The sequence below is a fragment of the Camarhynchus parvulus genome, chromosome 3, assembly GCF_901933205.1.
Source record: "Camarhynchus parvulus chromosome 3, STF_HiC, whole genome shotgun sequence".
NCBI classification, from domain to species: domain Eukaryota; kingdom Metazoa; phylum Chordata; class Aves; order Passeriformes; family Thraupidae; genus Camarhynchus; species Camarhynchus parvulus.
The window spans coordinates 58952818-59529533 of NC_044573.1; the positions used below are offsets into that span (position 1 = coordinate 58952818).

At 37.8% G+C, this 576716-nt stretch overlaps 3 protein-coding genes across 7 annotated transcripts; 2 read left to right on the top strand and 1 right to left on the bottom strand.

Moving 5' to 3' along the window:
* The first annotated feature begins 1318 nt into the window (after positions 1 to 1318).
* ARHGAP18 (Rho GTPase activating protein 18) lies at positions 1319 to 97782 on the top strand. Of its 2 annotated transcripts, none has more exons than XM_030946301.1 (15): positions 1319 to 1421; positions 58232 to 58431; positions 60678 to 60913; positions 63628 to 63700; positions 69654 to 69823; positions 72036 to 72201; positions 74893 to 74984; positions 77256 to 77333; positions 80791 to 80950; positions 83570 to 83652; positions 84911 to 85117; positions 85905 to 86051; positions 91470 to 91594; positions 92808 to 92869; positions 95451 to 97782. In XM_030946301.1, exons 1-15 carry the CDS (start codon positions 1378 to 1380, stop codon positions 95540 to 95542), a joined length of 1935 nt encoding a protein of 644 aa, XP_030802161.1. In that variant the 5' UTR covers positions 1319 to 1377; the 3' UTR covers positions 95543 to 97782. The 2 variants fall into 2 exon arrangements, with proteins under 2 accessions (XP_030802161.1, XP_030802160.1); XM_030946300.1 differs by lacking the exon at positions 1319 to 1421 and adding an exon at positions 28043 to 28355.
* Positions 97783 to 126437: 28655 nt separating this feature from the next.
* On the bottom strand, positions 126438 to 461858 carry LAMA2 (laminin subunit alpha 2). 4 transcript variants are annotated; one of them, XM_030945039.1, is made up of 65 exons: positions 461676 to 461858; positions 380145 to 380315; positions 375890 to 376002; positions 361989 to 362231; positions 340344 to 340523; positions 338092 to 338181; positions 335787 to 335904; positions 333928 to 334106; positions 332180 to 332279; positions 323693 to 323853; positions 320104 to 320244; positions 318590 to 318763; positions 281596 to 281706; positions 280780 to 280991; positions 274629 to 274740; positions 271011 to 271124; positions 262916 to 263043; positions 258103 to 258189; positions 251796 to 252007; positions 247222 to 247328; positions 245905 to 246168; positions 242335 to 242515; positions 238856 to 238992; positions 236232 to 236465; positions 232491 to 232634; positions 229940 to 230119; positions 229044 to 229232; positions 228711 to 228949; positions 224377 to 224494; positions 221164 to 221298; positions 220399 to 220523; positions 216630 to 216716; positions 215753 to 215808; positions 207140 to 207282; positions 206524 to 206622; positions 201751 to 201862; positions 198281 to 198443; positions 193691 to 193901; positions 192118 to 192234; positions 190829 to 190992; positions 187270 to 187408; positions 181610 to 181712; positions 174876 to 174992; positions 171791 to 171973; positions 168867 to 169021; positions 167065 to 167208; positions 166041 to 166174; positions 161179 to 161338; positions 158563 to 158687; positions 157844 to 158006; positions 156170 to 156314; positions 154196 to 154334; positions 149812 to 149932; positions 147370 to 147588; positions 145992 to 146140; positions 143052 to 143228; positions 142029 to 142245; positions 139907 to 139966; positions 137392 to 137504; positions 135741 to 135930; positions 133225 to 133380; positions 129811 to 129964; positions 129306 to 129436; positions 128496 to 128718; positions 126438 to 126654 (listed from the first exon to the last, which is right to left on the bottom strand). In XM_030945039.1, exons 1-65 carry the CDS (start codon positions 461764 to 461766, stop codon positions 126497 to 126499), a joined length of 9717 nt encoding a protein of 3238 aa, XP_030800899.1. In that variant the 5' UTR covers positions 461767 to 461858; the 3' UTR covers positions 126438 to 126496. The 4 variants fall into 4 exon arrangements, with proteins under 4 accessions (XP_030800899.1, XP_030800897.1, XP_030800900.1 ...); XM_030945037.1 differs by having other exon boundaries at positions 215615 to 215808; XM_030945040.1 differs by lacking the exon at positions 245905 to 246168 and having other exon boundaries at positions 215615 to 215808.
* A 28482-nt stretch (positions 461859 to 490340) lies between these two features.
* Positions 490341 to 515996, top strand: LOC115901784 (vesicular inhibitory amino acid transporter-like). The gene is made up of 2 exons (XM_030944748.1): positions 490341 to 490649; positions 514845 to 515996. The coding sequence occupies exons 1-2, from the start codon at positions 490341 to 490343 to the stop codon at positions 515994 to 515996; spliced, it is 1461 nt and encodes a 486-aa protein (XP_030800608.1).
* Positions 515997 to 576716: the final 60720 nt, after the last annotated feature.

The following is a 576716-nucleotide window of genomic DNA, read 5'->3' on the forward strand; positions in this document are numbered from 1 at the left end:
GGCTTATCTTTGTTTATACATTTCATTACTTTGAATGTTATTTAGACAGTGAAATCCTTCATTAGAGTAAGTAATTTAATCAAGCATTTTGAGTCAGAAAATATGAAATACTGTTTCGTGTGCAAGCTTTCTTCATAGAAGGTAATGTGTGCATTATGAATGTCTTTGAATTACACTTCACACGTACAGCTTTTTTCAAGAGTCTTGTCCTGTTCAGTGCCCACAGTGGATGCACAAGAAGGGGAGAATAAGGCTGAAGGGATACTCTTAATTTGGAGTGCACCAGAAACTAAGTAATTAATATTCATATATTTGAAAACAGTGGATCTACTGTTCTAATCACTTGTTCTGCGCTCATTTAGGTTGATCCTCATAGCAATAAAGCTCCCAGCGTTTTCTCCACAACTCAGATCAAACAGATGTAGAAATTACTTATATGTGGTTTTTATGAGGAAGTCATCCACTGCAGAAATGAAATTTCAAGAGATCCAAGATCCACTAGTGCTTTATATAGGTAATAACAGTTTGTTCAGTACCCTTACAGCAACACCAATGATGTTTTATTGCTCCCAGCCTTAATTTGGCTGCCTTCTGCTTCAGTCCTTTCGGTTCTTACTGGTAGATTAAAGAACTATGACAAATCCTCCTGAGTAAACGCTAACACGCCATAATCAATCCACCTCTCCTTCCCCATCCTCTGCCGAGCTGAATGGAGCACAGATATCGGTTTCGTATGGCGAGCCAGGTGGCCCAGGCCAGCAATCACCTCCCTTGCCCCTGGTTTAACTCTTCCCCACTGAGCAGCGCTGGGGAGAGGCACCGTGCTGGTCTCAGCCGTGCCTCACGCTGGGACGCGACCGGCTGCATCCACGCCGCACCTCTCCGCCCGTGTTCCCGCACGCTCCCCTTCCATCTGCTCCTGGTCACGGTGTCCCCGCCGCCGGCCGGCGCTGAGCGGAGCAGAGGGCAGCGGCCGGGGGCCGCCCCGACGGCGGGGACTCCCCTCACTCCACTCGGAAAGATGCGCGGGGGTCGCGGCCCAGCCGCCCCCAGCGCCCGCCCCGCTCCGACCTCCGGGAGGCCGGAGAGGGGCGAGGTCGGTCGGGCTGTCCCGCGGGGGGGCCCGGCCCCGCCTCTGCCGGGCGGGGCGGCCCGGGCCGAGTGTCCGCAGCGGCCCCGGCCGAGTGTCCGCAGCGGCGGCGGCGGCGCGGGCAGGGCCGGGCACGGCCGAGGGGCCAAGGCGCTGCCGCCCGAGGGGCCGACAGCGGTGGAGCAGCAGCGAGGAGCCTCTGACGGAGGAGTCCCCGGGGAGCGGCTCCCTTCTCATCGCGTGTCCTTCCCGGCCCCAGGCAGCGGCGGGAAAGGTGACCCGAGAAGATGGTGACCGTGGTGACGAAGCTGGTGCACTACCTGCACCTGAGGTAAGGGCGGGCGAACGCGGCCGCCGCGCTGCTCCTCCCGCCGGGCGCACACCCGGAGCGGGCGAGCGGCAGTGGCGGGGCTGTCACCGCGGCTGTCACCCCGGCTGTCACCGCGGCTGTCACCGCGGCTGTCACCCCGGCTGTCACCGCTGCTGGGAGCGGGTCCTGCCCCGGCCGGGCGCTCCCCGCCGCTCTCCGCTCCGCTCCGTGTCCGCTCTTCCCAGCCGCTCCCGAAGCGCGTCTTGCGGCACCGCAGGACAGCGAGGCGCGTTGGTGGAAAACGCCCTTATCAGTGTAAAGTCTGGAAAGTCGGTGTCCCTACCTCTTGTGTAGTGTAATTATGCTAGCAAGGATTAGACAAATTGGGTATTTAGTTTTGTTGGTTTTTTTTATACAAGTTCTGTCAGGGTGTATTACTTAGCCTAGTATCATCTATTTCCCTAGTATCAGCTATTCTAATTTAGCCGGCAAATATTTTTGCATTGAGTGGAGGGAAAGCAAAAAAGTGTGCACTCCTGGTGGTGTTCCACTTGTGTTTTGTTGAATCACAGTTTCTCCCCTGTGTGTGAACCCTTGAATGTACATCAAGAGAGTTGATTGAAAACTTAAATAACATGTATCAAGAATAGCAAGCATAAATTTGATTTCTGAACGTAATGATGTTTTAGTGAAGCATTTTCACATAAGGCTGCTCTGAGACTTGATTTCATTACTTAATTTTTTTCAAGTTAGCCATAGGAATGAATGGAAAAAAGGGCAATCAATTGTACTGTAACTTTTTATTGGTATGATTTAAGACTTGATTTCTAGAATACCTGCAGTCTGTAGATACATTTTAAACAATTACTGGAATATCAATACTTTAACATGAATTGCATGACAGAAGAATGTAATATCACCAGTTTTACCTGGTTTTTTTTTCCCACCGATTTAACTGCTACAATTGTTGAACTTATTCTGTAAGTGACCAAAATCACAGCTCTAATTTTATAAATTTGTGTGGTTTTTTACTGTGTTACTTTGCTGGGCAAATAGAGAAGGAAGTCCAGAAGGAAAAACCCCATCCAATTCCTTACTCCTGCCTTTCTTCTGTTGTTCTTCTCTAACAATGATTATTTGTTTAAAGGAATATTCCTGCTGATTTTGAACCAGAGCTTCTATTTGCTTTATAAACATCAGACTAAAAAAATCTCAGCCTCAAAGACTTCATAATATAAAGGGAATTAGGAAACAGCAATTAGTGCAGACAGCTGAATGAATGCAGCAAAGCAAAAAAGTTATATGTTCTGTATCCAGTGGCATGGCAGCCTGATCACTGTCAAGTATTTTGTAGATATCACGAGAAAAGATGCAAAAAGGCTGACAAGTTCAATGAACCTTAAGGATGCTCTTCTCCCACCAGATGAGCATCAAGGCATTGAGAAGGAGTGAAAAGTTTATCTGAAAGTTTATCAAATGCCAGGTTGGTGCCCTGGCTGAAGGCAGAATTTAAGTAGTTTAGTGCTGGGTGAAAGAAGTCAATAAAAAAGGGAACATGTTAAGAAGTCAATCAATTTCCTTTCATATGAGAAGTAGAGCTGTTGGAGATATGGCTGAAAAGGGACGCAGTAAGTGCAACACTTGAAAGACTGAAGGTTATTAGTCCTAAATGAACATGAGTAAGGATAAATTTCCATTTGTCAGTGCTAAACAAGAGGATAGATACTTCACTGAGTATTGCTGGAGTGGTAAATAGTGGCAGGACCTGTCAGGATATAAATGAGCAAAAGGTGTTCCCTAAACCCAGTACCCATTAGCAGGACAGGGAAGATTTGCACGTTTGGTCATCTTTAGTGAGTCTGTAGGCTTAAAGTGTGGATTGATTTTAGCAAGATCCCATAATACTTTTTTTCCCATTCATGTCACAAAATCATGATAGATAGGGGATGGATGTTTTAGTCAATATCAGTCAGACATATACAGCTATTTTTATTAGGTATTACCAGGTACTTATTGTTTGCTTCCTTTAGTAAGTGCCCAGCAATATAAAAATGAATGCAGAAAAGTAATGTAGAAACGAATGCATACATATGAAATTGTCTGACATATTCTTGAAATACTATGATTTCTGATTAAATAATTATATAGGCTTCTGGATAGCCACACCATAATATTTATTTTACTACTCATGAGAATGGAAGTAGCAGAAAAAAAATTAACAGCAAGGAACCCAAAAAAATTCACTGTCAGACTGAGTTAAGAATAGTTAGGTAGCCGGTGTCATGGGAAAAATGCTTCTCATCAGCATTATGCTTTTTTCTCACCCTAGGCAGAACTGCTAAGGATAAGTTGTAACTCCTGTATTCTGTATAAATTCTTAACCATTGAGTCCCAGTCCATGAATTTAATTTTAAGGTTCTGCCTCAGTTAAGTGAATAAATACTATGCTAATATATATTAAGAGAAATATATTTATATATTAAAAATTGTACTTCAAAAATTTCTAAGAATAGAGTTTATGACAAGATTAGACTATTGTAATAAAATAGTAGACTGGGCAGCCCAACAATTACTATAATCAGATCCTTAGAGAATAGTAACTATGCCCTTAATTCAGGTCTTACTGAGAAGTAGATAATTAATTCAAATCACTTTAAGACTTACACAGTTTGCAGAAATGTGGACATCATGGGAATCTGTCTTTGAATTTGACTCCTTGCAAAACTCAGGATCCTGAAGTTACAGGAGTAATATTAAAACCTTGGGCACTATACAACTGTTCCAAAAAGTCCCCTTTCTGAAAATCAGGTGTAAACACACTGAAATGCAATGCTCATGATGGTAGAAGAAATCATGTAGCAGTACTTGCTCTTTATGCTTACCTCAGCTAATTAGCCCTCATGGTTCTGTACCATGTAAACCCCATTCTGCTGAGTCATAAACTTCTGATTAGTTTCAGTCAGACAAAAAGCAGGCTCACTGAATGGGAATGGATCAGCCTAGAAACTAGTTGTGAAAATACTAAATTAGGTTCTCAGCCAGGCAAGATGCTTTCATATAAATATACTTAATGTAATTAGCTCTATATAAGTAAAGATTGTGCACCAAGTGAGAGCAAAGCAGTGCACAAAAAAAAGAGAAATGAGCAGTGATTCTTGAGAACAACAAACAAAGGAGATGGCAGCAGATAGAGCAGTTTGCAATGACAACACCAGGCAACTCAAGCAAACTGAAGACAAAGATGTAGACTTATGAATGTAAGACATTCATGAGGAGAGTGAACATTCAATGCTACCAAGGAGATTTCCACAGTAAATTGTATTGCAGAAATTCAAACTGAAGCATGGCTGGTATTACTCATTTTAGGAAGTGCAATTTCTTAAGCTACACATGTGGAAAAGCACTGTCCCAGGCTTGAAATGCTATTTTGGAAGTTCAGTTTTTTTGTCAATGAATTATTAGTTTTCATGACCTGTCTCTGAAAGTGGCCAAATGAAATAAGTAAGATTTTTAGTTGAAGCAGCATCTAATAATACTATTTTGGAGCTGTCGTGAGATCCCTGCTTTTTTGTAAGAAATATTTATATCTTTAAAACATTGTCAGCAAATAAAAATCTTCTGCTGACACTGTCAGTTGCATCTTACTTCATCCCTCTGATTCCAACAACTTAACACTCACTAAAAGATCTCGCTTAGGTTATGCAGCTTTGAAATATATGCAGACTTAACAATCTGCTTCTTAAAAATGCGTGATTTGAGTGTGCATGGTTTGAGATGTGGCTGATGGACTGAATCCTGCCTGAGCAATGTTCATAACTGGCCTGGCACATTTTTCTTAATGGAGACTTCAGTTCAAGAAGTTTGGACAAGACACTGTCCTGATGCCCCTCCAAGACCTCAGCATGTGGTGGTGCATGGTTATCTTGAGGAAGGAGCATCTTCCTTCATCCTCTCTCCTGAGAGGATGAAGAAGCAGAGGAAGGAACACAGCTACCTCATGCTTAGAGGTCCAGCACAGGTTGAAGCTGCTGGTACAAAAACACACAGTCTGGATCTCGTGGTTCGGCATCCCTGGCCACCATACTAGGGGCTTCCCTGTGGAATTTTTTAAGAAGTTTCATGTTTCTCTTAGAAATCTCTTAGATTTCTGGGCTTGGTACTAGTGTGGCCATCTCTGGTGGTCAAGTAAAGGGCACAAAGGGTTCTACTGAGTGCTGCAGGTGAGGTTATAGAGCACAGGTATTATTTTATGGCTCCTTATGCTCTTGCAGTAGCATACAAATGGTCTGCATGGACCATTGGTTGGTCTTTTACCAGCCCCTGCTCTCCCCTCAAGCCAAAGGGATACTTGTGAATGATTTTTTTTTAATTAATAAAATTATACATTAAAAAATATATTTTGGGACACACAGGTCTGATGTTGTTGACTTCTGAAGTTCTTGAATTCATTTGCTTTTCGAAGCTTAATGTGTCCTTAACATAAGGTTTTTTGGGTTTTTTTTAATATCTAATGTAGCCACTCTCTATTGTTCTTATACCCTGGTGTAGGAGCACAAGACATAAGGATTGAAAAGAACTTTCTATCTCTCAGAGTGCTGCCTTGCAGCTTATAAGAAAGCCACTGTCTTTAATCCACTTCAGGAACATACCAAGCTTTTTTAAAGATTAGGCTGTTTGTCCTTCTTGATGGGTGTGCTGGAACTATGCTCCTCTTGAAATTTAGAAATGAATTTCTAATTTTATACCTACAGTTACCAGTGGAAATTTTCTACATATTTCTTTTATATTGACATTGTCCATGAAAGGAAATTGATTTTCCCATCCAAGCTATATATGTTCATGAGTACTCACAAACAGGAATTTTATTGTTGCTTTTTAGCTTCTTGTGCTGAGCACACTCTTCTCTTTTCCATTGTCCACATTTGACCACATCTTTCTTGATTATGAGTGATTAGAAGTGACACTATAATTTTACTTTATGTGATCAATGTCTGTGATATTAAAAGTCTGCTCTCTAGCCTGATGTAGCTAGATGTACGCAAAACTGCCTATACCTTTTTTTTCTGTACAACACTGTGTTTGATGGCTGCCTTATGACCGATTAGTATCTGTCATTTCAAACTGATGAGCCCCCTGGCTTATAGTATAAAATGTAGTTATTAAGTCTATTAAATTAATGCACTTTTCCATGATTTTTTATTTTTTCAGTCCTTTCATTAAGCCATTTTCCTGTATAATATCCTGGACTTTTTCTAAATTGATATCCTTGATATTATAGTACCAGTAAATTTCACATTCTTCTTTCTGTGCCAAAGTTATGAATGAAAATACCAAATAATAAGATCATTAGTTGGAGGGAACCCAGAGAAATCTTAATAGGAAGACTCCCTCAGTTCATTGGTTTGTTTTTCAATTTAATGTATTGCTGTCTCTTTTAAGATAAGCCTTTCCCTCGTTTACAAACTTGCACTGTTCCCACTGTCCTGTTTGTTTAGCTCTGTATGTAGTTATAGTCCTTATGTGTTCCAGTATCAAGTGCAACACTGAAGGCCATATAGGATTTGTCTCCTGCAGCCCCTACTCCTTAACACATGTTATTTTAATATTAAAATCTGTTTTTGTCTTGGTAAAGGTTAATAATGCCTTGTGTTTTATCCCAGTTTTCCATTTACCATTGTGTCTCAAAATATGCTTTCCTTTGGAGCACTTAAAAAAGACTTGCACACTGTCAAGCTCAGAGTAACAGGTGTAAAGTTGCCAGTTTTTCAGTTTTTCTCTTTCTGAATTATATTTTTATGTTATATTGACATTCCCTGGTAATATGGCATCACTTGAGCTGATAGATTATTGTAAGCACTTACTATTGAATTCTTAGGGAAATTATTTCAATATCTAGGACAGATAATTATCTGTTCTGCCTGCCTTAATTTTACCAAACCTTAAAAATTTTGCTTCTTGCTTGAATACAATGTGGCATTATCCACAGATTTTCAGGACTAGTCTGGCTTTTGCTGTCATTATCCTGACAGATTATTGAGTTGGGAAGTTTTGGATGGCCATGTCAACATTATCTTTGATCTCAACTTCATTCTTACTGTGCAGCAACTTCATTGCCATTTAATTTCTCTTTTTCTCTGTACTGTCAAAGAATACTACATAATTTAATTTATATTGTTAGGTGTCAAGACCTGTCAGCTATCAAGAGCCTGCTTGACTTTTGGCAATTTTTACTTTATCCCTACATTTTTGACTTTTAAGACAGTGCTTTCTTGCCATCCCCTGCTGCTCCTCCTTTCCCCTCCTTTCTTGTAGACCTTTTGCTCATACCTTATGCAGTGTTTAGATAAATCAATTTATTTTCTCAACTGAAGATGCTGCACACTTGTCAGTGATCTTTATGGAGCTCCCAACCCTTTTGCTTCAGAAGATACTGAACATCTGAGAAACCTGTGGTGAGGCTGTGGAACAGAGAACTCAAGGTCTTTAGGCTTGGGAATCATCTGTTTGTAAGCCTGAACTCTTATTTTTATTTAAAACTTACATGCAAAGGAAAAAGCATGCACTCAGCAAAAAGCTGTTAGTAACTACATGCTGTTTAAAGTTGTCAATTCAGCTCATTTTGACTAGAAAGGATTACTAAATGATTGTATTTCCAGCTCTGCAAAGAAGTCACCGTCTTCCATCAGCACTTTTGGCTCAAGAAAAGGATATTTGTTCATCTCAGCTTTGAAACGGCTTAAACCACTTTCTGACCAATCTATGATAACTGACAAAAGAATTCTCAGAGTGAATGAAGAGTTTCAACCGAGCAGTTTTCCCTCAATTGAACTTAATTCCATCTTTGACTAAAGGCCATCACCGATGGTTTTTTATCATTTAATTTCTCACCATTCTGCTCCATAGGATACCTCCTGGAAACCATACAAAGGCAGGAGGATTATCAGAGCCCAAGGAGCATGCCCTGGGACACAACATTTCAACTTCTCCCTGATGAGAAAGTTTGCCAGGTGCAATAGAAAGGGAGACACCTGTACTGTTTGGAGGTGGAAGGGGACCTTTGCCACCAAGGGGAAGGATGGTTGGCAGATATTTTCCAGACAGCATCTCCTCTCTCTGATAATACCTGGCTAACCAGGCATGGCCTTGGGTAGGCAGCCCACATGGTGGCTTTTCCAGTGCTGGAAAGGAGATGGTTGCAGTAACTGTGAGCTTGTTTTCCTCATTCTCTTAGGGAGTACAACAGTGTGTGTGGCATACACATAGACGTTCATTCCCTCACTATTCCTGCTCAGATGCTTATTCCTTCAATCCTTCCTCGCATACTATCTCAGCAAAACTGACTGCAGTAAGAATTGAAAAGCCTAATATTACTTTTTTCCCCCTGCAAGATTGAGTAATAGAATCAATGGATATTTGATTTCTATAATGTAATAAGTTTTTATCAGCCACATTCCTCCATTGTACTGTCAAAACTTCCTTCATAATCTCTGGATTAAAAAAAAGCAGCCAGCGTGGCCATCAGAGTCCATCAGCTTGGAGGCAAGGGTTCCATCACTTCAATAATTTTTCTTTCTGTACCATAAAGATCAAAATAAGAAAGAGTGCTGTATGAAGTAAGATTTGAGATGTCAGAGATTTAAAACAGGAACAGTGAAAATTAATAGAAAGTCAGCTCAAGAAAATAACATAGACAAGCACATTTTACTTACTAGAAGCCAGCAACCCAGAAAGAGCTCTTGGGCACTGTGTCCCACCGAGCTGCAGAAATTTGAATAGTTATCTGATGGAGGAATTAGGAATCCAGACATTTTGTGGACTTACTGATACGTGAGTCAAGCAATGTCATGGCAGGAACTTGGTGACTTTGAGAAAAAACATTATATAGTTTCATTTGTAAAAAACATTCTTCCTAGGGAGCATAGTGACAAATAGTGACAGCAAAGAAGTGCATGCCAATGCCATTAAAAATGTCCACCTAGATCGAAAAGCAGAATACAAGAAACAACAAAAAAAGGGTCAAGAATGCCATTTGGAGGCAAACTCAACACAAAAATGTCCAGCAGAAGGCAAGCAGTCATAGGTATTCAATAAATTTAATGTTTTTAAGAACAGAAATGCTAATGCTTCATGTCTGCTGAAAAATAAGCTTAAAGTCAAGACAAATATCATTTATTGAGCTAAAAACTCTGTTTATTTCTTCCTTGCATCCTTGGACAAAGATATTTTTTCTTACTGTAGTTGATTCTGCTCTCAAAGATGAAATGTCTGTAGGTAGTGAAGTGGCCAGTCTCCTCATACTCATGGCAAAGGCATGCGTTGACATAATGAATTTTATCACAATTTCTGACACAAAATCAAATGGCCTAGGGATTTACACAAAGTAATGAGAGCCAGACCCACATTTCCTTGTTTACAGGTATCTTTACCTTCATGTCCTTTCCACAGAATTGACATTTCCTCTAGCAAAAATGAGAGAATCCCTGCCCCTCTCTACAGGTGCAAGCCAACCACTATAGTCCAATCTATAATGCTATCCAATTTTTAAAGTTTTCTCTAAACCCCAGGTTTGGGGACACTACAGCAAAGAGTGGGTGCAAGAGGAGAACTGATCTATCATGTATGTTTCCTGTAGGAAATGTTAATTCTGTGAAAAGAATTTTGGTCCTCTCTGTTCATCCAAGCAGAGAAACATACGGCCCTGCATTTCGTGGCCAGCACTAGCAACAGATTAACATCTCCCATAAATGCTACATTTTGCTATTATGACAGTAAATGCTATTATACCTGGGCATAATGAGACAAGAGATTTCATAGCTTTTCACAGAAAAGCACATATTCTCTACAAATTACGGACATAATACTGATTTTTAATTACATATATAATATAGGATGGTTTATAACTCCAATAATCTTTAAAGGCTGCCATCTGCCTCTAGATAAACTTAAGAAGGAAACCTAATTTGGATAAAAACCTGCTTGGATAGTTAATTCAGTTAAGGGATCAATTTCTAATAAAATTGAAGGATTGGGCTGTGTGATAATCCTTTGAACTACCCGCAGCAGCAAAGTTGTCCTTAGCATTTCTTTCCCACAGTGCCACACTGGCTCTCAGGAAGGATTTCTGGTAAGTGAGGTAAAGGTGATTTACCCTGTAAGGTATATAAAAACTGCCTGAAACAAAATTGAAAGAATTTTAAAATTACCGCTGTTGTAATATTAATAAGAGCAGTAAAACTCATCAAAATTTAGATGATAATAATAAAAGAACATTAAAATATTTGGTAGTGATATGAGGTAAGTAGATGTTTTTAAGATTTATTTAAAAGTAGGAATTAGGAATGCATGCTCATGTACATGTACTCACTGGAAGTGGGATCAACAAAGGCCTTCAGTGCTATGGGACAGACAGACATGAAATGAGGACAGAACAGAGGTGTTTAAGTAAATATCACTTTGAAATGTCTTAGCTATTCAGAACTGTGTTTCTGCTCCTAAACAAAAGCAGTTTCCATGCAATGAACTCCCTGGTATTTACTGACTCCCCCTGCACTCTGTGCCCTTAGCAATTTCCCTTGAACTCTTTTACATATCAGAGTATAAGGTCCAAATCAATTTGATAAGTAGGAAATCATAATGAGCTGTTTATAATAGATTTAAGTGCAGTAAAGGATGTTATGTTTTCTTTCAAGGTGTCTTTAGAACTAACATAGAGACACCATTTTAATGTTCTGTGCTTCATGGTGATGTCAATTTAATAGCTTACATCAGATTTGTAAATCCTTCATGACATTTTTATTAATGGAAATATTACTTCATCTACTATGCTCCTAACAGCAGCATTTAGTTTCCCTAGGTAAGTGAGAAGTTCAGAGCAGTGTCAGAGCTTAGCTACATTAGCCATTTGTGGTGAAGGAAAAGCCTCTATTAATGCTTATGCACTAGAATTAAGATGACTTGAATGCTGTAATCCTTCCTGTTCAGCTATTGGCATCATGCTGCCATCTGACAACAGCTGTTTCCTTCTTAATCCGATAGAAAAAAATGGTGGTAGATTGATACTTGCACCATTACAAGCTCAGTCGTTCCATTTTATGTTTTAGTAAATATGAACAGTGTTTCATAATAAAACCTTGTTTAACCCTCTTTAATGTATCCATGTGTTACATATAGTATAGTCTTGTTTATTTTTGCTTCAGTAAGTACCCAAAGAGCTGACAGACATTGTTCTGCGCCAGCGTTTTACTTTCGGTTCTGTAGTTAGGAACAGCAGGATCCAAAACTTGTCATGAGGAAAAAAACCAGGCATTTGGGGCACTTAAAAAATGAGTAAGCACTGCATGTCATTACACTTTGTAATCACCACTCTTGGCAGAAGGCCAAGCATGGAGTTCATAGAGGCTTTTGAAGCTACTGGAGCTGGAGGGTCCTGCCTTGGAGCTGGATATCAGGCTGCCATCTCTGCATTTCCTTACAGCTGGTACTTTCAAGACACAAAAATGCGTTTGCCTCACCTATTCACTGAGCTTCAAATTGTGGGGGTACTTAGGTGAATCTTGGAGTTCCAACACTTGCCTGTGAGAATCAGATTTGAACACTGCTGGATCACAGTCCTGTCATAGGTGCTGCTTTGACTGACAGCTACTGGTATGCCCACATATATTGAATACCTTTGGTATTGGAGATAAAACCTTGCTAAATGACAAAGTATTCCTTGAAAGCAGAAAACTGAGCTTTTTTTTTTTAACACAAAAAACTCGTTTTGAGCTGGTGATACACAGAGTAGTGATCACTGTTGGTTGTGAAGCTGGAGAATTTAACTGAAGAGCCTGTCCCTTATGTCTGTTTTCTGAGTTTAGCTTGGGAACACAATGGAATTCAGACACGGATAAAGGGGAGGAAAAAAGGGCCACACTAAATATCAGATAAAACTAGGCAAATAATTCTCTACCTTTCAAAATTATGAACTTTATTTTAATTTCAGGTGAAATCTTTTGAATAGAAAACACAGATGTCACTATTTACAAGAACAATGGAAGCTACAGAAGGCAGCTGGTTTGCACCCACCATTACCCAGCACTGTGTTTACGTGTGCTGTAGATCACCCCAAGGGTACAAATCTCTCTGATACACAGGAAAGGGGGAAAGGATTATGTGAGTGTCAGATTAGGAACTATTTTTCTCTGATCCAGACAGTTATTGTGAACAATTCTAATTATCGGTGGCAGAAATACTCAGAGTCATCCCAGAACTTCCAGCAGCAGAAATCCCAGCTTCTGGAGAAAATGGACTTCTGTCCAAATCTTCTGAAATGCCCCTTCTCTAGCCCAGTAGCTGTTAAAAGCAAAGCTGGTGTCTGTTTTGCAAAACACAAAATATTATGACTAGCAGGATAGAAAGGAAACATGGTTCTGTTCTTCTGTCTACTCTACCTATCAGATATGCACTCTGAAAAACAAAGTTCCTTAATGTCTGCGGTTGATGGTTCCTCAGGCTGGAACACCCACCCCGTGAGCTGGCTGCACAGAGACTGAACTTCTCACTCCTTTCTCTGGAATTGGTGCAGCTATTAATTTGTAATTCAGAGGATCTTTGAACCTGCTCTTGTGTTAGCTAAGAGCCATGCTGAGATTGTTAACTTAGCAAATCGCTTGATTCTGCAGTTCTCCTTTCTGTTAGCTGCTTCCAGTAATGAGACTTTGCATGTTAATACAAATAGTTGGAGCAAAATGAAAAACTCTAAGCCCTAATAGATAAAATTAAATATTGCAAGTATTTTCATGACACTGCAGAATGTATGAATAATGATCAAGTGTTCAGGAAAGAAATGGAAGGAAACAAAATATGGAATTCTTCACTAATATTAAAGATCTGCTATGTAAACTGTATTTAATACCATCTTCAAAGAGATGAGTTCTTGGGAGTGTTCTCAAGGGGATTTGTTTTGTTTGCTCCATCTACCATGGCTTAATCTGAAGTAAATAAAGTTTATTTTAAATATGTTCTTAGGTTTCTGTCCTACTGATTCAAACATAACACCAAAACCAAACAATCAGCAGGACAGTCTTTGGGCATCAGTATGAGCTGGATTGTGAGCTCTAGAGATGCCTGCAAATGTAATTTTTCAAAGGACGTGGATCTGATAACGTATACTGACATTTTGCAGTGAGAACAGGTCTTTTTTTAAGGAAGTGTTCTAATACAGAGGTGTTCTAAATATTTTTACTTTTTGCCGTAGCAAAATGCATTTGACAGTTTTTATTCATTAACTTAAAATATCACTTAGAAATTCAGAGTGATGCAGATGTCTTTCACTTTGTCCACTGACATTTTTGATATTTACATTTCCAATCAGGGCATAAACATAGCAGTTTTGCTGGCTAAAGTGCACTGTTAAAATTTAAATGCATGTTTATTTTGTGAATACATAATTCACTGAATTAAGATAACACTGAACATCCACTATGAGCAGGGAACATGGCTTGCAATTTAGAAAGGGCCTGTGTTCTGCAGATAAGTACACTGTCAGTGTTAGTCTGTGTTTAAAATGTTTCAGCTACAGGGGTTAGAGCTGAAGAATTGCTTCATTTCTGCAAAGCTGGAGCAGGATTCACAAGATCCATGATTGGGAATGAGTTCTTGAGAATTGCTTGTGAAAACTGCATGTTAAATGTGATCCAGATTTCCTTGAAAGGTGATGGTTTTAAACCTAATCAGGAAGTTGTATCCTCAGAAAGTTCAATAAATTCAATCATAAATTAAATAGGATGTGTTACTTTAAAAAAAAAGTTAAATAATGCAGTATAATAAAGATATTTTTTCTAGTGTCCTATAGTGAATAATATTTTCTATTTTTTGTCATTCACATGCATTTACATTACTCTCATTTTTGCAAGGAACAAGAATTATTTTAAATTATGGCCTATTTGAACATAAAAGTAGCTCTACTGGTTTGGACAGAAAGTCCATCTCCCTGGTATCCTACTTGTTTAAAAGAAACAAGAAACCCATAAAAGAGGTTTAAGGAAGGGGCAATATTCCCAGTGCTGTCATCAGCTTGCAGCCATATGCTGCCAGGCAATTCCTGAGCCAGATATTCTTTCTGTGTGTTTAGCAATAGTCCATGGATGAATTTTCCACAAACACGTCCGGTCTTGCCGAGAACTCGTGTAAGCTTTCAGCTTCACCAGCATCCTGCAGCCAGCGTACCACTTTGTACTGACACATGATGTGGAATGCCACCCCCTCCAGTTTGTTTTGAGTCAGTTTCTTCATTGTAATTACTGTCAATTCCCCTTAGTGCTGCTGCTGGAGGAGACAGTGAATGATCCATTGATACAACTCCTTTTTTCTCCCTTGAGGTTTGTGTCTCAGTAATTTAGTTCCCTGTCTTTACCTGTAGACCACCTTCTCTGCTCTCTAAAAGTGTTTGGTGGCTTTTAAAAATTGATCCTATAATTACAGCAGCCTGCAGTCCAATCACTAAGATTCCTTGTATGAGCCAGGTATATTCCACTAAGTCCTGAATTAGAAATGGTATTTAATATAGTTTAAATCTGAATACTGTTTAAACATAAACACAGCTTCCATTGTATTGTGTTTGGATCTTTGGGAAAAGCACCCTCTTAACAGAAAACCTGATCTGACTGTACAATTTAGGCCAGACAAATGAAATACTTATTTTATTATTAATGCACATTGTTTGCCTGTGTAAGAATATGTTATGCCAGAAGAGTTTGCCATGTACTTTTATGACTTAAAAGTCTTTCTGACATACACCAAGCATAGTATAGTAAATGCTACTGGGAGATTTGTAAATATATTCCCAGTATTCTTCTGTACTTTGCAATATGTCTATAATTTAAGAATGGTGTTTAATCATCTATCCCAACACTTCTGCATTTTCAGACCCTAAATGTGAATAATATAAAATCCAGTACATGCAGTGGGTCCTTGTAAAGCAACTGTGATGAAGCTTTATTTTAAAATTTTGTTCATGCTTTTCATTAAAGTACTTATCTGCAGCCAAGAGAATAGGAAATTAGGTTGACTAAAATAGCTACAATAGTTTGAACTGAATAGTTAAAAGTAGGGAATTCTACTGATTAAAACAGGGTACTTGAAACATGGCAACATCCTAAAGTTATAACTATTTCACAGCTTGTTGACAGCTAAAAAATTATGTACCTGCTTCAGGGAGAAAAAACAACATTTCAGTTTTGCCCATATGAATAGTATATTAGGCAGCACTTAAGACATTTTAAACTATTATTGTTATATAGTATAATATATATTTCTCCATTATGTTGCAGCACACATTATACATTGGGCTGACTCCTTGTAAAAATATCTTCCTGTGATTTCTGTAATGAAATGCACTTTGGATAGATAATAACCTGATGTTTCCACAAATAGATAACTCTGAAACTGGGGCTAGGAAAAAGCAAAATATTCAGTTTGAAAACTGCTCCTATGAGCATCTGCTCTTAGAGTAGCAATAATCTTTTATAGCAATTCTGTCTTAATTTTTAGTGATGATCCAAAGCAATTACAGGGGAAAAAGACCGGCTAAAGAAAAAAATAAAAAAAGAATTATTTTGGTGGGCATGCAGCTTTTTTCCCCTTAACTGTTCATTCATGGCCAGGATCCCCAAAACCATCAGAGAGATGTAGTGTTTGTGCTGTTGCTTTGATAAAACTAAACTAAGATGTCTATAGACTAGTTTTTCTAATTTTTGGAAGTGCTTTTTGGGCTTTTGTGCTCTTGAAAACCAGCCTATTTCAGTGAGAAATGTGGATTTTTAGAAATAATAGTTATACTAGGAAAAGCCCTACTGTGGTTGCAATAGAAAAGCACTTTACACTACTACAGCCATGTAAATACCTGAACAGGTATTAAAGGTTACAAGTACTCTTATATTGATAAAATTTATCTACGCTAGTATGTTTTCTCTGTACCCATTCTGGAAGAGTCTAGCTGGCAAAATTAAAGTGTAGAAGACCATAGTGATAAAGCTTCCATTCCAAAATTCTTCTAATTCCTTTGGGATGCGCACAAAACTTGGGTGCTGTTGACAAGTGCCCAGCCTGAACTGTAAATATCTTTCTGAACATGAAAGGGAGAGGGAGCTGACACCTGGTAATCCCATCATTTTGGTGGGGGCTGTGCAGGGAATAATTGTACACAAATTCTTGTGGAATTTCACACTGCTGTTTCATTCTCCTGTCTGTTCTGGGATTTTTTACCTGAAAGAAATAGTGCTTTAATTTTTTGCCATAGTGCTATTTCCTAAAAGACCTCTCTGGTACTAAGAATGATGTTGAAAAAAATCAGAAAGTGATCTAAGCAAAAAATGCAAAAAGAAAGCAGAATGAGGGAATAGGAATAGGTTGTCCTATAATTATCCCCCAATGAAAAACAACCCCAACAAGCAAATAAACCACGAAGAAAAAGCAATTTAAATATTTAAAACTGAGAATCTTTTATGAATCCAAAACGCAGACAGCAAACAATTCACTCATGGATCTATTTATTTGTTCCTCAGAAAAGAATTTGCAAGCCCAAAGCCAGGCTGGTTAATCATCTAGTTCCAGCAGCACTGGGCCAGGGGCCTGAAGTCTTGGTAGGAGCTACCTTGGTGCCCATCTCTCCTGCATCACCTCAGAGATGAGTGTAAAGGAGCCCAAGTGTTGCAGCAGGTGCTGAGCTCACAGGACAGGAACTAGGGGCTGAAATAGTAGTCCAGGAAAATCAGAAGAGGCTTAGTCTCTGACTTCGGTGGGGTCATCATTTTGCTTCATGTGCTCTGGCAGCAGAAAAACTTCAGTATTCTACTGCCCTGTCATTTATAACCCCATTTCCTGAGTCTTTTTCAGCCTCTGATGAAGTAAGGCTACCTTCTTCACAAACACTGGTGATCTCAGCTATGGAATGATAACTTCTTGTTCTACAATGTAGGCATTTACCTTATAATTTATCCATTTGACTTTTGTCTGTTCATCAATCCTTATCATCCATTGCTTTAAGAAGAGAACCTCAACCAATCTATGGCAATCCTATTAGACAATTAGAAAATTTGGAGCGCTGATCATTATATATCTGCATGTATGGGGAATGAGGGAGAAAAAAACATATTTGTATAATAGTTGAAGTTTTCTTGTTTGTGGCCTGTGTGCTGGTTTTGCCATGCTTCTGGTTTGTCCTTCACCTTGCAGCTTGAGAAAAGCAAAATGCAAACAACAGGATTTTCATATGAGTACTACTTGATCGTTGTAACCTGTTCCTGTTAGCTAAGCTAACAGAAATGTGATTTTATTATATTTATCAATAACACTTATAATTCTGAGAAAATTGTAAAGACTTCTGGAGTGGAGGTACTTGTGTATAGCTGAAGCCTTTGTACATCTGCCAGCAGGTGATGAAAAATCCTACAGATGATTACCCCTCGTACTTCTGTAAGATGTTCCAAAACACAGGTTCTAAATCCCCTCAAGAACAGAAGAACTCATGGTATTAGAGGTATCTTATTTGTAATATTTTCCACCAAATTTTGTTGTTACTCACGCTTACATACAAGGTGAGTCTTCTTCTCAATGAGAATTTGTGAAATACTCAAATTACTGCAAGTGCTCACTTCTTGTATTTCAGTTTTAAAGATGGTAGAAAATGTGCTTGGAAAAAGTGGTGAAACCAGAAGTTAATGCAGCTGATTTACTTTACTGGGATTGTTAAACTGCATAATTACTGATAAAGAGATGTTAGTCTGGCTGGAAATTATGTGGCCCTTTAAAAATGTTACTTTTCATTAACACAAAATGCAATCCTCATCTCTTTGCTTCTGCCTGTCTCTCATTCACAGGTAGCACAGCACTGTCTTTAATGATCAAGAAAGAACAGAAAAGAGATAATGATGATTCTTTGATATTTTAAATAATTTGTCCCATGATAAGAGATGGAGTCATCTAAATTCTGAGATGGAAATATTACTGACCAGATTATAGTGCCTTCTGCCAATTTGCTTTTATATTTAGTAAAAAAATACTCTGCTTAAAGGAGGTGATTGTCCCATTCTGCTCTGCGCTGGTGAGGCCTCACCTTGAACACTGTCTACAGTTTTGGGCACCACAAAAAAAAAAAAAAAAGCTCTTAGAGAGCAAGCTGTATGAGGAAGGCTGGGGTCACTTGGTCTGTTCAGCCTGGAGGAGACTGAGGGAAGACCTCACTGTTGTCTGCAACATCTTCATGAGGGGAAGTGGATGGGCAGGCACTGTGGTGGTCAGTGACAGGACCTGAGAGAATGGCCTGAAGCTGAATCAGGAAAGGTTTAGATTAGGTATCAGGAAACGTTTTGCACCCAGAGGATATTTGAGCACTAAACAGGCTCCCCAGGGAAAGGGGGAGATAGTGTGTAAGGGACAGTGTTCCCTGATTCTGGGAACTGCTTTCTGTCCCTGAGAGAAATGCATTCTTCCACTGATGCAAGTTAGTAGCACTGCTCCCATTGATTTTCCAAGTGCCAAGATGAAATCAAGGGCAGCCAAGAGCTGCAGATGGTCTTTCTCATCAAAGACCCAGCACCAATGCAGCTGTATGTTGTTAGTGCTCACTCTGACCCCAGTTCCCTATGGCAGCCATATGGCTTGGAAGCATTCCCTGGTACTCTTCCCTCTTGCAGGATACATGTGTGCATCCTACTCTGCACACCAGCCCCACTTCCCTGGACAGTTTTGTGTCATTCACTACTGTTCTCATTTTGCTTGTGACTCTATTAATTTCTCCCAGTGAATCTATAATTATCTTTGTTAGATTAAAATTTCAGGAGACTTGGTCATAGATGTCCCCATAATATTTATGTTTACAGATATGTAAATTTGCATTACTTTCCACATATGCATCATTATTGAAAAGTTACTTCAGTTTCCCTCTTTTTTTTTCCTTTTTGGACATATGGTGAACAGTACTGTATATAGTGTGAGTTATTAAATAGTAAGATACTGCAGTAAATCAAAGTAAATCTAACCACTATATCATAAATACAGTTTTTTGGGGGTGAATATCTTCCAAGTGAACTGCAAATGTTATGTTTTTCCCACAGAAACTACACTATAATATCTTGATGTAGGCAAATGTTCAAGTTTAGCCTTCTGTAATTCCAGCAATTGCTTCCAAAATACACAGCAGTGGTAGTATATTCCTGCCTTGTAATCCTGCAGCTCTGTCTGAACCTTGCTCTACAAACCTATCACAATTTCTTTGCAGTCAAAGATGAGGAAATTAGTGCAAATTTATTAAATCTAGTCACTTGTGACTGTAACAAATGTACCCTTAGAGGACTGAAGCCCTGAAGGCTACAGATTTCACACCGTGTTTAAAATTATTTGTGACTTGTGTATGTGGCTATGCATCAGTCTAGAGATACTCATGAACTTTATTGCTTGGTACATGGTACTACAGGATAGCTGTAATAGTGCTGTGAGTTTTTATTGGTGTATGACTGGTATTTTTTCAGCTTTCCAATTGGCTTTCAGCCAAAAAGAAAAAAACCCTCAAGTATTAATTTCTTGTACAAATTTTTGCACAGGTATTCATGCTAATTTTCCTTTTAGCTGTTATTCATCAGAGTTACTTTTGAATACATATGAAGAGTAAAAAAAAAGCATCAGAAGTACTATCATAAAGAGTCCGTTTTTTCTTTCAGCTTATATTTGTAAATCTTTTGGTTCAAAATTTGTCCAATACTTGTTACAATAATGTTCCCAATCCCAAATATCACATACTTACATTCATTTAAAAAAAATGCAAGTGCTAAATGTCATTGTCAGAGCTATTTTACACAAAAGATGTCAAAAAAATTGTTTTTATGAAATGCATGAAAGCTCATTAAATAGACAAGCAAGATTGTGGGAACTTCCATTCCTTCTTTGTGATTTGTCTATGATATGTGCAGACAGGTTTTAAAAGATATTGTCTCATTAAGATTATATATTTTAAACTGTAGTTGGGAACCTGACATGGTTAAAGCATGGTGGCCTTCTTTTGGATTTAATATTTCTGGAAAATGCTGTTCTGAGTTGATATAAACCATTTTTAAAATCCATATTGAATTCAGAAGATTGTTTCCATTCAAAATAGCAAAAATAAGACTGACATCTTGAAATATTCTGTATTAAGAATGGCTGAATTTGATTGCAGTGTTAAATGTGAGAGAAAGAAACACTTTTCTAATATTTGTTTGGGATGAAAGAAGATGATGCAAAATGAATATTTTTGTCAGTAAGAAAGAACTAAGAATATTTTGCATTGTGTTAACTTGAAGTTTTACTGGGTATTCTTCAACCCTTAAAGACAAGTGGTTTTCTTTCTCAGAGCCCATGACTCATACAATTGTTCCTTTCTTTGTTCTGAAGCATTTCTCCTCAGTGCATAATGACATTTCTGGATAGCTCTGGCTTGCTCAGCTTAGGATTGTGTCACAATTTTCATGAGCTTTTCTGACTGACTAAACTCTCCTTCTTTGTGGCTGCTCTGTTTTATTTCACCAGATGTTTTTGTGCTACAACTTCAGCTGTGATCAAATCTGCAGGCAACAGCAAAATTAGAAGGGTAAGGAAGAGAAGAGCTCCCAGTCAATGTGCTGACTGACTTAGTTAACACGTGTGGGAGAGAGCATGGTTTCAACTTCCTAGCCAGATTCAGACTGAAAAAAACTATCCCAGACCCTGCTGAAGCCTGATCTAAGATGGGGGGTGGGGATGGTAACACAGAACCTGAACCCAAGCAATGGATACAGCCTGTCTGTAAAGCAACAAATAATATATTTATTTCCAAGTATGTTCTCTGCATTTGCTAGTGCCCCCAATCTTTCTTGATGAAACTGTAGCTGATGAGTTAATCAGTTGTTACATCCCAAACACTGGATAGAGGGGTCTATTTCCTGACCTAAAGAAGAAAAGAGGAGGGAGTTGTTAGCTACCAGAATCTTCTTCTTCACTCCTGCCTCTTCATTGGGTTTGGTGTTGGATGCAATGTCCAAGAGAGGAGACAAACCCAGGATTTCTGGCCTTCATGACAGCAGCCTCTCAACAAGAGAGTAAATGCCCCCTTCCATTCAGAGCATAGTACATATCCCTGAGAAGACCTTTCAGAAGGAGCTTCCTCTGTGTGCTTTGATGTGCAAGCCAGTCTGCTCCAAGTGTATCAGACAGTACATGATGTTCAGATCAGTCTCACCAATGTGAGAAGCAGCCATGTGAAAAGCTGATGTTTTCCACAATACTGTGCCTTGTGCCTGTGATATAGTCACAGAAAGTATCTGTGATGTACAAGGTCCCAGTTGCTCTACAGAGTTCAGGGTGCTCATGCTTAAGAAAGATCAGTTCAAATTGAAACGGATGCAGAGGCAACAAGGAGTCAGGAGGATGGACAATCTCCCTCTGAAAGAAAACCAAAAGTGTGTTTAACCAAGAAAAAAATCTTTTTTAAGGGTTATACGGCTGCCTTGTATAAATATAAAACATGATTGAACAGAAAAATGAGGTACCAGTCTCAAAACTTTTTTTAACCTATCTTTATTTCATTTTCATATGCTAGTAGAGTGCATCTACCTCTGCAGTGAATCCATTCAATGTGCACCACATTGAGGTAATACTTCAGGAGAATTAAGAAGGGGCAAGGTGATTGTATTTAGCAAATACAACCTCTTTTTCATAATTAGTGACATATGTGAAGTCATTATTTATAAAATCAAAGTTGTATCAGAAGTAATTAAAGAAAAAGGGGTCATTTAGAGTTACCAATGAAAATCCCTTAGTCTCCAACACTCATGCTGACTTCTCCTTTCCCAAAGTGGCATGAAAGATCAGTTATGGCATTTTGTTTTCTCCAAAAGTCCTATACCTCATGTGGAGATTCCATAAAGTGCACTAGATTTATCATCTGTTCTCTATGCCTGTGGATGCAGAAGTCCATCCCATTTTATCCCTATTAAGTCCTGCACCAAATGAAAGCAAATCTAGTGATGTAACAGGAAATAATTTTCTGCATTTTTTGGTACCTTTCAATGTAATTGAACATATGGTCAATACTCCTCATAAATAGCTAGATATTATTAGCCCTCATATATGGATTCCCTGTTACAGGGAAAGGGAAGCAAGAATTGATATGAGGGCTTGTGCAAGGTCACGCTACAAATAGATGTGGATAAATTACTTCTACAGAAACAGATATACCTCTCTGGGTAAAATTCAGCAGCTGTCTGACCATGAGTAAAAACATAAGGCAGATGAGAACCTCAGCTGCTCAATCCCTGCGCTGTGATATACATACGGTAAGCAGATGGGCAACAATGGGCAAGATCTAAATTTCTCCAGAGAAAGCATTCAAGAAAAACCAAACAGGATAAAATAGAATAAATGCAAGTGCTCATTAGTCTTCATATGGATAATCTCAAAAGGAGCACTGGTAGTTACTGTTTCACCTTTTGCAGTCATGGAATCAAAAATTACCGAGGCAGCCACCAGAGTGCACCAGATACATTTTAGAGCAACTCGCAAGAAAAGTGAACAACCTAAGAACTGTTACTCCCTTTTCTTGCCGTCTTTTTTTTAATTTTTTGTTATGGAAAATGAATCATCAGCTCTTTAAATATGTGTGCGGAGGGCAGTGAGGAAGAAGGTGAAGACTCGGAAAGCTAGGAAAGTGTCACTGCTTTCTGTGTACATGTGTGACTTCTTCCCCACCTTTGCCATTTGGGGATGTGTAAGATGATCTGAAACACCTCCTACATATCAGAACTGTACATTTTGAACTGCTGACTACTCCACGCTGTGTATGCCATATGGTGCACATTGTAACTGAACATTGCATCTTCCATATTTTGAAGGGCAACATAAAAGCATTAAAGGTGAAGTTTACCAGACAGATGTGCACATCTGCATGTGACCTACTCATGTAGTCAGCCTTTCTAGTCAGTGGAAATAAATGGGCAATTCTGGCTCAGGATTTGTCTTTATGTGCTAAAGTGGAGGTCCAACATAGGACACAGGATTTTACCCTCTAAAAGATCATTTCTTTCATGGACTTCCAGTGGAATGTAAAATCAGTTGCATAGCTCTAGGCATAAAGAGTTAAGTACCTCTAATCTACATTTTTGTATTATTCCTAGCATTGATTATTAACAGCTGCAGAACATTCTTCATGCATGTTGTTCTTTAGGTAGTGGAGCACAGCAATACATGAAATGTGGAGCGTAATAGGGGTTAGATTTCATCTTACAGTACACAAACAACGTTCCATTAAATGTATTTTCTGGCTTCTGGCTGGAATCCTGGAAATATGATTTGGACAATGGAAGCGCTGCCATTTTATTTCAATGTGAATTAGGTGAGTGAGCTGGTGAGACATTTTCTGCTGTTTAAAACCCATCTGAGCAAATATTGGAATAGATAATAGAAGGGAAAGGGTGAAACTCCCCTGCGTTAAAAATATGCTTAAAAATCCAGTTGTACTTTTACTTTAGCACTGCAGTAGTTGTCAAAATGCTCTTGGACATGGGGATGTCTATATCTCAGCAGGAACAAATCCATCTACTGCCAAGTCAGCCTGTGAATTTAAATTTGTCAGCTGACCTGTTACTATTTCCTCTAGCCAATTCTTCTCAGTGGGTTGCATTTTTATCTGCTGATAATTAACTTATCATTAGGAACCAGAATGTGAAAAATCGCTTAGCACATATTTAAAAAGAATAATCATATATTTATATGAAATATGAAAAACAGTGTGATTTGGTTTTTTATTTTAATTTTTAAAATGAAAATAAATTTTAAAATGAAAATTTTAAAAATGAAAATAAATAGCTTTGCAGTGAAGCGTCAAAAGCACATGTTGAACACATGCCTATTCAAACCCTGTAAAGCAGTGATGAAGGATGGCACTGCTGAGAAGTTCTCTTTTTAGCAGTTGTTTTGTAAAAAGAGCAGTAAGCATGAGAACCTTGCATGGCTTTGGTGACTGAGTATTTTGAGTGTAAAGGCACTGCACGACATCTTAATCTAAATATTTAAACTCCTTCAAAGAGTCTTGGATTCTGTAGCAAGATAGACTGATTTGTAATCTCCTTTCTCAATGATATCCTCCTTTTAGCACATAAACCTATAAGCCTCAAACAGTGCATTCTTACCTAGTTGATTATAGAGTTGTAGAACAGTTTGAGTTGGAAATGACCTTAAAGATGATGTAATTCCAAACTTCCTGCCACCAACAGGGATGCCACTCACTTGACCAAGTCCCTTAGGGCCCCATCCAATCTGGCCTTGAACACTTCCAGAGATGGGGCATCTACAAGCTCTCTGGGAAACCTGTTCACCACCCTCTGAGCAATGATTTTCTTCTTAACATCTAATCTAAACCTGCCTGCTTTCTCTCATTGTCCCTTGTCCTGTCTCTATCTGCCTATATAAAAAGTCCCTCTCCCTATTTTTAAAAAGCCTCTTTAAGGTACTGGAAGTCCTCAATGAGGTCCCCCCAAAGCTTTCTCTTCTCTATGAACAACCTTACTTTCCAAATAAGTATGCCTGGACCTTATTAAGAACAAAAATATTAATGACTACTAATATATTAAAGGAATTAATGACTATTTAGTCAGAGTTAGGCAGAAGATATACCAGTGAGAGAGAGTAGTGATATTTCTGTCAATTTACAGCAATAATACATCTGTAGGTCAAAATTATCTGTCTGTGTCTAGTGTAAACTGGGAATCATTTAATCAAAGAAAACCTTGCTGGTGTTATGCTGTCATAACAGTACTGGGTTTGATCCTATCAAGTAGAAGAAAAAGTGTGTCTAAAGTTAGCTCTTCAATTCACTTCTATGTTTGAAGTGCATCATAATAAATACAGATATAAGAAGGGGATCAATATCTCTTGTGGTTTTATCACTAATTTAATCCCTAGTCTCATTTTTAATAGGACTTTTTTTCTAACTCCTTTTCTCACTTTCTTTGTTACATGCTTATAAAAGCTTTCTTAACCTTTCTTACTTTTTACTCTCCAGTTCACTGACACAAACTCATTCTGGGTTTTGCCTCTCTTAAACTGTCCCCCACTCCAAACAAGGCAGGTTTTAGTTTTCCCATTCTCCATTTGCAGCAAAATTGTCTTTTGAGCAGCCCCTGGTTGATGCCACATTGACTACATCTTGTTTCTGCACTCTTCTTTTTCACAGCGAGGCTGCAGCATGTTGTGGTGTGCCTTAACAATGATGTGTTTTAAGATGCTTATCAAAGAAAAAGCAGTTTACATTTTTGTTCTTATAGCACCTAACAGATACATATAGTTTGGGCAAAGGGCTTTGGAAAGCACTCACTAGACATGGAATTCTCTAAATCTTTTATTTCTGTTTTATTTTAGTTGTATTTTAGAGGAAGTTTTATAACTAAGTGGGGTATTTGGCATGCGCCCAGTTAGCTGGAGCTTTAGACAAGGCCAGGACCTAAGGACCCTGGTATTTATGTTTCATTTTTCTGGTTTAGGTTAAAAGAAAAAACCCGGGTCCTTCAGAAAATAATTTTGCATTCTGCCTATGCTGTTTACAATTAACCACATGTGCATTTAAAGAAAGAGACAAATGCACCAGCAGATAGGAGTGCTAACATACCTTAATAGGATGTTTTCTCACCTCATGCTTATGTATTTCCAACTTGAGCTGTGAAAACAAAAGTCTTGTTTGCTTGCTTGTGTGAGAAGTTAGGCTAATTTTTGCCTTTGGGATGCAGCATGAGATGTAGGGAGTGCAATACCTTTGCAGTGGGAGTACAGCAAAATCTTTTCACAGTCCTAAGTTTTGCAGGGGTTTCATATCCTTGTTTTTGTGAGTGTGTAGGTACATGCAGACAATTTGTCTCAGTGCTTTTGCTCAGTTTAACTGCTAGTTAAACTGTTGTAACCATAGTTCTAAGCTATTGCTGAAGCTGCACTGAAGCTGTGACTTCTCTTTTACCCATTCCCTTTGCAAAAGGAGAACATCTGTGGAGGAGAGGCAGCCTCTTTCCTATGCATTGTAAATATTAAAAAATTAAAGAATCACATAGTTAAAAATTGACCTGTTTCTTTTCCTAATTTATATGCATAGTGTATTTATTGGTACTAATGTCTTTTTAATAAATTGTTTTTTTTTCATTTCATGTGAAAATTTTGATTAAAAAATAACAATACAAAAGATATTTTAAGATATTTAAAACATCTTGGCTAGCTGTCTACAGCTAAAACATCCAAGAAACCATGGAAGAGGCAGGCTTTATCAACCACCCCCCCGCCTTTCCAATAGTTCATGTGATTTTAAAACTAAGGCAGCACGTGACCCTCAGGTGTGTAAGAAATGAAAAGGGAACTCTGTAATGGTTGGCCTATTTAATGACATCCAAGTTCTCCTGTGCTTGTAATGTTGGGACTCTTCTCAAAATTTAATGGCGACTTTACCCTTTTTGAAGGAATCGGGGCTTCCTGTTTGGCACTCTGTAGAAGTCCATCATCAATGGCAAAATTCTGTTTCTCTGACTATGGTCTCTCCAAAGTCACCAACTGTAAATATCAAGGACTCTAGAGGACAAACTGATCTTGCTCAAACATGACCAGAAGTTCTGCCTGTTTGCTTCTCTGCTGGGACCAACTTCATAGTGGCCGTAGGACAAGATTTCTGTGCTGCTCTTGCATGGCAGCTCTGCACTGCAGAACAGCTTCACAGAAAACTGTGTGGTCCGTCCACAACCTTGCATGCAGCGTTCCAATTTAGGTACAAGGTTAGAAGAGTGAAGGTTCAGAACTTGATACCCATGCACTTCAGAATACCTCACAGAGCCCAGCACCAAGCTTTGCAGATTTTACCTGCAAACAAAGCAGTTGCATGATTTGTTTGTTTTAATAGGAAAAAAAGTAAACACAATGCAAATTACACTCAAGTGAAGTTGACCCATTCACTTATAGAACAAACTGATGATAATTCAGACAAATAATATGCATATGTGAACGAGGGCACAAATTACAAACATAAATAGCGTATGTGCATTTACATGTTGCCATGGAAAAAAAGAAACAGGTTTGGGTGTTGTGTTAGAGGTCTTGGCTACCAATTCAAAACTAATACCAAGACAGTGAGTCCCATCCCATCAGAGCTTGTGCCGAGGCACAGAGGAGAATTTGCCCACCAAAAAGGCTGACCCAATGTGATCGTGGAGCTAATGTTGTCTTATTTAAGGCCCAGAAGGTCTGAGGCAACTCAGTCAGCAGTGGCCTTGCTTGACATTATCCCTTATTGTGCTTTTTATTATGAGAGGCTATTATTAAAAAAAAAAAAACCAAAAAACTTTTTTTTAATGTGTGTATGACAAGTTAAAGAAATCACCAAATACTCTTGCGATTCAGCGAAATAGACAATGTACAAAGCAAACGCTGAACACTTTCTTTATTTTTGGCATTGCCGCGCCGCACACGGCAGCCTCGGGACGCGGCAGTTCGCCCGTGGCAGCTGACCCGGGGCCGAAAGGGCAGCGACTTTTCTTTAATTGACGGATGTCTCAGCGACACCTTCACACCAACTCCAGCCTGCCCAGAGGACGCTGGTTTCCCACACCCCGCGGCGTGAGGGAGCGCACAGAGCCGTGAAGCGGGCCCGGCTCCCGGCGGCCGCTCGCTCCCTCACGCCGCCCTCTCCCGCGGGGTTCTCGGGCCGGGAGGAGGCGCACGGCCCCGCCGGGCCGCAGGAAGCGCTGCCGTCACCCGGCCCTGCCCCGCTGCACTGCCGGCAGGAGGCTGGGCCGCACCGGGCCGCAGCCGGGCCACCCCGCTCCGCCTCGGTGTCTCCAGAAGGGATGCGGCGGCGAGCGCCATGAGCTGGCGGTCCGACTCCCGCGGCGTGGTCCTCACCGCCTACCACCCCAGCGGCGCGGCCGGCGACGCCCCCGGCGGGTGAGTGGAGGCGCGGGCGGGCAGCGGGGAGGGCAGGAGGGCAGGAGGGCGCTGCCCGCGGCAGGTGCGCTCGGCGGGGGCGGCTCCGGCTGCCGCGCCGCGGAGGAGGAGCGCAGCCGGCTCAGCGCGAACCTGTTGCGCGAGAGAAGGTGTTTTCTCCGGCCCTGGGGCTAAAGGGTTTGCTCGTTTTTGCGCTGTCCCGCAGCTCCCAAAGGGTTTTTCCTTCGTTGGTTAGTTGGTTTGGGTTTTTCTCACCCCCTTCTGTAATACGGTCCGCGCGTCGAGGAAACCCCAGGAGTTCTGCTGGTTTGCCGAGAGCCGAGTGCAAACAGCGGCCGCCGGCTGTTGTTAAGGCGTTTGTATCCAAGAAAATCCCGTGGCCGCCCGGGTGCGTTGTCGGTGTTAAACCCGAGCTGTTCTGGCCAGTGCGGTTTTAGGCTCGGAGAGGGGAGGGTTTGGGGCTCGCAGCGGTGAGGGCTGTCCCGTGGCCTCGGGGCGCTGGACGTCAGTGGTTTTGGGATCAGGTTGTCGGTGAGATGCTACGACGTAATTAGAGATTTTCCTATAGTCTCTTTGTATCTTTGTAGCTTGCTTTTTTTTTTTTTTTTTGAGTTTTTTTGGGGTTTTTTGTTTGTTTGTTTGTTTTTTAATATGATAAACGGGACGAAAGTGTAGGTTATAATGAGACAAACTTTTTAAAGCATTTGCCATTGAAACTGATAACGGGCAAGAAGCCGGTTTCGCATACACGAGGGCTGAGGACCTACTAGGAGGTGACTCACAGCACCTTTGATGTAGGCAGAAGTCAGTGCTGGCTTTTCCATCGCAATGACCAGAAGGACTGCTGTGTAAAGGACTGACTTTTGTCTTTATGACCCATTCAGTCTTGCCTCTTCCTTGCTGAAATTGTCAACAAAGGTCCCATTGATAAAGATGGGACTTTTAATAGTGCTGAGAAGCCAGCTGAAACTGGGAAGGTATTGAAACTGGCATACTGTTTCCATGTGTGCATAGGAAGAGCGTGTGTAATCAAAGAGATTATAGTCTGATTAAAAGAAGATAGCAGGCAGTACAGTGGGTCACCCTGGAGAAAAGATAACATGCGCTGTGACGTATCGCATGAAGAGTCCACAACAGAAGCAAGAAGTGAACTGAAAAATACCTCCTATCCCATGTTAGAACCACAAAGTTCTCTTTTAGTTGAGGTACTTCCTTCTCCATGACTAATGTTATTTGTCAGCCTCACTTGAAGTCCTCATGTCATCTTAGCTACACCTATAAGGGCCCTGCAGACCTGGCCATTTCCAATGGAATACAAAATAATGTATATTTTTTCAAGAAGTCACAGAATCCAAAAACTTCTCTGTTATTGTTTGTGGTGTTTCTTTGCTTCAGACAACTCCCATCAAACTCCCCATGGACGTGGAGAGATAAGTTTAAAAAATGGTTTCCCTGCTCCTTGGGATAACTTCTGAGTAAAGATCTGTGTATCTGTTAGAAGTGGTTCCCCTTTTTTTACATGTAGCTGTCTGGATACATGGCTCTAGGCAGCAGACTCTTAGTCCCTAGAGGCCTGAGATACATGAGCACAGTCCCTCTCTGTGTGTTAGGAAACTTGTCTCCTGTGCTAATGCCACACCATTAGGAGCAGCAATCTCATGAGATTCCAGCTCCTCTGCAGCTGCTTCTGCGGACAGCCTCCTGGGTAAGCTGGGACATTGTCAAGCGAGTAATAGCAATCCTTCACAAATTCTTCTGGTTTGGGATTAAGAAAAGAGGAAATAAATGGGAAAAGTGGTCTCATTTCCGTAATTATAGCAAACAAATGTGCATGTTTCAGCTGTGCAGAGCGGAGGATTCCCACAGTTAGCTTGCCTGAGTTCCACCACAGCAGTGGTACAGCTTTCCAGCCCATGTGCATTTGCCACTTAGCTCATTAAACTAAAATCCTGAATACCTCTCTGCCTTTCTGCTGTGCCAGTCTAAATTTGAATCTTAGGTCTGTTTCTCCTGGTTTTTTTTAACCAGGATCTCAACTCCGTGGTCCTGGTTGACCCACTCCCCCCTGCTGTGCTTCCCCAGTGTCTTCCCACCTCTGAAGTGAGGGAGATTGGGAGTATTTTCATGGAACAGAGAGGGAGGGGCGTGGCTGCTTTTGGTTCTCTTTTGGTCTTTTTAGAAATAAACAAACACAACTTTCCTGAAATGTTGTAACATTTCTGTGGGATTGCTCTCCCATCCGCTCCCCCCCAGTTATTCTAACTACATTCCTTCTTTGTCAACATTCCCAAGATGTGCAGAGTTGTGTGATACTAATAATGCCCAAACCCATATAATTCTGAAATATTTAATGGAAATAAGCTCTTCCATTAGGCTTTTCATAGTGTGCAAGCGGACCAGTTCTGCAGTCCAGATTTTGTATTTTGCTGCTGATGTGAAATTGAGCTTATTTTGCCTTTAAAAAAAATAAAATTAGAACACCTTTCAATATCTAGGTTAGCATCTTGCTACTAATTTGAAAACTCTGTAAATTTTAACAGGGATCAGAATATTAGGAAGCCAATGTAATATGGTACCAGCTGTAATGAAGCAGCCCTTTTGGAAAGAATAATAGAGAAACCATGTTGAATTATTTTTTTCATAAGCATTTAAAACAGTGCATGTTAGAAATTGCTTTATCTTTGGAGGGAAATGTGACACTGGTACCTCCTGGAAAACACAATATGTTGGCTATGCTCCAAACAAAGTGACACTGTAGGAAAGAAAGAGCTGTTCTTCCTACCTGTTTTTTTTCCTTTGGGCATATGAGAACTCTTGCTTCATAAGACTTAAAATTTTACTGATCTAATAGATTATGGAGCTACTTGTCTATTCTGGTGGTTTTTTGGCCCTTTAAAGGCACAATGAGTCTGTGAAATACTTTCTTGGAAAGGCTTACCCTACCATTGGTTCAGTAGGCTAAAATCTAGAACAGCCTCAGTGTGATTACTTCCAAGTTTGTCAAGTTTAGGAATATTGTCTTAACAGTAATGATGCATAAAATAGAATCAGAAGTGCTGTCTTTGCCGTAGAGAAGTTTATTTTGCTGTAACGTAGCAGTTAAAGGATTATCTTTATATGGTGTAGATTTTGGTTGTGGGTGATTTCTGTGGTCTACCTAAATATTTATTAATATTTATTAAGTTTAAAAACTTTCTTGGAGAAATCAAAAGGCAGGATACACAGTATCAAATTCAAGTTTAATAACAGCTCTCTTTTCCATATTTCCTTAATTCACTTACTTTGAAGTTTTAAGCTGTTAGATTCAGTAATGCCCTATTGGCCGTCATGCTACTTGGATTTTGGTGTCATCTCCTTTTCTTCATGGTATCCATGCACAAAATTTTAAATAATTTCTGTCTTTCTATGGGTTTCTATTATATGGGCTGGGGAAACCAAGAGCAAATCAGATAGGTTTCAGTCCAAAACTGTTTCAGTGACTGAGTGTGAGCATGTCACCCTTGTACATGAAAAATCCAAATGTGTAAGCATAGGTTTGCAGTGCCATTTAGGTTCCTTGGGAATTTTACCCCATCTATTATGGCAGAAGGCACCACAGGTCCTGTGTCATATTTGCCAGCCACATGTAGGTGTTTTAGATAACATTCTCCTCATATGGCTGTGTGGGCTTACCCTCAGGAATCAAATGCCATCCAGAGAGTCTTCTACAGGACTATTTCTGTCCTGAAGAGTGAGTGAATGTGTGTGTGTATGCGAACATATGTATGTAGAAATGTTTTCTGAATGTGATTATAAGGCTGAGATCAAGCCTGGATTCAGTGCATGAGGAGTAGATTTATAGAAGTGAATGCATGCAGTGTGCATGCAGAAGTAACTGAACTGCACCGGCACACCAGTGCATGAGGCAAATAAACTTCCGCTGCATGGCATTTTCAAGAGCCGAGCCTAAATTGCAAACCGAGTAATAGATAAATGATTCTGAAGGTGTTGGCCACTGGAGGTAGAGTTGCTTTCTTTTCCATACCTCTCTCCTATTTGGAATGCTGCTGTTCCGTGTTGTCTCCTGTGCTACACCAGCTTGTCATGTGGCAGCCTCCCTGTATCTGTTTCCAGTGAGTCACCCTGCTTGCTCACCAGCATGTGCACTTCTGCTGCCGCTTCAGTGCACTGCATTCACTTACATTGGAAGACCAGTTTCAGTTTGGAAGCTTTGCAAGCCAGTGCCTGTTTAACTTTGTATATTTCCCAAAGAGCTTGTAAATCTTCGTATTGCTGATAATTTAAGAAAGACTTCAGTGTTTCACAGAGCCTAGGACATGGCTGCTCCTCCTCAGAGGCTCTGCAGTTCTATGCCCTCTCGCTTCTTTGCCTTTTTAAATCTTGCCTTTGGTTTGCCGGTACTCACTTGCAAAATGAGAACAATGAGTTGAGTTTCCCTGAGATGGACCTAAATCCCGGGCCAGTTCTGGAAAAGTGTTGTAAGAGAGAGGATTGCTGTGCCACCTCAGGTCTCCTCTCTCGAGTGGCACCTGCTATTCAGGGCCTGCAACCCTTGAGCTTTGCCATCCTACTTTTTGTTATTGATTCTACCTGATTCTGGGAGACACTAGCTGAAGCTTGGGTTTGTATAGCAGTGAAACCAGGCAGGCTTAGTTGGGTTTTGTTGTATAGAAGTGCCCCTTTTTGTGGGTTAGTGTATAAGTCTGCATAAACAAAAGTATTTAATTTTATATATCTTTGTAAATATGGGCTTTATGGAAATATTTTATGTTTTCTACAGACAGCTGTGGTCTAAATCACTCACTTGCTGTTTGATCTCTTAGTAAGAAACTTGAATTACAGATGTCCTTTGAGCATGGAGAAATAACAGACTTCTGCTGTGAATTGCCCACAAGATATGCTTTTTTTGAACATTGACCATAATAGACATTACAGATCAACCATGCAAGTGGAGGTTATTCTTTCCTTACTGGAATAATCTGCCTGATTCTTTGTTCAAATGTTTGCTCAGTGTAATCTGAAGTCTTAATAGTTGGTATCTTAAGCCAACAAGAAATCTAGTAGTAAGCACAAAATCATGCTTTTTTCCAAGGTCATTTTCCATCTCCTTTATTTCAGAGAAAAGTTTTCATTCCTTTCCCCTTTTTTTCTACCAGTGACTCACTCTTGGAATTGAAAACCAGTGAAATCCAGTATAAAGGAGTAAAGTACTGTGAGGGATACATGCAATGCTCAGCGTACCAGCAGCAAACTCACAAGCTGATTACTCACAACTGCCTTAAGTTGGTGGAGCATTTTGCAATTTCATTTGCAATCTGCTTGTACAGAAGGGATTCCAGGTCCCTGACCCTCTCATTACAGCAATTGTTGTTCCTAACCCCTGTAACCTTTTGTGATGCTAGTATATGGATGGCCCAGACAGTACCTTCCATGTGGTGTTGTGCTTCTATAAAAGCAGAAGGAACTATCTGCAGAGCAAAGATCTGTCCCACTACAGCTGACTTTACAAAACCATCGCAGTCTGTTTATCTGCTACAGGTTTTGCATAAGCACAGTATTCATCTGAATGCATTAGAAAAATCTTTCCTGCCTTGGGTTTGCCTTCTAATTTGAACAAAGTTCATTGTCCAGTGCTTACCAACATCTTCAAGTAGAGCTGACAGGCAACAAGGCACGAAGCTGCTTTATTTAGAATTGCTTTTGTGTCTTTTTGTACTTCATGCATGTATAATTATGGACTATATGGCAGACCCTTAATGTATTGATGGTTACTGATGTATTAATCCCAGTAACTTGATCTACTGACCCCAAGATGTGGTATCCCAACATTTCCTGCTTCCTTGATTCTGGATTCCTGCTTCATGAAGTTGCCCATCTTCCAGTTTGTACCTTATTTCTGCTTTGAATTTATCTTGCTCCTGCCTTTGGTTCTTCTTATCTCTTGCCAACCCATTAAAAAAAGCCATCCTAGTGCCTGTTACCTATGGTCAGCTTTCCACTCAATTTTATCGTGGTGGGTAGAGCAAATGATTCTCTTTGAGCTTTTGTTTCTTCTGTCTGAAAATCTTTTTTGTGATACTTTTCTTCATCATTTTAGCACCCATCTTTACATTTGCCCTCTACTTTCCTTCTCTTTCAACCCCCAGCAGGAATTACATGCAGTGCTTCAGTGTCAGATTCGTGAGTGTCACCAATACAGGTAAAATCACTTCCTTGCTGCAGATTACCACTTTAGCCAATTGTGTATACTGCAGTCATGTCATCTTGTTTTTCTGAGAATATTGTTTTTCTTGGTGAATTCAATTTGCATGTCATTTTTGAGCCCTAGATTTGCTGAAGCTCTTTCAGTGCAGTCCTCATTGTGCAGACATGGTCACTGTTTCTTGCACTGAGACATCCATTCAGCAGCTGTCAGGATGATAAAACGTTATTTCAACAAGCCCAGTTCTGTAGGTGACTTAGATTATTTTATGTTGTGGGTGTAGATTTGATTTAATGTCCTTCACTATCAGGGCAAACAATCTATTGAGTTCTATTTTGTGTTAGACAGACCCTTAAATAGATAAAAACAAGAGTAACTCTGCTCAATCAATAGAGCGACATACCATAAAAGAGGGAATCAGGGCCTGTATACAGCCTTTCTTTTTTATTTATATTGTCTCATACAGAGTATGAGATGTCATGGTTGTCTAACTATTAGGAATGGGAAACTTAAAGGCCTTTTGTATATTTTAATTATGTGCTTTCCCTTTTTTTGCTTGAGTGTGTGCAAATCTGGATGATACTGAGCATAATGCAATATATTACTAGATGTGCTGTTATAAACATGTAGACTTTATGTAAAACTGGAATGGAACTGGTCAGCAAAGTGCCAGAGGAGCTGTGTAAATCTGAACTCCAGCGTTCTAAGTCTGACATAGTGGAATAGTTAATTGTTCTCTAAGTTCTTTCTCTTTGATAAGCAGAATTGTTAAATTTGGTTTTGAGTAAGACTGATGGTATTTTGAGTCTGCTGATAGCTATTATTATTGCCAATATTTTACTCTTGTTTTGTAGCTGGTACTAGTGAAGCAGGAGCTGAAGCTATAAGGCTTTAAAAGGTTACTTCTACATGTTTGGGTAACATTTGCAATGCCAGCACACTTCTCTATTGTGGGTGCTTTTTTCATTGGTATTACTAAAAGTGCACCTTAGTTTTTTTTGCCTCTGAAACGCTCCAGCTGAAGGGAGGCTGTAATTACAGTAAGTGATACAGCGAGGTTCCCGCTGTGAGTGGTATTGCAGATTTGGCTATGCATGACTCACTGACTGTCAGTCCAGACTCCTCAGTAAATCTGCTTTGCCAGGGGAAGAAAAATACCCTGCTCATAAGCTTTGAGTACTTGCAGTGTGCCAACAGGCTATTTTGTGAGGGCTGCTGGTTTTGCAATGAACCTGCCTCAGCCTTGGAGTCGTGGTTTCAAAATAATAATGTTCAGGCAGGAAATTTAAATACTTAGAGCCAAATAAATAGGCAAAAAAAAAAAAAGAGGGGGAGATTTGTTTCTTACTATTTCGATATGTAAAAAATAGACAGACTTGAGTAATTACTCAAGTACAATTTTAGCCACCATTTTCTCAGGTGTATTTCTGATGATATCGTGACCAGTGTATAGGATGAGCACCTCTGCACTCCCAGAAAAGTTGAAGCTGTGAACTTACTCTTTGATTATTGTTTTGGGCTAGCTGTCTTGTATTACAGCAGAATAAAAACATGCACAGATATAGTATGTACCTGGTCATATTTTCACAAGAGGGTAAGCTGCTCAATATTCTCTCTTGTTCTGTGACTGTTCCCTGCCATCCCTGATACAGCATCCCAATCCTGTTAGACTAGAAATGATTTCTTGATAATTTCAGGTATTTTATCTGTCATCTTTCTACAATAGCCGTCTTTCCTAGGGAGGCTTCTTAGGCCAAAAGTTGACAATAAAAATGTGTTAAAAATGTTTCCTCCATAGGGCCCCCAGTATGCTTGGGGAACTTTAAACCATTTGAGGTGAAGTATTTGCATTGAAGTATTTGAGGAAGAGCTAATCTGAATATTTTTAGCATACTTAGAATAATGGTTGAAGGTACAGCATACACAAGAAAGCAACAAAGTAAGAATAGCATTGTCTTCAACAAATAAATAAATAAAGACCTTGCCATGCATACTCACTGCCCAGCTGTAGCAGAACAGTCAGCACTTTTGCTTGATTTAGCATCAGTATGAATATCAGTTCATCACTCCTCCAACTCCTTTTTCTTCCAGTCCAGCAGTCCCTAAACCACCCCGACAGGTGTTACTCTGGCTTTGGGAAGTCAGATATTTTGAATTCGTATCCCTAATTGAAAAAAAGGAAAATAATTAGGATGAAGTGTGAGAATTGTTTGGTCAATGTTTAGCAATATGTGCTTAGTAAGGTACATTGCTCAATTTTTTTGTGTTTTTAATCAGTTGATGGTTTTTAGCAGATTTTTACGTATTTGTTAGAACACTGTTGGGACTCAAGGGTACTGATGAAGTATCATCTCTGTCAGAAATTCTTTGCCTTTAATATAATACAACAGCAAGGTCCAGGAGTATACTGTATCCAGAGATAATAGGGAGCTTTGCTCCAGACTAAGAAAGTGCAAGGTTAAATTTTTAGCTGCACAAATAAAGCAAAAAGTTCTTGTAGGCTTGAGGTAGCCCAAGAATCCATGTAATAATTGTGGTTATAGCTGTAGTTGAGAGTCTGTGATTCCAGATACAAAGCAAGAGGCTTGGAACAAGAAGCTTTGGCTACTAAACAGAGAGGAAGCTCTGTCGCTGCTGTCACACACAGCTGTGTCTCAGTGGCCGGTCACAGCAGGACACCAGAGCTATGGTTACCACAGGCCAGTGGAAGATGGTTTTTATCTGAGCAGTTGCTAAGAGGATGAGAGATCCTACAGATCTGTAGCATAGCTTCTGAAACCTCTCAGCCTGCTTGTCCTTGCCACAGCCAGATAAGGGAATGCTGATAATGGTGTTATCATCGTGGGAGTGGTCACCAGCATCATTGTAACTCCATCCAGAGGGTGGGTTTTAATGTCCTGCTAAACTCATTTGGGTGGCTTGCCTGTGTTGTCTTCTCCTGAGAGGCCTGCATTTCAGGTAAACTTGAGGAATGTCTTCATGTTCTGTTGAAAAGAGATAATATTTGATGAAACTGGTTTTTTTTCCTTTCAGAGTGTTTCCTAAGGTTTGTTCTGAACCAGCAGATGTTTTGATGTGCAGTGATGGTGGGTGCAGGTCATGGTCATAGTAGGTTGAGATAAATGGGTGCTGAAAAGAGTGGGGAACACCACTGAGAGTAGAGTTTCTTTCCATCTCTCACTTACAGCTTCCTAATATTTTTATTACCCTGACTGGCATTTCTGAGTTGGCTGAAGTAGGTTGAGCTGGATTAACAAAAAATTCAACTAAAAGCAATATTTTTTGCAAGTGTTGTTTTTTGACAGATTAGTTCCTTAATCTAACTCAGCAAGTTACTGCATCAGTGATGATGCTGGCACAAGGAGAGTGAAGGAAACTCCCAGGAAAGGAGGGTTTGACAGAATCCTCTGGCAGTAACCTACATCTGTGCCAGCTCCATGTGCTTGCTGTGGGGCTGTGATTTGACAAGTTAACTGATTTTTATGAGTCCTAGTAGTGGCTATAGCCATATCCTGTGAGAGGCTTGTCTGAAATAATTTAGCTCCATTGGTTCAGTTTTGTTGAAAAGATCCTTGATGTCTTAACCTTGTACTGGCAGGTTTTTAGTCAGTTCAGGTACAACTTGTCCTTAAACAACCACTCTAAAGCTGGTGCCAGCTTCATCTCCAGCTCATTTAGTCCTGACTCATGCTGTTCAGTGTTCAGTCGTGTGCACAGCCTTTGCCTGCAAAAGGCAGGCTATGATGTGAGAACAGATCCTTGGAATCCAGGTGCATTGCACTGGAGGGAGCACCTGCACTCCTCCTGCAGAGCAGCTGATAACCTGCCTTTCCCTTGTTGTCTGCACGTGTCGCGTGCAGCCTGCCTCCCCAAAAGAAACAAAAGCCCAGCTTGGATTCGCACAGACTCTAATGAGGTAATTAAAAACGCAGTTTCTAAATTAGGGTTGGTCATCCACTGATAAGCTCTTAAAAGCTTGCTGATCTGTGCTTTGTTTAAACACACCTTTCTTTGCTCTGAACTTTGCACCAGAGAGATTGCTTTGGTTTCTTAGTGCCCGAGGTAGTGCATGAAAACAGTATTTGGAATGTCTCATTCCCAGTTAATCAGAATAGCTTGCATGATTACCTATAGGAAACACAACCTAACTTTCAACTTCAGTAATATTTTCTGGTTTAAGAGTAAAAAAGACTAAGCTATTAAATATGCAAGGCATTTTACAAATACAAATAATTGATAATACTGTGTACTAATGAAAATGTCCAAGCATCTGTCCAGTGCCTGTCTTCCCTTTTCTGAAAAGGGTATTTACACTGTGATTGTTCTCCTTTGAGGTGAAAGCTAAGAAGGGGACTGTATTTGTTTGAAATCCTTACTCTGGATGGATTTACATCTTCCTTACAAGAACAAACTAACACAGAGTCTTTTTTTTTTCTCCTAGTAAGTAGGAGCTGCTTATGAAAGTTTATGGGAAATGATGAGCTTCATGCTGTGAAAGCTGGTATTTGGCACTTTGGACTTGAAATTAGAAAACAGCTTATGAAGATGTATGGTATTAAAATTCATGTGATTTGTCACAGTGTTTAGGTTTTTTTGGTCTTTCTTTAGAAATCATTTCAGAAAGATTTGTCATCCTCTATTAGGGAATATAAGGAAAATATTAACTTAAATATTTTTGCTCATGTCCGTTTGCAGGACTATTTGATACGGATCTCAGTAAACACAGACCTCAATATGCTTGTTAAAAATTCTTTTTATTTCAAATACATGTGTAAACTTAATCTCTGGCATTTAGATCAGGCATAAATTGAGTTTTGATTGTGTGATTTTGCAGAAGTTGCTAACTGAGATCAAGTTAGTTAGCAGGTGAGAGTTAGCTAGGGTGAAAAAATGCATCTGGAGCCAGACTGTTGGTCAGCACAGGGCTGTGCCAACAGGAAGTGGGGCATGGGACAGGATGGAACAAGATGAAGTGGGATGACAAAGCACCCAGCATAAGCAACCTTAAATGACAGTTTTTTCAAACCTTTCAAACTGAGTACTGTAGTCTCAGCATGTGTGTAAAAGTTCGTAGGAGCCTGGAACCAGATTCTTGGCTATCTTTTAGCAACAGGAGTGCTCCTTCCTTATGAATAGTGGGTTTCCTCCTGGAAAACAGATTACTGAGCTGTACTGCGTGGTGGCACACCTCCACTGCACTGTGCTCAGGCTGTAGCCCAGCACCATCATCACCCCATCAGACAGCTGTGTAGCTGTATTCATATGAATTTAAGCCTAGGCTGAGAAACCTTCCCTTCATCCTACCTTGGTGTTTAGCTTTCTGATTTCATTTTTCCCCCCTGTGTGTGGGAGGGTGTGGACACAGGTGCTGATTCTGGACAAGGTTGGTGCCTTTTATATTGTGCTCAGTTGCTCAGTTATGTTAGTATTCTGAGGTTTTTTGAGCCCCTGTTTCTTTCTCACCCTCCAAGTTGTCACATAAATATAAAAATATATAAAGTATAAAAAATATAAAAAGCAAAAAATGTAATTCAGTTTTGATCCAGAGGAGCTTCAATGTTTAAGAAGTATTTCTTCAGGTAGATTATCTTGCGCGAATCTCTAGGAAGGGATACTGTTCTTATTAAGTGGAAGAATCAAGGTTACATCTGTTGTCCTGGTTTCAGCAGGGAGAGAGTTAATTTTCCTTTTAGTGGCTGGCACAGTGCTGTGTTTTAGAATCAGTACAAGAATAATGTCAATAACACACTGATGTTTTAGTTGTTGCTCAGTAGTGCTTACTGTAAGTCAAGGGCTTTTCAGTTTCCTGTGCTCTGCTAGCGAGCAGGTGAGTGAGAAGCTGGGAGAGGGCAGGGCCAGGACAGCTGGCATGAACTGGACAAAGGGATATTCCATACCACAGAGTGTCACGTTCAGTAAATAAACTGGGAGGAGTTGGCCAGGAGGGGCTGATCACTGCTCAGACATGGGCTGGGCATTGGTCAGTGAGTGGTGATCATCACTGTGTATTGTGTGTATTGTGCATCACTCTCAGGGCCTCTCACTGGTCAGAGTGACCCCGAGAAAGGTTAGAAAGTCTCTTTTCCCAGCCTGGCACTTGAAGAAGAAGTCAGAGCTCTTCAGTTCTCTGTCTCAAGGTTGTTTATTGTTCCTTATCTATAAAATATTTTCTCCTGTCCAGCTGAGGTCCATTCAGCAAGACAGCCCAGGGCACTCTCCCTGCCCCCGGGGCATTGTTATGTCTTTATACTAAAAACTACATATACAATATTTACAGTTACTTTCCAATACCTATCACCTATGTTAGACAGTGAGCTTCTACTCTAAACCAATCTGTAAGTGCCAACATGACAGCAGATGGAGGCCAAGAAGAAGAAGAAGAAGAAAGGCTGGACACGCCCAGATCCCTCCATCTTGCCCCCTGAACCCCCATTCTAAAAACCCCAAAATCTACTTTTTCACCCCATGATAAATTCACTATCATTCTTCTTAAACTGTCGTGGCTTGCAGATCTTCATCTAAGGTTGGTAACTTGCTCCACGGATGATAAAACCACAGGTATCTTGGGCTCTGTGCCAGGGTCTCTGAGCCCCCTGGCAAGGATCTTGTCTGCTCAGGACAGCCAGAGGGATGTCCTGGGTTCTGACACATCACTTGTGTTTTCCATTGTGTTTTTACTCCATTATACTACCACACTGTTGACATGAGAAAGTATTCTCTGTTTCTATTTCACTTGACATTACCTTACTTTTGAAGGACACTGAAATTGCTAAACATGTTTCATACTTATCCTTAATTTTTTTATGCATTACTTATTTTTAACTTGAAAGATACATTTATGCTAGTATAGTCTTTGCATCCTTATGGAATGATTTTTTGTCTGGTGTTAAGAACTTTTAGTCACTTGCTGGTAGTTTAAGTTATAGCAAGATTCCTCTGAGGACTGATGAAATTGATCTGAGTCAAAATATTAGTATGAAGTTAGATTTTTTTTTACTTATGGTGGAAAATAGAAACTTGTCAGGTAAATGTATCCTAAAAGCATAAGACACTTTTGCAGGTAGATGAATACTTTGCACAGTGACTAGTAAGGGAATTGTAGTATTTTAAAGCTTTGATTTTTTATTGCTAACTATTTACTTTGGTTATGTGCCTTGTTGTTAGCTAGCCAGAGATGAACCTTTGTCTCATTTCAAGCTGCTGCTCTCACAAGAAACCGTTGCTAGTACTTTAAACAAGGAAATGACTTAAAATAAGTCCCAACATGCCTTGTCATCTTCAAGAAAAAGACTTTAATTTAGTGATATGTGAGCTGCCCTGTGGCTGACTTCACTAGCTCTGGAGGTGTACAGCATGAGTTTCCCAGGTCTTTTTCCTGATCCTTTAGTACTATCTATCCATCACTGATAGCAGTCTGCCTGGGTCAAACAATAGCTTGCCAGTTTTACCTCGGGAAGTCCACCATCACCAAAAGATTTTCAAGCTTTTGTGAGTCCATGTGTCATCCAGTTTGCTTCCAGCTGGCTGCCATCAGAGAAGAATGTGAGAATTGGGACTACAGTAAGTTGTCATGGGATGTTCAGCTGTTCCAGGCTGCTAACAGGCGATTCATATCTATTTAGTTTCTTAAGGAGGGAGCTTGTGACCCTAAGAGCAGAGGAGGATATTGCTTTGTGTTTTTCCATTACAGAGGATCCCTCGTGCCACAGGTTTTGTTTTCTCAGAGCATCTGCTTTGCATGTTTGTCACCAAGCCGCTGCTGCTGTGCAGGTGGGAGTTTGCCTGCTTATCTGCGTGAGTGAGTTCTTCATAACACTGAGGAAATTGTTCAAGCTAAGGAGATACAAGGACCACATCTTGCATGTTCCTTCAGCCAGGTACACCAGGGTCTGCTGGCCTCTGATTTTCTGGCTTCATAGTTTGGAAGGAGGGCAAGGTGCCTGTCATATCCAGTTATGGCAGGCTAGTGGACAGATGTGACCCTGTATACTGTGATTCCCTTAAAGGATGCCTTGCAATAGGATGCATTAGGATACTAATTACCTCTGGGATTAAACGAGATTAAGGAAAAACTAATTACAAGGTCCATCCCAAGTCCTTTGTACAATTCTGGGAAGTCAAGTCTTCTGCTATGTCAAGATTATTGGGCAATGTTTTTTGGGAAGTAGCTTAATTACTCTAAAGATGACTGTGTTACTTTGCATGTCTGCTGGGGGAAGAAAACCTAGCCATTGGCTGGAGGCACAGTGCTGAGGTGATGCTGATGCTGTTTCCATGGATATAGACCCATCACTGTCTCTGAATAAAGAATTGTTCTCTGCTGTGGCCTCAGAGAGTTAACTTTTGTGCTGGGCTGGTGGCATGATTCAGTTGTATGTCTAGTTGGCTCTGCTCAGTGTTACCACGTGATCCTCTGCGAGTCCTGGTAGCAATTTCCAATTTAATCTCCTAGTAGAGAGACACCTTTGCCCTTCCCTTGGATTGGACTGGTTGTACAACAGGCTGGCTGCCTTACTGCTTGTGCTGACTTGGTGGAGCCTGAGCCTGCAGGTAAGGGTGGGGAGATCCCAGGGTCTGGCATATGGTTGGTTGGGGTGTGGATTTAGGCTGCTCAGAGAGGTGTTGGCCTTATGCGAGGTGAGATGGCCTGGAGGTGTTGTGCTTGGGGGCACCCCCTGGGGCACTCTGAGATTGCACAGGAGTGAAGTTTGTGTGACAAAGGAGGAGCTGGAACTAAAGCACTGCTTTGGCACTCTTGATGAAGAGGCAGTTTCATTACATCATTGTTTAAAACAGTAGCGTACGTACTGGTAGTAAAGGTCATATTTATTCTGAGAGGGCATTGTACAAATAATTCTGATTTACTTTCCAGTGAGGTGCCATGAGACAATAGAAAAGGGAAAATTTAGTCAGTTGCCTAGAGGGCACAGTCATTGAAAATATCCCAAAATTCTTCACTGGACCTTCCTGACCTTCAAAGATGAAGGAGATTCGAGCATGTCTGGTGCAAGCACTCAACAAGGGTGGCAGAAGCTGTAAAGTACACACACAAGTTTTGCATTTAGGGAACTGAGAATTGAGAAAATAGTATAATTTAGGTATATGGGCATTTGTCCTTCTTTGAAAGTCTCCTTTTCACCTTTATGTTACAATGTGTTGTAAATTTCCTGTTACAGAGTTTCTACATCAATTGCCATTGCTCTGTTGACTTTCCTTGTAGGTTTTAAACTATTTGCATGCTGACAAGTGTGTGATTCCATTTCTGTGTCAGTCTGTCAGCACTTCTATAGTTCTTTACAAATGACTTTGTCCAGGTGCTTTGTTTTGGCAGAGGAATTATTCTTTATCCTCTGAGATAGAATTGGCTACTTATATGATCAAATATTTCTTGTATCCACATAAAATTTTAACGCTGCAAGTGTGCATTTTCAGTGCAGATGGTATTAAAAAGGCGTTTACTTTAATACCTCTGGTAGGAAGGGACTTAATTTTGTCACCCTGTCTGAGCTCAGAGGATGTATTTGTCACTGAGCTCTGTCCCAGAGATGTTCAGTCCCCTCATCACCTCCCTTCGCTGTTGCTGTGGACTGATTCCCTAATTTTTAGGGTGTATGAGTGCTCACTTCAGTGCTGGAAAGCCAGCAGAATGCTGCCCAGGGCTGAGGACAGGACAGAGTGGTCAGGCAGTGCAGCTGGGAAGCAGGGAGTGAAGGACTCAGGGTCACCCTGCAGCTCCTGCTCTGGTTGGCCTCACACCTGATTCCCTTTGCAGCCTGGAAATGTCTCTGCTCTGTGCACCAAGGTCAGGCCCATTCAGGATGCCTTCCCTTCCTCCACCCATCCACTCCCTGCCCTTTCCCCCAAATTGCAGGCTTAGGTCACTGTCATAATACACTATTTTCAATTTAACTGAAATGGAGTTTTCATATATGACTTACTATTGCAGGCAGCAAATGTTTTTTTATTTCCCTGTATACGTATTGTATCATATAAGAACATATGGTATTCATTTGTAGATGTGTCTCATAATGGGAAGTACAGCTGTCTAGCATGAGGAGCTTGGTCCTGTAACTAAAAATCATGGATAGCAATACTCATGAGTGCTTTTACATTGCTCTTGTTTTTCTATACAAAGTGGCAAAAGAAAATATGAATTCGTATTTATAGAAGCATCTGCATATGGATTGTGCCTTACTTCAGGTTTAATATGCTATATGTGAAGTATTGTATTTCATTTTCCTTGATTATTACTGGGATCTATAATTGTAGCTACTTAGTATTACAAATAGGTGCTATTTTTGCCCTCTTTATGCAAAGGAATATGTCTGAAGTTAAAGGTGGGGATAGAACCTCTAGATTCATGGGGAAAGTTAAGAGCACGATGTCATTTTTCCTTGCATTTTTTGCTGGCAGTTAGCCCTCCATTGAAGTATTTTGTTTGCGAATGCAGAATAAGAGTTATGGCTAATATTAACGATGCAATGATGTTGAAATCCAGATTCATGATGTTTCACGCAACGGATCAATTTCTTTCAACATAGACTAATATCTTTTTAGAACAATCATAATGGAAAATGTTATCAGCTTAGAAACCAGTATCTTTCATGTTTTTAAGATGTTGGTAGATAATGGGATGTTGGTTAGGGAGGAAAACAAAGAATTTTCCTAAATAATTTGTATTAAGAGACATCAACTAGATAATTTGCAACTCTAAACACAGACTTTTTTTTTTTAACTTGTGTTTAATATAGAAATGCCAGAATTCTTGCAGACTCCATCTGCATCCTCTTTGATGAGTAATTTCAGTAATTTAAAGTTGGTGAGAGCTCTTTTGGTTTTGGTTTTTTTTTCTTTTTTTGTTATTTTACTAGCAGCACTTTTTCTTTTCAGCTGCAGTGCAAGTAGTGACTGTCATATTTCTCTTTCTGACCAGACTTGTACAATCCCTCTTGCTGCCTTAAAATATGACAGCACTCTTCCCTAACTGTATTAAGTTTGGATGTACTCTCTACCTAGGTACCCACCTGGAATGGAGACTGCTTACACTAAAAAAAAATCACATTTAAGAGTAAAGAGCAAAAGAATGGAATGCTGGTAGTGGAAATGAGAACCAAGGACTACATGTGTGAAACTGTGATCAAATAATAATAGAATACGCATGAGATGGGTTTTTTAGGGTTTGTTTTTTCATTTTGAATGTTTTTTTCTGTTAAATGATCGATATGTAATTGCATGTTTTGTTTATTTTTTTCTTGATTTCCAGTGTTCGTTTCATGTCTGTTTTCCCTCTGTTACTTGGTTTCTATTATGTTCTCTTTCCCCCCCTGCCCCTCTCCTGGAACAAAACCAAAGCTCTTTCAAATCCTTATTGTTGAAGTTTTGGTTTTGTATTCAAGCCCTGGAACTCACAGCTTGTGGACAGGTAGCACAGCAGTGAGCCCTGTGGTAGGCTATCTTCCACATTTGCACACAAACACATCTGTATATCCAGACTGGTAGCTCTACATCTGTATTTGTAATCTGTAGGTGAAGGGACATACCTATGCATACAAGTACCAGCAAAGATTTGCAGGGGTCTTGGTTGAAAAAAATACAGATCTTTATGTCTTTTCTACTGATGTTCAGAAAACAGATGTAGCAACAGAGGGTGAGAGAGAGAAAAAGAAAATCTTTGATCCTGAGCTGCTTCCTGCTTGCTTGGTTGCCTGCTGACGTTTAAGAACTACCCAAGAAAAGTGAGGAGGGAAGGAGTATATTAATGTAATTTTGGTTTGTTTAATGAGTTCCTTGCTTGTTCATAGGATGAGAAGCCTTTAGAAGTGCTCATTAGCACAGGTAACAGAGCACAGGTTGGCATGGTTCTGCAGTACTCTTCTGCAGACAGTTCAGCTGTTGCAACTCTGGAACAGGTATTTCCCAGGAATATTTGCTTAGAAGAAGGAATTTGATAGGGAAGGAGATGTTGCAGAGACTCACAATTTTGCTCGTTGCCCTGAAAGATAAAAAGTCAAAATTGTCACTGAGTGCACTTTTCAGCCTCTTTTCTTTTGCTGAGGTGGGAATGGGCTTCTCCAGTGCCCTCTTTGTGCAGTGGGTCTGTGGGGAGAAGTGTAGAGGAAACAGCTGGATCAGGGCACATCTGCGTTGCCCTTTGCTCCTGCTGTGGCACACCCTGTCTGCCTCCTATTAAAGGAATTTCTCAGAGCAGGTTTGCCTCATGTGCAGAGGCGTGTGCAGCATTATGTGTTAGCTCCTCTGGCAGTAGGTGAAATCCCAGCCACCACTTTTGAAGCTGTTTGCAAATGCCACTTTCTGTATGCTGAGCCTGAACTAAACCCAGATGGTCCATTCCTTGCAGCATCCTTGAGGCCTCCCTCTCTCCTATCCCCTTGCTGTTAAGCATCTCTCTTATTTTTTGCTTCTGAACAGACCTGTATCCCTCAGAATCCTTAAGTACTGGCCCACCTTGCTCGTGCTGCTCTCCTCAGCCCTTCCTGCATCCTCCTCTCCCTCCCTTGTCCAGCTTCTCTGAGACCAGTTTTATCTGCTTTGTCTTACTGGGTCTTTGTTGGCGGTTTGTTTGGAAAATGAAAGAGGTTTCCGTACAAAACCTCTTTAGATTCCTGCATGAATTTCCTTCTTTGGGATTGCTCATAAAAATTCATTTACAATTTATTCTGAATGTAAGGATTATATTGTAATAAATTGCCTGTGAATGTGTGCCAATTCCCTTCAAGCATAAACAAAATTACTGAGTGGTGCTGTAAGCCATATATTGGCAAGTAACAGGGTTATAGGCCTAACTAAGAGGTCCTTTAAAATGGTAAGAGCTAATGATTTTAGAGAACTAATTGCTTTTAAGAGCACAAAAGTAACTCCAGTATAATTTCATGGCTACAACTGTACTTTACTAAATGGTCTTCGTATTTGCCGGGGTATCTTAAATTGGGCTTTGTTGCCATGCTTATTTTTTCCAGCGTGAAAAGAAAAATAAATTATTTAAATCTTTCCTCTCTGCCTCTCAATAATGGAACTACAAATACTGTATCTGTTTCACTTCCTGGTTTATTCTCTTTGATATTTGTGTAGCCTGAAGTGGTCTCACACAGGCTTTATTCTCTTCTTTGGGGTAAGATTAGTTCCAGTGGTTCTCTTGGAAGATTACAGAAAAAAAGTATAGTTTTGAAATGTGTATTATATGCTTGAGTGTTTTCCCAATAAGCAGCATGAGGGTGGTTACAAGGAACATATTTTGCCCACATTTTTGTCATTGATATGAATTGTAGAGAATTTAAAGAATCAAAATTACAAATGAAAACAGGTGTGCCCATATGAAGCCAGGTGATACAGAAGGCATTTGGAAGGAATGAGAAAGGTAGGTCAGTTGACCATGGGACAGAGCCAAAAATGTGACAAAGGAGACTCATATGAGGCCCTTCTTGTTCTTATTTTCCTAGCTGTAGGCCGTTTTTCTTTTTTTTAAACTATAGGTTTAAACACAATAAGGGTTGACTATAAGGGAAATATAATGAGTGTTTGTTGAGTTTGGAAATTGATTTCTGTTTTCATTTCTTTTTTTTTAAACTATAGGTTTAAACACAATAAGGGTTGACTATAAGGGAAATACAATGAGTGTTTGTTGAGTTTGGAAATTGATTTCAGTTTTCATTCAGTGGGACTTGGGATGGGGTGAGCAGTCCCAGCTTTTCCAAAGGTGTGTGTGACTTGCAAACCAGCTCCTAATGTGATGCTACTTTTGTGATTTTACCTATACAAGTCGCCCACATTCCAATGTCCCCTTGTTTTCCCTTCTGGATTTTGCTCTCCTGGGAATAGCTGATTTTCTGAAATGTGTGATTTGGAACAGAAATGGATAAGTATGTGCAAAAACTAGGAATGTGAATCCTAAGCCTCTTAGGAGTCTTCATTCAAATGAGGATTAAGAGGGTCAGAATGTCAGGACCTGAGACAATTCTGTTGACTTCATGTTGTACAGAAGTAAAACCAAAACCAATTTCTCCTCATACTTCTCTGTTTAGCTAGATAATTTCATTGCAGGTCTGATAATACATTATGTCATAATGTTTTGGGGTTTTAAATAATCTCCAAATCTGAGTCCTTGAGAATCACCTTTTTCTAAAAGAAACAAGCAGGCTTCTGCATATTATGGTTGTAGAATAATGATAAAAGCATGCATTGAGTTGAACAGCTTGGATGCTGGGAATGCAGCAGTACCCCCAAAACCGAGGAAAGACAGCTGATGCAGTCATCTTGTGGGGAGAGGCTTTATGGCTGTACTTGTCAGTCCTGAATTCTTTCTCGCTTTGTGTAGAGTGGAACAAGGTCATGTTTTTCCTGAAACAACCTGAGATGGCTTAGCAAATAACTCCTTTGGCAACTGTCCAAATGTGTGGCTGTTATAGTTCTAGCACCTCTTTTCATTCACATCATACGTGGGGTGCCAGTGATCTGTAACAGAACCACAAAATCACAGGATATGCTGAGCTGGAAGGGTCCCACAAGGATCATTGAGTCCAACTCCTGGCCCTGCACAGAACATCCCCAAGAGTCACACCCTGTGCCTGAGAGCATTGTCCAAATGCTTCTTGAACTCTGTCAGGCTTGGTGCTGTGACCACTTCCCAGGGGAGCCTGTTCCAGTGCCCAACCACCCTCTCCACGCTGGGTGAAAAACCTTTTCCTGATACCCAACCTAAATCCCCCCTGAGACAACTTCAGGCCATTTCCTGTCACTGGTCACCCCAAAAAAGAGATCAGTGTCTGCTCTTTCTCTTCCCCTCACAAGGAAATTGCAGACTGCTATGAGGTCTCCCTTCAGTCTCCTCCAGGCTGAACAGACCAAGTGACCTCAGCTGCTCCTCATGCGGCTTCCCCTCAAGCACCCTCACCATCTTTGTTGCCCTCCTTTGGATGCTCTCTAATAACTTAATATCATCCTTATATTCTGACTGTGAATATTGATTGTGACTAAAACTGCACACAATATTCAAGGTGAGTTTATTATTCATTTTAGATAGAGTATGTAAATTTATTAGCTTACCATAATTATTATTTATGTCATTGGAAGTGGAAAACAGTGTCCAAATGTAGGAACATGAGGTCCTGTCAAAGGAAATGTCATGAAATATTTTAATCTTCTTGGAAGTGCTGCATATAGTTCAGGCAGATTAAGTTTTGGCATTGTACCTGGAATCTGCCATTTCTGGTGCAGTGGATTAGAATGTTGAGTGTAATAGTCTGTGCCATTGCCGCAATTTCTTTCCTGTTTTCTTCAGCAACAGGCTGGGGTTGGGAAAGTACTAAGGTTATGTGCATGAGGGTAAAAAAAATCTTATATAAATAGTAATGAGGGTGTGGGGATGTGGCTGAAAGCAATATGGTGTATATATATATGTACATATAAAAAGTTACATATACATATATATATATATATGTATATATAACTTCTTAAAATTAGAGTCTGGCAAGCCTAACTTTGGCCTGTTTTGTATTTATTATTCATGGAAGGGTTTAAAATGCCAGTTGGTGGGGTTTTCTGTATTTTTGGTTTTGTTTGGTTTTGGTTTTCTTTGTTGGTTTTGTTGTTGTTGTTAATCTCCAGAGCAGTTTTGAGCAGGTATTAAAAGCAGCTGATGGTATTACAAAAAATCCTGAGAGACCTGATTCTCTTTGCTCAGCCTTTTTTATGTTAATTTAGAAACTGAGTACTGTTTTATACCTTCTCTGCAATCACTTTGTACTCTTTGGAAAAACAGAGCTTTGCCTCAGTTCCTACTTCTCTGGCTTTTCTTTGGAGCTTAAGGGGGATTTTGGGGAACTTTGTTTGCATTTGACATTCAAAATGTTCCATAAAGTTACAGAGTAGCCAAAATGAAATTATTTAATGTGGGAGAGAAGGAATGCTATGTGTCACTTCATGAAAAATACTGTTAAATTATGTTGCTTCCTTACTGTAATTTTTCCATGTTCTGTATGATTCTCTTGAAAAGACTGAATTGCAGGAGAGTTTGCAGTCAGTCATGGAAAGAGCATATGTCACAAAAGGTAGAAAAGAAAGGATGCAGCTGTTCCAATATGTGACAAGATTTAGGAGGTAGAATGAAAAGCAGCCATACAAGCCCAGACTGAGGTTTCTCTAATGCTTATAAAAGCTATGAAGCACTTTAAGGGTGGTAAGAAGTATTTTTGCATTGTTCTGGACACCAAGTGTCCGGACTTGGTCTTGCTCAAGGTTTACGTGTTATTTATGAAAGGTTATGATACCGGCTTTTGTTTGCAACTGGAGGTTTTAGCTATCAATTAAATTTAAAAGCTCCTCTTTTAACGTGTTAATTCTTGTAAAAAGATAACATTTTCATTTTCAAAAAACAATTTATTTTAATTTAGGTAGTGTCACTACTCTGTGGCTTTATGTAAAATTCAGTTATTTTAGGAAAGCCTGCTTTGATAGCCACATCAATTTCAATTTGATTTTTTTTTAACAGAAGACTTCAAAAAGTGCTCAAAACTCCACTGCAAAATGGTGGATAGTGTGTGAAGGGGTGGTGTGTCAAAAGTGTCTCAAACATTGGGTTGAAACTACTAGGATAAGTGATTTGGTAACAAAAACACTCTGCAGCTTTTCCTAGAAATCATGAAAAATCAGGATGCCCTTTTGGTAGGCACCATGGCTGTAGGAAAGTCTGGCAATCACTTTCCAGGTCAGTGATCCAGCCAAGAATGGGGGAGCTGCAGCCACATGCAGCCATTGGATTAGAGCTTTCTTGATTAATTCAGTTAAGAAGTTTTTGCATCTTGTGGTGCTGCTTGGGCTCTTGAAAGGAGGGGAGGGATGGGGAGAGCTTTGGGTTTAGGAGTTTGACTTATTCCCGCACTTCTTGTAGCTCAGCATTCAGAATGAGAAGTGGGACAGGAGAGCACACTGTTTTCCTCTCCTTGTCTGCTTAGTTGTTTAGATTAGACAGAATTTAAGAAGTCCGGTATTTATGTTTAAGGACACAGCGTCTCATGGATGTGATTGCTCAGTAAATAGTTTTCAGAATGAACCAGTACTAGTACTCAAAGGCATTTTTTTGGTTGTTTCAATTTAGCTAGCCTTTGTACTATCCAAACTTAAAATTACTTACACAGATTACTGTACTTTGTAACTCCTATGTCAACAAGATAATTGTTCTTTGAGAGCGCTGTTTTATTTATAGCCACAGTGCTGGAGTCGATCACAAACCCACAAAAGCAAAGCTTCCTTTTATCTGTCTTGCAGTATGCCATGGGGTCAGATCTCAATCTTTAACACTCAGTGGTCCAGTGGTGAAAGGCTCCAGAGATCTGAGAATTATTCTTGTTTCTGTCACTGATTTACACCATGAATTTGAGCAGCAGGCTTCACCTCTCTGAGCCAAGTACCCACCCCTTTTTTCTCCCCCTCTCTTTGTGTCTTGTTTATCAGGTTAACACATCTAAGCGTTGTGTTGGTGTCATGTCCAGAAACAGTGAGCCTCATTATCAGCTCAATTTATGGCTGCAGTAATACTGCTAAACAGCTTTTTTGACTCTCTTTGCATGGACATTTCAGAAGTTCCTGCGGTAGTGTAGCTGTAGTCAGATATGTTTTTGTTGTTTTGTGTAACTCCTAAGTAAAGTGCTTGTTTATTGCAGTGCCAGAAAATGTGTGTGAAGGGCAGCAGTGCTCAAGACATTGCCTGTACAAGAATTCCAACAGCAGTGGTTAATGGCTAGGATTTAAAGACACTTTTAAGGCCAAACATTGTATTTTCAGTGTACAGTTTAAGGATATGTAATAGTTCAGTTTGACAAATAATTACATCACTTGATGTTGTGGTTTAAGCCCAGCCAGCAATCAAGCACCACTCAGTCACTCCCTCACCAACAGGACTGGGGAGAGAATTGGAAGCATAAAAGCTAGAAAACTCATGGATTTGAGAGAGACACAGTTTAATGGGAAAGCAAAAGCCATGCACACAAGCAGAGAAAAACAAGGCATTAATTCCCTGCTTCCTATGGCAGGCAGGTGTTCAGCCATCTCCAGGAGAGCAGGGCCCCATCACCTGCAATGGTTACTTGGGAAGACAAACTCCAAACCATCTTGAAAGGTTATATTCAGATGCAAAATTAGTGGTTAGCACTACAAAAATGGCAAAGATTATATTTTTTTCTCATCACTCACTCTTTTAGAACACAACATAGTCCTTCACCTTCAAGTGAGAAAAATGGGATTAAGGACAAAATTAGCTTTCTGCAAAGTGAATTTATCTGAAATGCCAGTGGAAGTGCACCTTAAAAACTGATTCATCTCTAGCTGTTGTAGTTTACACATGACAAATGTCAATTATGAACTGCTAAAAAGGCAGTGGAGCAGACGGGAAATATAGTTTTCACAGGGGAGAAGGTAAGGAATAAAGACAGCTGCACTGTTATAAAATGATTCTTGAGGAAATCAAAATCAGGGTGACAGAACTGGAAAAAAAGCCAAATTTTATTATGGCATAAATCAATGATTAATGTAAAGAGTCATATTTTCTTAAAGGCTGAGAAAGGACACAGTTGGTCACAAAAGGAAAGGCTGTAAAGAAAACATTTTGATGCCTGAAAGATAGGCTGGAAATAAATCCCCATAGACCGATGTCTATAGAGCAGGTATTTGTTTATTGCAGCCCTGATGGTGAGGGGGATATCTCCTCTTAACTCACCCACCCTTGTCAAGTGCTGTGGTGTATTTATATAGTAAGTATTGCTTAGTATCGCTGTGTCACTGCAGTATCATCTCATATGTGTCAGAAGTAATTTACATAGTATGATCTCATGGTTATTAGAGTGTTCTTTTGCACTGCTTGTATCTCCCCAATTTGGGGTTGTCAGGGGTTTTTGAATGCTTCTGAGGTCTTCTTCACATCTGAACTTTTCAGCTTTGTCTTTGGAGCATGCCCAGTTATGGTGTTCCTTGGTCTGTCTAGTCTTAACCAGCCTAAATTCTTTGTTTTGTGGCTAAGTGGCTTTGCACTTGCCAATTTTTCATTCGTACTATACTTACCTATCTCTAAAGCTATCTACCTGGTGAGTTTTTTCTTCTTTTTCTGTCTATTCAGCATTAAGAAACTAGTTAACCTAGCCATTACATTTTATAAAAAAGCTATTTATATCAGGTTATATAGGTATCAGATTATATATATATATGTAAAGAGTCATGATTTAGGTTACATTGATATCAGGTTATAAAGATATATTAGGTTATACTGATATCTTAGACTATATAAGCACCTTGTAACTTTGTTCTGTTATATAGGCATCAATTTGTACGCAGTTCTTCTCCTTTAAGTACTTGCCACAACATGAAGCACATCAGTACTTAGTAAAGTAACCCAAATCTGTTTTTTCCCTTGTAAATGTAATGAATGGTGTTCTTTACAAGAATTGTTTTTAATGGCTTCCTTCTGGAAGACCTGGAGTGCTTTGTCTCGCATCCTTGATGTTTCCAATAAAAAAAGTATCTCTGGTGGGTGGGACAAGAATATGAAATTGGTAAAACACTGCAATAACTATACTGAAGAATGAGTTTTATGCCTGAGGGCTGTGTTTTGTACTGAAATAAACAGGCAAAAATCTCATCGGCTGCAAAGGTCAATGTCTGAGTATCAGAGGTCAGAACTGACTGTGCCATCTGGAAATGAGAATATTGCACTGCTCCCTGTAAAGCTATTTGAAGAGTAAACTATTTTACAAGTAAGTGGAAATAGATGTTAACATTTTAATGGAGTTTGAGTGTGCTGTTAGTTACGACATTAATAAAAATATGAGTTTTCTGGGGGTGATGAAACTGCTGGTGAGTAAGCTTGCTATTTAGTAATCTGAAATGCTTGAAAATTGCTTCAAGTGACTGTATGCATTAACAGTACCTTACATTTTCTAGGGGGAAAAAAAGAGATCTCCTTTAAGATCCTTGTGAAAAGCAGCTGCTTTTTTCAAATTTTAAATACATAAACTGGACACTTGAAAACAACAATGTACTGGGGAAGTAGCCTGTTTTCTCCCACTGCAGTAATGGCTTTTTTTTTTTTCATGAGCCATACTTATTTCCTACTGATAGTTTTTTGGAAATCAGTTTTCTACAAAATTTCAAAGTTTGTGCCATGGGGCATTTGAAATACTTCTAAAATAATTTTTTATGAGCCTATACATGTGGCATTAATTATATTTAAAAAGATCTCTCCAATTCTTATATTATTACTAAGACTGATTACTTTTTCCCTTCTCTGTGTTCTTCTTGCCCTTAACATTTCCACCTCTGCATTGCTATTGTGCAATATACAACAAATGCTTACTGAGGATAAGTTTGGAGAAGAATTGAATTTTGTGGAAGGTCACAGCAGAAGACCCATATTCTTGCTCTTGTCAACAGATATCTAAAAATAAAAATATTAATTGGCAGCCTATTTTTACATATGCTGTGAAATTTTAAAATTGTTTTTCTCTTCTCATCTACATCAAGGTAGATCAGGTAGATCATTATCTTCAGAAGGTTCTGTTTGTGCCTTTTTGTACTCAGGGGAAGGTTCATAGGAGAGACAGAGATGAAGATGCCTGGAGCCATGGCTGTGCAGATTTATACACCAAATACTGCTTCACCAATATCTTTCTCTGGGGCAGTATGCAAGGCAAGAAACCTTGAACCAAGTGAAGTGAAAAAAGGATCTGAACCAGTTCTGTCAGCTGGAACTTTAGCAGTTGTTCACTCCGAACCTGAGCCTCTATCTGTCCTAGCCCACAGAAATGCAATTGTGCCTATGAACAAGTGCAGGTGGCTTTGAAGAGGTTTGCAGACTGTACAGTACTGGGGATAGGGAGTTGGTTGAGTCTCATGAGGGAAGACAAGGAATCAGTGAGTGGAGTGGGAGTGGTGTGGCTCTTGGCTCGTGAGGAACTCAAGCGTTGCTGGAGCTGGGGTTGAGGCTGGCAGCTGAGAATGAGCCTAGAGCAACACAGATATTGAAGGAGAGATTCCAAGTTCACCGCAGAGTGGTTAGGTTTTTGTATGAATATTTCTCATCAGGATTCCCTGGTCATTCATGTCAAACTGTCTCAGAGGGCTTTCACAAGAAGTCAGTACTTCCTGCTCAAAATTAGGAGTTGCTGTATTGGTTTGTTGATGTGGGGTGGTAGGTCAGGCCAGGAGGAGCCTTGCTAGAAAAGCTGCTTACATTTGGTCGAGCAGAGCAGCCCTGTGACCAGAGCCTGAAGGGCAGGACACTGTCTCTGAGAGTTAATGGAGTGTTTGTGATGTACAGCAAATGTTCATAGGACCCTGAAAATGGCCTTGAGTGCTCTGTGCTGAGTGTCAGCTCTGCATTTCAGGACACAGGCTTCTCTTCTTACAGACAGAGCTTAGTCTGGAGAAGGTGACAAGCCTGGCTTTTATAGAAGGACTGGAGTAGCTCTGCCCGGTGAGTGTGGCACAGAGCCACAGCATATTGGAGTCTATCCCACCTCAGCCTGCCAGAGCTCCTCAAAATGCATGCTTGTAATGTATTAGTCTGTTAGTTTTTTTTTTCATGGTGTGTAGTGGTGGTTAAATTTCAGCTGAGGTGGATCAGTGAGAGCAGGTTGTTCCAAAGGTAAAAGGCCACCCAAGAGCTGCTGAGCAGCTCCACAGGGTTAAACTGAGTGACAGTAAGCTGAAATTTGATGTCCTTCAGGCAGCAGTTTGAGTGTCCAGAGTATATTTTTGAGAGAGACCCAGTCTGCTTTGAGCACCTCCAGCTGAAGGAGAAGGGAAGGCTGGTCAAGGGCTGGGACATCTGTCCTGCTTTGACCTCGCTCAGCACCCCAGCTGCCTGCTGGGGACACTTCTGTGACTCCATGAACATCTTTCTGCAATGATGAGGGCTGAGTTCACAAGCGGCACAGGTCACACATGGGACACACCTGTCAGGAGAAGTTTAAGAACTGAGGTAGCTGCACGGAGAAGTTGTATTTATTGGGTAATGTGCACTACGAGCATGATGGTGTTATTGCCATTGATGTAAAAGCTGAACAGTTCTTAATGTTTTTGTTTGTTTTCCCCTGAGCTTTCAAGTATGGGCAGGTTAAGCAGTGGTGTTGAGGTGCACATTAGCTTGGTGATTAATTGTCATTTATTAACTTGCACTTGGATCAGAGACACAGGGTGTGTAGAGTCCTTCCATAAGGCTCTTTACTTTTAAAGGCAAAGTCCATATGGTTAGTATTTCTTATCAGAGAATCAAGCTTGTCTGGTGTGAAAGGATTTGTGGCTTGGACACACAAGGAGCTTATCTTCAGAGGGAAAGGCATGGCTGTTTTACCTAGGGGCAGCTGACAAGCCTCAGTTGTCCTGAGATAAAATTTAAGGACAAGAGACTTTCATTTTAATACTACATAAACTTGCCAAGTCAGCTAGATAGGAAGGTAGGATTTAGTTTACTGTGTTTACATTGTGATAAATCCACAATGCTTGGTATTTGATACGTTTTTTCTCTAAGAATGAGTGGTATTTATTACCTAACCCCAAACCATGTCTTCTTCTTTAGAATGTGGAGACAAATTCAGACATATAAGACTCTGAAGCTCTTCCTGAAATACAAAGAAATTATTTTTTAATAAAAGAAAGAATTTTGATACAGTGTTACAGCAGTAGTTTAGAAAATGGTTGCTGAAAATCATCAATGTCCAGACTTACCTCTACAAAAAGTAGGGATAACTCTGAAGTAAAATCAGATACTACTCATGTAATCAACTGTTAACCTGAATCAGTTTGTGGCTTTTGATTTGGTATATTTAACTGTAAGGGTGACCTGTAACTTCATTGCAACCTGTGTCCTTTTTTAGCTGAATACTTTACTAGGTCAGTGGTCATTTTTACCAGTGACTTAATGAGGTCAAAATGACACCTAGAGGTTTCAGCTTGTTGGTTTCTTTTTTGTAGCTGCAGCTGTACTTAAGGTGAAAGATCCTTTTGGAAGCCTTTGCATTATATGTTTGGCAGGGTGAACCAAAAACCACTAACTTCAAACTGTAAAAATGGTAAGCTTTCAGTCAAAGAGGCAGCAAGATAGAAACAAATAGTTTCTATGGTCTTTATTAAACATTTGGGCTCACCAGTTTACTTCACAAACTGTAACTGCAGTAATTCTACATTGTCCTTTCCCAGCTGTAATTAAGGTCACAGATACCAGAGTAAATATTAATAAAAAATAAAATCAGAATAGCAAAGCGAGACAAGGTATAAGAATTTACTGAAAGGTGTTAAGGTGTAAGAATTTACTCAGGCAGAAAGGCGTTTTTGAAAAATTCTTTAAGTGGTGATTCTGGGAAGATGTGCCATGAATTTTGTGGACTTGACTGTTGAAGAGTTGAAGGTATATATAATAAGGATTACTAGAACTTGGATTAATTTTTTCCTTTTTAAGACTGACTCCCATACTGTTCTGGATAGGGAGATAGAGCAGAAATATTAAATTGAAAATATATTCCAGATACTAAAACTAATTTTTAATGTCTTGGTTTGCTTGTTGACAGTGGTTTGTTTTGATACTTTGACACAATTCATGGTGCCTTCACACATATTAATACATCTTGTATCTTAAGATGTTAACCAAAAATTTCTTTTTGATTTACATTTATAGCCGTCGGTCTGGACAGTATACAATGAACCATGACCATTCCAAGAAAATCCCCGATGGAGCATCGTTTGACCGCTCAGGATCCCAGGACTCCTTGGATGAACTGTCCATGGACGACTACTGGAAAGAACTTGAAAACATCCATGAAACCAGAGGAAATAATCACGAGGAACGAGTAGCACTTGTAGTGAAAGAGCCAGATGGTAATGAAATCTGTTCTGTCAATGTTCATCAGTTTGCTGATTTAGGGGTTTTTCTTCAAGTCTTATTTCAAGAGATGGCACCTACCTAATGCAGATCAAAAAAGGAGGTCACTTTCCTGAACATCTGCTTTGAAAATTCTGTTGCTGCTGATGTCACCAGAAACAGGCAGTGCCCTGAAAGACAGTTTTATTAGAGACAAGTAAAAGGCTGATTTTTCTTTGAATAGTACTTTCAGAATATCAGAAAGGTGTCTGTGCTTGCAAATCACAACAGCTGAACTATTTGCAGTTTACTGTTGAACTAACTTACCCTTTCACTCTTTGTGTATGTTGTTCGTTATTGTAGCTATTGGGATAGAAACCTCACGCTTTAGAAGACAAGCCAATGATTAACCGATTTAAGTTTAGTGAGTAACTTTCTATGCTTGTAACTATTGTGATTGTTCAGTTGTACTATTTGTGTTTCTCAGAAGCATGAATTATGGGCCTCTCCTTGGGGCATGGTCTTAGAGGCTGGGCAGTTTTTTTTTCTTATTTTGTTTTTGTGTCCTCTCAGATAAAAGAGGAGTAATGTCCTTAATTTCAGTTTTCTCTCAAAAATTATTTTTTAACAATGCAGTAGCTGCCTCTCTCCCATTCTTACAAGACCCACAGTCTCAGTAAATTAAAATGGTGAATTTTGTGTTTTGGTACGGCCTCCACATGAGTGAGAAGAATGCACTTTCAGAGGGGTTTGCTCTTCTGCCTCCCTAAGTGACTTTGAAAAGTCACTGCTCTGAAGAGCATAACAACATGGCCCCGGGGGAAAGCAGCAAGGCTCCCAAACCTTGTGACTGGGGAGCTGTGGGGTTTTCTTACAGAGCCATGGGGCTTTGTCCAGAGCAGCAGAGCCCATTGTTCTGTAGTATACGAACCTCTTCTCTTGCTGCAGCTCACTGGTGCGGCTGTGCCTTTAGGCTCTGCACCCCCAGCCCCACCACTTCCACTGGGTTTACATGGAGCCTTCTTCCCCCTGGTTACTGCAGCTGACTCTGGTGTGAAGCCTGAGTGAGTCAGCCCAGCTGAGTTACCAGCTCAAGCATGTGTTGCCATAGCCCACACCTTGCCTAATGTGCAGCTCCTCTCTTGGGCACAAGTACTGCTGAGCACTCCTGCAGCTGGCTGATGGACCTGCCTCAAACTGGCCAGGCAAAGGCAAGGATGGGAGAGAGCTTGCTCACAGCTGTTCTGGAGCATGGGTGTAGGCCTTCTTTCCAGCCCTGATAACAAAACCGGAGAGTTTTGTCAGAGGCTCAGGATGTGTCTGCACAGCCATAACAAAATTCATACTTAAATTTTGGTGTCTGTTTTCTGGATGCTGTTTATATTAAGGTGCCCGCTAGAACGTGCTCTGGGCACAGTGGTAAAATGCAATCAATAGTGAAGCTGACATGCCAACTTTGGAGTATTTTTAGATATCTGATAAATGGAGAAATATTGCTTGAACATTTGAGAGAATTGTTGGTATTCAGCACAACCTCAACTGCTACAGACAGAACTTAGTGTTTTATAGAAAATATCATTAGCGTGATACAGAACTCAGAAGCAGAAGTTTTGCCATTGGTGACAATATTTAATAGCTTTCTCTTCTTTCATGTGCAGTGATCTGTCAATAAAGGATACCTAATCAGCTCTAAGACTAAAGCAAAAATTGTTCAGTGGGCTGTCAGCAGGCTGGAGACCATGTCATAAGAACTGATGAAAAAATAGCATTAAGGTGACTTGTGTAGGCTGGTTTGTCCTTCATTAAATTGAGCTGGTGGAAGGCTGTAGGATTAATGTATCAAGAAAAGTGGGCAGAACCATGTCAGTAAAAGAGCTAAAAAATTGAGTATTGAACTAAAAATCAGTGGAGCAGCAATGATCTGGCTTTCAGGGTTCCCCACACATGTTTTTATTTAGGTACATTTATAAAATGGTATATGATTTTAATGGAAGCGCTGTAGATTATTATAAAGATTGCCACATAGCAATATGTATTGGATTAGCTACTTTAAAAGCTTTGATATGATATATTATAAGCCTTTTGAGGCTCTTTAGAAACAATAGCTTTTTTCTGAGTCATGACAGTGTAAGTAATTCTTAACTGTGTATCCCCTTGGTACTTTTCTGTGAATTATATTAATTGTGTCATGTTATTAAAATCCAATGTGCTTGGCAGTAATAGAAAGCCAATGTTTATGCCTTTTTCTCTTCAAATTGCTCAGAGGGAGAACTGGAAGAAGAATGGCTGAAGGAGGCAGGTTTGTCAAATCTGTTTGGAGAGAGTTCTGGGGACTCCCTGGAAAGCATGGTGTTTTTATCCACACTGACCCGAACCCAGAAAGCTGCGGTGGAAAAGCGAGTGGAGACCGTCACACAAACCATGAGGAAAAGAAACAAACAGCACCAGATTCCTGATGTCAGAGATATCTTCAGGCTACAGAATGACTCAAAGGGAAAAGTGAGTTCCTGTCAGTTGTTTTGTTTGATTCTGGCAGAGAAAGAGAGGGACCTGTATGGATGGGGGGAGAGCAGAGTGGCACATGAAAGGGATATTTCCAGGACATTTGTGTCTAACTTCACTGATTCCCAAGGGAATTTTTCACTAAATTTTCAGGGATGGTGTTTGTCCAGATTGAACATTGCATTAAGCAATTTTAGTATTTATAAAGAAGCGTGTAATTGGCCTCACCTTAAAGGTGATGAATAAAGGAACCGCTCATTTTAATTGGAATTATTTTTCACATGAATGCGAAACTCATCACAACAATCACCCAAAGAGCTACCACAAGCCTACTTTTACCTTTGAGTGATTACCTCTTACTTACAGGTGCTTTTGTTTGTTTGTTTATTTATTTATAAAAAAGGGGGGGAAATGGAGCATTAGCCTAACCTTCTTGTTTTTGGCTAGGTCTTTATGCCTATCAGCTGGGAGTGTAAAGCTCATACTAACTGCCAGGCCCTATGTGTGTGTTAAACTGTGCATGGGAAGCTACTCTGACAGGCCCCAAAGGGTCCCTGTTTCCCATCATGGGATATTGCAGAGAATTCCTTTCCCATATGCAGGAAAAGGGAAGGAGGGAAATGGAGACTATGATTAGAATTCCTTTTCCATGGCGAGGGGTGTGTGTCCTCTCTGCTGCCTCAGAACTCTGACATCTTCAGCCATAAGAATGAGACTTTATGGCATGACTGGGTTACCTGACCTCAGCTGTGTCCCTTGTTCTCTCTGCTGACATGCCTTTCAGTGCAGTGGTTGTGGTGATGGAAAGCATGGTGAATTTTTAGGGTATTTAATTTCCTCCTTCCCTCAACAGCTTCCTCTCCTTCAGCAGCTCTTTCTAAACTCAATTGAAGTGTAGCTGGGGAAGTGGTGTGTTCTGGAGGCACAACTTCCCTTTCACTGTTCTGCTTTGTCTGTGGTTGCAAAAGAGATATTAACTCCATAAAAGCTCTCTGGGATCTGATTTGTAATTGACTCTACCTAAAAATTACAAGCTCTAATAGCAGAGCAATTTAGGTAAAATATCATGTAGCTTAAAGCAGTATAATTTCTGGTTTTTTTCCTTTTATTTCAGTAAAGCACAAGAAATATTCATGTCCCTGTATGTAAACTACATACTGTTTGAAAATCCTATGTCACAGTGTTCAATAGATTTTTCTTCTCCTAAACTACATGTTTTGATATTGAAGACACCACTGAGAAGACAAATTATTTTAGGCATTTAAGATGTATAAAACAAATGGTTGTTTATTAAATATAGAAATATTGGGGGGAAAAGATCATTCTAAACTTGTCTCCTTGACAAATACAAAGTAATACAAGTATAGGTCCTCAAACTTGTACTTCATTCCTTTCTCCAAAGCAAGATAATTGTTCAGAAATCATTGCTTGTGGTTATTCACCGAATCTATCACCGAAAGGCTGTGGGAAGTAGCTTACACTACCTCCCTAGGTAACTTGTCTCACTGCTTTGTTATTCACCCATCATTAGAAAGCTTTTTATGTAACAAAAGAGGACTGAAGCCACCTGCAGCTGTATGAAGTCATTCCAGTTTAATAATAGCCTTCGAAAATCCTGTAGCCTCCCTTCATCTGGAGGAAAGCAGGAGGAAAAGTAAAACAATAGTGTTGATGTTTTGCATTGACACAATTGTGTTAATGTTTCTCCTGAATTTCCTGCCATATTCCCAAAGAGAAGCTAGACTTGTGGTACCTTGACACCTTCCCATTCTGCTTCTGCTGCTTTGTGAAACAGAGATATTTTTAGGCAATCGTGCTAACTTCTTCCTCCTCTCAAGATACCTGATTTAAAAAAAAAAAAAAAAAAAAAGAGAAGTGAAAATACAGATTGTGCCAATAGGATAAGTCTTTAAACCTTGCATATGTCTTCTCAGTAAGTATAGAGTTATAAATTGCTTGAGTAAAATACAATTAGAAATACAGTGTGCTAAACACTAATTGTTAATTTGAGTTGCCAAAAAGGAAAAATGATATGTGGGTAAAAATGTATATGAATCTATGTGTGTACCCATATATATGGGCATAGATTTTCTACATGTTCTGAAGTATTTTGTCTATAGTTGGTGTCATCCGGTTCACAAAATGTCACATCTTGAGACTGGGAAGGGCAGCGTTACAGAAGGGAGAGGATGGTTCAGATCCCTTCCCGTTCTTCATCTCTTCAAAGTGTCCTGGTTTTGTTGCTGGAAATCTAAGCTGTAAGCGCAGATAATGTCAGGCTGCCCTGCAAAAGGGATGGAATTGCTCTCTAGGGGAGACAACCTTGTAAGCTTTTTCAAGAGAAAGGAATTTGGTCTGAGTCAGTCAAAATATCTCCTCCAGATTCCCTTTCCATACCCTTTCCAGTGCAAACTACAGTTTCAGGTCAGACTGCATTTTCTTATTCTTTGCCACTCTGGAAAATAAAGTCATTCACCCATGCAGCCTTCTAGGAAGAAGAGGAATTGATTTCATTACTTCTATTTTTAATTACCTAGGTTTCAGATCCCCTTAGACTTTGGCAAGGGGTTTTCTCTTGAAGCACAGAGATGTGCTTTTGCACGCTCCTGAATTGCAGGAGTGTGTGTTTTAGTCCTGCACAGAGTCAAGGGAGTTTCTATAACCATGCGCTAGGTTTTTATAGGCATGCATATTTATTGTTCCTTTCTTAGGTCTGTGATGGAAGTGAACCTTCAGCTGTGAGAACAAGTGAAAACAAAAATGAAACACACGATGGAACAAAAGGTAATGTCAAATTACTCCCTATTTTATTTGTTTTTCTTTTGGTTTGTAGGGGTTCAACTACACAGGATAGTAAATGGGGCCATATTATAAGTAACTTTTCAGGAAAATAAAATGAAATTATAATGAGAAACCTTTTCTGGACTGAATTGATGATGTGTAAAATTTTAAGTGTGCCTGTATGTCGTGTCCTTTGAACCACCTGAGAAACCCAGTTTATTATCAGGGATCAGCTTATGATCAAGCTGCCTGGGAGAAGTCTTCTCTTGTAGCTTATGCTCAGGTTGTTTCTGATACTTAATTTATCACTTCTGGTCTGTCTCTGCTCTACAGTACAGGAAATGAAGGCCTATGCATAAACTCATCAGTGCATACAAAAGAATAAAACCAAATGAACTCTAAGCAAAAAAAAAAAAAAAAAAAAAGAGAACTGTCTGGACTCAAGCATCCAAAAAACTGTGAGAACTAGCTATATAGCTGTAGCTCAAATTAAAGGAAAAATAGGAATTAAAGAAAAAAGGTTGTTTACCTTTTCAAGGAATATGGAAATGAAATAGTGTTCTGTGTCCCTAGGTTGTGTTCAGTGGTGTGTGCTCACAAATGAGAGGTGCAGTACCCATGGAAGAGCCTTTCCTCTCACTATCAGGATAGTACATTACAGAAGTCCTTAGCTGACTCCATAGTTTGTATTTTGAGAGTATGATTTCTGATGAAAGACTTTGACAGAGCTTTCTGCTGTTCTTCAGGTCCAATAGTAAAAGGATGGCTGTCCTGCGTCATGTTTAGTTTCTTCAAAGTAAGGGTTGCACTGTGTCTATTGTACCACCCTACCCACCCCTATATCAGGATATTTAAGTTTTAAGATGCAGCTATTTAAGTTTTAATCTGGCATCTATTTAAGTTTTAAGATGCTGCACTGTTATTCTGTTTTGTTTGTATGTTGGGGTTTTGGTTCTTCTGGAGGACTGGATAGAGCACATAGATGTTACACTGAACCCTATACCCACACTAAGCAGGCAGATCAAGTTACTTATTTCAAGTTAGTTAGCTGTAATTAAGCCACCAAATAAAGTTCTGCTTCAGTTCTAGAATACTGACCAGTAGGATTTTGGAAAAATTGCTACTTTACAATTAAACTTGGAAGACAGCAATGGACAATACAGAATGTACATAGCAGTTGAATTGGGAGACATGATTATAAACCAGCCCTGAATAATACTGAATCTCTGTGTTTCCAGAGTGTGTATTTCCCTCCTGCCCTCTCAGCAAACCTCACTCCAATAAGAACAGTAAAAAAAATGGGAGGACTGCCAGACTGCTGGTTCAGCACAAGGGAAGGAAGAGATGCCTGGTGCTTGTGTCAATAAACTTCACTGTAGAATTCAGAGCTGGAAAATTACCAAGCAATTATTACAGAGTTTTTATCACATCTGGTTCTTTCTTTCCCTGTGGCCCTGATGAACCCTTCAGAAATGGGAAGTTCTGAAAGGCAAATCCCATATGGTAGCTCTCCTCAGCACAGATGGTGATGTGGATGGCAAATGCAGCCTGCTTACATCCTGATACACTCCTGCTCTAGTCAACGTGCTGCGGTGGACGCTGCTCCCAAGATTGGAGCAGGAAGGAAAGCTCAGTTCAATCTGCAGTCAAGCCATGCAAGTTTGGTGGTGTTAAAAGCATGCATCTGGTTCAATGCTGTGCTATGATCTGTCCTTCAGAATAAGCCAGTTAGTGTTATACAAACAGTGAATGAATTTAAGGCAAAATGTAAACAGTGCCTGATATTTCAGAGGTACTAAATCTTTATGAAATCCAAATCCAAGGGCATTATTTTAAAATGGAAACCCTCTTTGACACAGAAGTAGTCCCAGTTTTGCCTGAAAAAATATGAACATTGTCTCAGACATTAAAGACAAAAAGCCTAAATTGAGACATCTTAAAATTGCTATGGTAAAAAACTCTTTTTGGCCATACTCCAAAGGTGATACCTGTTCCTAATGGGATATTTGAATGCTGCATTCCCAAGTGCTTCTGCCAGACTGAAGTTGTTAATGATTTGCCTTCAGAGCATGCCTGGGCTATGTGAACCCGTTCTCATTTCTCCTTTCTTCTCCTTTCTTCTTCTTTCTGTGTCCAACACACCTTGTTTCTTGACTAAATAATGTATGCAAACTCACAGAATAATAAGTGCCTTTGTTTCATGTAAGTATGGAGTGTGTCTACAGGAAACAAAAAGAAAATTCAGAATAATGTACTAAGCTCTCAAAAGGCATTATCATTTTAACAATCCATGACACTCACTAAAGGCCTGCAAAGCTAGGAAGATGTTCAATAGATACAAAAGAAAAGGAGTAGTTTTCTTTGGAATCCTGTGAAAAGGAGTAAATAATTGTGTTGGTTGAGACCTCTCAAGAAATAAAAAGGAAATAATAAAACATATGAAAAGCTAAATACTTATTAGCTGAAGTAGGGGAGTAACAAAAGTCAGTTTACTATGACTGCAGTTGTTTTTCTGAACTTAGGATTTGCTACAGGGGAAGAATAATAGATAAAATCTCTGTATAAGGGCAGATTCAAAGCATAACAATCTAGAGAATGGATGAACAAATTGTTCCATTTGTAATATGAGGGTAAAGACCAGTAATGTTTGCTTCTTGATAGGGAAAAAGTCTGTAATCTGGTGGTTTTTAATTAAAGAGTTTGGTTTTGCTTTTCATTTTACATGATAAATGAGGATCCTGTAGCCAAAGTAAGGCTGTAAGTGAAATGATTACAAGGCTTTTTATTATCAATTTATAACCATCTATGAACTAGCATTTTAGAGAAATGCTTTGTCAGTCAAAGAAAAAATCATTCTACCTTTCCAGTTGTGAATTAAGGTCTGTCAGCTTAGCTCCATTGGTGTATACTCGAGATTCCCTTGCAAAACTGGGATATAGCGCAGTTGATACTTGCAATGTTTCCTTGTTTAATTCCTGAAGAATTCCCATCATTTTATGTAATCTTTACATAGCTCTGTGAACTAAGGAAGGAGTACAGAGCTCATGTAAAATATGGTTTCCACATCCTCATAGACAATATTTGCATTTTTCTGTATCACACTTGCATTTCTCTCATTAAATATGGCATGTGGTTGGTAGGTTGGCAGAAGACCAAGGCTGCTTCCTCTTACAGCTGCTGCCTAGTTCAGGGATGTACAACAATGGGAGCAAGGCTGTACAACCAAGAAAAGACTCCCCACAACAGCAGCACTTCCAGATCTTTAAAATGTGCAGAGCACTACTGAGACATCTGCTTTACATGACACCTTGGTATGACCAGAGGACTGAAATAGGAGCTACTGCTTTTTGTTTGTTAACATCAGATCCCTCCTAGGCTGGTGGGAAGTATGTAGGTCAGGTGTAGGCCACATTAGCATGACAAAAGTTTTGGGGGACAGGAAACTCTTTTCATTCAGTGTGGATGCATTGAACAGTTTACATGATATATAGGGATATACATGCAGAGATGCCAAGGAGCAGAGTCAGGGATGAATTTGACCTTAGGTATGTTTGCTTACTGAGGACTCAGATATCTCTTTACCAAAAGGAGCAGCTCTAGTTTCAGGATCAGCTTAATCTTTAGTGTATGCCCTAGGCATTTTGGGGTCTGTGGAAAGTGAGCAGAAGCCACTCTGGAAAAAAACAAGTGATGAGTAACACACACAACTGGCAGAATATGAAAATGTTCTGTTCTACTTCTCACAACATTGCTTGGTTGTGAGTAGAGTCAAAGTATTAACTCAAATCCACATTCTCTCCCTGAAAATGTCTCAGCTTAGGTAAGTACTTTGACATGGGAATGGTTGTGTAAAGCACTGTGCCTTACCAGAAAACGGCTGTGGTGGCTTCAACCATTTGCCTGTCAGGTCCCCTGAGTCTCACCCTGGCTGACTGAGGTTATTTTCAGGACTTGACCTAAATAATGTCAGACAATAGTTTGGTGTTTTTAAATAAGATGCAAATATAATTTAGAAAAATTAGCGAGTTGCTGTAATTTTTTTTTTAACTTCCTGCTTCATATGCTGTTTGGATTGTGTGCTTGCAGCTCAGTTCTTTTACAGACCACTGATACCATCAGTGTAGGTCAGCACTTCCCTGACTCCTCTTAATCAGCCTCTCTGCAGGCTTTCCCCTGCTTCAGAATCAGCTTTTGCTGTACCTGTAACTGTTTTCTGGGAACTTTTTTCTGTCTTGGCTTAGGGTAGTTACTCTAGGCCATACAAAAATTTCCCATAGCAGTGTAAAAAAATTAGTTTATTATGTTGCACAACATTCTTACACCAAAACATATGCATTGCTCGTGGTTCTGCTTCACAACTCATGCCCATTTCCATCCACTTTTCCTATGCTTGTGGTATATTAGCTTTGAACAGGCTGCAGTCTCGTGTGAGTAGGAGCCAGTGGCTGAATCATGGTCCCAGGACTAGGGAAGTGATTCTTCCTCTGTACTCAGCACTAGAGAGGCCACACATCCAGTTCTGTGTCCACTTCTGAACCCCTTGATTCAGGAAGAACACTGAGGGGCTGAAGCATGGCCAGAGGAGGGTAACAGAGCTGGTGGAGGGTCTGGAGCACAAGTCTATGAGGAGAGGCTGAGGGAGCTGGGGGTGTTTAGCCTGGAGAAAAGGAGGCTTAGGGGAATCTTATCTCTCTACAACTGCCTGACAGGAGGCTGTAGCCTGATGGGGGTTCGCAGCAACAGGATGAGAGGACACAGCCTTAAGCTGTGCCAGGAGAGGTTTAGGTTGGACATTAGGGAGAAGTTCTTCACAAAAGGCTGATTAGATATTGGAGTGGACTGCCCAGGGAGGTTATGGAGTCCCTGGAGGTGTTTAAGGAAAGACTGGGCATGCCACTTAGTCCCATGATACAGTTGACATGGGGATGTTTGGTCATAGGTTGGACTCCATGATCTCAAATGTCTTCTTAAACCTTATTTATTCTGTGACTTTACTCTTCTGTAGTACCTGGAAACCTTCTGTGATTCTGTAATGTCTTGCAAAAGGAACTTATTAATTGATGTATTGTTTTGGATAGATACCATGAGAAGGATGGTGGAGAGACTGAAAGCTTTCTTAGACTTCTATGCTTTGTATTAAATACTGGTTTTTACTGTATAATTTTCTTCTTGCTTCTTTCACAATATATTTTAACTCCAGACCAAAAGTAGTGGTTGATTTACTGTGAAATTGGGAAACTTCTTTTTCTAAAAGCAGAACTGTCTCTCCCTTTTTTGATTCTTTATTATTTTAACAAAAAGTGTTCTAAATTTGTCTAGTGTTTGATTCCTTTAAGGAACAAAGAAAGAGAAGTAAGGCCATTGTTGTGTACTTAGTCCTTCCCTGTATCATGGAAACTTGTCCAAACTGTTTTGAGGAATCTAGACTCTTCAGACTGACGTGAGAACAGGAATAATGCAACAAAAATATGATCTGTGTACTCCCTGTTATTCCCAGATGTTAATGCTTTGGGTCGTAGAGGACACATTCTCTATTGCTTTTGAAATTTAACAGCAGAAACATTTGCTGATTTGTTTGCAGGACGTTACAGTCTTTGAGGCTAGAAAGTGTTTGATGGCAAGAAACTTCTGATGCCAAAGCTCTCTGGCTTTGCAAGATTCTGGGAATCTGCTGTTTGAGGTGGATTGCTCTATCTTTTCATAATAGATGAATAGTCCAGAAGACCCCATGCCTTGGCAAAGTTACTGAAGAAAACCTACAAAAGTTGAACCCTTGTCAATAGCTGTATTTTCGACTGGCATAAAAAATACAGGAACAGTGACTTTGCAATCAGAAAGTCCATTGCTCGCACAGCATTAATTTCTACTTGGTTTAAAACTTACTCTCATGCACTGAGTGGTGCTCAATAGTGCTGCTGTTGATTTTTAGCTTTTTTTTTTTTCATGGTGTTTTCAGGTCCAAAGTTCAGTCTTGGAACAGATGAGCCGAAGAGCCTGCTTGAAGACATGCCATCTTCAGACACTGACATCAATTTGGAGATATCATTTGCAGAACAGGCAGCTAATCTCAAGGACAGCTCAGTAGGCAAAATGTACAAAGGTGGAGGGGGTGACACTCTTCTCCCGGTAGGTTTTTTATTTATTCGTCTTTATTTTTAGCTAGAGGTGCTGTTTAGGCGATATTTATCTGAGACTGAGTGAATTAGATTTAGAAGAATGTTGTCAGATTTAGCTTTGTAGAGATAGAGGTTCTTAAGGTAACTAATTTTGGGAGTAGTATGCTCAATAACATGAAAATAACTACATTTATGCCTGTTTATGTACTTGTGAATCTGGAAAAATGTGCTCTATATGTAAGCAAAAATGAACTTCTAATATTAAGCTGGAACAGAGCTTAGTGGTGGTTGTACCACTCTATCCTTGCTTCATTTGTTTACATCCCCTTTTTCTGTTACCTGAGGTGAGATGCTTTACCTCTAATAAAAAGCTCTGCTGTAATATGAAAAGGGTTGGTGGATGCCTGTAGAAACCTTACGCAGTTGTCTGATGCAGGTAGGTGAGGGATGAGAATGAAGAACAGAATTGTCTGTAAAAGTTAGAGGTCTGAAGTCAAATGGCAGGAAATTAAAGACTAATTTGAACTCAGTTTTTCTTTCCAACTCTTAATTTAAAAAAGGCTCTTTCAGAATGAATCCATATGAAATCAAAAGAAAATCCTCCAAGGGATTTTGTTGTCAATCCTCAGAAATCTCTTTTAGGATCTCTCTCTACCTACCAGTTCATGAACATGTAACATGTACATATAACCTGTAAACTAATGACTGGTGTGAAAACTGTCTTGGTGTTTTTTTCTTTTTTTCCGTAACACTCTATGCAAACATGTCTGAGTAAACACAATTTCTGAAATAATGTTTCCCAGTTCTTCAAACACTTAATTTAGATAAGGACTTATGCAGTTCTTCAAGTAGTAATTACCCCATGTATCCTAGTTTAAACATTATAAACCAGACACTAATGGATATTTAGAGGTGAATTCTAAAGCGTTTGAGTCATGTTTCTCTAATGCAGCCTATAACAAGGAGACAAAAGTTATGTTCTAACTTCTGTATATATGCATAATACATATATTAGCTCTGCTTCTGGCCTGGCTTGTGAAGGATTGCTTGAAGACATGGCTAAGGGATTTCTTCTTCAGTTACAGAAGGAGCTGTAAAATGGTAGGAGAAGGAAGGGAGTTACCTATTGAAATCTACAATATATTGGTTGCACCTCCATCATTGGCAGCTATTTTTAAGCAGACATGTTTGTGTAAGTCAATGAAAGCTCAAGGTGGGGAGCTGGCTACTCATCTACCTTTTGTAAATTATGTTTATGTTTTGGTATGTGCCCTTGTAGTCATGTACCATAACTAGCAATTCAGCTCTGCTATTGCTGGGTTTGCACAGGGTAAGAAAATAATTCATGAGTATAATATGTCTTTCCAAGTGGAAGAAAGTCTTGTCAAGCTTCCTGCTCTGAGTCATGCATATTTAGAAGCCTGCTGGTGAGAGATGGAGCTAGAAAGTTCAGTGAGTTGGGAAGTTCCTCACCCTTTCAACTAAATTCCTTATATTGCTCTCTAACTGCAGTATCTAGTATCTCTGAGTATCTAGTGAAGTAGAAAGGAGCCATGATTAAGTATTCCCTTTCTCTAAGAAGATAACTCCTTTATTATTATTTATATGGCAGCCATTTTTTTGTGTGCACAAAGGCAGAAGGATTTCTATCCTATTGCATAGGATTTCTGTGCAATTGTATGTGAATAGGATTGTTCATGGACAGCCATTTCCACCACTATAAACTGGAAAAAAGATGCAGGAGGTGGAGAGGGAGTATGTGGTTGCAAGCAGGAAAAATGACAAATCCAGATTCTTCTTGGAGGTGCCAAGTAAAAGGATAACAGTTAATGGACGCAAGTGACTAATGGTAACATTTTTTTTGCATAGTAGAGAAAGTCCCCATGAGAGCATTCCACACTGAAACAGGTTCTCACAGGGGTTACTGGGAATTTTCAAAATTCATTTGAACAACAACAACAAGCAATCAAATCAGACTGTGAATTTAGCCTTGCTTTGAGCAGCAATTGAATTAGATGACCTCCAGAAGTCACTGGGAACCTAAATCTTCCTATCATTTTAAGATCATCTGCTTTTTAACCTATTTGTGGGATTCTCCTTTGATTTAGTCAGTAACAGCAGGCTTCATGATGAAAGGTTGTACCTGAAGGAAGTACAGCCTTTGAGCTAAGTAATTTGTCATGACTTGGATTATTTACCCTGCTGCAATTCTCTGCTTTTAGAATTTCAGACTGCCGAAGGACAAAACAGGTACCACAAAGATTGGTGACCTAGCCCCTCAGGACATGAAGAAAGTCTATTCTTTAGCACTGATTGAATTAACTGCTCTCTATGACATACTTGGGACAGAATTCAAACAGCAAAAAGCTGTAAAAATCAAAACCAAAGGTAAGTTGGAGTTTTGTATTCTGAACCAATTGCATCTGTTTAATCCAATGAAAAAAATGCGCCAATTTCTTTATGATCTTCCAGCAGAAAATATATACATAATATATAGGCAGTAACATAGGCCCTGAGCAACATTTAATTTTACACTTTAAGGCAAGCTTTAAACAAGTTCACTGACATAATGTCTCCAGCTCTTTGTCTAAAATTAAAACTCAAGACAGTCACTGAGCAGGTAATCTAAGGAGTGAAGGGTAACTATCTTAGTCGTGTGCCGTGCAGCAAGAATTGCTTCACAGAAGTTTGTATGTGCTGATTTATTCCCAAAGAGCATGAGCATGTGGTCTTTGTGGGTATTCTTTTCCTGATTTCCTGAAGGTAGGTACTGGTCTTCTTTCAGAATTGGACTCCATGCTCTCAAGGGTCTTTTTTAGCCTTTGCAATTCTGTAATTCGGATGAGTCTACCTGAGTTGTGCTTTTGTTGCTGTAGGTGGGAGGTGCTGGGAGCCTTTGTCACCCATTTCTTATTCTGTCTGGCAAAAATGTTCCTGTGTCATCTAGGCCTTGCCCATAGAGTATTTACTTAGGCTCTAATGCAGTTGTTATGATGAATGGCACCATATGAAGTGGAAGATTTAAACTGTTGCAGAGGAGGCAGAGACAGTTCCACCATGCCACTTCCCTCTTCAAGCCATTAGAGCATATGTGTAATCACAGTGCTTTCCTTGGGAGCATAGAAAGCATGGAAACCAATTTCTTGATGCTAGAGATTTTCAGTGCTTTGTTTGGTTTTTGTATTTTTGGCTTCCTCTAAATGCTTTACAAGAGCTTGAGATGTGTTACCCGTTAATCACAAGCCTGCTTTGGCCAAAACTCTGTTGTCAAGGTTCAGTGAATGTGACAGTGCAATAGCTCACTTTAAATAATTGAAAGCAACAGAGAGCATAGAGAGATACACAGCAAGGTACAATAGATTCTTCAGAATATGTTCTTCACTTTACAGTAGTAGTAAACAGCTTTTTTAATGCAAAAGGCATACACAGAAACATGAACAAGACCTTGATCGCTTGAATGCATTTTCTTCTTGCAGAAGTACTTGTGCTGTTGCTAATAAACAGAGACAAAGCATTTCCTTCTCTTGTATTTTGGGTCTTACTTATAACTGCTTCTTCTCACAAAATGAATTGTTAATTGAATTTCACTCTCAACATTATTATCTGAATGGCAGGCATTCTTAAAATGTTGAATTGATTAAAAACTTTAAAAGGTAAAAAAGATAGGCCAGGTTCATGGCAATGTGTAGGAAATGGACAATGACATCAGCTTTTCTGCCAAGCTAATGTGCTTTTGCAATGTACTGCCTTCAGTGCCTTTTTGCTCTGTCTGACCCTTACCTCTTCACCCCTTAAGTGTTTGGCCAATTGATTCATACAGTGGTGGGTCTATTCATTTTCTCCTTTGTGCTTGAGTATGTAAAGATGATGAAAACATCATTCTTGTGGGGAATGCTGTGCTGTGCCCAGCACTGCTTTTTTATTGACCTCCTGGAGTTTGTTTTTTCAACTACATTTCAATGGAAACTTTATTATTGACAAGAACTTCAAGATAATAAAGCTATGGGGTATGGATATTGCCTGTATGTATGAGTCCCTTGTATTTTATAGGTAGACTTTTTATGCTGACAGAGATACAAGAACTTCTGGTTTGGCACTGAAATCGATCTTTCTTTGATATATATCATATTTTCTCAAGGGCTGACAGTTTTTTTAGTAATTGCATCTGTTCTGTGTTCAATATTGGCATGGCATCATACCAAGCAGCAGATTTTGACTACTTGTATTGTTATATGCTGCTCCAGAAAACTTGCACATACAGCAATTATCAGTACTTCTCACAGAGAAGTTCTGTCTCAGCAACTTTGGTTTAGTCATTACTAGCATAGTTCTCTTTAAATGGTTATTCACTTCTATTCAACTGGGCCATAACACATGTAAGTCCCATTTACATGAAGACTAAGGTTAGTTTGTCATCAGGGCTAAATTAACTGCAACTGAATTCCAAAAAAAAAATTTTAATTGCTTTGGCTCTATTGTAAAAGTTATTTTTAACCAAGAATTACTGTACTTTCAATGTTTTAAAAAATGAACCTTTAGTGAGTTGGTTGTCTTCCTGTTCTGCTGGTGCTGTATAATTCAAAAGCACAGGAGTTGAAAAGCTGTTGTTTCCAAACCCTCGTAGAGAGGAGTGTTCAGAGCAACTCTGGGTGATAATTTTATTTGTCTCATTTAGTGACCAAGTTCTGGATATTTTACTCCTGCCATTTCCATCTCAGCTATAATAACTTGCATTGAGTGGTGAAGATCTGCATTGCAGGGTCATTATCACATCCATTCTGCAAACCAACTACACAGATGGTTCATTTATGCAGTTTGCTTTACTGTACTCAGAATATGTGGATGGCAATTTGAAGTCAAAACAGAAGACTCCTGAGGAAGAGATGATGAATCCTTTTAGTGAGAATGTTTTGTGTAATAACTTGATTGGCAAAGACATTAAAACACTTTAAACAAAAGGTCAATAGCTCTGAATGCATTGAAAGACTTACTGCTTCAGAAATATGGGTTTATGCCAGTATCACATGTACTGGAAAAACATGTGGATAATATCTCAGTTTCTTTTCCTTTATTCTTCAGACTCTGGCTTATTTGGTGTCCCACTGTCACTTTTACTGGAACAGGATCAGAAGAAGATTCCAGGAACCAAGATCCCACTGATTTTTCAGAAGGTAAATAGGCATGAAGAAGTTAACTTTTTACATACATGCAAAATGACAAAAACCATAATATTTTGTCCTGGATTTATTTGCTTCCTGTAGCAGTTTTCAGTATAATACTCTAATCCATCCAAGTTATTGTAACTTTTAATTGCAACTTTACTTACTAATTCAGTAAATGTGATATTTTGCATTGTATCAGACCTATTTTGAATTCAAGAAAAAAACTCACAAGGCAGATGCTTTTCGAGAAGACTTGTTACTTTAGTTCAGAGGGATATGCCTTTGCCCATATCGTGTCATGGTAATGGGGGAGATAATTGGAAAGAGGATGGAGACCCTTGATTTGTTGCCCATGCATAACACATCGCATTTCATGAGAAGAAAATAAACCACTGTGTATGGACCTGTCCTAACACTGACAGAAACTCAGTGCTCTATCATCACCATTTCGGTCTGTTTGTAGAGGTACTTGTTACTTATTGAGACACAGAAATCACAAAGTAGTTTTGCATCACCATTTGAAAACTACCACTGTGTCATTCATGCCAGAAATTACTTCCTCAGGATCATAAAAACACATTTCTGGAAAAGATACTATCTATAAACTGAGAAATCAAACAGTGATTGATCACTCTGCTATCCTAGCAACATCAAAAATTCTATATAAATATTAATATCTTATAGATGTGATTTGTTTTGCAAGGTGCAGACGTCATTTGGAATACAGTTTTACTTCAAATGAGAATATGAAAATAAACAGTTTCCCATTTCTTCTGCTTGTTCTCAGCAGCGTGTACTTTCCAAGAACTGGGCATTTATATCATAAGAGAACAATTTTGTTCATTCTTTTAAAGGTATCTTGTTTATCACTGAAATGAAACAAAGCAAGCTAACAGGAAGGCTGCTTAATTAAAAATAAAAATACACCTAGTTTTTATTTCACTGAGAAATTTAAATTAAAAATAAAGACATAATTTTGTCAGGGTTTTGCAACTGGAAAATCTGGCAGTAATAGTGATTCATGTGTTGTCATCAGAAGTTTCTGCTGAGAGTAAGTCCAGTCTCTGGCCTGTTAATAAGGCCATGCAAGGCAGCCCTGATAGAGATGAAGAGGGGATTTCTCACAGGCAGGAGGTTGGTGGTGGCCAAGGGGAGTGAGTGTTCCTGAAGGAGTTGTGGCCACCAGTTGTGCCACTAGACCTTGCCTTCCCCAGAAGTGGTGCTGATGGCAGGTCACACACTGCCCACAGCGTCTTTGTGCCCAGCAGATGTGAGTGGCAGGCACTGATCTGGTGTAAGGCAGGTACAGGGTGAGCTGGATGGGGCCAGTTCGCACTGTTTTGTTTTTTTTTAACCATGGAAAATGCACAAGAGTGACACTTTTAGTGCTGCTCTCTAAATTTGTGGGGTTTTCTGTCTTTTCTGTCCAGTCTTTTTTGTGGTATCTATCTCTTTCATAAATGCAGTGGTAGGTAAACTCCCTTTAATTTCTGTAACTGGAAAAAACTCTGTTGCATAGTTTTTCTTACTCAAGCACTGGTGCAGGAAGGCATGTAACAAAGGCACTGCCCTAGTTAAACATGGTGGGAACTATTTGTGCTAAAATTATGTCATCAGCTTTGACGTTTACAGATTTGTTTTAAATACTCTTAATTCCATCCTTTAGTGAATATTTCTAGACATATTATTTAGAGAAAAAATTATTATATGGGTTTTAAGTACTTTTATGGAATTTCTGCAAAGTTATCCATGTGAAGGGTTGCAGACTTTTGAGTCTATTAGGAGAATGTCAGAATTTGCAAATCAGAGGCTTCTTTAAAGCCTAGAAGTTCTTAGTTCTCCTCTTGTAAAGTCCTAGAGTATTCATGAGAGTGTTACCTTAATTATTTTGATTTCTTTTGATTTGGAGATATTTTAACCAGGATAGTTATTGGGATATAATTTTGAAGCCACAGTAAATTTTGAAAATAATTCTTCAGTCTTCAGAGGAGGCTTGAAGGAGGTAAAAACCATACAGGTTTCTTTTTTAATAAAATAAACAAACTCCTCTTTAACAGGACTCATAAAAAAGGATAAGAACCACACTGAAGTTTTCTTCAACAAGAACTGTAATCCATTTGCAAACTGTGTTTGAACTTCTGCTTGTTACAAATCTGTGTGCATAAATGCATATACACAGAGAGAGAAACAGAAGCATAAAGGCTTCAATATATCAGAACTGTCTGCAAGTAATTTTTAATTGGCATCTTTGCTCATGCCAATTTGGTTTCTGTTTGACAGCTGATTGCCCAGATAGAAGAGACAACTCTGGAAACAGAGGGACTTCTTAGAATACCAGGAGTTGCGACAAGAGTAAAGGTAAAACATTGCACAGGTTCTTAATATCCCCCAGAATGTATGTGTGGTTGCTGAATTTATTTTGTCATACAAGTTGTATTTTAACATCCCATTGTTATTAAAGTCTTCAAAAACAGAAAGCAAAATCTCTTTACAAAGAAAACTGAATTATATTAGCCAGAGAAATTATGCTTTCACTCACTGTAGTTTTGGGGAAAAACTGGTGTTTAAGTTCGAAGGAGAGTCAAAGCTACATTTCAAATTCAGTTGTGCCAAAATCTCATTAATTCTTGGCATGAGCTTTCCAGCCTTTTGCTTTTTCCCTGAACCAGTTCAATCATCTGAACATTTCATACACGGTCTTTCTACCCCAGGAGGAAGCTTTTCCCTGGCATTGTGAGCCTTTCTTAATAGCTAGACTTAACCTGTGTTACAGGGCAAGGCAGGCAGCGTGCACTGAAGAACCTCTCACATTTATTTTTATGAACAGCAATATAAGTGCTCAGCTCGCCGAGTGCAATCTTGTTGGGCACGTCTGTGCACAGCGACACTTCCCAGGGCGAGTGCCAGTTACATCCAGCAGGCTCTTCCCAGTATTTGCCTTAATGCAGGGAGCTAAATACACACTGTGATCCATGCCAAGGCTCAATGTGTTAAAAAGACGGTCTGAACTGGCCTTAAACTCTAAACAGAAAGGACCATTTAAGTGGATTCAGCTGTCCAAAGACATTTGCCAGCCTCTGTTGTGTAGAACTTGGTCCAGCTGCTGGTTCATTAGAAACAACTAAAAGAAGGGAATATTGTGGAAGCTGGGTTTGTTTATTTACCAGTAACTAAGATACTAATTTTTTTTTCAATTTTCCTCCATTCTTTATTTTCCACTTAACATTGGTTCTACAAACTGGAGTGATTTCTTAGTGATTTATTTTATTTGTTTGTTCTTTGATTTTATCACCATAATACAATTTCCCAGACAGTGGATCATTCACTATTCGGCTTCCATTTATTTTTAACCTCTCTATTTGCATGAACTACTTCTTTAAATTAAGCAATAGTTTTGTTAGCAAATATTTTAAGTTCTTTTACTTGTTCTAATAGGAAACTTTTTAAAAAGCAAGGAATTTATCATACCAAAGGACTGAAGGTTTCCCTTAATTTTCTTAAACAAAAAAAAAAGTATTTTCCTCATTGTATAGTTTTATGGAAAGAGGCAGAAAAATACTTTGCTATCATACTAAATAGATTTTAGGGTTATTATTAAAGTGCATTGGATATACCCCATAGTCAAATACATTTACTTTAAAATGTAGGCATTGGAGCACTAGGACACATAGTTGAAATTTCTGTCTTTACCTCTCATACTAGAATTGTATCTATACATTTAATACTGCATTTACTGCAGTGATTTGGTCAGAATGTGGATGGAGAAGGTGATGAGTCTCTGAGGGAGAATTTTCATCTCTCTTTCTAAAGCTTGCTCTTTTTGATGATCAGGAAATCATACCCACTTGACTTTAGACATCTGAATTATGACTATTGCACATTTGAACCTCCAATACAGTCAGTGGAGACAGAAGATCTCTCTGGAGGACAGCTGAGAATATCCAACTTTTATACCAAACTAAGTGTCCACATTTTCTTTGTAAATAGGTCCATTTTCCATTTGGACAAAGTTAAATTTATTGAGAAGGGTATCTTAAAAATGTATCTAATATCCTCTGTTCAATGTGCCCTTCTTGTCCAGATAAATAATTATGGCCATATTTTTCCGCAGCACATATTTTACAAAACAAGCCAGTGTCTCTGTCCTCCTTTTCTGTCCAGAATAACTGAGCTAGAAGAAGGGAGGGGTCTGTGAGAGGTGCCTCAGGGCCTCTGGCCCTGTACTGAGGTTACTTTTCATTCTGCCAGACTAGAAATAAATGAAGTGAAATCAATGAAGTGGGTGTGAGATCAAGACTGATACTTAGCAATAGACTAAGAAGGACTTGGTCTTTACAGCATGTTCCCATTTGTGCATCTGTGAAAGGCCAGTAGTAGCACTGCCATGGCAGCAGGGCAGGGGTATGGTAATGTCTGCTGCCAACAGTATCCCATCCTTTCCCAGCCCCAGAGTTATGACCTTCCACTGAGACTTTCAGAGCTCTTTACTCTTCTGCACAGCCTCATGATTTGTGGGTGTCTGGGTTTGGAAAGACAGGAGTCTGCTAAGGAAGGCAGGAGCCTCCCCTGAAATTGAGAATGTAAACTCTCTCCACCCCTCCGAATTGGTACAATTTTAAATTAAGGGGCTCTCAGGCAAAGATATGGGAGCAGGCAATAACAGTTCTTTAATAGGGAAGAAATAAAAAGGATAAAATAAACAATACAGTCCACTGGAACAACACTGACAGAGTCAGAACCCAACCTGACACCCTGTGGGTCCGGGTGTTGGTGGCAGTCCGATTGAAAATGTGGCTGCAGTCCTCTGAAGTATCAGGCGTGATTCTGTTGGAGCAAGGGGAATCTGTAGAGAAGGATGTAGTCTTCCTCTGAAGATCCAGGAGGAAAAGGCAGCTGCTGTTCCTCTGGGGAATCTCGTGGAGAACAAAACTGAACTGCAATTTCAGAATCTCAGAGTATATGGGGTAGCAGTGCTTGGCTCCTCCCTCTGGGCGGAGCATCTCACAATGGGATGTTACAGTTCTCATCAGTCATGCACCGATATTCAATAGTCTGTTATCAGCGGAGGTCCCCTCCCGAGGAAGGTGTGAATGTGGTCATTCAAAGAGAGAGATAAGGCAAACTGCTCACTTGACAAGGTAATCAGCCATACAGATGGTAATGGAAAACATCTTGCATGCAATCTTCAACAGTGGGACAGGCCGCTTCCACACAGGGCATGTTTGATACCCTATGCTAGGCAAAGTTGTGTGTGCCCAGCAACATGGAATTCCCTGTAAATGGCAAGACATTCAGCTATTCAGTTACACAAATCATACCCTGTGTTTTAAAAAGAGAACCAGCCTCACCTTAGTGTATATTTTGATAAGAAGCTGTGTGTCAACACTCATAATTGCCTTATTTGTTTATGAAAATGGCCATGTATGCACTATAGCAACACTGTTGGGTAGCAGTTTCAGAATTGCTCTGTGTATCAGACAGTCTTAATACTTGGTAGAGGGGAAGCCATGACCCTTATGTGCTTGAGTATGATATCTGTTTCTTATTATATATTTATTCCATATGGCCCTGGCTCAGGCCCATGGGATTTTTTCCCATATGATTTGACTGCTGCCTATTAATGTGTGTTTACTTGCAGTACTTCTGGTCCCACATTTATCTGTTTTGTAGCAAAAGACAAGCAGCAAGTGGAGTTAAGTGATATTTCAGATGTCCTTCCCCCCCTTTCAAAATGTGGAAAGTATTGCTGTGTGTATAACGTGTGACTTCCAGCAGCCAAATATTACTGGTGCTCTCTGTATCCATTGCATTTCAGGGTCTTTGCCAAGAACTGGAAGCAAAATTTTATGAAGGGACTTTCAACTGGGAAAATGTGAAGCAACATGATGCAGCAAGTCTTTTAAAACTCTTCATCCGTGAACTGCCTCAGCCACTCCTCACTGTAGAATATCTCAAAGCTTTCCAAGATGTGCAGAGTGAGTAGTGTCCTTTTTGTCTCTGCTGAAAGAATTGATACCCGTGCAGAGAAGTGCCTCTTTGCTGAGAAACAAATTGAATAACAACAATATGAGTTCTCCTGAGAAAAGATGGGCATAATTTTGCTACTGTGCAAATAACATCTTTCATGTAACAGCTATTTTAATAACATACACATGCAATGAAAGCACATTTTCAGTTCCTAATGTTTCTGACAGTAGTTAGGAGGTATACAAGGGTTACACAGAAAATGTATATGACAGTAGCAGTTTATAAATAGCGTTTGCTTCAAAAGAAAACCACAACAAAGATAAGCAGTTCTTCAGGAAATACAACAAATGATAATTTATACTGGTTAGGGTATTTTATCCATTTATAAGAGGAGAAGTTAGAGCAGAATAGTCAGAACTGCTGATAGTCTGTGGTCCCTTGAGATCAGCAAGTTCTTGTGAAAATGTCCTCTTTGCCAACTGGTTACAATACAGCAAACACACCAGATGTAACTGGAAGAGAGTGGGCTGGTGATAATGAATCCAGAGTGAGAACCCACATACATTAACTCCCCAATCAACAAGGGACTGCAAGTTCTATTTCCCTTGCCTGCAGGCAGAGCAATGGCTCATTTCTAAGAGGGGCTTTCATAGAATCACACAATATTTTGGATTGGAAGGAATCCACAAAGATTATCAAGTTCAACTTTTTGAATGGTCCACATGGGGATCAAACCATCAACCTTGGCATTATTGGCGCCATGCTCCAACCAGCTGAGCTAAACTCAGCACCAGAGAATTCACATGGACAGGCAAACTGACAAATATTCTTAAAAATTCTTGACTTCTATGTCAAGTCTCCCAGGTCTGAGCTGCCTTTCAATGCTGTCAGTTTGGTTGGAGCAGGGTGTTGATGCTTTGGCCTGCTACACAGTGTTGTTGATTTTGCAGTACTGACTGTCAAGTTAAAACTGGCCAGAACACTTTCAGATGGTGCTGGCAGCAAAGAGCTCCACAAGGTTGTTCCATTTACTGGATAGTGATTGGAGCCAGGAGGGTTTCTGCTTGTTCTCCTGAGCTGTCTGAAGGCTTATGTGGTTTTACTTACCCAGAAGTGCTCAGGTGCCAGGATCCAAACCACTTTCTATATTGAACCAAAGGATTTGCTTCAAAACAGATGCAGCACTTCATGGACTCCCATTGTTTAAATAGTTTTCTTGTTGGTTACATGCAATAAGATTAGGTGGCAGAGAAAAAGGGCCATCTTTGTGACAGTAGTCAGTGTTTTTCATGTGACTAAGTAGTGTGGTTAGAATTAAACATTTAAAGAACAATTTGAACAATTTAATTTGCTAATTTAAATAATGTAAGCAACTAAATTCAGTTGTTACAGACAGAAACTCTTCATTTAAGTAATGAATTTTAATTGTTTTGCAATTTGTTTTTTTGCTTACTTTCCTAGGAAAATATTGATTCTCATTTTTTTTAACATTGTGACATATGGTGTTTTCAAGCTAAATTTAAGCCTCACTTTTGATGTGTGTCTTTCTAAAGCAGGTAGATAACATTGCTTTCACTACTTGATGTTTTAAATGATTATACAATTTGCCACTCATTTATTCAGAGCCTTAATTTTTGGTATGGTAGAAGGTAATCAGCAAGGTGGGGTTTTTTATTTCATCAATGAACTTTTATTTTTGTTTGGTGGTGTCTCCTGAGTTGATTTGGATGAAATGTATTTGAAATAGCAATTCAGTTGGAATCCCAGCAGGATGCATGAGAACAGCCCTGTTGAATTTTGAAATCATGTGATAAAACTATGTTGTGCTGGTATCCCCTTCTTCACTTGTTTTATATATGGCCTGATTCACTAGGAGTCTACTGAGAAGACTTGCCAGAGCATGTCCTCTAAAGCATGACAGGAGGAAGTTTATCACAAGTGACAAATGTGGGACTTTCTGCATTGCCAGAATGTAGGAGCTCTTCTAGGAGCTGTAGGAGTGTAGGCGTGCATTCATTGTGCAGCTTGGGTGAATGATGCACCACTGACCAACTGGTAAAAGGCAGAAGCAACGTTGCTTTTCTTTAATTGCCTCTTTTGGTGCAGCACTGTCTGCTGTAGATACGTCTTAAGCTTGTCTGCTCTTGGTTTCATCCCTGGTGGTTTGCACTTGCAGCTGCTGTTGGTTATGTGGCTGGAGACCTGCCTTCCTCAGTGACACGTGGTGTTCATTCTGCGTGGGTGACTTGGGAGATCGTGCCACTGAGAAGAACCAGAGAAGCTGTGAAAGCAGAGTTGGATATACCCTTTGCTGTGTTGGGGCACAGGCTCAGGAAGGGAAGAACCGTTAGCTATCCCTTCTTGTAGCATTGCAAAATAAAGAAGGAATCACAAGGCATCTAGAAAACAGTGCCAAAAGACTGCTGAGTCACACCAACTGAATCTTAAAAGAACATTTGGAAATGAGTATCGGAAAACCAGGATCTGCCAGTCCTTTGTCATACTATGATAATTAGCCATGTGTATGCATTCAGCATTTTGCAAGAAGTTTCAACTTAGAAATCATGCTTTTTGAAGAGTATAAATAACCATTTAAAAATACTGAGCTCTGTGTTCTTTATTGGCAGATCTCCCAACGAAGAAACAGCAGCTGCAAGCTTTGAATCTTTTGGTTATCCTTCTACCTGAAGCAAACAGAGACACCCTGAAGGTTAGAATTATTAATAGTATTTTCCTGCATAAATGTTTTGACTATTTCTGTGAATCCACTGTAATGAATGCCGTTGTCTTTTGAACATTCTTTTTTTTTGAGTTCAAAGTTAATGCTGAAATTACTGACTCTTTTTATTCCCCCATATTTCACGTGACTTTGGGAAAAAAAAAACCAAACAACTTAGGGCCCTAACTCCTCCCAAATGACTTTAAAGAATGTGACTTGACATTTTTCCAGGATTGCAATAGTAATCTCCCAGTGAGCAACCTTTTCTCTTAGAAGTTTTGCTCCCTTTTTTTTTTGCATCAGTTATTATTTTCAGTGCTAAAAATAAATAGTGTTAGAGTACAATGAATGTGAGTTTCCTTTTATGAAGTGGGTTTAGCTCTTCATTTTTATTTCTCACTTTTCTCTGTGCGGTTTTTTCTACTCTCAATAAACAAGAAATTTACACTTCCTGTTGCTATTTGTAGCATGTTACATGGATTCTTCCAATTTGTGCTTGTCCTTTTGTAGCAAAGCTATTAATGCATTTTTCAGAGTATGCTTACCATTAAAGCTGTTACAATCAAGAATGAATGCAGGATTTGTGTAGGATGCAGAACATCATCTATTACAGGCAAAAAATCATCCTACCAGGTCTTACTGTTCAAACAAGACTTTCTTTGTGAGTTTATTTACTGTGTGGAGGCAGTCAAGAAGGCTCCTAAGTTGAGCTACAAATATCTGGAACCGAATTAATTGAAAATTGCCAGTTTCTAACTGGCTACCTGTCATTCACAATGCAGTGCTTTACTTGTGAATTGCTTACCTTACAGAATTAGCCACTCCATGTTTCCATAACCATGACAGCTGGCACTATTGTGTTCACTTTCAATTTAACAAATGCCAACAGTAATGTCTTCACAAGCATCTGTGGGATGCTGCTTATACACCTACATGACAAAGGTTTTGAAAAAAATCTTACTCTGCAGGGCCTTAAAGTCACATGAATGCTTTTGAAAATGATAGCCGCAAAAACAACAAGAATGTTTTACTTAATTACTTGAAGGAAACAAAACTTGCATGACTGTTCTGTGAATAAATATATTCACACTTCTATTATTGATTGCTTTTAATGTGGGTTTCTTAGGAATTAAGAGCTTTTTCAGAAAAATATGCAACATCATGTTTCACTCATATGTTCATTTTAAGCTCTGCACATGTTTCACTTTTCACATGCAGAGTTGAGCTGAAAGTTCTGCTCTTATTTCAGGTACTGCTTGAATTCCTCCAAAGGGTAATTGATCACCGAGACAAAAATAAGATGACGTTGAAGAATGTTGCGATGGTGATGGCCCCAAACCTTTTCACGTTTCATGGGTTTGCCTCAAAGACTATTGAACAAAGCGAGTTTGTCATGGCAGCTGGAACAGCAAATGTCATGCGCTTTATGATTCAGTACCAAAAACTTCTCTGGACAGTAAGTGTGGTTTTTAGGGGTGGGGGAGGAGAATGATAAATTTCACAACAGGGTATCTGAATAGAGAAGTCATGTGAAGTTACATCCACGATTTAGAAAAGGATCAGACTGATCCATCTGGGTTCTTGCTCATGGGCAACTCTTATGTGAGCAAAACAAAAATATTACATCTAATGTTAAGCTCTCGTGGTCAGTTTTAATATTGTATGTACTACAGGTGAACTCAAAAATAAGTCCTTGGGGAGTATGTATATTTGGTTTATCAGTATATATTGCTGTGGGCAGTTCTTTTTGGCTAAGAGATATTAGCAGGAAACACAGTGTTTGAACGCATTGTCCTTTTGGGCCAAACTTAATATTTTATAAAACATGAAAACATGTTTTGATAAAGCATGAAGTTGTGTCATGGTCTTAAGCAAAGCTCTAGCTTGGACAAACTGGACAAGTTGGAGGTGTATTGTCCATCAGCAACTCGAAACAATTTTGACATTTGCTGCATATGAGGAAAAGTAAATAGTACCATTTTACACATCAAATGAATGTTTTTGGCTGACAAAAGTAAAAATGCTCTATGATTCCACCTCTCTTCCCCTGAGAAGTTACTGAATGAAATATTTTATCACAAATGGAGTGGTTTTAAAACTGTTTCATAGTTTTGTATTATTTGAATCTATAGTTATTACTGGAAAGAAACACTGGTTTTGAATTCTACCTGATAATCTGGCCACTTACAAAATTTTGGTAAGAAAATTATGTAGTTATTCACGCTTACTCTGTATTTATCTAGATTCCGAAGTTTATTGTTAACCAAGTGAGAAAACAAAACACTGAAAGCCAGAAGAAAGAGAAAAAGGACAAAGCTATGAAGAAACTTCTGAAAAAGATGGCATATGACCGGGAAAAGCATGAGAAACAGGAGAAGACTCCTAATGACGTAAGGAAACCTACATCTGAAATGCTTTATTAAAAGGATCGTAATTTTTAGTGAAAAAGTGGATAAAGCAGAGGAGATATATACATTTTTTAATTGAGAATAATTCCAATAGCTAGCAAGTCAGTGTAGATCTCACAGTTTGTGAGTTACTGGCACAACACGTTTAGAGGATTGTACTGGTTCTTTGTTTTCACAGATTTTTCAGAATATTTCTGTTCTGAAAAAGGATAGGCACTGAACTCTTTGTCCCAGTCTTTAGCTAGAACATGCACAACCTGCCCAACCCAAGAAAACCCCAAAGGATGAAACAAACGTGAAAAACTGATGAACTGCTTCTTATGCAGCTATTGTCCAAGTGGCTACTGTCAGCCTACCCCAGTGTATATAACCCACAGTTCAGTATCTCTCCTTTAGATAATTGGCTTCTGCCATACCCATCAGTGATGTCAAGGCATAAATTTCAGCATAACACTCTTCACACGCTCTTTAAAATACAAAAATCTTGTGGCAATTGTAGTGTTAATTTTTCCTGTAGTTCAGAAAGATTTTAGTTGAGCTGTTCCCACTGACATCAAAACTTTAAAAATACATCTCGTGCATGTTGAAATTGTTGATAATTTTTATAATTAAAATTTTTTGAAACTTTTTAGCCTATACAATATACTACCTTAATTACAAAGCATTTGAAGTACGTTATCCCAAAGTTAGTTTAAATACATGAACAGGTAATACCAAATACGTGTATTCTGATACCATAATGAAAACGTATCAGATTTGAGTTGTGTGAGAATCTCTCATTTGAGTGGTATGAAAGTACCCCCTTGTGGGTTGAAGTCACAGTGAAGATTCTGGTGAGGTAGAGTCATCTTGTGGTCGCTGGTAGAAATGCAGTCTACTCTGAGCAGTCAGGTTTTCTTACCAAGTGTGTGTGTGTATGTCAGGCTGTTACCAAAAAAAGGGTTGTCATATTCTTAAAAAGGCATTTTTAAGCTTTTAAGCCAAAGCAAATAGAATGTGGCAAATGAATATGCTATATGTCCAGAATCGGCTGGAGACTTATATTTCAGTGTTCCTACGTCATTTTTTATGCAGTACTTGGCACATATCTTAATATCCAAAATTAATTAATTCCCTAGGCATCACTTTGCATTACTTTCATATCTGTCTATATGCAGGAATCTTTACACAGAGTGACTTATATATGATTTTAAAATAAAGCTAATTAAACACTGGAATTTGTTTTTCTTGGTCTAATAAGAAAAGAATTCTTTGAATTGAATTCAGTTGAGTTGATATGATTCGCTTAATGCTGCCATCCTGTGTTCAACATGAAAATAACAGCAAATACAGTGAAAAAAGTAAATGCTGTTTCAAGTTCAGATATTAGATTTTTTTTATAATTTAGTGCAAAGATATGTCTTTTTAATCCACTGGGGAGTTAGGGCTGAGGTCTTTTAGAGTAAATTATGCCTTTCGAATCCACTGGGAGATAGAACTGAAGCCTCGTGTAATATTCTTATTCAAATGTAAATGTAAAGTTACTATTCAATGATTTTCTTTAAGCCCTAGAATTCTGTGGAGATTTTTGTCAAAATTAAATGATACAATTTTTTACAAATCCTTCATGCTTATTGCAAGCATTCAGTAATTTTGGGTGCTTGAGAACATGTTAGTTTTAAAATAATATTAAAAAATTGATAAGGCTTCATTGTGAATGACAATTTATACATCTTTCAAGTAAAAAAATGTCTCATTCTTTCAGGAAAATTTATTGGTTTGGGTTTTCCTTCTCCCTAGTTTTCAATTCATACTGCTTTAATTTACAAATGAGGTAAATTTCCTGTGCAGTTCTTGAACTATATTTAACTATCAAGTGGCAAGTGAGGCACCCAGACATGTGATGAATTTCCCACTCCAGTGAAACCAGTTTGGAACTTTCACAGAATTACTAGGTTGGAAGAGACCTTAAAGATCATCGAGTCCAGCCCTAACACCTCAACTAAACCATGGCACTGAGTGCCACATCTAATCTTTTTTTAAACATAATACCTAATTACCTTGTGTGCTGCTGAATAAAAGCTGAGGAAAAATTTCTATTTTCTAACACTTGCTGTGGCACCCTACACGATTAAACATAGATGGACAGAACCTGAGTCATCTCCATATTCTCCAGAAATAACTCTGTATCTGCGTTCTTATTAGCAGCTCATTTGGATAAAATTTCATCTTAGCTCTGATGAGGCCTCTCTGTCAATCACATTTCCCCTTTTGAGAGAGAGGTTAAAAAGCATTTACTGCAAACTCCAGGTGAGATCTCTGTACCGTGTTGAGAGGGTTAATATTAGAGGGCTTGTGAGGGTTGATTGCTTTTTGGAATACCTATGCATACCTATGGCCCCAAGTCAGTGTTGGGGATTAAGTCTTTGTGTTGGTGTTGGGCTGAATAATGCTCCAGACAGACAAAGAAAGATGCCCTCAGGACTGGGAATTTACCTACTGCCTTTAGCCGCATTTCTACCATCTGCCATTGTATTCCTCTGTAAGGTGCAGTTGTTCCAAAAAGGGGAGCTATCATGTGAGCAGCCCAGCACAGTGCACTGGGCTGAGCTACTGCAGGTTGTAAAACCCATTGTGTCCCATGGCCCTTCTCTTCGCATGATCTGTTTGAGTTTACACAGAGTAACCTTTCTGACTCCTGCTGAATATGTCACTCATTGCAGTGCTAGATTATTTACTAAAAAAAATTGCTACCTGCTAAATAATTTCTCTGTGTATGGTTTTCTAGTTTTTTGTCCCAAACTAGGTGCAATATTTTGCAGCCCAAAGAGAACAACTGCTTTGCATTTCTTTCAGCCTTTGTCTTCCATGTAGCAAGATCCTTTTGAAAATCAATTTTGTTCTTCATAGTGTTCATGCCCCATACCTGCTTGGCATACTTTGCACCTTGAATAAGTATGCATCATATTCCTTCATTTGTGAAAATATTGCATAGTCACATTTCTCTCTGCAACTAGAGTGAAAAATATTTTAGTGGGTCAGGAAACATGGATTTGAAGAAACAGGAAGAAACCTACCCCAGATCCTACAGCCAGGCAGCTGCTCTTCTCTGTGTTATATAGATTCTAAGCCCCTCTGAAAAGGAAGGGTTTGAAGAAGATTAGTACCTCACAGGTGACTGCTCTGCCTGCTGCAGACTAAATGTTATAGGCCAATGTATTTTCCATCAAGTAAGGAAGGTTGTGCTGTCTTCAATTTCTTTAATAATTCAAGTACCTAATTCAGCCAGGGATTGCAGTGTTTTAAATCTGACCTGAGAGGACCTGTGAGGCAGGGGAGGGAACTTGCAAACTGAGTCACCCACTTGCAAATTGGTCACCCACTCTTCTGTATGTTGTCAATCCTCTCATAGGTTCACAGCTTAATATGTTGTGATATGGAGCCAGCCCCTCACTTGGGTATTTTGGACTGTGCTGTGCAGAGAATAGGTCCTGTCAAACAGCTCTTAGACGTTTTAGACCACATATTCTTTCCCACCACCCTGCACAGTGTATGGGCTAGGGCATGCTCACGTTCTGTTCTCTCTGTAATTTGGCAGCATGAATATATTGTGCAGCTGAGCATGATTTCTCCTGGAAATGCAGGTGGTGAAAGTGACAAAATGCATTAATTAGCTGAGCTAATAATGATTCTCTGTGAATAAACAAAGTAATTATTCTGTTTGATCTGTGACCATAATGTTAGAGCTCTGTGGACATTTCTTGTTCTTTTTCTCATATACTCAAAGTAGACTGCTTTTTAAATAATTTATCATGTGCCTGCTGTGTAGGAAAAAAAAGTTATCCAGCTGAAAGTTGGAGACACTCCACTAAAATCAACTGAGACAAAATGATCAAGATCAAGAACTGTATACAAAAATTAAACCTAGTTTAAATTTACCAATTTGAATTTGATGGGAGACCAGATAGGTCTATAAACAATCATTTCATCCTTAAAATTTTTTTTTTGCCAGAATCCCAAAAGTTTGGAAAGAGGCAAAAAAAATTTTAGCAGGATTTACTACCTAGCAGATGGCTATAGACACTGTTTCGTAGGTGGAGGCCTTAAAGAACAGATGTGACAAATTTAGAGTTAATCTAGGGGAAATCTCATAGAGATCTCTTGCAATCTTACGAGCCTTTGATTCCACATTTACTACGTAGCAAATTCTCAATATGATGATTCTTACTGCTTTAGACAGAAATAGTTATGATGTCTAGAATTTTTAAATCAATAAATACAAGACTGGACGCAAAATGATTGTTTGGTTAAAATTGCTTACCATAACTCAATGGTAAGCCTTCAACTTTCTCAGGAAGCTGTTCTTCTGATTCTGCTCACATTTGTACTTGTTCTGTACTCATTTAACTCTGATGGTTTCAGAGAAGCTATTCTAGATTCACAGGTGCCCAGATTTATTCATTGATTATGGAAGAAAAAATGTTCAGCCTTGCAATTGGGTAAATGGAGGGGTGTGGGGTGGTAAAGGAGACAATGAACTGTCATAATCAACCTTGAGTACAGGGACTCTTAGTTTATTTTCCTATCAAAATTAGTAGGTTTGGGTAAATGATAATGTAATAGGAATGGAAATATTTGCAGGAACAGAAATTAGGACCTTATTCACAGATACATTGTCTTTTGTAACTTCAAATGTCATGTACCTCCAAGTGGAACAGAAAAGCTGTCCTTTGTCCTCCTTCTCTGTAGCTAATATGATGAATATTCATCATCAAGGACTTGTGGGTTGAAATTAAATACAAATCCATTATATAGTCAGACTGTTATATAGGGCAGGTTGCCTACCTGAACATATTCTGGGCAATAAGAAATAGGGAGAAAAACCTGCGGTAGTGAATATCTGTTTTTCAGAAATGAAATTTACAAAAAGGGAAGAAGAATACTTTAAAGTAGACTGATCCATGAGTACTTTGTGGTTTTGGTTTTTTTTGGGCAGGAAGTTCAGATTGAATGGAACTGGAGAGGTTTCTTCCAGAAGTTTTGGCAGAGGATTGGTGTGAGGGCACTGCCTGGTTTTTATGCCTGCAGCAAGGATTTTCTATATCAGTGTCACATGCTTCTTATCATACCAAAGTGTGTTCTTAATACAGCATAATTGTTATTGGTATTCTTAACATCTTTGAAAAATAATTAAACACTAATGTTCCTTTGTTCTGAAGTTCTCCCTGTTGTTAAAAAGAGCTTTGAAGGTTGGATGTAATTTACTGAACTGCAGTGTAGTTATTGTATGTTTGTAGAGAAGTGTAGTAGATAGTGAAGTGCAGAGCACTGTACTTACTTACTTATTCCATACTGTATTTTGAGAAGCTCATCAAAGCCAGCTGCTAGCAGCTTTGTTCCACCACTCTTATTGCTTTGCAGACTGATGTTCCTCAGGGAGTGATACGGGTGCAAGCGCCTCATCTTTCCAAAGTTTCCATGGCAATACAGCTGACAGAAGAACTGAAAGCCGGTGATATAGTAGCCAGGTTTCTCAACCAGAAAAGGTATAAACATGTCTTTGTTTTGTTAGCATGTCGGGAGAAGTGTCTCTTCATTTATTATATCAAGAAAAAAGTTTTAAAATACTCAAAGACGGGGTCAGTTCATGAACTGTTTGGCTGAATTTAGCCATCAAAATACACGCTTGAGGAATTAATGCTTTTAAATGCTATTAAAGCTCGGGAAGCCTTTAGGAATACACGAGTGCTGTTAGTAAAAAATTAATTGCTATTTAATCTGATGGGTCAGGAATAGTTTTGTAATTTTGTGGGGACAAGTCAGAAGGGAACTCCAAGAAAACAGAGGAATGAGGAAAAAAGAAAGAAATTTTTAAAAATAATGCATTTATTATGTAAATATATAATACATTTATATATAAAAATCTATTTAAAATACAAGCATCATAAAGGCACCCCAAGACATGCATTTCTATATAACAGTATAATAGGTACTGGAGTATAATGATGTGGAAACGTCATGTACATTAAATTATTTAAACCAAAAGCTACATTTTAGTCATTCAAATCCATTTAAAAAGGGAGAAATTTTAATGAATCTTTTGAAAAAAAATAAAATTAATGCATATTTTCATCATATCTAGCTATTCATCTAAAGCAAAAATATAGCACACTAGTTGAGATTAAGAAACTGCTTTTTCCTAAATGCTGTTTTTAGAGTTTTACACCATTGTCAGAAAGTTATTTTCTGGGTGGTCTTTAGCATATATTATTACAATTAAGCAGTGAGAATAATAGAATCCCTTTGTAATACAGGGATTTTATTTTTCCACTGTCTGTTTTTTACTTCTTTTAGTTGCAGTACAATTAAATCCAGCAAGAATGTGGTTTTTCCCACCCAACCATAAGGCTTTTTCTGAAATATGGCATATTTGAGGGAAATACTTATTTTTGCAGCAGCAGTAAAAGAAAAATCAGAGGGTAAATATCAAGCTACTTGCTAATAACAATGAAATTCTTTCCTAACACCTGCAGTTTCTTCATATTTGTCTTATTTTACCTTTTCTAGTGTATTGCTCACTTGCAGGACTGTTCATTTGCACTAGCATGCAAATATTCTTGTTCACTGATTGTGTCAGTGAGGATTTGTGATGGATGCAGTGCTGATTTTAATTAGCATAACCTCTCCCAGAAATGTCTAGGTGGCTGATCCACAAGCACCTTTGTAATATCATCATTCATTGTGTTCTGTTCCCCACAGTGGAAATGTCCAAACACTCAAGAAAGAAGAGGTCTTTCTTTATGAAATAGGAGGAAATATTGGTAAGAATGGCTTCTGAACAACTTATTTTGCTAGAATAGGATTCCTTGGCACATTGTCCATGGGCTTCACTGTGGTTGCATTTTTATTCATGTCCCTTTTTCTCCCTGACACTAAGGCAGACAGTTAACCTTGTGGAGAAGGCAGCAGAGATGTTGGTGTGATCATTATATTAGTAGTATCTTACCATCTGTCCCTGAAGAAGTTGGCAGCTGTAACAGATGTTCCTGATATGTAGGTACAGTGAATAAGCACAGAAAGGCTGGATACAAAGGTGCTTGAAGTTCATCTTATTCATCTCTTTGTGTTGAGGCATAATAAGTGAACTTACATTCCTTCATGTTCTGCATTTGAGTGTCACTTTGGGAGGAGTGTTCTTTGTGGGGGAAGAAAATGCTCAGCCAGAAAGATGACCATGTGATAAAATTTTCCAACAGCTAGTCTTTCCTGCTCTGCTTATTCCAGATCCTTTTGATTAAAGTAAATAGCAGATAAGCAAAGTTAATGCCAAGGACAATTCTGAGCACAGTCCTAAAGTTTTCTTCCACAAATGCAAGAGTATTTTTGCATTGGAAATCAGTTTCTAATTAGAGTATTTTTCATATGTTCTGGAAAACAAAAGGAGAACTAGAAAGCAGTAGTAGATTGGACTTACATTTACTTTTTTCCTTAACTGTGACCTGTTAAACTTATTTGGCATTATAAAATTACATACAGTACTTCTTTCCTTTGCAAGTTTCAATTCTGTATGTAAATTGCTGCTTGTGGTATTTTTCTTTTATTCTAATCACCATTATAAATAATGTTTTTTGCATGTTTGTCTAAACCAAAAGACTTAATTTAAAATATCACTTACTTATGTTTCCTGCAACAGGTATGTTTTAGTGTTTTTACAAAGTCTGATAAATAAGTTGCCAAGATAGTTGGATGGAAGATGAATGTATTATATGTTCTCTTGCAAATCCAGTATCTTCATACATTTCCTATGCCCTTTAAAGCAGGTTGAAATCCCAGATGTAAGACTTTTTTAAAGGAGAGGAGTATCTTTTTTATTCTACAGAGATGTAATCATTGCAGGAAAAAAGGTTTTGTAGCAGAATTCCAATGAAACTGGAACAACTGTTACTGTTACTTTAAATTTGGGACAGAAATTGTATTTCTCTTAGAGAAAGTGAAGATTTGTTTTGTTTTATTGTGACATAGGTTAGAAAGCTTAGATGTTTTTTCTATCTGAATGGTTTACTTCCAGAGGATTTCAGCTTTAATCAGTCCTTGCTAGTCCTTATTAATACTCACAGTTGAACTAAGAGAAACTCCGTGCCTTTAACCTGCCATACAGGTTTAAGTAAACCTGCTGTCCTGACCTTTGCCATCTGTCTTTCTTCCCAGTGTGCCTGACTCATGTAGAGGGAGCCCAAAACAAGACTTGAGGGGCTAGTGACACTCTCATGCCCTTACACTTGTGCTTAAAATTGTAACAAGCACAACACTGTGATCTTGTCCTCTAGCAGATGCAGCTGCTGAAGTCTGCACACATTTCTTTAGTAGTCAGTACAGTGTAGGATTTCAGGGCACTGAATGGGACTTCTGCCACTGATTTGTGCCTGGAACTGGCTGGATAGGGACATAGCAAAGTGCTGTCCCCATGCTCTCACTGCCTGAACATGCTGCACTGTGCAGAGGAGAAGACCTAATTCAGCAACATGGGCAGTACTGGTCACAGAGGTTCGGATTAAAATCCTAGAGAGAGCAGATGGAGCCTGTGCCTTGGTTAAGCAGGGAGGCCAAAGAGCTGGCAGACAAACTCAGCTGTACGATTCTACCTATGTTTGCCTCCTGTCTCAGGAGTGCAAGTACTGGAAATGTCTGTCTGGCACGAGCCATCCACCCCAAATAATTGCATAGCAGAGTGGAAGAGGAGCTGTGATGTAGAGCTGCAAATGCATGAGATAATGCTTTGCCTGTAGGGGAATGGGAAGAATGAGCAGATCTTGATGGATCAGCATATGCTATTTTCATCATTGCTACTAGACATAAATTAATTGCCTGTAGTGCACCAAGAACAGTGTACTACTTTCCTCTCCTAGGACAGCAACTATTACAAGTGCTATACAGAACAGCTGATTTAAGAGGAGGAGGATAGGGAGTAACACTTTCTTAGCAAGCAAAAACCTTGCACAAACTTAGCATTTAAAAAGGGGAAAATAACCTGAAATTTTAATGTGCTTCCATGCAAATGTGAATGTAGTTTTTGGATATAATCATGAGAGGGTCAGGACATTGCTCCATTTTTACTTGCAGAGGGGAGTTCCCATCTGCATGGTCTGTGTGAGGAATCTGACCTAGAACATGTCACAGAGGTAGAGCAGCCCTTTCTCTCCTTCGTTCTTCCTCTTGTCCCCTTCCTCCTCAAGGCAGATAGGAAGGGTGGGAGCACATCCAACTTTTATGTGCATTGTTCTTTGTTAAACACCACAGAGAGACTTTGAAAATGTCATGGAGTAAAACAGTAACAGGAACTTTGGAAGTTTGTTTCATTTCTCTGTTGGTACTGATGTCACCACACGGCTTTTCTGTTTCTAGGAGAACGCTGCCTTGATGATGATACCTACATGAAGGACCTATACCAGCTCAACCCAAATGCTGAGTGGGTTATAAAACCTAAGCAGTGCTAAGATCACAGCTAATGGCGAAACCTCCAACCTGTGGACTTACCTTGTATGGCTGAATGTTTCAAAGGGAGAGTGTATCCTCTCAACATTCAACCATTGTGCATGTTAATAGAACTGTATCCAGTTTAAAAAAAAAGGCAATAGTGACCCAACAGTTATAACAAGTAAACTTTCAGTTTTACTTGCAGCAAAGTTTTGGAGATAGCACAATTTTCCCACTCATGTTTGAAACGAGCATAAGTACCTTATATATTTTATATATAAGTACCTTAAATATTTTAATGGCACTAAGCTACCTCCCATCTGGTAGGTCTTGTTTAAGAATTTATTTTTCAAGCAGGTGTTTAAACTCTTTGTATTAGAGACCTACAAACTGTTTGTGTAGCATTTTGTGTTCATATAGGTCTTTTCAGTGCTAATACAATAGAGAACCAAATCCTGATCAGCACTTCTGAATGGTACAGTATTAAAAATACCTGACCGAGTCATATGAATTTCCCAAATAAGTGTGAATTTCACTGGAAAAAACTGCAATGCAATGTATTTTGTCTTTGGAAGTCCTAATTTAAAGTTTGATGAAAACTATTTAAAAACAACTGTGAAGATGCTTTCTATGCAGCTTTTTTGCTAGATCTTTTAAGTAATTTTATTTTTACTCCAGTTGATTGTACTCTTGGGATTATTACAAAACAAAAGAAAGGAAAAAAACAAAGAAAGGACCACGTGACAAGGTGAGTCTTTTTAAAGCTCACTACATTGTCCTTTCTGGCATATTGTCATGCACTATAAAAACCTTTTAGGTATTTCAGCAGTGATTGCAGCCATGTTACATACACTGATTTCAGGTTTTTTGGACCTCTGATAGATTGAGTTTTGTGAACTGCCAAAACTTTTAAGTTACTAGCATAATAAAAATTTTCAGGAAAAAATAAAATAACTGTGGAAGGAAACTGTAGTCCTAATTTCATAGGTAGCAAACCACTAAACCTTTCACTCAAAACTAGTGTAAGGGTCTGCTGTGGGTATTACTTACCATTGGCTTTATATCTGGTTTATCCTGGACGAGGTTAGAAATCAAGGTCTGATTGCCCTGATGCTGATAGGTGCTGTCTAAACCACTTCAAAAATTAGTGCTCCAACAGAGAGCTATTGCAAATCCATCCCTTTTCAGGAAGGGACTGAAAGCTCCCCATGGAATTCACTGATAATGAATTGTAGATTGAAGAGGCTCGTTGCAACACAAAGAGCTGTGGCCTGGAGCCCCAGAGCCCCAGTTCCACAGCGACACTTTGGGCTCACTAGCTTGTGTACCACGTCACAATTTATTTGTAAACTAGCTCAGCTGTGCTCAAGTGCTTACACCTGCGTGCTGAATACCTGAAGTAACTACTGTGAAATTGTATCCTTGGAATGAAATACTTTCTCTCACACAGAGATTTATATTGACCTCATAGGGAGTATTCTACTTGCAATCAAGGACTGAATTACATTTTTTTACGTGATCAAAGCTGATTAAAGGAATAAAGGACCTTTCTACTGAGCTTTGGACGTGGGCCCTGTGTTGACAGAGTAACCACTGGAACTCTCCCTTTTATGTACAAGCAGTGAAATAGAGCTCTGAAAGGTCATAGAAAAATTAGACATCTGCTGATTAGTTATGCACAGCATATGAACAATTGTGGGGCCATGTATATTTATTGTTTCATAAAGTCTGTCTTCATATGAAGAGGAAGCACTGCACTGGTTGGTTCTGAAAAGCAGGATGAGTAAAAGAGGAAATTGTTCTAATGTACTACTCGATGCTCCATCTAGCTGGGTATTCTCATGTGGTATAGCACTGTGCCACTATGGGCAAATCCTCTTAAGACAAATTACTTTTGTCTGTAGAGCAAAATCCCTGTTCTTCAAATGGAAGGAATAGAGTAGCAAAGCAGTACAATGCTTAGGTAAACATTTATGAACCTAGTGTAATAAATATAAAGGTGTTTTTTGACATTTAATAAGAAAGTGATGTGTGTTTTCATAATACATTATAGTTCTGTAGAAGATTACTTATTACTGGAACTCTAGGCGTTTTTTTAATCAGGAGCAAAGTGCAGATGATAGGAACAGCTGTTCTACGAGTTTCAGTATAAAATTGCAACCAACCTGTGGTTATGATCTCTTAAATAACTTTGCTTTTGGTTTAGTGCCATTATTTTTTTTAATTTAAAAAAGTTCTTTTGTAATTAAATGGTTTTTTTCTGACATTTTCTGACTTTCAAGTTCTTATATTTGTGCATAAAACATACCCCAATGACACTAAGCAATAATTATTTTGTGATTTCACACTTTACATCTTTGTAGAGAGCTAGTGGTATTGTGAATGACAAGAGACATTGATAAGTTAAAGTCCTGCAAAACTAACGCCTGCTGGAAAAAGAAATAACAGGCTAGAAGTGTAGAGCTTTGCTGCAATTGCAATACACCTTTGCTAAATCTGTAATATAACAATTACTGGATACATGCAAAGGAATGGGAGACTTCTCAGCCCTCATTGAAAGTACCGGCTCTTAATTCTTCATAATTAAGTAATTAAATTAGGGCACATGTGGGAAGTCCAAAACGCATTCAGGTAAGCTGATAAGAATCTCTTATAATTAAAAACACAATGCTGCATTAGTTGCTTATTTGGGGTGATTCAGTAGGCCACCATTGTTTGACTGGTGACTTGGGAAACACATCTGCAGGAGTTTTTTCACCTGTTGACAGATTAATGCTGTGTGCAACCCTGTACAGGCACAGCTGCTAGGACTGGGGAGAGGAGGGAGTGGGGAAGCAGGTGATGGTCCTCTTACCACTGCCTGGATATTGTGGAGTATGTAAGGATGTTTTTGTGCTCAAAAACCCTCTGGTGAAGGAAGGGGAAGGAGGGGAAAGGTCCCCAGTGCTTGTATGAGGTGTAGACACCTTTCTCACACTGCCTGTTCTTCAAAGACCTCAGAGTTTGCACTCATTTTCCAAAGCCTTGTGTTCTTCCCCACCTTGTGCACAGTGCATGGACTGTCCCTGGATATCTGTGGGTGCCAGGAGGAAAGGTGTCATTCCAAACAAGTGTCCCCTGTGTGAGCAGCAGCGAGACAGGTTTATCTCACGTTGCAAGTCAACAAGCAGCATCTCTGAGCATTCCACTGAGGTTTCAAGAAAACAGTAGGAAGGAGGAAGATGAATGGATCTGGATGTCTTGGAAATATTGGCTGAATTTCTGTCCGTGGCATGACTGAGATGACTTCAAGGATAAGGAGATGCACTTTTTGGCTGTGAGCACCAACAAAGAAGGGAATGTTTGAGAAAGGCCTGCTTGAAACTTTTCCCAGTCCATTATTTGTCAGACATTCTTAAAAGCAATGCAACTCTCCAATATAACACACTATCTTCCTAAGTATTGAGTTAAATTGCAGCAACAAGCTAACTTGGTGAAAGAATCACATTTAAATGCATCTTCTCTGCTGTGCTTCTATCTATAAGAGGTTGCAGCCACTCAAAAAGTATAAAATGTGTATGTGCTAATCTTACAGCAATATTTATAATAATTTTTTTTATGTAGAACAATGCTTTAAAAATATTTATACCACTGTTTGCGTACCACTGTGGTCTGTTGCACACAGACCACATCTGAAGTAGGTAAGTACCTATTATCCCCATTTAACAGATAGGAAAAGTGTTCATAAATGGCTGGCTTCTGGCTAGAAGGGATGAAATTAATCTGATTTGTAGAAGCCAAATAATGATCCTCCAACAATTGCCTTAAAATCTGCTCTATTGCCAGTAACAGCGGTATAGCAATCACAAGTATGGCTTCAGGGGATTCTTTTAATAAATACAATGCTGTAATTTTTAGCCTGGGTTCCAAAGGAAATTTATCTGGGGTAATCTTGCTACCTTGTGTGTGTCTTCCCCTAATTACTTTTCAGTCTGTTGGCAGACTTTAGTAATTTTTGGCAAATGCAGTGGGAGGAAAGGCATGTGTCAAGAAAATAATTAAGCTTCTATGAGCTTCATAAAACTAGGTAGTAGGAGTCCTTTGTTCAATGGGGAGATGACAGCATAAGTTTCAGTTTTATTTAGGCACCAGAACAGAAGTGTGAGAGAAATCATACACATGCTCTGGCCATGGAGGAAGGCTGAGCTTGGAGCTCTCGGCCAGCCACCAGGATTTGGCATCAGGCCTTTGGAGGCCTGAGAAAGCACTTGCTTTTGTTGCTGCATGCTTTCTGAATCTTCTTTGTTGACTTGATGTGGGTGATTCTTGCTGAAGCTGCAGTTGTTCTCCTGGGCTGGCTTTTGGGGTCCAGCCTCTCTGGTTAGTACAACTCATGCCCATACCCTCCCTATGGACTGAGCACCTTTCCAGCCTGAGCTGTACCCACAGCTGAAGGCATTGATGCAGGTGAGGAGGTGGGTAGAAATATTTCCCTCTCTGCTTGTAGGGCTGTTGGGAATTACCTTCACCCTGGGGAATAATCGGATCTAAAACTAGGCAGTATCAAAGGACAGCCTTCACTGGCAGGTTTTTAAACCATCATGGGAATACAACTTGTCATTCATGACTCACAGGAAGTGGTGGTGGTACAAAAGATACTATTACTCCTTGGTAGTCCATTCTGGGATGACTGAAAGGATCCTTCCTTCCCCCTTTGGCACTGTAAAACCAGTAACTAATGTTCATTTGCATTGAGAGCTGCAGTCACTGTATTTCACCTATGGAATGAGCTTTGCCCTCTGTGTTACCCTTGTGCCTCTGTAATGCGGTTACTCCTGAGAACAAATTGTCTTGTTTCCCGTGAGCAGTCTGCTCACATGCTGTGTCGCTAGATCAGGTCCTGCAGGGCAGCCACTTCTGTGCTCCTTTCCCATGGGATTCCCTGTGCTTTCCGAGCGGTGACACCGCCACCTGGTTATCCACACGCGAGGATGTGCCTTTGCCGTCCACTGTCATTCCCCGCCTGCCGGGGACAAGCGGAGGGTCATTCCTACGGCACTCGCTTCTCTATTCCCTGTGCTGGGGCCGCTGTCGGGGACAGAAATCCCGGAGGGCTGTCCCGGGCGGCTCCCGCCGGGCTTTGTCCGTGTTTCACTGCCGGGCGGGGCGGCGGCAGGTGGCGGTGCGGGGCCGCGCTCCGCTCCGCTCTGCGGCGGGGCCACAGCGGGAGCGCCGCTTTCATGTCTGCTCCAGAGCAGAAACGGGAGAAAGAGACCGTATCCATGCTCTGGCCGGCCGGGGACGAAGGCTGTGCTTGGAGCTCGCAGCCAGCCGGCGGGATTTTGGTGTCAGGGTGTTTGGAGAAGTGGTCACCTTGTGTGCCTGTCTGCTTTCATGCCATCCATCCTGGCAGCTGCACCATGCCATGTATTTAGTTTAATGCATTTTTCTTGTGCATTAAAAATGAGAAAGTGCATGAGAAAATGCTGGTGATGCAGCACATAACTCATGTGTCTGAGATGGTGCATCAGGCACGGACAGCTTCGATGTCCAGTTCTCTGGACACAGTGAAACTGAGAGTAGACAAAGCTTTGCCCAGCAGAAAATCACAGGCTTGAGTGTTTTACTGGATATCCCTTGCCGATTGTCAAGATGCAGATGTACAACACACTGCAAGTTATCCAGAATAAATGCAGGAACACATAATTTCTTGGAAATATCTGAGATGCCAAACCCTGAGCAGTGTTGGATTAGCAACTAGAAACTGGTTTTTTGCTTATTCACTTTTCCCCCTAGTCTCAGATGTATATTTTTGTTAAAATCTTGCCACCTTCTGATTTTTGGCTTAGTTAAAATTTATACTGTGTATTACCTGATTTAGTTGTCTTGATTACATTCTAATATGTTCCCACATTTTGCTCTGTTAGTTGTAAGGCAAATGAGCTTCTGGGCCCTTGTTCTGGATGCTCCTCCTCTGCTACAGTCTGCCAAAAGCTGTCTTTGTTCATAACTCTCCTTCAGCCCGCACAAAGAGAATTTCTTTCAGCAGGAACCTGGGTAGGTGAAGTAGTGCTGAGGCTGTTGTGGGGCTTTGCGTGGCTGTGAAAGACAGAGCAGAGAGGTGTCCATTGCAGTATTCCTGTCTGCTTGCTGTGCATCTGCCTCATTCAGTGCAGTGTTTTGCTTCCATGGCAGCAAAATCTTACAATGCAGCCAGGTGATATCTATTTGGATTAGCATTGATCTTGAAATAAGCAGCATTTCTTGGGTTATGATAAGGCTGAAACCTTATTGTGCAACCTTGCAGTACTGGCAAAAATGTCTGCCGATGCTTTTAATGTGCCATTGTGAACTGAAAAAAATATTTTTCTTCTCATGGTGTTTAGCAATGAAAGAACAGACAATTCTGACATAGGTAGGAATTCAGTTATGTTTTTGAAAAAAAGTAGCTCCAAAAACATATTATACAGTTACCTTTTAAATGGTTCAATTTTTTCCACCACGATGATGTGTTCTCATTTTTTATTGGTCTTTGCTGAGATGTTATCCTGATTTTCCTTACATTTTTGCCTTGGCTAGGTGGTAGAAGGAAATATGAGAGAATTACTCTGTTGATATTTGGGGTTTTTACTTAATGAAGGTCTTCCTGTTAAAGTATTGTTAAGATAATGATAGGCCAGTGTGTGAACATGAAATGGAATCCTTCAGAAGAGGATTTTTATTTATTCTGGTTCCCTACAAGTGGAGAAAATGTGGCAGTCTGTAGACCGAATATGTCTGTTATTCCATGCAGACAAATGTGTCTGTCATTCCATTCCATTCCATTCCATTCCATTCCATTCCATTCCATTCCATTCCATTCCATTCCATTCCATTCCTGTTTCACCACAGGTCTTCTAGGAAGGATCAGAAGAAAATACCCACATTCCCCACCCTGGAATGAGGAGATGATCTGTAGGTGGTGTTAGCAGTACTTAAAGGCAGGGAGAACAGCTTGAAGCTGAGCAGGTTTTTTTCTCTTTCTTTTTTTTCTTTTTAAATTGGCTAATTTTTTCTCTTTGAATGCTGCTGTTGTTGGGAATAATGAAAATTATTGTGAAAGCTCAGCATAAATAGTTTTTTGCTGTACAACTACATTGTGGGTGTTCGGGGCTTATGAATAGAATACACAGGATTGCAATACTCTGCTGTAAATTTTTTCCAAAGAATTTCTAAGTTGCTTATAACAAATCCTCTCAGATCATTATAAAGAGGAATGTAGCAAGTACAGAAATACTTGCTCAACCAGTGATAAACCATTGGTAATGCTAAGAACAAATTATTTTTTTCTGCCAATGCACCTGTGGCTGTGGCGCAGTAAATTCTAAAAACACTTAGTTCTAGGAAAAAATAATTAGTGCATAAACTGTACTACTAAACTGCATAATTAGGTATGCTGATGATGACAGCACTGGGATCCCAGGTCCATCTACTAGGCACTGTCTTACAAATAAATCTGTGTGCTGGTGAGATGTCCTTAAGCTTACAAAATAACTTCGTGAAGGTTCCTTGCAGAATGTGAGCAATCCTGTTTAGAGCAGCTGTTCTTAGCTTGTCTATACTCTTACTTTTAGGTTATTTGAGCTCTCCTACTCTTTAATAAGGCCCTTTAGCATTATTTGAGCAGTCAGTAAAAAAAGTCCACCCTTTTGGTGTTTCCATCTGTGCCAGCATGCTTCACCTACATTATGTATAGAGGAAAAGGCCATAAATAATATTCATCCATGTAACCTCAGAAGGCATAGCTGTTCCAAATAAGTATGCTTTAAGAGGACCTGATGTTCTCAAGGGATGCTCCAAAAGGCATTCCTGAGCACAGGAAGTCTCAATCTGTGTGTAGGAGTGTTTGCTGCTGGAAGTGTGTCTGTATGCTGTGTTGAAGGGTGACCCACTGCTTCTCCAGCATTGTTGAGTGTGAAGTGACTGCCTGTTTTTTGGAGAGAAATGACCTCATCCATGCCATTAGCAGAATTGGCAGAGTGATCAGGGCTGGCTTCTTCAGCATGATGTCATTGGACTTGGAAAGCTTTGTTCAAGTTTCAACTCGTGTTTAAGCATGCGCTTTTGCTTGCCATCCCATTCAGAGATTCTAATCTCTGAATCAAAGTTGGATTTTTTCAGCAAAAAGTGTGGGCTGTGAGACAGGCTGCCTTTGGCCAGTTTGAAGTTCTAATTAGTTTTGTTTCCTGTGTCCCTATGACGGTAGTCAACAGTGAATGCTTGAGGAAGGACTGAAGCATGGAACAAGAACCTGATTGTAATTCCCCAGTACGCTTTCTCAGTTAGCTTGCCACTTCCCTGTGTTCCATAGTCATCATAGAATCACAGAAAATCCTGACTGGGAAGGGATCCACTAGGATCATCAAAGTCCAGCCCCTGGCACTGCACAGGACAGCCCCAGGAATCACACCATGTGACTGAGATTTACTGAGGTAGTGAGGTTTAATGAGATTTACTTCCACTAATTTTCTTAATTGCTTTTGTATTCCTATAAATTCATGGCATTCACTCCATCCCATGGGAGTAGTTTTCACAGTGTAACTGAATTGTCCCCTTGGCAGGGATTTCTTTGCTCAAGGAACAACGCTACATGTTTACCTTTGCCATGCTACTTATGGTTTCACAGATCATCTTGATTGTCCTCGCCTCTGGTCAAAGAGTAACACTGTTTGAAAGCCATTGCTGAACTTTGGTCATTTTTTGTTGCCCTTCTTAAACCTTTTCTTACTCTGTTCTATCTTCTCAGGTAAGAGGAAATCAGAAACATACCTTGCACTCACATCCTACCAGGAGGTGGGACAGTAATTTTTTTCTCTGTACCTTGATGACTTCTGATACTTGTTTGGTTTGGGGGATTTTTTTCTGGTGTTTTTGTGTTTGTTTGTTTGTTTGTTTGTTTGGGTTTTTTTGTTTTGGTTTGTTTGGTTGGTTTTGTTTTTCTTCACTTTTAATCACCAAGTCAACATTTTCATAGTTATTACTGCAGTGATCTTGCATGTCCAGTGGTAGTTCAGATTCAGTGTCTGTGAATGCAGTATGAAACTTTTCCTGATTTTCTCGGTTGCTGTGTACTTAGCACTGAATTTAATATGCCATTTTTTCACCAGTCATGAGGTCACCAGTATCATGAGGTCCTTCTGAAGCTCTCTGCAGTTTGCTTCTTTAAAGTCTTCAATAATTCAGTGTCAGTAACCTCTCTTATCAGTTCTTTGAGATCACTTGAGATCAGGTGTATGTTGAACAGCATGGGCTCAAAGTGCTTCACTGGGACCTGCCTGCAATGCGACTACATTCTTTCCTTTTCTTTCTTGTCTTTTAAACTTGTTTATCCGTATGAACACATTTTTAATTTCTTTTTTTTCTCTCTCTCACAGCAATTTAATTAAGAAATTCGATGTTTATTGTTTGTGTCTACTTATGCACATGCTTATAAAATTCCTCAGAAACTCTCCAATAGGTTCATGAGTCATGACTTTAGAAAATAATTGTGTTATCTTCTGTAACGGGTTACTACAGTTAACATTTCAGCTGTGTCATACTTGAACTCTGTTTTATTTGTGGGTAAAGACCATCTGGTGCTGGTAATTAGCCAGTGTTATTTTCCTAAATTTGTGTTACAATGTTTTACTGAAATTCAGCGTGAGATAACTCCTCTAGAGTCACTCCTGTAAATCCTAAAGAGGTAATATATATTCAGAAGGAACCTCAAAGATCATCTAGTTCCAACCCTCCTGTCAAGGGCAGGGATGTCACTCATTAGACCATGTTGCTCTGAGTCCCCATCCAACCTGGTCTTGAACGTTTCCAGGGATGGGGTATCTCTAACTTCTCTGGTCAATCTGTTCCAGTCTGTAACCACACTCACAGTAAAAAATTTGTTCCTAACATCTAATCTAAACCTGCCCTCTTTCCATTTAAAGCCATTACCCTTTGTCCTATCACTATCTGTGCATATAAAAAGTTCCTCTACCTCCTTTTTGTAAGCCCCCTCAGGTATTGGAAGGTCTCAATAAGGTCTCCCTGGAGCCCCCTCTTCTTCAAGTGAAGCAGGCCCAGCTTTCTCAGCCTATTTTCATCAGAGAGGTGCTCCAGCCCTCTGATCATTTGTGTCACTCCTCTGGATTCACTCCAACAGGTCCATGTGCTTCTGCTGAGGACCCCGGAGCTGGATGCAGTGTGGAGTGTCACCAGAGCAGATCAGAGGAGCAGAATCCTCTCCTTGCCCTGCTGCCCACACTGCTTTTGATGCAGCCCTGGACACAACTGGCTTTCTGGGCTGCAAGTACACACTGTTGTAGATGATGCAACACTGTGAAAGATAGATGCACTTTTCACTTTTTTGTTGTGGTCTCTTCTTCAGTCACTGCATTTACACGCTAATTATTGATCCTATGAATTTGGCAGACCTCCTACTACTGAGAAAAGAGTAACTTGGTTTTATGCCAGTTTAACAAGTTGTTCCTCAAAAGCCTTTCCTGGGCTACTGTGTGCTCACTGTAATCTTACATCAAATATGACTCGGTGGGCCTGGTTTGATTTTTTTAATGTATTTCCTAGATAGACATGTCTTTAAATTGTCAAGGAATTCATTATTTTGTTAGAATGATTGAATAAAAAAAGGGTTTAATACATTAATTAGTTTAGCCTTTATTACAGTGTTTTTGCCTCTTGCAAACACTTTAACTGTTGACTTATATCTTTGAAGCTTATTTTTTTAAATAGCTGGTTTCCTTTCCCTTTACATTTAGTCTCACTTAAAGAAAATGCAGTTGTATGATATGTGGGAAGGTACTGTTCCTGCTCCTGTGGTTTGGTGTATCTGGGGAATAGCAGAATTATCTTTGCAGCATTTGGAACCAGATCCTGCACATTCCTCATAACCAAGTCAGCTTTGCCTCTTGTGCATTTTCTGAGTAATTGCTCTGCAAGGCAATAATTTATGTGTTTCATGTGTAGCTTTGTATCTTACACAATGCATAAGCATAGGAATAGTTGGCATCCTGATTGTTCAGTTTGCAGGCTCTGACCTCCAAGCCTCTTTCAGGACGTGACTCTCGCTCTTCTGCTCATGGCTGGTCCCATGTACCACAATTTGCTCCTCTCTCTGCCTAGAACTTGAGTCCAATGGAATCTGTGGATTTTATATGGAATCTGTTGTTTCTCAGTGCATGCATGTCTCACTCCCTTGTGCATGCAATTTTCATCCATTCCTGTTCTGCAGCCTGTTGGTCCCTACGTCCAGGTGTTCAATATACCTGTCATAGTAATATCCTTCATCAAATCCGTGTGTGTGCATGTGTGTATATGTTAAGACTTCTAGTCATCTTTACAGAGTGCACCTCTATCCTATGTTCCTCTCAGCCTGGTCAACGAGATTGTCTTTTTTGTCTCTGTGCATGTCTCACTTGGCCACAGGGCAGAAAATTATATGAGTGACAGTCATGCAGATGTCTGCATGGGAAGCCTTTTACCTCTGGACCAACTTCCATCTTAATTTTGTTTTGTGTGATATCCAGCAGATGTATTCAGTTTCTTCCTCTCTTTCACTATATTGTTACTGTGGCTTATTCATGATGGGAGGGGGCTGCAATCATGGTGACTTCATGTATTGCTGTTAGCATCCAGCTGAAGAACTCTCTGAGCACATCGAGCGTATTCTCAGTTTCTATCACATGGATAAAGCTGCTGAGACACACAGGCTGCTGCTGCTTATCTAAATTTTTTTGGTCTTGGGCAAGTTGAGCCAGGGAAATCGCTGGTGCTAACATTGTCAGATTGCCCTGGAGCAAAGCTTCGTGCCTAACCCAGCCTCAGCAGAGTCCTGGTGCCCTTGAGGAATCACTGTTACTTCAGGCCTCTGAGCTGTGCCTCAGCTGATTTTCTCTCTTTTTGCAGTATACAGGGTATTTGTTTTGAGGCTGATGCCATGATTGGCATTTTGGATATTGTTTGTAGGATAAGCAGACTTGGCCTTTTCCTTTACGCTGTTATAGCACATAGGGAAGGGAGTTAAAGAATGTCCAGATCTCTGTCGACTTTGCCTTTGAATGCAAATGCCACTATTGCTACTAAAATTTACATATATATATGTAAATTTTGCTTCAGCAGCATCAGTGCAGCTTTAAGACCCTTCTATTCTCTTCTGATACCTTCCCTGTACTGTGGAACTCAAAGGATCTGATTGCCGCATGTGGGCATCTCTGCTTTTCTTTGCCTTTTAACTATTTTGCTTTTTAGCTTTGCTGCCAGTCTCTGTTGGGTTCCTTGATGGAGTAACTCCCACTTCACAAAAGCACATCAATTCTCTCTTGGAATTCAGGTGAAGAGAAAGTGTCTGGGGCTCTGACACCGTTGCATCCTGACAGTTTAATGTCATGGTGTGCTTTGGTAAACCAAGGCAGGAGCATCTATGCTCTCTAGATAGCATTTTATAACCATTTATCATGGTTAGCAAAGGACAATTTTGGTTTTATTTCCCTTCCCCCCGTTGTGCAGTTACGGTGACTCTGAAAGTGGAGGATTTTCTGGCTTAAAGGCTGTATTGGAAGAGCCAGTGTGAGTTTTGAAGCACTGACTCCTCTCACTCCAGTTCACATTCAGGGCCCCAGGTCACATTTGAAACTGCAGAAAAGCTTCCCACCATCCCTTCCCCCACCAAGAGGTTGCCCCAAGGGCTGTTGCATAAGATCCTAATGTGCATGAGTGAAGCAAATGCTTGTTTTCTGGCTGATTTTTTTAGGAAGAGCGAGTATCTCTGGAGGGTCAGTGGTGTGCCCAGGAGGGTCAGTACTGTCTGCCTCCAGGGTGTGTGTTTTGATGGGGTACCACAGTGCAGCATTTCAGAAGCTGAGTCTCATTAGACTGTTGACTTTCTTGTCAAGGTTTTGCACTGACACTGGTCCTCTGCTTCTTCACAATTTAATTATTAATTACTATTTTAAAAAGCCCTATCTAGATGCAGCACTCTCTCTTGAACTCTTTGAAACCTCACGTAGTATTTCTTTGTTTCCCTCCCATTTAGAAAGAGTGTGTTTTCTGGTTTGTTCTTTCTTATATTTCCACCCCTTTTGTTGTGTTCCAGTCCATCATGCTGTTTCAGCATCCCAGTGACCCTGAAGGCAGCCAGATGATGTGAAAGGAGGAAGGGCAGCTGTTGTAATTCCTCAGTTAAGCTGCTACAGACATTCAGTATAGCAGACACTGCAAACCATCAGCAGTCCTTTGTCTCTTCATTCTCCTAAAGAGCTGCTTAGAAATGTTAAACAACTACTGTAATTACCCAGCCTTTCTTAAATACTTTTTCCTCTGTGTCCAACTTCCCACAGATGCCATTCGTTTCTGAATGAAACAGCATAGGCACAAATGATCTGTCCTTGAGCTATTAATTTATTTCTCCTCTGACCTTCTGTACCACTTTTAAGTATTTACGGTGTCAGGAATGCCTTGGCTCACTGGTTTCAGCGTGGCTTTTATCTGCTTTTGGCTTCGCTTAGTTTAATAGGTCCCTTATCAATGCACCTCCTGTCTACCCTCTGGCAAGGGCGTGTGAGAACAAGGAAAAAGTAGTTTTTAGTGCTGGATACAGACACTAATCTCAGAAGTTATGGTAATGGACAGGTCTTCAATACAAAGCCCTAGTTTTACCCATTTGTTTAGTGTAGAAATCTAGTTTCACTGGGAGATGTGCAGCAATTCCAGCATACCGAGGGCAAATATTTCGAAGAGAACTATTAAATCTATTTTAAATGCTCTTTCTAAAGTAGAGACCTCTGCGAATTTGCCCCAACAGAGCAAATCCTTGGGTCCCTTATCCCAGGAAGAGATTGTTCTTACTCCCCTTTTAGAATGTCCTCAAAGTGCAGCCACCTGCCTTTGAAAAAAAAATCAACCAAAAAAAAACCCCAAAACAAAACCAAAACTAAAAAATAATTGCCAGAAAAAGTTGACTAATCTTATATCAAAAGAACAGAAAACATGAAGTAAGCAGAATTATTCAACCCAGCTGTCTCTGGGACTTCACTGGACTTTATGAAGGAAGAGAAGGGCCAATTCTAACTTTTATGGGTCAGATTTTCTAAAATATGTAGTATATTTCTAACTGTCTTCTTAATACTGGATGTGTCACATTGGAAACTTGATTCTGACTGTGTGGTTTGTCCCTGTTTTTCCTAAAACTGTGACCCTTCACAGTCATTACAGTGACATCTAAACAGTGAGAGACTGGTTGGCAACCAGTCAATCAATGATTCTTTGTCACCATCAACATATAGTAAATAGCACCTTTTCTTTTTCTCTCTTTGTATTTAGCAAATAATTTGGCATAATTTTCTATACCATTTTCATGGAAAAAGTTCAAACTTTTTATTAATTTGCTTTCATAGTATTCATGTGAAAAATACTTCCTTTTTGTATTGCATTGAAGAGCCTTTGGGACCTGGAGGCAACTAACTGGTCAAGCAATTTCTAAACATAGACACTTGAGCACATTTTTAAATGGTTACTTTTTCAAAATTTCTGTGCCCTTGTTTGGACTTCACATTCTAGCAGAATCTATTAAAAGCAAATCAAAACAAAGCCACCTACCTGTATTGAACAAGTATCAACCCTGCAGTCCCAAAATGTGCACTTTGAATAGCATGCATGGCAGAGTGAGCTTCTCATTTTCTTTCCTTGACATTGTAGAAAATGAGATTGTCTCAGTTCTCTAAATCCAAAAAGGTTTAAACAAAGATTTATGCTGTGAAATGTAATCCACAATGAAGTAACCCCATTCCTTGTTTTATTACATGGGCAGAAGGAAACATTCAGTGAAAATGAACACTGTGAAATCAATATCAATCAAAATGAGGATTTGAACGTTTCTAGAAATAAAAAGGCTGTTATGATGTAGCAAAGGATGGAAAATTTGAACTTTCTTATTACATGGCTTGGACTGAATGTTGCTTTGTTCAGCTGGAAGTGACAGCAGGCTGACATTGGACCTTGTTTGCTTTGAGGTGAACAAGATCAGCTTCTCTACACATCTCTGAAGAGGTGTAGGTTTGGTGTAGTGCTGTTCAGAAGGGGCTCTTGCTGCTCTCTCTGGGCCCCACAGACATATAAGGTGCACTGGTCTGGCAGAAACAACTAAGAAGGAAGTGGTTGTGGACAAAAGCTTTGGGCATAATGAAAACAGCTGGGAGAGGTGCATATAGGTTTTCCTCTGTTTTTATAAAATCTCCTGTGTTATACGTGTGTCCCAATGGGAAGAATCCTTTCCCTGAAAGACAGAGATTTTTTTTACACAATTTCCATATCTTAGGAAAAAGTGGGAACAAGGCCAGTCTGTGAGAAATTCTGTTGTGTTGAAAGCGTGCTGTGTTGAAGCTTCAGAAGAGAGCTCCTTCTCCTGGTTCAGTTGATATGGGCCATCCTGCAGTAGCCAGAGGCAGAACTGAGTCAGGTCATCCAAGGGGACCCATGAGTTCTTGTCAACTTTGTGCAGTGTGTCCTTAAACCTAACATGGATATGTCAGCAGTTGCCTTCTGCATCCGCCTGTAGATGGAGCCTGACTGAAAGTGACAATTCCTGTGATCTGATGAGCTGCTGATGTCTCACAGGCCAAGGAGCTGATAGAAATTATAAACTGCATTGGCAGTAGTGACAGGAGACGGATTAGACCTTTTGGAGTAACATGACCTAGGTACAGCCTTTGTGGGGCTCTTGAGCTGTTGGTCTTGGAGGAGTTGCAGAGGGCTGGTGGAGGCATGAACTGCCAAATTCTCACAATTATGGTAGAGATGGAGTCAGCATCTACCACTCAGCACATTGTAGGACATGCAGCTTAGGGGGAAACATTCTGCTCCTCATCTCCTGCTCTGCCAATGGTGGGGCAGTGCCATTTATCCAAATATCTCAGAAGGGAAAGTCATTCAAGCCCTCCAATAATGAAAGTATCTTGTACCAACCTAATCAGTCACTGCTTACTTCTGCAGATGGGAGCAGCAATATGCATGAAAGAAGGGAGATTTATGAAATGCACACTGTATGTGTGCATTTGTAGAATGTTGAATTCAACTATGTTGAAAATTAGTAACCCTTCCAGATCTTCTTCATTAGGCTGGATCAAGCAGCAGTAATATAGATGATGCCATCAATAACATCCTTTCTACCAGTGACACATGGTCTTGCTGCAATTGTAGTTCAGGGTGGGTTGAATTACACATTTCTCATCATGAAAGGGTTGAGATGCAGATTGAGACTCAAAATCTCTTTCTGCCAAGATTCAGAGACATCAGCTTGCTTAAAAATGAATACAAAAGAGTTAAAGAGTTACATTTATCCAGACTTTTAACATTTTTCTCGTGAATAGAATATTTGCCGGTGTCTGCCAACTCTGTACCCTTCATGGCCCTTTCAGATCCTTAGGAAAAAAAGGTTTTCTTAGGAAAGTAAGAAAAAAAAGTCTGTTCAAGTATTTGGAACTCATTCACACAAGGGTTTGCCATTGCTTTAAAGAGATGAAAGCTGTGCTAGCCTTTAATTCTGCATCTGAGATGCCCTGACTTTCAGCAGGGAACAGAGAGACTGTATAGATCCAGGTTTTTTTGTTAATATGGAGATTCTCACCTGATAACCACTGAACACCAGACTGAAAAGCAACCATGGAACGTCTTAAAGAAGGAGCGTCAGTAAAAGGTGTTTCTGATGTGGTATTAAGTGGAATTACTTAAATTTAAAAGTATACTGTAAGTCAGAGATGTTGAAGAGGCTGTACAGCATTCAAATTGTTTTCCGTTTCTTCTTGATGTATTCAATACTATCCTGTCAGTCTCTGGGGGTGTGGATCTGTAGAGATCTTTGTCATAATTCTTACTTCCAGCTGACAATCTGGTATGTTTATGGTACAACACTGAAGAGAGACAGATAACCCTATTTGCTGCTCTATATGTTAATTCTATTTTAGCAATGAAATATGCAGTGTACAAGTATGAAAAGATTTCTAGTAGCATCTGGCAGTTTCCAAAAATTGGGTAGGGAGACAGTTGGAAAAGAGTATAATCAAAATGTTTGTACATCTGGAGCACTTAATCTTTTTTTACTCCACAAAAGTGTTCCTGTCCTTCTTATCCTGTCACATAGTTATTTCTGTAGTTAGAAATATAGAGTAGAAATATAAAGTATAATGAAGTGAGTTTTATTTCAGTAGTGTCTGACCGCTCTGATTTTTCATACATTTGTAATGCAACTCTTTCCATAGTATCTTTATGTGCTTTCATGGTAAAATGGCAAGAAGATTTTGTCTTCTTTCCACCATTCAAATTAAGTTTGCAATGTATTAAAAAAAATATTGGCACTTGTTCTTAGTCACTTCTAGACAAAAAGTACTAGAATATATAAAAGAAACATTGAGAAGATACTGCTTGCAGACTTGCTAGTTTGTTTTCTGCTAGTGAAAGAGATGGATCTTACTTGGTTTTTTAAAATGCATTTATATTGCTTGCAGCAGCAGCAGCAGTAAAAAAAGCTGCAACTCATTACTACATTGTCAAACAGAACAACTTTCTTTCTCTTAGAAAATAATTTAATTCTCTTTTACTTAAAATAACTGTGTGTGAGGACTAATGAATTTTTCCAAACTTCCACTCATGCACATTTGTAATCCAGAAAATAGTTTCTTATTTTTCACTATTATTTTCTTGGTTCTAAGTACCCCTTCCACTGGGCTTGTGAGTCTGTTTGCAGAAATATTGGAGAAATATAGCTAATATGATAATCTTAATGCAAACTGACATGCACAGAAATTTACGTCAGAAAAATGAAGCAGGGGACCTTGCTGTAGGATTATATGGCCAGCAAATCCATCTTTCAAACTATGGCTGAATTTGCAAAGTGTGAGTGGTAATTAAAGTTGGCTGACTTGGTCCCCAAAGCAGGGCACCTCAGAAGGACGTGGATTTTTCAGCAGAGCAGGGCTCAGGTGAGTGTGTTTTTTCACTGTTTTTTAATTGACACCTCTTGCTGAGGATCTAGAGGCAGTCACAGTCATTAGTTGCTTATGAAAAGCCTTACACAGTCTTGGATCCATGGATGAAACCACTGTAGATGTGCTGAACTGTGTTTCTTTGGTGACAGAGTAGGTGGAAACAGAAATGTCAATAATTTTGATGCTGAAAGATGGATCTTCTCCATAACATGCTGGAATAAAGAAGTTTAATATACCCAGAACACTGAACCATTCCCACATGACTTTTATCTCCTTCTTCTAACCAACCAGGCTAGATTCCCAGGTGATCAGCCCAGGCTTTGGGAAAGGACAGAAGTGTGAACCAGTGGTGGCACCAGTAAAGGCTTTCCAGGGGGAAAGTCAATAGAAGGACCTGTTCCTCTTCTTCCCCTCACACTGCTACCACCCAGTTACAAATGAGAAGAAAAAGCCTGGTCTTGAGCATCTGTGGGATGGAGAAAATGAAGTTTAAATTCCATCTTTTTTGTTGTGGCTTCAGCTTTGTTGCAGTGCACTTGGAGAAGTGCCAGCATTTCACCTACCCCCTTTGCCTACCCTTGCTCCAAGCCTGAGCAAGTTCAGACAGGCAGACAGACAAGGCTTGCATTCCGTGTATCAGACACAAGAAAAATGACTTTCTCCTTCTGAAGGGGCTAAACAGTGTTTGATTTTTTATTAATAACTAAGAAGGAGAGATTGATCTAGCAATCTCCCTTGGCAGGGGAGGGGCAAACCTTGCAGGTGGGTAAGACCCAAGCTGTGCAGTGCCTGTCTGCACATTTCCATCCTAATCCAGCCTCTGATGCTTCCAGAGAAAGAAGCACTGTGACAAGCTTAACATGTGCTGTACATACAGTAATTGTGCTTTAGTCAGCTGGCATTACTTTAAACAAACTCTTAGAGCAAAATAGGGGAATTGAATAGAGTGTCTGAGAGTGCACTGCAAGAGGACAATTTAGAAAGGCAGTAATACAATGGTTGCTACTGACTGGAGTCTTGCTCACAGTGAATTAATTCTAATATATTTGCTTCTTTATTTGATTCCACAGTGTTTCCTCTAATTGCATCATTGCCTTGGAGGGACAGTAGTTCTTCATCAGCTCCTTCAAATTGGGTCTGGAGACAATGTGAAAAAATGCTGTCTCCTTTACAGCGAAAGAAGCCAGCTAGAAAAAACCACCAGTCCCTTAATGCCGTTGCTCATTAGCTGTGAAGAGAATGATTGTAGCTGTATTGCTGCAGTGGCTGACTCCTCCATGCCCTTGCCTCTCCAGTCACACTAAATGGGCTTCCAGGCAAGGGAGTGAGTGATGAATATTTATTCTGTTTATTACTTGGAAACAGCACTAACCATAAGCAGATCAGCAAGAGACAGACTGACAGTGTGTGTATGTGTAACTGCTGTGAAAAATGAAGAACATGCACCATGGCTAAATAACTTTGTTCTTGTTTGTTGCTGTAGACACGGATGTCTGATTTTGAGGGAAGTCACATGGGGAAAGAGAGGGGCTGAATTTGACTTAATTAATTTTGTTTTTTAAGCCGACATCACTACGTACTGTGTAAGAGGATTTGCAGGGTATGTAAGCCTCCTCTAGAGTCACAGCTCTCTTCCCACAACTGGAGAAGGGAACGTGAGGTTACATTTAATTTTTGTGTCATATGAGGTTACATTTTTATGTGATGTCTGTGTGCTTGAAGAGCCTGTGCATCTGATGACAGCATGGTAATCGTGGTGTTGGCAGCAGTCCAGAAGGAAGAAACAGCATACACACACAAACACACACACACACACACACACACACACCCCTCACTCACTCACTCTCCCCCTCACTCCCACACACCCTCCCTGGTTTCAACCTCCTGAAATCTGCAGCTATGTCATCTCTTTGATGAGGTGGTGATTTTTGAAGATGTACTCGAGTGTTTTGTCTGATAGATGCATCACAGCTACAGAATATGGTCCTTTAGAAATTTCCAGCCTCATGATGTACTCGTAGATCACACAGCACTTTAGCCTCTAATTGGCAAGGTAATGCTGGTGGCACAGACTCTTGAGGAGAAAAGGAAGTGATTAGAACACTACAGCTCATTTTTGTTTTCTAGATCTGTAGCACTCTTTGTGCTTTAGGTGAGCTGGTTTTGGACAGGGGACTTCTGAGTGGTAACTGATTTTCCATAAAGGACAGAACAACAACTGATGGATTTTGACAAACTTCTGCCTGCACTGGAATTAAGGCAGTAACACTGTTCTGGGTTTCTTTTTGGCTCTGCTGGTTCTCTACATCACTTATGTCCTTAGGATACAGCAACTTAACGCATGAAATTCTCCCAATGCTCAAGGTGTCCTAATTGCAAATGACATCTATCCAGAATTCAGTCTTTGAGATGTAGGTCCATGAAAGATGCAATTAATCCTGGATCTATTCCAGTGGATATATTCTGGTATACTATTTACTGGACTATGATTTCCATATAAAGACAATGAAAAATAAGAGGAAAGCTCAGTATAGAAAAGTAGTACAATTTCCTAAGAAATCTTAAGTGACTGAAGATACCAGGACCTAGACCCAGGAACTTCTATTCACATTATTTAGAAATCCTGTCCTGCCTCATTTACTAGGAAGAATCTTGCTGAGTAGCCTGATTGGGATTTTTGTGATTTTTATGCAGGGCAGACATAGCCGTTATTAACTGCAAACATAATAAACAAAATAAACGAGGAGATATGCTCAAACTTCCTCATTTTAGTGTTTAGATATCTACAGTTTCAGTCCAGCAGACAGAATTCCCTCAGTGGCTGCTGTTTGAAGTGATATTTTCATGAAGCTTTCTCTGCTGTCACTCAAAGTTGCCTCCCCCGTTACCTCCTGCTCCCTCACCTGCCTGCCTTTGCATGTCCCTTTCCTCCCTTTTTTTATCTCAGCTGTTGGGCAAGGACCTGTCATACAAAAGGTTGGCCACATACACAAATCTTTACAAGACGTTTTGCCTTTTGGCAATTTTTTTCTACTACCAAGGAAACATTAATCCTTAACAGAAATATTTTAAAAGGTAATAGAAGTTATAAAGCACTGGTAATGCCCAGAGCCTTCATGTTCTGGTCAGCTGCACTAGGGAGAGTGGAGAACCCAAGCAGTATTGAATAATTTCTGTTACAGGACACTCTTTATTATTGCTCTTTATTATTGCTGTTAAGGTCCAATCTATATGCAGCAGCAGCAGAGCTACTCAGGCATGTTTGAGGAAAAATCTGTCTTTGGTAGATCTGTACATAATTCTTTGACATGTTATATTGGAAACCACAAAAGAGTCTTGCTTTTTGCTTTTTTGATGGAAATTAGCAGACAGGGAACTGAAGGCAGAAGTTTCAAAGGGCAAACAAATAAAATGGAATGGTGTTGTTATTGCATTGGGTAATTTAATTTCCTGGTTTTATGGGTTTACCATAGGTATGGTCTTTGTAGTAAGCCCAAATTATGACATTTGGTTATTAATAGAAAAACAGATGAGTTAATATTCCTAAAGCATCTTAAAGACAAGTACTTAATAAATACTGTGACTTGTTACTATTTTATGTTAAACACTTAGTTTTTAAAGTTGTTACCAAAGTTAGTCTGCATGTTTAAGACTTTCAATTCTGGCTATATATTTATTTTACACGTATCAGCAAACAAATGTTTCATTGTCGTACTAATTTCGGTCGGACTTTTATTCTTCATGACAACTAGATACACAAAGTTTGAATTTTAGCTCAGAATGAACTTGTATGTTTAACTTCCCTTGCATCATAGGTTGAAGGTGTGATTGTGGCAGTAACTTCTGGTGAGATTACTCAGTCTAGCTACTACTGGCCTGAAGTAATAACTCTCCATATCAGAACAGCCATTGGCATGTGAGGTGTACTATCTACCACTCCGTTCTCATTCCCAATACTCACAAAACTTAAAATACTTTTAATCCAACAGAGATTTTCTCAATATGATGTAAAGTACTAAATGCTGGCTTCCACATGTTCACCACCATCATATTTAAATTGCAAAGCCACTGAATAAATTTAATATAGTGAAATACTGGAGGTAGGCTCTGGTGCAGTAGATCAGAGCCTTCAATCCCTTTTGGGTGGGTCCTGGTTTGGGCACCCTTCATAAAGAGGCTGAATGCCTTCCTGCCTGACACCAGTGTGTTAATTTTTTAAATTTTGCAATTGCAAATCAGTATTCCTTTCTCAGTACCAAGTCAGGGGCAAGTCAGTTTGACTCAACTGTATTTGCACTGCTGTATAAAACGTGTGGTGACACAATGATTTTATGACCTTTTCTGCGAATGGATCCTGTGCGCTAGGTGGTTGAGATCTTTGTGGTTGAGACCTTTGAGGCTGAGATTTTTAGCCTAGCCAACGTACGCATTAACAGGGATATTCAAATGTATCTTTCTTCACTGGTGCCTTTTCATTACACTGGAAAATGAGCTTTAGTTGCTTTGGCTGCAGTGCTTGATAAAGGTATGAATGCCTCTTGCCCTTCCATTTAGAGGGGAAAAAATATTAGAGCCCTCAGACTGGCTAATGAAATAGAGGGAGAAACATGGTCATTAGCTGAAGTGGTGGTTGGCTCCTGAGCCAACTCTTCCACTGTAAGGAAGCAGTTGATGCTCTTAGGAGATTTGCTTATTTCAGTGGATAATGGTTCTGCTTATTGAGTTTGCGCAAATGCATTTGATTTAGTCAATTTAGGCTCTGCATTTAAGCAAATTACAACTTAGGACTCGATCAGCAAGAGGTAAATTAGTTTGAACGCATATAAAAGGATCTTGCTGAGGGTAAATTTACAGTCAAACCATTACACGGAAATCAAAATGTGCAGTACACATCAGGTTTGATAAATGAAGCAGGACTATAAAATTGCCCTTATCTTGAAGTGTGCTTGCATTTAGACAGCTACAGAGTTCAAGTGCTTGTTATGTCTGCTGTCTTGAACTGGCTCAGGAGAGAGAAATCTCTCCAAAGTTGGAATTACAAAATTAAAAAAGAGGAGAAGAATCCTTGCGTTACTCAGCTCTTCTTCCTCTGTTCCTTGGTCTCCTGTCCACTGGAACACTTGCCAAGTATGGGCATGGGGTGCTGATGCCTATTAGGGAAAGACATTATCATGGGAGAAACCTTGTGCACAAATAAAAATGGGGAATTCCTGCCTAGGCCATTGCTCTGCAAATATGAGAGAGTGAACTAGGCACCCTCTTCAAACTCTTTCTACTGTGAGGTGGAGAATTTTGATGGTTTGCGATTTTCTTTGCTGTGAGATTGTTTACCCTAGAACTAGGGCCATCCACACATCTTTCAAGAGTATCTCCCATGGTACAGGAAAATAATTATTTTGTTCCTTAATTGCCTCAAATCAGCCACAGAATAAATGGTAGAAAAATCAGGTAGACAAACAATTTTTGATTTGTAATTAAGAATTTTTTAAATTTTGAAAATATACTATATCTGTCAAGAAAGAAACCTGCCGATATTCTTAAGGTCACTGATTATCTGATTATAGGTGTAAAATACTACCAGACAAAACTTAATTTTTATAGACCAAAAAGTAGGATATTACAAAGAGAAATGGTTTATTAAAAACACCATGGAAAAGAGAAAGGCCAACTAAACAATAAAAATTTTTAGTTTTATAAACAGGGAACAGAAGACCATCCATGAACTAGGCAGCTAAATGGTAAACTTAATTCTCCATCTGTTCTAGTACTTTTAACAGTATCTAAGCAGCAGCAACATCCAATGTCTTTTATGGAATCACATTTTAGAGACTTCACAACCCAACATGCCAGTGCCAGCTGGTGTTTGAAAGCACACTCCTGCTGCATTTCAGTTTATAAAACTGCTCTGAGGCTTAAAATAACAGATACCTTATGGACAATGTGCACAACGGTGTGCTTGTGCACTGTGGCCAGGCTTGTCTCAGTCTTGCACTGAATGTATTGGCTCCTCACAAACTTGGCCTTAGAGCTAGGGTATGGATGAACGTCGAGGTTACAGTATCACTTTGAACATTACTTGTCAGGTTTAATGTAGGTATGTTGGATTTTCATCAGCGATGACTGCTTAATTTGTATTTTCAAGTGTAATGTCTGGATATAGGGCTTTTTTTCCCTCTCTTTTTTCCCTTTGTAGAATGACCAATAAGCAACTCAAGAGCATAGGAAGCAACCTTGAATTTTCTGGCCCAGAGTAATTCAGAAACACTGTTGAAAACCTACCTAGATCTATAACCATTAACTGGTTGTTGAATAGTTGTAATCTTCAGGAGAGTAAACTGTCAAAAGTATACAGACACAATGAGTAGAACTTTTTTGAGTTTTTTTACATTCTTTCATTTTCATGAGAAAAGCCAAAGGAAAACCACAGTGAGCTATTTTGTATCTGGCCCTGGTGCAGATTTGCAGATGAATTACTCCTATCTGTAGCAACCTTTTTCTCTGCCCTGCTGTCGTGACATTCCTGACCTGCTTATTTCACAGCTGTCCCTTTGGCTGCATGAATACTACTCTTGTATGGACATGTGATTTCAGCATTTTGCACCATTGTAACCTTTTCCTTCAATGTGCACCAGCTGGATGCAGCATCAGGTGAAAGCTGGGTTTTACAATTTAGGGCAACCCACTGTTGCAAGTAGATTTTGTCTGGGGATGTCACTCTTTTGCCCAGCTATCCATGGCCTGGAGGAGATACAGTAGAGTATTAACAACACCCTGGCCCTTTTGATCTTGAGACTTTGAACAAGGCGGTGTTTTTTTGAGAGCAGTCAAGAAGTTATTAGATTTTTCTACTTGCCTCAGTGTCAGTGAATTCTCAACCAATCTAATCAGTTATTCAAGCCAAATTCGCCTCCTTTGTTAAATTTCTATTACTTTATGGGGAGAATTGTTCAGATTGTCAAAATTGACTGAATAGTAGCAATAATGCAGCCAATAACAGAAAGAAATGGGCTTAAGGGAATACACGTGCAAGGTTTATTTTTCACTCTCTGAATGCTGTAGCTCTGTGAGAAAGATGTAAGAGGTTGTACTTGCAGCTTGGGTTTAGTGAGTCTGGATGTTGGGGTTTTTTTCCTTGGTCTTTGTGGGAGTTTTTTGGGGTTTTTTTTGTTGTTTTTTGTTGTGTTTTTTGTTTGTTTGTTTGTTTGTTTTGTTTTTTTTTTTTTTTTAAAAGGAAAGTAGCTAGTAATGTTTGATATTACCTATTCTGGAATTTTTTCCCTAAGCTGGGGTTCTGCTGTATTCAATCAAGAGTAACCCTAATGCTGGGTGCTGTAGTGGATTGTAGCAGAGCCACTAAGTCTAATTGGGAAGAAAGGTTTCAGCAGTCACATTAAGTGAAACAAAACACCCAGGGTGGCAGCAGGCCTCTCTGCAGCTTCTGCAGTGAGCAAATTTTGCTGCTTGTTTGTAGCTGCTGCAGTCAGCCCATGCTGCCGTGCTCTTCAGTTGATGGATCAGGCTTATAATTTGGATTTTGGGGCAGTGTGGGCTAGAAGAGCTCTGGAGGTGGCATTTGCAGACACAGTGAAGGACAGCCTGTAGCTTCCTCTGTTCATTTGAAGTAGAAACTCTACTGAGATGGGTGTCTCAGCAACAGTTTGACACAACATCATTTGTTTCTAAGCAGCAAAATTTTTTTATAGCTGAAGGTTTACTCCCTTCTCAACATAATTGTCCACAACACAGACAAAGAACAAGCCAAGAAAAAATATAAGAGGAGCAATGGTTTTCCCTTAAGCAAATGTAGCATAAACCCAGAATCTTTAAATAAGGAATAAAATAGAGCTGTTGCTTGAGCAGGGGCTAAATAAGAAATACTAAAATAACCAGTAATATTTGCATATTTCCTGGATGTTCAAGTGGTCTGAACTGATGCAAACTGTAGAGGTACCACTCTCTGCTGTCTTAGGCCAGTCTGTGCCTCCAGACACTTCAGTGCTCAAGATGACTCTAACTTCATATAATTCAAAGTTGTGGAGGAAACTGCTCTGGCTTTTTCCACCTAACCCTCTGCCTCTAGGGTCATAGGAGTCCACGTCACCCTAAGTGCTTCATTCCCTCAATTCAGAGAGATGGGCAGTTTTTCATCTCCCAGAGAGCCATTCTGTTGACATGGAACTCAGTGAAGGAGTGAGGCCTTTGGCTGTTTAAATCAAATTCATGTTGTATTGCAGAGCAGAATCATAATGAAGAAAACCACAGGAAATGTAGCTACTCTAGGGCCTCAACTGCCAGTCATCCTTCCTTGCTCATGCCAACTAGAAGAACCAAAGTTGTCAAAATAAATTATGTTTGAAAGGGTAGATGTCACAGCAGATTATTCAGCCTTGCAGATTTTTTTGTAATACTGTATATCATAAAAAATAGTCTTTGAAATTCTAGGCACCTACTTTCATTATTATCCTCATTACAGAGTGATAGATAAATGCTGGGCAGGCAGGAAGCCTCCGTTTAATTTTGTACTCAAATGTACTTTTAAGAAAAGATGGGGTAAAAGGAGGGGACTCTAGCATTAGGAGAGTTTTGTGCAGTTCTCTTCAAAATAAGTAAGAGCCAAGTCCATAGTCAAGTGAAAACTGGGAGATGGGTGTGATTTGGGCTAAAGAATGATGTTGGTCCTGTGGGATCATTAAACATGTATGAGAGCACTGACTGCTGGAGATTTTTCCCTAGGGTTTTCTTTCTTTGCTTAAATTAGACATTTTAGTTTCTGAAGTGCTGTCATTTTATGCTATGTTGCCCACTAAATTTGAACAGGAAAGGATTTTTTTTGAGTTAAAACAGATGGATCACATTTGGAATTATCTGGGACTTTTTGAAGAAATTATTTGTACTCTTGAGTATGAAGAATAACACCATAGAAATATATAACCTGAATAATTTGGGGTTTTGTTTCAATTTCATGACATGATACATTAATAGTGTATTTAAGAAATTATCTTCAAGAAAGGTCTGTATGGTTTTGTGTCCAGGTATGAAGCATGAAGTGGTGAAAGTGACAATCCTTTCTACATACTTGCAGCAGAACTTCAGGCCATGTGTACGCCCTCAGACTTGATGGTTGACTGAAGAACTGGTAGACTTTTGTTATTAGGAAATGCAGAAAATGAAAAAAAAAAGGTTAAAAAACCATTGAGGATATTTTCAGAAGAATTTTATTTGTTTTCATAAAATCTTAGCTGAAAACTGAAAGGTCTTCTTAAAAGTTTAAAAACTGGTGTGTATGTGGGGATTGGGAACTTTTGGTGGTCCTTCATTGAATGTGTTCTTATGAAGGGTATGGAGTACACTTTTCTTGTTGGTCAGAAACAAGCCAATGAAAAATTTTACTTGCATGTACTGAGATTCAGTAGGTTATCTCAGACTGCCTAGAAGCTGAACAAGGGAAGGCCTAGAACAGACATTCCTGGTCGTTTCTGTGATAAAAGAGAGATGGGAGAAATGGTTTGGGTTTTTCGGCATTTTAAGTTTTTCTTGTGAATTCTAAAGAAAAATGCTAAGCCAGAAACATACTCTCTTTGCAAGCTTCTATAAAGAGCTGAAAGTGTGATTTAATAGAATGAAAAAGGAAATTATTCTTTGCAGAGAGTTTGAGAACTACTTGCATTTAAAATTGAAAACACAACCTATTTGAACGTAGCAGTTGGCCTAAATGATGAGGGATTTGTCTTGTTCAGAGTAACTGTCTGTCATAAATGTCTAAAAGTGACAACACTCAACAAGATCAATTTTAAAACAATTTAAAAACACCTGGATGTGAGTTTTTTTGTTTTGAGGTTTAGCAGTAGAGTATTTAAAGTGTGAGGGGGGAAAAATGGCAGTAAAAACATCTGTATGCAAAATATCCACCAAAATAAGGTTTTAAATACTTGTGGTAAATATGTATTAAAAGTTTGCAGTTTTGAATTGGAAAGGTATTGCATTGTTCCCAGCACAGTCAGCAGTGGCATAATCTCCAGCAGCTGCATATGGCTCTGAAGCTCACAACCTGCTGGTTTCAGGCAATTTTAATCTTTATCTGAAATCTGACAATCTATTAATCTCTTGTATGGCAAAAGGGAGTAATAGGGAGCTGGGATCATTCCCAGATGCTCTGCTGAATCTTCAAAGGCAGAAACTTTACTGATGGTACTTGGTGCATCCACTCACTGATCTATGAAAACAAATTAGTCAGATTTTTCTGTTTCCTTTTAGCTTATTTGCTGAAGTAGCTGTTGTTTCAGCCTACTGAGTGTATTTTCTTTAGCAGAGGACAGCAGATGGTTGATTTTTTTCCACTTGAAAGTTCAAGAAATGTAATAACGTGCATTGTTTCATTGTTTTTGCTGTGTCCCACACATTCCTGGAAGGTCACGCAAGAGAGAAATAATTCAACAGAGCTAAGAACATAAAGGCCTCTCTTTTTCTTTTTTCCCATTCCACTTATTTTATATAGAAACTCCAGTAATTGTTTTGAAGGCAAAGACATATTTATGTGAAAGACCATTGCTGATGCAGCACTGAGCAGGGCAGTGGCAATTTCCTGCCTCTGAGGCTGGGCATGGTTTAACTCACAGAGCTCTAGGCTCAGTTGCTCAAATTTCCCTTGTGTCTTTAAGCCTGCCCTCAAAAAAAACCCCAAACCAACTCCAAAACCTTTGCAAGCATGTTTGGGTTAAAAAAGAATTGAACATGTTGAATTGGCTCTAGAGGCTAGGAAATACGCCTGGGTAGTGTAGTGGGCCAACAATTGGCTGTTGTGTGTTGTGAGACATCCATAACAATAACATTGTCTTGGGGCTTCCTTTGTTTATATTTTTTAAGACTTTTTGAAATACTAAACTGTGTTTGAAGTATTATGGTCTGCTTTTCTTGAGCTGCTCAAACTACCCTGAAATATTATTGGCATGAGAATAGGTAAATACACGAGGCATAAAGAATAATACAGAAACGCATGAATATTTTACAGTGTGCTTGTTAAAAGCACAACCATGTAGAAGTTGAAGACAGTACATGTCCAATAATTAGGCTTTTTCAGAGACAAATGCATGCTTTACTAATTCTTAGGACTTTGAACACTGAGCAGCCATTAACTGTTCCTTAACATTAAAGGCCAGTTGCAACTAAAACTAGAATACTTGCTGAAGGCAATTACTTCAAGACTTCACAGGAGTTAGATGTTTTTTTCTTCAGGTGTATCTGATTGATGTAGACTCCCCGTTAGAGTGCCAATATACATATTTATTACCATCCTTTTAATGCATTTTCCCAGTGTAAAGGTTTTTTTTTTCCCTCCCATGGCAGTTTAAAGAAACATTGTATGCCAAAAAGGCCTTTTGTAAAATACAAAGCACTCCTGCAGGAGTGCTCGCTGGCAAGCACAAATTCTGCAGCTAGCCTATGCACAAATTTTGCAGCTGCCTTTCTTTTAGTAATGTCAGAATTTCTGAAAATGTGTATTCAAGGCTCTTTGTGGGCAGAGCAAAATAATTTTAAAAACCTTTTTCCCTTTTTCATTTAATTGCATGGTTGTGCTACCTTACTGCCAGGGGGTTTTATGTTGTTTTTTATTTTGCATAGGTAGGTTTTTTACGTTCCTGCAGCAGCTGTTCTGAAGGTCCAATCACAACCTTTGCAAAACTACAGTTTAACAACTTGAAACAATCCACAGAAAACACAACCCACACTTCAGTGAAGATTTCACAGCCCTCTAAAATATACAAAGCATGAGGAAAATCACTAGGATTTGGCATTTTAGTGAGAATCTAGGAAGCAACTTTCCTCTCTCCATCTATAGTTAAACTGCTATCCACATAGCATTATAAATTTTATTTAAGGAAGATTTGGGGTGGCTTCTGCATCCAGTGTTTCTGACAAACTGACAATATCAGGCAGAAGCAGCAGAGTTGAACTTTGGAAGCTGCTTTTATGGTAAGAATTTCATAATAGATAAGAGCAGAGATCAGTAGTAGGTGTTGCACTAATAATCTCTGGAATGTTCTTGCTTCACCCCTATTCTGCTCCAAGTGTCAAGATTTCGTCTTCCTTTAGAAAACTGGTTTGTGATTTTTTGCTACGTGTAACTTCAGTATCATGTGGGAGAGAGCAGCAATGTCAAACTTTATTTAAGGATCATTGAAAACTGTATTTCAAGGTAAGTAATAGAACTCAGTTCTACTCCCTCGATTAGAGACTCAATGTCCCAAAACCAAACCATATAACCCCTGTTAAAATTCAATGCTGTTCAAGTGATATAGCAGGGACTTTAGTGCAACATATTTTCATCAATAATCCCAAATAAATTAAGTACCAACATTTTCCTTCCTGCACTTGGTTCTACAGCTATAGCATGACAGCAGCCATATAGACCACATTTAATTTCTCAGTGAAACTTCATGGGAAATATTATGATCAGAAAGGTTTTGTAAAAGCTCTTGGGTGTGAACAAAGCATAATGTTTTGAAGCAAGTTAATATGCTAATGAAGTGCATGCCCACAAGTGCATTGTATTTAGACTTGTAAAGGAATACAAGTTTAGAGATCTACCTCACCAGAAGTATTTAGTGAGCATTTCAGAGAGCTGGACTCGATGATCCTTATGCTTCCCTTCCAACCTGAGATATTTTGTGATCCTGTGTTCCATAGAAAAGGAACAACCTGCATACTATATGGTCTCACTCATCTCAAGAAAGATGGAACATTTCCATTTCAAGCTATAAGGAAAGAGATAGATAAAAATTACTGTGTTACTCTCTTAATGAAGGAGATGGGGGGAAGGGAATAGTTCATACATTCCTGGGAGATACATTGGAAGAGCCACTGGAATATATCACAAACACTACTCAAATACTTGCACAAAGACATTTTATTATTAATGCAAAGTAGATACAGATTTTTTTTTTTGCAATCTGAGGTGCTTATATAAACAGACCCATACTGGCTGAGTGACCATCAGTCTGCAGGGCATGACAGTGGCTGGACACCCTTCAGCTCCAAAGCTTTGTTAAAGTTAATCTCTTGAGGTTTTGCAGTACCCTTGGTGAGCTTTAGAAATCGAATACATCCTTTAAAACGGATATTAGTCGTCAGCCCAAACTGGGTCACACCATCTGAAGGAAGGAAAAAAATTAGAAAGCAATTATGTTGGCTTGAGTTGATACCTAATTTTGTTCTTTGAGTGTCCTGCATGAGAAGAGATGCCCCCAGCAATATATGAATGTTTTATTTCCTGTATATATTCATTATTAAACAATTACAAACATTATGAGCAAATGTTAGATAGCAATCCAGACTTCTCTTCTTTTTCTATCCTACTATGAAAGTGGCAGAATCTGAACACATATAAACTGCCATTGTAATCCATGTATGCAGCTTGCTACCTACAAAGGGTGTACAATACACATGTGAAGCTCTACAGATATTCAACTTCTCAAGCTGCTTATCTGCAGAATAATAGAGGGGAAAAATATGCCAAAATGGATGCAATTCTCAGTCCTAACATCACAAAGAAGCCAGTTCCTCAGGATGAATTTCAGATGTCATTTACAGACTGGTTTTGATAGCTTTCAAGTATTCTTTTTTTCCCTTGCTGATAGTAAAACCAGGAGCTGGACTGTATCTCTTTCACTAATGAAGGAGGGATGGAAGTGAGGGTGGTTTGATTGGGAAGCTGGAAATATTTCTCTCAACTGCTTGAAATTCGTGGCTCAACTTGTTTCTCAGTGTTCTTCCAAGTGAGTTGCAGAAGTAACTTTACACTTGTAGAGACTGTCTGGCCACAGCATTATTCTGTTTCACAGAGGATAAGATGGCTGAATCCATCTGTCTGTCCTTGCACGGGGAAGAGTGATACCAGCAGATGAATGCTAGCTTTTATGGGTACCCAGGAATCTCTATTCTTGTCTATGGTGGTGAAAATTTTCACTACACAGAAAATTCTTCATCAGTTAATTTTAACTGATTTACAACTGTTTTGCTCTATTTATGCAGCTTCAAGGGGACTGGATAATACAAATACTAATTTTACAAAATCCCATGGTACTGTGCTTTAACTCAGAGGTGTCTTGCCATTGACCTCAGTATGCACTAGAGCAGACACATACTGCAAACATACTTTGCTTTTTTGTTTTGGTTTGCAAGCTAGAGGGAATATTTATTACAAATGCAACAAAATTGGTACTTTGCAAACATATTAACTGTAATTTCAGAAAGTAAACTGCTGTTAGAGAATTTATTGACTGTCTATGAAGAGATGAATACTAGCATTCATTATCAGCTTAGTGGAAGATGAAGCCAGCTACAGACTTCAGCCCAGTTCTCGATACTGTTCAATTACCTCTGCATAAAACAAGTTCTCTTGAGGGCTTCCAGAATACTGATTAGCAAACGTAGATTATGGGTTTTTTTCCTTTAAAACCCAGCAGACCACAAGCAAAGGCATTAATTAGAAAGAGATGGTCTTCTTACCTCTCTGTGCATGCTGTTGTTCTTACTCAGTTCCTCAGGTCTTGCAGGCTGATTTACACATACACTATCCTGTCCCCTCAAGGGCACATACACATTCTTTGGTTAAAATTTGCTGTTTCTAAGTTAAATTTAAATATGCCAAATGCTGTTACTACTGCAACATAACTATAATGCTATTGCTAAACAGAAAGTTTTTAGAGGGAGGCTGTGTGTCTGTGAGCAGCAGAAGGCAGAAAATCTGCCTGATCCTCTGTGACAGTGCCTACATTTAAAATGGGGCAGGGGTATCTGCGATAGTTTCTTGTTGCAGAACTTCTTGTTCTGAAACGCAGCTGAATGCAGAAATGAGCATCCATGCCAACTGATACAAACTCAACCTGTCTTATCAATCATCTTTGGCATACTAGTCCTACTTACATTTAAGCCATTACCAAAGCAGCATTATTGGAGCCTAAGTAAAGCACAATGTGTGTTGCATGCTCACCAGGATAGCCCCCGACAAAGAGAGGGTCGTTTGTGTCTGCCGAGGTCGAGGCCCTGTTTGGGCTGTCAGTCTCCACCTGTCTGCCATCCACAGTCAGCTCCAAGCGGTGTTTGATCTTGTTTGCAAGGACCTTGTGCCACTGCCCATCACACAAACTGCCTGGTGCATCAGGCTCATAGACAGCAGAGAATCGGCCTGCCCCATTGTCAACATGAAACATCACCTGAAAAGCATAGCATGGGCATCAGCAAGTTTTCAAAGCAGTTCAGTTGTTTCTGTTAGTTTGGTTTTTTTGAAGTCAACATGGTTTGACTGTACACAATAAAGACTATGTGGATTGCTGTCCCTCTGGGGTCTGAGTTCTATCACTGAGTAAACACAAGTGGAAATATGCAAAATTGCTGTCTAAGTTGTCATTTTCTCTTTTTTTTGGGTCTTAGTTTTAGGGTGTTTTACAACCCTCTAAAATCTTTATAGCGACAGAATAAGGACTGCTTTTCCAGATTGTGAATCAAAAGATACCCAAGAGAAACCAGTATTATTAATGACAAAGCCTTTCCTCAAAACTTCTTATGCAGTCACTAATTTAAGACCTGATTGTAGTTTTAGGAGACTCAAGTATTACATAATCTTTTAAACTATCTTTTAACGTGTAAAATACTCTAGATGTATGGAAAGGTACAAGTGTGGCTCTCCTTTGAGAGCCCTGTTATTGTTTGAGACATCTTGAGATTGGGATAGTGACCTTGCATTTAAATGACACTGCTACCTAAGCATTGTTTGAAGAAACAAAATGGCTTTGCTACTCACTTTTCCACCTACTAATTCGATGCCAAGCCCATCCATTTTCTGGCTGCTGACTCCTAGGAGAACACCGTTCATTCGTGTTGTACGGAACTCAAATTCCACGAGCAGATCTGTTCCCACTCTGTATGCACCAACTTGGAGAGAAAAGGGGAAGCACAATAAAAGGGGAAGCACAATAAACATAAGCATCTAATACATTATTCCTAATAATCATCACACAAATTGTGCTGAGTGTAAGGCAAAGTAACTAACTTGGCATTGTTAATGCACTCCATTTCACGTGAAACCATGTAAATAACTTTTATGGAATTGTGCTTAGTGCAAGACCTTGCTAGGAAGTCACATCGTCTTTCCTCGGGCAGGATAACTAAAAATGATCAGCAAGAGTTTCAAGTACTGGTCTCACTTTGCCTCCAGCCAACAGGAGTTAGACAGCACTGGGAGTTATTGAAAGCAGAACTTCCTCTTTCTCTGTTCTTTGACTATCACCAGAATTGTTGTTCATTACCTGTTTTGGCAAAGCCTGTTCCATCGAAGTACGTTCCCTTCTGTGCAGTGACAAAGCATTTTCCAACGTTGAAGCTAGAAGTTGGATTATTCAGGTCAACAGGTGATTCTGTCATTTTAAAATTCCTGATGCAGCCATCAATGCTATGGAGGACCTGCAGTCAATATTTCAAACAAAATGTAAAACTATGAGAAGCAAGCCTAAAGCATGCAATCAATGAGCGCATTTTCTCTGCTTCTCTGCTGGATTTATGGAGCTGAATAAAACTTGAATTTTACATGGCTAATCCTTAATATCTGATTGTAATTGGAATCTATTCTTAATCATACTGAAGATGAATTACATTACTTTTCAGGGATGTGATCTGAGTCACATCTATTTGGCTTACTGAAAAGGACATAAAATAATACACCACATAATGAAACATAGCAAATTACATCAGCAATGCAGGAATTTAATGGACTATACTTTGCCTTTTTAATTGACTAGGTAACATCACTACTAAAATGAACAAAGCCCCTATGTGAAGGTTGTTGACTGCACATAGTCTGATGACTGCAGTGATGAGGGCCACTCAGCTGGCCAGAGAGGCTGGAGGAGGCAGGGAATGTGCTTGTGTCCATGGAGGCTCCTGTACAGGGCAGCAAACTGCAGCTCCAGTTTGGCTCCTGTGCTGGGCACACTTAGAACAGTGGTTTGATTACCCATGAATCTGCCTGGGGCAGGGATTTTTCTGGGTGTGAGCAGGGCATCCCAGTGGGACCTCTGAAAGCCACTGGCATCTCCTCCAGAACTTGCCCTCCCTTCTTCTCTCCAAGGTCAGCATAAGCTGCATTTTGGTTCTCAGATTCAGACAGAGGCTTTGATCTTTGACTTAGAGTTAGGAAAATCTATCCTTGATGCCAGAGAGACAGAGGAAAATGATACATCATGTACTTGGAGGAAGAAAAGGAAGATATATTCATAAACAGGGCAGTAGAAAGAAGGAAAATATCAGCATGTAAAATTTAGCCTAGAAATACATACAAATACAAAAAGGACAAAGGCACACCTGCAGAGAGAAGTCTTGACTCTGCCCACTACCCCCTCTAACAACATTCTGACTTGTAATTGGAAATAATTTCCAATAATTAATTTTCTTGTAAATCAAAGCTGTATGTACTATGAAATTATACAGCTTATTACAGCTAAATACACCTGTACAATATTTTCATGAGAACTTCAGCAATACCAGTGAATAAGTTCAGTTCTGAGCTGAACAATGCTTTCTGTCAGATTTTTCATAAGTAGTCCTTTTTGTAATTTCTAAGTAAGTCATCTTCAGATCAAAAAATCTTGTTATCAAAAAAGAGAAATGCCAGAAAACAAAACCAACATTCACTGCAAGAATAAGTCACAGAAATGCAAGATTTGTAGGTAATTCAATAACATTCTCTAACTTTACAATTTTCTATTCCCTATGGAAAAGCAAATCTGCTTATACTTTAGCATGGGAACAGTAATGGGACTTCTTTTGCTGAAAGCAGAGTTTTGAGTGGTCAAAATGTGACATCTGCTGAAGCTCAACAGGTGGGTATCAGTCTTCTACCCTGAAAAGGAAGCCAACCCACCACGGTTACATAATAGATTACTGTCTAAAAGGACTAATGTGTGTACAGAAGAAACCCCTGACTAAGGTAACACATCCTTTCAACTTGGTTTGCTTCAGAGCCTCTACAACCCAACAGTCTTATACACTGCAGTGTATTTTACTGAGCATGACTGGAAGGCAAGCATAGTTTTTTAAACATTTGAAGTCACAGCTTCATTTAAATCCCAAAGCACTGGGATTTAAATGAAGCTGTGACTTCAAATAAAATAAGACTGTCAGGACCTAACATGACTGTTTTTGCCAGACTGAACCATTTATCTGCATGGGTTCCCTCCATTACCTCTGGCAAATAGCATCAGGTAAGGACACAGTGTGATCTTTCTCCTTAGATTAGTATGTGTAAATTGCAGATATATTTCAAAGAGCATAAATTGATACTACTAGGAATTATACGCTGCGGGTAAAGAATTGCTTTTGGTTTTCAGTGCCTCAGATCTGGATTGGTAAATCCTAATGATTTAGATTTGCCTCAATTTGGGCTCTCTGCACAATCAATTATTTACTAAAAAACATGATCTTACAGGTCAGTTTTCTTTATGGAATACAACTCTAATATGTAGAGTAGTTACTCATCCCCTTCATTCCCTATGCATGAGTCAATACGTGGACTTAAGAAGGATCTATGAATTCCTTTTCTGTATTTATTTTGTCCACTGAAAGAAGGGAACTCTTGCCTGTCCATAATGGCATTGGACATTGGAAAATGGTATTTTCCATTCCCTAAACATCTTGGTATAATGGTATTTACTCATGTGCAGCTTCTTTGGGAGACTGTTTTGTTTCCTTTCCAGTTTTGTGCTTTGCCTGCTCTTCATGGATTCTCTGTACCTACCCAGGATGAACCCAGACATAGTTCCTACTGACATTCCATTTTTCATGTGTCTGAATTGTGCCATGCTAGATGCCGAATTTGTTCTTTACAGTAATTAAATTCATTCAGATTCTGGCTTCTGCTTTGAAAGAACCATCTTCACAGAGATGGAAGATGGTTCTGATACTGGTGTATCTTGGGAGGTTGGAAGGGCATCAGTGAGATGACTGGCATGGAGTCATGCAGACAGATGCAGTAAATGGTCTGGGTGACAGAATACAGCGTTCCTAGTTCACTCTAAAAAATTTAGGACAAAATTATATTTATTTTTCTGGGCTGTCTGTCATCTTCCATGTTAGCATGGAAGCTGGGCATTTGAACCAAAACAGTGATAAATTCATATAGGCATATTTAATTTGTAAACAGAAAGAGGACAACAGAATTTGCATGGCCTTCCTTCAAAACACACTCTCTCCTCTTTTATTAATAGCAACACAAAACTGATTATTAGAGTAAGCAGCAGTATACTGGGTACTTTGTCCAGGGTAATTTTGGCTTCTGCTGTTCCTTGTAGGAGATCCTTTCACTCAGCAGTTTATCAGCATTTGCTGCTAGATTAATTACAGACAAGAGAAAGGGTACGTGGTACTCAGGAACCTACACTCTAGCTGGTATATGTGCAGTGATCCAAATGGATACAAGAGTATGGAACTTTCTGCTTTTCCAAAACAGTAAATAACTCTGCTATTTCAATTTTTTTTTTTTTTGCATTAATTGGATTCTGAGTCAGATCATTCCACTGACAGAATGTTGTTCACCTCCACTAAGGTCCATTTTATCCATATCCTTGAGCAGTCTGAAGGAAAAGCAAGACAAAACAAATGTGGGAAGACATTTGCACCAATCAGGACATACTTAAAGCATGTGAGATAACTTAGACAAATTTGCTTACCGGACCAATTCTCCTGGTTGTGTAGTTAATGGGCAATCCTCCCACATACAGCATTCCTACAACATCCAGGATATCAGCCTTCTTGGGGCTCACAGTCCCGTTAGAAACACCATCTACTATGAGATTTCCTTCTTGCTTCACTCGACTTACTTTTATCTAGAAAGACACAAAAATGCGATACAATTACAGATCATTTCCCGACAACCAAGCCCTTTCAGATTGTAACTAGTGTTACAGTCCAAGACATATAACAATACACAAGAAAGCAGTAGGAGTGGTTAAGAAGTATCACAGCAGCAGCTATGGATAATATTTATAGAACAAAGCTCCTGAGCAAGGTTTTGTACCAACAACTGACTGAGTTTTATTTTCATCTAGGTCACGAGGCATCATGAAAATTATTTACTAGAATTACTGAAAAGACTTGAGATGCCTTTAAAATGCTTCATTGTTATGTTATAATAGGCATGGCACAGTATTTTTTTTTCCTGGAATCAGACTGCAATTTTAAGTACTGAGAAGAGATAAGTACTTCAGAATGAATGTTGAATGTCATGGCACCGGTTGCAAATCTTAATAGCAGTACATGTTTGCAGGAAATATTGAGTTTATGATTCCAGTAGCTTGGACATGCTTCAGATCATAGTTCATGCTAGAGTAAATACAACAACAACTATGTTCTGTTGGTATTAGGGCTTCTATTCAGACAAATAGACTCTGAATTGCATGTAGAGACTGCAGTTGCTGAAGAGCTGAGGAAATTCTAGGCCAGTGTCTTTCTAAAAGTTTATATTGAAATCCCTACAACTCAGCATAGTAATGGTTCTGCATAAAAATGAATACATGCAAAATGCATCATGCATGTTAGCAGATTCCTAAACAGTTTAGTAGCTGGCTCACCAGAATAGCAAAGAGCGACAAACAGCACTTTTTGGCTTTTCTTTAACATGGCTGCTTCTGCTCCAGTGTGGCAGTGTATCTGTCATGCAGTGGGAATGACTGAACACTGACGAGGACGGCCTGAAGGTGAAGACCTGAACTTGGTGTTTACAGGCAACTGTAAATTTGAGATGGATAACTACACCTTGGGCAGAAGGAGGATTAGGTGGGTGAGACAGGAATTACTGGGAACAGACATTCCCTCAGAGGACCTCAGCAGAGAGTAGGGTAGCAGCAGCACCAAGTGGCTTCTGTAGGACTGATGGAAATGTTTTTAACCCAAATCATTCCAAATGGAGAAAAGATTGTCACTAAAGGATTATTTCAAGGAGAAGCCCCTGCTTTATCAGAAGCAAAGACTGTGGCCTTTTCCTAAAAGCATTGCCTTCCCTCCTTCTCAAAAATTTTTTTTTTTTGCTTTTTGGGAACTGTGACTTTGATTCCATTCTCTGCTACAGAAACAGGATCTACAAAAAGGGGCCCTCTCTTGTGCAGTGTGAGGCTGTATGTCCAAAGAGCACAATCTTCCATTAAAAATATATGCTCCACTTAGTTCTCTTAGAATAAAGAGAAAATGGCTAAAGAAGCAAAAGCATCTCTTCTGTATCTACAGAGGGAGTAGCAGAATGGGGCCTTGGTTTGCTGCCAGTGCTTCCAGGCATTATATGAAAGAGATGAATGATTACTACAACTTAATTTTTTCCCTTTATGAAATATCTTGGTTTAGGAGGAGTTGCTATTATCAAAAAGTTCATGACTAAAACCATCGTGAAAATAAAATTCCTGGAGAACAGAGTGGAAATGAGGTAATTAAAGTGTAAGAGTAAAGGCAATTAGATTTTTTTCTCATTTGGGGATGAGATGTGGATGCTGAATTTCTAAGTATCTGTACAAAATTCAATGTAACCTATAGCATATAAATTCAACCCACAGTTACACATATACTTTGCTTCTCTGTCTTGAATGGTGCCTTCCAGCATGTCACCTAATGAATATACTGTGTGTCTGTTGTCCTTGGCCCAGTAAATATTACATTTCATAGCTGTGATATCATTCCCTCTCTTAGCATCCAAGTGCCACAGGCATTGCATATAATGCTCCCTCATAAAGTCACAGAAGATGCTGCCAAATAAATTCATGAATATCATATTTATTCCCTACTGAATTAATAATCCAGGGAAGGTTTACTTACATGTTACTTTTTTTTTCTTTGTTCTCAGCAATCTGCCTTAACAATGACATTATTAATGTAGAAAAAAATGGTTTTAATGATGTATTCCATCATCATGAGCTGATACTCACATGAGCCCTATTACGCAAGAAGGAACATTTTCTGTAGTTCCTTACTACATGGCACATATTTTAAATATGTTCAGAAATATGTGTTTCCTGAAGGATAAATTTCTCTGTACCACTGCATCTGACAAAATTTTTTGCTAGATTATTTTCTTTTTTCCCCAGAAAATACTAGTTGTAAAGTTTGGCTTGTGTGGACTACATTTTGCAAATATCTCAAGGCAAAACAAAGTTCACTCTTACCATTACAAAGAATAATTTAGAAATAGACACTATTATACCTGGTGCCATTGGCCATCATTTATTTTGTTGGAAATCATTGTGCTGGTGTTTCCACTCCCCAGATCATAACTGAAGTAAGGCAGACCATTCTTTATCTGAACTGTAGCAAAATCAGCGTGGTTGATGCGGGCCATATAAAACAGCAAGCCAGAATCGGCTGTTGTTCGGACTTCAAATTCAATCGTAAGCCTAGAAATCAAACAAACAGGAAACAGTAAAAATGGAAAAGATACTTGGAGTCAGGCTCCAAGCAAATTCATCTGCTTCACCTTTTTGTGTTTTTTCTAAAAAAATTTTATACTGCTAGTGGCCAATTCTACTTGTCCATTAGAATTAAAGGAAAATAATCTGGTTTTATGCAAATTACATTTCACACCTATCTGATCCCTGACATGTGAGCATTCATTAGCTTCTTTGCTATGGAGATACAAAACTACAATCTTGGCATAGAATTTCAAGATGCAATTCTCAGCTGCAGCTGTAGCAGCTAAAAAATCCCAGCACTTGTAAAATTCCAGCAGCGTTATCCATCATCCACACACATAATGCTTACAAAGAGGAGAGAGCTGTAGTGACAGCTGGCAAATGTTGAGTTTCTAATGAGTTGTATTGCCTGAAGACAGGTTGCAAAACTTTTAAAGCTGCAGACAGAAGAGTTTACAATGAGGATATAAAACACTTATTCTGATCTTTCCCAAGAGAAAATGAGGCTGTGTCTGAGCAAACCTAATGACCCCTTGGACAGAATGGTAATGTTGAGAACCTACTCAACAGCAAAGAACCTGTGAAGAAATTATTTAGATTTTCTAATGCTAAAGTTGCACTGGCAACACATCACTAACGTTGCTCAAGCTGAGCTGCAAAGTCAGTACCTGAAAGCAGCTGATAATATAAATGAAAAATCATTGCATGAAAATGATCAGTCCAGGACCATTCCTAGTTTTCTAAAATTAGCATATGTGGTACAACATCTTTTTAGGGATAAATAAGCGTGGGGCTAATGGATTTGGAAACTATAAGCAGCAAAATTGCTTAGTGATGTGTCATGGCACATTTGTTAATGACCATGTGCCTGCAGAACAAAACAAAAAAAAAAAAAACAAAAAAACAAAAAAAACCACCCACCAAAAAACTAACAAATTCTATCTTCACAAATTCTCTTTGAAAAAAATGTCAACAGCTATTTGTATATAGTGCTATACTTCAGGGTAGCAATATCATTTTTCCTTTTTACTGTGCAAGATTGATCTTAACTATTGGAGGAAAGGGAAAACAAATTCCTTATTAAAAGAAATTATACAGTTACTGAACAAAAAACTTCCCTCTGAAAAAGCCATCTTTCAAGTCAGTTACACAACCTGATTCCATTACTCTGGTTTTTAGGAAATCAGTCTGGGACCTGTGTGTGCCCAAACCTTTACAAACAAAGAGGTAAATTGTTTCCATGAGAGCTACTTAGGTGGGCATTTCATTGCCTAGATTTTATACCTTAATGCTTTTTTAGGTTTGCTTAATGAAATTAATTAGTCTTGGCATGTGATCTTTTCAGATTATGTCCACAGTTTTGGGAGATACCTTTGAGAGAATTAGGAGGGACATTTTATTTTGACACTATTCCATCAAGACTCATTGCTGAAACAAACAATATACCTGTTTTTCACTTTGGTGTCATCAAATGCAACTGCAATGTGGCTGTTCCTTGAAAGACCAAACTGTTTGCCACCTTCTAAAATATCTGGTTCTGTGTCAGCAGCACAGGAATCCTGCAAAATACATAACAATCATGCAAACTCCATATTTTGTGTCTGTCTCAGCTGTGCATGTGCTGGGAGTCTCCCAGCTGCTCAGGACTGAGACTATTGTACCTAGTCTAAAGACTGGCCCTGCAAAATTCCAGTGGGCTGATGTCTCATCACACCGGCTAAAGTTATAAACCAGTCTGACAGGAACTTGGTATAAAAGCAGAGCTCATTAAGATAGCTGTAAAAGCAAATAAAAGTAATATATGAATATTGCTGCTTTCATGCTTTCACCCGTGGACATTTACAAGAATCTTAAGTGATTTCCAGGCAGTTCAGTGTACTCTTAGCTCATGTAACTGAGTTTTACACAGTAGGATGCCCTTTTACAGAAATGAAACAAGATTTAAGTTTTAAAGGGATGCTTTGTTGTCAACTTGAAATCCAGTCACCTTAAAAATAATGAGTTAAAAGTAGTTTCAGATCCTGCAGCTGTCAATGAGTCCTTCATTTTATGTCTTTATATTGTTTTACAACTGTATTCTTTTCTTAATGTGCTGTTGTTTTCCCCTGTGCAGTTGGAAGGCCCCCACAAACAATCAGGGAATCCGAATAACTGATGGATAGATATAACAGCTGTTGAAATCCCCCAGCTGTCTAATGTAGAGACATTACTCAGCTTGTAAAGAAACAAACCCCTCCCTGTCGTTCCACTTCTATTAATCTTCAAGTGGTGCAACAATGCAAAGTAAAATATCTTCTGCCCACTATAATTTTCTCGTTTTAATTTCACCAGGTCTTTCAATCTCTGATCCTAAAGCTCTTGTATAGGAGTGCCTGGGGCAATGTGAGACCATGGTAATTACCAGCTTCTACTCATGTCTGGCTTTTGCCTCCCACTGAGAGTATTGTGAGGAAACTACTCATAGGATCTAACTCAACAAAATACAACAAAATATTGGACAATACCGCTGGGAAAGAAACAAACTTTGATAGCTGCAAGCTCTGTTTTTAAGCTCTGTGGCTGCTATCATTTTGGATTGGTGACAGTCTCTTATTTGAGCCCTGACTCAGCAGGGGCCTGCAAAGCACAAGGTGCAGTGGTTTGCTGACAGAGTTCTTTCTCTGAAATATTTCAAAAATGTCATGAGTGACTTAAGCCCTGAGATTTCAACTGCAAAGAGGAAATTTATTTCCCCTCTCTCACTCAGTTTTTCAGTAATATTTTTTTTCTTTCACAAATCACAAAGATGTTCACAACAGTATAGAACACCTCTAAAATACAGTTTTGCATAATAAATGTTCTGGTTTGGATATGACAGAGTAGAACACCATGCATTATGACAAGAACAATTGATACATCAATATGCAATGGAGGAAAAAACCAAGGAAAATTCACCAGGACCAAGCCGGGTTATGAATGTATAATACCAGTCTTCCAGTGATCATCAACAATTAAAAAATAAATCATATTCCCATAGTGCAGGGTAAAATTTTGAATTATTTTAAGCTTTCCAGGCTTATCTAGAAGTCTAACAACTAAGCTAATGACAATACCATGCATATAATACCTTCAATTACATTTGAGCTTGCTAAAATTTAAAGATAGGGAATAACAACTGGTACTGGAAAGAATTGGAAAATACATACACACACCTTTCTCTGGCACACTTTTACATGGCAAAAGAAAATATTCTGACAGTAAATTTAATCCTAGGCTGGTATATGTTAGTAAAGGGTCTGATCCTAACACAAGCTGCTCCCCAGCACCAGTAAACACTGCAGTTTTTCTTCATTCCAGCAGGGTGACTGTTAGAAAGGGCAAGGAGTGTGGGAGAGTATCCAACACACCATGGTGGCTGGAATCATAGCATACAGTGATTGTTTGCTAATAACTACTTATAATAGTAAACATTCATCATGAAAAGTCAGCAAAAGGAAAAACAAAACCAGTAGGGCATGTATAAAAAAATCCATATTTTATTCACAAGCCTGCGTCTGCTTTTGTTTTATCTAAGGACAGCCAGCTTTACAGCTTTCACCAGACTGTGCCCTAAGCACGGGTCACCAGTCTGTATTAAAATATCTCAGCTTTGCTTTTTGAGTAATGGCCTTAATGTGTCCTGGCTGCTTAATAATCTCCCACATTACATGAGAGACTGAACTTGTGAGCTGCACTTTACTTCAGTCTTGTAAGATGTCAGGGACTTGACTGGTAGGTCAAGAAGCTCAGTGTGTATGGCAGTGGAAATGAAGAGCAGAAAAGGCCACTGGTGGACTGTCACACATTCTCCACATTCTCATTTGCTGTATTAGTAATTACAAAGAAAGCAATTAGTAGAAAAAGCACTGAAGCAGTCCCCACAGTTCACTGGATGCTGTTAATAACAAAGGGCAGAAATGCATGGATCAGAAGTGGGCAGTACCGTCACGGAGCCAAAGGCAGAAGAAAGGCTGGCGCTCTTCGTGTCAGCAGCAAGCGAGCCCTGAGGAGCAGGGAACAACGTGAGGCAGAAGCAGCAGTTACCCAGTGTTGAGGAACACTGGCATTCACAGCAAGCAGCAGCAGACTGGTGGCTGGTGTATTTCCCAACTGTCCTGCTCATGGATCTTGTCTTGCGTTTAGTACAGGGTAGGTTTTTCCCCCATTTGGGATTCAACTGCCCTCCCCTTTTACATGCAGATGGATGCATGTAGATCAAAAAGGTCCTAAAAGTACTCAAATAGAGCATATAAGTTATTTAAGCCTCCTATGTGAAAATATTTTTTTCTGCTGTACATTTTCCATATGCAGTCCTCGTACACTGAGATTCTGTATAATTTACTGTCCTACAAGTACCACCCCATGAGTGTAACCTCATTACCAGGCTGTAGCTACTTTTTTGCAACAGTCCCCTTAAAAATACTTTGAAGAACTCACTAATATGAATGTAACAGCTATCCAAAAGCTTGCCTTATTTAAAATAGCTTCAAGCCTTCAGCATACTAAAACAGTTTCATTATTTCCAAGAGAGAAGGGGAGTAATGGTGTTTTATTTAGAATTCCTGTTTTAAATTATCACTGCTCTAGATACGTGATATACAAAACTCACCTAGTTGGAATGGGACTAGCTTCTGATATTAATGAGTAGATCTATTCCTCTCCATTTTGCTGTTTTAAAAGCTAGTGTTTATAGTCTTAGGAAGTGTGCACTTACTCTTTCATGCTCTTCTGTGGTTTGTTTCTTTATTTGTTTTTAAGGACAACAGATTTGTTTTTAAGAAGAACTGCATTCCTTCACAACAGTGAGCATTAAACTGGATAATCCCTTTTACCTTGTTGCCTGGTTCCTTATCTTTCTATAGTAGCCTTACTGTACTGCAATTTTTCTTTGAATTCCAAACACAAAAGCTGCATGGGAGCCCTGGTGCTACAACTACTCCACCTTGTGGGAACGAGTCACAGCCGCTGCCCAGAGCATTGAGAGGTTGGAGTCTGTAACTGTGGGGCTCGGGGCACGGTAATAACTGAGATGGAGCTTGCCTGCCTTGAGCCCAAGGCTCCCATTTCCATGCATGTGATGTGGAGATTTCAGTAATACCTGATAAGTCTTTCTAGATAAAGCTGTGCCATATATACTGGCCAACAAAGGTGGTCATGTATCTCAAACAGAATTCAGGTTCTTCTCGAAACCATCTCATTACTACTGAAGTGTAAATTCCAATAATGCAAACAGGTTCCTAACTGGGGAATGTGCAGTCTTTTCACACCATTTTGAAACTCACTCATACTAAACTATACATAGCCTGCATAAACCTGTTGGTTGTATTCAGGTCTAACAAAATACAAATATTTTTCAAAAATATCCTCTGGTGTATGTATAATTCATTTTAATATTCAGATGTGTAAACATATGTTTGTGAACAGTAAAATGTTCCATCAGTTTATAAAACTACTACACTTGTGAGAGGAGTTTCTTCCTTAAATTTTGTTGTGTAAGACTGCTTGCCACTATCTCACTATTTATTTCTGGTAACAACAGTTGAGCTCAATTTAGCAGTGACTGGGGTTTCATTTTGTAATTCTCCTGACTGAAGTTATAAAATAGCAGTGGAGGAATTGCCATATTGAATAGGCCTCCTGGTTTATCTTTTTCTTCACCACGTCATTGACATGACTGCTATCATGTGCATCAGAGACCAGCACAAGAAATATCATAATGAAATGGATTTCCCATGGGAAAATCTCCCTTCCAACCCCAAGCAAATATTGCTTGGCTTACACCCTGAAGTGTAAGGGTTTACGGCTGAGCATGCAAGCCAAAGATATTTTAAAGCTATATTGTTCTTGAAATTACTGTTGTGATAATCCAAGCAAATGATATCAGCCAGTTTTCCATTATCCACAGGTTTTACTGACCTGCAACATAGTGTTCCATTTACAGTATTATGCTGAATTGTCACTATTTTTGTGGCAAAGTGCTTCATTATTCTTGATGAATAGCTTTTCAATTTTGTCTGGGAAAAAAACTTTTCAAACTCTACCTGACTGTAGTGATTTAAACTTACAAGTGCTGACGATAGAGACGGTGTTGGAGGAGGAGGAGAAGCAGGAGGGGTTCTTGGCCCTTCTTTCTCCCCATTAGTGTCTGGTTCAGGTTGGACCAGAACTGTTGCACGAGTAGGTTTATCTTCATCCTCAGTTGGCCTAACTTCTGGTTCTAGTGTGGGACATCGGCCAATATCCGCATTTTCAAAGGACACAGGCTGAGCAAAGTCCATGGGGCTGAGAACACACAAGAAGAGCGATGTCTGTAATTATATTTTCTGCCTTTTTACTACCTATTTATAAAAGACAACTATATGCTGCAGTGTAATTTCACTTCACAGGACACAAAAGCCAGGACTCATCCTGCCCTGTACAGGTAGGTACAGGTACAGAAGCAAGACACTTAAACTAGAGGTGATAGTGACCATTGGCTTTTCTTCCTACAGTCAGTGCAGAGAGACAGGCATCCTCTTTGGCAAAATTCACAGGCCTATGTAGTTTCAATGGTATTACAGAGAAGCCATTTACTCTGATGTGGAGTGATAAAATCCTAATTTAGGTACATCAGATATGTGAAAGAAAGATTTAGATGGAAACTTTTTATAGAGGTTTTATTTTATTCACCATTGCCTTTCCTTTTACTCAAATGCTCCTTCCAGATTACTGCACTTTCCACAAAGTAAATTTATTCCCATGGTGGTTCTCAGAATTTTGACTTCTCTTGGAAATCACCCTTACCTAAAATAAAGTGTTATAGTACACCATAAATACCTATCGCTGACGTACATCTTACTGCAGCGTTACTGCTGAATTTCTGTGATTTCATGGATAAACAGACAGTGTTGGCTTGTCTGTAAAACAGCTCATTAATGGCATAGCCTATGGAGCATATACTGTAGACAAAAAAATAAGGAATGGCATATAAAGAAAACAGGTCATATTCTAGGATTTGCTGCTAGTATGATTAGTTGCAAAAATAAACTTTCCAAGGCAGTTCAACCAGATCTCATTAACTGGACATTTTTGGCATCATTGAGACTTACGTGGCATTAATGACAAGATTCCATATACAGCCCTCAAATGGTGGTATGCTTCTGAGAGGTGCAGTGTGAAACTGAGAAGATGTACCCCCTACAAAGAGTTTCTTAACAGAGATGGGCAGGTCTGATGGCAGTCTCTGAGTCTGGACTTTGTCTTCATCGACTTGAACACTGAACATCCTGTGGAAAAGATTTGAAAGCAAAGAAATATATATTTTACGATGGTTATTGCTTATATTGAAATCACCCCCTTGTAAGACCTGTTTACTCCTACACCAGCTGTAACAATGAGCAACTCAAAGTATGTAATTGGCAGCTCACATTAAATGTATATTAACCACTAGAAGGGTTTCAGCTGCTGCTGTGCCTCCTTGGTAGTTGTTTGACAAAGCCTGGCAAAACTGTGCTGTGTAGGGGTGATAATGTCAGACTGTGGCTGCATAAGAAGAAATGGTTTGTGGTGTGGCAATACAGACACAGTAAGGGCTGAGCTGGCTGTACTGTGATGGTAGATATAATCATCTAGACCTCAGCAGGATGGGAACAGCATGGGGTCACATTTTCTTTGGACTCCCTATTTCCTTATTATCCTCTTGCTGGGGCACAACCAGACTGCTCTGACTGCAGGATCAATGGCAGACATACAGCACACTTTTAAAAGATCTCATAGCTTCTTCTGGGGGAGGTGGCAGAGGAGGAAGAAAACTGCTGATTGTTCACAATGTACCAATACAGGTGCTATAATTCATTCCAATGGGTATTTCACATGGCACAAGCAAAAGACAAAGCAGTCCCATGGTTACTGTTAAGGCTGAAGAGAGGAAGGTAGGAGTCTCTGCAGCACCACTGGCTGACTAATCAGTCTCTGGCAAATAAATTCCCTTTTGTCAACTGCAAAATTATACTGAACTCTGATATTCTTTCTTAACTATAATTACAAATGCAAGCAACTTAATATTGAAAATGCTTATTGAAAAGAGACCTGTTTTCAAATACAAAATGCTTGGCTTTGTTATTTACACACATCCTAGACAGAAATGGACAGTGACTTAAGCACCTGAATTATTTAAGTGCTGTACTGTGTCTAAATTGTCCAGTTTCCTCATAGTTTTGGATGAATTAATTTGGTTTGGAAAGCTGCAGAGCAAGAAATGTGATTAATTTTTCAAAGAGTTAGAGAAAGCAGTTATTAAAAGACTTATCTTTCAGGACAATCCCTATGATATCTACCAGTTCCTTTGGCAGTGGAAATAGAAGGAGGGAGATTTCTCTGGAGGCATTTCAGAGAAAAAGACTAATTTAAGTTCCATGAAGTGTCCCAGAGAGGACATTTTCCTTCTCTGCCTTCAGAGGAATTGTAGGGAAGTCTGATTGTCAAGACTCAAGTTATCCTTTTTGCTGCTGCATTTTAGCCATGGTTAATCATCATAAACATTTTGGGTCCAAGCAGATTTGACCCAAAATCAGCCTGCAGTGATGTACATTAGTCTTCAACAATATAATTTTTCATAATTATATGGACAATTATCTCTCTGCAGAGTTTTCACAGAAAACATTAAAAAAATTAAAGCTTGAGATCATGATGAGCAGAGGAAGGGTTAATAATAATTTATGTCTTTTCATATACATTTCAGGCTACAAAAACTTCAGAGTTCAGGCATTTGTTTTGTAACAAAGCTACTGTTGAAAACACAGAGGTCTCATGTGAACAAACACCATCACTGGATAGCATTGTACAGCAATTTTGCCTTGATGTACTCTCACATGCACCCTCGTAAGGTCAAGCTAACTGTACTGGCTACAGCACTGCATAAAATAATTTACTTTGTTGCTTAGAGCTTTTTATTATAATCCGCATATTAGTGTTCTGTCACAGTGACACAAAATGTATCACAAAATGCAGTCATCCATTTCCTAAAAAACTATGTTTTCCCAAAGCATTTACAGTTTGACTTTGACCTAGTCACTGAAGTAGAGGAGTCTTATTGACTGGAGGCATTATTTGTGAGAGGTTTTTTAGCAATACAATAGAAATTCAGTCAGAAAATTATACAGAAAGGAAAGCAAACTACAGAGAGGACAGAAGGGCACCTGGGGACTAGACAGGAATGGTTGGTCAAGAAAGCTGCATTGTTGTGGGGGTAAGAGGGTGAAGTGGATAAGTGCCTTTTGTAACATGCTGGATGTCACATCTTCTTCCTGATTTCTTTCAACAACACAGAACATTGTGCAGAGTGCACTAATCCAACAAATGCCTGTACAGAAAATACACATTTGTGTGTTCAAATGTCCATAATAAACCCTGCTTGGAACAAGGGCTATTCCAGGCCATAAATATTATTGGCTGCCTGAGTCCTACACACTAGAGTAGTGCTGTTTCTAATAATTTTCTGAATGGTGAAGTGTAATGAGAAAGTTTTAAAATGTCTGAAAAAGGGCAAAGGAATTTAAGCAAAATTCAACGTAAAACAACATGGTCTGAAAAGGTCTGTGATGGCCTTTCCAATGAGAAAAGTGGGACTGTGTTTTCATTGTTTTGCCATATTTAGCTGGGCACCACTGTGTCCAGCACATGGCATCTCAAAAAGCCTACAGGCTGCTCTGCTGTTGCAGTTTGAACCCTTTGAAAATTATATTTTTTTATATGTCCTGAAAAGGAGATTTATTGCACCATGGCAGAATCAGAAGATTAAAGATGCCATTTCAGGCAAACACAAGTCTGGAGAAACAGGCTGGTAGCCTACAAAAGCATGTAAACCCAGCTCTTCAGAACAATAACGATTGTCAAACTTATTTCTAAGAATTTCTGGATAATGACGGAATGAAATAAATTATTTTTTGTCTCAGAAGAAGCATTTACATGGATTGCCAAAGCCATGAACACATTTGCTTTGTTGGATTAGCTGTGCTGTGTGGCCTGTAGCACTTGTAGGTATTTGTTACCCTCCAGCTCGCTCTAGCCGGATGGAATGTGCTCTGCCGTCGTGGAACTCGCCAGCTTCGGGTCTGACAGTGATCCTGTGCGGATCCCGGATCCCGGTGGAGACGTGCACTTCCAGCCGACCTCGGTTCAGGAACACGGCATAGTAGGCCTGCAAGGTACATGTTGGATTGAAGAGATAAGTTACATTTGGAAATAAATGATTTCACTTAGTTTTACATTAATGTGTATGTTTTATTGTCTTACACTGGCTGTTAATGTGCTCACTGTGGACAAGACACTGCTCTTTCAGTTCTGCTGCTTCTGCTTCAGACTCCAGCATTTTTATAATGAGGAAGGGGTAAAATGTGGTTATAATGGAAAATGTCAACTGAAGATTTAACTCTCTATCTATTTTCAGGGAAGGACGGGGACTTGTAACCTACAATTCTTCTCATTTACGACATTAAAGGACCTGCTCTTAAACTCATCAAGCCCCTTGATCTCAGCTTGAGTTCTGTGTTTGGAGGGCTGGCAAATCATGCCAGTGGTTACTCCAGCACCAGTATCATACTGTAGCAGATTTCAGGATCTAAACTTCAGTTAATATAGCAATAAGAAGTCATATTCACCTCTGTGACCTGAAGAGCTGGGAAATGATGAAGGAGCCCCTAACCTGAAGACAATGTCATCCAGGTGAGCCATTACAATGTGCTGTCCCTGGAGTGTGTTACTCTAGGTCACCAAGAGCTCTCTTCCAAAACAGCCAAAAAGGAGAATAATGAAATATCACTTCCCAGAAGTCCTGAACAAAGAATGCATCAACACAATCTCTTTATTGCTGTTGTAGTGTGCCTGTCTGTCAGGATTTTAATCCAGATTTAATCAAGGCTTGAATAATTTCTAACCATTTCTCTGTGTTCACCACCTTTTTTTTTCTTTTCGTCTTAGGGAAATTAGAATGATACTCATTTATGTCTCTATGAGCAGGACTGAGAGAGTTTCCAAGTATTAATAGTGCATAAGCAGTCCTCAAAATGAGTGAAGAACAGGATTTTCTAATATTTGGGTAGTATTTTCTAATATTTGGGTTTGGTTAAAAAAACCCAACACGGAATATAATAGAAATCTGCTGCTTAGCAACAAGCAATGGATACATGACTGTAAATCTGTAAGAGAAACAATTTCTCCAAGACAAAAAAACAATTCTGAGCTTCTATTAGATTCTTCATCAGATGAAGGATGACACTAGAAATAATTTATTCCAAGTACCTGAATTTTAACTTAAGCATAAACATCTGTCAGTGTCTTGAAACAAACTCTGGCAGTTCAGTAGAACTGTGGGGTTTTTTTTTAATATTTTAAAATATTTAATCTTTATTTTTTTTTTAAATCTCTTACATGTCCTGTCTGCCTGCGCTTTCTCTTCAGGGGAGCAGCTTTCCTTGCAGAGTGCCTGCGCTTTCTCCTGGGGGGAATAATAGTGCCACTTGTGCCAAACAAGATGATCCCAGACTCATTCCTGGTGCTGAAGGAGAGATTGATTTCTGTGCCCACATCAAAGGAGACTGGCTGCAGTTCCACAAAACCTGGCTTGGAGAAGCTGACTGTGTGAATGTTCTGTAGGAAGGAAAGGACAGAAAAGTGCATTAGTAGAATTAAAAGCAACATTATGAATGCACAGGAAGATTTCTGAACTAAAATAATAAACTATGTAAATACAACTAGTGTGAAAAGATGGAAAGTAATAAGAAACACTTAGCAATTTATTCCTCAAAGTGTTCTGCAAACACTTTTAGATTATCTGTTTACATCTGGCATCATTATGGTATTTGTGGAATCCTGTCTTACAGGAAGGCAAAGCTCCAGTTTTATGTCAATATACCCTCTTGGATTAAAAATAACTGCTCAACGTTGTTTTTATTTTATGTATGTACTTTCCATTGAGTTAATACAGTTGGAGCTTGCTTTTAAATCTATACAATAGGTAATAAAACCCGATATGAACGTAAACTATTATTTGTCAGATGTGCTGAGAGAATACTTTTCATTAATCTTCATTACTTCATTAAGCACCACTGCTTTCTTGGTTACTCAGAGTCGTAAATGAAGCACTTGTTGCATATGGCCCAACTCGTCAGACACTGGTAGCCATTAACACAATTTAAAGAGTAGAATATGTCATCAAATAATAATTCAGTGCATACTCCCAAAGATTTTCTGTCATCGCTGCCAACTCATATATTCTTCCAGATGTGGAAGACCAATCTATAGAAACAGCGACTTTTTCGAAAGTAGTTTGCCATTTTTGCAGTACAGCAGAACTGTTTCCAGGTCAAGAAATAAAAAATTATGCCAGATAAAATCATTGCTGGTGGTGCCCACCTTTCTCTGAAATCTAAGGACATCTAAATGATTGAACACATACCCAGTCTTTATCCTTTAGTTTTTTTCACTCCTTTTTAATTTTCCTACATCTTCTTTTGTAAAATTAGAATATTTTATTTCCCCAAGAAAAGGGTTAATCCAATTAGATTTCATACTCTGAAAGTGAAACCTCAAGTGTTAAAAAATAATGGGAAAGGCAAAGTATTTCCTAAGATTCATAGCAACAAAAGAAAATGAACACAACTACCCTTTCCTGTTTCAGAAAGAATATACTATAAATCAAAACAAATATATACCTCTCTATCTAATTTTTCCTGAAGCCAAATTTGTAAGATTTAAAAGCATTTGAAAAATCTGCTTGTTTACAATTTAGCTTTACCACAAACTTGAAAATATGGATCTCATAAAAAATCTGGTCTAATATCCCATTTGAGAGTCCTACTGTTGTGTACTTTTTGCTCTGATCAAGGCCAAAGGTGCAATGGATAAACTCAGCAAAATAGGGCCCTTGTCTTTATTTTGGCCCAGCCAAGTTCCAGTTGCTGTTCAAAGTAAAGTTTTAATGTTTTGTAGGAAAAAAATATTTGGAGCGCATCGGATTAACAACAACTCATTTGGATTTATTGTAATGGCATCTGATATGAAATATCAGATATATGGTATATATGGTATCTGTGAGATATATGGTATATATGGTATCTAATGGATATCTTCCACCTCCTAGCAAAACTATCTTAAATAGTAGAGATTTCTAGGGAAGAAATAAAAACTATTTATTGGGACACAAATGTCAGTGGAAGTATTTTTTTGTATAAAATTCTTTTCCATGGAAAATTACTAAATTCTCTCCCAAATTTCACATCAGATTCCTTGAAATCTATATACACTGAAAGGCTGTTAATTGCAAGCATCAACAACTGAAAACAGATGCATTTAAAGCTAAAATAACACCAATTTTGCACATTCTTAGTGATCAGTAAGAAATGTTCCTTCCAGCTCATGACAGTAAGTATTCATACCTGAGGTTTTATATAGTGAATGGCTTTATAATAACAATTAAAAAAAATTAAATCAACGTGTTTTATGTGCATCAGATTTTTTTTTAATTTTTGCAGTGTTGTCAATGCCTACCTCCATTAATGTCAGTAATTACCATTTTAGTCAGCTGAAACAAAGCTAAACCACTGCTAAGCAGTTCAGAAAATCCTATCCTTTAGAGGTAGGGATATCACAATTGGCCAGGGACACTCTCCAAGAAGGCAGGACCTGAAAAATTGGTCTACTTGCTGATCAGACTTACTCATCTTTCTTTCTCTTAAATGCTACTCTTGATTTTAAGGTTAGATTCCCATCCCAAGGAATATACTACATACAATTAATCTACTATGCCATAAAATTAGAAACCAGAAAACACTTATAAACATTAAGGCCAAAATACATGGAAATCAGACTAACCTCTAGTGTGCATCCTTTGGTTAGACCAACAAAGTCAGGACTGCTCAATATGTTATAGGGTGTCCTTGAAATTTCAATGTCTTTGAGGCAACCTGTGTATTTCTCTAAGTTCACTTCAGGCCTAAAAAACATTTAGAAGTACAATGTGTTTTCAAAAATAGAGTTTAGGGAGAACAGTCAGCCAGACACACATATGTACACTTTCAGTGGCACAGATGCTTTATTTTTATTTTTACTGCACACATACACTTGAATTTGTGTTGCCTTCTACAATCTATCAGCGCACATTGCACTCTTCCTTGCATCACTCAAAGTTGTAACAAGAGGTTCATCTCATCTCCAACTGACAACAGTCCCCTTCTCAATTCTTTCTTTCTTTTCTTAAGGGTTTTTGGTTGGTGGTTTTGTTTTCTGTGTTTTTCCTTTGATAAAGGAGAATTATCACCTTTGGTGTTAAAACACAGTGAGCTACGAAATAAGGAAGTTGTTGTTCCTTAGGCAAAGCGGAAAGATGTAAGCTAGGAAATCATAACAGTAAGGAGAGATTTTAACTGGAAGACATTTTTCATTTCTCTTTTTGCATGCTAGATCCAATGAAAGGAGAACTTTAGCAGAGTACAAATATTTGAATAAAGTTTTGGCCCACACACTTCAGGAATAAAATCAGGTGGACTGACATTTATATTTCCAGTATCTTTCTTATGAAAATTGCTGCATATTTTCTTAGGACATAGCAATACATCTGACTTTTTCAGGCAGTTAAACAAAACAAAGCACTTGGGTTTGTTACAAAATGTGACTATCCATCCAAAACAGGAAAATACTGTAATGGAATTCAAGTTCCATGTTTGACTCATCAGCCGGCTGATGAGAGGAAATAAGAAACCCTTTGAAAGTAACACCAAAACTATCACGTTTGATTGCAAATGTTCGATTTCCCAGGCCCCGGTACACCAGAGTGAGACCATAACTGCTGGTAACATCTGAACCAGGCTTGCCAGAAGAAAAGCCTTATAAAGTCACTTCAGAAAAAAACCCTGCCATTGATACCATGGAGAGTAAATCCAAAAAGAAAAAAGAAAGCACAATTTAATTCACTAAAAAGTATTACCCATGAGTGTTTACTAGAGTATCTGAATAGTATCAACAGCTCAAAGAGAGAAAAATTAATTTGGGAAATAAATAAGGACTTAAAACTGGGGTGCGGTGGGGAAGGGGGGAAGCAACAACCATTTCAGTTCCCTGGAAGGAAAAAAAACATTTTAAAGAATATTAATTACAAAATAAAAGCAATTTGCACAGATACTAATCAGCTGCGTGTTTTGGCACTGAAAGCCATTCTTTGCACTACAGCCAACCGAGCAAGCGTGATGTATTCTCTGGCAAATTAGTACTCTCTGCATAAGTTAAAGCAAGCATCTGGTTTACTAAAATGATCCATATGCTGCTTTAGTTACAGTCAAGTAGCTATGTTGACCTTTCAGTTTTTTTTTTTTTTCCTATCTCTTCTCCAGTTCCTTTATGGATTTATCTCCCAGCAGAAGAACAGTTTTGCTGTTATCATCGTCACTGGAGCCCATAATATTTGCCATCCAGAAATCATTCTTGATACTACCTTTCCTGCCTTTTTCCTGCCTTGTCCAGGGACAGACTGTCCTCATCCTGTCTTGTTAAAAAGAGCTGCTGTTATAATTCCCAACCCATACCACAGAATCACAGAGTGGGTAAGGTTGGAAGGGAGCACTGTGGGTTGTCTGGCTCAACCTCTTTGCAAACACTGAACACTTGCTTGATGTTTTCTTAAGACTTCTTTTTTTTTTTTTTTATTTCTTTTTTCCTTTCCAAAATACACCACATAAGGTCCAAGTTCACTAAGATCTTCCGTAATTCTTTGTTTTTTCGGATTTTTTTCTAAGTTCCTTTTTGTGAAAACAGGCCAGTTTTACAGGAAAACAAACAGCAATTTCTGGAGCTTGAGAGAAAATAGTCTTTCTAAAGTTCAGGGCAGGAGTATGGGGGTGAAGTTGTATTTTTCCAATTCAAGCCAGGAATTAGGCTGCAAAACACAGCGAAGATCACTTCATATCTGAGCATACTAAAGCAAAAGCGATGGATACAAATAGCTGTAAACTGAAACCACAGTCAGAAATAAGTGACCTCCCCTCTCTGCCCCCCATACTCCTGTTCTGAACACGAGAAGCGGCAAATTTCACAAAAAATCTCCACCGTGCTCTCATGCTCTCCTCAGTGACTACTTCAGTGCGTCTGAGCAGGGCGCTGCCCACCTCCCGTGGGATTATACATCCCCTACATCCCGGCGGTCGGCGCCCGGGTCAGCCAGCAGCTGGCTGAGATCCGCGTCCCGGGCACCGCAGCGCCACGGGCAGCACACGGCTGAAGGAGGCAGCAGCTGCGAGAGGAAAACAAAAGCTGCTTGTGTAGGTGTGTGCACAGCCGGAACGTGACGGCGGTGAGCACTCGGGAGCAGCTCAGAATGCTCAGCTCTTACAATGAACTAAGAGCCCTAGCGGAGCAGCTGCTCTGAACACTGCCCAAGCTGCTGCTGCTGCGGTGCCACCCGCGCTAAAAGCTGCGCTTTAACTAGACACATGCAAGTCATGCAGATAATCCGATTGTTTTTACCTTGCCTTCATACTGGGGAGAGAAATAAAGACAAGAAAAGGAAAAAACAACATGGCGTTAATTGTAGCAAGTGGTACTTCTTGTATTGTTGTTCCGTGATAGAACGGTACTTATACTTAGTATTAAGTATACTTAATACTTAGTAGCAAGGTTCAGCCATTTCACAGGGAAGGAGGTGTACACCATTTACAAACAACATACAGTAAAAGGTGGGATTCTAGGTATGCTATCAGGCTATAACAATTAACTGGTTTACTCCGCAAAGAGCTGCCATAAAACCTAACGCATCAGAGGGTTTTTGTAACTTGATACTATATTTGGTCATGAGCAGAAGCAAACCATGTAAAAGAATTTGGCAGAACCGACACGACCTGATAATTACAAAGTCATGGATACCTCAGTGTCTATTGTTCGCATTAGCTCAGCTTTGCCCTAATCCCCCTTTCACTACTTTTGATTCTAATTTACCACAGCGTTAATCTTGCCTCAGGCACTGACAAATCATAGCTGTAGGCAGAACGGTTACCACAGGTCAAAGTAGCTGTGGTACACTGATTTTCTGGGCAGCCACAAAGGAAGTGGAAGATAATTGCTCTAGACGTTTTGTTATGCACTGGTGTGATTTCACAATTACATAATATAGTGTTTTATTTCGTGAGTAAAACAGATCTTAGATCTTTTTATTGCTGGGTGATTTGACATCAGAGGTCAACGATTATCCTAATAAATTAACAAATATGTCCATTCTTTTAGCAGCAGACAAGTCTGTGGATTAAACACAACAGTTCCTTGTGCACAAGACCACTTCAAGGCTCTCATTATGCCATTTAGTTAAAGCTGACATAGATTAATGGGCCTGTTTCTGTGTTGCTCATCTGTTCATTGTAGCACAGAATTTTCTTGTTCTTGTCATTGCAAAACTGCTGAATATTCATTTAAACTTTAAATAAGTTTTTTGGTCTATTTAAAGACATGAAACAAAGTCACTAAATTCAAGTAGCTGTTATCCCATTTCTTTAGGTTATTTATGTTGAAGTTAACATTTGTGAATATCACTACACAATATTAAAAAAATAATTACTGGGAATTTTATTTGTGTAGGAAATTCAGGATCAGACTTCTGAAGGGAAAATATTTCATTCTGCTTACATTAAATATATGAAAAGTATCGTATCATATTCTTTAAGTCCTGAACACAGGAGGAATTTTATCTAAGCAGACCAGGAACTAAAATCTACAAATAATTTAAAATAATATTTAAGCAAAATATTTTAATACATATTTAAAGTATACTGACACTGATAATGCAAAAACATGGACACTCATCAAGCAGTAATCCCACGTGGAGTTGTCTGTAGGTCAATTTTTTTACTCATGCACAAAGTAAACATTTGTCCTTCCTTAATTTTATGAAGGTATTGAGCCAATTCTCTGAATCTGCAGTCACAAATTCTGTGCATCAAACAAATACTTAAAGATACAGCTACATCATGGTTCTTGGACAGAATCAGAAAGAAGCACTGCTCTGCAAGTCTCATTTCCATTGCATGTGTGTAAGGTGAGCTGTGTGAAATACAAAACATATGCAAATAAAGCACTATTCTGCTGTGGCAGTACAGGGTACATTGGGAATTCACCATTCACTTACTGCAAGTGAACTTGAGAAGCAAATGCAGAGAATAAATACATTGTATTTACATTCCCTTACCAAGACTAAAGAAATTGGTTTGAGCCACATTACCTTAGATTTCTCAGAGTTGGCAATCCCCCAAAATATATTTTCTCGTGCCCTTTTAAGTTGAGTCCAAAGTGGCTGCCTGTAGATGTTGTTGCTACAGTCTCTTCTTCATTAGTGTCTATGTCTACAATTGATATGTTGGCTAAAAGACATTTGAGATTAGTTACAAAATATCCATCATTAACAATGATGTTTTAATGTAAGAAACCAACAGAAAAACATTTGGAGAGTTAACAGCTGAGGGAAGAGACAAGGAGGGCTGTATTTTGCAATTAAGACCCTGGATTTCCACATTATCAATTATGGGCAGGGGATGAAAGCTGCACTTTTTTGTTTCCATAACAACCTGAAAAGCCATAGCAATTCTGTACACTTTATATATTCTCTAAACCTGTTTCCATTTGGTGCCTTCTTTGTGTAATTCCACTGTAATTTGGAGCTAAAACTTCAGGACATAGTCATGACAAGAGATCATTTTACATTTAATTTGTGATCTCAGTCCAAAGATTGCCTCTTGAACAGGATTTTTAGCGTAAAAGTTTATTAAGCACTGACATTATGTGCCTTAGAGATTGGTGATCACTCACTCTAAACCACTTACAAACCCAAAGCAGTCAGTTGCTGTCATGTCCAATCTCAGTCTGCAGTCAGTGATGTGCTACATACAACCATCCTATTTAGGTGTCTGTCCATGTATATTTTTTAATGTATGGATTAATACAGAATATAAAGTTCAATAAAAGAAATAAGACTTGGTGACAAATGCTGAGCAGGCCTCAAGATATATAGGGGCAAAAAAAAGGATTTCTTTCCTTTCTTCCTTGATAATCGAATAGACAGACTTTCTGCTACACCTTACCAAAACTAGATTAATTTTCCTTTCATTTCTATACCTGTATCTTTTTTATAAACACATGATGTTTGAATGCTATTGATAAATTACAATTATGTGACATTGTATTTTATATTAATACCTCCCGGGTTAAATATGAACTATGATAACTGGCTAGCAATAAGACATTCCTCCTCTAAAGGTGCAGCAAATCTGCAAGTGAGACCACTAAATTACTTTGGTCACTGTCCCAACTTCCAGGTCTACTTCAGCTAAATGACAAGGAAGAGGGACTATGTGTGAGGTGTGAAGGCCAGGTAGAGAGCTGGCACTGCAGGGGGCAGAGGCAGAGGAATGTGTTTAAGGGCTTGTGGTGACCCTGAAGATTCAGAATGCAGTAAAAGTTCAAACTGCAAAAGCTTGTATGTCACAATAAAATGAATTCAGCTCAGGTAAGATTCTGCCAGCCCTATAACCAGACTACAAAATAAAAAAAAAAAAAAGGGTTTGCCAGCATGATAACCAGTAGTCTTTGTGATCTTATCAAATTCTACCACTTCACATTTTGTGCCAGTAACATGTTGAAGAATTAGTAGAACTTCTGGAGATGTTCCCAGTTGTTTCCATGCAGATTCAGTTCATGATACAATGCAGATCATTAGGGAAGATAAAGTAGGGGTGTTTGTCTAGTTAGATAGGATCAATACTAATGTCACTGCTTTTTTTAAGCACTTTGGTATATGCTGAGCATGAGAGGACTGTAAAAGCTATTGCTGTCCTAACAAAAATCACACATGTGTTTCATAATTTGGAACATGAATCTGATGAAAACAACTTCTTTTTGATGAAAAGAAGCCTTTTTTGAAAGTGATGAGAAGACTTCTTTTCTCCCCAGTCAGAGGAATTTTAGAATGCAAGTTATGATTGTATAAAATAATCATGCCTGAAAAATAGACTACCTTCATAAAGCACTATTTGACAGTGCAATCACTCAACCACAACTTAACACACCTATAACCTAAACAAAATAAGTTGCTAAATCACCAGAATTTATAATTCTCACAGCACCATCCCTGTGATTAGAAGGTTAGGTGTACTGCACAGATAACTGGAAAAGTCATGCTGCTGACACCACAGGAACTTACCTTGCTTTTGAATTCTTGACAGGGTGAAAGATTTCCATTTGCCATCATTATGATTTTGGTTGCTGATAACTGAAGCTGTACCTGAACCCAGGTCATAGCTGACCTTTATACGCCCACCGCTGAGTTCTACACTCATGAAATCCTTCTGTTAATGACAAGGGTTAGATACACCATTATGATTCTTGTCCGTTTTGGTAAGAGGCATAAGACATTAAATAAACACTTTTTAACCCTGGGGGACTACAGACAACATTTTTCAAGCTTTAAAAAATGCCACAACTCATACATTTACTACCCAGGACTCTCACATACAAAAGTCTGATGCCAAGCCCTTTTTTCCCCTTACATTCTCTTTTGGATTACTAATTTAGCTGGAATTTTGCTGGCATCTTAGTTGCAGTTTTGATGAGATGGCTGCACTTTTATTTTAGACTGAAGATAAAAATGGACATTATAATTACCTGAAACTAATATTCAGCTTTGAGTGTATGTTTCTACTATAATCAGCATATTTATTGCATATCTCAGCTAGATTTAAACTTGCAAGGTAGAAAGCAAAAATAGCGAAGATGGTGAAGTGGGCATGTTTTGCCAGATTTCCAGAGAGTAATCTATGGAAGTCACAGAGCAACAGAGAGATGGAGACAAAGAGAGCTATGAACACTCTTGATTTCATCAACCACTGGCACCAGTACACAAGCAGTAACTGGAGATGGCTGGCTGGAGCAATAATATATGCTGCACTATCTCCAGAAAAAGAGCTGGCAGGATACAAAGACCAAAACAAATAGCCAGAGAACTGGACAGCACGAAAGCCACTAGGTAAGTAATGGAACTATGATCCAGGATGTAAATGTACCAGAGAAATTTTTATTATCATTTTGCTCATGGCCAGTTCCACCTCTTCTCAGAGTAAAACTGAACAAACTCAGTATTCTAGATGCTTAGGCATGTCTATCCATGCATCATTAGAAAGAGTATCTTCCAAGTTTTTACGTGGTGGGACAGTATCACAAGAAACAAAATATACCAGGGACCAGTTGCTTGTGTTTTTGAGATTTCAATTAAATATTTTTTCATAGAAAAATACATAAGTCACAAATAATGATCTAAAATAATCGAAAATAATGACTTTAATTATGCTTTCAATATTAAAAGTTCATTAGAAAAGCTACATACATATTTCATTATCATAATAAGATTCTAGCTTTTCCGACAGTCAGTCAGGAGGAGGACTCCTCTCCTTGATAATTCCAGCTATTTTGATAATTATTTCCAAAATACAGGAATCTGTAATAAGACTGATTTACACAAACACAGTTTTTTTAAAGTAGCAAGTGCTCAGTAACTCTTTAAGACATCAGTGAAAACTACTGTACATAATTTCTGCCCCATATGAAAAGGATAAGGGAAAGACCCTGTCAGTCATGCAAATCAATCTGGATCAGAAATGCCAAAGATGAGTTATTCAGATCTGGACAGGTGTCTTTATAAATAATTTCTCCTTGTTATGGACACACATTTGACACTGTCTTCACTTGGCCAGCAATGAGGCATCATACCAGGACAGTGGTACCTTAAATTACTCATTGCTTTCATGATCTGGTGAATTCAGTGACTGCAAAGATGGCCTGAAACGTGCAAGGAGCACAGAGGTTCGCTGGCTGTTCTTACCAAGTCATCAGTAGCAAGATACATCAGCAGAGCATTTGATGAGAAGGTCCTGAACTTGAACATGACTGTGGAAATATTGGGGTTCCAGCGGATGGGGCGGCTCACCATGGCATAGCTGTCACCATCAAACTGCACTGTTCCTTCACCGTCTGCCACCTGTGGGCTGAAAAGAACAATTCCAACCTTTTTTTTTTGCCACGTGAAGGTAAAATAAAAAGTGCAGGGCTAGGGAAATGTGGACACAGCTCCTGGGAGTCTTCCTGAACTTGGTTCAATGTCTTATCAAACCTCCCGCTGACAGGCACAGGATTTCCCATTGTATTTTGAGAATGCAAACTCCTTTCTTTTGTGGGGTCTCTGCTCACTACTGTGGCGGCTGTGAAAGCCACCTTGAGGCAGTGGACTCTGCTCCATGCCACACAGGAGTGCAGGCACCCTCATCACAGCTGTCTGTGAGCCACACTCAGTTCACTGTGGTTCTAGGAGCCCTTCTATCATAGCCCTCTCACACCAGCCCAGTTCTGGTAACTCAATGACCACACTTACAACCCAGACTGGCAGCTTCTCCTCTCGGTGGAATTGCAACCTAACTCCTGTTGCATGCACATTGGAATGTGCTGGCTGCTGCGGAATTTCCTGCTACTTACCACCAAATGTAATGTCACTGCAGGCAGGTTTCCTAAAGAAGCACCGTGAGAAACAGTGGGTGCTGTACCTACCTGACGGCACACCCTTTGCAGTCACCTTCGATATCCCTGAAATTCCAGAGTCCTATTGGTTTGCTGTCTAGAAAGGTTTCCCCCATACAGCCAGTGAAGGTGGTGACTCTTACAGCATCTGACTTCTGCAACAGAGAACACAAACCTCCTCAGAATTGAATTTGAAGTAAACTACTGCATCTGAAAACATAACTGGTACAAAAATTATAAGAATAAATACCATATAAAATTCCAAATAAAATAATTTTAAAAACCCCATAAGATGTTTAGTAATATTTTAAATATCAAGAGCATTATTTAATCTGAGAAGCCCTCCTACAGAACAACTGATCAGTGAAAATGTGAATTGAACTTTGTATCAGTCTGAATGGGAAAGACCTTTTAGATCCGAGACTCTTGGGAAGGCCTAGGGAGAACCAGTCCTGAAAAACAAGGGGCTGCTTTGGCTTCCACCATCAGTTTTCCTGGCTCTTCAGAGAGCTGGCTGCTCTCACCTGTTCAAGGCCTAGCTGGGTTTTCATCTCAGACTTTCGAGAAACGACTATGAGCAATCTTGCCATAGTCCACAATACAATAAGCAAAGTGTTTCTCTTGTAATGCTTGAAACACTGGAAATTGAGCAGACTGTCCAAGCTAAAAGACAGGCTGAGAACTCAGCTGTTACACATGTAACAGTTCATGCTGAATTTTGGATGCAGAAAAATGTGCAGAGGGCAAAGCAATTAAAACACATGTCCCATCAGAACTCATTAAACTAGGATTGTGCACATAGACTAATGCTCATTAGAACATAACATGTTCCCATGATGAAGGTAGTAATAGTTGGCAGTACACAGAGTACTCCACTAAAAATTATGCTTCTAAAAATACCCTGATTCATTTAAATTTCAGTTCATCAATATGAGCTGATTAAAAATCTATACACTTAGCTATTTGAGATAGACAAGCACCTGCTGTTTTTACAGCAATTACAAATATTAAGATCTTGCAAGAGAACATGGAGAAGTGCAATTTGAAAATACTCAAGGAAAAGTATGACTCAAAAGACTTAATGTGCTACTGATATTTCCCAAGGTAATTGTATAGGTTTTAATTAGCAACAAGTATGAACTTAATGTCACTTCTAAGAAATTCATGACATCTAAGTATCATAGTCTTCTACAAGTCAGATGAAAAATGTTTTTAAAAACTGAAAATGAACTTTCTTTTTGGATACACTGCAGAAATGCATGCAAAAAGGGATGTGGACAAAACTGTAGGACAAATCTAAAGCATTCTAAACCCCAATAATATGAAAAAGCAGATTTCTGAGTCAGCAGCCTAAGATATATCAGCAACCTTGATAAACTGTCCAAAGAGCTGCACAGTTTCAGAAAAGTCTTAGTAAAGGTCTTCATTTTGTGAGCCTTACAACTGTGCCACATGATGACAGAAATTCCCAAAAAAACCAGAAGTTGTATTTTAATTCAGAGACTGTACTTGAACAAAACAAATCTGACAGTGTTTAAAACTCTATATTGCAAATATACCAACCATATCAAACTTAAAATAGACTGCTTTCTTACTGCTGCCCTTGTCTTTATTTACCTGGAGAGAAAAAAAGAATTCAGGAAGATTTTCCTGACTAAAACGAAAAACTAGAGAGTTCTTCAGAAAATATTTGGACAATATTTTTCTCAACCTTACTGAAGTTGAAAACAGCTGTTCTGACATTGAGTTTTGCACTTCAATTTTTCTGCACATTGTGTTATTTTAACATTTGAGGACATATATAACCTTGAGAGTAAAAAAAGTTCAGTGAGTTCACTATTTGGGAAAGTCTAAATTTGAGCTTCTTTTCAAATGCTAAAATATTGATCAGGAACAGAATAGGTGATTTAAATTGTTTTGTAAAGAATGTCATTAGAAAATAAGTGCTAATTAGCTTTTATTGAAGAATAATTTTTTTCAGAGATTTCTGTCTATTCTATTTGGCATACATCTTCTATTCATTCCATGAAGTTTAGTGACGTATAAGATGTCACCAGAAAAATGAACAGACCAAAAAAAGAGAAAATAGATCAGGGGTATGATGTAGATATCTGTAAGGGAACAAGGAGGGAAACTGGAACAAAAATAAAGAAAATAAAGCAGAAACACCAAAAGCAGACTGCAAAGGAGGAGGTGATACTGTGGATACATGACAAAGATAAAATCCCAAATGCAAGGGAAAATATACTCTTGTATACATTGTTAGGAGACCAGAAATGTACAGGAACAGAAATGAGTTCCTGAAACTCAGGAACCAAAAGCCTGTCAGGGCAGCAGTGTGTCCAAGGTAAAGCATCCATCTAATCCAGCAGGAATTAGCTGTTCGGGCTAAATGCTGCATCAGTACAGCCAGCTACAGGGCTTCTGATCAGAAGGTGACATCGTGTGCAGTGAAATCTCGTATCTGTGCACCTTGGTCCAGGCAAATCCCAATAACCTTTCAAAAGCGCAAGTGTACTACTTGCAATTAAAGCATCTACTACAATGACATCAGCATATTAAAATTTACTATTTCTATTTTATGCAGTAACAAAATTTGTCCACACAAACAGCCAGCTAACACAGTACAACCAGAAAAGGCATTACCTTTATTTTTTCTGTTAAACCACCAACAAACAGCACAGCGTTAACATCCACATCCAGAATGGTATATCCAGGTGGGGATACTGCACTGAATGTGGCTGGCACGATGCTGGCTTTAGGACCATCCAGAGCTCGCACTGATATTGTGCCATTTTTTCCAGTCCTAGAGATATAAAAAAAATAATTTAAGCATACAATGTCAGTAGTTACACCAAACATAGGAAAACTCTATTTTAAATGGTGCCTTTTAACAGAAGCACACATCACTGACGTGATTTTGCCTTATTTTGATACAAATGATCACTTATGCCTGCATAAGCTAAAGACATCAACACAGAATCAGATCTTTTCCTCACCTGAACATCCTTTTTGAACAAAATTCACTATACACATGATGTGGACCTTGCATTGACAAAAAAAAGAATGTTTATTAGATTACATTTGAACTGAAATGAAGTGATAAAGCACTTCAGTTTCCTTCACTGTGAGAAACAGAATTCACATTTCCTGCAATGGAGCTGTCAGGCTGCTTTTCAAACAGTTACAAACCCCATTAGGTTCAAGAATATTACTTCATTGTTCTTTAGGAAACACATCTATTATTGATGGCAACACAATAGCATTTATTAACTGTTTCTGCATCAGTTTGTTTTCTACTCATTTGATATTAATGTACTAACTGGCACGGAAGGAGTTAGCTGACATATTTTTACAGCAGAAGGAACACACTGTGGAGAGATATGATTGCTGAATCCTCTTTCTGAAACTTCTAATAGATGGGTCTCACATTTACCAGTTTGCAGCCACCTGGGATGTCAGCAGCTGAAGAGGACTGCTGGTATATGACTGAAAGTGGCTCTCTCAGTAGTCTTGGGTGGATTCCATCCCCATGGACTTGTGTGGGTCTAAGGTGCAACTGGTTTATAGCAGAAGGTTTACTGACGGGAAGCCCTTTAAGGGATAAAAGTAATAATTCTTGAAAAACCAAGAGTCACTGAGCAGACTAACACTTTTTAGGATGTCTAATAATTCACAAATAGTATGGATGTCTTTCATCTTCAAACAGACTGAAATGCTCACAATGGAGTCTCTTCTATAAATAATTCTCTCTTATTTAGGGAGGACAATGGAGCTTGAAGAAAGATCTTGGCTAACTTGACAGCAAAAAGACATTGCTACCCTGTGCATGACAAGTTATCAGGTTGGAAGATATTGTTCTAGTGATAGTCAGTTCTGTAAAACTGGTGGATTACAGAGGATGTATCAGCACTGTGGGGCTGATATGCAGAAGGACACTGAAAGAACACTAAACTGGGAGAAGCTGGCAACTTCCTTGAAGGCAGACAGGCCCTGCAGAAAGACCTGGACAAACCAGAGAGTTGGGCAATCACCAACCGTATGAAATTTAACAAGGGCAAGTGCCGTATTCTGCACCTGGGATGGGGTTGTGTGCACAGACTGGGGAACGAGAGGCTGGAGAGCAGCCCCATGAAAAGGGACCTGGTCAACGGCAAGTTGAACATGAGTTGGGGCAGCCAGAAGGGCCACATGTGTCCTGGAGGGCATCAGGCACAACATCACCAGCTGGGCAAGGGAGGGGATTGTCCCACTCTGCACTGCACTGTGGTGGCCTCACCTCAAGTGCTGGGGGCAGTTTTGGGTGCCCCAATATAAAAAAAAGACATTAAAGTATTAGAGAAAGTTCAAAGCATGGCCACGTTCAAAGCAAGAATAGTGAAGAGTCTGGAGGGGAAGCCTTATCAGGTGTGGCTGAAGTCACTTGGTCTATTCAGCCTGGAGAAGAGGAGACTGAGGGGAGACCTCATTGCAGACTTCAACATCCTCACAAGCGGAAATGGAGGGACAGGTACTGATCTCTTTAGTCCTGTGATCAGCGATAGGACCTGAGAGAACAGCATGAAGCTGAGCTGGGGGAGGTTTAGGCTGGATATCAGAAAAAAGTTTTCCATCCTGAGGGTGGCTGAGTTCTGGAACAAGCTCCCCATGGAAGTGGTCACAACACCAAGACTGCCTGAATTCAAGTAGTATTTGGACAACGCTGTCAGGTACATAGTGTGTCTCTTGTGGGTGTCCTGGAGCTGGCCGGGAGTTGGGCTTGATGATCCTGATGGGTGCCTCCAACTCAGCATATTCGATATTCTACAAAAAATTTGTGTAATGACATGCTATGTTTGCTCCTAAGGAGAGACATGATATAAATGAGATGACTTTAGAAAGCACCTCATCAGCATTAAATGATAAACTACCACATAGTAAACTCTACTCCTTGACCCCTTGAAAACACAGGAAAGCTTCACTGAAAAGCATGGCTTATATTTGCTACAGTACTTTAAGACTCAATTCTTGATGAACTAAACAGGATGTGTCTATAGTGAACTTGTGATTCAGGCATCCTTTGTCCTCAAAAGAAGGGCACTGCTTAAACTCTGTCACTAACAATCAAAACAATGGTAATACTTGAATCACAGTTGATTAAAATCACAACTAATCAGGTTCTGCTCCTAATTGAGGCCTACTGAAGTCAAGTAACACTGATCTAGTGAGGCTCAAAAATATTCTCTCATCCATCTGACTGTCTCACAAAATTGACATTATTTGCATGTTGTAAATCTGCTTTAAATAATTTTGTCACATACAGTTATGCTAGATTTTCCTTTGTTAATTGATACTTGGATTGATTGCATCTTGATGCCAATTGGATTTGCTTCTGTAAGCAGGTAAGTAACTTGTGAGTGACATTTGCTCAACTCCTGTACCATCAAAGCACAGGGAATTCCTTTAGAAAGTTCTACAGGAATAAACAAATTTTACTTCAATTCCATTAACAAAAATACAAGGAACTTCCATTATAACATCTGAATAAACAATAAAATGCAAAGGATCAGTATGCTAAATAAAAAAGGTGATGAAAATTAAAAGTGTCCCTGGAAAAGTGATGCAGTAATTATCAATTTAGTCTAACTAACTGGAAATTTTGGTGCATGCATAAACTGACCATCTTCGATCATTACTCAACAGTCAGATTTTTCATATTTAGATTTTATTTAGAATGCTCAGCAAACTTGAGAATTTTCAAACCTCTGTGCCACATCTTTTTTTTCTAAGGCCCTTTGGGATTCTTAAGAATGGCCATCAACCTATGGTGGGTTCAACACCATATCATTATTATTGTAAATTCTTGTCATCACTGAAAACAATGGCAAAATTCAGTAAGGCCAGAATTTCATCTTATGTCCTCATGCTAAGCAGATGCCCTACTCCAGCTGCTCAGGCCATTCTGTTGGGCTGAAAAAGCCTGTGGCTGGAACTCAGCAGAAATTTGGAGAAAATGTGTGAGGGAATAAAATTAGTAAAACTCTCCAACAGGTTAGGAAGGGAGTTAGAGTTATCAAATTGACTAAAATGTTCAGAGTTGAAGATTCTTCCATAGGGTATGTGATTTGTGAAGTCTGCCTTAAGAATGCAAAATCAGTCCCAAGCTCTTCATCTTAATCCCACAAATCCGCCTAATGCCTCTGTAATGTAATTTTCCTAAACGCTGCTCTGTACTTCTGATTTGTGCAGCTGTAATCATTCTAAATTGCTGATCCAGCACTTTGTTTGAAACTAATGGCATGCACATCCTATATATCCAGAACAACCAGCTAATAGGTAATGGGCTTTTATAGGATGTGTGAATTTTATACCATGTTCTGGCTACATATTCTGCTGAAGCAGCTTTCTTGTAAATGAAAGCCTGGCATTACTTGTGTCATGAAGCTGCTTCGGTATGCATAATGTGAACTGGTGAGAATTTCAACAATTTGTATTGCACCCCAGTTTGTATTTTCCTGGCAGTAAGGTTTCATTAAGCCAGCTTCTGGAGACTGTGCCATAATTTTATTTAATTCTCTGCTCTGAATGGCTGATTTCTGTGATTTCATTAAATTATTTAAACTGAATGCCATTTCCTCTTCTGGGAGCTGTGCATGTTACCAGAATTAGAGTGCTTTGTTTTTTTCCTCCTTCGTTCTCTCATTTTCTAACTATATTATCCATTCTCTGTTTAATACTATGTGAAATTAACTGTAATGATGCAGGAGAAATTACTCAGCTTTCTATCAAATGGCGATACAGCTGATGTTATCTAAATGACTAAGATTTATTCAAGATAAAGGCCACAGACTTATGCAATCCTTATGCTGTGATTACTACACCATATGCCATGTGTTTGCTATTTGAATGAAAAATACAAGCTTCAGCTAACAAATTTGGGATTTGAATATTTATGTATCTATATTTCTAAAGCTTAAAGGCATTAAATAGCTGATCTCAAATTACAACATATATTTTAACTTTTCGGAATAACTCCTCCTTCAATTTTTATGAACTGTATCTTTCATAAATATTTCCAGTCTGATGAGACATTTTGCCTATAGGAATGGCATTCTGAATTAGAATCAAGATACTGCTGTGTGAGAGACCATTCACTTGCAGTACTGTATCAAGACCAGAAATTCAGAAAAGCTGCTGCTCTTTAAAATTCAAGGAGAAAAGAATAGTAGTTATTCAAGTGCCAAAACCTGTAACTGATTTTAAATGTAAGTTAGTTGAAGAAGACAATCAATAGAGTCATAGATAAACAAAAAGGAATAAATATAAGGAGTCATAGACTGTTGATGCTAGAGGGGAAATGTGTCATTAAAGTAAATCCTTGACAGAGAACAATTGACATTTCAATAGTAACTGTAGTGTATACACTTTTGGTACTAACTGATGCAGGTTCAAAACCTTTTGTCAAACCAGACTAGAATTTCTCATAGCAGCCATTTTTCTAAAATCTTGGAAATGAAATATTTACTTACCTAGAGGCTTCAATCCGGTACCAAAACCCATCATCAATGGTCAGATCTGGATATTCTACCCGTCCAACTCCAGATCCCACATCCCACAGGAAGCTCACCTTGCCTTTGCGCATCTCTATGGCCAAGAAGTCGGTCTACATGCAAAACATGAAAATAGAAGTGATCTCATACTTTGATTAAGGAAGTTTTTCTTTTCACATTTCAGAAGGTCTAATGAGGCATCAGAAACCCACACACAGAAAGTAAAGAATTAACATTAATTCTTACATTGCTCTAAAATGAGACTCTCTTTTTCCTGTTTTTATTAGTTCAAATAAGGAATCTTAAGCTAAAGACAGCAAATTATTTCTCTCAGTGATACGCAGCAAATGACTGCCAGACTTACAGAATATTAATATTGCAGTCATGAACAGAAGGATTTAACTTAGAGGAACACTGAAACATCCATTGGATGGCAGAAAGATGTCAAGATACATGATGCCATCCAGCCTCTTCATTTTGCATTAGGAAAATAAAATACAAGTTGGAAATGTTGAAAAATAGAATACTTTTCCATTTACTGAATTCATATTGGTTGTTCTAGAAGTCTGTCTGCTATAGGCCTCATGGGAAACTGAATCATTCACCATTATTATGCTTGAAATTGTAGTCTTGACTTAAAATTACAATAAATAGGAGCTTTGACAGATGCAATATGATTAGCTACTTCATTCCCTAAGGAAAACCCACAACCAACTCCAAAATTACTTTGGTTGCACTGTGAATTTTAATGCTCTAATGTAGTTCATGTACAAGCCTGCTACTTCGTATCTAGTTAAAATAAAGATATATGTAAAAAATTTGCTGGTCATATTTTAGATATCACTATATTAATACCAAAGACAGTAAATGTCTAGATTATTTTAGACTCTCTACTACTGCTTTGAAGCCTCTGGGTGAAAAAAAGTCTTTCTCATCTTCTTTATTTGTCAGTAGTATGATTTGATTGAGCAACTCTGACATGAAAGGCAGGAGACAGACTCACAAACTTGGCACTTCCAAGGTAAAAAAGCAGATTGTCAGCAACTACAGTCTTCACATTGACAATGATGGTGTTGTATGTTCCCTTCTTTATTTCTGGTCTGTACGTGCGAATACAATTGCCTCCAGAGGACACGGACACTTTGATCTTCAAAAAAAGCATAACAGAAAGAATTCAGTTCACTGCTTATTATTCCAGAATTAACTGTAGATGCTTCCAAATAATTATAAGACTATTACACATTTTTTCCCTTCACATTTTTCTGTTTCATGTACCAGGGAGTTACTTGGATATGCGAAGAAGGTAGAAATTGAATTTTCTTTCTGGGATTGTTTAGTAAAAGGAAATAAAATCTCTTTTTAGAACTCCCATTCAAAGGACGAACTGTGTAGATCAAAAATAGCTAGAAGATATACTGGTCTAATGCTGGTAACAGTGGAATTCTAGAAGTACAGATGGTCTATAAGTAGAAGATGCAGCTAGGAAAATAAGCAGCACTCCTGAAGGAATTACAGCATATTGCTGTTGGGTAGTCATAATTATCTATTTTTCCCTTGTAATGGCTTTGATTGTGCCAATTTAAGACACCTTTTCACAATTTTTTAAACCAACAGTTATGTCTATCACTGCTTTTACGTAGTCCCTAATGGAGTTGGCGTTCATAACTAAGTTTTATTTCCACAGCTGAGTGACACATGCATTTGGATCCATGCATTGGTTTCCTCAGGCTCTGAGCACAGATAAAAACACTTGACTGTTTGCTTTCATAATGCCAGCACAAACATAATGACAGTACAATGGTGTTTCAATCCCAGCTAGACATGTTTAAGCATTAGAGGAAATGTACATAATGGTATCACCTTATGCTTACAGCAAACTCTGCTAAAAAGGAGAACAATTAGAGGACCAAACTCCTAATTTCCTTACCTCAGAAATGCTGAGCAGTTAAGTACTTCAAAGCCCTCAGACAGAAGATGAATGTAACAAAACATATCATTACTGCAGCCTGTCTTTCTGTTCTGTACAGATTTCATCGCATATGTGCTGAAAACTTCTTTCACCAGCATCCCACTATTTATCCTATCACTTCTTTCCCAGTATCCGATTATTGTATTGATTATTTTTTTAAACTATTTTTCAACCATTTTTCAGGAAGATTTCTCAAGTACCATCTATATGATTCTTTTTCCTTTGCTATTTAAATCACAAGCTGAATAATTGCAGTATTAACTGGATGATCCTAGAGTTGACAATATTACTGAATCAGGGAGATGGTCTCCAAACTCACTGGCTGACTAGAAACACATTCTTAAGTTCAAGTCAGCGCTGCTACTGGACAGAGAAAAAGAAAAAATATGGGAGAAGCAGATATACTCAGCAATTTCAGTGAGTCTGCGATGGTGTCATTCTTGAGTAATGTAAATTCTATGAAATGAAATCAGGGGCTTAATATCATTGCTGAAGCAGAAAAATGCATTTTTGTTTTCACAAAAATTTAATGATACTGTGACTCTTCTGCTGTACTATCACCTACAATAGTTCTTAAAAACAACCTTTTGAGATCCATTCCTACAGGTGTTAATCATTTAACAAGTGCATGTTTTAAATGAAGAAACAAGACACAGAGTGAGAATCATCAGAATATTATATTCTTTTCTGAGAAATTATACTCCATTATTTGCTCTCTTTATGCATGTTTAGAATTAGGAAAGATTCACACTGTAGAAAAGAAATAAAAAGTAGAAAATAAAATCCCGTCAGTACTCAAAAGGTTGGTGGTTTTTTTTCTGAGAAATGGGACTTACCGAATTGGCTTGCTTCCGAGCTTGGTTTATCAGCTCTTTTATCTGAGAAATGTTTTTCCCTAAGTTATCCTGGAGCTCTTTGATTGGCTTGATTTTATCTAGCAGGCGATCTGCTTCCTTTTCTAGGTTTTTAATACTGGAATCTGCATCAGCAACTTCATAAGAAAGAACATGGCAGAGCTTTAGAGAATAGTGTCAGAGACTATTTAAACACTGCAATAATAAAATCCAAGAAAATTCTGCATACACAATGGTCAGGAGATTGCATATGCGACTATGAGGTACACACAGGCCAGGAAGATACCTGAACAGAATAAGGCAATTTCAGAATGTCTAGAATCAAGTTAAAGTAGCAATAGCAGCAAACATTGGTGTTAAAGCAGGATTTTTTAAGATGTAACTATGCTTCAGGTCAGGATGATAGTTATGGAAAACATTTCCTGTAGCAAAATACATTTATGAACTAAATATTTGATTTCTGCTTTAAAAAAACCCTCCCAATTTTGAAGAAAAATGCTGAATTAAGGAAACCTGGTTGGTTTCCATAAGCAATTTCTGAAATTACTGGGTTAAAATTTACTTGAAATTAATTTTTGAACTAACTGTAATGGGCACAAATACAAAAGAGTTTTATTCTAGTCACAAGCTTAAAATTCTGTATATGTTCTGAAAGCATATTTAAAAACACTGACAGTAAACTACAAATTATTTTCTTCTTGTTTTTCAGGTGAAGTAAATAATTTTACCATGATATTTTTGCCTCTCTTTTTCTTTAAGCCTCAAATTCCTTTTTTGCCCCTCAACATACAACTTGTGAATATTACCCTCTCTTTGACAGCTCATGAGCAGATCTAAGGATTGCAACCCTTGGCTTGCATGAGGGTGTGGGCTTTTTTGGATGACACTGAAAGGGACAAACATGCATTTACCAGAAAGATGCATATCACATGAAAATAATAGCAATACTAAGAGCCATAAAAATAATGCTTAGACAAAGCATTAAAAACTGCATTTCTAATTTTTTGACCCAAACACTTATACCAAAACTTTCCAGATGCTTCTTAAGGTTTCATGTGAGTTAAACTAGCTACCAAGTCACTTTATCTAAAAGTTCTCAAAAAGTAACTATTTAGCTATTTCAATGAATGAGAAACATAGAGGACCATGCAGAGGCTGGTGGTAAGCAGTGAGTAATTGTTTACTGGAAAATGCACACTATAAGCTGCAAGTAAGAAAAACATACGTACAGATTTCTGCAGGCAAGAAATGGAGACAAAGAAAAGAGAAAAACAGAGAATAGCATAAGAGAGAGAAGACAACATAAGAGAATGTTTTGAAGATCTAAACAGAAATGTAAAGTAACGTAAGGGATAGGATGAGTCTATAAATAACTTTTTCTCTTTTAAATATTTCATATCTATCAAAATGAGAATTCAGCATCTGAATTTTGACATAGAGAGGCTACGTCTAGTTTTGCATTTAGTCATGATACTACTCACTTCATACATCTGGAATGGTTCACCCCACATTACTTTAATCTCATTCTGTAATCTAAGTATCCATTAACATTTGGAGAATGACAGAAGTGTACCTCTGGAGAACATCTCACAGTTCAGCTTTATGAAACAGTTTGCAAGTGTTAAGACCACTCTTCACTGCAAACGAAATAATGGTGACTGGGGAAAATCAAGAGATTAAATTTTAAATTCTCACTCCTAATCTCAACTAAAGTGCTAATGTACACACAGGCTCAGAATACCTGAGCTAGGACAGATGGCCTAGTCTAGATTCAGCAGTGCCAAGAAACGACTGCTTTAAGACTGCTTCTCAGTTGTTTCCCACTCCCCTGCAAGAGACCTTACAGATCTGTTGGATCTACAACCTGCTGTAATCTAACCAACGTATTTCAATTAACTCCTTTTCATACTGTCTAAACTTGCACGCACCCAATGGGAATTGTACTGAGGCTCAAACATTTATCTCAGCCTATGAGCAACAGGGAACTTGCAGTAGGCAGGCAGTGAATAACAGCCATTGGGATTAACTTCTTTCACTTCTACAGCAACATTGTACAGCAACAACTGGCAGAGGATATTTGTCTACAGAATGAGAATGACAGCCTCCTAAACTGTATGTTTTCAGGTGCCCAGCTTCATCAAGCTGGCAAGAATCTGGGGAGCCCAGAATAGCTGAGAAATTAGCCCTTCAGTCATTTTCTAAAGACTCTCCGGTTTTATGGCTGTATAGTCCTATATGAGAGATGGTCTAGCAATCTACCATAAAATGTATCGTAATATAGAATTAATTTTTATCCATCCTAACCAAAGCGAAAATGCTAAAGTAATTCTCACATTTGATAACAGAATTTATGGCAAAAAAAAAAAGAAGAAAAAATAGCAGATAAAATCCCATTCCCAGAATCTTCTTTCTTTTTTTCAGTGTCTTCAATATTCTACCAAATATAGTAATGTATATGAAAGGAGCCATGCACTTCTCCCAGGACTGATTATCTGATTGACTGAAGACAGATTTAGTATGGGGTATTTTTCTTGAATCAGGCAGTGAATTGCCAGTCAGAATCTTTGATTAGTCATCTCCTAAATACTTTAAAAAGTAATCTGAGGAACAAATCTATCCATTACACATGCATCCTGCTGACATTAGCTTTTCTTGCAACTACTGGCACTAGTCTTTTAAGATTTAAAATTCTTTCCACAGAATCGTTAGCATTCAAAGGGACCTCTGTTCCCTTTTCATATATAAGAAGCCCAGAAAATAGAAGTGATAGAGTCCTTTTATCCCAGCATACTGTAGTAATGCTATGTAAGTGAAATTCTGGAGTGTCTCTGTTTCATTTTGAGATACGAAATGAAAAGCACAAACTGAAAAAAACTACCGCCAAACAACCCGAAAAAAGATCTTACTGTTCTTGACTGGATCCTTCACAACTGCATTTGTTTTGGCCACATCATCCGTAAGTTTACTGTAGTTTTTTCTCAAGCCCAGGAGATTCCGATTGAGGTCTTTAATCTGGGCCAGGACATCATTCGCAGTATCATTGGCTTGTCTTGCTTTATCTTTGGCTGCCTGTACCTTTACAGCTGTATCTGTAGGTAGAAAATGATAATGAAAATGATTGCCCAGAGTGCAGAAGTAACTTTTTTGAATAAAGATATATATCTGTGCTCCAAAAAACTCCCCCTTTATTTCTGCAGTTTTGGCTCTGAAAAAACCCTCAAATACAACAGCACCTCAGAAATACAACAGAATCTTTAATAAACAATAATCATTGTCAGTCTTGAGAAGAAAAAGGAAAGAGAACCTAGACTGCCTTTTTTCATCATATCTAAGTAGTTCCTTTTGCACCATTATTAGAGGTCATGCATCTTTCTGGCTAAGTGAAAGCTGGAGTAACTGTGTGACTTCCCTCTATTAGTCCCACAAATTATTTTCAGCCACACCTTAAATAATTCCATCCCTGCACATGTTCGTTCTTGTCCCACATGAGCTCTGTCTATCTCATTCTGAATCTTTCTGCTTTTATCTGACTATTAGTATAGCAGAGACAGAAGAATTATTAGTTTAAGCTGCTCTCTGCTCTCTCAAATCCTTGAACAAGATATATGACAGGGTCATTTTCTCTCCCTTCCTCATTTGATTATTTTCCTGTTGGACAACTAATTTACTCCATTTTCTTATCCATGCCATTTATTTGCTCTGAATCTCATTCTTAATACTCATCTGCTTGTTTTTATGAGTGTCCTTGTGCCAAGAGTAAGCATCCTGTAATTCTAATCTGCCAAGAGTTTATTACATTGCTAATGATTGCATAATTCATATTACTTTTACTTGTTCCATATTTAGTATTCTGTGTCCTAAGGTTAACAGGCCTTAGAGGTCCATTTTGGTTGACTGAGACATCTATCTGTGCTCAAGACAAATAATGATGTCAGTATCTTGACCAAAACCCAAGAAATGGTACACGATGAGTACAAAATATTAAACCATTTATTTTGTGAGTGCTGATTTCAAGGATTATTAAACCTAAACCAAAACTCTTCAGTTAGCTGTAATCTTAAAGCCACAAAAATGTACAAGATGAATAGTAAATTGTTGTTTATGCTAAGGGATTACTACCAGTCTGAACCTTCTAGACCATCAGAAATCAGACAGAATACAGATTTTCTTCAGAGACTTTTCTTAAGGTGAAACTTTAGTTTATAAAGTGCTCATTGAAAAAAAATTCATAGCAAAATAGATTGATTCTAAACATTTAATTTTTTAAAACATTCATTTTATCTCTCACTATTCATTATAATGAAAGTGAGATATAGCTCCCTGTCCCTTGCTATCACAATGCAATGTAGCTAACATCCCAGGACTTTGGGATTTTAATGAGTATTACATTTAAAAATAAAAGTCACCGGGGAATCACAAATGTGCATATGTGAAACACTGAAATGTTGAAGGCTAATGACTCAAGCAGTGGTCCATTGGCAAAAGCAGCAGGTTACTATGCTGAGGTCAGATAACTCCTAAACTAAGCGGAGGAGCAGAGTTTTTGGGTGTGTGGTGATGAAACCTTTGATTTGCATAAGAACAGCCCAAGTATCTCACCCATCACCAGAGGATACCCAAAACAAAGTGACCTTTGTCCAGCAAGGAGATTTTTTTTTTTTGAGCCAGATTAGGAAAAAGGTGGATAAGAAGCAAATCCTGTGGAGCTGGGACAATGCTTTTTATCATGCCAATATCCTCCCTTACACCAGTGACTGTGGTGTAAAACTCGCCTGCCTGGGGGCGTGTGTTGGGACATTCACGCACAGGCCTGGAGGTGTTCATCCCTTCTGAGACAACCTGCCCCAACTACTCCAGTCAGAGTAAGAGCAGCCATGTCTTACAAGGGATCATAAACCACCAAAAATCCCAGACTCATTTCTGGGGCCTTCTGCCAGAGGACAGCATATGAGCCACAGTGCTGCATCAAACAGTGTAAAACTACCCTCCAGGGGAGATACTTGGGAGCTCCCACCTGAACCTGAAGGTACCTTAACCCACTGAACTTTATGTTGTGTGGGGTTTCCCCGACCCTGGATGGATCAAGACTGTGACCATCACTTTGAACAAGGGACAGATAAATTGCAACAACCAAGTCTTGTTGATGGATCCATATGTGTAGTATCTCTCCTCTCCTTTTTTGTACCTTTTATATTGTCAGATTTCTATAGTCAAAAACCAAAATGACTACATACCTCCTTTCTACTGCAACCAAACAGTTCTAAAATTAACCTGCCATATTTATATGTATGTATACATGTACATATACATCTACCTAGCTATCTATCTACACTGGTCATTCACTGACATTTCACTCTAATCCACCCCAAGGGATCCATTAACAAGAACCTAAGGACCTCAGCCACCCTTGCCTTCAGGGTGGGTCACAAGAGTGCAGCACTTCAGAGTCCATTGAGGAAAACCTGTTCCAGTTCCAAGAAATTTACAGGCTAAAAAAGATGTACAACACCAAACAGTGGCTGGAAATGCTGAGAGCGGGTTAGAAAGGGAAGACAAAACCCAGCAAATTCTACCCTGCTTTTTCTGTAAAGTCAGTAAGACTTATTCTTCTTGGGTTAAACTACACTGGTGAAATTATAGTGTTTCCTTAAAGATTACCTTCAAAAAGACTTTTCACATATAAACAAAAGACTATTGGTCTTGGAGTGCATCATAATTTCTGATATCATAACTATTTTCTTTCAGAAACCTTCTGCAAACTGCAGAAGCATGGTACCTTTTACCATCCCAATGTTCTGACTGATACCATGTAAATATTTTCAGTTCAGTTTTCTCTCTCATATTGCTCATCTTTGTCTTATAACAGCCAGTGGTCAAAGTAGACCCAGTGTGACACAGGCAAAAATTGATGAGACAAATCACTTCACAGCGATGGAAAAAGAAACAAAAGAGCATGACTGAGTCAAATGTTGCAATACTTTTCCAACTTACCGTTAGGAATGGCTGACAGCTTTCCTAAGGTTTCATTCAAAGCTCTCAAGAGAATGGAATTCTTCTCATCAGCATCTTTCAGCCTGTTCTGTGTGCTGTTCAGATCATCACCCCTTTCTAGAAAAAATGCATATGATACAGATGCTTTAACTCTTTATTTTCACTATCCTTTCTTTGTTACTATGAATATTTAAAATGCATAGTAACAAGCAAGCCACTTTTCATTAAGGAAAATAAGGAAATCCAGCAGAACTTGTGGGGTTCACTGATCATCTTCTCCAGTTTCTTTAAGTTCCCTACTTCCATAGTATCTAGATGTTTGAGTTCCTTGTACTGTTGTATATACTTAATATGGGTTTTTCAAAGGTGTGCTGAGGAAAGAATTTGCTATGATGTTATGTTTTAGGCAAATTCACACTGATAGATTCAACAACTGTGATGTTAGTCATAGTTTTGATTCCTAGATTAAGCTACTGCCTTTCTTCTTAAGGTGGTTGCCGAAGCTGAATGAGTTGAATGTGGTGTGAAAGAACCAAGACCCATTAGGCCAGCTTGCTGCTGCAATTAGAGTGGCCAGAGCCTAGTTCTCTTGTATTTTCTCAAAGATGTTGACAGAACATCCAAGGAAAATACAAGATCACTAATTGTCAATAAGAGATTAATACAGTAAGATCAGGTTATTATGAAATAAACAATCTAAATTCTTTGGGAAAACACCCACCTAGTAAAAACATTCATAGTTAAGAATTGGTTCAAATCAAAGGACCAGTACAAATCAAAGGCACAGGTGTGTCATATTTAGTACATCACAGTTGAAACTGATGTCCTCATTTACAAGCAGGTTCCTATTTTTCAGCATTTATTTTGAAGACAAATTATGCAGGGCCTTTTGAACTGTATCCAGCAGAGCAATGCAATAAAATCAAAACTGAGATCCCAGCTAAGCTTTATGGCTACGGAAACAGACACGATCTGTCGTGTTGGGTCTGTATAAGTTGGACTGTTCTGTTCCCCCTATCATGTAATGGTTCTGCCCTGGTTCTCTCCTCCCTCCCTTGTGCTGCCAGTTATCCCAACTCCTCCCCAGTTGCCTTGGAGACTAATCCTTTCTCAAATCCCTCCCCGGTGCCCTGTCTGTCACTCGGCACTCCCGCCCTTCTCTCTGGAAACTTCCAGCTAGAGCGTCGAGTGATTGGCTCAGGGGCCGGGGCTCCACCCTCAAGTTATCCCCATTGGTGTTTTCCCTAAGTCAATCTTTTGTATCCCCCTCCCCTCTAAAACTCTATTCACCAGAGGACCAACTCCTCCCCTGTCTCCCTCCCTCCTTATAAGCTGTTGCAACCCTCCCAGAAACTCTCTTCGGCTGTCGGTTCCCCTGGAACTGAATAGACCCCAGTTCACCACAGCTGGAGAGCGCTCTCTTCTTTTTCTGCTGACTGCAGCCATAAGCCAAGCCACGTCCTACCACAAGGTAGCGCTGCTGTCATAGCACGGGGCGTTTGCCTTAGGTGCTGTCCCGAGTCATGGAGATCGGGATAGTGCTCCCCTACTGCTAGCGGTGCTGGATAGCTGGCCGGGACGTCCGAGAAGGACAATCCTTCCCCAGCCTGACCGCTTCAATGATCCCAAAATTCAGAAGTAAAGTTTGACACAAAGAAATGCATTTACTGCTTAAACAACTATTGTAGTGGGCATTTCTCATTATTTCTCTGTATCAATATGAAGCTTTTTGGAACAGACAGCTGGTAATTTCTTACCTTAAAGGCATATCCTACTAGGAAACTAATTTAACATCACTGAGCTTGATAGCCAGAAGAGAAGAATAATTTGTGGAAAAGGAGTTCAGGACGACAAGCTATGACTGTGACTTTCAGGTATGTGACCGGTTATTGAAAATAAACACCTATGTGGTTCACATTCCACAAATTCTAAAAAAGTATGGTTTCTTAAAGTTAGATGTGCAAAAAGCAATTTGTAAGGAGAAAAATCAAACAAAATTCATATTGCCTACAAGAAATTATTAATTAAATTTTCCAAGGCTAGAGCAAGGCTGAAACAGCACATGGAATTTAAATGAGAAGTATACTTTTGTTGTTAGACTTTTTGAAATGTCATTGATGAAGAAATCTGTTTGCTTTATTTAAATTAGAGCAACACACAGGACTGTAGGAGTGCCTGGAGATAAGCCCTCACTCCTGCAAAATGCTCTGCAGAAGAACAGGACATTTGTGTGAACTGTGAGAGGCACAGTTAACACTAGAATAAAGTTTGGAAGAATTGCGTATATGATATGGTCACTCTTCTCCTTAAAAACAGCTTTATTTTTAAATGACAGGTTACGTCCCCACTGCTGAAGGAGGCTACTGGTAACATGATATTGTTAAACCAGGATAAATTAATGAGGTTCTGGTCTTTTGTGCCTTGAGATTTTATCTGAGTTCTTTTCCTATTAAATAATAATACCAAAAAAACTGCTTCTATTTCCACCATTTAATTCTGAAATTATAGTCTGCCTGATAATTTCTTGGTATTTCTAGTGGAATGTTGGTGTTTATAAAATGTGTCAATATTTCTGAGAAGTTTGACTCATTTATGGTGGTGGTGTTCTAACTTTGTAACATACTTTTAAATAATCTTTTTTTTTCCTTTCTACTCTGCCTGTCCAGCATGCTAACTATCCCCCAGTTATACTTCTGAAGAATCATGTTTCCAGACTTCTCTTTACAGCTTTGTAACCATAGCAGCAAACTGGTTTTTATGGAATTTAACAAGGGAAGTTTCCCTAGAAATTCTGAAATTGAATATTGAGCCTCTACCTGTTTAGCATTTTTTCTTTTTATTCCTCAAATACAGTTTTACTGTGGGTAGGTTTTTTTTTTTTTTAGTTACAATAATAAAGCCATAAATAAGTGTTCCTAGGGAGGCTTTTACACAAGGGGAAGTGAGGAGATTTTATGTTCCATGTCATCTTTTCAAGGAAATTGTTCATTTTTCACAGAGATATTAAGTTTTGTTTTGAAGTAACTTCTTATCTTGTAATCCAGATGGCATCTTCACTAAGCACTGGACTAATCTCTTGCATGAATCACAAACTGAACTGACTTCATGTCAGCTTCTCCACATCCTTTAATTATTAGCATTTATAAAAAAACTGTGGCAATGATTTGAAGGCCCAAAATCCTCCAGATCCTCCAGCTGAGTGCTGAAGTTTGTCAAAATACAGGCAGCTACAATCTAAGTTTTTCCAAACTACAGAGCCTGTCTGACTTGGAAGAGGTTAGTAGGTCTGCACTGAAAGATGCCAGGCACTGTCAACTCTCATTAAAGTGTAGGTTGAGCAGTATCATGAGAAATTTATCTCAATCTTGTTTTTTTCACTTGATCAGCTCTGCACAGAGATGGCACAAGATGCCAGTAAAGGCACTGCTGTTCAAATCAGCAAAACTAGTCATGCACTGCTGAAACTAAACCCTAAATAGTAAGCAGGAACCTGAAGGACTTTGCATGTATCGGCCTTTGCATTTGCTGGCGTGGTTGACATGAACAAAGATTTTCAATTTCTGTTCATATTAAACAAAGCATTACAGGATAAAACATCATCCCTTATTCCTCTGCATGAATGGAGTCAAATGAAAACAAACAGTGCTGTGCACATATATTTCATCTTAAGATGAACTCAGGAATTTAGTTACTTACTGTTTATACAGAGTCATTTATGAGAGACACAGGGTTTTACAAGTCTCTGCAGATCATATAAATAGGTGACACTGGTTAATTGCTGATGATATGCCACCATCATGGTGGAACAAACATATAGAGGAACATAGAGGAAACAGGTATCTTTTGGCAGTATGAATAAATGCAGTTTTTCCACATGAAACTGCACAAGAAACAGCAATAAGGCTTACTAAATTCATGTATCCCAAAACCAGACTGAAGTTGGAAATCTACCAAGGAGCAAGAAACGCATCTGTTCTTATTGACTGGAGACTGCAGAAATGAACTGACTGTTACACACATCCCTTTCTGTTATCTTTGTGTTACTTCTTCCAAATAGCATTCCTGCTCCCCACAGTCTCATCCTATAAAGAGGAACATGGGTCACAAGCTGATTGTTTTTTTCCTAAACCAAGCAAGAATCTGGCGTTAGAAACAAACAGGAGAAGAAATGTAACTAGAGAAATGCAGCTAATTAAGTTTAACTTTTTTAAAAAAGTACCTTCAGCACTGACTGCCATAATCTGGTGAATACAATATGCCAGGTCAGCAAAGATCACTCAGAGGAGAATACACAAACAAGGGATCTATCAGCTGGATATGTTGCCTATCAGCTGGAAAATGTTCTAGCTAAAAATATTCACATGTTGTCTGACAAGACACATCCCCCTCAAGTTGTCAATTCTTAAGCAAAACAAATTACATCAGCAGAATTTCAGTAGCCACCTGACAGCAGTCTCTAGCTGAAGAGGAGTTTATGTATCTTATTTTCACTTTTTATTGATCAGCAGCATTTATACACTGGTAGGCCAAATTTCAGAATTCCTTCCTAGCCACAGTACTACATACAGATTTTGCTTCTCCCACCAGGGTTATTCTTTCTAACTTCTAACCCCACAGAGAGAGAAATGACTAAATCTTCATTTTAATAGCTTCTGTCACAAGCTTTGCTTTGTAAGGACTGTTTCAGCAGTCTTTGGTGGTAATATAAAACATTTTTATGATTAACAGCCATTTTATAACTCAGGTAATTGGCCACAAATCAGGGGAATGTCATAATGTAAGAAGAAAACACTCCCATCTCTATCACGGCTCAGGCTGGATTTTTGGAGTGTATATTAGTTGAGTGGCTTATGGGTCTTCATTACTTAAACTAATGTACTTCCTATAGTGCAGACAGAGAAATTTTAAGCTAGTGATTAGTTCTGTCTACCAGATCTTTATAGAGTGCCCATTAGCCATCCTGCACTTCCAGCTGAGACTCTGAAAGGGTGGCTTTATAAGGATTCTAAGAAAATACCTTTCTATTAGTTTGACATTGAACTCTCAATTTCTCTCGTGGGAAAATCAAGACATCTAGAAAGAATTAGTTCATAATACTAACAACACATGTTCTATGTTATTCACAGTACTAATAATATTACCACTGGTGCAAAAGCAGAGTGGGGAATAGAAGTCTGTCATTGCATTTTCTTCTTACACATCAGCATTCTGGGCACAATGTTAACTGATCTCCACGGGTCTAGCTGTGGAGCATGGACATGTTTTATTAGATGTAAAAAGGCATACTGTTCAAGTTCAGAATGTTTGTCTTTATGAAGCACTTTAAGATGTATTGGAAAGCATTAAAGAAAGCTCCATCTCATTACCCTTCAGTTTGGGGCAAAAACATAGACAAAGATCTAATATGTGCATTTTAAGCATTGCTGCCTGCTTGCATTAAGTTTGCTTTATGAATCTTTAGACTGTCTGGACATTTTCTTCTGAATTACGAAACTGTTATCAACTTAAATTTTCATTGGTACAATGGGAAAATAACTTTTTTCAAAATTCTCTGCAGTAATATATCTTGTCTCAGGGTTAAATTGGACAGTTGTGTGGACACAGGGAATTCACACCCACCCTTGTAGAGACAACATTTTAATTTGTCCTTGTGCTTCACTCCACTATACCTGCCTGGGGGGCACAGAGAGCTGTGGACTCCACTCTGAGCTGCAGAGTGTGCTCACTGGAGTGCTGTGGCAGGGGAGAGGCTGCCTCACACAGCCATTTTAGTGTCTCTGATACACCAGCCATGGCAAACTGCAGCAGTTCGCATTCCAGAAAGCATCACAATTTTTTTCTGCTTCAGCCATGCTACTGGCCTCGTCCAACAGTCTTGTGATTTTCTATAACATATTTCCTGCAATGTGTTCCTCCAGCCCTAAATCTGTACTGAATCTGGAAGTAGAGAGTTGCAATAAAGAAGACCCTAAATATACACCTAAGATTTACTAGTAACTCAGACACATTTCTTTCTCTCAGTTCGGCTACAAGAAAATAATAATGTTTTTCACTTTCAAACACTGTATGACAATGAAATGCAATTAATGACCTTATGAAACATTATGCTTTATGACCTTAGTAAACATTGTGTTTACTTGTTAATGAGTTCTGCAGTTGGAAATCATAGAGCTGCCAAAACTAAATTGAAGTGCAGTAATAGCCAAAAGATGACTAAGGTGTATGGATCACCTCCTTTATGCTGTATGTTCTTCTTAAGGTATCTCCCAGGAGGCAAAAGAGAATTTTGTACACAAAAAACATGGAAGACAGGGCACTATTATGAAAATCTGTATTGATTCTAATAAGAAACAAGTGTCTTATTGGTTTCTTAGTTTAACTAAGCTAGCAGGATGGACAAGATTAATGCATCATCTCTGTGACAAATTTAAAACTCAGCTTTGAATATTTACCGCGTGCAATTTTTCTTGCCCTTATTGTAGTTAGCAAGAGAAGACCTAAATTCCCTCCTCCTCAGCCTTCTTGTCCAGGAAAAGGAGAGAGGAAACAGGAATTCTTGTATAATGCTTGGACACTAAGCAGGAGAATCTTCTTCATTGATACACTGTCCAATTTCAAATCAGGTAAAGAATTCTAGTTTTTTCCTATATGGATTCTTCATACCAGAGGCACAGCAGTCTCATAACATTGTTTTCCTCTGTTTAGTGGGTCTGAATGCCATATACTGCACATACCTTTAACATCACTTTCTAACATCTTGGCTTCATTAAGGACCCTGAAGCTTTTCTTAAGAGAGTTCTTGGCGCCATCCTTCAGTGATCCTTCAGGACCAGACGTCTGTGGACAGAGAAAAACAGTGTCAAAAAGCAAAGTCTGAGGTCATAAAAGACATGTGATCGTGATCTAAGTGAACCGTCATCTACATTTAATGTGCACACCAGGGGGCTCTGAATTACATCCCATAGCCATAGCATTAGTCTAACAGAACCAAAATAAAAAAAAAAATCTAAAATTTTCTAAAAGATATTTTTAATGGAATGTCGCATCCCCTTTGGAATATGAGAGATTACTTCAATAAAGAGAGACAGTGCTTACATTATTAAAGAAACAGAATTAAAATTTGATTCTAAGAGCAGAACTGTCCAAAACCAACAAACAAAACATATTTCAACTTAAACATGTATTTATCCTTCCAGCTATGGACAGAACACAATGAAATACAGTATTTCTCTCTTAACTACAGCTACAGAAACTTTTAGAGGCCAGACTGGATCTGACGACTCAAATAATGACAACTGAGATTCATTTGTGGTTAAATTAAAGAATTATAATTGCTAGGTGAGTAAAGAAATAAGAAATAGAGTTTTAAAAGAAGGGCAAACTGCAGTTAATTTGAAAGAATTTTATTACTAAGTTACCATCCTTCATCCTATCATGCTACTTAAAGATCTTTCTCCTGAAAAACATCCATCTCTACCTTCAGTGCAGAGACTGATCAATAGATGGAATGATTTTTTCTAAATTAGATTAGTGTTTTCAGTCAGTAGAAAATGCTCCAGGTTCTGAACCACTTACTGCTCAGTTTGTAAGACTGAACTCAGGTCACACATCATACTGAATACATTTCTTTGAGAATACTCCTGACAGCCAGATAACATTCTACATTAGTCGTGGGTCATAGCCTTGTAACTGGTATGTAATTAAGAAGCAGCTACTTTTCATCTTCCAGGGCAGATACATATACTCAAAAATTAACTGTGTGTCAATTAAATGACACAATTATTATTGCTATTCATTATTTTTATAATGAGCAAGCCCAGAAGTGACATTTCACATATTGCTGAAGCTCTGATGTTTTTCAACGACACTGTAAAAAACATGTAGAGAACTTGCTGTTTCTCTTTCTTTTAAAAATCTTAGAGAATGCTTTGGATACTTTCAAAATTCAGAACCAAGCTTTTTGTTAGGGGATATCTCACAGTATATATGTTGCCATGTCACGGGGATATTGCTATTAAAGAATTCCTTGTATTTAGATGGGATGTAAATACAAGCTTTTATGTGACTTTAAGAACTAAGGCACACATCGCTGCCATTTCCCAAGCTCACCTGAAATATTAAGCTGTGTACACGTTCCTTTCAACAACAAAAACATATACATTCAAAAGATTAAAAAAACTAGTTTCTTACAGATTTTCTCTACCACATAGTAACAAGCAGCACTGGTAACAGAAAAATATAAAAAAAAAAACAGGAAAAAATCAAAAAAACTGCCCAGTGAAGCAAAGACTGCTCCTGAAGGAAGAATGTTTGGCCAGATTTTGTGACAGATGCACTTGTCAAATCAGATAATACTTTTAAATTTCTTTTCCTACTAGAAACAGAACCCAGGGTATGATCACTCTGTGACCACAGACTTCAAAAATAATCATTATTGTTGTTGTTATTATTATTGTCTTATAACTAGGCATGGCTGACTGGCTGTTGAAGCAGCTTATAGTCAATAAAATGAAGCTGGAAGGCCAGATTTACAATGCAATACCAGGAAGTTCATCAAATCAGGGACAGTAATTGGGCAAGTGCTGACAATTAGTCAGAAACAGGTTTCAGCATAAAGTTAATACTAGAAGAGCCCCTTCAGAGAGAAATAAACTTGTACTAATTAAAAGCTTTATTTTATATTTTAAAAAACAATCTTGAAAATGAGGATTAATTAAGACATCTGATAGAAAATGAACTTTTTTATTAGTTTTTCCTGTGGTCCGTGAGATGTCAAGTCATTAAGCAGTCAGTAATTAAAACCCAAAGATTTTATGACTTTGTGTAAGGTGAGTCTGTACACTTGTGGCAAGCCTGGGTCACAGTGAACCACTTTATCATTTTTATAATTTATTAGGATTTACAGCCAACAGACTTTGACATTGTTTTCTAAACTGGGACAAATTCTGTTTAAAAAAAAAGAAAAAAAAAAAGGAAAAAAAGATTGTGATTCAAAATAAATTTGAAAATTGCAGGGTCTCTAGAATTTAATTTGTTCTAATTCTGTCTCTTCCAAAATGTCAATAATCTGCAGATAGTACCTTCCTCTCCCTGTACCTTTCCTCATGGTCCCTACTCTCCCCATGCAAACACTATGCAGTTTGAATCTCTGGTTCATCTTCTGGCAGAAGTGGGACCATGTTATGTACCCAAACAGTGCTGTCTCAGTCATGGTTTAGAGGCATAAACACACTAGGGCAGTGTTGAGGATCACATGAACTTACACAGGTGCAAGGTTTTTTAGTCTTAGTGCTAATTCAAATCAGTTAAAAATAGTTCTGCCTTGTTCTTTAATTATTTTCTTTTCCCATACACTTACATTGTGAAGTTTCCTCCTATGCAAGAAATAGGGTTACTCTCATTTCTACTAGTCCTGAAGATGGATACCAAAAATGATTTACAACTCAGGGCATCCTACCAAGGATGTCTAGGCAGCTTTATGTTAGGAAATCTAGACACCCAACAGGTGCTGGGGCACCGCCTACAAAAAAAGTCAAAATCAAAGAAGAAAGCAGGACCCTAAACACTCAATGTATCCCCTGTGCTTCCTACGGTCCCCAGCCTTTAAGTCCTTTCTAAAAAGCCTAAGAATAATTCACTTTTTAATATATAGTGTACAACTACGATTCTGATCTATGAGATAAGACCAGAATATGTTAACCTGACTCCTATCAGTTACTACCTAAGTAATGGAATGCTGAAACTGCCAGAATACTAAAGATTTCTCATTTCTGATGAATTTATTTTGCTTTCAAAGGGGAGAGCAAATCCATCCTAAAAACCTCAGGAGGAATTTTTCTGTCATATTTTTAATACATTTTTTTCAGTCATTTATCAGGCTTCCTGTAATCACGATGGATTTTGAGCATCTTTTCATTCATGCTTTAGCAACATTAGATTAATTTGAAAATTAAGTCATTTTCCCATTACAAACCAAAACCAAAACAAAAAAAAAAAAACCCTTGAGATATCACTAAGGTTCTTGTAAATAATTTGATCCAGTGATGTAGAGGATAGAACCTAAAACCAAAACCTGTCCATACAGTCTCTGGTTCATACACCAGCTTGTTGCTGTTGGAAAACCTTCATCCCCCTGTCCCAACATTATTCCTGCTGCATAGGAAAGGTGAGGATCAGGGAAGCAAAGTGAGCTACAGCACTTCTCTCCATTATCTATTCACAGCTGAAACGCAGAGTCTTTTACAGAAGACAGGCATCCATAGCAGCTCTCATACAGAAGAGAACATGCTCCATCTTTCAAAAGGAGGGGAAAGACATGATCTCCATCATGTCACAGGGTCCCCCAAGTGTGATGCAACTTCTCAGCAAGCTGGCATCACACTTTCTAGGGGTTTATGCTGCCTTCTAGGAGCAAATTCACCAATGCTGCCATCTAGGAGACTTTTTGAGCCATTGTGCTCTAGACAGCCCTGACTGAGAGTACATTCCTGGTCTTGTGCTGAAGCTCAGCTAAAAGCTCCTTGGGACCTCCAGAAAGTGGGACCCTGATTTACCTGGTTACCAGTTAAACTCTTCTCCTAGGCTGAGCAACCATTCAACAGTCTTTAAATACAAACAAGGAAACAGAATAAAGAAGTGATGACTGTAGTTCACAGCTGACATATTTTTAAAATCTGGCTCAAAACCCTCAAATGAACATATAAAAACAGCTAAGTCAATTGCTCTGCAGCAATTTGATGGCAAACCACCAATGACCTCTACATCAAGTCAATCACATTTAAAAGGCATCAGCTGCCTCAATTTTCTTCCTCATCAACTAGATCCCCATTTCACATACACTGCTCATAAAAAAACCCAAGCTCCTTCTAATGAATACATGCAAAGGAGATGCTGAAAACATCACCCTAATATTTTAATCTCTTTCCTTGCTACTCACTTGCTTCTATTTACATCACATCATCCATCTTGACCTCCATCACTTAAATTATCAATCCCCTTTCTCTCTATGCTATAATCACCCAGTGATATATATACTTTTGTCATCATCCTGTAATTGCTAGCTTTGTTTCTTTATTGCTCTATGTCTTTTTTCTTTCTCCTTTTCAATCCCTGAAACAGCTGCCTGTCTCACTCATTCCAAGTTGCCAAAGGAGAAAAAGACATCACATTAAATCTTAATGAGAAAGAAAAAACAAAAAGGGCCAGGCCCCTATTTACTTCTTTGGTGTAATTAGGCATTCTGGTGAAACAAAGAGCTGTTTACAGAGAACTAGCACAAACTACTGTGTGAGGTGATTTTTTTCATTAAGAGAGAAATACAGTAGTTAGTGTAATTTGAAAAAACACTGAAAATGTAAACAGCCTACAAATATTAAAATTTTTGGGCAGTGGCTCCTTCACTATATCCCTCTGACAAATACAGAGCTTCACAGCATGCGATTGATTTTGCTATTCTTATCATGCATTTGACTGAAGTAGTTCTCTGTAAGCTACCTTTATTTATGCGCAAGTGCTGTAACTACAAGTTGTTTCTGCTCATCTGCATGTTCCTATATCAAATATAAGTTCTGGCAGTCTCATACTGTCACTGCCTCACATTTCTGTACGCATGTGAAAGGCATGCCTGTTGGTCTCTGACCGACTCCCACAAATTAGCCACTAACTCCTTTGATATCTGACCTAAAAGGTAATCTTGGCTATGCTCAGAATATTTTCTGCTCACAGTATATGCATCAAAGAGCATAAGCTCCTCATTGTGACCCAGGGTGGAGAGCTGACTTTACCTTACAATCCTATTTTTAAAAGTTCTCTTCATTTTCTCTGGAAATTTACAGGTGCTACCTCATAGTGAGAATAAGATTTTTCTGCAAAAACTAGTAGAGGTCACAAAGTGAATAAAATTTCCACACCCCTCCTACAATTCTCCATTTCTAGAATTCTGGCCAGGTGCATGCAGTTCATCTAATGTGCAGAGAAGTGCCTCCAAGCATTTTCAGGGAACTAAGCTGAAGAGTTAATTAAGGTACGGGGCTCTTCATATTTAATGAATGTATTACCCACATCTAAACTTGCACTATTGAATATCAAATGGCTCCTGACTCAAAGTTGTTGGCTTGAGCTATACACAGGGACCAAAAAGTGGAAGACAGAAGGAGGAAAGAGTAGATAAAATGGGGAACAAAAGTAAGGATCACGAGTTAGGAACAAATAGGAACTGTCTGAAGGTACGCAGAGCTCTGATAGAGGCATAGCTTTCTGATCACAAAAACAAGAATGTTTGATGGCAAATGTCTTCACATAAAGTTTTAAGATGGCAAAACATGGATCTGAGATCAGATGTAGCACATTCCACAAAAAATCTAAACCTTCTTTTTAATGTACTCATTTTCCTTACCTCTTGCATAGCTTCATTTGCAAGAGCTTTGGCTTCCTTGGCAACTCTTTCAGCTTCGTCTGTAGAATCCTTGATGTTAGTATAAGCATTGAAAGCCCGTGTGGCATTGAAAGAGAGGTTTTTTGCTTCAGTAAGGATTCTGTTGGGATGAGGAAAGTAAACACACCATTAAACCTGCTGCCAGAGCTCAACGGAACAGAGCATCCTACATTTTGAAACCCAGCAGCCTGTATTTCTAAGGCTATTTCTAAGGTGTTAGAGAGCAACGCTACATTTGAGATTTTAGGAGATCTGGCATCATGTGTTTAATGGAATTCATATTTCATCTGGGCAGAAAGACATAAAGAACAATGTTTGCTAAAAGAGGAAGTTCTGTGAGATAAAAATAGACACTGAGAAAAGATAACACTGTGCTTAATGCTCTAATACAAGTAACATATTCATCATGTGGGTTTTTAGGCTATGTGCTGAGCCAGGCAACTTGAGGAAACTTGCACTGTATGAAGGATCATCACAGACATGTTTTAAAGTAGAATCTTTGAAAAATTAATTTTTTGGTCTGGCTGCCAAACACAGAATTGCTAGTTTTGAAGGTGATCTCACAGTCTAAACCAAATCCTAAATGTTAATTTTGCTGACCAAAATGGAAAACATTAGGCAGTAATGCTTCATATTGAATGTGATGTTAATTAAAAGAAATACTCCATTCTGATAGCTATAAATAGATTAAATACAGTTAGTATTTGCTGGTGCAGCGACAGCGTTCAGCTAGACTGCTTCCTAAGGAAATTTCTAGTCAGCAGGCTGGGGAAATAACTTTCCTTGCATTCTCTCTGTATGATATATTAAAACATTTTCTACAAAGAATTTCTGCACCTACAGAATGAACTTGAAGACAACTATCTCAGTAGCCATTATGACCAATGCCTATGTTGATTTTAAGAATAAAGTGTTAATGGACTGAAATCCCCATATGAACTGGATAAGAATGGATCTGAACTTGGATTTTTGTCTCTCTGGGAAATTTTCTAGCCATGCAGGTGTATGGCAATATGAGAGAGACAGAGATTACTCCTGTTAGACCTGTTCCAGCTTGTATAAACTAGTCAGTGAGAGGGTGTGTGTGTAAGAAAGGAAAATTCATCCCAGTAATTTATCTGTTCTCTGGAGAACTGTGACAGCTGGGCTCTGATCCTCGCATCAATTACTCACTGATTTCTACAAAATGCCACAGAAAAGACAAAGTGGACAGAAGATATAGTCCCTGGATTCAACACGTAGCTAATAGAGGGAGAGAGATTCCCTTTAGGTTACTGCAGAAACTGCATGACTGAGCTGCCTCTGCATCATCTGTGGAAAAGTGAATTTCTTTCCTCAACAATGGCTGGAGCTCACCAGGCTACTCTAAGTTTCTGTGATGCTCTGTTAAACAAATGTGGAGCCCAGAATAGCTACCTAGCAAGTACCTCAAGAACTGCTTAGAAACATGGTTCAAATCCTTTCTGGTTAGGAAAAACCTAAACTGAATTTGCCAAATACCAATGGTGCTTACTCATGAGCAGGCAATTAGCCACAAGCTAGAAGCCTATACTAATGCTTACTTGTACACAGCAGAAATAACAGTTTTTTTCCTAGGTTCAGTTCATGAATGGTTCCATGTTCTAACACTCAAGAGAATCCTCATTGTCAATCAATATATTATTAGAATCCTTAGAGGGTGACTGGAGAGACAGGGCTCTCCCTCTCTATCTCCCATAAGAAGAAACAGTAATCTACACCAAATTTAGAATTGTCTGAAAGACACTCCAGTGCCAGTTGTGAAGATAGATACACTTTTTAATTCCTCTAACTGATAGAGACTGCGTATGCCTGTAAAGTGTAACTATTTATTGTCAGTGCATGAAGTAAACAGCTTTATGCTGATTATACAGCACCACGGTATTTCTTTGTCTTTTGAAGATGTGTATCTATCTGATCACATTAGAAATTTTAACTTTGAACAATCTGCCTTTAGACATAATTTTTAATGTCCTTGATTTTGCGGAGTTTATTGGGTTTTTTTCGAGAAACTGAGGTTGATATCTGGATCAGATATAGGTATGCATAGTGCTGTTATCTTAAACACTACCCTAAGCCCCTTAAGGCCAAGCTGTCACCTACATTAAGACAGAAGCATATATAAACACCCATAAAAAGCTCTCTTTTGAATAGTTACAAAGCTATATCTCAAAGCATGTCTTGCCAATATTTGACTGGGAAGCAAAATCTTTTTTGTCTACATTTTCTCTCTTTCTTAGTTCCTTCACGACAACCTTCCACATATTCAGATATTTATGTGTGGTTTGGTGTGACACTAAAGTCACTCATTTTCAAATTCATTTTTACCCAGGAAACCACAGCTATCATTATTTTGCGCACACCTTAAAACATGTATTACACTGGGTATCTACAGTAGTGTAACTACACTGTAAATGAAGCCAGTAATTTAGCAAATATCAGAGCTAATTTCCAGTCTTTTCCTCAAAATTACAGATTCTAGCAAGAAAAAACTGTCTTAAGCATCTGCTCACAAGTCTTTGGGATATTCAAGTCTTCAGGTAGCATCTAAAAGATAGAAGCAGCAAAAGAAGTAGCATATTCTTGATATTTAAAAAAATAATACTTTTTTTCTTGCAGTGCTTTTATAAAATAATGAAACTTTGAAGTTGATGCTGGGAAAAGGTCCAACAGGCAGAATATCCCTGGTCTATTTCTGGGTATTACTATTGCAAATTACATTCACTATTTATGTCTTGCTTTCTTAAGTGCATAGAATGCAATAAAACAAAAGACACCCCTCTGATTTTCCCCAAAAATTCCCAAAACACCAACAAAACCTTGCTTTATATTCTTTCCATGAAACTATTTTTATGGTGAGTTATATAGTATCATTCTTCTGAAAGAGCAGTCATATATGTTCATATAAATGAAGGGCATTGCAGTTCTTATATTTAGGAATGTGATAGTTAGTGGTAAACAGAAACTGAAGTTTCTGTTCTTGGGTTTAAGCATTTTGGTCCAGGACGCCTACTTTTTTGGGAGAGAGTTTTGAAACTGGTGGAGAAATTACTGTCCATCACTAAGGTGGACTTCTGACAGTAAACAATTTAGCAATTTAAAAATCACAATAATAGTCTCCTACCAAAATGGTCATCTTAAAAAGGAAAGTACTACTTGTTTTTAACAAATGCACGTGAAAATGTGTAGGGAGCTCTTTAAGAAGAATTTATATTTTTTTCACAACATAGCAGCAAGCATATGATAAGTTAAACTGTGTTCTCAGTGCATCTGAGAGCACTTTTTCTGTCCATGCAGCCTGTAAGAATCACAAGATGTAGGAAACTGCTTACAAGAGATACATAAATTGACTAAGTCAATAGCTTATACTTGTATGCACCACTGGTTATTTGTATACCCCCAGTGACAGATGTCAAAGAAGAGGAATGCCCTTCAAGTTCTGTGAAGCAGTTTTGCAAACCTGCTTCATGGTTTTAGCATTACCAGTGAATGTCTGCCTTACCCATCCAGCACTGCAGATGATTCATTCAGCTGGCCTGCATGGTTCTCAGCTTGCAACACCTTTTCTGGAAGCATCCTGTCACGAATTTCTTGTGATAAGTCATCTATTTTGTCTTTCAGCTGATCAGACATTGGCTGTATCTTATTTGCAACACCTTCCACATACTGAAAATGGCAAAAGGAAAGCCTTTAAATTTCTGGTTGCTAGCATTCTGTATCTATATATAAGGGTGTTTCTTCTTTCCTTGTGGGCTATTATCTCAACTTACCCATGCATTAAAATTTCAGGGAACTAATACAGAATGAGTAATAAGAATGGCTAGACTGGAAAGCAGAGAGGAGATAAACAATATTCCAAGAGCTACTCATCTCTCTTGAGCTTAGTAGAAGCTTTTCTTTTACAATTAAAGAATTGTATGGTTTAAAAGCTTATAAACTAATTTGGATGTTTCCTAAATGTAGATGCATGTATAGCTATATTAAATTATTGCTGCTTTCCACAGTAATAACTATTAAGTGGCAGAAGTTTCATGTTTCAGGATCCTTTGAGTGGCTACAATGTCTTTTTGCTTACTAAAGCTTCTCAGTAAGAACCATGCTTTTTGAAGACATGCCATTCCTGTTCCAAAAGCCTGTTTCACTGTGTCTCCTTTTCCATTTCTCCAAAGAGCATTTTTCCATTTATTATGGCAAGCTGTAATGCATACTGGAAATATCTTCAGAACCAATGATACTTCAAGATACCTTTTTTTTTTGTAGCTACAATACTGATCTCAAACTCTGTTGGCAAAACTTTTAAGGCAGAATTTTCAAAAATATTATGTAAAATGAGATTTCAATCCTCTCCCTGATCTGTCTAGACTTAAAATTGTGGCCACAGGCAACAAATTATTTCTGAAGCTTCCTTCTGATATACAGGTTTTGTGCAGATAAATCTATACCTAGATTACAGAGTTGCAATGAGACTGTGAATGGGTCTGTTGCATCTGTAATTCTCAAGATAAAGTTAGTACCACAATCAGAATACCACATTTATAAATGGCAGAATCCCTAAAACATTATGAGCTAGCTCACATGTAATCCAATGAATCACTTAAAACTCCAAATTATTAATTTTTATACACCAGACTAGCTTTTCTGCTATCCAGCAATGGAAAAAAATATCCCAAGTAAAATATTTCAATATTGATAAATACAATGAAAAATTAAGTGTTACTTTATTTATCTATTTTGCTTCCAGAATGACGTTTTGTTGTACTAATTCTCTGGTAAGGATGATAAAATACTCACCTCTACAGCTATGCTGATGTCATTTGCAAGTTTATTGGCTTCATCAAGGACATCATTCCCTTCCTGAAGGGTCTTCTCAACATCTTGTCTGCCATCTTCTACAGCTTGCTTCCTTTTCTATAGGATGAGTTCACACAAAGAAAAAGACGAGTTGTTTACTAGAACAGTTCAAATGCCAGCACCTCAGTACAAGACTGCATTTTGTCATCATGCCACAATGCCCCTTCTGCAACTCTGAACTCTCAGAGCTGAGATGGTGACAAGAATAAAGCACGTGTAAGGTATCTTTCCTTTGTCCTCCCATTCCCAGCTGTGTTTGTCCTCCCATGTGGAAAGATTTTTGTTGCTAACAGAGGTAATTGGCTGAAGTACTACTGCAAAATGAACCAGAAAGTTACAAATCCTAATGGTTACCCAGATGTGTAAGTTCCTAATTTTGTAAATCACCTCTGACAATGAAGGAAAAATTTATAAAAATATTCTGCTGCTTTCCTACTTCCATCCACTGGTACTTCATCAACTGCTGAATGCAAAATAAAAGGTTTGGAGTAACCTAAAGATTTCTGGTTTTCCAATTAGTAAAACTACGGCATATTGTGTGGTAAGGATGGACTTCTGAATAAAGAATTGGCAAGATCCTGTGCAAGATCCACTGAGTATCACAGATTAGTTTGACAGGAGGCCATGGCAGCCTTGTGGGCAGGACTGCTGGAAAGGCACTCTGCTACAGTGATGCAGAGAATATTTTTAAAACTGAAATAGCAGGTAATTTCTCCAACCTTTATCCATCCACCTTTGGGAAGAAAATGCACAGAACAGAGATCACCTAAATTTGTCAGATCGCTGCATTTCCTTAATTCAAACAAGCACTGAAATCTCTGCTGAGAACGGAGGTCTCAGAACTCTAACCTCATACTGTACTTGAGGTGAAAGCTCACTGAGATACAGAGCTGAAATATTCATCTTCATTAGGGTGACTCTGCTCTTTATGTCTTGGTTAAATGCTTGTTAATGTACAGTATAATATGCTCTTTAAGTCTCTGCAATTTAAATTAAATCGCAAGCAGACCCCTCTTCTATGGGAGAGATCATTTATAACAGCTACTAACTACCAAGGATAGAGTTTGATTTATTACTCTGTAATATCCACACACCCCCTTCAGTCTTCTTCCCAGGGGTTGGAGAGGGAGATGAAAGGGTAAGTTTTCTAGAAGCAAATATATGACAGCAACGATTTTAACAGAACTCCTATTTAAATATTGAGCACATGCTTTGAATTTTACATGACTATTTATACTGGGATGAATTTAATTTCCCACAGAATAATAAATCCAGTGTACCTTCCACAAAGCAGATGGTATTATTTCAATAAAGCAGGGGAGTAATTCTACTTTTAAAAGCCAGTGCAGTTCCTCATTCTGAGGAACACGCTCCCTTTAAATTATATTAGAGACAGTTAGATTTTTATAATACTTTTTTTTGGCTTATATTTTTGTTTCAATATTTAATCATGCAAAGGTTCCATCTTTAATCAGAATCAAAGTAATCAAGGATAAAACCTGTCAGCACTCACCTCCAGCATGGTCATATTTTTTTGGTTGACTGCAGATAAACGATCAGCCTCCCAGATTTTTCTTGCAGCTTCTTTTAGCAGATCTTGAGCATCAGCAACTTTGCTTTGGTAGTCTGCTAGCTTGTCCCGGACCTCATTTTTGAGATCTTCATTTTTCTCACTGGGCTCACCAAATGATTTCTTCACCTTGTCCAAAAGATCTTCTGCATTCCTGAAATACATTGCCACCTATGAAGACACTGAGTTCATATTCCCTATACCAAATAATCTGAATAGTCTCAATAATATGCAAATTAAATCAAAGAAAAGGAAATTAAATTAGGTCTCAAAGTAATTTTCAAGATGACACATGCTTAATAAAGTGAAAGGACAGATGTTTCTAAGCCCTTTCTTAAAAGAGTTTTTAAAATTCCACTAAGGTCCTATTTATGAAGCAGAATATATTCAAATATTCTCCTTTGAAGACTATTTTTTTTTAATTTTTTTGGTTAATTTCCATTCTTGAGATCTAACTGGCAAACTGAAGTTTTCTGAAACGTTTCAACTTGTCTAAAAGATTTCCTTCACTCATATTGATGTGACATGTGACACAAAGTGGTTTCCTACCTCGAACTGAGGAAGATTTGTAGATATGCCCAATTTCAAGCTGTCTTGAAGCAGACAACTGCTTTAGACTAGACAGTCAAAAATCATAAATTCTTTCTGGTGAAATTAAAAAACAAACGTAGATCCTTGGATTTATGACTTCCAGTAGTCAAAAATTTTTGCTTACCTAAAATACACTCTGGACTATTTTTAATGGATTTTGCTGACCCCAGTTTTAAAGGACTGGAGTACTCTCATCTGCCTGCCTCAAATCAGTTTCACCAAAGGCAGCACCACTGTGTTACTCCAATGATATGTCAAGGGCAGGAAAAAAAAAAGTAGCACCTCAGGCACTTCCAAAATGATGCTTTAGAGATAAGAAAAATCCTATGTAAACAGGAATATGTAGGATAGATAATAACTATGGAAGAAATTTATCACTTTTCCACCTAGGACAGATTAAGTTTTTCTTCCTGTTTCATTATGCCAAAGTGTGGAAAGCAAGAACTGCATTTTCTGAAAAAACCCTGCAATTTGGCCTGCCTGTAGTCAGTTCCATTAGGGATCTTCTAAAAATAAACATATAAATAAATGCACACAAAAAAGATATAGGCAAGGAGGAAAAGATATACTGACACTGGACATAATTTAGATGAAGGGTCTGAAGTGAAGCCAAGGGAAGTCAAATTGTTATCTTAGTTTTGGGATTTTCTGAGATGGATTGGAGTTTTTTTCCCCATCAATTCTGCCTTTGGTTTTGATGAAAAAAAATTATTCACATATTGAATTCACAACTTCTGAGGACAAAATATTTAATCAAAAACTAAATCCCAATATTGACACCCTGTCACAGAAGTGTAGAAAGGAATTCAGGATTTCTCTCATACCTCCTCCATTATTCTTCTATAAGAAGCTCCTGTCTTACGCTTCTGGCAAATTTTGACACCCTTATGACACTGCAGTACTGGAAGAAGAGTATGAAACAGATGGATTTTCCTTTTATTCCCTTGCCTCATAGCATATTTCAAACTACTTATCCATCCAGTAGTCTACCTCAAAACTCTTCCTTGGTGCTCCTAAGATAGCACTTTCATATTGATCTGTTGAGCATTTTTCCTCTGCTCTTTCTAATGAAGTATGAGGCAATCTGTTCCATATAATCCCTTGCTTTAGAATCTTTGTGCGACTGGACTGTGCCACATTTCTTGAAATACTGTCTTGTACACATAAGCTGTGCTACTTTCACTAGAAACCATCCTAGAAAAAGAATAAAACTATACAAAATGCTTGAGGTTTTTGAAGAAACAATCACAGATCTCACCTAACACATGGAATGCTGAATGGTCTGGATGCTCAAAATGAGTGCAAGAGAACAAACAAGATTAGAAACTCAAAACAAAATGATTAAAACCCATTAACTGTATATGAGAGTCTAAATATGTTAGAATTGCCCTACCAGGAGAAGAAATAAGGATTTTAACATCATGAATAGCATGTATAAGGTGATCAACTGTCCTATGTCTCTTCAAAGCAAAAATAGAAATATCAGGAAGCAATGTCAAAACATAGGAGACATATCTTCCAACACTGTATAGCTGAGTTATGCAATTCATTCTCCCAGGAAAGTGGATGATAGAAATTCATAGAGGTTCAGAAGCCATCAGAGAAATTATGGGAAGAAAAAGTCACACAAAAATAAAGCTACTCAGCCTACTAAACAGAAAGAAAGAATTCTGGCTCACAGCATCCCTTGATAGCAACTTAGTGGCATCTCAGAAAACATGAAGGAATGTTACAAAATAGTGAAATATATACTTCATAAATATTAAAATCATGGCACTTCAGAACAGCAACTGGTGTATTTCTCTATATGCTCTTTTTAGAGAGAAATTATTGACTAATATGCCATTTCAGTACATTAAGGCAATAAGAGCCTGGATTTGAAAAATTTGAAGGAAAATAAGGGAAAAAATGGCATATGTAAGAGAATTTTTGCCATCTATGAAAACAAGAAAACTTTACTTCATTTGTCGTCTTCATTTAAGTTTTGAGAATTCATTGAAAATATAGGAGAGAATCCACTGAATTGTGCCATTCTGTCATTAGGCAGAATTCTGAAAACAGAATACAATCACTGACAAAAGACAACTCACTAAAGAGTAAGCATGATTAACTACTTCAAGGTGATCATGAGGCTTGCAAGAGCCTTACTTTATGCAAAAGTAAATATTTCAAATGGGTCTGTAGAGAATACATACATGTGTGGAGCACAGAGATCCACACCCATGCACCTGTACCTCCAGAGTTCTAAGAATGATTAATTTTTCTTCACTCTTCTTCCTTGCAGAGTGTATCCTATCCACTATCTTACTTCACTATTTAAAGAGTTTTATAACATTTTCTTTCAAGAGGCATTTTCAGAAAACATCTCTAGGGTCCTTTCCTCCCTACCCTGTAATGCACAGTGACTAATTTTCCTTCTGTTGAGTTGGCTGCCAAAATTTCTTGGATCTCAGTGACTGCTTATAAAGAAGTAACCCTATCCTTAAGATAAACCATAAAACTTTATTTGAAATCAATGAATATATTCATGTATCTCTTAGTATAAAATGTATTCCTATATCGAGAAATTAAAAAATCTCTTTGTATATCTCAGGAAGAATGGAAGAAGGAGAGAAGTTCTGTCCCTCAAAAAAAAACCTACTATATTTTCTACTCTAGCTATTGGGCTAGAGTAGGAAATTATTTCATTGTTGTCTGACAGTTTCATGTTGGCTATAGCATTTGAGGACTAATAACACCTTGTTTGAAAGGCCTTTCTCCAGTCTGTCCTAAATTTGCAGGCAGCACTTTCAAAGGTTTGGCTAAATTTTTCTCATCTCTACTGTTTACTGGTTTATTTCTTTGTGTGAGTAGAGAAGGCATAGAAGAGACTCAGTGGAATCAGATGAAAAAGCAATAAAACATTGCTCACAAATAAGTTCGCAATATATTCTTTCTCAAGAGAACAGAAAGCAGAGCTATCAGTTATAGGAAGAAATACTGCACTAGCAGTATTTCATAGAAAATGATGTGGTTTATGAAGTCAAAGATAGGCAGTGCAAATCTGATTCTAAACTGCTTGGAATTCTCAGCTAATTTTGTATTCCATTTATGTCTCCTTACAGTATGCACACACCTGATAACTGACATTTTCAGGCCTGCATAACTCTATCCCAGACAGTTTTTAGATCCATCACAACTTCAATAGACCGTGTCCCTGCCCAGCTGGATTCCCTCCTAGTTGTTTGCGTTGGTGAAGAGCTAAGCAAAGTCTAACTCTGGAAATATGCCCGGTCTTACTCATATAAATGTAACAAACTACCAGAATTTTTAACTTCAAGCCAAGTATTTTTCTCAGTCAGGTAAGTTTTCAGTATTTGGCATATTGCTTTATAAACAGCTGCCAATATAATTATATGTATACATTTATTTACAGATAATTAAATAACCAAACAGCAGACTTCTGAACTATGCCACAGAAATGGTTTATTTTGACCTACACCATTCTAAACATGGCAAAATATGTTTAGATATAATGTCTATTTATGTCTTTATAATGTCTATTATATTGAACAAACTTTTCAGACAGTTACTATTTTTATTAGACCATTTGGTTTTCCAGGAAAAAAACTCCAAGCTTCCAGATGAAATTTCTAGTTCAAAAGCCATTCATCAGGTCTGACGCAGAAACTAAAAACAAACTGAGAAAAATTAGAATTCAATTAAAAATGTAGCTGCTACCTGTGGAGCAGGGAAATAATTTCCTAGGGATTGCTTTCCACATAAGTAAGCATTTTCAAAAATGCAAATGCTATATCAACAGATATAAAGTATTAGACTTTGGTTTTTTTTCACATTTCTGTAAGCCTCAGCTAGAAAACTTGACTGGCAAACATGACAATCACATTTACGAGAATCAGACATTGTCACTAGGAGGTTGAAGACTGGGGTCTCTCTACTCACTTTAACTCATCTTGAGCTATTTTTTCTTGCACACTGAGGTCTCTATTTCTCATCTCTATGACCATTCCTTCAGCCTCACTCTGCAGTTCTGGAAGACTCTTCTCCAAAGTCTTGTCTTGAGTTCTGAGTGTCTCATTCAGTTTTACAGCATCTTCTTTTGCAGCTGCAGGAGACCAAAATACATTTATGTAAGGAGCTAGTAATTAAAAACAACAGAGAAGCTGTCAACTCTATCAGCAAATGGAACACAACTTCCACTGGTTATTTCTGCTGTGATCCAATGGTCAGTAACAAATAAGAAAATAATATATGTTTCATCAAACCTTTTATTATAGTTCACTTTTCAACAACAATTAAAGAAGTCTTTATATCCAGGATAATAAATACATTGCTCCCCTTCTCCTGCCCCTGAAAGAAAGACTTTACACTGAACCTTCAAAGCAAGCAGAAGACAGTTTTCTATACTGCTTGTAGAATTAAGGAGCAGGGAAGACAAGCAATGAAAATTAGGCTTAAATTACTTTCGGAGAACCTCAAAATATGTCATTTTTAGCATTCAGACTTAACAGTGCTGGGAAGAATAAACAACTGTGAAACTTTAGAAAATGAAGCAGAAGAGGAGTGAGACACCCACAGATGTCTAAGCCCACTTATATGTTTAGAAGAAGATATGCAGAAATGTCAAAAAAAATTGAAGGTTGGAGTATATGAAGGTTTACTGTAAATGTGTTTGTAACAGCCAAATTATTCCAAACAGATAAAGCTGTACACATGGCATCATACTCAAGGATGGACTAAAATCTTTCTGCCATAGCACAACACAAGATATTAAAATACCCACTTTCAGAAGAAACTAGGTTATTTATGCCAATCAGTTTCATCTTCAATTTTAAAAAGTACTGCTGCCCTTCCACAGTACAGAGTTCCCAAGTAACTGATTTCTCTGAAATGGCACTGTTCCTGGTCACAGGGGTACTTATGAGTATTTAAAGTTAAATCTTTAATTAAAGACATTAAAACCAGTCTTTCAAACCTCAGTAAATTACTATTTCATCTACACATAGTATAGGTTTAGAGCAAATGATGAAGAAAATTCTAATCTAATGATGTCTTTGATTAGCTGGTGAGAACTGAGATTTGTATCTTTAATAATGAGTGGTTTTGTGAGGTCTGGCAAAAGACTACACTTTCCTCAAATGGATCATAGATATCTCCTATATGTACTATATTATGTATCATTGCTAAGGTACCTCAGGCCAGGAAGAGGTCTATATTAGTTTTTTAAAAAGTCTATTAAAAAAATAGTGAGTAACCTCCCTGAATATTTACCCTAAAAGCGAAAATGAATATGTTAGCTAAGCTTTTCTTAGGTTCAGAAAAACTTATACCCAGTTTTATCCTTCTCTTCTCCTAACCGTGTTTTGTTGTGTCTTGGTAGGATGCAAACATCAGAGTCCAGTGGTGGTAAAAGGTCTGGGTGCACTGACATGGACAAAGGCTAGGAACTGCAAAGAAGGGAAATTCCATAGCTAAGAAGGAAAATTAGTTACAGCTACTCAGAAGTTCAGAAAGTCGACAATCAGCTCAGTAGAAGTGGATAAGCAGTCAGAGTATGGTCATTAGAACCAATCACTACAAACTTCTCACTTTTAATGAGGAGTTTTGTCAGTGAGGTAAAAGGTACGAATGAGAAGAACACAGCTGTGTTACGAATCACCGCTGTAAAAAAAAGTTATTGGGACATTATTAGGAGAGCTGACATTGACAAGTTTTACTCCTCCTGAAGAGCAAGACACTGAAGAAACCTCATTTCATGCTTTTTGGCTGTGGTTCGGAAACACAGATATAATTTTCAGCAGAGGAAGGGAAATTACACGAAGGTGAGTAGGAGATTTGGGAGAATACTCTTTTGTGTGATTCAGTCTAGAAAAAAAAGGGGCCAAAGTGGAATATGATTCCTCTCTGCAAATATATCTGGTGTTGGGGGAAGGAGGAGAGGTACTAGGGAATGGAAAAAAACATCTATTCAAGGTAAAGAACAGGGTTTGCTAGGGAACACGATGATAAAATAAACATGAATATTTTTTGCTAGAAATGTGAACTATGAAAATTATGAAGAGTACTGAAATTGCCTCCTCTCCAGATCGTGTGTATTTGTAGAAATTACTTTGAAGATGAGCTTAAAAAGGTTTTTGATAGTAGGGGAGTGGATGCCATAACCCACAAGGTATCTCTCAATCCCGTGTATTTCATGTATTCTTAAAATGTTAGCTTGGCCACTAGGCAAACACATTGATTTAAAAGTTTTTGTTCACTCCTAAGATAGTGCATAAATTTATTTCACCCCCTCAATGTTTTCTAACACTGTATTTGCTACTGCTAAACCTGCTTGAGGAAATTTTTATTTGGGCTCCAAACACTGGGCCTAAACTTAGTAGAGGCAAAGACTTTGTTTTGCTCATCATCCCAAATTCATCCTGAAATATGAGGAACATGGTCTGTTGTTAAAAAAAAATTCTCAAAAATTTGCTCACTTTTTCTTGTTGCTATTCCTACAATTTTTTCTTGTCAAAGTTATAAGTCCTAAGGATATCCTAAAGTGCTGTTCAGTTCACTTCCAAAGCACATACACGGAAGTGTTACACATAAGACAATATAAAATGTATTTTATAGCACTTGGACAAAAGTGAAAGCTTTTCCTTTCAATGACATAGACCTTTAGAAGCACAGCTACTAAAACCAGTACTGCAGTGAATATTTGGAGGAGGAAAGAGCTGAAAAATCTTTTTCAAGTAAAAAAAAAATCTGTATTTGCCAATTATTTTAATATTTTCAGCCATTATCTTATTTAATAGCTTTATGAAATATATAGGTCTTTCTTCTTAAAGGCCATCTATAATCTACTTTTCTTATAAGTATTTACTGCACTGTAAGTGCAGTGAATCAGTCTGTGGAAGACAGAGCATTGACTTTGGCTCCATTCTAAGGTAGGGTTAGGAGTCACTTGCAAATTCCAAGCAGCAGATGTTCATTAACCGCAAGAAGTAAGTGCATTTTTGAAGTAAAGCTGGTGAATTAAGATGAAATGTTAATGTACCAAGTGCTAAAATTACATCAAACTTTTTTACCAATACATATTTTTATCTGCTATGAAAATAAACAAAAGCTAAGGCCTATTTCTTACTTCATCATAACAGCTCTTCAGATAACTGCAAAAATCCTGAAGGAACATGCTCAGTTTTCTTCTAGTCTTTGTTCATAATTACCAATACACTAAGTGTTGATATAAACTCTATACACAGATTTGAAGAAGAATTTGAGGAGTTTACTGCCTTTTCTTCACCCAATATTTTAAGCACATGACTTTTCTTAGCAAGTAAAGTCTTCCTCACTGTCTCTCAGACCTTCTTCCCCTACTGTCCTCCAGTTTTCTTGAGAAACAACTCAAGTATTTTAATTTTTTCCAATACCTTCAGCAGCTTGGAGAATGCCTTTGACGAACTGTCGAAGAGATTTCGCTCTGTCATTAGTCCTCTCGGCATCCTGCCTGGTCTGCTCACCATCTGCTGTCACCTTGGTAGCCTGGTGATACCAATTCAGGGAAAATATAATTAATGAACAGGCCAAGGCTGCACTATGTTATATTCCTACAGGCTGAATACATGTACAAAACTTTCCTCAGGCCAGAGGCAATCAATGAATTATTGATCAGATGCATAGGGAATGAAATGCTCTGTTCAAGTACACAATTAAATTTTATTACCTTTTCCTTTAAATGGAAATTGGAAGGCTTTATTTTAGGTTCTAAGAAACCCTACTTGTGTGCAGCAGCACATCAATGGAGACAGGATGAAATTATCCACTGACTAACAATATCTTTGCTTAAAGAAATGCTGTTTAGAACCTTTTAATAGATTCTTCAGGGAATACTTTCCATAGCTTCACAATTGCGTACTTTTCGATTGACAAAGTGCAGCAGGTACTGTGACCTCTTTGCTTCTTCCCTGGAGGTGTTCTCAAAGAGACAGTTCATTCCAACAAGCAAGAAGAACTTTAAATCAATACATTAATTTTACCAAGAAAGAGAAAGAAAAATAAAGAGTAGTTTTATTCAGCTCTAATGCTTGAAGTTGTTCATTTATGATATATTGGGGTGCTCAGTAAAATTTAAGCTTTCTGTTAATAAATGCTTTATAATTGTACTGAATCACAGCAGCAGCAGAAAGGGAGACATCTGCAGCAGACCTGAAAAACATGCCAAGGAAAGGAATCATCTTAGGACACTCAGCTCTTGCGTTCCCTATTTAAAAATGGACCCTTTTTTATTGAAAAGAAGCTAAACATTTCAAGACACAAAGCTTGTTGAGCTGTACTGCAAAGCAAAAAAAAAAAAAAAACCAACCAAAAAACCAAAAAAACCCAAATCACCAAAACCCAAAAAACCACCCAACAAATAAACCAATAAAACCCTAGTTTTTTTCTTTAGGCTTTACATTCCCAAAAATCTTGAAACAAGGCATTATGAGTTTCCCAGTCTCTGTGAAATGGCTAGAAGGTCAATAATTCAAAATGAGCTTAGGTTTTCCCTGACTTGAACTGCACAAATTGTTTCTCCCTTACAAAAAACCCCACACTTTTCAGTAATAGTCAGAGAAATAGGAGCACTTAAACACATTTATTTCTGCCTGATTGGCTTCTAGATGGCAGCCCTCAAGGTACTTTACATCTGAGTTTCTGAAATAAAATTCCTGGCATTATCATTCCACTTACAAATTTGGGCTACTTCAGAGTAGTTACACTGAAAGTAATTTACACTGAAAGTAATTTATATGAAAATGGTTCAGGTAAATAGAAATATACAGGAAGAACTAAGAACCCATACAGACTGAGGGGAGTTTGTTCTATTCCATCCCTCTATCAGTAGAACATGTCTTTTCACACTTACACAGCTTTAATCATACTGTTGGTTACTTCCTCTAAGATTTACAAACCCTTTTTACCTGCCTGGATACAGAACTACAATATTGTTACAGTGAGCTGTAAGAGGCAATTGGGTTAGAAAAAAGGCAAAAAATTCCAAATGGTCTTGATGGATCACTGCTCTAACTCTCCTTGGCATTTCTGATGTCATTTAATTCTTCATGTAATTGAAAAAAACTTATTATTATCAAACCCTCCAGAAGAAGCCTTTTATTCTTTGAGTTTTATTTGTTTGGAATATTCACATTCAGTTTTATTATACTCTATAATATTTCTAGTCCTTTGCTAGAAATGGTGTTTTATAACTTACATATTCCTTTCTTAGTTTTGATTACTTTTTCCACATTCATGCTAATTCAAATTGGCCACTTTAACCTCTCTATTTATGGCTGAATAGCACGTACCACATTTTTCTGAAAATTAATCTGTCACTGAACAATTTTCATTTCCTTTCAGTGACAGCTCTCTTTAGTACTTAAATTCTATTCAGGTCCACTGAAGGCCTTCTGTATTTTGATAGAATTTCCTTTACTGAAAAATAGGCTTTTGCTTCACCATCTAGTGTAGCTTTAATTCTGTAAACCATATTAAATGGCGAACATCCTTCATACTGTAGCTGGCCATTCCATGGCTAATTAAATGTTTTCATTTGTTAACAAGGTCCTACTAATTTTCTACATATCTACTTTACTACAGCTCACCATATCTGTAATGTCAGTTTTCAGCATCTTCTAACAGCTTGAATAGGCCCAAAAAACTCTTGCTGTGGGAGCCATAAGGGTGAGGCAGACTGGACCCAGAGCAAGGGTTTGGAATGAGTCTTGAAGAAGTTATTTGGACACAAATAAAACTTTTTGGCATAAAGGAGATCCCTACCACAGAAATCACTAAAGAAAGTATTTGAGATCAGTGAATGCTTTGGTGATGTCCACAGCTTATACTTAGTGAAGGAGGTTCCATGAAAGGCTTTGCTCCAATCTGGAGTAGCCACTTAGCAATTTAAACTATAAGCAAGTATTAACAACTATACACACTTTTTTTTTGTTTTGGTTTTGTTTCCATGTTTATTTAGTCTGTTTATTTAATCTTAATCAAGACTTAAAGAACTCCTCTTTAAGGAGGAGTCTAGTGGGCTGCAGACCAGAGAAGGAGGTGTAAACACAGACGTGTACAGATGGAAGTTCTTGGCTTTCTCTCCAAATGTTCCCAGTTATTGCAAATTAAGTTGCTTCTGCTACTACTTCCAGAAATTTTCAAGTTAGAGAAATTCAGTACTTTGGGAGAAAGGCAAAAGTTTACAAAGACAAAAGAAGCATTTAAAATCAAGATGAGTGATTCTGATTCCTGTCTTTCTTGAACACTCTGAAGGTACCTAATTAGAAGGGAAGTGGAGGTTTTGATGAAATACAGTGAACTGAAAGGAACTGAAGATTTCAGGTCTTCCTCTGGTGGTAGGTGTGGGAATGTGCATGCAAACATGTGAACATAATTAGTTCAAGAAAGACATGAGGATCTTCTATGGCAAAGTAAATGAAGCACAGAAGAATGTAAAAAAAGGGAAAGGAGTGCTGCACTGAAGTAAGAGATCATTGGTTGAAAAGAGACCACAGGGAAGCAAAATCCCTGAAAGTCTTGTAGTGACTAAATACTATTGTCTTCTATATTTTATCTTAAAATGCTTAGAATTTTTTTTCATGGAAATAGATTCCTCACCAATCCTCACCAACTTTTTTCTTCATCAGTATTGTTTCACTTTGAAAATATAGTGAGCCTGCAAATCAGATACAGGGAGAAACTCTGGCATCTATGGTGGTACTCTGTACTCCAAGTGCCAGCCATTATGTAGTTATTAGCTGTATCTTCATTTGGAAATGAGCCTTGAACACACAACATCAGGACTCATTCTTTTTTTTGGAACACTATTCTTATTTACAAATACAGAAGGAGAAAGGTAGGACCTGCCACCAATTTCCAGTCCCTAAATTAAAAAAAAGACCAAACAAACAAAAACTTCCCCAAACTGCTCCAAGTAACTCTGTAAGGATAACTGGAAATCATAAGGCTACTTAGTCATCATAATGATGAAAAATTGCAAAAACGTGGTGGTGATAATGTGGCCACCACAATAACTCCCCCAAGATCACACTTTTGATATGTTTTTCCTTCCAAGAGTTGTCTACAGAAGGTCAGAATCTGCATTATTTTAGGTCATCTCTATTGGGGAAATTGGAAAAGGATATTAAAAAGAGCAACTTTACAAGAGGAAAAAAAAAACCTGTCTTAGCCTAAGATTGAGAAATATTAATAGAAGAAATATAATCTTCCCTGCTTGTAGAGCTGACATGGGTTAAAATTCCAGCTAGACTTAAAACTGCAGTTGCTTCTTGCAGAAAAATAAAAGATCAAACAGATGTGGAAAAGCAAGTACATACAGTACATACACAATGTCAGTACATACAGATAGATACTGGTGTATGCACACACATGTGGGTGCCTACATATGCAAACACACTTCAAATGCTTTCTTACCCACTCCCCATTTCAAAATTGCATAAAAACCACACAAAGAAAACAGTTTCTCTGAGAATTTTTGTTCCTTAAGCCATGTACAATTTAGAGACATGACGCTACAACTGCCTGGATTTTATGTGATTCTCTGCAGTATATATTGATCAATACAGTACTCCACATCTTATTTGGTTCTTTCAATTCACAATCGTGACTTTCGGTAGTTCTTCACATCAATGTACTTTGGACAGCTTTATTTATACTGAGGCTGGTTCATTACCCTATTTTTTCTCCACTAGGTGGCACAATTTATATTATTTTCTTAGACGCTGTCTTTACTGACCAAAATGAGGTCTATTTTGAAATAAAACTTTTGTAACAGAAAGAGTACATAGCACATCTGTTGAAATCCAGAAGCTGCTAACTATGCTCATAAAGGAAATCTAGAAGACACATATTTAACTAAACTTGCACACCTCTTTAGTGTAATCTTTTCCTGGTAAGATCATTCTTGGGTCATCTGTATGGAAGTGAAAAAGCTTTCTTACCTTATTAGGAAGTTTTGCCGAAAATATGTGTCAATATAGTGGCCCACAAAAAGAGATTTTTAGAGGACTTCCTGTCATTTTAGACACTGAGACTGAAAAGCATCTTATAATTCATCTATTCATTCATGTTTAATGCATATTCAGAAGATTTCTGTCATTATGCAGCCTCAACCAAACCCATAGACCTCAATGTGATCACAGACATACTCTTGTCAGTAGTTCATCCATTTCTGTCACCAAGGTATCCAGATTTTCTTGTGCTAGCTGAAGAAATCTCTCTGGAGCTCTCTGAGGTGAAAGCAAATGCTGTTGGGAAAGAGATGGGAGAGTGAAAAATCTGTATGTGATAGATGTCAGTGCTTCCAAATATTGAAGACAAGAAGCATCAAACATTTCATTACAATATGCAATCCCTTTTGTCACTGACTGGCGTCACATTCATCCAACAGGCTTTTTTTCAGGAATCTTGACAACTTTACATAACTTGTAAGTATGGTAGGGAACATACAATATGTAAAATACATAACCATTTTATAGACCTTTAGCATGAAAACTACTTTATTTGTATGCAGCATTGCTTTTCTATGCCTGAAGTATAACTCCTTGCACATATGTTCAGAAATTACCGTTGAAAGATTTATTTATTAAAGTAAGTAAAAATAAATAACTGAAATACTTATTTATCAACCAAAGCAGGCCTGAAATAATTAAATCTTGACTTTTTCTTCTTCCCTGAACCTACTCACAGCTGTGAGGTTGAACAGAATCTGGTATATTTGTACTGAAGCTCTGATATTTATGGATGTGAATACTGCCAACATACCTTTAATTCCTGTGTCATGTTCTCAAAACCATGTAGCATTTTATATGGAGCAGGCAGTGGACCACTAAGGTTAACACTCAGGATCATCTGGTTTAGCCGATCCAGGTCGTTGAGAAGGAGTCCTGTGCATTCATCATCACAAGCTGGGGGAAGAACAACAAAGCTCCTAAACATTTCTTCCTGCTAAACATTTAAGACATTAGATTTAGATATTGTGTGGCACACATGCAGTTCTGGGGGATGTAACACCGATTTCATACATTTTACCCCAAATATGTAGTGCGAGAAAAAATGGAAACAACAGCTAGGGAGTAGGAAAGACATTATTGTTTAGGATTTAGTAATGGACAGTTTCATATAAAACACAAAGATCAAAACTGATAGACTTAGCTCATTAAAAGAGGAAATAATTAATGTTGTCCACTGCAGACTAGCCAATATAAAATATTAAATTATACAGGTAATTTGGATGAAGTTTGAGAAAAGCAGATAGGCAATTTGAAGATCAGATAGGCAATTCAGAGAATCTAAAGAGCTCTATAAGAAACACAGTATGCTTATGGATTTGAATGCAAGAAAAAAATCCTTTAAAATCTCCATATAACAGCATGGCCAAGCATACTAAACCTGTAATGCAGACAGCTGAAAGCATACAGGTAAAAATACTGAAAGCTCTCTTTTAAAAAAATGGTTTTCCCTACTTTTTTTCATTAACCAGTTTATAAGCCTTTCATGTATGCTTCTTTTCTTGCAAATATCCTTCAGGATGAAAAATATTGTTGCGTGCTGCATATATCAAAAGAAGTTTGCATTTCCTCCCTCCCTTACTTTCGATTAACTATCACAAGAAATTCTCATCTTGTATCATTTATGCAGCAGACAGGAGAATTCTTCATCCTTTACAAAAGAGTTGTGGGAATACCTTTCTGCTTCTCTGCATAAAGAGCTAGCAAACCCAAACATCTCAGGAGATGAAGCAAACTGTGGAACAATGAATTCACTGGTGATGTTAAGAGACATGGAGAGTTGTACCTAAAATTTTACAAGCATGTAATTATTTATTTCAGCAAAGCTAGGCAGTTTAATAGCTAAAAAACCTCGCTAAGCAAAGTGTATGTTTTTGTAAAAAAGAGAAGTAATTTTCAAAAGAGAATTACTTCTTTTTCCCTGAAATCTCTTCTTCATGTAGATTACATCTTTTCTGTTCATTGAAGTTTTCATAGTTACCTAAATATGGTTATTACTCTTTTGACTGTTTAATATACCAAAGACACAGAGTAGAGTCAAATACTGAGGGGAAAAAAAGGTAAACTATTTCAATACACCATGAAACTCAAGTGGGGATTGAAAAGGAGACCAGGTAGATGCTGGATTATCGTAGTAAGAAGTGGGTGCAGAAGGGTAGATACTACTGTTATTTTAAGACTTCCTTTTGCATTTTCATTGCTTCCATTTGCAGACTCCTTCCTCCTATTTCACAGTATTTTGTTACATAAACTGAACTGCATTGGAACTGCAGTCAATAACTGTGGGCATGATACATTATGATTTATGCTCCTACATGAAATTTTACCTCCCCCCAACTTATTATCATCCCTGTTCTTGCCATCTGTGTGCTTGCCTTTAGAAGCCTGAGAGAATTCAAGGAAAACCAGGTTTTACAGCAAATAATGTTTTATATAACAAACACCTGTTCTGTAGCTGATCAAGAAGGTAAGGAGACCAGATAATAATTTTGCAGGATGAAAATAAGTGATCTTGAACCTGAAAAGAGTTGGCCTTTATAGTTTAGTTTAGTTTTTGCTGTGGCTTTTTTTCCCCCACATATTATTTCACTTGTGAAACAAGGGAAATCTATTCATCTTCAAAATTTTCTTAGTGGTTGGTAATAAATTGCTAAAAATTTGTTATGCGTTAAAGACAAACTCAATTCACACCAATGAGAAAAAAATGAACAGCCCATAAGACATGAAGTATTCTCAATGAGTGGGCAATCAATAAGTGAGCGTTCAGTATAAATTAACACCTCTTGCAAAATAATCAGGTTGAAAAGAGGAACTGCATCGAGTGAGACCACAGCTGGGTAGATGAGACAGGACTGAGCTACTCCAGTATTCAGTCTGTAATGTACTGTAGCTATGGGAAATATTTCAAAAGCGTGATTATATTTTGCAAGACTAAATACTTCTGTGTCTATCTGTAAAGCTGTCAGGATAAATTTGTGTCTAATATTAACAAATACAGCACTAAATTCAGATCATTACAGCAGTGCAAGCATGTCAGAGGCAAACCGTGCAATCAATATTACAATAGTTCAACAAGCAATTAATGCAAATTACTGTGTTTTCCATTTTCACCACACTTTTCCATGCACACTAAGTCTCTAAGGATTTCGACTTACCTCTTGTGAGAAACATGCCCAAAGTATGCATGCTAAAAGAAATTCTTTTAAGTTTATTCCATCTTACAAAGAAACATAATGTGTAATAAAAGAAACACATCCAAGTCACAATGTGTTCCTCCAACTGAGTGATTATCTGACACAATTTTGCTTTAATGCATTAATTTCTGTGAAGATTCAGAAAACAGTGTTATGACTAGCAAATTTTTGGTCTAAGGGCAATCACGCAATCTCTGATGGGAGGTGGTATCCTAAGATACTCAGCGACTCTTCAGTATCAGCTTCCTGTTGTTTCAAACAAAGTGTTGAACTACTGTTAGCTCAATTAGCTGCTGGCTATTACCTCATTTTTCCCATTTTGGCACTAGTCTCACACCAAATAATAAAACAGCCTTCCTGTGCCTTCTAAAACAGAACCCCAGTAGAGAGCTGAAAGCATTATCTTCCTTGCCATTGCTGCTGGATTCACATAGCTTACATGATCAATATGTCTCCAAAATATGGGAAAATTCATACCCAGATCAGGGTCTAAAACACCTACGAAGGTTTATTTCTGATTTTTATTATCTAGAAATCCTCATCTGCTGGTTCTGATACATACCAGTAGTAGCTGAGCTTAAAGATTGCTTGATTTGGGTGAAAGACAGGAGTGTGGATCTAAACTCAACAGGAGCTCATTTTCTCACAAAAATGGAGAACAAGTGGTAGCTTATCAGTTCTAGGCCAAGCAGGGATGGCCTAATTGAGCCCATGCAGCCTGAGAAGCAGTTGCCCAACACAGATGTAAATTAATTCCTACAGCTGAGACACATGGACGCACAGCAAAACCCAGAACACTGAAGAAGCTAGTCCAAGGCTTCATAAACGTAGTGTGACACACATTCTTTTCAGCTCACTCTGTAAAGGCTCCCAGCTCCTGCTGAATTAAGCACTGTGTAAGAGCTGGGAGAGGCTTCATTTCACAGATTCTGCAAGATCTACCTCTGACAGAGACAGCATCTCTGCCTAGCTCTGAATTCCATGATATCTGCCTAGGCAGGTAACATGGAGCTCCTCACTGTTTTGAATGGAAAACTTTGATTCTACCAGAACTGGTGGCTGGGAGCTCCCTTGTTCTTCTTGGTGTAGGGCTGTGATGAAGCAGAGATTGACAGCTGGGAAAAAAAAAATCCCTCTCATTGCAAGCATCAGTCTTGAGTGCAAATACTTAAATGCCCAGTACCTGGTATTAAAGGAATCTCATTATATAATTTTCTTCTTCTACCACTCTTAAATATTTAAATACATAAAGATGAAAATTTGTTGACTGCAGCAAGGCTGAGGATCTTTTTTGTTTTTTCACCCCACAAGACTGAGTTAAGGAAAAATTCCTAACAATGAAATATCTGCTCGATCCCCCTGTATCATGATTGCTTCCTGTTCAGTCACATCAACTGCTTTACATTTAGGCTTTTGCTTGACCCCAGGGAACAATTATGACAGGAGCACACATCCAAGGAAAGGTTTTGTAGTTTGTGTTGCAACACAGCTCAAAAGATAGAAGACCTTTCTTTCTGAAGTCTCCATTTTAGTTATGACAGATACCCTGAAAGCATTCAGAACTTGAGTTTCGACTTGCCATATAATATATAGACCCAAACAACAATAAGGCCTTGAAGTTTTCACCAGGATTGTTTTGTTCCATAAATATGGCACAGCAGCGAGCAGAGTCACTGTTCCCATAACACTGCCATCTAGGCTTCTTCATTTTATGTACTACAAACTCTACAACTGAAGTGAAGTGTAATCTCACAAGGTATAACAAAAATACACAAGAGGACTACTATTTCTAAGAAAATGCATGATTGCTACAGGCTTGATTCAAAATCTGAGAGAAGATTTGGGACAACTTTTGTCATACTTGACAGAATACAAGGATGCTGGCAGCATTATTAAAATTAGCTCCCAACCATCACTATTTATTTTTTGGGTACTGGCTTTTTCAAAAGAGAAGGGAAAGTGAACCTACAAGTTAATTGCTTGAGTCCTAAAATTCTAAGAAAGTATTCATCAGCAGAGTGCTGTGAATATCTGTATAGGACAACCTAGGTGGTTAATTCAGCAGGGGAAATAATGCAGCCACTAGCCATTAGAAATTTTTCTGATTTGCGATAAACCATACTCTTCTATTACTTATTTTTTAAAAAATCTACTTTTTGGATATAACTTTTGATTCCCTGATGGAATTCTATGAAAACCAAAATTGTTCTATTCAAAGAATATAATGGGAATGGAATGTGCCATGCACCTATAATTATATAACCATTGCTATTTATCGGTAAGTGGAATCTTCCCTCTTTAAGCAGTGGATTTCAAAATAAACATATATTCTATTTTACCTATAGCTCTCTAAAATATAACTGGTATAACACATCACTGAAAAGTGACATGCACTAAGCAACTGAAAAATGACATATTATTAAAAAAAACAGTAAAAATCCAGTAAAACAGATTTTCACCTATATCAGAAATAGATCACTTTAGTGGAAATGCATACTCCTTTGCTTTCCCCCCCACCTTTTCACTGAAAATCTTCACTTAAAAAAATCTTCAGAATCCTTATGATCAGGGGTATGTTAAATTCTAAATATTATATTTAAAGAAGAATGCATTACAATATTTTGGCTAAAATACCTCTCTGATCTGATTTAAATACACATTAATTGGTTTTTCAGATTTGTCAGGTTTTTATACTGTGTGGTAACCTTTTATGGAATTTGCCAAAAATTCATTATTTAAATGGTTATTCTTTTTTAATTATTAAAAAAAATCACTGTCGTTAATATTAACTATACCATACTAACAGAACAGCTTAATCACTATGTCTTATACTACTTATAAATACTTTTTTAATATGGCTGACTGTATTTGAATGTATTTGCTTTAGGTTAGACAACTTTACCACCTAACCAGGGGTTCTCCACACTTCTGACTAGTACAATGCAATTGCAGTAGTTGAAATGGAACTGCAAATGAGCAAGAGTAGGTACAGGCATTCAGCTCATTTTAACTACTGAATGCAAACAGGATTCTGCTCTTGACACTAATTAATTTTCTGTGCTTTAAGAGTACCACTTATTTGCTTTTAAGGTTTTGTTACAACTGAAGCTGGTCCGAAGGGAATTTACTATTTCGCAACTGATTGATACATGAAAGTAAAAAAATAAATTGTATACAGAACCAAATTCTCAGTTGCATTAAACTCAGATTGGAACAGCTCAGTATTCTGAGAACAAGGAAGGAAAACTTCAGGTTGCCCCAAAGGTGTTTCTAATGGCTCTTTGACAGGACAAGGACTATTAAAGCACATTAGAGGCTGCAGCAATGAATCCCTACCAACAGCTGCACTCTGAAGCCCGAGACATACCAGACACTCTTTACCACTGGCCAATTCCCACAAAATCCAGGCTTGCCACACTCTCTTTGCCACAGACCTGTGTCCACCACAGGCTACAAAGGCTACAATGATCAGGCTTATTTTCTACCATGTCAGGGGTACTGTACTGCATTAGCAAAGGCAGGTGTGGAGTATATGGGTGCTGAAGAACCTTTAAACAAGAGGAAGATCATACAATAAGACCTAATAGGCGCATAAAATGTGCCTGAAATATACTGAAATATTAAACTGCAGTTTTTGCAATTTATGATATGGTTATTATTGATGTGGTATCAACAGTAAAAAACTACTTCCTGTGATAGGGAGATTTAAAGTACATCTCATCTGCTCCTATAGGTGGTTCTTATCTTTATGACTAAAGAAAAGAAATCTTTGCATTTGATTCCTCACTTCTAGTCGTCAAATAAAATGTCCATATACATATGTGAAGAACTGTTTTTATGGTGAAAACTGACTACTTAAAGTAAAAATGTAGGTAAGGTAAGAGTGTAGGTATATTTCAATACTCAAATTTAAATATGTTGCAGTTAAATCAGAGATTATAGCAAATAACATCTTTCAAAGCAAAAAGGTGGAAAATTTCATTTGCCTGCAAACAGCTTTTTCCATTCACAAATAGGATTTTTAACCTTATTATCCACACAATGAAATAGCCTGATTAACAAATTGGAAAACCATTATTAATGATAACTAGCACTTAGGCTGTTTTGTACAATGAAACCCTGTCATCCTGGATACCAAAAAGACTTTTCGGAATACTGATAAGGTAAAAGACTAATAAAAAAACATACTAAGTCATGCCTGTGATTGGAAAAATAGGATAATACTGGCAATAATGTAAGAGCTATTCAGGATATTGAAAAATGAAGTAATTTTCATGCAGATGGCACTCTGTAGAACACAGTCCTTATTTTAAAATTTTGTAGCTGTAACACTTATGAACTTAACTTGCAATTACAATTCTCCTTGACACATAGACTACAAAATGGAACTCAAATGGTAGTTATTTCAACAAAGGGACTACTTACTCCAGTTGCAATCATTTTGATGCTCAAAATAGAGCTTAAGATAGTAAGTTCAGAATTAAGTCCTAAACTATATCACACTGCAGGACATTAGAAATTTATTACTCTTAAGTACACTACTCTTTTAATCAATGAATCAGTGCCATGTTGTTAATAGTAAAGAAATCGAAGCAATTATATCTATATTCCCAGTAATCTATAATTTCTACCTGGGAATCAGGGCTGATGCAAAAGTGTTTATTTCAATGAACTTACTTAGAAGCTTAGTTCTGCTAAGTCCTGGTGACTGTCTGAGAACTTGATCCCAACCATCAGGTTGAGTGAAAAAATGTTCTGCATTGTGTAGTTCCTGACTCTATGTGCCTAATATCTCTTCTTTAAGCACTCCAAGAAGCCATGCCTTCCATTCTTGAATTATATAATGCCTTCAGACATTATAAACACTTCTTTTGTTTATTTTTTAAAGTTTGCTTTTGAAATGTTTGCATTTTGTTTTAACCATTTCATTTTAACACTAGAGAGGTGTGCACCTCTGTATATTGAGGTACAAGAGAAATGAACTCTTTGGAGAAGCAAAAAAACCCAAAAAACTAGATGGTACCTACTTTTCTTGATGTTACATGTCCCTCACACAGACACTCCACTCTCCATCAAAAAGCTCCAATTAAAGATAAACATTTAAAACCAGCTCACTGTGCCTTGCCAATACTTCAATACTTTCAAATATGCACACATCAATAAATATTATATACTGTGGATTTACTGGAACTCTACCATTATTCTACTTCAAATTTAACAATCATGGCATTGAAGGGAAAAAAAAACATCACAATAAAGTTAGTCCCTCTATATCCTGGGGTAGATGAGGAAGAGGAAAATGCCTTATTTCAGTCAGGGCTGATGAAGAGTTCTAGAAAGATTTTGCTACATTTTTTTTTTTTAATAAGACATAAGCGTGCAGCATTATGTGATATGAGACTGTGGGCTCAAAACAAGCACTATCCAATATAATGAAAAAAATCCAAGAAAAAATACAAGGTAATCACTTGGCATGTATCAAAACTGAGGAGAAAGACACCAGTACTGGAAAATATAAATTGGTGTTTTATGCTATTAGTCCTCTATTTTTAACAAAAAAAGTTCTTTGCTGGGTATAGTGTACTGTCATTGCTTACATCTTTCAAATTCCAATGGATGGTTGTTGAATCAACATGATCAAGTAAACCTTAGTAAAAATTCTGTGTGTGCCTCATGGCATAGAGCATTGCAATTGCTGGTTAAACATTTAGGATAACACTAAAAAATTCACCAAGAGAAAATGTTGTCACAACAGTAGCTACAACCTTTGGCAAAATTAAAGACTCTAAAAAGCCAAAAATAATTCCTTCAAAGTTTTTTTCTCAGTTTTCAGTGATAATATTAGGAATTATTGAGATTTTTCTTGACATCTCACGGCTTGTGAAAAAAAATCAGACCAGATGCCAACGTAGTAAGAAACCTGGTAATTATTTTCAAAGAAAGCCATAAAACTCACCGTTACACATGCAGGTTTGAATTTCTGAAATATGACAAACACAATCAGAAGTTATCCAAAATCCCATTAGTATACGTACAAATGCATCTCGTGCCGTGACGCGCATGCCGATGCTCACAGCCAGCACACTTCCACCCCGTGAAGCCAGGCCTGCAAGTGCACTGCCCAGTGACAGGGTCACAGGGGACAGGCACAGATCCATATGGATCACACTCACATGCCTGGCAGGACCCTCCTGGAATCTGTGGGTTTCCTGTGTAGCCAGAGGAACACCTAGACATTGCAAACACAAAATAAGAATTGTCCAACTGAGATGTGGGGCACAAAGAATACTTGGCCGTATTTTAAACATAATTTACACAAACATCCATGAACCATTAAAAAAATCTTTGTTGCTTCATGCTCAAGAGAGAAATTTTGCAAACTGTTCAACAAAGAGACTTCTAATCAGGACACAGAACAGTCTGGATGAAGGAAGTATGCAAAATTGATTCCACATCCTTAACAATTTTCAGTTAAATTTCTATTAAATTACAACAAAAAACCCTTCCAGTATCATTGTGTGGCCCGGTGTTTTGTGTCAGGCATGAAATATCCTGGTAGACATTTTGATCATCTTAATCCCTCAGTGTTTTGATGGATGGGACAACAGAGGCTGTTTAGGTTGTTAATTCACAAATCGGCATTAAAATGTTTATATGTAACTGTCTTCCACAGCCAATGCCCATGAGGGCACAAGAGTCACTAAAACAAAGGGTATGAGTGACATCAAGATACACTATTAGCATGGCATCTAATTTTAGATAATTTTTTTTAACTTGTGAGCCCCGGAGGAAAAAAACCCTCACACATCAAAAAGTAAGACTAGGACAATATCTGCGATATAAATAACATTGATTATCAATTTATAGTGGTGTATATAAAAATTGTCTATGTTGGCTGAGTTTTAACAGCATGTAAAGGAGAAATAAATTATCCAAAAGCATGTATCTAACAGTAGTAAATATACGCTTGTAATATTGAAAAACACTTCTCTCCTTCATGCCTTTTCCTCATTTTGTTGTCCCTCTTTCTGCTTTTTCCATTAATCCTACCTTTGGCAGTACTGGCCTTCATATCCAGGTGGGCAGGCAGTACACCGGTAGTCACTAGGTCCTTCAGCAATGCAAGTAGGGCTAAAACTAAAACAAAAGTAAATAAAGAATTTTTTTTCTACTCTCTTGCATCATTTCACTTTGGTCAGCAGTAAAGAAGGGCCCAAGAAGTTCCACTCTTAATGTAAATGGCAGCATTTTCTTATCTGTTTATAAAAACCTATGAGAGGTCTCTCCTTTCTATTATAATTTTTGTGAATGCTTTCCTGTGACACTTGCACAGTTTGGCCAAGGGCTCTAAGGGCTGCATCCAAGGGGATGGAGTGAGCAATGCCCACGCTGTAGGCTTGTGTGATTGAATGGTGCTCTCACTCACAGAACGCACTGGGAAGGATGTGAAACAAAAGATTTAGAAACTGAGCTAATGAATTTTCAGCTTCTCCAGTCTGATTTCATCTTATTTTGAATGAAATGAGATAAGCTGGGAAGAGTTTACTTGACAGTAAGATATAAAGAGGGAAAAGGAACCAAAGTCATAGTTGTATGGAATCTTCCAAAAAGGCAGCATCAAATGATCTTCTTAAAGAGGTATGAGAAAAGCCCAGTCTACAGAGAAAAAAAACCCTAAAAACTACCTCCTTCATGATCAGGGAGAGGTCTTATTTTAATCATTGAAAACACTAGATTATCTTTTCTAAGTCACTTTACTATTGACTGTAGTGTGTACCTGTGGGCACTGTGCAAAGTAGCACTTAGTTGAAATGTTAGTGTATAAATCGCCTGCACAGGCAGATAAAACAAACAAAAAGGGCAGGTAGGGCAAAAGAACAGAACTAAATATTAAGATGGTGTAAAACCATGAAACTCTTTCAGCTCTTTGTGGAAGAAGAGCTAGAAAAGCACCGAGGTGGCTAGTGGTACGCCCAGGGCTCCTTCTTGGTACAGTGCAGTCAGCATCCTCATCTAACTTGCTTATAATGCATTAAATCAATAGTGCTTGAACAAGTATATAAAATTATGCCTTTGCAAAAAACATAAACAAATTGATCTATTACTCACAAACTCATTATCCAACACATTTTCAACTCCATAAAAATAGATCCATACTAAGAAAAATTCATTCTCTCTGTTCTTTTTTTTCCCCCCAGCTCATCATGTTTGAAACTGACTGCTGATTGTACAGCAGTATAAACACAGTATTTACAACTTTAGTGGAGTTTTATACAATTTCATAAATAAAAATAATTGCACTGTACAATTCACAAATACTATCGTATCAGTCATGACATAGCAAGCTAATGAGATAGCTCATTAGCTATCTGTATTTCATCTAGATTATGATTACTTGACTCCATAAAATAGCTGCAGGTAGACTTTTTCCTTAATAGCATCCTGAAGAGCTTTAGCTGATCTGAAAAAGATATAAATCTAAGGTCTGATACTCTAATTTTCTACCTAATACTGTAGCTTTATGGAATGAATCTATGCCACTCTATCCATCTAAAAGCCAGGCATCTAGTCTAAACCAATTATTCAGGCATCTTCTATCAGCACTGCAAAATGGACATGTACAGACAGACTTCTACAGACATTTGAAACACCTCCTTCCCTGCCCTCTCTCCAGTGGCGTTTTCCTTTAGGTTTAACATGAGTGAGATGTACAGTTGTCAGTCTCTATATTTACAATACAGCTACCAAAGTTGTTGATGGCTGTGGATAACAGAAATAGAAATCCCTTCCATGATGTCTAGAGACAGCTGAGTGAAGCTCTATAAAACACAAGCAGTTCTGTTCCTGGACATGCTCAGATCTGACTCTTTTCTCAACAGCACGAAGAAATTGGATGACTATCTCATGATTGTTTTTATTAAATTCAGATTAGGTGTTATTCTCTTATTTCCTGTGAAGGTGTATGAAACCAGAGTCTCATGATCGCTTTCATGTGAGCGAGACACAAAAGGTTGTGACAACACCCACAGCCATGCAGGCTATGTGACTAAATGAGGTACAGGCACTTTGCTTGCTCTCCCTCAGGCAGCTCAGCAATTTGAGCGTGCACCTAGGACACATAAAAAAAGGACACTTTTAAAAAAAGACGGAGATAAGACAACAGGGAGTGGTTTTAAACTAATGGAGGGGAAACATAGATTAGATGTTAGGAGGAAATTCTTTATTCAGAGGGTGGTGAGACACTGGAACAGCCTGCCCAATGAAGTGGCAGATGCCCCAGTCCCTTGAAGCCTTCACAGCCAGGTTGGATGGGGCTTTGAGAAAACTGGTCTAGTGGAAGGTGCCTCTGCCCATGGCAGGAGAGCTGGAGTTAGATGATTTTTAAGGTCTCTTCCAACCCAAACCATTCTATGATTCTGTGTTACACATACTACCCACAGTCCACATATTTCCTACCTGTAGAGCACTTCAGCAACACCCTCTTCCTGAGTTTATGTTAGGTTTTAGAAAAGATACTGAAACGATCTCGGGAGCACAATGTGGAGGCTATGTATTCTTGTAGCATGGTGCCATAAACACTAAGTGAAGAGCCCTGCTCATTTTCTGATCTGATACATGATACAGAAAATGTATCCCATATTTCTAGGCAACCAAAGGTTCCTAAGCACCACAAAAAAGACAGGCTGGAGTGTTTGCAGCCCTTCATACTGCCAGTTAGTAACATAAGAAGTTTTTTCCAATATTTGCTGATTTGCAAAACTGAGAACCTTGGTTGAGCTTGTTGTTTGCAACTTGAATGTCCTTTTCTGATACTAATAGACAGAACACATAATCAAGTTGTAACAGAAAACACTCATGAAATGGGCAAACCTCAGAAAAACTTGTAGTTAAGAATGCATTATAACTTCTGAGATAAAGAATATTTCTTTAAATACTTGAGATTTGGAAGTATTTTTAAAAACTCACACTGTGGATGAAAGATTATGATGTCTTTATCTAATAATGTTTGAAAAAACTTTCCTCCCTCAAAATAAACCCAAGACCAAACCAAAATGATAAAATGAAGTAGAAAGAAAAAGAAACCCCTAAATTCTCAGCTATCCTGACTGAAATCCTCACTAAAACATACTAAAGGCCAGACAAAGCACAGAAAAATGGTTTTACGGAACACTTCCAGCTTTTCAAAAGCACAATCATGAAACACAAACCTGTTCATTGCACTACTACAGTATGATGCCAAATATCATTAAGAGCTTCTCAGCAAGACAACAAACAAATCTCAAGTGCTAAAATATCATCTGTTGGGAACACATGCAGAAGCATCGTGGAAAGGCTCATTACCATAAAGCAACCAGTAAAATTTATGCTGCAATAACTATAATGCTTTTAAATTATTCTATATTTCACAAATTGCCTGAAACTCATGTAACATTAAATAAGGAATCAATAAATTCCATAGTGAAGCAAGAAAGGCACTGTAACACATTTATACCAACATAATATATAAGAATTTTTGCAGCTCCCTCGTGGCTACATTGTACTTGGGTTCTGCTCTAGCTCCATTTATGAGAATACCTTTATAACACACACTCATTATCTTGAGTACTGAATTTTCAAGCACTTATTAATTTATTCATCACAAATTAGCAAGGGAGCAATTTCTGACTTTTAAAGGAAGATCAATTAGCAAAAGTACATAAGAAGTTTTTATTATAGCTTCCATGAGGCAATTCTCCTGTAGCCAGCCATCTGAAAAAGGACACGGGGAGCCCAGAAGCTGGCTTGCTGGAAAGTCTGCACTATGAGTGTGCTGACTTACTTGTTACTAGGAATGGACAGGGGACAAGCACAAGGCTGACAGTCATCTGGAGAGCCTTGGACAGTGCCGTAAAATCCTGGAGCACACCTCTCACAGTGGGGACCAGCAGTATTGTGCTGACAGTCCTGCCAAGGAAGGAGACAGAATGAAAACTGCATTTGATAATTACATGAAAGCAGACAACATTCTGCTCGCAGCCTTAGGGATTCAAACCCACTTCAATACATAATTTCCCTGATATGATTCTCAGTGGGAATGCTTGCTTTAAGCTTCTATCAAATACCTGCTGAGCAATACACGGGCTTAAAAGGAGAAAGAATACAGGTCTGTAGCTACCCAGATGTATCCTACAGAATTTCTTATCCCATTCATCCTTTCTTTCCTCCTTTGTTCCAGCCATTGGAGAAGCAGCAATAATTAAAATTCAGTCTTATTGTACCAGGTCATGTGTATTACTGATTGTAAGAGCAGAATTGTGTTTACTGTATGACATATGATACATAGTTTCTTTGTTTTGCAGGTGTCTAGTTTCTCTTTTTATACAAATAGTAATTCAGGAGTGAAAAAGCACTGCATAATCTGAACTCTAGAGAATCAGAACAGAAAACCTCAAAAGTTTGCTTTTATGACTCTCCATGAACTTTGATACTTAAACTATTTAGGCAAAATCGTATTAAAATTGTCTTCTGTTTTTTTAGATTAGTACCACAACTTAAGAATTTTACATTAGGATTAACTTGGTGCAAAGGTTTAGAAGTGTAATACCTGACAAACTGATGTTTCAGAGTCACACATAGTGCTGTGTCCATGACACTGACATACAGCACAGGTGCCTAAGGTCTGAGCAGGTGTCCTTCCCGCAGGTGGAGATGGAAGCCTGTAAAACCCTGGAGAGCATGACTGCAATAAAAAAGATGCAGAAGAAAACAGATCATTACAGAGTGGATTGTGTGTGGGGAGCATTGCAAGATCATCTTTCCAATCACCAGTTTTTACAAGTTGTGAAAAGAATCTGACAGGCTTCCAGCTGTGTTACAAACAATACACAGTACTTTACAGATAACAAGAGCCAGCCCTAATTGGAAACATGGCTGAAAAATCCCTGGAGCACTCTACTGGCATCAGGCTTTTACACTACAGCTTGAGAGATCCTTCATTCAGATGCAGAACACCTTTCTGTTCTCACTGTGCAACAAGCATCATTCCTTTCATTACTTAAGAAAAGAGTTTGTTTTCAAAATAATTTTTTTTTGCGTGGACTGTGGAGAGCAAGCATGATGATTAGTTTCCTTCATCCCTGCTATGTTTTTCAGGTTCGACAAGCAGTATCTGCCTACACACTACCTGATGGATAACAAGCAAAAGCCGAATAATAAACAAGAAAATGGCAGCATGGTTGCATTATTTATAGCTATATAATTTAAACACCATAAAAGTACAGAACTTGAAATGTTAAAGGTTTTCCATGTCTTGAGCCTATCAGCCCCAAACCAAGTTTATCCATCACTAAGTCTCCTCTACTGCAGCTTGGCCATAAAATTCCGAGAGTAACTCAAGAATTGCTAGCAAAGCTGACACATGCAAAATCAAACACTTAGTCTTTATTTCAGGCTTATTACACAGTTCTGTGGAAGCCCTAACACAGCTCTCAGGAAGCACACAGCTATGGCAGCATGAAAACACAAACAGGAGCATTTTGACAGCTGAGACCATTAGGGGTAAGAGCCTCCTTGTCCCGTGTATAAATCCCACTACCTAGTGGTGCCAGGAGCCTGTGAAAGATGGCTGATGAGGGCATTTCCTACTGCTGACCACAATTTCTGCTTTTCAGAAAGGAGTGGCACACTTTTCACACAGCAATAAAATGGATGCAAAATAAAACAGAAGAGAATCTGGAGTAAGTAATTTTTGTGACCAAAAGTAGGATTCTTTAATGAAGCACTAGCTGATATGCTAGATTTATTAATATACCACCACTCTGACAGTTTTATAATCACTGCTAAAACCTCCAGGAGTCTAAGTTATGGAAAAAGTATAAACACAATTATTTTCTTTAGAATCACAAAGAAATTAATCTTAACTCATTTCTGCTTTTTCCCTTCTATTTTGACTTAGACCACATTAAGTTCCCTGAAGCATAGAAAGAGTCTATCTTCTTTTTCATGGTTTGCGAAGAATTCTAACATAGATAAATAATCTCAAATGAAAGTAGTTCTGTTTCTTATTCTTTTTCCCCTCCCTCTCTATCCCCACAAGTGTACTTGTCCAAACAAGGTACAAAACATAGATTTACAAGTTCTGAATGACTTCAGAATCAAATTATAAATACATGGTACATCCTCAAACACAACTAATATCTGGGGATTTTTTTTGTGATATGCCATTGACAGTCTTACCACCTATTTTGACTGAAGCATTTCAGAGATGAAATAAAACACAGACAAATGATAAAACAGACTATATTTTTAATTGCTAGTTTGGAAGCTTTTCAGAAGCAGCCATTAGGAAAATTCTTACCACTGTTTCTGCAGCCTACAACTAGATGTGGAATAAAAAGAAAAAAAGCAAAAAAAACCGGGGTGGGGGGGAAATATAAATGTGACTTCTAATAAAAACTGCTGTGCATATAGTTTTCACAATGTTATTAAACGGATAAAGCATGCCACAGACACATACACCCTATTAACATCTGCTTAAAAAATGCTAGGGTGTCAGATATTTTTTTCCTGCTAAAATTAAATAAAGCTTTACAGAATACACCCTAACCTTCACTGAAGACACTAAAAATAAACTAAGTTATGAGTATGTGAAGATAACACAATTAAGAATGAAGTATGAAGGTTGCAATTGAGATATTTATTGAGCCCCGGTGGGTGTAAATTAAAAACAAGCTCTAATTACATTATCATATAGTTTTCTCCAAAAATCCAATTTGCTACAGTAATTAAAAAAAAATCTGTACTTCTAAGCAAATGTTGGAGTCCATTAATTTCCCATGTATTTATGCAAGTTCAGGTGTATTCCCTTATTGAAATAGTGTGCAAAGAAAATTATTTCATTCACTTTCTTGCACACCTTTCCTATGAAGTTATTGTTTCTGTTAACTTATTTGCTGTATAACACAATCATGTATAACATCCAAAGGGATTAGAGCTGTCACAGATAACAAGGTATCTTTCTCTTCCTTTACTTCAATTTTCCTCCTACTGCTAGTTTGGGACAAACCCTTACAAGATCCCACTTAGGATGTTTGAGATTTTTGCAAAATACTCAAGGTGTTGTTCCCTGCTACCTCCACCTAACAATTGCAAGCAGTAAATTTAGAATTGCTTGTGCTGAATAAAAATGAAAACATGGTATTCTGCACACAGAAAGATGGGCAGTCTCATCATCAAGAGCACAGACAGTCAGAAGTATTAATTTACATTCTGCAGCCAATGTATTATATCTTAATTTCTCTGGTACCTATCATGAAATCCATTTTACAAAAGCATATACAAGTCAGCTGATTCGCTAGAACACTTGGGTACTTTTGAAATATGCAAATTCAGCATGAAATTGTAAGTAAAAAATAAATACAGTGCATGTATAAGGAGCACCCAGGTCACTCAGTTGACCAACACTTTTCTCCTGGTGAATATTTTACTATTACAACCTTATCTGTTCAAAAAGGCTTGATCTGTTAGCATCAGTCACACAGTTCAGCATCAGTGATGCTGCCCCAGTAAAGCTCACTTTTCTGTATTTTAAGTATTTGAGTCATTGCCATGGTTTCAGTGGCATATTTGCCTACAGCAATAAAAAAAAAGGGCTGAAATTCCCTGTGAGAGAAATACCTGTGAGAGGAAATAAGTTATTAAATTAAGGGAGAGTTGCTGCCAGTTAAATGAATTCACACCCAATTACTATTCACATCTTGCCAATGAGTGGACCAGAAAAGCACAAAGAGTTTTCCTGGGAGTTAGGTTAGTACTGTACCTCACAGGACAGACCAGAATAACCCAATGGGCAGTCACACTTCTCTATCAAGTGAGCCTGAGGAGCCATCCCGGACACAGGGCCACCTTCAGCAACTTCCAAGGAGATCTCAGAAATCCTGGAAAAAAAGAGCAAACACCTCCAATGAGATTAGTCAAGCACTCACTCAAACCCAGTTACTTCACAGTCAGGCACAGGAGGAAACAGTCTCATTTGGCTGTTTGTAGGATTCTTGATCAAACTAGTTAAAGTTAACATACTAAAATTCATCTCTGGTTCTTCATTTGGAGGGACTCATTAAGAAATTGATGACTCTCAGGGGTATGGCAGTAAAACTGTCCTCTTAATGAGCTTTTAATGAGGCAACTATTTAAAAAAGAAAATAACATATATACTAATAATATCCTTGCCTCCCAACCACTCCTAGTCATTCCAGCATGAATGCTGACCGCTAAATAGGGTTGAGTACCTCATGGACAAAGACAACAAATATAAAATCTAATGAAATACACTTAATCCCAGTGTGTCGGAATGCTGTATTTTAAGTATACTTCTTTATTTTGGGGATTTGTTAGTTTGCTTAAATGAAAGCTATGATCTGGAACACCTATTGCCTCAGAGAAACAAAATGTGCAGAGTAGTGTAAATTTTAAAGCTTCAAATATAATGCTAACCTAAGGCAAAATGTCAAAGATTGTCTGACTGGCCAAATAAATGTCAATAATGTAGGTAGAGTCTATTCAGTAAGTGTCTGAGCACAGTGCTAATGGAGAGGAGCTCACAGAACTGCTCACCTCTCCTCATGCTCACAACCTGTTCAACTTTTCCCAGACCATGACTCCTGAGGGACTGAGTGGTGCTGTTCTGCTCATTGGCATAGAGGTACCAATGTCAGGATGAATGGAGGAAAAGCAAATGCCCAGCACTGAATGAGATGACAGTTTTGTGACTGAGGTTACATGACCAGACCCACAGGTCTTGATAACCTTGTGTCAACCCAAAAATCCCCAAAGCAATCTAACCCTATGTGACTTAAACCCTATGCTCTCTTCTTACTACCTGAAGAAAGGGGTTCAGTCCAACAGGGAAACTGAACAAAAAAACCCCAAAAACCAAAAAACCAAACCAAGCAAACAAAGCCAGGTCAAAACAGAAGACTGAAAATAAAGAGGGCAAAACCATTAGGATCTGACATGTCAATGAAAAGTTACATTAAAATCTCTGCACATTTAATGGGAGAAGAAAATGCAATCTGCCTCTCCATCATTCTCAAAAGTGAGGGCACAGTTGAAAAACTCTTTACTGTCATAAAGCTGTATTTAGATAACAATACGCTCTAGGGCCACAAAGCTGCCTATTGTTTGTGTGAAAATGTTACTTAAGGAAGGTCAGGCTTGGCTGACTTTTGGAAACTGTCTATTAGGCAGCAGCCAAACAACTGCTACCTGATCACTGTTGGGAATATTGAAATAATTTGCAGTGAAATTGAAAGCATACTTCAATTCAAGAAATTTATTATCACAGCCCTGTTGCAAAACAAAATCTAATAAAAGCAATGTTTCCATTTAGAGTGTTGAGTGTGAAAATGAGGGCAACAAAATGAACAATACAGGAGAAAAATGTTTGGGTAGGGATTCTGAGCAGAAACCTCTAAATCACTAATAATGCTACAGCTTGGAAGCAGAAACAACATTAGCATTGCTACTAAACTGTTTAGCTAATAGAGTGCTAACACTAGAATGAAGCTATTTTTATGTTCTCAATTGCTGCTGCTACTTTGACTTTATTTTAAAGTGTTTTTCCTGTAGTTTATCACTTACCTGCAGCTTTTAAACTTTGCAATTGAAATTAAAGCACTATTAAAACCTTAAAAAACCCGTAAAAATACTTCACATATATCTTTTCCCCCTCCTATCCACAGATTCTTAGCTTTATATATCTTTTTCTACTAGGCTCAGTCAAGTGGAAAGAGAAGCTTTACTAATTTAGAAAAGGGCCCTTATTTGGAAAGCACAACATACTCTATCTAAACAAATGTTTTATTGTCACCTAATTCAAACATATGTTTAAATTTGAGTACAAATATTGCTCTTTAGAGGGTCTCTGCTTGTTTTTAATACAAGCCTTCAAGTCTTATGCAAGGTAATATTCCACTAACCTTTAAAAACATTTTTGGGGATTTATATTTTAGTCTTATGCGAAATTTCCACTGAAATCATTCAAGGTGCTAACTTGAAAAAAATAATAATGTATTCCCGCTATATTCTACCTAAAGTCTCAGATGCCACGTGATAAATGTTTACTTTCTAACTAGACAGATCATAAAAATCCATTGTAACATAACCTCCTCCAAAATCAAATACAGAATAATATGCAAGGTTATGACTTCAGATGGAGAGTTACCAGAAAGACCAGATGAACTGTTTGCTAAGCTCTGCTGTCATAAAATGTCACATTCTGAAATGCCATGCTGTAAAAATATATTCTGATTCTTTAAGTGACACCTTGCAAACCTGCCTTGGAACTGAAAAGTCCTCCCCTGTTCTGACTGCCTCGTGACTGGGCAGCCTTGATAAAATGCTGGTGCAGGGCAGGCCCAGTGCAGTCAGAGGAGTCACACACACCTCAGAACAAAATCAGCTTTGCTGATGTTTCAAAATAACTTTCCTTTTGATGCTCCAGCTGAGATAGTACTCAGTTTTTGCTTCCACAGCTGAACTAAGAACTGTACTGCTCAGGGGGAAGGGAGAAACATACATGAAACATGAATATGCTTCTCAAATTTTCCACATTGCATTGGGGTTACCTTCATAACTCTTTTCCTGGGAATCCCCTTGCTTGTAATACAATATCCTAAATGGACTATGCCAAAATAAATTAGACCAATGTTAAACACTTATGGCATCTGTTACTAATATTTAGCATCTAGCCAGTGCAAACCACATGAATACTTTTCTGTAAATTATATACTTTAAAGAGAAACAATAGCAGCAACAATGACAATGTTTTCTGTCACACAGTGCTGTGAAGTTGCACAGTATCTGCCCCTACTATTCACCTTCAAACTCCAAAGACCTTCAAACTCTTAAAAACCTATTCACACCTTAGAAACCTAGAAATAATTTTAGCTTATAATTTCTATGACAGAATCATAAGAAGGACTTCTGGAGACCTTTGGAGTTTATCTCTGATTATTCCCATCCCCTTGCCAATAAATTTTGATTGCAAGGGATATTGTGTATTAATTATTAAAAACGTTGTGCAGTAGTCTATGTAAGCTATTCTAGAACATCTCTATCCCCAGCAGTTTATAATGTGGATCTTTCCTGCTGATGTTTAAATTCATGTTTGTTTCTGATTTACCCACCATGGCAACAAAGAGCTCATTCTTTCCTTTTTCTCTGTGACAACATTTTAAGCACCTTAAAGCAATTTCTAGTTTCTAAACGTATCTAGTTCTTTATATCTTCTTTCACATGTCATATTTTCTAGCCTGCAATGATGGTCACCGATATCCTCTGAGCACTTTAATAACTATTTTCTTGAATTCCATTAACCAGAACTTCACACTTAGGCTTTACTAGTGTTGCGTGGAAATAAAAGACGTTGTTTTTTCCACTTTGCAGGCCTTATCTGTTTATACATCTAGATAGAGAATTAGCATATCTCAACAACAATATTTTTACTGAATCATGTTCACCTTGTGATATGCTGTAAACAACAGACTCCTCTTTGAAGAATAGATAACTAAGCAGTTGTTCCTTGTTTGTTCAATTGACTGCTACTTTCACTGTAAATCTTACAGCTGACCTTTAGATTGCAGAGATTTTTGTACTGTTTCTATCCTGTTGCTGCCTGACGTCCACTTCAAATTTAGTGATATCTTAATTTCCCTGCATAACTGATTCATTAATAGACTAAACAGAAGATGTGGAATCTGACCCTAATATATTTAATTTCCCACTTTCAGGAGAAAATTCCTTCATATGATAACATCTATATTTAATTACAGCACCATGCTTTCATAAAGTGGATTTTTATTCAAAAAATACATTAGGTTTGTTTCATAATGTGTGATGTGCCTACATGTGTTTTCTGTTCTAGGATCCTGAAGATAGAGATTCTGCTTGCCTAGTGTGATATAAATCTTCTAGTGCATAAAAATTCCCTCTTCTGTGTCTTCCGCTATGCCAAACACAAATTCTGTCTGCTCTTTCTTCTCAGCAATGGCTCACAGCTGGTGCCATAAATACAAATTCTGTTGGGAGTAGCTGGGAGGTCTATGAGATTATCTGACTACTGCACCATTTCAGATCACTGCATGAAAGAGTTACCTGCTCTGCCTCATGATATTGCCATGAGTCGCCTTGATGAGAATGTAATGAACATCATACAACACGTTCATGAAGTCTTCCCGGGATACAGTTCTACTTGGTCTTGACTCATCTCCATAATGTTTCCAGGTGAAATCTCCCTGAGATGTTGTCCTATTAAGACCTGGGTTACCATGATAATATTGCCAGGGTCCAGGGTTTCTGCCTCTTTGGTCATCACCATAATATTCCCATTCATGCTGAAAGACAGAAACACAAAAGACAGATTATTAACAATATTCAAAAGACCCATGGGCTTAAGTTTTGGGCTAAAAAAGCAGATGGAAATGTTACCTCTGTCATCTCTATCTCATGCCTTGTCAGCTGGCCAATAAGAGGGGCAGCCATATGCCTGACAATAATTCTTGTATTTGTGGGAGGCCCACCTCTTATGATGACTTGTGGGGAGTAAGTAGTAAAACCTGTTTCTTCTCGTGCTTCAAAGTAGATGGCATATTTCAGTTTCCCTCCATAAGCGGTCAGCTAGCAAAGCACAAAAAGAAATCTCATTTTCAGTTAGCTAAAAATAAATTCCTGGGAAGGAGCTAGACATGCTCTGCACCTATGTGCAGCCTGATGAATGCATGCATGGTAGAAAATAGCAATATGTACTTGTGGAACTATCTGGGGACAAGGGCTGTGTTCAAAAACATTCATCCACAATTTGTTATTATATTACACTAAAACCAGTATGCTATCTATTTCCTCATATGTGCTTTGGTGCTCCACCAAACCGAGAATATCAAAAGTGCAAAATAAATTGTCACAGAGTGCATAACAATATCCAAAAGGATGGTTTTTTCAATCATTTTCTCCCATGTAATCTACAAATATCATGTATTTTTTGCTTAAAAATAAGAGAAACAAAAAATGGCAAGAGTGTTATATTAAATTTGTGTAGCTTAATTTTTCAAATAACATTTTTATGAGAAAATTTATCCAGTGGAAAAATAGAACATAGATATTTACAGATATTAACACGTAAAATATTGTTTGTGTTATTTTATGAATTTCCATAGTAACAGAGCAAATAATTTTTAATAATGGAATAGCATTTACTTTCTTTTGAAGTACCTTCTACTGTGTGAAGACATGCTTATTGGGAAGGAAAAAAGGCACTGTAAAATAATAAAATAAGATTAAAAGGGAAAAAAAAGCCACATCAGTATTCAGTGGAGTTTTAGGTTTACCTTTCGTCCCTCAAACTGCTCTGGAAGTCTCCAGTAAACAGGTTCTGACCGAAGATCCTGCATCACCTGTTCTATATTTGCTACTATTTCAGGAGGCTGGAATGCAATCCCTGAAAGAGTGCTACGCTGAAGCTTTTCATCCACTAGTGGCAGAATCATTTGCTCTGGCTTCAAGGTCACCTATGCATATTTGAAAAAATTGAGAAGAAAATTAACTCTGTTTTTCCCCATGAAGTGTTAATCTTTAAATTCTAGCTCTTTAAAAAATTACTTCTAGGTAATTTCATTGCACATCATGAGCAATTTGTCACAAAGCAGTCTTGCTACTCCTTTAGGTATGAACAGTGCTAATAATGACTTTCCCCTTGAGCCTTTTGCACCTTGTCGTCATGTTAACAAAGAATGTAGCAGCACTGGTTAAAATACTTTAATCAGCAAGTGATTCCATGAATTTTATCGAAGTGATTTTCATAGTGCTATTTTAGTCCCAGGCCTCTTTTGTTCAGATTGTGAGAAATGTTACCTTACAAAGAAGCACTTTCTCGCTACTTATAGATCACTGGAGCTGTAAAACACAGTGTCCAATGCCTTGGTACTTCTATGCAATATTCAAGCTAAATGTTCTCCAGGCAATTTGCAGACAGTAAAGCTTCAGTGAAGGTTTCTGTAACTCTAAACTCAGCTTTATTAAAAAAATACAAGGATGCCACTTATGTGCTTGTAATTTTCTTAGACTGGTTGACAAAGTCTCATTAGCATTATACTGAAATCGTTATTTTGATCAAAAACTGTAGTAAGAGTCTTAGTAATTCTGTGCCAATGGAAGGATCTCAGGGAATGTGAGATCCTTGAACAGATGCAAAGGGCTGGTATCAATACTGCTTTCTCCCAAAAAGTGAGGAAGACAAAACAAATACAGGTAACAGTCATACCATCAACAAACTGGTCATGAGACAGGATTCAAGTAATGAGGAATCAACCAAACCCTGGACTGTACTTTCAGTATCCTGGTATTTCCATTCATAGCAGCATCTATGGACTGATCAGACATGGAAGCACTCCTAACACTGCCAGTCCTAAGTGAGATTTAGTGATTTTGTATCACAACTGTACTTTACTGTTTAATACTTTAGATACCAAGAAAAGGGTCAACACATTTGAATTTCAGGTCATTCATCAGCTATGCCTTATTGTCATACAAACCAGAATTTGCTTGTTTAAACAAGTTTAATGCCATTTGAAGCACCTGAGAGTACCCAAAATAGCCAGTAGCAGCTGGCAGAACAGTCTCACCTATTTTTCTGTTCCGTATCAATTCTGAAATAGATCAGAGTACCAAATACTACATATGACATGGACATACACTTTTTTAGATATGAGCATAAATACAAAAGGAAATTAATAAAGAGAAACAAAATAATCAGGAGGTTTAAATTTTTTCTGCTTTGTGCTGCCACAAAGGTCAAAGCACAATTATCCAGAACTGTTGCTGTTATGGAACTTGATTAAATTTTATAAATTGTCAGCCTTCTACAGCCTTTCATCTCCAGTCTAGCAGCATATGATGGGCAAAACTGAAATAATGAGAAAAACTGGGTCAGATCATAATAAATCACTTCATCCACAGGGAAGGGAAAGAGGTGCTATGGGATTGAACAGTGAAGGGGAGAATAAGTACTATCCATATAATATTAAGCAAGAGAGATTAACTTGATTTCAGCCTAAGGAATCCTTAGCGAACTGATCCTTGTACATGACTAGTCTGGGGCTTTGGCTGATTCGCATTAGGCAGACATTCCTTCTATAGTTGGCATTCTTTCAAGTAGGGATATGCCTGACCATACATGGGGACAGAATGAATATTTTTCCACTAGAAATCTCTCCTCCAGAATGCAACAGAGGAGTTGGCATGGCAGCAATCTCAACGTGTATTTTGTGCTTGTTGTAGAGAAAAATGGAGACATCTGGTCTGCCTTATTTATCAGTCCAGCATAGGTCTCAAGGCCCTCTTCCACAAACAGGTGTAGAACTCTTTGTTTGCTCTGATGGATTATACCCCTCCATGCTTGAATTTAAATATAGCTTCAATAAGCTCTTTTTAAAAAATGAAAGAAAACCCCACCAAAACAACAAAACCAACAAGGAAAATCAACAGATTAACTGAACTATGGGAAATTTATGCTGGACAACAAGCATCTGTGACCCTTGAATACACCTGGGTAAACTGTGTATCACGTACCAGGGATTATGTTGCAATGCATTAGACTGCATAATTTCCCCACATGACCAGCTTGCCCTTTTTTGGGGTTTAATAGCTTTGGCTGGATGTCAGCTATCCTATCACTCATTTTCTTATCTACTTATTTCCTTTTAATGTCTTGACCCTGACTGGCTAATGGAACATACCGCTCTCACCACTCCTCAAAGCATGAAGAGGAAAGTGATTGTTTAAATGTTTGGCCATTTTCTAGCTACCTCTCAGTGCCTGACTAAAAGATGCCAGCAGGAAACAACATTATCGCATTACATGGCTCAGCAGTTTCCTACTCACCCACACGCGGCTCAGCCCCCTTGCCTCGCTGCACTGTGCAGTCAGGCCAAAGCAATAGCAACTGCTGCAGCCAAGTGGGTTTCTGGCAGAGAGACCAAATGTACCAGACTTGCACCTGTCACAGTGGACACCTTCCACGTTAACCTGCAAGAGAGAGAGAGAGAGTTTTTTTAAATGGGAAAAAATAATCAAGTTTTATTTCAAGGTAGCGATAGAAACAGAAAATCCTACTGTAATGATAATAAGAGGGTGCAGCAAGAAATAATAATAAGCTTTAGGAAATATTCAAGGAACTCTCCAGGTTCTTATCACGTGTGTATGCAAACATATGTAATTAATGTAATTAAGGCATTTGCATTTGTATCCACTGAGTAGCTCTGAGCAATAGATGCTGGCCTCACACTGAAAGTTGTAAGCACAGAAAAATTAAATGGCACTTTGGGCATGACATGCTCAATAACTGATTGATAAGATAAGAAAAACAAGTTGTTCTGAAATTGCCCATGTTAATCAAGCCTTCTGTTTAATACGAATTAGCATTGACGTGTTCAGATATTTAAGGTACTGCACTAAATGTTCTTGCTGAGAAATGTATTTTAATGGAAATTCTGAAGAGAAAAGCTTTCCCCTCTTCATGATTGTTTTCCACATCATTGAACAGTATTAACAAGGCTGAAATGTTTCACTGTTGTAATGTCAAGGCTTTTATTTTCATTTTTCAATTAGTCCAAATAAAAAGCTATTCCAGATAGGGTAGATACACAATAATTTATGCAGAGCCTTTTAAAACCATTTTCATACTGAGACCAAGGTATTAAAAAGAAAAATAGTCACCAATATGAAAACACTTGGTTGGCTTTTTCTCCCCACACACCCTTTTTGTTCTCTTGAGACTAGTGTGAAAAAGTCAGTTTAAAAGAAAAATAAACTTTCCAGAGCTTATACAAGAAACCAACATTATCCCTCAGGATTTCCCAGTTTTAACCCTCATTTCCACATGTTCTATCAACAAATGTGTGTACACTGTATTTAGCTTAGATTTTGCTGCTTTTTGTCAGAGTTGACAATGAGGCTCCTGAGCCTTTGAGAGCTCATTTCTGCAGCTGTAACAGCAGGTTTAAATGGGACCTATTATCATTTGATAAAAATCTAGTTTCTTCAATATACAACTATTTCAAAAAAAGTTACACAAAAGATTAACCAACACTAGATTTAAATTTAACCTTAGATTAAAATTCTGGGGGGAAAAATGCTTACTTAGTTCAGTATTATTTGTCCATTTTCTCTCATATATGGCGATTTTTGCTTGCTTTGAATTTTTTTCATGTCAATTGCACTTCCTTATCATTAATCATCAGCTAAATATACACTGTTTATTTGCACTCAAGAGAAACACAGAAGCAACTATGTTATTAGCCTTAAAAGAATCAACAAAGAAACACTTCTATTTTAAAATGCCACGAACTCCCACTCTTTCTACTTAGTGCTTACAAGAACCACAAGAAAAATGACAACCCAGAGAAGTTGTGGAGTCTCCTTTTCTGGAGACAGCAGTCTGGACACAGCCCTGAGTCACGTGCTCGAGGGGATCCTGCTTGAGCAGGGGAGTTGGACTAGATGACCTCCAGTGATCCCTTCCAACCTGACCAGTTCTGTGACATGCTGGACCTAATCCAGAAATGGGGCACTGAGTTGGTTAGAGGGGCTGCTGCTTATCATGGATCAGGAGAGGCTGAAAGAACTGAGACACTTCCATTTCTGCATTTCAGAGGCTGGCACAGGGCAAATAGCACCGAGTTTTATTCAGACAGTCCATGTGGTCAACTCACTTCCATTTTCTTATGGTGTCATCATCAAATGAATCAGTACTTGTGAAATAGAACATAATGTTTCCTGTTCAAATATACCAGAAAAATGGGAGGGTGGTCAAGCCGTTTGCACAAAGAGGCCGTGAAATCTCTCCCCATGCTTGGAAGTACTGCCTCAGCAGTGTCTTTCAGATAAGGTGCTGGACTAGATGACCTCCATAGGTCACTTCCAACCTAATTTGTTCTACAGTTCTGTGTCTTGAAACTCAGAATTAAGTGACTGTTGCCCATTTAACAAAATAATTACCTGGCTATTCAATTATTTGAATTCATCCTTCCATTTTACTATCTCATTGTGTCAATACAGACCTAAAGAAGAAAAATAAATCTAAATCACAGAAAGATTCTCCGGGGGTCACTTTAAAAAACCACCCCCTAGAAGTACAGCTATCACCAATACTAGGTCACATTACCCATGCCTCTTTCTAGACAGTTCTTGAAAGTCTCCTAGAATGGACATTTCACATCTTTCTGGATAATGTGTACCACTACTGCATAACTCTGATTTTTTTTTTTTAATGTCCAACCCAAAATTCCCAAGCTCCCTTTGGCAGCTGTTGTCCCTTGTTACATCTTCTGCCATCATCAGAAAGGACTTTATTTCATCAACTACTCTTCGAAGTGGCTAATAGGTTGTAATTGCATTTCCTCTTATTAGCCTCTTTTTTTCAGCCTAAGACAGGGTCCTGCTCTCTCAGTACATCCCCACAGATCATCTGCTGTGAGACTCTTGTCTGGATCCTCTTCAATTTCTCAACAACACTTTCAAATCAAGCTCTAAAACTGGACAGCATTTCCAAGTGCAGTCTTACCAGCACCAGCTACGGTAAGAGTAGAGCACTGAGTAGATAAAGCTTCTCCCCTGCTCACCATGCTCTTTGTGATGTCCTACCTTGCAGCTGCATTGGCCACAGTGCTCACTGCACCCAGACCAGTGGGCAGCTTGCCTTATTTACCATGAGATTATACAGTTGGTTTATATTGTGTTTTCCAGCAGGATTGCCACTCAGGCTTCTTCCTCCTAAACTGTACTGTTTCTTGAGGTCATTCCACTCCAGTTAATGACCTTTCTATTTTCCCAGTCATCAGGCTTTTCAAGAACTCTCTAGACAGTAATTCTACCGTTCAGCATGTCAACCTCAACCTCCTCCAAATCAGCAGTATTTTCAAATGTGCTAATCATGAATTCTGTCATCTGTGTCACTGAGGAAGGTACTGGCTCTGGGATAATCTGCTTGCTGGCTACCAATTGCATATCAAACCACTAATTAGTGCCCTGTAAGCTCAGCAATCCAGCCAACTCTCAAACAACCTAAGTGTGCTGTTCTACCAAGCACAATTCCAAATAAGAATGTTGCCAAGATGATGATGCCAAAAGTCTTTGCTTTAATGATCCTGAATTGGATGAAGTCTACTCCGAACAGATACTATTGCAGTGAATTCTCCTCATGAAATGATGAATATTGACTCCATTTAAGTCAATGTACTTTGAATTAGCACTGTGGCATACTGTGGTTACTGATGTGTTTGCTTTTATTGTGCCCAGAATCTGAACAAGAATTGTATTATGGGGATGAACTGGCAACAGTTCTGTAAGAATAGACAGAAGTAGAAATTGGGGGGAAAAGAGGATGCTAAGGATCCTCCTAAGAGGATGTTATACTGGCAAGTGTCAGTATGTGGAAAAGCAACTGATAAACCCTGAAGTCTTTCTTTACGTTGGACTCCTCCCACATCAGTTTGCAAATGCACTATGAAAACCAAGGAGATTGTTCTGTATGTACTGTTTGAACAAGTAAGGGCAAGTGCCAATGAAATCTGAAATAAACTTCTCAGCAGTTATTAGATCAGTTTACAACCTTCATTGTCCTACCTTGCAGCTGCATTGGCCAGAATGATCAACGCATGAGCACTTTCCCTCTGCATCACAGCTCTGTGGATCTGTCCCAGCCAGGAAGCACTGACAAGCCACACAATGGGGATAATTCCAGTAGCCCAACCTGCACTCGGTGCATTTCTCCCCAGAGAATTCAGGGCGGCAGAAGCAACAGCCTGTATTTAAGTCACACTGAGAACTTAGGGCTCCAATGAGGCTGCACTCACAGGGCTGAAAATGAGAGAAAAAAGGCAATTGTAATTGTGCTTCTGAAAAAACCAAAACCAAAACCCAACCAAAAAGCAATTCACCTCTTTTAAGTATCTATAAATAAAATACAGCAGTTATTTTCCACTGTCTAAAAATAACATGTTTAAATTATAAGGCCAGTAATGTATTTTTATTCAACATGGGTCAAGAATTTACACTAAATACATTCACAACACTGGTGGGATTGTCTTCTATAAATATTACCATATATAAGTTAGGCATTGAAAAGAAATAAACCCAAAAGGGTCAAGGATATTGGAATACTTTGTGGACAAAATTAACTCAGAAACTACAAGCACTCTGTAAGAAGTATTTTGTATGTAAATTCTCTGCAGGCATGTTCAGAACACTTTCCTAAAACTGGAATTCCTCAGGAGCAATGGGTTCAGTGGTTCCAGAGGAACCTAGTTCAATGTCTATTACCTGTCTATTATCTATCACACAGGTAACTATCCTCTTTCTACAAACAAGACTCCTAGATGACAGTAATTTGCACAGGAAGGGCTAGAGATTTAGTCATGTGAAATATCTGGAAGTAAACTCCCTCACAGAATAAGACTTGCACAGGCAAGTGAGGATAGAAATAGGTGATTTTCCAGGGTATCTAGAAATTGAATACAAAAGTTGCAGGGAAAATTGAAGATTTCCAAAGAACAGAAGAATCCCTCAGTGCTATTACTGTGGTAGCACTGCACAGTTAATACAAGACATTGGCTGTAATCACTGATGTGACCAGAATATCATATGGAGAAGTTCAGCTTACAGCAAAAAACTCAGTACCAGCAGTACAGGTTACCACAGTAACTGACATGGATAGACTTGCTAAAATTACAGACACAAAGCTGAAAAACAGAGGAAGAAAATGTGGATTCAGTTTCCAAGCAAAACTGTTTATTACATAACTACTTAGACCACCTTTCCTCTGATCTGAAAACACCACTTCTAAAGAAGGTGAATACATACAGGAAATATACAGTCTGCAAGATGACTACCCAACCTAAAAAAATAAAACATTCTGACAGAAAGAACTTTATTCTACAAGATGCATTTGAACACAAAGCTGAGAGAGCACATTGCTCACCATTCTCTGAAGTATCTTGGTGTGCAATATCAAAACCTAAATTACAATCAGATACTATGTGTGGTTTATGCAGTTTTCTACAATGCTTTCTATCCCAGACTTACAACAGCCTTGGAAATCTTCTGCAAAGACTGCAAAGCAAGAGATTCACATCTCACTTTGCAGAAATTAGCAGCAACACACTGAAAGAGATGTAGGCTGATAGATCATCATTAATTTAGATGGTGCCATGGAACTGTCATACTAATGTGCTCACTTAAGAGACAATCAGAGAATATACTCCAGAGCTCAAACAGAGGTCTTCAACCTCATTAGGCTGGTTTCAGAAGCCAAGAATCTATATCACAGCAGCACTGCAGAGGTTTCACAGGAGTTTTACATACATACAAAAAAAAATCATTCTTGTCAATTGCTTCGCAGTCTGAGCTACATGACTAACAGCCTTTTAAGAACAAGTATTAATGGTGTATGACTATGTTCCATATCGTTTTCTGGAGTAATTGTAGCAGTACTATTAAATCCCGTATCATCAATGAGCACACCAGGGAGCAAGAAGGCATTTGAACTTTCCATGATGTCCACTGTCACCAGTTTTCAACCTTAACTGAACACTGTGCCACTAAACTCAAGGCCATTAACAACAGCTTTCATGGCCTCCTCGATATTCTATCCTTGTTTTCCTATTTCTTCTCCCTTCTCTTCAGATATTTTAATTCTGTGTCAAATATTGGAATAAGAAGGATTTAAAGGCTAATTATAAGGTTTATTTCCCCTTTAAGAACAGGGGAATAAAGTGCAATTTATAACTAAGGTGGATGTTTCTTTTCTCCTTGCTGTCTTTTATGCACAAATTGAAGCCTTTCTCAAGCAAACTGAGTACAAATTCCCAGTGGTGTCATCATTAAGGCCAAAGTAAATTTGTTCCCCAAAGGCACTGCTGATTACTGATAAATACACATCTACACACCTCATTCAATACTGTGGTAATCTCCTCAGCCATGTAAAACACAGCTATAATAAAATAAAATCGGGCTCAAGCGGGACCCTGACTCAGTGTGACAGCAGAACCAACAGGGTGTTTTGTGTTACAGGCTGCATACCTGAGACAGAGGATCTGTAGTCCACTACAGCAGCAGTAACAAATTGCCAACATTTACACCAAAACTTACAATATGGAGACAAACCACAATTTACAAGCCAAAAACTGTGTTCCAGTTATAAATTACTGTGAAAGAGACAACACACATAGAGAAAATAGAAATCCACTCACCTTGCAGCCACTGACAATGTTATGGCCCCAGTGATTTGGTGCACATTTGTCACACATCTCTCCAACAGTATTGGGAGGGCAGATACAGCGTCCACTGACGGGATCACAGTTATTGCCAAACCGTGAACACTCGCAGGCTTCACGGGAGACAGAAAAAAATAAAGCAGAGGAAAAGTTATCCTTTTATGTGACAGCTGGAGAGCAGACCTTAACAGGGTTAGGATCATTCTTTTACTGTACAGTGGACTCAGTTATCTGTGGACACGATGGGGCAGAAAATGTAGGGGAAAACCCCGAGAAACCAAGACCAGGAGCAGTGAAACACAGGTTAACTGGTTGAAGTAGTTACAATGAGAAGAGAATGGGAAAAATAAAGGCACCAACTGCAGAAGTGCAGAGACTTCTGAGATGGTGCACTCTTGTGACATAACTGCAGGAGTGCTGCTATACAATTTCTGGGCCCATGCTGTCTCCTCTAAGAGGCCACCTGAGGGCCTCTGAGCTATCTATGCAGGGAAATTGCAGCCTATTTAACCTCTCATACCAAATATTTAACCTCTTATACCTTCTGAAATTTCTGCTGCTCTAAAGAGACTTTCCATAAAGGGCAAAAAAAGTGTTTAGGTTTCTTTTTCCCTTTCTATTCCTTCTTTTTCAGCTTACATATCCTCTGCCTTGGGAGGACATCAACAAACTGATGTTTCTTCTCCATGGGAAACTGGAATTCTTTGCAGATTATACCAAATTAAAAATACTTCAGGTTTGGAAGTGCTTCCAGAAGTGGCCTTTGTTCTTAAAAGATTATTAAGTGAACAACTCATTGGTGGCAAATACAGATTCAAGGTATGTAAGTGATAAGTAGTTAAGGGGCACAAGACATACAAGTTATTGAAAGAGCAGAACTGGTGTGTGGTTGTTTTCACACCCATCATCCACATAACCCATGAGGTCAGTGAAAAGCACCATAAGCAAACTGACTCTCTGTATGATAACCTGTTTCTCCGGGTGTTTAAAGGGCAGCGTAACTTTGCTGCTGAGGGCTTCATTTATGTTCATTGCCTTTACTGTGAAATACTTCAGATTGAAACTAGAAAACAAGGGATGTGCAAAGATAGAACTCCTATCTATAGTTCAAATAAGAACTGACCTTTTTTTTTTCCCCACCAATGCCTTCAAGATAAGAAAATTGATGCAAAGAAGATAGCAAGTTTTGCCTCATGGCAGGAACACAATGTGTTGCATGCTATTTAAAATATTTTCACACACTGCAGCTTGAAGTTTCAGAATACATCTCATTGGGAAACTGAGGCTTTCATCTGTGACAGCTCATTTATGGGCTTACAGGTCTTGCACAAAATTGGCTAAAAAGGCATGGAGGGGAAGGAGATACTCAAATGTTTTTCCTATTTTTACTTTTGTAATTATTTTTCAAAATAAGAGGGAAAAAAATACAACACAACTGTTGCAAGCAATAGTGAAATAGAAGCCTCTTTTGTATCTTTGCTGCTAGAATGTCAACACTGACTATGCTTTCAGTGGGTTTTTAGGCTTTATGGATTTTTATATTGCACAAGAAAAAATCAAATTATTTTCCTTTTGGATAAATGCTAGATAAAAGAGGTCCAATATTTTATTTGATACTTAACTGTCACAATGAAATTAATTTTTCTGCACTTTTCCTTCCAGCATGATTTGATATACTTCTATTAAATTTCTGATTTTCTTTGTGATTCATAATTTAATTTTTTTTTCATTTGAAGGAATACATAAGAAGCCTACTGAAAATAAATGTGGAAAAATGAGCACACTGAAAACAGAATTCCTTTCCACCCGTTCTATTAATTTTGGAACTTTCAAAATTCTGAGTTTTCTCAACATCTATAGCTGCTGCTGTTGCTTTAAACATTTGATGACCACAGGCCAATATATTTATATTTAAAATGCTACTTGGATCTACAGCATTTTACCATTTCATTGCTGTTTCTTAAACCCTGTCATTTTAAACTTTGACAAGAGAGCAATTAAAATTTTAATGTGCAATTTCATTAATAGCCCTCTCATTTTCCTTCCCCAGCTGTAGTTATCAACATTTTGTTGTGTTTCACAATAGTGATGTGCTTTTAACCGGTGGAATGTTAGAATAAGATGCTAATCATAAACGATAGAATTTTCTGCCCTTCATTTAATTGCTAAAGGCTTTAGGACTGCAGTTATCATTTGCATTTTATTTCAAGCTCTCTCATCAGTGAGCCTGGGAACAATCTCTCCCTTTTCCAAGGTGCCTATGTCTGTGAACTCTTCAAACCTCTAAGTGTTTTTGAAACCTTCATTCCCATGGGAGATAACACCATAGAGCCAACATTTTCAAACATAATCTATAATCCAGCCTGTTTCAAGGTTTATCCACACTACAAGTAAAATTGAATTTTGCTGAACAAATATGGGTCTCAAGGCCTCGATGCTCCTTCCATTAAAAAAAAGAGTAAGAAAAGGCAGAGAGCTAAACTTGTTCCTTGTGCTGCCATTCTGGGTAGGAAAGGAGCAAGAACAGATTATGAGACATTGTGATTTCTGCTTCTGGAAATAATATACTTTATACCTAAAGAATAATAAAAGCATTCTGGCATCCCAGCAGTCAGTCACACTAGACAACTATCTATGTGTCCTGTGATCACACATAAATGAGTCTCTCAGACTTGAAAAACACAGTTCTATCAGGAAAGATGGATATTTCCCTGTGAAGAAACCTATTGATTGGGTTCTTTTTAATATAGCAGTCTGCACTACTTCAAGAATAGGAAGCATTCATTTCAGTCTTTGACCTGATTTCCAAAAGGAAAAAAAATAAAGGTAAAGAGGTGGCTGGATATATTTATGTCTAATGCTGGAGTTTCAGCATCTAGAAAAGGAGATTTTTCATGTGTTTACACAAGGGATATAGCAGATAGTTTTATTTAAAGATCTTCTTGTACACACAAAGTTCAAGTAAGCAACTAAATATTACTGTGCAGGAAAGGACTGTGGTAATGAAAGAGGATCAACCATATAAGAACAATGAAAAGGTTTGGGATAAAACTAGAAGGAAAGGGAGTTGGTGTTTTTGTTGTTTTCCTTTTACACCCCCACAAGTTGATGTGATTTGGCAAAAATTTTAATCAAAGTTCTATGATATTCTTAACTAAATTATAGGAACTTCATGGAGTTTTTTTGGCAGACACTACATGGAGTAAATGACATTCCTGTTCCTCTTAAATAAAATAAAATTCATAAAATCTTCATAAAATAGCAGAAATGGCTTGGGTCTTTCATTCTTGCCAATCACCACCCTTGTCAAATGCATGATGCTCAAGGCTGTCTATGAACCCCCGGTCAGGAAAATTCACTATGCAATCCAAAATTAGCCAAACTAGAATGTTAGGAACAAATAAATAAATAAACAAACAAATCAATCTGTGCTTATATGGAAAACATTTACATACGGGTACAGCCTCCTTCTTCAAAGTTGTAAAACCCATGTGCACAGCGGTCACACTTTTTTCCTGCCACTCCAGGCTGGCAATAGCACTGCCCGTCTCCATCGCAATCAAAGGACTTGGAACCAAAGGAGTTGCAGTTGCAGGGAACACATCCTCTGGAAGACTGTAAGCCAAATGTTCCAGGCTGCCACAGAGTGAAGAGCAGTTAGTACATGGAATGATTACCAGGAGAAAAGAGGAAAAGCTGAGAGTGTAAGGAGATCAGGGTTGCTCTTTCCTCTTCATCACTGAAGTACTGCTTTTAACAGGTTAAATTGTAGTGGTAAAACTCTGGAGCAAGGACACTAAATGCTCTACACTTCTGAGAAAGAATAAAGATTTCAGAACATTACCTGATGCTATAATGAATGTTCTGCAATGTAACACCTTTCTTATGAGGCTGTTTGCCTAAGTACATTTTTCACTTGGAATGGAAGGTATGTCAGTGCAAAATACATATCCCATCTCTGGTTGTAAGGCTATGTCAGGCAAGAGTTTGTTGCTAAGAGTGTGAATTCAAATTCTTAGCTATGAATGGAGATCGATTCAACTGGAAAGCCTCTGAATTCCATTTTATCTCCTCTGAATAAAGGCAATATCTGTATACAGTAACTTAAAGGCAATTCTTTAGAATGATGTATAGGAATAACTTTAGAAGAACATAGAGATAGTGTATTTCTGTACAATACAAAAAAGTAAGGGGGATTTTTTTTAAGATATAAAAAACTCTGTCTTTGGATTAGGCCTTTGGTTCTCTTCTATTTTCTTCCTTTTCTTTCTTTTTTGCAGCAATCAATATAAAGTTCTACAGAACCAGAGTAGATGTTATCAACTGTAGTAAGAAATTTTCTCCTTAACTTCACTAGTGGAGTGCAAAAAGTAAAGAAGGGAAGACACACGCTCATTTGTATACTGTGATACAGAGTTCTGCACAAAGCTTTCAAGCAAAAGACCTCGTGAGGTTCACTGCATCAACCAACAGAGGCTCCTTGGAACAAACCAGACTTGATATTCAAATGACAAACTCAGTCTTGAGATAGAGTGCTTTAAAATGGGAGTACTTCTCTACCTGTTTTTCAGGCATGATGATTTTCAGTGTATACTGAAATCCAAATCGTATTAATAACTTCACTTGAAATTGATGTTACAACATTAATAATAAAATCTATCAGTGAGTTTGACAGAAAAGCAGAATGTTAAAAATAAGATACCAATTAGATCACTGCTAATGAATATAATTGGAACAAAGTGAAAGATATTTAATTTATAATGTGCTACTTTGTGATTCAGGCATGAGGTGTTAATTTTTAACCAACAATAAACCAGTAGATCTTCAAATCAATGGAGCTGTGCTGGCTTTGACCATGGCAGTGATTGTGCCTCTGTGCTAAGCACTAGCGCTGTGTCCAGTTCTGGGCCGCTTCCAAGAAGAAAAGACATTGAAGTGCTGGAGCCTGTCCGGAGAAGGGCAATGGAGCTGGTGAAGGGTCTGGAGCACAAGTTCTATGAGGAATGACTGAGGGAGCTGGGAGTGTTTAGCCTGGAGAGGAGGAGGCTCAGGGGGAAACTTTTCTCTTTACAAATCCTTGAAAGGAGCTGTAGCCAGAGAATCAGCCTCTCCTCCCAGGGAACCAGCAACAAGACAAGAGAACACGGCCTCAGGCAATGCCAGGGGATGCTCAGGTTGGAAAACAGGAACAATTTCTTCACTGAAAGGGTGGTCAGCTATTGGAGCAGGCTGCCCAGGGCAGTGGGGAAGTCATTCAAGAAATGACTGGATATGGCACATGGTCTAGTTGACAAAGTGGTGATCAGTCAAAGGTTGGACTCAATAAACTTGGAAGTCCTTCTCAACCTTACTGATTCTATGACTACTATTTCATATGGATTTGTTCTACAGTAGAATCCCTAACTAACTTTTTGTATTGGTGAATTCTCTGAAACTTCAGAAGCTTTCCATGGAAAAGTCCTGAAATCTGATCTTTGAGGTTAATACAGAAGTTCCCCACTCACACAGAGAATCTGCTGATAGGTTTCAGAATACAGGACCATATCTATGGTCAGAATTTGGCCTGGAAATCATACAAACCTAAGCAAATGGTTGATTATACATGTAATAAAGAATTACACTGATCTTCATTTCCAAACTCTAATTGAAATGTTCTGCAAATTTCATACTTCTACCTGACAAAACATGGCATATCAGAGAGAAAGAGGTAGTCAAACTCATTTAATTAAACTCAAGGTTCAATAAAATACTTGACTATCTCTAAAGATTTCTTTTACACAGAAAGAAACATAGAAATGTGAATACACACAATCTCAAGACAGACATTCAGATTCATGCAGTGAAGTAACCAATGCACAGCGTGCACCTCAGTTCCCAAGATAAAGTTTGCTAGGATCAAATAAATTCTGTTTATATGGGTAACAGTCAGAAAAAGTCTGGTATCAGCACTCCACACTGTGTTAAACTGGAAAAGACCACCACCATGCTGGGTTGCGTTCTGTGAGGAGTGCTGCACACAATGCCATTTTGATCAGTCATGCAAACTTCAACCCCAAGTTAAAGTTCTCAGCAAAGTTTGCTTACACACAGAAATTCTAAGAATCACATTTACTGAACAAGAGGTAAGATCATAGACTACAATTAGGAAATGCACTGAATTTTCTGAATATGTCATTATATTGTGTCTCCATCAGTGTACTGCATGGGTAACACAGTAATCTAATACATTTTTAATTGGAAAAAACTAATTTCTCCAAGGAAGTCTATATGAACAAATATAGCATGGGTCCCAGAGTTAAGCTGAGGATGAAAAACACTGCTACATATTTTTCAAACAGGGTGTGGTAAATGTGGGGATTTTGAGTTGCAGGGAAAACAAACAAGATTCCTAAAATACTGCTCTGTTAGAAACAGTTGTATCATAATTACTTAATTTAAGGAAATAAGTTGCTTTGTTGGTCTGTGCTAAGGAACAAACACTCCTATCATTCTGGGCGTTACGTTCACATAAGTGGCCCAGCACCGAGTTAAAAATGGCCAAGGTAACTGAGAATCTTTCACTAATATTTGCTAATGAGAACTTTTAACACCAGTTATGTTCAATATTTTAAAATTAGATTTTAACTCTTTGCCTCTGGGGCTGATTCTTCTTGTAACCTCCTTAAGCTATTGATCCGTGAATTGTCAGAAAAGCAAGTCTTATCCTGCAAAGTCCAAGAAAATCACACTGATTCCATTGATTTATGTACATCTCCCATGCCTTTTGTGCATACTGCTGTGGATGGTGGTGTTTTAGGACTTAGTCTGGCATTTGATTTCTCACTGATATCACCACTTGCAAGATGAAGCACTTAGGATTGGGACAGTGTCCTAAAACGCTGCTTGTCTTCCGAGCCTTTCAGTTTCTTGTGAATTTCTTATATTGTAACACAGGTGTTAAAATGAGAAACCCAAGCAATTTGTGTGAGCTCCAAACACAAGCGAACAGGATACTCCAGCCCATGCAAAGCAGAGGTTCCCATTACCAGAGCTGCAGGCCGGTAGGCACCTCGTGGGCACCCACTGGCACTGCTGGTGCCCCACCTCCGTGGGGGCACTCGGATCTGCTGACTGCTTCCCGCATTCTCTTCCAATTTAGGCACCTGTCTGCTGATTTCACAGTGTCTGCCCGTGAATCCTGATTTGCAGATACATCTTCCCAACATATCACACTGCAGTGACACAGATCCTAAAGCACTGCAGCCACAGGGTATACAAAATACCTTTTCTGGGGCCCAGAAGTAGTTGGGCTTGAACAATGAAAAGTAAACACTGTTAGAAAGTGAAGATAAGAAAACTACACCACATAAAAGGGCACAGAAATAAAGACAGGAGTAAGCACTGAAGTAAACAAAGATTAATTCCAATTAATCACCAGTATTGTATTAATGAGCTTGAGATGTTTGCTGGGTACCTTGTGCAATCTGCAAATTCCACTGATACCAGCAATTTTGCTTTGAACAGACTCTTTAAATACCATTGAAAATGGAGTGTGAGCAAACCACTTCAGAAATTACATCATTTTAAAGGTGAAAATGATCCTTTTGATTTCTGCAGAATTATTTATGTTCTTTAAATTACACACAGGTGAAGGTGTTCTGAGGACATAGGCCTAACTCATGAGTCCTTATGTTGAACTAGAGAAATGTGTAGCCAACTATAGCATATTCCTTAGTTGCCTGAAGACAACTCTGTGAAAGTTTACGAAACAATATTTCTCTGCAGTGATTTATGAGACAGGAAAACAATGTCAAGGCAAAAAACACTTTCACCAAAAAATAATACATTGTTTAGACAATAAAAGAAGAAACCCTAAGAAAAAAACATGAAGGCAGAACATTCCAGCAGAACTAAACCAGCACCCTGCTTTTTAAAAAAAATAAACATCAGATGCTATCAGACATTTTGCAGTTTTCTTTATAAAAGAATTATCTCCCAAAGCTGCAATATTTTAAACTAATTTTCTATATCAAGCATTCAAAATATGAAGTGTATATAGTATGTATACAAATGTACTTATATACAGTACATAATTTGTACGTATTTGTACTCATGTACAAATGTACAGCGAGGCTTAAAATACATTAATTGCATGTAAATGCTATGTCTTGGTTTCTGTTCTAGAAAACGATTAGAAAATATTTTAAAAGCCATCATTTTACCTTTCTCTACATAAGAACAATCCATATATGTTCTTAAAGTGAAAATTAAACAACAGAAAAAGCCTATCCAGAACCAAATGATATTTAGTTGAGACAAACAGTGAAGAAAGCTGAAAGGAAGCCCAATTTCTGGTCACTCACTTTGCAGATGTCACAGCGGCGCCCGATGACGTTGGCTTTACACTCGCACTGGCCCGTCCGAGAGTCGCAGACCTCTGAGAAGGAGCCATTCATGTGACAGTGACAGGCTGCAGAGGAAGAAGAAGGAGATGTCAGTGCGCTCCCTGAAGCTAAATCTAATAGCAAAATGTTTACAGTGCACCTTTTGCCACCCTGAGAAATGCCCAGCCTGGGTTAAGCAGGAAGGTGTTCCTCCCATACACTGACATATTAACCTGCCCATATTAATGCAGAATTTTTCTCCGGATTATTGCAGTCAGAAATTTTGCCTCAAGTCCATTAACAGCTTGTTTTAGATGCTCCTCTCAGATCAAAGCAGGATGTGGAGGGCAGGTTACTAAGTATGTGCCCAGAGACTCGGAGTCTTGGGGAAGGGAAGAGCAGTGCTGAGAGAAGAACACAAAAAGGGTACAGACCCTTACACAGGGTATGTACAGGATGTAGCTCCAACCAGTGGGAGGGTTACTGCTCCATGTGCTGGTTCTGCTGTCCTGGAGTTCACTCCCTGTTCATGTAGTTGTCAGGAAATGTTGGCAGGCTGCAAACTCAGTACAAGGTTGACACTATACAGGGACAGTAATGCTCTTGTGCCCCAAGCTGCACTGAAAAATATACCAAGGATTATCTGCTACCATGACTCTCCAGGATTTCTGTCTCAGCAAGAGCATCACAGTTCCAAGAGGAAATGTAACCCAACTGACCAACCTAACTCATCGCAGTGCTCTCCTGAAGATTTAAAAAGGCAGTGAAAAAGCTGTTTCTTGAGGAAAACAGCAATGCTTCTGCTCTTAAATTCTTACATTTCAGGAGAAGACAAATTTTGGGGAAGATGTCTATCACCTTTTAGGTTCTTCAACCACAAGAACCTTTGTGGTCTTCAATCCTTTTGGCATGCAGAGATTTGGAAAAAACCCCTTAGCACTCGCTGTAGGGAACAGGGATGTGATTGTTGCCACAGGGACTATAACCACGCAGTAACTGATCAGCATGAGCTGGTTCCTGCACATACTTTTTTCCCCCCTCTTAGGGGAATGAATCCACATCTTTATACCAATTATCAATCTACTCTCGAAACTTGGGCTCCAGCCCACATTTTGTCTTCCTGCAGTGTCCTATCTATATGTGTTGCTTTTTTTTCCCCTCAACCTGACACCTTCATTTTAAGAAACACTTAAGAGTCCCAGCAGTGAACACATGGCAGTCGCATACTTGCATGTCAGAAGGTGCTATGTGAGAAAAGGCAGTTTTATTTTTCCTATATATAGATTATTACAACAGGACCTTCCTCATTACTTTATTGGACTTGCTAATTTACAATTTCCAATTGTAAATTCAAAGGATTGGCGTGGGGGTTTTCTCCCTGCTCTTCAGGTATTCTGCAGAAGTTGCTTCTTTTAGTGAAAGCAACTTAATGACTTGCCATTCTGTTCATGGCATTGTTTCTCAAATGTTTGCAAAAATTCTGGAAGAAGTAACAGAAATGTGCTGGTTCTGCTGTTCATACCAGTTATGTAACACCTTCAGAGATTTCTATCTCCTTGTGTTTTGCAATATATTTTTAAAAAGTAAAAATTAAAAGACACTTCTGGTGTAATTAACATTGCTTATCTTTTCCTTTCAGCTTTCAATACCAAACAAATCTATAATTTACCTCTTTCATCCTGTATACTTTAATCCTGCCCTCTTTAATCTGACATTCATGTTTTAAAACTGACACTCCAAATTGTACATGGTGATAAGTATCACACACATATATATACATATATATGTTTCGAGTACATATTTAATTAAATTGGTCAGTGAGGAAAGAAGATGCTAAAGCTCAGATTCAACAAACTACAATCCTCAATGCAAATTAAAAGTGTTTCACCAACCTTTTTAGACAGACCTCAAAACCCAAGCTCAGACTGATTTGAATTGTTTTGCTTATCAGGCATCTGACAACACAAGAATCACAAAGAAAACTTACACTGATTTTATAAACAGATGAGTTTTTCCTATTTATATTACAACAAGCAGCACTCCATGGTGTCTTAACTCAGTCACAGATGACTGAGTGCAATGCAGTGGTAAGGGAGAATTTGGAATATCAGGACTTTGATTGTTTTTCTTGGCTCTGGCAGTATGTACATAGAGAAGAAACATACAGTCAGGGCTATTCAGCTAATAAACTGTTACTCAATCTGATAAATTGCACTTATTGCACCTAGAGCCTTCCCATTCATTCACCTCTACTGGGAAAATTAGCTCTTGTCCAAACCTCCAAATAGCTGTTATAATACAATGTAGCCTGTTGGAGAAATTTGTCATACTTTCTTCCCAAAAGACACTGGTCAAGACCCTTCATTCTCTCTAGATTTCTATAAATATTTATGAGTTTGTATTTATGATCAAGCTACACACTTATTCTCCTACAACAGTAATACCTATACACTGAAACAAGCAGACTTGATTATTTGCTTTAATTCATCTTGTGACACTGAGCTTTATTGCCATCAGCTCAACCTCCAGGTATTTGCTTCAGCATACTGTGCTGTCTCACTCCAAAAAACAACCCACTAGAATCAAATCAAATAAACTTAGGACATTTGCTCGTTGTTCTTAGATTTATGGTTTTGTAGAGACACGCAAAAAAATTCAGAGATGTTATGATGATATAAAGCTGTACTGTCATTTGAAATGGTTAATGCACACAACAGCACTGTACTGAGAAAGAGCAAGAGACATTTCAAACAATAATTTGAAAGAAAATTCATGCTTTGCAATACTCTTGGATTTGGCTTTTTAATAAGGAATAAAATTGAAAACAACAAAGCAAAGGCACAGTTCCTCTGATATTGTTGCTGCAGGGCAGACTTCATGGAAGTCTGCAAAGGAAATAAAAAATCATATGCAAAGAAGAAAACCCACATGAAAGGCAGAGAGTAGATGAATACAAGGTAACTGCAAGCACAAGGATATGAATACATTAGGGGGCTCTCCTTGTCAATGATATGAACAACAAAAGCAAATCTCATAATTCAACATTAAACATGCATTTCTTTTCAATATTTTTTGTTGTATGTTTTCCAAATTCCCCTCTTATAAAATCTCTTTCTCATGGACCTGTCACTACTGTGGAAATGGTCAAAGCACCAGTCATATTGATGACTCAAGAATAGTGACAAGGTACTGGAAGCTGTGATTTCTGATATATACTTCTTCTTAAATCACTTTCTACACTTAACATTGTAACTTATATGACATCATTCATCATGACCTGTTAACTTATGGAGAGAATATATAGGATTATTCAATTTTTTTCTGGCATTGTGTAAAGTAGTTACAGAAATCACTTACATAGGTATGTCTTCAGGGTTATCTATGACTTCGTGTACATCAGTGTTTATTGCCCTTATCTGAGAAACATGGTGATGTTCTGCATCTTGTTAGTTCCCATAGACTCTCTGGAGGTCCAACATAACCTCGGATTTTCACTTTTAGATGGCAAGTTCTGGAAATGGATGTCAGTGCCTCAGACATCAGACTTCTCTGCTCACAACACATACTGCAGACATGGTCCCCATGTTCCCTCACACAGAGCAGTAAGCAATGGCCCAGCTCTTTTACTTGCATAATTTTATCCTGCTATAACACCTTTGTACTCAGTGACGTTACTCTTGTCTTTATTGCAATGGACCAAACAGGAATAAATCCTTGTGACAGTGAAATAAAATGCTCGGTTCTTTCAGGACAGTTCGTAACTTGTTTTATTCCACTTCTCAGAATGTGAAGGAAGAGTATGTGACAAATGTTTTTAAGTTAAAAGCACTTGTTCTGCATTCTGAATTATGCCAGCAACAGCTCAGAGAGAGAGCCACTGCCTCCTATAGAAAGAAAAGCTACCAAATCTTTCATCTCCACTGAATAATTTTTTGCAATCACTATGGGGAAAGATATGCTGGGGCTGGTAGTTGAATAACATGTCACCACTCAGCTGAGAATTGGTAGCTTGCTGCAGTGCCAGGTATCTTCCTCCAGAGCATTTTAGAAAAATTGTCTGGAGATTTTAGGGTCTGATTGGCAGGTGGGAGAATCTTGACCTGCAAGCAGTAGCACCTCCCAACTTTTACTGAGGTTATATAAGTGGGAAGCAGATTACAAATGCTGCCAGATCTGGACCCTGAAACTGAAACATCACTCCCTCCTTTCAGTCTTACAAGAGAACAGGATTTTTCTGGGTAGCTTACAGCATTTTTAGTGAATAGTTTTCATTTATTTGTATTTATTTTTGTAGATCTGACATTAAGTATAACCTTTGCACCCATACAATGCTCCATTGTTTACTTTCCATGTCTGCTTCAACCAGAGCTTTTTTTAAAAAGATCTTCTTTCTATTTAGTTTAAAGCCTCCCTTTCTAGATGCAGATGCACAGTCTCATTATTAGAGCTGTATCATTCTCTTGCTCACACATTCAGAGGCACAATCTTCCTCTCAGGATCAAAGTTATAAGATAGATCAATACTGTCAGGAGCTGTAAAAGTTCGTGACTTACGTTGACAGTTCCTTGCATGAAGAGCATCACCAAAATATCCATCAGCACACCTCTCACAATATTGGCCTGTTGTACCTGGCTTACATATCAGACAAGCACCAGACAAGCTGTCACAGCTGCCAGGAACGGAGAAGTCAAGGTTGTCATTACACTGGCATGGTTGGCATGATCCTCCTGGTATTAAAGGTTGTCCAAAATAGCCTTCTGCACACCTATGGTAAAAGACATCATCAGTTAGGACCCTTAAATAATCCTCTCATTAGAAATCTTTAATTATGTTGCCTCCCTAACCACCAAAAATGATTTGATCTTCTCTCAGGTCTGGCTTAAGCATCTTTTTTCTTTCTCTCTCCTCTTTTTTAACAACACTGTAGACACAGTACCAGCTGAAATCCTGCCAGTTCTGCTAGCAATTAGACTTCAGTGGGAGAAAAATCTTGTCACTGGCACTGAAGGTGACACAAAGCATAGCAAGAAATCTTAGTGGCACTCTGGAGGAAGGGGGGTTGGACTACATGACCTTGAAAGGTCCCTTCCAATCCAAAATATTCTATGACTCTATGTTAGATATAGTTTGTATTTTAGCACATTCTCTATCGATGTTCTGTACTCAATCACCAGCAAGCCTGATGATCTTTTTTCCCTCCACCTTAAAAACTTCTTTAGTTTAGAAAAACACTTTAAGAATGTAATAAAGACATATATTTGTTTACTTAACAAGATCCATCCCCTGACTTAGACTTCCCCTGATCTACTGCATGGTGAGATTTGCTTAATTAATGGATTTCTAATATCTGTGTATGGGCAATCTAACAAAAAGATTGTTCATTAGCACAGGAACTATGCTGTTGCGTACTACAGCTTTCATATTTTAAGAGAATTGTTTGAGAATATCACATCCTTTTCTGCCTTGCCAACTGCAATTTTCTGTGAGTACCATGTAAAGCAGGTTAGTGAATCTGACCTAACATGAGTCTGTATTTAAAGTAAATTTCTACTAATCTCACAGCGTAATTCCTATTTATATTCTGCTCTGCTTTCCCTTTCTGTTACATTTGCTCATACTTCAAAGTAAAAGCAACTTGTAGATAGCAAAGAAAAAGGAAAGAAAAATTGCACAGTTCTGGCTAATGAATTTATTCATCTGCATCTCAGATGAGCTCCAATTAGTATAAAAACAGAAAGTACATAAAGCACATTGCAGAAAATAATTTTTCCTACTATTTTAAAGTCAGTTTGAATGCAGTTTTAAGGTACACAGATATCCTTTCTACTCTGTAGTAGTACTGGAGAGCACGGTTGAGGAAAGATTTTTTGTATCATTGTAATGCAGGAACACAGAGCTCCACTGCTGTCACTCTTGTGTGCATCAAGTTCATCCTTTTCCTTGCTTCCAGAGTATCTCATAATGCTTTTAATTGGGTGTTAAGCAAAGCTGTCTAAACATGCACTAAATATTATTCAATATCATCAACAAAGATCATAAAGATTATAAAAACTGGATAACTGAGAGCAGAGAGGAAAAAATAGTGGGAACTAATTGAGCAGTTTTTTTGTAATTTTACACAAAATAGGATTTTTTTCCATTCTCTCAAGATATCCATGATACAGCCCACAAACCAATAATATGTATAAACCGTCCAGTGGTTTGGTTGCATGTAAGCACTCAGGAGTAAAATTTCCACGATCTAGCCCACTCCTGTAGTACAGTCATCTCTCAAAATTACCTCTTCATAGCAACAAGACATCAAAATCTTGTCATTAGAATAATTCAGATATTTTATTTTCAGAACCTGTCATAAAGGTAGCAATTTATTGTATTTCCTGCAAAGGAAGAGATATTTTTTTCTTTGATGGAGGATATCTCAGCTATGACAAAAGACTAATTTTTATCTTAACTTTGCCAAAATAAATCGGCTTTTTTTCAGTGACATTATCTCAGTTACAAAGCCTAAGAATGTATCTTAATATGTAACAATTAATAGCCACATTTTATCAAAACCAGAGTATCTGGATAATTTATGCAGTTACCTTAATTTACCTAAAGTAGATTACATCTGAAGTTAACTCATGCTTTTCTAACATACTCCTGGTGTGTTTGTCATAGATTTGTATCTCCTGGTCCCACCAATCTATTTGACTTCACTTAATGTGTGTTTGTTTTCTTCTTTCACTCTCATTTAGGTGTTAGTTCTGTATTTGACAGCATTCACAGAAACCAAGCAGTTCACAGAACGAATACTCCAAAGATTTATGTGAAACGCACTGCTAATAATTTCCTCCTATTAACAGCAGGAGACCTCAATAACTCTTTGTATTCTCATCAATTTACACTACAATAATTAAAATTAGAAAAACCCACTACCATCACCACACCACATTTTACTTATGCACATACATAATCTCAAATCCATCTGAAGATGATCCTGAAAGTAGGGGTAAACCAGTTAAAGCTGAAAAGAGAAATGTGTACCTGTATCTCTGTAAATTCTTCCTCTTTTTCTACCACTTCTCCTGAACTTGCAGGGGAAGATTAAAAAAAATCCACTTTGCTTAGCTCCATCTTAATTCCCTTAAGGATATTCCTACTTCAGCTTCTTTTCTCAGGTTCAAAGCATTATATATTTGGGAAGGTTTAGATTAAAAAACACCAATAAGTATGTGGCATGGAAAATTACTTTTATGCATTACACAAAATACATGTAAAAAAATGACTTCTAACTACAACATAACACCTCTGAGATTAAAAAAAAATAAACAAAAATAGGAGTAAAAGCAGCAAAAAAGATTGTGTTAATACATTCCTTTTCTATTCTCAAATGCAGGTGTGTATGTGAGTGACACTGCTTTTATTTAGCATAAATGATGCCAAAGACAGGGCTACTACTAATAAATATGTGTATGCATGTGTACTGAGCCTGGTCAGTATGGAGTTAATATTCCTCATATGAGTCTGTATGATGCTCTGTATATACACATAGATGCACAGAAATGCAGGCCTATTTTATACATTTCTTTATATTTACTGGGAAAAAAAAGCCCCCTTGAGACAGAGTTAATTAAGCCTGCAAATCCAAACACTTTAAAGTCTGGAAGTACTATTTTTACAGAGCCTTTGAAATTTATGTGCATTCAACCTGTGAACAAAATCAGGCAAAAGCTCTGTGGAGAAATGGCTTGTGAGCACGCAGTGAGATATCTTAACTCAGGTGCACAGCACAGATGTTATTGTTGTGTGACCAACTATAAATCTTGCATTTTCTAATGTCAGAATGCCTACCTTTGCAAGCTGCAAACAATCCTGTGTAACACATTTGTTGTACCAAATCTCCTGAAATGTTTGACCCTTTTCCCATCAGTACTGCAACACAGGCTTGCTGCTCTGGCACGAGTGGAAGAATTATATTTGCTACAGTGAGCAGCAGTTTGAAGCCACAGTTCTCACGGGAGGCTGCGGCTGGTGGCACTCTGTGCTAGACTTCAAGAATGGAGGAGGTGGGGGCAAAGAAGGACATGGGTCAGCTCACCCTTCTGCTCACACATGAGGGACACTGACCCTCCTTCTAGGAGGGAAAGGTCACTCGATCCATGCACATAAATTATGGAGTCCTACAGGAAAAGCCAGCTTCTCGCCTATTTTGCTTCTTTTCCCTATCAAGACTGTATTTGGAAAATGGATATCACCATCCTGTAAATGTGCTGGGCTAAAAAGACAACCTTTTGTCATTCTCATACATCCTTTTGATGAAGTTAAGAGAATGTCCAGACTATTTCATACACCTTTGGAAAAGTGACCAGTGAGCAAAGGAAAGAAAACTCATGTCTAATTTTTTAGGGAAAAACATTACATGGGAAAGCTGAGCTCTCTCTACAATTAGAGACATATGACAACTCCCAACACAGTTTATATCTGCAATTATTTTGATGGTGTTATGATCTGGACCCCTCAGAATATTAAGCAATTATGGCACCATTTTCCTGAGAGTTCCAGTGAGAGAAGTAGCAATTTTTTCTTGACATTTTACAAATCAGATAGATATATATATATCTCCCTAGGGGACAGAGGATATATTTTTAGGCCAAATAAGTACAGTGCTGCGCACTCACTTCATAACACTTATTATGTCATGGTAATTTAGGATTGTTCAGCTAATGAATCACGTGGCTCAGATCACTTGTCACTTTGTAGTTGCTAAAATGAAAGAGAATTTCATGCAAACTCTCTCAGCAATTATACAACCACTGCTAATAGCAAAATGCAACATGCTTTCTCCTGATCATTATTATTGACAGCTGCAGACATTTTAAAACAACTTGTTACAATTAAAAGCAAATAGTTCTGTGAGCTTTGGAATTAATGGCCTAATTTCCAGTGGATTTATATCTCACGGTTACAAGGCTAAGGGCTGATTATTTGCTGCAGGATGTTGCTACTCAGCAGGGAGTAATCCCTCAGGCTACAGCAGCACTTTTTCCTTGCCCTGTGAAAGTTTTCTTATGGGCAGAACATTTAGCAATCTCTCTTGTTCTCTCTCTATCTGTTTAATCAGGTGTGAGTTCACACAGTATTCTCCCCCTTAGCTATGATATGTCCTGATTTATTAACCTCTATTCAGCCACTTCTTTTCATAAAACCTTCGGGAACAATTATAATCTTTCAGCCCTCCTACCTTCTGCCAAATTTAGTTGAAATTGACCTACAAGCGCAGATGACTTCGCAGGCAGCCAGGGAGACATGCACAAAAGGATCACAGTAGCCTCATTTCCTTAGGAGATCAGGCTAAAATCCAATTTAGCCATTTATTCAGACTCTGTCCTACTGCATCTACAGCCTGTGCTCCTCTCAGAAACAGCACTTGTTGCTAATGGAAGCTGTCAATGACCCTGCATTGACAAACTGCCACCAAAGTGCTCTTGATGTGATTTATTCCTGCCGTCATTAACTTCACAGCCCACTAGCTGAAAGAAGGTGATGACTTCCCAGACAGACAGGAAAAGACAGGCAGAAATAGCAGCAGCAGGAGCAGACTCAGTGATGATGGGTGGAAACAGGTGACAGCCTGCACTCTCACTTCAGGACAGATATAGCACAACAGGAGATTTAAAAGGAAGTAGTTGTAAATTGGAAAGAGGGGCCTATAGGGAGATTCACAGCGTATGGTCAGGTTTCTGCTTTTCTGGTTTTCTCTTACTCTTGGTTTATTCCCACTTTTTCTCATCCCAGCCTGAGTATTTTAAGGCTTCATTCAGAAGCCTTACCTTTTTTTAGGGTTTGCCTTGAAAAATCCTTCAAGCAGCTCAGGCAAGTGCCAAATGGCAAGAGCCTACTAAGAAACACAAGGGCCATGTTTCCATGCCCCTTAACTGTCTAGCTAGGTGTTACACAGTTCTCTGGCTCCCCAAGCTCCTCCTAAAAAGGTGTCATTGGCAGGGTCACAGCGGACTGAGATCATGCAGACAAAGCCAACACTGATTCATCATGACCTCCAAACAGCTAGCAGAGGTCCCTGGCACACTAACTGCTCTTGAAATCTGTTCCATCCATGTGAAATCCCAAGGGACCAAAGGCATGCAGATACCGTGGTGATATCCCTTGCCTATGTGGTCTCACCTCCTGTGGAAGGGGGTTCCTGGGAGCTTAGCACCAGAACTCACACCAGCTCTTTGTTTCATTTAAATTCTCCACATGATCCTTTCAGCATAATGCCTTTGTAAAGCTAGCAATAAGTGTAGGAAATACATATTGAATTTCTCTATGTATTTGAGCAAGAAGAATTATTGTTTTTTGTCATTAAAACCTACTTTGTTCTACTTGCTAAATAAAGACCACAACAGAAAATGAGAAGCAACAAAAATGTAAAATATTCTTTTAAAAAACAATTAAAATCTACAAGTAACTTATTAGAAGAGCTGTATTTTCACTGCATATTAACTTCTGTAAGTGAAGCATCAGTAATTAACTGCATATTTGAATGACCATGTTCTAAACATTCAAATGACAAAAGAGACAAAAGGTTTACAAAAATCTCAGAAGAGTGACAGAAAAGCTAGAAGCAACTTTTTTAACAAAGACTCTTAGTTATCAGCAAATGCTTCTTGAAAACCTTACATTTTACCATAAAACAGTGAAACAAGCATAAGAAAAACACAAATTCATGGATCCAGTATCAGAGGAAAATGCACAGGAATTTTTTCAGTGAGTTTCAGAACAGGAATAGGGATGAGAAGGGGAGGTAATAAAGGGTAGAACAGTTCCGTGTGAACAGTGCTTTTGTTTCATATGACTAAAAGCATGGTGCCTGCTTACCTTTCACAGCGTGGTCCCACGTAGCCAGCTGGGCATTCATCACACATTAATCCACGATGTCGGTCAAAATGACACGTTGGGCTAAAGCTGTGTTGTTGGTATTGAGAAAGAAGAGGGACAAGGAAGAAACATAAAGAAAACATGGTTAGCAGCATAGCTCTCTTCCCACTTCAGAGATTGTTAATTTGCAAAACAGTGCCCAGTAGAAGTGATTCTGCTCTAGGACATGGGGCTTAAGTTTGACTCCAGCAAATTGAATTTGGAATGACTCTGCTATTTCTGCAACACTGAATATAGAGCAGCGGATGGCAGCATCCCAATAGCCTGTTATTACGGGACTTGAGCCTGCCAGTGAGTGGTCTGGATACCATTAAAAAGGCAGGAATGTACAGCTGCTTGTTTGTGCCCCCGAGGGGCTGGCAAAACAATCTGTGCCATAACGTGGCCCCTATATAAATCTTTCTGAAGGACAACCGATTAAAAGCTCAGTTAACTTTGTGTATAGTCAGCTGTGAAAGGAACCCAGTGAACAAGAAAGGGGAGGGGCAACATGGGAAATATCTGGTACGGCTTCCCAGAGAGTGTATTTGAGTTAATCAAGTGCCAATGACCTCAAGCAACAGGCCACACAGGCATGTTGAAGTTTAAGAATAGCTTGCAGACTAGAAAGTTTTACCTCTTTGTTATGCTCTAATTATTTTTGGCTGGTTTGGCTTTTTTTTTTCTCATTTTTTTTTAAATAAATAAGGATACCGTAGCCATTTGCAAGCTCTGCATCTCAATGCCTGTGTTTAACTCTGAACTGTGTTCCTTCACTGTCAGCATCTTGCTTTCCATAATCCTTCTCCCTTAACCCACTTTTCTGAAGAAACCTCCTGACACACTGAAAGATACTACACAGAAAAAGAGGTAATCTGTTCTTCTGTAATTCTGTAATGATTATTAGAGACAGAGACATATGAGCATCTTTATAAAGCCTCGTCTAAATAATGGCAATCAATTCTGGTCAACTAAATAGAAAAAAAGAAAAAGGAAAAAAAAGAAATAAAAGACCGGCTGTAGGTGCATAGCAGAATGACTATTCAAAGGCGGAAAACAAAGCACCTATGTGAAAAAAAGATGCTAAATTACCTTTTATAACATAGGAAAAGAGAATTTGAGAAGCAATAGAATTGCTCCAACAAAGACAGCAGAAGGAAGGTATATTCAAGGTAACAGTACGTGCTACAATAATAACAAATAGACATAATCTGACCTTGGATATATTAAAGAACGATATACCATGACAGTTTCTGGAAAGTAATAGGCCCAGGGAGGACAGAAAATCTTAATTAGCATCATTTAATGTGATTAGCTGCTGGTGACTGGACCCCACTTCTCAGGAGTCATCCATCCTGTGATCTGTCCTCAGTTATTCTTTATTCTGTGTTATCTCACAAATATAAGAGACCAGTAAGAAAAACATGGGATGGTCAGGTCCAATAAATAAAGACAGGTGCTGTGATTTTTCTCTTTCCAATAAGGATTATGTTTGTGTTATTTTGCAACGTCATTTACTTAATAATAGATTCACAAATGGAGGAAGAGTCAGTTGAAGAAACAATAATTGTTCATTCTTTTTTTAATAGCAATGAAAGGACACATTATCATTGAATATAATCAGCAGCACCTGACTTACTTGAAGTTCCTGCTTGTCTGTCCCAACCTCACTCTTTCCAAGAGCTTCATGGAAAACTTTGTAGAGATGCTATCACAGCTCATTATATCATTGTACAGAATTGACTGTACCAAAGTTCCTCAAAGAGCTCTGAATTTAACTGCATAAATTTTAAATATAATAAAGATAATAATTGTAAGGATGATTACGATAGTAATAATAATGATAATGTACTTATTATTACTAAGCAATAATGGTGAACAGTAGAATTTCTATGTTTTAAGGGTTATGCTCAGACCTTGCTCAGACCTTGATTCTTTCTGTGACTTAATAGTTGGACCACATTTCAACAATAAACATTAATATATTGAGAAATTCCCATCTGCGTGCTGTTAGGGAAATGTATGATAGCAGGCTGAGAAGAGTTTATCTTCCTGATTATTGAGAATCTCATTACTCACTAGTGCTAAACACTAATGAACTGTGAGTATTGATTTGTCAAAACAAGTTTCAAAAAATTATAGTTCCCCCTCTTGATTTATCATTGCTCTTTATGGTTTTCCCATATGGCAACAATACCAGTACGAGTCAGGACACAGGACAAGTATGAATATACAGTATAGGTATGCATGTGATAAGTCTGTGTGGGGAGACAGGGCAACCTACAAGCTTCCTAGTGTGTTACAGAAAACACCCCCTGACAATATGTTTGTGATTTTATCTAATTTTCCAAGAAAAAATTAAAATACTTAGACCAACCCAAATTCCCAGTTCATGTGCTATGAATTTACTCCTCACTTTCCCAGGCTGAGTGAGAGATCTTCTATCTCCCATTTCCAGTGATAAAGCATTCCTGTCAAAGTCTTTGCTACATATATTAAATTTATGCCTACATCAAAAGAAGAGCAGTAATTATCCCAAACATCTATAGTTTTTAGAAATTATGGGGGAAAAAAAATTCATTTGAAACTGCTTGAGGACTAAGTTTCTAAGAGTGGTATGTTTACAAGAAGACATAGGATGAAGGAGTTGTGTTTATTGAATAACCATTTATAATATGGGTATTGATTTCATCTGCATCCCATAAGCACATATATGAAGATATTTGCAAAAAGAAGAAAATACAACCCAGAATGTAGAAAACATTAGACAACTTAATTTTAGTTTCCTGATTTTGGCCAAGTGCTCTTTTCTGACATATGGCAAGCCATTTATGACTGCTGTGCTTCAGAAGGCACATGATTGGCTTCAGTGACTGCATATGGAAAATCATGCCATTAGGAAACAGGAAAGGGAATTAGCAGCAGCTAAATCCACAGAAGTCAATGACAGAACAACACAATCACCACACCATTTCTACAACTGTTAGAACAGTTCTCCACTTTATGTGGCATTGCAAAGGTGCTGTGAGAACAGTGAAGGGAACCACTATAAACATCATAAATAAATGAGACTCTGCTACAAAATATAAAACTTATTGCTTAATAGAAATACATCTCACAGGCTCATTACATGGACAATATTCTCTATGCAGTGGGAACTTAGTATTAAGCATAGAAACCTACTGATGTCTTGTCATATCATGTTAGGAAGTAAATACTTCAGGAATTAAAATCTATACACAGCTATGTATAATAATTTGAACATACAATTAGTCACTTGTTCACTTACTCAGAAAGAACATATATCCTACATCTCTACAGTGACACAAACTTGGTAAAAGTTTGTTTTTCACATGAAGGTATCTGAATTGTTTGAAAATATTATCCCTAGCATAAGAAACTCATTGGCAACTAAGTAAGAAAGTAAAGAAGTATTTTAATAGCGTTGAGATAGCACATTAAATATTTAAAACCTCTTTTTTCCTCAAAAACAAATTTAATAATTGGTCTAGACTGTAACATCATGACAGTTTGAACCTTTCAACAAGTTCTACAAAGCTAAACTTTGTAGACTTCAAGACTCACACAGTTTCACAGTTGAAAGAACATTTATACTTTGTGCTTGTTCTGTACCTATTTTATTTTTCAAGAAAACTAAATATTAGAAAGGGGACTGTTAACTTCACAAAAGGAAAGTAAAGCACCCAGAACTATGATGACTGTGTAATGGAGGTCTCCAGGCATTTTGCCAATCATAACCTAAATTCAATCTATTTGACTTGGTTTGTTGCACATCTGTGCAAGACAGAAATGTGATAGTGTTTTTCCTTCTTTGTCAGCACAGTGTTCTCAAACAAGAGAAAGATAATTGACTACTGAGGCAAGGAAATACCAAGTAATGAGAATGTCAGAGGAGCCGTGCCTGAGCAGCAGATATAAAAAACCCATATATATGTATCTAATAAAACCAACTCTGGAGCTGTGTTAACAGGAAGGCAGGCTCCCATTCTACAATCCCCTGGAATTTCCGCTCATAAGTGCTTAGACTATTCCTGCTCTGATCAGTGCAATTTTAATAGGATGCAATGCCACAGACAAGATTCAGAACAGTTTTATTCAGGTACATCATGTAAAATGCATTTGGCACTATTATTTTCCAGGTACTGTCTGTGATAAAACCAATAAAAAGTGTTCAAGCCACTTTGTTTATCTATTAAGTTAAGCGATGGAGCACCATAGACAAGCTTTTGTAACGAAGGAAACTTTGGTTCTTAGATTAGAATGTTGAATAACTTTCCACTTGTATTTTTATTTAATAATACAAATTTACAGTATTTTTTCTGAGATATGCTGACAAAATAATTTCACTTACAAGATCTAAGGATGAATTCAAATTCCAAACAAATCACATAATGTAGACTAAGAGAAAAGGAAAAGTAAAAGCAGAAAAAGCTCACGTCAAATCTGCCAATTTAGCTTTAAAACTAGAAACAACTACCCTTAAGGAGGACAGAAAAGCAAATGCTAGTTATTAATTTGAAAAGCAATCATCCAAGTTCTGTGTTGTTCTTTCTGCCTTAGTCTCATCCAGATTTTGTCTTCATCTGCAGAGTTAAGCACTTTGTACAATTGTAAAAATAAAAGTTCATATTGCAGAATACATTATTTGATTGAAATAAAAAAATAACTCAAGCATACCTGTACAAATATAAATTAAGAAATAATGCAGTTTACTAAGGGGAAAAGTGCAATATGCAATAAATGCACAACTTACTTGTTAGAAGGTATATTTAGGGGGCAAGCACACAACTGACAATCTTCAGCTGTCCCTTTAGTTGCATCACCATAGAAGCCAGGCAGGCATCTATCACAATATGAACCACCTGTGTTGTGTTTGCAGTCCTAAAGAGAAGATGTAAGTACAAATTGACAATTAGACAACTTGCATATGGAAAAAGGTCTGCAATATTTATCCTTATTTTTTTCTGCCACAATCAGTGCTTCATATGTTCTTGTGGATAACTTTTTTCCATGTAAAACAAAAAGAATATTTGACATAAAACCTTTAAATTTACATCACACAACAGCTGTATTATTATTTTAGCTTGCTTAAAGAAAACCAACTTTCAAAGACTGTATTAGTATTGCAATCTTGCAACAGGCCATATTTTGTGACAAACTGTTTTCAGATGTTGATTCCAAAAATACAGCCCAGATGATATAATTTATAAAAATGAATTATTACTTTTGACATGTATGTGCATTAGTTCATTTTACAAGGTATATGGTTAGCAGTATTTGTAAACTGTAGCAAAGCCTGAATTACTTAATTCTTATTTGCTAGAATAGAATCCAGCCTCTACTTCATGAGTAGAGGGAAGGACAAGTATATCATGCATAGGGTGCTATCCAGCACTTGGTGTTCATCTATGTGACTGCATAATAGGGCAGAAATTAAGCTCAGCATATGAAACATGCAGTATAAAAATGGCAGTACTACATTTGCATTTTTGTATATAGCTTTTGGGTGATCTCAAATTAAGCAATCTTTTAGTAGAATGGAAATCAGTTCTGTGAGAAAAAGCTTCTCATGATGACTTGTAAGAACCAAGTTTTAAAGAGTAATTACCCTTTCTATTCTTTTTCTCTTTCACCATATAGGATTTAGAAACTCTATGGAATTTCACAGAATCCATAATTCAGAAAAATTACTTTTCTGGCTTAATCTGTTTCCTTTCTTCACTCCACATTACTAGCACACCACAATACTCCTTTCACTGCTATTTCACACAAGATACCCAAGCGTAGCCCTTTCACAATGCAGAAACAGAGAAAGCAGATGGAATGGTTTGGGATGCTAAATGGCATATTGATGTGCTTGGTATGGACTGAAAAAAGGATTAAAAGAGCATATGCCAACTTCAAAAGGCCAAAATGAAAGCCATGAGAGAGATTTTTGTTAATAGGGTGTGTTCTGCTGTGTTTTAGACTATGGGCCAGATCAAATCTAGAATGTTTCATCCAAGCTGCAGCTTAAAAATTCTGAAGGTTTGTTTTCATTTGGGTTTTTGTTTATTTGTGGGGTTTTTTTTGGTTTTGTTTTGTTTTGTTTTGTTTTTCTTTAAGTGTGGGCACTTTCAAATTTAAGATTTAATTTAAAATTGTTTTTTAGGAACACTTTAAAATGATTTTATCATTTTAGTAAGTCACGCATATGGTGCTGATTGCTACTTAACAGCCTTACTGTCTGGAATACATAATTTAGCCTCAATAAGGAAACAGACAATATTCTAAGGAACACTGATTCCTTCCTCACAGCTTTCCAGGATTGCAATGATTTGTACAAAGCATTTTGCACTATGCTCTGCACCTGGGCAGCTGAAAAAGCACATTATCCTTTCAGTCATGCAAGCATCGGCGTCAAAAGCATTTGCCTTCAGAAATAGTTTGTTGTTTTAAAGGGTGCTTTCTTATTGCTAGTGCATACAATCAGCATATATTTGAAATCAAAGCCTCAATCACAATACTGTATTTTAACATTATTTGGAGATTGTGAGCTAATACCAAATTATTGAAACATTTAATCAATTAAAATTATAGCTTTAGAACAGCCAGCTGGGTTAAAATCAACTTCCATAAGTTAACTAATGCATTTGATTGGTATTTCAAGCATTGACATTTAAAAAGAATCTACCAGCCATACCAAAAAAGTAGCCAGGAACAATATGTTTTTTAAAGAAGATGTGACAAAAATAATTTAAGTGTTTCAAAAGAAAAATCCTCTGCAATTCAACTTTTTAAAGACATCATGTCAAATTATTTGTACTTTTTCTGAAAAATAATGGATTCTTCTTTTGTGATAAGTTTAGCTTTAAATATCCTCAGACATATCTTAACGTTTTTGAAGAATATGAACAGTTTATATGTCAAGGATGTTATTAAAGTGAGAGAAGCTAATACACTACTTTAAAGCTTCACATCTCTTGCCGAGTGGTACTTGCAGCTTCTGCTTTTTTAAAGTAAAACACCTGAAACCTTCCATTTTGTAGGAAACCATTTCTTGTTACAAAGACATGACCACCTTCACTTTGATGAAGTATTTTCTGGCCCTTCAACATCAGTCATTTCCATGTACTGTGTCTAATCCTACTCAATTCAGACCCCTGTGTCTAATTCCTCACAATCACAGAATGATAGAATATCTACAGCTGGTAGGACCATCAAGTCTAACTCCTGTTCCTGTTCAGAACTCCCCAGGAGTCACACTTACCTGACAGCATTGTCCAAACACCTCTTGAGCTCTATCAGGCTTGGTGCTGTGACCACTGCCCTGGGGAACCTGTTCTACTGCCCAACCACCCTCTGGGTGAAGAACCTTTTTCCTAATATCCAACCTAAACCTCTCCTGACACAAGTCCAAGCCATTCATTCAAGTCCTGTCGCTGGTCACCACAGAGAAGAGACCAGTGCCTGCCCCTCCTCTTCCCCTGATAAGGAAGTTGTACCTGCAATGAGGTCTCCCCTCAGTCTCCTCCAGGCTGAACAGATGAACTGACTTCAGCCACTCATCTTATGGCTTCACCTCCAGGCCCTTCACCATCCTCATAGCCCTCCTTTGGACATTCCCTAACAGCTTAATGTCTTTTTTATGTCACGGCACCCCAAACTGCCCACAATATTCAAGGTGCAGCTGCCTCAGAGCAGAGCAGAATTGGACAATTCCCTCCCTTGCCTGGCTGATATCACACCATTCACTACAACCCTCTGTGCCAAACCCATGAACCAGCTGCTCACCCATTGCATGATGTGTTTATCCAGTCATGTGCCGGACATTTTTATCCAGAAGGATCCTGTGAGAGATGGTATGAAAAGCTTTACCGAAATCCAGAAAGATTACATCAACTGGCTGCCCTTGATCACCTAAGTGGGTTACCTTGTCATAAAAGAAAATTAAATTTGATAAGCCAGATTCTCCCCTCATGAAGCCATTCTGGCTGTGATCGATGACTGCACCATCCTCAATACGTGGGAGGTATTGAGAAACCTCAATCCTCCAGGTATTGAGGTTTCTCGATACCTCCTAGAAAAATCTTCTCCATAATTTTACTGTACACTGAAATGAGATTGACAGGCCTACAGTTTCCACGCCATCCTTCTCAACTTTTTTGAAAATTGAAATGTTAGCCAGCTTCCTCTCAACTAGGGTCTTTCCATATTTCCAAGGCTGTTCAAAAATGATTGAGAGAGGCCTCAGGATGACACCAGCCAGCTCTCAGAGTATTCTTGGATGATTCCCATCAGAGTCCATAGACTTATATGGATCCAGTAGATCCTGCACTAATTCAGGGTACACTGAGAATTTATCATGCTCACAGCTGTGGTCCTTCAGCTCAAGGCACTGGGACCCCTTTAGCCCATCATCAGTGTTGGAGACAAAGGCAAAGAAAGAATTAAACATCTCTGCCTTGCCTATATCCCTGTTTGTGAGGGGACCATCTTCACCCTGTAGTGGGCCAATGTTATTTCTGCACTGCCTCTTGCTATTAACTTATTTAAAATACTCTTATTATTGCCCCCCATATTTCCATCCAGCTTCAACTTCAGTTGAGCTTTGACCCCACCATATCTTCCCCTTAAGAGGCAAGCAGCATTTCCGTATTCCTCCCACATCACCTAACCTTGCTTCCACCACGTGCACCTTCCTTTTTTGCCTTATCTCCGAAAGAAGATCCCTGCTCAGCCAAGCTGGCCTTCTCCCTGTTGGACTTCAGACATTTTGGAATTGCCTGCTCCTGTGCCCTCAAGAGGCAGTGCTTAAAAAGTGACTTGTACTGATGGTCCCCAGCATGTTCAAAAGCAATGAATTGATTTTTAAATCTAAAAACAAACGAAAAAAGAGAACCCCACATATATAGGACCAAAATCTGAGCACACCATACTGTATATGTTAGTTTATCTGAGAAATAATGATCTTGTGTATCCTATACTTATCTCCCTGAGCCAGTTTGGACCTCACAGAACAAAGAATAAGGATTATGTAGTATGTAGATGTGACCCGATCTGTCTGTTCTCTTCACTGATGCATTAAACTTCTTGCTAATTTGCCACATTTACAGATCAGTACTGTAAGTACTGAAGTAGACAAGTCCTTCTAAAAATATTATCAACGCTCATGAAAGACTTGTGTTTCTTGATATCAGTTGGCTGAATCTCAGTTTGAAACTTGCCAAATGTACAGCCATGGTTTTGAACATCATCTGGTATGAGCAATGTCTAATTATACTGAGATTATTTCTTTAAAGTGTGCTTAAGCCTCTCATATATTAATTTCATGTTCAAAGGAAAACTGCACAGGTTTTTTTCATGTCATGAGGCTGGGTATAAAATAGATCTTGACCAACTTCTCTAACCTGCTCAGTACCTTATATCTGCTTTCTTTTTATTCCCATGGAAATAGAGGCTGTTCCAACACATTGATCTAGTGGTTTGTTAAAATCCATGGGTTTTTTCACAGATCCACAGACTTTGTGGCCAGGAACAATTTTATGTCTAAATACTTATGCTTTCAATTCCAACATCATTTCAATACAATGATTTCAATTGTCTCACACTATTTTGAATGCATTCATGTTCTGTGCCTCTTTTACCTCTGAACATCTTTAAACTTCAGTTAGACAACCTCTGTGCAATTAAAACTGTGGGATTTATTTTTGTCCAAAAGTTTATGCATGACTCAGACCTTGTTCCCTACAAATTTCTTTGCTGATGTCCTGGAGAGTGTTTTCCACCATTTCCTACTGAGCCAGCTCTCTCTTTTTTGAAGAAACCAAATGAACTTTATGCCCAGTATCAGGGAACACTAAATTCACACTGAAAACCACTCCAGCATATGCAGCTGAGTGTGTATGAACATGGAAAGAAACATTTAGAATAGCATGCTAGTGATGAAAATAAAACTTCATACAGGGATTATGACAGAGTCCAAGATAGCACATTTGGCATGCTGCTGCCCTTCCTCAGGCTACCTGTCACAGAGACAACCAGGGAGGCTGTTAAAGCCAGCTAAAGAAAGTAAGTCGGGGTGCCTATTTTAGTATATTCCCAAGCTGTCTAGACCAGACAATGGTATTCTGCCTTTAGAAGCGTGAATAAGCTCTTCTAGCATTTTCAAACTACTGTAATGTCAAGATTAACAGACAATTCTCTTTCCTGGTGTAACAATACAAATGTAATCAGGATGTTGCAGAGGCTTTACCCATCTTCACTTGAGTGAGCGCCTGTACTGCATTTAGCTAGGACATATCATTTTGTTACAGTGGATATGAACATGGGTAAAGACATTTTGTTGCTCAGTGACAAACACTGTCTAAAGCACACGTCCACCAGCACTGACACCGGCCACATTCTACATGGTATATGCTGTTTATACACAGAGGAATACAATATGAAAAGGATGCCACTGGGGACTGCCCACTTAAGGCAATTTGACCATATCTTTGGGGAGAAAGATTTACTTTCTCTGGGCTTACTAACAGGAACATAGTATCCTGCAATGAATGAAATGCCTTGAAATGTGCTTGCTTTTCACAAGGTTTAGGTTTAATCAACCTACTAAAGCTACTGTAAATGTGTGTGTGTAATAGTACAAAAGAATATTTCTGAATGTTCCAAATTGGCCTATGTACCAAAGCAGTTATGTATATCACAATGGTAATGAGAACAAGGTATTGTGCAGCTCTCTGTGGCTGCTCTGGGATCAAAGGGCTTTGCAGGTTACTGCAAGATATACGTTAAAATGAGCTTTTTATACAGGCCTGTGTCGAAGCAGATGATTTGAGCTTTTATCATGAGTCAAAAACACATTTCAGCTTCTTTTCAACTACATTTCAAAGCTAAGGAAGAGCTAAAAGAAGTATCATATCAGTAAATTAGATGCCTAAATTGTCTGTTGTATTACTGAGAAAACACCATGAATAATAATAAGGAGGCCAAAAGGCTGTGTAAACCTCAATAGAAAGAATGCCTTTGATGTGAAACATTTCTCTTTTTCAGCACTCAGACTTCTCTCTCTTTCACTTCAAAAGGCTTATGATCCAAATTGAATAGCGGCGTTTAACAGCCTGCATGGATACTAACCGATCTGACTTACAGTGCTTTCAAAGTTGTAAGAAAATCCAGAACTGATTTTAAGCTCCCTGTGCACCTCTTCTCTATAGTCTGATCTAGTATAAGCTACAGAACAAAAAATACAGAGTGCTTGATAACATGTGAGGATGAAAGTGCGTCTTCAGCTGGTTATTTTCCACTTCCTTGTCAGAGCTGTGTTCTCTTACACCAGCACCCTTGGAACATCAGAAGGGGGAGCTCCACTGCCTGAGTCAACAGCTTACACCAACCAAAAAGCACAAAAAGCAATATGCAGCCTACGTGGCCTTCTCTTTTATCCAGGCTGGTGCTACAGACAAAAATAAACAGGGAAGCTGTGCAGGGGCTAAAACGTGAAGACACAGAAGCCAACAACCTCAGAACTTACATCTGGCTATGGACCCCTAAGCAAAATAGTCAACAGTTATGGCATACCTTAAACAAGATGCCTCCTTCCTTTTCTCTCCTGTTAATTGATTTTATCCCACAAAAATATTTTAAACATTGTAGCTGGAGAATCCGGTCATTAACGCAAAAAAAATTTTGTCAGGAAACACAAATCTACATTACCCTAGTGATAAACATTTTCACTGAGTATTAAGTGAAAGATTCAAAACATGACTGTCATGTCAAACATGTTTTTCATTCTAGGTACTTCTCTGAGGCTTACAGTATAATTAAATTGAGAATAATTTTAAGCTTCTATTCATGAAAAAGCAATTTGAAAAATCCACTGATCCACACATTAAGGATATCTTGTTTTGCACTGCAAGGCAATTAAACATCTATGAGCAAAACAGGAAGAACAGTAATAATTCTAAGTGCCAAATTATATTGGAAAAAGCTTGAATTTTCATTTTGGCATTTTCCCAGCAGGTTTTTCTTAAGGAAATAAAAGGGAACATTTAGAAACATGCACATTACCGAGTCTGCTTGAAATTCTGCAGGGAAATGAGAGTATATCCCACTAAACTGGCACTGGCTTAAATTGTGCTTCTGCAAGACTAATGAAATTAGACATGTTGTTTCAAGCTTTATGCCATGTCAGACAATATAAAACTAAAAATGCCCTTAAGTCAATCAGAAAAGTATATTCAGCATAATTCACCCATTCCAAAAGGCTACTGAACAGGCGGGAAACAGTGGTGTGCTGGTAGGCTTACTATGGATAATATCACACATTTAATTGCTGAATTAGTAGGTAAAATCTCTCTAATCTACAAGAAAAAAAAATCTGATTTAACTGAGATCATGATTTTATTATTTTTCTGAAGTACAATTCATTAAGCATTCCTTCAAGGTTTACTATAAATTTAGAAGAAGGAAGGCATTAACAATATCATCTCATCAAACTAGAACAGAATGTACGAAGTTACCTGCTACATACTATAAACTGAATATTCTGCAGGAGACAAATGGCAGGGGAAGATAAATCTTGCACGAAGAAGCATTCATACATTTGCTGCTTTCTGTAAGCTGTACCTTAAAACTACTACTTCAAAACATAGATCCTATGTGATAAATAAAATATTTTCTTTTCTTAACTGTCCAAGACACTGTATCGTGGTGTGAAGGGATTCTTAACCTCAACATAAAGATCTCTTCTGTTACTCACTGTTTTTTTTCTTCTGGATTATTCCAGGTCTCAGAGGTCACTAATTCAGTTGCACAGGTATATTGGGTTGATGTTGGCCACGTCCATTGTTTCCTGAAGGGACACTTACCACACATGCTCCTGTGATGTCATCACACACATCTGCATGACCAAAGCACGTGCATGGTGCACAGACTCCACCAAAGATTGTGCCATTCACACGCCTGTGTCGAGGCCAGCATGACTGCAAGGAAAGTTAGATAAAAAGTTAAACATTTGTTTGAACAGAGGAAGGAACGGGATTTTTAAAATTTTGTTGGATTTGATGCTTGCACACACAACAAACATACTTGCCAAATGAATAAAAATACCAACACTTCTCTATAAAATTCTTCTTTCTGGTGCTGTGGCTTTGCACTGACCTTAGCCTTAGCGGCAGGTGTGAGATTAGAGGAAGCTTTAACTTGATTATTCTTCTGAAATGGTAAAATAAAGCAGAGAAATGAAGAACTGAAATATGACAGCATGAAAGCAAGAGGCACAGACTGAAAAACATCCAGAAGGTGAAATACTGAAGGAGAGAGAAGGAGGAAAAAACCTCAAAAAAACCAAAAATGTTCTCTGAGAAGTTCAGGCACAAAGAGCAATTAAAATACCATTTAGTCTTGTTAGGACTCTAGCAAAATGCTACACTGAAATAAAGCACAGGCTGAAAACTAGGCTATCCTTTTATTTACAGATTGTGCTCCTTAAAGGATAGGGATTTCCCTTTAAGACACTGCTCTGATATTTTTGTTTTCTTTTTTAAATGTAAAATTCAAATCAATATTAAATGTATGGCCAGTAATTTTGTAGGAAAGGTGACACCATGCAACTGTGATTCATCAGTGATAACACAGCTGATGAAATTCCATTTGCTCATAATAAGATGTTAAGCAGCAGTCTTCCTTACTATATATCTCACAAATGACTTTATAGGGTTTTTTTATAATGGCTTTAGAGCAAACTATCCTTCTACAGTAGGACTGCTCATGTGATCCAGCAATTCTGCATAATATAAAAAAAGTGCATGACAGATTTATGACCTTCAAAAGCATCTGTATAGTACAAAGAGAAAGTTTAGCACTGACAGAATACCAGAAGTATCATTTAATAAATAAAATCCTTTCCCCTTCACATACACTCTCCAAAAAGATAACAAACAGACTCTTTTTTATAAAAATAAAGATGTCCATTTTTGTCTTACTCTTGAAAAATTGAAAGTAATCTAAAGATTAATTGAAATTATTCTTTAAAAAAATCCAAAACCTGAGATATTACCCTTATTTTTCATTCTTTACATTCTTGGTTACACATTCCTAAAAAACCCCTGTAAATACAAAAAAAAATAAAAATCTAAAGTTATAAAATCCAAAATCTAAAAACAGGTTAAAAGAAATTTCTGTATTTTACTTTCTGTGGCATGAGATGCAAGTGGTTTTTACATAAATCTACAGATATTTTCCCTCTTTTGGTGACTGAAAATAATCTGTTGTGCACAGACACAAATGCTATTGCTCAAGACAAAGCTCCAAAACTCACTAATTTTAAGAGCTTAGACATGAAACTTCAATAGCAGGGCTCAGAACAGAGTACTAAAATATTACAGATTGAGGTCTTAAGAAAAGAAATTATGTAAATTTCAACAGTTGGGAAAGTTCTTGACCATCATAGTGAAGCAGGTTAAGCACAACTCCTTCTGCATTAGAAATGAAAGAGTACAGAGAATGGGAATAAATCTGAGGGAGAAGAGAAATTAGATGTGAAGATGTTGACAAAGGCAAGAAAATTCATCAGTGGAGCAACGCAACTATCACAAAGGAGTCCAATTGGTATTAGAAATTTAAAATCTTATCTGCTTTACCTGTCCTTATGGTGTTTCTACACACACAAAAATGTAGGGAATTTTATTTGGCCAGAGTCTCGTAAAAATTAAATTCTGAATTTATATAATGGAAAATCTTAAAAGAGACAGCATAATTTAAATGGGGTTGGTTGTCTTTGGAAGACTGATTATGTCAAAACATTCATAGCATGAAAATAAGAAAATAATAGTTGTTTTTAGTGCAGCAGCATTTGTGCCAGGTACCATATAATCATTATGCAGGAGACAAATACATACATTAAATCAAATAATGAAGAGAAAATGGAACTGAAAAACTGCACAGAATCAATAAAATATGACACTCTGCTTGGCTGAAACTGGCAGAAGTAAAATGAACAAGGCTGAAAGTACACAGAAGAAGAAACAAAAATGGTAACCGGAAAAAAAAAAAAAAGGATTTTTAACTTCTCTTTTCATACTTTCTTAACTACTGTCTGCCTGGAAATCTTAAAATTCACTTTTTTTTTTTTTTTTCATTCCATGCCCACTAGGATGTATCAAAACTTTAAATTTGCAGCTATATTTATGTGCTTTCTCTTGTGGAGTATGATCTTAAGTATGTATCAAATTTCAGGGACTATTTATGATTGAAAAGAAAGTTTAGCACTGGAGGACACAATGTTGGACAGACAATTTCAGCAACACCAAGACAGGAATTCTACCCAAGCCCTTCAGCTTCTACAACAAAAGTAGATACTGAAATATCTGCAATCAGGGCTTTTCCAATCACTCTCTTGGAAATCAGGCTTAAATCTGCACTGGAAGAATAAATGGAAAAGAAAAGTGAAAAAAGTGTGAAACACAGTGATACTACATCTAGAATTTTTCTTAAAATAATTGAGCAGACAGACAATGGGCAGGCTTTAAAATTATTTCTCAGCTCAGGTAAAAAAATTTTTCTCCACTTATTTTTCCATCTGTACCATTTTGGGAATGATAGGAATATCCATTAATTCCTTCAGGCCTTCTTTCTATGTTAGTTCATCTAGCCCCAGCAACAAACAACCACACTTGGCATGAGACTAGACTCTAAACCCTAAATATCACATATAAGCATGAAAATTTTTAAAGAAAAAGAGAGTTGACAAGCAAATGCCTAGAGTGCCTGTGTAAATGGCATGCTGTTTGTAGTTTTGTGAAGCAGAGCATCTTGGTGTTTGAAACTATTTCCTTAGAGGCAATGCTTTTGAAGAATGTTTTTTGGCTTCTATTCACCCCAAGCGATGCCCACGTGAGGTAGCTAATCATACATATACTTGTATGAACACATTCTGTGCGAACTAATGGCTTGGTTAGCAAAGTGGGCATTTTTCTGAGCATTATTATTTGTTACATTATTATCTGTTACAGGAGCAAAACAATGTGACACAATCCTCAGAAGAACACATGCAATTCTCAACAACTCCAAGGCAAATGGCAAAGCCCTGGGAAAACAAAAGAAGAAATTCAACCCCATCAACTCAAACAAATTGATCAGTCTTTGCTGCACACAGGTCAGATAACTGTCTTTTTCCTTCTAATTATTTTCATCCATTTGTATTATCAAATGGCTGAAGAGTACAAATATTGTTTCCACTTCCTTTTTATGAACCAAAATGTCTTTTCATAAGTTAGAAATCATCACAGGTGTAAAACTTCAGATTTTAAATATTATCAGATATAATGAACCATCATCTGGAAATAAAGGTAACTAGTCAAGCCATGGCAAATTCCTAACAAGAAGGGACAGATGTCCTATTATTTTCTACCAACACAGGTCCACTGTCTGCTTCCACCTATTCACAGTGTTAGCAACATTGAACTAGACTGCATCATGATACTCACCTCACAGGAGGTACCATCATAGCCTGGAGGACACTCACACAACTCCACTCCAGATGCTACCCTTCTCCCCCTTGAAGTGTGGTCAGCAGATTCCATAATAACACTTCTTAGTCTGGATGGTAACAAAAATTAAACGGGCAAAACAGCAAATTAGATGGATATGTGCAGCTGAATGCAATGAACACTTTATAGGGACATGCAGTGGCTTGTTTCTGTTTTCCTGCCTAAGAATAAGGAGGTTTTCATATTAATCTATTTCTTCCTAAACTATATGTCTGTAGGCTTGTTACTATATTTGTTTATCATGTGAGGGAGATTATGGTCAGATACCCACCGATAAAAATAGATCAAAAACGTCTTACAGCACTGTACCAGGCTATTCCTGGCCTGCAAGCCACATGTGCCAACTTGCATTGCAGCTGCATATAGATCAAATCTGACACTAAGCAGGGTCTTCAAAATTTATGAACCACTAGCCCAGCTTTCTAAAATATTACATTACCAAGTTTTGGATATAGGGTATTTTTACTCTGGAGATTTGACCTCTGGAAAAGATGTCAGCCCTGTCCAGAAGGATTGAGGATCTAAGTATTAAGCGTATGAAAGAAAAATGTATGTACATGAAACAAAAAAGAAATCTTCTGCCATATACCCTGGTCTCCCCAATGCCAGAGAAAAAAGTACTAAACACCTGTTGTTTAGGTGAACACTGACCATGATTTTTGTTTAAGAGCATGGAAATATGATAAGAGAAACAACAGAAGCCTTTTGATAGTCTTACAACTATTATCAGAAACAGATGTAATTTACCTCAAGAGTATCTTTCTGTGGAGAAAAACTGAGATTTGGGAGTTTAATTCTTATGAGAATTTGAAGGAACATTAACATATTACAGAGACTAAATTACTTCTATTTTCACCCAGTAATCTTAACAGAATGTTTGATAACTAAAGCTACTTCAAGAGCTTGTTTTGAAGTTGTCTTCAGCAGAAAATATCATTCATTCATGACATACATTTTATTAAAAAGGTTTTTTCCCCCTTCATAATAGGGAATTTATCTTTTGGCTGCAAAAAAATCCTGAAAATTATTTGGATGACCTTGGACAAGAAAACATCCAAGAAAAATATTTTGTTGTTGCTACAGCAGTTGGAGGAAAGCTTAAGACAGAACATTTTCCCACTCGATTATATGACTACTCCAAACAAGTTAAACATGAAAGGTAATGGGGGGAAAAAAGGGAAGATTTCTTAAACTAAGATAGAAGCTTCAGAAAACCAGAAATTTTACCACCACAATGAATATGACTGGACCTGGGAGGGACAATCATTGTGCATAATGCATTTAGAAACTTCAATCTGATTTGGTGATACTAGAACCTCTGTAAAAGGTTCTAGATACTGTTTTAAGAGAAGAATACTTCTTCCTATTCAGATCTTCAATAAATTCTCTCTGACTTTTCAGTATATCCGCTTTGCTCCATTGCTGTATATTTATTGCTGTACATTTATTTTACAACCATTCATTTGAATTTTCTTTATGATAAGATAACCAATCTCTAGGATATCAGATATCAAATAGTGACTATTTTACCTATAAAAAAATTAAAAATTTTAAAGAAGAAAACCTGTAAATGAAGAAAAGTTTTTTTAATAAAAGGTCAAATTTAATTTCTCCTTTGAACTACAGCTAGCTCCCTCTAAGCATTGATCTTGGAACAAAGAGAAGCACCAACACACAGAAACAATCCACCCAGTATTATCCCACATTTGTATTCACTGAATCATTCCAATTTTCATTACATTCTGCTATTTTCTAAATGGGATTTTAATGTGTTTAACAGTTTTTAGCATTAACAGTTATTCAGTGAAGAAAGCTACAGTGATTTTCTTTTCTCCCATTTTGATGTTGCAATTTTGATTCCTTGATGCCATTCTGCATTCATTAAAATACATAATGCTGGCAGAAATGGGGAACTGGATCCTGGAGATGCATGAACAATTTGAGGTTAGAAACCAAGACCAAATATTTAAGCTGACTGTTACTGTCAGCAGGCAACTGTTGACTTCTAAAACAAACAAGATTAAAAGGGAACGGGACGTTTCAGGCAGTATCAGCACAGTTTACTGTCTGCTGTGCCAGGCATCTGAATCACACTGGCTACATAAGGCACATGAAGTAGTGACCCAATCATTGCTCATTTGTCTTGAAGCCAATTCTGCATATGGAAAAAAACCCCTGGCCTCTTCTTCCCTCTTTCTCCTTGTGTCTAGTACTAACTCCTCTCTCTGTGACTGCAAACAAGCTATTCTCTTTAGCACTCCAATTTCCAGTGCCTATCTACATGTTTGCAACACTTACAGTCAGTGACCACTCTGAATATTGAAACTGAATAAACTAAACTTTCTTTGAAGCACAAGCTAACAGTATTAGATAAAAAAACAAAAACAGTAAGAGAGAGTTATCTTTTCTTGGCCTGTTGCTTCTACCACAGATGGACTTAACTGCAACCATTTGGAAGACCTTTCAAGTTAGAGGAGGATTAGGTTTTAAACCTAGAAGCTGGGTTCACTTTCATATTGGTTGCTACATTTCTGTATTCTCAATTTTAACTGACTTGATCATCTAATTGCCCATTCATATAAGAAAGCCTCCCAATTATGCCATGGAGCAATAACAACACTGCAAGCTTAAAATTACCTAAAAAATGTACACAAAACCATGAGTCAATTCATATTGAGTCAACCATGACTGCATTCATATTGTTTAGTGGATACTTGAAAGCATAACAGATTAGCTAATGTTTCTAGCAGGTTAAGCTAAACAAGGGTAAAAATAGAATCTTTAAATTAAAGCTCTTGTCAAGTGGAGACAGCTCTACTAAATTTTTAAGTTTTTTTCTACATGATTGCAAGAAAGTTACTTTATGCCTCCATTCTGGTCTCTTTTTAAACTCAGATTATAACAGCACCTTTGGAATCCTTACACATGTGGTGACATCCATTTTGAAAACTTTCAGTACTTAAATGAACAGGTTGCTTAATATAGCAATCTCTAATTAGTATGTTGCATAATTCTGCTGGTGCTTTGAGGCAGAAATTGTCATTCATGACAGATCTAGTAACCTTGTAATATTTCTGTCTCTCTGCCAGACCCTCTTAAACCTCTCAGAGGAATATCCATCTGTCCACTGCACATACCTGTTTAAAGACAATAAAAGCCTTCTAGTTCATATCTACTTATCTATTAAGGCTTAGGTCTACAGTATTTCTTTTCAAAAAAAGTCTTCCTTTGGAGACCATCCTTTGGAGTCCTTAATCAGCCCTAGATATGACAAAGAATATCTTCTTCATTGGATCTACATTTTCCCTGAAGAACTAAATGGACAGAATACGGAGAAAAGGGTTATTTTGCGTGATCTTAAGAGTGATGAGCACAGCTTTGCACTTAGTATGTTTCAGCATGAGTGAAAGTCAAAGAGAATATAAAACAATTGGTAATGAGGCACATCCTGAAAATTAGCAATATCCCTACACAGCAGATCATAAACTGGGCTGGATGGCAGTAGATGCTGTTGCTGGTGCCTGGAAGCATGAACTGCTCTGAAGAGACTTCACTTCGCAAATCCCACCCTAACAGGCAGAACTATCATTGCTACACCTAAAGATGAAAAACTTAATTTGTTTAATTGTGGTTGAAATTCCACATCCTCTCTTCTGTCATGCTAAACCACAATGAGCACCCTGAGAGCACTCAATGAAATTGTTTACTTTATTACACAGTAATGCAGCAACCACTGCTGTATTCTTCTCTGGTAAGAGACATCAGAGGGACAGCTAGAAATGTACCAGCAATATAAGACCATTTATAGCAAAAAAAGGATACTCTTCAAAATCACTTCTGTTCCTTCCCCTAATCCCGTTTTAACTCATTGTCTTTAAGGGACCAATCTTCACAACTCTAATGTCACTACACCTAGAAGCTGATGGCTACCAGCATGAAAAGCTTAAATTATATGTGTGTTGCAGAGCTCTTCTCACAGAGCATTTTAAAAAAATGCTTTCAGAAAATTAACACACCACTAAACTGTTCCCAAAGGCAGAATATGACAAGACTGTGAAACGGTGAGGCACCACACATGACCAAATGTCTAAAGGAGTAATCTGGGATGCAGGCAGTGATATATAGTCTTCCAAATTTGCCAGACAGCTCTGCCTTACTTACAAGGCACATTCTATAGATCATGCCAGTTCTACGTGTGTGTGCTTACCTGAGCTCTGCACTGCTGCCCAGAGGGGAGGGAATTTCATCCATCCCACCCACACTGTTCCACAGCATAGGCAGGATGGAGCCCTTACACATCCAGCACTGCACTTTCATCACAACTGCCCAGCCAAAGTGCTTTTTATAGGAGAGCCCCCCATCTCCCACCAGTACAAATGTCAGTACTCAAATATATGTAAACCTCTGATAACTGAAGTTTGTATTTCCCATAATACTTAGTAACACCTTTGGCCCAAGGAAAGTCAATCATACATATCTCCTTTAAAAGTATGCATTTCCCCTACTGCTCAGTAAGACCTCTGGCCAAAAGGAAGTCAACCTTACATATCTGCTTTAAAAATGGCATAAAAGCCCCTATTGTTCACCCCAGAATTGCTCCTGCACTCCTTTAGTTTGGAAAATTCTGAGCAATGGTTTGGGTTTTTTTTAATTTGAATGAGAAGGTAGCAGAAGATCATCACTCCCTGAGCTCCCACTAGTCTCAGCTCTAAGTTATGAATTAACAACTCATGGTCTGCTCATAGTGCATAAGAGGTGAGCTCTGACCTGGTCTTTTGGCTCTCCTCAAAAATCAGGGTGGGAAGCTGAGGGACCGTGAAAAGCTTTCAAACTGGATGCAGGGAGATGCAAAAGAATGCAAGGTTGATGACTGAATGAGCAAATTAGGAAGCAGTTTGGCCCAAACTCAAGCTAGTTATGATTCACAAACTTACTTACAGAGATGTAATACATAATAATTAACCACAGGAAAAGACAGAGACTGAAGAGATATGAATTCTTTTGCAGGGAAAAAATTTACACTGCTGAAGTTCAAATCAGAAAAATGCATGCTGTTGACACAACCTGCCTTTCAATTTAGGATATATTTTAATTACTTAAGTATTCAAATGATGGTTAGATTGCTGAAGAAATTTCACAGCAGCAAAAACTCTGTCTGTGCTCTCAGCAAATAATCACTAAATGTGCTATCAGCTCCTCCATTCCAAATTGGTTTATGCCACTGAATCAACTGATGTGCAGATTAGAGAGCATTTCAGGTTTCCTGCCTTGTGAGTAAAAAGCTACTATGCAATCAATTGCATTACACATTTTAAAAATATTACTTATGCCACCTAACTATTAATGTTAATCACACAGTATCAGGAGAGATGTTTTCTTCACCCCATCTGGAGTATTTGTTCATGCACTTAGAAAAATTTGAAATGCAAGATGAGCTTTACAGTTTCAAACACACTGCAGCAACTGAAATAGAACTGGATCATCTCATATGTCTTTAATTTTATCAGAGGACTCAGAAGAGTTCACATCAAATCAGTGAATCTGAGCAGTCCACACAGCATCTTGACATAAATCAAGGGAAAAGCTTTGGGATTAGCCAGTTCTGTGTGTGGTACTGATTAAAAACATAGAAAATTCCCCTTGAGGCACTTTTCCAGCTTGGAGACTCAGGATATTATTCTCTGGTTCACTGTTAATGTGGCCCTGTATGGTCATTAAATGGGAAAAACGATATACAAGCAATATATCATTTCCTACTTCAACATGTTATTACCGCTCTCCATGATTTACCATGTACATGGGAATTACTGTGTTCACAAAATAAACATATTTATAGAACTGTCATTCATGCCCTCATAGTCCATGTAATTTCATTTTCTTAAAAGGCTGCTTCTTTCTGTTGCCTTCCTCCTCCCGTCTACCCAAAATGAAAAACATACTAACAAAAGTTGAAAGTGTAAATGAATGCTATGGATTTCATGATAATAAATTAGAGTGTTTTAAATTACATCAGCCTTGTTCTCTGAAGAGAGAAAACAACCCTTTTGAGAAGCTGCCTGTAGCAAAGGGACCCGTTCCTCACATTCACCTGTAGATGGCATTCATCCCATTGCTGTATGTGGCTCTTATGAGGATCCTCTTCACGTTTGCAAGGATAGTCATGAACTCCCTCCTGCTGACTGGAACATCAGTGCCATGCACTGAGAAAGATTCTGGTTTCAGCACAATTTCTTCAGTGTGCTCTTCGGAAGGCTGCAGGTGAATTATCCCTTTTGGAGTGCTGATTTTCAAGTCACCTCCCTAGAGAGAGCCATGAAAGAGAGAGATTTAAACATGAAAAAAGTCTTGAAAAAAAGCCCACTGGGGTACATGATTTATTGAATAATATATTTTACAAGAATAACAAATATCAGGAATAATAGTCACTTTTCATAAACCTGAAATGGGCTTGCCTGATAGAACTGAAAAGCAGTGGAAAAGAAAGTTGCGGTGTTTCAGATAAGACCTACTGTCATGGTGCAGGTTCTACATAGGCAAAAGCAAATTCATATAATGCTGAGGTGCAAAAAAAGAGATCTACTGAAAGAATGTCAAAGTGTAACCTCAAGTGACCAACTATTTTATTTCCTCATGGATGAACAGGAAGCATTACAGTTTCCTAAGTTACTTACAATAGCTGCAATAATACCAGAGACTCCTTGAGATATTGAAGCTTTTAGTTTTCTAAAGTATATCTTTTCTCACACTAGAAAATAACTGAAAGTATGTGCACCCTTCTGTTTTGTGTCCTCAGCCATCAGACTTTACACTGAACATTTGAAAAACCAGGCCATTTTCTCTTTCTCTCTTTGTCCCTTTTTATTTCTTTTCTCTTTTTTTATTTCTTTGGCTGAAAATACTTTACCTCTATGATGACATCAGACTGAACCATCAATTTAGCTGTTTCTTCTTCTTCTTCTTCTTCTGTGATGTCATAGGAGACTGTAAATTTCAGATGTCCTCCAGCAGCTGCTACCTGGGGAATAAAAACACAGAAAAAAAGATCTAATTAAATAAAAGAAAATGGGCCTTAACCACTTGGGGGCAGTTTTCTTGAGCATTTGTAGATTTCTAGTGTTGCAAAACCACATGCAGATCCCTGAGGATTACAGCTGTTGAAGGCTGCAAATTCCTTAAACCCACAGACTAACAGAGAAATCAGAAACAGATATGAAATCTGTGCAAATTTCCACTAGATACTTGCATTAGACTTTCAGTGTATTTGTTCAGTTATATGGTTCTCATTTAGGCTGGCCTCTGTATCAGCAGCCTTAGCAACCTACAGAAAATTCAGTAACTTCAGTTTCATTGATGGAGCAAACTACCAAAATAGAAAAAAAGGGCTGTGATTTTTTTTTTTTTTTTTAGAATTAACTGTAACCTAAAGTAAGAATTTTCCCTGATGGAGTCAAATAAATTTACTTTAAAAGAATGCTTCAGCCCTTTCACTCAGTTTGACCCAATCTACAATGTGAGACGTCAATGACCAGGCTCTTGTGTCATGGCAATATATTTTTTCCATGCTCTTTTAGCCCCCAGGATCATGGCATGGACACAAGTTATTCCATTATAAATGGAATGTAGTATTATGCAAATCCAAAGTTGCAGACTTGAATGACAGAGTTCACCACAGAAATAATGCTTTCTGTTAATTGATTGGAAGCAGTATAAGTAAATAAAATCCTGCTAGAGCTACATTTTGAGTTTTAAATGTGTCTGCTTCATACTTCATTGTAATGTGAGCCTCCTCTCTGAGAATATTAAAATCACAGGGATTCTTCTGCCCTTCCAATGCCTACTGCTGAGCACAGACCAAATTTGTGAATCTTTTACAAAGAGAATAATCTGGTTATCCTCAAAGCCATATTTGTTCATCACACTAAATGCTTTTGCACACAGTAACAAAAAGCAGTGAAACTCAACATCTTCATTATTTAAGGATTAATCTAATTCAAGGGATGAAAAAACGGTTCCAGCATTTAAGGCCTGGAAATCAACTGATTTTGAATTAGTGATAAAGGTATATAAAAACCCCATATCTGAGGCTGTAGACCTAATTTTTAAGTTAAAGCCAGAAAATTCCCTCCAATTCATAACCTGCATCTTGGACCATAGAATGTAGGATCATAGAATATCTCAAGCTGGAAGGCACTCATACTAACTTGGTCACTTTCCTCTTGACATACTTTAATAGTCTGATGTCCTTGAGGTGCCCAAAAGTACACACACTGCTTGAGGTGAGGCTGCCCCAGCTCAGAGCAGAGCAGGACAATCCCCTCCCTTGCTCAGCTGCAATGCCGTCCCTGATGCCCCCCAGGACACGCTTGGCTCTCCTGGCTGCCAGGGCACTGCTGACTCATGTTCAACTTGTCATCAACCCAAACCCCCTGATCTCTTTCCACAGTGCTGCTCTCCAGCCTCTTACCTCACAATTTGTGTGTATAAGCAGGAGTACCCAATCCCAGGGACAGAATCCAGCACTTGCTTCTGTTAGCTTTTGCTGGCGATGGCCCAGCTCTCTAGCCTGTCCAGGTCTCTCTGTAAGGCCTCTCTCTCTACCCTTGATGGAATCTGCAGCTCCTCCTAGCTCAGTCACTAGCAAACAATGGCATCACTTGTTTATCTACACAGTGTCCAAACCTGCTGGGACCAATGCAACCACTTAAAAGCCTTGACCATAACAACATGAAAAGACTTTTTTCTTCCTTGTCTACAGCTGTTAGAGCATTTTTGTTTTGCCCGTGGTCAAGTCTAAGCACTGGTTTGTAACTGCTAGAGGAATGTAGAAAATTTAGATATCTGAAATGCTGCAAGAAGTACCCAGAATTTCTTTCAGCTGTAGACAAACATTTTAGAAGAGTAAGTTTTGCAGAATTTTATCATTTCTATTTCAAGTTCAGACTAATGACAAAGATCTAAGAAAGTGGAAATAATAGGGAAAAAAAGATTAGGCATTTTCAGGTAGCCCATAAAAATTATGAACCAATACAGGTTTTACTTTTTCCCAGCTACATAACCTTTACCTTAGTATATAAAAATGCAACACAAGAACTCACAAGTCACAAAGCAGGGAAAAAAAAAAAAGGAAAATAAAAAGAAAAAACCCTAAAGGAAAGGCAGCTAGAATGGATTATGGACTCCTAATATATAACCAACAGGAAGCACAAGAGGAAAGGGGTGGGTGGCCTAGTCCAAAAAAGAGAACAGTCAGAGGAAATAGGAAAATAATTTTAAAAATATAGGAGTCTGGAAAAATGCAGTGGCCATTTTTATTTTCCTGTGGCAACTGCAGGGAAGGCATGAAGAAGATTCAGCTTGACTATACAAAAAGCTGATTGTCAGGATGGTCAAAACAGTACCAAATTACTCGAAAATGCTATTGAAGTAGTTTATTAATTAGCAGCAGTTCAACATGTCAGAGATACTCTGTATATGATGCCTAGGAGTTGGAATATGATTAAGAAGTCTCTTGAGGTCTCTGCTAGCCATAGCAGTCTGAGTTTCAGTCCTGCAACTGGCAAGATTTCCATATCACGAACAGGATCACACACTGAAGACAAGGTCCCCAAAAGGCACTTGCTGTAGAGAATACCTCACAGTTCAGAGCATGTATTTACCTTGTATACAGATTAGAAAAAACCCTAAACTTACATAAACCAAAAAGTATAACTTCCTTTTGTCATTGTTTGCAACAGTCATTTCCTTCCTCTGCATATTTGAAGTACAAGTTCATTGACAGGTAAAGGAATTCAGAGGTCAATCCATGTGCTGCATGTCACCTTGCGCAAAAAGTACTTTTCACTGAATTTTAAATATAACTGCAATACATAAATTGCGCACCTATGAGATCCCTCTACTTTCATGTTTTTCTCTGTATCACCCAAAGATTCAGAGTTCTGCTTCAAGGACTGTCATTTGAGACCATCAACACCAAAGAGACCAAGGCATAAAAGTTTGCCTGGCTGGTGACAAAGGCATGTATTGTTGAGTCAAGAATAACTGTATAAAAATGTCAGGGAAGTTCCACAGAATTTCTGTTGTCTCTCCCACCTGTTTTTAGATTAATGCATCAAATACTTATTTCCAGTTTTGGAGGCAGAATCTTTGTGTTCAAGAAAAGTCACAGACTCCCCACAGAAATAACAAGCACAGGAGAGAGAAAACACAGCTATCTTAGTTCTAGTCCAAGAAGTTTCTGGCAGATAAGTTTTTGGGGCTTTTTGCAATTTTTCACTGCTAGCTGAACTTTACTATTATGTTACATGCTCTTAAGAGAGCAGACAAGACTTTTTTACACCATAATAGAGGGTCAACCAAAACTGAAGCAGAAAAGATATTTCCTTTCCTGTGAACAACTGCCCATGCTCAACAGCAAAAGAGCTGGGGGGTAGGAGGAAGAACCCAGTATTACCCTGTGTAAAGCATGTTTTGATGTTATATGCTTGTCCCACTAAAATTACTTCTAAGCCAAGATAAGTGATAGTAGACCACAAATACTTACAATACTGAAAACAAACAACATTTCTACAAATATTGGCAAGGCTAGAGATGAGGAAAGCTTGCAACTCTTCATATGGAAATCAAACTTTACAAGTATTTCTCTTCCTGCACTTAGTGAATGTGCTGCCAATACTTTCCAAGGCAAGCTGTCAGGATCTCTCCTGCTAATGTCCTTGGAGAATATCTCCTTCTTATACAGATTTATATTCCATCTTGTTGTTGAGTTCTACATGAAGATTCACACTCTGCCTCTCCAATGCCTCTTGTAACTCTGCCTATAAAGGTTTAGCACTTTGTCCACTGCACTGCGGGCTGCCTCATTGCTTCTGAACATCTGCCAAATGTAACTTGGGAAGATTAGGAGCTATCTCCATTAAAAAGGGTGCTGATTACAATCCCTTATCTCATTAAGCTGTAAAATGCTCTTCTGTCAGTTAAGAAAGACTCAGTTTGTGATTAAAGCACCTAAATATGAACTGGAGCATCTGATATGGCACTATGTGATTATGTGTAGGCAACTGGAAGAAGTCCTCCATAGAGTCCAAGGAAAGTGGCTGGTTGGTAACCCCACCAAAGGACAACCTTCAAATCATTCCTCTTTGTATTTAGAGTTAAAAAGTAACTTGGAAAACATAACATTTTGCAAATGAATAAAAAAATTATGCACTAAGTGTATTATTGAAATAGAATGAATACATGTTGCTCAGATATTTGGTAGTAAATTCTGCACAACAATGGATTTAACTAATAAGGGCTTGGATTTCAGGCCTAATCCAAGAGAACATAACACCTTCAAAAGCAAAATTATATTACTGCATTAAACTAGGTTTAGACCAATACTCATGCAACACCAGATTTCAAAACCAGTGAAATAAAAGGCATCATAGAATCATAAGACTCATTTATGTTGGAAAAGAACTCTTAGACCCTCAATTCCAACCATTAATCCAACACTGCCAAGTCCACCAGTAAACCCCATCCTTAAGCATGAACAAATATCAACAAGTTCAACTATCTTTTCCTTCTTCAGTGTTAGTGGTTGTGGCAGAAATACAGTCGCTGACATATTGTATTAGAGAGACACACATTATAGTGTGTTAATTTTTTATTAGACGAATATAGTTGCAATACAACTATAGTAAGGTAAAAGGATTTGGAAAAACATGAATTCTTCTTGCTATTATATAATTATACACATGGTCATACAATTAGAACTATACCAAATGAACAAACACTACCAGAAAAATTTTAAAATGGGAAGAAAAGGTGCAAAGGCCACAAACATGAATGGGTAGAACATTTCAGTGGAGAATATTAACACACATATAGTTGAATAAAAAGACCAATGAATCTCACAGCAAGTTGCTAATAGTAACTTTAAGTTCTTAGAGATAATAATGTTTTCTTATTCTGGAAGACATACAGAAAAACAAATCCACTTGTTTCCCAGTGCACCTGTGACTATTATTTGCTTGCTGCCATGATTATGAAAATTACACAGATATTCACCCAGTCTTCCAGCGGCTCTGTCATATACCTATGGCACTATCTACCACTAAAAACTATGCTTGAAGGTACTGGAATGATAACATACACAGCTTAACATTCCCTGCTAGTCTTCTTGAATTTCCATGAAATAGAGCTGCAATGAAAGGTTGACATAGATTTGGACTCTTTCACCTTCACAACTCTCTAGGTACATATTTATTTTATGACATGGATTTCAGCAAATGTAGAGATATCTGCCACCAGAATATCAGCACTACCCATGCGAAGGAAATCCTTTAAATAAAATAAGATTTTTCCCAGTTTATTTGTGGTGACAAAGTTGGTCCATAATTCATCAGCACCTAAGCAGTTGTGATATGGTTTGACAAGACACTGAACAATGTACCACCTTAACTGATGGCTAAGTGCACATGTGTTTTTCTAGCAGCCCACTCAGTGCAGAAGGGAATGGACCAAGGGCTGCTTTTTCTCCCTTAATTTACTTGTGTTGAAGGAAATATTTCACTGGTAATTCAGCTCTCATCTGGGTTATTATCTTCTTTATGAAAAAGTACCAGCTGTAAATTTAAGATATTTAATTGGATTTTGCTGATCCAGTCTTTGAGCTAGTTGTAGTGTGAGGGAAGGCAGGGACTAGAACAGAATTCTGATAGAACCATCACCAAGAAGACGTCAAACCTTTCTTCATTTAGTAATAGCTCTCAGTAAAGACTGCATGTGTTAGTTCTACTCCAGATCCAATTAGAGATTAAATAGACTCTCCTCTCTTAGACAGATTGAATTTAGATAGGATATAAAAGCTCTTCTGAGGCATTAGAGCAATATTTCAGATAAAGCAGGGAGCAGAATAATCATGTTTTATTTGAATGACAGTATAGTTCTGGCTAGCTTTAAAAAAAAAGTCAGTTTTCATTATATGGAAGTTAAACTTTTCCCCTGAAAGAATGGACTATTTCCCCAAACTCTCTGCCATCTAGAATTCCCCCAGCTCTATGCTAGCTAGTTCACAATCCTAGTTTCCCTGCTCAAGTACACTCAAAATTCTTCTGTATAATTTGATGCTACATTATAATTATTTTCACTTTTTCAGAACACTGCTTCCAGAGAAGTAGAGCAACTGAGGGAGTAAGTTTAAATAAAGTAGCCTGACTACTTATCAGTGGTTGGTTCAACTGCTTTTCATGAGAATTTGTCTACAATATTGAACCATTCAAAGGGAAAACTTAGAATTTCAAACCATTCACTGTCATCTTCAGTTTCTTCAAACAGACCACTCCAACAGCCAAGATTTTGAAGTCATTCTTTCCTGGAATCTTATCCAGAATGTTATGATACAGGCTCTTTAATTTTTACTATTTCCTCTGCTGATCCTTATTACGGCAGAGTTGAGTAAAAGAAAAAGGAGTAAATTTCTATTCAAAGGAGTTTTATTCCCAAATATTGTGAATATGTTGTTCCAATGGACAATGGAACAGCATATTCACAATAAATCTTAGTATTTAAGCAATGGAAAGAACCATCAAATCTGTGGGTTTACTTTTTTTTCCCCTAAGTGAATATTTTTTGCTTAGAAGACAAATAAAGCTTGTCCAAAGAGTAAGCACAATTCATAAGGAGCAATGAAAACTCTGCTACATTGTATTTCTTATGTACCTTGACCATGCCTCTTCCCTATTTTATGCTCAATACCTGAGATATTGGGACCCTCCCAGAACACTTATTAGTCTGAACTAAGCAGTCTCGCACAGGATCTGGTCATTTGGCCATAGAAAGAATACCCTGCACTTATCAGAGATATATCACATATTCAGATTCAAACATGAGGGAAAAAAGAACACCAAGAGGGGAAGACATTAAAATCTAGTATCTCCTTAATCATCCCCTGAAAGTATCCCTTGCTTTTGCTAGAATATCAGTAGATCAAGCGTAACCAGACAACTTAAACTTTTTTGATTTTTGGTGCTGGTACCTTTTCTTTCTTGATCCAGAAGTTCAAGGCATAATTTTGGTATAGTAGTTGATAATGTCTGCCATCCTAAACATTACAATCTCATGAGTATTTCCAGGCCCTCCATATTTAAAATAGTTTGTCACAAACAATTTAGACCAATTAAAATATTGCACAATTCCTTTGATTCAATATATCGGCTAAGAAGCATTTAAGTGGAAAATATTTTTTAAAAATCAATAAGAAACTTGTTATATTTTTCAAAATTATATCCATAAACTCAGCCCAGTCTCACTGTTACTGAGATACTGTATTAAAGTTATCATTTCATAACCCTAGTCCTCCTCCTCCCTGAATGAACTAGACTGTATTATTTGGATGTCTAAATAAAATACAACTGTTCATTGTGTTTAATATATAATGTTGAAACATCCATTTATGTCATGGAACTCTAAAATGAAAAATGGAATAAATCTCAGTTCCTAAGGAAGATGAGAATTGAATAACATCAGCTCTCCTGTGAGCCCTCTGCTGCCACTCCTACTTACATTGAGTAGTTGCTCCTTCTGAACTCAGCACTGAAGAAATTAATGTAATCAGTGACTGATTGAAAAATTTACACAGTAAGATTATATGCTGTCTCCTGAAATGTATCTATGAATGTTGACATTTACTCTACAAATTCTAAAATCTCTACCATAATTCCCAGTTCCCTCTCACTCGAGAAGAGAAACAGAACTCTCTGGTCAACCACTCCTGAAGTCTAAAATTGACTTTTCCAATGATAAACTGTTACAAAATTTAAAATATGTGATTACTTTGTTACAGTTACTTAACCATAGTAACCAAAGCACATACCCTTAAAATGGTTACTCACTTTCTCTTTTCTTTGCTTTCCATATGATCTTGACTGTGCCTTCCCAACCACGGTTCCCCGAGCTGCTGTAACTAGATCAATCATTCAAAAACACAAAGCAGGGGCATATGCTTCCAGTGGTGATGTGATAACTTAATTAATGTACAATTGTTGTCCATGTGCATTACTGTGGTGGCAGGTAAACCTCAATCTTTGGAAGTCTACCAATCTGGAAAAAAATACACCAGAAGCTGTGACCCTGTAGCATAGTATGTCAAGCATGCATCATAGAAGGATATTTAAAGAAATTAACTGTGTATGTAATTACAGCTCCAGACATTTTTCCCTGACTGAATACAGTTAAACTGAAGGAAAAGAAAAAAACCAAAACCAAACAAACCAGTTAATACAAAATCAACAGCTGTTGCAGCTGCTGCTCTGATCACTACAAGCTCCAGAGCGGCTAAATGGTGTAAATCTGGGTAAAAATACCACTTTTTATTCAACTGTGAAGATGTTTCAAACTACTAGTGATATTGTACTCAAATTCAGTATTTGAGCATCAACTCTGAGACATGTTTCTAAGTAACATATCCTCATCAAAAGTTTCTAAATAAAAACTGTTTACTGCTGGTCTTGTAGCTGTCAACAATCTCATAATTGAAAGTAACTCTTAATTTTACTGATTAAATGTTAGTCTCCCAGTTCCATGGTCTGTGGTTCCAAAAGGGAGAACTGTAATTGCAGTAGTCATATCAATAAATGCCTTCCTGTAATATTAGAATGAATGACTAATTAGAACCTTTATGTCAAAGTCCAGTTCCATTAATATACAAGAACCGACCCTTCCCCTCCCTTCTCTGGCTGTACTCCTTCATGAATATTTTAACAAGGAAAAAAATTTGCATAATTTTGCAAAACTAAAAGCTGATATTTCTATGGCAACAAAACCCCAGCATGCAAGGACTATTAAACACAAAAATGCAGGAGTATAAAACAAGAGCAACTGTTCAGGTCCAAATTAAAAGCTGTTCTTAAAAATATCTTCCTCAGCTTTGCAAAGGCATTTAGGGCTATTCAGTATTTTGCTTGTGATATTGCTAAGGACATCTCACTGCATCATGATCTGTAAATGAAAATCCATGGATGCCTCCTAAAGTGTTTACTTTCTACTGAAAAGCCTTAAACAGTGTATCAAAAGCAAGAAATAGTTAAATTCTGTGTCTTTAATAGAATCACAGAATCATTAAGGTTGAAAAAGAACTTGAAGATAATTGAGTCAAACCATTAACGCAACCCACCTTGTTCAACACTAAAATATATCTCCAAGTGCCATCAAGTGGTACAACCAACTGTTGTTAGTACAGTTCACCGAGTTAGACTGTGAGTATTCTTGATTTCAGGCTTTCTTTTGTTTCCATGCTTGTAAAGCACCAAGCAAAACAGCCCACAGATGTAATTTCTCAAGTTTGTCACAAAAGAAAATGGAAAAAAAACCCTTTCACTTCTAGCCAGCCAAAGGTTATTTTCCTATCTCCTTCTACTTAACTGGTTTGCAACATTACTATTGACAATACTGTACCACAGCGATGGCTGCACTAGTAATTCAAAGCAAAGTATGACATAAGAAGCACTTTGAGATCCTTTAGGAAACTGAAATATATCATAATGTTTCAAGCTTGAAGGAGTTTTGTAACTGGAGTATCTGTTGGGCAAAATTATTCTGACAGGAAGGATATACTGCTTTTAATAACTGCCAGTGTTTCTAAGTGGGAGATGTTGAATGAAATAAAATGTAAAGAAATCAGTATTTTGAAAAAAAAATCTTTATTTTCTAAGAAAAATGCAAGGCTTTGCAAAGCCAAATATCTGCTCTTCAGAGGTGGCTTGTCATTTGATATAATAAATGCAACAATAATATATTCTTATTTGGTATTTTGCTGCGTATCACGGAGACCTCTAAGGATCACATATCAAAACAAAAGCAGTAAGAATAAACATCTGAGTATTAAAAAAAGATATAGATGTGTATGAACTTGTCTCTGTGTACTACAATTCACCAACACTAATGATAGAAAAAAACCCCAACAACTCCCTGCATTTTTCTTTCATTTTTCAGGTAAAGGGAAAAACAAAACAGTGAATCAGAACCCTGTGATTTTTGTCTATTTTCAGTCAGTAAAAACCATATTTTGAATTACTTTGCCTCTGGAGCCAATGCTTTCTCATGATTAAATTCCCGGCTACCTTCCTGACTTGCTAGTTTTGCAGCCTTTCCTCTGCTAGCCCTACTCATGAGAAACTAACATAGCTTTGAAAAATACCCATGTTTTCTTTTAGAGAAAGAAATTTGTGTTTGATGTTAATTTAAATGAATGCTAGTTAGCAGTAACTGAATGTATGTATGTATCACACAAACCCTGAATTTTAATACTGTTTTACTCAAGGAACAAAGATATTTCAGAACAGTACAGACAGCACTTAATTAACAAATATGCTTTAAGACAGAATTTTTTTTAAAAAACAGCGTAGATAAAAATCTATCATGCCATTCTTTATTGTACCCATGAAAGCAATTCTGCACTTGTTATCACCATCATGGTAATCCACAGCTGATTATTACTTGAGGCAATGTGCTCGTATATAGGAACACTACTCGTGCGCAGGCACACGCACACAAAATGTATCATATGCACACTGTGAAAATAAAACTTGATATGAACTCATCTCTGAAAACTGCAAAATTGTGCTGCCGTTTTAAAGGGTAAGAAAAAAACCCAAGCTTGTTTCAAATAATCCTTAAAAAAAAAGTCCTTTCTGAAAATCTTTTCAGGTGTTTTTTTTTCTTTAAGTTCAAAGTCTTTATCATTCTTAGATATGATTTTCTATGAAAAAAAACCCCTACATTTCTTCTTAGAAGGCTGAAGGAAGGATGAGGAATCAAGCTAATGAGATTGGAGAGCAAAGGAAAGACAGACGGCGCGAACTGATGTCCAAGACTGAGAAAGCAGAAAGGGCATAGCTTTATAAATCCTCCATAAGAGAATTTATTCCTTCAACTTCAATTTGCCTTAATGGGAGGTGACAAAAAAATCCTTTAGCCATACTGAGGATAATGCAGGTGTATGAACTTTGTGATTGCTGCATTCATGCGTACTATTTTTATCATGACTTCATCATTTTTTCCCCTTAAATGGAAAATATTAAAAAAATGTTCTCCATATATAATCCTGATTAGAAAAATACATAATTCTACAGCAGACTATATAGGTTTCCACTTCTTATTTGTTCCTACAAGTACAGTGCCTTCCAGACTTAAAGCAGTATCTTTTCTACCAATTACTAATTTATATACTGTACCTTTTATGGGAAGAAAAAAAAAGGGACCCTTTTATTCATGAGTTACCTCTGCTTTAAAAGCAGAATGATGGAGGAAATTTGCTTTGGATGAATTAATAACTGTCAAAAAAAGAGGGCAAGTCTACTGCCCAAGGGTTACATGTGCTGAAAGAATCAACATCAATCTTACACTGGCATAAGCTCTATGACTGTCATACAGAGAGTCCCATTTGAAGGATTCATCATCAAAAAACATTGCAGTTCCATGAGGTATGTTAACATAGAGAGTGTGATTAATATAACATGAATTTGAATTCACACAGGTAGGGAAAGTTCTACTGAGATTAAATGTTCTCAGGCCTGTCGACTTCAGACACTTAATCATGTATATATTTTGCAATTCTTTTTTTTTACAGAAAGTGCTATGTGGATATAGGTGAAAGTCACATATTTCAAAGAAAGCCTCCTATTCACTTCACAAATTCACTTTTTGAAATGTCAGAAATTCCTTTATCTTTGGCTATAAAATACAATGCACAGAAAATTGAGCATGAAAACCATGTGATAGTATTGCCCTATACACAGTTCATTTTAATGTTCTGAAAAATAAGAGGCACCTAAAAAGTAATACAACACTCACAAGCTTGGGGAACAATACATTAAGTCAAGCTGTAAAATTATATTCAATGTGATCATAATGAATGCACATGATGAACACAGAGTAAGTATCCACAGATAGTAATAAAAGAATGTGGAAAAACCCCAAAACTATTTCTACTGAAAAATTATCTTCTTCATGTCCATGTTAGTCACCTAACTCATCTAGCTGTATGTTTTGTACCTTTCCAGAAGACATCCTTGACCTTACTAGCTAAAAGAGATCCCCTATTTTTTAGTTGCTTTTCCTACAAACACTGCCACTTTTCAATTCAATGCAGACTTTCTAAAAAAGAAATTCCTTACCTTACAGTACATGGGCACTGTGTATGTTAATCTAGTTGCTATTACAGGAGTGGATACTACTCACCTTTGATGACTGGCAGTGCCCTTTCTTAAAAAGATTTATTTCAAACTTCACTCTTTCTGAGTATGAAAGATGGAAGGATAGACCCATTCTTCCAGACGGCTCCCTGAATAAAATTCAGCTCTTTTTTTCAGGACTGAAAAGTCATTAGGATGCAGAAAAAGGCCACTGGCATAGTTACAAGGAAAAAAAAATCTACATAGAGATCATCAAAGAGCAACCAAGTTAAAGGAAAGGGACACTGATGTTTCAACAGATCACTAATTGAAAACCAAAAGTTTAGTGATGGACTGCAGCCTTCTTCTTGACTCAACCTAAAAGATTGATTCCAACAATCAACCCAGCACCATACCTATCCTTCACAGAGCTACTGCCTTTTAGATATCTTAAAACATCTGTTTCAGTCCCTATAATTTTATTTATATCAATTTGTCATTAAATAAACTCAGTTCTCCATGTTTTTGTCTTCTCACTCTCAAAAGAGGTAAGTCTTACTCTCTTTTGGGCTATCTCCAGTTGGCAATAGAGCCCTGGACACATCAATATCCTTTTATGAGGGCCAAAGAGCCTTTATAAAAAGTTTATGAAATAAACAGCATCTTTTGTAGAGGGAAAAGTTTAGATATAGAACACTGAACAAGATTTGACAGACCAACAGTTTCACCTTAAGAGAAGAAGAAGTCTGAGTTTATGTGAGTGCCAGCAAACGTATGTGTTTTTATGTATACAGCAAGCATACTGTATTTGAAATAGCCTAAATGAAGAAAATACACAAACCCTCATTCCAGGTGCTTCAGAATCTCTCGGGAAACAACCCACTTAATTGCAGTAAAAAATCTCATATGTCAATTTTCTAAATAAGAAAGTACTCCTTATGAAATGTCGGGATAAACATATAAAGTGAAACAGCTAAAATACTCAAATAATGAAATATTATTTACAAAAACCACTAAAAATCAGTTTAAGCTGGTAATCTATTTCTCTCAACATAAGTTCAGTTTCTAGCGACTGACTTATTCATGTTTCCTCATTTTTATCCTTGGAGAATGCAGAATGGCATTATCTACGTGCATCAAAGCCCAGAAGAATGAGAAAATTATGTTGAGTTTTGGTGTTGCAAGTAATTGTTTGAAAAATAATTGTAATTTTACAACCTTAAACAATAAAATCTCAGAATTTCATCACGTGCTCTAGGATCTTTAAACATTATTAGCAGCATATGAATCTTGAATCTCATAGAATCTAGTATTTTCTTTATTATTCATTATTACTCACTTGGTTTCAACAGCTTTTCAAAAGTTATTCTGAATTTCAACAGAGGCTGGAAAACCTCAACCTAATTTTATATTTTATCCAGGATACCAACTTTTAACTTCCCTGAAATGTCTTTTGAATTCTTGGTGTAACAAAAAGCTATAAAGCTCAGAAAGAATCAACCCCTGCAAGTAGTTCATATATAATAGACAAATGCAAGGTCTTCTGAGTGTGATTAATGTGATTTATATACCTACATAAATTTCCTTTAATTGAATGCGTTCCTTCCTACCCTGTTTCTGTTGGCAATGTATATTTTCTCCCCATTTCCAACATAAGCCAGACTACTAGGTCCTAATAAACCAAGTTTTGACTTACAGTTTAAATTTTCTGCTTCCATCTCAAACTCTTTAATATTTAGCAGGTTTCATGCTGCCTTAGATTTAATGCAAATGGTGTAGTATGAAGCAACGATTAACTTTATAGCTCTAAGATAAAATATGAATAAAAAAGCTATCACTTCACAACAGCATTAGGAGAAAAAAAAATATTAAAAATGTTGACCTTAGTGCTGTTTAAAATGTGTCTTAAATGAAGACTTTGACCTACACGAAGTTATGCAAGTTTCCAGACACAGCAAGAACACATCATAAACTCCTTTAAAAATGCTAATCTATATGTAAATAATGCTCATGTATCAAGTTAATCACACACAATCAAGGAGTGGGGTTTTTTGCCATAGCATCTCTCTACAGGTTGCAAGTCACTGTTTTGACTCAGCAGTGTGTTTAAGACCCTATTGCGTTTGGTCATATGAAAAAGGAGCCTCTCCACTGTTGCAAAATTTCTTAGATCTACAATTGTTTGAAATTTGGAATGGACAGTGATTAGATCCAACACTATCTTTCAGTCCTCCACTGCCATCATGTCTCTAATTCATACTGATGTATGAATTCTGTTTTTTCACCTGTCTCTTCCTACCCTCACCCTAGCTGTATTAGCCCATTTGTTATTGTTTCACAATCTCTTGCATTAACTACCAATTATGGTTTAATTATATAAGCAAATCACCTTTTATTTAAAACTGTTTATTTTCTAATCCATTCAACATTTCATTCTCTTGCCTCGACCATAACAGAGACGTTCTCTAGCGCAGGAAATGAGTGCAAATTGCAGTATAATGGGTTGGTGGGTAGGACAGCATAGATGTGTGCTCTCATTCTTACACTAATCCATATCCATGTGGTATTGGTCACAGCTGGAGACAGCACAGACCTTTCCTCAGACTAACAGCAGCTGCTCTCACTTTCTCATGGCTGTTTCAGAACTGATCTCCTGCTGATAGAAGCTGCTGTAACTCCATGAACTTAATTGATTTCTGAAAATTTCTGCTAACAGGGCTTCTGTCTTCTCCTGCTGCACCAAGTGCCAACTAAGGTGTTGACATCTCACTTCTGAAGAGCTAAAGATAGTCCTAACGATCTCTGGGGAGTGAATGAATGTCCAAGGTCACTGAGCAAGAATTACCATTACTTAACACTTGAAACAAGTCTCTTTTCAGTACTTTTCACAGCAAATCCACTGCTGTATCCACTTAAGTCTACTAAGAATTTCATAGTCAATATCTTTTATTAATCAATTTCTGAATGTCAAGCAGAAAGCTAAGGTCCACACCAAAACATTAAAACTTCTTATATTAGGTAAAAGGAAGAATAGAGTGTCAGTGTCTCTCTCAGCAGAGAACATATTGCTACATATTAAGCAAATCCATACAGGCCATCAGGTTTCATTTTTAAAATGTAAGTGTGCCCTGCTTGGGAAATAAAAAAAGCATGCAGCCCCTATATGGCATATGTAACACACAACCTGTGTACTCACACATCAGCCTGTCTCATGTCTGTGTCACTTTCCTGCCCTAGCATTAAAATCTGTGCATAAAACTCTGTGCCCTTCTTGTACACCATTAAACAAGTCAGTAATAGGAAAAAATATATTTTTACACGTATTTAGGAAGACTGTAAAATTTCGCAGTCCTGTGCAACGTGCATTGAATTCCAGTGCATTCTCAACATGATTCTAAAATATTTTAGCTTAAGCTAGGAACTGGGTTGTTTTCAAATGCTTTTTCATAGTGAAGTGAAATTTCAGGTGCACAAGCCTTCTGTACAAATAATAGTGATCAGAAAGACACATCAGGTCCTGCCATTTGCAGTATGTAGAAGCTGTATTTTGAAAGATTCAAATGAGAGCAAGGTTGGTGTTAGTACATCTTTCAAGAACTACTAAAATTGTAAATGGTAAAAAGTTCTTATAAATCTTGCATTTAGTTTGTAATAAAAATTTAAGATCCACAGATTCCTTTAGCATTCAAGACACTAGTAAGTGATCCTCATAAAACTTTTAGTTTATATGGACTGCAGCCTGAATAAGCCTCAGTTAGTCACACTTTTCAGATCCTTCTGCAGAGAATCTGAAATCTCAAATTATTTCCTGTTTATAGTTTCCTTTAAATATACTTCAGGATAAATGGCATCAAAGGTAATATCAGCTACTTTGGTATTATTGTGCCAAAACCTAAAAGGTTTTCCACCTAACTATTGACTTTATGTTTTATTCTTCAATGTTTTCTGTAATACAGTGCATTTTAGGTTATTTGGTGTAAGTGGTGAGATTTTGGTAGCAGGTGGATTGTAGGAATGACCCCTTGGAGAGTGGTCAGGGGCTCCCATGAGCAAGGCACAGCATGGTCCAGCTGGCTCTGCAGTGGAACCACCACAGCCCATCAACCAAGCTGGTGATGCTTCTGTGGAAACATATGTAAGAAAGGGGGAAAAATATGGAATGAACAGAGAAGGAGGGAACAAAACCAATGAGAAACATCAGAGAGAACACCTAGGCCGGAAAAGGAGGAAGTGCTTCGTGGCACAGCAAATATCCCTGCAGCCCATGAAAAACCCATGCTGAACAGGTTTTCTTGACAGGAACTGCAGCCCGTGGAGAACCCAAACTAGAAAGAATGTTTCCTGAAGGACATGCCAGAGCAGAGGACAAGTGTGAGAGAAGAGTGGCAGAGTGGAATTGTTACGTACTGACCACACCCTCTGACTTTCTCTCATGCACTCAGGGAGTGATAGAGGTAGTGAAAGCCTAAAGTTGAGTCTAGGAAAGGATGAAGGAAAAGTATTAATTTTTTTTCTTTATTTCTCACCATATTAATAGGCAATAAATAAATTAATTTTCTCCAAGATGAGTCTGTTTTGCCAATGACAGTGATTAGTAAGCAATCTATCTGTCTTAACCTCTATGCATGAGCTTCCTTATCCTATTTTCTCCCCCTGCCCTGCTGAGAAGAGGGAGAGATTGAGCACCTTGTTGGGAGTTTGGCCCTTAACCACAGTTAACCCATCACATCACCTCATTTTCATGCTGGAGCAGTTGATTTGAGATTACTATGTGAAGTGTGCAAACATCAAGATATGCCTACTAAAAACAGAAGAAAATGTTTCAGTGATATTTTTAGTTACAGTTTGTGGAAAACATCCAGTCTTTTATAAATACCTGTAGGCAAGGAATACAATCCATTTAAACTCGAAATCTAAAGTCTCACTGAAGTCAATGCAGGGAGCTGGATTTCAATAATCTGAATTGATGCTATGGTGTCTAAAGTTGCCTAGCACTTCACAGATGTACCACAAAAAATATAATTAGAAAAGGTCAAAATATAATACCTCACAAAAAGCTTTTCAAAGACTTTAACTTGCAGGTAATTCAAATTCTTAAAATAGTTTTCCCATATTAACACCCTGTTTTTCCTCTGACAAGTTACATTAAGCTCAGTTTATTTACATACTGGTTGAATTGATTAAAATGAACAGTAAATGAACAGCTCTGCAACTTAAAGAACTCCTAACTTGTAGTGTGTCAGCCACACAGCCACAAGTCTTTAAAGAAAAACTAGACTTCCACTAAGTCCATATGCCAGATATAGCACATAATGTTTCTCACTGTATTTTAGACCCTGTGAGTCTATCTAGTCTCATTTAACTATTGTGAACACAGGCATTCATTACTGGCATTTAAGATTTCTAGAATGATCCTTAATGTCTGGGAACGGTCACAGCACTGTATTTCACCAGAGAGTAACAGGCATGTCTGAGATTAAAAAACAAAAGTGTAACACAATAGTTTACAATACAGTGATTTCCAAATAGTCAACTGTATCTCTGTGATATAAAGTAAGTTGCAAAGAAATTTAATTTCTTTAATTTTAAAGTAATCACTAGTACTTGATTGCTTGTGGGTTTGTAACTAATACAGAATCATAAAATGGTTGAGTTTGGGAAGAACCTCTGGAGGTAATCTTGTTCAATCCCTAAATCCAACCAAAACTTGAGATGAATTTTTTAAAATTTAATTGATACCTATATATTTAATTTAACTTGGCCTTATACGGAAAGAAGGAGTCCAACTGTGAGTATGTAAGACTAGAAAAAGGGTTCTATTTTACCATTCGGACCTTGAAGAGTTTAGCATCCTCTGCAATAGTAAAGAACTTCTAACTTCAGTTTGTGAGAATGCAAAAGAAAAGAGGAAAAGATGCCAATATAACTAGATGAAAAGAAGACGCTTTCAAACAATATTCCCTATGGCCTCCATTATTCCTCAAAAGAAGGAAGAAAAAATGAACACATAAAGAAAGACTGGCACATTGATACCACAAAACTACTTGGAACAGGAGTTGAGCTGAGGAGTCTTCTTATCTCTAACAATGAAATAATTTCACTTTTAAAATACTTTTTTGTTTGTTCTGGAACTATTCAGAAAATTTGAAGAAGTTTGCCTGACAGTTTAATCCAAAAAGTATTTCAGAGTCTAAACTGACAAGACAGAATTTACTAGTTGTCCACAGATGCGCTGTGAATTCTCTTCATTTTAATAAATACCTGCCCGGCAAAAATATCTGCTCCAGGTCAAATGAAACCTCTGACATGTAATGAAATCCTTTGGTTTTCCATTTTAGCAAGACCAAAAAAAAAAAATTTATCATGAGTTGATTCCAATAAATTCCCACTACTCTTCTCCCAGACTTTTTAATGGGAGACTTTTTATGAAAGATGGATTATCCATCCAGACACACTTGAGAACGATTTCCATACTGCCAGAATCCCTGCTCTCCATTCATGGTTATATCTTCTCACCCTTAAAATGAATGCACATGAATTATTTGCAGTGTTAATTACGACTACCCTTTTTCAGATTAAAAATCTAGCTGCATAGGGAAGAAGCAACTGTGAGAATATCAAGGTGCAGAATAAATATTTGAGCTAGATCGTTTAAGGGGGTCTACAACTGACTGTTAGTTGGCTACTTACTCTAAATCACAGGTGTCTCCACAGCGCCTTTTCATTTGCTGTTTTATAAAAAAGCAGGAGTTTCTGCTTGGTAAAGGCACGCCCCCAGGACTATACAGCGTTTATGCTAAAGTTCAAAGGAGGGTATGAAAACATTGACTATGCATCAGGACATGAACTGCTATCAAAATCACACTCTCCTGGGTGGTACAAATATTTATGCAGCTTTCAGCACATTTAATTTAAATTAAATGCCACAGAAGTTAAGTAACTGTTTTCCTGGAAATCTATCTAGGCATAGGATGACCTTGTTTTTACTCAGGGTTCTTCTCATGTGTTGCCATTCAATTAAAACTACTTCTCAACTCACTTAGTTATCTCCTTATCTGGATATGCTGACTCTCTATATTGCTTTTGTCTCTTACACAAATGCTTTCATCTGATTTTTTGACCGATGTACCAGCATCACGTTTGTGCAAAATTGTACAAAAGTTAGTGAATTATTGCACTGCATTTTTTTTATATTCAGGGTGCAAGGACTGGAAGCAGTCTGAACTAGAGAGGCTGGGAATTCAGTAATTAATACCTGACCTAGATTATTAAAAGTTACCTCAGAACATTTACAACACCCTGCTGGTAGCAGTAGAGCTAAGGCAATTATTTAATAAACACTGCTTTGGTCTGCTGAGGATCTACAAATAACTGACTGGTCATGTGCTGCTGAGAGGTTTCCAATTACTTCATCTTATGCAGAAAGCTAAAATATATAAACATTTCTTAATAGTAATTATATTGTCCACTGGAACAATGTGCAGCCATGACTGCATGGAGCAGTGACCTTTGCAATCATGAGCTGAGTCTAACAATGTATATAAATTATGTGTTTTGACTTAAAGATTATAGTTTGGAAAGCTGATGTTTTATAACCTGCCACATCAAGCATTTAAATTACTTACATATAAACATTTCTGTCATGTGTAAACCCTTATTTACAAATTATATTGACTGTAGTTTCCTTACAGTTATGTTACACACAGGACATTGTATCTTAGTTTCATTTGTAATTGAGAAAAATGACAAGCTATTATTTTAGTGAGCTGTCTCCCTGCTTAGAGATCTGGGAGTTATTGCACAGGATATCCAACTTGTCTGTACAGGCCTGTATCATAAATTTAATACCAGAGGGACAATGAGATTTCCTGTGTTTAAGCTTCCTTTATATTGTAAAATTTAAAAAAGTGTAACTGCACAGTAAACTGTCCAGTACAGACTGTTAAAGAGATTTCCAACATAAATTACAGCCTAAAGTACTTTTCATGAATGGGGCAGGATTTGGTCCCTTTTATCAAGTTTTTGTCAGCATTTTAAAGCATTTTTCTAAGCTGAGTATTTTCAGGTTAAACTGGGAACTGCAGGAACCCTAGCCCTATCTAATGTTATATACCTTATTTCACTTTAGGGATGATATTCCCAGTGCTCCTCCACTGTCAGTGAAGAAGCAGAGGGTATCCCTAAATTCATGTAGAGCATAAGTTAATGCTATGAATTGTCCTCTGTGGGAACTTGCCTCTCTCCTGGTTACACAGGGAGTCATCAAAATTGCCTTGTGAACTTAACACACCAGAACAGACCTAATTATTTGGCAAGATTTCTGCATCTCCCATTTAGGAAGTTGATTTGATAAAGTGTGTGGTGAGCCAGAAAATCACAACTGTTTAAATTGTTTACAACAGTTTTCTCTATGACTCTCATCCTGCTAAACAATTAATGTGGTCTGAAGTTTTTGCACACTCACCTTTGCAGTATGTACACTGCAATGAGGTCTTTGCTCAGTCTTCTCTTCTCCAGACTGACCAAACTGAGTGACCTCAGCTGCTCTTCATATCTCTTCCCCTCAAAGCCCTTCACCACCTTCACTGCTCTCCTCTGGACACTTTCTAGTAGATTTATATCCTCCTTATATTGTAGCATCCAAACCTGCACACTACTACAGTACTCTTTAATAGTTTCTCTTGATTCAACAGCATGGCGTTTCAATCATATGGCAATACCAGTGGTCTCAAAACTAGAGAACAGAGCAATTCCTAGATTAATAAAACAGACAGGTCCCTAAAGTACCTATGTGAACAATAACTGACAGTGTAGCTCAAAAATTACTTTGCAAACTTTTGATTTAATTCTTAGTCATCTGTGAATCTAAAATTCATTCAATCCAAGTGCCATCATATGGCTGAATAAAGAATTTTGTATGTTGAGTTTTGGCCCAAGCACCATTTTATTACCTCGGTTTCAGCCTACTGGAATGAGGAGTTCATGAAAATTATTAAGTGCTTAGGCCCTCATTCCAGTATAGTTATAGCTCTTGACTCAATAGAGTATCATTTTACAGTAAAATAAGGAAGTATATTATACTTTAGGAGCATTTAAAATTGTCTAAAGTAATAGTTGTAAGTTCTAATACACTGTGCAAGACTTTTACCAAACTAAGAAACAGACATAAATTAGTACCATATTGTACACATGTTGATGAAGATAATATCCTGCCAAGTATGAAAATGTCATCCTAAAATAGAAAGCCACATTTCCTCAGGATATTGATCTAGCTTAGCTAGACCCCATAAAAGACGGAAAAGTGGATAATGTAACTTCAGACATGAGAAGTTATTAAGTGAATTGACTGCTGGAGCAGGACCTAATCCTGAGTCCCTACAGAATGAGAATTTCTCAGGTCAGATTGTTTTTATAGCTCTAAGCTAATGCAGTGCTCATTTGGAAGGAGGAGGAAGTCTGAAGTGAGTTACTTGCTGTGGTACCTGTGTCATGTATTTTTGCACAATTATTTGCTTACTTGCCTCACAAAGTCATACTTTTTTTTTTCTGGAACTTCACAATAGCCTTTGAGCATTTTTGTAGACTTTATTTCTAGTCAAAGTGCTCTAACAGTAATTTCTTCTATGAAAGGGTTTGTTTTCAAGTCCATGGTGTTTTAATACCTAAAAGGCTTAATCAGCAATTTAACAGACATGTGAACCAATATATGACTAACAACATTTAAAAATTACATTAATTGTTAAGACTTTTATATACTGGATCATGTGTTACAAGAAATAGCAACAGTCACTCAGTGGAACTGTGTTCAGCAACCAAAAATTGGCCATCTGCAACTTGTGGTGTCTACAGGCATACACAAGATAGCACCAATGCAGAGTTGCTACTGAACCAGTATGCAGTTTAGAACAAAAATCACAATTCCACTTTGAGGACACACACTGTTATTCCTATGGCCCAGAGAAAGATGTTTAAACTTCAGAACAAAACATTAGAAAATTAAGTACATCTTCTCTGCTTCATAACTTATGTTGATAGTATGCAAAATATCATTAATTGGTGCATCTTTAAAGGAGTATGGTCAGTATTAGTCACCAGTTCCATCACAGCTGAGTAGCTGGTGACTAAAAAGGAGAAGGGCATGATCACATATAATTTTCTACCATACAGAATGAAGTATTGACTTTATTCCTGCAATAAAACTGAGACACCATAAGCTGGGAAAGGCATGTTTTGTAGCACTATTTTTCTTGCATGGGCCCACTAAAGAGAAACCAGAATATGCCTTGAAAAGTAGTTACAGTAATTCTTTTTTCTGTATCCTCCTATGATTCTACTTGATCTGATTTATTGCTTCCCCTTCTTCAACCCTATTTAGCTATTTTAGTACTGGCTCAGATCACTTTCGAGGGCTCACTGCTTTTGATATACTTCAGTACAAAAATGGAGTGTGTGATGCAATCACATAAATTAGAAGATTGTTAACAATATGTTCTTCATTTATTTTCATACCAACCTGAATCAAAAATATGTTTTAAAATTCTTAAACCGTTAATACAAGGACATACAGATTCTAATCACTGCTAACATAATTGTTTTAAACTATTAGCAGATTATAATGTGAAGACAGAAATAACTCATCCCTGAAAAACAGACATATGAAAGGATTTTCCTACGATATAATCACAAAATATCTTCCTTCTTTCTGATGAGTGTCAAATGCAATAGACAGGAATTTACAACATAGCCTGACTGACGAGAAGCAAACAACAGTTTGTGCCTGCAGTTCTTTTATGAAGTACAGATAACTTTGCCCCCAGGCCACTTATCTGAATTGCCAGTGTAAATTTTGATTTTCCTAGATTTTCCCATACAAACCATTTCTAGGGACCTCTCAAAATCAAATAAAAATGGTAGAGGGCAGGACACAGAGTGGGCTGCCACAGAACCAGACTTGGTGTCTCAAACAAAACTTTATTTATTTATCATGTGATACAAATTTTAATGTGCATTTAGGATGAATAAAGACCATTAAAACCAAAGACACCTCCATGAGTTCAGAGGTACCCAGGCTACAGGCTTGAGGTTAGGAGAGTATGTGATGAAGTATCACTATATCCTTACCAGCTTACACTCTTCCCTTGGCACTTACTGGCCATTGTGATTATAAAGAGGCTGCTGGGCTGGTTGGACTTTCCTGTGGTGCAGTTTACATATTCTTATATCATCAAACTTGTCTTTTCCTAAGAAATATAGTAATGGTTTATGATTCTATGTAAAGAACTCAGAAGTATAAACCTTTGTTTTGGTGCCTTTGAATGTAACAGCTACATACTCTGAAGGTAATGTATTAACATGTATCTCTCTGTTTTCTCTGAGGAAAAGAAACAAAACCTACTTGGCAGACTTTGCTCTAAACCTGAATCTGTGATCTTCCCTCTCTCAGGACAAACTCTTCTTCAGATCTGCAGGGTGAATCCTGTTTGCAGTTTAATGGTTTATTACAGATTGTGCTTCTACTTCTTCAGTATTGCAGGTGAAAGTTCTTCAGAGCCACTGCAGAATACTTTGTACTGATTCACAGAATACCTAATATAGATGCAGATCAAAGATCTGTAATAAAATAACAACTGTGTGTAAGTATACCCAATACTGATTGAGATCCAATGGGAGAATTTTTACCTTAGCAATCTTAAGGTACAAAAAATTGCCCACAAAAATTACACGTGCTTAAAACTACTCTTCCTTTTCTTGCTAGTTGGCCACATGAGAATTAGATCACATGTAAGTATGGATTTACACTCTTCCTAGTTAGAATCCCCTTCTGAATTCCACCTTTTTCTTTCTTCCCTCATGAAAACAAAGAACTCAGTGGGCTCATGTGATATTTTTAGACCACTTTTTAACAACATAATTGTCTCTAAAGCTTGCAGCAATTTGAATTTCCCTGTGGTGAGCTGACACAAAAACTAACAAGGAAAAAAATAAGTAAGTTAACTTATTAATTAATAAAGAGAAGCTACTAAAAGTTCTCATAGAGCTTACAATTCCAAAGCAGCCCTATGGACAACTGTAAGAACTTTGAAGAAGTTTGAGATCAGTGAACATGCCATGTACTCCTAGCAGGAGCTACCTGCCTGATGGGGTGGTTTTATGCTGGCTCCTGATGGGATGCTGAATGGTGTCCCAAGCAGATGTCCTCATCAGGGTAGCTCAAGTCACTGAGTATTCCCATTTCTGTTCACACAGTCAAGATAATAAAGAACATCAATTAAAAAATGCTTTCTTAATTGCCATTGCCATTCTGTTGGGATTTCTATTTCAGATTCTTTGTACACAGAAGAAAAGAAATTTATGGCCTTTTGGGCAGTATTCAAGCTTTTTTTTTTTTTTCTACTCTCAGTATTTTACATAAACCATATATATGTATTTCTACTGAAGTGGTTAAGAATGCTTTTGCCACTCTGGTCAAATTTTCCTGAGGGTCCTAGATTGCCCAAAGCACGTGCACAGTTAACTAGGACAGGTACATAAATCTGTGGTACTGATTACACATTTTTACCGACTGAGTTAATGAATAAAATTTAGTTTTAGTGTCCCTCCTATTACTCACTCATTTGGTATTCATTGTTTTAACACTGACCATAATGATACCCATTAGGTTTTAAAATGGACGTCATTTATCCTTCCATAAGAATTCCATCATAATTCAGCAAGACGGCAATCTACTCATTATGATGGATCTTTCCATTAATAAGGTGAATTGGTGTCCACATTATCCAATGTAATATCTGCTGCATTCAAGCATTAATTAACATCCACTTATTTTAAAGTGGTAGTCACTACCTGCCTAGAGCAAAATAAATCCTGAATTGTAAATTTAAATTCCCCACATTCTTCAAGCAAAGTGAAGACATTTCATTAATACCCAGTGTTTTCAGCGCTTTATGAAATGCTGCAGCCATAGCATACGTGCCCTAGTATTTATGAAAACTGGGATTTCCCATGTTAGAAAGCAGCATGCTGTTATCAGGCAGGAAGCCCTGGGACATCATTTTCAAAGACACGGCTGACTGTAGCCACTTTGCAGTTATTTCTGCTGCTGTTCTGAGCATTGCAGAACAATCTCAGGCTCCTAAGAAGTGAATGAGAGAGTGGGTTTTCAGCTCTCTGAAGATTTTCATATTTGAATATGAAACTAAACTTATGTTGTGGAAATGTCAGAAGGACTTCAACAGGTCAGATCAAAATCTCTTTAGACTAAGTCTTTCTCTCCAAACATAAAAAAAATCCATAATGTTACTAAGGAAATAATCTGTCATCTTCAATTCAAATGATTCAAACTGGCCCAAATTTCTGTATTTGAAAAATACAATCTTCTGCTGTGTGGCAGTGTGGAATATCACTACATATTCTAAATATCTTTAATGCATAAATGGATGTAAATTAGCAAATTTTAAATGGAAATCAAAAATAAAACATGCAAAATACATACAGGAAACCTACATAAGAATTTAGATTAGATTTTCCGGGTTAAAAACACCAGGAATCTTTTGAAGAAAACAAAGGAATACTTCTTTATGGATCTACTATAAGGTTTTACTTTAGCTGCTTGTCATGAAACATTTCATAGATCTATAGAACAACCATTTTCTAAATGCAGCATTTAGCCACACAAAATACCAAAAGACAGCCTGACAGAACTATCATGTAAAAAATCTCAAGTGGAAGTCAAAGGTGGATTACATTTGGGAACATAAAATGTGATCAGAGTAGTTACTTCTCTGTACAATACATCAACAGATAATTGCCCAGAATTATCTTACTTCTCAAAAACAAGAATATAAAAAAAAACTTCACAGTACTGGGAAGCAAAGTAGACAAAGAATCTAAATAATAATTTACAGGAAAAGTATCTTATCTAAGTTATTCATGTTTGCCTAGAATAATGCTCTCATAGACAGCCAAGTATATAAATGGCAGACTGAAAGCACACTATAATCAGTAATAATATTTATAAACACATATAAATTAGGTGAAAAGCTGCTGCTCTCATTATTTTAAATAAAGAACCTCATAATTTTCTTTTCCACCACAAAAGCTTGCATTGAAAGTTGAGAAGCTTTTTTCTTATGCCATTTCAATTTTGCCTGTAACTTTCAGCAAAAAACATTAGATTTGTAATTAAGTAAATTGAATTAAGAACTGCATTGTGTCATACATTTTCAAACAGGTTTCACAGATTGATGAGGTCACCCCTGAATGGTGAATGCACTTCTATTTGATCCAAAATAGAGACAGTGCAGGAGCAGTCAAGAGAGACTGACATTTGGAGAGCTCTTTCGCCTACCCCAAATCTTTTTGGCTATCATTTCTTTTCCTTGAATATTGCAAGCAAAATCATGTTTTGTTTCATGCAGCTCTGGGAAGGCCTGGTAATGAGTCTGGTGATTTACTGATAGAATCATCTATTTGATCACTTATACCTACACTTATGGTAGGAGTATGAGATTCTGAGTTATCCTGAAACCATTAAGGTTCGAAAAGCACTCTGTGATGAATATCATTCATCATTGTAATGCTGCCAGATCCACCACTAAACCATGTCTCTAATCACCCCATCTACACATTTTTGAACATTTCCAAGGATGGTGATTCCACCGCTTCCCTGGGTAGTTTGTTCCAATACTAGACCATTCTTTCAGTGAAGAAATGTTTCCAAATCTTGAATCTACACCTCTTCTGGCACAACTTGATGCTCTTTCCTCTTGTCCTGTCATGTGTTACCTGAGAGAAAAGACCCATGGCCATCTGTTTATACCCTCCTTTAAGGTTGTTATAGAGTGTAGTAAGGTCTCCTTGAGCTTTTTCTCCAGGATAAACAACTCCAATTTGTTACCAAATGTCAGGATTTTTCCACTACTGCAAGTGTCTTTTCAGAAACAAAGGAAGAAAATTGCAGTGACATTTCCTCAAAGGCACACTGCAGTTACTCAACCAACTCCAATAAAACCAAAGAGGATTGCACTTCCCAAATTCAGAAACAAAGTATCTCTCTGTGATGTTTTGAATAGAAAATTTGAGAATGTTTACTGAAAAAAGCCAAAGAAGCGAACCATTGCCAGCTAGCTCTAACATAAAAGCTTGACAGCTTTTTGAAAAAAGTTGCCCTGATCATTCCTCAATTTAATTTTCTGTAATTTTTAATCTCATGCAGCAGTTTTTATTCTCTTTCATCCTTTGTGTTACATATTCATATTTCTGTTCAACCCGTGAGATGTATGTATAAAGTGATTTTTATTCAAATGTATAGGAATACTCATCACCTATTTGATATAAAACAAAAGACACAGAACAGTGACAAAACCGGATTTTGTGCATCTACTTAACTGAGCTAAGACATCATCTATGAAAGAGAGGAAAAATTCACTGGGCCTCATAGCACTGAAACTCGGCAAAAAAACTGTAGAAAGTTCTTTCTGAAAAAGAACTTTTCATCACAGCAGACTAAACATAATTAGCTCACACATCAAAGTAATAAGACACAGCTGACCAAACAATGTATCTATTTATTTGATTATCTTTAAAGGCATCTGTAGTTACAAACCTACTTTCTAAGTTAAAAAATGCAGCTTCGGTCCACTGGTTTTATTACTTTAGACTGCTTAGTTTATTAAGCTAGGAAATCTTTCCATACCTAATAAGAACAGAATACTGATCTATTATTTCCTTTTTCATTTCACTTTTTTAACTTTTCCATCTGTTTTTTTTTTAACTTGGCAAACAGTTACAATTACTAGATATGTGTACAGCTCTGCATTGTTGCATTTAATTTAAAATATGTAAGAAGAAAAAGTTCTTCTCTAATATGACAGACTTTGATCATCTAAGCTTCAAATAACTTCAAAGTAAATGAAATACTGTGTTGTGGTTTTTCTGGAGCACAGAAAATACAATATTGATGGAAAACTACGGATTACTATTCCCTGTATTTATATCCATTAATATTTCTGCAAACAAGCTACCTAGCTCACGGCAAAGCAAGCTTAGAATTGTGTGAAGTTTTGCCTTACTAACTGCATGGTCAAGTATGTGCTGCAGTGAGGGAGAGCTCACCAAGACACATGCCAGGAAACATTCTGGTAGGAAGAGATGCATGGCCATGGAGAGGATTGCTGTACTGACTGGCTAATTTGGCTAATTTGCTATTTTGCACAGCCTAAAGTCTTTTGTTTAAAGGACTGCTCACTCCAGGTCACAACTTCAGAGCACACTGGAGCTATCCTACAGATAACTGAGATGTGGTTCAGGAATATATAGAGCCCTTTCTCTTCTTCAGTTTCATTTTAAAAACTGAGTCATAACCAAAATAATCTTTTAAGAAGTCAAACTGAAGGGATGTATCTCTGGCACTGTTATTTTTAATTAATAAAGCACACTTGAAATCCTCAACATAACAAAAAAAAAAGCCTAGAAGAAAACTGACACAGAAAGTTGTTAAAATGACTGCCTTCACTGTGAAAAATTTTCCTGCCTCTAAAATGAATTAAACTAGCCAAGCAATTGATCCAGAAGGGTCAGGTGTTTAATGACATTTAATACTTACAGCTTCAAGAACTTGTAATAAAATAATGAAAAATATTGATAATGTTACAGTTCTTCTATCTTGCCCATTTTTCTGAGGAGGTTAGCTCTGGAAAATAAAGTGATAGAGCTAAGAGGGCCAAACATACATCACTCTCTACAATCAGAAAAAAAGAAAAAAAGGATTAACCTGTATCACAACAGAGAGTGCCTGTGAAACTGAAAAGGTATGTAGATACCAATCACAAATTCATCCAGCCATCTCAGGAGACGGGGGTGGTACTGCAGGTTATTGTCAGAAACATTCTAGCAAAATATGGAATGTTAAGGCAGGCTCATGAAAAAAACCCCACAAAAACACAAAACAACCTCACCAAAAATAAGTCCAAATCCATTCATTTGGGTAAAACAATCATCTGTCTCTACTCATGCATGCCATCTGCTCTTGCTGCTGCCACTCCTGTCAATCTGAAGTTGATAGGTAATGGCCCTATGATTCAGGGAAACTGCTGAAGTGTGTACTCAGGCTTCAGTTTGAGAGATGGGTTCATTTATCATCACAATAAGCTATTACCATCAATAGGTCACAACACATTGAAGAGACAGTCAGCCTAATTGGCTCAACTGAACTAGCTCTGGATGTGCCTCTAGGAGAGAAGCGCTGCTTTGCAGGTAATATTCCATCATTCAACAAACCACTTGTTTAATAATTCATTGCAGTTCCACTTAGGGTTCTAGCACATGATTATCCCTTCCATATGCCAAATATTGAGGTCTTAGCCCTTTTGCATCTTGGGTGCAAGAAGACAAATACAAATTCATTCTACAGTTATGGTAATCCACATTTCTAAAAACTTAGGGAGTATTTAAAATTCTCACTTTCTAAAGAAATATATTGTATAAAGCTAGGGCTTCTCTCTGGAAAATAAAATCGCTTCTTCCATTATTCTCTTCTATTAAAGATCATCTTACAGTATGCAAACTAACTAGGAATGTTAAGTAATGGATCTCATTTTGCTTTCTGGAGATTTCACAAATCAGCATGAGTCCATTCAGAGTAGTCAGGGTAGATGAGACATGGGGTAGTGTACATGAGACACAGGATCTACAGGATTTAAAGGATGCTTCATACTCTGTTCAGGTATTAGATCAAGGCATGATAATCAGTATTAATGTGCTCAGAATGATGACGCTATGAAAACACAAGTTAAAACTAAGTAAATAATTCAAGCTTCTAATCACTACTGTGCTACTTACTTGTCAGTTCTGGTTACCATTTCCTTATTCAATTCTTTGGCTGCTTATCACAGCCATAATGAGTACTGCTTCCCATAAACTAACACAAAATATATTAAAAAAGCATTACTTTGTCTAGATTTTGAATATCAGTTTGGGTTTTCTTTCACTAATGATGTCTTAATTGAATTTGTATGATTTTCAACCATTTATACCATCTTTGCATCTTGTGTACTCTTGTTAGTAATGCTGCTTTGTGTTTGAAAAATCAGTGACTCCTGTCAATATTTTGTTTTACAAACACACAACCTTTTTGTTAATGACAATAGATGTAAAATGCTGTTTACCAAGTTAGCTGGATTAGGTCTCCCAGATCTGTGAATTGATTAAAAATTCCCATAACACCCATACAATAAAATATGCGTCTTATAAATCCACACACACAGACTTCCTAAATCCATGAGCATGCGGGTGATTAGCACTTGGATTTGGGCACTGGTGCTATACCTGTTTGGTTTAAAGCTTCATATTGACACAAGGTAGTGTGTCAGTCCAGGTCAGGCACCAAAACTTAGTTTCTAAGGGCAGACGTACAATAGCAAGGCTATTCTATTCTATCCTATATGTAAAATGGAAACAACAGAATTTATATATCTCGTAGAGAAGCTGCATGTAAGGACAATCTTGAGATTGTCAGATGCTACCGAGCACATCAAACTTCAAAAACAATATAGCACAGATTGAAAATACAACAAATGGCTAGTGCTAAAGGCTGTTTCCCTTATGTACCATCAGAAATTCTCAGTACTTCTGCCCTGCTGCATACTGCCTTTTTGATATGGAAAGCAAAATGGAACATCACAAAATTACAAAACTAAAGCTCAGTGGCATCATGCAGTGTTACTAATGCGTTATATAAACTCAACAATTTCAATTACATTCTATTTCAAGATTTTGTACATAATTTAAATTTGAAGTAAATTATGGGGGACAGGTAAATCAAACAGAAATTGCAGTTTATTCATTCATAAAGGGGAATCTGGAAACTAAACATAAAACTAACTCTTTACAGCTCTCAATATTTTGAGAATGACTTTTCAGTAGTTCTCAAGTAAACCCTTCTGGTGATGGGCATAAATTCCTTCATCACGTCCTGTGTAACCCAATATGAACTAGGTGTTTGGACTATAAATTCTCTCTGATTAATCTAAGTGAGTAAAACTTGATTAAACACTTTACTTACAGGTACCCTGTGATGAGCAAGGAACTCTAAATATAGTTTTCAAAGCAAACACGTATTTACTGATGAAGTATTTAGCATGCAGAGGAATGTATATAAGAGGAACGAAATATAAGAAGAGCAAAATCCCAATGTATCCTCCCTTTCATAAATTTCAGTTTTCCTTTGCAGTGGTTAAGTAACCACTATTTAATTTTTCTATCTCTAGCTTGGGAATCATCACCATATATCTTTGCATGGTGATAAGCCCTCAGTACAAACCTCCAGATATATAAATTCTTCCCAAGTCAAAGCCTTTTTTGTTTTTCTTCTGCTTCTTCAGATCCTTCATTATTTTACTATGTTGGATGAAAGAAATCAGAGAGTAAAACTTTGCAAGTTGGAAAGCATATTCCCCCAATTTACTTCCTTTTAATTATTTCCTATCACCCCTCAGTGTTCTCTCTCTAGCATTCACTTCCCTTCTTTTGTGAAACTGCTTTATTTTCTGCTTGTTTCTCCATTTTTCAACTGCCTCTATTGATTGAAACCCTTGCCTTCAAGGCAGACTTGGGCAAGCAGGTAACACAAAGGACACTTGAGATTTATGAAATAATTTCACCAACAGTAAATTTCCTCTTTTATCTAGGGTAGTGTAAGATGATTTTAGCACCACGAAATTAAATGTAACATGGGATACATGAAATACTGCAGTCAGTGTTCTCAGCTAGGCAGAGTCTGAGCCCTGTTTCAACCCATTTCCAAGGCTCAAAGAGGCTGTAACAGTCTACTGGGCATCCTTAGTTTCCTTGTAATCACATTAACGGCTGCACTTGAACCGTCCCAACAGGCTACCCAAGCATCATTAAAAGCATTAACAAGGAACAAAGTGTGCAAAATTTACTTATCTCTTGGTGGTTCTTTACAGTCATGGGTAGCTGAGCCCCAAGTAGGACAGTACTAATACTGTTGCACTTTTTACTGGGGATCAAGCCAAATTTGGCAAGCCACAGCTGTGAAAGAATGCAGAGACCTACCCCTGGCCCTTTCATGCTGCCAAACTGAAAGAATATTTCAATAAAAATAAAGACTCTAAATCAAATAATGAAATACAAATTAAGTAAACTTAAAGAAAGCATCAGGTGTGGTTGAAATCCTTAAAATGTTTTGTTCTTTCCTTGGATGTCTGCTCTGTTTGTCTCATCTTTTCCATATCTGACTCTGCCTATTATCTCAATTTTTAGACGCTATATTGAAATAAGTGCTAATAAAATAAATGGCACATTTGTATGAATTGAAGACAACTTCATACTGTTGAGTGAGTCTGATTAGCATGGTGACTTGGTTTCGGTCAGATCAGTTTAGATTGTGATTTAAAATAAAACAATTATTTAGATCAGTTTAATGTTACTTGATATAAAAAGAAAAACATCAATAAACTAGACCATCTTTTTCTTAGAAGAATGGTAAAAATAGTAGCTTCCAACTACATTTTAACTTGTATTTCATCCATTTATACCAGAAAGTATTATGTCGGATTGCTTTCCTTTTTGAGGCAGGCACTAAAAGTAAGGGAGTTGTGGGTCTTTCTGACTGCATCATGTCTTATGAACATGAAAATCTTGAGATCTGAAACCATGACAATACTAGATGAAGCTTTCTGGGCTTAGTTGCATTCATAATTCAGGACAATTGATCCCAGCATTTCAGTTCCAGCTGATTATCGTATTATTTATGCGTCTTTATGTTTTGGGTCTCAACTCCATCCCTTCCCCCTGGGAGCCATAGACTGCAATTTGCTTGCATTATTCCGCCTTTTGTATCAGAATTGCCTAAGAAATGAAAACAAATGGAAGGAAATAAACATAAAAGCTATGAAGACCTAGTTTATGATTATTTTATAATTCAATTTTTAATCCTATGAGGTATTCTAGGCAGTCTGTAATAGATAATATGTCACAAAACAAACTGCTCATTCTATCCCAATCTAGTTTTCCACCAGTGAAGTACTTTAAAAAGGCTGACAGATTTTTTAAATTTGCAGGAATTGACTACAGGCTCATTACAGTGTCTTCATTTCTGGACTCAACGAAACAATGACTTAGTGAAGTCAGCAAATAGGTTATCAGCAAATAGATAATTATAAAATAAGAAGAAAATAAATGAAGGGACAGGGTCAAAAAGTCCCCTTCCTGTTCTCTATGCACAGACTCTACACAAAACTTTCAGCTGCTGTCTTGGTTTTAACTGGAAATCAGAGAAAGAACAATATCTATCATGTGGCTGCTTTAGGTCTATGGAGTTGACAAACATGATCTGCAAGAACTTTTCCAAGAGAAAACAAAGCTAAACATTCAAATATTTTTGTTTTAATTTTCAACATGCTCTGACTTCATGAAGGATCAGCTTATATTAACCTAACTTACAGTGAATGAGATCACGCTGTACAACTCATTTAAATGATTCCTGAAAAACAGGGGTGGATTCAAGAAACATCTCAATCCAAGTCTGTCAGTATGCATATAGTGGTTTGGAGAAAAAGTGGTTCAGGGTTTCCATCATGTTGTTTGCAGTTTGAGTAATGGCAGCATTAGTATCTGCTCAAAACCCAGATGGAAGAGTGGGAGGGGATGTATTACGTGCTGTGCGTTGAGACCTAACAATGTCCAGAGATTTGAATTCTAAGACGAACTCCACCTAAGGACTGAACTAACCTGCAACTGCTGACCAAAGGCAATGCCCTAATCATTTGAAAAACGCAAGGTAAATCTCAACCCTCACATTAAAGCTCGCCCTTGGCAGAGAAAGGAAGATAAAACTTGCAGATACAGAAAACAAAAAAAAAAGCATGTACCCAAAGATGGAAGTTTCCTCATGGAATTTCAAGTGGCCTCAGCCACCTCTCATGTTTGTGTCATGGAGGGGTGGGAACAGGTGTCATATGTTTAGATAAGTGGAATATCATGTTTACTTTTGTCTAATTATAAGGAGCTTCTACTCATCATACAAATCATCAAATTGCTTTTTGATGAGGCATCAAAGAGGCAGAGTCTATACATAATGTTAGACTTCCAAAATACTGCACACACCTAACCCTTCTGCACTGATTTTAAAGAAACAAGTGTTTCACATTATCCTGCTGAGTGGGGTATCTAATTTTTAATTTATTTTATACTTTCTTTTCAGTGCTCCGACCAAACATTATCATACTATAACTCATAACACTTACAGACAAATTAATAAAATATTTTAGCATGCACACATGTTTAAAAGAGACTTATAGATCCATTGTCAAAACAATTTAAGAAACTGTTAACTAAAAGAAAATGAGGTTTTCAAATACCTAAAATGTAATTAGAGTTTCTAAAATAATTCAATTTTTCAGATTCTAGAAGGTCTAACACAGCACAAGTCCTCATGATTGCTGCAATCCTTAGCTTAGTAGGCTATGGGAAGGTAGGCAGGCAAAAATATAAACTGCTTTATGATACCTACTAAAGCCTTAATACTAACCATTTTAAATCTGTTCTCTCAAATTATCCACTAGGTATTTTATTTCTAGAAATTAAATTTCTCCAGATTACTCCCAAACGTATTCTGCATCAAAAACATTGTTCAATTTCTCAGTTCAAATGCATATTATAAGGGTTTTTAAAAAGTTACTTGAATTTATACAAAGAAGTTTAAGTTCTGGTAGCAGCATATATATTTAGAAGTCAAAAAGGGCATGGTAATGTTAAATTAATTTGCTCATGTTTTTCTCCCACTCTGACATAAACAAGAATCCTGTACCATCTACAGCCTCTTGTTATTTAGAATGTCTCTGTCGAGACACAGTCAAAGACCAGTATCACATAGCCTAGTGTCACCCAGATTCAGATGAAAAAGAAAAAGCTGAAGGCTGCACAGGGGTATTCTATTTCTAATGCTTTTTTCCTTCCAAAGAGGCATATGAAGATGGACGTAAAACAATCAGATAGGATACATATGTCAATCAACACTGTGGAGGCACACACTGGACGTGCCAACTTCATAATAAAAGAATTATTTGATATAAGTTTTTTGAGCTATATTTGAAAACTAGGAAATGCAGGATCGTTACTACCTCTCTTTATTCAATTTTATTTTGGGAAATATTATTTAAGAGCAATAATTTTAGCAATATAGAGGAGGGACAGCTTTCTGTGACATAAGATTTATAAATGACAAGAGAAGTGTACATCTTGATAAAAGATTTCATAAATTTTTTTTCTATGTTTCTTTAGACAAAAATTTTTAAAGATTTTGTATGCTTTTACATACCAATTATTCTACAGCTAGCAGTTATTCTCAAGAAAGGATGTTTTTATCTAGATTCAGCTATTTGGTTTTATTCAGTTTCAGCTATTTAGAGAAATGTTTTATTGAGTTTACAAATAAGGACTCTCAATATTCTATTTCCATTTCCCTTTCCACAGAATAAATCATCTGGCCTAGGCATGTCATTACAACTACAGTTTACGTGATGCAACATGACAGTTAAGATGTACTGTGGCAATTTGAGTGCTTTCACTGTTATTGTAGTATCAAAAATTTATATGGTTCAGTTATTAAGGCAAATTGCTTCATTCATACAGTGATATCTGACAGTAACCACAAAGGACCTCCAAATTACACTGAAAAAATATCTTCCACATTCAAATAATGTGTGCATATTCCTACCATTATTTCGCTCACTGGCTAGAAGCAAGATGGAATTCTGTAAGGAAAAGTATCAGTTCACATTTCAGGGTAAGTTCACCAGACATACAATATTATAGAAGAAACTCCCTCTTGCCCAGCTAAGTGAGCCTGACTCTCTTTAACAATTTATAGGCCATGAAAAGGATGCCCAATTCTTCGGAATGATGTTATTTAGTTTCAATGCACTCACTTACCTTCTGTCATGTTGATTTTCAGCCAACAGGAAGAAATAAATAAATAAATAAGAGGTTGACTAGCCTGAAGAGACTACAGAGGAAAATGTGTTCAAATACATCACTGTTAGCATTTCTGATAAGTTTTAACATAATCAGGGTTACAGGAAATGGAAAGCTGTTAAGTTTTCCTCACATTTAAGACTCATTCAGTCTTCAACTCTACTCTCTGGGAAAAAAATGAGATTTTCATGAAAGTATTTTGGATTTGGTATTAACCTGTGGGGTGTGAATATGTGTGCACATGCACGCTTAGATACACGCAGATTTAAATACACACATCAGAATTGTCACAAAGCTCACAACAGCATTTTCTGAGTTCCAGGGCAGAGAGCTCCCCACACACAAGTTTCCTGAAAAGCACTATACACCCCCACAACATCTGATACACAACCTGCATCTCTGAAAAGCAGATGAGGGAACTGGTATTCAAAGCAGAGGACAAGGTGGGAAGAGGCCAAGCTGAACCACACACCAGCTAGTTCATTCAAAAACAAATGCTGTGAACTAGCTGTATTTCTTTAACACCTGACAGCAGGAGACCAAAGAGGGCTCAAGGTTAAAGACACTTAATTAATTTTGTCTACCTTCTTACCTCAAAAGGATACTCCACACAGGTGATTCTTTTCTGCTTGCAATTCTGCCAGTCAGATAGCTAACCAATTTTATCCTCCCTCAGTTCCTCCCCTCTTCAAAGCCTTACCTTTTTTCTCAATACATCAAATTAGTGTTTAGGCAAGTACCACCTGCACTTACTTTGTTGCCCAAATAAGAACTGGGTGCGCTCCAGTAGTAAATCTGTGGCAGTACTTTTTGCGCAGCCACGTTGCTGATGCTGAGCTGCTGATGCCCATCAAATCTCTTTTGCGTGGGGATAACTCTGAGGAGACCTGGTAAGTCAGTCAGATACCAACCATTCATGTCTTCTATCTAAAATGATAGAAAAAAAAGAATAAATAAAATACACATTACAGTAAGAATCAGGACATTGATCATTTCAATAGCCACAGCCTTGCATTCTTCAATTTTTTAAAAAACTGATTAAGTATAATAGCAGTGTAGAAACCAAGGCAAACACAAAGTAAAAACAGCAAACATTTCCTATGTTATATGACTAGGAATTATAACTTCTCAGTTTGAAAGAACAGCAAGTATTTGCATTCTGTGCTTCATGGTCCAGAGCAAGAAGGAAATTCCATCATACAAACCTATATGCAAGAATATCTACAAATATTTTGAAAGTTTTCAGTAAATAATATCAGTCAACGATTGTACAGAAAATGAACTGACAAATGGATATACATTTTCTGATTGCTGTAGGCAGCATAATTTATAATATGTTTCCATTCTAAAAACTTAGAAGGCCAAATATACTTTTAATATCTTTTTGGTGCTGGAAAGCACCAGAACTTGAATTTCTGAAATCCCATAACTAGAAATGAATCATCAGAGAAGAGCACACTGTTTGTACAAAGATGGCTTCTGGAGCCCAGATACAAGCAGAACAACAAATGAGCTCAGCCATGGAATGGAAAATTTCCCAGTTGCTGGCATGTAAATGAAAACATTAGACATATATGATGTTACTTGAAGATTTCTAGAGTAACAATATGGCCAAAATCAAGATCTAGTAGACCTAGAACACATTTCCCAAACTCAATCTACAGTCATGAATATGTAGCAAACATCCATTTCAGTGGCATCAGTGTCTGAGCTTTGAGAACTAATTTACAGTTTAGAGTATATTTGCAGGCTAAAGACATTTTTCTACAGTATAAATAAGAACAGCAGGTTCATATCCCTCTCACATCATTTCCTAGGAATGCAGCATACAAAAGAAATGCATTCAAAATGCCCCCTGCGAGGCATTCCTTTTTCTTACTTAAGCTGTGTGTTGTACATTTACTGTTTCCAATTCTTAATTACTTCAGGTCTAGAAATTTAGTAATGACCTGGAAAAGAGGTTGCCCTATGGATATGGAGCATTTAATTCAGGAGTATTTATGTATGCACATTCCAGGACTGTGTTTATGCATACGGCTTCAATTTATATTGTTATAGCTTCTTTTGTGCTTTTCACTGTTCTAATTGCTCTATTTCAGAACTTTCTCACAAAGACTGACAAAGCTTGCAAGCATTTTCTTCCAGATAAATGAAAATTAAGAGACAGGCATGATTTTCTAATAAGAAAAAACCTAGTGACAATGGTTAGTGACAACACAAAAAACACAAAGCAAAGACATGTACTGGTATGATATGATTTTTCTTACATTTCTGTAGGTAAAGGGAGAGTGTCTGCAGACGTTTGTTTTCCCAGAGCAGAAACATTCCTCACAGCCTTCGGGATTATTTTGCTGAAGATTGAAGAAACCTGGTTTACAACGGTCACAGTTTTCTCCTTCAACATGCTCCTGGAAAGGTACATTAGAGTATTACTTCAGATGCCATAGATAAGAATCAGAGATCACTGGGTTTTTATTCTTCAGGAGGACTCTAAAGACATTTATAGGAAAGACTTTCTTATTTGTGAATGTTAGTAGCAAATCCTTTACACAGTAAAAGGTGCTATGTGGCTGCATGTAAATAATAGGACATGGAATTTGAACAATAAAAGAGTTGTCATTTCTCATCTCTATGAATGGACATACTTAATTTCAGGTAATATACATAAAATTTATATCCTTTACACTTGAGAGTCTCAGAGGAGAAGGAAGGATGGCACAATGTTACAACCTCAACAACTATAGTATGTAGGTAGGGCTGACAAAATCCATGCACATCCAGCTGATGGAAACTACAGGTATGTGGCAGTAGTTGTACTAATCACTCTGAGTATCAGTTTTTCAGAGATCTGTCACTAATAGATGAATTCTGGATAAATACAAGTGGTAAATGGGCTGCAGCTCTCCATAACTACATGTGTTTGCCAGCCATGTAGCCAGGTTTGGAAACTCCTCCCCTGCAGGACAACAGGCACTAAATATATATCAGCTATTTTAAACTTAGCATTTTGTAATTATATTTTTCATAGAAAACTTGTGTTGTGCATTAAATCCTACTATCTTACACTATAAATCAATTTGTCCTATAGGCAAAGTTAAAGCCAGATTTTCTACACAGTGTGTGTGGCAGGATGCTTATGATATGGTGCTGGCTTAGTAATTCAGTATTTTCCCCAACAGAGCTCAGAAAATTCTTCCGCTTTCAGAGGTATTATGCACAGTCTCCCTAACCCTGGAGACAGCACTCTGTGGAATGCACATGGGACTGAACTGTTGGCTCTACATCAGCAGAAATGAGCACATTCTAAAAACCCTGCCTACACTGTGCAGTCTAGGATAGCCCAAAATGCACAGCTCCCAAGTAAATTCACTGAAAGCCATTTGATAGCCTCCTGGTTAAGATGTAGCAAACCTGGCAAAAATGGGGTAAAGCAGGTGGATGTATGGGGAGAAAGGACAGCACACATGAATTAAGAGAAAACAGAGACACTGTGCAGAAAGTGGCAATGACCTGCAAAAAGGGAGATACAGTGAAAATTTCATGTCTTCACCACTGATTATACAGTAAAAATATGTCTAACAAAGTATCTTTGCTCTGTCTCTACTGCTGTGCTCTATACTCCTCTTCAATAATATAATTCAGACTATTAAACAAACCACAAACATCTTTAATAAAACTCAAGGTTATAAGATAATTACATTTAATTTCAATATCTCATTAATCTCAAGACTGGCATTTTCACATTTTCACCAGAAATCTTGGGATTAATCAATGCCTATTACTACCATGGGTATGTCAAAATCAACTGGTTACTCATGCTTCATGTGAATAATAACGTGGGCAATATCTGGACACAGATACTCTCACCCTTGATTTAAGAAACTACAATTATGAACACTGGTCCCAAAATTTCATACTGTGTTGATGTGTTTAGTGTGTGCAGAGCGGGAAGAGGAAAATAAAAAGAGAGCTGCAAAACAAACGTGTTTAAATACAAAGTTGCCCACTTTGCAGTCACAAATGTCATCTGTGAGTAAAACCTGTAGAACTCCATTGAGTAGGCAGCAAATTCAGTGAATAATAGATATAATAATATTCAGAGTTGGAAAGGAGATCTAACCTATCCCTCAGCAAATAAAGCAATGTTTCTGCAACCCCATGTATTTCTCAACACTTTTCAGCACAGTATTAAGCTATCCAAAGATGAAACTTTGAACACATACCTTCATAAAGTTCCAAAGCCTATCCAGTTAGGACTGTTTTTCAGCAACTTCCTTTACAAGAAAACTATCTTTAGCAAATTTAAAGCTCATCATAGGTAACTGAAAGATGTGATTAAAAGAAGGGAAGCATTTCCTAAGACCTGCTATTAACCAGACATCCCACTTTATTCTTCACATGGAGCATAACTAATCTGATGATTTCAGTGTCCCTTTGACCATATTCTGCTTTGATTTGAATTTGAAGATTGCTAGTGAAATTAAATGTATATGTATCTGTATCTCAGCTATGTACAAAAGGTATCATTTTTCTCCCACAAGCACTTAAAACGGAGGAGCACAAAGAAGACAAAAGATGAACACTGAGAGAAAAGTGCATATGATGAGAACTCTCTGGGATAGGAACACTTATTTCTATTCTTTATTTCTTCATTTTGGTCTGTGTGTACTAACAGGTCAGACTGGCTTTATATTAATAACATAATAAGAATCATTAAGCAGTATTTATCTGGTATTTAGCATAATTCATCTTCATCAAAGCTCTATTCCAAGCCAGAACATAGCAAAATCACCGTCTTATGATCTTCTAGACTTGATGGCTAAGTAATTAGAAATATGATGTGGATGATTTTATTTCTGATAGAGAGCATGTGGCTGTTACATAAAGTGAGGATAAAGTTAATTCTCTGAGTAGATTTCAGTGCTATTCAGCTGTCAAACCAGAGCTTTGTGCATGTCTGCAGCATGAGATGGAAGCATTTTTTGTACATTCCTGTATTTAAGAATGTCATGTAAGCATTTTTAAATTCTCATTTGTGACTAATTCTGTTAACTAAATTTTAAAAGGGAATTCCTATAAATACAGTACAGAAAAACTGATCCACAGTACAGTGAGCAGTCCTTTGGGCATATTCATGGTCACTTACTAGACTGTGACTTAGAAAGTACAACCATTTCTAAAGCCTTTCTGATAGCTAGGTATTTTATAAGTGGATGCATCTGCTTTAAATGTTTTTAATTTCAACATACTATCAAGATATAGTTTGAGGGAGATACCCAATGGCACACAGAGAAAAACCCTCTTAAATTTTCTTCACAGAAATTAAGACATCCTACAGAAAGGATATATTTTGTTTTTTAAAACAGGTTAGAGATTTCTGAACAATGAACCATCCCGAGGCAGGAAAGAATGACTATTCCTAAGAGGCAACTTTCTTGATTCAATAGATCATCACTTCATTTCCTCTTTTTGAAATCACATTTAGAGGTTAGTTTTAGAAGTTACAACACTGTAAACATATAGTTTCTGAGTAGATGAGGATGGGGTTTGAGACAAATGATTCACAGGCTTTGTGAATGAAGTGTCCCTTCATTAAAGATTTCTAAGGACTTGTATGACAGGCAGCATACAAGGCTCCCAGGCAAATATGTTGATTGAAGTGAGTTCTGAGATGACACAAGACCGTGTAGGATTTTGTAGGACCAGGACCAAGTGTTTTGTGAGGAGTGGCTAACATAGATACTAACACAGCCAGGTAGAACAGTGGAATACTCTGGCATAATTACAAGGGCATTAATGCAATCTTCCAGTACCCTTAGTATCTTTCCATGGCTCAGAAGAATTGGACATCCATACCTTGCAGATGCAGGGACCTATGCAGGGGTCATCATTTTCACTGCCCTCAAGGGAGCAGTTGCAGGGCAGGCACTCAGGATATCCTGTGTAACCCAAGGCACATTGATTGCAGCTTTCTCCTGCATAGCCAGTCTTGCAGTGACAGAAACCAGGCAATAAATCTATGGGAAGAGGGAGAAAACAGACGTATTTCACTTGTCATTATTATTGTCAGATATGTGTGTTAGAGCGCTCAAAGCAACACTTTTAGTAGGTTTAACATAAGGGGGTGTTTACTGCTGTTCACACCACCATCTATAACTCAGAGTCATCTGAGAGAAGCCAGAAAGAACAATGTAAGAATAGGGCAAGTATGCAGTGATTTGAATTCTGAGTTTCCAGAAATCTGCATATTATAAATCTTGAAAATCAAAACATATCCCTACTTTGCATCTAACCGTCCCTGTAAACCTTCTCTTCCATTAATTCATCTGAAGACCTTCAACATCCTTTTACATTCAGAATCTGTAAGGGTGCCCCAGCAGGGAATTTCACATTTAGCCTTGTATAGTGTGAAAGAAAACACTGATGTGTGATAAATCTCTGTTTATTACCATCTAATTGTTATATCATAGAAAAGAGAAAGTAACCATTCACTTTATCTATGCCATCTGTGATTCAATATACATCTATCATATCCTCCCTGACATTTTTAATTCATATGTGATAAACTCCTAGGCCTACTCAATATCTCTACACAGAAACTGCTTGGTATGGCTGAAAACCTTGTCCTTCTCTGCACTGTTTCCAGTTCTAATACATTATTTAAAGAGGGTGTGCATACTGTAAATTGGTTTGATTGGTTTTTCTGATTATTTTTTTCTGTTGTTTTTTTAAAAAAACGTAGTATTTCCTAAGGACCCGTTGATGTTTTTGACTACTGCCATGACAGAACAGAGACAACAGATCTGAGGCATAGTCTGACATAATTCCAAGAGCTGTTTCACAACTGATAGTGCTTAATTCAGAAATCACAGTAATCACTGTACAAGTAGAACTACTTTTCTCAGTGTTCTATGTTTCCTGTAATTGCTACAAAAAATTCATCATTTATTTTACTACCCAGACACTATCTTGAGATCCTTCTGAACATTTTGCAGTTCTTTCATTTTTCTATGCTGAAAGATTTTGTACTTGCTAACTTTGTCACCTTCCTACTCATCCCTTCTCCAGGTTAAATATGAATATTTTCAACAGTTCATATTGATCATCACTGTGAAAATGGTCCATTTATTCTTTTAACCAAGTACTAAGCCATGAAAGAACCTTTTCTCCTTATCCCATTACACTTTTCTTTGTGGATTTTGGTAAAAGATCTTGTCAAAACCTTTGAAAATCAAAATACAATATTAATCAAATGAGCCTTTGTTCACATATTGATTTAATCCTTCAAACAGATTCATAAGGGAGGATGTCCTTTACATAAAACCCCTAGTCTTGATTTTTGCCCATTTTTGCCACATTTCAGAAATTGTATAAATCCTTTATTGTAGATCTAGTGATTTCCATGGAACAGAAACCAGACCTTCTGATTCTAGTTTCTTGGAACACCCTGTCTTTCTTTTGGATAAACAGTGCCTATTCAAAATTAATATCTGTTTTGAAAAATATTGTAAGCTATTTTTAATGCCTCAAGCAACTAAATTTTCAAGTACTCAATTCATCCTGAAGCCATGGATAAATATGCTATATACCTAACAAATTTTGATTCTGCATTTATCAATTCACTTTAAACCTGACACTTCTGTTTGAGGCAGCTCTTCTGACTTGTCCCCATGAATGAAGACTCCCAAGTGGGAAATTCCCTGAGCTATTCTACTCACTGTTAAAAAGAATTAATATAATTAATATAGTTTTTCTGCTGTGGCCATTTCTTTCTTGAGATGTCCATTTATATCTTGATTACATCTAAACCATATTTAACTCCTACTGCATTTGAATCTCTAGCACCCTGATTCTGAATTATCTGAAAAAGAACCTCTTAGCAACATCTAACTGTTTAGAAAATTATTCCTTACAATATGTGTATTTATTATTAAGAGCATGACTTTCTGGAATCTATCACAATTTATATTCTTTTTTATTATCCTCAGTTAGGAATAACTTTTGATTTTCAGTGGGTTTCCTTCTGTTGTTTAAATAGATGTATCTCTTTTTTTGTTAGCTTAATTGCATTGCTTGAATAATTCTGAACCAGAGAAATGCATCTTCTCTGAATGTCTAATACACAGTCTATAAACCCTAAGCTTGCCATTAGCAGTCTTGGATTGTTCATTTTTATTTTCCTTTTATAGATTTCCTTGTTTTGATTAAGTTGTTTTTCAGGGAGGCTTTCTCATTCCTACAAGAATGTTGAATTTCACTGTCCTTCAGGAGGAGAGTTTTAAAACAGTCCCTCATGCATAAATCCAGAGGTGCTTTTCCTTTTTATGGCTTTAACTAGCTATCTGAAGAAGCAGCCACCTACAGAAGTTTTAAATTATATTATCTGTTAATCTATACAGAGGTGAAATTCAATCTGTCTGCTCTAACCTTGAAGCCTCTTTGATCTCCTGTAGCACATCATACTGACTGTCACCTTCTTGATCTGTCCTAATTATACACAGAATTTCAGTGCATGAAATTTCTGTTACTTACTATCTCAAAGTGATGTGCTCCGTGGGTTTTGATGCCTTTGACTCAGCTGATTCTCAGATTTCTGAGTTATTCCCCTCTCAAACCACTACCATCAAGGCCCCACAGCACAGCAGGACACAAGCCCTTGTAATCTGGGTCAATGCATCCTAACAGGACAATCTGGAACAGAGAAACTTTTGTTCCTTCCAGATGAAAATAGCTGGCTATACTCCAGTGTTCAGCAGTAAAAGACATAGGTAAGCCTACGTTTTAGAAGTGAGCCCACCTCATTTGAAAGCTTCAGGAACTCATATCTCACAAATCAAGTCTCAGCAAGCTCAAATTCAACTATATGTCTCAGTATGGAGCTCCCAAATACTCATTTACATCTACAGCCTCTCCTCCATTGCCCACTCCATCCATTTTTTTTTAGTTCCCCAACAAGAACCATCCCTTCTCCTGCTCTTCCTTTCTATGCAGTTATTGAAAATTTTCCTGTCAGCAGCCCAGCTTGCCCCATTCTTATACAGCACACACGGGTAACCTCAGCACACCTCTTATCAAGAGACCTCACATTCCACGTGAGAGAGAGGAAGGCAGGAGGTTGCTACCTGTCACACATCCTTCCAGCTCTCACACTTGTTGATACAGTTGGGTCTGTTTACTTGATTTGGCTCCATGCCTTCCTCCATTTACAGCCCTTGTGAGATCTCAGCTCTCCCTGCGTTACACAGCGTGTGAATTCCGCTCAGTGCCCCACTGGTTGTTTGTGATGAGGCTGCTATAGTGCATATATAATGTACAATATGTCAACAGCCTAACTACATTTCAATTTAGGGCAGATGTTTCAGGTCTGTCTCTAGTTTTTGTTGTAATGAACTGATATTTCAGAAGAAGGACATCTTTTGCTTTTGGTCTATGCCTTCATAGGTCTTGTTTGAATGGGGCTTTATTTGATGAAGCTGTTATTCCCTGTTTTCTGCCTGCATATTATCAGTTTCTGTCCTGTCTTTCAGCATGCAGAGACTTTGAAAATGCACCCTAGAGGATGAGTCATCTTGAAATACGAGTTTTACCAGTTAGTTTTTCGTAGCCTAGCAGTCTTTCAAAGCTGCACAAAAATAAATGCATGCAAAAGCATGAACCAGATCCTCAAAAAACCTGCAACCCTAGGAATGGTCTCTTGTCATTTTCAACTCCTGTTCAACAGCCTATAAATTAAAAAAATAATTTCATGGAAGTCAGTGGGACTGCTTGCTGAGCAAAGTAGTACAAAGCCTGAATAAAGATCAAGATGTCTGGATCTTACTTATTCTAAAATGTCAGAGGACTTTTTCAGCAAAAATAAACATCTGTCATTGGGATTATATTGTACTTAAAGAGGCAATAGGGGATAAAAAGATGGCATGCCCTGAAGACTGACTCATAAAACTCTGCCAGGTTCCAAACCTGTCAGTTCTTGCAGGTTCTTAAGGGCTATTTGTAAAATGGCTATTTGTTAAAGTCTAGCCATTAGAGCCTGAAACAAGAGTACCAATCCATGGAGAAAGCCTTAATTGCTGGAGTACGGAATACTTCTAGATGGTTGGACCTTCGCTTCTGTATGGAACACTTGCAATATCTGCAATAGTTAAGTGTAGTTATTATTAGGATGAATTGAATGCAGATGGAAAAGTTCCAGTTTTAGAATTTTTGCCATCCAGTTACAAAACCTAGAGGAATCTTCATCAGTTTATTTTATGATTGAGCCTAAATTTATCTTTTTTGTATTTCTCACATAAGATATAGGACTGCCGTGAAAGAATATTTAAAAAGCATTCTTGAAGATTCAAAACCAAAAACACACTTTACAAGCAATTGATTTTAGACTACTGACTGAGACACATGAGGACAAAGAGATCAAAATGGAAATTATACATAAAATACAAAGATACTTCTTTCTTTCCTGAAACAATGAATGCTATATTATAAAGCAGCTTCTCTATGCCCTTCTCTTATCTAGCAAAACCTAATTATGACTACAGGATGCAGTAATTTAAATCCTCTTGATGCATTTCATCAATGCACCAGTTATTATAGTATTTGCTACAATTTTCCATTTTAATTGCTGTTTACCTACTGTATTCAAGAACAGAGAATGTACAGCCTCCAGCTATATTTTACTTGAGAGCTCTTCACAGTGACTCTATATCCCCAGTGATGTTCCTTACTATCTTATTTCCATTTTAGTTTAATGTCTTTTACTCACTCAAAGCATTTACTTAGCACACATTTAAGAAGCATATTCCCATCCAACACCAAGCAAACAATTTACCCTCATACAACCAGCCATTGACTCTTTAAGATGTATTTCAACCCACCCAGAGTGTTCATTCTGGTTCACTGGTGAATAGATAGATTCCTTCAGACAGACCATGCTTTCCAGCTTTTCCTTCATGAACACTTACCAGTGCTTCAAACCAAATTGCTGCCCAGGGTGAGCAGTATGCAGTAAAAAGAATTTTATCAGTGTACTGAATACAAATGTCAGAGGGAAAAAAGGGAAGAAGTGATCTTCTTTCAGGATAGTTTTATGCTACAAATTATATCCAGGCTCGCTCTTGATTCTAAAACAACCTCTTCTGCTACAACAGGAATCTTTTCTTAAAAGAAATATTAGAAAGGGTTTTCCTCTCAACCCACATTATTGTGTCTTTTTTATTGAATAAGACATTATATTTACAAATATGTGACTGGTTCAAGAACTATAAACATAATGAGCGAGAAGTAAACACTTTTCCTAATGTGTTGGAAACTTATTTAGCACAAGTGAAAAAAAAAAAGGCTAATAAACAGTAAGAACAAAGACCAAAGAGCAAGTCCATTACAGGCAGAATAGCTTTGATGCCCAGATATATGTAGAGCTAGCTTATTTTTGTTGTTGTAGTCTTAAAATAGAAAAATAATAAGATAGATATCAAAATTATCCTCTGGCCACTGTTCAGACAGAGTGAAGTGTCTACTTCTCATTAGACTTCTAAGACTGGGCAGGACACAGACAACTGGTCCCAAGAACAAATGTATGGACTACTGTGGGGAGGGAATTTCTTACATGATGGCAGTTATCTAAACAACAATTGTGCTTGTCACATATGAGAATAAATAGTTTAAGCACACAGAATAACCTCCACAGTAAATAAATTGGAAGCAGAAGGCGTCAATTAGTTTAGAAAGGAATAAATGAAAAAAATTCATTTATGTGCTGCAAATAACACATTCAACAGAAATTAAGAATACTCTAACATTCTCAAAAGCAGCAGGCCTCCAACCAACCACAGAAGCATGAGGTAAATTTCAGGTAGATAAGAAAAAGCTGGTTACAGTCAAGACAGAAAAAGATGAGAGTTTTCATTTTGTGAAGAGAACAAAAGAACTCTGGTTCTTGGGACTGGAGAAACTAGAGCATTCAACAGCTTCTTTGAATGCCTGAGGCCAGATGAGCAGGACTGGCTACCTGCAATAAAAGTACAAGGTGGAAAAGCAGAAAAAAATAATCCAAGATATTATCTTCAACATGTTAGTATGACATGCTTATTGATTTTCTAGAAAAACACCATTAATGATCCAAACAGGAGCTTAATTCTCTTCCTATAGATATTCACAAATGAGGCAAGAGAAGAATTTGCCAGAAAGAAGATCAGAGCACTAAAAAGGCAGAAGGAGACATAGCAAGGTGTCAAAGTGCAGTACCACCTTGTCAGATTCAGAAAGTATAAGCAGATGTAGAAAGCAACTATAAGATGGTTTAGATCTGCTGAATGCTCAGAGGCATAAGACATTTTGAGAGCTCCTAAGGACACCATTACTGACAAACAAGACAGAAAAATGTCTCTATCCTTTTGCTTTCCTCTTCTCGTGAGAGAGGAGCTGTCAGCGTGTTAAGTGCTGATCAGCTGCCAGGCCCCAGGAAGATGACCCACACCAGGGGCCAGAAAAGAGAAACTGCAGCAGCGACAGTTTCAGAGACCAAGCAGCTGCGTAACATGCAAGTGGGACATCACATTTTTTGAATTAATTATTCCCCATCTCAAAATCACAGGCTGAGAGGTTCCTTTGTTGTATTGTCTGTCATCTGTAACCTGTTTTAGTCTCATCCACAGGTTTGGTACAGGCACTGGAGAGCCTTGCTGTGTTTTTGACAGCTTTGGGATTCATCCTCCCTTCTGCTCATATCTGTCTCTCATATCACTCCACATGATACACTGCACTGGGTATCCCTGCCCAGGTGCTGGCAGCAGGGAGGGGGCTGCAAAGGCAGCCCAGCCTCTGTGAGGAAAAGGCTGTGCCAGACACAACCAGATCCCAACAGGGCACACAGCCCCTCAGGCAGCCAGGTCAGAGAATGGAGAAGGGGAAGTAGTGGAAGGAGAAGCTCCTGGTCCAGAGCAGATACACCCTTGGAGCCCCTGGAGGAAACCAGGCGGGAGCAGATATCCACATTGCATTTTCATGAAGAAAATGTTGGATATTTCTTGAAGGAACTACATCCCATGGAGAACTGCTGGTAGAGAATTTTTTTTTTTCGTGAAGGATGTAGGTCCATGGGAAGCACCCACACTGGAGCTGGGGAAAAGTGTGAGGAGGAAGGAGTGTCAAAAAGGAACTGTTATGACCACTGCTACAACTCCTGCTTGCTATAATCCTGCACTACTTGTGGTAGTGGGGGAGGATGAAGAGGAGCAGTCTGGAATGAAGAAGTGAGGGTGAGTCTGGGGAAAAAAAAGGAAGATGGAGGAAGAGGTGTATTCTTAATTTTTTTTTCTCTACCTGAAACTATTTAAATCTGCAATAACTTAAGTCAACTTTCCCCAAATAAAGTCTGTTTTGCCCAGGAAGATAACTGTAAAATGATTTCCTGGTTGTTACTTCGGCCCATGAGCTGCTTCCTCTTTTGTTCTGCCCCTGCCCTGCTGAGAAGGGCAGTGAGAGAGTGCTGGGTGGGCAGCTTCAGCTGGCCAAGACCAACCCACCGGAGACACCACTGGGACAGTAAATCAGTATCATTTTATTGAACTGGTGCAATCAGTACATGGTTATTACAGTAGATTATGGGCCCTGTCTTTACATCTCTGCCATGTCGCTTTTATGTTCTATTGATCTCTGTTTTAAAGGATTGCTACATCTCATCAATAGATTGTAATTAGCCCAATTTATGAATCTGTTAAGAACCGACCTTGAGTTTCGTTGTCTTCCTACAGTATTTTCAGATGTTTTACAATGAAAGAACCAAAAAAAAAGGCAATTCATTGTTTCCAAAGCCCAATGAACAGTTCACTGTCTATGTGAAGACAGCTTTTACAGGGCTATGGTAAGCATCTTGTAATCCTACATGAATAACACAGAAAGCAAGTAAATACCTTTAGAGAATAATTTTTAGATTTCAAATGGAAATATGCTTAGACAGGAGAAGATATAACAAACATCACTGTTGCATGAGTTTTAATTTCCATGGTAAAAGAAGAAAGCTCTTTAGTGCCAAAATTCTTCACTATTTTCCACTGGGAATATTCTTCCAAACATACACAAGTTTCCCAGCCATGAATCTAAAAGAAGCCTCAACAAATTGGGCATATGAGTTTCAAAAAATAAAAAAAAAAAAAGAAAAAGAAAAAGAAATTAAAACATTGCAGCTGGATTACTGTTTGCATGAGTAAAATTAAAAAAAGAACCACAACAAAGCAAAACCAAACCTTTTGGTTTTTTTCTTGTTAAAGATACCAAAAATGTAATTCAGCATATTTTTGACCATTGCTGATATTCGTCTTTAACATCCCTATATTTGAGGGATCTTACCTCCTTCTGTATGTTTCTCATCCTTGACACAGGTATCATTTAAAGACCCATTTGGATCGCAGGAACATGGCTGACATGGATCTGGGTTTTCTGGCAATACCTATAAAAATAAAGATGTTAGAAGAAAAAAACCTTCCCTTCAATAATTGGCAACTTTTATTTACATCTTAAAAAGTAGGAGAGAATGACTTCTGTATAGGTGGCTTATACTTGAAGAAAAATGACACAGCTGATAAACAGTCCATGCAGACTATGACAAGAAGAAAATGCCTCCAATTGCACCAGAGATTGGATATTATGAAAAATTTCTTCACAAAAAGGTTTGTCTAACATTGGAATGGACTGCCCTAAAACGCGGTGGAGTCACCATCCCTGGAGGTATTTAAAAGATGTTTAGATGTGGCACTCAAGGACATTGTTTAGTGTTAAGTTAAAGGTGGGACTCAATCTTAGAGGTCCTTTCAACATAAGTGATTCTAGGTTCTGTGATTCCATTAAAGTTATATTTGGGATTTTTATTTAGAAATATGTAGTGACTTAGAAGCAAATATGTATTCAGCTAAAAAATACCAGGTGTACAGATAACAGAACCTTGTATAATTAAGATCATTAAATGTTACAAAGTAGATTTTAAGCATTTACTACCTAAAGTAATATTGACAAGATCAGTTGTTCTGGTCAACATGATTCAAAAAACTAACTAATGCTAGCTAGTCAGTAAGAGAGAAAAAAGGTAAGTAAGTGAAGAAAAGTGAACATTAAACAATGGAACAATTTCCTTTTGTTGTTGAGAGGTTACCTCACCAAACTCAGACCTTGGTCTAGTATCATACTAGGAATACAAATTAGAAGTTCTGCATTAACTAGATACATACACATAGTATGGATATACTTACACATAAACACATATATATATCAAATCCCTTTTAGCTGGATGATAACTTAAAACAGAGGAAAAAATCAAGTGCCCTGCTGTTGAAGAAATTGTTTCTCAGTACTCCTTTTCTCAAGTTGTAAGGCTAAATCTAGTCTATCAGGGAAAACGTAATTACTGCTATTTGCTGATGTTCTCTCTTTGAGGATTGAACACCAATCAGACTAAAGGCCATTATTTACCCATCTGAAAATATACAGATGAAATATAAGCAATTCAAGCACACACTAATAGTGTAGCTGTCTAAAGCACAGGAATGGCTCATATTGACAATACAACCTAATATAAGATTCATCTTTTGACAGCTTCCACTTAGATGAAAATACAGTCTTATACGATGAAATACAAAAAGCAATTTCCACTGCACTGAAATTTAAAGACATTCATGAAACACTGTGGAATTTCAGTGGTTATTAATTCTACATTGCATTTAAAAAACAGAAATTCCAGTCTCTTTCATCAATACCAAATATAGCAATATTTCTTTGAACTTTGATAACAAAAGTTGAAATTCATTACTGAGGCAGAAGTTCTGTTTACAGGACCACATCCTCTTTTAAATTAAATTGAAATACTAGCTGGAGGCCCTGACCTCAAGTGCATTCCCTCATATCAACACAATTCACTTTCCTATTTCTCCGAGCATTAACTTTATGCATTCCCAGCTGTGAAAAGCAACTGCTGCACTGTAGTTAGATTTGGAAGTTAACCTTCACAAAATGGCAGCCCAAGCTCTGTTTAGTAAGGTAAGCTGATGAAGGGATAGTTTGAGCAGCAAGCTTTGCAGCGGAGGGCAGTGGGAGCGGGCGCTTACCCCTTTTGGCCTGAAGTATCCGTCCAGGCAGGTCTCGCAGTTGACGCCGCTGGTGTAGCCGGAGCAGTTCACACACACTCCTCCCCCGAGGTACTGCCCGTGGATGTTCAAACTCTGGTTTCTGTCTGCCACTTCCTGATCGTAGTAACACTCCTCAGTCTTCCCGTGACAGTTGCACGCTGAAAGGGAAGGAGAGCGTTAGCAAATACTTTCCCACTGAGGATGCCCCACTGTTACCAAGGTATTAAAAAAAGCCATTAAATATTTTATCATTTTTTCTGTGTATATTGTAAAAGCACATCCAAACATTCATTTACTACTTCATTTGTCAAAGGCAACGTGGTCCCATTACAAGCACAGCCTGAAATTCAATTGAATTAAGTTGTATTTTTTCTCCTCAATATTTTGTCTTGGGGAATGCAGAGGCTGACAGACACAGTCTAATTATAATGTTCCTGGTTTGTTTCAGTTTGTTTGATTTTTTTTTCTTGTTTAAATTGATAGCTGAGAAACCTTTTGGTGGTTGCATACACATACAGTTCATGAAGGGGTCATCTAAATTAAAATACAAGAGGAGTTGTAAGGAAAGCAGCACAATGGTATGAGTAAATTAAAGTGATTCAGATAAAATCTGAAAGACATCCTAAAAACATCTCACTTGCACCTATGCATATAAGAACTGGGGCAGAATAAAGGGATTCCCAATCTTAAATCTTCTTTTGACATTTATATCTGAACTCTAGACTTCAGGTCCAAATACAGGAAAGATAATCTAATAATCTGTTGCAGCGAAAACAAGGCAGTTCACTGTCCCTTTCCCTGCAGTATTAAAACATTCATTTCATCACAAAGAGAAATTCAAAGCTTGTCAACATTGTGGAGAGGCAGGAAACAGGAAACTGTTTCCACCAAGACAGTACAACAATTCACTGAGGGTTGAACAGGGTGTAAGTGTCTCTTAAAAAATAAACATGAAATTAAATGTACCCTGCCTTCCTTCCATAATGCATTCCCAGTGCAGACACAGTCCCAACTAAAATAAAGACCTCTGTGACCAAAGTTTACAGGACACAAATAAGCAATTCTACTCTACTCTACTCTAAATATAGGTATATCTGTTCTTTTATTTTTAATCACTCATGATAAAATTATAGCTGAAATCCTAGAAATGAATAAATACTTATTTTAATGGAGCATTAGATTTTACCATGTTCAGAAATATAAGCGGTATGTAACCTTTGGAAGTAAGATGTTAAAGTTCAATTATAACTACCCTTACTACAATAAATCTGAAAATTAAATTTCCACCCTGTTGGAAGTTGATATCTCAAGGTATGTTTTCATTCCATGTTGAAAAACTAGATACATTGTCTTTTCTGGTAAAAAAAATCAGACATCAACTTGCATTTAGATCATACAAAAATATTTTGTTTCAGCAAAGATGAACATTATAATATATAAAAGTGCCATTTGTACAGAAATTACACCAGTAAAGTTTCATATAATGAAAAACCTGTAAGAGATTTTTTTTAACTTACCAGGATATAGCCCTGTTATTTTATCAAAACAAAACCATCATGATTATAGAAACTACACAAGACATTTCTTTTATATGGCATTCCCCAAATATCACCATGTTACAATAAAATATTCTGAGTTCAATAAAACCGCAACTCTACTTGTAATTTTTCTGCAAAGTCTTTTGAGTCAGTCTAATTAAGTGAATAACATCAAATCTAATGTTATTCATAAACCAATGTGGTTAGAAACCAAATTAACGGCAAAATCACGTCGGACCCAATTTCAGTTTTCAGTAGCAATTGCAAGAAATTTTCTCCTCTGTGCTGCTTTCAACTTACGTTCACATTCATGCTTATGCAGGAGAGTGCCAGCATGCCAAGGCTTTTGATGGAAACCAGGACAACACTGATCACATGTCTCTCCGCATGTGTTGTGCTCACACTGACAGACGGATTTCTAATTTAAAAGAAAAACAAATATTTACACAATGTGATGATTTGAAAAATCTGTCCATGTACATAATATGCATTCCAGTTCAAATTATGAAAACATTAAGGATGGCTCTACTCTGTAATTCCTTTGTTTATTCTTTTGTATTCGTTTATGCATCCTGCATTCATCAAGTGTGTTTAACTTCTATAGCTCTATTTCAAGAAAACAGCCACAAAGCAAAGGAAGACAGCTGGCCAGATAACCTAAGGAGAATCTAAGAATGCAGGAAAATTTAATTCCAAGTGGATAAAGAAAGGACGATGGGAAGGCTCCCTAATAAAACAAGCTGAAGTACAGGCAGCCCTTGGATACAGGAAAACTGATCTGACCCCTGAAGGAACAAACCATTCTCTGCCCTTCTCTTTGATGCAGCAATTCTGCTGCTGCAGAATGAAATAAATTCTGTTAGCTGATCCAATACAAATTGCCTTTTTTTTATACTTGATGGTATTTTTTGACTGGAAAAGTCAACTTATCATGTAACCTTCCAATCGTGTAACTAATTCTATGGAAGGCATAGCAGGAGAGTTTAAAGTAATAATAGATGAGCAGAAGTCCAGCCTTTCAGTAACTTTACAGTTCTCCACAAGACCACCTTAGTTCCAGCATGAAAATATTACTGTAAAGAACACCCAAACTCCCTGAGCCACAGAGACAGCTTGAAAGAGGTAAAAAACCATGCAATTTGGAGAAATGAGAAGTAAAAATTGCCTTCCCAACAGTTATTTAGTGAAGGGGATTCTCTGTGGTCCTTGTGAGGCCATACAAGGTCAAACCAGCGAGCCAGAGAAACTCCAAGGCTCACAGGACAAAGCACAAATTTTGCAAAACAAGACTAACTCAGGACTGCTTCAGAAAAGCATAGCAGTAAATTCCAGCAAGTTTATTCCTTGTAATGCTAAGGGAAAGATTCTTTCTGCTAACAAGTACAGTCATAATGTTTATAAGCCTATTTTGGCATGGCTCAGTCTAAAGAATATCCCTGGACAGCTAAACCTCCAAATCTCTTCTGGCTTGAGCTGTTTCACTTATGCTATTTTTTATACTGGCCAGAAAACAAATACGCATTTGACATCCTGCAAAACAGGACATTACACTTGTCAAAATGGCTTTATTTTATCTAGTAGCTAAATTATCTGAAGTATGTATTAATCTCAGTAGCAGCACTTATTTTCCAAGGCAGGCTTGATTTTAACAGACGGCATAGAGACAATGCTGCAGCTTCATCACTAAGGGCATCTGAAACAATAATTTAACACTTGCTGTACATATCATTACAGAAAATTCTCAGAAGGGTTAAACCAAGGAGTTTGCCCAATTTTTACTTTACTTACTCAATTTGCTCAATTTTTTTCAAGGATCCATAGAAATTGCTTAGAACTCTAAATGCATTCTCTATAAGCTTCTGTAATTTCTTTAAATGATTTCCAACATAATAGCTTAATGCCACATACAAACAAGATTTTCCGTTAAATCCTATAAAGCTCCTACTTAATCAAATAGTTCATTAAGAGATCCCACACTGAGGCATGTAATAGTAAACAGGAAATTCACTATTAGTGATAATGGGTGCATAGAGTTGGACAATCAGTAAAAAATTTTATTTCTATATTAATTACAATGGTTATGTTTTGATTACATTGGTTTTGTGCAAAAAAAAAAAAGAGTTACAAGTTGAAAGATAATATAAACAGCCCATGATTTTCTAGATTGGCTTAACTGATCATTCGATTAATACTCCCTACATAGCCAATGCACCATTCTAGAGCCATCATTTGTTTGCAAGTATCAACTAAATATTTGACAACCATTTAGGAAATACCTTGATTAATATCAAGCAGGAAAAGAAAGACTGACAGTGCTCATTTCTACAGCTACATAGTGTAACCCAGATTTCTGTTTTTCCTAGGAAACTTCCTATATGAATTATCTGAAACCTATTCTTTCATTTCAGGAAAGTCTCTGCTGACACTGTATGAATGTTTATTATTCTGGCTGCTAGCGCTGTTTCATTCTGGCACTGCTTCTGACTGCTCTTCTAGGTGAAAAACAGACATAAATTCACAGAACGCTGAAGAATATCAATATCAGGATTTTTTTTTCTCATATTCCACCCCATAAATAAGTCACAATAAAAAAAAACAAACATACATTGGTTACTGGATCCAGTGGACAAGCCTTAGCATGGCCTGAACATATACACATGCCTCCAACGGAGATGTCTTTTATAGAATAGTAATACTGTAAGACAAAACAGAAATTGAATTGCTAAGTGGATTCTAAAATGCAGGTGCCAAATTGCAGAATTCATTTCTTGTGACAAAACTGTCAGGTCCTGTTCTATTTCTTTTTTGATCTATTACAAATATAGCAGACAGTGTAATCCAAGCCGTGTCTTGATCAACAGATTCAGGCTGAATGAAAGAAAGGGTGTAAATTGGCACAGCTCCATTTGTTTGAAGTCACAAAAGCCACGTCAATTTATACATAGCATACAAAAACATGAGAATAGGAAAAAGCTATATGCACACCGGATAATGAAAAATCAAACCCTGTAGAATTTATTCTCTTCAGAAAGTATCAAAAGAAAAAGGCATGATGATGGGAAGAGGAGAAAATCTAGAAAAAAATCCTATGAAACACCTTTGTTCACCTTAGCTGGGTCTAATTTGGGCATTCACTGAACTGTGGAAAGAAAAACTGTTTTTCACTATTGGCCTTTGAATGATCATGAAATTTAGGTACTTTTGACCTGGTTTTCTGCCATTTGGCCATTTCTCTTTTTTCTTTGGTGAGGATTAAGAGCCCTAAGCGGAAAGAAGGATACCAAGATACTCATAATCTTACATTACAAAACCTGTGAAGAGTGAATCTCATTCATTGTCTTCTGTTTTGGCAAGGGTCCTGCAACATATTCACAGCTGGCTAATCAAACAAAACATGTGCTATTTGCAAATTTTGCTATTACAGTGTTCAACCTCTTTATCAGATCATAAATAAATATATCAAACAAAATGAGAACTCTTATCACTCCTAGTTAAACTTCCAACACGAAGAAAATGTATAATTTGTGGCTACCCTTTGTTTCCTGACAAGAGTGGCAATTTTCAGTTGCTCCTTGATCCTTTGAGGATGGCCTCATGGAGAGATCCCACACAGAAGTTACAGTTTTTTGTTGGTTTGAGTAACCAGTGTATTGTCCTGCACTCAGTTTTCATGAGTTTAGAATAATTTTTCAAGTGCTAATTCAATTTTGTATTTTCACTGGCTTAGAATCAGATTATTAAATGTCCACTTTTACATAGACACACAGTATTCATGATTAGTGAGGTTGCAGTAACTGCACTCAGCTGGGAGGGATTCTAGGTTTGTAATTCAAAACAAAATGGCTTGTTCCAAACTTTCAGAAATAGCCAGCACTCTGTATTTAGACAAGGAAATGGAAACTGGAAATGGAAACTGGAAATGGAAACCAGAAATGGGAACAGAGGATGCAAATTTTCTTAGCACTTAGCCACCACTGAAAAATGATATTAACCAAAGAATAATGATACACTCCCCATTCATAACAGGACTTATTTTTGTTTTGGAAAGTTAGGTTACCAGATTATATGATAGGTTACCATATTATATGATGACAGGAAGAGGAAGTGATAAAAAAAAGAGGAATATTATATATCCCCCAAACCAGTTTTTGAGAATGCTTAGTAGAAAAAACTCTGAAAAATCAGAGGTTTTGAGAATGTTTAGTAGAAAAATCAGAGGAAAACAAAAAAACAAGAATAATACACAACATTTGATCAGCAGGACAATAGGGAGATATGGCTTAGAAAGGAAGTAAAAACTGCAGAAAGAAGACATAGGGGTGTGCATACACAAAGGACAGTGGAGAAGATCAGACTATGGGTATGGTATGAGTTTAAATGCTGTATCCATTCTTTTAAGCTAAAGCAAAGCACAAAATGTTTACTGCTACCCTCAATCATATGAAAATGCTAAAGGTGTTGCATTCAGGCCCTATTACTACTTATAGTACAATTACAAATTCTACTCAAAGGGAGCGTTCAAGGCATGTTAAAGGTAGCAAAGGATTGAGTAGCAGAAGAGGCAAGAGATACTAACAGCAAACACTTGCCAAACACCTACATCCAAATGTCTGCAGCCACAGGAGCTGGGTGTTTATGTTAATAACACCATTAAAAAGAAAATGTAAAATTGCTAATTCTACTCTAGAAAAGATAACAAAATAGAGTGCACAGGGAATTCTCTAACACCAAGATTTTGAAAGACAACAGCAGGTAATCATCAACTCCCAAAATTTCCTATAGCAAACAAAGGCAGGTACAGCACTTACAAATGTAAGATAACTTCTACATGCGTCTTTCTGCCTTGCCAGAACTTACCCTCCTTGTAACAATGGGATCAATTTCAGCTGGATCTTTGTGTGCAAACATCATTAAATCAGCATTTAGCGTCCGTATCCTCTGGAATCTCAGGCGAATAAAGCGAGCAGAGGTGAACTCCAGTAGTTCACGTGATGGATCATCAGCACTAGGTCGTCCATTAATTAGAGAAGTGTGAATCTGAAAAATTATTAAAGCAGTAAGGAATTACATTACATCAATTTTGTCATGATTAGGCCAACAAATATCATTACAGGCATTGTGTGAATGCATTTGTACATGCAAAATAACTTCTTTCCTTAGAAAGTAGATTTCCCCCAAAATATTCCATATGACCTCAGCTATGAAGAGTCTTTATAATAAAAACATTTAGAGCAAAGGAAAGTCATCAGCTACAGAAAGACTGCATCACAAACTTCATACGTGTACCCAGTCCCTAAACCAAGTGTCCATGCTGCAGGCAATTCACTTGTCCTCCCCCAGTCTGAAATAAGGTAATCATATAACCAAATGGGCTCAGAAATTTTGACTTAAGGGAATGTATACTTGCAATGGGATTCAGAATTCAACAGGGTTTGCACCTCTTAGAGCGATCACCATCAAAAGGCTTTTGAACTTTTGAATTACTGAAAACTACAACAGCTAGATGAGACAAAATCAGCATTCATAAGCACCCCTCCTTTCCCACTGTCTCTTTTCACATCTTCTCCTTTGAATCTTGTTCTCAGCCAGGTGAAGAAATTTCCTGGGTTGCAACTGTTTTCACCTGGTCCCAGAAGAAAGTCTTTATCACTTCTGAGAACTTCGTTCAGCATTTGTTTTTCCAAAGACACCACCACTCTCTGCCTACCCTATAGTTTCTGTAAAGATTACCTCCCCCTTTCTCTGCCTGCCCCATCCTAAAGTCTAGAAATCTAGGTAAGCTCTGTGGCTCCTTTATAGAGACTCTCTGACCCCAGCTCAAGCATCAAGGGCAAGGCAACAAAAAATAGGACACCTTCTTCCCCTCCTGTCTTTCTAGCTGATCATGGCACACATTAGCTCTGAATCAACCAAATAAAGCAGATGGGCTGCTACAGAACTGTTATTGGAAAAGGCCTACAAGAAGAAGCATACCAAGTATAGCAAAATACTGTTAATGAGCACCTAGAGGGAGAGAGGAAAGAAACCATTAATTTTCCTGTATTCTCAAGTGTTAAATTTTAATTGGGGCATTTTTATTACAGGCTGGTACACTGAAAGAATGTTCAGATGCTAAGCCAAATGTGCAAAACATTGGAATGAATAAGAGAATTATTTATTCTTTGCAATGAACATGTGTTGCCTCATACCTCAGTGCTCTGAGCGAGAGGTCAGGCCATACAGCCATTTTCTGTCATTGAACATGGTCATATCACTGCTGGTTTAGGCAAACAGCTGCACTCCACACACCAGCTGGCACTCACTCAGCAATGGCCGCCTCACACTGAGGAAAGAGACTGTAAATCTACTGCTCCCAGGAAAGCAGCAGCTCTTGTTTCCTGGAGTTTTTGGAAGTGCTGGATAGACTTACTGAACAACTACTGTCTTGCATTACCTATGTGATACTATCAATTCACTTAATTATGTCTAAGGCAGGTGTCAAGAGGTGCCAGACTCTCCAGTGGTGTTAGGACAAGGAGCAAGGCCTCTAAACACAAGAAGTTTCACCTCAGTATTGAGGAAGAACTTGCTTACATTGGCAGTGGTAGAGCACTGGAACAGGCTGCTCAAGGAGGTCACGGAATCTCCGTCTCCAGAGACATTTAAAACTCACCTGGGTGCATTCCTGTGTAACCTGCTGTAGGTGACTGTGCTTTAGCAGGGGGCTTGGACTAGATGCTCTTCAGAGGTCCCTTCCAACCCTAACAATTCTGTGATACTGAGATTTTTACTGCCAAGAGTACCTCATCACGACCAGCATTCTGCTCCACTGTATCTACAGGTACACCAAATCACTGGGAACCACTCTGCCAGGAGCAGCCACCAATTATACCTCACCTGTGTATCAACCAGCACCTCTGGGTTTCTGCCATGTTACCTCCAGGAACAGGTGACGCCACTTCCTCCTACTCAGATCATAACAACACACTCACTGAGCTCTGACTCAGTTCTGCTCCTGACTACAAGTAACTAAAGGATATGGCTGGAAACAAACAGAATAAAATGCTGTGAGAAAGACATGGTGCAAACAAAAGGTTATAAAAAAACCTCAGAGGAAGTAAGGAGGAGGTCCTGAATGAGAAATGTCTGGCTACAAATAGGACAAATGCACATGACCAGAGAACTGATCAAATCCCTGGTGAAGAGAGAGAGAACATGTGTGGAGAGAAAACTTCAAAGGAAGCCTGAAGAGGCGGCAACAAGTCAAGTGGAAATTGACAGATCTTTCCAAATGAAGGAGAATTTTAGCAAAAACACATGCCTGAAGACTTTTTTGCATAATATTTACTTGTGAGCAAGGAAACATATTTCTTCAGAGTATTTTTTCATACTATCACTGCCTTCCTTTAAAACAGGATCCAAGAGATTTCTTTTACACTGCCAGGAAACATACATAGGTTATGGTTTAAAGCAATAGAATACTAAACACTGAACTGTGATATTCCAGAGATAAAGAAGAAATAAATCTAAAGTAGTGCCTTGCTCAATCTGATAGAACAACAGCACCATGGCAGTAATAAGCAGCATGGCAATCTGACTATCTCTTCAAAAAGACAAAAATAAAGACTTTGGGAGTGGGGAGAGAAAGATGCAGGTGAAATTCCACGTATCAAAAGAAATACCCACAGAGTACTTAAAAGTATTAATCCCAGACACAGCTTGACCACAAGTGACACAGTTGACAATCAGCAGTCATACCTTTTGATTATTTTAAAAACAACAAATTTAGCGTTCGGACACGGATGGGAGGAAAAAAACCCACCTCCTTGAAATGATAGTTTTACAGAACTAAAATGTAAGTTAACAAAATAAAACCAGAGGTATTAATTTTAAAATAGACCCTATTTTTGAAAGGATTATCTGCCAGCAGTTCATCTATTTGGCAAGGCTAATCTAGTAAAATGATGACTTCCATTTATATTATTTTTAAGCTTTGTCTTTAAATGTTTCACAATTTAATTTTAAAACAACAAACAATTAGGTACACATAATTATTGAGATGCAGCTATGTCCTGCGTGAAATATGGCACCTGCTCAAGTATGTACAGCAAAATGACACTGAGACTACAAAATTCAAAACTAGATAGTTTTATCAAAATGAATCTGAAGTGAAAATTTTACATTGGCAAAATTAATTACACTAACTTATTTCTCCTCCTATAAACATCTGTGATGAAATCATTCATTTCTTCCTAGAAACATGTAGAATCAATTTGAAAACTGTCCAACCAAGTTGTTCCTACTCCTTGAAAAGAGAATAAAGAAGAAATTAAGAATACTTTAGGAACATCTGTCATTAATCAGAAAAATAACCCCAGTAACAGTCTCAATTTGAAGAAGTTTAAATAGGTTGAGATTTACAATATTTTCAATATGACTCTCCCAATGAGACATCACTGAGTTTTTCCAGAGCACACCTACTCTTTTCATCTCCCTCCACTATCTTGCACCTGTTTGAAAGACACTGTTCCCAGGACAGTGCATTTTCAGTCAAGACTCTAATGTGGCCCCTGCCTTCCAAGTAGTTTTGAAGTGGACTTGAAAACTGTCCCAGTGAACACAATCCTCACTAAGCATCTACCCTCTGCCGTCACAGTACTCCACATACAGAAGATTAGCCCCCCTGGAACACATCAGCTACAGCCTGAGCTAGCTGTGCCCACACTGCATTGTGAGCCACTCCACAGTTCTACAGCAGGGCACAGATCCAAAGCTCAGCCTTCCAGGAAAATATTAATACTTTACACTGGGCTGCTACAACTTGGATAATCTAAGTCCCCATGGGGGAACAATGTCAAGTTTTGTTCAGTTTTTATGGACAACTTTTATTTACCATTTCCAAGACTGAAGTAATAATCCTAATTCTGGGTTCTAAATGAAAGATACTTTGATTTCAACTAAAGAATACTTTTCCTTAAAAAGGCATTTGTCCATGACTATATTCCAACACCTTTAGGAATCTTTAGGAATCTCCAACAGAGGCCAGAAGAAAACAGTTATGAAAGACTATAAGAAACAGAGCATTTCAAGACTGATCCCTCTAACACAATATGATCATGGCGTCTGACTAATCAGTGTAAAGGCTTCCTGAGCTACAACGTGAATCTGAGTCATAGTGTTTAATATCTACCAACTGCCCTTTTCTGTAATAGAGCTCTATTCTCTTTTTCAACTATTACATTTTTCATCACTACAAACCCTCGTCCCAATGTGTGGAAATTCGCTTCTTAAAAAAAAAAACAACAAACATAACTGTCACTGGTGGGGTTGCTCTTTGTTTGTTTGTTTTCTTTTTCCTTTTAAACCTGGAACTCATAATTATTTAATTGAAACTATTCTAATTTTTCATTTGACAAAATTGTGAGCAGTCAACATATTTTAATTTTTAAAATTCAGTATGATGATAAATCAACTTTTTGTTATCCGAGAACTGTGGAGGATTTTACAAGTTCTCTAATCTGAAGAGAATTTAGTCTAAGACTAGCCCATCAGCATTAATACATAATTCTTTTTTTCTTCTTACATTTATTATTCTGCTTTTAGCAACACTCATTTTCATATAGTATTTTTCATGTAGTATCATAAGCTGCTAATAGAACAAATTATCTTAAATTTCGCATTACCAACAAATGCTGCTATTACAGAGTTTTCTGATTTCTTAGATTGCCTGCAAGAATGCTGAACAACAGGGACACTACCAAATATATTCAAAGGGCATCTCAAGTACATTAGAATCTCTGGACCATGTCAGAACCAGAAGACCTATCCAGCTTGGCAGTCTGCCCCATACAGCATCCAAGCCAGCATGCTAATAGTAAGATGGAAGTAAGCATACACAGTAATTCCTCAGGGGTTTGCTGAGCTATAGGTAGTTTCTATACATCTGGTAAGCCTCAAAGTATTTCCATGAACTCCGTCTCACCTTAATCCAAGTCACTTTTTCATATCTACACCATGACTTAATTAGGATTTTCTCATCTCATTAACATGTTGTAGGGAAAGAGATCCTTCTTTTGCTAGTTTTAGATCTGCCTCATGCTAAACTCACGTAATACTTCCAGTTCTGAAACTGGAACAAAAAAATGTATCTTTCTACCAGCTCTATTCTTCAATTCATTTCTTTACTACTAATTAGCTTTGCACAGGTATCAGCCCTCCAGATCTGTAGTTTCCCTGGATGACTAAAGAATGCTACTAAAAAACTAGTCTTTCATTTGACCGTCCATGCTCCTCAGTTACTGAGACTATCTGACAGTGAGGAGTTAAATAACAACTGTTACAATTCACCTATTTTAGCCTTGAGTTCCTTTTCACTATTCAATTTGTCCATTTTTTCTGCACCTCTTCAGTTAACAATCTAGTTTGCAACTGTTTCTCCAACTCCTCTCCTGTAAATAATGTTTCCAGCACAGAAACCCTCCTGACAGTCTCTATAGAAAAAACTGATTCAAATCATTAATTTAGTTTTTCAGCGATGACCTTATCTTTCTTGAACACTCTTTGATCATCTCTCAGCCCACCAATTCTCTGGCAGATTTCTTGAATCTGATGTGTCTGAAAAAAGGTTTACTTCAACTCAGTCACTCAGAATCTTTTTCACATCTTTATTGCAGTTTAACATTTCATTTGCTGGAACTTGTTTTCTTACTTCTTTGCCTCATTTGCAGGAAAAGATACAAACAACACCAGTTAATTTTAATATCTATTATCTTTCCTTGTTTTATGCTTTAAATATGATGTATGATTTCTGGGACCATTCTAAAATGTAGCATGCATGTGTGGGTAATTACATAGTTATCTGACAGTTAATTATTTGGACCAGGATCTGTCCTCTGTTTTCAACTAAACCATCTCAGCTGCACTGAGAACATTCAGGTTTTTAAGAAATACTCTTTTGCACTACATTTTATTGTGCCACCTAGAGAGTCTGCCGAAGGGTTATAGAAGGTTGATATTATATTCTTAGCCTTTCTTCAACAAGAACAGCTCAGTTCCACACCTCTGGGCAATTGCTGATACAACATTAAAGAGATGCTGTCCCAGTTTAGGTGCTGAATTTTAGTTCACAGCAATCCAATATACCATTTTATTTCTGCTGACTTTCTTATGTTATTAAATCTATAGTGCCTCTCCTCCATAAGCCACTCAGTCATTCCTACACAGCTCCTTGTTTCTGTCATGCCTATAGTGTCATGTTTTCCAACACCCTTTAAAAGCTGGTATTAATTATCAAGGTAACCTTTCTCAGCTGCTGGGTTTGGATACTGGGATATACTTGGATCCATCCAATCTTATTCTGTAACAAGGACACCTGAAAGGGCTTGCAGTGTGCTCCAGCCAGGTGATGATGAGACCTACAACTATAATTTCACAACACATTTCATTGGGTATCTGCCAAGGAAGAATTACAGACAGCCTAAGAAACTTTTTGCTATTTCTGGTAGTAGATAAGTCCCATATACTGATGAACAATGACTTATTTAGACTTTACTTGCAATAAGTCTTCAGGACAGAGAAAAGTATTAACCTGCACCCCATCAAATACTTTTCAAATGTTAACAAAATCTGCCTGGGACTTCTCAAGTCTAAACAAACCCTGTCCTCTCAGCCTCCACTTACAGACAAGGACTCCAAGTCCTTGTCTTCCCAAACATTTCCTGGACTTGTTCCAACATGTCCATGTCTATCTATTACTGAGGAGCCCAGAACAGGACTCATCTCTTCACGTGTGCTCTCACCACCTCCCTCAACCTGCTGGTGACTCTGACTAATGTAGCTCAGGATACTTTCGGCTTTCATTGCTTGCAAGGGCACCTTGCCAGCTTATGTAACACTTAGTGTATACCCCTACTCTCACTCAGCTTCCTCCCAATGCTCCTGGGTTACGTAGGCACAGCTGGCTCACATCTCATAGAACAGAGCTCTCAGCCCACTGCTGTTAGCCTGCATGCTACCAGGCACTGAATTGTCATGTAGCTGCCCATCTGCAGGCAAAGAAGGGGCCCCTCTCCTGGTGTCAGAAGTCACCAGTTTGCAGTCTTCACCATCAAGGAACCTCCATTTCTGAAACAACAGGCACAGACTCTGCCTGCCTCTCTCTTGCACAGTTGTGGCTTCAGGCTGCAGAGTGCCAGATAAAACTTAGTTACTTTTGTCACCTCTGATACTGTGCAGTCTAATGGATGTCTACAGACATCCTTCTGCAGTCCTTTACTTGGTGACACAAATACCCAAACACATCACCCATTCTGCAGGCAAGGACCCTCTCTTTCTCCCTCAAGCAAGGTCCAGACAGTTCTTGCAGTCTCAGAGGTTAAAATCTGCATCCTGGCTCTGGAACTCGGCCTGAGCTGAGGGCTCTGCTGTACTGGGACAGTCGTGGCAGCCAGTGCTGAGGACTGTGCCCAGACTGTGCCTCACCACCATGGCTGAGCACATAAAACCATTCTTTCCACCCCTCCTTCTGTGTGTGTTTCTGGCACGAACTGATATCCAAACCTGCATCATGTTAGCTGCCTCTGTTAATGCAACAGTGAAAATGCTGCCATTTGGCATTAATGTGTATCATCAACTGCTGAGTTACTTAAAATTAACATACTTTAACAAAGTTTTAAAGAATTTAAAGTATGTACCATGCTTTCATACAAATTTAAAATACCCATGTATGAATCCAAGTGGTGTATTTTTCTACTTAGAGCTTTGGTATTTGAAGCCCATTACTTTGCCAAGCAATTTGAGTGCAATCAATCTCAAGCTGTTTGTAGGATATAAAAAACCCCAGCTGTGTGGCTGTGTGACATGGAGTTTTTTGCTCACTTTCTTTTCAAGAAAACAGCACCACTAACCAGTATGCTTTTCACTGATGATAAACTGGAAGACTTAATTCTTTCACAAAAAGAGAAAGCTACTTAGTGTAATTTGTTACAAGGATGGACTGGGAACATCTTCCTACAATAATTTTGGCTAGTAGTGGTAAAGAACTCCCTTTGTTCAAGTACTCAGTAGATTATTTTGTACATTATATCAAGGCTGTGGGCTTCAATCTTGGCACTCTGTGTAAGGCAGTGGTCTGACCCTAAACTATTGTCAAGAAAGGTCAGTGTCTCACTGAAGTCTAATCTCCGAGAGCAGCATACAGGAAAGAAAACTTTCTGTCCTGCACAAAAGGTCTTGCAACTTGATAATCAGGAGTGGAGAAGACAGAAATGTCAGCATTAAAATGATCTAATGGGAAAAGTACCCCATGATTTACATTCTCAAGTTATGCAAGCACATCAATATGAAGATGAACAATGCTGAAAATAAATTTTTCAACAGGTGATTCAGTAGCTCTCATAATTCTCCTAAGCAATAGCACCTTTAATTATCTGTTGCAAATAGCTCATTTGCAGTAGATGGAAAATTACTGCTGATTAATTAATCTCTTGGTATCTCATATTTAATCCCTAAAGACAAAATTTCTGTGAGTTTTCTTACTGCAAGACCTGATCTATCATTAGAGTTGATTTCACAACTGGAATAGTAGAAGGAAGCATATGCCAGAACTCAGCATCCAATTTTTCTTCATAAATACATATTTATAATAATAGTGTATAAGAAATGGTATATTTGGCAAATTTTGCTATATTTCTAATAAACATCTCACTATCTTAATAAATTAGTGGTTTAGTAAGTGAAAGCACAACTCCCTTCTGTGCCTCACTAATGATTACAAGAGCTGCTTGAAATGCAATGCTTAAACTTGCATTAAAATGTCAAGGGCTATGCATGTCAGATTGTATCTCAACTAATTCATTCCCCCTAAGAATACAGGCAAATGTCAGTTTAACAAACTGTTTAGCAAATACTATTGTGTCATTGACATCCATACCCTACAGCTTAAACTAAATAGGGCTTCATTGCTTTAGTTTTGATTAACTTGCTTTTGTCATTTTTCTCTTTCCAATTTCACTTGCCTATTCAAGCCACTGCTTTGTTATGGCTCCTGAAAATCTCATGCTTGTCATTTTTGGACAAAAAACAATTTGTCAAAGACATCATCTTGCATACTTGTAAACAGACTGCTCATTGTCAGAGCAATAGTTAATAATAAATCACAGAATAATAAGAAACTTGATTACCTTGAAAGTGTATTTATATAATGTCAAGTTTTTATTTTCTTGTTGTAACTGTTTTACTTAAGTAGAGCCATTGCATCGAGCTGCAGTTTCAGCAACAGTTATGCCTACCACAGTCCACGGGGACTCAGACAAGATGCAAGGCCTGGAATACTGTACACAACTATGATGGTTTGTGCTCTCCTGGCTCTTCTCAGTGCACTTAGAAGTGAGAACTCAGCTCTTAAGACAGCAAAAAGGTATTTTGTGCAGATGCCAATGGCAACTCAAGCTGCAAAGCGTGAAAATTATGTTAGTCTGAGTTCTGATCAAGCAGAGGTGAAATACCTAGGCATTACTGAGTTAAATATGATCATCTCTTTGCTTAAAGGATGAAATGTAGTGGTCCGTTAAACACATTCTCCACAATTACTCAAAAAACACATTAAAATCCAAATTATGCTATTTTTTAAGAAAGCACTGAAGTGACATGACATTACAAAAAAAGTATATTTTTTTCTTCACTACTCCTCAAAGTAGTACACCTCTTCTTGGACAATGACCATAAATGAGACAAGCCATTTCAAATAAATAACAAAAAAGGAAAGTTATGTTTTCTTGGACATTATAATAAAAATTATTCTCATCCTCAGATTTAACTAAAAGGTTTCTAAGTATGCCAAACCAAACAATATTAAAAAAAAACTCACCCAAACAACACCCATCCTCACTTTCCTATCAAGATTTGATGATTTCCCTTATTCATTGTATGATTATCCTAAAAACTCATGGCACTTCACACTATATTTTCCCTCCTGAATGAGATACACTGTGGAGTCCACTGTGGAATTACAGACAAATTGCTGCCAGTACAGTATCATGACCAGTAGAAAGAAAATCCACAGGAACTTTTAACAGCTGTAAGCAGTTGCAAACTGCTGCCAAAAACAGCTGCTGATGTAAAAGAGGGAGAATGTGAGGATTTAAGCTGTTCAAACAGTAAACAAGTACATCTGCTCCTGAATGTTATCATTAAATAAACTATGGTAATATGCTTTACATTGATGCAACATTTTTGTCCTGAACCACAACTCTGAAGAATTTTAGACTAAAGCAATTTTACAAAACTTTTTTGGGTTTTTTTTTTGTGATGGAAAAGTTCATTACAATTACTGTATAGTGTTGGACTCAAAGTTCTAGCAAAACCCGTGTCGTGTCATTTGGAACATAAACTGGTGTATGCTTTTGAAAACCAGATGGGATCCCTGTGAATGGTAAGCATTCATTTCCTTTAAAACCATTTATAATGATTTAAAAAGAAAGATTAAATAGGAGATTCAGTTGTAGAATACAACAAACTTTGATATCTCTCCAACTGTGAACCTGACCTGTTCAGACTTCAGAGATATTTTACAGCGGCTACTAAAAGAAAAGTCAGGGGAGGGAAAAAGTCCACTTCTGAGTAGCACAGGATGAAAAGTCCAGGCCAGGAATGTAATCAGAAATCTTATGTCAAACACAGGAGATTAAAGAATTATGTGCATGAAATGTGCATCTTGTTCTTTGCTCCCATCATGATTAATTGTTGGAAAGTTACAAAAATAGTAGTGCTTACTTTAATTACAAAAAACTGCACTTGGCAGGGTTTTGTCAAATTCTCAAATGCCTGGATTTTTCAGATTTGTTATGATACATGATATAAATGACTCATATAGTCAACTATTGTTGGTTTTTGCTGGGACAGAGTTAATTTTCTTCACAGCATCTTGTGTGGAGCTGTGCTATAGATCTGTGACAAAAACAGCATTGATAACACTGAGATATTCCAGCTACTTCTCACCCTGCCTCCCTTGGTGAGGAGCATGAGGCTGCTTAAGGGGTCAGTCGGGGACACAGCTGGGACAGCGGACCCCAGCTGACCACAGGGATATCCCCCACAATGTGATCAGCAATAAAAGCTGGGGAACAAATCTGCCACGGCCTTTAAACTGTTCTTTTGGATCTGGTTCTTCCTTCAGAAGATCCTCCAACTTCGAAAACAAAGAAAAGCTCTACTGTGGCTACTTTGTTATGTCCCTCTGTAGGAAGCTCAAGCCACAGAATCCACCTGCTATGGATTTGCTGTCCTTGGCAGGCCTCTTGTATCTCACTTGGCTCTCAGCTTTATTATTCTGATGTGCTTGAAAACACTTCTCTTTGGATTTTTTAGGCCTCCTGCACAGACATTTTTTGGTAGGAAAAGGCAGTAGTTTGGTTCTTGACTCTTCTTTTGCCTTACCACAATTTTACATTTATTTGCAAAAAACCTATTTTCCTTGTTTTTAAATGATGTCTTTAATGCCTATTAACAGTTTCTAATGCCTATTAACACTCAGGTATTTTATGCTGCTACCTTTTTGGATACTCTAAAATTTATTCTTTTTTTGCAAATAGCATGCATAAACTACATATTTAATAAGAGGATATATAGTAATATATTTCTACCCTCAGAGATTACTTCATAGTTTTTCTCTTTCAAATTTTTCTTAACATTAAACAGCGTGAATATAATTGCCATTTTACAGAACATTCTTTAAATAACAGTATTTTGAGCCATCCTGCCTTGCACCTCTTCTCAGAACATTTTGAGTTGCATCCCATAATCCTAGTTGTACCATTACATTACTTCTTGAAAGAACATTCAAAGGGATTTTAAAAATGAGTCTTTGTGACAGTTACCCAGCCTATGGGAAGCTAAGAATAATTTCCTTTTTAACTGTAGTGGGTTTTTTCCTTTCTTTTTGCTTCAGAGCCTCCTTACATAGTCTCACCACCTTGATTAAGTAGTACTGCAGCCTTTACTTTTCCTACTCTTCCTCAGGCATGATATACCAATTTTCTTTGACAGAGAGTTGTTTGCTGAGACAATCTGTCTACTTAGTCTACTTACTCAAGACTGTCTCTCTGCTTTCTTCATTTAAATGTTCTTAACTCCAGACCTCAATCAAATAATTTGATTTTTGAGTAGTTTGACTTTTGAGTCATTTTTCCATTGGTCCACAGTGTTTAACTGACTAACTTTCCTTCTATTGAATTTCTGTAACATTTACCATTTAAACTGAAAATTCCAGGTAAACTATACTGCTTGGTTTTTCTGTCCTTTTCCTTTTCCTTCTCCTTTTTTTCTTTTCCACTGACATGAAAGTATATCTACATTTGACCTCAGGCTGATATATTCATATCTCCCTGCTTCAATTAGATTTTAGTGATAAAAGTTACTCCTTCACGTAGTCCACCTGGCTTTTAACTACTTCATCCTTTAAAAAAAATCATTTTTTAACAATTAAGCTATTCTTTTTCCCAGTAATTTTCCATGGTAACATCTAATTTTAAAAAATAAAATCCAAAAACCAACCAACCAAAAAAAAAAAAAAACCAAAACAAAAACCAACCAACTGAAAAAAAAAACAAAAAAAAAAACAAAAAAAACAAAAAAAAAAAAAAAAAAAAAAAAAAATTCCCACCTACAATGGATCTTCAGTTCCTCTAATCAAACAGAAGACAAAAACCCCGCACCAAATAACCACTACTCTTGCTCTGCTGTCAGAATGAAATCTATTACTGTCCGAAATTCTGCTACCAATCCCAACAAGAGCAATTTGGGTTATTCAAGTAAATACCAACACTTAAGCATACCAGTTCCCTTTGGAATGCTGAAAGAGTATGTTGAGTTATAAACTACATTTACAGGCATGAATCCTCCTTTTAAAATTTGGAAAATCTGTTACAGATCTACATAAAGACATGTAACACTTCTCTTTTCAGTAAGCATTGCAGTCAATTAATGATGGATGCTAAAGGAAAAAGGTAAATATTTTAATCAATTTGACTTCACACTGAAAGACTGCTCTGTATCGTATATTTTTTGCATATGGCAACTTCATTACTTTTTAAGTATTATGATTCATATGATTAATAAGTTTTTCTTTTCTTTCAAGAAACAGTAGATATTACAAAATCAGTTTCTGCTCAGGGAGAGAAGATGTGCCAAGACAGAAGAGTGGGCTGTCTAACTACACAAAAGAAACTTCCATTCCAACTTGGCCCACACAGATGTACCAGTAAATATCCTGTCTCTTGTTTTAACAATAATGGGAGACTGCAATACTACTTATACTCAGCTTTGCACATTTTTTTCCTCTTTGCAGCATAATTTAGAAGTACATTTCATATTTTTGTATCCACTCTTTTTTCTGTAGTATTAAATATCAGAAACTCAAGGGCAGTATGAACTTTCAAGCTGAAAATACTACTTAATTTCCCTTTTTCTTAGGCAAAAAATAGCAGTGAAAATTGCTATAATGTAAGTATGAAATTATCAACTTGCAAAATTAGTTGTAGAAGTTTTGAATAAATTATTGCAAAGACAATTCTCACTGTGCATAACAAAATCATTTAAAATTCTGTTTTCAATACTTTCCTATGATACTGAGCACATATGTCAAGTGTTTGTCTTTTCCTTTAACATATCTTTCAATGTCTGTTGGAAAAACAGGAAACGTTAATTTTACATTAGTGAGGCAATATACCATTGTGTAAACAGAATATTTAAGATGCATCCATTTATTTGGCAGTCATTGTTAAAGGTCTTTTTTTCTCAGATCAGATACTCAATTTAGTTGTACTAGGCCAAATAACCAAATTTAAAAAAAAAAAGACAAAACCCCAAAAGCAACAAAATTAAGTAGACCCGAATCTTTGTCCAAACCTCTAATCTGTTTTATTTCTTTTTGTAAACCATTTCTTTCGAAGTTATTCTAACTGTAAAGTTTGGAGCAGCTGAAAGCTTATGTGGCAAAATTCTGTAAGAAAATCAGTATTCTATCACATCTTGGTGGACACAAGTAACTTTCTAGGCTGCTACATCCTTTCAAAGCACTTGAAAAAGAAGACTCACAAGCAGAAGTTATTACAGTCATTTCACTGAGACAAATCATGTGCAAATGGTATCCAAAAAAATGTTATCCAAAAAAATGCCTTAATCAGAAGTCTTCCTGAAGCTGCTGTAGCCAGAAGGTGGGGGTGGGAGGGGATGCAGAGAAAATGTAAACCAAAATCAACAGGGAGTATGAGTAATCCAAGAGTGTTAAGCAGGTATGTTCAACCTCTGAAGTGATGCAACACTGAATAAAATGAGATTAACAGCCTTCATGGCAGACCTGATCTGAAGGTCACTGTTGACTTCAGTGGAAAGATCTTTAATAACAAGCACCATTTACGTACAGATCCTGTTGGCTGTCCCTACTACTAATCACTACAAAAACTTAACTGTGCGTTTTAAGATGGAAAAGCAGGATGAGAAAGATCCTAAACTGATGGGACACTTGGATTTCAGTCCAAAGAAAATCAAACTCATTATTTCTTAGAAAATGAAGCTGTGCCACCTAGCTAGACAGCCTGAATCAAAGTATGCTAAAAACCTGGGAAGCAGAACATCTTGGATGCAAGGATTGCAGCTGGTAAGATCTCTGTTTGCTGAAGTTTTCCTTTGCATTCTAAGCAAAAGACTGTCACATGTCCTCCATTCACAGTTTTGTGAAATTTGTTTTTGTTGTCTTTGCATTGAAAAAAAAAATTAAATGACGAAATAAAATGTTTTCATTTAACATCACATGGAACAATTCATGTCAATCAAAATAAAAATTTGCCTTTCATTGTTTGGGAAAAAAAATCTGAATTACTTAAAATTATTGTTATTCCCCCTCTTCAGATGTCAAGCTGAAAAAAGCTGTTCAAAATCCAAGCTATTTTGGATTCTGAGTCAGACTGCATTCATTAGTCTCTGTCTAATGTCTTTTTCTAAACTGTGATGCTGGAAGTAGAATCCACTTAAATTTCTGAACAGTTTCATCCATTAATAATAGACTGTTACCTATTTTTTTTATATGGCTCTTTTTCTTTTCCAGTGAAAATATAGCAACACAATACAGGTACAAGACAGCATATGCCATAACCACAAGTACTGTACTGAAGTGTACAGAAATGCAAGTCAAATAATAGAAATTTAGCATACTCATGAGAAATGTCTAGGGTGATTGCAGTTAAGAGCATGGGCAAGATATTACTGGCATTACTTTTTACTGTTGATGCCTTTTCTACATCTTATGCATTTGAAACCTATCACTGTTACTCAAGGGGAAATAATAGTTCAGACTTTAGAAAATTATTTTGCAATAAAGACAAGATACTTAATACATGTTAGGACCTGAGAGGATCAATCTAAAAATAGGAACTATAAAGGAAGCATCAACCCTGTAATTCACAAAGTCTCAGGCAATTTTTTTTTAGAACCTGTATAGCATCTGTATCATTAATAAATAAGAAAAAAAAGAAATAAACTCAAAATTTTTAGTCTGCAACTGAATACATTTTGAGTACTTCCAAAATTTGTACCCTCTGTCCAATTAGCATTGACATTCTCAGTCTAAATTTAGCTACGAGAAGAACACACTTTAAAGTTCATTTCTAAGTCTCTTTTTCTTCCCTTCCTTCTCTGTGAACCACTGAGAGTGCACCAAACAGGACAAGCACTATTGTATGAAGAGGAGAAAACTAGCATGCGAACACTGGGAAATTCTAGAGTTCAATGATCATGGTATCACTGGCCTGAGGCAAGCTCAGCAAAGTACTGGGACACTGGGGGAGGTTCCAAGGGACCTGAGGCATGCATTTAAAAATGGACACAACACAAGCATTCAAGTGCTATGGCAACAAGTGAACAAAATTTAACAAAATACTGTCAAGGCACTAGTTTCTGTTTATTTTTCTTCTTAACTTGGTAAGTATGCACTATGAACTTCCACTTGACCGAAGAATATAAAGACTAATGAGCATGTTTATACAAGGCTTGTCTTTACTACCACAGAGTATTCCTATTTTTTTTTACATTACAGTTACATTGCTACAATCACAAGAAAGGTACGACATAAAGCATTTAAAGGAGCAGAACTGAAGCATCACCTTCACTGCAGTATCATTCTCACCACTGTAATAGCAGTGATAGAAAGATTTATTGCAGAATATGAAGGAGATAGGTTACTTAATTCCACCATAACTCTCCTCCCTGTCAGTCCTCTGCTTCAGCCTTAGACATAGAGAAGACAGAAAGAATTTTCCTGTTGAAAGACACCAGAACTGAGAGAACCTTTGACTCTATTGTTCAAATGGACATCTCTTGACAAAGTCTTTCAGTCTCCAATTTTCACCTTTGAACATGGAAGTACCATGTAGTTTGCAATGGAATAGCAGATGTGCAACTATATTACCTCCTTAATATTAAACCAATAGTCATTACCAATACTGTTTTATCAACCATTTGCTTCAGAAATGCTTCTTGCTGAAAAGAATCAAGCAACACCAAGGGCTGTGTTAGATATGAGGAATCCAGCTAAATGTTTTGGAAATTTGGTCCACTTGGTATACTGCTATTAGGTGTCATTCTCATTTTTACAATCAGATTACTTCCCTTCAAATGCAGGGCTTCCTATATCCTTCAACTTTTCTATATTTAAATGTGAATAGAGCATTCTCAGCAACTACAAATAACATATGAAAAGCATCTCACACAGGACAGAGACTGTTTCTCTTACTCACTACAAGGAAATATTTACTGAATCCTGAGATTTTATCTCTCCATTGTCACTGTATAACCCAAACTCTAATCAACCACTGAAATATCCTTTGAGGCAGCATCTTCTGATGACAGATTCTGTCCACAAAGAGGGAATGATTTCTTTTCCTTGAAAGTTTACATACCTTCCACACCACCAGAAATAATAATTTTTTTTAAACAAACTTTGACAGAATAACTCTATTTGATGACAGACAAGGGAGACAATTGGGTATTCCAATTAAGATTTTAAAGCGTCAGAATTAAATTCACCACCTTACTCTCAATTTTTAAACTTTCAGAAAGCCTTATTTTAGAGAAACTCAGTATTTCCCAGAACACTGGTGGGAGGGTGAGGCAGGAGGGGGGAGGGTGTTTTTGCCTTCTTAGTAAAATGAAGTGCTAATTAATCCAATTAATTAAGCTTTTCTTCCACTGTCTTCATTGCATATGATTTTCGATATCTGTATGCACAAAGAACTGAAGAAAAAACAGAACAATTTTTTAGAATTTAAATATTTATTTTCTCCTAGTCTAAACAAAACACTCTAAATCCATGTATGTTTGAAGAACACTGTTTCCAAGTGTAACTTCCAATTTTACTTCCTACAAAACTACGTGTCCTTGCTCTTCAAAAAGATATACATTTTCCGAACATGTTAGAGTGATCATCTGTTGCACCTGAAGTTTTCAGATCGTCCAGCTTTGAAACAACTGCAAGCAAGAGGGAAGATTCCAGTGTATCAGCATACAAATAACCTACATGTGCTAATTCAAACAAGCATTCGCTAAGAGAAATCTTTCAGCATCTCACAGAAAAGAAAATTACAACATTGAAGGCTAATGTTCAGAGCCTTATATTCACCTAGTCATCAAGGTAAAGAGGGTGTGAAATAAATTTCAGTCTGTCAGAAGAAGAAATATTCCAATAAAATGGTGCAAACTGGATGTAGACATCAGAGGCTCCTGTGTTAGTGAAATGAAGTAAAAATCACTATGGTAACCCACTAACTTTTAGTTCTCAAACTAATGATTGTCTGAGGAAATAAAGAAACAAAGAAATTACATTCTTATACAGTATTTAAGTAAAGATGAAAACAAAATAAGCATTCTTATTTAGTTGAAAATACCAGACTCACATCACCAGCTATTATTCCTTAAATAAACAGGTCTTTCTTACTCAGTGTAAAAAAATATTTTAAAATACTATTAAAGCAAGAAACATCAGTTCACTAAAAGATAATGAATAACTCATTAAGTGAACTAATCTCTTCCTCTTATTTTTCTGGCATAGGGAGACAGAGGAACATTAATTTTTGTTTTGAAATACTGTTTTGGAAAGCTTTAGCTCTTATATTTATTGGGGAACTGAAGCATTTCTCTTATGAGGATAAGCTGATGGAGCTGGGCCTTTTCAGCCTCAAGAAGAGATGACACAGAGGGGTCCTCATTGATGTGTGAAACTATCTGAAAGAGGGCTGGTAGGAGGATGAACCAGGCTCTTCTCAGTGGTGCTGAGCATCAGGACTAGAGGCAACAAGCAGAAACTGACGCACAGGAGATTCTACCCAAACACGAGGAAGAATTTCTTTATTGTGCAGTGACTGTGCACTGGAACAAATTGCCCAGAGAGGTTGCAAAGTTTACCTTACTGGAGATATTCAAAAACTCTCTGGACACAATCCTGTGCCATGTCCTCTAGGATGACCCTGGTTATACAAAGAGTTTAGACCAGATGACGCACTGTGGTCCCCTCCATTCTTATCCATTCCATGACGCTGTGAAACAGTTTTGCTAAAAGTCTACCTTAGCAAGTATGATATAGAGACACAGTTTTTCTAGCTATCACTGATAGCTTATTGTGGAAAACAGAATGCTAGGAATATTTCTGCATTCAAGTCTTCACTTTTAAACAAATTTCTTTCAGAGTTTCTTACTTTTTTTCATTTGGAAGTCGTCATTATGCAATTTTCCATCAACTCATTCAATAAAATTACTTTTTGCAAATAATCCCTGGTCTATAGATTGCTCGTTCCCATTTGATTTAAACTTGTGCTAGTTACACAGATCTGAAGATAAATCACAAAAAGTTTTTGTTTATTTGTTGTTGTTTTGTTGGCTCTGTTGTTCTAGCTGTTGTTGGTTCTAATTCTGTGACTGGCCAAGACAATATTACTGGTGCAAATAGGAATAGTATTAAAAGACAAAAAAATATTTGGCTTAGAATGAACATTTTTGGAGATATCCTATTGGATCAAGTAATTGACTAAAATGTTCATTGAAAGCATACATAAGGAGAATATTTTCTGATTTTTCTAAGATGACAACTAAGACAACTTTTAACTTCAGATAGTATAGTAGATGTCCATTTGACATTGGCACTGGCTTGTCAAGCATGTTCCTTGTGCACTTCATCAGGTTTTCTGGGTGTACACCAGAATGGTGTGCCTAAGCAACTCACGGGGTTTGAAGCAAAGGTACTTTATTTACATTTCATAACCCTATCATTCTTACAAGATGACTGCAATATCTGATTCACAGAACAAAATTACTCTCCTGGAAAGAAGATAAATTATATGCAGATATAGTTCCACTGAAAGATCAGGAGCCAAATACCACCAGCAACACAACACAATTGCACGATATTGGTAGAAATGTTATTTTTCATGTTACGTGTTTGACAAAATATAAAAATGAATTAATCTGGGTTAATTCTCTGTAAATGCTACTTCATAATGCTGCCTTTAGCTACTCAGACAGCTGAAACCAGTGCTTTACTTATGAAAAGAGTATTGTTAAAATTGTAGGATAATTAGTTCATGTGGAATGATACTTCACTCTTCCCATCACTATAAAGGTTAATACTTAGGCTTTCCATTTCAAGCTGTTCCCTATCACAGCCACATCTCAGATTAATAACTACCTACAGGAGGTAAGATTAACTTAGGGTTTATCCCATGCCTTTCATGAGTATGCCAGTATCTAACAACTCCCCTTTACCAAGTGGAATAGAACAGATACATTCCTCCCTTCAAAGTCATCTCTGCCTTTAAAGAAACCACATACCAGATGTAGGTAACTTACTAAGGAAAGGATAGAGCACATCAGACCTGGTTAAAAATTGTTAATTGCACACTTAAGATCAGAATTAAGTTCAACTCAACTCAATAGGCTTTAAGCCAGTGTTTCGGTCATGGACATATACCAGTGTGCTGAATAAAGTTCTTTGCTGTTTAGCTCAGCCAGTGAAGAACACAGAGACTCACTGGTTTAACCAAGAAGACAGCAAACTACTGGAATCAGTATCTGCCTGCGAGAGAACTGGATAACCAAATAAATGGAACAATGTGAATTAAATTAATTACTGGAATAATTACTTTTGCATTATATTTTCTGTGTGGACATGGTCTCCCAAAGAAACAGTATAAAATTCCTTTGCAAGTGATAAATTGCTAACTCATGTTCTGTTCACCCCCCAAAAAGCGCCCAGTTAGAATCAGTTTAAAAATACAGCACATGTATATGCACTATTTCTTTTAATATCACTTTATCTGCTCCTGCTAGATTTTACAAGAACAAATACCCATGCAAATGATACAGCACTAATGATATAAGCACAACTACAAATACAAAATACTTGCAATTTTTCCTAGAACTGAAAATGATTTCCCATCTGATAACTCTTGATAATCTGAGACTCTCTTAGATTCAAGGTTATATCTTTCTGAAGTGTATCTACAGGATATTTTTACTGAAAGCTGATTTTTAAAATTTTTGCAATTGGCATTGGAAATTTTCTGAGAACAGAAACAAACAATATATATCTATATCCAGGACTCAAAACCAACTCTACTAACAATTTTGCATGTGAACATTGCTTTGTGTTTAGCAGAACAGAAGAAAATAATTTTGTACTTATTTATATGAAAATAAATAATTAAAAAGTGGAACAGAAAAAAAAACAGAGGGATAAATATTGAGGCTAAAATTTCATTTGCAGAGCAAGTGTTAGAAAAAATTGAGAAAAAAAATGCAGTTGGAATGTGTTACACATGGCTTTCCCTCTCATCATTTTAAGTGACTGAAAAGGCTGCATTTTCAGCTACAGGTGTTACATTTGCCTTGCTCTTTCAACTACAGAGTCTCATTCTCAAGTCCACCAAATCTTTTCCACACCCTCAATCAGAACAAATGACTGGTCCATGATTCATGTGCCTGGACTTAGTAAAAGAGTAGAGATCTCTGAAAGAAGAAGAAATAGGCATGAACAGGGGCAGAGGGTCAGCTCTTAAGGCATTGAATTAAATTCTGGTTAAAATCATTATCATTTGACATCCTGGTTTGTACACAGGGACTGAAAATGCATCTAAAAGAAAAGTGTTTTATGACTTCACTGAGTCTGTGATTTTTCCAAATATTCTCCCCTTTGTTCACAAGTGACATGGGAACATATTTCAAGCACGTAAAGTTGTCTGAAAGTACTAAATGCCTAGCTGATAAACTCTTTTACTTCTTGGTTTACTTGGTAGAATGTTCTTATTAGAGTGAACCTTGTGTGCATTTATATAGGACCACGTAGGATGAGTTTTTAAAACTTGCAAATAGATTCTCTCCACATTTTTCAATTGTACCAAAACACTCTGTCTGCTGAAGGCAGATTAGCCAATCAACCAAAGGGGTTTTTTTCCTTGTTACATATGGAACACCATCCGATCTTACCTCTCCATTTTCCAGAGGGTGGATTTTGGAATAATAAGAAGTGCATATGACTTCATCATCTTTTATGTAGGATGGGGTTCCAGGCCGGGGATGGATGTTGTAGCGTGTCAGGCACTCACTGTCTGTGATGGCGTAGTACTGCCAGGGCTGGTAGTCCACACCATCCAGGGAGCGCTCCAGTATCCAGTTCCCAGGACGAGGGGAGTTAGCTGCTTTCACAATAACATACGCAATCTGGAAAACCTGAAAAATACAAGTATTGTTAAAATACAACTAAATACACAATGAAAAATTCATTTTAATTTCTTCATAGTTGCCAAAATAAGTACAGTAAACATGCTAATGCTTGACTGGTTTTCTTTGCATTCCTAGAAATGCAATATGGCCTTGAATTACAGGGAAACTCTTAAAACTACAGAAACAAATTCTCCACTGAGATTTCTGAAAACAAAAAAATTAGTTGCATTAGGCCAATAGAGACTTTGAAAATAGAGTTACAAAGCACACTAAGTTTCACATAGCTTAGTAGGTAATTGCTAAACTGCCATTTCAGCCACATGTTTGCAAAGTTTGTTTTCAAGTATTTTCAATTTGTAAGAGTGGCATTGTTTCTTTATCCATTTATGTGTGTTTATAGACATAGACTTTCCACAATGTTTTAGAGTTGCCAAACTATTACAACTCTATCTCTGTTAAAGAATAACATAGTTTTAAGGTATTGAAAGATAATCACATCATGCTGAAACCATTCTATAAAATAATCTTGTTTCAATCATTCTACAAAACATTCATCCAACTCAGCACTGTGACCATGAATAAGCTTTACAGGACAGAGACACATCAAATATCACTACAGAAACAGAATGCAAGCAGATAATCAATGCTCATTATAGTCCATTTTACCTGCCTATTCAATTGATTTATCAAGGTTTATTTCTGTGTACACGCTTGCTGGAATGCAAATGACAAATACATTTGCAATTGCAGAATGACAAATAAAAATATTGGAATAAAATCCCAATATTACTGGGTGGAACGTGCCTGGGCTTGTCTGGCCCTCGCTGCTTGACCAAAGGCAGCAGCTGTGGTGTTTCACCCCAGAGACACCTTTGGTTAGTTGTATGTTGCAGCTAGGCCCTTGGAACAAGTCCAGGCAACAGAACTCAGGCTCGACCTCTGATGGAGAAGCTTTAGGCGAGGCAAAGAGGAAAAGAAGACGGATCCGGCTAGGGGGTCATAATCCAGAGTTTATTCCTGGGCACGCAGGCCTCTGAATGTTACGACAACTCCAACCAAATCCTGACCGCGTGGTCCTGTGTCTTTTTAAGCTCAGGGAAAGGGGGAGGGGAAGGGGTAGGTGAGCTACCAACCAGGTGCGGGGGTGGGGGGCGAGGGGGCTCAGGAGACAAATGACACCTGGATGACCCAATTGTCCCCAGGGCTGAGAGGCATCTTTTGAACTTCACCTATCAGACGATGGCCTTGCTGACCTTCTGAGATTGATGGACAGCTCTCAGCAGGAGGCAGGGAGAGGGGAAGGGGGAAGGTATTACTGCACCTGGGAGGAAGTGGGAAAGCTAACACAGGACATTGCTTCACACTGTAACATCCAAACATTAGTGACGCAGGTCTGGTTTGGTTTTTAACCTACCAAAAGCCATATGCTACAGAGATATAACTGAGGCCAAGGAAAGAAGCAGCTATTTCTATTAGAAAAGCAGAACACGTATCAAGTTAATATTTTTAAGATGCAGTGCTATAAGTCTGCACATGATGATGCCAGAGGTTATCATGGCATTTATGCATGATTTAATACTTAAAGCTTTTTGTATTGGATAGTCATTGTAAAGAAGCTGCAAGATTTAGACTTAGTCCACACAAAATCTCTTGTGAATGCTTAGATGATCAGTAAACAATGAAAGAAACAGTACGGAGATTTGAATTCATGTTTATTACCCACCAGTATTACTGTAAAATAGGAAACGTGTTAAGTGGCAGAGTACAGCAAGTATTCCCAAACACTTTATGATGGAGACAAAGAAAATTTTTATCTCTAACCATCATTCCTGCCTTCTGTGAAGATGATGAAATTGTGGTAAGACTCACAGTCACTTCAGTCAGGAAAATAAATCACTAGCAGCCAAAGGTTTTCAGTGGAATAAGAAGTGAGTGAGGCCATATTTATTTCAATCTGAAGAACGTGTCTGTAACTGTACCTTCTTGGAGGATTATCTCAATATTTTTCTTCAATGGCATTAAATAAACACTCCAGAGAATGAAAACACTTGTGTTTCATTCCATTATCCCAACAGGAATCATACAGTCACTTGTCCCCTTTCAGAAATCCCCTTTCCTCTCTCAAACTCATTTACATATACATGAATTATATTCACCTGTGGCCACAAACAACTATAGTTTTAACTATCCTGGATCGGTGTCACTAATACTCTTCACAATAAACAGAGACAAGCAAAATATTAATAAATCTCTCCAAACTGCTCACGCCCCAGTTAAGCTCTTAGAAATGTAAGAAATACAGAATAGAGGTTTCATTCCAGAGTATTTTAAATACTCTTTTTTTTTTATTTTACATAAGCAATTTACCTCAAGTTCTCAGAATAAGACTGTTCCTTATAGGTTGAATGGGTAACAACTGAGGTTAAACACATTGCTAGGGCTTCTGTCATGGAAGATCTGTGGTTTAGGACATATGTCACAATAAATTCAAAGCCACAGGTGTGTGTATATATAGTTTCCTTTTTGGAAGTCCTAAAATTTTCAAATTTTCATGAAAGATTCATTATTAAATACAGCCAGAAAAACATTTAGCTCTGCAAACATCTTGGATGCACTGGCTCTGTGGGGCGAAGAGGTGTGATCAACAGGAAGTCTTTTTTCTGTTTGCCTGCTTTGAAATACTAGGCTGTGTGGGAGAGGGAAATTTTCTACAGTGATTTTTCAAATTGAAGCCCTCTTCCAATAACATTTCCTGCATATTTTCCTGAGAATGTGTTTGAAGTCTTGTTTCTAGCCTTCAGATAGAGCACTGCTTGACTGGAATTTATTATACACCTTTGGCTTTCATTATTTTTAGCATGCTCTGTAAATGAAACTGCAAAAAACCCACAAAAAAAACCACAGTGGAGAGTAAACAGCATATTGCACATCATAGTGGAATGGATGTAATTTCTCTTAATCTAAATCTGACAAGAACAAAACTTCTTAATGTAAATAAAAGAATACACATAAAGAGCTGGTGATTTGAGCTACTGTTCAGCTACAATTTTCAACCTGATTCAGACTACTACTGTCCCAGCCTCTAAGAGTGCCTTTTGTCACAGCACTGAGCTATCTGCAACCCACTAACTTCCTGGACAGAGAGATGGAGCTGGAACTACCAGTATTTTTAAAAATTGGTAGGCTGATAATGATAACTGTAGACAAAGGAAGATGCACCAAAAGCATCATGCATCACAAACATGGTCTGGTTGATATTATTCCTGATCTTTCTAAGGCTAGGCTGAAGACAGTAAAGGATGTTAATCCATGCTTCTTAAAAAGACCTTTCCTTTGGGGGACAGCTGGAGCTTTAGCATGACATGAGAAGATGGTTGCCCCAGCTCAGTCAACTACACCAGGCACTAACAGCTCACCACAGTGCTGTGAGGCAGAGAGCAGTCATGGTGCAGGCCATGTTTTACTGTACTTTCTCAGCAAGCTGGCAATGACAACAAACAGATTCAAATTAATAGCAGCTCTATGATTATTCTCAAAGCAAATAAATGTAATGGAAGCAATGCTGACTTTCCAATCAGCTGGAAAACTGTCCTTCTCCAGATAAAAGAGTAACTCTTTTTTTTATTGTGGAGTTTTTTAACAAATACAAAACCAGTAAGTACTTACTGGCATGAGAAAACTAATAAAGCCTAATGGATCATTGAGTTTTGTTGCATTTGTTTCCACAATCAAAAAAAGTGACATGGTTCAGTGTTCTGAAGCCAACCTTCCTAGTACATCATAATACCAAGCTTCTCCCCCAGGGTAATCGATGGAGCAGCTTGGTTCACTTTTTCAGATAGCATCAATAAACCAACACATGTCAATTGACAGAGCAACTGCACCATCTTAGAGCATATCTGGATTTGTACAAATCCAACAGCATGCAACCTAGAGGCCAAGCTTGCTTATACAAACTGAAAAATGGAGCAATACCAAGCTTCCTGGTAGCATGTAAAAGATCATTAACACAGCTGCCAAAGCACAGCTGGTGCTTTTTTCTACTTGTTCCTGCTCATGTGACCATAGCAGGATAATTATGGGAGTGGGAGGGAAATAGTCTAAATACTCCTTTAAACCTTTCCCAAATTATAGGCAACATAATCCTCAAGATGAGAAACAAAATGAGTCTTGGGTCTCATTTACACTGGTAATTGTCTCAGCAGTGAGAACTATGAAGCACATATTGTAGGAACACTTCCATAAGTTATAGCACTGTACCTTCTCGTGAATGCCTCATAAGACACAGAAAAGTGCATCCTACTATAAAGGATAATTTGCTATACTAATATTATTCAGCTAGAGCTGAAGTGAATCATTAATCTACATAGGGTTAACTACTGAAGCAGGAAATCTCATTGTGTCCGACTCCCACTTGCGCTTCTATTTAAAAAATAAATCCTTCAGTTAGAAAACGTTCATGTAAATCAGAATATGAGCAGAGAAAAAAGATGGTACCACACAGTTCTACAGAAGTATTTCCATTTCATTTTCTCAACAGAAAAATTTATTTTCCCTAATGGAGGCTTCCATCAACAATCTGGTGTAAGCTCTGTATCCACTTGTTTACTATTGTTATATTATGTTGCTGATTATTATTGCAGTTCAGTGTCAGGACTTAGGCAAGGACTAGTTTCCTTACAGGCTGGTATAAATACTGTCACACCATATGACCTTTACCATGACACAGATTTATTTAAGCCATTATTTAAAAGTGCTGATAGGGGTAGAAAAAGCACTACAGACACTCCCTTGTCCCACTGTGAAAACCATCCAGAGGAGTCGAGGCTACCTCAGAACACCCTGAGGTTTAAGGGGGTTATTAGCTACAGGGGGGGTGTCCCTCATTTAGAGAAGCAGGGGAAAGTCTATGCAGAATTCATTATGGGATGTGTTAAGGGGATTGTACAAATGGATGAGACTTACAATGGAACCGTTTAGGGGAAGGAATAAAAGTAGATCAACACGGATCAAGAAGGAACAAGTATAAGATAGAGGGAAAAGGAGATGAAAGGAACCAGTTGACTACAACTAGCTGGCTGATCAGCATGTTAATCCTGACCTCAATCACTGAAGTCTATCCTATTTTCTCACTAAATCCTGTTTCTAAATATCTTCTTTAGGTGTGCTCTCTCTCTTTAGTGGGTATGTGTGAATAAGAGCTAACTTCAAGCTGCATCCACAGATGTATACACCCCTAGCAGACATTAATCCTGATCAGCTGGAGAGGAAGAAGAGGGTGAAGCAGGCTGCACTATGTTTGTGTTCATGTGGGTGCTGACAGGGCACCGTGGTCTATTTATGTTGCTCTGTGCAGCCATGTGTGTGTTTCACTCTCTCAGGAGTATGAGCTCTGCCTTGCTACAGTCTGAATGCAAAAACAGACATAGGCCATTCTATTACCACAGGTGACCAAGAATCGGAAATCACAGACATAAACAGACTCTCGATGCAGAAGTGTTCCTCAATCATTAACTTATATCTTGATACTCACATATAAAAACAATTGTTCTATACGCAGCACATCATGCATCTTAAATATCACATTTTCACTGTTTCTCATTTTGGATTGGCCTCTCCTAAAGGTTTAAGACATGAACCAGACCAAATTCAACTACGCATGAATTGAAGCAGAGATTGTGTGAGTTTTGAGAAACAGTTCCTTGTGTTCTCAGAGGCCAATTTATGAGATCAGAAATATTTCAATTCATGGATACTGTTATGGATTATTGTTTGGGTTTATTATGGATGAAAGAGAGTAGACAGTTTTGATGCAAGAATTTTTATACAATTGGCTATTTTAGAACAACTCATCTTCTCATTTTAGTCTCACATCCAACTCAGACAGAGAAAAAGCCTTCTCTAGAAATTGAATGGCTTTCCAGATTCCTCAAATGGCCAATTAGCACATATTTTTTCTATTACTGTCCTTAGAGACAGTGGCCATGATTTCAAATATTCTGCTCACAGTTAGAACTTCTGCAATTGAAAATGTTGGCCTGGGTGGAAAAAAAAATATACTTAGCAGGATTCCACTACTCTCAGCTTAGAGAGCTGAGCATCTCCCACCATGCCGCAGTTTGCCTTTAATGACAATGTTGCTCCTGTACCTCTCAGCTGCTTCCAACTGAAATTCTGCTACCAGATGGGGAATTTGGGCTGAAAGAAAAACACACTTGATTCCTATATAGATTTTTTTTTTTTTCCAGCGTTGAAAGCAATTTTAGCAGGGCGTCATCAGTCCAGAAAAATTGTAACTACAAAAAGTTGCAGCTACAAATGTCATGCAAATTAAGATATCCATAGCACTTCATGGGAAAAACTGAGAAAGATTTTATCATAGCCAATCTTGAAAAGCTCTAGGGTGGGTGCCTCAAAACTAGTTGCAAACTAATCCTTTCTAGTTAGGCAAAAATTCACTTTTGTACAATGCTCAGTCCCATTCAGTTAATGCCCGCAGAACATTTATTTTGAAAAAACTATAAAAATACCTGAACTTAGAATAAGCTCAGCTTTCTCCCTTCCATGTAAGCAACTACTGGAGAGGCACAAGTTCTTTTAAGAACACTTTCTTCTCTGTGACAAAAAACACATTGTACTAAGACTTCTCAACTTTTGTTCATGTTATGTCATTAAAAAAAATTAAAAAAACCAAAAAACACAAAGTCTATTGAAAGAATGCACTTTATACAATGTCAAACTGTAAAGCACTCAAGTTGTCCAGCTGTTGAATATCTGAGACACATTAAGCCAAATGGAAGGACTCAGAACCTATAAAGTTTCTGTCAATGTCAACTTTTTTCTTTGTAATTTTCTCACTTAGTTTTCTCCATTACCAACTGTCCAGCTGTTTGTGAAGGCCTCTAAAAGAATAGCTGCTTTCTCTAGACTATTTTTGCTGCTCATCATTGGCCTGGTGTATACCAGAATAGAGGGTTGAAGTTAATAATCTCTTTTCACAATACTTTCAAAAATAGCAGAAAGAAATTTCTCTTTATTTTCTAAAGTTTATCACTTCTTTCCATGGAGGGAGACTATTTTGAGAAAAGGAAAATTGATGAAAACGCCAATATCCAAACTCTTCTTAAAAGAGTCCTCTATTTTGGTACTTAAAACACCAGAAAAAAAAAGTCCTTTAAAAAAAAATTTCTAGATCCAAGGACTGATGCTTAGCCTGGGTCTATTAGCATTGAGATTACTCAGAGTGAAGCATTCTTATTTCCTTCAGTGATGTTTCCATGCAGTGTCCTCTCACGAGCTCTCACTTACTCATACCAAATCTGTACATTTTAATGTGCCTATCACAACAGAAGCACTATTTCACAACCATCATCAGCTGCAAAACTGATTTTTTCAAGTAAGCTTCTTGTTCATCATAAACTATTTAAAGATAACATATTTCTTCAATATCAATAACAAAATCTGCTCAAGACTGAGAATCCTATGAACCCCTTACTTATCAGCATTCTCCCAGGCTCCACAATTTCCTTTAGAACCAAGACAGCTAACAGCACAAAATCAGAATACAACCTCATATTCATGTCAGAATGTATGTGCCGCTGGATTCAAAGGAGAATAGCTCTCTTCCTTAAAGCCAAAATTAGCAAAGTGGAATGGATATGTATTACAGACATCCAGGGAAAATATAAGGCATGTAACCTCAAAAAGAAAATGTATAAATTCTCAACACTGTTCAAAATCTTTGTTACTGTGTACTATAAACTGAAGCTGAAAGGATTTTCTCACTTAGAAATCTTTCTGCCTAAGTAAAAAGCAATAAATTTATGGTATGATTTAGTGGTGAGCATAAAAAAATGGGCAAAAGAATCCTGTGGATATTTACTGTTAATACAACTCCTCAACCAAGCTTACAGCACTTTATTTGTGGGTATTACAATTCATCTTTCAATACAATGATGGGTTCTTAGCATTTCAGAGTGCATTTGAGACAACTCCCACCATGTACTATTGAATGACTCACAAAAAACTTTCTCTTTTTTAATGCTGTGGGCAAGTCAGCTGGAGCATCTTCACTAACATTTGTTTGTTACAACACCTAGAAAGCTTCATGCAGCAGCCTCTTCAGGAATTATGGTTGGCATAAAGGTGCAGTCTCAGTCCTTAACTGGGGAAAAAGATAATTTTATTTTCCTTAGGCTTTCGTCTGAGTGACATCAGTGAGGAAAACTTTATTCTGAGACAAGAAGGGAGCCCTAGGTAAAATCTGTTTCTTATTAGTGTGCACATATTCTCTCCTTACTGCAAATGGAAATCAAGGTGGAAAGATACATAATCTAAAGTAAATTTGCTAATAGCATATAAAACGGGTAGTTCTTAAAAATGTTTACTGTAATGTCAAAATATTTACTAATGTTCTGTTTGTTTTCGTGATAACAAATAATTTTTTCTAGGTATGTTTGCTATAAATCCTTACTGGTATATTTATATGAAATTTTTTTCTTGTTTTTCTTTTTGAGTTTTTCAAATGCTTTCATGATAAGCTGACTTCAAGTCCAATAGTCTTACTTTTAAAAGATTGAAAAATTACATACTAATTAATAATGTAAAATAATTAAAAAGTAACAATAATTTAAAATACTATCAGAAAGGTAAATTACTCCTTTTTTCACCCTATAGATATCTATTTAGTTCATTACCAGAAAATTGTAAAACTAAAGAACTTAAGCGAATCACTAAAATGTCAAGATTCAAGCCTATGAAGGTAATGAGAAAAAGAAATAAGAAAATAATGAGTATTGCAACTAAAATACCTGTCTAAAGGTTGGCTGTGGACTTCTTTAAAACAGAACACCTAATTCCTTTTTCTTTTTTTAACTGATTCAACAGTCATTTGTATGGTTTTAGTTGCATCTCTTTTGGGCTGTCACTTCAACATTTCATTTATCGCTTAGGTGTAACTGAGCCAGAAAACTGGCTTAGTTTTGAGAGAATTTGTTTTCTGAATTCTCAAATGTCTACATAGCTTCAAAATGGAATGATTCATGAGCAAGAAGTAGTAAAAACAAATATTGAGCATGACAGCTCTATGTTGCAGGCTTGGACTGTAGCTCACAGATCGGTACCGTACACTTTGAGGTTTTACAATGTTGTAGCCAACACGGAGTGTTGGCTGCCCCCTTCCCCAAGCTGGCAGTAAAACCTCACACAAGGAAGCCAAATCAGAAAATTGATCTGGCAGAAACCACATCTCAAGAAAACAAAACAGGACATAGTTTTCAGTACCAAGGTACATGTGGTATCCTGCATGGCAACACAAATGCTAGTGCCAGAACAAGAAGTACAGAAACATCTCCCTTTCAGCAGGGAGGGGAAGAGCAGCAACCAGGGAATTGCAGCGTGATAGTCTCAACAGACTCAGTTTTTCCACTTTTTTTTCTCTTTAGACAAACATTCTTGAAGATGAACAAAACTGTCTGTCATCTGTTGGAGAAAAGTCCAAGTTTGGACTAAACTTCATTTCTGTTAAACTACTTTCTGGTTTGGGAATGAAGAGAAGCTTTAAGCCTTACCTTTACAAAAGCAGTTCTGAAAGCATTTTAAGCCCACAGTTATTAGAAGGTAAAAGAGAGAAGGAAAATATTAATTGAATACTTCATTTTGCTAAAATGGTTCTTACATCCCAAGACTAAACAGTATAGTTAACTTGCTCTTCATTCCTTTAGCTGTTCTGATATTTGATATCAGAAGGTATTCAACAGAAAGCTAGCTGTAATTTTTTTCCCCCAATGGAAAATATATTTGATATTCCAGAGAAAAGAAAATATAACATTAAACTAAATGTTGCCCAGTGATATGCATATTCCTATATGACTATGCAGCTTATATGTAAAGGCTATTTTAATATGGCTTTGTTTCTCAACACGTTTTGATTCCTTAGCCACTGTCCGGTCAACTGTTGTAAGTTAAAATAAAAACATACAGTTTTGTTTAAAATAATCAATGTTGTCAAATATCATCCGATTTACCTCCTATTTCACTATGGCTGTAAGACTGCCTTTAGTCAATTACTAAAGGATTAGTTGAACTGGACCTTATTGTGGGGTTCAACTGTATAAACACCCAAACAATGGATTCCACTAGTAATTTCAAACCAGATAACAGGGAGATTGTTCCAGAATCCAAAAATCATGCAACAACTTTGAAATGCCGAGGATTCAAAGGCCTGGTTGTTTCTTCTTTAAGAAAAAGAAATTAATTAGGCAGGGATGCAGATGTAGTTAATTCATGGGTCTCTGCCACCAGTTTGCCGTATGACACCATTCCTGTAACAAGTGTTCTGAGACTGCCTTTGGAAGGGATGGTGACTGCAGTGATTTCTACATAGAGCCAGAACACGACTTTTTAGACTTCTTCCTCCCTTCCTACAGAAGAAGGGTAGGGGACAGGATGAAAGATAAGGTGAAAGAGCTGGATGCTGTCGGAGTTTAGGAAACTTACAACTGATGAAGTACAAGTGTTTTAGAGAGAAACAGCTACATAGCTGAATCAGTTATTCTTGCTCTTGCAGCTTACAAGACTCTGTAGAGTGTACTTTCTTTTTCTTCAGATATGTATTCCTGGAAAGCATCACCTGGACACTGAATTGATCCTCCACAGTCCCAAGCAATTAAGACATTGTTATTAAATCCAGAAATTTCTGCCAGAATATTAACTCTAGGTCCACCTGCGTTCCACACATCTACAATTCACATAAAACATTCCAGCATAATTTAAAAAATATGAAGTGCACAGCAAAAAAGTCTAATTCCCTATAAATATGCTCCTGGCACAAGCATCTGAGCAGTATCAAGGATATTGCCAATGTCCTTGTTCCCTAGAGTAGTTGGGAATTTGTTAATAAAAGTGCCCTGATGTGTGTAGAAATCAGAAACAGATGGGCTGACCACTTCACCTCAAAATGCCAACTGGTTTTCCTGTGAATTTGCCAATTTTCTTTAAAGATACTCTACTAATCTTCCACATCACTGTGAAATTATGACCAATTGAGGATTTAGAAATACCACGACTACAGGGAATATGTTCTCCCTGGATGTCTAAGCATTTCTGTTTTGCCAGCTCCCTGCTCTGAAATCCTTGAAGAGAAGGCCTATTTTCAGTCCTACTAAACACTGCACTTATGGGATCTGAAGTACTTCTGTTGTACTAGAACCACCCAACACTCTCAAGGCAGAGCAGACAGACTCTCCCCAATCACCAGGACTAAGAGCTGCAGAATAGCAGACAGCTTCTCTTGGCACCTAGTCCATCTGTGAACCACCCCCTTCCAAACCTGGATCTACCAAGGTAGCTCAACATGTCACTCTAACCTCCATTTAAATTCATGTGAGAAACTCCCAAATAAATCTGTATTTTTGATCTCCTATGCACTTGCTGGATGAAAAGCACTGTAAAAAATAATCTTGCATTTACAGGCATGAATGGAGTTCCATAATTTTCTTGTGATATAGATGAGACTTGTTACAATGGCTAAAAAGTGGGAAAAGTGAAGGGTTAAGAGCAAATTATCAAAGATGCTCAGTACCAGATAGTTCCAGCTTTCAACTCATATTTTAATAATATCTGGAGTAAAAATTTCAAGCATACTTCAATGAATGAGAAACCTAGCCTCCATTATAGATAAAAGCTCTTTGTAAGTATTAAGGCAAAATTCAACTGTTGAGAAAAAACAAAAAAAATACTACATTTTTCCCAACTGGACTGATAATATTTGGGCTTGTTCTAACATTAAATAAACGTTACTTCCTCTAGTTTATTAGCTATTGCTAAACAGTATACATTATTTTTATATGGTTTCCCTGCACAACAAAGTAAAAAAAAAAACAACAAAAGGCACTGCCCTAAAAGGCCAAGCAGTATATAAATGAAGAAATTGTAATTATTTTTCTGATTTTTTTCATGAAATTGGGATTGCTAAAAGCATTCCATGTACTATCATAATTACCAGTAATAACATAAGAACTAATGCATTCCTGCAATTTTCAGTCCATTACTTGTGGATTTGTCATTTGTTATTTCTATCGCACAAAAGGAAGTTGAGCATTTTTATACTTAAAGCAAGAATTCATCAACACAAACATAGCAATTACTGAATCTCCTAAAAGCCAAAGGTAAAGAATGGAATTTCTTTTAAGTGAGATCCCAGAGATATCTGGTGACCTTCACCATTCATAGTGACCCCTACACAAAAGAAAAGCTGAAAGAAAAATTTCATATTCCACCGGTTAATTTAATAGTCTATAATGATCTGACTATGAAATTCCTGGATAAGCAAACAAAAACTCCTAATACTTCTCAAGACACAAACAACACGTATTCCTTACTGAGCAGTCCAAAAGCCGTGCAAATCGCAGCAGACCTTTCAGTACATTTTGGGGAACAATACTTGCTCTGTTCCTGTATGGTGGTGAGTAAAAAATCCCATGCATTCCTAACTAGATGGGTTACTCAGCTCATAAAGGGTGTGCCAGATAACATTAGTGACACAGGGTCTTATCCCACCTCTCTGACATCCACAGAAAACTCAACACTGCTTCTATTCCAGCCAACAACAAATGAATGGGCTTAAGAGAAGGTATCAGCTTTAGAGCTGCAGGAGGACTGCCAAGTTTCCTTTGAACAGTTAGTAACAGGACATGGGAAAGAAACAGGGTCAGACTTGATGCTTGTCTCATTTTTAAAAAATAGTAACAAAAAACCCCAAACCCACGCCACACACAGTGCAGCATCCTCAGACCACTGTCAGCTGGCACATGGAGAAGCCTTTTAAATACATTAAAACAACCCAAACTTTTTCTCCAGTATCCTCACAGACCCTTTAGTTGCTAGCTTTTAATACATAAGAAAACTTAAAATTGTCAGAAATTCATAAATTTGCTAATATCTGATAATAATCTAGATAATGAAATAGCAGGGGAAAAACCAGGAGTTGTAAAGCCTAGTTTAGAAGACCTGACCTAAACAACCATACAACTAAAGTTTCTAGGGTGATGGAAAACGAGGATGGGAATTTACTTTTAATGCCCCAGAGCTACTTGCATATTAACAGTTCATAAGCAACAAGAGGCACAATTCCTTGCTGTAAAAGCAAACCAGCAAATAACTCTGAAAACTTAAAAGACATGTTAAAAAACCCCACAAGCCTCTTTAATGCACAGGATTCTATTCTCGAACTTCTGTAAAAGTTTTAGCTTTCCTGTTTGAAAGAGAAATGCACATTGAATACTTTTGCATATAAAAGGCCAAAAAAGCAGATGTAAGATTGTTTCTGCCATTAGCAATGAGGGCTCCAAAGCCAGAATGCTAATAACACTTCCAGGATTCAAAGGCTCTTCCAGGTATAAAAAATCTCTACCCTACAAGTACTTCAGTTTCACAGATAAAAGGTACTTAAAACTGCATGACTTCCTAAGAATATATATGATTTTTTTTTTTGGCACATCATGTTACAATGAATGGCTCAGTCACATCCATATGAACAACAGAAAATTATAGGAGAAATCGGTCATGTCTTTATATAGGAAAGCAACATAGAGCAAAAATTAAGATAATCCAGGTGATCTATCATGCAAGAAAGCAAGCCCAGAAACAAACAAATAGAAGTCTACCTGTTGGAGGTCCAATGTAATGGTCACATAATGATATTCAATTCCATTCTGGATACTAGGGCTTTGCCACCAAGTGTTCTTGCCATCAATTGCATTTGCTATCGGGTGTCGTTCTGTTAGAACAGCAGAAACATATAAATTTCAAAACTATTAGAAGATTTAGCTATTTTTAGATCTGAAATCTAGATTTTAAAGCAATTACAGAACTAATAAGGCAGGATTCAAAAAGAAAAAATAATAAATTAATTTTTCTTGAACTCTTGGGTCACCAGTCATGCTTATTATGACTGGAATACAGATCGAATATTAATTGTTTATTTTTGGTTATGATCACAAGGTCATTCAGAACATCTAATTGCAGAAGGCTCTCCTGATGCTACAGAAAATGCAGGCATTTAAATCAAATAAGCACTTCCTACACTCTTCCAAAGTTTCAAGTACTGCCAAGTCATTGAATGTTGCAACAGAAACAACAAATCAGAAACCTGAGATATGGTATGCAAGAAATGCAGAGACTAAAGTAATACTGATAGATACTGGCATTTCTAAGACATTTCTAAGCACACCTGGAAATAATTCAGGAAGTAATTCACAAATCATTACAAAGGAAATGATTCAGAAATCATTACAGAATATATTCCTCAACTGGAAAATTTTCTGACTCACATACATGCATATAAAGGTTTGTTTGGTTATAATCCATATCAGAGTCCAAGATGTATTATTTTTCATGTCTATATTTACTCTGCTGCAGTGTCCCAAATGAATCCTAAATAAGAGGGATACAAATTTATTTACAGAATTGAATTCTTCCTGAATTTCAAGATCTTCTACATTATCCAAGTTTGGATTATTAATATTATTAATATTAATTTTATTAATATTATTAAACTGAGAAAAATCACACTCAATGTTCCCAGGTTATTTTTTGTGTTTCTTTCCTGTACAAAATGGAGGATAACAAAATCAAAATTTTAAAAGGTAAAAGGATCTACATTTTGAAGTCCCTAATTTTCCAGAGTGAGCCTGTACATTATGAGGAAAATAAACCAAAGGAAATTCATATACAGTAAGTTTCTTCTATGCCAGTTCTGCTTGCAAGAACATGAATTAGAAGAAAACTCTACCCCTCTTATTAAGGATGACTTTCTAAACTCTCAGGTTTCCTTGGTATAAAACTGGAATATGATTCATTACCAGCTGGGCCTAGAATTGCAAATAATTACTTTATGAACTGATCAATTTACTTGTTATTTTAATTATTACTTAAATCAACCAGCCAGATTGATAGTCTTTGCATCTCTGGTTTTTTGCTATATCAACAACCTGTGGAGGAGAGGAGTCCTAGATCATTAAGAGAAGCCAGAATGCCTGAACATATTTAAAGATACAATTGAAGGGCTTGGTGGGAGTGAGTGAAGGCATAAACACTCAATATTGAAAATACCAAAAATTTCACTTAAATATTATCCAATGGTATTAGTGGGCAGCAACATTTGCAAGTTAGAATTCTGGTACTACAACTGATAAAGCTATAGGTAGCTTTATGTCTATATTGAAAAGAAAAGCAAAGCAGACCCCATGCTTTACATGCTGTCAGTTCCCACAGCTCTGATAATTTTCTCAAATTTTGGCTTTAAATGAGTGGCAACAAAAATCAACTGTAAATCAAATTCAGTGATTTTTGGTGATTGTGACAGACGTTGTCTAATTGGAAATTTTGATCTAAGTCTCTCCAGATGAAATCGATGTAAAGGTAAATCATCTGAAGGAGGATTGGGAGATGAATCAACAATTAACTGTAATCACCATTATGAAAGTGTAATCATAATTAATTTGAAAATTGATTAATTGTTGGCATGTTTAGTTTATTTAAAAGATAGGAGGGAAAATACAATATTTGTAAAAAGGACTGGATTGCAAATGCAGTTCAAGGACCAAGCTCCCTGATGGATGGCAAGAGGGAGAACTTAGAGAGTGAGCGCATCAAACTGTGCACTTTAATTTGGACTCACATGTGATTAACCAGGGAATTTGTGTTCATTTCCTACTACAGTAATTAAGGGGAGGCACTCCAGACTCACACATTCCAGGGGGATAATTTAAAGTCTGGTTATATTACATGGTTCTCCTATTAACAAGCCATCTCTGTTTAAACAAGGCACTTCCCTTTGCCAAATGAACATTTGAGGACCTTAAAATGAGATATGATTGTAACAAAAGACCAGATATGATGAAGCTGGACTGACTCAAGTTTAGAAGAGAGTAGGAACAAGAGGAAACATAGATATAAAGCATTCAGATGGGGTTTTTTTATATACACACATATATGTCTGTGTGTATACACATATTTTAGTGTACACTGTCTGACATCATAGACAAGACATAGCAATATCTCTGGTTTAGGTTTGATTCTTGAAATAAGCATGCTTCATATAGGAAAAAAACGTGGGTAATGTGCATATGTCTCTAAATTCCCATCTGCAAAATAGGAAAGTATTTTGCACAGTCTCTCTGCCAGCCGGAATGCTTCCAAAAACAAAATTCTGCTCTGAGTGAAACACACTTCTATAATGTAATTGGATGTCTCTACTGCTAAAGAATCATACGACCTTCCTCAGAAGATGGCATTTTCTGTGGTTAAAGAAGACACTGAAACTTGGAAAACAATCTGGAAAAAAAATAGGTTGTAACTGTCTTCTGATAAATTAAGTAATCTACACTCCGACAATTACAAATAGCTTTGCAAATATAAGATGAGGAGTAATGGAGCAGAAAAAGAAAGCATCTGAAGTTTGCAATGGACAACTAACTGTCCTCTCAGTGGTGTTTCACCATTAGCAATGAGAAATACCAAAATAAAACATGCCAAGAGGAGTCTATGATTATTCTGAAGCAAACCTGGATCTCTGTGTAGCACTAGTAAGAGCCCAGGTGAACTTCAGCAGATATTAAAGCCTCTAAAGAGAATTCACAGAATTGCAATTCACGCATTTAGAGTTGTAGAAGACAAAACCTATGAGGAGAACGAAAGAAAGATAGCTTAATGTAGAAACTAGACAGAGCAATACCATCACACCTCAATTAATTAAAATACTTTTTTTAAGAAAAAGGGAATAATAATCCATTCCTTGTATTGACTGAACTTAGGAAATAGGTAACATGAATTTCTGCAAGGAGATGCAGATTAGCTATTAGAAAAACACTTTTTTTTTGAGCGATGTAATGAGCGAGCCACCCTAAAAAGTGTGGCCATGGGAGGAAGTTTCTAAGGAGAATCCAAACAAGCCTCTGTCTGGAAAGCTACAGCCACAGATAGCTTATTCTGTCTAGAACCAGCAGACAGATTAAATGCAATCTTTTTTCTTTTTATCCTGTGGTTTTAAGCACATGTTTAAATGTCATGAGTTATAAATGTATCTGAGGTATAAATGTATCATGTCTTATTGAAACACAATTGGAAAAAATAATTGTCTTAATGCTTCTGTGTCTGTGCTTCTTCCAGTGTTTTATCTATTCCATCAAAAGCTGTCTTAAGCATCCCTACATCCTCTACCATCTACAGCACCTATATACCCATGAAAATCTAATAATGCTAAAGCTGGTCATGTCTTTCACTGCAAGGTTACATGAAATTAAACTTCTATGACTTGACTAGGAAATTTTCTTAGTTCTAATGTCCCCATCTACCAGAAATAGGCATATCTGAAGTAAATGATGACAAATTCTTACTTGAAAAGTGATTTTCCTTCCAGGTAATCTTTAAGAAAATAGTGTTAGCAAAAATCAATTTTAATATTAAAAACTAAGCATTAAACCAAGCAGTGCTCCATTACTTTATCTTATTTTTTCTGGCTCAGTGAAACTGAATTTACCGGAATTTCAGACATTGCTTAGATTGGCCAAAATGCTCAAGTTCCACAAATAGATATGCAGGTAAAAGTCAGTTATCTGTTTTTTATTCGTGGTTAGTGTCTATCAAAAGAAACAGCAACAGCTGTAGATGCTTAGTTTTTTTAAATCTGAATTTAGGTGCTCTGCTTTTCAGTACCTGAATCAGAAGGTTCTGTGGGAGGAGTACCCATTTCAGATACAAATTTTTAAATACCTTTGGAAGAGATGGTTAACCTGATTTAAAAAGAGACACACATTTCACAGTAATCAGGCTGATGAACTACTGTTTTGTTCCCTGAGTATTTATACCCTTTGGAAAAAAAGTCTTTTTAAAGGAACAAAATGAAAATGGCACACATACGATGTGGCACTCGGCTCCTTTGATCACAAATGCGGCACTGAGGGTTCCTTGCAGGCTGTCCGGGTACATGTTCAACAAGTTTGCAGTACATTTCCCGCCCCTTTTCGCCACAGGTAGCATTGGTTGTGATGAGAGCATTACTAGCCAGGTTCAGCACTGCAGGAAACAGTCCTGAAAAGAAAAGAAAAGAAAATCATAAGCAAAAGCAACAGAGGCAAAACCAAGGTCAATTTAGCAGAACAATCACAAATGAATGTAACACCTGTTACAACATTAAAGCAAAAGCCTTCATTTTCAACAGTTATGGAAGTAAAAAAAAAAACAACCAACTTTGATGTGTATCCAGAATTTAAACATCAGAACAAAGCCATTATATTGATGGGTTTCTCCCCATTCTTCTAAAATTCAAATTGTTACCTTCTGGTTATATCATGAAAAACAGCAGGATGCCAAAGGAGAAAGTACAGAAACATACAAAGCATCATAAAATTTTATGTTTCACAATCAAACCTTGTGTTCCTATGCAATTGGCCACTGCAACATTGTACACAATGTACCTATGAAAACTCTTCATCATTCTTATTTTCTGCTGACATCTCCATGGAAAAGCTTTTTCTCCACAGACGGCAGCACTTGCATTACACTGTATTACTGTTCTGCTTAGGACTTCATAGACATCTTTGTCATCAGAGCAACTGGGTAATTCATCCAGCAACATGAATAGCATATGTCATGCTTCCCTTTCCTCAAGAAGAAAATACGACATCATATCTTTTATGGTAGTGATGTTGTTATTTTTCCAGGTGCCCATGCTGAGTGATGTACTATAATTCTCATTCAGCACAGCATTTAAGCACGTCTGAGTGCTCTGCTGAGCAAAGCTATATGTAGCAGTAAGCTATAAAGATTATAAACCATATGAAGAACACTCATTAAGGTGGGTTACTCTCCTTCCCACTAAGTAGTGATGAAAACCTTTGAGCCATAATAAAATTGATCCACAGAGACAAACTGATAGTATGTGTTAAACATATATATTAGTACCCCTCTCATTAAATCAACCAGTTTTGTATCTTCAAAAGTAAATTTGCCATGGCTAGAGGTTAAATCAAAAAAGCCCAACCCAAACCAACCAACCAAAAAAAAAATAGGCTGAGGTATGGACTCTTGGGATCACTTTTAGATTCATTTTATGACAAATTCAAGTGGCCCAAAAGTCACTCTTTTGCAATTAATTCAGCTTCCAACCCTATTACACTATTGTAACTTAAAAGAAGGTTTTAATAAAAACTGAATTGGTCTTTATTGAACTCTGATAAAGCTCCCTTTATAATGGCATTTCTTTTTGTCCTACTCAAACGGACAACACTCTTCAACTGACCCCTTTCAGTCCTTTAAACCCAGTCTCCTGCTTGTCTCTGCAATTAACCTGTGTGCCATTTAATTACCAAGTTGGCTGGACATGGTACAGCTGTCCTATGACATTGTCAGTCAGGGACTCTCACGGTCATTTTAAAACCATGTGTAAATATACTGCTTGAGCAAGAGAGCCAATTAGTCACTAGCCGTGCAATTTGTGCAGTCAATCAATACTTGAGATTTTATTGATCATATAGCTCGCTCCTTCTGTATAGATTAAAGCTTATTTTCATCACATTTTAAAATCTATACAGCTGTTCTTGTATTTTTATTCACTGCATTCAATGGTGTTTTCTGCCTTCTGTGATGGGGCCACATGGTAAAAATCTGTATAAGCATTAACACAGCAGATGAATTAATAGCTGAGGAACTTCCTATGTTGACTGACAGCCTCATTATTCTCTTTTTAGGCTGTACAAAGTTAATAGTCCAGAAGCCAGTAATCATTTAGTGTTAACAAAGAGTCTGGCACTTGGTTCAGAGTTAAGTATTTTAAGCCCTCAAAAGTGAACCTTGTACAAAGGACAGATTGATCCTACATGCAAAGAATTGCAGTACATGGCATCAGGAGAATAAATCCTTCAAGAAAGAGCTGAAAGAGAGCAACCAAAAAGCCTCTAGATTCACACAGCTATAAAAATATTACCTGTTCTATGTCTATCACAAATCATACCATTATTCTAACTTTTTAAACAAACTTCACATGTAAGATACGTAAATAAATGAAGAGTACTTAAGAAAACTTAAGTTATTAGAACATAACTTCACCCTTAGATCACCTTTTTAATGTGCAGAGCACCTCACAGTAAAGCTATCAAAAGAGCTTTATCCATAATCAGTACAAACACAGGCAACAAAACAAGTATTGGGTGTGTTTCCCTGAAGAGCCCACATCAAGATGCCAGCACCTCCCTGAGGTGCTCCACACTGAATTCCCCACAGGCTCGGAGCGACAGGCAGAGAGCAAAACATGCACATTACAGGCAGCACTTCACCTTTGCTATTAATTCCTCAACCCTGGGGTTTTAACGAGTAATAATTAACAACTACATATTTGAACTTTTTTTTTTTTTAATCTTTATTTCCAAGGACCAAGGGGCTGGGCTCAATAGGCCATATGAGTCCCTTCCAATTCAAGATATTCTATGATTCTATAATATTTCTTTCTACAGCCCAAAAGAAGGCTTTTCTTTAAAAGAATATTTGATGTGCAACCCTGATAGTATGGAAGAAGCAATATTATTCATATTGATTTCTAGCAGTTACATATAGATATATACATGTTCACAACAGAGGCATGACATTCTAGCAATACAGAAGATGAAACCATTTTCTTGAAAATTTTAGCTAGGCCTTTTGAATATGAAATAAAAATGTGTATGTTTATGATGCTAATATATCTGGTCACATTTTCCGAGATTCACATGTTGAAAATTCATCTTCCAATCATAAATTCACCAGAAAAAAAAGTCAAGAGAGCTCTAGATAGCACAATTAATTTCTTTTTGTCTTGTTTTTCATTACAATAGTCATACACAAAAATATTTTAAAACTGGTGTACTAGTTTAGCACATCTTCAGTTCAATTTCCCAATAAATTTTATCAATCATAAATGTCATCAATCCCATCTTGAATTCTATGGGCATCCTCCCATCAAACACTTGCAAAAATATGATCTGCTAAAATTGTTACAAAGACTTTTTCTTTCATAATTGCCAAATGACTTTTGTAAATCTTTGCTCCAGTGAAAAGACTGAATAAAATGCCTCTGAGCCACAAACACATCATCTCTATTTTGTGTAGCTCAAGCGCAAGCAGAAAAATTCTCCCTTCAACTGTCAGCTACATCAGTCTTTTCTCTCCTTTTTGTCACTGGCATAAATCATATTACCAATAATTTCTATCTGTTAAAAAATAACAAAATTTTTTTTGCAATTGCATGAAGGAGACAGGGAGAAAAGATTGGCTTTTAATTAGGTAGTGGTTTTAGCAAATTGGGCTCAATCCCTGGTTTTCAAGGGACCGCTGCTGTGTGAAGAGGAAGAGTATCAGATTCTGCCCTGTGAAATGGGCAGTCATCTTTCTACTCAACACTTTGGTTTTTAAGCATGGAACATATTCCATTAAGATTTTAGTGCATGGAAACCCAATAGAAAGTTTGTTTAGTGTTGGCAGGTGATTAAACTATGAAAGGCAAATAATACAGAAATTCATCAAATTATTTAAAGTGGTGTACAATGCACAGGTAATCAAGCATGCTGCTCAAGTCAGTAGAGAATTAATGATAATAGGTTTAATATACATTTTCAACAGAAACAGTTCTAGAAAAAAAAAACTTAAAAGGAAAAGCAGCAAATCAGCAGGATTTTCTTGCCTGCAAACCCCTACGTACTCAAGTTTTACACTGCCACTGTTCTAGTTAAGTAGGTGTAGTATCAGGGCACTAACTACATTATCTTTTTTTATAATGGCCCCTGGATTGAAGCACATCTAGATACCTATCTTAAAAATAAAAATAGGGACTGCTTGGGATCTGTGGTTTTTTTACAGATGCCTAAAAAGCCAACCTTTATTAATTCTAAAATTTTCTGGACACACTGGCAAGCATGTCAGTGATTTAGTGAGTTCAACACCTTTAGACAAGTAAACAGACTTTTACAAGATTCCAAAAAGGCCATTAAAGGAAGTAAGCCATCACAACACAAGAAAGAATTATCTCTCATGAGGTTAGAATTTAAAAATGGAGAATAGCTGTGGAAAACTATAGCTATCTTTGCTGAATCCTATTCTGTTCCAACAGCACCATAAGAAACTTAGAAAAGAGGATAAAAATTAAGATGACTGCTTGTTGATTACAGAAATTATTCACAAAAATTAAAATAAGCATAGACCACACAATGGTAGAAAAGTTCCACAGAATGGTTTGTCTAAGCAATAAAAGGGCATATGAAAGCAAGGAATGGAAATTGATAAACAGGGGGAAAATATGATTGCTTCTGCACTAGCTATTATTATTGATATTTCAGTGAAAATATTAGCTCGAGGAATAGAAACAACATGTCATTACATTATTGCATCTAAATCCATCCATAGTGACAACTCAAACACTGTAGGGTACCCCTTACCTCTCATCTCCAAAAGGATATGTTAAAGCTAAAAAAATGAAGAAAAGTGTGACAAGCTGTGCCACACTGTGGAACAACTTCTGAATGTGGATATGAATAGGCTATGAGATTTTTACTGCAAAACAAACAGATTGGGAGGTGTATAAAATGACATAACTGCATACAAAATCATAAATGGCTTTAGTAAGTAATTCTTTGCAGTGAACGTGGTCAGTTTAGTTATCCTTCTACCACAAATTGATGGTGGTGAGTCAAATTATCAGACAGGGGTTTTCTTCACTGATTGGGACATTTTTCCTGTTTATAAATGAAACTGCTTTTCAGCATGATAGCAATTATATTCTATAACAGATAAATAAGCTATATAATAAAATATTCTTATTCCAAAGGCAAGAATGGATAAAAACCCAATTTGATTAATACACAGAACAAGGGTTCATGCAGAGCTGTTAAATATGACTGCCTCATATTGAGTTGCCAGTCCAGAACATCCCTAAATCACTAGCTGATGCAGGGTTTTACCCAGGGAGACATCCCTGTACTCCCTCACATTTTTCCTCAATATTGCTGCTGATAGGTACCTGCAGTTTTTTATTTAGTAAGGCTGGTAGCATATACATCCCAACATCAAGGTTCATCCAAAATGAAAGAGAAATTATAATCTTAATTTTGTGTGATATTGATAATGAAACTGTAATATTTTTGCCAATACTCAATTCTTTCACCAGCCATGGTTCCCTATACTACTTCCCATTTTTACTTTGCACCCAGAGAGGATTTCTCAATGGCTACTTATTCTATAGAATAGATCTTGTTCTGTAGATCCTCCATAGAACATTCTTTTCAGCCTGGAAATTTCCTTGCCGTTTTCTGCAAAGCCGTATTACCTAATTAATTTTCTTATGCTTTCCTTATTTTCACTGCATACAGGGAAATAACAGTGCAGCTTCATGTGTTTTCTTTTATCTACTTTTCATGAGTTCCCACCAACCTTCAGCTCATATAAGCTCGACAAGTATCGGTGGAATAAAACCTACCAATCTGATGCCTGGCACCCTGCCTTGTTTTGTCATGCCCTATTACCTACTCCCCTGCCAAGCTAACAGATTTTCCACATGCTTTATTGCAATAGTGGAGATCAGCAGAAGCAGATGAGCTGCACAAGTAGCAGGTACAAGACATTTTCATAAAGCCTGTCAGCTGCTGAATTCAGTCACATTCCCTTCTGGAACAGCACTGTTTGATTGACCTTCAGAGCCCACTGAGTTGATTTCCCTAGCTGACAGAGGATGGAGGGATTCTAGAGGGAAATCAAAGATATTAACTGCATCTCCAGCTGCTGAATGGTGATTACAGGTTCATTATGAAGTGGGGATAGTCACTGGGGTAACCTACTTTTAAAATGTGTCAAGAAGCAGCTACAGCAAAGGAGGGGTACAGGAAACAGGTATGAATGTAAACAAAATAATTACCTTGCACATTAGTGTCCTACTGCTCACCAGTTCTGACACATTTTTCTTTCCTTCCCTTCATATAACTCACGGGAAATTGTAAATCCTGTTTCAATCACATCACCATCCCACACCTACAGAGCAACTGGTGGGGTTAAGTCTCACTAGAATTATACTCCAGAACTCCAATGGAAGCACAAGCAAGGAACCAAGACCAAGATTATCATCTCTGTTAGACTTCTGCTACTGCACAGAGGAAAGAGCAGACATCTTAAATGAGAAAGAAGGAATCACCATAGGTGGTTGATAGGAGATGGAAGACAGCAGCAGAGATGAAGGAAGGAACTCTCTGAGTGGGGGAGACTGGAAGAGAGAAGGAAATTGAAAGAAAGACCACTGCAAAGATACTCATAGAGCCTGTAATCCTTCTTTTTTACAGAAGATTATTGGCACACTGAAATTTGCATTCACTATTATTTAATGTCTGTATTGTGGTTTGATTAAACAGCAGAAAGAATTTCATTTTACCAAGGGTAAAATTAATATAAATAACTGCCATGCTTGCACATACAAGCAAAATCGGTATTGATTTTTAATAGCTTTTTTACGTACTTCCAAGATAGAAGACAAACTTTGGTTTACCAGCTCTGGGATTTCTTTGTGTCTTATTAAAGCACTAGAACAGAGAAAATGTTTTTTTTTCCTTCAAAGAAAGCTCTGTTCAGACCTGCATATTCCTCTTCTCTCTTCTAAACAGACCAGTATTTGGCACTGCATACTTCCTTCAATCTTCTCAAAATATCTAGTCTCTTCAAAGAAGCAAATAAAACAGCCTGCCTAAATATGTCTAACTTTTCAAGCCAATCTTCCTAGTCTATAGAGCACTTTGAAATGTTCATGGAGTCAAGCAGAGCTGTTTGCCACTGAATTTGTACTAAAAAGACAAAAGAGAATATGTCAATTTCCGATGTTCTAAGAAGTGTCACTGGAAAAAGAGAGAGTTGTCTGCTGCAGCGCAGAGCTATGCTAGGCTGTGGGAACACAGTGGGGAGAAAAAACTGGGACAAAACAAAACAAAATGTTGCAGCACTGAATTGCTTCCAGCTGTGCACGACAGGGAGTAACTTAATGCACTCTATCCACAATGTAGATGAATACTTTTATACAACTGGAAAATAAACCCAATTTGAAGAAATAGCTGGCCAGACACAACAGAGAACGCAGACTGCAAAAAACAAAAAATGACACCAGGATCATCTGGCCAGAGGAAAACAAAATGGAAAACAAATGTTTCAGTACCCATTTATGTCAGTTGCCCCAAATCACTGTGCATTACAGTACTGTTCAGCAGTCAGCCTTTCTCCTTCCAAAGGAAGTGGAAAAGTAGTTTTTGATGTTTGGTGGTAGAGATGGCTTGCTTTTACTTAGAGGTGATTTTCTCTATTCCTTCTAAGCAACATTACATACAGCCTCCTGCATATTTTTCTTCTACACAAAAAACAGAGCATGAAACACTAACCTGAAGAAGCCTGATAGCAAAACTATATTCCTTACATAGTGAAAGAGGGTTTATCGATTATCTAGTAATATTACTTTGCCTCCCCATACCTCACAGCATTGAAAATCTGTAGGGACTTTGCTTGTTTTAACAGCAAACTCCATCAGTTTTAGAGATTGGAGACTGAGTGAAAAAATCGTGACTGGCTTACCCCAATATTCTATTGTATTAAATATATAAGCATCCTCCTTGCTTTGTAATGAATTTCCTTTTTTCCCCAGACCTGTCACAAAAAGTTGTTTTGCAAAGGAACACAGGAAAAACACAGGTGAAGATGAAATCCCATCTCCTTGACATCTGTGGCAGAACTCCCACTGAATCAAAAATCCAAAGCACAAAGACTTAATGGACATCTCATTTTCAAAGCTATTTACATGCCCAGCCCGAGTCAGACACCCACTGATTTTCAAATGTATTCCGTCTGTATTCTGACAAAAATTTTAAAGGGCAAATCCCAGTTGTACAAATACCTTATCTGTAGAAAGGGTACGCTATGCATGAAGAAGCAAGCAGCAGTGCACTCTTTATAGTTATTTCCTTTTATTTTTTAATGACCACATGATCTTCATTAAAACCTTTGCAATGCTGTAGTACCGTTCTGGGCAGCCAAGCAGGCCTAACAAGAAAAAGTAAAACAACCTCTGAGAGACAACAGTTTTCTGTAAACAGGAATTTTCCCCAATCACATGTCTTCCGCTCTCAGATAGCACACACCAATTTACAACTTCCACAAACTGCAGGACATGGCTAAAAATGTCCATTTTTATTCCATCCCCATGACTGAATACCAGGGTCTCCATACTAAGACATACTCATGCACTTCTCTCATTTGCAAACAGAGAGCAAGACACAGACCTGTGTGATTTGTCTATCCCATCACTGAAGGAGAAAAGAAAAAAAAATAAGCATGAAAAATTGAGAAAATTAAATCAGAATTTCTCAAAGGTAAGATAGAGCCTGGGAAAACCAGAGCCTCCAGATGCAATTTACTGATGACTTTTGTCTTGACAGATTTCTTGCTTTATGAAAAAAGGTTCTGCTATGCATTGTCTCAGACACTAAAGAATATGAAGAATACGACTATTTTTGCAATAACTTCAAAATCAATGTCCATTGAAACCACACAGAAAAGTCAGAATTAGTTACTGCACCCTTGAGTCTCCAAGACTGTCAACTTTAACAGAAAGACTGAGATGCATACTGTGTTCTTGCACCAGAGGTAACAAAAGGCATGTTATGGGGGCTAATAAAAGTCATCCATCTATTCACTATCATCTAGCTGACAAAAAAGATCCAAACTGAGTCTAACTTTATGAAACCAAAGAGCAAAGGGAAAAACTGATCTTACCATATGTAAGAGATTCTGTTCACTTACATTTACCCTGAGGATTCAGATTAAAATAGTTTGAAGTGTTTCAACTGATGAGTTTGAATAAACATGAAGTTCAATTTTCATTCTTTGAACTGATTTACTTCTCACTATTCTGCTGTAATGCTTTACAAATACATACTGATAAGGATTATAAATTTTCAACATATTCTGGTAAAAATGTGAAACCACCAATTAGCAATTTCTATGCAGAGTTCTTAAGAACTGTCTTCAGAGGATTAGAGAATCACTGAGGCCGAAAGGGACCTCATATCTAGCCCAAACCCTGCTCAAGTAGGGTCATGGGAATAGATGGCCCAGGACTGTGGAGCAGAGTTTTTAGTATCCCTAAGGATGCAGACTGCACAGCCCCTCTGGGCAATATATTCCATTGTTTGGCTACAAGTTACAGTAAAAAAATTGTTCTCTTCTGTTTAAATGGAATTTCCTGTATACTGATTTGTGTCCATTACCTTTTGTCCTGCCACTGAGTACCACTGAAAAAAGTCTGGATATGTCTTCTCTATCACCTCCCACACATACTGATACACATGCTGATAAAATCTTCTTGACACGTCTCAAAACTAAGCAACCTCAGTCCTCTCAGCCCCTACTTATATACAGACACTCCAATTCCTTAATCATCTTCCCAGCCATTTCCTGGACTTGTTCCAACATGTCCATGGCTCTCTTGTATTGAGAAGACCAGAACAGGACACAGTTCTTCAGGTGTGCACTCATTACCGCTGAGCTGACAGGGAATGATCACCTCCCTCAAACTGCTGAGGACACCCCATTTGTTAGGGGTTTTTTTGCCACATTTCTGGTTCATGCTCAGCTTGCTCACCAGGACACCCAGGTCCTCCTCTGCAAAGCTGTTTTCCAGCCATTTGGCCACAGATTGTACTGGTCCATGGAGCTGTCCCTCCCCACATGCTGGACTTCACACTTCCTTTTGCTAAGGTCTGTTTTTCCAGCCTGCCAATGCCCTTCTGGCACAGCCTTCTGGCATATCAACCAGTCTGTTCAAATCTGCATTGTCTGCAAACCTCCCAAAGGTACACTCTGCCCCATCATCCATAGCAAGATGTGACACAGTATTGGCCCCAGTACTGACTGCTAGTGCCTGCCTAGTGATCACTAATGACCTGCCTCCGGGTGAACTTTGTGCCACTGATACAACCATTCAAACCTACCCATTCTATTTTTAATCTACCTTGCTGTCCACTTATCTGACCTGTATTTAATCAGCTTTTCTTTGAGGATGTTACTGAGACAGCATAAAAAGCCTTAATAAAGCTAAGATAAATAACATCCACTCTTCTCCTTCCATCTACCAAGTCTGTTATCTCATCACAGAAGTCTATCAGGTTGGCTAATCACAAACTATCCTCCAAAAATCCATGTGGTCCTCAAATCATAATTTTAGTTACATGTACCATTCACATTTACCATTTTACGTGTATGTGTTACTTAAACTCATGCTACACAATGTCCTATTAAAATGAGAACTAATTTGCCCTTCTCAGATTATACTGTAAGGCCACATACCTTTGATCTGTTCAATTTCAATGCATGCAAAGCAAAATTAGCAAGATCAAGGCCTTCAGTATCAAGGCAGAATGCAAAATATATTCTTCACGTCTTAGACACCCAGCTTTTCATAGAACAGGTTGTCTGTTTCGTTTCCACACAGATATTCTGAGGCATGAATTAGCTGAATAACTGAGAAATACTGCAAATAACAAAAACAGCACAATAAATTGAAAAATTAAACTGTATATTTGTGTAGTTATACTACTACTATGCATTGAATCAAGAAATTTCCAGTTACATATGAGAATATGAAAGCATATTGTGAACACTCTTTGTCAGTTTTATAGTATTCCTTTGCTCTAGTACACTGAAATAGTTCTTGTGTGTTACCTAAATTTGTTCACCAGGGACTTTGCTACAAAAGGGCTCCTAAATACATGGAAGAGCTATAGTATTGTATTAATATATTTGTAAATTATATATATATAATAGATACAGATATGAAAATACAATATACAGGGCATCTGTAGCCACAGTAGTAAATTTTGAATTCCTCCTGTTTCATAAACAGAACAGAATATGTGTATGCTTTCAATATTAAATACATATTTTGTGAGAAAAAATATTTAATACGATTATGTCCATGGGATAATTTCCCTGCCTTCCACATATTTTGTCCCCTTACTTGAACTATGACTGAAAGGAAAAATCAAATAAGGTCTGAGCAGATGGCTGTCAGCAAACCAGTAACAACATACCATGGTTTAGAATTAGACAGAAAATGTGCAACCTGGTATATAATTTCTGCTTGTAACTGCCAAGGACATCTGGCTTAGAATATAAACCAGCTTGAACATCCCTACACATACTTACTTTACCATTAATGAAAATTGAATTATATCAATATCTCTTAATACTTCTCTGTTAAAGCTGTGCCTATCTGTATTAGTGAAAACCCTCCTTTTCTTCCTTATAAAAGTAGACTCGGAGCCATTACAGGTGTCACATCCATACATTCCATTAAAATCAGAACTGCATGCAGATGAATCCCTGCACACTGCTTTAAAAATGCATGGGATGACACATCAAGGAAAGGAATTCTTCATGTCTTCCAATAGGATTTTAACAAGTTTCAGTGCTACTACTGTCACTAATATGACATTTATTTGCATAACTAAAGGTTTTAGCAATGGAGACTCAGCTGGGAACAAATGGTTTCTTTTCCAGAAGTATGAATCAAATGCACATCTCTTGGGTTTTCCTTTGGCTGTTCTCACTGTTCAGAAAGCTAGCAAAATACCCCCCTCCCCTCACAGTTTTCGTGTTCCCTGCATTTATGCATAGCAGCAGCTTTTTATGCAGCTTTTTCTAATTAACAGAAGTTGCTTTCAGTCATTCAGGCAAGAGACTGCTCCATTCAGGCAGACCTTCGACGCTTTTTGATTCTGCAAGAAGTGTCCCCTGAAAGTTCCACATTACACATTGAGACTTCTAGCAATAGTATTGACAAGACACAGCTGATTGGTTTCCATACAAAAAATACATTTGAAATGTTAAGGTCTTTGCAGACTTAGCAAGTCAATAACACTCACAAGCATATCTGGGACCATTGTCTGTAATATTTAAAACTAATTCTAAAACATAAGTGTCCTCTGAATCAGCTGGCCTGGAAAAGAGGAAGGGAAGGAGAGGCCCAAAAACTCAAAGCTACACAGGTTTAACTGCTTGTAATTGTATAAATTCACAACCACCAGAGTTGGGTGATAAAGGCTCCTACTAATGCTTTCCAAGTAACAGTGATAAACTTGATTATATTTTCCATGGAGTCTAGTTACTAAGACATAAAACTGAAGAGAATTATTTCTTGATCAGTGAAAATCCAGAAAAAGGGAAGAATTTAGAATAGGTACTGAGAATTGAAATAGGCAGGAAACCTAATCCTGCAGATAGGTAGCAATGAAATGCAGCACTCCTTTTATGCAAAACTGGGGGGATTTTGATGTATGAGCTGGAGCAGATGGTAGAGCAGGAGAAGATCCTTTCACAGACAAAGAGAACAAAGAGATAAACACAGACATTGTCAAGAGAGCAAGGGTTAAAATCAGGAAGTTCCTGAAAGGAAGAAGTGAGATAAACTTTTATATGGCAAAAGGATAAAAGAATACTCAGCAGATGTATCTAAGCCCTAAATGCAAAGGAAAGGGTGACCAAGAGTCCATCAGTTTTGGCACCAGAAACCATTGGTTTCTGCTTTTGAAACCCACAATACCTGAAGAGGAAAAGCAGGAAGACAATGAGAAGACTACACAACCCAAGAGTGTGGGCAGCAACACACAGAGATGCACTGTATTTCTCACATCAGGGCACAGAGTAAGAAAAGCAATAGGTGAAGTGGGAGCAGTAGAGCACAGAGGGATTTCGGGCTGAAAACTGAACATCAATAAGCACATTTAGCAGTGAGAGACAAGGAGTTGTGTAACAGAGAAAACTCGTAAGAAACAAGTCAAAGGCTGCTCCCAAAGAGAGGAAAGATGATTGGAAACTTTTACACAATAAATTTGGGTGGGAACACATAACTCTGGTTACTAAGAATACAAAGTCTGTAATCTTCTCCTTACATCCCGGGGGGGGGGAAGCGTCTTTTTATGAAGGACAACAGAAGCCATCACCCCAATGTCAAAAAAAAATTGCAAGATAGATGTGGTATCATTTCTACAGGCACAGTGGGAGAGACTGAGAATTTTCTTCCGAGTAATTTTCTGTAGAATGGGCTTCCAACTGTGCAATGTCCACTGTAGAATCAGCAAAGAACAAAATGCCTGAAGCCCCATCTCTTCATTTGAAAGTTTTAATTCTAAAGTTTTGTTTGCATTTTCTAATAAAGAAAGAATATTGATTCTTATGTATTTTTTCCTCTAACTAGTGCAGTTGTATCCACTAACACATCTCAGCTTTTGTGATCCACTAATAGTGTATCCTCTCTTTAAAATCCCATGACTAATTTTGAGTCTAAGAGAACTTTTTACATTTCTACCATAAATCCTCATACTGAAATTCCTAAAAAAAGTTAGCAATCAGTACCAAGTCTCTTCATTCTTCTAAGATAAAATAATAATACAAGTACTGTCTTTGAACCTTCACAAAATCTAACAGTACACATAATTATTAATTAGACTCTACACTTTTTGAGTGTCACATAAAGGAGTTGAAAAAAAGATTCTGAAAAGAATATACAAATTAATTCCCTCTTAAAGATTCATGTTTGAAATATTTTCAGTATGGGACCTTTATCACAAAGACAGGACTATTAGAAGGTAGTTAAAGGGGAGAAATAATAAGTATATTCTTATTTTAATCTACATTTTACATGTTTCCCATGTTTTTATTACACAGGGAATCTTAAAAGTTGGGTTGGATGTGAAGTAGCCATTTTTATGCAGTCTATGCCCTAACAGTAAAATTCAAGTACTGATCCTTATATCTACTTAGTGTCTTTCCATATAACTATTCCTTTAAGGCAGCAGGCAATTCCACTCAGCATTACCTAGCATAAATTATATCTTTTTCTACTCCAAATATATTAACCATAATCTTGTCATCTTTGCAGTGCATTCAGGTGTTCCTAGACTAGGACCAAGGCAAAGCCACTTGAAATTTACTGGAGTTCTCAGGCAGCACACCAGCAGGAACCAGGGAAGCTTTGAATAACACTAGGGAGAAGCACCATATTTTCTACCATTTAAATCATACATGCATGCCTAAATCTGTCCTTATTGATAAGTTTTTATCCATTTGTTGAAAAAATTAAATTTGTAAGACAGTAGAGATCAGTTTAATATCCTGTGACAGGAAATTTTCTTTCATTAGAAACAGAGAAGCTATCCAGTTATTGGAAAGATAACAGAAATACACATTTCAATTAATTCTTCATATTACAAAAGAACCCCTAGGGTCATCTTTAGTCAACTACTCAACTCAAATTAGAACTATTCACAAATATTCCTCACAGATTTCTACTCAACAGCATGCCTACCTCTCATATAATCAATATCTGAGAGACATAGCATACATGGGTTGGTAGATGGGTTTTCTGTGGTAGTGGTTTTCTCTCTGTAAAATGATATTGCTGGTCTTTATCCTTTCTTAAATAATGGTTCAATTGTATTGTCAATGCAGTTGAGACCAAATAAAAGTACTCCTGCTGTCACGTAGCACAATTCCATTTTCTGCTGATTCTCCTGGGATGCTCATATTTGATTCATCTTGCTCCAAGCCTTGACAAAAACATGTCATATGTTACTATTTTATCACCTTAGAGTTTTCCATTCTTTTAATCAATATGCATTCTAATCCTTCTTCCCTATTTTAATTGGATTCTACTGACTTTTTGTCACACAGTCGATCTCCAGCAAGCAATTGTACTGTACCATATGGGATTATAATCTCTATACACAGGCTAGACTTGAGTTCTTGAGCTCTCATCTGAAAGAAACCTAATGGAGTAATCTGAAGGAAAAATCACGTAGGTCCTGCAGAGTGACAAGTCTCCTGCAAGAACCTTAATTTCTCATTTAAGGGAGATGTGGTATTAAAAAGCCAAGGCAGTTTTTTTTTTTTTAAGTATGGCTCCCTCTCCTCAAGCACCTCTATGAGATTTTATTTATAACATTCTCCTTGAAATACACAAGGAAGGGCATTGGAATTCCCACTTTATATGCACATTCATGACACTGATTGTGTACAGTACAATTTATCTTTAATAGTCTGATTTTAGATGATTGTTAAGCTGATGAGGCTACACATAAAGTGACTTCCAAAACAGTATTACTAAAGATGTTGACAACCATATAAATTCCTAGCAGTATATTTTGAAAATCTTTCCCACAGGGATTCCAATGGCCGAGGGCATCTTCTCGCGATAGAATCACTCTGCAATTGGATGGGAAGTAAAACTGGAATAGTCTGTTTTAAAACAAATTACTCTGGCATTTAGTCTCAAGCACCACTTCCCTAAGCTTTTGTTGAGTTCTTACCGGACTATGTACCAAAATGGGAATTTTTTCCCCATTATAATTGCACCTTCTCTCTTTTTTAATGCTACAAAATACTATACTCTCAGTCTTTTGGTTCTAAAAAATTACATATCTGAATGACCAGATGGCTTTCCCATGGACAAGACACTAAAATAACACAGGCATAAAAATATTAAAAAACCCAACCATTTATGAGAAGGAAATTTTGGCAAGCAGAATTATTTATGAAAATGTGAATATGTAATTATGAAGAGATATAAATAATACACATGAATCAAAAATCTCTAAGATAAAGGTCTGATCTGCCAATACCTAGAGAAAGAGGCTCTGAAGTTAGGGAAGCTGAGGGGTGTTCCTTCAGGTCAAAAAGATCCATTGGTTTTAATTGGAAGAACCCATAAGCACCTGACGTAGATAACGCAAGGTACTGGCAATGTAACAGCAAAAACTTCATATATGGTTTTCTCACATAATTTCCATGTTATTGTTTTATTCATTTCCATTTTTACTATAAGCCTGCTTTTAAGAGCATAACATTTTTTTCCCCATTAGAGCATTGTGCTTGTAAACAAAGACAAAAACAAAACCCATGAATTTCTTTCATGTGGCACTCCATAAAGGATGGGATTTGCTTGTCTCCGTTTCTGTCACTTTTGTGAGGTTTAACTTAAAAGAAATGGAAATAGCTTTTAAAAATTCCTCTGCCATGAAGTATACACATATGAATCAATCACAGTAATGTCTGGAAGGCAAAATATCAAAGTTCTGCTTCAAACTCTACCACTGATTTATTCTGAGACCCACATTAAACCTTTCTCCACATCTGCAAAATGGAGATAATATCTGCCCTGTTTTATAAAAGATATGGAAATTATGTCAGAATAAAAACTCTAGAGGTAAAAAAAAAAAAAAAATTAAATATATTTACATATGTACTTTTTTATCCTGAGGTTGCAATATCTAAATGCATATTTCATTATTTCTAATAAAGAGGACAAAAATGTACATTTTTTGGACACACGAGATTAAGGGAGGTCAAAGGGCACCTTTCATTCTAGAAACACACAACTTACTTGGTTAGGGAAGAACAAACACACATATATACACACATAAGTAAATTAGGGTAGGCCACCCCAAGATACTTCTCATTAACCATTTATTTAAGCATAATGGTCAAACATTAAAATCTGACAATGTCTTTCCTCTTCTTTTAAACATAGGGAATCCTCTCTGTGTGCCTCAAGCATTAATATCGAAAAAAAGATAGTACTGATTCTGACTCCCTTTGTAAAGGAACTTTAAGATCTACAGAATAATTTATTAGATACTTTAGAATTCTCTTGAATTCCCTTTGTGGGGAAATTCCCACTCCAGCCGTTACACAGTTCAATAGACACTTAGACACCATGGCGATGAGTGCCCAAAAAAAATAGACTAGAAAATGTCAGTAAAAACTGTTAAATTAAGACATCAATGAAAATTTCATTATAATTAACCATTAATTTAATAAAATTAAATTAAGACAGCAATGAAAACCAATGCAAGGCTTTTGCATAGTTCTGGAATCTTTCACACTTCTTTTCTGTTAAGCATCAGGGACTATGGTCTCTTTTCACTCCTCATCACAGGAGTTTAACCAACTTAAATCTACATATATAGTTCCACAATCTATTTTAATATAACAATACTCTGTGTGTGCTGGGGAAAGTATCAGCTACTTAACAGAGTCAATCTAACAAACTTAGTAACTCCAAGTATCAGATGACAGAAGCTGACAGACTAACTGAATACAATGCTGATAACTCCAAGTTTACTCTACACAGTTAAGTAGCAATATGGTGTATCAGATATTTATTTAATTCTACATAAATAAATCTAACATAAATCTACTAAGAATATGTAAGTTCTGCTGTCCATTTTTAAACATCGCTCACATGACAGAGAAGCTACTCTGTGAGTAGGTATCTTAAAATATGAAAAAATATGAAAAATATGACTTCGTGTTTGAAGTTGAAAAAAATTAAACAAGAAATTCAGATGGTGTATATATGGACATCCAGAAACCTGAAGGATATGCAACTGAAACCAAATTCAGCTGAAACAGAAACCTGAAGAAAATAATGCATTTTGATGATTTTTCATTTTTGTACAATCTAATGAAGTTAGACATTTTAAGTTGGAAGAATGGGTCAGAAGTTAGGTGTTATGGGTCAGAATTCAGGTGCTGTGTCTTAACTGGGCCATGTTTAAAATTGGTAGAATTCTTAGGCAGAGTCTGAATTATTTGTCTTTGGTGATAAAAATCTTCTGATGCCAGCTACCAGAAGTCAGATGAAGTCAGACAAAGAGAAACATATATTAATTTCTTCATTTGATCAGAACTGCCTAGTCCAACTACTATTGGACCATTCACACTATGGTTTACTTTGCAAGTTTATCATGCTTCTGCAAGGCACACACTGAGGGCATTATTAGTGAATCTTCTTGTAATGGCCTCAGCTAGTCCTCACTGCTCTGCTGACTACTTAATTGACACTCATATTACGTGGTTCTGTGTATTTTGCTGACATAAGCATTTGTGTCGCAGAGGTAAAGAATAACTGGGATTTTTTCTGACTATAGAAGTAATTTTTTCTTCCTAATTAAGTCAATTCTTTTCAGCAAAGTGGTAAATCCCACAACCTTCTCCTTAAAGACACTACCTGCTGCCACTTTATTTCATGTATGTGGGTGTGTCAAGAATGGAAATAAAAATCAAATCACTGCCAAAGCATAGATGATATATTAAGATAACGAGCTACAGAAAGGCACTGAAAAGCTACTGTGATGTAATTTATTTCAGAAGCTACTGAGAATCCTCTCAAAATGAACTTCAGACAAGCTATGCAAAAATTTCAAGAGCTTAATCAATATGTAATTAGAATACTATGTTATGTCTATTTATGGGAAAAAACCAGAGCATTTGTATCAGAAATTAGTTATATAAAATATAGCTAATACATACTAACAGAGAGTAGTTAATGTAGATACATTCATATTCAAACATACATAATTATAAATAACACTGCTAATTTGAAAACAGTGTTGTTAATAACAGTATAGACCAGCGTATCTGGTAAACACTCCAGATCCAAAGCCAGCCTAGGATGACAATTTATTAGAGTCTGTGGTACTTATGTGAAGTAAATGTGAACTCCTTCTGACTTGAAAGATGTCAAAGAAAAATATTTGCATTAAAGTTCCCATGATTTAAAAAAAAAATTTAGCAGAAGACATCAGGAAAACAAGAGTCTGAGGTACACAAGGAGTAATGAATATGCTAAGCCACAAGAACACAAGAAGGGGCAAAGGCCACAGATTTTGAGATGTTCAAACTGGACACCAGGACAAACTGCTCTTGATGAGTAGCATAGCCCTGGAATAGGTTTCTAGAAAGGCTGTGAAATATCTGTCATAGCTGATTTTTAACACTTGGCTAGACAAAGTCACAGTTAAAACTGTGTTACTCGAACAACATTCTATTCTAATAAACTAATTATGTGCAGATCATTCTATGGTTTTTGCATCACAGAAGGTTAGATTCCAGTGGTCCTTTCCCACCAATATTTGTATGGTTAACATGTGATAGAGAAAACAGAAAAATAAAGGGGAAGTATTCAAAAAAGGCTTAGGTTGAAAAAAACCAACCAACAACGATCCAAAACCAAGAGAAAAATCCTTCCAGATCCACCTACTATTTTTAGCATATTTTTAATGCCTATCTTTAGTAAACATGACATAAAACAAATGCATGATGATCCATCAATTCATACCTCATTTATACAGATCATACATTTGGATCATTTGGACTTCAATTCTCCTGCTCTTTTGGGAAGTTGTCTTTTTTTGTCTATGAAATGACCAGTGTATCTCCTAAGCAGATGACCTTCTGTGATCATCAGAAAGGATACAAAATAATAGGGAAACCTCTTCTTTCTGTTTCTTCTTAGAAAGAGATGCTAGAGTATTTACTATCTGACTGAAGTTGAAGTGATTTTTCAAAACAACTTGTTTCAAATAATGTATTTCCTCACTTCAAAAGACTTTATTTGGGTATTACTGTTTTATTCCATGGTTTCCAAGACTCTCCCTCATTATGTAGCCTATACCCATCACAAACAAAATGGCCAGCTTTATGTCAACATCAGTAATGTTTCATTTAACTGAGAAAAAGGAAAGGAAAGCAAAGTGGCAGGTTTGTCTCAGTGATCTTTTATCTTGCACATTTCACATTTCTACTCAGGTTAGCAGAGTTTCACAGCTGCCTTAACTCAATCTTGAGCATGTCCTGCCACTGAAAATTGCAGATTCCCCTCCCGCCTGTATCCACATATTTTTACCATACTTTTGTCAACTGTGGAAATCATTTGGCTGCACGTTAAGCTGGAATTGCATATGCACCTGAAGAAAAAATTAGTATCTGATAAGAACAGTGACCTAACTCACAATACGACCACAAAATCTGTAACATCCACATGAAAGAAATGAGAAGAGGAGAAACTCTTGTGGGAAATCTGTAGGAAGGAGTAGGGTCATTCCTTTCTGTAATTACACCCTGCTACAGGCACATCAGAACAACTATGGAGCCACAGGTGTTTTCCACCTCCATTTTTTTATTTATATAGTCGGAAACATGTATAGTCACAGACCCACTGGGGACACTTACTGCTACAAAATGCAACCACCAGATCTTCAGAGGGTAAAAGTCCAAAACTTGAAAAACTACTGAATGAAATTTGGCTTTCCTTGGGCACAATTCCACCAGGACAACAATTCAACTGCCTGGCACACTCCCATCTATGCTTAAGCACACTCCAGAAATTCACCCATGCCAGAAGCCTCGCAGTTTACAAACACATTTGCTGTCAGGAGTGGCATGTCATTTACCTCAGATGGGTGGCTGGCACTACCACCCAAGTGGTGCAGCGTTGCACTCTTCCCTGTTCCTTGCTGTGACCACAGACTTCAATTTATGGAGTTTTTTTGTAAAAATTGAGCAAGAGAGGACCACCCTTAAAACTGAGATGCAATTCTAGTTTGATACAAAGTTACTGGTTCCAAATAACTCTCTGTAGTCTGTCTGTAACCCCTCTACCCAAAAATCTCCAGCTTCCTTCCATTCTGTGGAATATATCTTCACAATAGCCAGCCACATCAATAGGAATTCAGTTAAAACTGAAGGTCTAAAAGCTGCAGAACATTATTTTGTTTCCTAATGAGACTTTTTTCTTGCTCAAAGGCAGTTGTGCAAAATGTTTTAAGAGACTTGAATGGTGAACTGGACATGGCACAAAAGAACTTTTCTTCATTTACACACAGAATAGCTACCAGATAAAGACTAATCATATAAAAGCTGGCTAAGTCAAGGGAGTAAAAAGATGAAATTACTTTGGAGGAATACAAAAGGGGTGTGGGAATGGAAGGCAACTAAACCATAAAAAAAATTCAAAGATTATTTTTCCCACTTGAAGTTTTTTCAAACATTCCCATGGGCAAGTGACAAGGGTGAAGACCTTTAAATAAGTAACACAGATTTAGAGAGTAGATTGTCATTAAAATGATGAATGAAGTTAGTTATTCTTAAGGAAGAGATATTTTATGTCTTATGATTTCTAGACTTGGCTAGTAAAAGAACAATTAAGTGGCAGAAGAATAAGCTATTCAAGAAGGATGTAAAATGAGCAAGAACAGATGTGGTCTTGCAGAAAACTAAATAGGCGTTTCTCAACTTCTAGCAGTACAAAAATACCACCTTCCTACCAAAAAACCAAAAAAAACCCCAAACCAACAAACAAAAAAAACCACCACCAGTTAATAAAAAAGAAAATTTGGTACAATTTTATTAAGTCATGAGATGTGGGGCTTTTTCTACATTTTATGAACATATCACTATTAGCCACTCCAAAATGCTTAGCATGAGATCTGGCTTTGGAGTATCCTCCAGGCAAAGAGTTTTGATTTCCTTTCTTTAAACAATGTAGCAGAACCAGCGCTTACTCAGCAACATTTCTCTTTCAGTTCCTGCAAACATACAAAGACTCCATCAGAACCATAACAGTTCTGACTTTGTCTGTGACCTTCTAGGAGTAACACTCATATTCAAAACAGGAAAGAGAGATACAGTGCCTAGCTACTCTCCAAGCTTCTGAAAACATCTCTGAAATTGCACCATGAAGACTAACTCTAATATACAAATTATTGACCAAATAAAATTCTTATGTGTTCAAAGCATAGATATGGTAAGGAATAACACAAAGCAATTGCTTTTTACTTCCATCTAGGCTGAAAACTTATATGTCAGAAAAATATTTCTTCTGTTTGTTTGCCTTAGTGAATTCTGATTTTTCCTCACCCAAATGTGATACAGCCTAAAAGAGATTTTGGTACGTGCATGAAGACTGCATGAATTTACCTAGATACCTGGGTCCATGGCTGTATGCTGTTTCAAATTTAACATTAAAAATCATCCAGATATAACAAAACTTACATCTTTTAGACAAAATTCCTGAGTCACTACTTGAAAACTTATTTGCTGTAATTGTTATCTTACTCATGACTAATAAACCTGGAATAATTCCGACCAGCTGTCAGCCAACAGGTGCTGCTGAGTTACATTGGAACACCATGCCATGAACTGGAATCAGTTTTGTCTCCTTCATCCTTACAATCAGGCAGGCAGAACAACTGCAACATTTTTAATATTATTTTTAATATCCTGCAGAAATTTAGTTGGGAGATGAAACCTTACTGTAAAATTAATAAAGCACATCCTACCATAATTACAATTATTACAGCTACACATTATATGAGATTTGGAGGGAAACTACAGCAAAGGTCTTCCTCTGTTGCTGAATGCATCTGATAGGCATTGAGATGAACACAGAATACACAAAACATTCTTGGAAATGGTGTGTTGAGTTTCATTAAGTCCTAGATCATACAATCCAAAGCCAGCTAAAAATGACTCATAACTTGCCATCAAAATTATTTTTAAGTTAACTCTTTTTGTGCTTCAATGCTTTCCCTGAACTGCACTGACAGACACTGAGAAATCAAAGCCCATGTAAATATTGATTCTGCATCTAACAAAGAGATTTCTCATAATACTAAATTTCTAATAATGCAAGACTGATGTAAATTCTCTGAACTTCACTCTAAAATTGTTCTAATTATTCCAATTCAATAAGAAATGTTGTAAACAAAAATTGGAACTCTAGCAACTGTTAATAAAAAGTACTTTCATAAAGGAATCTATCTTTGACCTCATGTGGAAGCTTAAAGTAGAACCCTATTATAGCAGCTGACACACATAATTTCCATAATTGAAGAGAGAAAAAAATTGATTTTGGAAAGTTAGGTATTCTCCTGAAACCAAAATAAGATGTAAACAACTCTTCATTTATTTAACTGGTGCCTTGATCTTGCAAATTAAAAACATTAAAATAGCAATTGTTATATACCTGACAATAAAATACTATGATTAATAGAAAGTTCTGAATATTTTCATAGAATGACCTGATTTGTAATGCTAATATGCAATGCATTATGTGGTCAGAGTTGTTAAGGGGTGTTACACAGCTTGTTATATCTTCACTCTTCCCAGTTAGGCAGTCTCTCAAAGGTCTTCAACCTTGTTAGCAATCAGACTTTATTGTTCAGCTTGTCAGGCATGCACTCTGTGGGGACCCAGAAACCAGTCAGTCAAGACAGCACTATAAATATGCAAATCCAAACAAACCAACAACCCACACAATTTTCACCCTTTTTTTTTCCCTGAAGCTGTAGCACTATTTTGATGAAAGACATAGTTCAAGGAGACTAGAAATCAACTCTTCAACTGACACAATCTCCCTTCTCTCACTGGAACTAAGAACCACATAATCAAATATTTATTTATCTTATAATTGTTTCAATATTCCAATGGGCGCAACAGTACTTGACAATTAGCGAAATTTTTGCAAGTTCTGTGTGACACTGTCACTGTCATATTTTCTGAAAAATCCTTTTGCCAGAATTTCTTCTCCTAGGAAGATGAGAAGCCTCAGAAAAAAAACAGTATTCCAATATTATCTCATTTGCTTCTCTCTGTTTTGCTATTTTGGAATGTGGCTGGAGATCGTTTACCAACAGGTGCATGTTTGATTGGTAACATGTGAATTGTTTTTACTTAATGACCAATCACCATCAGCTGTGTCATACTCTGAGGAGAGTCACAAGTTTTTACTATCATTCTTGTTAAACCTCCTGTCTGTATCCTTCTCTTTCGTCAGTATAGTTTTAGTATAGCATTCTTTAATATAATATAATATCATAAAATAATAAATTGGCCTTCTGAGAGCAGGGAGCCAGATTCTCATCTCTTACCTCATCCTGGGGACCCCTCACAAACTCAACAACTTTCCATCATACACAGTTGTGCAGCTGAAAAAGTAACATCAAAGTGACTTTCCCAAACAGCCAAAAAGCAAATTATATATATCTATATATATAAATATATATATATAATATATATTGAAATTTCTCAGTTCTAGCATAATTTTAATAGATGAATATCCATTTTTCAAGTGCTCTGTGTCTTAATCTAATTTAAATATCCTATCTCTAGATGCAGAGTGATCCAAGAAGACATCACTTTCAAATTTTCATTCTTTGTTTCCTGAATAAATCAACTTTTCAAAACTAAATTTCCACAGGAGACAGATAGGTAGAGTTATCTGCACAAATATTATGTCTTTTTCAGTTAAGCTCTGTCAATAGGTAGAATTCAATTATGCCCCTCAAGAGATACCTCCTAAGTAGCTGATACAAGCAGGCTGAATCATACTATGGAGATGTCTAATTCTTGCCTAAGTTAGATGAGAAAAATACTACCATAATACTTATAGTAAAATTTCCTTCTGGGATTTAACAGTGAGTGCACTAACAAGTCTCACACTCTTTATGTACAAGTGTATGGCTAATCCTAATAAAACCAGAGTGGGTAAAAGTGAAACATACACAAGCAGCCTACATTCAATGCTGCTTGAATATTTATTTTAAATACCAAATTACTTCAAGAAGTCTAAGAATTTCAAGAAAACAAGTGAGATTCACTTTGAAAAAAAATCTGAGATTCCACATCCTGGCTCTTCTGACTGGTGGCTGAAATATTTTCACGTACATTGCAGGTCTCCTGGGGATAGGGATCGGATGATTATTTCTGTCCCTGCCTCTTCCTCCTATTCTAAGAACCCCACTTCCTCTGCATCCCTCACTACGTGAACTAATTTTGCCCCAGATTTTTTCTTCTGTGTAGGGGAACTGCCACCAGCACGTGTTATTCCCATGGTGTGGAGGGATAGAATGTAAGAAAATAAAGGTAGTGCAGAAGGTAATCTCACCCCTGAGGAGTTGCAGCTGCACTAATTATCAAAGATTAGGAACAGGCCTGCCTTTAACAGGCCACAGCTGTCTCCAATAAGAAATCGAGTGCTACAAAAGAGTTGGTTATGCTGTAAAGGGAGCTGGAGTTTGTTGGCTGTGCTGTGAGGAGCTGCCCATGAGAAACCACTGAGAAGGTATGGGAACTTTTGCAATAAAATGACAACACCCTGGTTCAGCTGCAGTTTGAATGGCCACAGCGCCTGCTGATGTTTTCCTCCTCTTCACCTGAAGGTGCTCTCCAGTGGTGAGAGGTGTCAGACAAACAGTAGCCAGGACCCAGCACACTGCATAACTTTGCACCTCTCTGAAACTGCCATAGCAATTTTCTTTCAAATAATCTGCCACTTTATCAGGGTCCTGTAGATGTTCAGGGGTGAACCTCCAAACTACGGGAGCAGAATAATCCCTCAGTAGTAGGCCCACTTTCCATAACACTCGTGACTGGCCCCTCTAGGGGAAAATGTCTGAAAGACCCTCTTAAAAATCTCTTTTGCAACTCTAAACATGGTGTAGATCACACTGGAGACCTGGTAGACCTAGCAACAAGAACATACTTTCCTTAACATCCAAGGGAAATTCAAAATCCTCAGAAGTTGTTGTAATGGGCGTGAAAGAGGATAATGGTGTTAAGGAAGAGGAAAGCCTGAGGAAAGTGATTCTCTCCTGTTCCCCCGCAGACTAGGTATGGTTATTAATGGTGTCCCAAACACAGCACCTGAGATAAGGGTAGGACAGCAACACTGAATACACATCTTAAATGATCCTCACTGCCCTTGATGTTACCATATCATAAACTGATATCCCACAGTACAGTAAAATTCCTGACCCCTCTCCATGCTCTGAAAAGAGCACTGTGATGGGCACATAGTGCATATACAGCAATACATACAGGGTTATGTGCCACACCCACATGAACAGACCAACCAACACAGCGACCAGTGGCTTCCCACCTATTTCAACAAATGGTTAATTCAAATTTGTTTCCAACATGTTCTGGGCACATCTGTTGTTATCTCAACCCTTTGAGCCCTACACTGGGCACCAAATTAAGGCTGTCATAGTTTAGGAATGGTATTCACCAACTTAGTGCTCTCACACTGCCACTCACTGCCCCTTCCCTCTCCCTCAGGCAGGTGGCTGGAGAGAATTGGAGGCACAAAATGTAAAGATTAGAGGTTAAGAAATTTACTGGCAACAGCAATGAGACAAGAAAGCAAATTACAGCAGTGGCAATACTAATGACAGAGGGTACAAGAAAGGAAATGAGTCACATGGGGAACAAAAACACCAAAAAAATATAAATAATAAACAATACCAGATGGCTTCCCCCACCCTGTTTTCTCAACCAGCAGGAAACTCTTCTCCCTGGAAGAGTCCCTTTCTCCTACCCCAGCAATGACTTGAGGTGTTACAGAATAACCTCTGGGTTCTCGCCATATCCCCTCCTATTACCACAAAAAAATTAATCCCCCTGTCCCAGCCAGAACCAAGGGACGCTTGGCTGGCACAATTGCAACTTGTCCTCTAGGCTTCCCTGAACTTCACAAGGTTCTTGTCAGTCCATTTCCCCAGCTTGTCGAGGTCAGCCTGTCCCTCTGAATGGCTGCACAAGCATCTGTATCATCCACTCTGTCCAATCTTGTAACTTGCTGAGGCTGATCTCTATTCCATCATCCAGGTCATTAGCAAACAGTTCACAGTACTGGCTCCAACACTGATCTTTCACTAACAACCTGCCTACAGCTGTCCTGTGAGCCCAACAGTTCAATCTGTTGCCAGTCTACCTCACTGCCACTTAGCCTGCATTTCATCTGCTTATAAAAGAACATGTTGGGGAAGACATTGAAGAAAGTCTTGTTTAAATTAAGACAATATCAACTGCTGTCCCCTCACCCACTGAAGCAGATATCCTCTTGTAGGTGGCTATCAGATTGCTTAAGAATTTCTCCTTCACAAATCCATGCTGACCACTCCCAACTACTTGCTTGTCCTTTATATGTTTGGAAATGGCTTTCAGCCTGGGAAATGGTTTTAGCCTCAACTTCTCAGGGATTCATACAAGACTCAACAGCCTATAGTTTCCTAGATCCTCCTTCTCATGCCTCCCGAAGACAGAAATGGCAACCAGATCTGTGGAGTATCTAATTTTTATGGGGAGGGGAAGTATAGTACTTGATCAAAGTACATGGCCCACACTAGATAAGCAGTCTAAAATGACAGCTCAAATCTAGCACAGTAATACAGGAGTAATAAACTGACAATACATGAGATTGCTTCTGTAGAAGCTTTCAGGAAAATTGACCAGCTTGTCTTCTATCTTCAAAACCATTCATCATAAGTAACCAAAGTGACACTGACCATGTAAGTTGACCAGGGCCTGAGCATCTCCACTTACTCATGGTCACTGAAGCAGCAGACTGTAACTAGCCCTCCACAGCAGATGATGTGCCAGTAACACAGTAAAATATTTCAGGTGACACAGATGCTCCTCACACAACCCAAGAAATAAGAGAAGTATGCAATCACATCCATATTACTTTTAATCTTCAGCCATCTTGTATATTCTTGCCTGACATGTACCTTCCCTGACATGTAGCTTTTATACAGAGGTTTGGATTCCTGACAAAAGTTTCTAGAAAATTTGTTTTAAGCAGCTACAGACTTTTCCATGAGGCCTGACAACTTCATCACTGTCTGCTAAGAGGTGAATAAAACCCATATACTGAAATACATTACATTTAAATTCCATCATCCTATCCTCTTGATGACAAAAAAAATCAACTAATTATCACAGCCAATTTCTCTGCCAATCTCACTTGCTCTTGTAGGAAAAGAAGGAACTGATTGGATAGTGCTGAAGTATTAGCTTTGTAGATAAGTGATATTCAAAGGCAAAACTACAGAGATTTGTATTGTAAACTGATCACATTACACTGAGCTCTGTAACAGACATTGTTATATGTTAGATATTCAAAGCAGGCCCCAGACTCTAGGAATTGTCCTACTTCTTAATTTACAGGAAAAGCAAAAATATCATGTCATGCCCTTTACTTTGTGCTTTCATTGCAGGAGATGAGAAGTAAACAATAGATATCAATCGTGATTCCACAGATTCTACAATTATTTCCACAGTTAGCTGTAACAAGGTACCTGTGAGTTTGTGCCTGTCAGATTCTCAGCAAAGAGCCTAGAGAGCATACTGCTTTCTCCAAATGCCAATTTCTTCCACTGCAGACACAGATATGCCCTAGAAAGACTAATATCTATCCTTTCAGTCATCCACTTGTGATAGCTGTCAAGGGCTGCCACTCTTAACATACTACATGCTATTTATGAATCCCACAATGCAAATGCCATAAGAAAAAATTCTAATTTGTGATGCCAAGGTAATACCTCACCCTCAGGAATTACAAAAAAGGTTTTCATATACATATATATACATATGTATTTCAGAAATCTGCCTTGTTAGTAATAAGCTGCTAATCTCATAACTTCTCATGTGTAAAACAATAAAAGAAGAAACAAAAATTTTTTAACCAAGGAGAGATTATTAGAGGTGTTTTAGCTCTCCTCTTATCACCCTAAATTCATCTTCATGAGAAATAGTCAATGCCAGGGCTTCGTTACCCTAACCTAACCATCTTGATATTAGAGTGTTAGATATTTCACACAGTACCTCCTACATTACAAACACATTTGGTAACTTCAATTAGACAGTCAAGAAACAGAGTTTATTCCCAGAAAAGGGCATCAGTACTTGTAATTATTCTTGTTTGGTTCTGATAGCCACTGTCACTGATTTCAATTTGAAATACAATAAAAGGTACATATATTATGCATAAATTCAATCTTAACTACTATTAGATTACTGGGCAATGATACTTTTCAAACATATGGTAAGCATACAACTTTTAAGATGAGGAAGAAAGCATAAATAAAACTTTAAGATCTCTAAAGAATTATGAATTGTTAGGTTGTTGAGAGGAGCAGAGCAATAATTTGCTTTGTTTTGTTTTCAGTCAAGATATGTCCTCTGCCATCAAGACAGCCAGGAAGTTCTTTTACACCAAGAGACAAGAAGTCAGGATAAGCCTAACGACATGTTAACCCACTTAATATTTGAACTAAATGTCTAAACCAATATAGCACTTTTAGCCATGACTTCCCTAGATTTTTCCTGAAGGAAAAATGCCAGTACTTCTACAATGAAAGATATTTACATCAAATCCACAGATAGAGTTGATATATGATGAAGATTCTGTTTAGAGGCTTGCAACATTTGGCAGATATGGTTAAAAATTTTATTTCTTAAGGAGGCCAAGATTCTCAGTTTTAGAGAGAGGCTTAAATTCATTGCATGTGTTTGTAGAACATTTTTAAAAACCTAAAGTGAATAGTATTCACCCTAGAATTTATTTTTAAAAAATAAAAATCTTCTATGTTATACCAAAAGAAGTCAATAATGAGATAGTTGTGACTCAATTTCCAAACCGATCTGGCAGCACCATGGGAATCTGAGCCACTATAAATGCATGGAAGAAAGAAAGGGGAAAAAATATTTCAAAAGCAATAGGGAGCAAACAGCAGCAATTGCACTTGTACTTATTCATGCTAACAGAAAACACAGTTCTGGATGATAGGCAGCATTTTTTAAAACAACTATGACTTTTGAATTATTAAATTCAGATAAAACCATTATTTATTATTTATTTATTAATAATTAAAGGTATATAAAATATGTCTTATATGTAAATAAATGAATATATTTTATTTCTTAAATATTTATTATTTTATTATTGAAAAACTGAGGAACTCACCTTGTTTACCCTAGGATTGCAACTGTGCTGAACTTTGACTCCTTTGAGATCAATTTCCCACTAACTTCAGAGATGCCAGGACTTTTTTCCATTCGTTTGCCTTTCATAATATACATGCTATGTTAAATAATATCATCTCCTGAAATAATTCTGAGGGTAAATCAGGGGCCTGGTGTTGCCCTGCTGAGAAGAAGAGAAATCTGTGTATTTTAGGAAATGTTGGAATATTTTAAATACAAGTGCCCTTGTTCACATGGCCTCAGAGTTCAGCTAACCAGCAGGAAATGATGAACCCTTCTCAATTCAATTAAGTCATTCCTGAAAGGTCTATCATCACTCTGTAGCATTTCCACCAGGCCTCTTCCTCAGACTGGTACCAAAAGGGAGCTCCTCTTCCAAATTTAAAAGAAGCAGCAGGACACACTGACAATTCCCAGACTCACCAGCTTCTTCACATCAGTGTATCCCAAAACATACAAAAATATCATCTCTATCAAAATATTCCCACAGGATGTTAAAATGAAAGGCATCCAAAAGGGTCCACAGCAGGTCATTATAAAGTCCAGAAGGGCGGTATTGCCACGTGTGCCTTAGGCATTCAGCCACTTTTTTCTGAACAAACAGGTTTTGATGTAGCTTGTGACTATGGGGAAGATATATTCCACAGCTCACAGCACCACAGGAAAAAAGCAGGTCCTGCAGTTAGACCAGGATTGCATTTTAAGCTCACAGCTGGTAGCTGAATGCCCTAATTCATCAGCACTGTTCCTAGTTAAAAGACGTATTCAGAGAAGCAGTATGCTTACCTAGCTGGAATCAAGGAATGCTGGTGCAAAGGTGACACCTACCAGGAAGTAGAGCAGGCCAAAAATATATCTTACAATATACCCTCACAGTGGCATCCTGTGAGAGCTAAAGATACAGACAGATACCACAGAGCAGCACCACAGAGCTCCAGGAATCTTCATATTCTCACACAATATCCAATATCTGTTACTTCAAATAAGCAACAAATTTATGGCTGTGTTTCAATCCAAAGATCCCTTAAAACTCTCCCTACTTGGTCTGTGTCTGCTGTCTGACACACCTCCTTGTAGTTATCTTCTTCACCTTGAATTTTATACAGCATTCTTTGCTAGTCTTTTTCCAGTGGCACTTAAAAGTTTAGAAATATTCTAATGTTCTAATTATTCTCCAACTAGAGAATTGCACAGATTTATCAACAGTTACTTCCTTGAGACCATGGTTTGCATTTCACCTGATTTTTTTAACAGATTGAAATCAAAGTAATCAAAACCAGAAAATAAATAATAGGGTTAAAGTTCAACATGACAACAGAAGGTATGGTAGGATTTCCAAAAAGGAAAGTATTTTCCAACTAGAAGGGTGGAAGAATGAAGAATAAGCAAGCTGCTGGTCTGAAAAGTATGAATGGCACTGAGGCACAGAAATCTACTTCACTGTATTGCAGAAGAATTTAAGAGCCCTCTGCTAGCACAGGCACCTGAGATGTATGTGCTAGAAAATCTTGTTAATTGAGTTGTCCACTCATTGATTTAGGTCTTAATGGGACTGGAATAGATTTAGGGAAGAGCTTAAGGTTTAGAAAGACTGCTTTGAGAATAAAACACAGTAAATAGAGACAGCACTTTGAAACAGCACAGTTTCTCCCAATAAAATGCTGTAGAAATACCACAGCAGAAGCTCAGTCACCCAGCTCCTGGAAAGGTAATTTATCAGTTGTCTCCTGAGGTAAGCAGGGGTTCCTTGAAGGCTCAGTGGTTACAGCAGGTTTACACAGCACATTTACAGACACTAACACATCTCATCCCAGGTGTCAATTCACAGTGTGAATCCCACCGTCTGTATTAGTACAATACTACGATAAAAAAGCAACTAACAAGCAAAAAACCAAAATCCCAAAATAGAATATCTATTTACCAAACATATAGTTTCCATTCATCTATATAAACCACTCTTAGACCTCTAATGTGGTCTAATGCGTCTCCTGGAAATCGCCTCCTAAAGTCAGAAACCTAGAAACATTCAAATATCACTGAACAGATATCTAACATTGAACAGATTTCTGAGCTAAAGATGAATTTGAATTCCCTAACTTCAGCTGCCTCTTTAGAGGAAGCCTTCTTCAAAAACACAGTCTCAAAATGCTATTTATTATTATCCAGAATCATGATCATTTGTTATCTGTGACAGACCAAAGCAACACAATTCTGAGCCCCATTGCTCAAGAACTGCAAACTGCCCATGCAAATAACACAGCACTTGAGTCCTTGAACACAGAGAAGAGTGAACACAGAAAGGTGTGCTTGAGCACCAAAAGGATCCTCCCACTGCATACAACCAATGTATGTTCCGGAATGTGTGAGACTATATAATGATGTTTCTTAGCTGACCTCCTACAGTATGAATTTCTAACTTTATTTTTCATATCATTTTTAGGTTTTAGTGTTGCTTGATAATAGAGTTACACCCAGAAGATTACTTTGCAAGTGACATATCTACAACTACACATACATTTACTAATAGCATACAAAGAAATTCTAGGGAAGCTGTTTTAGTTTCAGTAATAAAAAGGGAAATATGAAATGACAAGGGAAGTAAGAGTTACACAGGCTCAGAACACATCTGAATAAGAACATTGACTACATATAAATGTACTTAAATTAAAAAAAAAAAGGCATTATCTGCTCACCACTCCCAAAATCTTTAAAACATAACTCTCATGAGAAAGGACTTAGTCCTGACCATGAAACTGGAGAACCTATAGAGCCTTCAAGGCCTTTCACCTGATAGAAATACTGTCACTTTTGGTGGGTCTATATTTTACATCTGATTTCTACAGACAAGAATCTAAAAAGGTAAAATTATTTTTTTAACCAAATCTGCACAAGCAATTGACCTATTTACATTCATAGGGATACATTTTGTATTCATGACCATACACATGTTACAGACATAAATCAAAAAGGATGAAATAGGTTATGAATAAATGGGGTTGGTGAGGGAGGAATGAGCAGTGAGATACTTACAGGTAGTGCTCTGTGATATACTTCAAAAGAATAAAATGCGATATTCTGTCTTTGAATGCCTAATAAAAACAGGTATTTCAGACCCACCAAGTAATTAATTTGTAGAATATGCTACACAGATGAGGCAGCGAGACAGTTTCTCAACAACAGTGAAATATTAATACTTTTACATTTAAAATTCTGTAGTGCTTCAAATTCTAGTAAAGCAAGTCCCAAAGTTCAAGAAAGCAATTTATGCTCTGTAACAGTAACATGGGCACCCCCAGCTAGCCCTGCAGAAAACTGGAATGTAACAGCAAACTCATCTAAAACATGACTAGCTGCAGCGAGTGACTGGTTCTTGTGATTAAACTACAGTGTAATTTGGAAAAGGAATCCAATAGCTCGAGGTTAAAACATCATGCCCCCATCTCAAGTCTGCTTCATTTTAATTGACATGAAATATAAAAACCTGTTCAGGCCTTTCCTCACAGAGCTGCTTTAATGCTTACATCCCAAGGGCTGGAGGAAGGCTATCATGTCAGAATAGGTTCTCTTTGGACAAACACTATAAAATAAAAAGTTACAAGAAATAAACCCATGTTCAGTTTATGAAGCAGCCCCTTCTGCTGAACGAATAAGAAAGGACGGAGCACTGCTGAAAATGATTCTTCACTGATCTAACAGGTAAGCTCAAAAGCAAATTGTAAGACCTAAGCCCCACCATTCCAGAGAACAAGAGGAAAATCCGTTATGTCAGATTACAGAGAAGATGGAATTAGAAATTCATGTGTATGTTTACAGATGTCTAGTAGACAGAAGAGCATCTAGCATCTTTCCCCTTTGCAGCTGATTCATGCAAGAGGCTTTCTCTTTCCTTTCTGTGAGAATTGTAGAAACTTTGGAGTCAAAATCAATTCAGACTCACCTGAAATTCCATTTTGTATATTTTCACATACTATGAACATAAATCAAGAAACTGAAGAATGAATGGGCCTATCCCCCCTCAAACCACAGTTGTTGTCTCCCAGTAGAGTTAAAAGAGATCTTGTTAATTTTGCTTTATTTCAACATTTGAATCCCGAATTTGGAGACCTAGCTCTTCATTTTATTTCTAGAGGAGAACTTCATGACCTTGTAAGAATCAGACTTATGTTGTCAATCAAATGTGTGTTTGACCACTTATTCTGTAATGAGTATCCAAATGTGATTCTTAGCCCCAGTAATTATGAATCTAGAATTTGGTCACAGCATTATTTACTGAATTCAAAATGACTTTTGGTATTCAGAAGTTCTTTGCACTGCGCTAGCACTGATCTGTTGAATAGGAAGACAAGTTTTAGTATATAAGAACAGACTTGTTCTTATATACTAAATCTAACATTAACTAATCTAATATTAACTGAACAAATACGCTTAAAGAAAATTCTCTATATTTTTCAGCAGCAAAAAAAAGTAATTTTCATTATATCTTGCTAGTGGACAATTATTTTCTTGAGAGAGAGTTCTTGAAAATAAGAGCATCAAAAGAACTCAAATTAAGAACAAGGTGAAGCTTTTCTAAAGGCAAAATATTTCACAGTGAGGGACAACTCTAGAGAGAAACCTCTAGAAACATGGGATTTCCTGCTCCCCTGCAATACTTTATTGTGCTCCTAATCAAACTGAAAATTCACAACATGGCCCAGTACCAAATGCTCTGAATTAGAATGTGAACAGCACAGAAAACTAACAAAATTATTTTCTTTTCAGAAAGCACATGAACCCAAACTTAGGATTTCATGCTCAGATTGGATGACATTACGTACCCAGGGGAAAGAAAAAAAACCAACAACAACAAAAAAAACCAAACAAAACAAAAAACAAACAAACACCAACCCAAAACAAAAACACCCAGGATGTTCTTCTTTGATTACATATAGTCACCAGGAAGCCAAAATGGACACAGAAATTGAACAAAGGACAGATATAGGCAGAGTTTTTCAGGTTCAGAGGCACAAATCCTAATCACTTTTGCTTCTACCTCAGGCTAACCTATTTTATTGATACAAGGATTTGTTCACATTGCTTATTTCCTTACTTAATTAATAACTGATAATTGAAATACACTATGTATTTTGAATTCAAAGAAGAAATGTGTGATTCCATCCACATCTTTCAGGTTTCCAGTCTCTTTAGAGCCAGTGGACAAAACCAGTCTCTGATCCAGTATCTGTTCAAAAAGCCTACAGTATGCAGTCTGGAGAGGAGCCTGGTGGATATTCAGTCACAGCAATTACCAATCCCTTAAGAATTTATTCCTGTTGACAAAGGAACTTGATTATCTCTCCCATTCTCCAATACTTTCCATTTTTTTGCCTTCTAACAACAGAATTTCCATTCTCATCCAGAGAATTTTAACTCTCGAAGTATTGCCAAATCTACATGGAAAACATGAGTAAAATGTACAAAAAAACCCCAAGCAAACAAACAATAAAAACTCAACCAACCAAAAAAAAAAAAAACAACACCCACAAGTGTTTTTTTAAATAATCACTGTAACCAAAATGCTCTGAGATCAGATCAGTGTAGTGGATGATTGCAATGGGTGTCATAAAATCTAATTCCAAAGCTCCTTTAAATTTGTGACAGCCTTTGGAACAGACCTAGTTAGCAGCAATTAATTACCAGAGCCATCAGTTTTAAATCTTCCACTAATATTACATTCATGTTAATTAAAAAAAAATAAAATCCTCCCAAATAATAGTTTAAAGAGTGAATTTCTCTTTCACATTTGCATCCTTGGAGCCCTAGAAACATCCCCTACAGCCCTGAAAACAGAGAAGTTGTGGTCTTGCAGGTGTAGGAAAACTCAGTGTAACATGCTTAGAGATAACTGGGGATGCAAGGAAAATGTGGGGTTTTTTTAAACAGGAAGACTGAAGTGACTGTCAAAAGCAAAGCACGTGTGCAATAACCAGAGAGGGATACTGCAGATGGCCGTGACACTGTTTACATGAAATCTGATTACTTCCCTGATTTTTGGCACAGCGTATAAAGAAGCTTATTTTTCCCCAGTATGTGTAATGCCTTTACCAGATACATTGAAGAGCTCAACAAACATATGCTTCCTATGCTTCACCTAATACAACCCACTGTCCCTTGGGAAACGGTCCTGCCGGGAAATGAAAAGTCAAGAAAAATTCAAACAGAGGAAATACAGGTGGCTAATGGTGTAACAATGCTCCTTTAGTCTACAGACTTTAGAAAGAAACCACAGAAGCATTCAGCACAGCATGAGGGTTATTAAGACAACATCAGCTGGAACAGCATTTCTAGGCAAACATTTGCTATGACTAAAATTAAATTATTTTCCTTATTTTTTCCAAATTAATTTATTATGATACAGAGTAATAAAATTAACTACTCTGTTACTGTTCTTTGTTACATTTTCCTGGAAAATGGTGCATGCCAGTACGTAGTTATTTTAATTGAAACAAAAAAAAAAAAACAAATGAGAAAATAAACAGTACAGTCATATTAGTTGCTTTAAATAACTATTTTCTGAATTATAATATGTTCAAGTAGACTGGTAATAACTACTAGAGCTCATAATTACTTGTAAGGCTTACCCTTTGTTCAAGAAAATTATGAAGTATTATCTGGAAGGTTGCTTTTCATTTTTGTTATTTTTGTTTCTAAGGTTTGTACTGGAAAATGGAAAAATTGTCTTGGTCTAAAGAATCAACACACAGAGAGTCAAAACACAGAAGCACAGAAAATAATTAACAAGCTGAAGAACAAGACTTTTTACTAAAGTCTACAGCTCAGAGAAAAGTTGAGCTCTGGGAAGAAACACCACCACATAAGCTTCAGGATAGAAAGTGTAAATACTCAAACCAGCATTTCCCGTTTTGAACCACATGGAGCAGGAATAATTTGCTTATTCCAATGACAGAGAGTACTGCTCCTAAACACATATACTAGCTTAAAACCCAGGGTTGAAGTTTTATTAGAGTGCTTTTCCTTTGACCAGATTTGCTGCAGGCAGGCTCTGAATCCTGAGATACGACATTCATTATGCAGCATAAGGGCCGTTTCTCACATTTTGCACACCCTGGACATCATTAAAAGACACCAACAATAAAAAGGGAAGTAAAATAAAAAAGTTTTCTCTTGTGTCACTACTTCTCCCATGGCTGCATCAGAACAGGCTGCACCAGAACAGAACACATGGCTATTCATGGCTACTAACAGAGTAAAACAAAATACTTATGTCTTTTGCCACCCACCAGAGAGCCCAGATGTTTTCTGTCAAGCTGGCTGGACAACAGCTTTCTAATGTAACTTTCTCTTACAAGAAGAAAGTTAATGTCTCCTTTGAAAAATTTCACCTCTCCTGGGACCTCTGATTTCAGAGGCATCTTCTTAGTAATTGTTTTGGTACTCATACCCCCTGGTAATCTGCAGATTTATCACTTCCTTTCACCTTTGAGGGATGATCCTTCAGAACACCATGCAGATTTCTTTTCAGGCTGTGCAAGAAGCAAAAGAACCTCACTTGCTTCCACACCAACTTCATCCGCTTCTAATTATATGGAAAGGTGCTCATGAGCATACGCTCGTGGTCAAAATTTTAAGAACACTCAAATTCAGGGAAAGTCAGAAGATTTCACAGCTTCAAATTTAATGTAAATCTGGCATGAATATGGAAAGGCTTTCTTCATCTTACAGCATTATAAAACTCATCTCAGACTTTCATGGTAGTAGACATTTCATGTCTACTGTGTCATGTTATGTCTCTACGTATTAGAGACAGGAGATTCAAGACAATAAAATGTCAATATGTCAATAAAATGTCAATATTGATCAATATTAGATGAATCTCTAACTTGTTTCCTCACCTTGCTGCTTGGATAGACCATCCAAACCAAGATGTTAGAATTACTTACATTGTTTTCACTAATTTTCCTGAAGTTTTTTGAGAGCCTGAATGCTCTGAAGTTGTGTGTTGTACATTTTCAGCAACTCCTGGAATCTTTCTAAATGCATAATCAGTGCAGATAAACAATAGGGAACTCCACTAGTACAAAAACAACTCACCAAATCAAAGTCCAACCATCTACCTAGCACCACCACCATATTCACCACCAAGATATGCACTTGAAATACAATTCTGATCAGATCTCAAATGCATACACAGTTGAACCATGAATTTGGGACAGAAAAATCTTCATCAGGTCCTCAGGCAGATGAAAATATTAATCTATAACTCATAAAATGACAACAGAAGGTTTCACAGAATTACATCTTAAGCTATGAATCGCTGGCTATGATTTAAAAATCCTTGCAATGGATATAGAATAGAAACAGAGGACTAAATACTTGCCATGACTAGATTACTTAGTGATACGCTGCATATTGAAGAAAAATGATGAACCAAAGAAATTACACAGCTCAGCTCTATACTCGATGACTCCACAGAACAATTCAAAGACCACAGGTCAGACGTGGTGCTCACACTGTTGCAGCATCATCATTCAAAGACCCAGGGGGAGATTCTGACCTACAGAAGCAGTGTGGACTCAGTCCAGTCAGGGACTGTTACGATTTGACATAATAAATCTGCTTTTTTATTCTGACCTATTATTTACTCTGTGCACAAAATCTTGCCCCTGCCACAGAATTTCAAATTTCAGTCTTCCACATTTCATATCTATGGCTCTGTTCTTCACATATTGAGGTGCTTTATATGTTCTGTACTGCAGGGATTGCAAACAGCTGAGTATCCAGTAGAGAATTGACTCTGAACACCTATTTTGAGACAATAATTTTGTCAGACATTAAAATAACAAGCTCTATGACATTTAGGCCCTTTTGAAGCCAACCTTGAGGATTAACAAAAAAATACGCCAAAATAGGAGATGTCACTGTGAAAGAAATAAACACACAGATTGTTCCAGATGAAGAAAGGACACAGGAATAGTATTGCTTCTAGGACTGCTCATGACTATTAATGAGTTTTCAGTGTGCATACGTAGTCCTCAGAGAACCTTTCATAAGCTGTTCCCCAGCTGGGGGATGCTTGACAGTGCAGCTCCACAGGGAGCCTCTATAAATACTCCAAGGCCAAAAGAAACTGTGAGGATGAATAGCTTGCCCTTCATATAATTTACATGCTCAAAGTCACGAAACACTTTGCATATATCAGTAAGGCTCATGGCCTTAACTTATGATTTCCTATGCAATAAGGAACAGCATCTCTTTTCCTGAATTTGAATCAAGGAAAATAAAAACAAAGTGTAAGGTAATTTACGGTATGCCTGCATGCACAAGGCCACTGAGGACTACCAGAGCTAGCCCTGCTTAAACTACCTCAGTTATCAGTAGTGCTGCAGTTGTACTGAGTTGTCCCATAATCTGGAAACACTGTTGCCAACACCTGAGCTGTTTTTTTTCCTCTGTACTAAACAGCTGTTTAGTTGTTTCACAGAACTATACCAAGCCTGTAACAGCTAATGAAAACATCCCTGTGTTCCTCAGAGGTTTTGGCTGAAATCCACTGCTGAAAAGTAAATAAAACACTAACTTACTGTCCCAAGAATTTGCCAACAAATAAATACAGACAATAGATTTAGATTATAAATAACCACTAGAAGCATCAGAATCGATCAAAGTATAAGAAAACAGAAAATGTAGGAACTGGGAAAGACAAAAGGTTAATCCTACAAAGGCTGAGAGAAGCACCATCAGGGATTTCTGAAATTCTTTTTTGTAAGGTTCCTGTCACAAATGAAAGGAAAATTTATCTGAGTAACAGTACTGCCTTACATTTTTCATAAGTGTAAACCAGGAAACATTAATACATAATTAATGGCACATTTTTATTTATTTATGCAACCATGAACCTAAGAGAAACGTAGAATCTATGATTGAGTCTTAGGGATAGCTTTTGGAAGGCACCTAAATTTCCCAAGAGACTGAAGTCTTACAGCAGAAATTTGATAGCTATTGCTTTTGGTCCTGGCATAATGGGTCTATATCTCATTCACATGCTTAGTACTACTGTGACCTTAAATGAATGTTTAGAAAACTTCTGGAAATCAGCTAGACCAAAATAAACTACTGAAAGCTACATAGCATGTATGTAGACCATACAATAATGCTTAAACATAGCATAGCTTATCTGTGTCTAAAGATGGACCTTTAATTACATGAAATGTTTCCTGTACAGACAAGATCTTGTTTCAAATAAGATGGTGCATTATAAGAATCACAAAATGCTAAAAAAATAATAATAAAACAATTGATACTGGAATTGAATTTTAAAAGATAGGGAACTGTCAGCTTTAGGCTACATTTAAGATTTGAGACTAGTTTAAAACCCGAATAGATGAGTATAAGCCTGTTTTATTGCTTATAGAAACATAGCTCTGTGCAATTGGACACTGTGTAGAACTCGATCTTGAGAAAAAGCAATTGCAGATATGACAAGTGGAAAAAATAAATTTCATGCAACTGTTTTATGGGACTTAGAGAGAACAAATTCCACTACAGAGAGTCAGTTTTATCCTTTAATGTCTTTTTTTAATGAGTAATTAAAAATTACTAACTCAAAAGAACACTGCATGACAGGATCCTAAATCAAACTTGCTAGACAAAAGGAGGTATCAGTGGACAGTAAAAGTACTCACAGGACAAACATCTGTCAGCATTCATCAGTACACCTGGAACCAGAAATGATAATTTCTTTCTTAGGGATATTTTTGTTTCTGGGGCTCAGTAAGAGGAAGAAGCCTATACACAGGAAGGAGCATGGTCAGGTACAGCTTGGAGTTATTTCAGTGCTGTCTTCAGACACATCTAACTATCATCTACTAACAGTATTAATAAGAAAAAACTGTGGTTTACAGTGAGACTGCAAACCAAATGAATTCCTGATGTAGCATGACTGATATCAGCCTAATTCTATCAGGATTACTGCACAGCCACAGCTAGTTTTTCACTTCTGTAGTTTATCAGCAGTGTACAGGAATTGGCTTTAAACCCAAAGAACACTTAATGCTTGCTTCAGTTCCACTGAAGGCAATGAAATTAAGCCTATGTCTAAAGTAAAGTGTATACTTGGATACAGTGATGAAAAGTGACCTAAATCACTTAACTGCTGTAATTGGATCAGTATCTGAAAAGACTTCAACTAATGTCAAGCTATGATCATAGCTTTTTCTTTCCTCAAATCCTAGCTAGTCATTTCTTTATATACTAAACAAGAGCAGCTGGAGGCTTTCACCCCAGGAAAGCCTTTTGTGTAAGGTGGTCTGCATAAAATAAAACAGCAGTCACCACTGCATTCTGGCATGAGACAGCTCCTGAAAGCGCATACTGAGGCGACTTTGGAGTACCTGTGAAGGAAAGCAAGAATACCCAACTTCTGCGTCTTTGCTGTAGGCGTAGCCTGTTTGCAAGGTCAGGATCAATGGAGCTTAGAGCAAAAAGAAAAGCAAAGATTTAAGGGTTAAAAAGTGACATGTGTATGAGGTATAAGCAGGCTAAGAGAACATCTAAGTAATTCTATAAAATCTGATTTGCTATGTGTACGAAAAGGGAAAAAAAAGTGTAGTTCATCCAATTGCATGGTAACATCGTATGCATTAGCCACAAAAAAAAAAAAAAAAAAAAAAAAAAAGAAAAAAAAAAAAAGAAGAAGCAGTTCCAGAGTAGCTCCCTTACCATTTCACACTAGGTCTCAAACTGCACCTATGAATAAAAGCATCAGTTTTGTGGGTCCTTTGTACAAACAAAAGTACAGACAAAATAAGTAATGTGGTAACAGGATTGGACTGTCACCACTGGTCTTCCACATCTGCTTAAAAACATGTATGTTTACTGGTTTGTTCACCTGGATAAACTCAAACCTACTAAGAATACTATTTAAAAAATCAAAACCAACCAACTCAACTATTCTGGTCCAATAAAACAACTGTTAATATTTAGGGCTAATCAAAAAAATGCTAAATCTTACTTTTATATTGAATTTAATTCTTTGGCGTATTTGTCTAACATGAGGATCATTTGAACCCTAATATAGCTATATTAATTGGAATGTAAGTTTCTTGCCCCAGCTTGTTTGTTTGGTTTTTTTTAATGCCACTAGGATAACAGACCTCCAAATTCATAAAAATAACACCAATCAAGTAAGTATGCTGACATCATCTGGTGTCAGAATCACAAATTAGGGATCACAATATTTCATTTGGAAACAGCATTTGCTTTTGTGCTTGATAGGCAAGAACATCTTAAATGATCAATAGCATGGAATAGTTTTTGAAATGTTTAGTTTTTCAAACAATATCCATGTTAACTAGACAAATCCCTGCTGACCTTAATGCAGAGTATCAAAATATTAGGAGGCTGGAACAGAATTCTTTTTTTAGTCATGCTTAATCTTCACAACCCTTACACTTTTCTCAGGAAAAGAATCTTCTTGCCTTTCATCAAGCTCTAAGGTTCTCAGTTTCTCATACCCAAGATTATATATAATCTCTCTAATATCTCAACAGTCAAATACCCCTACAGCTTTTTGGGAAGCGTTCTTCCATGTCAGCATACAGTCTTGCCCTTTTCTTATGATGGACAGACTTAAATGATTTCACACTTCCTCCCCTCGGACCAGTAACTGACTGTCTTCTAACTAAAGGTCACCACAATGCCATGAGGGAAAGGGAAGGTGGATGAAATTTAGAAGCTGTTTCTTTGCATGTATTTCTTGCTAAATGAAGAAAATTAACTTAAGAGTATGCTTATTACCATAGCACTGTCTGGAAAACAGGTTCAGAAGCTCTCCAGCAGCTAGAGAAGTCTGAAAAGCCGAGCTTGAAATCCAGAAAATTCAAAACCTACATGAGAGGAATAAGCAGCTCCACATACACTGGAATGGGCACAATTACTGAGCAGCAGTTCTGTAGAAATTAGATAGGAGCTGCAATGGACATCAGATCATGAGATCCCATGTAATGTAGTTACAGAAAGGGTGATCCTCATTCCATGGCACCTAATCAGAGGTATACAAGGTCCAGCTTTGAGGTCTCGATAATTTGTATCAGAAGTTTTATTAATAGCGAAAAGTTAGAAACAGCACTAAAACCAGTAAAATATTTTCCAAGATGAGATCTGAGGAATAGTTCCATTTTAACACTACACTTTAAAAAAAGGTCTGGTTTTCAGAAGACAAGCAAAATTGTTAGAAGTCCAGGTAACGTTGAGTAGAAAAATTCAAGATGTTCTGCTCAGACAGAAAGTACTCCAGATGCCTACAAAGGGCCAACAAAAAGAGTGGAATTTTGCAGTAGTTTTTTTACTTTTTTCATTCCATTAGGACAATGACTTGAAAAAATCTATAACAACAAAAAATATGCCTAAAAGAACAAAAGAAAATGCACGCTATTAAGAAGCTAAGTAATACTATTTCACAGACTTCTTATTGTATCTAAGAAGCTACCTAAGAAAATGTTTAAGTAATTAAAACAAATGTGAAACAAATGGAGATTTTTATGCTTTGGATTAAAATTTTAGTAGAAATTTCTGCATGTCAGAACACTTCTCTGGATACCCAAGACAAGTTTGGCAAAGATAAATGGTTTTGTCAGTGTTAATGATCACTTTCCCAAAGTATAACTCTGTCTTAACACACACCTATAAAGGACATGCCTTTATGCTGTATTGAAAACATAACCAGCTATCACCTTGCTCCTGTGTATTCCCTCCTTATCTGTGCATATCTTAATAAGCATAAAAGAGAGCATTTAAAGTTTGGCAGCAAAAATTCTGAAGGTTCCAGTTGTGGTTTTCCCATATTTGGAGAAAAGATTGTACTTGGGGGCCCAAATGTCACATGGGCACGGAACGTTAATGGAAAATTTTTGCTTAAAACATCTTTGTAGCTCCATTTACTGGCTGGAAGTAATACCTTTCACAGCCTGACTTGGTAGGGGATTCTCAGTTCCTTTGATTATATAATGCTTTAGTACTAAATACTATTATAGAGGTCATTATCAAGAGAACACAAAATCATGAAGAAGGAAAATAACCACTTTTTTGTGTTCAAGAGAGGGTACAAATGAAAAAGAGTAAGACAAAAGACCACATCTGAGGATTAAAAGAAGGCTGGAAAAAGCTTACACTTTCGTAATACCCAGTAATAAAAAACAAACAGGATGTGACCAAGAAACAGAAGACTGTATTGCAAACAGATGAATGTGGTTAACTCATAACCCTTTTCTGAAGAGCTAAACTCTAGTTTCTAGCTTTTAAATGGTCATTTCCAGTGTTACACATTCTATATGCTGGGGAAAAGAGCTGGTTTTGATGGGAGAAAGCCATAGTGGAAAAATAGCTACAGGGACTACAGAGAGATTTTACAACTGATGTGTCACACTGTACATGAAAACTCAACTTGAAAACTTCTAAAATATCTAACAGTAACTAACTGGCAAGTGTTTACCAGTTTTGGCTGATGCAAGTATTCTGAAGATTCATATTTATACTTCCTTTTGCTTATTTACTATAATAACATATACATGTAATTTAGTGACTCCAGTGAAAACTTGGATTTGGCATTCCCTTATAAGGGAAGAGATTTTCAAGTGGCATTTACTTATATTAGAGGGAAATACCCTAAAAGACAATAATTTGTCTTTTAACTGTCATTTATCAAAAATCTGAACAAAAGAAATATATTAAAAACAACTGTGAACTGAACCACCCTAAAGTCCGCTATTTGTGATCTGAAATCCTTACATGCCCCCCCCCCACCAAAAAAAAACCTGAAGAACATGCTACTTCTCTATTCCTTCCTATTTCTGACACCCACCTAAAAGCTAAAAATACCTCAGGTTTACCTAAATTAAGCAAATATGATGCTGAACTTAAACCACCCCAGTGGATTGTGGTCTGTCAGCTCTGTACCTTGATATATTCAATATTCTAATAATGAACTTTCCAAAGCCTCATATGGATAGCATTCCAATGAATGTTTCATAAATCAAAATATAATAATTTAACTATTATTTTCATTCTTGCCTTTAAGACAATGGCTGCTAAAAATTTGCAGACTTCTCAGCAACAATGAAAGCATAACTGGATTAAACAGGCAAGCATTATGACCCTACTGAACTGTGGAAGTGACATATAAGTTGCTGCTTTACTGATGCTCTGAAGAGATATTACTTTGCTGTCATTATCAAAATTTATTTGATATGTTCTACGAACAGATTAAAATATTTCTATCAGTGTCTCCTTGAAAATCCTATCCAGTTGACAGAGTGAGCAAGAAACACTCAAGATTAAGCAGTTTTAGCCTTTAATCTTCAGTGATTCATTGCACGGCCTTGAACAACTGACAAAGTGTAATCTTCAAAACTGACCAAGTAATTTAACTTCTCTTGCAGAATTTAGCTATCTAAAGAAAGTAATTTCATAATTTGTATGGATTCCGCAAAATCCAAAATGTGTAACATTTTGAGACTTTGCATAGAGAACATAGAGGTACTTACATATTCTGGATATCTCACTGTCTAGACTGTCTGTAAAATACATTTGAAAGAAGATATTTTGATGTAACAATTCAAACATGATTACTTTTCAAGACTTCAGATATTAAGCCAAAAACTTTTTCCTTATTCAATATAGGATTTCTCCAGACTCCTAAAGTATAATGGGAAGACCTCACACTTAACAGCACAATTTTAAGTGGTGCAAGTTTGGCTTTGCTCTAGCAGGAGCCATACTGACATGAATGGGAAAACTTCATTTTTTAAGGGTGTCAAGTCATTTTGTGCAACTTATCTCCCTACAACATTTGTACTGTATGATCAGGCTTAAACCACAGGCTCCTCCTCCTCTCTCTTCTCTTATCTTCTTTGGAAGATCCTTATTTTTTCATTCCAGACCTAGTTTGACAGAATCAATAGATTTTCTGAATGTGGTGTTCTGCACTTCTGAAATGTTATCCAAATTTGATATTGAATTTAACCATGGCATTTCATGCACATATAAATTCATAATTTTGTTTCTTTATGGTATTTATGCTTTGTTTGCATTTCAGCAGTCACTGGGATGAGATGACTTCTGTAGCATTGTAACATTAGCAGATGTATACATAATTATTTTTCCTTTATTTCCTTCATATGAAATACATTAACAGTCTGGCTAACAAAGGGAAACAACTGAAGAAGTATGAGCCAGACAGGGGTGTAACTTTAAAAATTTATTATGTGAGTGACACTTCTCTTCCACCTTTTAAATAAGAAACAACCAACAGTCAAATTATGCTATCAATCAAAAACTAGCTAAACAACACACTACTTCATCAATTAAGCACAAAAATTAGAATAAAGGAGGGAGAGAGGTTGTGTAGAGTTTCAGTGTGATACCTCCAAAATCACAGGAAACAACTGAAAGGAAAATAGGTTAAGAAGAGTCCAAGTTAAAATGTTAAAATTACTTTGATTATAACCAAACCACAGAATCACAGAATATCCTAATTTGGAAGAAACCCACAAGAACCATCAGGTCCAACTCCTGATTACACACAGGGCAACCTGGAAGTTAAACCACATACCTAAGAGCACTTTCCAAACACTTCCTGAACACTCAGGCTTCAGACAATGACCACTTCCCAGGGAGCTTGTTCCAGTGCTTGATCAACCTCTCCGTGAAGAACTTACCTAATACCCAATCAGAACGTCCCCTGACACAGCTTTAAGCCATCTTCTTATGGCCTAAGCCATTCCCTTGCATCTTAACCAAAAGAATGGGCAGTTTTCCAGAGATTTGAGCGAGAAGGTAGTGACACTCATCCTCACACCAAATGAGTAGTCCCACCTCAAAGGCTTTGCAAGTATTTTAAGTAAGCAGCACACGCTTCACTTGAAAGGTTTGTATAACTGGTTCAAAAAATGAATTGGGATAAATTAAGAAGCCAGATTAAAAATACAGAATTTTCTCTAGAATTAGAAAAAATATTTAAGAACATACAAAGATCACAGATATCTCCCTATGTCTAGTTTACTGTACCATGTGTTTCATAGACGACAACAGTTATCCTTCCTGTAACCATCTGTCTGCCTTACTGAACATAAACAAGGGAATTCAGGGGAAAAAATCCATTCAGTTCTGACTTAGGGAAAATAAAAAAACCCACACAACATGCTATTGTTATAGAATACATATCCCACTGAGTTAATCTAACTCAAGTCTCTATTTGCATAAATACACTTGCATTTCACCAGCAATTTTCCTGCATATCAGAAAAAGAACAGAGATATCAGAATAATAAATAATTCATAGTAAATTGCTAAACAACAGATGAATGACAGATTCACCATCTTTCAGCTGCAATACAAATAACTAGTATTTGTATAAAAGCTCTAAGTTTGATTCAATTCAGCTTAGGCTCCTGCTTACAAGAATTTCTGGCACAGTAGGATTGTTTTGCAGGAGGACAAGCAGCAGATAAAATTCCACAAAGACACTCTCATAACCCATCTCTACTACAGACAGCCCAGATTAATTCAGCTCCCTTTGGCCCTTATGATTTACCAATCATCACAGAATCACAGAGTATGTTGAATTGTAAGGGACCCATCAGGATCATTGAATCAAACTCCTGGCCCTGCACAGGACACCCCCAAGAGTCACACCATGTGCCTCAGAGCATTGTCCAAACACATCTTGAATTCTGGCAGGCTTGGTGCTGCGACCACTTTCTTAGGAACTTGTTCCAGGGCTCAAACACCCTCTGGGTGAAGAACCTTTTTGCTAATACCCAACCTAAAACCCCCCGACACAATTTCAGGCCATTCCCTGAGGTCCTGTCACCAGACGCCAGACAGGAGAGATCAGTGTCTGCTCTTTCTCTTCCCCTCACAACAAAGCTGTACTGCAATGAGGTCTCCCTTCAGTCTCCTCCAGGCTGAACACACCAAGTGACCTGAGCAGCTCCTCGTGCAGCTTCCCCTCAAGGCCCTTCACCATCTTTGTTGCCCTCCTTCGGACACTCTCTAATAATTTAATATCTTTCTTACATTGTGGCACCCAAAACTGCCCCCAGGACTCAAGGTGAGGCCACTCCAGTTCAAAGCAGAGCAGGACAATCCCCTCCCTTGCCCAGCTGCAATGCTGTGCCTGATGCTCCCCAGGACACACTTTGCCCTCCTGGCTGCCAGGGCACTGCTCCCTCATATTCAACTTGCCACTGACCAGAACACCCAGGTCCCTTTCCATAGCTCTGCTTTCCAGCTTCTAATTTCCCAGTCTGTACATACATACGGGGCTGCCCCATCCCAGGTGTGGAATCCAGCACTTTCCTTTGTTGAACGTCATTCGGTTGCTCAGCCCTCTCTAATTTGTCTGCAAATAAATATCTCTGCAGGGTGTCTCTGCTCTCAAGGGAGTCAACAGCCCTCACAATTCAGTATCATCAGCAAACTTGCTTAGAATCTCTCCAAGTCCTGTGCCCCAGTCATTTATGAAGATGTTGAAGAGCACAGGGCCGAGGATGGAGCCCTGTGGAACCCCACTAGTGACACATTGCCAGTCTGATGTCACCATATTCACTACAACCCTCTGTGCCCAACCCATGAGCCAGCTGCTCACCCATTGCGCGATGTGTTTATCCAGCTGTGTGCTGGACATTTTGTCCAAAAAGGTTCCTGCGAGAGACAGCATGAAAAGCTTTACCGAAATCCGGAAAGATTACATCAACTTGATCACCTAGGTGGCTTACCTCATCGTAAAAGGAAATCAGGTTTGATAAGCAGAACTTTCATTATCGTCTCTCTCACTGGAATTTTGTCGTGCAAATTTCATGAAAGCGAATGCAACTAATTTTAAATTATTTTGACAGCTTGCTTGAAAACAACAACAACAAGAAAAAAGTACATTTTCAAAATCTCTAACGTTTTTCTAAAGATAGCACCTTCAAACTTGTGTATGCCTGACTTAGAAAAACAAATCCAAAACACATATCCAAATTTCATGAACAAAACCAGTCTGGTTGAAATTTTTCTGACTTAACTTATTCAATGCACTTTTTTCTTAAGAATATTGGAAAAATTCTTCAGAATTGAACATTCCTCGCAAATTCTGTTCCCATGTTTCAGGTACAAGGTATTCTTTAAAAAGTTTTCCCAAAAAGTCTGAAAGGACAGTGATATTACCTTCATAAGTAAAAAATGCATATATATATATATATATATATATATATATATATATTTACACACAGAGTAAAAAACACTTATGAAGATTAAAGAATCCAATAAAGATAGACTAAAAAAAAATCAATATTTAAGTAACAGGGGGGAAAAGCACCTTTCAGAATTATCTCTTGGTTGTGTCTTCAGAAGAAATGCAATTTCCATTAATTGGTCTAGACAATGCCAAAATTAGATGATTGACTCATACAAAGCCCTAAAATTTAAAGCACAGAAAACCCAATTTCATCTAGTGCAGTTACATGCAGTGCCTGTCCTATGGATTTCCACAAAGAGATTCCCGTATTACATTACCTAGCTGAGCTAGGGGAATGTTTCCAAGAAAAATCTACAGTCATGACTAATCTCTTGCCTTGCCCTAAAATATTTCAAAAGAAGAACCTTATGTCTGCTGAACTAATTCTTAGCAATGTCATTTTGATATTTGATTAATTGTTTTATTTCAAAATGCTGTAAATATTAAATTCTGCAAAGAAATTAAAAATCTTTAGAACAAAAATCAGGTAAAACTTTTATTTTAGCCAGATATAAGGATGAACTTTTAATGTGGAAAAAATTCACTGAAAAATCAATTCACGCAATTTAAGTAAAAAATCTTTTGAAGATGTCATAATTAGAATAAGACAACATCTTTTTCAAAAAAAACCCATGTTAATGCCAGTGCAGTAAGAGCTGCCTACTCTTCCTCTGTTTTTTTCCCTGAAATACTGTAGAAGCACTACTACTCCTGCAGCCACCAATGTGCATTATGGACACATGGCCATACACAGCACTTAAACTCTTTGCTGCACGAATTCAGCTCCCTGAAGGGGTCCGCATAGTACATATGTATGTATGGTTTATACCATTTGGTCATAAATGCATACCCTATTCAAGCAAGATTATGATACCATGCAACCTGTGCTGTGCTGTAAAGCTCTGTCTGATTTTGATTATTTTAATGATTGCTTAACCAGTATTTATGATTTCTGTAATGTTTACAGGAAACAAATTCAGGTTTTCATGCAGATATGTTATACTGATGATAAACAGCCCCAGAACAAGAAAAGATCTTTTGGACCTGGCTATAACCTCACTATCTGATTTTCTGTTTACCATCTGTCTGGGATATCAGTTATCATTAAAATTGTGATACACTGGTCTTTGCAGAGTACTAGTTTTAATGAGGTTTGATTGATCAAAGGAAGCTAAATAATTTAGAGCACTAAATATGTCAACATTTTTAAAACGTATCACCTAATAAACATTTTATTACAGTTGTTTATGAATCTATTTTCCAGCACTGGATTTCTTGTTGGCTAATATCTTCCTAAATAATCCTAAAAGTATCATGCTTCTTGATTGTCTCTGGTTATCACTCTTCTCCAGGATTTTTCTTTGGATCAGTGTAATGCTAATCTGGCTACCACTATCTGAAGCATCTTGCTTCTTCTTTCCAAATGTTGCTTTTTCCCTTTTATAGACCTTCAAGTTTGTCTACTATTTCCATGTTCTAAAAATCATGTTATCATTTCCTATCCAATGGTTGTGTGGATGCTTTACTGTCTCAAAAATTTTTTTTTGTCCTTATCCAAAATACCAAGATTGATCGTTTCCCTGCAGATTTATTTAGCTTTAAGATATCTACTCATAAATTTTATGTACTACCAGTTTTCTTCCTTTATTTATTGTCTATTCTTTTGTTTATATTGCCATTTTCATTTCTCTTAACTAGATTTTTAAAAACTTTGAGATTAGCTTTTCCATCTAGAGAACTATGCCTTTTCAAGTATCTAATGAGGTTTTCTTTGAAATAATGTCCAGCCATATACATTGCAGTGGTGGCTTTTTTAGCATTTTCTTCCCATATAATTTCACAGGGATAAAATCTAAATGCATTAGAACGATTTACTTCACAGTTGTGACACTCTGGTAGTGAGAAATGCTTATTTTTCTATTAGAAATAGTGACTGTGCAGTGTATCTTTGTAAAGTTGGACTAGACAAATCAGGCAAGGTGAAGCCTTTTTGAAATTGATTCTAAAATTCTAGAATCACTAAAATGAAGGAAAATGACAGGTGCCTTCTACATGAAAATATGAACTTGGGATTTCATTTCCACTGGATTCTGAATCCAGGGGAAAATAAACATATAATAGGAAAATGTAAGAAGGAGACAAAACTGTTTTTTAGAAAGGGAAATCTGAGAAGTGACAACAATAAGGCAGAGACAAATATTCTGAAGTCCCATTATTAGATGTTTTCCCTCACATTACTTATCGAGTATGTTCATCTTCCCTATTACTTTATATATCAGGTGAAAACTTCGCTATACTTTTTAATACAAAAAGAAAAATAACAAAAAACTAAGTCCATGCTCTGAAGTGGTCTTGTGATACAACTTGTGTATATTAATCATGAAGCATGTAGTTCTTTCTGAATGGAGCTTATTCTTGGAGTCAACGAGGCACAGAAGGCATTCCTAAACACTTTGTGGTGATTACCTAACTCTGCCACTTGCAAGTTTACCAGTAAAATGGGATCTCTGGATATCAGCCATCGTAATGGCAATTCAGAGTAAGTAGATTCCTATCCTAAAACTGAAATTGGTAAAAAATAGAGTATCTGAGGGAGCTCCTACTCATTTAGTATTTGTTCCATATATGATGTTTGTTTTAAAGATTTTGTTGTTTTGCTTTTTTGTTGAGATGCATTGAAAAAAACATATTCCCCTCAAGTTCAGCCCTGCTCACTCCTGCTGGATTTACACAGAAGATTATGTATCCACAAAGTCCCAAAGTTGCCTTCTTCTGCATAGAAAGAATTAGCACATAATTTAGGATTTCTTTCTCCAAGTTATGCAGCACACAAGAACTCCAAAGTGCAATGGAAGCATGCACAATCACATACTAATTTTCATGTCTTCACATCACTTAGCTGTATATTAGAGTAAGTGCTGATATTATTTTAATGTTCGTCAATGCCTTTATTTTCTAACAGCAAAAATGACAGCCATTTTTCACAGTGACAATTAGGCAAAAGTCTCACTCCAAAGCACAAGGTTTCTGCCCAAATTATGCTTTTGATGTCTTCTATGGTTATTATTGTCAATATAAGATTGCTTCAAAGATACTTCTTTAACACAATTCTTTGTTCTCGAGTAATTAGAATACATAGGTGGACAAGGGGACAAGTTCTTAAACTTAGATGAGTGGTAACACTACTGCTTTATGCATTAATGATCTCTTCAAATTAGCAAATGCAATACAAAATTAGGAATTAAGCCTGACGAAATCACATCGTTTAAGATAAGAGCCCACTCAATGTAATATTATAAATATACTACCTTAAAGAAGGAAAACAACCAAAATTGGCATGGATAACAAACCTTACAAACTTTTGAATTCTTAAAGTTTTAAGAGATTATGTTATTTTTTTTACGGTTTTGCACTTCTACCCAGCTATAACTGAAAAAAGTACACACAGTATGAGTGCCCATTAAGCTTTTAAAGTGGAGTAAACAGAAGAACTCTGCATTACAAAAGCACTTTTATAAGAGGTACAAGGCAAAAATAATTTAGTTTTATGGATACTCAGAAAAGAGAGTATAGCTAAAACAGACGCAATAAGAAACTTAAGATGAATGTGTTTAATAGGAATGTTTTTAAAAATTAAAACTGTAACAAAATGTTAATGGGTATATGACAGTGATAGAGTAAATCTTTTGGGAAAAAACCTGACTCACATATGAAAAACAGATCGAAGTACTAGCCTAAAATTTAATGAAACAACAATAAAGCAGAGAACTGAATTCCAGACCCCCAAGAAGCGGAAGTCCACCAATGGTCAGATCATTATTGCAACTCAGGCCCAAAACCAGTCAGGTGTATCAGTTTCATTTTAGTTTTTTATCAGTAAAATTAGTCAGGTAAAACTTTGACATATTTGCATTTCTGCCAGAAGTGGAAGCTGAGGAGCACAGCATCACGGTATCTTTCTTTGTCTAAGGCTCAATTGCTCCTAGAAAAGTTGAGAAAGCTAAAGCAAGGGCGGCCGTCAAGATGAATAAACTGACTACAAGAGACTGCAGATTGTAAAAGCACTTTCCAAAGATAAGAAAAGCATGAAGATGCGTTTCTGAAGATCTGTCCTTCCCTGTGAGCCTTCCTCTATCAAGAGTTAAGGGAGACTGGAAATTCCCCCTCCCACAGCCTCATCCTACATAGGTATGAAACCAAAAAGGAGATGGATATGACAGATCTCATCAGAATCCACAATCCCTTCTTCCTCCAAGAAGTGTAAAAGGACCTGCTGTGGGATGTGTTACAAAAGGATGAACTGATTGTATCCAACAGTATGGTTTATTCCATAAAAGAATCTGAAAATGAAGAAACTAAAAGCTTACCTTGCTTCAGGATTCCCCTATAGTAGCTGCTGTGTGTCTCATCCTTTGATGCAAACAGTACTTCACAGGCTAATTGGGATGCTTAGAGATCTAATTTAATCATGTATCCTTTCACAGCATCCTGAAGGCATCCAGAAACATTTGATTCTGTAAACTACCAGCCACAATATTTTTCACTTCAAACCACCATTTGCGTGGTTTAAAGCCCTATGGCCCAGAGCTAGTAGCCAGGCCAAATTTAGAAAAGAGATTTCCAATTTATAAATAAACCAATTTCATTAGCAATCAATCCATGCGTGCTTATTCAGACTTGTAGATATATTTTCACTGCATTTTTAAACAGAGTAAACAGAAGTAGAACTTCAACTGGTAACTTCCAAACAGCTGACTTTCTCAACCTTAAAGCACCTAATTAAAACTACAAATTTTTGTGGGTAAATGAGAATTACTTAAGAGCAGTATTAACATTGTACTTCATGTTAACGACATCACAAAGAAAACTCTCTACATCCATTTCATAAAAAGAAAAAAATTCCTTCCCTCCCAGGTATAGCTAATGCAGGAATAAACGTAATAAATACCACAAGACATTCAATCTTTGGCACAGCATTGCCTCAAATGATTGGCAAGTGAATGCAAACATTCTCAGTTAGGCTTTTGACCTCTCCTGTGTAAAAAGTAGAGGCAGTTTTTTATGTCTAAACAGTGATTGGAGAAGAACCTAGAATCATTAGTTGAACTGCACGTGTATGCCAGTGTGTCCCTGCACATTTATTAATTTACACATTATCCTTCAGGAGTTATAATCATTGTTATCACTCTCACTGTGGCTACAAATGACCTTGTCTTCTGCTCTGCCTCTCCAAACCCAGTTGTCCCAGCATTACAACAGCTTCCAGCTGGGGAAAGGTATTTAAAATATATAACGAAACTATGCCTCAAACAATTAAAAAAAAATTATATAATACAATATTATCCCCTAAAGGAAGTCAGTATGTTGGAGAAAACAAGACCAGTCATATTAATTCTAGCTTTTCATAAACAAGTTCACCAGTAATATCTAAAACTGATAATGACTTTTTAATACCTTTTTAAAAGCTCACACATGATAAAAAATAATGTCCTCTTTGGAAAATAATTACTTTTTATTTCTGCTTGTTGGTATATGTGATTTTGTGTTTTCATGTGGAATAAAGATCTGAACAGCTCATTAGAAGAAAAATTATTACCTGAATTTAAAAAGGGGGTGTTCTTTACTCTGCCAAAACCAACATAAATCAATTTAGCTTTGAATATTGATAGTGACATGGACTCATACTAAACAAGAGTTATTTTTAATGCAGCTGCAGGAGAAATGCAGCTCTGCTGCAGATTACTACTGCATACCTCATATGCCTCATTCATTAGCCCAGTCAGAGGCAATTACAGGAAAGCCATTCAAATGCAAAAGGCCTCTTTAAGAAGGCTGTCATGTACAGTTTCTATGCCATAAGGGAGAATTCAAATATTGATACATGGCACCAGGACTATCTCATTTCTCAGTTATGATATTTCTTCCTATTTAATTTTAGAGCACTCTTCATTTGCATGAAGCACACAATAGTAATCAAAATAGCACCCAGGTTAAGAATAGAATGTGACCTTCAGGTCGCCAAGTCCAAAGACAAAAGAAATATAAAAACTCCCCTTGATAAGACTGCCCCATATATTGTCACATGGCTTCCTTCCTCTGCCTTCTAGTTCCAAGTCACAAACAAGGTTTCAACTCCCTTTTCCTCTAGTAGTCCTATCAAACTTCTTCCAAACTCTAACAACCCTTGCTGAAATGCTTAATTTTTTTGTTTTATATTTCAGCTGTGGAACAGTCAGAGCACTGCAATTTTTCATTATCAAAGGAATATTCTTAAGCCCAGTGCTGTGACAGGCTCCTAATACAGACTTATGATTTCACACTAACAGGGCAGAGCCACAAGAAGGTGTTAAGGCACTTATATTAAACTATGCTAACAGAATGCCACCCACAACTCCACATTGTATTTTTCATCTGCAAATTCAAATTTTATTTTCTTTACAGGCTATACTAATACATTTCTTGAACTTCAGATAAACTGTTGGATGGATGGAGAGTAGGGAAAACAGATGACAAAAACTTAGAATGTAGAATATTCTCAAGGCAGGTATAAAGGTTCTTTGAAGTACATGCTGCTGAAGCCTCAGAAGCTTCTCCTATTGCATCTACTCCATTGACACAATCTGACACAATAATCCACATAGCTAAATCGTCTTGAATCAGCTGAGTTTGGCTCAAATTCACAATTTAAGAAAAATAGGAAAAACACTCTAGCACAAGTGAAAGGCTGGCAGTGCAAAAAGCAACAACACTTCTCTATGAGTCCCTATCTCATTCTGGATGGGTCAATGTAACTGTATAGAATGAAATTCACACTACCATGTAACAATTTGCCCCGATTCAAGCCTATAACAGTATCTGAAAAAGACAAAACCCAAAAACAAACAAACAAAACAAAACACAAAACAAAACAAAACAAAAACACACACACACACAAAACCCCAAAAAACTTCAACCTAAAAGCATGAGGAAAAAAGATTGTTACGAAAAATGAATGGTGTACACAAGATTGGTTATAAATTGTATGAAGCTCTCCACAGACTTTGCAAAGTGATAGGGTAGTTTGGGATCCCCCGGGATCTCTGCATCCTCACAAGATAACAAGTTTTGTGAGAACATCTGTCTTTTTCATTTGTACAAACTGGTAATAAGAAAAAACAAAAACAGCAACTGGTACAATATACACATATTAAGACAAGTGAAAATTTTCTCTCTTGGTGTATTGCAAAAGGATATTTCATGACACTTCATGATTTTGTAACCATAGATTTATTGATTCTGAGTAACCATTAATCATGAAAAATTAGTGATTCATATTATTCAAATTTAAATTCAATAAAATACAGCAGATAGCTTTCTTGAAGGTAGAATGGCTGACATTACCTGAAAACTGGGTAGACAACTTGCAATTGCCAGAAATTAATTCCTGTACCAGAGTATTGACTTTTACTGTACCATTTTATAGATCAATTCTTCTTTCTAGGGAAAGAATTTTGTTTCTTTCTTGTCCAAATAAAGCACTCATCTGTCTATTTTTCTCACTTTACATTTACAATTACAAAGAGTTTTTCCCTATTAGCTTTTAGATGTGTGTTATTGGTTTAGGTTCCTAAAGAATTCTATAGAGCTTAATTATTAAATGTGGAATTAATTTATCACATTTCATTCAAAGTAGAAACAGTGTATACCTCTGTTTTTCAGGTTCAATTCATTTCTTCCTCTTATTCACCCCTTTCCTTCTTCCTGTCTACCTTCCTTATGATATTTTTTTGTGACAGAAGTTACTTCAGACATTTTGTCTAGATTGCTCAATCAGTACTGTCCACTCTTCATGGTCTTTTTTAGGCTTCACACCCTCTCTTAATTTACAGTTCACACCTAAAGGTGGCACATTTAATATAAATTTCCAAGACACACTTAATATAAAGTGTGCTGAAGAAAACCTTAATTTCTAAGACAAATCAGATGAGAAGAATATTGACTAAAAATAGTTATTTTCTGAGATCTTGCCTGTGGAGATGTGCAAAAGAAAGACACTTGATTTGCAATCTTAAATCATGCCTCCCTTCTAATATTTTATGAAGCAAAAAGAGGTACTGCTATTCAGATATGAAGTGCCTTAAAACACAGACTTGGCTCTTTTTAGTATACATAAAATCCACTTAATGAGAGACAAACATTATATGCAGTAGCAAAGATCCAAGGATAAGAAAAAATTCTTTATAGGAACCATGCACATCTTCACAGTAGGACGACCAGGATCTTTGAAAGGCAATTAGAACTCTTCATGTTTACATTACCATGGATCACACTACAATATCACACGAGGAAAAAAAACTATGTTAACAGAATTGGAAAGAAACATAAATTATTACCATTAGATCTGGACAAATGTGAGACTTTTTGTCAATACAATCTTCCTAAATATACTCCAACAGAATTCAATCAATAATGGTTCTACTTTTTTTTCTTCTTTACATTGATTCTTAAATAATACTTCTTTTCTGTCATCCAAATGACTGCATGGAATCTGATAGTAAGATGTTCTTCATTTAGGCATTTTTCTTCTGCTGCTTAGCAATTGATTCCTGCTTTTCAGTAGCAGACCAACAACATTGGCAATTATAATAAGGTTTAGTAAAAACTTAGACATAGGGTAGTACACAAATCTTTCCAACCTACTTGCCATACTCGAGCTTTGCATGCTTCAGCAGCTTTGCCAACCGTTTGTCAACATTCTTGTAATCATTACTACTCTTGATTTATTTCACAGAAATTAGTTAATTTATAATCTAAGATTTATTTCTGTTCTTCTTTCTTTTGCACTATGCAAACATACAATATGTAATATAGCAGACACTGAATAACTCTGTCTGTTCAGGATTCACCTGTAGACATTATTCTCTGTGACCAAAGCAGAGGTCTCATTTTCCAGTTCTTCTGTGAGCTTGCCACATGGACAGGACCAGCACGACAACAGCAATTTGCACTCAAAAACATTGGTACAGTGGTGGTGACCACCTTTTCTATTCCACAATGCAAGTCTGAAGTCTTGTAAATCCAGGAAAAGGAAAATCAAAACTATCTTTCATCATGTTCTGCTCATCAGGCCTAAAAGGATGATCTATGTGAATTCTGCTGTCTGACTCTCTGTAAAGGCACATGGAGTGCTATGGGATGTAAAAGTGGAAGGCAAGGCAGCCCAAAGGAAATTTTAGGGTCCTGTTCTCATTTTAGTGAGCATCCCTATATTTTTCACTACAGAATCTGTGAATAAAATATACAAAATACACAACTGTATTTAAAAAGTATGGGGACCAAGGAATATATGTGAGATACAGTCTGTTTGCCAAAGTGCCTTACCACTAGAGACATCATCCAGTTTTCCCAAAAAAACTTGTACTCTTTACCTGATTGGTAACCTGGCTTTAACAAGGAAGGTTAAACCCACCATACTGTCTATACATTGATGTATAGAACATCCTCTTTCGAGCTGAAACATCTCTTACTGAATAGAAATAAAAGCTCAGGCCTCATATGAGAAATGAGAGAGCTATTTCACAAAAAAAGAGGCACTGTCAGACACCTCTAACACCTGACATTTGGAAGAACGGCTGCATATGGCAACTTTATCCTGAAGAACAACACAGACACAACAAATCAAGCATCATGCCAAGCATCTTTAGATTTCGGCTGTAAGTCAGCATCTACATGTTCTAAAAAGATACTGAATTTCATTTTTCAGCACTGTACCTTTTCCTATTCATTCAGGATTCTCTCTTCCACTCTCACATTCTTCCTTTGTATCTTTCCTGTACTACAAAGTAGTCAACCTTCAAGGGAGTGGTGGGAAAGATCATTTGGATTGCACAAGAGGATGCAGAATGATCACCTTCCTTCATCCCTCTCTAAGAGAAGTCACTATCAATCATTATGTTTAAACCCTATTTAAACAAAAACTAGTCTTATTCTCGATAGTATTAAAGTGCGTAAGGTGTTCGGTGAGTACTTAGTGTGTTCTAGTTACCTGAAGTCTGGAGGTCTTTATATTAGGATATTGAACATAGCAGGGTAGTTTGAAGATTAAAATTATACTTGTCATTTGCTCAATGATGTAGTATGTGCAGCTCTTCACCATGAAAAATGAGAATTATTTTGGTTTTTATTCTTTTGTAATTTTCCATCTCTTCCCCTAAATATGTCATCCCCCATACAATAATGATTTTCTCTGTGTAGCATTTCTAAACACCAGCAGATCCCTCAGTAATCGCATGAAGCCAAACAACTAACATTTCAGAACACTTCAAACTAGAAGGCTTTTTCACAGCAAGGCCACTGATGGTGATATGCAACTCTCAAGCACAAATCACCTGTGATTGTTTGAAATTATCCCAAACAGAAAATGAAATATTTTACTCAGGTGTCATTTAATTGAAATTTGCACTTACAGATATCACAATATAATTTGATGCCTTCAATGCTTCACTTGTGCCTTTAAGTTATACTGGATAAGCAAAACCACAGCTTGCAATCTACACAGACATGGCACGATCCTTACATATACATTTCATAATGCACAGCAGTTCCGTGGGGTTGGTGAAGGCAGAAAGAAAAATGGGAGTTAAAATGAATTATACATCAGTCCTCCAGCATAAGTATGGGAGTGACATTTTGAGTCAAGGTGAAGTCAGGAGGTGAGCAAAGTGAAATACAGACACTTGGCTTGTTTGCTGCAAAGTTTCAATCATTCCACTTGCACATTTAAGTAAGTTACATCATCTACAAGATGTGACAAACTCTACAACTGCAGAACAGAAAGACCTCATATAACCCTGAAAGACTGTTAGAAACATTTTCCTTCCAACAGCAAATGTACTACTGTGTTTTAAAAAAATCATTAAAAGAAAGTGACACAATGAAAGTCTTGTAAAAACATATGGAAAAATTATATTACTCACAACTCCTGAAATTAAAAACTACGTAGAGCATATTTTAATATAAATGGCATGAAATTATAGATTAGGTGGTAGGTAGATGATAACATGGACTACTAGCCCTGATAAACAGACCATAACCTCAAAATATGTATATTTTATATATGTACACTTCCTCAGCTGAATTGTATTTCAGAAGAACTGTATCTCCTGATCATAACCATCCAAAAGCACAATCTGGCAGTGAACAGAAACACTGCAGCTTCAAGAATTTCTGTACTTCACACGTAAAGTACAATATATCATAGAAAAATAACAGTATTAGAGAACAATGATATTGTTCCAAGGTGTGAATCATGTGCTGCAAGGCAATAGGATTTAAGAAAAAATAGGTTAAAATCACAAATTTCAAAATTACAACCTTTTGATTAAAGCTATTCAAAATCAAGACTAAAATACTTTAAAAACTGAAGGGAAAAACTAAGGACATATCTGGTTGCAAAAACTAAGTGTTGTTAAAAACATCTTCCAAGTAAACTGTAATTTACTTCTGCACTAGAAACACTGGAAAATGGCAAAAAGGGAATTTATATGTTTGTGATCTGGCCCATGCAAAGGTTGCTTGAGTCCATGCATCCTGGCCCTACTTCTCAGAGAACAACAGCTTTTCAACTCTGTATGTGACTTTCATCATCTTTTGTGTCAGGCACTAAAATAAATTCAAGTTCCCCATTTTCTAGGAGTTCCTAACATTTGAAACACAATTGTTCTTACTTGCTCATTTATTCTGTGAAGGGTTAACAGTGAGATAAGCCACTCAACATTTGTGTCTGTTTCGCTCACAACTGAATGACAGACCCCTTCTGCTGACTCTATTTCCATTCCAACAAGCACACAGTATTTAGCAGGTCAGATCTCATTTTTCTGCGCAGATAAAAATGTTCTAACGTACTAAGGAAGACCATATGCTGACACATAAGTCCCTCCAATTTAATTTAAATAAATTATTGTGTACTTAAATGGGATTTAGGAAGTCAAATGATCGGTTTTGATTCTGAAAGCAGCAAAATGGCACCTTGACACTGGTCTGAATGCCCCCAGTTGCTGGTCAAAGCAATCAGCATTTCAAACTGCACCATAAATAGAACTGGAAAATGTATGATATTTTAAGTATGCCTGCTTTGGGCTACTTACCTGGCTGCTAGGTATTGACTGAATAACAGAACCTCAATGCACTTCATAACAAGACAAGCACAAAATCACAGGTCTTGGATTCCAGCCTTTTAACTGCTCAGGAGTTTTCTTCCCCTGTTCCTTCACAATCTATGTAATACTGGCAAGCAATTGTCAGTCTTTTAAAATAATGTTACTTAATGTAAACTGCAGTAATTTTCTGAGTACTTGACACTTACAGGAACTGCTCAAGAAATAGATTAGGCTTTAACTGCCATATATTCTGTTTTAATTTAGTTTGCTTAATATATGAAATATCTCCACTATTCCTTGAATACAGTGCTTAATAAATATATTCTAATTGAGCAGATATTGAATCTCTGTATAGATTATTACATAATTATAGAAATATACATTTACACGCTTACTTAAAATTAACATGATTTTATAAAACACCACAACTTTTAAGACAATATACAGACAGTGAATCCATTGCCATGAATACTGCTTGTGCATGCAAACTGTTGCAAATGAATACGCACAGTTTAAGCTAGAGCTGTCATATATCAGCCAACTTATCTCTCATACAGGAGTACCACTGAGATCCCATGCAGAGAAATACACTTTATCTGTACTTTCACAACACGCCTGCACTTACCACCACTCAAATACAGGAAGGAAGGAAAGAGTTATCTGTACTCTATTGAATTGTTGATTTTGTCAAATGCAGTTTAACTTCAGTGGAGTTCAGCTATAATGTTCAATACTCCATTGACTGTAATTGCAGTCATTCCATGCTCCCAAAAAGCCAGTTTATGTAACATCACATGTAGCCCAATATTCTCCATGACAAAGTCTAGCTACTCTAATCTAAATCATTATGTGAGTTTTAAAGCCTGGATATTTTTTACTTTGTGAATATATATGTCTTTTCACAGACCAAAGAAAAACAGTTATCCTGATGTTTTTAATATGGAATTGAGTGTCTTATATTTTTTAACAAGCTTGTTAGAGTACCTTAGATACAGAAAAAATATATGGAACATCCCAGATAGCACATATAGCAATAGCACCCAGAGGAAAAATAATCACACATACCTGATACTTAAATGTCGAGACAGATCTACAGCATGCAATAAAGGTAACTTCTGTCCATAATAGAACTGTGTCATTATTCACAAGCCTTTAAGAAGATTTCTAAGTTCATGTTCCTGAAATTTTTACTTTTCCACCAAATTACAGCCATTCATCTCTTTAAAGATCTTGCCTCCCCTATACGCCTCACAACCCCAAGCTGCAAGTAATTTCTCATGTTTTCCTGAATCAAGTTCTGCATCAAAGGAAAGTGGCTATTAGTAAGTTCTGTACCAAGGGAAGGTGGCTATTAGCAGATCACAAATGTCATTTCATGAGAATTTACTACGGTTTCAAAAAATTTCTCCTTACAGGCTGCAGAAACTTAAAACTTGTTTCCCTGAGTCTTTTGATGAGATAAAGGTATTATTAAGGTACCTTCCTTCCATATCTAAACAAAGACTTGGGCACTCATAAAGCTCACTCATTTTTCCCTATGTAAACTAGTTTGTGTATTAAATTATCTCATCCCTCTATATCTGACAGAGTTCAGCAGAATAGAAAGCTTGAAACCAGATCCACAGTTACAGAGATTTGCCTTGTAACTTTATCTTGACAAATCTTGCCTAATTCACTAACTAACCACGTGCCTAATCTGCAGGCAAGTCAGCGTAACATCCTAGTTGCTTCTACTGTCTCCCTGTTTCACATTGTTGTTTTTAAGGAATGAAATATCTAACCTAGCTAACATTCTGGGCTTAAACAGTAAGATTTATGGTTTCTGGGACCTCATCTTGAATATATAATGTAGGATTTCTAGAACAAATAATTTTCAAGTCAATTTCAGATAGTCGAGATGGAGAAAAGAACATCAAGGGGAAAAAAAAGAGAGAGAAAATTACAGAAATATGAAGAAGATGTAAGCAGCATTAGGTTTTCGTACTTTGGTGTTAGAAAATAAGTTCCCAGGCCAAAATCTAATAGCTTTTTAGAAAGCATAACAAAGTCAAAGGATTAAGGGTAAAATCCTCTTGAGTTTGATTTCCAATGCTAGCATAACAGACAGCCTGTCTTCACCTGTTATTTCCTTCATGCCAAATGCTGAAACACCACAGTGGACCAGTGCCTGAAGGACCCCAAGACCACCACTGTTGCATCTAAGCCTGAATTTTTCTTCTTTGCTGAAGAAAACCATATCTGTTTCAAAATTCTACGCCTAACTACATTTGTATGTAAGCTAAGGCTTCCCTCATTCATGAAAAGAGACCACATTAGAAAGTCAGATCCAAAAATGCTGCAGGCTTCCAAAATCTTGAAACAGCATCCAAGCTCTCAGGAGCACAAACAGTAAACCAAGTATCCATAATGGCTCATCATGCCCACTAGGACCTAGATATTCTTTAAAATAGAGCTCTGGCTCTTTGATCTAATTAAAAATTATTAAATTCTATAAAAGGCTTTAAAAAACAAGTATCTGGCATTCATCTGGCTTTAATACATTCATTACAATGTTCACAGTTCTCTGCTGCTCAGGTAACTTTATATATGTTCCATATGCTGCAAGTTCAAGGAAAGACACCACAAATACTGCCTCTCCCAATATTCAACATCTTCCTCAAACCTCTGCAAGCCGAATAGTGAGGCATGCTGAAAAGGCATTTAAATTGTGCTAGCCCACTTGCCACATGTACTGAAAGACCCCTCCGCAGTGTATGTAATGTCAACATTTACCTCCGAGTCATGCATAATTGCAATTCATATACTCAAAAGGATAGGCAGATTTCCTAACAACAGTTGTTTGTCATGTCTGGTGCTATTGAGAGAAAGAATCTTCTGTTGCTCAGCTTTGGATTAAAAAGTACAAAAAATCTCAAAGGAAAACAGCCACATTATATTTGATTTATTGACGTTTCAGTGACAAGATTGCCAAGTTCCTTTCAAATAGAAGTACACAAATCTAGTGAGGTAGTAAGCATGAACCACACCTATTCTCTGAAGGTAATGGAGATCACACACAGCTGCTCCTTTCACAATATTTGAGGTTTGTCATGCTATGCAAATTGTTGTGTAAAAATTTCCATTTTACAACATAAACTCATGTTTTCAAAAATCCTGATCATATCCCGTGCCCTTTGAAAAAAGAGAAAAGAAGTGAAGAAACTGAAGAAACTTTACCACTTTTCTTCAGAAAGCTTTATGACACATGGCAACTTGTTAAAACACAGTCTTTACAAGGAACCTATTTTAGATCTTACATACCAACCCTGCTCCCCAAAAAACTATGAAGGGAAGATTCCACTGGGAGAGGGGGGGAAAGTGTGGGACTAGCCATGAAAAGTTGTGCACTGGTGATGTGTGTTCTAGGAGATTGATTTATAGCCCTGTTTTCGCAAAAGATGCCTTAAGGCTGGTCTCATAACACAAAAAAATCTCAATTTTAAGACATCATTGCCTGGCATTAGGTACTATCTTTGCCTTATAAATACAGAAGCCAAGGTCCAGATATGATTCTGATTTCTTGGACTATTTATTTTTCAGAAAGATAGAAATCAATTAGTTGGAAAAAAAAAATCAACAAACTTTGCACAATAACACTGGAAAATCTTTCTGCTGTGAGTTCCTAGGCATGCGCTACATCAAATCTGCCATGTTCTTATGCTTTCTTCCCTGACATTGTAATCCTGATATATGGAATATTTTACAGACTTCAATTTCCTGACAGGCATGCAGAATTCTCTGCACTATCTAGATAAGTCAAAGTAAATTATTATAGGATGAAAAATATCATTTTGACACTGTTCCACTATGAGAGGAACAAGGGTTTCCTGCTCTTATCTTCTCATGGGTTTACAAAAGTCACAATCATACATATTTCTTGAATTTGGCTTACATGTATTCCAAAATGAAAGCTTGAAATATGCTTCCTTTTCCTTTCATAATAGCAATCTTTAACTACTATCACTAAACCACAACTACAGCTGCAAGTAGTATTTTACAGATGCAATTTCTTCACAGAAAAACTGAGTTATACAGCAAATTAAAACCATGTCTTTTTAACTCTTAGTGAATATAGCTGTGCAATAAAATGGCTACAGAAGACATTGTTAGTTGGTTTCTATTGCCAGTTTTGCCACTGAAAACTCTACTTGCCGTGTCTTTGTACATTGTATAAACTTTGTTTGCCTGCAGCACTTGTAGCAAGCTATAGACAAACAATGGTCAACATGTATTACCCAAAAATGACAGCACAAAAGAGAAAAAGCAAGTTTTGAGTTTTTCAGAGTAGGTCTCAGCTTCTGACTTGTACTAGTTCTGGCTATTTCAACTTCACTCCTAGCAATACTACAAGTATTGCTCATTTTCTAAGACTTCAGCTACTGTCACCTCCACCAAGTAGTACATGATTCATGAATTTTTACACTTTTCCACATCTAATAAAGCATCATAAATATAATTTTTGAAATAAACCAAATAGCTTCAGTACAGAGGACTGATCCATAATCGTCCAAAAGGATTTAAATACGTGATTTTCAACTCCTAGGACACTGGTCAAATTCCAAACTACTTGAGAAGAAGAAGGAAGGAGTAGGCAGATCCAGAAAACAAATGGAAGCATTTCTCAATTAAGGAGACTAGTCTAATCTAGTCTTTCAACATGAAAAGTGTATTGTAACATCACCAATAATTTTTCTCATTACTATTCTTTCTTTGCCCTTCTATCTAAATAATATTGGTCTCAATTGCTAATTATATAATCCACTATTCAATTACCTTAGCTCTTTCTCCATGACCTCCTTTTTTAATAACATTACCAGAGCATAAGGCAAGAAAGTAAAGCCCCTAAATTTGAGACAGTTAATCTCTCTATTTAGATCTGAGCAAGCCTCCTTTAGAAGAAAAATGAGAGTACTCCAAACTTGTACTCTGAAGTTCTGTATGAAATAAAACAACTCTGTCAATGACTGACAGAACATCTCCCTAATCAAGCTACATGCTGATGTTAACTTCCCCCAGCACTTCATGTCTCAGTGGCTCAGGTTTCTGAGGTAGCTTTCTTTTTTTGGTTATGTTCTTGAAATGCCATACTGAGTTAGAGAAATACAATGTTAAGAAACTTCTAGCATAAGAGAGCAGCAAAACTTGCTTGTCTCTTTACAAACGTGGAAATCCTTAAGTGAAATTGGGGGGACTACTGTGTAATACTACATATTTTAGAGCACAAAACCACCAAAACTCTCTCAGTGTAATTAGGAAATGTAGATTTTGGAATTCATGTCTAAACATCTGATGGAAGTCTGCCCAGACAAGGAAAAGGAATGAAAGAGACCAACTCTTAGTATTTTTATTTATAAATTCTACTTAGCCCTCAGAAGGAGCAAAATGATGAATTTTATTTGTTCATACTAAATTTTGCTGTTGGAGTTAATTCTTCATAAGTAATCTATTGTATATCATTTCAGATTTTTTAAAAGCTTACTTTGAGGAAGCCAAATCATGATAATTACATCACCACAGTGAAAAGTTTTACAGCCACTGAAGAAACATGAAAGCAGTTGGTTACCCTGAAGATGAAAAGTATTTCTGCACATAAATGTAGCATAAAATAAGACATAACTGCACTTGAACTAAACAGTCATGTAAACAGCAACTTCTTGCCATTTGAAAACAAGTCTACACACAAAAATGAATATAATGTCTTCCCTTTTGTGATAGGGAACAGTTAATCACAGATTACAGGACAAATAGGGGTAACAGAGAGCATCCATTTATAACAGAGGTTGATTTTGGATCCAAGCTTGTTTTATCTGGCATATCAGCAATACTACAGGAAACCACACTCAGATTAGAATGCATAAGGTTGAAAGATTCACAACGTTATCAGATTTCCCATAGAGTATGCTGTTGCTCTGGGCAGCATTCTAAGACTGGTAAGAAAAGCCAGATGCAAATCTAGGGCATTTTTTAACCTTTATTTAAATTTAAAACTTCCTATTTATGTTGTTCAAATATCCAGTTTACAAGAGTTTGTTATCAAAGGCAAAAAACATAGGCTGTGACCTGATTTAGAAGGCCACTAAACTTCTGCATCCTTCATGCATTACTTGTCCTTCTGGGGCCTGACTCTGCAAACACTAAGCATTCCTCTAAAACAATAACTGGATAACTTTCAAAAATCCCATACTGAGCATGTAGAGCAAGAAGGCTGAAAGTGTATCACTCTTAAATAAAGGACAGTATCTCTATTTACACAATTTTTTCTAGGGCCTGCTTCACCATTCTCTCCACACCACTGAGGACTGCCTTAACACAAATACCACATTTTAAAACCACCTATTCACCATGTTGCTATTTTTCTAGTCAGCTGATACACGTGGGGCTAATAATCCATATTCACCAGGACTGAAGTAACAGAATATGTCTGAAATATATATATATCTGTGCATCATGGCATGCATTGCTTAAAAAGCATCAGCCAGAAGAGTTTCTGGGAACATTGTACTTGAATACTCCTATCTGGGAAGGAAACCTGACCCCAGATTCTCTCAAGCAGATTAATTACAGATTTTAAGGAAAACAACAATCCCTCATCACACATTTCAAATAACTGAATGCAACAATATCCCGCCAAGAGAGCCTCTTTCTTTGTAACAACATTATTTCCAAGAGAAGAACTACTTCTGTTTCCAGGCCTGTCAGAACAGTCCTCTTGAGCCTTTTTTATGAGACTGAAGACTGATGCACAAACAAATTATTCAAGGTGTGTGCACCTCATCTTTCACTTTCAGGTCTTGAACCAAGTAAGCTGCCAGATCCAAGGATAAGTTTGTGGGTAGAACACATGAACCTGCTAGATTTAATAACATCACTAGAATACTAAAATTAATTCAGTATCCCATTATACATCCACTATATAAAAGCACACCGTACTTATCTAAATAGCAGTTTACAGACCTCATTTATGAACGTGGAAAGAACAGCTTAGCTCACCTTCCAAGTACACATCTATTTTAGACAGATACAAAAATTTCAGTTGAATGGAAGTTATGCAGAAACATTCGCTAGAGAAAGGGGATGAAGTATAACAATAATATTGGAACACAAAAGGGCCTCTTCCAAGGGTGGGAATTATGATCTGTCTCAAGTCAAGGATGTTCTTAAGAATACTATTTTAAAGAGCAAAGTGCCTCAGAATAGCTACAATCCCCTTATTTGTTTCTCCTTACAGTATCTATCGCCACAGCTAGGTCACGTCTAAGGGCCATCTGTCGGCTTTAAACCACATGCTCTTTATCTCAGTCCTACAACCACAGTCTAGTATCAAAACCACAGATTTACTCAAAATTGCTGCCAAATTCTGAAAGCCCTAGATAATATATTTGGTTGTAATTTTAATGCATCTTGGCAATATGCAGTAATTCTAACCATTATATATGTGGCATCTTAGCTAGAGCAACATACATTGTGACGAAGCTTAAGTATAGTAGAGCACACTAGGGACAAAAATTCAGTTAAGATTTTAATAAAGGAGAACATCCATTAACTAGAGATAAAATAGGTTAAAATGTCAGGGGTTTTTTAAGAAGAAAGCTACAAAGATACCCAGGAAGTAAACAGCTTGTGTGTGCTTGCCAATTTAAAAACAAATAAATAAATGTAAAGCAAATATATTAATTCACTTTCATGCTAATTATATTTCCTAGTGGAAACTAAGGATGAGAAGTATCGTACCTTAAAATCTCTTTAGGTCCAATAACACTAAATACACTCTTACACATTAAATCCACCTTAAAATCTAATAAGGTGTCAGATACAATTAGGTCTGCTAATAAAAATTAATCAGAGTTCTTTTAGAATAAGCCTTTAAAACCTTGAGCTTACTTCTTAAGACACTTTATCCAATAAAGGCTGAATCCTTTGCTGAATTTTCTCAGCACTGGTAAAAATTACAAGAATTATTGGTACATAAAGAATTATATTACTGTTTGGCATTACTCCTTGTCAGGTTTTTCATAAAACATAGAGACACTCATAAGTGCATATGTAGGAGTGATTAATGTTTATGAAACAGAACAGTGGGATTCCAGAAGTACCATATGATGACATGTCAATATTTTGATCCTCACAGACTTAGAACAGCTGTTTCCTCAGCCCAGCTGATACAGTGAAAACATCTCAAATTCGACACAGATAAGTTTCATTCCTAAGAAAAGAGACTACTATGGATCTGTATATGTAATTTTAAAGAACATACCATTTCCAGGATTAATTTATCTTAAATTTTTGGTTTACTGTTAAGGTATTGCTGTAGAGTCAAAGGATCTAATAGAAAGATAGAAACATAACCTCATTTAAACAGGAAACAACATTAAATGCTTCTTAATAGCTCTGTGTAGCCACTCACTCCCTAGTTTTCAACTACAGCTAATGCTTCAGTTTAACAATACATTCTGACACCCCTGGGACCCTCTGGCCACTCTCATTCTTCCAGACATTGTAGAAATAAATGGCTTGCACACAAATACGTTCAGCAGAACAGCAAGACAGAACAAAATGTTCTGTTCTGTGTTGTATGCTTCTTCCATAATGATTTGGAGTTGAATTCTTGCCATGAGGGAGCCAGTAAGAATTTCACTGTAATTTCAAACAAACCTAACTTTCCTCTAAAATGAGTACATATCACACAATTTGACTTATATTATTTCAACCAACAGCCATAAAGGAAGACCAAGTAGTGATTGAGAGAAAATTGTTTCATTGGACCCTCTGTGGATTTGGTTTAACAGGGAATACGTAAATTCAGTTTCACTTCCAGAAAATAAATGTAGAGGAACTGTCATACTGTGGACAGATTCTACATTTTTAAACTAATTTCAGAAGTGATTTACAGGTCTGCTATGCAGAATATAGTGGCTTTTTAATACAAAATTTAATAATTACTTGAGTTTATTAAACTGATTGAAGAAACTAATTTAATCTCATTCTAGATTGTCTTAATAATGTTGACTCACTTTGAAACCAAATGATGTATTACAAAGATACTTAGGCCAATTAATGGATTCATTCATCAATGGATTTTCAGATAATTGGAAGTATTTATTTTCATACCTTTCACCTAAATTTCCTTTTAATTCCCATAAATTAAAAGGACAAAAGTACTCTATGGGACAAGAGTAGCTTAAGAGAGTCTTTTATGGACCTTGTGTGAAGTCATGCACCTGAGCAGTATAAAGGCTCCTACAGGCACATTTTAACCTGGGGATCTGTCAGGTTATCTGAGGCACACACTGCTCAGCCACTCGGCTTCTCTGGCATGAACCTAATTGAGCTCATGCAACAGTTACCGGGAAGAAAAGTCTCTGCTGTCATAACAGCAACATCAGTGCTGTTCAGCCTAGAGCAGAGAAGCTTGCATGAAGACCTCAAAGAAACCTTCCAGGATCTGAAAGGGACCTACAGGGAAGCCAGGGATGGACTCTACATCAGGAAGTGTAGTGATAGGACAAGGAGTAATGGGTTCATACAAAGAAGAGAAATTTAGTTTAGATAAACTTCTTTACTGTGAGGATGGTGAGACACTGAATAGGCTGCCCAGAGAGGTTGTGGATGCACCGCATCCCTGTCTGTGTTCAAATCCAGTCTGGATGGGGCACTGAGCAACCTGGTCCAGTGTCCCTGCCCCTGGCAGAGGCACTGGAACAAGATGATCTTAAAAGTCCCTTCCAAACCAAGTCATTTCTGTGATTGTTACAGCAGAGGAAGAGAGGCAGTAGTTGAATGCGTGTTAAGCAGGAGTTATTTTCACTTTGCATCAACTCATACAAACCTATATTTATATAAACTATAAATCTATTTAGGTCTTACTTTTCCTAACTTATTCAAACTGCCTGTTCAGTGACACTTTCTGTGCTGTGCTTCTTAATGTTTCCAGGCATACGTCTTTCCATGAAAATATTTACAAATAAAATTCAGGAAAAGTGAGACTGAGAATTTCTTGCATGAGAAATGTGAAACAGGTTTGTTTCAAAAATACATAAAAGTGAGGTGGATGATTAAAGCACAGTCTACATTCAAAGCAACAACACATTTCACCATTTTTTAAGAAGACTGCCTACAAATTACCCCATCTTCCACAGAGATGGTGAGATAAAAATGAAAATTGATGGTCTATAAATGATTGCGTGTAGAACTGGAATTCCTGATCAGTCATAGTAGATAAGGCAGAACACTTGCTACTTACTGGATCTTTAATAACTGAGTTGTAAGAAACTAACTGAATCCTGTTTAGCTGAATGATGCATTTTCTCATGTTAAGTGAAGAAGACCACTATAAGAATGACAAAAAATTACTGAATAGCTTCCAATGTAACTAATATCCACATCTATCAATTCAATTTAAGACTAATTCCAACCCAGGCAGGCATACAGCTTGTCAAAATCTTTATGAATTTTTCTATAAACTGAGTTCTTTCCTTTTTCGCTGTGAAATCATAGTTTATGATACTCAGACATATTCTCAACTGCTCTTCTGAAAACCCATGTCTACCATTATAGCCCTTATTAATATGTCTAATACACATTCCTTGACAGTTTTTTTCTCAATATAATATAAAAAAGCACTCTGGATCTTGCCAACACAACACATTTATCCATGTCTTTACTAATTCTATACTTTAATATATCTACATATGTATTCAATTCTTACTCTACAGTTACAAGGTTACCATGGGAAGCCTTTTTAAATAAGAACATCATATTTGGTGCCTTCTATTTCTCCTCTAATGAGGTGGTTCATATAACCTGTTCAACAATCAGTTGTATAATACCATTACTTTTTCAGCATTTTCACACCAAATTCTTTACAACCTTCCCTAAGCCTTGAATTAAAATACCTCTTTCTCTACAGCTGTTGAGCTGAAAGCACTCCTCAGCTTTAATTTGTATCAAAGTTGATTTCACAAACATTTTCATGCTAACAACAAATTCTATACCCAGAGCTGATAACTTCATAAACCAGATTTTCTATCCTCCTATATCTGCTGTTTAGATCAAAACCCCAAGGATATTATCTATGTTTTCTATAATGCTAAACACAATCAGAAATTACCTTTCATTAGTTTGCTCATCACCACAATTTTTCTCATCAACTATTTTATACATGTTATCCAGCACCCTACGACCTCTGCCTATATGGCACTTTCATCTTAGTCCCAAAGAGCCTGGAATATAAAGACAAGGTTTCATGTCAGTAAAGGTTAATCTCTGAAGCAAAAAGCTTCATTTCTTAGCAGTAATCTCACTGAATATCTATTTTTTTTTCTTCTTACAGACATGCATAAATAGTCTTGCCTCCCAAATTTTTACCCTCAAAAAGTACGTTGTGTTCCTCGGTGTTTTCTAAAATGAGCACCAACAAGCTATATATGTTTCTGTAATCTCACATGTATCTGTAAGCTATATGTTAAAATGAAAATCACAAATTACTAAAATAAAGCCCAGATTTTATAGATAATGAAAAACAGAAACATTGTGCAAAAACGATACACACAGTTTTGCACTCTGTCCAGAGTAATATACTAAACCAAGCACTGATCTGTCTCTTACTAGTGGTAGAAAGGCAATATAATTATCTTGAGTGACATTATGGGGCTTCATTCAGGTGCAGGCCAAAAGCAGACCGGCAGAACAAGTAGCTACACAAAAACCTCTTTATAAGAGAAGTTTTAAATAGATCTTTTGGGACAAATATATACTGCAAGTAGAAGCAAAGTACTGTACAAACAGCCTTCAGACGTGTGAGTGTCATGAAGAACCCAGACATTAGAATGAGGTGCATACATTGATTCCTTTAGATATTATTCTCTAAGAAATACAGCCAAATTTGAAACCATGAGTGTACTAACCCTGACCAAAGGATAAGGCTTATCCTCAATGAATAGACAAATGACTCAGTCTAACAGCTTGAGTTCCACTTTATTCTTGCGAGACAGTGTCTCATTTCACCAAGAACTGACTCAACCTCTTGAAGCACATGATGATGATTATGGTTATTGTTTCTTTCCTCACCACTTTCATATGCCACAAAAGTTCTTTCACTAATTAAACTATGAGCTTCAAAGTCACTTTTAAATAACTCCTAACAATATGGCAGGCAGATTCAGTACTTTTTCTCCTCCAGTTAGCAAGCTATGAAGTTGATACTATTTAAGCATTTAACTATTAATTTTTCTGGCAAATGACTGTCTTAATCTCTATGTCAAAGCTCCAGTGGGGCGAAGAAGCTGAAGCTGCATGTATAATCAATGATTATAGGGCATGCATGTAAAGGCTTCCCACTTACTCTGAATTTAGAAAATATTTCTCATATTTACTACATAAGCATACCAAAAGTGACACTTACAGACCCTAATTCCACACAACACACAACCTTAATACAATGGAACTAATTTAGAAGGCTGCATCCAGCTGTAGAAAGACATTGTGCTTAAGAGAATAACTCAGCGTGCATATTACAAATATATTTTTCAATTAAATGTGTGGGTGTTTTTCTCATGGTAAAGAAAACCTTTTTGTGTGAGGACTCAATCATCTTTAAGAAGGAATGATTAATATAAAATAATATTCAATTGTACCAAAATCAAAAATCAATGAGAAATATACTCTGGTTTATACCATGAACATGTGGGAATCCCTATATTCATAATTGGGGTGTTGCCACAACTGTCATAAAAGTTGACTAAAAAAGTGATGCACAGGGATGAAATAGTATCCAAAACAGCTTTTTTTCTGGTAAAATTAACTACTTCAGCAGTGTCAATGATGGCTTAAAGTTAAACCTAAGAAATGTACTTGCGGTGGTCTGCAGTCTTTTTGATGACATGACAAAAATTCATGCATAATTCACACAGTCAAATTAGATGTGAAAGTGCACCACATCTCAATCACCAGCTCTGGGATTTGCACAAACATACTTGTTCCATTCCAGGTTGTTCCACATACCAAATTCAAAAGCCCTGTATTTTTTTGCCATGTCACTTTGTCCTCTTTGAAAGGCATGGATTTCTTCTTGTTCTGTAGAGCTTTGTGGCTTTCAGAGGAATCCAGACTACTCACATTATCACCATCGCAGAAGTGCTCAGAAAATGCACAAAGTTGTTATCACTGCCACACAGTATTTTATCACATATATGTAGAAATCACTAATGTAAAAATGTAAAGGAACATTTGTTCCTTCTCCCAGTCAAAAAGTTATTCAACAACAAATGTATAGCAGTAGGTCTGCACTCCCCATGCAGGATAAATGACTGGAAACTTAATATACAATACAATCCTTTACAGTAGCGATTAGCCAGACACTTCTGTGGAACAGGATTACAAGCTGAATTGTAGACCAGTAAGCATATAAGACAGTAATAAATTGCCACATTCAGCATCTCCCATCAAAACCTAAAGGTAGTCTGAGTGGAAGTGGCATCAAAAATTCACAGGGTTCATCTAAGAAGTAGTTGTGTATGTAGAAAACCAAATTAAACCCTTAATAAACTCTCACTATCGGTGGAAGTGTGCAGAGAAACAGGGGTTCTGATTTCTTTTTCTTGCACCTTCAAACTCCTGATTGCCAATCCCCAGCATTGCTTCATTTTCCTGTAGCAGTGGGAAATACATTACAGTATGTTTAGAGGCATTCTTCCAACTCTTTCTAATTGACCTTGAAGAACACCCCCACTTACTGCGGTAGGTGAACAATGAGAAGATATAGTAATTTGCCATTAAAAGGAATTGATATAGCTATAAAAAGAAATTTTATATAATATTTTGTTCATTTTTAGGTAATTTCTTTTTTATTACATCTTAAGTCCATGAATCATGACAGCAGTACATACACGTCAGTTGGGACAGAACAAGGCATTGTAATGGTATTTGGATAATCCACTCTGCAGGAATGTTCATTATTCTTCCTGAGCTTTCACAAGAGTTCCCTGGCATAATGCTGCTACAGCTGCTTTACAGTCTAATGTTATTACAAGGTCTGATTCAAAGACAATGTCTGCTAGAGGAATCTGGCAGGGTGCAAGAGCCCTATGAAAATCCTTGTGATGCTAAGGGGTAACTAATGGAGACTGAACTGCTGAAAAAAAATGTGAGAAGTAACAGTTATTTGTTTTGAGTGTTGCAAGAATCCTGAGTGATCTTTGTTATTTTTCAGTACAAAAATCACACAAATCCAAGTTATTTTTTCTGGAAATCTTACAATTTTTCTAATAAAAATAAATTACAAAGTCTAATCTCAAACCTTACCCACAGTACAGAAGGGGTGCAAAATGCCATTTTCTTCAGAACCTCTCTTATCTATATGTTTTGGATTGAAGAAAACATGAAAACTGCAGAAAAACAGAAACTAGGAATTGGCTATCAACTGCAGTAGCTGGTAAAAGGCAATAAATAACATGTAGTCATCAAGAGCCAGCTCATGAAAGAGCTTTATTGGCAAACACAAGGAATTCCCTCTCCTATTTCAAACACATGGATGGAATCAATATAAAGTTTAACAAACACAACATTTTGGTTTGTCTTTTACATGCGCAAGATTTGGTCTGTATAATCGCCAGCATGGCCTGAGTTGCTAGTGTGTGACATATGAGCTCACATATTCTAGATAGAACTCTTGGTGAGGACAAAAATATCCAGTAATTAAGGAACTATTATCTATGAAAAAAGTTGGTAAAGAAAAGGAGATCATTAGGTATGCACACTGGTTCACATTTGCACGTATTTGTGTCCACAAGGCATTACCACCATTTCTGACCTGTAAATATGAGGAGTCTGAACTTTGGGGGTGGGCAGAGAAAAAGAAAAAGAAAAAGAAAAAGAAAAAGAAAAAGAAAAAGAAAAAGAAAAAGAAAAAGAAAAAGAAAAAGAAAAAGAAAAAGAAAAAGAAAAAGAAAAAGAAAAGAAAAAGAAAAGAAAAAGAAAAAGAAAAAGAAAAAAGAAAAAGAAAAAGGAGAAAAATTCACCCTGCACCAGGAATTCATGCTGCCTCTTATTCCAAAGTACTATAATCTCAAAAAACTGTCAGTCCAAGTAGCTGGATAAGAAATTGGAACATGTGTGGGTGGATTCCTTCCTCCAGCCTGAATTAATTAAAAATGATTGTTTGCTGTATTATTTTAAAGCAGATTTTTGGAACAGGTTAAAGAACCACTGTTCTGACTTTAGCATTTCAAGCCTAATAAGAGTGACTCATGTAAAAAACTTGGAGGAAAATTAATACTAAGGAGGTTAAATATAAAGTGCGTCTTACCATCTTATGTTCTTATTTGTTGCTTCAGAAATTCACACATTCTTATACAAGACCTACCTCATTCGTGGTTATTTCTAGTTAAAGCATGTACACAAAAAAACTCATGTCTCCAGTCAGTCTGAGCAATTCCATCTATTTCTAACACCTTAGGCTGGCCCTTTGCTACTTCTCACATTCTAAACCTTAAACACATATTAATTCCCTCTGCTTTCACTTTCTCAGCCAGTTATTAAACTATAAGAAAGTGATATGGACAACAGCTTTGAAGTAAAAAGGTAAAAGCAATTACAATGCATATTTGAGAGCAGCATTTTGGGGCTGGGTAAACCCTGAATAACTGATCAGACAGTTATATTACATTATATTATATTATATTATATTATATTATATTATATTATATTATATTATATTATATTATATTATATTATATTATATTATATTATATTATATTATATTATATTATATTATATTATATTATATTATATTATATTATATTATATTATATTATATTATTCTGCTATATATTATAGCAGTAAATACTGCTAAAAGAGTTGCTAGAACTGATTATGATCTTGTACACATACATTTAAATAAATAATAATAAAAAAGGAAAAGAAATAGTAATTTCCAGATCATCAAAAAATTTATCTGCCAAAACATTAAACAGCATACAGACTGTGGAAAGGGAACATACAGAATATACTATACTTCAGTACACCTTCAGTGAAAAAGGCTTGTTACCTGCTATAACATCCTGAAGCTAGATTAAGTCCTTTAAAAAAAATAAATTACACAGAATTTTATGCATTCTATGATGCCAGCCGTCCACAACCGATGCATTCTCCTTTATATATTTGTAGCCAGAGTTCTACACATGTTGACTTACAAGGACTGCATGGGTTAGATAATGGCTAAATTCTACCTTTCTTCTTGCAGAAGATAAAGTACTTTGGGACTCTTTCTCTTAAATAGCCATTGATTTTCAGTGATCATATCTTAAAGATTTTTGCACTGTTTTTACATTTGCTGATATTGGGTAACAGTCTCAAAATTTATTTAGGTGAGAACAAGCTGATAAACAATCATCTAAGCCTCCTCTTCTCAGAATGGAAATTTACCAACTAAATCTCTTACAAGCTCTGTTCTCCAAATACAGCCAGCACAATGCTTTGAATGTTTAAATGCCATCAGCCATGATGGAAATGCTCTCCATTACAAGATTAGAGCAGGGTGGTGTTGGTGAGTTTTGAAATTGACCTTACTGCAAAGAAATCTCTATGAAGAAAGAGGAAATTTGACTTCTGCTTTTACAGATTACATAAGCAAAGCATCTGGGGTGTTTTGGCTCAGGAAAGAGAGAACCTAAGTCTACACACATTCTTCATTCTTAGGGTCTGAAATACTAAACTTATGTCCTATTAGCCTTGTCTCTTGACTTTTCAGAGTATAGGGTACAATATACACACAGGTTTGTATGTGGGAAAGAATCTTTTAAGTCCTAGTTGTAATGACATAACACAGAGAATACAGTTTTGAACTAAACTCTCCAGAAACTTGTTTTAAATTGTACACCTACAGAGAGACTTAAAAATATTGACCTGCCTGCCACCATCCACTGCCTAACAGACGGGCACTAGTCATATCCTGCTGATGTTCACCCCTCATTTCTCTTTCGAGTGAGAAATCTCACTCTGACTTTATAAGCATCCTATATACATCACCACTTGGAGTCAACTTACACTTCCTTCCACACATGCTAAAAGCACCTGTACTCCATGAATTATCTCCACTGATGTCAGCAGCTGACATTACAGATCAAGTTACTGTGCAGTGTATGTTCCTTAGCCCTGTCCCTTCCATTCACACTTTTCACAGACACATAGCTTCCGCTCTCTCTCAAAACAGATATTGAGATCCTTTTCAAAAACGCATGCATTCAAGATCAAAAAAAATTTTACATTACCTTCTAAATTACTACTATTTTAGTTCTCTCCCATTCCACACCAAACAGGATGAATCAAGGTTCAAGAACCAAAGGAACATTGCATAACACTTCGGTCAGTTTACCTTAACTGCAAGTTATGCACATCTTTAAGAAACAATGTTGAAGAATGCACATGCCTTTCTGGTTCTGATTCTTCCATCTTCTGAGAAATTGCACTGGTTTCAGCTTGGGTAGAGTTTATTTTCTTCACAGTGGCTCACAGGGGGCTGTGTTTTAGATTTGTGTTGAACTCAGTGATGATAATACAGAGATGTTTTTGTTATTGCTTAGCAGGCCTTACACAGAGCCAAGGCTTTTTCTGCTTTTTGTACTGCCACGCTCGTGAGGAGGCCAGAGATGTAGAGGAAACTGTGAGGAGACACAGCTGGGACAGATGACCCCAAAAAACCAAAAGGATATTCCATACCATATGACATCATGCTCAGTATATAAAGTGAGAGGAAGAAGCATGAGATGTTTGGAATGATGGTGTTTGTCTTCCCAAGTAACTGTTATTTGTGATGAGACCTTGCTCTCCTGGGGATGGCTGAACACCTGCCTGCCCATGGGAAGCAGGGAATTAATGCCTTGGTTTGTCTTGTTTGCCTGCAGAGTTTTTATTTTACCTACTAAACTGCCTTTATATCAATCCAAGAGCTTTCCAGCTTTTACTGATCTGATTTTCTCCCCAGTCCTGCTGGGACTTGAAGGAGTTGAAGGAGTGAGTAAGGGGCTGTGTGATATTTGGTCATTGGCTGGGGTTAAACCATGACAGAAATTCTGCATGATTATTTAGTGTTCAAAAAACAAAAGAACAGATAATATGCGTAGCTAAAAAAAAAAAGCCCCAACAACAACAAAAACCAGCTTGAAATTAATTCCAGGTTTCTGACCACAGTAAGTCTTCTAACAATTTAAAAAGGAAAAAAAAATTAGCCACAAGAACAGAAACAAAAAAAGAAATACAGACTGTTCCCATCTTTGAGGTGCAAAATGTTCTTGAACTGTTCTGTTCCATAAAACAACATGGGAATTCATTGTGATGTCTCAAGTACTGTTTTTCAAAGCGTTGCAGCTCTGTTACATAATTTTGTCCACAGACATCCAACTGGTGCTATCAATTAGTAAGCATCCAACGTTACGGTTATTACCAAATAACATTTAAGTCAAAAAACAAAAGCTGTAAGTCTAAAGATACAAACCACGGGTGCAGTAACATTCTTGTACATGTTAAAAATCCCCCAGGACTTCAGTGAAGTCAGACTTTCCTAACTTTTTGCATTACAGAGGAGTTCATTACCTCTTTGTCTGTAGTGGGCAACACAGTGACATCTACATAGTGCTAGCACCTCCTAGCAGCTGCAACAGATCTCAAAAAGAAATTTAAAAGACAGTAAATGGCATAAAACTTTGGCAGGCCAGGACTTGAATTCAACTGTTAAGATTAGAAGGTCCCATCACCACATTAACATTTAATTAAAAGTCCTAGGATTCTTCATGGAATTACCAGAACTCACTTATAATATAAGTGATGCAGCAGATGAACACCAAACACACCCACTTCTACTTTAAAAGGGAAATCATTAACATATCCCTTCACTGTTGAGGTTAAAGGAAACCATGATACTGCATAAACAAAAGGACATTCTCTAAAAGTGTCTCTGTGTGTATGTGTGTGTGTGAGAGAGAGAGAGAATACTAAAAGAAATGCCACATCAATATTAGCCAAAAAGAATTAATTAGGGGGGGAAAATAAAAGAAGAAATCAGCAAGAAGAAAATGCATTTTGTACTGTATTTTAAATGCTCTACTTCTAAAATCCCAGTCTTCAATGTTTACCAAAAGCTATCATCTAAACACAGTCTAATTCTGGATGAGTTTTTATCCACACAGACATTTGATCAACTGCCATTTATTCTCACACAGTAAAATTCATATTAAGGAGTCAGCTGCTTGAGACATTTATTCATGAAATGTCAGTGCATCATGTTCTCCAAAGTAAACCCTAAATTGTAAAAATTCCCAATCCATAATGTTCACCCTATTATGTGACATCAGGGTCAAAGGAAAGATAGCCGTTAATCCAGGGGCTTGAATTTATTTTATTTTGACACACCCACAGTATCTTCTAAGTGAATTCATTTCAGCAAGGCTAAAAATGTTAAGAGCACAAATGTAAGCACCAGAAGGAATATTGTGGGCTGAAGAATGGTTTTAAGGATTTCCTATGAGAGCTCAGAAATTGACTAAAGTTTCTTTCTCCCACACCTGTACTACACCTCTTTTGATCTTTCCACTGAACACTAACTGAAAAAGCAAACAAAAACCCCACCCTTATAGTGTCAACACATCTAAACACTATAATGCATGATTATGGTACATCTAAGACATTTACTACCAATGCAGGATACAATTGATTCCGTTCCCATTCCCGTCGTGGTTAGTTTTGAACAGAAGAGCTTTGTGACGGGCTAAGTGCATCAATTTGCCACCTGAACTAAAAGCAGTACAGGCAGCCCACACGTGTTTCAACACAGCCTATCAAGCTTCCCCTGCCACAGAGATGCCAGCAGACGGGCACATCCCGGCTGGAGGAGAGATGCCAGCAGATCAGCCCGTAACCTTGTGTGTCGTTTGGGGGACGGGATCACGTCCTCCAGCGGTCCCTCACCTACATGATTTCCCCCTGCGCGTCCAACCACAGCGCTGCCCATCTGCGCTGCTCCGAGCCGGGTGTGTGAGGGAGCGGGAATTGCGGCGGTAGGCGGGATGCGCCGGCCCTGCACCAGCCCCTCCTCGGCCCGGCCACCGAGGGACCAGCGGTGGTGCCGCCCGCCGGGTCCCCTCTCTGCAGACTGGGGGTCACTTGTCACGCTCGGTCCCTGTCCCCTCGTCCCTCCCGTGCCCACAAGGACTCCCGAGCTGGCGGCCAGGTCGCCTCCCCCTCCGCGTACGCCGCGGTCCCGGCCGGGCGGGCGAGGCGCGGGCTCCCCGCTCCCCTGTACCTCTTTGCGGCGGCGGTGGCGGCGACGGCGACTGGCCTCGGCTGCCGAGCGCCGCCAGCAGCAGGAGCAGCGGCAAACTTTCCCGAGCCATGGCTGCCGGGGCAGCCCACACGTCCCGCCGCGGGACGGCCAGCCGAGTGAGCCGCAGCCGCCGGGAGAGCAGAGGAGACCCCGGTGCCCCGGGCAGGCAGCGGGAGAGCAGGACACACCCCTGCCCCCCCGCACACCCTCCCCTCCCCGCCCCGCCGCCGGCCCGCGGAGCAGCGAGCGGGGCCGGGGAACAGCGGGGGCTCGGAGCGCGGCCCGGGAGCAGCCCCAGAGCCCCGCGCGTCGGGAGCGGCCCCGAGGCGCCGGGCCGGGGGAGCAGCGCGGCTCCAGGATCCAAGATCCAGGCTCCAGGCGGGCACGAGGCGAGGAGGGCGGCACGTGCCTGCCCGACGGCCGCTCCCCGGAGCCGGGAAGCGTTCCGGCCTGGAAGTGTGCTCGTCGTTTAAATTAGCCTTTGTCAGGTTATCTGACAGGGGAGAAAAATACCTGTGCTGTGACAGGGCAAAAAAAAATAGTTTTCTGAGTAGGGACTTGGGAAACGAGGTTTGCGACGAAGTCAAGCACATTTTTCCTGCCGTGGCCGCGAGTGGTATGCCAGTGCCAGCCAGGTGTGACAGGAAAAAAAATCTATATTACTGCATAAAGGAAAAATTAACCTTGCACTAAAATAAAGTGTGGATTAAAAACTATCGCAGAGTTCTCCTGAAAGAAAAAATTGCTTTTAAAAAGTCCATAAAAACCAGGTTTCATTATGGAACAGCAAGGCTCTCAACCGGCATGTGAGCACACAGAGAAAGGACGTCATGGGCTTCTAGAGTGAGCTGGGCTCAATTCACAGTATATCTGTGGCATAAAACCAAGATTGTGATGGCAGCCCAGTTCTGACTTGAATAGTCATTTTCACAAGTCTTGTACCACTGCACTTCAAATTGAGCTTCCCTTGTAATTGACATCAAGATTAAGTAATTCCATGTATTTCCCAATATGAATACTTCAGTATCTATGTGTCCATTGCTGTAGCCAACAGGATAAGCATGCATTTGGTACAGCGTCTATTTCAGCTCTCAAGTCACAGCATTTTCCACTGGTAAATTTGCCTGTCATTCCAAACCTAACATTGGAGGAACACAGAATTTTGCACATAATGGACTGTTGCATCCAGCCACACAAGCAATTTGTTTCTCTTCCTGTCATCACACTTCAAGCAGATTCATTCTTTCTCTTCTGATGCACTTAGCCTGTCACAAAGCCTCTCTTCTGAGGTTTCTCCCCGAACAGCCTGAGCTCTGCTGCTAGGAGTCCTGTTACTAGACACTCGTTGCTTCCATGGCCTTTGGGAAACTGCTTCTCCAGCCCAGGATGCAGGACAGCAACAAGAATGCTCTTGTATGGCTCAGCCATTGGTCACTTGTAAGTCAATGGAAAATACTCACATCCTCTTGCCAAAAAATGGTGTATGTGTGGTCTTCTGCACTTCTGACTGAGAAACCCAGGTTCAAGGTTTACCTTGACAATTTTCATCTTGTCAGCTACTTGCTTTGTTGTGGAAGTATAGATAATCAGGGAACTGGAGGGACAGAGAGGGAGATGGTGTTCATGACTCTATCCACAGTTTTGTCACTATCAGTATTTATTTACTCAGTCTTTCCCTACAAGCAGTAACAGTCACTACTTTCTTCTGGCTGCTTCTCCCTTTGCAATTCCCTTAATGCAAAAATTTTGACCACAAGGAATTGTGTATATGTGCAAGAGGAATAATCTAATGAATTATGTACAACTGATAAACACTCCAACGCAAGTATACGTCAGTAACTTGGAGAATTTAGTGCCAGTTTCTTACTTAGGGATCTGACTACATCAACATAAGTTAGACACATTTATTGGTTGAATTTGGTCAAGAGTAGTGACAGCAGCTGCATAGGAGCCATACTAACATGAGTTGCATTCTGCCTCAGCTGGAGAAATTCCTTCCAGGGCTCCAAAAGCTACAAGTGCTGCAAGTATTACCTGTGAGTTTCAGGTAACACTCCAGAAGCAGATTGTAGAAACTGGAAGTGAGACCTGAAGGCAGGAACCTCTGCTGCTTTGTGTTAAGGGCTCATCAGATCTGATGAAAATATTTCCATGACTTATGATCTCCATGGATTTGATACCAGGAGGAGATTCATTGTAGTGAGGGACCCTACTTCCCCAAATATCAATATTACACCAATATTAAATAACATATAATTTACCTGAGCAGTTTATCCTGCTGTTGAGCCTGTGTAGTCTTTAATGTGAGGATATGTTGCGAGAATTCAGCCTAGTTTCAGTTTAGCAGCACTGCTGGCATACCCAGGTATCTCATCACCTGTCAGAGCCAATACTGACTAACTGTGCACCAGAGATACAAACTTTTAATACTTTGGGGACACCAAGAGGCAAGAGATGCCAGGAAGACCTGCTGACTCATTCAATGATTTTTCACATCTCAACTAAAGGAAATCATTTCATACCATAAAATGCCAAGCTGTATCAAGAAGCAGTAAGAGCTGGCTGCTCCAGAAAGAGAAGCACACTAGAAGATGAAGTGACGCCACTGAGGTAAGCAGGGCAGTGTCCTCCTGCAGTCTCTGAATGCAGAAGGAGCAGATCTGGAGGTAATAACAAGGACCAAACAAAATCACAGGTCTCCAGACAAGCTCATAGGCAGGAGACGGATCTGAGATCAATTCTGCAAATCAGGGTTAGGATCAGTGAGGTGCAAAGTGATGCACAGGTGTACCTGCAATGTAAAACAGGCTGGGACTGGGGCAAAGCTAGAACTTAAATGCAGCATCCACTCCATAAATGCAGGGAGAAACCAACAAAGTTTCTCCAAGCTCTTCCTTCTACATCAAATTTGTCACCACTGCCTTACGCAAGGTTACATGGCTATGCTAGGTCAGAAGTGGCCTTGAGCACAGGCAGACAAACCCATAGGAGTGAGGAGACAAGGCTGCAGAGCCTGTAGCAGAGCCTGTAGCAGAGCCTGTAGCTGCACCCAGGGCCATGACAACCTAGATAAGTTGTTTTTCAACTAAAGCAGTGGCTAAAGGGGCATTAAGGATGGAACTGCTGAGCGGAGAGGAGGATGTGAGTAAAATCAGATAAGGACTCATCTGGGAACCAATATGGCTTAATATTTTCATGACTTTGCACTAAAGAGAGGGACTTTTAAATTAATTCTGCTGGTAAAATAGGACTGGGGGGACCAATGCATATTTTGTAAATTTTTTGCATTTATGTACACAAATATACATTGTGAGTTTATACCATTTTTATTCTCAATGATTCAAGCATAAAATGTCAGAAGATCCTAAATGCTGTAAGATCCTGGGTCGTGCCAATAAGGGCTATCAGTAGCTGTTTCTTATGAGAATGATGAATAAAGAATATAACCCCAAACTCCTGGGAAGTCAGTGAGTCACAAGGCATTTTTGAGTCGCCAGAATGATGCAGCTATGAAATAAGCAAGTAAAGCCTAGGAGACATAAAGCCTAGCATGACAGAAAATATTCTCAGTGAAGATATGAAAATTAATACTGTTGCATCCCACCTAGGATATCACAGGGAATTACAATCATGCATGTTCAAGAAGAATTTATTCAGACTTAAACAGAGCAGAGGCCTCTGGGGAAGGGAGAGCTTATCTGAGACAGATTAGAAGAGTTTGATTTGTTTAACCTAGGAAAATAAGATGTGAGACATTTCTAAGTGTAACAGGGATGTTAATGGATGCAATTGTCATAAAAGGAAAAGAACATAAGCAAGATACGGATCATTATAGGCTGGAAAATGGAAGATAGTTTCTAATCATAAGGTGTGGAAACAGCTTCTGTTAGGAGAGCAGAGGGAAAAAAATAATCAATTTAAAAGTAGACCTTGGCAGATTTATGAAAGTAATTCCATGACAAACTTGCCTGCAAAAGGCAGGAGGAATGGATTTGATAACCTGTGCAACCCTGTCCTGTATTCTTAAGTGGACTGCAATCAAAGGATAAAGAAAATAAACATTAATAAAAAGCTTTAAAGGCTAAAGAAAAGATTCAAATACAGCACTTAGAATGAGTTGAAGGATGTGAACCACAAGAATCAAAGAATTAACCCATTTTAGAGGCAAGGTGAGACACGGTCTGTGATTTGGACCCAAGTCAGGAGGAACCAGGATGTCCTCGTGCCAGGTTTGTGATCGCCCAAAGCAGCTGTTAGGGAAGGGGCTGGCAAAAGACAAGTTAAAAGACAGACAAGGGATAAAGAAATGAGATATGTGACTAGGAATCAATATCAAAGTAGAGACCAGAATTAAAGATCAAAGTAGACAAAGGACACGTGAAGAATAGAGCAAATGTAACACTGATAGAAAACTGTTCTTGTGAAGCCCTCTGTTTCCAGGGTCACCGAGTATTGTCAGTTTAAAAGCTGATGCAGATAGCTGCAGGTCAGAAAGCAATCCTTTAAAATTAAGGGGGAAAGAAAGGAAAACTAATCAAAAGAACAGGGGGAGGATAGGATAGGATAGGGCTGGACCTAGGTAATAAAAAGAGGGTAACTATAATTTGGCAAGAAAGACTGCGAAGAGAGGATGACAGCAACAGCAGTCCCTGCAGTCTGAGGAAACTAGAGTCAAAAGCAGAGTTGTTACAGTTTGATGAGCTACACATGGCATCAGGATGGAGCTTATTTCAGAATAGAGCTCATTTTGTTTCCACCTCTCCATTTTGCCTTGCTCACCACCCCTGTAATAAGCCAGATCAATTAGTATACCCAACCCACTTCCTGTCATTATTTATCATTAACTCTTATAAAAGCTGAATGCTCATCTGTTAGTATCTCTGTATTGGTACTTACACATAAGGAGCAGAAAGGAGTCATGGTCTTGCCTGATATTGGATTCTGTGGGCCATTTGGAAGTGCCACTTGTTTCTGGTCTTGACTTTTAATAAGTTTCTTTATGCCTATGCTGCTATTTTAAGTGGCTTTTGTTTTAATTTTGATCCTGTGAAAATAGAAGAGCAATGTCACTGACCTTATGTTAGCTTGTGTTTAGCTAAAAATATGAAGCAGAAAACAAACAGAATTTCTCAGTCCAAAATTAATGTTTACCACCAAAGTCTCTATGTACTCTCCATAAATAATACACCTGATTCAAAGCCTTTTGTGGCTCTATTTTCAGAAAATCAGATGGCTGCCAAAAAAGACTTACTGATTTTAGTAGCTACTCATTACAAAGAAACTAGAACTTACTCTGAAATCACACATAATTGTTTCAATTTTAGAATGCATTTTAAAATACTTTCTACCATTCATTTATTTAGGAGGTCTGTTGTATGTGAGAAACTGTCAAAATTGTTAGATCCAATTAATAAGAAAAGTTAACATCTACTAATTTTGCCCTGAAGTATAACTTTGCCTCTCATGGAATGCAAATGAAAATGATTTGGCTGAATCACACTAAAACCCACAGTGTGGGTTTTATGTTTCCCTGCCAGCCATTAATGAATAGTAAAAAATAAAAATTAAAAAATAATAATAAAGCAGGAGATTGAACCAATTCTGTAGAATTAGATTGACTTGCCTTCCTAAAAATGGATATTACTGCAAAACATGCAGATAGGGAGAGAAACAGATGGGCGATATCTGACAAATAAAATTTCCAGATACTGCCCCATCTGTTTCCTTCTACACAGTTCAGCTATAAGCTTTTTAGCATTATAGGGTTGCTTAGGTGATATTCCTCTTTGCAATGACATCACACCCAGAGACTAGCAAAAGCAGGTTGGTACAGTAATCTGAGAACAAGGATCAGTTCACTACATGATTACCATTTTATATACTCAAATATACAGGCATTAGATTTCCTTCTTTCATAATGGAAAGATTCTATCTTCCAAAAAATTTTTGGTAAACTCTTCAGCTTGTTTTTGAAATAGTTTTGCCGTTCCTGTTGATCTCCCGTAGATTTGAAGACCATATTACTTTATCAGGTAAAATCCAAGTTTTTGGCTTCTCTGCTTAAGTTTTATTTTGTTTTCTTCATTTCCTGGTACTTTGCTAAACAAAGTTTATTGTTCCTCTTGGAGACTGAGGCCTTAATTTATGAAAGAAAAATGTGTTATCAATGTTGCTACATTTTACAAGACCCCTAAAGAGATAACCATACAGGACTATCCAAAAGTCAACACAATCCCCCATGCCTCCCATATACCTGGGTGGGCCTGGAGACATCTGAAATTATGAGTATGGAGTGTTAGAATCAAGGTAATCAGCTGTAGGGTTAGAAGTTGCCCATCTTACTGAGCTGGCCATACTGTGGTTTGATGAGCAAAAATCTTTGGTATGTTTCTAGATCAAGGCCTTTAGAACTCTGTGTTATTGAAGCTGATGATGGTTGTGTCTTAGAATAGAGAAGCTTGTGAGTACCTAGAAAGGAGATTATCAGAAAAGAAAAGGAAAGAAACACTGGATCTCTTGAACTACTGTTGAGTTTTTCTCAGCTGATTTACTCCAAAACAGAAAGGGCCAAGCAAGAGATCTTCATTAAAGACTTCTTCCATGCAGCTGCTCTGCAAAGTGACAGATGGTTCGTGTATTCTTCCTTATTTTGATAAAAAGTCAATTGGTACACTTTGTTCATTAGGAAAATCTGGAGAATTTTGTAAAGGAGCAGTGAAGGTCATGCTTTTGTCAAATTACATGTTTGTACACATGATCAAAAGTGAACTTCTTCATTTAATTTCTAGCATAATTTTCCATTCAATAAAGAAGCCTCCAGATCTCATCTGCATCCTTAAAATTGTGTTCTTGGAAGTAGTTGCAGAGTAGATTTTTATGACTCACTTGAGTTTAGGTTTTCTGAATGAAAAAAAAAGTGAAAATCTAGAAACCGGAAATATATAAAATGAAGAATTTTGAATGCAATATCCTCTTTGAGAGAAGAGTATATCGTGTGCTATTTGGCAAATGCCCTTGAGTACATCTACAAAAACATCTGTCTAAGGGTCAACTTCTGTACTTATAGAACACATTCCCTTTATCAATCTTAATGTATAAAATTAAGGGATGTTTCTAATGTGCATGTACATTCTCAGAGAGAAATTGTGGCTTGGTGCCATCAGGAAGTTGTTTATTCTATGAAATCATATTTTTGAAAAAAAATTAAATGGCCAGATTAGACAATCATCTTTAATTTAAATAAATATCCAGCTGCACAATCTTTATTGATAGGCTCTCTGTATTACTGTTGTCTGGATGATTATTTTAGTCAAATAAAACTAGTCTGTGTCATGAGCTCTATAAGCCTTTGTTCATGGTATGCCTGCCCATCAGTTAGCCTGCAAAACTATGTACACAATACAAATACTACACCTGTTCTAGGCATCCAAAATAATACTACTTCTGCACACAACCAATAAAACATAGGAAGAAAGAGGCACATGGAAAGTAACTGCTAATGTAACAGTTGATTTGTTCTATATTTGTAGACAAGAAACAGAGTATTTTTCAGATACCTCTCATTAAGCTTTAGCTTGACAGCTTGGCCACAATAAACAAGATACATTCCTAGATTCATTTTATATGAGGCTGGTAACTTGGTGGTCAGAAGAACAGAAGGCTCTTCTCCTCAGTTTGATGTTGTAGGCTTTTAGAACTTGCTCTGAAAACTGCTTCTTCATTACAGAAATAACAAAACAAATTGGTTTTCACTTGACCGAGACAATAGAGTTTTGCATATTTTATATAAGAAATAGTTTTTTTGTTGTCTTTTCAGGTTATCAATTTATCAGGTTATGTTGAGACAGCGTTACTCGATTTCTCTGCCAGGTACAGTTGGTTTGTGGAGAGTTCATTGTTCATTTGCGCATGCATTTGTTTCACTTTTAGGCACTGACTTTATTGTTTACAAAAAGGAAGTAATAGTTTGACATCTGTGAGAGAAACACAATAAAATATGACTGGTATGCACTGGGCAACTGAGGTACTTTTTACTATTCTTTGCTGTTATTTTTTGTTGGATGTAATATACTTTCCTTTAGTAAGACTTTTGACATCATCTCCTAGAGGGAACTCTCGGAACCTGAAGACACATGAGCTGGATGAACCAACTGTTAGATGGGCGGAGAATCAGCTGGACTGCCAGGCTCAAAATGTCATAATTGATGGCTTGGCAACCAAATGGTATCCAGTAGCAAAATGGACTAAAGGATCTCTGAACATCTCATCCAGCCAACATTTCTGCCTGTGATGTGTATGGCATGTTTGCAGTTGCTCCAAGGATATGATTCACTCATTCCTAAATTGTGAATGATCTTAAAAGAAAATAAGTACATTCTCATAAATTGAAAGTGGTAGAAAAAAATACTTTTCCTTGGCATATTTTAGGTAATGTATTGCAAGCCATTCCTTTTATAGCTAGTTTTCAAACTTGTATTTTACATCTTCTTATCCAATTACTGCAGCTATAAGATACTTGTTTTTACAAATGGATAATGAGGTATTTGGCATAAACTGTTTGCTGTGTTTGGAATATTGAACTCAATGAAGTCTTAAAATACATATTAAATGAATATTAAAACCATGCATTATGCTTTAATGACATTAAATATAACATTAAAATAACAATATTGAATGTGTACATATCTTTATATGTACACATTATATGCTTCTAAAAGTTGGTATATATGGTTTTAATTTTCTGCTGGTATACATATATATATATATATACATACTCACTTGCTAGATATTAAAGACTACTTTTTAATGAAAGGCATCCATTAATCTATGTAAATTAATGAGATATATATCTCATAAACGCTCCCCATATGATTAAATTTTTTGTAATACCATTGTTTTAAATCTACCTAAATGAAATTTGAAAAAACCTTGAAGTTGTTTGAAAATTACTTGTCATTTCAGACTTAGGAAGCTGATAAATTAGTATCGGCAGTAGTCTTCTAGCTCCATATTTTGGTTTTATTCTACTATAAGTTTAAGAAAATCACACTAGGGACTTATCAAGGTTAATGTATTGTTTATGAAAAATATTTTAGGAGTCTCCCAGTTCAGAGTATTAAAGATATATAAACAAAAAACCCTCTGTTGAATACGTTAAAACATAAATTAAATTCTGCCTCAAATATACAAGAGGAGATTACTGCTCCCTTACTGCTATGGCAGAGGGTACTGTAGTAATGTTTAGGATGTCCTGTAGGATATGCATAAATCCAAAATATGCATACATAGAGAACTCTGCCAAGTCAGTTCAGTTTCCTAATCTTCAGGTTAACATAAAATGGGTTCATACTCCAAAATGAACTAAATCAGTTAATTTCCAGGACAGCTGGGAATTACCAGCATGAATTATCCCCCATTCTAGGAGTCTGTCTGCCTGGACTCAGAACCAGCTATGATACATTAAGGGCTTTGAGGACATGTATGAGAAGCTGCTTTGGGGAGCCTTCCCCTTATTCTCCAGGCCAGGACATCAGCTCAGGCTGTCATCCTGGTTCTGTGCCTGAGTCGTGCTGCAAGAATGATTGTTCATGCCTCCCTCATTCTGCCTCCAATCCACACACTTGACTTTGTGACCTGGTCCCTGACCTGTCTGAGCACTATAGACTGGACTAGCAATCACTGGGCCATGTCCAACCATTGTTCCAGTCACCAGACCTCATCTACTTTCCTCATTCAAGTACTTGGCTCTTCTCATCAGGGCTGCTGCTTTCCCTGTCTTGGTGTTGTCCTCAGCTTTGGGTTTTCCTCTGGTTGCAGAGGAGTCCCCCTCATGCTGCTCCCAAATGCTGACAGGAGTTTATAGGGATTCCAGTGCTGCCTGCAGCAGGAAAGTGACCTGAGTAGGCTCAACCCACTATGGCTCTCCAGGGATGTCCCAGGAAGACTTGTGCCACCAAGTCAGGGATTCAGAGCAGGATGTAACCCCCTTCCATGGGTGGAAGGCCCATGTTGTTGAGGTGCAGGGCACAATGAGTCAGTCCTTGAATCACAGTGCTCTCTCTCTCTCTTGCCACTGTGTCCTGCTGGAAAGTGTTGCTTTGATTTTTTAAGATTTCTTAAGCTTTCTGATGTTTACATTCTTGTAACGAACTTTCTCACACACTTTCTGTAAATAACTTATTGTTTTGCATTCTTTTATAGAAGAAGAGAAATTTGATAGACTGTTGGTTTGTCCAGTGTCATTGGAGAGGTGGCACTTTCACCCTCCAATCCACTGTCACTTTTTGGAAAACTATTAATGTTAGAGTCAGAAAATAAACTTCCCTTTCTTCACCTTGAGAGCAGCAGTGTGTGCGCTTGTGTTGTTTCGTGTCCTATAGTGACATCAGGGATGTAGCTCCTTGTCCCGAAGGACCTGAATCATGAACAATATATATACAAACCCTTTTAAATTACTTGGCGTAGAGGGTGTTTTCCACCATGATGATTGAAGGCAGTGCAATAAAAAGTACAGCTTTAAATGAGAGACAGCCTTGACTCGGTAGACCTTATAAACAAAAAAGCGTAAGATCAGTAGGGTTAAGATAAGCAGGGGGTAGGAAAAAGAGAAGGACATAAAAGACCTGAATTTTGGCAAACCAGTTTAACAGCTGAGATTTTTGAAATATTTTTAAATAAATGCGTTTGCTGCTATAGTAGCTTATTTCAAAATATACTGTATGTGTTTGCCAAATGCTATCAACATCCAGTGCTGTACTCATCTAGTGCAGCCTATCCTAGCTTTAACTCTCAGTAAGGGCTTTTCAGGCAGCCTAAACATTACTCAAAGTATTCAATATTCTTTTTTTTTGTCTAAGAAGGTCCACTTCCTGGAGGCAATTGATTTCCTGTGACTATCAGCTTCCTTTTAAAACAAAATGACAATTTACAGGCATATTGATTGCAGAGGTAAACTTGATCTAAGTGCTTAATTTGAAAGAATAAAGAAAAATTAAATAAAATAATATGTTAAAAACATATAGGATTCTTATAACTTTGAGATTTGTTGGTGAATGCTGGGTATTTATAATTTTCAGTACCAAGTTGAGCCTTTTTTTCAATCAAAATATATTTGGGTTAGTTGCCTGAATGTTGCTAAAACAGATGAAAGCAAATCAAAATGAAATTAGCACTGTCAACCATTGAGGAAATGGGTCTTTTTTATCCCTGTGCTACATGTGAACCTGATTCTGAAAAACAAATTCTTTTGGCAGGATTAGCATGAACAACATTGAAGATTGTAATCAGAATGAATAATTTTTTTTTCTCTTACCTCATAAATGAAAAAGAAAAAATGTGGTTTAGAAAGTACATTTATGGAAGTTTAGTCTTCTGAGTAGCAAGCAAGGATTACTTTGGCAAGCTGTGTAGGCATTTATATCTGAAAAGCAAACAGAATTTAATTATTTTGACAAATCACTGTGGTTTTCAAGATTTATCACTCATGAAGAAAAATTAATATGCTTAATAAGTGATCATTCTTGTTCCAGCCTAGCAATTCCAAACTTTTAAATGCTCTTTTCTTAATTCTAGTTAGCATATTAAGCATGGAATTAAATTTGAATGTTTTAAATATATCATTTGAACTATAGAGGTTTATGTAGGAAATGTGTTGCAGTACTGGTCCAAGCAAAAAATGCTTCATCTCTACTAACAAGTATTATTCTGCACAGTCTCAGCTGTGTTTCCAAGCAACACGAATTCCCTCATCTTTTTGATGCATTTCACCTCCGTTTCTGTCACACTGAGCTCCTACCTCACCTTCCACTGTGGCACAGTCTGCTGTTGGTACTTCCCAAAAGTTCTTGACTGAGTGCTGGTGTACTTCATAACTAGATTGTGGCATTTGAACAAGGCAACACACAGATCCATACCTTCATTTACAGCGTTCTCCTGGATCTGATCCAATGGCTGCCCTAACAAGAATATTTTTGGGACATCACAGCTTCAATCATGTCCATACTTTGAATTTCTGAGGCATCTCTGAATATCATACCTCATGTGACTTCACAGTCGTGGCTGAGAGGAACTCAAGCATTAATGTTTACTGATAGTACAGTTTCATCCTCCAGATTCTGAGATGATCCACAGTAAGCGATCACTTTCAATATATCCAAGTCCCCCTTCCAGGACTTCACTCTAGGTGTGGATATTTCTGGTCCATTGAAACCTAAGACAACATTATCAGGTTCCAGAGGGAAAAATGCCCAGCTGTTCTCGGCTTTAAGCAGATACACATTCCTTCCAACATCCATGGAAAAAAAATCCCTCACTTATATAAGGAACTGAAAGAAGAAACAGCTGCTCACCATACTTTAGTTTCTCTCAGTCACATCTTATCAGCATTAGATACATCAACCATGTTTATGATGCCCAATATTTTTGAAATGCCAGACAGACTAGCTTACTGTATTGATACTGATTGCATGACACTTCCTACTGGCATTGTCAGCATTGATACATCTTTGCCATTGCTGAATGTTTAAAGTGTTATGGGCCACCAGGGCTGCATGTGATACAGGTTTGATGATGTGTGCCCTTTGCAGCCTAGATAAAGCAAATGAAGAATCTCACTCACATAATTGCAGTAAGAATTAACATTTCCTAGACCTTTGCCCACCTCATGCTGTGGATCTGGTTCCATGAGAAAAATATCATCTATTGCAGCATCTGCAGCTACACTGATTCCACTTGTCCTGATTTATTCTGGTTTGTCCTGATGTAAAGAATCCTCTTTATATATTCTTTATATCTTTTTCCTTGCTCTGGTCAGCCTGGAGTAGAGGAGACTGAGAGGAGACCTTATTGTAGTTACAACTTCCTGGTGTGAGGAACAGGAGGGACAGACATCCCTTCTCTGCGGTACACAATGACAGGTCTAGAGGGAATGGCCAGGAGAGGTTTAGGTTGGATACTAGGAAATTCTTCACCCAGAGGGTGTCTGGGTGCTGGAAAAGGGTCCTCAGGGAAGTGGTCACAGCACCAAGCCTGACAGAGTTCAAGAAGTGTTTGGACAATGCTCTCAGGCACAGGGTGTGACTCTTGGGGTGTCCTGTGTGGGACCAGGAGTTGGGCTGGATGATCTTGATGCCTTTTAACTTGGCATGTTTTATGGTTCGGTGATTCAGTGACTCAGGGACTCCTATCCTTCTTCCTGTTCTTTATCACTTCTTCATTTCTCCTCCTTATTACAGGCAGAAAATTTGCTTGGCTGGCTAGAAGAGGGAGAGAACATTTCTTGTACCCCAAATGGTAACTTTCTGCTTTACTCTCACTTGTAAAATAAGTTTCACAGCACCAAGCCCAAAGCCTCTCTCCCATCCGTATGTAGCATCCTGCTGTTGTGTATGCCCAGTCCTTTTAAAGAAGCCGGGGTCCTGTGAGAGCTGAATGAAAAACGTCATTTTGTTCAGTGCATAACATAAGGCATGGTGGGTGGCTGCCCACACATGCAACAAGTACAAAAATCGGTCTGCAGGCTGCCTCCCACACATTTCCCCATCTTCCCTTGCTCCCCTGATACCGTCCTGAACCTGGAGCCTAGAGTCAGGACATACTACTCCACCTTTTATTCTTGTATCATCTACTCAGAGGTGTCTACTTCTAGACTAAAACCTGCTAGAATGTGCATAAAGCTGTGGAAGACCTCTCTTGTTGCAGGGAGTGCAAGGAGAAAGGACAGAGAGATGAGCTTTGAGGCATCAGTGCATCAAGAACAGGTTTGTGTTCTCTTTCCCCCTTCAAATGTTTTGTTTTGTAGTACTTCTCTACAAAAGGACAGAACAGAATCTTTCTAATAAACTTGTTTCCTGAGAAGAACCAGCCACTTTCCATACCTGTCTAGTCACGTGCAAAAAGATACAGCAACTCAAGATGCAGCAGTGGTGCCTCACTGCCTCTCAGGGGCCCATTGATGGATGGGGAGCCTTTACCTGCCTGAAAGCTCAATTTCAGGCTGGTGGCACTTGTCCTTAATGGTATTAGCAGAGCAACAATGCTGGAAACAAGATTTCTGGCTGTCACTTTGACAGTGAATTACTTCTGGTAACTGAAGTCCCTTGCTCCTCTACACTTTCTTTTGACTGCTTTCTGGGATGGTCTGACACCCTTACGCAACATGCCAAGAAGGTGTCCTATTTGACAAAGAAAGAGATGGGTTGAAGAAATATAGGTTTCCAAGACAGAAGACAGCTCCATTGAGGACTGTGAAAAAAGGTCAGAAATAGGGGGCTGGCTGTGTGGGGATGGGCTGTGTCTAAACAGGGGGCTATTTCTATGCAGATCAATGACAGGTAGCCCAGACCATGCTTGTGGGCTGGTATTTTAAGCAAAAATCAGTAGTGAGTTTTTTCTACACTGGGATGGAAATAGAGCTCTACATTAGCCTGTGTAGAGTTGAGGACTTAAGTTTTAGCTCTCATGTTTTTCAGATTCTGTGCTTAGTGTGTGACTCTGAACTTCATATAAAGTATTAGCAAGTCTTCACAGTTTAGTTAGATAAACAATCCTTTTCCAGCCCGAGAACCAAGGACATTGTTGCAACTTTGGGCCCAAGAAAGTATAAACAACAGTGAACTGTGGAGAGCAAACTGGGAGGATGGGACTTAATTACCTGAAGCTGCAATTGGACAATTAACCCCAATATGTAAATGGACCAAAACTTAAAAAAGTGTGAAAAGTTGTGACTGGTCATCCATCTTGGGTCTATCTTGGGTAGAGCCACAGCTCTTTTACTGCCCAAGGTGTATCCTTTGAAGATCTTTAATAAATTCCTAATTTATTCCTTTAACTCAGTCTAGCCTTTGTTCCACAGTCGCCTCTTTAGGCATCAGAGTCAGCTCATATAATTCTTTCAGGAAAAAGAAAATCAGCGGATTTTGTGAAATAAGAAAATCTCAGTGGGAAAACAATGAGCAGTCACAAACCAGTTATACATAAGAATATTACTTTTTAACTAACTTTCATATTGTTTTCATGTGTTGAATGAACTGAATTATTCCAGGATTTGTTTAGTACGATCCAGTTTTCTTTACATGCAGTACTGTAAAGGGAATATTGATCCTTCTTTAAAAAGAAAAGTTCCTAGCCCTTTCATTTGTAAGGATAGGATTTTAAAAATGTGTAAGTGTACTTACACTAGATTTAAGGAAATGAACAACTGAACTTTACTTCTGTATCATGACACAATGAACTTTACCTTTGTGTCAAGATGCAATATACACAACATTGTGTGAAGTTAGAAATATCTCTGGACACATCTTATTGCTAACCCCTAGCTCACTCTGAAGACCTTTAGCCAGGTCTGTTTATAATGAGTGCTGTACATGCACAAGACTTGCAAAGAGGCGAATGGTAAGAGCAGAACACACAGAGATTGATAGAGAGAGGAAAAACTTTTGGTTTACAATTCCTCCCAGAAGGCCAAAATTGACTCTAAAGCAAATAGACATTGTACCAGCTATACCAACACAACCATTTTTAGTAAAAGTAAATATTTTCCTGGTCTCTGCCTAGGAAATGAAAGTCAGGTTGTGTTTTCAGCATTCAAGACTCAGTCCTTTTGATAGTTTGTTGTGAAAAAACAGATACAAATAGTGATAGTTACACTATTCTGTGGATGTATTACCTTAAATCAACAGCAATTTACTTGAACAACTTTTTATTACAGATTTTCTGCATATGCCAGTAATTAGTATTACAAATCTGAGAAATGGAGAGTGTCTTCCAGGCAAAACAGCCATATCAATAGGTATTTTTTGCCATTCCTCTGGCTAACATTGTGTGAAATCCAATATTGGTTTTCAGCCCTTTTTCTCTCAGCTGCAGCTAACAATCTCTGGTTGGGAAAAGTGATGAAGATAACTTTTAAAGGTATCACAGAATGGCAGGTGTTCATTGGTCCTTAATTTTTCTAATTTCTCTTCTCTCTTCTCCTTCTTTTTTTAGCATACATTTCTTATTGTTTAACTTTACCTATCTCTATCAGCAAACACACTGTATGTGGGAGGAACACAACACACAAATTCAGTGCTGCTCTAACTGCAGTAATAACAGTTGGAGTTCTTGATGGTCTGGACATGCATAAGACAGTGGGTGCCCATGGGATGCACCCATGATGCCCAGGGAGCTGGCTGATGTCATTGATCAAAGTTTATCTCTGGATAAACTTTAATCAATCATAGCAACTGCAAAAAGTACCTGAAGACTGCAAGAAAAGGAAATATTACTCCTATCTTGAAGAAGGACAAGGAAGATCCAGGGAACTACAGGCCAATCAGCCTCACCTTGATCCCTGGAAAGGCACTGGAGTAGCCAATCCTGCAAACTATTTTCAAGAACATCATATGGAATGGACAGCATGACTTCACCAAGCGAAATTCATGTTTGACCAAACTGATACATTTTTACAGGGAAATTTCTGGCCAAGTAGATGAGGGGAGAGCAGTGGGTACTGTCTGCCTTGACTAAGGATAACTTCAGCTGTGTTAGATGAGGTATTGACCTCAGGTCAAGGGAGGTGATCCCTCTCCTTTACTCAGCACTTGTAAGGCCAAACCTGGAGAGCTGGGACTGTTTAACCCAGAGAAGAGAAGGATGAGGTGGGCTCTTATTAATATATGTAAGTACCTGAAGGCAGGATGCAAAGTCAATGGATCTTGGCCCTTTTCAGTGGTGCCCAGTGGCAAGACCAGAAGCAATGGGCACAAACTGAAACACAAAAGGTTCTGTGAATACATCAGAAAACACTTTTTTTACTCTGTGAATGACCAAGCATTAGCACAGGTTGCCCAGGTAAGTAGGTAGTCTCCATCCCTTTATTCAGAAGCCATCGGGACATGATCCTGGCCAAGCAGCCCTAAGTGATTCTGCCTGAGCAGAGGGGTTGGAGCCAGGTGAATTCCATAGGTCCATTCCAACCTCAACCATTCTATAATTCAGTGGCTCTTCTCATATAAGTAATTTAGACTAGAAACCTTAGAAGCTTAAAATCAAATTTGATCAGTGTAAGAAACAAATTACATGAGAAATTTGTCCATAATAGGACAATACTAGAACTGATGATAGTGGAAGTCTCTCATTCATCTCAATCAGTCTCTCATTCTACTTTTAAGTTACCCTTAAAAAATTTATTAATACTTTTCATTAAAAATACGTACTGATAGAGGTAAAAATGAGATATTTAAAATATTATAAAATTATTTATGTTGTTTAATCATGCAATGATATGTGTGTTATGCATAATTTAGGCTGCTTTTTTTACTTAAAAATAATGAGCTAGGTATTTTACACACACAGCCACAAAAAAATCTTCCCCATAATCAAACCACTTTGTCAACGCTCTTTACATTTAATGAGCTGGTTCACCTAGAATATACAGCAATATCCTTTTTTTATGGCTAGGTGTATAATATAAGGGATTTCAATAAGAAAGAAAGAGCTGCAGGAGTTGGCCAAATGTGAGCTTCAGCAGAGACTCAAGAGACACTCTGTTTTTTCCATTCTCATTTCTAACTTCTACTGCTATCCCCTCTCTACCCTGTTCAGATTCATCATTTACTCAGCTCCCTTCTATGACACTGGAGTCAGCAGCTCGATTTTCTACATACCCAACCCCTTAATGAGTCTTAATTATTCCATCATCTTTTGGACTGACCCTCAGAAGTGAAAAGTCATGTGCTTGGGACTCAAAGGGAACTGTTCATGAGGGTCTGCAATTTGGCAAGAAGTGCTCAGTAATTCTGTTTAAAATATGAATGACTTCTTTATACACAATTTTAGAAGTAACAATAAATCTATTGTATTGCAATTCCAGTGTGTTGTAACACAGCCTGTACACCAGCTGTTCTTGTTTACAACATGAGAAAACCCTTCACCATAAAGGCTCTTGTTTAAACAGAAAACATGCCATATATTGTGATCATGCTATAAGCATGCAATGATTATGAAAAATTATATGAATCTCATATTATTTGATGATTATTTAGATCTAATTAGGTTGAGGTTGAGTGAATCTTGATCTTTCTTCTTATAATTTCCATGTATGTCTGTACATGGAGACCTATACAGATTTAACTTAGAAATAACATGTTTATTATTATGCTTGCTCTACTAAACAGGTAGTAAGGTGCTAATATAGAATAAATCGGTTTGGTTTAATTGAGTTAATTTGCACCTTCTACTGTTTTCTCAAAATTGGCCTATTTTTTTAATCTAAAAGACTGTGTCGACATATGCAATATGTAGAGTGCCCTGCTATTTATGTAATACTGATAATAAGCCACCACACAATTCCTCTTAAATTCTCAGTAATGAAGTGCTGGCATGTGTCTGATTTTTCTCCACATGGTTTTAACGAAGAGCTTTTCAGTTTTACTAGTACATAATTAGAATATATGCATAAATCCCACTCTATTGCTCCAATGTAATTAAAGATCTTTCTTCAAGAAGAAAATTATAAAAGTTTTCTAAGCAGAGTTGCTGAAACCTGAAATCCTTGACTAAATGCATTTTTATGCATGAATCAATCTTCTGAAATAATTCTGAAAACAATTAATAATGGTCTGCTTAAGAGAAAGCATCTTAGTTGTTTAATGTGGGAGAGAAGTTTCTCAACACTTCCTTCTGCACAACTTTCATAACAGTGTTAAGAAAAGCAGAGTGTTCAGGCATTCTGCTCATGTAGAAGATACAAAACTCCTTTGTGTTAATTAGCTTTAAATAAAACTCTTTTCAGGTAAAGTTATTTACATTTTTGGATGTCTTATAGTATACACACCAGTAAAGTATAAAGCAGAAAACTCACTCCAAAAATAGACATTATAGAGCTATATTAAGTAATGCTAATTTGTTTAAACTTTACCTCCTTTTGCCCAGGGTGCAGCAGAGGCAGCTAACAGCCATAACACTTTGCACATCTATTTCTGGGTTTCTTTTCTTGCCTGGGTTGGTTGGAGAACTTCCAGGAATTTGTCTAAGAATTTTGAGATGCCGCCTGCTGCTGGAAAAGTGTGAGTACTAGAGGCTTTGGCATCTAGCAAACTCAGTTTATAAAAGTATCTGCTAGTCTTTCCTGCTCAAAAGGTGCTTAGAGCTTTTGTCTGCAACTGACTCCGGGTTATGGAGTGTCAAACTCCCACAGGGCTACAGCTATCAAGCCACCTACCACACCTGCCGTGCATCAAGTAGTAACTAATGACACATTGTTTTGTGCAGAAGAGTTAGGGAAGGGTGTCACAAAGCTGCTTAAAGCAGCATGGATCTGGAAGACAGGCCTGGGCATGTGCCACAGAACACAGATCCTCTCATCAGCTCGAGCAGCTAGTGGTACAGCAGAAGCCTTGGCTCAGAGCTCTGAAGGGCAGCTGTGGCCATCCAGGTCTCTGGGGCTTCAGGCAGCAACTGGTGCCTCTCCCTGGGCCAGAGCAGGAGAAGATGGTGTCCTTGCCTGCAGGGGATGTGCTGGGGCTCAGAACCTGCCTTGCCAACAGGAGAAGGCAAGAATGAGTGGTATCAGAAAATGTGAAAAAGATTAACAGGATCTTCACAATGATTCAGCAGAGACCAAGGCTCAAATCATCCACTGCACAAGAGAAGAAGAAGCTGGCATTTTCTCTAGTCTTTTATCACCAACATTACAGAAGCTTTTTTTTTTCTACAGAAGCTGCCCTGAATGTCCCTGATTGGATTTATTTCTATTAGAGCTTTAACTTTCCTAGCCAGATCCCTGGCAGTTTGGACAATCTCTCTGTCCAGGTCACCTTGCTTATACCTGCCGTAGGCTTCCTTTTTGTATTTGATTTTGTCCAGAACCTTCTTGGTCCTACATGCAGGCCTCCTGGTGTTTTTTCCTGGCCTTCTCTTTCTTGGGATGAATTGATTCCAAGCTTGGATTAGGTGATCTTTGAAGATTAAGCCGCTTTATTGGGCCCCTCCTCCCTCTAGGATTTTATCCCATGATACTCTACCAAGCCTGAAATCCAGGGTAGTGAGCTGGCTGTGTTCCATCCGCACTGCTCCAAGGACCTCAAATTGCAGCATTCATGGTCTCTGAGGCCAAGGCTTCACATTTCTCACCAGCCCCTCCTTTTTGGTGTCCACACAATGTGTCCACAATGCCAGTAAGATCACTGTCCTGCAGATGTGTGCACAACTCTTAACTCGTTTATGCCCCATATTACGTGCCCTTGCATAGCTCGTGAGGCTGACTTACCAGCTGGAGTAGCTGAAATTCCTTTGGAATGCTTTTCAGGTGCTCTCATTCTGACCTGATCCCTTCTCCAGATGCTGGACATCTCTTACTGGTACTGGCATCACACTGGTAGACATGGAATTGACTGACATTCCTCTTCCCTGGCAACTTTAAAATTATTCTAAAATTTAGTTTTATGTAGATAATTTTAGTTTTAATTACTATATGATCCTATTATGAACAAACTATTTCCTCTCTCATGTTCCCTTACCAGCAGCTGCACAAAATGTGAAAATATGAAGATTTCATATGGCTACTCTTCAAGCACAGAGACTTGAATGATCCCACATTTAGTATTTATTTTTAATCAGAAATGCATTTTGGAATTGGAAACTATCACTTCCCAAAGCAACAGTGGTTTAAAAAAATCATTAAGACAAAAAGATGTGACAAAAAGAAATAAAATGCCTTGTTTTTTAATTGAGTTCTTGAGGAAAGATTATTGCTAAAGGGGAAAAACAGTAGAGATAAACTGCCATTGAAGCTCAATACATTTCTAACCTAGGGAGAGGAGCACAGCAGTTTTATAGTCAGGAACAGCAAAAGTTCTACTCATCTGTTTTCTGCTTCTTTTGTTTTCTTTGCTTATTCTCATTTAACCACCTGTAAAAGTTTCTACAATTTTGATTTAATTATTCCATACTGCTTATTCTGATCTGGGTAAGATTAGAATTTCAGTTGCATAATTAGAATTTCAGTTGCATAATACAAGCCAGTTAACACCTCAGAGCATCTCTTTAACTGTCACAGCGAAGGAGAACAATTTGTTTTGCAGTACGTCCTTTCTTTTTTCATTGATGTATGCCGTGTTGTGAACCTATGCTATTTCACTATTTATCCACATATTTGAACTTTGTCTTAAAAAAAATAAATATAAGAGACTGTGAGGAAAGTCCCAAATCATCCTTCAAAGTCTAAAATGTACCTCATCAAGAATGAGAGTAGAATATTTGGTTTCCAAATGACTGTAAGCATCACAACACTAAGTAATCATCTCTGTAATTTCAACTGCTCCTAAAAATTATGATTTCACAGAAAACACTAAATGAAACGCACAGACAGATGACAATAATGCCATGCATGTAAGTTACACCTGTGTCTTCCCCTATTGATTCCTTGAAGACAATAGCTATAATGAAGACATAAAATACGTGAAGAAACTCTTCCTGTAAAGAATGAATTCTTGAATGCAGATGCTATAGATGAGCACTGAGGGAGAAGAACTTGCTGATGAAGCAATACAGTTGGACCTGGGAGACTACATATAAACACAAAATATTTCAACACTGGTGGAAACACATTTTCTTTCCTGAAAGCAAAGTAAAAAATCTATTATGCTGTGGAACTTATGTACAAAAATATCTAGCATGGTTTTCATGTTGTACATCTCAGTTATTTCTGAAGAAGTGGAAATAATAATTTTATGTGCTATGTAAAGAATTGCTGCTGTCTGCTGCTCTTCATTGTCACAGCAATTTTATTTCTCAACAACTTTCTCAACTTGAATCGCAGCCATCAGCTTCACCTGTTATTTGTAGATGGGCTTTATTGCTTTCCTATCCTTCTCTCTTAAGTGGCAGATTGCTTCATCTGAATGTTACATTTCCAGGTAGCAAACTCTTGATCTTCACAGCTCATTTCACAAGGAAGGGGAGGAGGATATTAGTATCCACCATCCACTGTCCACCTACCTACATCATGCAATTTTTTCAGACACAACAGACTATTTATTAGTTGTAGTGTGTTATTAATATATGGCTTGTTGGATTAAAGGGCAATATGCTGTGACTGATAGTTCTTTTACCATACCATCTAAAATTAGACCGTAAATACATATTTATTTCTGTAAAACTATCATTTAAATTCAGCAGAACAAGAACAAAACTGAATTAACATACCTTCTACTATTGTCACTTAAGTTTAAGTTTAAATTCATATTAGTTCATCAGTCCAATAAAAGAATTATGCCATTGAATCACTGTGTATGTACAGTTTCTGCCAGTACTGTGTGACACATATTTCCCACAACCTGAGATCCTTTCCCAATTCTATGAAACAGGTGTACCTCTACAGAAGGCTGTATCTGTTTTAAAAGTGAACCTGAAAAGGCAGTGCTGAAGAGCTCTAAACGTTGTTTATGACTTGCTGTTGTAACCTTAATTTAGCTCCTTTATGCATCATTACAATAGTAATTTACTACATAATCACATATTTTCGCCCCATCTTATCCTGTGCTCAAGGGAACGTCTCCACATAGCTGACAGTTATTCAGAATCACATTTTAGTCCACATTCTTACACTCAAGAACCATGAAATTCCTTTTCTCCATAAGATGATAAGGTGACAATTTAAGTAATGGAAGCATTCAAGTTCCTAAATCAATGAGAGCAAATTACTTCCAAATATATTAGGTTTCAAATATTGTGCTTATTGCTTTGGAAAATAAGTGAATCTTTTTCTACTATAACATTTAGCAATAGGGTTGCTAAATGTAACCTTTTAAATGTAAATTCTTTCGATTTACTTTTATTCACAAGTCTGAACAAATTATTGGCACACATTATTGGCAAAAAATGCCAAAATTATTGATAAATTCTAATGCCAAATTTAATCAGTAGCTGGTGAGAGCAGTAAGATGGGCTACATTGTAGCAGCAGTTACAAATTAAAATAATAATTCAGGAAATGCATAGTATGGGGTTCACTTCACCTGCCTTCACATGAATATAGTGCAGAGAGGTATAGAACGCTAAGCCAGTAATTCAGGATTTCCCTTGTATACAGAGGGAGAAAACAGCCAATTTCATGCCACTGACCTATGGCAACCAACCTGCTTGAGGTGCCAACTTTGAGCCGAGACAAACAATCCCTTAGCAGCATCTATTTTATTCTACTGATTATATGCAAGGGGCTTAAATGGGTAGCTCAGAAAATATCTCTGCTGCTCAGAGGAATCCCATCCATATTAATTTATGTAAACACCATGATGCAACTCACCAAAATGTAACTTAAGTGTTACAGACAGAGAAAATACATTTCTCCATGAGCTATAAGACTGCCTTGTCTTTTCTGGATATCATCAGCCATCTTAGCCCCATAAATGCTAATCCTTTCCTAGATAATGGTGATTCCTCTTCAGTGAACTAGCCAATGGGAAAATATAAACCTCTAGACATTTAAGGACTACATCATGACACATATGTACAAATGGTCTCAATAAAGGTCAATGCTAACTTCTAGCACATGCATCTCTTGAGAGCTTGATTTGTAGCACAAATATTCCTAGAGGGTCATCCCTGGGACAGGTTTAAATAGCCACTCATGATGAAGTATCTTTCTGTCATTTTACCTGGCATTTTCTCTGATCCTCACAAATTGCATTTCTTCTTCCAGCAGAATATCCTTAACTGTGAAAATTGCCAGAACTGATTCTCTTTCCCTCTAATGCAAGAAATAGAAAGAATATTAGCATGTAGGAACTTCGAGAAACTCAGAGAAGAGTCCACAATTCTGGCTACATATGAAGACTTTGTGGCATGTCTTAGAAAATATTCTATGTAAAGTAGCAAACACCTTTATACTATGACATCCTGTCCTTGCGCACTTGATCTTTCCAGTTTCCTTTCTGTCTCTATGCATGTTCTTAACTTCTCTTTCACCATGCAGACCTATGTTTCTAACAATCTTCATTCCTGCTGTTTTCTTTTTTCTCTATAGGCTTAATTCTTTCCATGTCCTTTAGGTTTTGAATAATGCCTTCTCGTTCTTTAATAAGAAAGGTTCTCTACAAATTCTGGTTTGTGATCAAATTCTTTCAAGAAACTTGCAAGTACTTATCTGTTCAGTGTAACTACTCCATTATTTCCCTTTTTTTTAAGTTGGCATCACAATAATCCTTTTTTCTCTGGATTACAGTTTATCTTCATAGGACAGGGAAGCTATCTTTCATGTTCCTCTAAAGTGCCACATGCATTTACACTCATATACTTTTATATATTCACATGCTTGAACATAATTTTGAATAACTGTTTAAAGAGTTGCCAGAGTAATATGCAAAGAATACTCCACAATACAAAAAAATCCTTACAAAAGCATACAAATAAACGTAAGCAAATGCAAAGAAACCTTTTCAAACACACGCAGCTGATTCCTAATGTTATCTTTCATCATGTGCTGTGCATTTTCTGCATCTACTTTTCAGATTTGTATATGTGGCAGAAACACTTATAATTTTGCTAAGGAACCTGAGCATTCAAAGAAGCATCAGTTAAAAGTGTGAAAAAAAAACCTGTTGCAAATATTTATGTTAGGGATCCACAGTACCAAAAAAATGAAATCTTTATTTCACTACCAAAAAAAATTCTCAATCTCAGCCATCATTAACCTTCACCACTTAAAGGGTAGATGGATAGTCTGTAATTTTTTTCTGGATATATTTCTCAAACTGGACAATCTTGTGTTTCAGGTACATTTTCATTTTGCACTGTGATCTCTATTTTAGTTTAGTCATTCAGGCATCACCAAAACCTGGACTAATACATCTAAAGAGTTTCTTCACCAAAAAGGGCCTTGTTGAGCTTCTGGGATAGTCAGGATGCACCCAAACTGTGTAACACAGGCACTCAGCAGTGCACCTCCATTCCTGGTTGCTCCATCATACAGCTTTGGAGTTCCATGGGAAGACACCACAGGTCTAGCTTTGCCTAAGATTTTCATGCTCTCAGACCCAAGTTTATACAAAGGCCTAGTGCACATTGACATGGAAAGGCTGAAAAAGCCCTTTAGTTGCAAACTGATTCCATTATGGGAAGCAATAGCAGTATGTATCCTCTGAGCATTTATTTATTATTCTAGATAAAATATCTCACATACCTGGAAGTCCTGTGTTTGCCCAAGCTACCCTCAGGACTAACAGTGGTGACTATTCCTTTTTTGTACAGAAAACTTTTCTCCCTTTTGAAAGGCTGTGCTAAGTGGCAACAATATTCTTACTACCCCAATACTTGAACCAAACCCATGTCCTACAGCAAAAGTGAGCTTATAAAGATTAAACATTAAATAAATGCACTGCCATGTAGAATAAAAACAAATGGGGCTGATAAACTGTTATGTTGGCCTACTTTTTATTATGGCTCTGAAATACCCTTCTTGATGGATATAACTAAGGGTTCTACAGTCAAAAAATTTTGAATAAAACATGGCCAGCACAAATGGCAGCTCTGAAGACCTTATTTCCTTGGGCATAAGCAACTGCACTACAAAGTTCTGCTGACCAAGAAGGATGTCTTTTCCAAGCATATTCATGTGCTCCTGCTCCTGAAATGCAGCCCTGTCAAGCTTATGATTCACAGTGACAGTCTGCTGCTTTCCAAGAAAATTTGAATCTTAGGTTAGGTACTGAAATAGAAATAGGTGAATAGGTGCCAAGGACAATGATAATCACGCTTACAGGGCTACCATAAATCAGGAAGTTTTTCCTAAGATGAGAGAGAACATTTAATTAAACTTAAAATACTGACTTGTGTGGATAAAGAACATCTGTAGAAAGAATGTCTAGCAGAATTACTGCATGGGAAAAGTAGAGAACCCTTCAACTGATTCCAGTTCTCATTTGTTGCCTTTACTGCTTATTTCTGTTGGCTTGGAAGAGGCACAATAAATATGAAATTTACTGTACTCATCCAGACAGCAGCTTTTAATGCAACAATAAAAATGGTTTTGATGTATCTCCCTTTGTTTATTATTTATGTCAGTGAAAGAATCAGTAAATGTACAGTGATGTAACTAAGAGCACAATTTGCCCTACTGGCTGGAAAAACCAAAGCTGCAGGGAATGAAATATAGGATGAAAAGCCATGCCCAGCAGATGAAGAATAGACTGCCAGATTGCCATGTCTGCCTTCACTTGTTAAACTGTATACCTTTCGTAAAAAAACTATCTCCTACTAGTTGGTTTTAAGACACTTAATCCAAAGGTGGCTGCTAGGATCTCTAAACAGCATTAGACATAGATAATACTAAATATTGTACAATGATGAGTGGGATTGTCCTGTGCTATGCTGTATGTAAGAAATGAATAATAATATTTCTTTGAAACAAGTAATCTAAAAAGTATACCAAGTTTGGGATAGCTAATATAATTATTTTATTACAATTCAGATCGTCTGGATCTGAATTTTTAGACTTACTTGCCTTTGCTTTGGTCACTAGGGAAGCAGTGAACTTAAACCAACTAAAAGCTATTTTTTAAGAAGAGATTTTACATTACTTTTGAAGTTCTCTGTAACCATGAGAAAACAATTTTAACTATTATTTAATTTTTCTGACTTCTGGATGTGATGCATCTGGCAGATAAGAGATCTGAAAATGGAATTCCTTCCAGTGCTGTAAGAGGGCCTTGGATAAAACTGGATAATTCATCTCTAAGCCTGTGCAGTCAAAATAAATGGTTCTATACCTAGAGATAGCTCTCTGTTTCTAAACTTGCTTACACTTCTCTTGATTTAGTTAGCTGCGTGAAATTCTAACTAATCTACAAGGAAAAACAAACAAACAAAAAATTTAAAAAAATAAAGAATAAAACTGAAACAAAGAAAAACAAATATCCCCCGCCAAAGAGCTGACTCAAGAATTATTTTTAATAGAAAAGAAAGATCCTACCAACACCAAATAAACAATGTAATTTCTTATGTAATACTTCACTTGTAGCAATCATCATTTATATTTGATAGAATTCAATTCCTCAGGATGTTAAAATGGTTATCTGCATTTAATTGATAAAAATATCTTTTTAAATGCTAATTATCTGTTTCATGACATTGTGCCTTTTGCACTAGATAAAGCCAATGACAACAAAATGGTCCTTTCCAGAAATTTAAACATCCATTTACATTTTTGGTCCTTTCCAAAAATGTAAACAGAAGTAATGCTTCAAAACAGACTGAAAATACATAATAATGTTTATCACTTCCCAGGATTCCATTTGTGCATCTCAGACCATTCTCTCCATATTAGGAAAGTTACCCATGTGATTGCTATTATTTTTTTCACTTTATAGATACTGTTGCCAGGTTTACTTCATTTGTAAAAGACAGATCAGTGAAGGTTGTCTCCATGTTTATTTAATCCCAAGCACTTAAGAAAAAGGGACAACGAGGCATTCATGATTCATTTTGGAAATGGTCAAGTTCTGAGAGCTTCTAATGAGACTGTAGTTCATAAATACATACAATAAGGCAGAAAAGTCATCGGTTTAGAATTCTTGTTCAGAAATATAAACTTCTAAAATTGTTCTGAGAATTCCTGAAATTTCTTCTAACGGGAAAGACATGCTAGGGCACACAAGGACTGTCACTGGCTGACAAGGGCAAGCAAGGACTGACCCTACATGCTCCAAAGTCCCCATGCCAACCTTTTATAAGTGAACACTTTTTTCAGCATGATCAGCAGTGTTGTAGCAGTTATTCAGCTGTTAATGTAGAAAAGCTTAGCTGTTAAAACCCAGTAGTCTCTAGAAAGAAAGAGAGAAGGAGAACATAGGGCAGGTATAGCAAATAACTAAAGAAAGTGGGTACAAATAAACCTACAGCACTGTAACCCAGTTCTCTCTCTATTTGCCTATCTTCACAAATTCCATGGGCCATGCCAAGAAGGAAAATTTTTGTAAATATTATTTTTAGGATTTTACAGTGTGAGTAATCATAATATATCAGTCATATCCATAAAGTAAGTGTATCATCATACCTCTAGGTCTTTCCCCTAAATGTTGTTGGTAACAACTAAATAGAATTACAAACAAGCTATTTTTTTTTCATGCTACTTAAGCTCTATTAAGAACATTTTTAAAGTTCTACTGACCTCTGTAGACACTAAAACGCAGCAGAAAAGTCTCACATCTGGAAAAGCAAACTTGTTTACATGCATATTCTTAGCAGTCAGTCCATCAACTCTAGTTTTTAATGAAGCATTTTTTTTTCCTTTTGGCAGAACTATTTATTTGTATTAGAAACATGCATAATTTCCAGGAAAAGATTCTTGCAGCCACCTGTGGATGCTTCATGAATGACTGATCTACATAGATGCCATAGGTAAAAGGAAAAACAATTTGAATTGTAAATTGAAGGTTGCAGACTACTAAATCTTGCTGCATGCTACTCTGGGCAATACGTTGAAGACTCTGGAGATATTTCTTTAGCTGCTATTTGAAACAGCCACAAATAAATGAACTAAAGACAACCAACCCCATTAATCACAGCTACATTATCAAGGCTAACCTACCAAAAGGATTGACAACATACAACTGCTGAAAGAAATAAAGACAAGTAATGAAAAAATTTACTTTTATACTTGGTATTGAGGATGGCTCACCTGAAGCAGACTTTTTCATCTCTTTTCAAATGCTTTAGAGAAACACCATCTCTCTTTTTGGGACTGATGAGATGGGACAGCTGCCTAGACACTGATGAAGAGCACGTGAATTTTGCTAAAAGCGATGAACTGAACAGAGCTCACAGTGAGAACAGAGAGGGACCAGATGGACCCCTGAAATTTGAGCTTGATATTTGCCACCAGGATCCAGAATACAAGTCTCCAGCTCCCTTGCCACATGCCCAGGCCAAACTGATCACCAGCTGGGAAGCAGGCTGGAATGTAACAAATGCCATTCAGGTAACCTTTTATTTCCACACTTATTTCACTCATCATTTGAAAAACCTGGTCATCTCTTAGCCTGCTGTATTTCACTTTGCTGTACCATCATTTTGTGTATTCTAAAAGGTTTCTGTGAATTTATTACTCACATATTTGAATCTTTCTGCATAAGATTAGCACTCTGATAAAACAGAGTTCCAAAGGGAAAAATTATACATATGATATCTGAAGTTTAAAAAGGGTTTAAATTAGGTAAAATTGAAAGGGTGGTGATTGCACCTGTTTTGGCAGTGCCAACATTATCATTAATAAGCATATTTGAATTCAGTGACAGAGATGTTTGATAGAAATGTGAAGTAAACATCTAATAAAAAGAGAATGGTAAGAGCCAGACTGACGTCAGATATAAATTTACTGACATGTAAGTTAAACTAGAAATAAATTGAAGCACGAAGCACAAGAAGTGTAATAATACTTGTCAGTGTTAAAGAAAATAGGTTGAATACACGTAAAGCATTTGGTCCCAGCATTCTGTGTGGAATTTGACTATCTATCTTTCCAAATCCTTAAATTTAGCATTAAATGTTTCAGAATCTTTTTCTTACTTTTCATGATTCATTTCCTTACATAATTCTATCATTACCACTAACTTTCTGTCTGACATAGTAAGAAAGCAGCATCCACTAACACATCTAAGTCCCAGTATCTGTTGCTTGAACACTTTTTTATGCCACTTCAATTATAGAAAAATAATCCTTCCAGTGTCACACAAGTCTGACTATGTCGATGAGTATTTGTTTACATATCCAGTTCATCCCTTAGCTCTGCAAAGGAGGAGAAAAAGGACATATTTCTAATCTTGGTGTATTTTCAAACATGAGCACCACCACATGAGAGCCAGTGCAATAACAGGGCACTGTAGCATATCATACTCCGAAAGTGTTCAGCTGCGAATAAAAGTGTGAAAGTACTAAAATACCCCAACTGCATTCTAGTAACTCATTTAATCTTCAAACTCCCTCAGCAGCATCTAGTCAGGACAAGAGTCTGGGATGAGAGCCCATTGTCTCTGTGAGTTTTGCATTTGATTTCACCAAAGCCAAGATTTCATTCTGGAAGTCAGTTTTGTCAATATTTTCTGTATGACCTTTTGGCAAATCATATTCTCTAACCATCGTTTCCCTTTCTGAAAAACAAAAAATAATAATGCCTCTGTAAACACATGAAAGTGCCAAAAATCCTAAATATTGTTGTGTAGAAAATTATTGTTATCAATTCATAATATAGGTTTCACTTAAAAAATAGACTAATAACACATTTTAAAGCACGACCAAATATGCAGTTGCCTATTTAAAATCATGACAAATTCAAGCTAAATTATCCAAACAGATCAGTAACTATGGTCCTACTCAAAACTCTCAGTACATTTAGTGTTGCCTACTATGGCTCTCATTTGGTAAAATATTTTAGAAATTAGCATTAAAAAGCAGTTGGCTACAGCTGTGTTGATGTTTCCTCCTAAGGAGGAAGGTTGCAAAGCCTGGAAACTGCAGTTTCATTAATAATATAACCAATGTGCCCTAATGACACATTATTAAACTGTGTGCAGGTGCAACCATGTATGTGAATCTATGTACACATATTTGTATCATTCCTATTTCCCAAAACCTGGGATTGGGAGCAAGTAATTTGGTTTTGAAACAAAGCAGAGAAAGGGAAGGGGAAAGGCAGGAGAGGAGAGAGAGGGGAATATTGAATGGGCCTCTGTCAGTAGAAAACAACAGTTTAAAGAAATTTCTATGAATAGCTTTGAAAAGAAAGTCAGAGTTGTGAACAGAATGATTAAAACAATCCAAACGTTCTTGACTGGTGAAGACAATCTTTGATAAAATGACAGTTGTTTTGCCCTACCCAGAGGAAAGGGCAGAAGTGTTTTGCATGGCAATTAGAGGTAAATATTTCAGCAGAATTTTGAAACGTTCTGAACAGTTATTCCAGTGAATACAATTAGTCTAAAAAAGAAAATATTTTGCAATCCAGGTTTATTATGGGAACAATTAAATATTTGACCTCTGAAACGAAATATAAGGTGTTCCTCACAGTGTTTTAAATATGTCTTTTCAAACAAACAAAGAAGATATTTTTATTTTGTTCTTAACTTGAACTGAAAAAATATGCACTTTTGGTGCTGATACTGTATGTGTAAATGATTGCTTCAGACATTTAAGTTTCCAGGGAAACATGTTTCGTATTCCAGCACTGCACAGGCAAATCAAAACCTGTGTTTGGTTAATCTGCATGAGGACAGAGACCATAAAGCTGAGTTAATTCAAATGAGAAAATGTACAGGATCATCTCGCTGAGTGATGCAAGTTGCATTTGTTTGTATGTAGCAGTAAAAGGCCAAAATTATTTGCAATGACTTGTACCGTGGTGCTGGATAGATAAGCAAAGCAATAGTCACAAAGAAGAAGGTAGTTAAATTCTAATGGTACAGTATTTCACAGCCGAACCAAAGGACAATAAAGACTATTTATTTGCCAGTGACATGTAGTAAGATTTTTGCAAACTAAAAGGCATTCATTATGCTGTGTTGTGAAGGGGCACAAGAGAATGGAGAAAAAAAAAACAGAAGAAGAAGTGAAATAATGGAAAGAAGTGAAATAATGTTAATCTCACCTATAATTTATACTGTGTAATTTATAGCTGTAGTTTATACCATTGTGAGTCAATCTCCACTTAGGTCTTGGAAGGACCTAACATTGAAAAAAGTCAACCACTTTACCAGAAAGCTTCAAGTGACTTTCTGTACTATGATGTCTGAACAGTCTTTAAAATACTATATCATAATACAATTACACAGTTTTTCTCTGAGTGTTTGGTAAAACATAATGTATCAAATCTTGCTGGAATGCAGTCCAGGAGAAAAGGACCAAGGGGGCTGATCAACAGCAGCTGAACACAAGCCAGCTGAGCTCAGGCGGCCAAGAAGGCCAATGGCCTTCTGGGCTGTATAAGCAATAGTGTGGCCAGCAGGACCAGGCCAGTGATTGTCCCTCTGTACTCAGCATGGGGAAGCCACACCTCAAATCCTGTGTTCAGTTTTGGGGCCCTCACTACAAGACAGAGATTGAGGTGCTGGAGTGTGTCCAGAGAAGAACAACAGAGCCGGGGAAGGGTCTGGAGCACAAGTCCTGTGTGAAGCAGCTGAGGGAGCTGGGGGTATTTTACCTGGAGGACAGGAGGCTCAGGGGGGACCTTGTGACTTTCTACACCTACCTGAAAGTCAGTTGTAGCTACATGGGGCTACCCAGGCAAGCAGTGACAGAATGAGAATACAAAACCTCAAGCTGTGCCAGGGGAGGTTCAGGTTGAACATTAGGAGTTCTTTCTTCACTGAAAGAATTGATAAGCATTAGAACAGACTGCCCAGTGAGGTGATGGAGTCACCATCCCTGAAGGTGTTCAAGAAACAACTGGACATGGCACTTAGTGTCACAGTCTTGGTGAAAAGGTGGTCATTGGTCAAAGGCTGAATTTGATCTTAGAGTCTTTTCCAGCTAAAATGATACTGTGAAATTGTGCTGAACATTCTCCTTGATTCGATGCATCTGATACCTAATGTTGCCACATTCATACTCTTCCTTTTGCAAAAAATTAGGTTGTACAAAGATTAGAAATACCTGCAGCAGGTGAAATTTTCTTATTCCGTGATCAGAGAAACATGATAGAGTGCTTGACTACTGTAAGTGCTTCTAGGAATAACAATACTTAAATTAACATTATTAATCATTATTTTTCAATGTGTCAATAAGAAATTACCAATTATTGCAGCAGTAATCATAACCCTTCTTATTATATTTATACTCTGTATATTACACATTAGTTTAGAAAGGACTCAAGACTTCAATAATCATAATTTTAAAACCTGAATATCCATATATCTTTCACTGCATGCCTTTATAACCATATTTCTGTACTGGGTTCCAATTTAGTTCATTTTAACTTAGATAACTGCAGCTCCTAAATACTTAGCTGGAAAACACATTGATGCTGAAGAACAGAATTAATAGACATGACTCTGAAGATATAAAGGCAAACATCTGAAGGGTGTCTAAACACCCCTCACATTAAGCTTTATTGACAAAAAATTTAACATTTCCTAAATATAGTACTCGTGTGCTTAGAAAGCAGATCATTAGATGTATAATTGTATAAATCTTCTCATCCTGAACCTTAAATTATTTAGTCATGTTTGGATAAATGGCCACTTGGATTTTAACTGCAGCACTTGGTCTTAAGTATTTATCTTCCAGACATAAGAACAAGGGTCATTCTTTTCTTGAGTACAAGGCAGTAACTTCCTTGAATTATACATTATATATTGAAGCTGAAGTTACATGCATTGAAGCTAAAGTTGTACTCTGAACTAAATTATAGACATCTGAGAAAAACTAACTTCTGCATTTCCTATCAAGATGTGGTACTGAGAATTGAAGGGCGATGGCCAATGCTGATATCTAAACCAGGACCAGAAAGTAAATCGAGTTTCCAAATGAAATGTCAAAAAATGACAGCACAAAGTGAAATTCCAAGATACTAGGACTATTGTGGTGCACATAAAAATTCCAAATAGTATGATTTTAGCTGAAATGCACTGGCAGTACTGGCAAATTTATTTTTCCAAGGCTTGCAACCACAAACCCTCATAGCCAGAACTGCAGACCCCAAAAAATCCTGGTGAGATCCATCTAAGTTCAGATCTGCTTTTTCTGTGATACAATGTCACCATTATTCAACGCAATTGATAAAAACATATATTTTAGGGGAGAAGACTCTTTAACTAATGTTTGTGCTCTGGTTTTCCCATCTGATTTTTTCTTGAGGGGAAAAAAATATTCCAGACATACATCACTACTTTCTATAATGTTTTATTTCAGCTCAGACCCTGTGGTAGACTTCTTTGTGCACATATTCATATAGTACAGAGAAGGCTGCATTCAGGAGATATATCTTCTCTATTCCCAACCCTATTTCACATCACAAAAGCTCTTTATCAAAAATGTCTTATCCTGCAACAAAGAAATAACATCTAATTCAGAGAAATCTCTTTATTTGGCATGCAAGCACAGTGCAGCAGACTGGTTTTGAGTTACCTAACTGCCATTCCCATAAATCACATTAGACAGTGCACTTCATCAGTCTGCTTTTTCCTTGGTCAGCTGCAAAAACTAAAAAATGTTATGAAGACAGAACTCCTAAACATAGAGAGGTGGCTTGTCAAAAATTGTTCCAGGAATAAATATTTGGATAATTGTCATGGGATACAAATTGCTGTTTTGTAGGTTTTGACTTTTATCTCATCACATTATTTGGGCAAATCCAGGTGTGAGGGAGGGACTGTTGAGTGGATTTACATCAGCATAGTGTACTGTAGCTATTATGGAAACTTCAGGAGTGTCAGATCAGTATTCCTAAGCCACTCCATATCAGATTTTCCATCAAGTAGAAACTGGGATATAACATAAATAGTCCACAAAATTATTCCTTGGACATACAGATAGTCCCAACATGTGGACTACTGGTTCAGAAAGCACCATACTATCTCTTGAAGTCCAGAAAAAAATGCATTGATTACACAAGCAACAGAACAAAGTACTGCAATTCTTTAAGCCTTCTAGGTGTTAAAATGGCATATTAAAATATCTTTAGAAGTTAAAGCAGTACTTCGATCATGCTTATCCTCACCATGTATTCAAAATTGCATTTCTTAACAGATGAGTCACAAGAGAGTTACAGGAGGTGTCTCTGTGTCTCCTTCATAAATGATTCTAATAGTCTAAGAATTTTGGCTATGACTGATATACTTTACTATATAGTTTATTATATTGATCTCTTTTAAGCTAATTAGCATATGCGATTTTTATCTCGTATGAGATGAGAGGGAAGCATTCCAAATACTCAAACAACCAGTGGAATTTATATGCAACCTCAGTCTTAAATCTGAATACCTTGATTCCACTGAGTGCGAGATACATATATTTTAAAATATTTATTTATAACCTTATATCTTTAACAGATTTTTACCTGAGTTTTACAGACATACCTGTCTAATGTTTCATTATTTTGATAACAGTAGCCAGAGCACTGCTGAGCTTAAAGAAATATGTATAATTCTGTTCAGAACCTCAAATTATAACCTTACATTTCAAGGAAGTATATATTTGGCACTTGATTTTAGCAATGCCAATTATCTATAATTTCCAACAACTTTAGCAGAAACTCTTCTTGCTTTGTAGTTTTGAAATCTCTGTATTTCAGCATCTAAATTTCAAAGCTATCCTATTATCTTCAGTTGACTCCTAAGAGCAATTAAGTCACTTCAATGCATAGCATACTTATCCTGGGGTTGATGTTCAGTTTGTCACAGTCTGGTAAAGAAAGTGCTGGAGAGTTTGCAAGTGGCTATTTCTTGTAAGTGAAGACTTGTTGACTGTTCCGTTGTCACATAAATTTAAAAACTGTTTCATCTGGAAAATCTTCTACTACTAATCTTTTAGAACAGCTATTTTATAGATGTAAATCCTCCTACATGAAGCAGCATATAAAAGGACAAAAGAACTAGCAAGTAAGCATACAGTAGTGTGGCAAGTAAACTGAGAGAGACCAGCTCAACTCTTTTCCTTATAGTGGTACTTTCCAACAAGTAATAACGTGAACTTTTGCATTAATTGGAATTTGCAAGTTGTTGTAGCAAACTGCCAAATTCAGCTAGCCAACAGATGTCCCTAGTGTGGACATAGAGCCTTAGAATAACAGAAGATCCTGAGATGAAAGGGAGCCCTAAGGACCCATCCTTGGGTCCAACACCTTACTCCAGTACCTGCAAGGCACAGTACTGCCTCCAACACTGGCAGAAATCCTTGGGTGGATGCACTGGAGGAGTCTGCCCGTATTTGAACTATTTTATATCTCACACAGCTTAAGTACTTCTCCATTTAGGAGCTTTAAATCCTGCCATTATTCAAACATCAGAGATGTTGCTAGAGCTTAAGAGACAGTCTGTCAAGTGACAGAGTATGATTTACCTGCTCATTTACATATATTTGCAAAAAGGGTTTGTTCATTTCCATTTGTCCCATAACACATATGAAATAAATGGTACATATAAGTACCTCAGAAACCTGAACATTGTGCCTCCTGCTCCCAGGCCTCTTTGTTTTCATTTCATCATTAGGGAACCTTCAAAGCACCCTGGAGATGGGCATCACTGCCTAAGTCCTTGTCCTTGCTACCATGCAGGCCTATCATCTGGCATCATCTTTCAGGCCTCTTTCTACATCCTCACACTAAGACTAGATCCACGTCCTGCTTATTTTTACTGTAAAACCACACTAGTATGTAGTCTGATTTACCAATCTACAAGGCTAAAACTGTTCTGAGCATTTATAATTCCCCATCTGGGCCACAGTAACACACTTTTCCCTAACCTTTTCAAGCTCACTCCATGTATACCCACCTGGAAAGCTGATGCAATTCCATAACTCATAAGACCACCAGCTCTTGCAACAAACTCCTCAACTATCAAATCAAGTGTAAGTTGCTCATCTTTTCTATAATAATCTACCATTATTCTTCCTGCAGCTATTGACTTTGATCTCTCTTCTTCCAGTTACAATTACCATTTTCAATTTGGTAAATACTTAAACAAGCATTCCTTTAAACTTACACAAAAATATTCCTCTGATACTCTTAGAAATGTCCTTTTGATGAAAATTGCACAGTTACAAGCTACATTGAAACCTCCATTTGCTCTCACGACTCATAGTATCTGGTATTGACTCAAGATTTCCTTGATTCCCCTCTCTGCCTGTATTTGCATCCTAGTTCAGGGCAGATTTGGGAGGAAACTTCCTAAGGGATCCCTCTAGAAAGCAGATTCAAGCAATCCCTCCCCCAGCTGCTTTGGGAAAATATTTCCTTGGAGACAAGTGGAAAAAACCTGTTTAATTAACAAGCAAAGTATTCATATGATATTATTATATTGCAAAGGTTCTATATTATCATCTCCTTATTACAAGAGTTTCAAACCTTCTCAATGGTTCTCATAGGCAGCTCCTCTAGGCACTGACTCTTCCTTGTCCTGACAGCAGCCAACCCACTCCAGATCCCCTCAACCAACCAATCCACTCTTTTATAGCACTCTTCTTCTTATTGGCTACAGCTGTGGCCTGTTAACACCAGGCCTGCTCCTAATCTTAAATAATTGGCCCAGCTGCAACTCTTTAGGGGCTAAGATTGCTTTCTATCCCACCTTTATTTACTTATATTCTATGCCCCTACATTCACAAGCATTAAAAATTAATAATATTAAACAACAAAATCTCTCACTGTTCTGAAGGGATGGCAAATTCACAAAGTCCTTGTTGTGGGCTGTAGCTCGGCTCACTCCGTCTCTTATCCATCCCTCCTGTGCTGGACAATGCCATGTCCTGGGCCCTGGTGGGCCACAGGTGTGAGCTCCCAGTGCTTTTCTGGGATTTTTTGGTCCAAAGCAGGTCTGAACAGCTCCAAGAAAAAGATAAGCCACAGTCAGGGGAACTTCTCTGCTTCAGCTAGCTAAAAAAACCCCCAAAAACTAACTAAGAAGCAAAGGAGAGCTCTCTCCCAATGTCCATGCTGCAGACAGCACAGTCCAGGAGAAGGATGGGAAGGATGGGGGAGTGCGGTCGCTCGTGACAGAAGGCCGGCAGCTCCACAGAGCACAGACTCAAGAAGAGAAAGTGAGCGGCCACAGTCTGTCCTGGCTAAGAACAGGTGAGCTGCGAAGAGCAGGACCTGGCTCCCAGCCACCTGGGTCCCCTGCGCGGTTTAGCGACAGGAGGCGACCCAGAGAAGGTGGACCTGAACCTCCGGGGCGGCAATCGCTGAAGCAGTGGAGCAAGGAAAGAGGCGTGAGCCAGCCAGTTCTCCGTGAAGCAGGACGGGTTTATTGAGGACGAGGGAAGAACGGAAGGGTGGGGAGTCACAAAGAACTGACCCAAGAACCTTCCCCTGGTCTGGCCTTTTATGACCGACCCCAGGGGGAGGGGTAACAGAACATGACCAATCACACGACAATACATAGACACAAAGAACAAATCAGAAAATAACACAGGTGTGGCTTTTCCCCCTAGCCCAATCACCTCCCAAACCCCGGGGAACTTTCTAGATCTGGGGAGTGGGTTGGGGGTGATGGACAAGGGGGTCGCCAGGACAACTGAGGAGGGGACACGAAGAATGACAAGTGGATTAACATACAATAAGGAGGGCCCGGCATGATGGACATATAACTGACATTGGGGTGAGGAGGGGGCACTGGAAATCCCCTTGCTCAGGTCGCCATCTTGACATAATACAAATCAATGGGAATAAAACTTAAAATTTATAAAGCTTGACTTTAGAACAGTAAAACATCACAAAACTGGGTGCAAAACAAGGTACAAACGCAAACACACCCCAACAGGGGAGCGCACGTGCAGCTTCTGCAAACAGACAGCACACTTCTTGTCCCCCCTTTGCTCTCAGAACCAGTCTTAAAGGTGCATAACTTAATATCCAGCAAAACCAGAACAGATGTTTGGGATACAAGCATCATGAAGTCACCTTAGGACAATTTGTTTCTTGTTATCTTACCTCTGTATTTTAAATACTTTGGAGGAGGCACCATCTTTTTGTGCTTTGTTTGCCCATTGCTTTATACTATGGGATTACATTCAAGGACTTCCAGGTGCTCCAATAATGAAAGCAATTTTAAAAGTGAGTCTCAAAATGTTTCCTATTTTACAGAAACTCTTAACAAAATAATGATTGTTTAAATGTAGCCTGTGATAAATCAGCTTGACATTTGATTCAGTTTCCTCTCTTTTCTCTATAAGAAATTGATTCTCTAGCTATTGAGGCTCATTGTAAGGGCTGAGCATGAGATAAATCAGCAAAAGAATGTGATAAGAGTACCTTTAGAATATTCAGCCATTAAAATGGGCATTCCATCTTAAAAATCCAGATGGCCAGGAAAGAAAATGACAGAAATATGATCTCAAAGACAAATGGATAGTGGCATTATGAAAATTATATTCTTTGAAATAATAAATGTTACCAAAAACAAAGGATCGAGTAACTGTCAGCTGCCTAAAAGCAAGGATCCCTTTATTCCATGGAAGAGCCCAATGTACACAACTTGTTGCAGAACAAGGATCTCTGGCTCCCTCAGGTGAAGGGAATAGCTGTTGTACTTTGCCACTATACTGAAATCAAATTGATCTACCATACTCTTTGGTGTCTTCAATCCCTGCAAGCATTTTAAACAAGTTGAATTAAAATAGATGGTGTATTTTTTCCTTCTCTTTTTTTAAATTCATGGCAGGTCACATGGTATTTAAATACATTGTTATTAGGCAACTTTGAATTTCTGTATCTGTTATATTTGTTCATTGTTGTGATGTTGCATTTGACAGTTAACTTCCAAAACAAAGCCTAAATTACCTATTATAATTATTCACCAGCTTTCTGTGGCTGAGATAATTTGTATACTTGTTCCTCTCTATAGCATATGCTATTGACCTGCTATCACTACTGGAAAACATTCTTCTTAAAAATGTTCTTTCTGCCCCTATTCTTAAACTTCTGATGTATGCGACCTCAGCAAATTTGTTTTAATAAACCACATTGAGTGATATAACTTCTCCCAGGATAACATTCCTCCCAAGACAGCAAGAGCAGAGTGACAGGCAGCAGAAAGTAGAATATTTTGTCGTATGATATTCTTTTCCTGTTTTTTCTAAACTTCCTTCACTTCCATTAGCAAATTTGCAGAAAGGAACTTATATTTTATTAAATAAAAAGAGTGAGCCCTAGGGTTGATCAAGAAATAAAAGTTGACAAGCTCAGCACTTGTAAGCGCATATGAGAATTTAACGCTGAAAGTAAAGGACATCTGAATTATTATAATGTGCTGGTAGAATCAGAAATAGTGATGTTTCTCTAGCAGACTTTCCACATGGCAAAGCTTCTTCTACACAATCCATAGAAGGTTAATCTACAGTTTACTTCAGTGTATATAATTCCTGACAGCAGTAGATTCATTGAAATGGTACAAGCTCTGTCCGAATGAGCAAATGGAGCTATTTGAGAAAATAAAAAACCCTAAACACAGTATTGAATATGATATATTGTAATCTAGTTTTAGCACAGTGAGCTGTATAAAACATTTTACCCCCAAAGCTTAATAAAAGAAATTGTCTTCTATTTGTATGTCTTCTTCCTCTTCTCCCTACATACACCATGTTTCTTGGAAGGCAATGTTGCTCTGTATTCTTGGCCAGTGGCACTAGTTTTGCCATATGTACAATGCTCTGTTACTAAATAGCTAACAAAAAAAAGAAATTTAATATTTACTTCTCAAAAATGTAAACATATGAGTCAAAGTCAGGAAACATTCACTTCAGTTCATACACACAGTCTGCTATCCATTTCAATTTCAGTCCATTTCTTGAATTAACACAAATAACAGCACCAGTAATTAATGTTTTGTAGTCTCTACAATAAACATTTTTATTGTTTTATGTTATGAGTAACAATGGCCATTTCAGGCCTTTTTCTTTGCTCTACATAGATATTTCTATTCATTATGGTTTTGTTGCTGTTTTCACCTCCAGAATCATATTTGATTCAGTCTAGTTCTTCCCTCATAAGTAGAGAACTTTTTTCTTTTCAGTTTCAAAACTGTTCTACTTTAATTATTTCAGACTGAGTCTGGATATTTCAGAAATTGTGAATAGTTCTACTGAAGTTTGAAAAAAATATGGATTGAGAATAAGAATTATATGCAATATAGACTCAATATACCTTATTTTTATAAGGAATTTGTTTATTTTGTTTAAAAGAAGTTTTGGGTTTTTTTCTGTTACAAAGCGTGTTATTGCTCTCATTTTACTGTCACTCTAGAAGCTGTCACTGAAGTTTATTCTATCTCACTACATTTTGAACCCCTGCTCTTGTCTCATTGTCTGCATGATTTCTGCAACTCCAAATGACATCTCCTCAGCCACCTTCTCTTGAGGGACTTGAAAATCTCCTTCTAAGATTTAATTGGAATCTGGAGTTTGAAATGAGTTCTGCACTCCTGCCCCTATTGCCTTTACTTTCCTGCTGATTTCTTTCACTTTGGCTGGAAAACCAACTGCTCTCAGAGCTCTTCCTTTTATACTTTCTGTTGTTGTCATCTCAGGCTAAAAATAAATAACCTTTACGAAACTGTAGGGTTCCCTCTGCTCCGAGGATGGAATTTCAGAGACTCTTTACTATCTTCTAAATTGTGAGGAGCTGCCATTCCACCCCTGAAGGTTTCTTCTCCTAATCAGAAAGCTGCATAATGCATACTTTCCCTCTAGCTTTCTCCTTATTCCTGTCTTATGCTTAGAGTTGGGGTTTTTTTCATATCCAGTCATTTTTCCTCACATCCTCTTGCCCATCATATTTTCCTACCCCTTGTTTCTACCTCACATGATTCACAGCCTTCTGTTCTAATGTTCTGCACTTTACCTAACAGCCCTACTTTGCCCTCTTCCTGCTTCCCCTGGTGTAGTCATGTTACCAAATTATCTGGCTTCTTACTCTTCCTTTGCTTTTCCAGGGCACTCCACCATCTCATGGCCTTTGTAAAGAAACTCAGCTGACTCTAGAGATGACTGAGTGACATCTGTCATACCTCTGATGGAGATTCCCAAACTTAAAACAAGTACCCTACACTGTGGGAACAAGTAGTCACCTGGTGATCCTTATTTCTATCCATCCTTTCTGGAGTTGCCAGATCCTTTCCAACTCAGATATTCTGTGATTCTGGGAATAACTTAACTTTTTGCTATGTTTGGGAAGGAAAAGTTAAGAATCTTGTTCCTAGTAGGTGTGCATCAAATCAAGGCAGATTTGTCACGTGTGTCTCTTCTGCTGCTGTGTGCACTCATTCATTCCACATCTGTTTAAGACAGAAGTTGGGTGAGATTAGCCCAGTTCATAGATGCTAAGAAATGATAATTTCCTTGGGTACCAAAGACAGTAAAGGAAGTAGTCACTTTAGTAACTTCAATTATAGCCACTGAGTTTTCACCTAAAATTCATTAATTACACCTTGTGAAAAAATTCTGATTTTGCTAAAAATTTGAATGTAAGAAGTTAACGTCATTTAGGAGAAAGGAACAGAAACTCAATGCAGCCTTGAAATCAATTTCTCAAATATGAAATCACTACAGATCTCAGCACCAAAGCATGAACAAAGGAGAGATCCAAAAGAGCTGAGAAGTTTTCTCTGCTCTATCAGAATAATTCGGGTTAAGGAAAAACCCAAAGTCTTTTTTTATATACAAACTTTTACAGCAAATGCTTAGCTATCTTTGTTTTAATAATGAAAGGAGTGTTTTTATTTCATCCCATACAGGCAGCTTTTGTATGTGAAAGTTAAGAATAAACCTGAGGTCCACATCAAGTGTCACAAATAATCAAGGTCCCCAGTTTGTCCCCTCAACTTTTGTTTTTCCAGCGCAACTCCAGACTAAGAAAATAAATGGAAAAAAAGGGGGAAAAAAGAGGAAAATAAAACAAAACAGACACAGAAAAGGAATATTAGTTATTTTGTAACTCCAGTCCTTTTCTTCATGGGTCAGTAGAGGTCAAGGACCTCTGTAACACTCCGTGCAACAGAACGAGAAATAACTCTTCACGTAGTGATATTTTAAGTATTCTACATCTAGAGACCTTAAAAAGATGTTTTCAAGGTGTATTTTATATGTCATATGCCTGGTTTCACAATCCAGAACCGTATTAATTTTTTTCTTTTTATTTAAATGAGAGTTTACCTATCTTTGCTTTTGTGATGATTACTCACAGCATGCCATAAAACCCACTCATATTTCTTTTCTGACCTTTATTTTTATTCTTTGTTATTAATTATGCCTGTTTGGGAATGTTTGTCTAATCTACTTGAATTTAGGGGAATTATTCTACTTTGTTAAACATTAGGAATTATGTTACTGTAGGACAGAGATACCTCCTTTATGTGGATTTATTTGCAACCTCAACTTTATCTGTGCATGACCAATTATCAGGCAGTAAAATCAGTTCCTGCTTCTTTTATCCTAAAGGTAGAAGCCTTCAGGGATGCCACTAAAGTTTAAGTGAGCTTAAGTGAGGAAAAGCAGTAGAAATCTGTTGTGTATACACAGTCTAATGGTAAACCAGCATTTTTTTCTCTTGTATTCCAGAGGAATACAGTATGATAGTCTGTATCATTTTGCTGATTTCTGGAGACCTAAACCACTATTTCTGTCCTTCATCCAGACTATTAACTATATTCTCCCCTGGCTGTGCTCTAAGACAAATTTCCCCTTTATATACTGAACTCTAGAAGTCATTATAGCTTGAGTAAGAATCCACCTAAATTTGGTGGTTGGGTCTGTGCAGAGGAAAGAACAGGATAATATCAACCAGGGGACGATCCAGTCACTTTTTATTGACAACAAATCCTATGCCAGTGTTCAGAAAATATAACTCAGCTTCTAATAGATGTAACTTGGCTTCCTTTTCAACTCTCAGAGGTGAATAAGGTTTTTTCCCAATGTAAAGTTCTTTGTAGTTTGGAGTTGTTTTCTTCCATTTCCTCTTCAGCATTGCTGAACTGTGGCTTGTCCCATCCAGGCAGCATTCAAGAAAACTCCTAATGAGCCAAATGCTTTCTCACAGCCTGATTTTGAACTTTCTATGCACTTTAATTCTTCCTTTTGTTATGTCAGTGAACACTCAAATATAGTTATTTGACTCCCCACTGCTTTGCTTTGCTTGTAGTCTCCCAAAGCCCCCCTCTGCTTCCCCTCAAGCTCTTTTTGACCATAGGTTTGTGGAACTCGCACGTTGCTGTGCTGGATGTTTGGATCACATGCCTGCCTTCAGGTGAAATCCTGGTCTATAATGAGAGAAATAAGTAAGCAGCCAGGGAGCCTATGTTTCTCACCGCAACTGACTTTCAGAATAATGTTTGTTTTAGTTTTAACTGCCTTACTTTTTTCATCTCTTTTTCTTCTTTGATACATAACACATAGTAAGAACCCTCATTCTTTTTATGAAAGCCTTCTTTCTCCTTTGAGACCAAGCAAAAGAATGTTTTCTTAAAAGGTAATTTGCTTGGGAAATTTTCTTTGTGAGATTCAGTTCATTCTTGCAGAGAGCTCTGGATTTATGCAAACTAACATTTTCCATCAAACCATGAAGAATTAAGCATCAAGCATACTTCAGTTTTGAAACAAATATTTAAACCAAGCAAAGCCTATGGGAGCAGCTGTCACATTTAATAGCAGCAATTTTTCTCCCTTATTTTCCCAGACATTTTCTTTCCTCTGTCCACTTATCTTTAAGAGATTCTTAAGACTAATAGGTTCACTAAAATGAGAAAAAAATCAGTGGCTTCTGTCAAATGGACACATGCATTTTGCTGTGTAGACCATTCAGCTTCTTTACCTGCTTACCTTATCACAGGATCTCATGAGCAGCCTATATCTGCCTTATCATCTATTTATGGTACAGGAAGGATCGACAGGTAAGCACTTCTAAAGTTTCTGTCAGTATATAAGGCAACTGAAGGCATTAATCACAGAATAAACACCTTAGTCACTGTCCTCTCTGCAGCTGAAACATCCTGGCACTGGCAGAGGGAAAGAATAAGAAAAATCAGGAAAAACAAGATTTCTGATGTCTAGTTCAACCAACCCTGAAGTTAAAGGAAGATTTTTAACTGACATTAGAGGAGATGGATCTGCTGCTAAGGTCAGACAGGCCATAGACAATATTTGAAGTTTTCCACAGAACAGCTCATAGTATTTTTGAATTCAATCTCAACTGAGCTGGGAATAAACTTGGGTGAACCGAGAGGGAAAGTAGATGAATTCTTTTCCTGATATCTGTAGAGCAGTGCCAGGGGTTTGGGTAGTCAGTCAGGGAAATGGAAATTCTTACTGCAGAGTAGAAATAAGATATAACTGATATTACAAATACATGGTGATCTATGCAGCCAGAATTTTAAAATAATTACATAAAGCATGTTTACCTAAAAAGAATAGGCAAAAGAAATGAGGATGGCACTCTGTGTTACAGAGATGATTATCTGTATTAGAGCTATTGTCTGGAAAGAAAAAACTTGGTGACTTCATTTTTAAAGACCTATAGTAGACATTGTATGCAGTATGTAGTAAAACATCATTGAAGTTTCTAAGAATTATAGATGATAATTATCTAACACAAAAGGTATTGAACCTAGCATAAGATAATTCTCTTTTGGGCCTCATTAAATTGGATAAAGAGGAACAAATTGGAGGATCTAATTACATTAATTATGGGAAAACAGAGGACAGTAATATATTTACTTGGTACTTCAAAAGTGAATTTTTCAAACCTGGAGAAAATTATGAGAGATAATTGATTAGGAAGAATAAATACAGACAGTTCATTGGGAAAGAAACTTTGAAGTTGTTTAACAAGAATTTATGAGATGTCCAGAAGCCACATCTTATAATTAAGAAGTAGTATACTAATGTGTTAATATCCCTGCTACTTCAGGAGTGAAGTAGATATATCAATTATTTTTTTTTAATATATGTATAGCAAAAGGGAGAAATAAAAGGTGAGAGTAATAATTATATGTTATGAACAGTAACAAGAGGAAATAATGCATCTCCCAGTAATTAGGACAGTAAGAAAGCAATTTTTAGGAATTAGGGAAAAAAGAGGTTAGGTTTAGTGTAAAAATTTGAAACAGAGATACTAATCATGGCAAAAATTAGGTATAAATGGAAATGTGTGTCTATCTATGTGACTGTGTATGCTTCTCTGAAAGTACCAGCCATAACAGCAGAACAAAGTGAGAAGGGAAGGTATGTGTTGACTGCTAGGGAGCAGCATATAAGTGATTTCATTTAAAAGGAGAAGTAGAAAAACTCACCTATAGATAAGAGTTGAGGGAACCGAGTAGAACATAGCATTTATAAAACATGCAAATAAGATAAACAACACTTCTATTAAAAGTCAGGAATTTTGACTAATACTTATGAGGGAAGAGACAAAATAAAGAGGCAAAATATCTAAAACTGCATTGGTTCCAGAAGAGTATAGAGGGTAAATCAAAAATCTGTTCGTCATCACTATCCAATATGAACACCGGGGATATAATGAGCACTGGACTGATGGCATCCCTTGTCCCCCTTGGTGCACACAAATGATCCTGGCCAAGTCACTGAGACACAGACACCAGAATATGTGGATGTAAGAATGGGGAAAATTAACATAGAGATTTTCTACTGTAAGATCCCCTTCATCTTCTCTCTGATCTCTCACTGAATTTTCCAACACTGATTTTCTACATTAGTAGAAGGAGGTTCTAAAGATCTTCCTAATTCTGAAAAGTAGATGCAGCTGTTCATAAGTAGTTCCTGGAGAGAACCAGGAGGACATGCTCATAGCACAGGAGAAGAGTGTGGTATTTTGTAATTTTTCAGGATAGGCATTATGCTGTTTTGCATAAGACATGGAAAAGTTAAGTTTCAGAGTTCCTACAGTGTGTGCACACTTCGTTCTCAGCATAGACATTTCTGAAAGGAAATTCATCTCAGCTCTGCTAATTACCTATCGTAAGGTAGGTGTGAATTTTAAATTGATGTGCCTAATTTTTCCAAGCTTGGACAATTAACCACATTTTAAATGGATGTTAAAATGTAGCACAATAGGATTTTGAAGGCAGAATGCCCAGCAAGTTTTCACTTGGGAGACATAACAAAAGACACATCTGACCAGGTAATTTTCTTATTCAATGCTTGCTACTACATGTGGAATTTTCAGAAGATTGTGGATATCATCCCAATATTTTTAAAACCATAGAAATTCCGACTAGTGAAACCTGGCAACAGTGCTGAGAAAAAGAATGTAATTGTTACTGCATGTTTTAATTGATTGAGAATAAAAAGCTAGAAATGTAATTAGTGTCAATCATTATGTTTCTGGAGAAAGAGTTCTTACAGTCCTTATTAAACACACTTCAAATAATTCTTTTATGACATTGTAATTTAGGCAGTGAAAGACAAATAATATATTTACACTTTTAAAAGGAATTTTGACACATTAATACGCAACATGCTGATTTAAAAATTAGTGCAACCACAGAGTACATCTTAAATGGATTAACAACTGCCTAAGTGACAGGTTCCCAAAAAGTAACTGTCAATATGTATGTATTGGCAAAGGAATGAGTTTCTAGTAGTGTTTAGGAGGTAACCTGGGGTTACTTGGTCCAGTATTATTCAATGTAGTCAACAGTGGTTTGGAAGATACAAAATCACTGGTGATCACAGTGATGGCTGAGAAAGGAAGACCACAGAGGTCAACAAGCAATTAACTTTCTTATCATGGTATGAGAGTAAGGGATTTGCAATATTTTTAAATTTATTACTAATTTGCAATATTTTAAATTTATTACTAATAATGCTCCTTCTCTGAATAAATATGACAGCCACAAAGGCTTGCATCTGTTTGGGAAAATTATTTATTTCAAATAGCAACAAATGTTAAACAACATAATTAAATATTTTGTGGAATTGTACTGAGAAGCAGGTATCTTGCATTTATCTTCCTGCTCTTCCAAGAAGATTCAGGTAGGACACATTCTGGTATAGTTTATATGTCTAACCCATGTTCCTGCAAGGAATCAAATGCCTAGTTGGGGAAAATAGTCAGACTCAAATGAACCATTCCAGTGGAGTAACTACAGATGGTGAGAAAGGCAATCAGAGCTAATTTGGCAGTCTGGCATATCAGCATGTATTCTGCATATAAGAGAATTGTCCTAACGGAATAGTTTTCAGTTAAATTCTTCTTCATTTCTTAATTTATTTTTCCATGTGATTAAGTCTTAAAGTGAAATAATTTTCTCTATTCTTTTTCTTTAGCATTGCTTTTCACCCCATGTAATTTCATTGTCTTTTGGCATGCCTCAACTCTGACTGTGATTTGATCCTCTTTACTTTTTAATTATCTTTCAATTTGTTTTGTTTTTTCAAATTGTCATATTTCAGGTTAAAACAACCTATGAAACAGAATATTTTACTTGGCTCTAAAAGCATTAAAACTGAATATTAAGGAATTTTGATATTTTTCTCTGGGTGCCTGTCCATGCTCACTTTTCAATTTTTTAAAACACATTTTATTCCTTGGAGAGGTGCTTGCCCTGAGGTAAAGAAGCACAACATCATATCATATCATATCATATCATATAATATCATATCATATCATATAATATCATATCATATCATATCATATCATATCATATCATATCATATCATATCATATCATACTGCTATAATAATAGCAGAAATCCCATTTTTTGCATTCAGCACTGGTCCAGATGTCAGGTGTTTTTAAATGAACAGCCAGCCTTGCTGGTGTGGAAAACACACGTGTAGTTCAAACATTGTAGTCAAACCATCAGCACAGTGTTTTCATGTGCAGTTGTAATTTGGAATTCCTGTTTTCCTTGTTTTTTTGCAAAACCAATTGTAAGTGGGTTGGTGATTCCTGGTGACACCTGTCATGCCTGGATGCTTCTGCTTGAGGGTATTCTGACAAGGCAACGAGCTGCTAGCTGATTCTGTCCTTTTCTTTCATGCCCTTTTTTCTCTTCTCCTTGCTATTTCTTCAAAGTCTGGTCACCAGCTGAGCCCTCAGTCCTTTCTCCTGCATCGGCCCAGCTGCCTACAGCTAAGTCTGCTCTGGGTGTTTGACAAGGACCTCCACCCAGACACAGTGATTGACAAAGAACAGTGCACTTCTGTCCTCAGTCTAGGGTGAAAATACCCAAGTCTTGCAAGCTTGTCTTGGGACACAAGGGAAGATGCAGCCTCTTGGGCAAGTTTGGGCTTCTTTCCCACCCAGGGTGAATGGAGTGATGGTGAATAATACAACCACTCAAGATGCTCCACTATAGAGGATTGTTTCAAAAATTCCATCTCCTCTGTCCCCAGATGTGTGAGTGCTTTTCCCCTGTGATATTCTATTCCATAAACAGATCACCTTAAAAGAGCATATTTAGAGCTAACACATTTGACTTTCCTCTAGAATCATTGGAAATAAAACCACTCAGACTAGAAACTCTTCTCAGACAGAATGCTGAAACTGAGTTATGAGGCAATTTAGGGAACAGTTCCTTTTGCTGCTCATTTTTAACTGATGCCTCACAGCTAAGGCTGTCTGTGCCATAATTTGGGCATGAGAACACAGGATCAGAAGATTCAATAAATGCAAGTGCTGGGGTCAGGCTGAACAACATGTGCAATGACAAGTGGTGCAAGAATTACCTGAGTCCCTTTACCACTAGCAAGGAATCAGTGAAATATTGCCATGCTCTATCTGCATTCTCTGTGCTCTCATTTCTTGTGAAAGGGGCACAAAAGGCACCTTCATCAACATCCATGAAAGGATTTCTTTATGGAGGAGGAATTTTCCACGTAAAAGTCACTTTTAGCAATGCTCTAAAGTTGCTGAACAGCTGCAAGCCAGAGGATACAGACTGATGCCTGTACCTGTTATATTACATTGATAGTAAAATAATTTATTAAAGATATTTTTTAGCTAAACTATTTAAACCTGATAATGTTCAGGCAATTGTCCTAACAAAAAATATTGCTTTGGAAAGGTAAGAACAGGACAGCAGATACAAAATGAGTTTTGAAGTCTAGAAAAGTTACATTTGTTCTTTGAGTTCCTGTGATCATTAGCAACATTTTTGGTTATTTTGTAGGATTTTGTTATTACTATTTTTTATTTTAAATAGGAAAAAGAAGTTCCTGGAAAGGTAGAAGAAGCACTGTCCTTTTACTACAGACATTCTTACTGTATTGGCATAGTCAGTGGTCTCTCATTTCTCTCCACTAACCATGCTCTATATCCAAAAAGCTGCAAAACCACTTATGTCCACGATGCTTGTTTTCATTAGTAATTGAGAACTGAGGTATACAAACTCTGGAAAAAAATATGTCAAAGACATCAGCTAAAAGAAAAACTTAGAGTTTCTGTAGAAATGTTCAATTTAGAAATTCTAAACTCTAAACTTTGGGATACTCCTGTTATGTAATTTTAAGAAAAAAAAATATGTCGGCAAAAATTGGTTTGTTTAATAAGGTCTGAACTCACAAAATGAAAAAAAAAATCAACCCAAAATCTCCCACGTCTATCAGCCTGTTGTGTGTGTTAGATACTGAATTAAATTATTGGTATAAACAACAGCAAGGAGATGTTAGAGGTCAGAATTATGTTATGCTCTGATTAAACTAACAATTAAGCATGGAAAAACAGGCACCTGTGGGGAGGGCTGCAAATGGCTGTGATAACATCTCTCAAAGTCTTCTGCTTTGGTTGAGGCTGGGGCTGGTTGTCCTTAACAGACTGAATTCATCAGGGGAGAAGCCATTGTAGGTAAGGCCTGTGCTGACACTTACCTGCAGCTTAATTATACAGTGACCCTTAGGGTCAACAGATACTGTTTGAACTGCCAGTTGCAGATTAGACAGCAAAATAATAACACTCTGAGTGTGGAACAAATGAGATAAGCTTGGTAGAAACTGCATTGAATGAGAAAACATCATTGTTCTTATGTCAACATGGAAGACTACTCTGTGTCTTCATCTTCTTGATTTTTTCATAGACTCGGTTTATTTATAATGCTTTTAAATTCAATCTGCTATGCAAATGTTCTCCAAGGACTGTTTTCATAGGAAAGAAACCAAAATCACTTCTTTAGGCAGCTATCTTACTTTCCAGTCAGTGAAAGCTATGATTAAAAATGGCATCATATCAAAAGCTACTGTTACAATTGTGCTACCTGCAGCCTGGATGCAGCCAGATATCTAGTCTTTTTGAGAAAATAGGCTTCTTGATGGCAAAAATGGTAGAATTTTGAACAGTTATGTGAAGTTCCTGTACAAAAGAAATGCTAATTACACTGCAAGGTAATTGGGTGATGAGACCTGTATTAGAATGGAGACATTGAGTGGAGAGATTTGGGTGACTAAGTACCACAAGCTGTGTAGTTGAACGTGCCAGCTCCTAAGTGAAACGGCATCTGTGACTTATAAAAAAATCAATGCTGTAAATGAAGTCATGGAAAACAACCAAAAATGTATCTGGTAAATGACTTTATTAATATTTCAATAATAATAACTGAGGTACTTCTGTTTCAACACATAAAGGAATAGACCTTTCTAACTGAAATATATTAGTGCATGTATTTAATTTTCCCACTCTAATTCAATTGAAAGTTGAATATACCTGTTTCTAGAGTGAAGCCTGGTGAATTATGCTGCTCTTTCAGATAATAGGTACTCTGTTTTTCTCATTGGCTTAGGGAAAAAACACTGTTCTAATTTAAAGATTTCTTTCTTTCATGATTGATGCTCACCCCACAATCTGCCCAAAAAAAGAATGGCAATTTTGTGGCTAGAAGAGAAGAAGAATACTTTTTATATGTCAGTGATTATTTAGTGCTTTAAAAAATGCCTGTCTTCAGAGCCCTCCTTATGGATCAGGCTTGGGAGTACTTGAATCACTTAGAAGTGGGATGCTAGGTATGAGCCCTACAAAGCTGAGACAGGCACCTGTCTCCTTGATGAGCTTGATCAGAGATGGACTCCTAGACTGTCTTCACAGAAATTGTCTGATAGGGATAAAACCTGAGGCAGTTGATTGAAAACACAGAAGGCAGAAGCATGCCTGAAACTGGTTCCCCACATGCCCTTGTGATCATGATTGTGGATGGTGAAGCCTAAGATTAAAATTTACGCCATTAAGCTCACCTCTTCTGCTTTGGCTCCTGAAGGTCAACAGCACTACCCACTCAGGAGGGGAGAGAAAATGGGTCACTCCTTCTGTGGGCAGGGGTTTTTGTTGGGGGTTCATAGGTTTTCCAGAGCAGATTGGGTTGCTCAGGTTTGGTTAGAAATTAAATCTAAATGTTTGGTTCAAATCAACTCCTTTTGTAAGGCCAGAATAAAAGACATGAATAAACTTACTCAGATTTCATCATGGGTGCAGTAAGAAATATTGAAGTAAAAATTTCTGCAGAACTACTTGGATTTCTGCATAACTGTGTTTTGTTTCCTCCTTACTTTTCTTCAGTTGTCATGAATAAAAATGCCTGACCAGTCTGACTCATGTGGAATTCCTAATTTCAGGTTGCTAACACAAAAAGAGAAATGTCACAAAAACATCTTTCTTAAATTAGATGTTTTTATTAAGAACTACTCTTCAAGGGTTTTGTTGGTTTTGTGCTGATGGAAATGAAACCACAGAGAAGTGTAATTTGTCCCTTAATACAGAGAAGAAAGAAAAAAGACAAAAAAGTGCCCATAATGTTCTGTGAAAGTAAAATTCCTTCTTTATTTTAATGGATAAAACAAGCAAAAGTATATTCTTTTGAAAAATTGCTTAGTAAAAAAATATTTTGCATGTATTTTTAAACACCTAAATAAGTTTGCACAGTCTAGAATCTCAGCAGTTAGAAAAATCACTTTATCAGAGGACTTAGCAAGAACAAAGGCCGTGTGAGGCAGCCAGAAGCTGCGGAGGAAGCACAAGCATAGTCTGATGCACTCTAATGCCATCTTGTCTCCAGAGGTCTGTTAAAAATTTTTAGACTGAAGGGAATTGTCATTACTGAATCTATCTGCACTGCTATTTTTAATTGGAGTGAAACTTGTACAGATGATGCTACAGATGCTTAATTTTACTGATACTGAACCTGTTTCATTAATATGCATGTTGACTGAATAACTAACCACGAACCTTCTAAAATGTGCTTCTAATCACATCAGCGTTAAATATTAACTAGAAAGCTGACTCTATCATTCAGTCACATTCTCATTTTCCCAGCTTATCATTACATGTGTGTTGATAGAAGTAGTTACTTTTGCCGGTAACTTCATTTATCATAAATAAACACATTTCTCATGGTTGTTACTTACTTTGCAGAATGAAGCAGTACTTGCTCCATGCAGGTGGGTGAAAGCAATATTCAGTGGAGGATGGGTTTGAGAGTAAACATTTTGCCCAAGGGATTTTGTGCTATCTTTTCCCTCTCTTCTTCCTCTTCAGGGAATATTTGTCCTAGGATTGCCGTATGCTCTCCTCCACAGTGGATACAGTGGTCTACTTTTTATTGTCTTGGCTGCAGCATTATGCTGTTACACAGGCAAAATTCTAATTGCTTGCTTGTATGAAGAAAATGAAGATGGACAACTGATAAGAGTGAGAGACACATATGAAGATATTGCAAATGCCTGCTGCAAAAAGCTGTCTCCCAGTGTAGGTGGCGTAGTTGTCAATGTGACCCAGGTGGTGGAACTGATCATGACATGTATTTTGTATCTGGTTGCTAGTGGGAACTTGCTGTCTCACAGTTTCCCGTATGTATCTGTGACTGAGAAAACTTGGTCTGTAATTGCATTTGTTACTCTGTTGCCTTGTATATTTATCAGAACTCTCAAAATTGTTTCCAAACTCAGCCAGCTTTGCTCTTTGGTTCATTTTGTTATCATCTTTGTAGTGATAACTTACTGTCTCACACAAATGGATCAATGGTCCTGGGCAAAATTCAGAATGTCCCTTGAATTTGAGGACTTCTTGGTCTCCGTAGGGGTGATCATTTTCAGTTACACTTCACAAATATTTCTTCCCACACTTGAAGGTAATATGAAAAACCCAGGGGAATTTAGGTGTATGCTAAATTGGACCCATTTTTTGGCCTGTATCTTGAAAACAACCTTTGCACTTACTGCTTTCTTGACCTGGGGTGAAAAGACAAAGGAAGTTATTACTGACAACCTGCCATCATTTCTTGAAACCTTAGTGAATTTATGTCTCTTAACCAAGGCTCTCCTTTCTTACCCTTTGCCCTTTTTTGCAGCCACAGAAATTGTGTATTCTTGTATTTCTAAAGACAACCATTCCAATTACAGATCTCCACTACTTGCTCTGACTGTAAGAGGCTCATTTCTCTTGTTAACTCTGTTGATGGCCATGTTCACACCACATTTTGCCCTGTTGATGGGTTTGTCAGGCAGTGTAACAGGGGCTGCTATGACTTTTCTTCTTCCTTCCCTCTTCCATTTAAAACTTAAATGGAAAAAGCTGTCCTTCTTAGAGAAATGTGCCGATATCTCTGTTTTTATTTTGGGCTTCCTCTGTAGCCTTGCAGGCATTGTTTGTTCAATAAAAGGGCTACTTGAAGTATTTGGAGGAGTGTAAAGATTTCCTGAAAGATAAATAAGGAGTAAATCTTATAAATGTTCTTACCTTGTTAGTCAATATATGTGAGATTTTATCACTAGGTAGAATTAAGCATCTGCCTAAATGTTTGCGGATTCAAGTCTTTAACTGGAAAATTATGTATCTCTAAGCAAACTGGAAAATAACATTCATAGCCAAAAAATACAAAATTAGGCCTCTTTAAAACATCTAAAAGAAATGTGGTGGAGATGGTTTAACATGAAAATAATTGTAAGTAATCCCACATGGTTTTAGTCATACCTGGCATGCACTGAAATTACTATGGCAAGTGATGTCACAAATTTAACCAGAGTTCTTTATAGGGTTAGATACTGTTCAGTCTGAAAGCTATCAAAACTAGCTTACAAGATGTGAGTGAGAGCTATCACAGAATGACAGAATTCCATTGTTAGATCTATTATTGAAAATGGATGAAATATTATTTCACCTCATTGGTAGACTGCAATTCAACATGTGAACAGAACAAATCAGTGAATTTTGATTTTTATGTAAAACAAATTCTACTACTTGTTTTTTAAATGAATAGGCAAAAAGAGAGCTCAGTTTAGAGCAGCTTTGAAAGCCTGCTTTTATCATGACTTCAAATGGGAATACAGTCAGAGTAAAAGGGGCATTCTAACAGTTCAAAGTCATGGAAAATATATTCTTTTTCTAAAATAAGCTATAGCCAGTGACTGCAGCTTTTCTGCAAGTCTGACTCCTAAGATTCACGTCTCTGCAATGCAACTACTCTGTTGGTTGGGTTACTAGAAGTCTCGCTGGTAGCATGAAAAAGTTATGTAGTTCACTTTCCCTCTTAGGCAGGAAATTTCTTTGATCTGTTAAAAGCTCAATGGAGTAAATCAAGTTCAATAAACAGAACTTCCTGTATAATTTGGTAGATCTTTAGCTTTAAAAGATATTGGCTTAATGAAAAGATCAGCACTGCAATGTATTTCACATTAGTGTTAAAACATTATGACAAGAAGCAATCTAATCAGAGTGCTCTAATGAATACATATTATCTGATCATACTAAATCTCTGTTATAATACATAATGAAAGTAATTATTTCAAAGAAAAAAGTGTGCATTTTTGTTATCAACAATTTCACACAACCTTGTACTGAGTCATATGGAAAAGTCTTTGAACGTCAGAGTAAGACTGGATGATGAAGAGCCCAGCAGTGTCTGCTTAACTGAGCTATTTTTGCCATGTAGTTTCTCAGCATTAATGCTTCTCTCCTGCATGAGCAACAGTTGCCTCCCAAGGCTGATTTGCTGAATGATAAAAAACATGCAAATAAACAAAAGAGAGGAGTTCTGGAAAGCCTTGTATGCCACCCTGTTCCTTCCGTGTCTGCTAGTGCGCCATGTCATAGGTAATAGTGATGAAAAGTTTATTAAAACAGATTAATTGCATTATTACAACATTTTCAAGAAAACTGGAAATAACTGGTATCTCAGAATTTTATTACTTCTTCCTGCAATGGGTCAAATTCTGCACTCAAATCCACAACAATTTGAATTATATTAAAATTTGTGCTGGAACATATAGGAGACTTTTTATCTTTATGTAAAATGCCAAAAATACATTGCCCTTTGAAAGAGTTGAAAGCTTATTATTACTGAGATGACATTGCAGAAAATAAAAAATATTATTACTTGGATGATATTAATCAAAGGATTTCATTACTTTTTGTGTGGAGAAGTTTCATAGATAAACAAACATGTAGGAAGAGTATTTGTTCTGTTTATCCTGTACAAATCTCTGAGGACAGAGAAGGTTGCCCAGAGAGTTTTGTAAAATTTTTTTCTGCTACTTTGCTTAGGAACTCTCAAAAAAAAATCTCTTTTCCCATCTTCTACTTTTATTTAATGTGTTTTGTCTCTAACTCTTCAGAAAATCTTGGGATTGCCTCAGTGCATTTGCTGATGTGGAAAGCTTGAAAACCAAGACAAGTAATTTATTTTGTGGCAGTTTTAGGAACTCCCTAGCTCATCACTGTGATTCAAAATTTGCTTCAGTTGTACTTTCTTTTCTTAGCCTTTTCAAGAAGTCAGTGCCCAGTCCTTTCAAGGCAAGGATGGTCACTCCCCACTTAATCATGCTCCCTCTTACGTAAGATCCTGCTTTATAAAATATGTCCTATTATTGTCCTTATTTAATAATTTATGTAATTTCTGTTAATATGAGGGAAACAGCAAAGGCTATGATTAACAAGTCAGTACAAATGCAAATGCACAAGAGTGAAAGTCATCCAAGTGCAAGGCCTTGAGAAGTCACTTACAAAAGGCACTAGATTAAGAGGAAAAGCATTTTTGTGGTCAGGACTCAGCAATTTTGAAGTGTGCCATTGTTGTGGGACATAGAAGATATATGAGCTTTGCTTTAAAGCCATGCCCAGACATCTTGATGAGAAACTGTCTTCTGGGCTCAAGATTAGGTGAACCTCCCAACCTGGAAAGGCAGAGGTGCATCTATACACCCTGCAGACTAAGCCTGAATGTCGTGCTCAGGACATGATAAACACAAATATTCATGATGTAAGACTAACTCACTGGATTTCATTTCCTAAAACACAGAATTGCATATTTTTAGATATAACCTTGTTTCTGAACATTTTCCAGTGGAAAAATTCTATTAATAGGATACGTAAAACCTTTGCAACTTTCTATATTAGACATTAAAATATGATCTATAGAATAAGTTTAGAGAATCTGGAACAGTGATGTTACCATAACTTATGAACCAAGAGGATCTGCATTCATCTAAGTAATGACTACTTAGAATTTTTGTCACTGAATTTATGCTACCTATCATTAGAATCATTGAAGCTAGGAAAGTAAAAGACTGACTAAATATTAATGTATTATTTTGGCCACTCCTGGATTATTAATTGTAATATGATAGTGCTTTATCAAAATTAATTCTAAAAGCAAAAACTGACAGTTGTGAACATGAGGAAAATGCTACAGAAAAAATTATGTGCTGAAATAAAGCATTTTCAAACACTCCCACTGCATTTCTTCTGCCAGTAGAAATATGAGTAAAGGAACCTGCTTCCTTTCAGCAACAATAACACAGGCATTGCCCAAAATGCTTCTCCCATTTTGTAGGGAACACCAATCACTCAGTTCCTACTTCTGACAGTAGTAATGCAGATTTAAGTCAATCAGATTACCCTAAAATTAAAATACAGGCTCAGTTAAGTTATCTCAGGAACTTAAAGTGTTTATTTATGAAGGATTTTTAAAGCTGAAATCTGAAATTAGACTGAAAACCTTGCTCTACTGACTCAGTGAGAGAAAAATAATTTACTTAAGTGGAACAATGTTCTAACCCCTGTAGTCCATTCACAATACTTAATTTGCTTTTACACCAAAGTTTGGTCATCACTTTACTTCCTTACTGTAGTTTCTTTTCCACATTATTCTATCTCTTCTCTTTTTCCAGCAGTGAGATAAATATTTTTCCTGCCTATGGTACTAAAATGTTACAGAGATGTCAGAAGAGCTGCTGAAAAAATTCTTGAGGCTAACACTATTTCATTAACTCTTTGTCCTTGATTTCTCACTTTTTTTTTTTTGTGAATTCTGTATTTCATGTACAAAATGCATATCACAGTAACTGGTTACTCTGAAAAAGTGATTGTATAAAAATGGAACAAATAAGATATCCTGCAAATGCTTGATTAAGTCAAGTTACAAATTTCAGTACTTCTTTTCAGAACTACCATATTTTCTAGAAACTGATAGCTGATTTCTAGAAATCATTTATCCAGTTCTTCTTCATTATTAATAATTATCCGGATGATATTTTTGTCTTAGAAAATATTCATCTTCTAAAATGAAGTAGAAAAAGAAATAGATCTCAAAAATATTTTTATAGTATTCTGAGATTTAGCTGTCCCAAGGGTTCATATGGGATATAAAATGTTGGAAAATTGATTGTACTGTTTTGCAATGCAGTGCTAAACACTCATTGTTGACAATGAGTGTAAAAATACACAGTCTAAAATCCACCGAAATATTTTTGTTCTTAGCATAAGTATTTGTTAAGCTGTTGGCACACTGAAGTTAACAGTTCTTCATTCCTCCTCAGCATCATTACCTTTATGTGGTCACCCCTCAGATGTCTATTACATTTCTCTTCACACTGCCTCTTAGAAGGATGGGAGTTCTAAGATCTTCATTTTACAGTTTTGAAGGGGATTCTTAGAGCAGAGATGAACCCAAGAGGGAATCCCAAGGAATCTCCAAGTTAACACATGTTATTATACCATGCCTTCATGGGAGTCCTGACAGTCAACATTGCTTTTTTTTTTTTTTTTCTCTTGCTCATCCTTCATTTTGTCTCCTTTGTTGGTTTGTGCCAGTATAACATGAAGGTATATAGCACAGCAAGCAGCCCATTATGCAGCATAAATATTTCACTGAAAGCTGCCTTTCTCAGATTTTTTTTAAAGATAGAAATATAAAATTATATAGCTAAATAGTTATATATAGAGGGATGTAGCGCATGGGAGAGGAATTAAAGGCAGAGTAAATGCAACACAAAAAGCAAAAGGGGAGATGACAGGAAAATATGGTGAGGGTCTGGAGGAGGAAAACTGAAAACTGGCAAAAGTTTGAGAAGAAGTAAAAAGGAAAAGAAACATAACAGAAATTACAAACTCAGAAGGAGAGAAGGGGAAGGCAAAGTGGGAGAATTCATTTAATGTATGATTTAATATAGTCTATAAAGATTTTCTACAGTTTTGCACAAGCAGGGATTCAAACTATTCCAGTTAATATAAGTCAATATATTGTGTGTGAACAGTTTTCCTTTCTTTCTCTTCCCCAAACCCCTTATGAATTCAAAACATTTAAAATAAAATTATTCTCATTTGTGTGGAATTACCTCTATGTTTAATGTTTTCTGTTACTCAAAGGAATTTGAAAACATGTTAAATAAATAGTATTATAAACAAATCATTTTTCTCTGTGTGTCTTTATCTATTCCTCTTCTTGACCTCTTCTACAGCAATGAATCAGAGGTATGCACCATTTCTAGGCAGCTATTGCCTTGCAGCCCCAAAACCAACAGAAAAAGTCTTAAAATGGGTAAAAAATGTTTCACAATGACCATCACAGAGGCTCTTTTGCACTTGGGCCAGAAACACAGCTAATATCCCCACAGAAATCCCTGTCTGGAAATGGCTTAGATTGATTTATGTGTCTGGTAGCAAACTCCAGTGAGATGGGAGTTGGGAAAGCTGACACTGACATGTCACTGTACTGTACCCCTGTTGCTCCTCAGGTGACTCAACACGTAAAATGGCAAACTGCACCAGCATATAAAATAAAGTATCCTTGTGAGCTCCTTCATACTCACAATGGGACCTATTTAGACTGTTGCCCAAAATCAGCAATGTGTGGGAGAGTACGTAATAGGTCAGCAGGAGATCAGGCTGCCTTTGGATCCAGCATGACTACTGATCCAAATTCTGCATGGATGCTTCAAAGCAAAGTTTTTGCTCCTACATTAAAAGGAGTTTTACTATATGCTTTCTGTGCTAAGATGATGTGCTAATGATGGCACAAAGAATTGTAAGAAACCAAGGATTTATTAAATTAAAACAAATTAAACTGAAGGATAAAAAGTTAAACTTCATTGTGTGCAGAATTGGATGTATTTTAAATCATGGCTAAAATGTAAGGATTTCATCAAGGTTATCCTTTACCCTGAGCTTCTGGCTTTGGTGATAGATACAAAAGGAACTCTGTTCAATAATGAATGTTCTTGTGTCATAGGCTACCATCTACGGTGCTATTTACTCTTCCTATATAAGGCTCTTGGCAGCCATAAAAGTGTTACTACTCAGGGTAGAAAACAAAGCAAAAACAAAACAAAAAATACAAGAAAAGTAATTATTAGCAATGAATGCTGAGTGTAGCCTATCTTAGGCTTGGAGCCCAGAGATCGAGGGATGTAGAGCTAAGTCAACAGGTGACCATGTGGTTAGCACTTTAGCAACGATAATAATTTGCAATAATAATGTAATGAACAAAGATGGGGTGAAGGCAGAAGGATTAAAGGAGAGCACGCAGCATACATAAGCCATGTTACATCTAGCAAATTCCCAGTGCAGCTGCTTCAGGGATATTAAGCCTCCTGCAGACAGCTGCATCCCCCTGTTGCCATCTGTGGCTTGCATCCCTGGTGCTACCACTGCTGACGACTTGCACACTTGCAAAGGCCTAACCCTCCATCAGCAGAAAAGATCTGCTCCCACACCTTCTTGCAGGGAGCATGGCTGCCACCTGATCCATAGGATACAAGGGCTTTCCTGAGGTTTAATCAGCTGTTAATTAATCCTAGGACTGATGGCTAGAGAGAGGAATGCCTTGCCAGCTGAGACGTCAGATGGGAACATAGGGTAGGCATTAAGTTATCAGTTTTATTAGACAACACTAATCTCATTGGTACAGACTTGCTAATCACACTTCAGGAGAAAGTTTTATTACAAATGGTCTGAGAGGAATCTGAAATGGGTCACATTTTAAACATAGGCCAATGTAAAACAATCCGAATCAAAGTGGATCAACTGACTTCTGAACGACTTCCAAATGCACACAGTGAAATAGTTCAGAAACAGATGATTTTTAAACACTTTTCCCCTTTTTTCAGTCTCGCCTTCAGTCTGTTAGGGCTCACAGTCAAAGGCTTATTGTGCCATTGTTACCCCTTGCTACCCATAAAAAGGCTTTCCCATCTCAGTTAAGGCCCAGTGTGCTGTCTGCTCCCTGTTCTTCTTGAATAGACCCTCATTCTCCGCTTGTGTGCCTCTCTAACTTGCGCATCACGAGCAACTCACCTCTGTGTGTTCTCAACACCTTTTAGGAAACAAACTACTTCCCTAAACCTCCATGGGCTGCTCTTGGCCTGGTATAGCAGCCAAGGAAAGGGAAACATAAGCAGGCAGCCTTCTCTCCTAAATCAGCGGGGCTGGTTCAACGTGCTGCTTTTACATGGTAATCCACAAACAGGCATCCAAACTCATGGGCTGGCTAACATGGATGGTCATTTGAATCTAAAAAAAAAAAAAAGGGATCCTCCCATGGTATTTCTAATTGTATCAGCCACACAGCTTGCTGTCATGGGCCCAATCACAATACTGTAGAAATGAAAGCCATGCAAAACAAGGTACTACCAAATAACATGTATATGCTTTATTTACTGTGAGTAAACCAAATCTGAGCTTGATAGTTTATATGTCACAGTGACTCCATGCATGAAACGTGTGACACCGTCAGGCCCTAAAATACCAATTCAAATCAGTTAAGCATTGTGCTCTGAAAATCTGTTATCCAACCAAGCAAAAATTTTAAAAATCAACGTGATAGAAGTTTTATATTTAAACTTGCCATAATGCAGCCATACAGAGTGCTCCAGACCAGAGTGCATTGTATCAGTTGAGTCTGGAGTACAGCACAGCTGTTTTCAGAGCTCTGGAGCAGCACCAAACAGGGCAAGAGGATACAAATTGCTGGAGTTTTGAGAGTCGTTAAGCCCACAGATCTCAACGTGTGAAGTGCTGGATCAGAAGTCCTAAAGAAGTCTTATACTCCTAGGATGGACAATATGAGCAGCTCTGAAGGACACTTCTTAAATAAATGTCTAATGCAAAGCATTATCCCTGCTGTTCTCCATCCAGGCTTAACTTCAAGATTCAACACCTCAAATATGCCTCAAGGCTACAATGTAAGACTTAGTTGCAGGCCTAACCTGTTTACAGTCCCTGGGAACAAAAGGATGACCTTGATTTTGAATGACACTTCTATTTTAACTCCAGAAGTTGGAAATGTGTTTATTTGACAAGACCTGCAGCTGAAGCAAATGCAGCACCTTACTTGCTGTTCAGATTTTCCTTCTATGCAGCAGTTTAGCCTAAGGCCTGATTAGGATTCTTTTAGGGTGATTGGATATGGTAAGCTCCTGGAATAGCACTAAGCCAGTGTAATTGGAAGAGGTCTTAGAAGAGATACAGCTTCTTAATGACATATGGTCAAAAGGTTACTTTGAAAACAAGAGGTCTTTCTGACTTCAGTTTTCAGGTCTACAATTTCTTCTGGACTCAACCTGTGGTTCTGAGACTTTCTTCTAAAGGATGAATAAAAGAAGCAAAGCTCTTGAATACTTACTTCATGTGATAGAATAGTGTATTGGAGCACTGAAAATAGCATTTTAATGCCTGGGACCACTGTATTTTACTGCTTAATGTTATTAAGACTATTGATAAAAGATTTCTTTATATCAGTCATTAATTTCTGATACACAATATATCATATATATGAACCACAATTTCATTTACCATTGAACTGAAATAATCCTAGAATAGATAAAGCACAGAATAAAATTGGATAAGACAAAATAGGTGAAGAAAAAATAATTTTATACATTTCTGAAGACAGATAACATTGATGTTGCAGGGAGAGGCAGATATAAATGAGAATTACTAATATTGATCACATTTAAAGGTATGATTCAATCACAATATGGTCAGAATCTTGCTTTTATGCAAAAATGGATATGTACAGCATCACCTGTTTAGAAATAATAGACCAAACTGATATTTATTTCTCTGAAGATTTCTCCCCCAAATTAAATAGCAGAAGCAGAGAGCTCTGGAGGGAGATAGGTACTGCAAATGCATAAGCAAAGACAGAGGTCTTTGGTAAAATATGCAATTTCCCTGACTACAGTATAAATCATGATCTTTGAAAACCTTAGCTTTAAGGAAAAATACTATTCTACTTCATTTCATATAGGAAGCCTATAATATATTCTCCTTTAAAGTTTTTGACAAAAATAGTTGACAAAATCATCCAAGGTTGTTTTATGATGCAGCCTACTACATGAAAGGCAAAACAGAGAGCAATCTGCTGTTTTAATTACATGCTTGAAGCAAATGCAATATCTGCAGCTTTAATAAACATTGACCCTTTAACTGAATGTGCCCTACAAACACATTAATGCCCATCTGGGAAATAATCCAATGAAATAATCCAATCATACCAACAGAGGACGACTGTTAGATTGGCAAGTGAGGACTCATACACTTTGGCCAGTAGTATGATGTTCTCCATTATCTTGTTGCCAGAGCTAATAAAATTCCATAGAATTCTTCATCTTTATAAGCAAATTGAAAATCAACAAATAGAGAGGAAAATTTTCTCCCCATAACCACACTGATGTTTGCTGACACCAATTGTGCCTAAACTACAATGAAAGATTCAAAACTTTGTAGTTTTGATGTTATAATGGCCAACAAAGTCATAGAACTGGCTAGTGTCTCACAAATAAGAAAAATGTCTCTGAACAAGTGAGGTCCAGCCAACTGATATTGATTATTATATTAATTTAGAGCCACTGCATCCTGATAGTTATCAGGACATTTCAAAGTGCAGAGAAAAAGGCACATTGCTGGTAAGATACATCTGCTGGCAGACAAACAAAAAGAGAGGAGCAGGTGAGTGAGAGATTGGCCTTACATTGGCCCAAGACTGCAGAAAGAAACCTGTCTTTCTGCTTCCTGCCCAGATATTCTATTAATTCTGCCTAAATTCTGCCTAAAATTGCGTGTATAGGTCCCTACCTATTGGTCAATGCAACTGGGGTTTTTTAGAAATTCATTGTCCCCGAACAAAAAAAAGGGAGATCAGACTTCAGCTATTTGATTCATAGGAATCTGGGGCTGCTAGCAAAGTTTCCATTCATGGAAGGCTTTTTGTTTGTTTGAATGTTGATTCTAGGAACGAAGAAAGCATTAAGTTAGTTCCTCTAAGGTCTTCAGCAACCAGCAGAAGATAACAGCTTGAATTCATTTTTAACCTTAAAAAGCAAGGGTTTTCATGAAACTCAAGCACGCATCAGCAAAGTGCAAACTGTAAAAAACCATTTTATTCCTACTACATTCATCAGAAACTGTGGAAAGTGGCCACACTGAAGCTATGAGACCCTCTTTCCAATCAAAAAGTCTAATTTGGCAAGAGAGTTGCACAGATAAGTCAATTTTCTGTTGGAATTCAAAGCTGTGTAATATTTACAGTTACTAAGTGTTAAAGAAAACCTAATTTTGCTGTGTATTGAAACACAAAGCAACTACAGAAAAAAAATTAAAATTTAAAATTTTTAAACATTTAAAAACTTTAACAATTTTCACTTCTTTTTATTTTACCCCCTCACTCAAATGATTCCTTTGGATATTTTGGAATATTTTATTTTTGCACTATCCTGATTGCACAGAATTTCACACACAACTTCCTCAGAGGCATACTGTTTTGTGCAATTATGACCAATAAGTAATTAATTACAGACCAACACTTAATTTTTTTTTCATTTCCTCAAGATCTGATGAAGTAGTTTACATTCTTGGGAGACCAAATATTAGCAGTAGCCATGCCACTCCCTTCATACCTAAAACTTAGCCGCATTTAATCCTAAGACAAACAGAAGGTAGATTCTGGCTGAGAGTCTGCACACATAAACAGGCACAAGAGACTTCCGAAATTAACCTTGATAGCCCTTATAACTTTGTAAGAGACATTCCCATGCAAATGAGGGACTGTAACTACAGCTCATAGTGTGAGATCAGAAGTCCATCCAGAAGTGTAACACCTCTTTGTCAGTGACCAGATACAGATATGTTGGTAATGGTGTAAAAACAAAGCCAGAATATGCCAACACTTATCCACAATACTTTTTCAATCTCCAGTGGTTAGTAGTTCAGCAAATTCCTGAAGGAGAGAGATTATCGTTATTTGAGTATTATCTGGTGAATTTTTCTTCTGTTAATTAGCTTTCTGAACAGCTGTACAATTTTAATATCAAAATACCCTGTGGGGAAGAGTTCCACAGTATAACTAATTTTGTTAATTTTCAACCTACATCTCAAAAATATCATTGGAACTCTTGCTCACTTTTATAGCAGGAAAAAAAATATTATTGACTGTCTTGTCTAAGCCATGATGACTGTACAAAATTAAGTTGTCTCTCCTGGGCTGAACATTCCTAAACAATTTTGTTGCTCCTCTTATGGAAGCTATTTAATCTCTGATCACTGCTATTGTCCTTCCTTGAACCCCTTTCTAGCTCTGCCCTGTCCCTTCTGGGCATGAGACATAGGAGGGAAGACCAGAAACCTAACATGGTATTTTGAAAGTGTACATAACCTGACATGCTGTTTTGTTCTCTATTTGTGTAGTAATCATTTCCTGTTCTTTTATTGGTAGCATTGCTCCTGCTGTGGTGGCATAAGGACATATCAAAGCAAGCAACTTGGAAATGGAGGTAATATGTTTATCAAAACAAATGAAAAGAAGAAAACCAGATACTTTTGGCATGTGTTTCACAAAAGGGATCATATGATGAAGAATAGGTGTAATACCTAAAAACTGTTTTATTTTATACTTACTCCTTTGACTTTTACTGAACATAAAACTGACATTTTCACAGAATTATGCATTACATGTCCAAGACCTTTTTTTGTTGAGCTGCAGCAGGAAGTACAGAGTTTACAACCCTGCATATAAGTTAGGATTATTTTTTCCACATTGCACATTACTTCCCAGAAATCAAAACCATAGAATGATAGAATCATAAAATATGCTGAGTTGAAAGGGACTTCTCAGGATCATTGAATCCAACTCCTGGCCCTGCACAGGACGCTCCAGGAGTCACACCATGTTTCTGAGGGCATTGTCCAAATGCTTCCCCAATCCCGTCAAGGTCTTTTCATCTTCAAGGGATTCTATGGCTCCTCACATTTTAGTGTCCTCAGCAAACTTAGTACTCCTTTGAGAATAACTGCTCTGCAGGCTCAGAAGTCCTAACTGAAATGATTGCAAAAACTTATTGTCACAGTAACCATCTTCTATATCTTTCATATAGGGGTAGTTTTCAGGAAGATAGCAGTTCAGCTATATTTCATCCTCAATTTCCTTTAGATCTCCTGGGTAAATACCATATGGTCCTGGCAGTTTGCTCCCCAGGGAAAGCGTAGTGCTGACTCGCCAGCTGGGGTTAAACCACCACAATTTGTTTTACAACCTCCTCCTCAGACAGTTCGGTTTAAAAGAGGTCTTCCAACCCATCCTAGTAAAGGTGACTTTTGGAGTGTGAATTTCTTGGATCTTCCACGCCGAGGAAACGCGCAAGAGTCCCTTTGGATTTTGTGCTGTAACTCCTGCTCTCACTGATATGTCAATTGACCTGAATGACTCCAAGGGAGGATCCCCACTCTGCAGGGCTTTGAGGAAGGGTTTGCTTTTAGTTTTATGCATTCAGCAAATAGTCCCTAAAACATTAATTGCTGGCATGTGATTTGTGTCACTATGTTTAATTTGCCAGGTTTCCGGTTTTCTTCCTTTTTGCTTGCTTGGATACCCTTGAGTTTTTTGAAGGAAATTTTTCGTACTTCTTTCAGCACTTTATTCATTTTCTGTCCAAATCAAGACTGTAAAATGACACACTTAGGTGGGAAAAACAGAGAAGTTCCGTTTGTATATAATTCTTCTTAAAAAGTATTTAAGCCCCCCCCTCCAACACATTACTATTTCTTTTATTGTCTTTCTTTACTACTCTTAAAAGACTGTTTTATTAGTTGTTTTCCTTTTTTGACACATCATATATTCACAGTAATTTAGTTTATTTTTCTGTTCATTCTTTCCTGTGGTCTGAAAATTTCCTGCTCTTAATTTTGTATAAATTGCTGCACTTCTTTACTCTTTGACTTTTTTATTTTCTGTTGGCCAGAATCTACAGAGCACATTTTTAGTTCAACTATGTCACATGCTAATTGCAAACACTTAAAGTCAGATAATTGTGATTAACATGCAACCATTAATGCATCAGAAACAAAATGTGTCATGTTAGCAAGAATTTTTCTGAACTGCTGCACACAAAGTATATGCTGTGATCTACACACTTAAATGAAAATCAATAGATAGCTATGAAGTGAAAATACCTCTGGGAGACTCGGGTTCTACTGAGAGAATTCTCTTGGGGGAGTGCAAACATTTCAGACACCAAAAAAAGCCATTGATTGAGAGCTGAAAAGAAACTAAATTCTAAAAGTTCTCTTTAGGAGGCTTATTCTGTCCTGTATCCTTAGCACCCTACAGATAAGCATCAGGCAAGTTTAATGTTTTCTTTCAATGGGCTCAGCCACAGAGAAGAATTGCTGTCCTAAGAGGACATGTATGAAATGCCCAGCCTAAGATGACTCACGAACTAAGAAGCCCTCTAGATCTTGTCTTTACCAGAGACACAGAAAAAAAAAAATTTAAAGGATGGAGTGTCTGAGATGACTGATGTAATGAATTACCTAATCAATTTTCTGCTGAAGGACTAGGCAATTTCCTGTCTAGACTATATTGTAGAAGTGCTTGATACTAATTTTCAGCAAGCAAAACAATAGCTGTCTATGGCTATTTTCTGTTCACACAAAGCCTGCAGAAAACACTGCAAGTTTTTAATAGTACTGAGCTGACTAAAAGGCAGGATCCACAATAAAACATAACATCCTGCTCTCGTCAGTGTTTCTGTTGAGAGCAGGCAGTGTTTCTTTCTGACTTACCAATTGAAAAAATTGTGATACTAAAGCAAACCTTGCCTCAGGTCCTCTCTTACAATCTCAAGGCTGCATGACTGTGATACTCTCCTATCGGTTATACCAAATTAATAGAACTATTTGTGAAACAAAATGCTTTTTGAAGTAAAGGTATCACAGTTTGACTGATAGGTTGCTTCCTTTGCTCAGCCATTTTTGTCTCTATTATAAAACTACAATTCAAAGGACAAATTAAAACAATTATTTTTGTTTCTGAACTGGATTTATCTCATTAAATGTACTATTACTTTGCAAACAATTTAATTTCTTTGATTATTTGTTACACACTTGTTGCCACGATATAGGTTCTACTGGGTGCTTGCTATATCTCTGTTACAGGAGAATCATCCCTTTAATGTTAGTGTTTGTTCATTGAAATAATTAATTCTTGAATTGTGGCCCTTCCATGTGTTTTTCACCTTTACATATATTTGGCTAATGGCATAACTGAAAAATAAAAGGCTTTAAAATTACAAAGGTGACTTAGGAGCACTGTGATCTTGCTGAAGGATATGCATATTTGTCGTGGTTTCACAATACTTTATTCTGACATCAGGAGCTGATTTCCAATACAATACAATAAGAAAATTTTCAGAGGAAAAGCCAAAAGATAAATATTTGCCATCAATTCAAGGCTGAAGGACTGAATGGTAGAAAAGCTCTGAAATTTCTTTTAAATGTTGAGAGTATTCAATAAATAGAAAGAGATGCTAAATGCTTTTCAAATTAATCACACTACAAAGTAGGTTGGGGTTTTTTGAGGGTGAGAAGGAATGGGTATTGGGTTGGTTTTTTGGGGAATTTTTAAAATAAAAGCACAAGGACATGAACAAGCTAGGTTGGAAGGGGCATGTGGGGATCATCTTGTCCAATCTCCTGCTCAAAGCAGATCCAACTCAGAAGTCAGGTCCAAAGTGGATCTGCCTTGGTCTTCTCTGCATCCTGAGGCTGAGGACTCAGATCTTCGCTGCATCTGCCCTTCTGGCCTCTCAACTCGGTCACCTGAAGGCAGAATCTGGGGCAGTGCAACATCAAGCTGAGCTGGGGATCATTACTGGAGGGAGAAGGATTAGACAGGATAGCAGATCCTATACAATCTAGGTACCACAATCTTTGTCTCAGGAGCCAAGGAGACCTGCTCCAGAGCTGCCTCAGAACTGTGATGGACACCTTCCCTACAACTTAAAAGGTGGTAACAAGGTTGTTTCACTGATTTAGGGATCTTTTTCTCTAACATATTACTTATCACAGTGTTGGATATCCTTTGAAAAGTGAACTTAACATGAGATAAACCAATAGGCTTATAATTTCTGAGCTGCATTTCCACAGGAGGTTTCCTTTTGCTGATTCAGTAGGTTGTACATTTCAGCTTGTACTTCCTTGCCTTAGCAATAGTTTAATTTCACAATTACAAAAAAGGAATTTTTGCATCACTTTAGGACCAGGAAAAGAAAAGAAATTAGAAAGAAAAGGTCACTTGTTAACAAAGGTTTTGTAATCCTGTCCTGAAGAAATGGTTGTTGCTATGAATTTACTGAAAATCTGAAAGAGTTTTGCACCACAAAATATGAAGCTACTTCAGTTAGTCTGCACAAAGTAGAATCTGAGAAAGAAACAGTAACACACTTTACAGTATTGAGCGCATTTTTGGCAATAAACAACTACAGATCTTATTCCTGACATATTTAATCAGTCCTATTCAGAAAAAAAAACCCAAAACTTTAGCTTTAGGGATAACTGTGCTGGAATAGAAAATGTGTATGGACTTCATGGTTTAAGCCTGTGTTAATGAGGAGATTAAATATCCACTTCACAGCCATTGGGAGCCATTCAGGACAAAGCGGTAAGACAGGTAACTCTCTACTATCTCAGCACAAGCAAAGAAAGTGGATTTCTGGCTGTAAAAGTATTTTCAGCAGCTCTAAAGATCAAGTAAAAAGAGAATTTGAGATTTTTCACTTAATTATTATGTTTTGTGATGACAGAAGGAGTAACATAGGCTGTCAGCATACATCTTGAAATTAAATCTCCATGCTATGTAAAATAATACTCTTCCACTTCCACAGCACTATTGTGGACTTCCTGAAATGAGATACAAAGGAATAGCACAATTAACCATATTCTGATGTCAGAATATGATTAACTTCTTATTCAGAAGAAGAGGTGAGTTTAAGAATCAAAGTTTCAACACCACTTTCCTAGTAAAAATTGTTTCCCAGTTATAACCTTCCTGTTAAAGAGTCAGATCACACTGAAGGAGCACCTATACACATCTTGCTCTTGTATCACAGGTGCAGGAGCTATGGTTAGTGCCAGAATGAGTGAGACTGCAAGTACCTGTGGAGCTAAAGCCCAGCTGTGGTCAACTGATACAGCTCAGATTTCTACCCATCTTTGGGCCAAATCCATTTAGGATGAATTAATTTCAAATATTAGAGTTTGTCTGTTTACAAGTCTCTCAAATATTATATCAAAATGCCTGCCCACTAATGCAGGGTGACGCAGCCATTTAAAACGTATGCAAGAACATGCTACATACACTGAATAGTGGCAGAAGTGTTGAAAATATGGTGTTGTGTATGAATTAGGCAAATTTATTGGCAAATCAGTGTCAGTGCTATCTTTGCATTAAGCACATCCACCTCCATTAAGCACCTTGACTGGGCTTGGAGGCATTGTGAGGGCAGCTCCAGCATTCCAGTGGCAATGGTATATTTCACAGGTTTTGACCATAAGAAAAGGTTAAATTCTCCTTTGACTTGTGCATTATGCAGTCATTTAAATCTGATGGATTGAGCACAAACATGAATCAGAGCAGCAGTGGTGCAAGTACACACAGTTATGCTGGAGCTGGGCAGCGGGTAAGTTTACATCAGCTGAATCACCTCAAGAAGCTGCCTCCTCTTCCTCTCCAGGCGCTTGGTCCCAACCCTTGAGTTTCCCAGGACCATGCTGGTACAAGTACTTCTTCAGCCATTCATAGATCCAGCACAGATTCCAACTGAAAAAATTGGCCTTTGATGCTGGGGCGGGATTTTATTTTATTTTTTTTTTTTGATCCAGGTCAGTCCCCCATATGGTTCCCATGCAGAGACATGCAGACCTGAGAGCTGGCACAGGAGCTGAGGCAGCAGCATCACTGCTGCCATCATCAAATCACTGCCTGAGGGAGTGTCTTGTTCCAGCAAGAGGTGTATCCAATAGCCAGATACCAATTACAGAGAAACCTGTCAAAACTGGAATTACATATGGCATTTCCCATAACAGCAGAGAAAATTACTGGAATCTCTCATCTCAGGCAGCAATGTGCTTGGTATCATTGGACTCCACACCCCCAGACCTGCGTTCCTGCAGGCTGGCATCACTGAACTTACATCCATAGGTGGAAGTCTTGTAAAACTCCCTTAGGAGAATAGGCATGCATGCACACCTCACACACACACACGCTCATATGCAAGTTTTCCACAAGAGAAAAAACCTCTTTGAGGCCTCTGAAGCTCTATAAGAAAGTTGGCAAAATGTTTCAAAATAAGCCTCTGACACTTTAGCCTTCACATTCTAACTGACTAGTTGCAAATTTTTGGATTGCTAAAGGAGGAAGAGTATAGCGATTTTTGTTGCCAAAAAACATTGCAATGATCACACTTGACTGCCATTTCCCTAACTGCATTGTGTTTTATATCCTCTGTGCATGAACCAGTAGCAGTTCATTAGGTACATTACAACAACATCTGCCTTCAGTAAGAGGGAATATGCTCTTGTATTGTGTAGGAACAGTCTATGAATGAAGCTGATATAATTAACATCCAGCTTGAAGATGTCACTTACTAAACGAATAAAAACAGAAACTATATAGTAGCCAGTGCATTAGTGTGTATATAGATATCTGAGCCATCAGTATCCATTTTATTCTGGACTTGTTATTTTTCTCTTCTAAGTTAGCCCAGTTCTTTTCCAGACACAAAGCTATATGCAGACATGTGCATTTCATCCTCATGCCAGTATAGATGATACTAGATGATACCAGTATAGATAGCAGTAGATGATCTCTCTGGAGCAGATCAGAAGCTGAAGGAAATTGGCTTCAATGTATCCCTGACAGTTTATACCAGCTGAGAGACAAGATTGCTCTCTCTATGTGAAATGGAATTTCAAAGACACATCAGAGCATTTTTATAAAATGGCCTCAGTTTCTTCAGCAAAGAATTATCTTTATACTCCCCATCTCTCCAATAGGTGATTTTCTGCTTTTTCTTTCATTTCTTCTAACAGTTAATTTTGTTGATTTTTTCCTCTTCAATTTTTTTGTGATATGAAGTTGAATTTGACTTTTATATCTTAGTGCCCAAACAAACCTCTTGTTAGGGTTTGTTTGGACACTTAGATATAAAATTTTATGTAGCCCTCTGCATATAATGCACATGTACCTGGAAAGTACACACATACTCCCTATAACCTATAACAGGATCATTATACACCCCAAATGGTTATTAAGAGCTATCATACATTGAACGTGGAATTACTGAAACACCAAAACCCCCTGAACACATGAAACATTTGGCTCTCTAATGTTCAGGATCTAATCAGGACTTACAGTCTCAAAACCTCCACAGATGAAGCATTTACCTACTGGGGATGAACACATTTGATTCAACACCTCCTGAGTAAGAGTTTCCAGACCTCCATCTCTCACACTCAGAAAAATGTTCTGACCAGGGTAGAGAGCCTGGAGGGCGCAGCTATGATGGCCATGTGTCCCCTGCACTGCTGATGGAAGTGGGGCACTGTGCAAAGAGCACACTTGGTTCCTCTGGGGCTGGAGCACATTCCTCTGCAGCTGAGAGGTAAAGACATGCAGTGGCAGGAGGGGATCCAGGATGGTTTCCTCCCTTCTGAATCAGTGGGAGATTCTGCATTTTGAGGGAGACTCCCAGCCTGCCAGAGCTACCTTAAGGCAGCCTCTGACTTGGAGCCTGGCTCACTCAGCATGGCACAGGTCACGGATGCTCCAGAGCAGATGTACAGGGCTCCACACTATTATTTCCATCTGTAACACAAACACAGAAAGGCACACCATTCCACAGACCTTAAACACTAGGATGCAGTCTGCACAGGAATTTTTCTGAAACAAGATTTTGAACTCTCTCACATTTGGGTCTTATTCACTTTCCATATCTCCATCCATTATCCAGACAGCTCCATGTAACAGGAATCTGACAGGCTTGTTTTACAGCCTAGATTCAAGATTATTCTTTGTCCATCACATGGAATTTTACTATGCTTAGTACTCCTTAATTTCTAAAACAATATTTTTTTAAACTTTTTATTGACCTGTGTTGGTTCCATGAGCCAGCCTTTTTTTCAAATACAATTAATTACTTACCCAAGTCTTTCTGATTTCTGGATTCCTGACAAAATGTTTTAAATTCTTTAAAACAGGGAAGTGCACCAAAGTAAAAGAGCACACACTGAACCTTAAACATCCTCTTAAGGTGACCTCTCTTCAGAGGGACTCTTAAGAAACATGGTTTAAGTACATGTTAACAACTGGTTTACACACTAGAGGATTGGATATACTGCAATGGATCCCATCCTGCAGCAGTTGAAGCCAGTATAAAAGGACATTGTCTAAAGCAGTGACTATTGAATTAGTCTGTTATCCTCACTGCTCTGGGACCAATCTGGGAAAAATTCTGATGTGATTAATTTGACCATAACTTTTTCCTTATGTGTTCAAATACAAGGTATCTTATATAATGAAAAACAATTTGTACCCTCATTTTCTTGAATGTCATTTCATTAAAAAAAAAAAAAAACAAACAAAACCAAACTAACAATGTACAAGGAATTTTCTTTCCCTTAGGAGGTCTTAAAAGAAATAATAGTATGAATTTATATCTTCTTTGTTGAGCAAATATATTCGAACAAACTTTGTACCATGACCTGTTTGGAACAGAATGATTAATCCCAGTTCCACTGGCTGAGATCACCAGTGCAAACTACTCTGATGGTACAACACCACCTCTGACTGGAATAAGTTTAACGTCTCCTGATGAAGAAGTAGAGGGTTAGACTAATTAATACTTGTGAAGTTCCCTGACTGCCTAGGATGAAATCTGTCAAAAGGGTACATGGTTTTTTTCTTGTTATTTTGAACAATGAAAAACAAAGAAATTTACAGAATTACAAATAAGTGCTTGTTAATCAAGAGCTTAAATTAATGAAAAATAACAGGAATTTTCTGCACTATGTCTGTAAATACCTGCAGAAGAAACAAATGTTTATTATTGATCTCTACCAGAAGTGTTGTGGGATCCTTAGCTCAACTCTCACCTTTCCTCAGCTACAGCCTATTTTTGATAGCAGGTGTAAGAGCTTCTAAGTCTGGTCTATTAAAATTAAAAAGACTGATATTCATACATTAATGTGCTCCTTTCATTAGTGGGAATGCATATCATTAGTGGGAATGTATAAAACATAGAGTCATTCAATATTTGTTTAATGGCCATGTCAAAAGATCTCTTTGCTAGTCAGTTCAATGCATTCTGTTCTAATTTATAAAAAAATTGGGTCTTCTCTGCAAGACTTGTATTCCCATGCTCATTTTCCCTTTCCCCACTTGATCATTTCAAGATTCAGACATTAGGCTTCACCTGAGAGTGACAATTGTGCACACCCTTTTCCTGAAAGCTAATGGACCATTACATCCTATTGTGTAATTTTCTCACCATTCTTTGAATTCTTCAGGATGAAGGTGAGGATGGCTGTATAGCAGGCTGCCTGTAAACCTGCAATCAAAATGGACCATCTGTGCACCTGAATTTGAAGACAAATGCTTTTATTTTCTTTTTGTAAATTCTTCTAAACTATGTTGGAGACCTAGCACTAAATCTTCAATGCTGGGTCTCTGTGATCTACACCATATGTTTTTGGCAACCTGTTCCTGACACCACATATCACCGATGTGATCTCTCATGCGTTTCTTTACCATGAGGTGTATGAGATGCAATACAGACTTTAACCAAAGAGAAAGCAAACCTTGCTTTTGTCTACCACTATTGTGCATGGTTTTTCAAAAATGGGGCAGGTTATTACGCTGACTTTAAACTCTGAGAGATTTTATTTTCCTAGAATTTCAACAGCAAACTGTTGGCCAGTGCAGTCTACAAGACAATACACAATTTTCCTGCTTTGGACACAATCTACCTCCTAACTGCATCAGTCTGAGCAAGATCCAAATAGAGGTACCTGACATTCACTGTAGAAGGAGAAAAGGTCTACCACTGCTACAACTCAAAATACCACAGCTACCTTTTTGTCTCATTTTACCTCAGTTAAGAAGAGGGAAGAATCTGGCAAACTAATGTGCAATGGCCGGCAAAGTATTTACTGCCTGTGCAAAAAATTCCCCACAGGGAAAGTTCAGGCTTTCAAGAAGAAATCCTGCAGGAAATAGCTCCTTATCCAGCCACAAACACCACTCACAAAATGCAGCTCTGTTGCTAAAGGGATCCAACATTAGAGAGAAATTTATCTGTTACAGAGATTTTCTTACCTCTTACTGTTTTCTGCAGATCTCTGCAGTTTTTAGTGTATCTGTGGGTTAAAGGAATCTTGGGCTCTTGCTGTATAAACAACCCAACCCTCAAGCTTCAGCTCTCTTATCTAAAACCCATTTTCTAACTGTAAACTTGCTATTTATATATATATTGATTCTATATAGGAAAAAAAAAGGCCATTGCAGTTTCAAATGGCAAGAGTGCTCCTTTCTTTGATAGATTAGTCAACAGAATAATAGATTGCAATGTAGTATTTTTTCCCCACAGGTTAATTTCGCTCAGTTGTGTTCAGTATTATTAGAATTGTTACCACTGCACCTGATGTATGGCCTGTGAAATCTCACTAACAGAGTGTGTGTATGTGTGCATGAAGACTGGCTATTTTATCTACTGTTTCACATAAGCTTAAAAATACACGTGAAACATTGCTTCCCCTGCAGCTGCATAGACCACAGACTCTTATTTAGTCCTGAAATATTTAGAAAGGCAAAGCCAATACAAACTTTAACCTTCTGAATTTAAGACTCTTGATTTCACAGGCCCTTTGCTTGTTAACTTGGTTTGAAACACACAGGATTGTGCTCTTAACCGTGATGCAATGCCATTGTTGATGTTACATGAAGGTTTGGTAAGCATAAGATTTGTCTGAAAAATCTTTCAGCAGTCTCTAGCTCTAGTAAGACAGAGTAGGTTTAGAGTGACTTTTCACCATTATATTGGAAGCAGGCTCTCTCTTGTGTGTTTTACTAAATTAATTTGCAACCAAAGTTAGCTTCATTGACAGAACATCATTGCCACCTTGCTCATGCCTTCTCCTATCAGCCCTTGTTTTTCTTCACACTACTGGAACACATTTCTTATGTTTTTTCAACAGTTTGAGTGCTCATGAGATGAGACGTACTTCAGATTTTAAGTGGAAAAACCACTGCTTTTTAATCTGTTTTTGTGTCCAGGTTTTAAACCTTCATCTCTCTTGTAATCTATTGATTAAGGCTGCCACTTTTGTTCAGCTAAGGATGCCCAAGGATACCAGTTTAGGCATTAAGGTCACTAACATTCTCTCAAACTTTCCACTTAAAATCTTCGGCAAAACTCTTTTGTTTTCCACAACACTAAGCAGAACCTGAAACTTAGGTGTTCCCTGTCCCTAATTATGGCTTTTACAAAAAATGTTTCTTTTCTGGAACTGTGTCTAATGCAAGTAAAAGGCAAAGAAGAGACAGTGATCCCTCTAATTACATCATTAGCACTGTCAGAGTGCTTACCTGGAAGGTAGGCACAGGCCTGGGAACAATCTTGATCTGCATGGAGAACTGGCAGCTATTGCACTTGGCAATAGCAGGATATACACCACACCCCTGGCAGCAAGAGAAGAAGCTATTTCCCACCACTAACTCCTTCCCTTACAGCCTAGTAAGTCAACATACTTAGTAGGCAGAGAGACCTTTCATTCATGCTTGGCTGTTTGTCTCTTAATTTATCACTAAACATATTTCTCACTAGGTTATAGGGGTTTGGGTGTCTCCTGCTCTCTTCTCTGAAGATTTTCTCTTGTGCACAGGTATGAAAAAATGGTGAATCAGAGAGCATTTTGCCTAATAATGTGCCCATAGACCTCATAGTCATGGGAGGCTCCTTGGGTTGCCCTGTAGCCTGTGGTTAACACATTTATTTGAGAAACTGAAACCGCCTTCAGATTCCTGCTTCAGCTCAGGTAAAGGACTGATCTGTACTTTGCTGGATGCCCCCATGATCTGTGCTCCTCAAGTCCCTCTGTGAGCAGGGCTCTCAATCTCTCAATTCTCTGCTGTGTTAAAAGTCACTGAAAATTACAGGCTTCAAATTTCTCCAGGAAGTTAGGAAACATTTTGGATGTCATGTTGCTCATCACAAGCAAAACCTTTGGGACCCAAAACAGAGTAGCAATAAAAAAGACATTTTATGTTCCACACTCTCCAATAAGGACAAGGTAATATTTGCTTTGGAAGGAAGAATTCAGAGGAGTAACCTGAGACCCTTTGCACAGGAATACAGAGACATGCTGCTATTTGGTGAGGTCCAATTTAAGCCTCCAGAGCAGTCTCACCCTGCAGCAGTTCCCAATGTGAATAAGCTTTCTGACAGAGGATGGGTGAAGCCCCAAGAATAACCATCCGCTGTCTCTCCACAAGCCAGTTCACAAACTCTTTGGGCATCCTGGACTCCTTGAAGGTGCACTACACTCCTCCTGACCTGGGGAAAGCCTCAGTGGAGTTTATTTGAGTCATGACTGCACTAAATTTCTCTCTGTTGCTTTCACTCTATGATTTTGTCTCAAATGTAATTACTGAGAAAATGACCTATATTGCTTCTCCCTTCTGTATGTCTGGGATAATATCCAGGCTTATTTCCTTCAGCAAATAACTTTACAGAGGGAGTTCAACTTCCTGGTTTTCCAGATTAACTCAGGTTAATTAATAACAAATTCTTAGTCATTAAATTAAGGATAATTCCTTAGGGAAAAATCCCCTTTTGTTTCATCTCATTCTTTTATCATTGTCCAAAGAGAATTTTCATTTCATAATGACAAACCCGAAACAATTCTCGTTTGATTAAAACCAAAAAGTCATGTCATACTTATTTTCATGCATTCCTGCAAAGCTCTGCAGGTTCCAAACCCCACCCCTAGATCTGACTCAGTCCCAACAAACAAACTGAAATTTGCCCCTTTCACCTCCCCTTCTGTTTGCACAGACTGAAGACTACTTGTATCTGGCTTTTTGGAGCAACTTGTGAGTCAGGCATTGAGAGATCTGAATCTAAATCCTCTACTCAGAAACAACCAGTTATGGGAACTAGAAAATTTAATTTCAAAACATATATTTTGCATTACAGTACTTTTGGAGGACCACAGTCAGGGAATACTTGTGGAATACTTCAAGAGAACAGAAGTGTCCCAAGTTATTTATTTGAGATTTCACTTCAATGGGTTTAGTGACATTTTGGCAGTGACTGACAATTTAGGTATTTAACCTGCCTAGATATAACACAGACAAGGTTATATTAATCAGCAAGGTAAACAACAAATTTGACGTACTAGAGGCGCTGCAAAAATATTAATGACTAAAAGATGCCTCTCTCAGTTCAAGTAATTCTAGTTCCAGGAATCTCCAGTAACAGGGATATGTGTACATGTGATGGGTAAAACTCTGTTTGTGAAGGAGGATCAAAATCTTGTGTTAAAGCAGTCTCTTTCCACCACAGTATACCTTAATGTTCATGCGAAACAGGACTCTGTTCCTAATGGCTCTAGCCACAAAAAAAATTCAATCACTTTGTGTTGATTGCTTGCTCTGGATACCAAAATTCCCTTTAAAATGAGGCAGTTAAAGCTTTTGACTTTTGTGTTTCCTGTCAAGGCACTGAGGGAGGTGAGTGAGGTTTGGGACTGCAAATACTTTCAACTGTCTCAAAGCTTGTTACATAGGAAGTGAAGCAATTCACAGGGCAGAATACTTTGTACTCCTGGCAGCAATACCTTTCCTTGTTTAAAGCTGCCTTGTTTGCAGAAGGGCCACGCATGAGTGTACATGAAAGCAGCTAAAGCTGCTATTCACAAGGTTCCCTAAATACATTAACCTTGCCTTGGAATGGGGCAGGGATTTACTTTAATGGTTACTGCAGGAGCAATGACATTCTTGAATTGAACTCTTGCTTACATCAATATTTAACTTTGAGGAAGGCTAGAATTCAGAGGGATATTGCTTCCCCCCCCCTTGTTTTAATTGGTATCATCCTCCTCTCCTGAGATACTTGAAGATTGTAACGAGAAATATTTAGATCCCTCTTTCCATATTCATTGAATATACTGATATTATATTTTATTAAAGAGCCTCAAATAGCTTACATCCTCTTCTTAATAACCCTATGCTTTACAAGCTTCTGTTTCCTCAAGCTACAGACAAATCCTATTACAGGGAGTAGATTAAACTGGGCCTTGACAGATCTTTGCAATTCACTGACAAAAAAGGACAAGTTGTCTTACTAATAAGACGACATCATGATCACACTAATATTATCCATCTCAGTGCTCTCAGATGCAAAAACTTTTATGCAAAACCCCTCCAGCAGGCACATTACCCAAATAGAAGCCAAGCAATTTTCTTCTAACAATAACCTAAACTAACTAGTAGAAAGAATTACTTCAGTTTCATATTGTACATGAAGGACCCATCAGTCAACAGCTGCATCCTTGATCATGCCTCTGGCTCCACATCCGCAAGGGACTCAGCTCATCCATATTTTCTTTTGCCACTATGAATTATGTGTATACTTTTGTGTACAAACATGAGCCTTCAACAGAGGGCAGAGACAGGGCTATGGAGAGAGCAAGCACAAAGAAGCGTTTTGTTCTGCTTTCTCTTAGGCTCCACAGTGTAGCAGAGGATAGACCTCTGGTGATGAATACAAGGGAAGAGAATCATAGTGTGCAGAAAAAACAGTTGTACCCTTTAAAACACTCTGAGCTCTCTAATAATGCCTCATTCACAAGGATTTTAACCAAATTTTTTTTTAATCAACTAACCCAAGTGATTGGGTGCTTGCATTAAATTTTAAAAGTGGCCAGGTGATTTCTTCAAATTATTTTGATGTGTGAAAGGATAAAGGAAACTGGTGGCATCACCAAGAGAGTAGCAGACCAGCTTTTAGGGCACCAGTCTGAGAAGAACCAATTCTGTTAACCAGGATTTCACACTCCTAGAGAACACCCATGACAATTAGTAATCTTGATTCCTTGGACGTCACTGCAGAAAAATTAATAAATTAATATGGTTAATAAAACCATAAATAGGATGTGCTTCTGAGATTCTGCTCAGACTTTCTTCATGTTGCTGTTAACTGAATAGGGCATAAAATTCACATGGAGTTATTTCAGGCAGGGATTATGGCTCGATGGAAATTAGAGGCACAGTAATGAACCTTCTCCATCAGTATAAGCCCCTTCCTTTGGAAAGATTTGAGATGAGTTATAAGTCTCAGGTACTTTTTCTGCAGAGCCCCCAGGATACCCAAGAAATCTCATCTCTCCAGGCAGTCTGAATGTGAAGCTGAAAGAAGAATTTATTCCTTATCGAACAACAAGTTTAAAATCTCTATTAACTTATCTACTGCAGTATCTTTACCTTTCTAGAATTATAAAATGGTACAGCGGCCATAACACTTTCTTTACAGACTACAGTGTAGACTGTGCAATGAAGACAGGTAGCATAGAATGGCTTCAGAATAAATGTGAGAGAGAAAAAAGAATTAACACACAATAAAAAAATTAACTTTTTACCATGTTCAGCAGCTATGTCTAAGTCTCCACCCAGGAGTATAGATCCATTTTTTCTGTTATTTTTGATAGCTATGGGTTTTTGTTTTGCAACAGACTGGCAGAAAAATTATCATTTTCAAGCGCTAGTTCAATAAAATTTGGGCCAGATATATAAAATTTGAAACATATATATACAGCAGTTTAGGATCCCGTTGCCAGATCCATTTAGTTGTATTCAACTTCATCATGTTTAGTCTATTTTAATTATGTTTACTGTTTAAGACTGGCAATGACTTAAGTTTGTTATTCTCCCCCTCATGCTAATCATACTTGAGTACCACTGGCTTGAGTTTTGTCCAATATTTTTTGTCCATGATCTTTCTGTAGAGTTTTTTGTGAATAAAACATTGTATAAAAATTCAGGAATTCAAAGTCATCGTTCCCATGGCAACATTAAGTCCCTCACATTACATTGTACATGCACTAAAAATAAACATGTAATAACGTACTGTATTTTGTACGTCAAGGGGAGCAACTGAATAAGGCCAAGTGTAAGGTCCTGAATATGGGCCAGGGCAATCCTAAGTACAGGCTGGGCATAGAATGGATAGAAAGCAGTTCTGAGGAGGACTTTGGATGTTGGTTAATGAAACTCTCTACATGAGCTAGCAATGAGAGTTTGCAGCTCAGAAAGACAATCAAATCCTGGAGTACATAAAAACAAGTGTGAAAGGAGGTGATTTTCCCACTCTACTCTGCCCTCCTTGGACCTTACATGGGCTACTTCATCCAGCTCTGGGGCTCACAACACTAGGACATGGACCTGTTGGAGCAGGTCTAGAGGAGGGCCATAAAGATGGTCTGAAGATGAAGCATATCTCCTCTGAGGACAGACTGAAATAGTTGGAGTTGCTGAGCCTGGAGAAGAGAAGGCTTTGGTGAAACCTTACAGCAGCCTTCCAGTAGCTACAAGAAAGTGAGGAGCAATTTACAGGGGCATGTAGTGATAGGACAAGGAATAATGGCTTCAAACTGAAAAAGAGTAGGTTTAGATAGATTTTAGGAAGAAATTCCTTCCTGTGCAGCTGGTGGGGCAATGGAACAGGTTGCCCAGGAAAGTTCTGGATGTCCCATCCCTGGAAGTGTTCAAGGCCAGCTTGGATGTAACTTTGAGTAACCTGGTGTAGCAGGAGATGTCCCTGCACATGTCAAGGAGACTGGAATTTGATGATCCCTAAGGTCTATTTCAACTGAAACCACTCTATGATTCTGTGAAGTGACTGCAGCTTTCATTTTACTTGCCTGGGTGTTACAGATTGACGTTCCCAGTCCCAGTATTGCAGGAATGTGATTTTACACTGACACAGATCTATAACTTGCAGCATCTATTTACAGCGAGCACATACAATCTGCCGCATGGGCAGCACTGATTTTCACCAGCTGAGCTCGGGACCATCTGCGCGTGTACATTTGGGGGTGTGCTGAGTCTGCAAAGGGGTAGGGACAGCACGTTCCTGTGCAACACACAGCCATGCTGGGGAGTTCCCTTACAGCCTCAGCAGCGCCAGAAAGAGGGGGCAGGGGCCCTGCAGACCTTACCCAAACTGTCATTGGCGTATCATCACAAATAGCAGCAATACACTGATAGGCCAACCTGCTTTTCTCTGCAATTTGCAGCCCCTTGGCAGTTTGAAGAGATTTCTAAATGGAAAAATATATTTAAAAAGTAACTATAAATTCCATGCAAATCAAGACCTACAGTGTCTGGAAGTGCAAAATATGGAATAGCAGCATAAGCAAAGATCTCCCCTTTATATTGGAAAATGAAGAAATATTTTATATCTACTTCTTGTCTTCAAAAGGACTTACATATAATCAAGGAATTGTGGGCACAGAAAAGGATTCTGAGATATTTTTTCTCTCCAGAGATTGTGGAAACCAGAACCCAAAGTCCATAAGCAGTTTCAATATTTCTTTTATATGCCAGGCATGATACATTTTATATAAAGGCATCCTCAAAACCATTCAGGTATCTGATGTTCAGTCACTGAGACACAGTCTCCTTTTATCTTGAGAACATGTTCATACATGTTTAGTGTCCTTCATCTTAGACCATCTAATCTTGAAAGGAGGTGCTGTTTTCTCATGCACTGAAGATGCAGCCTGAAATACCACATGGCTCTAACTCATGACAAGGCTCTGAGACACTGTAGTGCTACTAATGCATCCCATAAACCACACTAATACAGTTTTATCCGACCTGCAGTTACTAAATAAATATTACCCCTTGCATAGCTCCATTAAAAATAAATGGAAATCTGAAGAGTAACAGTGGCATGAGGTGAGTTTAGCTTAAAAACAAACAACTCCTTGGGTTCGAGGTAGATTTTTGTTTGTTTGCTTGTGTTGTTTTGAATGATCCTACGAACAAACATGCAGAGAAAGAAATAAAACATGCATGGTGTAAATGGTTGCAATAAGGATCATAGGCAGCAAGCAGAAAAACAGGATATGTTTGTTTCTGGAAGAGGACAGTGAGGCACTATCTCTACTACTGTGATTTTTCATGTGTTTTTAAGAGAGGCAATCCATACATACCCTTAACTTTCCTAATACTTATGTTTTATGAAACTAGTTTAATGTAATGTCTGTATCTTAAAAATATAATCCCAGTCCTACAGGGCAGAAGCACTTTCTGAACATTTCCACATGACTGGTATGATGTTTGGACTTAGTGAAGTACATTTTGACTCTGAAACTCGGTTAGATTCCATTTGCGACACCTTTAACATGAAACAAGGGACATCTCCTACATGTTTAATGTCCAGATTATTTAGAGGCCTCTGAATTTGTGAACGTGTGAAATTCAGATGCGTGAAATGCTTTGCTATGAGTCATCAGAAAAGAGAACTGACTTTAGAGCTCTTCGTGATGTGTGTTTGTGCTAATGATGATGGGTGAACCTCTCTCAAAACACTGGGTAAAAATGACACACTTGTGAAACAACATGTGTCAACAGGAAAAAAAAAAACCTGAAATGTTGTGATCAGCCCAGCTTCTCACCTTCTTCTACAGTAATTCCTGTAATACAGTAATTCTCAGTATAAACTCAGTTTTGGAGAAATCATGTATTTCCACAGTCTTTGTCAGTTAATTTACTTAGTTAAGAATTTTCTCCCATTTGTGAAACCACTGAATTCACTGGCCAGGTTTATTCAACTGTAAATATTCATTGAAAGGTGTATATCTATGTTGGGGAGGGGGCATATCTATTGCTTCTATACCTAAGGTATAAAAAATTAGGGGTTTTTTTCTCACAGACCAAATATTTCTAGTAGTGACATTCTATTTAACAGGCTCTACTGATATATCTGAAGTTTTACTGATGATTGGCATAAGTTTTCAGGAAACATAATGCTAGACTGACTCCCCTGGAGTGTGTACCTCAAATGAACTCAGATGTAGAAACATTTTCCCTTTTCCAAAGAGAAAACTGTGATGGCAGCTGGATAGCAGGGCTGTTTCACACAGATGTTATTGAAAGCAGTGTTTGCATCTTAAATGCAAATCAACATATGGCATACTAGGTATAATTTTATTTTTCTATCTTTGCTGCTACTGTCTAAAGTTGTTTATAGCTGGCAAGGCTGAAAGAGGAGCAAGCTACAAAGTATTCCAGAGCAACTGCTGTGTAGGACACAGGGATACACTCTCTTTCAAATGGATAAAGTATTTTAAGATATTCCCGGTGTTCTACAAGTCTAGTGGCATGGATCACAAGTTCACTCCTCACCTGCTTCCCTGCAAACTTGGTCTGCTACTGGTAACTGTCAGATAAGACTTACCTGCATGTGCTGAGTGAAGTAGAGGACACAGTCATTTTCTGTTCCTGTTTGGTAGCAGACAGTGAGAAACAGTGATATCTTTCTGCTCCAGTTAGCTATATCCGGACAGAAGTCCATGCTAGTGGTCACTTAAGGAAAATAAAACCCCAAAAACCCATGAGAATATTTTCTCCTTGTCTGTTGGACTTTTTTAACTGTACAACTCCTATCAGACTAAGTGTAAATGTAAATTCAGTGTAATTAGATGTATTTTAACCTTTCTCACCTAAAGCTTTTATCCCATCAGGACAAAGGATATCCCCAGCTGGGATAGCTTTATCACAAAAGCCTATGGAGCTAGGATGTGGGTTAAGGCAGCGCAAACACTTGCCATACAGAGCCAGGTATCTGACAGGACTAATCAGTCAGAACTTGGCTTGTGATTCCCTTGATCAACCATAAACAAAATACCATTTTAAACAAACTTTACACAGTGCTTTGGAAAGGAAATTCTCCATCCAGTACTCCTCCATCTCTACAGTACTGACCTCAGCTATAGGGCATCCACACTTTCCACGTGTCCTGCTCCACTCCTAAAGGACTCTATCATAAGATGTCTTTTCAGCCATTTACCTTTCTGTTTATACCAGGTGAACTTCTCCAGACTTTGCCCCTTGGGAAGTATCTCATTATTCTCTTTGCTCTGAGGCCCACAGTCCCTACTGGAAACACAGCTCCAGTGTAGAAAAGCAAGAGGCTCTTCTCTGCACCCTTCCTGCTCAGATTCCTGCACCCTTTCCAACTTCTGCTCTTGGCTGCCATTGCATTTTCTTCCAACACTCTGGAAAACCTGGTAAACTTTTTTCCTTTCTTTTGATTCTCATTTTTTTATGGTTTCCCATCTATTTACATCCTCTGGGAATTCTTGCAAATATCTCAGTTTCTTACTCCCAAGTTCTTTACAACTCCTTATAAGAACATGTTGGTATGAGAACATTTTAATTCACTGATGCTTGTGCACTTTTAATTCTTCTGTATGTTTAATTCCTTCTTTCTGTATATTGAACTCTCTCGTTTCTCTGTAGTTCCAGGGGAATATCTAATTTTTCATGAGATCATGCCAAGAATTGCTTTTTTAGTTCAGATTATCTGATTCTTGCTAATTACTTAAGGGAAAATGATCGTGTAAGAAACACCTGGAAAGAAGTACAGATGAACCACTGGACCTCAAATGAATATTTCAGAATATTATAATTGAGCAACGTACTTTTGTGACCTATAAAATCTAGTAATTATGTAAGTGCCAAAGTTAGATCCTTTTATGTAAAAAGGGCTACTACAAATGTTATACTTGTTTAATTTAAAAGAACTAGAGGAAATACATGTTGTTTGAGTCAAATACAAAGAATGAGAAACTTCTGAGGAAGTGGTAAGTTACAGAAACAAAACTCCAGTGTTGGAAGTTACCAGATGGTACAGAGATTCAAACTGGAGTAATGAGGTCATTAATTTAATCTTTCTTTAATTTCTATGCTTTGTGGGTTTAGTTTTTACACATATTTGCGCAACAAGAAACTATAAGTGGGTGCTTCTATAAAACAGTTCACAGTTTATAATGGATATCTGAGGTGAGGCTAATGCAGAGAGAAGAAATTACAAACAACTCAAGCAGCTAATATGTTGACTATTAATTAACAGGAGTGATTCATTCAGTGCTGTAGCCAGAAACCAGACTGAAGGATGAAAGTGCAATTTAGAAAAAGACTATAACTTACACAGTTATCAGCTGCAATATCTGAGACCTGGAATACTGGCCTAATTACAGCTCATCTGAAAGGTATCAGGGCCTTATCCTCTACAAGAAGTATTAATAGAAAATTACTTGCCTTTCAAAACCAGTAAGCCCATCTGCAGGTCCTATATCGGCTCCCGCCAGACATATATCATTTTACACACGGGTGGTCTGTCATATGATGATTGACTCAATCTTGACAAGAAAAAGGATAGAAAAATTATCACTTTGTGGAGATAGGACCACTTGTGACTTTGGCAGGTGAATCAGTACAGATTGCCCAACACCAGCTTAATTGCAAAATATAACATTTTCCTCAGTTATTTCTTTTTCATAAGCACCAGCTAACATGCTTATCCTTTCTCTGTTAACTAATCCCCTCTCAGATTATGATTCCTGCCATATTTTGTCCACTGGGACCAACCATAGGTAACACTAATGTTCAGTGCACAGTCCTTTGCATACAAAGAAGTGCTGAGTAGCACTCTGCTACATGCATGCAGCTACCTGCAGCTAAGGTATTTCTCATTGTCAGCAAGATCATCACATTTCCACCCTTTTACTGAGGTGATATGTATGTATGTTCAGAGGCAAATGAAGAACTCTTCTGCCAGGATACTGGCACCCTGGATTACAAGCAGAAACAGTGATGAGCAGGTGCTTTGAATACCAAGACTTTACCAAGCTTAAAAAAAATAAAAGAGCTTTTGCCCAGGATTAGGATATTAACAAAATGCTGGAGGATGATAGTCTCTCAGACCATGGCAGGGACTAAGCCAGTTCTGAAGCGAGTCTCTAGGATATTCAAATTTCATCAAACTGTAATTTTGATATTTTTTCTCCCCAAAGGCTGGCCATTGACCGTCTGACTGAGGTACCCAGTTGAGGTGTAGTACCTGGTCACAAGGACTATTTCTAAACTTGCTCATCTTAATTCTCTTTGAAAGGGAAAAATCTCTGTCCTTGCCTCAGAATTCATCTGAAACAAAAAGCAGGAGGTACTACTACGCCTAATGGGGCCAATGCTTACTCACATTTATTTACAAAACAGATTCTTTCCAAAAATAAGGTACAAGAAGGAACACAAACACCTAGTTTCAAGATCAGTCTCTAGGCTGTGTTTTAAAATAACCTTCCAGTATACCTGAATGTCACTGAAGCAGAAAAAAAAAAAAAAAAAGAAATCAAATACTACAACCTTACTTGAATAATAAAGAACTGGCAGATGTGAAATCTGAATATTATAACTACTAAGGAGAAACAGTAAGTCTCTCAGTGTGGGACACTTTTTTGTTTGTGTTAATTGTATTAATTAGAATTAGAATATCCACCACTCCAATTTCTAGCAGCTGTGTGGTGCTAGCTGCTATTGTTAGCACTCACGAAAAATACTCCAATAGAGGGCACCAAGAAAATTACTTACAATCTGAACACCCACACAATCCTGTCACATTGGAAAGACTGCAGACAGCATAACTAATAAAGTTATTGTGCTATTTTGAAAGAATAATAGCATGTTTGAAGAGACCACATTAACCCTGTTGTAAAGTATTGATTGCACTCTATAGTAAAGGAAATGAAACAACAAAGACATAGTGCTTTAATTCTTTTCCTGTTTGTTCTTGCTAGTTTTACTCTTTTTCAATTTACACCTATATTTGAGAACACAGAGAATGTATCACCTATGGTTCACAAAGACAGTTTTATTTTCATAGACACTTTTTCAGCAACTTGATGTTTTTGGGATTATAGTTCAATTCAAGCAAGTAGTTGTGAATATGAAAGAAATTCCCATCTAAAATTGCTCAAATCCTGTTTATCATGTTTCCTTCCCTTAAAAAAAAATGAAGTCAATTAAAATGTCAAAATATGTCAGCGGATTGGTTCTGGACATTTCAGTTTAGACATGTTACCAAAAAAAGGTATAATTATAATTTCAGTCTCTAAGAAAATGCTCTAATTTTGTATTAGTACCTTACAAACAAGCAAAGCAAGTTGTGCCTTCTGCATCAATTTGCTGCTGTTTTGAAAGCACATCTGCTTGCCTACATCTAAAATACAATGCCACAGTATAAAGCTGTTACAAATCAGGCTGAGGCAAATATTCAGGATGATTTTAAGATTTAACATTTTCACAGCATTTAAAGCACTGGTCCTCTCATTAAAATATTCAGATTCACTTACTTCTACCAGATTTGTTTAAACCTGATAAAAGTTACTTTCTTATTCTGTGCTAAACAGCAAAATTTAAAGAGGAAAACTGAATTAGCAGAGAATGATGGACAATACAAGAACCATCTTTTAGAAAAACAAATACATAAAAATCAGTTATCACTCTGTCATATTGTGAATGAAAAAAAATTGTAACCAGTCTCTGAGGTGATTTCATATATATAAAATCACTTCACCTTTTTTTTATCTCCTCGAATGGTTCTTTTAAGAGCCTGATTCCTGTAATTGCATTTCCTTCCTTTTCTATGAGAGTATCTGTAAAGACATTTGGCATCTCATCAGCAAAAACAGCAGATGGAGAAAGGCCTTCCTACGTGCTCTGTCAAGGGAATTGCAAGTTTAGGTGTGGTTTTAATAGACATCAAGGATTTAGTGACATGCCAAAGATTGCATGCCTTCACTGTGCTTATTATTTGTGCCTTTCTCTTTTAATAGAAATGAAAACAATTACTGTGCAGAAAACATTTAGCTTCTCTCTGAGAGTATCATACCATATGGTATGGGGGATGTATAGCTGACAAAATGAATGTAAAAATGAAGCACATACACTTCAGATGATGCTAGTTGAACTAAATTTATGCTTGAAATTTTAACTGAACTGATAGAAAAGTTTACAAATAGCAAAAAACTTCCTATGTAAAAAGCACTTCAAATAAAACATTAAATACTTGTTAGTGAGTTTGACTATTTAAAAATGGCCTTGGGGACCAAAGAACATTTAAACAGACAACTAAGTAAACACTGTAATTATAAGAATGAAAATCAACAGAGTTTTTCCAAATAACAGTTTTGTTATCACATGATAGCACATGAAATTGCAAACAGAGCACATACTTTTCTCAGTTACTGGGAGAAGAGATTTTCCTGATAGGACATGAAGTTCATAAATGAGGCATGAAGATATGAAGATATTTGTACTGGCCATGCCAGGAGGGGGAAAAACCTTTTTGGTAGGAGAGAAAATTCACAGCTTATATCTTGCATATTTCTCAGGGAGAAATTTAAAAAACCCTTTATCTGATGACTTAAACCATCAGAAAATTTACCAAAAAAACCCCCAAACTATCCTGAATTTGCACTTTCTGTGAGTAAATAAATGTGCTCCCAGAAAGTTCATTAATGTTCTCAAAATCCTACAGGACATGAAATCAGTGTCAAAATTCTCCATCAGGCATAGATGCAAAATGCTTGGGCTGGTACAGATTCTGGAGCTGGATGAAAAGATTCTATAAAGGGCATTCAACAGCCCCTGGTCTCTTTCAGTCTTTCATGGTACAAGTTCCCTTCTTGTCTTGTAGGACAGAGAATTTCTATCATGTTCTAGAATTCAGTGAGGAAATACAGAAATCAGAGAACTCAGCATTAGGTAGACCTTCATTGACATGGTGACAATATTCACATCTTTGCAGCAAATGTTGTTTGTAGAAAGTGAGAAAACAGAAAGAACAAAAAGAAGATTAAATAAGATTTTGGGATTTGGGAATAGCGTAGCATTGAAATATTATTTACAATACACAGGGGAGTTGTACCAAGAACACTGCAGCTGCAGGAAGATCTCTGGAATTAGGTTTCAGACAGCTCAGTATCTAGGAGCACAGGGGAGAAACACAAGCTATTAATTGCAATATTAATCATATATTACCTCTGTAGTATTGCAAGGAAGTATGTCGCCTCATGTCCAAGACCAAATGTCAGTAATTTCTGCAACTGCTGAATTCCTTGCACCAAACTGCTACAGAACCTTATCTTCAGGGGGAAAAAAGCAAAGGTATTATTCAATTGGGCTGCCTGAGCAGATCCCTGACCAAAATTCACAAAAGTCACATAATTTTATACTCACTTCCTGAGTACTAAGCACCAGGCATAGAGCACAAGGAAAGGTCTTGAGGAGTTTCTCTGGTAACCATTCCTATGCATGTTTTTTCCTGACTTCTCTTTATCTTTGATCCCAAGATTAGTCCAGCCTTGATATCATCCTCTCCCTCACCAATTCCTGCTGTCCAAGGGCAGCTGCATGCCCAGACAATGTTCTCCTTTTTCTGCCGCCACCCCAGAATGATGATTTAATTTTGGCTTCCTTGAAATAGGAATGTACTAAGAAACAAATAATTTACATTTCTGGTGTACCACTTCCCAAAATGGTACTAAAGCATTTTATGATCTGTAAACCTCCTAATCTACACCTTTGAAAATCTTTTGCAATGGTCAGTGTGCAAATAATACACTCACAAGTTCAGGGTGCCCTGCCCACTACTCCTGAACTCACTGAATTTTATAGTCATGCAAGAAGAGTCATTAAAAAACTCATGGTACATCCCCATCCATTTCAAAGAGGCACCAAAGCAGGAAATGAATGTGATCAGCCCCATGTGTCATCAGCCAAGATTGCTTTCCCCATACAAACAAATGCAGAAAATAACCTCTTTCTTTTCCTCTCAAACAGGGGACAGAGTAGCTGAAAGGCTTAGGTGTTTGGGTAAAAGACATTGAGGCATTTGTTTATGAAATACAGTTGAAATTCAGACCAGAAATCTGATGCTCTCAGACATCCAGATCACAGAACTGCCATTGCTGTGGTGGGCAGCTTTGGCAAAGACAAAGGATTGCATAACCTGAACAACTAAACCTCTAGCATTCTGTATGTTTCCCTGGCCATGCAGAAATACATTGGTAAGATATCTTATGGAAAGTTGCATTTTTGTTAGTTGTGCTGTATCTGTACTGGGGATAAACAGAGGGCTTTCAGTCTCCCAGGGCTGTCAATCTGTCGTCTTACACACACAGAGAGAACAGGTTTTGCCTTTTAAAGAAAGAACACTGTGAACAGAAACTCATCATTAATCAAGGCTTATTTCTCTGTGTGAAGGAAAAAAAAAAGCAAAGTCAAGTCACCATCTCCACATTTGGAACTCTATTCCACTTCACAAGCTGGGTAAAGAATATAAAGTAGAACCAGAAAGTTTGTCCTTAGAGAGAGGAAAAAGAAACACTTAGGTCTCTGTGTGGGATATGCTGGTCTGTGGAAGTTGAATAAACTTGTACAATGCACAATGAGATGATTCACAGTGCTTGACGGAGGAGCACTGTATGCTATCCATCAAACATTTGCTTCAAGACAATCCTTGAAACTTTGAACACAGCAGGATGAGTAGATCACAAACCTCTCTGTAATCCCTGCATGCTGCTAGGCACTCTACCTGCCTTATAGCAACAGTGGTTATAAAAAAACCTCCATGTGCTAACCTGAAATAAATTAATGAGACTGCTTATAATTTGTGCCTGGATAGGTAGGCTTCCACTTTGTGATCCCAAAGACTTGTTGGAGTACTCATTGGAAGCGTAATCCAACAGAATAACCTACCTCCTCCAGGTGTTAGAAATGCAGATTTCATTGTAAATCAGGCATGACTCAAATCCCTGACAGTTGATGATTAAAAAATTACAGTAAAATAATTTTAACTTAAGTGCTTGCTAACAATATACTCTTAATAATTTTGTTACTGACAACCCTCTCTGAGATCTGTAGTATATAGATAAAACAGCAATTAGTGTAGGCAAAAGAAAAGACTAATTTAGAGAGATATTAGCAAGAGCAATTTTTGGAACTTAAAGGTTGAAACATTTTCAAAATTAAGTCAATCAGTTATTGAAACTTATTATGAGGCAAAGTGCTGGTTAAAGACTAAGACTCTACAAAAAATAAAGACTGAAAGCTTCTTCAGGCCTTTAATTTAGCTGAACACAAGTGTGGTCATTTAAAAGAGGATATCATTGAATGACACTACTATTGATGCTGTTACACATAAAACACACAAATGGTCCATTCTAGTTGCCTTAGAAGCTAAATTTTGAAATCTCAACATTTTCACCATTTTGAGTGATTTAATAAGTATTTTTCTTTTCCACATAGCTTGAAAATGCCCTCAGAAAGGGTGCAGGGGAAGACAGGGAGGCAGGGCAGAGAGTTATGAGATCTGGCCCAATCTAGCAAAGTATTATCATCAGGCATGATGAGTGAGGCTCTGATTTCAGTGGGACTGTTCACAGTACCACGTGGAGAACCTCTGTTACTGGACAGAACTTTCATTAATTATATAACAACCAAATAACCAGACCTGAAGCTGTACAAAATACATCGAGTGCACTGAAAAATAGAGGGAACATATATTCTCTAATCTTTATATGTGTAGATGTTACTTGTAACCTCAAATGCAAAAATGTAGGCAGATGTGAGATTTTAAGCAGACTCTACTCTTTAATAAATTAAATATTTAGCACTCTGGAATTAACAATTCTAATCATAAATGCCAGGAACTACTTTTGAACTGCTACCATAGCTAATTACTCCAGTGGGAAAGGAAACAGCAGAAAGGGCATTTCAGCTGTGCAAGGACAGGTTCTCTCTGAATTTATATTTTGTCCAAACAAAACCTGTAGTTAGATGGAGTTCATGGGAATCTTAACCCTTCCTTCCTAGGAACTGAAGTGCTTCTGATAATTGTGCTTTTTCTTCCTACTGAATAAGTTAGTGATTTTGTCCAAGACTAACATAATTTATATTTAAAGTTTTTTTATTTTATCATTGTCTATTATTATTTCTTCTGGGGAAATGCTGTAATGATATTTTTGTCTTAGTGGTGTTATAACTAGTGCTATCGTTATAGTGATGGCACATGGTGAGTAATCATTAAGTGCTGACACTCAGGTGGGCACTGGAAAAGGAGTAAACAGCAAGCTACCTCCTCTCACTGGGACACCAAATGAGACAAACATGCCAAATTATTGTGAACAGGACCCAAGAAGTATTATGGCATTTCCTGGAGGCTGAAATATTCCTGACTGAGAAAACCTGAAGATCAGGTCCACTAGAAGTTAATATGAAACATTTTTGGCGGCTCAGATTCATTCAAAATACTTTCTTTGAGGTGTCTGAGATTAAAAGACAGCGCTATTCCTCTTTGGAGTATGAGCAGCCAAGAGTGGGGAGAAATAGGCTAGAATGTGGAGAAAACCAGGCTGAGATCCTACACATTGCCTCAGGTCTCTTGGACCAGTTTAGAGTTAGGAAGATTATAAGCCATCCAAACCCAAGCTGAGGGTGAAAAATGGCCAATCCTTCATATAGAAACACCACCTTGTAAGCTGTATCAATGTTACTACTGCCATCAGTACTATAAAGATGTAAGATTTCTGTTTGTATCCTAAAAGTCCCTGCCTAGAAGAGATGGCAGTTCAAGAATAGGATGGGATAATGCAGAGTGCAAGAGTAAAATGTCTTGATCCAGTTGTTGAACCTGGAGAAATTACCTTTTTGTAGGCCAAGATCCATAAGATCCATTTCAATCTGCAAATATTGCTGAGAACCTGAGGACTGTGGCTTGTTTGAGGCAAGCGGCATCTGGAAGGAGTTAGGCAAAACAAAGGATGTGGGCTTATTCACAGCACATAAAATGATGGTAAGGTACAATATATTTGTCACAGATTATGCAGGTTGACATTGCATTTGCCATAGGTATTCTTGAACTGTTCTACTGTTCTCTAGTCTGTCACTGTTGAGATAAAACAGACAGTAATACAACTCAGCTGAGTAAGTAAAAGCCATACTAATAAATAATCATCCCAGCACAGACAGAAAAAAAAATCCAAGTTCATTTTAACATCTTCCAGATTATTCTACCTAAAATTTAAATTAATTTTTCTTTGATTTTTATTGAAAGGAAGAGAGTTTCAGAATCCAGTAGAGATCCATTTTTAAAACTAAAATTAACCATTGGGCCAGGCAAAACAATTCTCTCACATAAATGCCTGAATGAACCTTTTTTTCAAGATACAGAAAATTCTCTAACAAACTTCCAGGTAAACCCTACTAATTCTGTTCTACAAAGTTTCTACTTTTCAACCCGCTCCAGATTCAAATAAAATTATATTTAAAATGATATTTAATTGGATTACAGTATCCTGCGTCAGGTAGCATTGTCTTCCACAATGCTTTCTCTCCAACTTTTCTGATTTGTTCCTATGAAGTTATTCTAGAGAAGGAAGAAATCCTCCAGGTATTACACAACTAAAACTGGATAGAAGAAATGTAAGTTTTAAATTTAGAACAAAAGAAAAAAAAACCAACAAAAAAAAAGGAAGAAGAAGAATAGAACAACTTTACACACAGCTTCAACATCCTGCAATACAGTATTTCAGAGTGAGTCACTTTCCATCCAGCAAAGAAAAGAGAGTATGGTAATTCCACTGCAGATAAACTCTTTGGGCAGAAGGTAGCCTACTTCGGATAAGATAAATACACTTCTATTCCTGGAGTAGGTAGCCTTTTCCATTTTAGTTGCTTATTTTAAAAACTGAGAATTGAAAATTTCAGCTCTGAAATGAAGGAACATAAAAGCACAAACTTAGGGCTTTATGGTAGAGATCTGAAAGTCACGTTGAAATCTTGGAGTTAAAGTACACAAAAACTGAGATAGTAATATTCTAAGTACAATAGTAATATTCTAAGAACAACCAGAATATAGCTGTCAGACCCCAGAGACAAAGTCTTTATGGGTCTGTAAGATTTACCTGATAAGACTTTCCACTTTTGAAGAGAAGTTTAGTAGCAGACTTATGAAAGACTGTTCTAATAGAGAAAGCTTTTATGGAATGACATGAGCAATCACTCTACCAGACATCAGTTATGACTTGTGAGTCTGCTGAGTATGTATTAATGTGTCTTGATTAATTTCCCTTGGGGATGAAATCTTCCTAAAATTGTAGACAAGATGGCAACCATGATTTTTTAGCAATTGTTTCTGCAAAAGTATTTTCAGAGAATTAACAATTCCTCAGGTTTATACGAGATGGAGAAATAATTCCATATCTATTCCTCCTTCTTTGAGAGGTCACACATCCCTACCCCAGCTGACAAATTTACATCACAGGCTGAAGAAGAGAGGGCTATATTTTGTTTGGCATCTCTCCCTGCCCAGATCTCCTTTTCTCTCTGGGTAATATCAGAAAACCTCTGCCAGGTGTAAACTTTCCTTTTCTGGTGGGCTGTCACTGATCAGCAGTATAGCCACAGATATGAAATGCACATAGATGGGACCCAGTTTTGCTTTCAGCTGAAAGCCAGTGAGATTGCAAAAATAAATATGAGTATAGTCATGGACTTAAAATATCTTTAATCATACTCCTGTTCCCTTGAGTATGGACTGATTGATTGCAGATTCCAATTTTTATTCCAGGCTATCATTAAAATTTGTGAGGGTAAGGTTGAATCATATACTGTGCTTCTTCGGCCTCTTTCTTATTCAAATCATAGCCATCTCTTGGTTAACAGGAAGAACCTGAATTAATGCCATTATAATGGATAAATGTGCCAGAGCATTGGCTAATGTTTTTTATATTGTCACTTACTCATGTTTGTTTATGCTCAGGATTGCTTTCTTTAGACCATTTTATATTTCGGCAGACTTCTCAACACCCTCATATATATAAATTTCCAATTAACAAGAAGAGGTGGAAAGAAAAATTTGGATCTCACAGAAATTTGGAACACACCACTATAAAACCAACAGTTATTACAGGCAGACTAATTGGTCTCCTCCAAGCCAAGCCTTTCTTTCAATTTGGTAACAGGTTTTACAGTAACCTGTATAGGACATTTATGCCTGGATAAGCCAAACAAAGTCACTACCTATCCCATCAGACCTCCTCAACACTAGAGTTATGCATTACTAAAAAGTCATTTGTGATTGATAAGTTTTACTTATTTCACTTCAAGATTTTCTGATATATGTCTTCTTTCAGATAAGAGATCAACAATGTGCTCTTGAGGATCTAATGGTAATCTCAAGAATGGTATATCCATTAAGGGAGGGAAGACTGAATTCTCAATTTATTGTACTTTTAAATAATTCATTTGCTTCCAAGCCCCCTTAATAAATTGATTACTGAATGTAGCACAACTGGACATAGCAGCACTGTGAGAGGCCTTGAGGCTATGGATTACTTGTATGCCATTACTCTCCTTAGATAAATCACACAATTCAAATGAAGTTGTTGAATTTTTTTTTGTCAGTAAAGGGACCTATGGTTTGACCTTTACAAATGCATTTCAGATGTCTCTTTCTATGAGAGCCTCCTTTACAACCCCCAAATCTCTTAAACTTTGGGAAAAAAAAAACCAAAACAACAAACCCTAAAGAGATATCATAGGAATCATAGGAAGGCCCTTAAAGATCGTCCAGTTCTAACACCCCTCCCATGGGCAGGGATGCCATCCACCATACTAGGTTCATCAGGTCCCCATCCAACCTGGCCTTGAACACTTCAGGGATGAGTTTCTCTGGACAACCTGTTCCAGTGCCTCACCACCATCACAGTAAAGAACTTATTCCAAGTTCCTAATTTAAACCTACTTTCTTACAATTTGAGGCCGTTTCCCCTGCCCTGTCTCTACATACTCTTGTAAGTAGTCTCTCTTCATCTTTCATGTATTCTGTCCTCTAGTAAAGGAAGGCCACAATTAGGTCACTTCAAAGCCTTCTCTTTTCCAGGCTGAACAAGCCCAATTTTCTTAGCCTGTCCTCATAAGAGAGGTTCTCCAACTCTCTAAACATCTTGGTGTCCCTTCTCTGGACTCACTCTAATATTCATGTCCTTCCTGTGCCTGGGACCCCAGAGCTGGATGCAGCACTTCAGGGGAGGTCTCACCAGGGAGGAGCAGAGGGACAGAATCCCCTTCCTTGCCCTGCTGGCTGCACTTCTTTGGATGCAGCCCAGGACACAACTGGCTTTCTAGGCTGCGAGTACATGTTTCTGGGCTATGTACAGCCTCTCATGCACCATCACACCCAAAACTATTTTTAAGTGTTTCAAGGCCTATCACCTGACAATTCACAAACTACATGCTCCTTAAAGGTTCTCCAGACAAAATTACCCAGTTCTGCATTTATTTTTTACGCACAAAATATCTGCATGTTTCTTGCATTAATCACAACATGGTAAGCCTGGGTTAAAAGTGGAAAAGTGCAACTTTATTTTGTATCATGCTGATTTGAAGTTTGTTTCTTTCATCTGTTAACTTTTTACAAACATTTTATTCCCTGAATTTTAAATGTGCATGTTTACTCAATTAAGCTACAAGTATATGCAGGTTTACCTAATAAGGAAACAGAAGCGATTGTGTGGTTTATCCTGATCACAGACAACTATTTAGCCCCAAAAGCTGCTGCTAAAATGATAGGCTCTAGAAAACCTATCTATATATTTTCCTTTTATACTCATTTTTCTATCAGCTTCTTGTTTTCACTACCTCAGATTAACACCTGCAAGACCTCATCCAACTCAACCATTCTCTACTGCTGGATATCTTTGTCTACTGCACTTCAGTGGCAACAAATGTTCTAAGGTCATCTGTCCATTTTTCTTCACAGTTTCTCGCAAATGTGTGTGCAGGGCACATTGAGGTATCTTTTTGGAGCTATTCCAAGACCTGAGGGAATGACTTCAGCTGAGTTCAAGCTCAAATTTAGTGTTGTGGACTTTAAAGCTCTTCATGCTTTCAAACCACTGCAAGCAGCAGGTACAGGTACAATAATCTAAAAAAATTGGGCAACCAGTATAGCAATGTGCAATGTACTTTAGCAAGTCCCCAGAAACTTCTAAAGTTTTTCTGGTGTCTTCTCCAATGGCAAAAAACAATGTTTCCTCCTATGTTTCTAATGAGGAATATGAGCATGAAGCTGTGATGAATGGCATGGGGGTAGAAGTCAACTAGTAAAAGGCTTATAGGCAATGTGGAAAGGTGCATTTGCTTAAACACATACATACAGAAAAAGTGTAGCAAGAACTTGTTCAAAACCAAGATGTTCTGTGAATTTTAATGCCTTGATAATCACTGGTCAATGAATCACTCAGATATTCTGAATTTCAGTTATCTGTCTTCCAAACACCAGCTCTTGGTGCCGCCTGCTTTAGCCAAACAGTGTCTTACAGAACAAGAGCCTATTAAAACAGAGACTTGTATAGAACTTTGTCTTTGATGCTTAGACAAACTCAGGGACTAGTTTCTTTCTGGGCTGGACCCTGGCATGAGGAATGCACAGTACAATGTAATTTTGAAGGGAAAGAATTCAGTAAAACAATTTATTACAGAACAAGGCCATGCCTTGCTCCTTCTTGAAGGCTATTCCCATGCTATATTTCAGTTGTCAACTATTTTGTCTGCTCAAAGAAAAAATAAGACAGCACTTGGTCAATAACAGGGAATGTGCTCTTTTTAAAAAAATCACAGGCTATTTTATCAAAACTGCAGAAATGACAAGCAGACACAAGCAATATCCCATTTCTGGATAGATGATGGAAAATTTTACCCTGAAAGGTGAACATTGCCAGGTATGGTGGTCAAGTGAGAATGGGACGCCCAGGATGGGAAATTAAAGAATGATAGAATAGAACAATAAAATCATTAAGGTTGGAAAAGACTTCAGAATCACTGAGCCCACTCTTTGAACAAAATGCTACATAGTAATCTCGGTAGTCATACGAGCTTGTCACTATGATGACAAGAATGGGAGCAAGAGCTGCAGAGATACCCTTGCCACCGGGCAGTTCACCTGTTGCATGTCCTGGTACCGCGTATGTATGTGGTCCCTGTACCACAAGTAGCTGGGCAAATGTGGGATGCTCCTAATTGGAAGGTGTTATTCAGGTCCACCTGTGCACACGATATACAGCAGTGAATCCCCATATTTTTTAGATCTTCTGACTGCCTCAAATTTGCTTCCAAAAAGCAGCTGTATGCAGGGAGGCTGTTGAAAGGAGTCAGTAAGACCCTCAGCATTGTCTCTTCCTCTTCAGTCCTCTTCTCAAGACAAGAGTGTTGGCTGCTGATTCTCTGTCAAATTAGCATGCTCTCAAAAAGGCTCTGTGAGTACTAGGCTTTAAAATAACACATTTAATTGAAATTGAAAGTATATTTCATAGAGGTATTCTTTTCAGAAGTCAAAATACAGTGAAATGCCTGCCATGGGCATTGCTGTATAACACCAAGAAAATCTCAATCAATACAATTCTCAATATTCTTTAGGATCTCCAACCTCAAAGAGCCTTCAAGGCCTGGGATCTTGCTAAGGCTCACAAAATAAATGAGCAGATTTTCTCAAAGGAAGCAAATGTTCAGAGAGGTGGAAAGTTGGATGGGAGCAGCAGGATAATGAGAATACTTGACTATCTTTTTTTGAAAATTTTCATTTAAATCTCCCCAAATCTCCTTGTGCTCTAGGACAATGGTTAAAGGTTCCTGAAAAAGAAAAAAAAGGAAGAGGGAAATATTTTTCTTGGCTAGGAATATGTAATTTACTATAACATATCTAGATTTTACATACTGTTCAAATACCATAGGAAAATGTGGATTGTATCATATAGCACTGAAATACTGCTAATTTAAGATATTTTGCTGTGAAATGATATATTGTGCTAGACATCTGTCAGTCACTACAGATATAATTAAGTGATAGCCTGTGCTAAAAAAATATGTTATGACAGGCTTAGCAACACCCAAAACTATAAAGGGAAAGTTTTAACTGGGAATGCAAAGAGGGTAGAGGCATCTAGTAGAGTTTCAGAACCAGTTTCTTGAAACTGACAGAGATTTATTTGGCACTTTATTTAGATGTTGCAATTATTAAGATAAAGACCATACCTTCCTTAAATTCCAAATAGCCCTCAGGCTGGAGGGAATGATTTTACTATGGGGTGTCTCCATCATTCTGCTATTATATTAGACTTGCATTTAGCATACAGCTTGTTCACTCAGTTTTTAAAAGACGTGACAGGTAATATAGATTTGCTTGCTCTTAATTGAAAATGGGAAACCTGCAAAACATTTAGAGCTCTAAAAATATAAAAGCTGGGGTAAAAAATAAATCCATTCATGTCATACAGCATAAAAAAAAAATCTCAAACCTGAAGTGTAAGTATTTGTCAGGATGCCAAGTATGGTAGAAGGACACATACAGTGAACTACACATAACAGTTCAACAGATGCACACACATGAGGAAAAAGTGGAGTCACATCCACACCTCACCCCTACCTCTCAAGCCTGAACTTTCTAGTCAAGGAAAGAGTAGCTATCAAAGTACTTTTCATTGCTTTTTAATAGTAGTGGAAGAATGGGTAAGGATGAAATCTCAAGAGACTCTTACTGAAACACATGTAAGCTGTCTGGATACAGCCCAGATGATTGTACATCATCAGTGGGATCCATCACCTCTGTGATGAAATGAAATAAGCAACAATGAAATAAGCAACAACCTGGAGCTGCACATTCACCATCAGCTATCAACCTCTCCCCCACTCCAGATGTGGCGATCTGCAGTGCTGACCACAGGATAGAGCTGCAAGCCTGTCATGGAGGTAAAGGGGAAGGAGACGTTAGTCTTTCTCTCCTCTGCCCTCCCAAACAACTCACAAGTTATCTGGCTTGAAGCCACTTTCACAGTGTTAGTTGTATAGCTCCCAGCATGAAGGCAGGCATCAGATACCCACGTACTCCCTCACCCTGGTATCACTTGGTGCATCTTTTTCATTAGCAACAGAAATGGTCATGTATCCTCAGGCATCAGAAGCTGGCCTGGCACACTTTCTTTCTTTCACCTTGGTCAGAAAAATTTCCCATCTGGTACATGACCGATCCTTCCTGAAATACTGGGTGTCATGAGATCATCTCACACAGCTCCCATTCTTCTTGAAGTTCAAACAAAGAGTCAGTGTTCACCGAAGCACATCATTTTACAGCTCAGAGTAAGCATGCAAGTGGGTTTTCAGCTGCTCCACCCAAAGGAAGGACAGGGTTTCCAGGTGTAGAGTTTTTTTAGGGTTGGGTGTGTGTGAACGATGTGGTATCTTGTATAACATGTTGTGATTCCCTTTTTTTTTTTTCTGCTGTGAAAACCTAAGGGCTTGTGGGGCTTAAAGGTAAACCTATCAATTGCCAGACAATGGCTGGAAAGGATTTTGAATCACAGCAAACCCTTGATGAACCTGGATTGAATTTCGAATTTGCAATAAAACCTGTGTGTTTCCAGCGGTTTCAGTTTCAGTTGTAATCATTATACAACATCTCTAATTACAAGTTGCCATGCGAAAAAGAAAATCTAATAAAAAATAAGTTAAAATAATTTGAGGAGATTGTGTTTATTTAAAGGTAAATTCCAGCACTGGTGGCTTTTTCTGCTATTCCAAATGCTTTTTGGAGTTCTAAGCTCTGGAAGCATAAGGACCTGCAGTGCTTTTAGAAACAGAGAACAAGGCCTTTATTCTAGGGCATACCTGGGGTCTGGATCAGGAGAGAGTATCCTTTGTCACAACCCACGGATGTCAGAGTCGCACAGCTGCACACAGACCTGTCTGAAAGGTCAGACAGTGATCACGCGTGGAAATAATAGGATAATGGCAATACTGTTTATTACCATCCCAACTAAGAACAATGAGCCTTTACTGGCGTTAGGAGCCAGACAAGTGTTGCCAAAGAAAGCAAAAACACGAGCCCTGACTCGAGGATACAGCCAGGCTGTTTGATGCACGCTCATAATACCAAGCTCGCCACTCGATCCATACGGCGTTTCCAAGAGCGGGATGAGCCAACAGATGCCACCCGAGGCGTGGGGACCGTCCCCCGAAACCAGCTCCCGAGACCCGCCGCCCCCGGCCGCGCTCCCTGCCCCGACCTCCCGCCCCTCCGGCTCAGCCGGCGCCCTCTCCCTTCCGCCCCTCTCCTCCTTCTCCTCCAGAAGCAGCAGGTTTCCCTCAGGCGGGAGGTTGAGAGCGGGGGGCTCGCAAAACCGCCTGAAGCTGCTCCTGTGCCGTGCCGAGCCGAGCGGAGCCGCACTGAGCCAGGCTGCGCCGTGCCGGAGAGGGCGGAGAAGAGCCGAGCCGAACGGTGCCAGGGAAAGCCGCGCCGGGGGAAGCCGATCCGAGCGGAGCGGAGGCGATCCGGGCAGCGCCGCTCCGAGCCGGTGCTGCCGCCGCGCCTGCAGCAGGAGGCGCTGCCGGGCGCCGCTGCGCCCGCGCCGGGCTGCGGGCCGGAGTCCCACATTCCCCGTGCCAAGTGCCGGGGAGCGGGGGTTGGACGTGCGCGCTCGGCTCCTCCCTCCCGCCCCACTCGCCCAGCAGCAAAGTAACTCCGGAGTACGAGGGGAATCGGTGCCACCGCCGCCGCCGCGCTCGTCGCGCCGCAGACGGCTGCCCCAGCGGGCGGCCCCGGGGGCCAGCGGGCGCCCCTCGGCGCGGGGCTCTCCTGGCGAGGGGCGCGGCGAGAGGGGCGGTCGAGGCGCGCTCCGCCCGCCGCCGCCGCGGGCCGGGGCAGCACCGGCCTCTTTCAGAAACTTCTCCGCAAGTCGGCATGGGCAGGGGGCCGGCGCCGCCGCCTCGCTGCCGCTGCTGGCGGCGCTCGCCCTGCTGGCCGGCCGCTCGCCCGCCCTGCTCGGGGCGGCCCGGGCCCAGCTCTCGGCAGGTGAGTTCTTGCTCGGCGCCCAGGTACGGGCGTGCGGTGCGGCGGGGTCGCGCCGTGCCCGGGCTACCTGCCGGGAAAGGGAGGAGAAGGAAGGGGAGAGTGCTGGGAAGGTCCCGCATGCTCCGGGACCCGGCTCCCGCCCGAGGAGAGGCGGTGGGGCTGCAGGGGGGCTGCCCCCACACCCCCAACCCCTCCGCTCTGCGGGGAGCGGAGGGCGAGCCACGCGTGTGCGCGGGCTGCCGGCGCGGGGCTTGCAGGGGCGGGCAGAGCGTGGGCTTCGGACGCCTTACAAACTCCCCTTCCTCACCTCCTCCTCCTTCTCTCCCCCGGCCAGCCTTCCAGGTGCCGGCGGGGTTGGAGCTGTTGTCGCCCCTTCCCCCGCTCAAACTTTTCCCGGCGTTTCCCTGCCTGGCGCGGAGAGCGCAGCCCGGCCGCTCCCCTCGCCCCGAGGCGTGGGGCGGGCAGACACGAGCTGCCGCCGGCCGCTGGGATCCCCCCTCCCAACATTAAAAAAAGAGTGGCGGGTGAAAAACGGGAGGGAAAGCTCCGATAGGGTCGGCGTCTGTTTTGTGTGAAAGCCGCGAATTTCTCGCCCCTTTCTCCCTGGCCGCCCAACACCACGGGGTTTTGCGGAATTAAAGCCCGCGGGGCCGGGCGGTGGGAGCTGCGGCCGGCGCGGTGGTGAGTTGTTGGTCCCGGCAGAGCCTCGGGGCAGAGAGCCTGGGGCTGGAGCGGCCGCTCCTGGAGGAGGGGGCAGCATCTCCCGTGCTGTGCCAGGGTGATGCGGGGGGCACTGGGGACTCGTGTGCCGGACCGTCACCCCCACCTGCTCCGCTGTAGTTTATGAAGCCCCCTTCGTTTGCTTGGGTGAAGCTTTATTGTGAACGTGCTCTTATTGTTTGCGGCGTGAAGTATGAAGTATTACACCATGGACTAACTGACTGGCTGAAATAGGCTTAAGGCTCTCGTTTTTCTTTCTTCCCTCCCCCCTCGTTTGAATAGTACTTGCAATTGCATCGGGTGCATCGGTTGGATAGGCATTTGAGATCTTTATCATACGATACTGATTTGAAACTTGCTATTAATAAAAGTATCTACACTCTTGAGACTTTAAAGGACTGATGTACAGTCGGGGACTTTTGTTTTTTTCCTCCTGGTCCTCCTATAAATTAGTTTTTAATTGAGACATTTGAAATGTCATCAATTAAGAAAGATGCTAAAGGAATGCTGGTCTGAGCAGTTTACATCCATCCTTGTGTCTTTGGTGTGTACAATTTAATGTCTCTATCAGAATTGTAAAATTATGTAAGCATCTACGAGCCCTTTACCGGGGGAAGGGAAATGTACCATCTACACAGCTGGTATGTTGTAGGAACAGCTAAAATAAAATATTCCCATGCGTAATATCTTTTCATTCAAAACCATAGTTAAGTTAGACCAGTGATTTTTGCTTTACTCCAAACTCATCAGACTAATGTTAACACCAAAGGTAACACTTACGTAAAGATTTTTTATAAGCTTGTTCACTGGTGTAAGGAGAGTAGGAAGTTCTGATAACTTATATGGGCTGTGGTATTTTATGCTGAAAACGTGGCATGCAGCCCATTTTGAATTGCAAGTACAAGCAGTCTGGTTGGTACTGTGGGGTATGTGTTAGGTAAGTGGAAAAGAATGTTCAATATCCTTCTGACCAGAGTAGGTGAAGCTTGTCAAGGAGTTGAACAATTGTATCTAGGAAACACAAGATTAATTTTTTTTTTTTTGGTGTGTATAGCATGTCAGCAGCTGGAGACTAGTTTCTATTGCCAAGGATCAAGAATACTGATGTGTTGCACCAGTCAGAGGTTTGTTAATCGCAGACACTCAGACGTTTTTTGAAGGTTTAGTGGAATGCAGTTGCTAGTAGCTTGTTCTGTCATTGTACTTGGCTTGAGGTATGGTTCTTGCCCTCTTATTAAATACATTTGATATCCACAAGTAGAGCTATGCCCTACTGAATTTAATAATTGCCACAAACTTTGTTTCATTACTTACTCTAAGCCAGTCCCAGGAGTGTGTGTGTGTGTTTGTGATTCTGTTGATGAAACTTCTTTATTTTGGTGTTAGTGGATGCACACACGAAAGTTTGAGCTCACTTGTCCCAGTGAGAGCCTTTCTATAGCCTACAATGAGAAGTTTCTCTTTTTGGTGTACACTGGAGCATCTGTTTTATACCTAGGTATCTCAGTTGTTTAACGTGAGTACTGTTTTGCAATCATCTTTCTTTGATTGCCTTCCACCATCCTCACTGTAATATGTGAAGTGAGGATGCTCAGTACGGCTTGGAAAAGCCTGTGCTTTTCCAAGTTAAACTAAACATATCTAATTCTCAGCTCCCTTTTTATTAATATTCTTTTCCTCTGAATTGCAAGAATTGAAAACTGTTAATTTTCCTTTGTCATTAATGAAGGTATTAAGTCAGTCTGGACCTTTCACAAATCTCTATCTCATTGTAATTAGATTTTTATTTTCTTTTTATGATGCTCTCTACTACTCCTGAGCATGAACGATAGCAAGATCCAGAATTCTTCATAAAAACTTGGACATGTTTATTAAGGGTCTGATCAAATTACAGAGTATGAATTTTTTGAGAGTTGGCCTTCTTCGGGAACTGTGTGTGATAGTTTGCCGTCTGTTCTTCCTTCTAACATATTCCGTGAAAGCAAATGAGAAGGAGCTGCAGAAACTTAGGAAAAAGAGCAAGACACATTTTATCATTTGTTGCTGTCTCAGAAATTGTGCTTGTATGTCTTCTCCGCCCCCTTCGCACATAATCGAGACATTGTATCTTTTGTTTTTCTCCCCAGATTTCAAATGAAAAAAGCCCCAAGCAAACAAGCAGCTTCTCTCTGCCCCCTCCCCTGCCCCCTTCCCCCCAGCCGCAGCCCTAATCCGCAGTGTAATGTTTTCTGGTCTCTGTAGATTGTTTCTTTACACCGCTGCTTTCCATGACCCTTCAACTTGGGTGCGTGCCTGTCAGAATCTAGGCCAAAATGTTTTGGCAGCGTGTTCTCTGTTGAAGTCTAGCTATTCCTTATATAGCACCTCCTTTCATCTGCAACTCCTACAGTTCGATAAAGAACAAGTTCAGCTTGTTTTCACAACTCACTCACTTTAAACTTATATTTTTTTAAATTTTATTTTTAGCAATTTGCATATTTTCAATTTTTAAGGGGAAAAAAGGAATATTAAACAAAAAAAAATTGAAGAATGCTGCTGGCTTGTCAACTGCTGATAGAAATATGCATTGCACTGCCTCTGATGGTGTCTATGCAAGTGTGTGAGGTTTTTAGTTACTAAATAAAGGATATGAGGATAAAAGCTCTAGATGCATCTGCTTACCTGAAGTTATTTAGCTGTGGTATTTCAGACCAAAGGGACAGTTAAGCATAAAAAATACTGGATGTTTTATGAGTTCAAATCATTTATTAGAATTATGAGTTCAAGTCATTTATTAGAATAGTTAGACTTTTGCATGTGAAGTAGTTAGTGTCACAAATTAACATGCAAGAGTAAATATTTCTAAGTTAATCCTTTCCCCTTCCCCTGATAAAATAGTTATAATCTGTCTTTGGGAGTGAATCTGACTGATAAATCTGATAAAATAAAGTAGAAGATATTATTTGTTTTATAGACTTTTTTCCATTAAATATACTTACTGAGAAACATATGAAAATTTTAACCAGCATATATATTGTTTGTAATCTTGTTGTAGAAGAAATTGAGAGCTCTTTGAAAACATTTTAAAATACTTTAAAGTAATTAAACTCAAATTAACTTTTTGCTGCCAGAACAGCAAAAGATGTTTCAGTCATATTTTACCTTGAATGTAATACAATTTGAATATATGCAAGATATGCAGGAGACACTGCTGCAGGTAGGCGTGCATGTATAAGAAACTTATCAGTAGCTTTTTTATTTCCCATCAAGCTGTTCAAATGTATTGACAAATTACATGGAAAATGAGTGGAATTAGAAGTGAAATTATTTTCCTGCTTTCATCACTTCCTTCTCAAATGTTTTCTTCTCTTTTATATAGAAATCTCCTCCCATGGCACTGTGGGTTCACAGATCACTTGCCTATCTGTATTTTCAGGTGCCATATTATACAATAGATATAAATTTTCTAATTGGAACTGAACTGATTAATGTGAAATTGAAAGCACCCAGAGCACGATGACCCCGGAAGTCCCAGTTAGTTCCTTTTGTCTGAGAATCACAGTACTGTTTGATTAGTGTGGTAGTGATATACACAGTGCATCTTAAAACAAGGAAGGTGTCCTGCTCTTATTTAGGACCTACTTAGAATAATAAATAGAAAATTAAAAAATCCCAGGGGTGGGGATGAGGTAGGAAATCTGCACATGATGAGGTGAGAGGCCCACCTGTCCAATATCCAGTCTCTGATGGTGGGCACTTGGGGAGAGGGATTTTTGGTAAGGTGAGTGAGTTCCTCTGAGTACTGTCTGTCACTGCCACAGTGACAGAGTGATGGTATTTTATACTGTAAGTGGACTATGTAACTATGATTGTGCCTAATGACATTTTCAGCCTGTATTGCTTTTAGCATTTACCTTGCTTTGTGGTAAGGAATCTATAAGTTGTGTGGAAAAAGCGGCAGTCCTTTGTTTTTTGAAATAATGTGCTGTATTTCATATATTCTGCCTCTTGTATGAAAATAATATGAATAAAAGTTCCTCCCATTTTACTTTCTTCATTCCACACAGGGTTTTTCTGCTCTATTTCAACTATTCCTTTTCTAGTCGGAAAAGTCCAGTTGTAGCCACCTTCTGTGAAGCTATCATTCCATATCTTCTTTTTATCCTTTATCAGCCTTCTCTTTCTGTTCCAGTTCTACATTGCTCAGAGCATCCATGTGACAGCTGCCTGATGGATTTATATAGTGCTTAATAATGATTTCTGTTCCCTATCTGTAGTGTGATCATTCCTGTCATTTGCTTGGCTTTTTTGACCATTTGTCTCACTCCTGGTTGTGAGCTGACACTTTTATGGAACTATTTCATTACTGAAGAGCTGAGATATTGCATTAAATGATAGTCTGTGGAGTGGCTGTGCCAGTGGACAGCAGGACTCTTGGGAAGGAGAGAGTCTTTAACCAGCCCTTTTGGAGGAAGGAGAGGTTTGGAGCCAGGCTTTTGAAGAACCTGTGACCTCATGTTGAATGTTTGGGAGAGTTTAATACTTACCACTGTGGTTTGCCTCTTTCTCTTTCTTCATATGCTCTTGTTAGTACAAGTGAGTTTAAAGGAGTTTATCCTCTTGCATGTAAAGATTGGCAGTATCTGGATTAACACGCAAAGAGATCTGCAGCACTGCTGTAGTGTTGCTTCTTGCTCTCAAGTCTTTATGACCTCTATCCAGTCATTCAGTCCTCCAGGTCATCTCGCCTCTCAGGAACTGGTATGTGACTGAGTGTCAGCAACTGTTTTGGTGAAATCTCTACTCTTCCTTTTGCAACACAGATCCTGTTGAACATGTAATTGGAAGCTTCCAAAAAAACTATTTCAGTTCTCTTAGCTGAGTCAATTAGGACATACCTTGTGTTTGTTTTCAGGTGCTGATGGAATCCAGTCTGTCATAGCTTATCATTGTCATGGAAAGATGCCTTTGTAGTGCTGCTCCCAGAAGTGTGTGCTCTGATTTGGAGCTTCATTTGCAATCTGCCTATGCTATTAAGCTGATTTAAATTACTGTTGCCACAGAGGGGGGCATTTCTATCACTTGAGTGGCTCTCAGGTCTTTGGCTGTGCTAGGTCTGGCCACCAAGTGGGCTGTGGGTGAGCTGGTTTAGCTTTCTGTGAATCTCCTTGAAGGCAAGATGGGGCTTGGGATTAGTTTCCTATTAGTTCACTGGCAGATGTGCAGCCACCTAAACCTGACATAAGGGAGGATGGGGGCTGATGATGGGTAGGCTGGGCTTGGCAGCTGCCATCACAGTGCAGCTCATGTGAGGTGCACCTGGTTTGAGTCACACCAGATCTACTCTGTGCTCACCATGCCAGCACTTAATCCACCCAAGGAAGGACAAAGAACAGGTAGGAGGACATGGATTGAAGTGGGAAGAGAGGCCTGGTGCTCACTCTGGAGCTGGAGGGGCTAGGCTGGGAGAAGGTTTTTGAGGCTGCGCTCTGGCTGACTGCACACCAACTGATGACAGAGTTATGCAAGTGTTTCTGACATGCAGCTTTGAGTAAACTGGGCTTAAATGTGTTCTTTTCTTATAATACATAGCTAAAGCGTTTATTATATAATTGTGTAAACAAGGAGTGGCCTATTCATAGCACTTAGTAGAGAGCAATTGTGATGTCAAGCAATAGATGACTTGGTGGACGTGACATCTATATACACAGCTAGAATTAGAGGATGTTGTGACACCCAGTTTGGGGCACAGCAGGAACTGGTTTAAAGCTGGTTTCTGTGATTTCACATCTTTCCATACATGATCTGTCCTTAGCCATCCTCTGGGGTTTTAAATAGGATTGCTCATGAGACATGAATATTGGTCGAAAGAGAAAAATGGCTGTGGTTTTCAAAGGCCAGAGTGAGCCAGCTGGGCAGCGGTAAATGGTGACGATTTCATATCATCTGGCTGAGTATAAAATCCTTCCACACATAATTTTGTAGGTCAGAAAGGTCATTACCTTGTGCTGCTTCCTGGTAAGCCTTGACTACAGGTGGCTTTAAATCAGCAGTTTAAAACTATGCGAACTACCCAGCTGAAGTCGCTTACAGTGCATACCAACTTTGTAGTTTTGAGTCATTTAGTCTGCTCTAACTAGGAAGCCATGTAGTTGAAAGCTGTGTTTGCATTTTAAGTAAAAGATTTGAGGGATTTAATTTCTTGAGGATTGGTGCAGTGAAAAAATTCAATTCTTTGCCTAGTACTAAGGTAATATGAGGTTATTTTTGTTAGCTAGTGTATGAAAGATTGGACCTTTCAGTTTGTCAGAAAGTCATTTACTTGTTGCCACTTACTAAAAACATGTGATTATGTTTATTAATTGAGTAGCAAAAGAGGCCGTTTCTCAACTACCATGTCATGAAATTAATTCTATTGACTTATGAGACACTGTTGAATACTTTAAACCCAAGTTCTGTTGCAATTAAGTTATGGTATGTTCATTCTAATTATTACACAGTAGTTACTCAATTTATTTTGAGGTGGAGTTGTATACTTTCTTTTGTGTGTAAACACTTGCTCTGTAACAGTAAAAATGACTGATGAATATTAACCAGAAGAGAAAAATACTATGAGGAATAATTTTGGCTGTAGTTCAAATGAGTTCAAAACTGCTTAGAGTTAAATTTTTGACTGGATAACTGACTTCTCGAACTATTTTTTGTATTACTATTTCCAAATAGATGTTGTGCTTCTTTGCGAGTCCTATAGTGTGGTTTATGATATTTGCTGGTTTTAAATGATTTATGGTTTTAAATAAAAAAGAAAAGTCTATTGAAGCACTGAAATTTTAGACTGCTTTTGTCTTCTTCACTACAGTGAAAAATTAAAATTACAAGACCTGGCAGAGAGTTTACCTGTTGCTATTAATTAGAAAAGTGCTCTGACATTATATTTTGACAATCCATTATATCTGTATCATATCTCTGTGGTATTAGGCTGGAGTAAGATCAAAATGGTATCAGTTGTCTTGGTTCTCTCAGTGTCACCCTATTTGCCTGTTCTTTGTAAATGTGAAAGCATTTATCAGCCATGAGAGTGCTGAAGAAATGTGACTGAGTTCTTGACTAAGTTGTCAGTGCTGACTGCCATCACTCTATTTTAAATACTTTAAAGGGATGATTTCTTATAAAAAATACCAAAGGCAGTCTTATATTTTGTTGAACTTCTGATTCCTTAGAAGAAATGTATTTTTACAGTTGAAGAATATACTTTTTTCAGGTATCTCTCCAGTTAGTATCCTCAAGTCTGAGTATCATATGCATTTTAGGTAGACAGTACATACCAAAGCATTTTAGTGTTAACTTCAGTGCTATTTGTCACAAGTTTTCCAGAGAAGATAATGGTATTGATTTTAAAAGAATGTTAAATAAACAGAAAACCGCAGTCTAGTCTCGAAATTACCAAACGGTCAGTCCCATAATCCTTTCCCCCATACCTGAAGAAAGAAGTGGATTGTCACTTTCCCCACTGTTCTCTGCACTCCTTGTCCCTGTGGTGGTGCATCCCTCTCCCACCTCCTCCAGCCTGGCCCCAGGCGAGTGACTCTTTAAGTGACCTTAAACACGGGTTTGCAACAGCCCCCTCCCGCTCCTTTTTAAATCTCCTTGGCTCTCCTCGGGTTTTGTTGGAAGAGTTTAATGCTAGAGTTTCGTGCCATAAGTGAAGGGAGGTAGATGAGATTCCTTACTCAGAATGGTTAAGTATAAACAGTATAAATAAATAGTTGAGTGTAAATATTGCTTTTCGTGAAGTTTTTGTGTGCTCCTTTGGTTAGCTGTATCTGTCTTTGTAGATGTGACAACGTTGTTTGGTGCATTCTGTGTTCACTTTTCAGGCTAGTAAATTTCCAGTTAAAAAAGGCTTTCCACTCTGGCAGAGCAGAAATGTAATAAAATGATCTTTTCCTTAGTCAATTCAGAAAAGCCAAACAAATATTCTTTTTGCAGTTAGTTTTTACCAGCAATCAGTCCTGACTCAATTTGTGAATGTACTAGAAATTGCAAACTCATTCCACAGGCTTGCCAGCTCTTCAACATATGAATACTTTGTGTGTGTGGTCTTGTTTAGTGCAAAAGGTCTATTTATATTAAGTTTTTTGCGTTTGTAAATCTCTGCGGGGTTGGCTTTCCTTTCTTGTTACCTTTATTTTCAGACAGCATGACAAACTATTCACAACACCCACCACAAACAAAATCCTTCGTGTCCTTGCCCTACTTGCTTATAAGAATGTAAGTAGATAGGTAAGGTGGAAAGACATTTTCCAGGTGAGAGCAAAACCCTTAGCGTGTAATGATTTGGATTTCTGAATCAGTTGAAAAGAAGCTTGGTAATGAAAGGGATTATAATTTTCCTGGTAGACACAGGCTAAATACATGGGTGTAATGTCACAGCATGTAGAGATTTAAAGGTGGTGTTTTTTCCTGACTGAGGTGGCTGAAACCTGGAAGTGAGAAGTTGTTAATCAAATTGGTTTTTGTTTTAACTTTTAATATTTTTCAACCACTTCTTTTAGTAGTTGCTTACTCTATATGCTGTTATTAGCCACTGTGGTTGACTTTGATAAAGTTAGTTTAATGGTTTAATGCTTTGATTCTTCTTACATAAATGGGAAATTGTTGCATTCCTAGGTGGTGTGTTATTCACAATAGTTTTTTACTCCCTCCCCCTCTTTTTCCCCTTCTTTCTCCTTTCATTTGAAATACCTGAATGCTGACTTGGTTAAGTACTGTAGGGTAGGTTAACATCTCCCTCTGAGTCATGTTGAAGGTATGAAGTGCTTCCAGGTCTGCAGTTCTTTCCAGGGATGAGAGAGTTCCTGGCCAGTTTGTGTATCCTGTTGTCTGCACAGCAGCAGTTAACTACCAGACTCAGTTTGTAGGTTGTTTTAAAGGCATTGAAATGGATATGCTAAACAGCTTTTTTGGGGATGGTGGTTGTTCCCTCTGGCTCACTTACCTATATTTTTTGGGTTTATACTCCAAATGCTCAATCCTTTTGGTGATTTATTGGTGTTTCTGTCAAATGTTGATCTAGGAGCTGAGTTAAATCACCAGTATTTTGGAAGGGCAAGATTATGCTCTCGTTTAGAGAGACTGCACAGATGTTCTTTATGAGCATTCAGAAGAGGGGAGTCGGTACATTACTTTCAGATTGACAGAAACCATGTATTTTAAAATCCTTGGTCTGAGTTTTATGGGCTATGTGACGATGCTGTGAACCTGAAAGAGTAGCATTTGTGATTAATAATGACATTTGCAGACCCTAGGAACACTGGAATAATCTGTTGGATTGCTTTGCTTGCATAGTGATAGTATCCAGATGCTAAGCATAAACATCTCTCTCTGTTTGCTTAAGCATGGAAATGGGAATGAAAACAAGCACTAGATAATTTGAGTTTCTGGGAAATAATTTTGATCATCCATCTCTTTAAACAGCTATTAAGTAAAAAGCAGCCTTAAATAATTAATGGACCAGTCTTATTCTGTGATGAAGAAGTTGAAAGAGTTAGAAAATTGTCTTTTAGTGGAAGTGCACATGTGATTAAAAAACAACAAAAAACTGCCACTGCACTTGGATGTGAAGCATTTGCATTGTGAACCTAAACCTAAAAAAACCCTCAGCATTAGCAAGTGGAAGCAAAAGCCAAAGAAAATTCTCAAATTTGCTAAGTTTGTATATTAGTCAGTCCCCAGAGGACACACAACTGAATGAAGTTGGTAAATGTTTATTTATGTCCCTAATAAAATAGCAATTTTATTCACTTTTGAAGTGCACAGCAGTACTGATGTTGATTACCTAATAGACAGTTTGTTAAGTTCTTACCAAGTGCTGTTTCCTGGGCACTGCTTGTGTAGTGCTTGCAACAAAGCTTTAGTGAAAAGTAGTTTTGGAGGATTTCTTGCCTGGAATAACACTTTGAAAATGGGAAAACAACATAATCTTACTTTGATTTGTGAAATAAAAGGGAGACATAAGTGCACTACTCCTTTGTTCTTAAAGGAAAAGCAACTGCTCTCATTTGTTGGAGGGCAACATTAAGTACTGGGATCACAATTTTGTAATAAATAAGTCCTTTAACAATAAGATCCTAAGTCCTCTTACATGTTCTTCCACATCAGTTACTGTCTTGTGGTTGAGGATTGAGTCCTGTGATGGTGGCAGCATTTCAGCTGTGTAAACAAAAGAAATTTGAAGAAGAAAGTGTAAAATTAAGAAGGGGCAAAAGGGATTTGTGAATCCATTGCAGAAGCCTTGAAGTTGATGAGTTTCTTCAGTACTGTGCCGTGAATGAAGAGGATGCCTTTTTTTCTCTATAAGACAAAAAATATCAGCTTAGAATGAAAGGATGATAAGCCCATCCTTGTTGCTGCTCTTCAGCTTTTGGTCCTTTAGGAAGAACTCATATTTTATCATTATCTTGTTACACTAACAGGTTTGTGGGCAGTAATACATAAAATGCTAAACAGCTCTGCTCATACTGTATGTTGAGTGTTTTGCCAGGTGAAAGAGGTCAGAAAAACAAACCAGCCTGCCTGCCTGTGGGATGAATACCTTCTTAGTTAAGACTGAGTTATGGGTAGGCAGGGGGTTTTGGTGACTTTCTTGATAATTCTCCAGTTTCTTCCAAGTGTCTGCTTAGCTTTTGTGTTATTGGTGTGGTGTTTTTTAAACTCCTAGATCAGGGTACTTTTATCTTCTTGTTTACTATATTAAAAAGGTCCTGTCAAGAAGGAATCCAGGTACAACTGGTTTCTTTTTATTTCCTAATCCTTTTTTGAGACATTCTGCATCCAAGATGACTGTGTATTGTTTATCATAGTATTCTTCCTGTCCTTTTACATTCTCTCTTATCTGCTTGTTTACTATATCTCAACTACAGTAATTAGGCATCTGAATAAATTTGCATTTCTTTGGATAAGAATTAAGAAAGAGCAGGCAGTATGTGGTCTCAGTGCTTAAGCAAAATGGGTCCTTCTATAAAAGATTACTTTTGCTATGTTTAGGCCCAGAGAAGTTGCTATTTCCTTATACTTTTGCAGTTCAGAACACAACTTGGAAAAAGAGCGGGATTGAACCTCAGGATTTCTGTAATCT

Coding starts and splice junctions, on each gene's coding strand:
- ARHGAP18 (XM_030946300.1), top strand. CDS start 28,276: ATGAGCTGGCGGTCCGACTCCCGCGGCGTGGTCCTCACCGCCTACCAC. Junction 69,824..72,035: donor GGGGTGACACTCTTCTCCCG/GTAGGTTTTTTA, acceptor CTCTGCTTTTAG/AATTTCAGACTGCCGAAGGA. Junction 72,202..74,892: donor TGTAAAAATCAAAACCAAAG/GTAAGTTGGAGT, acceptor TTTATTCTTCAG/ACTCTGGCTTATTTGGTGTC.
- LOC115901784 (XM_030944748.1), top strand. CDS start 490,341: ATGGCTCACCTGAAGCAGACTTTTTCATCTCTTTTCAAATGCTTTAGA. Junction 490,650..514,844: donor ATGTAACAAATGCCATTCAG/GTAACCTTTTAT, acceptor CTTCCTCTTCAG/GGAATATTTGTCCTAGGATT.
- LAMA2 (XM_030945037.1), bottom strand. CDS start 461,766: ATGGCTCGGGAAAGTTTGCCGCTGCTCCTGCTGCTGGCGGCGCTCGGC. Junction 252,008..258,102: donor GTGGGACCACGCTGTGAAAG/GTAAGCAGGCAC, acceptor CTTTTACCATAG/GTGTGCAGAAGGCTATTTTG. Junction 215,809..216,629: donor GAAGGCCAGTACTGCCAAAG/GTAGGATTAATG, acceptor TGCAATGTCTAG/GTGTTCCTCTGGCTACACAG.